General features: G+C 35.9%; 4 protein-coding genes, 3 long non-coding RNA genes and 1 other non-coding gene across 15 annotated transcripts; 6 read left to right on the top strand and 2 right to left on the bottom strand.

Annotated features, from left to right (window-relative positions):
- Positions 1–7572: 7572 nt before the first annotated feature.
- On the bottom strand, positions 7573–7731 carry LOC116282423 (small ribosomal subunit protein eS27-like). Its single transcript, XM_031682403.2, has one exon. The coding sequence runs from the start codon at positions 7729–7731 to the stop codon at positions 7573–7575; it is 159 nt and encodes a 52-aa protein (XP_031538263.1).
- A 47123-nt stretch (positions 7732–54854) lies between these two features.
- Positions 54855–76241, top strand: LOC140699335 (uncharacterized). Its single transcript, XR_012077415.1, has 3 exons — positions 54855–55000; positions 63830–63872; positions 76031–76241. It is a non-coding gene; the product is annotated as an uncharacterized lncRNA (long non-coding RNA).
- Positions 76242–124217: 47976 nt separating this feature from the next.
- Positions 124218–124324, top strand: LOC116282454 (U6 spliceosomal RNA). The gene has a single exon (XR_004191974.1). It is a non-coding gene; the product is annotated as a U6 spliceosomal RNA (small nuclear RNA).
- Positions 124325–130293: 5969 nt separating this feature from the next.
- NRBF2 (nuclear receptor binding factor 2) lies at positions 130294–159550 on the top strand. The gene is made up of 4 exons (XM_006214327.3): positions 130294–130710; positions 152518–152602; positions 157022–157062; positions 158046–159550. The coding sequence occupies exons 1-4, from the start codon at positions 130681–130683 to the stop codon at positions 158754–158756; spliced, it is 867 nt and encodes a 288-aa protein (XP_006214389.1). The 5' UTR covers positions 130294–130680; the 3' UTR covers positions 158757–159550.
- A 9402-nt stretch (positions 159551–168952) lies between these two features.
- Positions 168953–427047, bottom strand: JMJD1C (jumonji domain containing 1C). 5 transcript variants are annotated; one of them, XM_072971435.1, is made up of 26 exons: positions 426737–427047; positions 322299–322463; positions 239364–239477; positions 210002–210107; positions 207585–207709; positions 206274–206417; positions 205990–206176; positions 204191–205875; positions 201888–202060; positions 199436–201642; positions 194448–194649; positions 191878–192092; positions 190653–190805; positions 188710–188799; positions 188108–188235; positions 187702–187915; positions 186981–187195; positions 186015–186293; positions 182616–182784; positions 182012–182102; positions 181408–181538; positions 180995–181117; positions 178065–178204; positions 176730–176906; positions 170152–170283; positions 168953–169867 (listed from the first exon to the last, which is right to left on the bottom strand). In XM_072971435.1, the coding sequence occupies exons 4-26, from the start codon at positions 210006–210008 to the stop codon at positions 169778–169780; spliced, it is 7077 nt and encodes a 2358-aa protein (XP_072827536.1). In that variant the 5' UTR covers positions 210009–210107; positions 239364–239477; positions 322299–322463; positions 426737–427047; the 3' UTR covers positions 168953–169777. The 5 variants fall into 5 exon arrangements, with proteins under 5 accessions (XP_072827536.1, XP_072827535.1, XP_072827534.1 ...); XM_072971434.1 differs by lacking the exon at positions 426737–427047 and adding an exon at positions 379496–379954 and having other exon boundaries at positions 187702–187855; XM_072971433.1 differs by lacking the exon at positions 426737–427047 and adding an exon at positions 379496–379953.
- LOC140699332 (uncharacterized) lies at positions 372805–425442 on the top strand. Of its 4 annotated transcripts, XR_012077413.1 has the most exons (6): positions 372805–372966; positions 383547–383628; positions 402771–402850; positions 416710–416837; positions 418219–418332; positions 425296–425442. It is a non-coding gene; the product is annotated as an uncharacterized lncRNA (long non-coding RNA). The 4 variants fall into 4 exon arrangements; XR_012077412.1 differs by lacking the exon at positions 416710–416837 and having other exon boundaries at positions 425299–425442; XR_012077411.1 differs by lacking the exon at positions 416710–416837.
- Positions 426347–515748, top strand: REEP3 (receptor accessory protein 3). Its single transcript, XM_072971438.1, has 8 exons — positions 426347–426578; positions 469020–469092; positions 492648–492724; positions 495074–495194; positions 495368–495481; positions 502850–502997; positions 511426–511571; positions 512234–515748. The coding sequence occupies exons 1-8, from the start codon at positions 426547–426549 to the stop codon at positions 512288–512290; spliced, it is 768 nt and encodes a 255-aa protein (XP_072827539.1). The 5' UTR covers positions 426347–426546; the 3' UTR covers positions 512291–515748.
- Positions 515749–520867: 5119 nt separating this feature from the next.
- Positions 520868–542191, top strand: LOC140699801 (uncharacterized). Its single transcript, XR_012078045.1, has 4 exons — positions 520868–521039; positions 531491–531875; positions 532739–532884; positions 542130–542191. It is a non-coding gene; the product is annotated as an uncharacterized lncRNA (long non-coding RNA).
- Positions 542192–570463: the final 28272 nt, after the last annotated feature.

Below are 570463 nucleotides of genomic sequence, written 5' to 3'. Positions count from 1 at the left end.
AAGCCAGGGTAGTTCCAGTTCCTGGGGCCTCTCTGCACCCACTCTTCTCTGTTTCCTCATGACTTCTCAGCTCCCCTGTGACTTCAGAATGTGACATAGATACATGCCTCTTCCAACAGCCCCAAATGCTGCGCAGCCTTTCAGTTAAGGACCAGCAACTCTCCATCCCAGGTCCCACAGTTCAGATTTTAAGAGAGAGAATCTGATTGGCTCAGCTCAGTCCAGGGCTGGGATCCCCTTTTGTCAGGCGTCCAGTAGGGAAGAAGGAGGCATGTTGTTAAAACTGAAATTTAAGGGAAAGATTCTTATTAAATGGGGGTATGTCTGAGAGGCAAGAAATGGTCTCTTTAGTGACATTTATTATTACTTGCAACACATTAAAGTGTGTCATTGGATCCCTCTGATTTTACTACTTCTGTTTTCCAAATATGCTATTTTCTCAAAAAGTGCTCCTAATTTCAAAGTTCAGGGACAGAAGGAAATCAGCAACCTGGAACCCACCTGAGTTAAACTGAGTGTGTCTAGTCAGTCAAAACTGAAACCAATAGGGTCTCTCAAAAAGCCTCTGTATCAATCCTCTTAAAAATCCCCTAAAATTTATACAGATTCAAACTGCGTCCAAATTGAGATACTCTCCTAAACTAAGGAGCTTTTATTCTATTATTTGTATTTAAGTCTATTAAAAATGCACAGGGAACTAGGTTCAATACCACAGGGAACTATGCTTAATATCTTATAATAACCTTTAATGAAAAAAATATGAAAACGAATATAGTATGTATATGCATGACTGGGACATTTTGCTGTACACCAAAAATTGACACATCGTAACTGACAGTACTTCAATTAAAAAAATTACACGCACACACACAAAATGCAATTTCCTCTGGTTCTCTCAGAAGAATTTCACTTACGTGTTCCATGAGCTTCCCCAGTGAATATCATTATATCATGGGGTTTGACTGCTGGACAACGCAGTGTTTGGTTTAATAAAGAATACTATAAGATACGAGATTAGTGTCTGAAAAATCAGCCCTTTTTTTTCAGGTGAAAATTTCCAGAAAGCAGATTTTTAAAAAATTCTGTCAGGCTTTGAGGTTGCCAACCTTATTTCTACCTAAAAAATAATAAGCTAAAAAACTTGTTGTCATATCATAGCATTATTGGCCTATGGTACTTCATTCTGCAATTTTTAACATACAAATTTTCCCATAAGGCCAAAAATAAATGAGAATTCCCACCAGACCTCTAACAAAAACATAGTCAAGTTGTAAACTTCAGAAATAAGAAACTTAATTCTCTAGGAGAAAATTGTGGAGACAAAACTAGCATTTTATGGACTAAAGGTGTATAACACCAAAACCAAACTAAACATTTTTGAGGCTACCTTCAGTGATAACAAATTATTGAATTTTCTGCCAAAGGAAAGACTTATAGAACCTGCAAGACTCAGATTTAACAGAAAACAAATCAGTATTATTGGACATTAATGATTTTTGAGTCTTTGAGATGGATTTTATAGTCAAAGACAGTGATTCTGTCTTACTCACATTGAATCATGTAGAAAGGAGAAATTTTGAAATTGGCATTTCCCACACAATTTATTGCCTACAACTGAAGGCAAGCACTGGTCTCCCTTGGTATCTCAACTTCACCTTCACTATTTCTACATAAGAGCAGAACTCCTTTAACAAGTTTTGTGTGTGAAATCAGAACTGTGCTATAGGGAAGAAGCTCTTCAGATCCTTCCTGCTGCCACTTTCTTCCTGATCCTGTAGATATGCTTTAATATGTACAGTATTGTCTTTGTTTATATTCACCCTAATAATCTACTTGATGTAATATACACATGACTGTATTGTTATTTTTAGCAGACAGGCAGAGCTTTTTTCTGACACTGAATATAAAGATAATACATTATCCAAGAATTAATTGCTCTCTCCTCTGTGCTCCCATGGCCAAGGGTATTTCTGTTCTAACATATGTAATATAAGTTGCCTTATATAGCTAATCAAACCACAAATGGCTCCCTAGATTATATTCCTTGAGGAAAGAGAGTGTCTCTATCGTCACTGTATCTCCCAAGGTCCTTGGTGTAGTACCTGGTAGTGCCAAGGGACAGCTTGTGAATGTTTCAGTGTCCCATTCTCAGCCATCCCAAATAAACACGTAATCCAAGGGACACTGCACTGAGCAAACACAGTCTCAGGACAAGTTCTCTAGCCTATTCCTCTTCACCCTCCAATCTGACTGCATAACCTAAGGGTCCTTCCTGAATAGAAATTGAGCTGCCTATCATTTAGGAGAAGGGAATAGGGAGGAGGAGAAGAGGGTCAGGAGAGAAAGAGGAGAAAGAAAGATGGTTAACATTTTTTGAGCCCCATATGCTTGGAATCACATTAAATACATGCTTTATCCCATTTAATCCTATCAACAGCCCTGAAAGGGAAATACTATTATTGTGCTATTTTTCAGCCTAGAAAATTGAAAAGGATAAGCAACTGCCTAGAGTCAACAGTAAGAAGCAAGCACTCAGAAATTATTAGAGGATTGAATAAATGAATCACTATAAATAAATATCACTAAACATCACCTTTCCTTGAACTTCCATGGAGCAGTTGAGAGCAAGAGTGGGATAAAAGCAGTCCATCATTTGACTCCATAGCATTTCAGGCACACACACATACATCTGCCTATCAGATTGGAGTAAATGTTCAGTGTGCTTAGCCAAGGATTCAAAAGATTATTGTAAGTATGGCAGCTACACAAACAGGGGCAGATCCAGCATAGCTCAGTATAGCTTCTCATGGTTTCTTGGAACTGCTAAAGGAGGACACAGCCAGGTGTTGGAGACAGCAGAAAGTAAACTCTAACAGAACCTGGAAAACACAGTTTTTGCTACACTACAGTCTTCCCAGGATTCCAGACAAACTTCAACTAACAAGCTGTGTGCCTACGTTAAGGGAATGTTTACAAATATTGAGTTCCTCTGGTTATTGAATCAAATTACACCTTAGCAAGGCCACATGCTCCTCCAGAAAGAGAAACCAATTAAAGAAACAAGAGAGAAACACAGTGCTCGTGTGCCTCTAAACAATCTCTTGGCTCCAACTTCCCCAGCTGGGGTAGCTAGCTCCCTGCATAGTTAATAAACCTCAAAAAACAATTTTAGTCTAGTATTTCTAAAAGTGTGTGCTACCACCCCCTGTGTTGAAATTTCCTGGCACATTTGTTGGAAAAGCTTGTGCCTCACCCATCTGGGACCTATTGAATCAGAATATCAAGGATTGGAAAAGAAATCAGCATTGGTAACGAGCTCCCAGTGCTGACCCTGCTCACTAACATTTCAGCATGGCAATGTTAAGGGAAGGGTGCTCCCCGCTTTCAAGGCAAGTCTCATTTATGTGAGAATAATCTTCCATTTAAGACATTGAAAACCCGTTACTATTGCAAACTTTGCATTCCAGCGCCTGGCTTTGTAGAAGGAGCCGAGGACCTGAAGTTACAAGCTTTCTTTAAATTGTACTCATTAAACTGCATGTTAATCATGGATCAGGGATTGCACATTATACAACCCATTAAGCTTTTGTATGTTCCTGGATGACTGTGTATTGTATAAAAATACAAATGATCCAGCGGATAAAATAATTGGCTATAAGGAAAAGCAAAATTAATTAGGAATGACCACGCTGCTTACCCAGTTGACCTAAGTCATTAGCAGATGTAAAGAACTGCATAAAAATAAGATGTATTTTGGCTTCTACAAAGTGCTCCACAAGCATCACTATAGTCCCAGGATCTCTTTGCCAGCCTGGAGGATAAATAGAGGAGACAGTATATGTATGTGAGGCCAATGGTGGTCCTCTAGAGAAAGATTCACTGTGAATCCATGATAAGAACATAATCTGTTATGAGAACCTGAATTTATCATAGAGCAGGAAGAAAACTGTTTACCATTTTCAGTTAAATTAACTCCTCTGTACCAAGACCACCAAAAAGTCTTCTGATTTAGCTAAGTAGTGACTTACTAAATGAGCATTTTCACCGGTGTGTTCCACAGAACACCAGCCCTAAGAGATTTTGGCAGGGAGGTGGAAAAAGGTGTGGAAATGGAGCTTCTGGAGCAATAATTTTGGAAAATGCCACATTCTTGAGCACCTTTTAGAAAATAACAATTGAAACTAGAATTTTAAGGTTGTGAAAGTCCAGCAGTAATGAAACCCAGTTCAGTTCTGCATTAGTCAGTGACCTTGGCTTCAGGCAGCAGGACAAACTTTGCCTACCCTAAGGAGAAAAGGGAATCAGAGAGCGGATATGAAGTAGCTTCCAGAATAGATGAAAGGTTGGAAACCAAGGATGTTAAACACAGAAAAACACCGAAACAATCTGGCTTGGGCACTGCCACAGCCACCACAAGTCATCTCATTTATTCTTTTGACTTTGTGTCATCTCCCAGATGAACCATCTCAGGACAAAGCATTTGGACAGACAAGCCCAGATATGAAGACTGTTCTCTGATTAACAAGGGCAAAGAAAATTATTGTCTAACCTGTCAAATTCCTTACAGGGGATAATGAAGAGCCTCACTTCAGGACATGCACATAGATAGTTCCCTCCCCCGGACTCACATGCCCAGTGATAATTTTCTAGCTCAACTTTGCTTAACCTAGCTTTCCCCAAAATTATTCTGCCACTATTTCTTCGCCTATTAATAGTAGAACACACTTTTGGAAATAGGGTAAATAATAGTAAATGGGCATAAGTGGTTTACATATCTATGGGGTATGTGATGAATATGTATCATATACAATTAGTACATCCCATCATTAGCATGGTTAATTTTAAACGTATACTGAGCTGTCATTTATGTTTGCAATAGTATTCTGAACAGGTCACCCCGGGAAGGAATAGGTTCTGAGGCAAGTCTTCTAAATTTTCCTATTCCCCCAACTTTTTTCATCTACATGAATTTTGCTCAAAATAAATCCCAAGGGCAGTCTTGATGGGGAGAAGTTAATGAGAGGGCAACCTGCAGTCTCTGTGTGTGTTGAAGGGAATCAGTACCTCATGGTTTCAGTAACAGTGGGGAAGAGGGTAATTTAGTTGATTTTCTCTCCATAAATACAATTGCAATAATCTATAGGGCACTTTATATTTCACAGCATGCTTCCACCCACCTTACCTCTTTGAAAATGAAATCTCTGGGCTAGTAGTTCTCATATGAGCCCAGGATTCTTTCAACTCCAGCCTGCAGACCAGCCTTCCCCTGGCTCAGCAGCAGGCTGCCTCCCTGAGTCACTACCTAGAAGTGTCACCACAACAAAATCATATTTTAGGTTTTACATGATGCTAACTGAGGGAAAGAGGTTTCTCTATGACCTGGCAGCATTGAGGCTTCTGTTGTTTGTGTCTCTAGTTTTCCCACACTTTGGAGTCCAGAGGATTCACAGTCAAATTAATCCCCAGGGAGTAAATGAGCTCAGTGCAGGGGAAATGAGGACCACTAGGGATGCAGCTGGCCCACACGTGACAGAGAGGAGCAAACCTGGGTCTCACAAGCCTGAATGTTAGAGTCATCCAACTGCTTACAACCCTGAGAGGCGAGATATCCAGCATATTTGTGCTGCCTTAACAGTGCCTAAAAGAGGCCTGGGCTAGGTCAACCCCTGCCTGCTTCTCTCTGTGCTCAGCCCACGTCAGGCACTAAAGGCCTGACCCTTGCAGCCCAGCTGTGCCCGCACAGTGAGTACCTGGTCAGGCAGCATGCTAGCTGCTCCTACTCACCAATGATCAGGGCCCAGATAGTCCACATTCATTTATTGGCCTCAGCTCCAACATTGAACCTGACTAGTCAGTCAGGCAGGTGGTTGCTAGGAAGCTGCTGCTTCCACTCCAGTTTCCCAACCAGATGAGACATAAGTCCCATGCCCAAGTCTCTGGGGTTGACCCATGTTTCCTGTCCTTCTCATTAACTCTAATGAACCTCTCTGTCAGATAGAATTAGACGTGGCTGCACCTAATAGAAAACCCAGAATAAAGTGGGTTAAAACCAGAAGCTTTGTTTCTTTAGGAAGAAGTCCAAAGGTAAGTGGTCCAACACTGGTAAACTGACTTCACAAAATCATTTGAGGAACCTTGGAAAAGACAGGAGAACTCTTTATCTTTCTGCTCTTCAAAGACTCTCATGATCTAAAATAGCCCCTAGAGCTCCAGCCACCACATCCACATTTCAAGCAGCAGGAAAAGAGAAAGAGGGAAGACACAAAGGACTTTCTCTAGCTGCCAACTCTTCTCTCAATGAAAATTTCCAAAATTCCTTCATAATCTTGACTTTATTTCAACAATTAGACATATTGCCATAAACAGCTTTAAGGGAGGCTAGAAAACACAGTTTTATTGTTGAATACATTGCTACCCCCAACAACATAGGGTTTTTTTTAGTGTATCTGTGTATTAAGTTCAAATTAATGTAGGTGGTTCAAGGCTGATTTGGTGGTTCCACAATTACTGAGGTCTCAGGTTCCTTTTACCTTTTGGTTGTACCATCCTCATCATGGGACTTCTACGTTGTGTTACTCAGTTTGGGCTGCCATAACAGAATACCGTGAACTGGGTGGCTTAAACAACAGATACTTATTTCTCAAAGTTCTGGAAGCTGGAAAGTCCAAGATCAATGTACTAGCAGATTCAGTTCTTGGTAGAGCCCTCTTCCTCGCTTGCAGATGGTCACCATCTTGTTGTATACTCACATAATCTCTTTGTGTGTGCACAGAGAAAGAGAATGAGCTCTGATATGATATGTCTTCCTTTTCCTATAAGTACACCAGCCCCATGATGGGGGCTTCATCCTCATGACCTTATCTAAACCTAATAACTTCCCAAAGTCATGTCCTAATCCCATCACTGTGGGGGTAGGGCTTCAAACTATGAATTTTAGGGGACACAAACGTTTAATCCATAACACACTTCAGAGTCTATAATGGCTGCTCCTATTCCAGCATTCACATCTATAATCCAACTAGGTAGAAGTAAAGGCTGGAGACTTTAAAAGTTCTTAAACTTCTTAAAAGTTTTGTTCATCACTGCTTAGATTGCATTAACTAGAACTTATTCACATGGTCACATCTAGCTGAAAATTAGACTGAGAAATACATTCTGGGTAGCCATGTACCAGCTAATTTTGGGAATTATAAATCTTTTTTTTTGTTTTGTTTTTAGTATCCAAAATGTGTTTGGGATGGTTTCCCATTCATCTTTTTTTTTTCAAAAACTGCAGTATAGTCAGTTTGCGATGTGTCAATTCCCGGTGTGCAGCATAATGTTTCAGTCATACATATACCTACGTATATTTGTTTTCATATTCTTTTTCATTATGGGTTACTACAAGATATTGGATATAGTTCCCTGTGCTATACAGTAGAAACTTGTTTATTTTATATATAGTAGTTAATATTTGCAAATATTGAACTCCTAGTTTATCCCTTCCTTCCCTCTCTCCCCCCTGGTAACCATAAGTTTTCTATGTCTGTGAGTCTGTTTCTGTTTTCCCATTCATCTTGATTCAGGGTGCTTTTAGTGCTGCTTCCAGCTTAAGGAGCATCCTTTTTTAAGTCTTGCTTTTCCTCCTGTAAGCTGGCAGAGGACAGTGGAGCAAACAACAAACAAAACTACTGTTTGTGCATGGCTAAAGGTGGTGGTGATTTTACAGCATCCTGGGCATTTCACATCCATGAAATAGGAACAGGGGCTCTGCACCAGGTACTTTTCTTGTGTTTCCTCTTCTCCTTCTCTGGAGAGGGATGAATGAGATCCTTTGCAAGAGACGTGTTCTCACGGAGAGGTTGTCACTCCCAGAAAGTTGGAATTCTAATTCTTGAGGGTGGGAAAAATGAATATTGGAGACATGTATCCATTTTTATCACCACTTGCAAGTAAGAAAGATAAAATAGATGTTAGATAAGCAAATAACAATACCCACTATAACTTCCCTAATTCCACTGGGGAGACCTACTAGATGCTGAGAGCTGCCTTGGCTGAGAAGCTCTGTCACAGCTCTGACCCCTGGTTTGGATCGCTTGGGTCTAATTCTTATTGGGTTGGACTAGATTTTGCTTCTTCCTCTTGGGTCTGAAATTATGGTGTCACCTTAGAGTTGACCAATCATTCCATCTTAACTGTCCCAGCTCCCCATCCCCCCACCCCCACCCCAAGTATGCTTATAGTATACAGGTTTGGCCAATTTTAGCAAAACAAAACAAAAACAAAGAATTGTTGGTTACTTAAATTCTTTTTTCCTACCGATTTCTCTCATAAAGGAGGTTTAGTATCATGAGAGTGCCTCTTTTTAAATTGACTTTAACAGAACCAGATGGATTTGTCTTTGTAAACAGAAGCATGTGAATAAATGAGAGTGAATGAAGTGAGGTTTTGGCTTTAGCTCAACCACTGAGCATTTTATACGTGTCCTCTGCATGATAATACAGGAAGAAATTCACCAGTTTTGACCAATAAAAATTTCGAGTTCAGCCCACCATCTTGAAATAAAAAATTAGCCATTTTCGAATAAGGCATACCAAGAGTAACAGTTCTTTGTCAAGTTCAGGGACATTTTATAGAAGTTTAGAAGTTATAAGCCTGTCTGTTGGTCCTGCATGGAGTCAACAGATCTTAGCACATTAGACTCAGGAAAGGTTATGATACTATCATAATGGTACCTGAGTTCACACCATCCTCAATACATGTATTGAGAATATTGACTTCACAATGTACTGATGAGAATACTGTACACAGTGTGCTGATGAGAATACACACATGTACTGATGAGAGTACTGACTTCTCTAATAAAGATATCATCATTCAGTTGTTCAAAGATTAAGTGACCACTTATGATGAAGAAGCTAGCACTATGTTTGGCCCACAGAATACCATCAGTAAATATCCTCTGAATCTGAATTTATATGGAGAAAAATTTTCATTGCTATACTAATTAAATACAGTGCATGTCACTCTTTTTTAAAAATGAACTTAAATCTCATTCTGAATTTCCCATTTTAGAAAAATATTTTCAAATCTCTGTAACTAGTATTTAGCACAATGAGCTAGTCAGTTATTTTTCATTAAAAAATATAAAAGCTTGTATTGAAAATTATATCCATAAAGTCCATTTAGTTTTACAACTTAATTATATGTAGTAAAACTTTACTGCCACATTTAACAGGTATTAACCTAATTCTTTTTAAGCAAAAGCAATATGTGACTGGAAGTGAACCCTAAGGTAAGGGGAAAAAAAGAACTCCCTTAAAATATTTCCTTAATATTTATTTTTCAAGAAAGGTCAACTCAGCTAATGCATGAGTTTGCTTAATGTCTCATTTGTGTTATCTCAATATTTTTAGTAAAACAAATTTGTTACTATGGTGTTCAGTTTCAGCATTACCATGAAATAGGCCAATATCAGGAAGACAAAACCAATTGTGAGTTTTGCAATAACAAATTTTAGTCAATTGAGTTTATACTTTGGTTAAAACAATTTTTTAAAACTCAGTGAATAATTGGGAAATATGAGTCTTTGAGATATCTCTTACTGTATTCTAGAGGACTTATCTATTTCTTTTATAATAAAGCCAAGCAAGAAAATGATTCTACCTGAGTGCTGAAAATACATTACTTTTAATCTTCATATACTTCAGAGTGAAATCTCACCAGAATTTCTACCTTTATTTAATGTGTTCCTGTATAAAATAAAATATTCTTTGAAGTTCTCAATAAAAATCCATGAGACACCATTAGATCCTTAAAATATGTTTCATATAGAATATTTACAACTCATAGCTTCAGAAGGTGCCAGCATACCTGTGCATGAGCAATAATATGGACTTCTTGAGTGATCATCTGAAATTCAATTTTACTTTACAACTATTTATTGACTAGTGTATAATCAGAGATAACAAGTTTATTTAATGAATGAAATCCACACTTCATATCAGCATCACCAACTATCATTGGTAGAGTTCCTCACTAGATATTCAACCATATATTAAGTTCTAGAGATACAAAAATATGTAAAGTACAGCTCCAAGAAGTTTGTATTATTGTTCTTGATGTTGATAATGCCAGCATATCACATTTGTATAGTGCTTTTAAAATTAAAAAATATACTTATATCCATTATTTCACTTAACACCCTCAATATCCTTCTAAGGTAGTTGTAGAACAGGTAAAACCATTTCCATTCTACAGATTAAGTGAGCCTCCGCAATTAGGCAACCTGCCCAGGGTCACAAAGCTAGACTGACAGCAGAAGTAAGATTAGAACTACATTTGTATCTAAGGATTTTGACACTTAATTAACTTCTTCAAAACATTTATTTAGGAAGTTTAGACATATTTATAAAACAAGACAGCATGGTAGATGCAGAGACCAAATGGCCAATTTAAAACACACTAAGGAAGCTGTGGGAAGAGAACTTTAGATTTGGAGCCTCGCTTCACAGCCTTCAAGAAGAAGAAGGTTAATTTGAACTGGTTGTGAAGGCAGGTTAAGGTGCATAAAAGCAGGAAAGAACTAGGAAGGCATTGCAGGCAGAGTATGCTTGATCCGGAACGTGCTGCTTGAAATACTGTCCTCCCTGGAATACAATAAGCTAAGGGTATTCATACTTTTAGCAACCCTAACTCCATAATGTCTAACACAGGCCCCCTGAGCATTTTAAATTGGCCACACCTCAGCCTCTTTCCATGACAGGCTCTCAATTTATTTTGGTGAATGGAGAAATGAATGAATGTAGGAATAGACTAAATGAGTGGACAAACAAATATTCACTCAAGGATTGGAAAATCCCAAGGACTCAAGGATTTGGAAATCCATCACATCTCTGAATGACTCAGTTAATTCATGCATTCCTTTATACATCAACTGTATACATGAGTGGTTTGCAAACAGGAATGATTTTGCCCCCCAGGGCATATCTGGAGACATTTTTTATTGTTGTTGTCACAGCTACGAAAGTACTACTGGCATATTTTGAGAATAGGCCAAGGATGAAGCTAAACATCCTACAATACACAGGAATGCACAGAAGAGCCCCCGATAATAAAGAGTTATCCCTTCCAGAATTTCACTAGTGCTTAGGTTGAGAAATCTTGCTTTATAATAAGTGCTAGTGAAGATTTTAGTTTAGTGATGGAGACAGATGTTTCAAATATGTAAACAAATAGATAATTATGGATAATAAATAATAATTATAAAATGGTAAGTACTGTGGAAAAAACTGGGAAATATCATGGAAGAAATTGTTGGGAAATTCTGGATACCTTTCCTGCTCACAAGCAGGAAAGGATAACTGGTCATTTCCAGAGGACAGCATTCTGGAAAATCTCGGGCAGACCAATTAGAAACCCAAACACACCAGAAACCCAGGATAAATTAGGTACCCCTCTGGAAAAAATTCAGTGCCTAAGGCAGTTGTTCTGCTATTTTGCCTCTGAAATGTGGCATCACCTCCAACAACACTGTCAGCATAAAGAAATTAAAAATAAATAGGATAGTATTTGAGACTCAATGAGAAATTCCCATTTTCTTTAAAATGCAAAGACAAATTTTTTTAAAAATAGAAAACTATTTTGGTTTAAAAAGAGATCTAGTATCTGTCCAGGCCCCCTTTCTTGGGGGAGTCAGCACTTCTCCACTCCTGATTCCAGGAGACTGATAATTGGGGGCCCTCTCATCTCTGCCACTGGTGGGGCCCACGTGGCCCAAGCTGGACCAGTCAAACTCTCTTCTGGGCACTCAGAAGGAAGGTCAATGAAGCAAACTCATTTGACATCTTACCCTGGAGAACTTGCATTCCTACCACCGTGAGTCCCAGGGCTAGCGTGACACTTGCTTTCCATAGGCCTTGATTCTTCCATCCTTGGCTCCTGGGAGAAACTCCAGCATTCTCCTGATAATTCCTTTTCTTCAGACCTTCTGGATTAAAACCCTAGCTTCACCACTTACAAGGTGAGCAGTCTTACAAAATCACTTAACATCTCTGTGCCTTAGTTTTCTCATTTGAAAAACAGGGATAATAAAAGAATCTATCTCCCAAAGTTGTGGGGAATAAATGAAATAGTATATGTAGAACTCTGAAAAAATTTCCCTGGAACAGGGTAAATTGTCATCTTTGCTTGAACCAAAGAACCCCAGCTGATTAGTTTGGTATTTTGTTTTAGGAATGGATAGTGACTCAAAGAGGGAAGTAGAAGAACCAGAGCCTTCTTTTTCCTAATTGCTCATCTATCCTTCCAACCCCAGTTCTCATCACAAGTGCTCCTAAAGCCTTCGCTGATTGTTTCTATGTAGGGTCACCTCTTGATAGATGCTGTTGCCTGAAATTACCAACATTTATTCAGTATGCATTGTCTTTGACTGCTAGTGTCTTTTCCTAGACTGTCAGGCCCTATGAAGGCAGAACCACACGTGGTATTTCTTTCTTTCACACTGACAAGTGAATACTCAGTTAGGAATTGTCAAATGAATAACTATGGAAGCCAATCTCCAAGATGCCCACCAATTCTCACCTCTTGGTGATCATGCCATTGTATAGTCCTCTTCCACAGTGAAGAGGCTGGCTTGTATATCTAATAAGGTATTGTGTAAATGAAGGTTTATGACCTCTAAGGCCAAATCCATATAAGATGTTTGAGTTCCTGCCTTACTCTCTCGTAGAGCACTCTGTTTAGGAGAAGCCGGCCACAGTGTGGATAACACTCTAGGAGCCTTATAGAGAAGTCCGCATGGTAAAGAATTAAGTCTCTTACCTACAGTCAGCACTTTTTTGCCACTTTGAGCCATCTTAGAATGGTATCCTCCAACCCTAGTCAAAGCTTCAGATGCTGGTACTCTAGGCAACATTTGATTGTAACCTCATGAGAAACCCTGAGCCAGAACCATCCAGGTGAGTCACTTTTGACCCATAGAAACTGTAAGATAATAAATGTTTATTGCTAACGTTAACCACTGTATGTAAAAACAGATTAAAAACAAATTTCTTCTGTATAGCACAGGGAACTGTATTCAATATCTTGTAATAACCTTTAATGGAAAAGAATACAAAAATTAATATATGTATATATATGCATGACTGGGACATTATGCTGTACACCAGAAATTGACACATTGTGACTGACTATACTTCAATTAAAAAATAAAAAGAATTATCAACTGGAAAAAAATATGCTGTACACTAGAAACTAACACATTATAAAATCAACTATATGCTTCAATTTAAAAATAAAAAAATTATAGATATAAATTTTAAAATAAATAAATGTTGCTGTTTTAAGCTACTAAGTTTTAGGGTAATTTAATACACAGCACAAGATAACTAACATGATAATTGATTCCATCGTGGGAGAAACACAAACTCCATGTTTATTTGAGCTATTAAAGTGACAGGGGTGACAAATTTGTTTCCTTGAATAAACAATTCCTATAAACAAAGTCACTTTAATGTATGATGACTCAGTTCCCCTTAGAGGCTGAAGGCAGAAACAAGAACAACTTGCATATTGTACCAATGGTAATTCTTAACGTGTCAAATACTTAATAATAAATACAATACCTTTTTAGGTACTTCACTAATAAGAGATGAACAAGGTGGATTTCTCATAGAGAAAAGTCTTCTGAAATAAGTTGGAAAAAAAGATTTAAAAGTACGCTCACCATATTTTCTTTTTTTAACATTTTTTATTGATTTATAATCATTTTACAATGTTGTGTCAAATTCCAGTGTTCAGCACAATTTTTCAGTCATTCATGGACATATACACACTCATTGTCACATTTTTTTCTCTGTGATTTATCATAACATTTTGTGTATATTTCCCTGTGCTATACAGTGTAATCTTGTTTATCTATTCTACAATTTTGAAATCCCAGTCTATCCCTTCCTACCCTCTACCCCCCTGGTAACCACAAGTCTCTATTCTCTGTCCATGAGTCTTTAGATTCCACATATGAGCGATCTCATACGGTATTTTTCTTTCTCTTTCTGGCTTATTTCACTTAGAATGACATTCTCTAGGAGCATCCATGTTGCTGCAAATGGCATTATGTTGTCGGTTTTTATGGCTGAGTAGTATTCCATTGTATAAATATACCACCTCTTCTTTATCCAGTCACCTGTTGATGGACATTTAGGCTGTTTCCATGTTTTGGCTATTGTAAATAGTGCTGCTATGAACATTGGGGTGCAGGTGTCATCCTGAAGTAGATTTTCTTCTGGATACAAGCCCAGGAGTGGGATTCCTGGGTCATATGGTAAGTCTATTCCTAGTCTTTTGAGGAATCTCCACACTGTTTTCCATAGTGTCTGCACCAAACTGCATTCCCACCAGCAGTGTAGGAGGGTTCCCCTTTCTCCACAGCCTCTCCAGCATTTGTCATTTGTGGATTTTTGAATGACGGCCATTCTGACAGGTGTGAGGTGATACCTCATTGTAGTTTTGATTTGCATTTCTTTGATAATTAGTGATATTGAGCATTTTTTCATGTGCTTTTTGATCATTTGTATGTCTTCCTTGGAGAATTGCTTGTTTAGGTCTTCTGCCCATTTTTGGATTGGGTTGTTTATTTTTTCCTTATTGAGTCGTATGAGCTGCTTATATATTTTGGAGATCAAGCCTTTGTCGGTTTGACTTGCAAAAATTTTCTCCCATTCCGTAGGTTTTCTTCTTGTTTTATTTCTGGTTTCCTTTGCTCTGCAGAAGCTTGTAAGTTTCATTAGGTCCCATTTGTTTATTCTTGCTTTTATTTCTTCTAGGAGAAAATTTTTGAAATGTATGTCAGATAATGCTTTGCTTATGTTTTCCTCTAGGAGGTTTATTGTATCTTGTCTTATGTTTAAGTCTTTAATCCATTTTGAGTTGATTTTTGTATATGGTGTAAGGGTGTGTTCTAGCTTCATTGTTTTACATGCTGCTGTCCAGTTTTCCCAACACCATTTGCTGAAGAGACTGTCTTTATTCCATTGTATATTCTTGCCTCCTTTGTCGAAGATTAGTTGACCAAAGGTTTGTGGGTTCATTTCTGGGCTCTCTATTCTGTTCCATTGGTCCATATGTCTGTTTTGGTACCAATACCATGCTGTCTTGATGACTGTAGCTCTATAGTATTGTCTGAAGTCTGGGAGAGTTATTCCTCCAGCCTCTTTCTTTCTCTTCAGTAATGCTTTAGCAATTCTAGGTCTTTGATGGTTCCATATAAATTTTATTATGATTTGTTCTAGTTCTGTGAAATATGTCCTGGGTAATTGGATAGGGATTGCATTAAATCTGTAGGTTGCCTTGGGCAGTGTGACCATTTTAACAATATTGATTCTTCCAATCCAAGAGCATGGAATATCTTTCCATTTTTTAAAGTCTTCTTTAATTTCCTTCATCAATGGTTTATAGTTTTCTGTGTATAATTCTTTCACCTCCTTGGTTAGATTTATTCCCAGATATTTTATTACTTTGGGTGCTATTTTAAAGGGGATTGTTTCTTTACTTTCTTTTTCTGTTGATTTATCGTTAGTGTAAAGAAATGCAACTGATTTTTGAACATGAATTTTGTAACCTGCTACCTTGCTGAATTCTTCAATCAGCTCTAGTAGCTTTTGTGTGGACCTTTTAGGTTTTCTATATATAGTAACATGTCATCAGCATATAATGACACTTTTACCTCTTCTTTTCCAATTTGGATCCCTTTTATTTCTTTCTCTTGCCTGATTGCTGTGGCTAGGACTTCTAGGACTATGTTGAATAGGAGTGGTGATAGTGGGCATCCTTGTCTTGTCCCAGATTTTAGTGGGAAGCTTTTGAGTTTCTCACCGTTGAGAACTATGCTGGCTGTAGGTTTGTCATATATAGCTTTTATTATGTTGAGATATGTTCCCTCTATACCCACTTTGGCGAGAGTTTTTATCATAAATGGGTGTTGAATTTTATCAAATGCTTTTTCTGCATCAATTGAGATGATCATGTGGTTTTTGTCCTTTCTCTTGTTGATGTGATGTATTACATTGATTGATTTGCGTATGTTGAACCAGCCTTGTGTCCCTGGGATGAACCCCACTTGGTCATGATGTATAATCTTTTCTATGTGTTGTTGGATTCTATTTGCTAAAATTTTGGTGAAAAGTACGCTCACCATATATTCTGAGCACTAAATTAGAAAATATGGTTGACTTTTATGTAAACAGTGAACTAGAATGTCTGAAACCAGGATTGTCCTGAAAAATTCAGAAGATATGGTCTCATTATCTAAGACTGAACTAGATGCTTAGATTATGCTGAATACTGAACCTAAACTATGAAATTAAGGCTGCTAATATTAGAAGATTTATTTACAATGTTTTGATTTGTCTATGAGAAGATCAGCTTTAAAAAGACTTTGTACTGTCCTGAGAAGGCTAATTATGATTTTTTAGTAATACTAACTAGGAAAAAGCCTGCTAAGTAATGAAAAAACAAAATATGAGTCATATGCACTTAGAAAATCCAGGTACAATATTTCCTCTCAGAGTCATGATTTTAATAAACCAAGAAGACCTAAATGTTAAGTCTAAACGACTGTTTTCTTTTTCTTTTTGACAGATAATAGAACACAAATTTGATTCTATCTAGCAAATTTCCTACAAATTAACCTTTATGTAGAGATATTACAGGGTTCTAGCATATATATGCATGTATTATATTTATGTATACGTGCATATATATGTGGTGTGTGTGTGTGTTTCCATAACTGTAATATTTCCATATGCATTGCATCTAGAATAAGATTCCAAGCTCTGGGCATGCCACAGTGCCTACCGCTCACAATTGTCTTGTGCACAGCCTGCCTCTCTCATTTACCTTATCTGCCTCAATGCTGTAGGCATTTCCGTTTGAGACTCCTAGTCTAAACAGTCACTAAGATCCCTTTTTGCTCTAAATGAGGTGAATCTGTATTTCTTCAGTGCTAAAAATCCCATGAGTTAAGTTACCAAAGATAATACCAAGGAGTCAGAATAACAATTGTTTCTATTAAATTCCACTAAAAACATTGAAATAGTGAACATATATGATGTACACAGCACTTGAGAAGAGGTAGGTGGATTGAGCTTCCAAAGCAACGTGACAGCCTTTATTCTTGATCTTTGTTACTTATCACCATGAGGTCCAGGGTCAGCACACGTGTTCAGGGGATGTAAAATGAAATGACTGAGTGGCACATCATTAGACCATGATGTTCAAGGCTCATTCTGTGAGCCTCTGCATTAATGGAGTGATATTCTGTTTGGCTTTATTCTATTAATATTTATAAAGTACTCATTACCATAGCAACTAAGTGCTTTCCACAGAGAACTGATCAAATTACTAAAGAGAAGAGAACAGAAGAGGGGAGGACCATTGCAGGAGTTGAAGCTTCTGATCTCCCTCTAAATAACCCTTTCCTTGACCTACATGACAAAGCATGTTTCTCATAGAGCATTTGTTTCATGCATTCCCTCCCAGAATCCTAGAAATATCCAATCTTGGGCTCATCTTTGGCAAAAATGGCAAAATAGAATAGTTTGTCTTCAACCCTAGCTTTCCTTCAACCCTAGCTTACCTTTCTATGTCCCTTTTCCTCTTATAGGGAGGCAGTAGAGCATACTGTTCCAGAGCTAGGCTTTGAAATCAAATTGTGTAAGTTTGAATTCTAGCCCTTTCACTTACTAACTAGGTCTCCTTTGGCAAGTTACTTAGCCATTCTGCACTTCAGTTTTCTTGTGTATGAAATGGGGATACTAAGAATAACTTCATAGGGTTATGATGAGAATCAAATAAGTTGATAAATACTAAGTGCATTAAAGAATATCTGGTACATAGTAAATGCTCAATAAATGTTAGCGTCACTTCAACATTATCCTTATCTTTTATTCCCAGTCACCAGAATACCCATGTTGTCCTGCTCTTCCTGGTTTTCAGTGAATGGACAAAACTTTTTTCCAAGATGAGGTCCCTCCTAGACACTGCACAGAGGAGTAAGGGAGGAAAGTGGCCCTTCTCTGGCCAGGTCAAAAATGCTTAAACTTCTACCATTAGAAACTAATTTCTCTGGGTCAAGCAATTCTTCTACAAATACATTCTCCTACTAGAGCATGCCTCAATCATTTGGTTCTAAGGGTAGAGCCAAAGTCACCACATCCTGCTCATACTCAGGTGTAATGAGTAATGTATCCTTCTCTGAAAATATGTACGTGTGTGCACAAAGAATTGTGGCAAATCTATTAGTTCAGGCTCTGTGACAGGTGGAAGGGGCTAATAAAAAATGATTGAGGCGCGTTCCTCACCTTCACGAAAGTTAACTCCAGCAGGAGAAAATACTTATAAAGGAAACATCTTACCTAAAATAAATTAGTTTTCATGGTGGAGTTTTAGGCACAGACTCAGGAGGAACCTAGTAGGGTTTTTATGAATTCCTAAACCACACTATGGAAAAGACCACCAACTCCGGCAGAGGTGAGCCTATCCTACATGGAGTCAGATGGCATTCCTCTCCTTGGAGAGTTTCCTGCCTGGTGTGGTGTGGCAGTCTGATTAATGCTGCTGACTCATCTTTGCACAATCACAGAGACTATCTCAGACAAAGTCGGAAGCATCAACACCCAAACCCAGAAGTTAAGATTTCAGATAAGCACCCTTGAAACTTGGAAGAGAGAGTTTTAGGATGAATAAAGGGATGCATTCCTTTACCCTGTGGGTAGTAAATTCATTACCTCATCTGGAACTTGTTACTTCAAGAGCCTATATAAACCATAAAATCAGGTTCAAGAAGGTTGAGATAAATATATGAATGAAGAGTTACAAGCAGGCTCTTGAGATGAAGTTAAGGAGGTTTCAATTTATTAAGAATTTACCAAGGATCTGCTGCTGTGTACTGACCACTACTTTGGACACACTCCTAACCTTCTGAAGGTCCATTCATTCTCTTTCATCAGATGTTCCTTGGTGCCATTCTTGAGGCAGAGGACTGGGGTGGAAACAGAGCTAGCTAACCACTGAGAAATTTCCTATATCCTAATGCTCTTTATTAGCACGATTTGCTTGCCAGGTCTTAATCAATACAAATCCCCTATCTCCCTCACCCAAACCTTGGAGAATCATTCAGAAAGGGCAATGGTTCAAATTCAGGAGAATAATTAGAAAGCCTAAGGTGAGCACTGGAAAAAACAAAAGGAAACCATATCTGCTCCAGTTTCAACAGTTTACTTGTCCAAAGTTGAAATACTCTTGCTAATTAAATGCTAAAGGCTATTTTCAGTCTTGAAAATATTACCCATGCTATTTTATAGCACCCTTCAGCACCCATGAGTGGGATGACTTTTGTTACAGGTAAAGTAGGTTGTCTCCTGGGAGAAGTGATAAGAGGGGCTTGTGAGGCTCTGTTCTCCTTGTGCTCTTTTGCCTCAACTCACTGACAAATGTCCCAGATACCACTGTGTCATAGCTGGGTCACTGTAGGTCAGAGATTCTCAAAATTTATCATACATCAGAAACACCTGGAGGACTTGTTAAACTAGATTGTCGGGTCCCACCTCCCAGAGTTTCTACTTCAGTAGGTTTGTGTTAGGGCCCAAAATTTGGATTTCTAACAATTTCCAAGTGATGCTAACTCTGTTGGTCTAGGGACCACACTTGGAACCATTGTTCTAGGTCATGATGTCCACTCAAAAGCAACCCTCACCTAGGAAGGATTATGCTCAGGCTGCCACCAGCCTCTTACACTTGAGGGTGGACAATGGCTCCAAGAACAGGGGGAGATTGGGGAAGAGGGGCTAGAGGGTCGGGAGGGGACACTGAGGCTTGTGTTCAGTGCTTTGCTTTTTTGCCAAGGAGAGGACTTTGGGCTGCTCCTCAAACCCACATCTGCCTATCATACATCCTGATTACTCTACCCACCTTCTGCAAGAGCCCTTCCTGCACCACAGAACTCCCACCCACCACCTCCCAAGCTGGCAGCTCAGCTGGCTGTCACTCTTGTCCATCTCCCTGTCAGGCAACAGCTGCTTCCAGTCCACACACATACACACACACACCCCCCAGCAGGATGCTTCCAGGGGCCAGAGTTTCCTCCACTCAGACAGGGACCCTTCAGAGATCACTCCCGGGCTCCAAATGCCAAGCTCAGCCCCAGACTAAAAAAGCAAAATCCAAATGAAAATTTGAATCAACAGCAAAGTGTGGCAAAAAGGAGCGAGGGTGGGAAGGAGGAAATCATTTGCTACTCAAAGTAAGTACCAGTCACCAGGATTTGGTTCTGGAATCTTGACGTGTTCAGTCTCTTTTGATGTGTTCAGTCTCTTTTATCCACACATGTCAGTTAAGAAAAACTCCACACTAGGAAAGGATGAAAATAATGAATAAATCCACAGAGCAGAATCTGGGATCTCTGCATGATTTGCCCACCGAAATGAGACTGAAATGAGTAAGTCTCTCTGAGCCCACTCATCCATCTTCTCACATGGATCAGCTGAAAAGTGGGGAAAAAAAAGATTCATATACACTCAAACCCATACTTTTTCTTACTCTCCACAGAGGGACTTACTTTCCTTGTTCTGTAAATTCTGCCTGCTCACTGAGAGATCACATGCATGATAATTGGTGGAGACACTGACTGGTAGGGCTGGAAGCAGGCTGAATGACATTCCATGCTCCTCCCCACCCTCCCTGGTTCTCTTCCTTCCCTCCACCACCCAGAGATGCACTTACTTCCTTGCTGCACTTTGCCACCACAAACAAGGCACCCCCACTTTCTACAGAGCCTGAGCCTTTTTGGAAAATCTTGCAATATATCCCTCCTTCTCAACCCTTTTTTACAAAATGAAAGCAGTCATTTTTAAACTATATAACAAACCTTTGTTGTCAGAGATATTTTCTTTCTAAATAAATAATATAAAAGTGTAGTACCACACCAAGTTAAATACCAACATTATCCATCTTTGTGGCTGTCAAAGGTAAAAGTGTTATATATATCACTTCAGTGAAAAATGATTGTTGATAAACCATTAGATAGCTCATCTTCCATACAGTTATTTTTAGGCACTTAAGTTGGCATGAACGTGCATCTTAATGCCTTAAGTTAAAAATAATAGTAATGGTAAAGATGTAAGCAAGTTATGATTCTAAACGTGCTTTAACTGAAAACAGTGTCTCGGGAATACTTTTAAAAGACTCATTCTATTGTTCTTTGTGAGATTAAGTTTATTTCCCAGGTTTATACAATTCAGCTGCATTTCTGCAAAAGAAAAGAATTCACCATCTTCCTCCCCTTATGACAAAGCCCCAGCAGCAAGTCATTATCACTTTTGACTAATCAGAGAGAAACCACCTGCAGGAATACTCCCCTTTCTGTTGGCTCCCAGCAGAACCTTCCAAATGATGATTAATCACTGAATAAACAGCAGAATTGACAACAGCATAATGACAAAGAAAAAGCAGAGAAGGGGCCTGAAGAGTGGGTGCATGTGGTCCAGCCCCAGTGGGTGGAAGGGCCAAGGAAGATGGATGACCCTGTAAGCGCTTGACACTTGAGTATCTTGTCTTTTACAGGGGGGTCACTTCTGCCAAACTCAACAAATAAGGCAGCATGCATCAAGTGGACATGCTTCCTCTGGCTGTCAGAAGCAAGGAGGAACATCTTAAAAATTAAACTAATGAGCTTAAATTGACATCCTAAACTCAGATGATAACAGAAATAAGAGCTACTACAAATGACAGCCTAATCCATTATTGTGGAAGGCATTCAGAAGGTTTCACTGATTACAGCCTCAGATTACCCTAACCGTGTCCCTACTAATTTGAAAAATGATGAATCACTAAGTTCAAGCAGGGCTCAGAAGAGTCAATTATACTAAGCAGTGATATCAAAAGCTCATATTTTCTACACTAAGGAATAAAACATGTTATGCCTAATAACAAACAGAAATGAAGCCTATTACCCACTCTCAGTTGACCAAGTCATTAGCAATAAGAATGTTTCTCTAATTTTTCAATATTTCTTTTCAGGATATATACTCCCTGCCCCAAGGTATCCTACTTGCTGAAGTTTATTAACATGAAAAAGATTTGTAGTAAATGAAATATTGCTTTGCAGCCGGCTTAATGTCCTTCACGTGCCATCAGTTTAGAGGGCTTTCCTGCTCAAAAGAAAAGAGCATTTACTGGCCAGCTTATTATCTCCCAGCATCATCAATATTACCATTTTCTTCATCAGGATCATCTTCACCTTTATCAGTTCTTTTCTGTAAAACACAGAGAACTTCAAGTTCACAAAAGAATATCATGCACATCTTTCCATTGGTCCTAACTCCAACAGATACCTCCAGTCAGTGCCCCCTGCTACCTACCTGACATTCTTTCACACACACACACACACACACACACACACACACACACACAAACACACACACACACACACACACACACACACACACACACACTCTCTCTCTCTCTCTCTCTCTCTCTCTCTCTCTCTCTCCAGTCCCCCTTTCCTCTCCTATTCAGGCTTTCTCATCCTTCTTGCTCCCCACCACCCTTCTCTGGAGCTTTTCAGAATCTTACAGTCTTGCAGCAGATGCGTTGGAGGAAAGCACAGACTTTGACTTAGGGCAGTTTGCTTAAATGGGGGTGACAATATGTACCTTAAAGAGTTATTGAAAAAAATTAAATGAAACTGTGTGAAGAACGCCTGGCCCAGATACTATAAAGATTGTCATTCATTTCCAGATCCTCAGGATAAAGCCTTGGGCCTGACATATATTGTAAATTTTACTCAGTATCACATGGGAAGTGAGAGAGGGGTAAAATGCACGCACAGATGATTCAAAGTTTTTAATTCTGTAAAGTGTGACAGCTTTGTTTTTCTTTTTATCTCTTGTATTAAAATTATTTTATCTCTCATTTAAAAAAATCTTCTATTTCACATATCTACACAACAGACAAATCAAATATTAGACATCATTCACTAATGAGCAGCAGAAACTGAACATTTAAATTCTAATCCTAGTGTGGAGTTCCAATTCTCTGCTTCTATGTTACATCCTCCCACACCCCAAATGGAAACCTGAAGAAACCAGAGGGAGCCCCTACGTACACAGGTGTGAATTTGCTGATGACAGGGAAGCACAAGGCTCCCCACACTGGGCTCTCTCTGTTGGGGAGATAGAAGGTTTGAAATCAACCAAGAACACAGAGGTCCCCCTGAAGGCAACTAAAGGCAGCAGGTACTTATGGTCAAATAGAAAGTAATGTATTGGGGGAAAACACCATAGAAATTACTAAGTCATTAGATAAGTAATACTTAAGTAGAGGAAAGCTAAATAAATGAAATGAAGGAAAATAAAAGAATAACATGAGGTAGCTTTAATTTAATAAATCTGAGGAATTTTGAGGGGTTTTTTTTTCGTTGTTCAGATGTATGTGTGTTTTTGTGGTTTTACTTTCCTAACAATCGTATTTTTTACTCACAGCAATCTTTATTACAGTTAATTAGTAACCACAGAAAATAAATACATTCATAAATTAAGTTCTTAGAGTAAAATAGCAAAATAAATCAGAAAAAGATGCTTATTTCTAAAGACTTTCCTGGGAGAAGATCTTGGTCCCACATCTTTGTAGATTTTTCTTTAACATTTTTTATTGATTTATAATCATTTTACAATGTTGTGTCAAATTCCAGTGTAGAGCACAATTTTTCAGTTATACATGAACACATATATATTCATTGTCACATTTTTTGTAGATTTTTCACTTTTGGATTTCATGTCCAGGAATACACAAAACATGACCACTTTATAAGCAAACCAAATAGCACAAAATGTACCTTTTGTTCCTAAACCAAGTGAGTTGGAATTCATTAATGGTGCTTTTAACAAGTATAATATCAATAGCTATTTTCTATAATTCTTTAATTCTCTTCTCTCCCTGTCTTCCAAAAAGTAGATTTCTTTTCCCACCATGATTTTTTTTAATATAAAGTTCATATCTTGGGAGAAGGAGAAGGTTTGACATGTAAAGTTTTGTACCACTAATCATCTGCGCTTGTTAGATATTTGAATTTGGTCATGCATGTATAGTATTGGCTCAATAAAATTTGCTTTAGTATACTTGAGTGAAAAAGAAAAAATTTTCTTCTTGACCCCTCACTATGGCATTTGGCTGTCCAACGATCTCCAGGCAAAGCAAAGCCCTAACGCCGGGTTGTCTGCACACAAATCTAGGAGCAGACTAGTCCTTCTCCCGGAGGGCCCACGCCTCCGGAATGTTCTTCCCTTCCTGATCGGACACAGGCTGAAATCTCTGAAGCTGTCTGCTCAGTCAGGCATTTTCCTGAAGCCCGTGGGTGGACTGGGATCAGAGATTAAAGTGGTGAAAATCTTTATTATGACTACAGAGTAGTCTATCCAAGCCATCCAGGGACGAGAGATGCTCTTATAACTGCAAAGAACATCACTAGCATTCCCAACTACCTGTATATGGTTGTTGTTGTGCCCACTGTGACCCAGTCAGGGCCCAGAAACAGTTTCCTGGCCTAGGGAATGAAATATAAGGTGGCTTACCTCCCAGGCGAGGCTGGACGCACTGAGACAGCATGGTCCAGTGACTTAAGCAATGGGCTGGAAATCCCAGACCAGTTATGCCCTTTCCAGCATCAAATTGCTGTGTGATGCCAGGTGAAGCACCTACCTTCTCTGGACTTCAGCCTGGGCTCGTTTGCTACATGGTGGAAGTGGCTGCTATGAGACAGCATGCAACTGACAGCCTGCTGAGCCTTGGCTTCCTCATCTGTAAATCAGGAATGACTAGCTAGTGCCTGTGCTACCTCAAAGGGTCAGTGTAAGGCAAAAATGCATATAAAACTCCAGTAATTTGTACAGTGCTGAACAAATTGGTTCTTCCTAGTTCCATTACTTAGTAACAGGGCAAATTTGGGACTCAAATCAAGGGTTGCCATCTCCCATTCCAGAACTCAGCAAAATCTACACAGACTAAATCTTCTTTTCTTTCTGTGAACATCCAACAAACGCTAGACTCAATGGACTCTGATTTCATGACACAAACATTCCTGATCTTTGTATTGGCTAAGTTCAGAAATGTTCTGAAGCCAGCACCACATAGGGGCATTGTAGTAGTTCTTAGGCTGAAACCAAGAAAATGTGGTGCAACATTTTTATTTAAAGCAAATGTTGAAGTAAGCCTTACTTCTCTTTTAAGTTCTCCAATGTATAGAAAGTTTCTGCTTGAGGATTAGACACAGAATGGCAGGGCTGCTTCCCTCCATGCTGAATCACACTTGGCCTTCCCTCATTATATCCCTAGTTAATTCTTCAGTAATTGGGGAGTTATGGTCTTTGCAAATGTCATATTTTTACCACAGTGTATTTACTTCTGGGTGGATTAGCATGAATGTGTCAATTGTCTTGGATTGCCAATTTTGTGGGAGTGATTTGAAAGCCTGCAGAATAAACTGTTATTTAACTTGGGGAAATGGGAAGGAAAAAAATGGCAGCATTTTATGTTTGCTCCTTTTGGTTCATATTTGCATGAAATCCTCATAACTAAAGGCAGCTGGAATCCTGAGTATAATGATAACATTGGTGGTGAGAGGTTTGGACCCGGCTGGAAGGTGGGACTTGTGTAGGATGCAATTTTTCCACGCAGATGTAAAGCATAAGAAATATTTATTCATAACAATTACATATGAGGATTAGAAAATATGGGCTTGTTTTTAAGAAAACTTGTTCACAGTGTAAGCTGAAAGTATTCAGCTAGCTTTGTCTCCATGTGGACAGTTCCCATCGTATCCACCTGCAAACAGTCCCCATTCTGTAGAACATTTGCTTGTCACTCATCCAGAAGAAACTCTCGCTTGGGGTAGCAATGCAATTAAATTATTTATACAAATTTGTTAACTTCAAACTGACAAAAATAAGTCTCTCTTTTTTCTGAAATCACTAGATTTAAGGGCAGGACAGTTAATGAGGCCAATATAATGAGAGTGTTGAGTTTTCGCACACAGGCACTGCTAACTATAAACAATCATCCTGTGTGCTTACTGTCACTGGAGTAAGAAGCCAGGGGCATTACTCTTCTCCTTGGTTCCCGTGTATCCTTTCTGCCTTGCTTCTCTTCCCTCTTTAGTTTTTTGGACATACTACTAATGACCTCTATTATGATCACAAGGGTATTTTATGTTAAAAGATGTGCACTGCAGAGCAGAGACACACAGACACCAAAATGGTGGCCACCCCTACCATAGGTAACACAGGAGATGAATTTTGGCCACAGTCTTTGGTGAAGCGTGGATTCCAATAGATCACCTACGAAGAGCAGGACATCACTGCTGGCTAAGCCATGAGGTTTAACCAGACTTGATTAAGAAGAATCTAAACAACAAGAATGGCCAATTATTGTTGTTTGGCCCCCCTTGCCTTTTTTTTTCTCAAAAAGAAAACAGAAAAACACAGTGAAAGTGTGCTGTAGTAAAAGAAGTATTGGGCTAAGAGTCTAGAAATTTGGTCGATAGTTCCAAACTTCTAACAAGTTCAGAGAGTTTGAGCAAGTCGCTTATCTCTGTGGTCCTTGGTTTTCCAATATGAAAATGAATGGATGGAACTAGAATCTATAAATTTGTTCAGCTTTCAACCTCAATGATTCTATTTTCACAATGTTCACTTTTTATCAAGTATTTTTTCTCATTACATAAGCAATGTATGTTCATTATGGAGTTATAACAAGTAAACAATAAAGAGCAAAAGTAAAATTATCTACTGTCATACTTCTCTGAGATAAAAGAGTTTGCAAATATATTATGTTTATATTTATTTGCAAATATATCAAAATGAATCTATAGCAAATATTGTGAAATATATTAAATATTGAAAATATATTAAAACAAGCTGATACCATACTTTTCCCCCCAAAAAGTTGACACTAAGTTTCTTTCTTATTCCCAGAACACATTGGATCCATTTTCTTTCATTTTCCCTATTACTGCAGGCCTGGATACGAACTAATGCTGGGAAGACATTGTCCCTGGCTCTCAGAGAGAAAGCATAGAACTTCAAAAGAGCACTCAAAGGAACCATAAAAATTATTTGGAATTACTCTCATTTTACAGATGAGAAAGTTGAGGCCAAGAGAGCCTAAGTGATAGGCCAAACATCATAACATCCCTGGATGGCAGAGGCAGGGCTAGAACAATGGTCTCCTACCCTCTGTTCTAAAACTGTTTGTACTCTTTTATTATTCTTGTTCTCTGAGATTTTTTTTTTAATTTAAACAGGAAGGTTGAAACCTTTTTTGTTTTCCTGATTGAACTTCAGTTAATAACAAAACTTGATATAACCAACTTTTTCTGGTTAATGGAGATCTCACCTTACCACACTCCAACCTCACTGCTGGTCACTTAGCAGAAAAAGTATGTGAGCTCATGTCCCTACTACCCCTCCCAGTGAAATGAGACAGGCAATAGAACTTTAATTTTCCTTTAATTTATTGAGTTTTCCTTGGACCAAATGAAGGGACATCCCTACATATATATACCTTAAAAAAAAAAAAGAATGCCAGGAAACAATGGTAGATACTTAATAAATATTTGTTGACTGATTAAGCTTGCTCCAGTCAAAGGCACTGGTTTTCCTGGTGGTCTTGTTCTACGATGAGATGGGGAAATAGCACCCACCCACGCCTATCTCATGGAGAAGCAGAGAGAGAAAGGGAGGGAGAGAGAGAGAATGAGAGAAAATGAGAGAGAGAGAGAGAGAGAGAGATGGAGATCAGATCCTCGGAAGAAAAGCACTATGTTTACTCAGATCTCATTCATATTAATCATCGGGCCAAAGCACCTGGTCCCTGAGAGGCTTCTCTGTCGATGAGCCTGTAGGGCTTGGTCTATCAATGGCCTCCTTCCCAGATCACTCCCCCTAACCTTGAAAACTCTTTACAGGCAATTCTATTTGCTTTCCTAAGTTATACCTGATCCTGGTCAAAGTCACTTCAAAGGCTTCTAGTCCAGTTGTCTTTTGGTATCTTGTTTTCCTTTTTTCCCTACCCCAGCGCAGTGGAAGGATACAAGACTTTCTCAAAGACAAGATGGGGGAGACATTTTCTTGTTTTGAGTAAAGCCTTCTAGATAAGTCTGACATGCCCATCACCTCCTAATTCCTGGATGAGAATCCCTGATTTTGGTTCAGCAGAAGAAGACTGTGTTCTAGAGATTGGAGATAGTGTGGTCTGGGTTTCATCACTGGTTGGAGGAAGCGAACGGGCAATCTCTTCCTTTCGCTAGGCTCCTATGTTGTTAGTCATAGCATTGTTTCATTTTATTTCAGAGTATATCTTGGTATCTTCCTACGGTATCAAGTGAAGTGATTTATATATAGTAGATTCTTGATAAATACATGAATTAATTAATTAATCCCAAACTTATTTTTCTCTTGCTACTCTTCAGTTTTTACTACTTACCTGGACAAGATCTCTTCAGTGGGTGCCAACCTTAAGCATGCATCAGAATCACTTAGAGGGTTTGTTAGACAGATGGCTGAGCCCCACACTCAGTCTCTTTCATTTAATAGGACTGGAATGGGACCTGATAATTTTCATTTCTAACAAGTTCCCAGGTGAGGCTGATGCTACTGGCGCAAGATCTGCACTTTGAGGACCAGTCATCTATCTTATTCAAGGGCTGTGTGGGGTCTTGCTTTTCCTAAAAATGTTGATTTTCAACCACTTAAGTACTCTATGCATACTTACCTCTATGCTTGGGCATATTTTTAATCAGTGGTTTGATTTGCTTAGCAATTTTCTTAAGCAACACTATCCATGGTAATTTGCAACACTATTATTTGTGTGTGTATACACACACACACACACACACATATTAATCTTTCTGTCAAGAATTTAGATAATTTTTTCACTTATATTATTATTCTCGTCTATACATAAAAATGATGCTAATTAGCATAGGCCCATGTTTTAGTCCTCACCTAAAAGAAATTAGCACTAACACTGTATTTAGACTAATATTTTGAAGAATATTTATTGTAGAGAATCATCAAATTTATAACTGGAATAGGCCACAAATACAGCTACCAATCTACTTAATAGATGAAGAAACTGAAGCCCATAAAGTTGTGAGTTTTCCCAGATTTCACAGTTAAGTTGTAGCACAGCCAAGACTAGACTCCAGCTCTCCTTTCTCTGTTTCTTTAATTTTTTTAATACTGCCGTGATGCTTTTTGGCATTGTATGTGAAGCTATAATTGTGTACGAGACTATTGAAATGCCTAATTCTTTTTTATTTTTTTAAACCTATCTCCATTTATTGAAGTCTTCCAACAGTTAATAATAATTCCTCCAGTGATTAATTATCCAAAGATCTGTTTTTTTTTAAAAAATACATTTACAAAAAAGATACTCTGTTACCAGAAATATCTCATTGTTCTCAGGTACTTTGCTAAGTACTTTATATGAAATAGTCCATTTAATCCTAGAATGAACTCTAGGGATGTATATAATCCCAATATTCATATGTAAAACTTGAGATACAAGAGGTTACTTGGCCACACCACTGGGATTAGAATTTACTACTGCCATTTTCTTTTCTGAATCCTCACTAGGCAATGATATTCATGAGGGCAAGGACTGTATGTGTTTAATCACTATTTCCAACCCAGTGGATAGATCATAGAAGGAGCCCAAAAAATGTAATAATAGAAGCTTATGGTTTTAGGCAGCAAAATCTATAACTTACTGTTACTGCTGTAAAATTTGTGTGCTACCAAAAATTTTCCAGCTATTTTAGCAGAATTGTGGAAGCCTTTACTTGCAAAAGGCTTTTTAGTTATTCACAATTAATTGTCCCAATGGTAAATGTGACTTGTCATCTCCCCATTGCCATTCAGCAGAGGGAAACACGTAACCAAATCACATCCAAGGTCAAAGGCAAGTGAATGGAAGAGTCAGGCATGAAACCAGTGACCCTGGCCCTGAATCCAGTTAGTTATGCCTCCGGCTCCTGGTCTCTTCCAGGATTTCTTCATAGTTCCAGTCTCTCCTCACTTTGCCAGATGTTTACCACATCTTTCAAGTGGAAGCAAGTCCTGTCAATTAGGCTCATCAGGGGAAACCCACTCTACTTCTCTGAAAGAGGAATGGCAGAACCAGTTTGTCTAAAATAAGAACTGACGTGATTCTTTGTCTGAATTCTGAAGCTGTTCTGACAGCACTTTCTTGTTGGCTAAGGTCCCACCAGTAATGAACTGGAATATAGAAACAAAGGCTGTTCTCATGTCGTTTCCCAACCAGGGGGCTTAGCATTGGGTGAACACTGAAATGTTGGCATGTTTATCTAAGTCTTGATCTTCACTTTTTCCTACCTATACACTACATCAAGTTCCCACTAGGATGCACTCACACAAAAACTGTATTTCCATGTCTCTACAAAAGTCCCAGAAAAAAAAATTAACAATTTCACCCCTAATGTCTCCAGATTTTGTTTTCTCTTGAAGGAATAAGTGAGTGGCTAAAAATAAAGTTGGTAAAAATTGCACTTAGAATTTAAATGCCATGGCTTGTCTTTAGTTCCAACTTCATAATCCACTTTCATGCCTATGCTAGCAGGTTAATGGTGCCACATTTGTGTAGTTCCTTTGAAATTTTCATAATCTCATTAATTAAAGAATTGAAGAACATAAAAGGTGAGAGTAATAAGGTCAGGCAAGAACAAAAGCATAGCTCAAGACTTGGATATTTAATTAGATTTACCGTTAAGATATTCCTTCTGGAGTGAAAAATCACTCCAGATAAGCTACTATGGGTCTAATCTAAGAAGTAAGTAATAAAGTTCATTGCAACAGTCTTTCCAGATTTTCCCCATGCCCTTAGAATTTGAGACAGCAAACCTCAAACCCCAAAGTATTTCTCTGGAGAGATTTCCAGGTTGAGCTGGGAACCACAAATAATTAGAGCAAGCTGACTTGTACACAGTAGCAGCTCTGGCAAATTCACCACAAGGGCATTCCTTGGCATACTTGGTGAGTTGGCTTCCAGGCAAGAGAGGCCAGAGGAAGAATCTCCACTCTCCACCTCAGTGCCTTGCCTGCCTCCTGCCTACTTTCTCCCCCAACTCCTACCTACAAAATAGGGAAGAAAGTCAGAATTCTAGGCCTAATTGCTTCAAACTGGTTAAGGAGTCAATCAAATTGAAACTATGATGGATTGGGGTGAGGATTTGGGCTAATATTTTATACTTTGTGTTACTCTAGTTTAACTGGATTTTTTTTCTTTACCACTTAAGTCAAGGATAGAGCTTAAGTCAGAACAAGGCTTGAAAACTCAGTTATTTGCAGGAGTGAGGCATATAATGTCAACACATAAAGCAGACTGGGTATGAGAAGAACACATCCCACTCAGTCTAGCTTTATTTTCCCAGTTTAAATGAAAATACGGATGTTAAAAATAGATTGTTCTTACTTCAACTCTACTACATTAAAAGAACATTCCAAGGAAAATGGTAAATGGCAACTGACACGAGGCCTCAATGTTGACAGCAGAGAATGGTGGGAACTGTGGAAAACAGGAACACAATAAGCCCATGCAGAAGTGGTGGACGCTGCACACCTCCAGCAACTTGCTGACATGCTGGAATTCAGGACCCAGGGTTGCCAAACTGCCTGATGTTTCAAGAGGAACCAGGTATCTGGACTTTTTCCCTACTGGCAACTTAGTCTGTTTTCTGTTGTTGGCTGCTGTTGTTCTTTTAAGAAGCATTGTTCTAGGTAACACCATATGGGCCAAAACAAACAAAATAAAAATCTTGTGTGCAACCGTGCTTTTGGGTCTTCAGATCACAGTCAGTTTGGTTCCATAGTTTTTACTTCCCTTATCTCTCCATTCACCCACTCAGTCTTCATCCTTCATACACAGTCCTCACTTTTGGCTAAATCTAAATTCAGTCAACAACTTTGGGATCAGCACAGACAGAATTTGTATACCTTTGCTTCCTATATGAGGTTAATGGTTAATAGCACATGCATTTTGAGGCTTTTTTTTTCAGTTATGACAATTGGTGGGCCCTTATCTATGTGCAGTCTATTGCCATGAAGAGCACATTTGTAATTTTTTTTAATCTGTCTTCATGAAGAGTCACATGCATGGACATGAAATGGAATAATGCCAATAGGCCTGCATTAAGTGGAACCCCAAAAACATAGGAACAAGTCAACTAAACAGTGAGAGCAAAAAAATATTTCATGGCAGTAATACTGAAACTGTTAAAATCAAAAGATAATCCAACATTAGACTTGGAAAGAAGTCCTTAGACGTAAGTTCACTTCAGTCTACTCATTTTACTTCTGAAGGAACTGAGGGCCAAAGAAGAGTCAGTGTTTGAGGATGGGTAGAACCCTAGCTACTGGAAATTGGATCTAGGACCCACGACTCTGGTTTCACGTTGAGTGTGGTTTCTGCTACTAGCTGTTAGCAGTTTTAACAGTGCTATCATACTAACTAATACATATAAAATTGACAGACAGCAAGTTTATACTGCATAGCATAGGGAACTATATTCAATATCTTGTAAGTTATGGTGAAAAAGAATATGAAAACGAATATATGTCTTTTTCTGTATGACTGAAGCATTGTGCTGTATGCCAGAAATTGACACAACATTGTAAACAGACTATACTTCAATAAAAATATATAAAAAATTAATTCAAAAAACAATACTATCATGTGATTGGAAAACTTGCTCACCAAACTGAAAATGGGCAAAAAGAAGCCTTCCCTTTGTCAGTCTACTTTTGGGATCTACTTTTGATGGCATGTCACATAGCTCCATAGCTCCAGAGAAAACAAACTATCCTATTATTCTTTTAAAATTTGTATTCATTTAGCAGTAAATCAAGACTTACTATTCAACAGCTTTAGTCCTTACTCTGTGATTAGCAGGGTCCACTGTGCTACACAGAAGAGCATTACACAAATTAACTCAGCACCTCGTGTCTCAACTCTAAATATAGTTTTATCCTGAAATTACTCAATCAGAAGATGACAATACCTCACTCTCAGAAATATACACTTAGATATTTTCTGTAGGCAGTCTAAGGCTGGAGTGTTAGTAGTCACTGTTTCTAGCCCTCAGGATTCTGGGGTGTATTTGGCCCCAAGTATCTCAGCTTATAAAAAGGGTTTTTATGGCCAAATTCCAATAGCTTGACTGCATGGTGTTGTGGAAAAAGCGGTGGGCCCCCAGCAGTAAAGAATGGTGACAATGGATATGTCCAATCTGGAATTCAATTTTGTCATCTGTGAAGTGACAGGTTAGAACAAAGTGATTCCACACATCTCCTTCAAGTTTCAACATCTGGTTCTTGTACCACAGCTAGTAGAGACTGATTTGAGGTTCTGATGGAAACACACTTACATAAGCATTTGCATAATCAACATCTTTAAGGTTACCATATTGTGTAGAGTCAATTGCTTACATGGTCAAGAATACACCCCTTGTTAAATATTTGACTTTTTATTGCTGCTGCTGCTACTGCTACATGTTTAAATATTTTTTGATATTTTCTTTATATTCCAGGTAATTGTTTAAAAGCTTCGGAGTATCTGCCTTTACAGTTCGACAGTTTGTTAAACATACACACACAAATCTAAAATTTTTGTTTAAACCTTAATCTTTTAGGAGACCCAGAAGTAAGAGGGAAGGAAACACTTGCAATCTGTTGGCTTTTGTCTCAAGAGGGAAATTTTTTTTCATTTTTTTAAAGTCTCTGACTTTTTCCAACACACGCATCACAGGAAAGAGAGGAAATTGTAAAAGAGACGCTAAAAAGTCCATACACTGCATTTCCACTCATCCTTTCAACATTTCTACATCTTGTGGTACTTCTTAAACAATTAGCTGAAGATTGATGCTTTTCAGGATAATGAAGCATGGAAGTACCTTAAAGACATACAGTTCCTTTTCAGTTCCTTCTCTGCATGGGCCAGGATATTGGAGAAAATCAGCAGATTTCTGAGTGTTAATGTTCAACCAGGTACAGTACTGGGTATAAAGCACAGAGGGCAAGACAGATTCACTTGACAGGTCCACCACTCCAGCCCATTGAAGTTGGCATGTACTAGCCTTGTATGTTGCCTTGTCTAATTAGCTGCTGAGCTGTGCCCTGGCTCCTGATGGAAACTTAGCGGGAAAACTCCTGTCACCAGGCATGATGAAGTGGTGCTTGATTGTGCTACAAGATGTCCTGTGGCTGCAGTCCAGACTGTTTTGACTAATCATCAACTTTGCAGATTCCAACACCAAGGCTTGTCTACCAGTGTAGGAGCTTTGTAAAAGTCAGCCTGAATGATCTGTAGCAGCAGAAAGAATATAAGGAATTGCTTTGTTTATGTATATTTTTAAAGGACTGACTACAATAGGCAGCATCATGATTGTGCCTGAGAAACAGGCAACCACTTTCAAGTCGACTCTTCACAGCATCATAAGAAGAGAGAAGCAGAAACGTTAGTCCTCTGCATAGGGCCACATCTATCACCACCCTCAGGTTAAATTTCTAGTCGTTTTACAACTATGTAACTATTCAGTTAACTCCTCACTTTCTTTCCTAGACTAGGAGTTTGCATCTCATTTGCATCACGAAGTTGCAACTCTGTGCCTTTGTACAAATCGCTTACCCTCTCTGAGTCTCAATTTCCCCACCTGTAAACTATTTTATAGGTTGTTGAGAGTGATTTTTAAAGTACTTAGAACAATGCCTGACACATTGTAAGTGTTCATTAGTGTTAATACTTGTATCATTATTTTTATGGCATTTGAACCCATCATTCTAAAAGTAAATGTGGTAAAGGAACACCTGTTGATAAGCATCGTTTGTCCATTGTAAATCCTAAAATTAACCACAGGTGTCAAATGATAGTTGCAGGTCTAACTAGAATCATCTTTAGAACGCTATATTAACAAGTTGTACTAACAGGTCTTCCAGTGCCACTTTCCCAGCTGTTACAGGAGGAGCTGGCTGTCTGTTTCTCTCCTATTGGTGATCATTATCATACCTTGATGATGACAGAGGTCATCCCAAGTGGTGTTTTCAAGGACAGAGGCATATGCCCACTATGGATAAAAATAGACTTGAATGTTCATACTTAACATTTTGGATGCCTGTCACTAACACACAATTATAACTGAGCCTAGAAGAATTACCCCCTGTCAAAGTGCAGCTTTTAGCTCAGAAAACAGAAATAGAGGATGTAAGATTTGGACACAGACAGGTAAAATTTGGCCCAGTCCACCCCAGCTCCCATTTTCAAATAGGAAACCTGAAGTCCCGAAAAGTGACTTCCACGTTTTTGTCAGAGTCAGATTTCCCACTGTCACCTGCACTGAAGCAGGGGCCCACTTCCTCTCTAACCATGGGATGAATTCCCCTCTTTGGATATGGTCAGAAGGGGTCAACTGAAGTCAGCCATTTAACTAGCTGAGGTTCAAATTGAGGTTTCCCTTCAGTTTATCTGTGTCTGAAGGAGACTTCCTAAAATAGAGGCTAATATAAAGAGCAAACATTATTTCAGACTATGATATAGTAGGTAAAAATAGGCATGACCTACAAATGGCCAATAGGCACATGAAAAAATGCTCAATATCACTAATTATCAGAGAAATGTAAATCAAAACTACAAGGAGGTATCACCTCACACCAATCAGAATGGCCATCATTAAAAAGTCCACAAACAATAAATGTTGGAGAGGGTGTGGAGAAAAGGGAACCCTCCTACATTTTTGGTGTCAATTTTGGTGAGGCACTATGGAATACAGTATGAAGATTCCTTAAAAAAACAAAATAGACTTACCATATGATTTAGCAGTCCCATTCCTGGGCATATATCCAGAGGGAATGCTAATTCAAAAAGATACATGCACCTCAATGTTCATAACAGCACAATTTATAATAGCCAAAATATGGAAACAACCTAAATGTCCATTAACAGAAGACTGGATAAAGAAGCTGTGGTGTATATATATACATGTATATGTGTGTGTGTGTGTGTGTGTGTGTGTGTGTATCTCTGGTGTACACATTATGCTGTACACCAGAGACTGACACACTGTAAACTGACTATACTTCAATTTTTTAAAAATTCTTCAAAAAAAGGGCATGATCAGTTTATAAAAAGAAGAGCCTATATATATGCATATATGAAAAGATGCTCAAAACATATTTTAAGTGAAAAAAAAGTTGCAGAGCATTCTATAGAACTGTCCATACACAATCCACAGAGATGTATGTATGTGTACATACTTGTACATAAATGCATGGGAAAAAGCCTGGAAACATACACACTAAATTGTTAGCAGCCCTCTGAGGAGGGGAGAACTGAGGAAACCAGAATAAGTAGAAGGTAGGAGGACTCTCTTATTTTTATTGTACCTACTGCAGCATTGTTGAAATGTTATTACAGCCTTAATTTTTTTTTACAGTAAGTGTAACTTGTGTGATTATAAACTTGTTTAATGTGTTTAAATATATTAGCCATGGTTTATCATCATCTAAATCATCCCCAAAGCTTAAAGCTTTTGCAAAACCTATTAAAAGAAAGGGAAACATTTGGCATGAGGAGTTACTTAACTGGCTTCTGTTCTCAAACCAAGGCACTCTAGTGAAAGTGCATCTCTGCTTTGGTCCAGTAATAATATACAAATCTCAGTTCGGTTATTAGTGGTGCTACTAATATAAATACCACCTCAGAATATTAATTAAGCTTCTAAAGCATTTTAGAGACTACCTGAAAATAGAAATCCATTAATATATTGGGTTTTTTTTTAAGTTTGCACACAAATATACATACAATAATATCTCTCCTGTTTGAGCAGATAAATTGTGTCATTTTAAGGATTAATCATAGAACCATGCTTTTCATTTAGGAAATTCCATCAGAAATGAATTTTAATTGATGATGACTTTATTACCCAAACCTCATGGTTAGTATAATCACCAGCAGCAAAATAAAAATCAGGCTACATTAACACCTCCTTTCCCATAAAACAGTAATAAAAGATCCAAACTGTTTTGTTGCTTATGTAGGGAAATCATCAGAGAACACGACTGAACTTCTGCTTGCACTAATAATGACTAGGTAGCCATCATTTTTAAAAAACAGTGTCACAAAAGCTATTTCGATGCTGTCATGCTTAAGAATAATTAGTTTCCATCAAAGCAACAGATTATCCGTTCATGTTGTCCACTGGGTCATTACAATGAACAACCAATACAGATAAATGATATCTAATCTTTTCTGCTCTTCTGTTGGGCTGATGGATGGTTATAACATCTCCAATATTATAAGGCAGAAAAATTATGCTGACATTTAGAAGCAAAAGCACAGAAAGATAAAACTAAGTACAAAGCATGCCCAACACTATTGGGGAAAAAAAGAAATATCTAAAGATAGATAGAACTGAAAACAGAATGGCAATTAGGCCAAAGGAGAATTATGGCAGGGAATGACTATACCTTGTGGGTGGCAGGCAGTTCAATTAATTATATAACAAGAAGGGGGAACCCGGGCATTTCCGTAAGACACATTATTAAAAGGAATATTGACTTAAGCATCTTTTAAATTTTATACCCTAAAAGAAGACAAAAGGGTTTCCCTAGTATTGATCTGCTCCTGAATCAGGTTGACTTTAAGGGATCATATAATGAGAAATGGTTGAGCAGCAAATGAGACTAAGAAGGAACTGCAATTACTTACAACTCACATTTACCAGGTTCAATAGATTACAGCTTTTCCATGTCACTTTGTGTTCATGTTGTATTTGTCAAGTAGAATTGGAGAAAACCTTTCAGCTTGCCCTAAATATGAAACAGCAATTTGGGGATGTACCTTTGGTTCACTCTATTAGCATTTATCATTTATAGAAAAGCTGAAATGAGGATGGCTTTGACTGAGAGTCAAGACAAAAACCATCTTTAGGCTATTATTTCAGAGATTTAGAAAATATGTACCGTTATAACTGTTTTTGCCTTGGAAAATGTCAATCCCACTTTCTACTTTAAGCAGAAATAAGGGAACTTTTTAGCTCAATGAGTGCTAATTTGGCTAATTTGGCTACTTAGAAAATTCTGCTCACTGTCATCATTGGAGAATCAGCTGTTTTCCAGGAATGCATCATATTCTTCCCATCAAAAACAAACAAAAACCCACACTTTCTCTAAATGTAATGAGTGATCCTGGATTGGACCAGGATCCAGGATCCTGGGAGCAGAAAAAAGGAGATTTGTGGAAAAACTGAGGAAATGCAAATGAAGTCTGTAGTTTAGTTAATACTACTGCATCAATCCATGCTGAGACCTTAGTTTTGATAAACATATGGCAATTATGTAAGATGTCAACATTAGAAGTTGAGAGGAATATATACAGGAACACTCTGTACTATCTTTGTGACTCTTCTGTAAATCTAAAATTATTTCAAAAGTAAAAGAAAAAAAATATGCTTCCCAGGACTAATCCTCCTACCCCCATCTCACTTCAGAATTAATAGTAAACTGGCAAGTGAGTGGATGCTTGTTGGACTTACACACAATGACATCATTGTGGTCCACTGGCAAGACTTCATAGCAAGGTAGAAGAGTTCAAAAAAAAAAATCCTGAAGTTTCTGGATGTTCTTCCTTAACACACACACACACAGACACACACAGACACACAGGAAGAAAGAGAGAGCAATAAAAATAGCAGGTATGCTCTTTTCTCAACTGAGGGGTGCTTTGTGCTTCTCAACTGAGGGGTGATTTGTGCCCCCAGGGGACATTTGTCAATGTCTGGAGACATTTGCTGTTAGCGTAACTGGGAGGTGCGAGGGATGATGCTAAATATCCGACAATGCATAGCAAAGCCCCCTACAACAAAGAATTATGTTGCCCAAAATGTCAATAGTGCTAAGGCTGAGAAACACTGCTTTAAGCAACTGAAACTCAAAAGGAAAATGGATGAAAAGAAATCAGACTAAGGAAAAGCTGTATCCGATCCTCCTTTTAAAGGAATACAATAAAGGGTAGGGAGAGATTCCAATAAGGAATGAGTGGCCAGAGTGGCCACACAAGTTAAGTGTATCACCACTCCTCCAAGCAGGACATCATGCTGGCAGTATCTGGCTTTCTGGAATGTCTACCCCTCTTTTAGGGGCTTATCCAAATCAGTTCTCCTTATTTAGCACCTTGGCTCAGGTCATACCTTGGGAGCCCTTTATACTCCACTGTTTTAAGATTCATTGATTTCTCCAGTGGTTTTTTTTCCGTTTTCCAGATGCATAGAACTTTTCCTATGGATTACATTTAATAATGCTTATAACCCATTCCACCCTTTACCTGCTCTGTGGTAAATAATGTTTTAAATATTACATATTACTTCTATGATATTTCATTGAATCTGACACTGTCAGTTACAAGATGCACCATTATTTTACATACTGCTAAAAATGAAAAGATATTGCTGATTATTAAATAAGTCATTACCAATTATTAGATGCATTCCAATAATATACACATAAAATGTGAAAGAAATCTGTCTTAGGAGAAATGATACATAGTTTTATTATTCCTTCAGTATTTATTTACTATGTATTTTTACTATTACTGCATGAAAACATATCTTATCACCCTACGTAGCTGGAAATCCCCTTAAAATATTTATTCTCTTGTATTTATTTATTCATCCCCAGCACCAGGATCAACACCTGTAACACCAGAATCAGAACTGGAAAAATAGTAATGATAATAGGACTTTACATGCTATACACTCATGTTACATTACACATTCCTATAAGCATTTCATTGTCCAAAGAACACTATGAAGTAGAACTATGATTTTCTCCACGTAGTAGATGAGGAAAGCAGGTGATGAATGTGCCCAAGGTCACCCAGCTGGTGTGTAGCAGAGCCTCAGATTATCCAGTTCTTTCCATTGCAAAGCCCAACTCCTATGCGGCTTTGCCGTCATGAACCTTACAAGTAGCTGTGAGCTACAAAGGGCAGGTTTAGCATGGGCGGGACAGACCATAATATGCTTTTTTGGTCACATTCCACATGAACAGTAATTTTACAATAAATATCATCATCTTCAAAAACAGAGACTTAGCAACAGTAACCAAAAATTAAATCAAAATTGTCTGATTCCAACTTTAAGCCACTAGAGGGCAAGAATTAATAACCCTCAGCTACAAGCCAAGAACATCTAACAAACATGCTTTGAATGTGATAATGGCTTTATTCACCCTATGAGAAATAGTTTCTTTTCAAGTTTGCCCTAGAATGAAATTTTGTGGCACTCTTTATAATAAAGACCTGTAACGCTTTAGTTTTAATATCATTGACAAGATACCACATCAATATTAAGAAATATTTCAGTAAAAGGCTAGCACAACAAATTCCATCTCTTTAACCTCCTCCAAATTCTAATGTGATAGTTTTATTTCCATAGGCTTCTTCATTTTATATGCTTTTGTACATGGATCAATTCATATTGGTTTCTTTTTAAGATATATTATAAGCATCTTTCTATACCAACCCTCTCAATTAGCATATTTATGTCAGCATAATATTTCCACACACACATTTGGTTATTAAAGCATTTCCGTAATTTAAAATATTTAGATAGTTTCCATTTTATGTGCTTATTTTAGTAGAGTTTCCACCAACTAACCTACTGAAAATAACACCATAATGACTGAATGGGTTGGGGAGCAGAAATTTTACTTCTGCAGAATTCTTTATTTATGATTCATCCCGGAGTTTGGAATTACTGAGTCAAAGGATTTGAATCTCTTTATGACATGACTTCCTGATAGTTCAATACTGTTAAACAGAGATACCCACATTGAACTGTTTCATTGTTCTGGAAAAAAAGGGGGGAGTTAAAAAATAGAATAATGATAGCTAGCATTAACATATTACCTTATACCTTTCAAAGTGCATTCACAAATGAAATGCTCTCCAAGCTGTGAGGACTTGACTGTTTCAGGGACGCAGTTACTGATGGAGCTCACCAATAACTGAAGTGAGTTCAAGGGAGAATATTACAACATCAACCAATGTTTTTTACATTAAGAGATGAAATAAAGTCTGTCAGAGAGAAAAAGAGGTGCCTTTAGATTCTTCAACTGAAATATTGATCTGATTGATCACAGACATACTAAAGGCATAATTACATCTGTTATGTAAACCTCACAGTTCATAAAGTATTGAACAAGAGAAATAATTGTTTTCCTGTTAATGAGGCTGTAGACTAGGCTTTCAGTGACTCGTTTATTATTTAGTTTATTTCCAAATGAAGGGTGGCTCATGAGCATTCAGTTAAATTGGATAGATTACCACCACTACCACCAACCTCCAAAGTCAGGCTCCCATCCAAAATATACAGTGGAGTGCTCACCAAAAACCAAAACCACACAATTCTTTGAGTCATAAGAAGTGCAAACGCTACTCAAACCCACCAATTACTATTTCCCTTGACTTGAGTTTCATAACAAAACCATAACTTAAAGTCATCCTAATAGAAGGTTTTTTAGTAAGATTATAAAATTAACCAAATAAACTTGTGAATCATAAATAGGATAGTACTATATGTTTCCAGGCAAGATCTATGAGGTGATTATAATGATGGAAGTGCCACCAGAGTAATAGGATCCACATTGTGGTTTGGGAATAATCCTCCAAATAAAGGATGTCTTCCTGTCACCGTCCATGCAACACTCGATACGCCACTTACAGGTTGCCAAGGCCTTGCTCACATCTCTTTGTGCCGTTACAAGTTCTACTCTATCTACTTAAAATACCTGTCATCGCCAAAACTTGGAATAACCAAGATGTCCTTCAATAGGTGAATGGATAAATAAACTGTGGCACATTCAGACAACGAAATATTATTGAGCACTAAAAAGAACTGAGTTATCAGGCTGTGAAAAGACATGGAGGAACCTTAAATGCATATTACTAAGTGAAAGAAACCAATCTGAAAAAGCTACATGCTGTATGATTCCAACTATATATGACATTCTGGAAAAGGCAAAACTATGGAGACAGTAAAAGGAACATTGTTGCCAGGGGCTGAGGTGTGGGGAGAGAAGAAAGAGGTGACTAGGTGAAGAATGGGATTGTTTAGGGCAGTGAAAATACTTAGTATGAAACTATAATGTTGGTTACATGTTATTATACATTTGTCTAACCCTGCAGAATGTACAACAGCAGCAGTGAACCATAATGTAAACTGTGGACTCTGGGTGATAATGATGTGTCAATGTAGGTTTATAGATTGTAACAGATGCACCACTCTGATGGGAGATGTTGATCTTGGGGGAGGTTTATGTATCTGGGGGCAGGGGGCATGCAGGAAATCTCCATACCTTATGCTCAATTTTGCTTTGAACCTAAAACTGCGCTTAAAAAAAACAAACTATAAAAAAAAAACAAACCCAAACCCCACCCATTCTTCTTCACCTAATACTACCTGTCTTTCAAGATGCAGCGCGGGGGCCACCTGGGAACCGTATTGTATTTGACCACTTTCTCATGCCTCCCCTTGACTTCCAGCTGCTGGAAGGCAAGGACCTTATTTTATCTGTCTTTGCACAGCACACAGTAGATGCTCAGTAAATGTTGGTTGAATGAATGTGTAAGAGGAGAAGCCTTTTCCAACCAGCTCCAGTTTTGTGAGGAAAATATCTTGTTTGCCTTTTATAATTAGCCAACATACAAAGGTGCCTAGAAAAGAACAGAAAACCTGCCTGAGCTAAAAGACCACCCAGAAGTCCACCATCTTCCAGAAGTCCTGCGGGATACTTTCAGGCATAATCTTAAGTGTTAAAATGAAGCATCCTATAACAGGTTGTTTTTTTTTTTTAACTCTATGAATCCTGCTTTCACTTCAAGCCCCATAATGATTAAGAGGAAGGGGAAATCAAAGCTCTTGTTTAAACCAGGTGAAAAGTGCATTCAAGAGCTCCCTCCGCCTGGTTTTCTGCCCACACAGTGCCGAAATGTATCAAGTGCTGTATTGCTGAGAATGTCTTACCGTGGTTCCAGTCACAGAGAAAAAAGAAATTCCCTTGGTTCCAATTTACATAGTCACAAAACAAAACCCGACTTTACAGACATAAAGGGCATATACATGAAGGAGAATAAGAGCCTGAGAGCCCAGCTGGCAAAGCGGCATCTGCCTAAATTGAAGTGAGTAATTTGTAGCGAGGAGGTAGGGCTCTCATGGAAGGCACCACCTGCCTATAGCTTTCTTCGCACTCCTACAGATAATTTTTTAAATGCCTCCAACTTGGGGTAGTCTAGCATACATAGAAGCAAACAATCAGTTCCTGAAAAAGAGCTTTCTGGGTGAGTCTGAATACCACACAGGTGAGGAGGGGAGTAGTTGTATGTAGACAAGCAACGGAGGATTCATTTCTTGTTACTCTCTTCCTCTGTTGTTTATTATCCTTTCTGTCCAAAATGCCCATCACCCCACCCCTTCTAAGGACATCATTGCTGAGAGGAGTTTGAAGCAGGATTAGTGGTCATCTTTCACTCTCTAGCAACAGTACCTTTTTGGAAGGTGGTTGTAAATGATTCAAATTAATGTTGTAAAGTGTACAGCAGAGTGCCTGACACATAGAACACATAACAGATGTGTAAGAAAGATGAAAACAAACCACTGAGGGTAGAGTAGGGTGGTAGCAGGAAGACCATGGGGCCCTGGCCTCACATTCACACCAGACCTCCAGTTTAACTTCTAAAGTTATCTCCAATGAGATTATACATGTAATTACAAAAACAAATTGAGATGGAAAGACGTTTCATTAGTGATTTTCAAATTGTCTCCTGTAAGTAAACCACATCACATTTATTGCTTTCTTTTTTATATAAATCCTATAATTGGAAAATATAAAACCATTTATGTAACTCTACTTTTGGCATTTCCCATTTTTTAATTTACTAGGAAGTTCAAAAAATAAAGGAAATGGCTTAGGTTTCTTGTGATCTCGGAGATCCAGACTGGAGAATTGTAGATCTGGGGTCTTTCTTGGGAAGGATTAGCAAAATGCACACCCAGCAACTTGTCTAGTCAGTGCAGTCCCACAGAAATACAATGCAGGCCATAAATAGGAGCTACACATGGGATTTTAAATTTCCTCAGAGTCACGCTTTAAAAGGCAGAAGGAAAATTAATTTAATAATATATTTTGTTAACCCAATAGCATTAAGCTATCATTTCAATTAATATAAAAATCATTAATGAGATATTTTTACATTTTTTTTTTACTAAGTCTTCCAAATCTGGTGTGTGCTTTATCCTTAAAGCACATCTTAATTTGGACTCACTTCATTTCAAGTGCTCAGCAACCATGCATGGCTACTGACTACTACTTGAGAGAGCACAGGTCAAGAAGGTACATCTTGCAGAGCTTTCCCTTCAGGTTTGGTTGAAAAGAGTGATAACTGGCACTTACCATTTTAATTGTTAACAGTGATATATTTATAAGAGGCAGGTTAAAAAATACATGAGATTGCAAATGACACCTAGCAGACCTGAACTGAAAGTTTTTAACAAGAAAATCAAATACATAAGTAAGAATCCTTAACTTAATCAAACTTTAAGAGCTAGAAATCTTTTTAGCATTTCTGATAGTTTTGCCAGGCCATGTTTTCCTCCATGGACAATGCTTCATGAACATTTTTGCAGTAAGAAACCTACTTTGAAAAAGCACAGAGGTTCTGAACTGATTGTGACTAGGGGATACACAGAATAAATAAAATTCTGTGAGCAAATTACAGTGTCTTTTATCAGAAAGAACTTTGGACTTGGGCTTCTCACCCTGATTTCATGAGAGCAATCCATCTTTTTTTTTTTTTAATTTAAAGCAATTCATTTTTATCTGTCTCAAACATTAAGTTTCTGCATGAAAGTTTTTTTGAGGGGGAAAATGTTCCTAGTGGAGGGAGAAAGAGACTGAAAACCACTGAACAAAATGCTTGGCTAAATGAAAAAAGTCAGAATTAAAAGTTACATATTATGTATTTGTATTTATAGGACATTTTGGAAAAGGCAAAACTATAGGGACAGAAATCAAAACAGTGGTCTCCAGAGGTTGGGGTTTCAGGCTAGGGGAGAGAGAGGGACTCGAGGGAAGTTTCTGGAGTGAGGGAAATACTTCATATATTGATTATGGTGCTCTACTGCTAAAAAAGGGTGAGTTTATTGTATGTAAGTTATGCTAAATTACACCTGATCCCATAAAATACCTCTCTTAAGTCCCCTTTGTCTCTAACTGCTATAATTCAAGGGGTTGTTGGCAGAATGTGTGAAAAGTAATTTTGATATTCAAACTATCATTCCTTATTTTTTAAACTGTAGTGGGCACTTGTAGGTTTTTACTCCAAAGGACATATCCCTTCATCTCGACAATAGCATTCCATTTTTTTGGGGGGAGCTACTTCTCCATGGACTCTTATTTTGGTGAGACTGTCGGGTAAGTTTTCTCCTACTCAAGAAATGGACATGTGATTTGATCTTTGCCAAATAAGTATTCTTTTTCCCAGACTTTGAATTGTTATCATAAAAGGAAGAGTGATATCCTTAAAAGAAATGTGAATTGGTTTCTGCTTTCTAGACCTCCAAAGCAGCCCTGGCTTGTCTTTTTCACTGTTTCCTAGCCCACCCTTTAATTTTTGTATCAGAATCCACATAATGGCTCATCCAATATCATCTCTAAGCCCTCTGGCACACCTTCTTGTACTATAAAGATTAGAAATTGAAACTACATTTCCCAGATTCCTTTGTAGCTAGGGTTCGCATATGACTTGGGTCCACCAAGCAGGGGTGCCTGAAAGATTTGGAAGACAGCTGTGAGCTATGTGAGTGAGGTATTGGCTTCACCCAGGAGGTAAAATCATCTGAAGCAACTTGAGTGGAAGTTCTTTTATTTGCAACCAAAGAATCCTACTCATACATCTAACATCTTATCATTCATTTACTGGGTATCTACTATGTGCCAAATACTACATTAGACCCTGAGGATATAGAGATGACAGAACCTATTGTTGCCCGGCAAAATTTCACAGCCTGGCACAACCACTTTGGAAAATTATTTGTCAGTCTTTACTAAGGTACTAAAACTAACTATATGCTTATGCTATGACCTAACATGTCCTCTTCTATTTATGTTCCTAAGAGAAATGAGAGAATACATTTACCCAAAGACATGTTCAAAAATATTGGTGGCAGCTATTTCATAATAGCAAAAAATAGAGCTGAAATATGCATTAACAGTAGACTGCATAAATAAATAACATATATTTGAGATATCATATAATGGAATGCTATACAACAATAACAGGGACTAATTATTTCTATATTCAACCATGTGGATGAATCTCAAAGATATTATGTTAAGGGAAAAAAGTCAGACACAAAAGAGTATATGCTATGTGATTCTGTTTACATGAAGTTCAAGAACTAGTCAAATAAATCTATTGTGATAGAAGTCAGAGAAGAGTGGTTAACTCTGGGGATGGGATATTGACTAAGTAGGGGCCCAAAGGCACATGCTGGGGTGCTAGAAATGCTCTGTATCTTGATCTGGGTGGAAATGTGAAAAATTATTAGGCTGTACAGTAAATATATGTGCATTTAAGGTATGTTATATATGAATAAAAGAGGGGAAAAAAGAATTTTAAGAAGCCTGCTGGACTATCAAGGGAGCAATGAGTTCTCCTTGGAGGAGGTATGGTGATGGCATTCAAGGAAGCTCACTTGGGGACTACATTGTGAATGGCCTTGAATACTAAGATAATAAAAATATGTTTAACAAAATTGTCACCTATTCTTCTTTTGAAACAGAAAGCTGATTTAAGGAAGAAAAATTAATTTTATTGTCATGTTAGTTCTTCCCCAGGCTTTTACAGAATGCAATGCCCTTCTATAAATAACTAAAACTATCTTACATTTTTTATTGTAGTATAGTCAGTTTACAATGTTGTGTCAACTTCCAGTGTACAGTATAATGTTTCAGTCATACTGAAACATACATATATTCATTTTCATATTTTTTTCATTATAGGTTACTACAAGATATTGAATATAGTTCCCTGTGCTATACAGAAGTAACTTGTTTATCTATTTTATATATAGTAGTTCGTATTTGCAAATTTCTAACTTCCAATTTATCCCTTCCCACCTCATTCCCCCTCTGGTAACCATAAGTTTTTTTTCTATGTCTGATTCTGTTTCTGTTTTGTACACAAGTTCATTTCTGTCTTTTTCCTTTAGATTCCACATATGAGTGATATCATGTGATATTTTTCTTTCTCTTTCTGGCTTACTTCACTTAGAATGACAATCTCTAGGTCCATCCATGTTACTGCGAAACTATCTTACATTTAAATTGCCAGTGAGAAAAATTAAATTTTAATTAAAAAATACAAATCCAATTACATATGGAATCTTTGGGATCTCTCAAGTATAAACCTCTTTTACTTGGTACTTTGTAATATGACCCTTAAACTATTTTGCTTCTGGTTTTTCAAATTATGGTTTCCCTAAGGCAACCCTAAAGGCTGAGAACCAAAAGAAAATAAGGACTTTATTTACCATTATTGGAAATCTCTCAACCTTCCTACTCAACTCTTAAGTGATTTTATGTAATCTGGAAACTCAGCTGAGTGACAGGTGAATCTGGCCATTAACCATTAAAAGGTTATAGTATAATTGTAAATAAAATTAGGATGCTCCCTGATGAGTGGCAACTATCTTTTAGGCTTATTTTCATATTTGTCATGTATTTTTGAGAAATTGTTTCTAAGTTTAGGGGATCCTCTCCTTTACTTCAATAGGAGTATATGCAGTATTTTAAAACAATCAACTGTTTAAAATCTGTTTTAAGCAAGATGGGATATAAGTAAATAAGCAGATTATCAAGGTGCTGTCTTTCCATTCACAGAAAAACCTGCAGCATTTTGATTGCATGTGTTTATCCAAGGTGCCTCACATCCTGGGAGTAATGGAAGGGATGCTTACCAACCTGATTCTGCAGAAATGACAGACTTTTGCAAAACCCAGTATGATAGTTAACAATGCTGTATTTATTGTATACTTGAACTTTGCTAAGAGTACATCTTAAATGTTCTCACCACACACGTGCGCGCGCACACACACACACACACACACACACATAAAAGTAACTGTGAGATGACAGATGTGTTAACTAATCTTTTGTGATAATCATTTCATAATGTATATGTATATCAAATAATCACATTGTATACCTTAAGTTTACACAATGTTGTTTGTTAATTATATCAATAAAACTAGGAGGGTGGGAAAGCAATACAGAAGGCTTCTCTACAACATAAACAAACAAACATGTATAGCGTGTTTATAGGAAGGGTGGGGCTGGGTGGAGAACGAAAATATAATTTTGCAACCAGGTCTCTAAAATGTATCAAAATTTCCAACAGTCTATGTGTATGCAACTATAGGTTTCTGAATTGCCACCTCATTTTGGCATTTCTATCTACTATGGAATTGTGACACATAGATCAAATGCCATTTCCACAAAAAATAAATAGCAAATTTCAGTTATGCTTCACAGAGACAACTGGAAGACATCTTGCAAAAAGAAATAATTTAAACAGCCCTTTGGAGCTTATTTAGCCATTCAACTCTTCATTCAGTGAATATCCATTTATGTAATTATCATACCAAACATTGTGCTAGGAACTGACACAATGAATAGAGTACAGTACTTCCTCTTGAGGATCTTACAGACAGTGAAGGAGAGAGACATAAATGAATAATAATAGTAATGAGTAAATAGCACCTCTGAGGAACACACAGGGTTCAAAGTGCAGTGGGGACCAAGGCTACTTGTGCTGGGGCATCATCAAACGAGGTGAAGTAAACTTGAGTTTACTCTTTAAAGATGGAAAGTACGAGTTAGGAGGGGAGGCATGAGGGAAAAGTGACAAGAGATGAAGTTGGGGAACTAGGCTGGAGCCAGATCCCAAAGGGCTTCATAGGCCTTTGGAGTTAGTTCTGTAGGCAATAGGGAGCCAATGAAAACTATTCAGATAGGGAGTTAAGTCAGACTGGTATTTCCCTATTTGTGCACTAGCATGGTGGTGTGGGGTGAGACTGGAGGCCGGGAAACCAAGTAGGAAGTTGTAATGACTGTACTGACAAGAATCATGAGGATAATAACAGAAGGAATGGAGAAATGGGGACAGTTTTGAGAACTATTTGGAATTTATGGGAGTAAAGACATTGTGATAGGTTGACTATTTTGGAGAGAGGGAGGTCTCCAAAATGTCTTGTTACTTTTTAGCTTGACTGACTGAATGGATGATGGTATCATTAATGGAAATAAAACTGTAAGGGGTAGGTTGTTTTGGAGAAAAGAAGGTATACTTAGTTTTATAACTGAATGTTGAGCATAATTTGACTATGTGATACTCAGAGCTCAAATAGGCAGTTGAAAATATAGAACTGGAGTCAGATTGGCCTAATTATTTTGGTTCCCATTCCTGCAAAGAAAACAAGAGCCCCTAGAAGTACAATCCTTGGTGTCTTTTAGAATAACTTCTTGATAAACTAATGTTCCCTTCTTCTTGGGACTTTGTTATCAAACTATGTAATTTGTTTAAAAGGGTGGAGATATTCAGTGCCTCTCAGAGCTGTCAGATCAAGGCCAAGTCTTCATAATTCCATACAAAATTATTCATATCTTCTCTAAAGGAAAGGCTATGAGAAATGAGATAATATATTAAAGGAAATCAAATAAATTTACAATAAAAGATCATTAAGAAATGAAATCTTGTCAGCCTAGATAAATGGGCTCGATTATTACATTTAAGTCAAACTAAATTACTGTCCATGTATCTATTAAAGCATTTATAAGTGTCGAAAATCTAGATGTTAGGATCCTAACTGTAGGTGTAAAATCAAAGTGATTTTGATAAGTTTAAACAATCTTTTATCATGAAGGAAAAGAGATTTAAAAATCAGAAAATAATATAAAAATCACAGAAGGGTTTATAAAATTCCTTCTTTTAAACACTGCCAATGATTTGGGAGGTTAAAAATAAAAGACATTATCTGCACAATTAAGCATAACTGTCAAATGACTTCAGATTCAAATAAGTAATTACAAGATTATTTTTAAGTTGGGAAAATTTTATATTTCCTTCTTGAAGAACTAAGAGGATGCTGCTGAAATAAATTCAACTTGCATAGATGAAAGCAATTTGCTTCCTCACTGATGCTCTCTTTCTAGCAGAAAACTTAAATCATTATTGCTCTGATTTAAATGAAATCTCCCTTAACTAGATTCTGTCTAACCAGATACCTTAATTAAGCAGTTAATCTGATATTGTTTACTCCCTCCTTTGTAGGAGAAAGAGGCAAAAGATAAAAACATTGTGTGTGTGTGTCTGTGTGTATGTGTCTGTGTGTTGTTTTCGAATTGAATTGAATCCACTACGGAGGCTTTTCAAGGATGACTCTGACACCAGAGAAAGTCTTAGTTCTGGTGGCAAAAAGATACGTTCACCTGTACCTGTTTACACACCTGGAAAGTTGGGAAAGGCACCCATGTCACTTGAACCACTCAAGTTTTCAGTTTTCTCTCATGCAAAAGAAGTAACTGGACTAGATAATACCCAAAGGACTAATTGCTAAACCTTAAGAAGTGTTTTTGTTTTTTTAATTTAATTTAATTATTTTATTGAAGTATAGTCAGTTTACAATGTTGTGTCAATTTCTGGTGTATGATATAATGTTTCAGTCATACATATTAATACATATATTCATTTTCATAGTTTTCATTATAGGTTACTACAAAATATTGAATATAGTTCCCTGTGCTCTATGTGCAGTAGAAACTTGTTCATCTATTTTATACATAGTAGTTAGTATCTGCAAATCTTGAACTTCCAATTTATCCCTTCCCACCCCTCTTCCCCCTGGTAACCGTAAGTTCGTTTTCTATGTCTGTGAGTCTATTTCTCTTTTGTAAATAAGTTCATTTGTGTCTTTTTTCATATGGTATTTTTCTTTCTTTTTCTGGCTTACTTCACTTAGAATGATGATCTCCAGATGCATCCATGTTGCAGCAAATGGCATTATTTTATTCTTTTTTATGGCTGAGTAGTTTTATATATATATATATATATACTTATATATATATATACACACCAGAAGTTCTTTATCCAGTCATCTGTTGGTGGACATTTAGGATGCTTCTATGTCTTGGCTATTATAAATAGTACTGCTGTGAACATTAGGGTGCATGTACCTTTTCGAATTAGCATTCCCTATGGATATATGCCCAGGAGTGGGATTGCTGGATCATATGGTAAGTCTATTTTTAATTTCTTAAAGAATCTCCATACTGTTTTCCATAGAGGCTGCACTTAACTACCTTCCCACAAACAGTGTAGGAGGGTTCCCTTTTCTCCACAGCCTCTCCAGCATTTACTGTTTGTGGGCTTTTGAATGATGGCCATTCTGACTAGTGTGAGGTGATACCTCATGGTAGTTTTGATTTGCATTTCTCTGATAATTAGCGATGTTGATCATTTTTAAGAAGTGTTTTTGAAACAAATTCCTAGGCCCTATACCAGATCTATAAATCAGAATATTTGGAGAGGAAGGAGGTTTGCTCAGTTTTCATTTATGTTTTTGTTTTTGTTTTGTGGGGTTCACATGGATGAACAGCCATGTTTGGGAACCACAGCACTAAGCTAACAGTTTTAAAGGCCTATGAAATTATGAATTAGACATATTAGGATTCTTAAAAGCAAGAATTCAACAAAGCAATATATTTGACTATCCGTTCAGTTAAATGCAAATGTGGTGGCTATTGTAGTCAACTCCCCAGCACCTTTGCACTCATGATCATCCTGTTCCTCACACCCATGACCCAGTCCTGGCCACTGAGACATGGGGGCATTAAGAAAGGTTTCCTGACTAGAGCTATTCAAACATTCTGTCCAGATTCAAGAGAAGATTTTAGCTGGTCAGACTGGGATTCTCTGCTCTCATCCTTTGGCCAGAGTAGTGCAGGCAACAGACCCACCAAGATCACAAACAATGAAGGAAAATTGAGGTCTTATTGGAATAAAGAGAAATCAAGGCACACAAAAATACCTTTATTCCACAGATAATTACAGATTAAGAAACCAAAACTTTAAAGATTGGATTACTTGCACAAGTGTCAGTCTGGACAAGGGGCAGAGCCAGGCCTACTCAGTCTTCTGAACTCCAGTCCTGGGTTCTTTTCTTGACACCTTGACCTTCTCTGGTATAGTCATAAACACTCTACAGTTCATTACTTGGGGACTTGCTGCTCTTACATAGTAGCTTTAAGAGCACTGTGTTGGCATCATCTTGACATTGCTTTGAACACCACAGGTGTACATTAGCATGCAATAGAAATAAATACACTTATTTAATCTTATATACTTTTTAAATGATGGTGACATACGCTGATGGTTGTCTACTAATACTCATTCCTAACCTACATCTCCCTTAGGCAGAGCCCATTTCTGAGATAAATGTTAAAACACTGGATGTTTTCCCAGCCTTCCTTGCAGCTAGGGCATGAAAATGTGACTCAATCTTGGCCAGTGGGCTCTGGTAGGAAATTTGCTGAGGATGTCTATGAATGGTTGTCTTCTCTAATGAGACACAAGAGAGGGAAAATTCTTTCTCTTCCTGTTGATACTGCCATGTGAGGATGTGATGCCTAGATCTCCAAGGGCCAACTTGTAAACATGAAGGACAAGATAAGGAAAGTCAAAACACTGACTGACCACGGCACAATGGAAAGATGGAAAGTGCCTGGATTTTTGATGACATTCAGATCCATTCTGCCTCTGGACTTCTTGATATGCAAGCTAACAAATGTGCTTTTTGTTTGTTTAAACCAGTTTTAGGGTACTGAAGACATTCTAACTGACGAAATGACATACTAGGGATCAATACACCTGGAGAAAATTGAGCTAGTTTCTAAGACTACTGTGTACTCTATACAGTGCCTTAACAAATGCATATATATACTGATAAATACATCTGACAAAATAAAAACACATCTTTCCCAAATAGTTAGCAATGGGTGAGGATTAGGGGACATTGGAATTACTTCTTCAGGGAAAAGTCTTTTAGGTGTAATGGATCTCCCATTAGAAAAGTTATTGATATGTAAATGAGCTGACTCTACCACTACTCCTAGAACCTTATGATAACCTCCCAATCACCCATTTTGCAACTGTAACCCAGATGAGCTCTCCTTGTTTGTCCTTTATGCTTATGAACGTACTTTTTCCTTAAATATTAAAAAAAAAACTCAATGGTTTTTGAAACTGAATGATGAGTAACAAAGAATCTAATTGCTGTTTTTTAGTGTTTCTCAAAATTTCATAATGAAGAAAAATGTTAAGTGTCCTGACCTTCCAATCTCATTCTGTGGGAAGCTTAGTGCCTTCGCCAAGACTCGTGTCTCATGGTCAACTCTCATTATAATTTCCTGCTCCCACTTGTTCTACTTGTTTCCTGTGTTTAACGTCATCCCAAACATTGCACAAGGCCCTTTTTGCTTTAACTTCCAAAGATACCTCTAACTCAAGGTATCTATAGCCCACTTTTAATAAAGGCTTGGGGCTAAACACTTTAACAATTAATATTAGGCATCCTTGTTTTTAAATTCCCTTGACCATCCCTGTCATTAATCATCCTTTCTCCTTGGGCCATGACCTCCCAATAGGCTTCTGGGCCCTCTCTCTTAACAAACCACTTAACAGCTCCCCACTGAGTTCCTTTTCCAGGCACTTATGCCCCTCTTTTCCTGGGAAACTCAAGAATTTCTCTCACCTTTTGAGCAAAACACATCAGCACTCTTCGATTCACCTTCTTGCAGAACTGCCAGAATCACCTTTTCAAATAAAAGATGTCCCTCAGGTTATTTTCTTAAGTAATTAAAAAAATCCATCTTCAAAAAAAAAAAATCCATCTTCACTGAGGTAACTATGGCATTCCCCTTGTAAGATAAAAAGGAGTAGCAGATGCAGTTAGTTTTTATAAATAGCAGTATTTTTCTTCTCACTGTGCCAGAATACAAACACTTTGTATTCAGTGCAATAAGATGTTAACATGGCACAATTTCTTCCTTGATTTTTGGAGAAGACCTGGTGGCCAATAAGTGTCAAAGCTCATGGCATTCCAAATTAAATACTAGAGTATCAGGAAGGACTTGCCAAAGTGGTGACTGAAAACTGTGGACCTCTAGCCTATTACTCCATCTAAGGATATAAAATGTCTGAAGTTGTAAAGGAAAAAAGAGGATTTATTTAAAGAGTTATTGGTGTTCTATGCATTCTCTCTCTCCCCCAATGAGGGAAAGGTTGGAGGAGTTTGTGCCTCAGTTAAGCCAAGTGAGAAAAGGTGTTTGAAACGGACCATTCAAGAAGCCCAGTATCTCCTGGAGATTTGAGAGCAAAAGGAATGTGTGGCCGCATTGGAAGAAAACTGTACCTCTGTTACCAACCAAAGTAGTGTCATCCGAGCCAATAGAAGGAGTCAGAGTTCCACTCAGAAGCAAAGGAAAGCTTTACTCTTAAATCAGAGAATGGAGGGGTGTGAGCTCAACTTGGAGAGAACATGCTGTCCGGGCAGGCTGTGGGCGGGGCTACAAAGGGCTCTCGCGTGGGGAGGGAGGGGCAGAGTTTTGCCGGTTGGGCGCAGGCGTGGTGTTGCTCACGGCTTCTGCACGGAGCTGGCAGGCTGAGCGGAGGCAGTCACCCGCCATTTTGCACGAGAAACTGGTCTGAAGAGTCGGGGGCAAGGCCTCTGCACACGGCACCCTATGAGCAAATGGAACTAGGCTAAGCACAAAGGAAAAGGAAAAGAGAGGTTAGACTTCATTTTATTACCCAGATTCTATTTTTATTTCCTGAGAATTGATAGTGGGCTTTGAGGACAGCAAATCCCTCCTGTCTTTCGTCCTGCTCCTCGTTCTGGAGGGGCGCTGAGGGGCGCAGGTCTGGCTCCTGTAACTGCTTCTTGCTTATCTGGCGTTGTCATCAGCGCAGGTAGAGGAACAGAATGTCTCCCCAGCCGCCTTTAGACGTGTTGAGTTGTCACCAGGTCTCAGCCCTGACAGTTCTGTCGTGGAGAGACCACCATTTCTCTAACCTTTGTGTAGATAAAGGACACCAGGCAATTTAAGATTTATCCCCCAAATATTAGCAAGAGAATAACGGTCACATGTCAAATGTTTCATAAGAAATGAAGGTATCTCAGGTCTTTTGCCTGTAGGCAATAGTGTGCACTTTGAGGCTCACTATCGTGGCCAGAATCTCCCCAGTCACACTTCTGTTGTTTTTTGGAAGAGAAGCTTTGGGTCAGAGAAAGGTTCATGCCAGTAGTCAAGGGAGTCCATTGCCCCAGGTTGTGTCTCTGGAGGTTGGAGCTGGGGAACCCTCTTCACTTGAGTGTGATGTCCTCACAGAGTGATCCCTGTAACTTCAGAGCAGAATGGGTGGTCAGAATCAACAAGTGGGGTTCATTCCCCATAGGAGTCAGCTGATCTTGTGGGCTGCTGGTTTTTGAGGTTTTTGGGTTCACAGTCTCCTGGCCAGAAGGGTAGAGGGCCAGGTTGGTGGGTTACCATATGCCCTGAGAGCTTTCATGGCTTCTCCTACCTGGAGGACATGCTGAGCTGTTCCATTCAAGGGGGTGTTCCATTCAAGAAGTGTTTCTTCTCTCAGGCTTCGGGAATGGGTCTACCATACATGAATTCGAATGCACTTAACTTTAACTTACCCCTTGGGGCTAACCGCATGTGGAGCAGGGTAATCCAACTTTGTTGAATTTCCTGATTTAACTTGGCTAAGGCCTGCTTCAAGGTCTGATTGGACCTCTCTGCTTTCCTGGATGATTGAGGTCTCCAGGCTGAGTGCAAGGTCATACTATGCCTAGGGCACTTGTTATACCCCCTTGTCACCTGATACTTAAAGGCTGGACCTTTATTGCTTTGTAGGGATCCTGAGAGTTGAAACCTGGGGATTCTTTCTTTGAGTAATGCTTTAGCCACTTCAGCTGCTGTTTCAGTTGTAGCGGGGAATGCTTCTGTCTACCCAGAAAATTGTATCTGCTAGCACCAAAAGATACCTGAAATTGTCTGGCACTCGTGGCATGACAGTGAAATTAATCTGCCAGTCGACTCCAGGATATGTCCCTCTGGTCTGAATGGGCTTTGCCCAGGGGTCTCTGAGGGGTCTTATATTGAGATTATTACTTTCCGTGGCAGGAGTTACCATGACGTCAACTAACCAGTTATATAGATTCCCTCCCGCAGTGAGTGCCTTGATGAGACTCCTTGATGGTTGAAAAGCTGCGGTTTGGGGAGAGAAGGATTGCCCGTGCCATCTGCAGCCTCCTAGATCTCTGCTGAAGCCCCATTTTCGGAATTTGTCCAATTCTTCCTTCATGTAGATTGGAGAATATTTGGGTGGATCTGGCCTTCGAGGTATGAGGAGTAGTTGCCAGGTGACTGGTTCTAGACCTGCCCCTTCAGCAGTTGTCCCCCTTGTTGTTTCCCTTTATTACCTCTGCACCCCTTTTGATGACCCCTGCAGTGGATCACTGCCACCTTTTTCTGAAACTTACTACTTCCAGGAGCTTCAGTATGCTTCACCATGTTTCACCTGTTTATTCTCTGCTATAAGCAAACCTCTTTCCTTCTAAATGGGCCCCATGTGTGTAGGATGCATACACATACCAGGAACCTGTGTTAACATTTAAGATCTCCCCTGTCCTGAGCTCTAAGACTCATGTGAGGGCTGTGAGCTTGGCCTTTTGGGCAGAAGTCCCTGGGAGTAGGCTTCTTGCTTTTATGATTTGGGTCTGGGAGTTACTGTGTATTCTGCCAGCCTTTTCCCCTTTCTCATAAAAATGCTGCTATCTGTGAACTATTCCTCTTTGGCATTTGGGAGCATCTCACTTACTAGATTGAGGCAGCTGGAATAGATCATGTCTATGGTTTCTGTACAGTCATGCTCCAGGAACCCTATTTCTATAGGTAGCAAGGTGGTAGGATATAGTATGTGATAGGTTTTTATGGTAGCCACTGGGTTGTCTAAAAGCATAACCTGAACTTGAATTGACCTTCTGGGGGATAGATATTCTGTTCCCTTAGAATTTACTAAAACCTGAATCTGATGTGGATGGAGTCCATGTAGAGATTGACTAACCAAACATTAACTTTTCAGCCTCCTTTAGCAGAGTTGTAGCAGCTGCTACTGCTCATAGGCAAAGAGGGTGTCCCTTAGTGGTTTGTTCTAATTGTTTAGAGAAATAAGCAACCACCCAAGTAAGGGGTTCCACTTTTTGAGCTAATACCTCACTTGGTGATTCCCCTTCTCTCATAAATGTAAATGTCAAAGGGTTTAGTTGAATCTGGAAGGGCCAGGGCAGGAGCCTGAAGTAATTACTTTTTCAGTTCTTGAAAGGCCTCTTCACGTTCTGAATTCCATTCAAAAGGATCATCATCCTTTCCTTTCAGTATTTCATATAGAAGCCTAGCTATTAGACCATAGTTAGGGATCCCAATGCAGCAAAACCCAGCCATCCCCAGGAAAGCCCTAAGCTGTCTTCTGGTTTTAGGAGGGACAAGGCTGCAGATGGCTTCTTTGCTTTCCTGGGGTAGGCTTCTCTGACATACTGTGAGAATGAAGCCTAGGTAAGTCACGTTAGTTTGTGACCCATTGATGGGCTAACTTCCCCCCACTCCCCACCAGTATTGGGGCCTGACTGTGTTACATAGAAGATTAAATGATTCTGCAGGACACATCCTAAGGGGCTGTCCTTCAGTATGGTAGACATTTGGTTCCCCATTCCTTAGATGTTCTGTTTTGGATTTGTTTCCAACTACTGATGGGGGGCGGTTGGAATCATTTGTTGGCACACAAATGCCATAAGATCTGACCCAAATAAGATTTCAGGTTCAGGAAATTTTGAACCAGCACCAAATTGTTAATGGATTCCTCAAAAGAAATCCTATTCCTCAAAATAGGGGGCTTTCAAATGGCGTGAACTCTGAAGTTCCCCTTTAAATTTGTAACAGCCTGTGCTTGAGATAGTTATTGCCTCCTCAGTCAGAATGTACCACATGAGGTTAGACAGGATGGCCTCTGGGCCAGAGCAGGTTAGCCACATTGGTTCCTGACCAGCTTGATCCACTAGGGAGTGGCACAGCTATCTGAGGTGGGGGTCTTTTTCCTCCTTTCAGCTGAAAAGGAGTTTTCAGACTTCCCACCGGGTGAGAATTAAAAGCACAAAGGATTCCCATGGGGACCACACAGGCTCACTGGGGCAGCTGGTATCTGTGCTGGTACCAGGAGGAGAGTCCATAGAGCCTCAGTTGATAAAAAAAAAATCACCCGAGATTTGCCTCACAAGCAGAGAAGGGAAGGAACTTGAAAGATTAGAAGGATGGGCTAGGGTGATAGTATTGGAAAAGAGATTAGAAGAGAGGTAGGTTGGTGGGTATTTTCTGTTCTTGCCAGCAGCTCATAGGGCTTCTTGATAATGGAGTTCCTGGTCTTGAAAGTGGCTCACAGGCTCCCCAGCCCACTTAAGAGAAACCAGTGCTGACCGAAAGAGGTCAAGTCATGGGTTGCATACATACCTTGGGGTCCTTTCCCACCTGGGTGTCCCTGGTGCCTTTTCCTGAACTCAGATCGAGGGTCCTCATTCCGTTTTGTCAGGCAGTCCTCATTACCTAGGCCTTTTCCCAGCTTGCCTCTTGCCTCACGGGACTGGCCACTTTGTTTTATCAACCTTCATCAACCCCCACAAGTTGAAAACTATAGAGAATATTACCATTGACCCCAGGAAGCCAGCAAGGAAGGTGAAAGCCCTGGTGCAGCTGCTACTGACTCGTACAAGGGTCAGGAGGACAGCACTACTGACAAGACAGGGCAAGACTGCCACTGCGTGGCTCCTGCTCGTGTACAGGAACCTATTGGATAGGTGCAGATGAAAAGGCCATCTGTGTCCACAAAATTTTGTTCCGACCTTCCAAGTCAGGCCTGAAGAGGGTCCTCCTGCCTGGTGCTGTGTGACCAAGTATGGTTCAAAAGCAAAGGAAGGCTTTATTCTTTGATCAAAGAATGGAGAGATGTGAACATGGGCTCTGGAGTATACAATCTTCAAAACAAATAATGTATGCAGTCTTCCTGACAGGCTGTTGGTGGAGCTGCCTTACAGAGTTCTTGTCAGGGAGGCAGGGGATGGGGGTAGTTCTTGCGGGTAGGGCACAGCTGCGTTATCATGGCTCCAGATCTGAGTGCTGGATGCAGCATCTCTACATGTGGCATGCCGTCATCATCTTGAATCGCAGTGTCCCATGCACAGTGCTTCTCCACATGGTCTTCCAAGCTAAAGTGAAAAGTGCAGCCATTTGGCACTAGGAAGTTTAGTCTAAAGCGCTAGGTGCAAGGTCTCTGCACATGGCACCCTATGAGCAAATGAAACTAGAGTAAGCGAGAAAGAGGGGAAAAAAGATAGACTTTATTTTATTACCTGGATTCTATTTTTATTTTTTGAAAATTGTTATGGGCTTTGCCATAACTCCACCTGTGGCAGAGAAAAAAATGCATGAATGTTTCTTGTGGATCAGATTGAATCAGATGAGATGGATCCATCCCTGGGGCTGGGTTGTATTCTGCCCAAGTGGACTTCCTCAGGGAGTTAAGTGAGCCAGTGAAGGAGTGGGCCATGGAAAGTCCAGAGGCTGGGGAAGGAATTCTGAGTGACCAGCCGGAAAAGTGGACTTTCTCATGCCATGGAAACTGTAGACAGGGGTTCTCAGCATGGATATCTTGCAAGGAATCCATGAAAACATCAAATGAGAAGTGGGGAAAATCCCACTTTGGAAATATTACAGAGACCAGAAAGAGTAAAATGTTTTATGACAGGGGCTGTAAAACAGATCAAGGACATCCTTGCTAATTTCAAAAGCTATCAGTTCTTTATTGGTGAAAACATATATCCAGATTGCATGGTGGCTTTGCTGGACTACCGTGAGGGTGGTGTGACTCCATATAATGATTTTTATTAAGGGCAGTTTAGAAATGGAAAAATGTTAATAAATTTGGTTGTTACTTTGGATCAATCACCTGTTGTCATAACTGGCTAGTCATTGCTCTTCATCTACACAACACCAGGACTTAGATAAATGGGACTGATGTCATCTTGAGCTCTTCATTTATTTTAATGTTGATTTAGTTGGAGCAGAGGCATTGTTTTAGAGGAAAATAAAACTTGTCATATAGGTTGTCTAAAAATAAAATGCTTTTTTTTTTGCTTTTAAAAACATTTTTTTAAATTTTATTTATTTATTTGTTTTTGTTGAAGTACAATCAATTACAGGCTGTCAGTTTCTGGTTTACAGCACGATGTCCCAGTCATGCATATACATACATATATTCGTTTTCGTATTTTTTTATCATTAAAGGTTATTATAAGATACTGAATATAGTGCCCTGTGCTATAGAGAAGAAACTTTTTAAAAAATCTATTTTTACATATAGTGGCTAACATTTGTAAATCTCAAACTCCCAAATTTATCCCTTCCCACCCCCTTTCCTTGGTAACCATAAGATTGTTTACTATGTCTGCAAGTCTGTTACTGTTTTGTAGATGAGTTCATGGTGTCTTTTTTTTTTTTTTTAGATTCCACATGAGTAATATCATATGGTATTTTTCTTTCTCTTTCTGGCTTACTTCACTTAGAATGACAATCTCTAGGTCCATCCATGTTGCTGCAAATGGCATTATTTTATTCTTTTTTATGGCTGAGTAGTATTCCATTGTGTAAATATACCACAGCTTCTTCATCCAGTCATCTGTCAATGGACATTTAGGTTGCTTCCATGTCTTGGCTATTGTACATAGTACTGCTGTGAACATTGAGGTACATGTATCTTTTTGAATTAGAGTTCCCTCTGGATATATACCCAGAAGTGGGATTGTTGGATCATATGATGGGTCTGTTTTTCAGTTTTTTGAGGAATCTGCATACTGTTTTCCATAATGGCTGCACCAAACTACATTCCCACCAGCAGTGTAGGGGAGTTCTCTTTTCTCCACACCCTCTCCAGCATTTATTGGTTATGGACTTTGGAATGATGGCCACTCTGAGTGGTGTGAAGTGATACTTCATGGTGGTTTTGATTTGCATTTCTCTGATAATTAGCGATGCTGAGCATTTTTTCATGTTCCTATTGGCCATTTATATGTCTTCATTGGAGAATTGTTTGTTTAGGTCCTTTGCTCATTTGGGGATTGGGGTTTTTTTTTTATTATTAAGTTGTATGAGCTATTTATATATTCTGGAAATTAAGCCTTTGTCCGTCTCATCATTTGCAAATATTTTCTCCCATTCTGTAGGTTGTCGTTTTGTTTTGCTTATGGTTTCCAGTGTTATGCAAAAGCTTATAAGTTTAATTAGGTCCCATTTGTTTATTTTTGCTCTTATTTCTATTCCCTGGGTAGACTGCAGTAGGAGAATATTGCTAAGATTTATGTCAGAGAATGTTTTGCCTATGTTTTCTTCTAGGAGATTTGTCATGTGTTGTCTTACATTTAAATCTTTAAGCCATTTTTAGTTTATTAAAAATAAAATGCATTTGAACTCAAAAAGAAAGTATAAATAAAATAAATACAAAATTTATCCTTAAATTTAATCTTACTAAAATTTGGTGTATTTTTTGTTTTTTATATGAATATGTATTTGATTTGATTTAATTTTGCATAGGATACATACTCTTAAATATTTTATTTGGCATCTTCCTTTTTGGTTTCACTGAAGAGTATCATGAACAATCTTCCATGGCTACAAAATCTTTCATCACATGACTATAACATAACTTATTTAACCATTTATTGATAAACATTAGGTTTATCTTAACTGTTGGTTGATATATATTGTTTGAGCCTCCATAACCCTGGTGTGCTTCCTTGATTATTAAAACAGATTAAACTCCTAGAAGTGAAGTAACTAGGTCAAAGGACATGAAAAGTATAAATCTGAAAAAAAAGTTTTAATTAAAAAAATTTTAACTATACTTCAATAAAATTTTTGTAATTTAAAAACTATACTTCAATAAAAAATAAATTTAAAAAAAATTTTGAAGTATAAATCTAGTATGTTACAAAATTTCCCTCCAGAAGAATAATAGTTATTTAAACTGCTAGCTGCATTTTCTGAGAGTGCTTACTTTATTGTAGCTTTGCCAACACTGAGTGTTAAATTTGTTCCATCATTCTCAGTTAATTGCAAAATAATAATGTTCATTAATTAATTAGACAAATATTTATTAAGTATCTGTCTAGGTATACACTGGCAAGCAAAAATGGATCCAGTCTCTGGTTTCTTGAAGTGCATAATTTGGTATAAGAGATAGATATTTAACAAATAATTATGCAAATTGAAATATAAATACAAACAGATAAATGCACTGAAGGAAATGAATAGTACTATGAGAGCGGTCTGAGATAAGGGTCAAGAGATAACTGGGGAGCTTAGCATGGTGATGACATAATTGGATTTGACTTTCGAGAAGTACCTTCTTGCTAAAAACTAGAGAATGGATTATTGGACTATCAGAGTGGATCAGGGAAGATCCGGTAATCACGGCTAGAAAGAGATAATGGTAGTTCCAACTAAAGTATTACAGTAGGAAGTTGAGAAGTTGAGGAATATATCATTGATATTTTAATCTGAATGTGTTTAGTAAGATTGAATAGTTTTATGTGTGTTTCATGTGTTTATTGACATTGTGCTTGTGTGTGAGAGCAAGTGAAAGCAAGAGACAGAAAGACAAAGAAAGACAGAGAGAGAGGACAAGAGAGAAAGCTAGAGAAGAGAGTGCACAAAAGAAAGATTAATCTATTCTTGGTTTTTTTTTTTTTTGCTAATTTTCAGTTAAGGTTTTGAGCATTTCCTTGTTTGATTTGTAAATGTCCTTTATTGGAGACTGTATATCCATCGTAATGTTTTAAACAGCGAAAGATAACCTAGTGGCTGAAATTGTAAGCACCCATTTCTCCTGTGTAGGCCTGTGGATCAGCTGGGGAAGCTCTGATTCAGGCTTCCATGGTACAGGTCTGTTCCACATCTCTCATTCTGCGACCAGTGTCATCTCAGAATATGCTTATGCCCAAGACAGGTGATAGAGCACAAGAGGCCAAACCAAACTATGCAAGCATATGACAAGCCTCTGTTTTTATCATATCTGCTAACTTTCCATTGTCCAAAGCAAGTCAGGTGGCCAATCCTTGTATCAATCCAGCCAGGAGATTTACCCTCTCTATTTTACTTGGAAGATCAGCCAAGTCACATGGGAAAGTGGATAATGTGTAATACTATTACAGAGAGGATGTAACTCAGAACAGAGCACAGAGATGAAGTAGAAACATTAACCTGATTCGCCAAAAGGACATTTGTCATTTGTTCTTTATATTTGTACCAATTTTTTTTCACAGGATTTCATTTGTCATCATTTTTATGATATGCAAAAGTTTTAAATTGTTATGTAATCAAGTTATAGACGTTTCCTTTGCATTTTTCTGTATTACTTTTAGGTCTATGAAATCCTTGCTTATTCTAAGTTTAGATAAATATTTCCTTAAATATTTTTCTAATGATTTTTATCGTTTCATTTCTACACATAGCTATTTAATTCATCTGAAATTTATTTGGGGTGTATGATGAGAGGTAAGTAACTAGTTAGTTTTTCCCAAGTCAATTGCCTAAAAATATTTTAATAAAAATTTCTGTGTACAATATGAAGAAAACAAATTTGTTCAAGGCTATTAATGAAACAGTTTAAATAAATGAATAAATGTGGCATATTTCTGGATAAGAAGGTTAAATATTATGAAGTTGTCAATTCCTAAGTTAAATTTCTATGCAAATCCAACAAAAGCCCAACAAGATTTTTTTCTTACCTCACATGAAAAATAGAAAATGTCTAAAAGAATGAACAGATAAGAATAAATCACAAAAAGAGGTAAACTAAATATTGATTACATATTATGGTTTAGATGTGAAGAATAGAAAGACTAGCAGGGAAAAATTGGTCAAAGAAAATAAAAACCAAATATATGACACAAGAGACAAATTAAATCAATAGGGGGAAAGGGACATTTATTTTTAATAAAATAAAATAGGAGAAAAGTTTCTTTAGGGAAATGATATGGTTAATAAATTTTGCTAGTTATCCAACTGGAATCAACAACAGCAATGAAATTACAGCCATACATCTTTCATACACCAAAATAAATTCCAAATTAACTGAAGTTATAAACACACACTCAATGTGTTTATAACTTCAAATTAAACAATGAAAATAGAAAAATATTAGGAGAGTATTTGTATAAGTTCAGAGCTGGGAGTCATTCATAAAGAAAAGAGAAACCCACACAATAAACAACTGAGAAATGTAACATAAAATTTTAAAATATCTGTATGGCAAACACATAAACAACCTCAGGGGACAAGTAACACCTTGGTGAAAAAAATAACGATATATATGGCAAAGAGTTAATATCCTTTGTACACAAAGAGCTTGTAAAACTTGATAAGAAAACAAAACAGTGTAAAACAAAACAAAAAACCCAAATGGAATAAACGATTAAAGTCCTGAATTCAAGACATAACATTATAAAATTTCAAACATCATTAATAAAGAGAACATCTTATAAGGTTAAGGATCAGAAATCAGAATAGTATTAACAACATCTCTGAAATCCAAAAGATAATGGAGCAATTTTGAAGAAAAAAATAATTTCCAACCTAGAGTCTACATTGAGCTTAAACAATCAATAGAACCTCAGGACTCATTAAAGACATTTTATGAAGCTTCTTGAAGAAAATCAAATAAATCTTAATGATTTTCAATAGACAAATATTTTATGAAGCTTCTCGAAGAAAATCAAATAAATCTTAATGATTTTCAATAGACAAATATTTTCCTTATAGAACACAGAAAAAGCAAAAGCCACTTAAAACATGAAAATTGGATAGCATAGTCCTTTGGGGCCCCTGTAAGAAAACAACACAGACTGGGTGGCTTATAAACAGCAGAAATTTATTTCTCATGGTTCTGGAGGCTGGGAAGTCCAAGATCAAGTCACCAACAGATCCAGTAAGAGTCCATTTCCCAGTTGATATGTGGCCATCTTCTCCTTACAACCTCATACAGCAGAAGTGATGAGAGATCTTTCTGGGGCCTGTGATAAGGGCACTAATTCCATTCATGAGAGTTCCACCCTCCTGGCCTAATCACTTTCCAAAGACTCCACCTCCAAATACCCATCACACTGAGGGTTAAGTTTCAACATAAAATTTTGATGGGGCACAAACATTAAGTCTATAATTTTGGACTTCATCTAAATTTTAAATGTCTTCTCATAAATAGTTATTGTTAAAATTAACTAGCAGACCACATCTTTGGAGAAAATACTTGTAACACATGTACCTGGCAAAGAAATTGTATCCAAAATACATGAATAACCCCTACAACTCAATAAAAACAACAAGAACAACAACAACTCAGTAAAAGGTGGATGAAACACTTGAAGAAACACATGAACTATAGTGCTCAACATGATTTCTCATCAGGGAAATACAAATTAAAACCACAATAAGAAACCATTACACATTTATTAAAATGGCTAAAATGAAAGAGATTGTTAACAACAAATATTGAAGAGGATTTGGAGTGACTAGAACTCGTATATTCCTGGTTGGAATGTAGAACAGTACAGCCACTTTGAAAAGTAGTTTGGTAGTTTCTTTAAAAGTTAAATATGTATCTATTTTATGACCTAGTAATTCCATTTCCAAGAATTTATCCAAAAGGAATAAATATACATATATCCACAAGGATGTTCATAGAGCTGAAAAAGACAGTAAACAAAATAAAAAGTACAACAGCTGAATAAAAGGGACAGAAGAAATAAATAAGAAACTTGAGGAAAGAACAATAGAAATTGCCCAATCTAAACAACAGGGAGAAAATAGACTGAAAAAAAGGGGAGAGAGGGAGAGAGAGAGAACAGAGGCTCAGGGACCTGAGGGACAATCGAGAAAAATCTATTTTCAAGTCATCTGAGTCCCAGAAGGAGAGGAGAAAACAGATGACGCTGAAAAAGTACCTTAAAAATTAATGGCTGAAACTTCCCAAATTTGGCAAGAGACATAAACCTACATATTCAAGTAGCTTTGCAAACCTCAAACAGAATAAACTGAAATAAATTTAATTCAAGAAACATAATTAATTCAAGAAACATAATTAAACTTCAGACAACTAAAGAGAAAGAGAAAAAAAATCTTGAAAGCAGCCAGAGGAAGAACAATGGGGATGACAGTAGATTTCTCGTCAGAGACCATATGGACCAAAAAGAGGTGGCACAATATTTTTTAGGTACTGAAAGAAAAAAAATTGTGAACCCAGAATCCAATACCCAATTAAAATATCCTTGACTAATAAGGAAGAAATCAACACATTTCCAGATAAAGAAAAAGGAAGGAATTGTTATCAGTAGATCTACTCTAAAAAAATGGCTAAAGGAAGTTCTGTAGTCAGAAAAGCAACAATAGAAGAAGGAACCTTGGAATATCAGGAAACAAGACAGAGTACAATTAGCAATAATGTAGGTAAATACAAGAAACTTTCCTTCTCTTCAGTTTTCTAAACTATGTTTGATGGCTAAAGCAAAAATCTCAGTGGTAGAGTACATGCCTAGCATGCACAAGATCCTGGGTTCAATCCTCAGTACCTCCATTAAAAATAAATAACTAAAAACCTAATTACCCCCCAAAAAAACTAATACATAAAGCAAAAATCATAATATGAAGTGATTTTAAACACATTTGGAGAAAATACTTAGAATTTATTGTAAATGGGAGATGGAAAGGGACATAAGGGGAGAAAAGTTTTCCACATGTCATTCAAAATTATAATGTTGGAAAAAAAATTAGTGGTTTCCAGTATGGGGAGGGGCAAAAGGTAAGGGAATGTGTCTATAAAAGACAACATGAGAGATTCCTGTGGTGATATGTTTTGTATCTTGACTAGATTTATGTCAATATCCTTGTTGTGATATTACACAATAGTTTTGCCAAATGTTATCCTTGAGGGAAACTGGGTAAAGTTTACACAAGATCACTTTGTATTATTTTTATAACTGCCTGTGAATCTAAAATTATCTTAAAATAAAAAGCTTAATTTTTAAAATGTACATAATTATGATTCCACTTATATGAAGTTTTAGAGTAGGCAAAATTAACCTGTGATATAAATCAGAACAGTGATTGCTTCTGGGTGGTAGTTGGGGAGGGGGACGAGAGATGGGAATCTTTCTGATTTTCAGGAAAAACAACTGATTCTTGATAATCACAGTGAGCTTTGTGGTATGTTAACTTACCCTAAATCCACACCCCACTTCCCAGCTAAGCATTAGCTTTGAAAACAATAGCCCACATTCTCATTAACAGGAGTAAACAGTCCTCACTTATAAAGAATTGTCCTTATTTGATCTGTCTTGCAGCTCTCTGGAAGACCCACTCAAAAGGCTTGTCTTTATTTTGCCTGATTGGGAACTCAGTGCTAAATCTGCTACCCAAGGGGCATTTGTCCAAAACAAGATTACAGTGGCCACATTTGACAAAGAATACAAACTTTACAGACTTAGTTAAGTCACTAAACAAACAACTATAAGCAGCAGCAACAACAACAACAAATCTTGGGAGGGCAGTAGAAGCTGATTTCCCGAGTTGCCACATTGTATTATTCAAAGTTTTGTTTTCAACAAGAACAACAAAAAAGAGACATTCAAAGAAACAAGAAATACAGCCCATAGACAGAAAAAAAAAGCACTGAGAAGTTTTCTCTGAGGAAACCCAAATTTTGAATGTACTAGACAAAGACTTTAAATCAGTTATTTTAAATATATACAAAGGGCTAATGGAAACCGTGTCCAAAAAACTAAAGGAAAGCTAGTTCTTTGGAATGAGAATGATATCTAACATAATAGAGAATATTAATAAAGAGGTAACAATTATTAAAAAGGAACCAAATAGAAATTCTGGAGTTGAAAATTACACTAACTGAAGATTCATTAAAGGGAATTCTCAAATATTGCATTGGGAAAGTAAAATGCTTCAGCTACTGTGAAAAATAGTTTGACAGTTTCTCAAAAAGTTAAACAGAATTACCAAACAACCCAGCAATTCCACCTCTAGGTATATACCTGAGAGAATTGACATATATGTTCACAAAAAAGCATATGTTTATAGCAGAATTATTTATAAGTGCCAAAAAAGAGATGAATCCAAATCTCCAGCTGCTGCTGGGTATACCACATTTATCCATATAAGGAAACACTATTCATCTATAACTGGGAATGAAGTACTATTACCGCTACAACACGGATGAACCTTGAAAATACTATGCTACATGAAAGAAGCCAGACACAAAAGGACGAATATTGTGTGATTCCATTGATATGAAATGTTCAGAATAAGCCAATCCACAGAGACAAAAAGGAGATTAGTGTTTTCCAGGGAATAGAGGAGAACAGGACTGGGAAGAGCTGCTAACAGGCATGGGGCTTCTTTTTGAGATGATGGAAATGATCTGGAATTAGGTAATTGAGATTGCACAACCTTGTGAATATACCAAAATCTACTGAATTTAACTTTAAAATGTTGAATTTTATGTTAACTCTGTCTCAATAAAAAATTGCACATTGTAAACTGACTACAATAACATTAAAAAATAATAAATTTAAAAATTGCAAAGAAAGACTGAAACTAGAAAGACATTTATTTTTCTCACGCTGAAAAATCATGAAGTATGAAGAGCTATGGGTCTGCTCTATAATAGTCCTCAGTGACCCTCCACTCTGGCATCCCTAGGCAGGGCTCATCCTCCTAGTTCAAATTGGAATTCTTATTTTAGGTAACAGAATAGAGGAAGTTTCAGAAAAAGGGACAAAGAACACATACAAATTGTTTCTTAAGTTCCTAAAATCTGTTACATAACACATCCACTTACATCTCATTGGCCAGAATGTAGCCATATGGCCCCATTTAGAATAGGGGAGGCTGGAAAATCCAGGGTTTATTTCTATTATCAGCAGCCATGTCACCAGCTAAAAACTACTAATTTTGCTATTGTGAAAGAGGGGAAGAATGGATAATTAAAAGCAACTAGTATTCTCTATTGCACCAGGCAAAAGTATAAAGGAATCCAAGGATGGTGCAGACAGGTCATAAGATAATAGCTGTAAGTAGGCCTCGGTAGCCAGTCCAGGTTAGATCAAATGTCAGAAGGGTCCAGGGAAGATGGTTTTAAGGGAAAAAAAGTGAAAATGAGAAGTTACATTATATGTTTGACTACACCCAAAGGTATTTCATGGATCTTGTGGAGAGTTTAGAAAAGGATTAGTGATAAATTCTTAGAAAACTAAATATATATTTGAAAGGCTATCATTCATTTCAGGATTAATAAAATAAGACTATTTTAAAAAGAATTGCAGTATTAATACAGTACATGTACAATTTACATAGTTATAAAAATGCACTACCAAATATGGATTTAACAAGAAGTCTTTTATATATTAGGAGAAGGAGTGTAGAAAGGGGGATGAGAGAGAATGCAAATTCCTCATTTTGCATAATTTGAAGTCAATAGGCAACTTCTAAATTTGAAAATCAAGAAATAACAGTATAAGATTAATATTTAGAAATATGAAGGAAAATGGCAAATGAAACACCTAACAAACTGAAAATCATTATTTTGAATGTAGGGAACAGATGTTTTATGTTATAAGCCTTTGACTTTTAAGTATATTTAAATATATATTTAAATGTATAAGTGTATGTACATATACAATGTATATAAACACTCTGATAATTTTAAAAACATTTTTAAAGGATTAGTAGTGGTTTTCATTCATAAATCTTCCACCTTCCTAGTCAACACTTGTAGACTTTAATATAAATAATAATAACGATGGAACATTACTACTATTATTACTATTATTAATAACAACATTAATAATAAAGCAGTAATGCCATTTGGCTTATATACCATACTGGATTTCCTTTAAAATTTTTCCTCCTCCAACTTTTAAAATCTTTCAAAGTCTCAAGTAATGACCTTAGGTACAGAAGAAACTTGAAGGTTTGCATTTCTTTGGCTGTCTTAAAGTTACTACTCTGTTTTTTTAGAGTGTCTTTCTTAACTATTGTTTAAACTTCAAATTTTCCTTTGAATCAAACTTTATGAATAATTTATAGTAGCTAAATAAATGGGATAAGTGCTTTAGCTTTCAGAGTCTACAAATCTTATCGTCAGGGAATATGTAGTTTTCCAAAGCCGGCCCTCCAGGAATAACAGTCCAACTTGGAGCCAGCAGGTTTTCTGATCCCATGATCCAGTAGTTTTAATACATGTAGGTCATGTCATCAAACAGGATGTCATCACTGTCATCATGTCGCTGGCTTCTTTTTCCACATCCCAGTGCTTGCCCTATCATCTCCTAACCTGTAATTTTATTTTCGACAGCCACAGCTTAGAGTCTCAGATGCTTTGTAGAAACAGCTCATTATCAGTAGTGTTGTAACAGCAGTTAGAAACTGAATGACATTCAATTAAAATGATATTAGCAGCTCAGGAGTGATTTTGTTTAATTTACTCCTACTCAGATGTAAAAACATTAGCGACTTTTTTAATTGGACCTCATAATGTCTAACTCCTACTCAAATGCAATGAAATTAAAGACTTTGGTGCCTAAATACCGCTTAATTTACTCCTACCCATCTATAATGACATTAAGGATGCTTTAGGGTAGATATTGTTTCCACTCAATTTTATTCAAAAGAAATCTGAGCTCACAAGTACTATTATTAAGCATATAATAAAATCACGCAAGAAATATATCTTTACAAGTGGGGATAGGGTGCTTTCCAGTAATATTAAAAAGTAATCATGTTCATTTTAATGCAAGGATATTAAAAAGTAATATCTTAAATACAAGATTTTTATAAGTTTTCTGTTGTTTAAGCAAATATGTGATTCAAAGCCTGTTAAAGAAATGTACTTTGTTATATATAAATTTGAAGTGAATTTTATTCAATTATGGCATGTGATTGGCTTATGCCTGAAATTTTGATTTCCAATGAAAGAAATTTGATTTCTTATAAAAGAAATTTTACTTTAAACATGGCTTAGAGAAAAGCATTTTTTCAATCTAATGCTAATAATTTAAAAAATCCTTTTCCTACCATCAGTTTTAAAAATTATTATCTTAAACCTTTGTTTCCCTGAAGGCTATTTGTAAGCACAGCAGGATTTTGAGTCCAAAATCCTATGACTGGGATAGGGTAGATGTTCAATAAATAGTGTGGGGAGGTGGAATAAAGATTATTATCAGTAATAATAGCTAATATTTATAAAGTTCCTACTATGTGCCAGATATTGTTCTGAGCATTTTAAATGTATTAACTTATTAAGAATCAAGTAATAGTAAGTAATATTCTTAGTTTAGAATAAAAACAATAAAATGATGGATGTTGATGGTAAGATTCTTTGAGTTGCCTTTAGTTTGAGAAGCTCTGTAAGCACTTAAAAGTTCTTAGCCTATACTGTGAAATTCTCCCATAAAATTAAGAAAATTTAATGATATAATTAGAATTGAGCAACAAGCACACAGACACCCACACATGTATACACACATACGCAGGATATTTCAGCGCAGGAGTATAGTTTTCTTTTTATTTCTTACTTTTTTTTTTTTGGTTGGGGGAGGTTATCAGAGGTTTTTTTAAATTATTATTTTAATGGCAGTAGCGGCAGTATAGTTTTCTTTACTTAGATATTTAGGAATAATTTCTCAAGATGCTTTCTTTGGAAAAAAAATTTGATGATGTTTTGAAATATCTAACACTGCTTGATGTGTCCTGGTCACAGCTTCTAATTGTGCTCACAGGTTCTCACAGTGTTAGTGGGTAGACATTTGAGTCTCTCTTATAGTTCTGCATTAGCTGAAATGCATGGCTCCTCCTAGGCAGGTAGGCAGGGCCTAAGATCAAAAAATGTTTTAATAATAGATGTCAGGGCAGTTGTGTAGCTGCCTAGGTTTGAATCCTTGCTAGGCTGCTTGTTGGTTGCTTGACCTTAGGCATGATACTTAATTCGCTAAACCTCAGTTTTCTTATCTGTCAGTGAGAATAATAAGCTCTATTGTTTTTCCCCCAAATACTACTTTATTCATATTTTTTATTTAGATAAATATCACACCAGGTATTTATAATTATTTAATCCAGACACTTGGGAGTCATCCTGTATCAGTTGCTCTCTCTCTCTCTTCCCACATTCAGTGAACCACCAAATCTATTTTATCTCCTGAATATCACTCACTCAGAGCACTTTAATTGCAATCAGACACAATAGAATATACATGATAATAGAATATATAAGTGAACATTATTCACCCAACATTTATGTAACTCCAGCTTTTTGCTGGGAAGTGCTATGATGCTAGGGATGCAGCAGTGATAATCTTTGGATTCATTAAGCTTCCTGTCCAAGCGGAGAGATAAACAGTAAAGTCCCTGTTCCAATGTGGTATGATAAGGGCCTTAACAACACTACAGAAATATGATCATGCCCCAGTGCAGACAATCAATTAGTAATGCATCCAGCTGCGTGTAATCCAACTACAGTGATTTCACTACATATGGGTTTGTGGAAACGACAGTCACTTAAAGTTGAAGAGATAGTTTTGAGGGAATCAGTGTAATTTGGAATCTGGATAATAAACACTGATTTCCCTTTTGTTTTTAAATGTCTGAATTCCAAGATCAGCCTGTCAGTGAAAATTTCCACACTTTTGGATGATGATCATTGTCTCTCATGTGATTTTACTTCCGAACAGCGTATCTCTTCCTCAGTCTGCAGAGGCATGAGTTCTAATTACTACTCAAACCACACCTACCAAGAGAATTTCATAGTCAAATCATATCAATGATACTCTCCAAATTTTATGGAAATACAGCCAGCCATTTACACACAAACCAAAAAATAGAATGAAACAATGTTTTTACATAGATAAAAATGTATGTTATACTAAAGATACAACATAAAGATATCCACCAAAAAAAAAGGATAATTAGGGAAAATAAAGAATTAACTTTGGCTCTTTTAAGAGTAATGTTTTTATTATTTTTAAAAAGACCATGATTAAGCATGTCAACCATGAAAGTACTAATAGAGTCTGGCATATGATTTCCAGTGGTGTATCTGATACGATTCTGCAAGTCAGTTTCATACATGTTAACTTGGTTTTCATCTCTTATTTTTCACAGCTGTGGTTCAAGTTTACTGCTATTACTAGAGCTACAGGGAATGAATTTCCTTGTGCCTAAAGAGAAAAAACAATTAAAATGTTTGTAATAATATTAGCTGTAGTTCTAGTAGTAGCATAGTACTAGCAGCCATTGTAGTGGCAGTAGTATTAGTTGTAGCAGTAGTGCTGGTGGTAAGTCACCATAACAGCAGGAACAGCATTTCTCCAACTCTTAGCTCATTCCTGATTTTGGTACCACCAGCACTTCCTGGAAAGTTCACCCACAGTGATTTCTGGGAGTTCCGAAAAAGAATTTCACAAGCTCTTAGCTCTCAGGGTCACCTGTCATTTCCTTACTGTTATGAACTAAATGTTTATGTCCCCCCAAAATTTGTATGTTGAAGCTCCAATCCCCAGTGTGATGGTATTTGGAGATGGAGCCTTTGGGAAGTAATTAGGTTTTAGATGGTGTCATGAGGATCCCCCATGATGAAATTGATACAATTGATACCCTTATAAGAAAAGAAAGAACATATCTCTCCCTTTCTCTCTCCACCACGTGAAAACACAGTGAGAAGGTGGTCTGCAAGCCGGGAAGAGGGTCTATGTCAGTAACTAAATCTGCCAGCACTGTGATCTCGGACTTCCAGCACTCTGAAAGATAAATGTCTGTTGTTTAAGCCCTCCAGACTATGGTATTTGCTGTAGCAGCCCCTCTCGCTTCAGCTCCCTGTGGCCATGGGTGAGGCTCCTGAAAACCCCTAAGGCCCAGCAGAGAGCTGCTGTCTCTGCCATTGATGAGCACTAATGCCCCGAAGTCAGGGTCACACTCTGTCACATGAATCCTACAGCAAGGCTCCCGTAGGACCGTCGGGATACTTTTCAGACAATCGTAGTTACTTATGAATCATAGCCCCTTTCCCTAGGAATCAGGCACAGGCCCATACGGGCCAGGCCAAAGGACATTCTGTCTTGCCTCCAGTGTGCTCAGATAGAGTCTGGCATATCTTCTCACTATCATGTCCTCAGAAATGTCCAAGCACCTGCCATATAGAAGGCCTTCAATACAGTAGGTATTTGTGGAATGAATGAACACACAAGCATTCATTTTGGAAGGGCCCTCCTTTCTTTCCTTGGAGATCCCTTGGTCCTCATGTAAATAGTCTCATAGCAGGAAATTACCTGTGAGGTAGGAGAATGTGTATTATTATCCCCATTTCATGGATGGAGAAACTGAGGTACAGAAAGTTTTAGTGACTTGTCTAAGCTCCTGTGTTTACTGAGAGTCTCACATAGTTTTTTGGGATTTTTTTTTTCCTTTTACGAGTGAAGCATCTCACTTTAAACAGCTTTTTAGCTCAGCATTTATTCAGGGAAACAGAGGGAGGCATGTTATTTATCCATTGGAAAAGGATTAACAAATAAATTCATGGTGAATAAGCCCAATTTTTTAAAGTCTATGACCACACTTCTTCCAAAGAATACCCAAGGGCACTCAAGCTATTTACTTCTCCTTAGAATAAGGATAGAGTGTGAGCCTTGTAAAATTTCCCACACTGCCTGACCTGGCAAGCCTCTGCAAGGAGAAGGGAACTCTCTATTAGCTCCAGTCTGGTTTCTGTGCTTCTGCTCTGAATGTTCAATTGTCAGGCAAGATTCTGAAGTGTATAAATATGTAATTATACTGAATAGCCAAAAACAAATAGGTTGGGTTTTTGGTGAAAAACTATTTTATTTTGATCCTCAGTTTCTAGTTAATTGGTTTGCACTTTGGATTTCTAATGCTTTGTGGAAATACAGATTTTACATTCCCACTGTAAATGTTTTCATTTGAAGTGTTTAAAAATAGGATAATTTAGGTATTTTACTTTACAGTTTTGTTAATGTATTTTCCTGTGTCGTGTAAACAACTACATTTTAGGATTCGCCTCAACATATATTTTAATGGGTCTATTTTTCTGTGAATAATAAAAACATTGTATAACTTGTATAAATACCAACCATTCAAGAATTCCACAATAAACTGGAAACCTCCTCTCTGGTGAGGCGTTCTGCTTCCCTTCTATTACCAGACTTTCATATTTCACTGTCAAACATAGTCCTATATTGCACTGGGTTTAAGGAGAATGTTTTGGCCAGAGGGTTAACAAAACTTTGAGGTGTATTATCCTCAGGAGTCATCACTTGCACAAAAAGAAACAAGAGGGATGGACAAGGAAGTTAACATCGGCCGGGCAATGGCACATATTAAGCCCAAAGTCAGCTTTCCTGACTCCTTGAACCAGGCTGAGGGACCAAACTTAGTTACTATTCTCATGAGGAAAGATATTATGTATGGGAAGTATAATATATATCATAGGTCTTCAGTAACTGAAAGACTCTGAAAGGTCTTATTTTCATAGTTGCCCCATTTGAAGTTGTCCTAGGTCGATGATCTTTGGCCTCCTCCTGTGGGTCTTCAGAATCCTCTCACACCCTCACTTCCCTTCTTTTCATCCCCTTCCTTCCTGAAAGTCAAACTCCTCATCTTTGAAGACCAACACTGGCACTAGGCTACAGCGTACCTCCTATTTCCAAATGCAGCAGAGAGTCCAGGAGGGAGTTCCCAGATGACTGAAGACTGTGTCTTCGCCGTGTACCAACTGCTCAAGCCATCAGGAAGGCAACTGGGCAGATTATGTGTTGGGATCTTTGGTGTCCTGGAAATAAAGCAATCTGCAGAGTTCTCTCCCTCTTTCTCTTTTTTCTTTCCCAGTGGTCATCTTAGAAGGGATAAGGTACAAAGCAGAAGAAAAAAAGAGAAAAATAGCAACTGTATAGGCAGGGTTGGATTTTATTTTCTTTTTCATTTTAAAAGATATGTAAAAAATCATAAAAAATAAATGCTAAGTCAAATAAGTCAGACAAAGACAAATACTATATGATCTTATATGTGGAATCTTAAAAAACAAAAAAACAAGCAATCTGATACAGAGAACAGATTGGTGGTGGTAAGAGGCAGAAATGGGGCATGGGGAAGTTGGGAGTAGGGGTGGGAGAAATGGATGAACTTTTTTTAGTTTAAATAAATTGAATAAAAAGCTTTTTAATAAGGTGAAATAAAAATACCAACAATAAAACTTCCAATGATCTGAAAGAACAGGTAAAGCACAGTGATGGGATTAATTGGAATCCCAAAATAATCTCATTGAAATGCAGATTCTGGTTTACAAGGTCTGGGGTGGGGCCTGAGATTCTGCATTTCTCACAAACTCTTCGATGATGCTCACTCTGGCCCAGGGGCCACACTTTGAGAAGCAAAGCCTTAGGCCACTAAGTACTTACTTCAGTGACCTTGCTTGCTGATTGGTGGTGTTCAGGGACTAACTGCAGGGCCAGGCAGCTCCCAATGAGGGTCATTTCCTAGTTCAATCCGTCAGGATTAGAGGCCCACAATCCCTCCAATCCCTTTGTCATTATGAAGTTATCAATCCAGACAGACACAGTGACAGAGAGAAAAAGAATCCAGAGACAAACCAAGGTTTAGAAAGTAAAAATACTGTGAATTGGAACACACAGGCAATAGAGAAACCAGAAAGCTGAGGTTGTCTAATGACAAAGCCAGGAAAACAAATAGATGCAAGTAGGTGACACAGGGTAATTCTGAAACAAAATCCTGCCTTCTTTAGATCTCCACTGGGGGGCGTTAATTTATTTGCAGTTTGTCTTATTTCTTTTGCTAATAGACAAGTTTGTAAAAGGACTCAGCTGGGTTAGATAATAATGTAGAAGTAATATGGGCAGTGCAAAATATTTGTATAGGTTCAATGAAATCATTAGGGCCAGAATTTAAGCTTTTTCGGATTTTGTGCATGTACCATATGCTACATAACATCCCCCTCAAGTCCTGGGGGGAAAAAACACCCCCCAGTAAAACCCACTAATATTCTTCAGCAAAGCATATGAACATTCAATCACAATGAATGAGAAAAACAAGGAATCTAAACAGCCTCACATCCATTCTGGGCAGATTTTAGTGCCAAATAAATTATTTTTAAAATCTTATGGTTTAGAGACTTAAGAATTACAGTTCAAAACATGGATATGTTTTCCAACCCCTCAGCCTCCCGTTAGGGGTATTCAACCTTCAGGCAAGCAGTGCTTACATACTTCATCTTCCCTTCTTCACATAAACTTTTTAGTCTCTTCTCAATTATACTAAGGTGTAAATGACCTCTAGCCAACTCAGGTATACCTGCATTTTGACAGGGATAACCACTACATTTTAAGGTAGACTTTCAAGCATTAACCAATAATTAATTTCATGTAGGAATTTAGCATCCAGAAGGTTCTAATTAGGAGGAAATTATCAAGTTCAATTAAACAAATTTTACCTAACCAAAAGTTGTATCCTGCCTTTGGCTTAATTAACTTTAAGCTAACCTTTTTAAATTTACTGTACTGTACATTTGTGTAGAGCTCTACAGTTTTAAAATTGCTTTTATAATCATTGTCTCATTCCATATGTATTAATCTCTATTTTTTTTTAATTGCGGAAACTGAGGTTCAAAAAAGCAACTTGTCCAAGGTCACAGAGTTGAGAAGTAGCTAGGAATCAGACCCAGAACTTTGACCAAACTAGATTACTTCTATAAAACACTGGTTAGAAAATAAGGTGGCAGTGTTAGTGTCCTCCCCTTTGGTGAAATACAAATGTGAACTTAAATGATGATGATTCACTCTGGAAGCAGTGAAAGACATAAGAGGAAAAAAATATGTATTCTTTACTAGAATGATTCCATTTTGTCTGATAATAGCTAATAGGCCAACTTTGAGCAAATGTTCAGCCTGATAAATATATTATATTCCTTGAGGTGTTATTACCATCTTCATGATTTCTAATAGTCACCAGGTCCTGCACTCTTAATCCCCAGACTGAATCTGCTGGAGTCATATTTAATCATCTGACACAGGAGGTTTGAAGTGCCATGGAAGTGGCAAGAGATCAATTCCACAAACATTTATTGCACACGCTGCCTAGCTAACAATAGGCGCTCAATAAATGTGAAATGAGTGAATATGTCCCCTGTAATTACAAGATTCCCTCCTGTCATTTTGACTGAGTCAGTAAACCCCCTCCTTCTACTGCCTCAGTAGATACAACATCCCCTAAAACAAATGTCTGAATCAAAGCGTGGGAGGAAGGTTAATTTGTTTCAAAGAATGAATCTGGGAGTTGCTTTAAAAATAATGCCACTATCTCTGTGGGAAAGGCTTCAAGAGAAATACGGACTGTGTACACAGGCAAAATGGAAGCTTCAGCATACTGGCTATTAATCCTCCAGGAAATTTCTTACCCTCATATTTCACTTTTTCTGGGAGAAGTGTTCCCTTGACTCCACCAGTTGCACTCCTCTTTCATGCCTCATGTGGCATACTGCAGTGAAATTTTGCCGGGCTGCATACCGCACTCTCAACAACGATACTCCTTTTTATGTTTCACTTAACAAAAGGTGTTCATGAATCAGCTCAAAATCTCAGTTCATATTTAGATGACACATTTTCTTCAACTGAACAACAGTCCACAGTTACAAATGCCAAACAGGAAGGGCACATCTGCAAAAAACAAGCCTCTTGAGCTGGAAGAATGAATAATGATGTGTGGGTTGTGCTTTCTATGCAGCAAACTCTGGGAAGACCTTTCTGTGAACAGCTATCTGATCACAGTTGGAGAGGCTTTGTCCTACACACCTCCCACACTCTTTGTATCAGCAGCTCCACAGGGGCAAAGGAGATTGGTGGTAAAGATTCCTCGGTCCTTAGAAACTCAGGTATCGATTCAGAATCTTGAAATCTTTTTCTCATCACTTGTAGCTCTCAGTACCGAGCAAATCCTAGAGATGCGTGTTTTCTTTAGGGATATGAAAGTTGTTTCCACTTTGAGTTTTAAATCCCCAACAGAAGCATCTAGATAATGAACTAGATACTTAAATAGAATACTGGTTCAATTTAGGTTTAATTTAAATTTCTGCTTATGAAATAATTCCACTTTCACTGTAGGAATCATAATAAATATGGGGTTTCTTACTTTTATTCAGCATAAACCTCAGTCATTTTGGAAAATATCTAAGTTTGCTTCTAGTGTGAATTGTCTGTGTGTCTGTGTCTGTGCATCTGTGTCTGTTAAACTTACTTTAACTAAGTAAGCTCATTGTTCAGTAAAATAATAAAATTTGAGTTTGGTCAAGGGGTCAAGAAATTCATGTAAGCTTTGTTGCAGTTTTTGATTCACGGTAACATTTGTAACTAACTTTCTTTAATTTATAGATCCTTCTCTGTTACTGTCATAGAATTGCTATGATAATAAAACCCCTCCTTTCCATATGGAATTCCATTAACAGTTTGGCTGTTTCATCCATCATGAGAAGAGTTTGCTACTGAGGAAGATGCTAACAGTATTAACCCTGGAACCTCCCACCTCCTCCCCCCGTCCCCAAACTCAATTAAACCAGCATCACACCAAGACACACACACAAAAACTGCCGCCTATTTACATAACACAATGATCGAGTAATAAATCAACATTAATCATGAATGTTGCAACAAGTCACTGAAAATGATGTTTGACCTCCCCATGGATTAGACTCATCCATCCACGAACAGCATTGATTTCCAGCTGGGAGCAACTTCCCACTCCCAAGGACAGGGTCAGGCATCTCGGACACACAAACGACAGGCAGGTTTGATCTCTCCTTCCGGGGATCACTTTCCTTTTTTCCTAACTCTCTTACCTCCTTACTCTGAATCAGTCTTATTCTATAAATGATTCCCCTTTCAATATCCCAACAGTCCAACTGTCCATTTTCTTGAAAGCCCTTCTTAACTTCTACTTTCTTGTGTGCATTCTCTACTAAAGTAGAATTTAGCTACAATATATATCATAGTCCTAGACTCCCTGATTCCATCTGCGATTACTCTGAACATGTAAGGAAAAAATTTAATTTTTTTGGTTAGTTTCTGGGCAGTGTTTCCTGAATTACAATTCCTTAAGGCAAGGTCCTCGCATCTGTTACAGTGTACGTTGCATGTGTGTCACCTCTACCTGTTGTCCCATATCCCTCTCTTCCCCTGTAGGTCCCCAGTTATAAAACTGCTCCTGTCCAAGGTAGGTCAGAAAGCAGCAGCCTCACCCTAAGGCTTGGAATGAAGTCATAGCTCCGCATGCGGTGCCCTGAAGCCACTTTGACAGCTCTATTACACCACACTTTTTAGTATATATTAACTAATTAAAGGCAGGTTTGTGAATTTCTCTTCCTCCTGAAAATACTTTCTCATGTCTTAGAGCCTTTGCACATGCTATTCATGCTTTCTAGAACCCGCCCGTCCCCACCGCTCGCCCACATTCCCACCCTCGTTCATGTGTCTGGGAAACTTATGTACACCTCCAGTCTCCACTCGAGGCAGCTGCAGCTTGATACCCCAGGCTGACTCTAACACTCTGCTCCGTGTCCCACTGCACTTTGTTCAGACACTGCTGCTTGCATTTGGGTAAGCTTCAGCTCACCACATCTAGTTACCAGGTGAGCTACCAGGAACCAGGGACGGTATCATTTTAATTTTGTATCCCATAACGTAGCTCAGTGCCTGTCATGAGAAGTGTTCAATAAAAAATGTGATGAGTGAATGAGTGAATGGAGCACAATTCAACAGAATATTAAAGAGGGAACAACTTGGAGGCTAACTGTGGTTAAATAATCAACATTCCTCTGTTGAGTCAAGATTAAACTACCTTGCAGACAGGTGTTTATGTACCGACTGGTCCGTCCTTAGTCGATTTAAATGGCAGTATTTTTTTTAAATGGCAGTACTAAAAGCAACAAGTTACGAGTAACTCAGTGTTTAATAGGAAAAAGAGAATTCTTGCACACAAAAAACAGCCTATGTAAGACAGAAATTATGCATCATCATACTGATTACCAGGTATGGTCAGTGACGTGGAAGCTGAAAATGATAGAAATATGATTTACACAGCCAGAAGTTAAATAGGTACCATTCCCCCTGGACAAACTGATTAAATAACTTAGATAATGTTTGAACACACATCATTATATTAAAAAAATTTAGAATAAACTATGAATCATTCTGTCAGCTTGTGATTCAATGGAACAATGTGTATATTTCACAGTTATTAATATTTAGTGTCTTTAAGCAAATTAAAAAATCAAGCTTAACAAAAGTTAAAAATATCTCTGATGATACATAGATGATTGTAAAAGTAATACATATTAATGAAGCTTTGTATGACTGACACTTTTTCTTTTTTGGTGAATCACTCACAGAATTATGGTCAAACATATATCAAGACTTTGGCTCCTTTTTCATCCAACCTTCCAGCATTTCATTACGATAGTTACCTGATTAATGGATGCAATAATATATATGGCATGATATGATATGTTCACATTAAATTTTAATCAAATATTACTAAATTCAGAAAACATTAAGTAAATCATGACTGATGAGGCAATATTGCGGTACTGTCATATTGATGACTCTCAAACTTCACTACTGAGAGTAACAGATTAAACACAAGAAGTGAATTTTATGAGGAAATATAAGGATCTCAACTTCCACAGTTGTGTTTTGTTAATTGCTTTACAGCCACCAGAGGAGACGTTAGATCCATCAAGTCTACCAGTGTCACAGATCCTGTAATTCCCTTTTCAGTTTCAAAAATTGTATTTGCAGTGAAAGAGGTCCATTCGTTATGCATGGGCATTTGTCTTCTAATCATGGTGTTTAACTAAAGCTGTTGTTGTTCCACTTATATGAGGTATCTAATGCAATCAGTCAATAGAAACTGAAAGTAGACCGGTGATTTCCAGGGGCTGAGGCAATGGGGAACGAGGAATTATTGTTTAGTGGATATGGAGTGTCAGCTTTGCAAGACGAAAAAGTTCTGGAGATCTGTTGCACAATAATGTGAATATATATAACACTGTTGAGCTCTGCACTTGAAAATGATTAAGATGGTAAATTTAATATTATGTATTTTTATCACAGTTTTTTTAAAAAGTCATAATTGTTGTTGTTGCACTTTAAATAGAACTTAGAACCAAATACTGGCGCCTTCAGTCTTGCCAAGGAAGGAAGAAAATGAGAGCTATCATTCGTTGGGTGGCAGTTGTGAAACTGAAGGTGGCTCATAAGTTGGTTCCACTGAACGGTAGCTTGCTTAATAACATGACCTGCCTTCACTGATCAAGCTTGCTTTAATTATTTTTGCAAAAATTTGCATGTCCTCTAAGCATTACATAGTCCAGACACTAAGATGTTTCCCCAAGTTGTTTTTCAAGAACTGGAGTCAGCTGTGTCCAGTTTGAGCTCAAGTGGGTTGAGGCTGGTTGGGACCAGCAACCTTTCAAGTGAGCATGCACGAATGTCTGAAATTGGTGACCTTTTGACATCAGAGGGCCAAAAACTCCAGCCTAATGATGATACCCTCATCTTTTTATCTTCAATCACTGTTCCCCACAATCCCCAAGCCTCAGCTCTAGCCCATGAAATATCCTGAGCTCCTTGCCTTCTGGGAGATGGATTTGAGATTTTTTTCTCCCATCTCCTCAGTTGGCTGCCTTGTGAATAAGACATTCGCTGCTCCAGATCACAGTGCTGGGTGCAGCATCTCTGCACAAGGTCCACCAGGCTGAAGTGTCAGGCACAGCAGTTGTGCGCTGGGAACTCTAATCCAACATGCTGGGTGCAAGGCCTCTGCTCACGGCCCCCTTTAGGCAAGTGAAACTAGACCAAGCACAAAAGAAGAGGCTAGACCTTAACACCTACATTCCATCTTATTTTTCCTGAGGACCCCAGTGGCTTTGCTGGTGACAACACCCTGGGCACTTTATATGTGATATCTAATCTCACAGCAAAGCCACAAAGTGGGCCTCCTCATGCCGGTGTTATGTATGAAGTAACACATAACTGGCAAGTGGCAAGACAGTCAATTTCAAAGGTGTGTTCTTCTAACTTATGGCAGAGATTTCCAACACTCATCCCATTCTCATTTTCCTGGACTCGTGGAAGAAACACGTCCCAGTCCCTCTTGCTGCTAGACGGGGCCATGTCACCCATGCAGGTCACTCTGGGGCTCTGGCAGCAAGATGCCCCTATGAGATGCTCCAGGTGCTCTTCTTCCACTGTGGCAGCTCTGGCAACCATACACAGAGGTCGCAAAGCCACAAGATTAGACCTGAGTCACCCTTGGAAGGAAGATGCCTCAGAGAACCCACTTCACCTATAGCAGGCTTTTTGTGAGGGAGAAGTAAAGTAGTGTGTGTTTAGCTATCAGGATTTGAAGATTTGTGTTACTTCAGGGTTGTCTAGCCTGGCCTGCCAGCTACACTGCTATACACTTGAAATATGGTTGTTCAGGAGGAGTGCTACAAGCCCAAAGTGTTGGTCTCTATGATGATCAAAATTTTTTCCTTACCTTAGCCTCAACAATTGAAATCCATGTTTTACAACTACCTAGCCTCCTAATTATCAGACTTCAACTTCTCCTTTTCTTTCTTCCTTCCCCCTCTCCCTCACCTGCCTCTTCTTTTTGACTTGAAGAATGGGATCCTGAGTTTCATGTTAGAACAATCTGGAATCAACTCAGTTTCAACCTCCTCACATTGACAAAAGATAATGTTTTCTTGACCAAGTATCCTATCCTTTAAGGCCAACGTACCCTACTCCAGTTTTCCTAAAAGGTGGTACTCCAAATAATTTTAGGTGCTTCATGAATTAGCCCCTTTTATTTCATTTTTATACTTAAAATTTTTTTTTGTTTCAGCAGTTACATATATTGAAAGTATGTTAGAAAACATCAAACCTGTGATTTCATGGATATCATTGCTTAAGACAAGGCTAAAGGCTATTTATGTTTCAGAAGTAGATATATATTTTTAGAAATTAGTACAACAGGGCAGCCTGTGCACTGGTGTGCAGAAGTCATGAAGCTGTGGACATGGTGCCAGGTTGTGCCCTGAGCCATGGTGGGACCCCTCCAAGTAGGATTAGTGCCAGCCATGCTGGGATGGCCAGTTATGGCTCCTCCCTACCAGACTCTGAACAGTATGATGAGAGGAACACACCTCATTTTTGTCTCCCAACATTGCTAGGCCTGGCAGGCACACTGGCCCTGCCCAAGGTTTTCCTCCCAGTATCTGTGAAAGTGCAGAGGCCACCAGGCAGAGCAATGAATAGTATTTAAGAGCTAATCTTAGTTTCCTTTTCTTATTGGAGCTCAGGGTCTCAGTATCAGAAGCTGACCTGATTGTTCAGTTGATCCCATCGGGGGCCCAGCTGCTTTTAGCTGATTGGGGGAGGAGGTAGAGGGGCAGATCCTGGGCAGGGGTGGGGCCTCTCTTGCTCAAACATTTCTGTCATGTTTAGCCTGGGCCCCTGCCAGGTTTTTGGGAGAGGGCAAGCCGTCCAACTGGGTACAGTCTGAGCACCTGGGTTCTCTGGTAAAGGTGGCGTAAAAATGCAGAGATAGGCAGATTGATCCAGCCTCCCACATGCCTAGGTGTTCAGCATGAACTGAAATACATGAATAGCTTGTCCTGATCAGAACTCCAAATCAGCCGCTATGCTAGGCTGTATTTAGATAAAGGTGCCAACTTGCTTTTCTCCCAGCTCTTCCCACCCTTCTGCCTTTAGTTTGATCCAGGGGAATTCACAGTACCTTCTGGTTCTTATCTGCTGCAGAAAGAGTTGTAGTTTCCTCACCACCCTTGGGCATGTCACCTCCTCCCTGGGCAAGTGGATTGTCACGTAAAGCCAGGCTATCTTGGCTCTATGTCCCTTTCTCTGGTTTACTGATAACAATTCCTCAGATTATTCTTTCTGTGGACTTAAATCAGTAATCAGGCCCAAAATGGAGAAGGAGGAACAGAATTATGGAAACAGAACATTGATTGCCTCTCATCTGATATCAGCCTGGTCCAGAGCATGGACAACACATCCAACTACCTGGGCCCCCAGGGTGGGATGCTGGAAAAGAGGTGAAGGTATCCTACACAGTCTTCACGAATTACCACTTTTTATTTTATTTTTATACTTCCATGTGTTTTATTTTGGCAGTTACATATTAAAAACTATGTTGGAAAACATCAAATCTATGATTCCACAGATAGCATTGTTTAGGACAAGGCTAAAAGAGATATTCATGTTTCAAAAGCAAGTAGATGTTAAAAGATACATGCTACTATATATAAAATGGATAAACAACAAGATCCTACTGTACAGCACAGGTAACTACATTCAGTGTGTTGTAATAGCCTATAACGGAAATAATCTGAAAAAGAACAGTATATATAACTGAATCACTTTGCTGTATACCTGAAACTAACACAACATTGTGAATTCATTATACTTCAATTTTTAAAAATTGTTAATATGGTAAAAAAAATGAGGTAGATGGTTTTTAAAACTAATAAATGAACAACAAGACAGCCTGTGCACTGGCCCACTGGGTATCTGCCATCACTTGTAAAAAGCATCTATGGACAGAAGGGTCCATCCGGGGGAAAAAGAAAAAAAAAAAAAAGCAAGGGACACAGTAGGAATTAAAGAAGATATTTCAAAGGGATTTTCTAAGAATGAAAAAGAGCACACCACTAATTGGTGAGACTGCTTGGGAGGTACCTATGCAAGGAAATTTTGAATTTGCAGGTGCGCTGGGTGTCAAGGTGAAGAATATATGGCCCAAAGTGGGCAAAAACAAATAGAGAAGTAAGATAAAAGAGTTGGAGAGCTGAACCAATTTAGACAACTGATGGAAAGCCCCCTGGTATTGGTATACCTTCTCCAGAGCTCGTGTTTGGGCGTGCCGGGGCGGCTGGAACTTCTGCCCAGGCCCTCGGGGACTCTCACCAGGCACCTTGCGCTGGTGGGTGGGAGCTGCTGTGGGACCTGGGTTGGGCCTCTTATTGTTGTCTCAGTCTGCGCACCCGGGCCTCTGTCGGGAGAGGGGAGCCCGAAGGACGTGGGCAGACACGCAGCAAGAGCGACGGCTTCCGCTTGGCATCTCACCCCCGTGACAACTGATTTAGTTGGCACCTGGACTTAGAGTTACAGGCAGCATTGTACGATTGTTGTGGGACCAGAGTGGTCTCATCTAGATCACAGAGGCCCTAGAGGTCTGGTCTGATCAGGGGCTGTTCCCTTCCCGGGCAGCCGCAGGAGAATTTGTTTGTTTTGATACTGATATGGTGGTTCAGGTCCCTTCTTAGTAGGAAGACATCGGCACTGCCGTTCTCCAGAGATGCAGATGTGCTGAGGGTTACTCAGTATGTAGAAAGCAGGTGTTAGACAGCCTCACTGCTGTTTCTTGCTTTGACTATGCAGTTCTGTCATGTTTCAGAGCATAAAATTTGACCTGTGGTATATCTGAATTAACTAATAATAATCCACACACTAGCCAGAGCTATTATATTGCATGCCGGTCTATTTTATTTCTAAAATACATTTAGTCTGTTTATAAATCTGTCCAATTGCATCTTTGCAACTTGAACTTTTAAATGAGTTGAAGCCAGAGCCTAGACATTCAAAACTTTTTTTTTTTATTTGGCAACATATGTCCTAATAAGCACAAATGGATAGCCATCTATCTGTGAGTTCTGCCTGATATGGTGGGAAAGAAGGAATTGTCGGGCATACCAACACATTAGGGGAATCCCTTTTGTTTAAGAAATGCTTTTTCAAAGGAATCGGCATCCCTGCCTCCCTTTGAGGATGTCGCTGTGTGGGAGGCTCTGTCGGTCTCCCTACAATGACAAAACTGAGGAGCCTGTCTTGGGTTGGTGTTTCCCTCAAAATGCACAATCTGAGCAAAAAATACAGACACAAAGCATGTACAGAGAATAAGTCAGCACTGAGCAGAGTGTGGGCTGAAGAATCCTGCCTCCTAAGGAGGTGACAGTCAAATGACGCTGGCTCATCATGTGTGTCAAAGGCAGCATTCGGCAGGTAAATAGCAATTAAGCATTTCCCACCCACTCCCAAATTCCATGCTGGAAACAGTGGTTTTGCAGGAGCCTATTCCACTATTGGGTCCATTCATATCCAGGCTCTTTTTAAAGAAGGAAGCAAACAAACCTCTAATACATCAGGCACTATTTTGGAATGTTTTTAATAGTAACCACAGGAAATCTGTAACTTTTCCCTCTTATTGCCCTGGTGTTTAATCACTTACCCTTGCCTTGTTTTGTTTTCTGTAAAATGAGATGAAACTTCAACTGCCCAACAGTAAGTACAGTATCAATGTGCAATGACTAAATATTTATTATAAGAAAATTTAATTGAGCAGGACCAGGATATGTGCAAGATACGTGTTCCCCTAAGCTTTGCATTATTATCTAACACAATTGTGTTCAGAAACACAGAATGAAAGCATTCTCATTTGGACAAAATATGAAACTATATAAAATCCTGTAAATAAATGGATTCTAGGAGGCAATATCAAATAAATTAAGTCTATATATCAAATTTAAGACAGTTTATATCAAACAAAATATGACTACATATAATTAAAACTGTGATACATTTCAAATGCAAGAGAAGGGAAGGCATGAGGAACTGGAGTAGTCACAGACAACTTCGACAGTGAGGGAGTGGACAATTAGGAAAAGCTGACACAATACAGTTTCTATATAGGTGTTGCCCTTCCAACTTATCCTTAAAATGTAATGCAAATAATACTTTCACTGAGTAAAGAATGTACTCAGGTTTGACAAATGGGTCATCAGCCCATGCTACTTAAAGTGCCACCTTTCAAATAGTCTGCTTTAGCTAACAGTGTCTGTATCTCTGTTACCCAGGTGTTACAGTCTGTGGAAGGTGTAGCCTGTGTGGGCTCCTGTGTCAGATACTGTTACTTCTTAGTGCAGTAAGACGAGGTAGTCAACAATTCTCTCCTGCTCTCATAACTTCACAGGAAGTAGTAACTGCATTTTTGTGTAAGCCAGTTATGCTCTAGAGATCTGAACTACCTCACAGAGGGAGGAGGAAAGGAGGAACAGTGAAGACTGATGATACAATTAAATAAAACAAACTGTGGTTTGTTTGGGGTTTTGGTCTAAAACCTGCCAGGAAATGAGTGAAGGGAAAGTCATCAGCAGGTGCTGCATTTTGGAAGAAGGCTTTTTTGCAGGCTGAGTACATCGGCACAGCGCCAGCCTTATGTGTGGGAAGAAAGGCAACCACCTACGTGGCATAGTTTGAGGCATACAACAAGGCCCTGCTGGCAGTAAAATAACTCTTCCTCAAGCCTGCAACAGCCCAGTATTCTCCTCAACCAATCAGTATTAACCGATAAGCATAACACTTACAATATAGTAAATATTAACATTCATTCTGTGCCCAATGGTTGGTAAGTACAAAAGCAACTAGGAGATATTATCCCTGACTTTAACACCTAACAATAGGTCAGAGAGACAAAAATAAAGTAGATGAGATAATATGAAATACACGAGGACAATATGTAATTAAAATTATGTGATAAACTTTTAAGTGCTGTAGAACTGAGAGAAGGAAGGAAGAACTAGAGCAGTCATGAATGAGTGAACACATGGAGGAATAGGATCTAGAATGACTGCCTGGGCTGGAAGCAAGGACAAGAGACCAAGAAGTGCACAGAGACAGAGGTAAAGGGGACTTTCTTAGGAAAATGAGATACGTATGATTAGAAGAATGCATTGAATAAAGAAATGATCCTAAAGGCAGCAAGAGAAAAACAAAGAGTGAGTTACAAGGGAACCCCCATAAGGCTCTCAGCTAATTTCTCTACACAAACACTACAGGCTAGAAGGGAGTGGCAAGATATATTCAAAGTCTTGAATGAAAAAAAGATGCAGCCTAGGACACTCTATCCAGCAAGGCTAACCTTTAGAATAGAAGGAGAGATAAAGAACTTCACAGACAAGCAAAAACTAAGAGTTTAGCAACACTAAGCCCATGCTAAAAGAAATATTGCCAGGTCTACTCTAAATAGAAAAGAAACAGGATGCTACAAAACCGAGAAACTTATAACTGGAAAGGAGATAACTGCCATGAATTACAAAAAGAATAAACACAAAATTGTAAAAGAAGACATCTAAATCAGTAAGAGTGGGAGAGGGAAGCAAGGAAAGCCACTGTGGAAAACAGTATGGAGATTCCTCAAAAGACTAGGAATACACTTAACATATGACCCAGAATCCCACTCCTGGGCATATATCCAGAAGGAACCCTACTTCAAAATGACACCTGCACCCCAGTGTTCATAGCAGCACTATTTACAATAGTCAAGACATGGAAGCAGCCTAGATGTCCATCAACAGATGACTAGATAAAGAAGATGTGGTATATTTATACAATGAAATACTATTCAGCCACAAAAACCAACAACATAACGCCATTTGCAGCAACATGGATGTTCCTGGAGAATGTCATTCAAAGTGAAGTAAGCCAGAAAGAGAAGGAAAAATACCATATGAGATCGCTTATATGAGGAATCTAAAAACAAACAAACGAGACATAAATACAAAACAGAAACAGACTCATAGACATAGAATACAAACTTGTGGTTGCCAAGGGGGTGGGGCATGGGAAGGGAGAGACTGGGATTTCAAAATGTAGAATAGATAAACAAGATTATACTGTATAGCACACAGAAAAATATACAAGCTATTGTGCTAGCTCATAGCGAGAAAAAAAGTGACAATGAATATATACATGTTCATGTATGATTGAAAAATTGTGCTCTACACTAGAATTTGAGACAACATTGTAAAACAACTATTACTCAATAAAAAAATGTTATAAATAAATAAATAAATAAAACAGGCAGCAGAGGGATCCGGTAAAAAAAAAAAAGTGCATTGAAGGCAGTGCTGGAAAACAATTGAATAGACAGAGCAAGATTAGATGTTGGAGGCCCACCTTTCTGGTCTATAATTCCCACCTTTACTGCTTGTGTCCTTCTGTAAAGACTGAGAAATGAAGCCTCTATCCCAGTTATATTTTATATCTTCACCCTGCTTATTTTATTCTTAAGACTTATCACATACTTTTATTATCTTATTTTTAATTTTGCACTTACTTATTTACTACTTATTGTCCATTTCTGCCTTGCATATAATATGTGCTCAATAAATGCTGAATGAATGAATGAAACCTATTTCTACAAGACACTTGGTGAAGCTGGGTGGGTGGTCTTTAGTTCTCACTCATTATCTCAAACTCACTAAAAGCAGGAGGAGCTTAGTCCTGAAGAATCCAAAAGAAAGTATTCTTCTGGAGGAGTCTGGGATGAGGATCTTCAAGGCAAGTCCTGTGAAATTTAAGAGTGAGTGAATGCCACAGTGGGGAACACTGTTTGTCAGTCATGGTAGAAGCAAGCTGGTTCCTGGCACATGAGAGGAAGAAAAGGCATTAGAAAAACAGGAAAGAGTAGAATTCAGAAGAAAGAAGGGAAAAGGAGGTGGGTGCACAGAAAGGGAGTGAGCATCAAAAGAAGAGCATTTCTAAGACCTACTTTGTACTGAGTCTAGAACTGGTCAAATCAGAATAGCGGCAACCCCTCCCTGGTGTCTCACAGCAACACAGAAAGTAGCTAGGGAATCAGAAAGTAAATAAGAACAGAAAGGTATAAAGACTTGAGTAGTTATATACAGAAGTCTGGAGAGAATTCTCTATGAAGGGACCATCACTCCAGGGATGTCTGCACTTTAATTAGACAGTTGCAAAACTAACTCAGTAATTGGTATCGTTATCTCTTCATTCATAGAATGACAGAATCTTAAGGCCTGAAAGGACATAGGGGATAATTTTAATCAGCTATCAACCTTCAGAGAGGTTTTTCCCAAAGTATTCTAAACTAAAAAAACAATCTAGTCTCATTTTTAAAGTGCAGGGAGGTAAAACTACTGTAATTCACATTCAGTAATAAAGTAGCCTTTTCTTTTCAAGAAATTCTTTGTCCTGCTACCAAAAAATCCAGCTTAGACTGAAGTGCGTGCTTCTCTAGGTATAGTTCTAAAACTGATTTGTGGAGACCACACCCAGTGGGGTCCATTTTGGGAGCCGTCGTCTAGTACCAGTTCTTTCTCACTACAGACTTCTGGCTTTCTTCTTGGTTCATTCTCCCTTTGTCTTCTTCCTAACAGAAAACATGTTGAAGGACACCGAGTCACACAGGACAGGGTATTTAAAATCCCACCCTGTGTTGTACAGTGCAGGGCAGCTGGCTCCTCGTCTTTATATGTATCTCAAAGTGCTTGTCGCATTCAGCCCACTCCAATTTTTATGAAATCATATGAGAACTAGTGCTACAGATTTAGAAAGTCCTTTATGTTGAAAGAAAAAAAATACATAATTTTGCATTTTTTACAGTTTTGTTCAAACTGTTTTCTGTGTGTGGGGCCATATATGAAAGGTTGAAAAAAACTGCTTTGTAAATGAGTAAATGGGTTGATACTGTTGAGAATCATGGTTCTTACTGTGAAAGAAAGGACATATGTAAAAATGGGAGAAAGCCAGAAAAAAATCCCATAGAGCTGTAGTGGAATTGGAAATATTACTGTGAGCTATGATTTCTAAAATACGTATGTATATATGCAATCTGTGTGCATATGTATATTATAATATATACATGTATATATGTATATGTGTATGTATATATGTACACATACACATGTCAGTATTTCTTAGCTCTTTACACTAAAGGCCAAGAGGCAAAGATTCCCCCAGTTGCTACTGCCATCATACTTAGCATACCTAGATCTTGGTCTCTAATGCCATTCCCCACTAAGAGGAACCAGGGGTTCTCAGAGAAGTGTCTGATTCCAGGGACAGGACAGGATAGGTGCAAAAGAGCTTGGGGTATCTTGCTGTGCCAGAAAGTAAGAAGATGCTCAAAATAGTGATGAGGGCATGGACACAATGACCAGCTTGAATGGGCTGCTTTTGGCCAAATCTGGGACAATCTGAGCATCAGTGTCCCAGCATCAATCATGAATTTTAAACCGCTAAATAAATAGGCATTAAAGTGTCCATTCCAAAGACACGAAGACAGATGATGGTGGGGATTATAATAGATAGATAGATAATGAAAAGTGAGGTCTTTTGCTTACAGTAGTATGCAAGAGACCAAAAAGAAGATACAGAGGTGGTACTGGAGTTAGAAAATTATCCAGTTTGCCACTACCTTGGTTAAAATCAAACTAAAAGAATTGTCAGTGAATGTTGTCTTGGAGGAAATTTTGATGAGTTGTGGGATATTTGCATAGTCCTATCAGTTGCAAGAGAGAAAAAAACTCATCGTATAATGATATAATCAGGCAACACATTGTCCAGGGTATAAAAATTAGTATCACGAATAAGAAACAGATGGATATTGTGTACTTTCAGATGCAGTATCTCTGGAGGACACATCACCTGTGCAGTAATCTCTACATATTTTTTTTTATTGAAGTATAGTCAGTTTACAATGTTGTGTCAATTTCTGGTGTAAAGCACAATGCTTCAGCCTTACATGAACATACATATATTCATTTTCATATTCTTTTCCACCATGAGTTACTGCAAGATATCGAATATAATTCCCTGCACTATACAACATGAACTTGTTTATTCCTGTTCAGTAATCTGGTTGAGAATACACAGCTTAAATCTAATCAAAAGGAAACATCAGACAAACACAAAATGAGAAATGCTATGTTTATTTATTTTTTGTTTTTATTGAAGTATAGTCAGTTTATAATGTGTCAAATTCTGGTGTACAGCATAATGCTTCAGTCATACATGAACATACATATATTCGTTTTCATTGTAAGCTACTACAAGATATTGAATATAGTTCCCTGTGTTACACAGTATAAACTTGATGTTTATTTTTAAAAGGGGAGTGCAAATGTATATGTATTTTTAAATCAGTATCATAAAAGACAAAGAAGTGTTGTGGCATTTGTTCCAGATTAATGAAGGTTAGAGAGGCTTGACCTAACCCTAGACTAGATCTATAGAAAAGGAAAAAATACTATAAAATGACATTACTAGATTACAGATAAAATTTGAGTATGGAAATGTGAACTTAAGACATAAATGACTACATTTTAGTCATTCTTAGGAAATACACACTGAAGAATTTAGATGTGAAGGGCCATGATGTTTGTAAGTTACCTTTAAACAGTTCAAGAAAAAGTCAGGGAGAGAGCAACAGAAAGATAGAACCAGAGATAGATATTAAGGACCACCAATGACAAAGCAAATGGCATAAACATTATACAGGTGAGTCTGGATAAAAGGTCTAGGAGTGTTCCTTTTTCCTCTTTACTTTTGCAACTTTTTGTAAGTTTGAAACTGTTTCCAAATAAGCTTTAAAAAAAAAAAGGCTTTAATACAAAACAGAAGCAGACTCATAGACAGAATACAAACTTGTGGTTACCATGAGGAAGAGGGGGGTGGGAAGGGACAGACAGAGTTCGAAATTTGTAGATACTGACAGGCATATGCAGAATAGCTAAACAAGATTATACTGTATAGCACAGGGAAATATATACAAGATATTGTGGTAGCTCACAGTGAAAAAGAATGTGGCAGTGAATATATGTATGTTCATGTATAACTGAAAAATTATGCTCTATACTGGAGGTTGACACAACATTGTAAACTGACTATAACTCAATTAAGAAAAAGGCTTTAATAATCTGTAGTTCTAAGGACAAAGGCATAAGAGGAAATGATTCCATGGGACACTTTATTGTTACATTTAATTATCATTGCAGATTAACTGTCCTGCTTACTTACTTGAATGTAAAGATTTTTTTGAAAAATATTTGAAGAATACTTACTTGAAAGTGATATTTTTAGATGTTGCAAACCTCAGCTGGGCCCTCAGTATCTTAAATTAATCAGCATGGAGTTCTGGCTTGCAACAAAACCCCCCTAGCCTAACATACATTGACCCCACCCACATTTATCAGTGTCAAATCCCAGATCACAGCTCCCTCTTCAAACTCCTTCCTTAGATTTGGAGAACACAACCTTCCCACTCAATATATTTTTAGAATTCTCCCCAGGCAGAAACCTGTGATAACAAAGGGAAAAATTGCCATTTGGGGCTCACAAATGTGACATCCTAAGCCCACTGCAGAGTTCACTTGGACTCTGTCTTTAGTTCCTACTCTAATTTCATAGCACCTATTAGATTCACATTTTTTAATAATTACCCATTTTATCTCCTAGCCACCCTGTCCAAGAAATGTGCTTGCTTTAGCCACTGAGGTAGTTTTTTGCTTTGTTTTGTTTTATCTTTTTTTTAACAACTTAAACAACTTACACTAGGAGAAAATTTCCTGAGTAGTCACATTATGGAAATACGAGATAAGTGTTTTACTTAAGATGAATACAAAAACATTTTTTTAATGTTTAGAAAAGGTGAATTCAAAGGTTTTTAAGTGTGTAGAAATATCTATTGCACAAAAGACAGATGTGGAATCCAAAATACAGTACTTCATTCTGGATAATCAAATGCTCTAAAGAAGCAACTGAGAACTTGTTCTCTGCAAGCTGAGCTCATACAGCGCCAGCTGGCCCACTTGTGTGAAAATCTCGAATGCTGGTCACTGAAGACACCTAGAGGACATAAGCATAAACTACATGGGAACAGGACACCAAGCAGGACAGCAACTACTCTGTTTAGGGAGTGTTTATTCAGGATGCCTGATGGGAGGAGGGGAGCAGGGTTGGGAATTGGGACTTTGGTACTGAGCACTGGGAATTAGATCCTCAGCATGTGGCAGCGTAATTTTTCATGATGCTTAATGTGCAACATTAGCTCCATAAGAGCATGTTAAGTTATACTCCTGATAAAGTAGGTAAGAATAAGTGTCATTGGCTCAAAAAGAAAACCATCGAAAACCTCCATTGTGGCTGAAAGTAGTCAAAGAGGCCAGAAGAGTCTTGGCTGCATTTGTTCTGATGCCTTATTGTGCTTTCCTATTGCTTAACACTGCCTGTATCTATGGATTATATAAACTTTAAAAAGTTATTTTAAGGCCATTGAAAACTCCCCTTTGCTTACCAGAAGCCCCAGCTTTGTCTGCTCTGAGGTAGAAAGAAGAGATGAACCATCTTATTCTCTTTGGCCCATCGACGTCCCAGTGTTCTTTCCAATTTCCACCACCAGTGCTTTACTGCTTTAGGGAACTGGACTTGGACTGTCTGGATGGGTGACAATATGCAGCTATAGCAAATGTACTGATCTGTTAACACACAGCTGCAACTATAACAAGAACTACTATTTTTAACACAAAATTCCGTGGCCCAGATAGAAGTTTAAATATTTCAAGCAATATTTATTACAACAAGAATGCAGGCTGTGTCTAACACTCCTTTATAATGGAATGTAACCGGGGCCCTTCCATGGAGGATGACACTATTTTAAGGGAAATTTTCCTTTTGTTTTGTTACAAAGGGGTTAGACTACTTATTGATCAGGAGCATTACTTCAGGAACATCTACTTCATTGTTCCAATTATTGATTAAAAATACTTGAGGTTTCTGCCTAAATTTATTCTTCTCTTTTTTGGGGATAGGAATCAGGAGACAGGAAGAAGTTACTTACCAGTGTCTGGAAGTACTTACCAGTAACAAACTTGAGTACGAGGCTGCATTTTTATGTCCAGACAGGGTGTGGTTGGACATAGACTTGGAACTGGGGAAAATGTGCATTTGGCAATTTTCAATTTCTTTTTCAAGGAGGAAAACAATGAATAAACTTGTTAATTCCACCAAGGTCAGGAGGAACATTTGTTAATACACATGAGGATGGCATTATTACTCGATCTTTAATGAGCACCTGTATAAAATGGACAGAATTAAATGATGTGAATGATTGTGGGGTCCATACATAAAGTGTTTCAGTCTGGGGCTTGAATGATAGTGATTCATTTAAATCCATGAAAAATAAGCACAATCAAATGTTTTTGGATGGTTGATTAAGTGCAGATGCTGTTAAGAGATTTTTTAATTACAGTGGAACCAAAACCAAGTGACCATTGCTGGAATATTTAATATGAAAACAGGAATCCACAAGACTCATAAAGATAGAAGAAACAAAGCCTAATTTTAAAAGAAATAAACTAATCAAATTTTTTTCTGTCTTAGAAAGTATCCTGCACTCCTAGAGCATCTAGGATCTTGGATGCTATTTTTTCCTTTTAAGTAGTCGAAAGGATTTTCTCAATTTTAATTTTATTCTTAAATGCATAATGGGTCCACATGAGTTCAAATTTGGGGGAGAAGAATAAGATACACTATAAAAAGTTTTCCTCCCACTCCTGTCTCTTAGCAACCAGTTTTCTGACTCAAGCAACCAACGTTATCAGTTTTTTATGTATCCTTTATTTTATGCATCAATATACACACACAGACACACAGGCATATCTTCTTTCCCTTGATTTTTGCATCTGCATCAGCAGTCTAAACATTGTATTCTGCACCTTGCTTTTTCCATTTAATGTATCTTTGAAAAGATGAAATACATAGTGCTCTCTCATTCTTTTGTAGCTGTGTAGTATTCCACTGTATGGATGTACCATAATTAATTCAATGAATCTCAATTAGTGGATATTCAAATTGTTTCCAAATCTTATTTCCAACTTTTACTATTACAAAAATGGTATGGTGAACAACCTTGTATATACTTGTGTACAAAAATAGGTATAGACCTATATATGTCGAATAAATTCCTTGAAGCGAAATTCTGGGTTAAAGGACATGTGCACTTATTGTCTTGGTAGAACTGCATAGTTCCCCCAAAGAGGTTATACCATTTATATTGAACTAGCACTGTAGGGAAATCTGTTTCCTCACCCTCCTCAACATTGACTTTTAAAAAATATTTATCTCCTTCCTCTCTGAGCCTTAACATGGTAGTTTGTATAATTTCCCTATTCTGGTTCTACTCTGCAAAAATCTCACTACATTTCAACATAGACCCTCTGCTACCATCTTTCACTATCTCCACTCCTCACCACAGCCCACAGAACTTGCATTTACCCCCACTTCTCTGCCCTTGCTCATATCATTTCCTCTGCTGGAATGTCTTTTCCCATCAATACTGCCCTTTCAACCTATCACCTTTCAAAGCCAAGTTCTACCTTCACTTCCTCCATGAAACCCTTCTCTGTTATCTGGCCCTTCCTGACCTCTTCTCTTCTAAGGACTTCCCAACAGGTAAGCCATAAAAAGGTTACAGGCAGACAGAACTATTCATCCCCCTCAGCTCTCAAATCAGGCTCTGAGGCAAGAGTCCCTGGAATGGTCCTTCAGCCAGGTCTGCATTGTTAGTTTACCTGGGAGTTCGTACAACATTGTCATTTTGTATGCAAGCCTCGACATGAAAAATGAAGGGAAGGTTTGTAGGCTTTTGATACTCTTACAGGGTTTTTTTCTTCATTTGTTCTGTCCTGGAATGGGAAAGTTGTCTCTCTCTAATACAGCAGTTGGGTTTTGCTCCATGATCCAATGGGAAAAATATTTCTATTTAAATAGTATTGACCAAGACTTCCAATTATGTTAAATAGTAGTTGGTGAGATTTACAGATGGGGAAATTGAGACCCAGAGAAATTTGTAACTTGCACAAGGTCACACAGAGGAGCTAGAAGTCAAGCTCCAGCCTGGACCAAAGGTGAGAGTATCTCTTGAATCAAGGATTAGGATGAATTCTGTTCTGTGCACCCGAGTTGCAAAAGGACCAATTCCAGTCTGTCTAATTCCCAAGCCTATGTGTTTGACCATTTTGCCCCACTGCTCCAGTGAAGGCTTGCTGACAGACGGGTGGAGGTCTGCTGAGCCAAGAACGTAACCTCATGCTTCAGTGACAAAATAGAAGCCCTTGGATACCAGGCATTGTTGCAGGGCCGTCAACTTCCCATCACTGGATCTCTAAATTTTCTAGTATCTGCGTTCATCCTTGCCTTGTTCCTTCCTGTTACAATTAGGGGTGTCAGGGGACCTCTCCTCTCCTAACCCAGTACCCAGACCCCAAGCTCTCCTTTCCCATGCATTATTTGTTTTCTCTTCTGTGTCTTCATCCTTTCCCTCCCTACTGAATCATTTCCAGAAGCAAACATAGTCCAGTACCTCCCATTGTTAAAAAAAAATTATTCTTTGACCCTCCTTCTACCAGCATCCTTTTCTCTGCCTTCCGTGATTGCCATACACTCCAATTCAGCTGGATCATTCTCCACTCCCTAAACATTCCTGAGGCTTTATAAGCACCATTTCCACCACAGGCAATTCTCTGGGATGATCAGGAAGATTCACCAAACTCGCCATGGAGCATGGTAGGGCAGATTGGACGAGACTCTTAACAACATGGGCACACCATGCAGCAGCAGAGATGGAAGACCCTGCCAGCGATGGCGCCCTTGTCACCGGCCTCAGCAGTCTCAGCTGTGGCTGAGCCTTGGCTGGGCTGGTGCCAGCTGTGTTGGGAGTCAAGCCTTGGAAGGCAAGGACACTGTGCATCACAGCCTTGCTATCCAAGGTCAGCTGCTATGATAGGGATTGTGCTTGGAGGTACCCCTTTTTGTAAATATCTCAAAAGTGAGGCAGTATAAGAAAGGGAGGACCTTAAGAGCTAACCCTTCTATAGGGTTTACTATATGTCAGGCATCACACTTAACATATATTAATTCCTTTTAAGTCTCACAACTCTAATAGGGGAGTACTATTATTATCATTCCTATTTTCAGCAGGGGAAATTAAGGCAAAGAAAGATTAAATTACTTTCCCAAGGTCACACAACTAGAAGGTGGCAGAGCTGGAATTTGGACCCAGGTGGTCTGGTTCTGAGGTCAACTGGAAAAGCTCTACAACATACAAGTTCTCTTTTAGCATGTGCTGGTGGCATAGTTGCTACTTTGGCCTTGGCTGTGCCTTGAGGCATCATTGCAGAGACCCCAAAGTGGAAAGGAGGAAACCCACAGAAGAATTACAGCAAGGATTCCACCAGTTTATACACATATTTCATCAAATAAAAAATGGCCTTTTAGGTGGTCCACAGTCCCAAGGTTCATAGTATTTGTGTGTCAATTAAGAAAAAGTACTTCTCCAGCCAGAAGAAGCCCCTCATAGTGTACAAGATTGACGAGTGAAGCAAGGACTAGATTTCAACTCTCACAGGATCACTCAACTGTGTGCCCTTGACATTCACAACTATGTAAGGTGGTTCTAAATTAAGGACAAAAGAAACAGACAACACCAATATCATGTAGCTCAATACTGTCTCTTACATAACTGTATTTACAGATTAGGTCAAAGATCTACATGTTTTAAAGTGAGGTAATGTGTATATAATCTATACCTTGCTTGCCCCATCAGCCTGTAAATTCAAGAAGAGATCAAAGTTAATTTTGGTGCCCAAATGACCATGATTCTAAGTATACCCTTCCAGTCCCTACCTGCTCAAGCCAACACTACAACTTATCTGCTGACAATACAAGTAATTTCTGGAAAGTCCCAAAGGGGATCCTCACAAGTGACCACAGCCTAAGTGGTAGTTCTAGGTACCACATGGTGTTCCATCACCTCCTGCTCCAGCTCCAATTTGCCAACATCATTGGCTTCTCCTAAAACTACAGAAGTCTTGTGAAGGCTTTTTGGAAGTCCCCAAAGCCACCAGTCCTCAGAATGCCAAGGGGACACTGGGAGCGGTGCAGGGGGCAGAGTGAACGAAAATGGTCTCCCCCATTCTGCACTGCATCTTCTTCCCTGAGCCCTCAAACAGCTCTGTCAGCATCCAGAATCTGCCAAAACCTCCCATAAAAGGTTTTTAGCCCATGCTTGGAATCTCATTTAGCCTTTCTTTCAGTTTCTGGTCATCATTTCTAAAACTAGAGAGACGCAAATTCAATCTGAGGGGCAGAACAGGAAACAGACACTATCATCATCCTCTCCATTCATTGATTTGTTCATTCATCTACGCATCCATCTATCCATCCATCCATTTGATTACCACTGATTGAGGCCAACTCTCTCTCTGACCCTGTTCTAGGCACTGAGGCTAAAACATTAAATAAGACAGATAAGGTCACTACTCTCACAGGGCTTGCATTCTAGAGCAGGTAAGCAGAGAACAGTCAAACCAGTTAATTAGTTAACATAAAGCTGTTAGCTGGTGATAACTACTGTGATGAAAATTAAAACAAGGTGATGGGACAGGAAGAGGCTGGGAGCTACTTTGGATTAACTCAATATTTTTTCATTTTATCAAACTCAGTACCCTCTGTTCATAGCATATAACAGCACTTATGATTCTAAGATTAAATTAATAGATTAGGTAGTCTAACTCACACATAATTTATATAGCACTATTGAGTTTGTTTTATTGTTATTATTGATTTCTTTAAAAGTTTCTTTCACCTTCACATGTTATACTTCATAGTATCATATGCATTTTTAGGACTGGTGTCACTTTTGGAAAACCTCTGTCAAGTTTGTTTCACAAACTGTAAGATATTAAGGCATTTTAAGTTTTCTTCTCCAATAGCTACTTTAAGTTTTTTAAATTGACAACACTCATTAACCAGTTGTCATCAATGTCCTTGTCATATTGGAAGTTTTATGTTAGTCCTCTCAATATCAGTTTTTCATGTAAATTAACAAGAAGTTTAAATCTTTTCCCAATGAGCTTATATGATTAACTTCTCTTTATTAGTGGGATTCCCAAATGATCTACAAGTTTATTCATTACTTCTAGTCAAAATGTATTTCTTCTTCCTAATGTGTTGTTACTGTTTTTAGTATGATCTACAAACTTTTTGTTACACTTTGCTTCTTGGTATCAGAATAGTTAATCCATCATTTTTGTTTCCTTTGTTTCATATTCCATCATATTTTCTTCTGAATTTCATCTCCATTATTTAATATATAAATAAATTTTAAATGACGTAAGAAGTATTCTTTATATGAGTCCAAGTCAGAAGTGTATAATTTCTCACTTGTTTTTCTGAAATACTCCAAAACACTTTTCCAAATTGCAATCAAAACGACATAGTCTAATTTCACTAACTTTTTGAATAAACTCTTCGCATCTGGTTGCGTTAGTGTTTCTGAGTCTTTGAAAAATATGTTTTGGAATCGTTGAAACATTGTCGTATCCATATTGCGAGGCTTAGAACAGCTTTATAATAGGCAGATCATCTCATTACACTTAGATTTCTTTAAGAAAAATCCAAGTTGGCATGTTTGTTTCAATGCTCCATATGTGAGAGGAACCCAAAAGGGAAATATAACTGTTGCAAAATACTGAAGTAGTCAATAGCTTCAGGTACTAACAAGGCAGATTTTTCTCCCCCAAAGTTAAGAAAATTCAACATAATTAACATTTTAAAAAAATGCTTGTAGTCCTTTGCTCTCCCCTTTCCTAACAGTTACTTGATAACATAACTGACCATGAATACTGTTCAATGGAACATTGCAATTGTTAAATAAAGTCACAAATAGATGGTTTTCAGTTAGAGAAAAGTTAAAAATTGTTCATGGGTATTTCTATTGTTAATGTAGACTACAACAATCACCATCTGATCAATGTTCATCACTCTGACGTAGACTCTAACTAATGAAATGATATTGGACATCTGGGATTATTTCTTTGATGTGCTACTTAATTTTGTACACCTTTTCATTATTTTGATTAATCTTTAATATATTTTTACATAAGTCACATTTGTTCTTTTATTTTGACATTCTTCCAAGTCCATTAGCAAAAACGGAATAGAATTAACAATTAGTTCAATGATTCCCACGAAATTGCCTTTGAAGAATTTTTTCGATTTTTTCACTATGGCCTCTAAAGCCATTTTTACTTTAAAATTTAATAGCTACTACTATTACTACTATTACTTTATGGCATTTCAAGATAATTCAGAATGTTTTTCCTGTTTATTTTTAGCGAAATTGGTCCAGTGCATTTTTATTGGACTTCCATGTATTTCAAGTAAACATGGCCTTTTAGTGCTTTGTGGAATGTACTTGACTTTTGAAACTTCTTAATATATTTATCCAGTCCAAAAACCCATCTGATGTAATGTCTGTCTTGTTGAAAACAGTTTACAAACAAAATGGTAAATGCAACCTTTAGTTTTAGAGCAGACTATCCAGGTTCTCATAGCAGTTTGACCATCTTAAAATAACTGTATCTATTTGGAATCTGTATCTATATGTTTTTCCATGATCTGTTCTTTTTAATTCTGTGTAAATATTGTTAAATCAAAATTTAGAAAAAAAGAGAACTCTTCTATTATTCAGTGTTGAATGAAATTATTGCTCGTTAAACAGACCACAATGAAAAATGATGGCAATCATCAAAATCAATGAATTCATCAAAATGAGGTACCTCCTAACCTTCTTGTGTGTTCTACTGAATCTTCAAAGTTTGTTTTTCTTTACTCTTACTTTCATCTTCCTTCTTCTATTTTCTGTTTTGTTTGTTTGCTTGTTTAGAAGTGTTTTGATTTTCACTATCATTTTTGTATCTTCTGTTCACTGTCAGGAATCTTTCCCTAATCTTCATGATTTTGATCACAAGAGCCTTTAGTTTCTGTTGTGATGTAATAAGAAATAGTTTTGCTATTTTAAAGCTTCTACCTGTCTTCTTTCTTTCAGTTTACATTTTTGGCTTCCACAAGGATATCTCCTCATCATCAGAGTTAACCAGTGAAATGATCATTAGCACCCAAAAAAAAAGATCTGAAATTAGGCATCCACAAGAGCAACTCAGATGTGTTTTAAATTGCTGCTACGTTGTATAGAGCAATGTAATTGTGAAATCAAATGTCACAATTTGATTTCATTGATACATTAACTTATTGATGGAAGAGTGTAGGAGTTTTGTGTCTGGAATACCAGTTTCTTCAGACCTGCTTGACTCTCTTGGTGTCAGTTGTTGTTGCCATTTCATCTGGAACCACTGGATTTTGAAGCACAAGATGTGGCAAGTACACTAAAATGCAATCCAATATTTCAGGATGCATAAAACACTCAACTTCACACATGTGTGTACTCACTGTTCAGGTTCCTGCCCTACAAACACAAGAATTCTGATAAAGTCTATTTTTCACGATACCCTTTTTAAAAAGCATAGTGCATTTTTAAAGTATATAATGCATGATCAAGTATATTCCTGATTGAAGAGGAGACTTCTAATGTGATAAGCTGTCAGTGAGAATCTAAGTCCCTGCTTACAGATGTCTGAAGATTGGAAGGCTTTTTCAGATTCACTTCTGGCTCTATATGTTTCAGACATTGATCCTACGTACCTATAGAGCAGGGTGCCATAGGACACGTTGTTGTCATGATATGACCTCACGTCCTGCACTGTCATGTCACAGCTCTGGGTGAGATGGCATAGTGGGCTGAAGGAGTATTCCTGGAATTCCTTCCTAACTGGTACCACAGCTCTGGTATTGTTACTTGATAACAGAGTTTGCCTCTTGCCGGGTGTGAAGCCAAAAGGCACAATGAAACCAAAGAACAGGATAAGGAAGGATTTATTACTTCCAGCAAGTAAGGAGAACACCGGGGATCTTTCCCAAAGCAGTGTCTCTCTAACAGCAAAACTGGGGAGGTTTTCAGCTTAGGGTACATACATATTCATAAAGGGGGTTGGGCAGTGTATGCATATTCATGAAGGGGCGTGAACAGAAGAGAATTCAGCATAGAACTGGGGAAAAGATTGTCAGAGTCCAAGCTTTAGTTGACTGAAATCATGAGAGTCAGAAGAACGTCAACATCATCATTCCTTAGGTTCCAACCAGTCCGAGGTCTTAGTGTCTAGTTACCATCCTCCACATGGGTGGGAGCCTTAGTTCCTGCAGAACTTAGAGATGGGTATCAGCTTATTATGTACATCTCCTGAGGAGGAACTAGGACTCTGTTTTATCACTGAACTGTTGTTTCTTGACTACTTTTCATTTGTTCCTGAATTCTGTTGTTTCCTTAAGTTCATTAATTACTGAGACCTGTTTGAAAGCAAGCATGTGGCCAGGCTTAGATTACAAAATGGCTTAGGCCTAAAATGACTTCTCTCATGTCAAGAAAGTCGTGCCTGGCTCTCTTTCTCTGGGGACCCCCTACTGTAACGGCTTACAGTATGACAAAATCCAAACTAAATGTGTTTGCAACTCAAGTACCCTAAGCTGGATCCCTCAATGCAGGGAGAAATGTGATGAAGCAGAGATCAAAGTGAAAAGACACAGTGGTTTTGACCCATTGCAGTGAAAATATTTTGCAAATTTTACAAATTACATGACCCCGTAGATACATGGCTAGAACACCTTGCAGGCCCTTGGGAGCGGCAGGTACCAGTGAGGGGCCCTGTGACCTAGCTTCATTGGCAAATTCTTCATTGCAGCAAAATCTCCTCTGCAAGGCAGTAAAGTACTTTAAGAGGGAGGGAGTGTTTGCTGTGTCAAATGCTGCCAAGAAGTGTAATAAAATGAGGACTGACATGCAACCTTTGGGTTTAGCAAGTGGAGATCTTTGGTGACCTTGAAGGTAGTCATTTCATTGGAAGGAGCAGAAGCCTGTTAGAGAGGATTAAAGAAAGAATGGGAGATTATGTAAGTGAGATGAAAAACTAGCAAAAAATGTGGCTTTGATCTTTTTGTATTGATACAGAAAGATTTCTAGGATATGCTGTTTAGTGAAGGGGAGAGAATAGTGTGTACACCATGGCATTCTTGCTATGTGAGTCCATGTGTATATCTCTCCAAGTACATACAAGGTGCCTCCAGCAGGGAGTATCCCCCTTTGGGATTTTTGAAGCATGTGAACATATTATCTATTTAAAACATGAAGTTTCTTTAAAGAAATTTGCTGTGATGGGAAGCAGTAAAGTGGCTGGAAGCTGGAAGGTTTAGGGAGGGGTACTTAAGGATGGACTCTGTTAGGGTAAGTTTGTATTCTGACCCAGTAGAGAGAAAGAGAATAATGATGCAGAAGAGAAAGGCTAATTGTAGGAGCCAAGTGCCTGAGGGGAGAGGGAAGCCAAGAGCTGGCTGTCAATAAGAAAATTTTATTCTCACTGTGATAAGAGAGAGCACCACCTTCACAGTTTAAGTGCGTCAGCCTGGGGAAAGCAAAGTCAGAACACTTAGGAGGTTTTGCAGTCTGGTTTAAGGCAGGTCTTTCAACTTGGGATGGAGTAGGGGCTTGATTAGGATTAGATAAGGGTCATGACATGGTAGTTTAGGATCTCTGGACACAGAAAAGGAAGGGGGAGGAGGAAGAGCTGCAGGAAGTGAGCAGATTTGATTAAAAAGATTTAAAGGAGTGGGGAGGGTATAGCTCAGTGGTAGCGCACATGCTTAGCACATATGAGGTCATGGTCTCGACCCCCAGTACCTCTGTTAAATAATAAATAATAATAATAAAATATATGAATATTTTTAAAAAGAAATTTAAGAAATCATTTCCAAAAGACTCACCATTTTATTTTTCTGCTAGAGTTTGAAGCAAGGTCATAAATTAAGAGCAAGGGTAAGGTATGGTGTGCAGGAGGAGATCTGAAGAGGGGAGAAAGGCAGAAACTAGTACTTAGGAAAGTAAACAAGAGAAAGTACTTAGAAAGGGGTAGTAGGAATAAAGTTGGCTGACCTGGTGTCCTTCGACGGCTCAGCTAAAAGGAAGTCCCCACAAAGGTAACTAACTCACCCTTACCCCTAGAAAACAATTTAAAACCACTGTCACCCCCAAAGCAATTTTGCAGCCACAGAAGTGAAGTCCCTCAAAATGTCTCTGTGTCAATAGAGGTTATTTACTTCTCATTTTAGGACTAACAAGCTGTTGGAAGGGTTATTCCAGATCAGGAGGTATTTGGCTACAGAAGTGAATTCAGGTTTCTACAGCTTCCAGCATAGATAATCACTCAATCAAAACTTTGAAATCACAGTGTCTTCTGGCTCCTGAAGAGGTTTCAGGCTTTGAAGATCGTAAGTTTTCATCAGCGTGTGATAAGCTTCCCCTCTCCTAGAGCTTCTGCAAGGAGAGGGGAATGTCCGCTACCATCATCAAGGTTGCCCTTTCCCTTGTGACTTGTGTAGCCCTGACACATAGCAAGCACTCAGTAAATAAGAGCTGCCATTTAATCCGTATAATTCCTTGTTCACTTTCCAGCATTTTAGCTCAAAGAGAAGATAAAACGACTCAGTGCACTGGACACACATGAGCCACTTGGGAAAGAACTTGAGTTTCCTCGGAGATGAAGTTTAGAGAAATGCTGCTTTGGAAATACGATGTTGACCCTGGTTGTCACCCAAGGCAAGGCCAGTGAGATCCCAAGTATGTTCTATAAAGTGCTTAGTATGTTGTGTTCATCTAATGTGGAACAAAATGAGAAAACCAGCAGTTCTAAAGGGCTCCTTATGGATGAATGAGCGAGGCCCAAGCCTCATCATGTTAAATGATGAAGACACGCTAAAAACTGGCTTATAACTGGGGCATAGCTTAAATATTCATATCGGACAAATTGAATCATGTCCTTCAAAAGTTAATTAGGAGATGATAAAACAAATTAATTCATAGTGCACCATAAACATGGCATCCAGGTAGAAGATACACATTTCAAATTATGTGGTATATGCCTTCTGTTCTGTATCTCTTGAGATGTTTGAGTAATTTCATTTGGAGGTAAAAGTCCGCGTTCGAGCCCTGAATGCTCTGGCCCTGTCTAGCCCTGTCCTGGGGGTGCCTTGATTATTGCTTGTTGCCAGGAACAAATCTCCTTTAGCTATTATTAAATGGGAAATAACTAAACAAAATGGCACAAAACAAAAGCAAAGTTGCTAGTTCTGCTAGTGCTACAAAACCAAATCTATTCAATTGTTTCTGAATGTGTAAAGAACATTTTGAAGTGTGAAATTGAATATTAATTTTATTGTGGTTTGTGTATAAGAGGTTGGAGCAAGTCAATTAGATTTTTACAGTCTGAGGTTCAAGTAAAATAATGTTTTCAATGACTTATTCACAAGTAATACTGACAGTGCAGGACTATGAATGAAGCAGTATTCCCCTGTTCTGGGGATCTTGGCACACACCATGAGGAACCTCTGGGAGTGGATGTATTCTGATTTGAAACGTCTTAACATGAAAGTACATCTATACACCATTAAATACACATCTTAGCTTTCATTTAACTGTTTAACATCATTCAGTTATATTAAAATTTATTCATTTGTCTAAGAATTTATGACACTCCACTTCATACAGAGTATTAGGTGAGCTGAGCCACTAAAGGAGATGATAGAAGTAATTAAGATTGCATCTAGGATCAAAGATTTTGCACTTGAATCAAAATTATACTTGCCATCCACTCACCACTATGCTCAGTCTTAAAATAAACAACTAAATCTATAGTTAGTTTCTGTTTAAAGTTAAAGGCAGTCTTCCCTTTCACACATTATGAAGTTGAAAATGGAAAAAGATTTGCATTTCTCCTTCAGGACAAGGAATGACCCCGCAGGAAGTTGAGTCCTCATAGCCAATAAAGTATTTCTAACATAATGCAACATTATCACAGTTGCCACCTGGCTGTTGGTGATTGTAAGATCACCTGGTTTTAGAGATGGCAAAATGGGAAAAAATAGAACAGTGATCACCCACATACCCAGCACAATGCTTAGATACAGATCAGTGGCCCACACTGTCAGGTCTCCCTCCTTCCAACCCTAGAGAGAGCTCCTGCTAAACTTTGAGTTTATCATTCCTTTGTTTCCACTCTGGTTTTACCAAAAATTTATCCTAAATAACACATTGTTTGTTCTTGTTTATGACTTGGTCGATAAATGAACTGTATTGCACATGTTCTTGTGTGACTTGCTTTTTACTCAAGCTCAGTTGAAATTCATGCCTGATAATGTGTATGGCTGCTATTTATTTTTGTCACTATTTAGTGTCTCACTGCCTATTTATTCCAATATTTATCAATTTTTCTTGAGTCCTACTATGAGCCCAGCCATGACGAAAGCTAAGTTTGTTTCATTAAAGCTGTGGGGCTGGGGCTAATTTTAGCCAAAGCCAAATCATCAACATCATCATTTATATGATAATGAGTATCAATTAACAACAAAAATACGAGGGATTAGTTAGAATACTAAGAAAGTTTGAATTTTGAAGGTGAGGAATCCTGCATAGAAGAAAGCATCCTTGAGAAAAATTATAAAGGCAGGGTCTTTATGATTGATTCTTCTTTGGATTTTAGAAGTGAGGAAAAGGGAGGGTCAAAGATGAAAGAATGGCGGAGTCATGAACTGAAATAGGAAAGCCATGAGCTAGTACTGATCGACTGTACTGTATTTGCAGTACAAGTGGAATATCCAGATCAGGAAATAGTTTGGGGATAAAGGAGTAATTTCAAGTAGAACCTTTGAAAAGGTGATCATCAATTTTTGAAACTGTTCACTGTGTAGCGAGAGTTGAAAGCAGATGGCTCAGGACAGTCTTGGGAAATGCCCACCTAAGACATCACAGCTGCTCCTTCCCAGCAGAACAGAGCCCAGCTTTCTTTAAAGTTTCCCTCAAGTATTTCTGGGAGTTCTTGAGAACTTCCATTCCCCTCTTGCTTTGCTGGGCACCACTGTCGCTTCACCTCACTCAGGTTGTCTTGTCACATTTGTTGGGTAATGTGCTGTTTCTCTGGGTCGTGTCCCTCATGTGGTGCTAAAACTGCCAACATTTGATCAGGATGTGGAAGTGAATGCCAGCTCCCTGTTACAGACTGAACTGTAACCTCCTAAAAGTCATATATTGATGTCCAAACCCTTAGCACTTCACGACGTTACTTCATTTGAATATAGGGTTTTTAAAGAGGTAATTAAGGTAAAATGAAGTCATATGGGTAGACCCTAATCCAATATGACTGGTGTCCTCATAAAAGGACAAAATTTGGATGTAGATATATACTGAAGGAATACCATGTGAAGTCAAGGAGCAAGGTCTCAGAAAAAAACAGTCCTGCCAAAACCTTGATCTTGGACTTATAGCCTCCAAAATTTAGAGAAAATAAATTTCTCTTGTTTAAGTCTCCCTTTCTGGAACTGGCCTGTCTTAGAACGGAACCAGGTTAGTAGGCTCTCCTAGCAACAGATGCCACAGTACACTTTAGGTCACTTCTCCCCACAGACCACCAACACTTGTTACTTCAAAGTCAAATGTGTCATGTCTAGATTCTCAGGAGACTACATAGCCCCTCGTGCCCAGAAATGGTGGGTCCATCTATTGTTGTGGGACACAACGGGGGCCAGCACCAAGTGTGATATGTGGGTTGGTAAGAATTTACCAGAGAATAAAGTATGAGAATAGGAAAGGAATTTATTAGGTTAAGCTGCCGTAGACAACAGTGGGCCACACAGACCAGAGGTGCCTGTGTGAGCACCATTTTCTTGGGGCTTTTTGTAAGGTATGGTCACAAGGTGCCTGATTGCTTGTACAGGAGTCTCTGAATGGTTGTAGATAAGAGGTTTAGGGTCTGTGAAGGGTGGGGGGGTTTATGATTCTAATAAGGTGGGCTGAAACAAGCCAACCTGAGCTATTGTGAGATTAGGCATTACCTAGGGCTATTAGTTTCTTAGGGCAAAGAGTAAAGAATGTACTTTATCTGTTGCGGGATCACAGGCAGACATCTGAGAGCCCAGAAATGGGGGTCGTTGGACTTTGAAGGATGTCAGTTGGCCCCACATCTATAAGATCTTCATATGTGCCCATCTAAATTTAAATAGTAGTCTCAAACTGCAATTATATTTACCAGATGGGAAAAAGGAGTTTGTGATAGGAAGAAGCAATTAGAAACAGGAGAAATGAAAAGATACAATTCACACTTACTGAGTGTTAATATCTGTTGTTAACCACGCAAGACCATTTACATGTTATCTATTTATTCATTCAAAAATATTATATTAGGTGCCTACAATGGGCTAGCTACGGTATGAGGAGCTAGAGCTGCTGTGGTGAACAAGAAAGACAAATCACTGCTCTTGGGGTAGTTTCAGTCTAAAAGGAGACATTGGAGGATTAATAAAATAGCCACATTTAGGCTAACAGATTGCTTATTAGGCTTGCCCTTAAAAAGGTCAACTGACCTGACAGACCAGTTGTTACTCACAGTTCCAGGCCCATTGTTAAAACTAAAGCTATTGATCCGTTTTTACTTTATTCCAGTGATCAAAAGCTATAATCATGCTTGGTCTCTGAGTCTCTTGATCTTCAGGGAGGAGGTCACAGAACAATAAGTTTACAAAGTAGGCTAAATACCAAGAAGACCACGCCTCCAGTGCTAGCCTCTATAGAATTGCTCCCCTGAAGGCATCATGTCACCATTCTGTCTTCTGATGAGAAAATGATTCTGTTGCTTGTTATCAATGCTTTATTGTTTGAGCTATGGCTATATAACCATCCTACCCAATCCTCAAGGTGGGTTCACAGTTTTTTGAAGGCACTAGCCTGCTGTGAGCCTCCTTTGCCCAGCAAAGTAATAAAGCTGCCTCTTTTCTTCTAAGCTCTAAGACCCAGTCTCTGAGTTATTTGGCTCCTCAGGGATGGGGGCCAATCTTTCAGTAACAACATGGAGAATAAAACAGATCACTACAATATCACGTGATGAAGATTCTAATGAAAGGATTATAGCATGATGTGAGAGGACAGAGGAAGGATTATGTATTAGTCAGCTAGGGCTGCTATAACAAAATACCAGACCTTAACAACAGAAATTTATTAAATAACAGAAATATATTTGATCACAGTTCTGAGGCTGGAAGTCCAAGATCAAGTTTGGCAGAGTTAGTTTCTCCTAAGGCCCCTGTCTTTGTCTTGCAAATGGCTGCCTTCTCACTGTGTCCTCATGTGGTCTTTTCTCTGTGTGTGCACCACTGGTGTCTCTTCCTCTTCTTAAGGACACTAGTCCTATTGGATTAGGGGTCCTCCCTTGTGAGATCTCTCTTCTTGACTTATAGATGGCGACTTGTCCTTGTGTCTTCACATGGTCTTCCTTCTGTACGTATCTGTGTCCAAATTCCTTCTTGTAAGGACACCAGTCATACTGAGCCAGGTGTTACGGAAACGGCAGGCCAGCCAAGAAACAAGCACCACTCAGAGGGTTGGAGTACTCACATGTATTATGCCGGCGGGCTCAGAGGGGCTTCTGCTCCGAAGCTCTGAGCACCTCCAAGACGTGCACATGAGGTTTTATAGGGTAAAGTACAAGCTTGGGGTATTTGGCCAATAGGCATGGAACAGCTTTAGCAGCATCATTATCACAAAAGTGGAGGCAGGGAGGCAGCAAACCAACATTTCAAAGCCAGAAATATCTCTTTGAAAATCCAGCTGGCTAGCAAACAAACAAACAAACAAAAAAACATGAACAGCAAACCAACACTAATTAACTTAGATTTACGAGTTAGTCCAGCAGAACTCAGATCAGTATTCCGATACTTAGATTTGTGAGTTATCTTGTTAGCCCAGCCCAGCTTTTCCTTCACATTCCCCCCTCTTGATGTTTTCACAACCCTAGTTGGAGTAAGCATCATGACTTATCTGTTGCAGGGGCTCCTAATTGGAGGCTGACATCTGAAGTATTATAGCCTCTATCTGCTCACTGACAAAGTGGGTCTGGAAGTTTAGGACACAGGGCCCAAACAAGCAGAACTGTAAAAATCAGGAGCAAGGGACCTATGAACAGTGCCAGCCAAGAGGTCCAGCCCCAGGGGCCTGTCCATGGGCTCTTATCTAAAATATGTTTTCTCTTTGCCACTTGGTCTTGTAACTCTTGAACCATCCCTCTGACAATTTCTGATTGATTGGCATAAAAATAGCACTCTTCGTTTAGAAAGAGGCATAGTCCCCCCTCTTTGGCCGTGAGTAGGTCTACACCCCTCCTGTTTTGTAAGACCACCTCGGCCAGAGAGTCAATTTGATTTTGCAGAGTTCCCAGGGTTTCTGCTATTCATTGGAGATCGTGGCTGAATTCACCTGTAAGCTGAGAATAGTAATCGATCCCTGTGCCCACCCTTGCTGCCACTCCGAGCCCCACTAGCAAGGGGATCAATTGTATAGCTCGTTTTACTCTCCGTGGATGCTGGTGAGTTATGACAGGGTTAGGTAGACTTTGATTATTAGGCATAATGTCCATTTGGGGAGTGAGGTAAGCCAAGGCACATAACCCTGCCCATCCGGCGGGGAGGCACCGGTAGGCAAATTCACCACACACAAAATAAGTCCCGTTATTAGAACACCATTCTTGTGTGGGTTGGCACCCTAGACCCATACAGTGAGAGGTTTTAATACATTGATTTATAGTTAGATTGCCCTCTAAAGGATTAGTTTCATTATTGAAATCACATTTGGGTGCCTTGTAGGTGAGTTGTACCCAGTTTAGCCTGGAACTCCTAGTGGTAGAGACAGCATTGCTATTAGTCGTGGTGAAAGTCTTAGTGAGGTTTATCAGAGGTAAAGCCAGGTGCTGGGTGGGGCTGGGACACAAGCATAGCCAGCAATCTTTAGCCAGGTCTGGATTGGAATGATTGAGAATCCCATGGACTGCGGCTAACAGCCCATTTATTTGTGGATCCAGATCCCGAGGCTCAGCTAAAGATGGAAGCTTTATTGGCTTCCGGGTAGGTAATAACTTTTGGTGTTGTCTCTGGACTGCTTGCCGGCGTGCCTGGTCCTGTACCCCTCCTTCATTATTTATCCCATTATGTGTTTGGTTCGTCCAGCACACTAGCTTGCCAGGTGTGCCATAGCACTTGATGCCAGATACGTAATAAGCCTTAACTGTGCCAGTCCAGTAGGATTTGCCCTGATATGTGCACTCTGAAGTGGAGTCATAGCATTGACTCGGCTGATAAGTATAAGCTGAAAATACAGGTTGGTACATGGACCACCTGTCACCCAGTTCCTTGCAGGTGCATTGTACAGCCAAGGAGAGGGAGGGCATCAGCGTCAGTAACATCAGCCTTATGATTATCTTAGACATGATGCTGCAGTGATGGCACTAATTATGACAAGGTATAAAATAGCTATCAGAATTCTATGGCCTATGTTGCAGTCAGGTGGGGCGGCGCTAGCTAGCCCCACTGCTAATATGCAGACTAGTACAGCTAACAAGGAAAGAGGCAAGGGAGCACAAAAGAAATACATTTAACAGTTTCGTTGAGCTTTCCTCGAGCTTCGGCCGTGCGTTGACTAGCCAGCTTCTGGGTGTGGCTAGAGCAGGACTTGTCGATCCTTTTCTGGTCCCTCTTGATCTTGATCGTGAGCGGGTCTCCCGGGACACACTCTATTTTCTTGGGACCCTCTGTGTGAGGTGAAGTCGCTCTCTTAACCTTGGAGTGGTGGATGCAAGGGATGATTCCTGCAACTTTAACAGCTGTAGAGGTAGTTAATACCACTAAATATGGTCCCTTCCATGTTGGTTTGAGAGGTTCCTTTTTCCAATCCTTCACCCATACTTGGTCACCTGGTTTATGGAGATGCACTTGGACCCCTAACGAAATAGGGGTTCTATTACTGAACCCCAAACTTCTCGTAGTACTTGTCCTAGACCCAACAGTTGTTGGTGGAGCCCTAAATTTCCTATTTCTGGGGTGGGATTTCCCATCCTGACTAAAGGTGCCGGTCACCCATAGAGGATTTCAAAGGGAGAGTACCCAATATTAGATCTTGGGGTGCATCTTATTTGCAACAGAGCCAGGGGTAAAATGTCCACCCAGGGGAGCTGGGTTTCTTGGCTGATTTTAGCTATCAGTTGTTTTAGAGTTCTGTTCATTCGTTCTACCTTCCCTGAGCTTTGAGGCCAGTATGCTGTGTGCAGGTTCCAGCGGATGCTCAGTGCCTTTGCCACTTGCTGTACAATTTCTGCCACAAAGGCGAGTCCATTGTCAGACCCGATGGAGGTAGGCATTTCGAATCTAGGGATAACATCCCTGAGGAGAGCCTTTGTCACTTCCCTTGCTTTCTCTGTCCTGGTGGGGTAGGCTTTTACCCACCCTGTGAAGGTGCAGACAAAAATCAGCAGGTACTTATATCCCTTACTGGGCCCAACTTCAGTAAAATCCACTTCTAAATCTTCGAAGGGAGCCAATCTGCATCATGGTATTCCCATTGGCCCAGTGAGCCCTTGTTTTGGATTGTTTTATGCACAGAGCAAGCAGCGTTGGGAGACTGATGTGCACAGAGTAGGGAGACGAGAAATTAGGAAATATCACTTTAAGAGGGCCTCCAAAGCCGTTTTTCCCATATGTGTGGCTTCGTGTTGTTGTTGGACTAGACGATAAGCTAGTCGTTCTGGGATGAAAACTCTTTCATCCGTCATGATCCATCATCTGTCCTTTCCTTTCTTTCCTTGTTTGGACTGTGCCCACTTGTTTTCATTGTGGCTATGTTCTGGGGCAGCGGGTAGCTCTGGCGCTGCCATAACGTTAATTACTGAGTGTTCCCAGATGGCTGCCTCTCTTGCCTTTTGATCAGCCAGCCTGTTCCCCTGGCTCACAGGGTCATTTCCTCTTTGGTGTCCCTTACAGTGAATAACGGCCACTTCCTTTGGATCCCATACTGCCTCCAGTAACTGTAAAATTTCTTTGTTTTTGATTTCCTTTCCCCAGCAGTCAAAAGTCCTCTCTCCTTATAGATGGCTTCATGTACATGCAAGGTTGCAAATGCATATTTGGAATCAGTGTATATATTGACTTGTTTTCCTTTCCCTTCCCTCAGTGCCTGGACCAGTGCCCAGATCTCTGCTCACTGAGCAGACCATCCTGGGGAAAGGGACTCTGCCTTTATTACCTCTCGGGTTGTTGTTACAGCGTAACATGCTCACCGTTGTCCATCTTGCATGTAACTGCTGCCGTCTGTGAAAAGTTCCAGGTCTGGGTTTTGCAGGGGCTTGTCGGTTAGATCAGGCCTGCTCGCGTACACCTCTTCGATGATTTCTTTGCAGTCGTGGTCAGGCTACCCTTCCCCCTCAGGCAAATATGTGGCTGGGTTTAAGGTTTGCACAGATCTCTAGACGGACTCTTGGATTTTCACATAGAAGCCCCTGGTAGTGGGTCATCCTTGTGTTAGTTATCCATTTGTAACCTGGGCCGTTCATCAGGGCCACCACAGAATGGGGCACTTTTATATTTAAAATCTGTCCCAGTGTGAGTTTGTCTGCCTTGTTGACCAGGAGGGCTGTGGCAGTGAGGGCCCATAAATAGGGTGGCCATCCTGATACTACAGGGTCCAGTCTTTTAGATAAACAGGCCATAGGGTGCTGCCATGGCCCCACATTCTGAGTTAGGACTCCAAGAGTGGTTTGGTCTCTTTCATGTACAAACAGATTAAACTCTCATGTTACATCTGGTAAGCCTAGTGCTGGGGCTTGGGTTAGTAGTTCCTTTAATTGCCTAAAGGCATTTTCTTGTTCAGTTTCCCATTTGAGGGTTTCCTTTCCTGATCCAGCAGTTGCTTTGTAGAGGGGCTTGGCTATTCTTGAAAACCCGGGGATCCAGATCCGGCAAAACCCAGCTGCGCCCAGGAACTCTCGCAGTTTTCTTTTTGTTTCCGGTCTGGGTATGGCGCAAATAACTTGTTTTCGTTCTGGTCCTAGGGCTCAGTGTCCCTCTGAAATAATAAATCCCAGGTATTTGACTGTCTTTTTGCAGATCTGGGCCTTTTTCCGTGAGACCTTGTACCCAGTTGTTTGGAGTAACCCTAGGAGGGCTCGAGTTCCTCTCCAACAGTCCTCTTCACTGGGGCTGGCTAACAGCAAGTCATCCACATACTGGAGCAGAGTACAGTTCAATGTTCCCCAGGGAATTTTACAAGGTCTGCAGCTAGTGCCTCTCTGAACAAGATGGGCAAGTTTTTTAAAGACTTGGGGGAGATGTGTCCATGTCAGTTGAGTTTTTCCTCCTGTCTGGGGATCCTCCCATTCAAATGCGAATATGGGCTGGCTCACAGGTGAGAGTCGAAGACAGAAGAAAGCATCTTTAAGGTCTAGGCATGTAAACCATTTGGCATCTTCCGGAACGAGGCCCAAAAGAGTGTATGGATTTGGCACTGCTGGATGTATTGTAGTGACTACTTCATTCACTTTTTGTAAGTCCTGCACTGGCCTATAGTCTGTTCCTTCTGCTTTCTTCACTGGGAGCAACAGTGTGTTCCAAGGAGATCTGCACTCAGTTAGGATTTCCTCTTGTCGGAGGCACTGTATATGCTTCTGGATTCCTAGGTGGGCCTCTTGAGGCGTGGGATATTGCTTCTGTCTGACCGGGCTGGCTTCAGGTTTGAGGTCAGTCACCAGTGGTGCCTGATTATGTGCCAAGCCTGGTGGACCATTTTCAGCCCAGACTAACGGAAACTCTTCCAGGCGTTTGCTAGGATTTTCCTGGAGTTCTCTGCTCTCATACAGATGCCACTCTTCTTTTCGGGGAACTGAGATGGCTAGAATCATAGACTCTCCCTGTAGGGTCAGATGTGCCTGTTTCCCGGGGACGAAGGTAATTTGTGCCCCCAACTTAGATAGAAGATCTCTTCCGAACAATGGTATCGGGCATTCAGGCAAATATAAAAATTTATGTGTCACTAGATGGCCCCCTACTTGGCAGGATCATGGTTGGCAGAAATGGCAGGCAGTTGAGTCCCCAGTAGCCCCTATAATAGTCACCTTTTTCTTGGTCAGGGGGGCTACAGATTGGGTCACCACAGAATACTCTGCTCCTGTGTCTACCATAAAAGTTATTAGTTGGCCCTCTATAAACATCTTGATCTTGGGCTCCCAGGCGTCCAAGGGCAGGGAGTCCCGTCTCTCCTATTCTGAGTCGACCCCAGCCAGTCTGATGTGATTACTGGCTGGTGGCTCCAGCTGATAAGTAGGCCTTTTGGGGGTGCTCTCTTTCCATCCTTTCTGTTTGGGCACTCGTTCTTCCAGTGTCCTGTCTCCCGGCAGTATGCGCACTGTCTCAGCCCAGGGGCATCCATGGTTGGGGTCCACTCTTCCGGGGTGTTGCAGGATTCTGGCTGAATCTTATTTTCCCCAGGGCTGCTGCAAGGAGTGTGGCTTTCTGCTTCATTCACTGGTCTGCCTCTCATTGGGCTTCCTCTTCTCGGTTTACAAAACTTTGTTTGCTACTTCCAGCAGCTGTGTAGCATTCATCCCTGTGAATCCATCCAGTTTTTGGAGTTTCTGGTGTATACCTGGGTATTATTGGGCTACGAAGGCAGCGTGGACCATCCGCTGGTTTTCTTGGGCCTCAGGATCAAAAGGAGTGTAGACTGGGAATGTTCCACATAGTCTCTCATAGAAGTCAGTGGGGGTTTCGTCTGGCCTCTGGGTCACCGTGGTCATTTTAGACATGTTAGTTGGCTTCTTGGCTCCCGCTCTTAGCCCTTATAGGATGGCCTCCTGGTACATCATGCAGTGCTTCTCTTCCTTTTTGGGTGTTAAAGTCCCAATCTGGTCTGGTGTCGGGGTCATGTGTCATGGCCCACCCCTCAGCATCCATTGTGTCCCCAGGGGCTCGGCCCTGCAGCCATTTTCGTGCTTCAGTGAGAATGCGTCTCCTCTCCTCCATAGTGAAAAGAGTCAGAAGCAGCTGGCGGACATCTTCCCAGGTGGGCCTGTGAGAATGGAAGATAGACTCTATGAGGTCAGTCATAGCCTGTGGCTTTTCAGAATAGGAATGAGTATGATAGCGCCAGTTGAGAAGATCTGTGGTGCTAAAGGGTTGGTAGTAGAGTACGGGGTGCCCAGGCTGAACAGTCCCATCTTCCCCAACTTGCTGCAGCCCTTGTGTCTCCCGCAGCGATATTTGGAGGGCCAGTGGTGCTGGCTTCCCGGAGTCTCCTTCCTACTGGCTCAGGCTGGGGGCTGGGCTCTGCCTCTGGGTCCTCAGGTTGAGGAGGTGGTGACACAGAGGGTGGTGGTGTCTCCAGTGGGACTGGAGGTGTCTGTGTCCTGGGGGCATATGGAGGGGGTAGGCACATCTCATCTTCTGCGTCTCCCTGGAAAATAGGCTTTTTTCTGTCTGTCTTTTTGGCCTGGACTGGCTGAGCTGCTAATATCTTGCATTGTCCAGGTCCATTTGAGCAGAACCAAATCCATGGGGGTTGAGTCTGGGCAACATTCAGCCAGGAGTCAATGTAAGGGAATTGATCTGGGTGGCCTGGGGTTCCAATGATTATTTGCTAGACTGATCTCACTGTTGCTAGGTCCAGAGTTCCTCCACCCGACTCCAAAGGCCGGCCATTCGAGCTCACACAAATTGCGGAGCCTGCCAGGGGTCATTTGAACTCCATAGTTTCCTGAGAACCCCTCTTTGAAATTGTTAATCATGCAGTCTAGAGTGGTGGATTTTGACTTAGAGCCTCCCATTCTTTTTAGATGTTTAAGGATAATAGATCTGTTGCTTTAGATGTTTGGGAAGGTAGCCTTTATATCTTTCCCTTCTTCACTCTTCAAAACACCGGAGTTCCCAGAGAGACTACTCTTTTACTGGGTCTATGAGTTGTTTGAAGGCTAATTTGGTCAGGGAGTCTGGGTTCCAGTCACAGCTGATGTCTCTGGAGCTCAAGGCCTCAAGCAGTTCCAGGGACTTTCTTCATTAAGTCCTCTCTATATCCTGAACTAATGTATCAAGAGCATGGGACTGACGGCAGATGGTAAAACAAATGGACTAGAAAAGGGACCTCCAAGGCCGGGTGAGCCTGGTCCTGAAGGAATTTGTCTTCTAAACTTGAGTCCTGGGGGTCTGGGGCTAGGCAAAAGGGGCACTACTACAGTTCAGCAGGGGAACAAAAAGTCTCGGGTGTTCTGTGACAGACTTTCTCAAAGAAATAGCATCCTAGCCTCCGAGGGCACAGGGGCGTTGACTCATTGGCTGTCTATGTCCTTTTCCCTCCCAGTGTAGCCACCCTGTGCCCGTGTCGCAGACAAGACAAGGGAGGGTTTTCATTGTGTCCACCTGGCCACTCCCCTGGTGGGGACGAAGGTGCCTCTTAGCTTTGGCGGGTCAGTATAACCCGCTGACTCTGATTGGGACCCTGAGGGACCGATACCACCCTGAGCCGTATGAGGTCACCATGGAACCACAGGTTGGGACTCACTCGAACTCCGTAGCTGAATGCCGTGAAGGTACAAACTCAAGCCTGACCGCGTGCTTCACAGGCCGCTCGTTCACTCACACACACACACACACACACAGAGGTTAACAACAGTACTCCCACCAATACCAATATCCTGTTTCCTGTAGGAGGGGATCCACCTCCTCTTCTGTCCACTGGGACAGGACCTGATATCTGACCTGATTTCCCCGTCTGAAATACCATCAGACAGAGAGCCTGTAGGAGGGGATCAGCCTCCTCTTCTGTCCAATGGGACAGGACCTGATTCCTCCCAGGGGAATCCTACCTTATCCAGACGGCCACCTGGTGAGTCTGTCCGTCCCTCCATGGAGTCTGGCTCTGGTTGTAGCCCAGCCACCTGAGGGGCCGAGTTGCCATCACGAAGGAGAACCCGGAATACCGTCGGGCAGTGCCACCTCGTTTGCTGCCGGAGTCCCGTCCCCCGGTCGGCCGGAGCTCCAGTCCAGCGGCTCAAGGGGCCGGCGTGTTTGTATCTCGCTAGGGCCTCCAGAAATGTTACAGAAACAACAGGCCAGCCAAGAAACAAGCACCACTTAGAGGGTTGGAGTACTCACATGTATTAACGCCAGTGGGCTCAGAGGAGCTTCTGCTCCGAAGCTCTGAGCACCTCCAAGACGTGCACATGAGGTTTTATAGTGTAAAGTACAAGCTTGGGGTATTTGGCCAATAGGCATGGAACAGCTTTAGCAGCATCATTATCACAAAAGTGGAGGCAGGGAGGCAGCAAACCAACATTCCAAAGTCAGATATATCTCTTTGAAAATCCAGCTGGCAAGCAAAAAAAAAAAAAAAAAAAACCAAACAAACAAACAAATGAACAGCAAACCAACACTAACTTAGATTTACGAGTTAGTCTAGCAGAACTCAGGTCAGTATTCCGATACTTAGATTTGTGAGTTATCTTGTTAGCCCAGCCCAGCTTTTCCTTCACACAGGGTTTACCCATATGACTTCATTTTACCTTAGTATTACTTCCCAATTAATGACTTCATTTTACCTTATTACTTTATCTCCAAGTAATCACATTGAGGGTGAGGGCTCCAATATATGAATTTTGGAAGAACACAATTCTGACCAAAACAGATTAGCTTTTCAGAAAGCAGTCTCATTCAAAGTAAGATCTGAAGTTTGCATAGAAATAGCCAGTAAAGAGTTCAGTAGAAGAGTGCCTCAGAATGTAGGCAAACCATAGTCCAAAACTGAGACAGGATGAAAGTGGGTAACGCACAGCCATTCAAAGAATGCTACAGCAATTAACAGCAAAATGGTGAAAGATCTGTCAACTAAAATAAATATGCAGCCTAGAAGTTAAGAGTTATGTTTTATTTGGCAGGAGGACTCGAGCCGGGATGACAGCCTCTCAGATCACTCTGAGGGACTGCTCCAAAGAGGTAGGGGAGGAGCTAGGATATATAGGAGCTTTACAACAAAGACTAGGTAGTTGGAACAATAAAAGATTACTTGTTATCTAAAGAAAACCAGGCATCTCAAATTAAAGAATTTAGTGCTTTTCTGTGTCTGGGAGGAAGCAAACATTTGGGCTCATTGAATTCATTCCTTTGACAAACACCTAGCTATCTAGGGCCAGTATCCTGTCCTTTCTTATTCTGAGTCCCCTTAGAGTGCACCATTGTGAGTGGCTGCAGAGGCTGGGCTGCAGGCCCATCCCCACTAGGGGGTGGCGGCAGCCGCTGATGACTTGGTTTCAGCATTCTTTGTTTACTGATATGGTTGCAGTATTTTCACTCACACTGCAGTATTTTTTTTCACAGATTCAACCTCTAGTAGACCTTGAGGCTCAGGATGATGAGAGATTTAACCTCTAGTAGATCTTGAGCTTTATTATACGTTCATTGTAATATATTAACATGGTAAATAACATGCCCACAGGCACCATGGCAGTCCCAAGGCTAACCACAAAAGGTCAAAGAGTGGGAAATGACCAACTTCCTGAGAATCCCAGCCCCTTCCCCAGGCTACTTAGACTGGTCCTTCCACTTACTAGTATATGAAGCCACCAAGCTCATAAAAACTGGCAACACAGTGCCTCATGGCTGCCTCTCTCACCCTCTTCGGAGATGGCCCACATTCTGTCTATGGAATGTGTACCTGCGTTTAACCTGAGCACCCAACCCCCACACCTCATGGCCTTTCTCTTACCTTTCAATCTATCTCTCTGAATAACTCTACCTTTACTCAACTGTGGCTTGCACTTGAATTCTTTCTTGCGTGAAGCCAAGGACCCAGACTTGGCGGGGCATATCCCAGTGGCTCAACTGAAGCCTGGGACATGGCCCTTCTCACGCCCCACATCTGTTTTCTTGCATCAAACCAGGGTATAAGGGAGAATATGGCGAATTATGTAGTTTCCAGATGGGTCTAGAGGGTAAGTAGATAACCTTGGAAGGCCTTGGAATCATGATAGAATTAGGACTTTATCTTAGGGCAATAGGAAGCTGTTGACTGAAATAAATGAGCAGCCTAAAAGTTAAGAGTTATGTTTTGTTTGGCAGGAGGACTCGAGCCAGATGACAGCCTCTCAGATCTCTCTGAGGGACTGCTCCAAAGAGGGAGAGGAGGAGCTAGGATATATAAGAGCTTTACAACAAAAACTATGTAGTTGGAACAATGAAAGATTACTTGTTATCTAAAGAAATGCAGGCATCTCAAGTTGAAGAATTTAGTGCTTTTCTGTGTTTGGGAGAAAGCAAACATTTGGGCTCATTGAATTCATTCCTTTGACAAGCACCTAGCTATCTAGGGCCAGTATCTTGTCCTTTCTTATTCTGAGTCCCCTTAGAGTGCACCATTGTGAGTGGCTGCAGAGGCCGGGCTGCAGGCTTGTCTTTACTGGGGGGTGGCGGTAGCGGCCCCTGACTTGATGGTTTCAGCATTCTTTGTTTACTGATATGGTTTACAGTATTTTTTGCTCACAAAGCCAATGGAATGCTGTAAGCAAAAGAGTGACATAATCAAATTCACATTACTTTGGCCATAGTATGGAGAGTGAACTGAAAAGTGGCAACACTGGAGGCAGGAAGACAAGTTGGGGGCTGTTGCAATCAAATAGGCAAGATGGTAGTGGGAATGGAGAGTGTACAGAATTGAGAAATTCTGAGGGCACAGAATTGACTAAAGGACTGGGAAACGAGGAATAAGCTGCGGCTGCGGCTTAGGTTCCTGAGTTGAGCAAATGGATGGGAAGTTGGTGCCACACTCTGAGATAGGAAACAAAGAAGCAGATGGTGAGGGATGGGAAGATGATGAGCTCAATTTTCAATGCATTGTGTTTTAGATGTGTGAGTCATACTGATGCAGGAAAAGCAGATGTGGGGCGTGAGGAGGTCCATGTCCCAGGTCTCAGTTGAGCTCCTGGGACGTGCCCCACCAAGTGTGGATCCTTGGCTTCGTGCAGGAAAGAATTCAAGTGCAAGCCACAGTTGAGTAAAGGTAGATTTATTTAGAGAGATACTGCATAGGGTGTAAGGCAAGAGAAAGGCAAGGAAAGAGTTGTGGGAGTTGGGTGCTCAGATTAAAGTAAAGTAGGTACACACTGGCTAGGCGTGGTGTTGCCAGTTTTTATGGGCTCAGTAGCTTTACATGCCTACAGGTGGGACCATTCCAACTACCCTGGCTGGGATTCCCAGGAATCTGGCCATTACCCATTCTTTGATCTTTTGTGGTTAGCCTTGGAACTGTCATGGCGTCTGCAGGCATGTCATTTATCACGCTGTTACTATGAGCATATAATGAAGCTCAAGGTCCACTAGAAGTCAAACCTCCCACCAACTTAATCCTCAATCCTCTTCCACCATTTTGGTGTTAAATTGCTGTCATTCTTTGAATGGTTGTGCCCTGCCCTCTTTCCTCTTGTCTCAATACAAGTAAAGATATTTACAGCCTTATCATCTAGCTATTTCAATCCCTGTTTTAGAGATGAGATTGAAAAAAAAAAATCCCTGAAATTTCAAGATGTTGGGTAAATTGGGATGTACACCCAGGGTTATCTGACTCCAAGGGCTATACTTTTTCTACTATAGCCCACAAAATTTTACCCAAAACTCTAGGAGTTAGATATATTTCAGGATTTGGAATTTTCTGGATTTTAGAAAGCTAATAGGTGCTTATACTTTGTATTACCAAAAAAAAAAAAAAAAAAAAAAAAGACTGGGCCAGTATCTTACAGTAAATATACACATTAATAAATCTTCAGTGAATTTTGTGAATATAACACTAAGTGAGATAAAGGACTATGAATAGTTTCCTGATAGTTCAGGATAGGTTTTGCCACCAAATAGGTAATATAAAAACTTCCTGTTTTCAAGGTACACTGGATTTTGGAATTGTGGATAAAGATGTACCTTCTAGGATAACGCAATAGCATGAAAGTCAAAGAAACAGAGTTTCAAGAGGAAAGTGGTGGTCAGTGGTGTCAGATGTTACTGAGGGATGAAGGGCAAAGATTAAAGAAAAGCCACTAGATTTGATGATCAGGAAGTTAAGACAGTGCTCGCTTCGGCAGCACATATACTGAAACTGGAATGATACAAAGAAGATTAGCATGACCGCTGTGCAAGGATGACATGCAAATTTGTGAAGTGTTCCATATTTAAAAAAAAAAAAGGAAGTTAAGAGAGACATCTTCAGAAGCATATCCTTTACTAGTACAAAGTAATGGGAGCACAAGGCAACTTTTAAGGAGTTATAGAGTAAGACAAACTACGTATCAATAGAATAGTTAAAATTAAAAAGAAAAAAATTGAAAGACAAAAAACTCAAAGTATTGACAACAATTTATAGCAAGTGGCATTTTCATTCACTGCTGGTGGTAGTATAAATTAGCTTAAGCATTTTGGAATACTGACACTATCTACTAAAGCTGAAGATTTGCATAACACATGACCTAGCAATTCTAGTTCTAGAATATGCTCAGCAGAAATGAATGCATATGTGCTCTGAAACACACATGCAAGAATGTTTATATTAGCTTTGTTCTGCACTAGTGGTAGATTCATGGGCATTCATTATATTGTAAATAAATTAGTTACAAATACATAAGACTGCCATTCATGGACTACTGATGGTACTTGGACATGAACCAAGGACTATAATTAATTCAAATCTATGCACTGGGGTCCATAAGGAAAGGGAAGAGGTGTAAGTTGTTAATGAGAATTGTCCTTACGGATGTACTACTCCCTCCAAGTATGCTAATGATAAAAGCAAAGGAAGAGGTAGAGAGGTAACTTGATGGCAACCTTGAGTCTGCCATGCCAGGCCTGGACTGCCCTTGTTGGGCTGTACCCGCAGGTGGTGGTGCATGTAATAGGGCGGTGCTCCAGGAATCTTGTACTCAGCCTGAAGTTGCCATCCTCCACCTGAGTCAGGGCCTTAGTTCCTACAGAAGAACTAAAAGATATTGTTATGTATTTTCCTTGTGGAGGAACCAGGACCCTGCCCCAAGGCTGCACTATTGTTTCTTGACTGTTCCTCCCTGTCTCTACATCCCCTCCCTTTGCTGATCAGCTACTGTTTGAATCTGCCCTTTGGAACTCAGGGAAGGTAAAAGAGGCTGAATGAAGCCTATTTCCTACAAACAAGAGAGGATTTGTACCAGGGAGGACTCCACAGAGTTCTGCTCTGTTACACCCTTGCTTCCCACATGGTTTCCCAGGATTGTCAATCAGAGGTCTCCTGTGCTTGTTTGTGGTGCTTAGGTGGAATGGCAGCAGGGAGCATGGAATACAGAGGGACTGAGTAGATTAACAATGGACTTGAGAATCTTGGCAATGGTGGAAAATATATTTTAAAAGGAAGCTGGAAGCAAATCTCTCCTAGAAAACCTAAGGAATAACAGTCATTGAACTTCTGTCCTATGACTTCAATCATTTCTTCCCTACCATTGTTCCTAAGTTTCCTCTTATCTACATTTGTTTAAAAGTAATCAAACTCCACTTCTATCTCATGATTCCTTTGATCCTCTCCCAATATGTGACTACTCTGTTTGAAATAAAGCCCAAATGGACCAACATTTTGCATCAAAGGGTCGGAGCAAGAGGTAGAGCTGTAAGTTTACGGTCTGTGTAATTGGAGATGGTGAATATAATGGCTGAAGGGATTTGATTAGCGATGTCTGAGTGTTCTGACATGTCTGAAAAGAAAATATAGGTTCAAATTGTTTCCCTCAAGTCTGTCCAGCACAGATCAACAGTTGAATTATTATTTTTTTATATGGAATCAAGGCAGCCCTGTTGATGTAGCAGCAGATATATAGTTTTAGGACATTTGGCATTCTGGAGAGCTCACTTCTGCTCCCTCTTTTGAGAAAAAAGTTGGTTGAATCGTTGCCTTTCTGTCTTTATTTGACTGATTTTTCCCAGGTGTCAGCTTACTGGATAAGAACCCTGCCCTGAAATTCTACTTTCCTTGGCCTCCCCTCTGTTGAACTTCATTGAATAGAATGTGTGACTCCTGCCTAACTTGGCTCTCTTCATCATAGCTCATGCTGAAGCAACTGGACAGCTTGGCTCAGAGTCCAAGGAATTAGAGACTGCAACCTCGTGGCTACACACCCCTCTTCCTCACATGGCCTGTTCCTGCCCAGTATGGTTTGTGAATAGCTCTTGGCCATTACCCCAGAGGAGAATAGAGCTACCAACAATAGCAACTCCTTTTTTAGCTTGGATCTCTTGGTACTCAGGACTGTGAACTTAGGAAAACCCAAAATAACCTATGTAATTACAGTGGGTTACCCTAACAGTCTATTTCTGCTATTACCAATCTTAGATGCCACTCCAATAGATATTTAGCTGCTTGTAGTGGAAAGAGTACTGGGCTTACAGCCAGATAGACCTAGATTCAAGACCTAGCTTGGCTATTTACTAATTTTATGACATTGGGCAAGCCACTAATTTGAACCTGTTGGAATTGAATGAGTGCCTGCCTGTACATGTAAGTGCCTGGAACCCTGCAAAGTGTTATACAAAGTTAAACCATTGCTGATGGGAAATGGGGGATCAGAAAGTTCCAGGAAAGGAAGAAATTTAAATCTACAAAAAGCAATTGAATCAACTTGAGGTAGGATGCTGCTTACCTTCTGTTCCACACCATGCTCAGTCTTAAAGACAAACAACTAAAACTGTAGTTTCCATTTAAAGTTAAGGGCAGTTTTCCCCCTTTGTTCATGGTTAACTTGGAAATGGGGATGAATTTGGAGGTTCCTTTCATACCAAGGAATGATGAAGTAGGAAGATGAGTCTATTCCTGGTTAGTACTTCCCCTGACATGCTAACTATGTCAGCAAACTGGTTTTCTCTGAAGTTAAGCCATTGCTTTTGTCACTTGAATTTTTATTTTATATTTAGTTAGAGAGATTGGTTCTTCAGACTTAGACATAGTTTTGCCGTTTATCACTCTTGTGCATATGTGAAAAGGTAAACATAAGTGAAAGAAATTGGCTAAAGGTTTTCTAAGGCAATACAACTTCATCATAACTGCCACCTTGCTGACCATGATTGTAAGATCACCTGATCTCAGAGATGGTAAAATAGGGGAAGTTACAACAGTAAGCACCCACATACCTGCCACCCTGACAAGACACAGAACAATTCCCCATACCCCACACTGTTGTGATCCTTCATGCATAGCCCCCCATCATGTCTGGAAGTTACCCCCAAGGATGTGAGTGAAGCGCATACCACAACCACTTTAACACTCACTGAGGACATGCTGGTGGTTCTGCCGTGACTGTGCTGGCTCTTCATCCTCCTGGGCATTTGCTGGCCACTACTGACATTGCTGTGTTGATCTGTCTTGGGCCCACACACTTGGCTGCTGCCATGCGCCCAGCACTGATGTAGCTGCTCCTGCTGCTACTCCTGTTATTGTCCCTTTCGCAGGCCCTGTAGCTTTGGGGACTATAGAAGACTGTGCTTGGGGTGGATTCACTGGGTAGTCCATAAACACAGAAGGCATGGGACGCACACTGGACTCCCTTTCCCACAGCATAGTTAAGAGAGGGGCCCCGAACACCTCAAAGACCATGTTACGGTTCCTGGTGCAGACCTTATCCTAATCCCCTTCTCCATGGGGAGAGAAATAATAGAGGCAGAGAAGACAGAACAGGGGACTGGAAGGGTCTGCTCCCCCCTCTTCCTGTAACTGAGTACACTGAACACTTATAACCAGGCCAATTTTTGAGGTCATCAATCCAAGCTCTCACTTGATGTGGGAATCCCTTCTACAGCACCTCCAAGGATATTTCTAGTTTTGTTTGAACTGTTCTGGAACTAGGAAGAGCACTATTAGAATAACCCCAGTGAACATCCTCACATACCTTTATTTTCATTCTTGTGCTAGTATTTCTATAGGGGTTGCTGAGTCAAGGGAATTTTTACATGCAGATAGTGAGGAAGAGATTGTACATATTGTTCATACACCCCCATTATAGTGATTTATACAAATGCAGGGCATGGCAGCCATAGGAAGGCAGATTACAGTTCAAACAAAAAACTCTCTAAAGAAAAAGGATCACAGGAGATCATAGTGCTTTGATTGTGGTAGTAAGGGTACAAGAAGAAATTGGACTATTATTGTAGATCGGTATGAGATTAGAGGCGATAATACCTAAAGAATGTCTGAAATTGGGCCTTGGGGTATACTCTGGAGAAGCACATGAAACTCTCCAGTGGGGCAAGTCCCTCAGTGGGGGTTCATTTAGGATTGGATTCTGTTACATGGAATTTATTTCCCAGGTAAGCCACAGAGAATCTAAAATCTTTGCAGCTTTTGATTGTTCTCCCGCAGCCTCCTGGCCCCATCTTGCTGAGTTGCAGCAGAGACTTACTGCTTGGGTTTTCTCATCTCTGATTCAATAATGGGCATGTCCACTGTGTCCCCAGCTGGGATGGCCTAGTGATTTCTGTAACCCTCCACTGATTGTCTCAGGAGATAAATGGGCTTTTCCTAATAAGCAAAGGAGTCTTCCATGTGTCTGAAGGAATACAAACCTGCAAGTAAGAAAAAATAGTGGCAGGCTACTGCTCCACAAACTTCAAGGGAAGCACACTGGATGACTCCAAAGGCTTTGGTAGGCCTGCCACCTCTTCCTTTGATGACCTGGCCATGAACAGCATGCTCTTCATAGCCTGTGGCTGGTCAGGCCAACAGCATGACAGCAAGTGGCAGAGAATAGGGCTGGCAGGTTCAGTGTCCTTGTCACCATTTGACATGGTTGTGTATGTCTATGATGTCTCATCTTTTGTTGATGTGGATGAAGTTGCTCTCAAAAACATACTCCCCTTCCTTGTCTGCTGTTTCTGAAGTTCCCTTTAGTGGTATCAAATTTGCCCACTATACAACCAGCCACTGTGGGTATAGTGCGGTGACATGGAGTCACTGCTCATGGTTGTGAATGAATATTGCCAGCCATATCAGTAAACAAAATGCCTTGGCCATCAATTCATCAGGTACTACTGCTATTCTCATCAGTGAGCAGAGGGAACTTAACGATGTAGACAAGCATATAGCCTGGCCTCTGCTGCCACCCTCAACCACGTGCCCTGAGGGAATTCAGGATGGGAAAGAACAGGGTACTGGCCCTAGATAGCTAGGTACATATCAAAGGAATGATTTCAGTGAACGTGTGTCTTCACACCTTCCCATATATACAAGGGCTAAATTCCTTAACTTGAGATAGCTAGTTTTCTTTAATTAATAGTCATTTTTTGATGTACCAACTACCTGGTCTTTGTTCCCAAAACTCATAATATACTGGCTTCTACCTTGCCACTTTGGAACGGCCTCTTAAGAGTAATCTGAGATGTTGCCCTGGGCTGAGTCGTCAGAAAGTCCGCCGAATAACATAAGGTTCAACTTTAAGGTTGTGCATTTTATTTCAGACAACATGGTTATAGTTTATCAAAAAAGTAACGCCTCTGGATTTTACCCCGATGAAGGGGTCTTAATAGTTTTCTTTGCCACGTAATAAACCACCACAAACTTAGTGGCTTATAGCAACACACATTTTATTATCTCACAACTTCCATTCGTCAGGAATTGGGGCAAGGCTTTGAAGCATCCTCTGTTCAGCCTCTCACAAGGCTGCAATCAAGGTATAAGCCAGGGCTGGGGTCTCACCAGAAGCTTGGGGTCCTTTTCCAACTTCACAAGACTTGAAAAAATTTACTTAAGTTGCAGAACTCATGGTGCCTCTTTCGTAGCTATCTGTTCTCTTTGCAGCGTAAATCAGTTTCTTAAAAAATCCTCACACTCATTCTTAAATGAACCAAATATTAAATATGGTTAATTTCGGCCCATATTATTTTCTTCATTAGTTTGTTAGCAACTTGAGGGTAGAGTCCTGAATCATTCATGTTTGTCTCCCTCCAGCGGGTTCTAGTCCAGTCCATGGTTTGGCATAGCTCAAATCTCATTTTTGAAAAAAAAAAAAATCAGGTGCAAGAATTAAGGTGAAAACGTGAGAGAAAGAGTGTGGAAAAAGCAGAGGGAATTTGGGAAAAGTTAGGGTGGAAGGAAGTGGGAGACACCAGCGGAACTCAGCCACTTTCATTTAAATTACAAAGTTGCACCACCTAATGCGACGCCAGGGGACTCTTAAAGATAAGCCTCTCGCGAGAGGAAAGCTGGCCCACGAGGAAGTGTACGTCCGTTCGTGCCCCGCCTTCCCTGAGCCCCACCTTCCCTGAGCCCCACCTCCCTGTCCTCACTCCCGCCTTGAGCCGGCGGCGTGTGACGTCGTGACGCGTGCGTGGCGGCGGCGCGGGGGGCGGGCTCACGGCGCCGGAGGAGGAAGTGGTGTGGTTGTTTCTCTGTTTGCGCTAGCCGCTGCCTCTTGGTCGCGGAGAGAGGTAGCAGTCGCCGCTGCTCCGTCGCGCTTTTCTTCTGTTCTCCTCCATGTCCCCGGGCTCCGTCGCACCTCTTCCTCAGGCCGCCGCTTACCCCGGGGTCTATGGAAGTAATGGAAGGACCCCTCAACTTGGTGAGTGGCCCACAGAGGGTTGCGTCCACCCTGGGGCGCCTTTGCCTAAAGAGTCCCGTCTCGTCCCCGCATGCCACTAACCCTGGAGGCTGGGAGGCGGGTTTGGCGCGGGTGGTCTGAAAGGCTGGGGAGCGCAGGCAGGCGTGGCGCTACAGAGGCTCTGGCCACACTATGGCAGACGGCCCTTTGCGGGGGTCCCCGGGAAGGTCCCACCGCCTCCGGGCGCCCAAGGGCCCTGGGCGAGGGGCTCCCGCAGGACGGGGCTGCCACCTCTCCAGGCCGGAGGAAATGCCTCCAAGCGCCACGTAACCTCCTCTCTGCAGCAGAGGTACTGAAGCTGGCCAAGGCAGAAATGGTGTGCAGTGCTGGTTCCAACTTACAATACAGAGAGCTGAAGTCTTAGCCTCCCCACTGTGGAGAAATGGAGCATACCCGCTTTCATCCCTGTTTCCCTTCACCCATATCTCACCTGCCTTTAGAGGCATAAACTGAGAGTCTCCCTTCTCAAGTAAGTTGGAGACACCTGGGGAAAAAGACAGGGCCGTCCTTGTTCTTAGCTTCATCATTAGGCATCAGGAAAATATGGTAGATGTTTACCTTTCTCAGAAAAAGTGTTGCTAGCTCATTTTCTTATTACGTTTTTAGGCATCTCAGGTGTTGTCATTAAATCAAGGAGAAACACGAGTTGTTTTCTGACTGGCCACTGCATCTTTTGTAGGGAAGCTACCTATTTTGGATAAATTTTTTTTTTTACTTCAGGTTTCAGACAGACAGGAGGAAATTTTAAGAGCCACAGGTTTGCAGTTCACCTGCGATGGTGGGATTGGGAAAAGGGACGTATGGAAAATAATTAAGTTTCTCACGTTGGAACTCTGAGACTTCTAATGTGGTGGAAGAGGCACACCTGGATTTAAACCGCCTTGTAGAGAAGCAATAGAGCCTGGTTGATTTAAGAGTATAGATTCTGGACCTGTCTGGATTTGAATTCTGGCTTTGTAGCTTAATAGTTGTGTGACCTTGGGCAAATTAGTTGACCTCACTGTGGTTTGTTGTGAGGATTAAAGGAGTAAATAAGTGTAAAAGGCTTAGAACAGTATCTCGTTCATAGTAAAGTGTAAAAATTAGCTATTATGATACAGACCAAAACCTTTAATTTAAAATCTCACTTGTGAAATAAGGTTTGGATTTGGTGAGCTTAAAAAGTTTAAGATTCTAGAACTTAAAGCTGTGGTTCCCAAATGACTGGTGCCAGGTTAGCTGCTATGAGAAGCACCTCCCAGTTTTATTAAGTTGAGCCCTGCCCCCATTGGTAAGAGTTGTTTATACTTAAAAGAATTGGACTAGATTTATGATTTTTTTTTAAATCAGGGAAATATCTTGCACTTTTCTTGTTTTTAAGGTGACATGTAGTTGGCAGTGAAATATATTGAATGGCTAAATACTGAAATTTAACAGGAATATTATTAGAAATAACCAGCAGTTTACAAAGTGCTTCAAAGTTCAAGTGTCCTTGCAAAGTGACCATTGGTTTAGTTCCAGCTAACTTCACTTTATTTGGCTGCTTGCTGCAGCATAACTCCAGCCAACTGCCCCACTAGTGTGTGGTAGCTTAGGAAAGGACTAGAACTAAGTGACAGTTGTAGATGGAACAGCAGAATCACCAATTTAGGAAAAATTAAGTGTTGGCAATAGTATTATCTTTTTCTAGAGTAGAATTTTGAATAATCTTGTTAAGGAGGCTAGCATAATTCCATAATCCAGCCATAAAATTTATGTGGACAAGAATTCTTAAACCATTTGAGATTTCAAAGATCTGAGTTCTAGCTTAGGTGTTTTTTGAATGATAACAATAGAACAGAGATTAACATTTACTTGAATCATTTTTACTGTGCTCCTAAGTACCAGTGACATGCCTCTGAATATTGTCACTCAGTTTAGAAGACTGGGTTGTTTCCCCCCTGTGCTCCACAATGCATTCTTGTAGCTCATTTAATACATAGTAGTTTGTACCTCTGAGTCCCCTACCCCTGTTTTGTCCCTTGCACTTCCCTCTCCCAACTGGTAACCACTAGTTTGTTCTCTGTTTGTGAGGTTGTTTTTTTGTTATGCTCACTAGTTTATTTTTTAGATTTTACATGAAAGTGATGTCATACAGTATTTGTCTTTGTCTGACTTAGTTCACTTAGCATAAAACTCTCCAAGTCCATCCATGTTGTTGCAAATGACAAAATTTCATTCTTTTTTATGATTGAGTAGTATTGCATTGTATATATGTATATATATATGTGTGTGTGTGTATATATATATATATATATATATATATATATATACAACATATTTATCCATTCATCTGTTGATGGACACTTAGGTTGCTTTCAGATTTTGGCAGTTGTAAATATGCTGGTATGAACATTGGGGCGCTTGTATCTTTTCAAATTAGTGTTTTCGTTAGAAGATTGAATTTTTTGAAGACTGTCATATTCTTTTATGTCAGGAGATACCTGATGTAGTATCCATTTGACTCAACATGAGAAATACTTCTCAGTGCTGATTTTGAGTGCCTTTGAAAATTCCATTAGTGTATACAAGCTTTTTCTAATGACATCATAGTCCAAATTGATTGCATAAAGACTTATTACAGTACCTAGATTAATAATCACATATCCTCAGAGCATCCTTGGAATTTAGTAAGAACCAAAGTGCTTCCCAGTTTTACAGATAAATAAGCCTAGATTGAGAGAAATTAAGTAATAAGATCAAATTTATTATGGATCACACCTTATTTTGATTCATGACCTCTTTCTAGCAGTGCTTCTATATTAATGCATTTATTTTCATTTCAGTATGGTCTTTATATTGAACTGTAGACTCTCAGTATTTAGTGTTTCGGCTCTAGTATTTTTTTTTTTTGAATTAGTGGGGGGAGGTAATTAGGTTTACTTATTTATTTTTAGGGGAGGCACTGGGGATTGAACCCAGGACCTTTTGTATGCTAAGCATGTGCTCTACCACTTGAGCTATATCCTTCCCTCTTCTAGTATTTCTTTATGTTAGGTTTGCAGTAAGGGTTGTAGGTTTATTTCCCACAGTGAATTTTTAAGATACAAAAGAGATCAGTTTGAAATATTTTAATATATAGTACAAATATTGTGTTCTAGTTTTCTGGTTTTTGAAGTTGGTCAAAAGAAAAATAGGATAAATTGTGTTTCTGTGGGGTTGGGGGAATAGTTATCCTTTGGACTCTGAATCAGGGTTTTGTTTCATCAGTTTTCTTTTTGTCAAATTTTAATATGGAAAAATTTTAACTTATAAAATTACTTAGTGTATGTTTAGGCATTTCTTTCCATACATTTAATTTTGACAATGTGAGTGCTGCTAACAAATGTCAAAACTTGAGTGAGATAATTTCTAGTTCTTTGGTTTGTTTGCAGCCTATTTGGGAAGTGATGTCAGACCTTAAATTACACATGACTGTTGCTCATGCTTTGCTTACCTACTCTGCAAACTGTAAGAACAGGACCCATGTGACCACAGTTGTGTTGTATACCTTTGGCTCTTCTAAGGGTGCTGAGAGTGTTGAGAAACAGCTTCCCTTTGGAGTGGCCAGTTCTCATATAAGAAAAGGAATCAGATATGGTTCAAAGAATGGTTTTGTACATACTGGGGTCTTTGTAACTATTCCATGTTAATTATATTGACAACAAAATCTTTAAGGTTTGGGGAAAAAAACACTGAACCATACTGTCTTGTTGCCCTGAAAAATTTCAAGGAATATTCATCCTGTCACAAGCTAGACTAGGCTTAATTGAAGCACTCTGGGGGAAGGCAGTAGAGCACTCAGGCTTATCCAGTAATTACTAAGTGCTGGGGTTGGCGTCAGGCACTTTGCATCTGTTATTTCGTTTGTTTTCTTAGTAGCTATATGAGATATTCCCCCATTTTACTGATGAAAACTTTGAACTACAGTGTAAGTGGTGATAGTGGGATTTGAAAGCAGGATCCTAAATAAAACATTCATCTTTCTATTAGATCAGTCCCCCTCTCTGCCTTTTTTTAGTGCAGGTACTAGGGATTGAACCCAGGATCTTGTGCTCGCTAAAGACCCACTCTACCACTGAGCTGTACCCTTCCTCCTTGCCCATTTGTTTTGACTGTGATCCAAAATGAGAAATTTTTACACAATGACCAGTACACAGCTGCTACATTATGGATGTGCCTCCTGGAATTGTGTAAAATGTAGGGACCCTCATAAATTTCATGCAAAACAAAACAGAAGGTAAAAAACAAACTTTATAATGATGTGTGTGTGTGTAGGTGTAGTGCTATATATGATGCAATCTAATATTTACTATTAGATTTTTTAAAATGCTGGTTGTGACCCATTAGATTGATTTCAGGATTCACTACTGGGTTGCATCCTGTAATTTTTCTTCAGTGGCAGCTTTGAAAAAAAAAAAAAAACTAAACTGGAAACTTGGGGAAGGAAAAAAGATGCAGTTAAGCCTTTCTGCCTTTGGGAGAAATTGGCTTGACATCAAAAAGGCCTTTGTGGACCTCTCTAGCACTTGGGCAGTTATCCTAAATACAATTGCATTACATTACTTGTCAGTTCAGTATTTACTGTTACGAGATACTATTTTCCTACAGAAGACTCACAGTAAAATTCAGAAATGGGGAGTGAATGACGATTCTCCTTTGCTCTCCATTGAAGGCACTACCACAAGGTTTAGGAGTATGTTACATTTTCCTGCACCTTCCTAGTATTGTGTTTGATATGGTGTTCCTTTTCTTTTCGTCTTTACATACAGCTTTCCTTAGGGACACAGCAATAAGTAAATAGAAAGTAATAGAAGGTAATACTGTTTATTTTGGGAAAGGAGATTATAGTGAACCTGTAGTTTTAAGGCAGCATGTAGTTCTTGGTGAGGGCAGTCACTTGATTATCTGGTTGTAATTAGGATTTTTGTTTGTTGCAAGTGATAGAAACCCACTTCAGATTACCTTAAACCAAAAGTTACAATTTACTGGAATCAAAAGAAATGGCAGACAGGGGAGGGTATAGCTTAGTGTTAGAGTGTATGCTTGGCATGCACGAGGTCCTGGGTTCAATCCCCAGTACCTCCATTGGAAAAAAAAATATAAATTTAAAAAATACCTAATCCCCCCAAAAATTAAAAAGAAGAAAAAAGGAAAAAAAAAAAAGGGAGCAGGACTACAGTGCAGGTGGGTCTAAGAACATATGGGACTTGGGGCTCAAAGTTAATTAGACTCTCCCGTTCTGCCTCTTCAGACTCGATTGCCTTACTCCTGTCTCTCCAGATTAACATTTTCCACCTGGCTAACTCCAAAATATCACATTAGTTATAACCACTTAAAACTTTCTTGACATACTGTCTGGTCCTAAGTTTGAAAATCTGGTGGAAGAGATTCGTTAGGTGTCTTGGGGACATAGTAATATAAAAATACGGCATCTTCCACAGGGATTATATTGATTATTGAGGAAGAAGAGCAGTTCACAGAGAGGGGTGGGGTATGTGGAAAGTGTTAGCTGTTTCTGAGAACTTAGCAAGGGAGTAATTTGTACAGGACACACAGAGTAAGTTTACTAAGTCTGAAGTTGTTTTAGAACATTTTGTTGTATTATGCTTTCATTTTACTGGTTAAAATGTCCTCAAGATTGGATGGATGAAATAGTGAATGAAGTAAATGTACCAATCTGTATAGATGTATATACATATGTATAGTTACTAATTATAGGTTTTGATGCAGAGTTTTATTCTGATATTTTCTCTGAAATACAGTAATGTTCTGTTGGCATTTAACAATCTTTGGTTTTGTTACCAACACTCAGCTTAGGTTCCATCCTTCCATCCAACTAACCATTAATTGATCCATCCAACTAACCAGCAAACATTGAGTAATAACTATCAGGTACTGTTCTGGACCTTTAAGGGTTCAGCGTTGAGTAGGAGAAAGTTCCTATTCTTACATAACTTTTACCCTGTTCTCTTGTTTTCTTTTCATCTACTGTGTCCTCTTTTTCTTTAACATCTTAAGCATAGTTATTTTGAGTTCCTTGCTATTAATTCCAATATCTGGATAATCTCTGGGTCTGTTTCTGTTGTCTTTTTCTCTTTATTATCAGTGACTTTTCTCTGCTTGATATACCTAGTAAGTTTATTATATATCACACATTGTGGATAATATGTTGTAGAGATTCTAAATTTGTTATCTTACTGCAAAGAATGTTAAGTTGTTCTGGCTCGCAGTTCAAATACTAGCAGATCACCTTGATCCAGTCTACACTTGATTTAAACTTTATTAGGGTGGGTCTATTTTAGTTTTATCCATAATGCCTAGAATGTCCTTACTTCCACGCCCAGACTTTGAGGTCTCTACTCAAAGCCAAGTGTTCACCAAAGTTGTTACACACTCTGTAGGTGCAGACTGCAACCTGTTTCCCCCAAAACTTTGTGGCTTCTGAATTCACTGTGCAGAGCTTCTGCTAGGCTTCCTGGAATTGTGCCCTGTTCCTATGGAGCTTAGAAGTTAGCCAAGGACCTGAGAGGATGTTTTTGATGCGTAATTTTAGGGTGTCTTCACTACATTTCCTTCCAATCCTAGACTCTCCTCAAATTCCAGCCTTGTGGCTCCAGTCTCTATCTCCTTTACCCAGTGAGATACTTTCTTTTGCTTGGGCTTTATTTTCCTGCACTCTATTTTGGAAAATACACTCAGAAAGAAAGCCAGATGAAAGCAGGTCTCACCTTACGTGTTTTCCTTTTCTTGAAAATGTAGCTTTCTGTTACTTTTTGTTCCCTATCTGTAAACTATTGTTTTCATGTATTTTGCTCAGCTTTGTAGTGTTTATAGTTGGAGGTTAAGGCAGTCCCTGCTACTTCATCCTACCTGGATTAGAAATACAAATTCCTTGAGCATTTCCAAGGGATTCTCAAAATCAGTTTACACCCTAAATGCTAGAAAGTACCTTAATGTGAGATTGTGGTATCGCAAAATCTAATACTGCCAGTACTCACTGTTAGGTATCACAGCCCTACAGGGATTGACCAATCACTGCTTTCCCTATTTAAACATCTATTTCCAAATAGAATTTGAGGCAGCTTGCAATAAAAGACATATGCCATCCTGTTAAAATGTTCTCTATTGAGATAAATTATTCCAAAATTTAGCAGGTTAAAACACACTTTTTTTTTCTTGTGTGTCAGCAATAAGGACATTATAATATAATTGAGTTCTTTGCTTATAGATCTCTCACAAGGGTACAGTCAAGGTGGAGGTCATCTGGGGGTGTTGTCCCATTTGAAGGCTCCACTGGCTTCCAAAAGCTCACTCACAGGGTTGATGGCAGGATTCAGTTCCTAGAGGGCTTTTGGATTGAGGACTTCAGTTCCCTGATGGCTGTTGGCAGGGCAGGCCACTTTTTTCTTCCATGTGACCCTTTCCTTGGGACAGCTGACAACATGACTGTTGGCTTCATTAAAGTAAGCAAGGAAGAGAGAATGCTACCAAGATGGAAGTGACAATCTTTTGTAACCTAATCAAGGAAGTGACACCCCCATCACATTGGCTGTATTCTTTTCCTTAGATGCAAGTCACTAGGTCTAGCCCACATTTGAGGAGGGGAGGTTACATAAGGATGTGAATACCAGGACTTGCAGGGGTCATTGGAAGCCATATCAGAAGCTGCTTATAACAGTTGTTGATAGACAAGCAAAGAAAATAAGAACTGAAACAACAAAGAATATCAAGAAAATATAGTCCTATGGGGTTACATCAAACTAAAAAGCTTACTCACAGCAGAGGAGATCATTAACAAAATGAAAAAGCAGCCTGCTAAATGGGAGAAAATATTTGTAAATCATATATATACCATAAGGGATTAATATCTGAAATAACGTAAATAACTTACACAACTAAATAACAAAAAGAAAAAAATCTGATTAAACAGGGAGAGGATCTGAATAGACTTTTCCAAAGAGGACATATAGATGGCTAACAGGTATGTGAAAAGATGCTCAACATCACCAATCAGGGAAATGCAGATAAATAGATGACCTCACACCTGTTAGAATGGCTTTTGTTAAAAAGACAAGAAATAACAAGTGTTGGAATGGTTGTGGAGAAAAGGCAACCCATATGCACAGTATGGAGGTTCCTCAAAAAATTAAAAATAGAGCTACCATACAATCCAGCAATTCCATTTCTGGGTATTTTTCTGAAGGGAATAATAATTTAAAAAAACATTCAAAGATATATACACCTGCATGTTCACTGCAGCATTCTTTACAATAACCAAGACATGGAGACAACCTAAGTGTCCATCGATGGATGAATAGATAAAGAAAACATGGTATTATAATATATATGATAATGTATTATAAAATATATAATGGTATATTATTCAGACATGAAAAAGAATGCAGTCTTGCTATTTGTAACAACAGATGAACCTTGAGTGTATTATGCTAAGTGAAATAAGTCAGAAAGAAAATACTATATGATCTCACTTATATATGTAGAATATTTACAAAAAATAAGCTCATACATAATGGATCGAGGGACTCAAAGGTATAGACTTGCAGTTATAAGATACATGAGTTATGAGAACGTAGTATACAGCATGATGTCTGTGGTTAACAGTGCTTTGTTGTGTATTTGAAGATTGTTGAGAACTTCAACTCCACTGACCCGTTTTCATCTCCCTAGGTGGTATATAAGTGAGCACAATCTTTTTGTCTATTTTAACTTCTGGACTTCTTAAAAAATTGTATAAATCTGACCTTCATAAAAATCAGTGGCCTTTTTTCTGCCTTAGTTATATTTTCTTTTCTATATATGTCAGTTTACTAATCATTAGTGATTACTTTCCTAATGATTGTATTTTCCTTTTTTTTAAATTGAGGTATAATTGACATGCAACATTAGTTTCTGATTATAGCATAATTTGTTATTTTTATATATTGCAAATAACCATTATTTCTTGTCCTTTTGATAATTGCCATTGTAACAGATGTGAGATGATATCTCATTGTGGTTTTGATTTATTTGCATTTCCCTGATTAGTGATGTTGAGCATCTTTTCATGTACTTATTGGCTGTCTATGAATTATTTATGTTGTTTTGGACATTGACCCCTTATAGGATAGATGATTTGCAAATATTTTCTCCGATTTGCTAGATTGCTTTTTCATTTTGTTGATGATTTTCTCTGCTGTGTGTAAGCTTTTCAGTTTGATGTAGTCTCATTTGTTTACTTTTGCTTTCGTCACTTTTGCTTTTGGTGTCAGTTAAAAAATTATTGCCAAGACCTGTGTCAAGGAGTTTTTTACCTATGTTTTCTTTGAGGAGTTACATGGTTTCAAGTCTTATGTTCAGTTCTTTAGTCCATTTTGAGTTAATTTTTGCGTTGTATAAGATAGTGGTCCGGTTACATTCTTTTGTTGTCCTGTTTTCTCAACATCATTTACTGAAGAGACTGTTCTTGTTCTGTTGTATATTCTTGGCTCCTTTGTCATCAGTTAATTGAACATTTATGCATGGGTTTGTTTCTGGGCTCTCTTCAGTTGATCTTTGTGTTTCATTTTATGCTGATATCATACTATTTGAGTACTGTAGCTTTGTAAGATAGTTTGAAATCAAAGAGCATCATGCCTCCCTCCAGCTTTGTTCTTTCTCCTGATTGCCTTGGCTATTTGGGGTTCTTTTGTGTTTCTGTACACATTTTAGGGTTGTTCTATTTCTGTGAAAAATGCCACTGGAATTTTGATGGAGATTGCATTGAATCTCTATACTGCTTTGGGTAGTATGGACATTGTAACTATTCTTCCAGTCCATTTCATCAGTGTCTTAGTTCTTGTCTACAGGTCTTTAACTTCTTTGGTTAAATTTATTTGTAAGTATTTTATTCGTTTTGATACAATTGTAAATGGGATTTTTTTAAACAAAATTTCTCTTTCTGATAACTTATTGGTGAATAGAAATGCAATAGATTTCTTTATATTGATTTTGCAACTTTGTTGAGTGTTTTTAATCATGAGTGGAAGCTGAATTTTGTCAAATGCCTTTTCTCCTTTTCTTAAGATGCTCATGTAATTTTTATTCATTTTGTTACTGTGTCATCACATTGATTTTGGGATCAGTGTGATTTGTTGAACTGTCCCTGCATCCCTGGAATAAATCCCACTTGACCATGTTATATGATCCTTTCAATGTGTTGTTGAATTCATTTGCTAATATTTTGCATAGGATTTTTGTATCTTGTGTTTATCAGGGATATTAGCTTCCCCCCTTCCCTCTTGTGTTCTTGTCTGATTTGGTATCAGGGTGATGATGTCCTTGTAATATGAAGTGTGCTCTACTCTTGGAAGTGTGCTCTACTCTTACGTTTTTGGGAAGAGTTTGAGGAAAATTGGTATTAATTCTTTGAATTTTTGGTAGAAATTACCAGTGAAGCAGCCTGGTCCTTGGACTTTTGTTGTGAGGTTTGCAATTACTGATTCAGTCTCCTTACTAGTACAGGCATATCTCCTTTTACTGTGCTTTTGCTTTATCGAGCTTTACAGATGTTGCATTTTTAACAAATTGAAGGTTTCTGACTATCTTGTGACTTATTGACACCATTTTTCCAATAGCATTATTTTTAAATTAAGGAATGTACATTTTTTTAGACATAATGCTGTTGCACACCTAATAAACTACAGTATAGTGTAAACAACTTTTTTATGCATTGGGAAACAAAAAAAATTGTGTGACACCTTTTATTCTGATACTTGTTTTATTGTGCTGGTCTGGAACTGAACTTGCCGTATCTCTGATAAATGCCTGTGATTGGTCTGTTCACATTTTCTATTTCATGATTTGGTCTAGAAAGTTTTGTGTTTCTAGGAATTTATCCATTTCTTCTAAGTTGCCAAATTTGTTGGTGTATAATTGTTCATAATATGTTTTATGGTCCTTTATATTTCTGTGTTACCAGTTCTGACATCTGTCTTTCTTATTTTTTGGTCAAAGTTTAAATTCAAATGGTCTTTTTTTCTGTAGGTTTACATACATATCCTCTCAATCAAAGAATTAAGACTGATGGCCATTTACACCCTACAAAAATACAGCCTTTCTATTAGTGAAAAATACTATATGACCTGCTACAAATTTATCACATAACAGTGGTACACAAATACTTCAGAGAATAAAATGTTTTATTTTTCAGCTTTATTAAGTAAAATTAATACAGTTTGACTGTATATATCCAATATATTGCATGCAAATACATATATTCAATATACTGCACATTTAAAAAAATTTACATGTATGTACTGTTCACTGGTTTGTAAGAACAGTTTAGAGCTTTAGCTTTTTAAACTTACATAGTTATTAAAGAAATAAAGCCAGCCATAAAATAAGAATCAACACACTGTGGTAATCCAGTCATAAAGGACAGTCAAATATGCTTACCCATAAATTCAAGAAATCAGTCATCTAAGTTATAAATAATAAGTAGTTCTTTTGTGTCCTTTTATTTAAGATTCCACATGTAAGTGATATCATGTGGCATTTTTCTTTCTCTTTCTGGCTTACTCCACTTAGAATGACGATCTCCAGGTCTATCCATGTTGCTGCAAATGGCATCATCATCATCATCATTGTTATTATTGTTTATGGCTGGGTAGTATTCCATTGTGTGTGTGTGTGTATGTGTGTATATAAATATATACACATACATACATATATATATACATACATACATATATATATATATACACACACATACATACATATACATACATACACATACACACAACACTCCAGTCATCTGTTGATGGATATTTGGGTTGTTTTCATGTCTTGGCTATTGTAAATAGTGCTCCTGTCAATATTTGGGTGCATATGTCTTTTTGAATTATATTTTTCTCCATGTAGATGCCCAGGAGTGGGATTGCTGGATCATACGGTAAATCTATTTTTAGTTTTTTAAGGAACCTCCATACTATCCTCCCTAGTGGCTGCACCAGTTTACATTCCAACCAGCAGTATAGGAGGGTTCCCTTTTCTCCACACCCTCTCCGGCATTGATTGTAGACTTTTTAATGATGGCCATTCTGGTTGGTGTGAGGTGATACCTCATTGTAGTTTTGATTTGCATTTCTCTCACAGTCAGTGATGTTGAGCATCTTTTGTGTGCTTGTTGGCCATTTGTCTTCTTTGGAGAGATTCTGTTTAGGTCTTCTGCCCATTTTTTGATTGGGTTGGTTTTTTTTTTTTAATGTTAAGGTGTATGAGATGTTTGTACACTTTGGAAATTAGTCCCTTGTCAGTTGCATCATTTGCAAATATTTTCTCCCATTCTGTAGGTTGTCTTTTTGTTTTGTTGATGGTATCCTTAGCTGTGCAAAAGCTTTTAAGTTTAATTAGATCTCATTTGTTTATTTTTGCTTTTATTTCCATTACTCCAGGAGCTGGTTCAAAAAATATATTGCTATGATTTATGTCCAAGAATGTTCTACCTATGTTTTCCTCTAGGAGTTTGAATAGTATCTGATCTTACCTTTAAGTCTTTAATCCATTTTATTTTTGTACATGGTTAGAGGATGTTCTAATTTCCATCTTTTATGGGTAGCTGTCCAGTTTTCCCAGCACCACTTATTAAAGAGACTGTCTTTTCTCCATTATATATTCTTGCTTCCTTTGTCATAGATTGATTATAAGTGCGTGGATTTATTTCTGGACTTTCTATCCTGTTCCATTGATCTGTGTGATACTCTTATGATTACTGTAACATTGTAGTATAGTCTGGAGTCATTGAGCGTGATTCTCCCAGCTCCATTCTTTTTTAAGATTGTTTTGGCTATTCAGGGTTTTTGTGTTTCCATACAAATTTTAACATTTTTTTGTTTCAGCTCTGTGAAAAATGTCACTGGTAATTTGATAGGGACTGCATTGAATCTATATATTGCCTTGGGTAGGATGGCCCTTTTAACAGTATTGATTCTTCCAACCGAAGAACATGGTGTTATCTTTCTATTTGTTAATGTTATCTTCAGTCTCTTTTATCAGTGTCCTATAGTTTTCGGAGTACAGGTCTTTTGCCTCCTTGGGTAGGTTTACTTCTAGGTTTTGTATTCTTTTTGGTGCAATGGTAAATGGTATTGCTTCCTTCATTTCTTTTTCTGCTATTTTGTTGTTAGTATATAGAAATGCAACTGATTTCTGTATATTAATTTTGTATCCTGCAATTTTACCACATTCATTGGTGACTTATAGTAGTTTTTTGGTCGCTTCTTTAGGGTTTTCTATGTATATCATGTTGTCTGTAAACAGTGAGTTTTACTTCTTCATTTCCAATTTGAATTCCTTTTATTTTTCTTTGATTGCTATGCCTAGGACTTCCAAAACTATGTTGAATATAAGTGGCAAGAGTGGGCATCTTTGTCTTGTTCCTGATCTTAGAGGAAATGCTTTCAGCTTTCCACCATTGAGTATGATGTTAGCTGTGGGTTTGTCATATATGGTCTTCATTATGTTGAGGTATGTTCTGTCTTTGCCCACTTTCTGGACAGTTTTTATCATAAATGGATGTTGAATTTTATCAAAAGTTTTTTCTGCATGTGTTGAGATAATCAAATGGTTTTTATTCTTCAGTTTGTTAATGTGGTGTATCACATTGATTTGCCAATATTGGAAAATCCTTGCATCCCTGGGATAAATCCTGCTTGATCATGGTATATTATGCTTTTAATACATTGTTGGAGTTGATTTGCGAGTATTTTGTTGAGGATTTTTGCATCTGCATTCGTAAGTGTTACTGGCCTGTAATTTCCTTCCTTCCTTCCTTCCTTCCTTCCTTCCTTCCTTCCTTCCTTCCTTCCTTCCCTTTGTCTGGTTTTGGTATCAGGGTGATGGTGACCTCATAGAATGAGTTTGGAAATGTTCCCTCGTCTGCGGTTTTTTGGAGTAGTTTCAGAAGGATAGGTGTTAACTCTTCTCTAAATGTTTGGTAGAATTCACCTGTGAAGCCATCTGATCCTGGACTTTTGTTTTTTGGAAATTTTTAAATTACTGATTCAATTTTAGTACTGTTAATTGGTCTGTCCTGGTGTCTGTTTCTTCCTGGTTGTCTTAGCAAATTGTACCTTTCTAAGAAATTGTCTATTTCTTCTATGTTGTCCTTTTTGTTGGTGTATGGTTGTTCCTAGTAGCCGCTTATGAGCCCTTGCATTTCTGTGTTGTTGTAACTTCTCCTTTTTCATTTCTGATTGTATTCATTTGGGCCCTCTCCCTTTTTTTCTTGATGAGTCTTACTAAAGGTTTATCAGTTTTGTTTATCTCTTCCAAGAACCAGCTTTTAGTTTCATTGATCTTTGCTTTTTTTATAATAAGTCTATTTCATTTGTTTCTGCTCTAATCTTTATTTCTTTTTGTTTTCTTGTTATTTTGCTATTTTTTTAGGTTTTTTTTCCTTCTTTATGGTTTCTTTTCTTCTAACTTTGGGGTTTGTTTCTTCTTTCTCTAGCTGTTTTAGATGTAAGGTTAGGTTGTTTACTTGAGATTTTTCTTGTTTCCTGAGGTAGGCTTTGTATCACTTGTAAACTTGCCTGTGAGAACTGCTTTTGCTGTGTCCCAGAGGTTTTGGATCATTGTGTTTTCATTCTCATTTTTCTCAAAGTACTTTTTGATTTCCTCATTGATTTCTTCAGTGATCCATTGGTTGTTTAGTAGCATATTGTTTAACCTCCGCATGTTGATTTCAGTTTTCTTAAATTTGCTGAAGCTAGTTTTGTGGGCCAGCATGCGGTCGATTCTGGAGAATGTTCCATGTGCACTTGCGAAGAGTGTGTATTCTGTTGCTTTTGGATGCAATGCTCTATAGATAACAGTTAAGTCCGTCTGGTCTAATGTGTTATATAGGGCCTGTATTTCCTTACTGATTTTCTGTCTGGATGATCTATTCCTTGATGTAAGTGGGGTGTTAAACTCCCCCCCCCCATTTTTTTGTTATCGCCGATTTCTTTGATGTCTGTTAACAATTGCCTTATATATTGAGGTGCTCTTATGTTGGGTGCATATATATTTACAATTGTTATATCCTCTTCTTGGATTGATCCCTTAAGCATTGTGTAATGTCCTTCTTTGGCTCTTGTAACACTTTATTTTAAAATCTATTTTGTCTGAAAAAAGTATTGCTCCTCCAGCTTTCTTTTGGTTTCCGTTTGCATAGAATATCTCTTTCTGTCCTCTTACTTTTCAATCTGCATGTGTCTCTAGCCCTGAAGTGGATCTCTTGTAGACAGCATATATATATGGGTCTTGTTTTTGTGTCCATTCAGCCAGTCTATGTCTTTTGGTTGGTGCGTTTAATGTATTTACATTTAAGGTAATTATTGATATGTATGTTCTTATTGCCATTTAGTTAATTGTTTTGGGTTTGTTTTTGTAGTTGTTTTTGTTGTTGTTGTGGTTTGATGACTAGAGAAGTTCCATTTAACATTTGTTGTAAAGCTGGTCAGATGGTGCTGAATTTTTTTAGCTTTTATTTGTCTGTGGAGCTTTTGATTCCTCCATCAAGTATAACCAGAGCCTTGCTGGATAAAATATTCTTGGTTATAAGTTTTTCCCTTTCATCACTTTAAATATATTGTGTCACTCCCTTCTGGCCTGAAGAGTTTCTGCTGAAAAACCAGCTGATAACCTTATGGGGATTCCCTTGAATGCTATTTGTTGCTTTTCTCTTGCTCATTTTAATATTCTCCCCTTATCCTTAATTTTTGTCAATTTGATGACTGTGTGCCTTGGTGTGGCCCTCTTTGGGTTGATCCTGTGTGGAACTCTCTGCTTCCTGGACTTGGATGACAGTTTCCTTTCTCATGTTAGGGAAGTTTTTGTTTATTATCTCTTCAAAAATTTTCTCAGTTCCTTTCTCTCTTCTCTTTCTGGGACCTCTATAATGTGAATACTAGTGCACTTCATGTTGTCCCAGATTTCTCTTAAAGTATCCTCATTTCTTTTCATTTTTCTTTTTCTTCTCTGGAGTAGTGATTTCCACTAATCTGTCTTCTAGCTCACTGATCTGTTCTTCTGCCTCATTTAGTCTGTTCTTAATTCCTTCTAGTGTGTTATTCATTTCAGTGATTTCATTCTTCAACTCTGGGTATTCTTTGTTTTCCAACTCTTTGCTAAAAACTTGGCTCTGTGCATCTATATTCCTCTTGAGTTCTCTGAATATCTTTGCCATCATTACTCTAAACTCTTTCTCAGATAAATTGCCTATCTCCTTATCACTTCTTCTGTGATTTTATCTTGTGCTTTGGCCTGGGAGGTACTCCTCTGCCACTTCATATTGTTTTTCTTTCTATTTGTATTTTTAGGTAGGTTAGTTACATTTCTTGACCTTGGAGAGGTGACCTTCTTTGGAAGGCATCCTCTGGGTCCCAGCAGTACAATCTTCTCTTGTCACCCAAGGGTTAGAGTCCAGCCGGTCCCAGTATAGAGTCTGGCCTGTTTGTGGATTCCTTCCATAAGTATTGGGATTGTTGTTTCCTTATTTCTAGTATCTGCCCCCTGGTGGATGAGGCTGGATTAGAGATTTACGCAGGTTTCCTGAGAGGAGGAGTTTGTGCCTTCCCAGTGCTGGGTGAAGCTTGGTCCTGGACCTCTGGTGGCTAGGGCCATGTCTAGGGGCATCTCTGGAGGTGTTTGTGGCTCAGGAAGTCTGCTGATGGGTGGGGCTGTGTTCCCACCCAGTATATTGTTTGGCTTGAGGCTTCCCAGCCCTTAAGCCTACAGGCTGTTTGGTGGGGCTGCGTGCTAGTGATCTAGTCAAGATGTCAGCCTCCAGGAAAGATCATGTAGATGAACACTCCCAGAATGTCTGCCACCAGCTTTTATATCCCCTGGGTGAGCTGCAGCAGTCCTCTGCCTCCCCAGGAGACCCTCCAAAACCAGCAGGATTTTCTAGCCCAGGCTCCTGTGAAATCACTGCCTCTGCCCTTGGACCTGGCACATGCAAGATTCTGTGTATGCTTCCCAAGAGAATGAAGTCTCTATCTCCCCCAGTTCTGTGGGTTTCCTGAAGTTAAGCCCCACTGGTTTTCAAAACCAGATGTGCTGGGGTCTCCTCCTCACAGAGCTGGAACCCTGGGCTGGGGAGCCTGATGTGGGTCTCAGAGCTCTCACTGCTGTGGGAGGACCTCTGTGACTTAATTATTCTTCAGCTTATGGGTTGCCCACCCAGGGGATACAAGGTCGTATTATATTGTGAGCACTCCCCTCCTAACGTCCCGCTGTGTACTTCCCTTCCAGATGAAGATCTTTTTTGCTAGTTTCTAGTCTTCTTCTTATTTTTTTTTTTTTCTGATGGTGCTTTAGCAGTCAGTTGGGGTTTTGTTGTAGTCGTGAGGAGAGGCAAGCTCGTGGTCTCCACCATCTCCTAACACCTTTAATTTCTGATTTTATTTTGAGTCTTTTTTTCTTGGTGAGTGTATCTATAGGTTTGTCAATTTTGTTAGTCTTTTCAAAGAAGTAGCTCTTAGTTTAATCTTTTGTTTTGTCTCTTGTCTGTATTTTTCTTTGACCTTTGTTATTTCCTTTCTTCTATCTTTGAACTTCATTTTTCTTTTTCTAGTTCATTGAGGTGTAAAGTTAGACTGTTTGAGGTTTTTCTTGTTCTGTGAGGTAGGCATTTATCCCTATGAACTTCCCTTTCAGAAATGCTTTTGCTGCTGCTTACACATTTTGGTGTATGTTTTGTTTCCATTTTCATTTGTCTCAAAGCATTTAAAAGTTTTTCCCTTGGTTTCTTTCACCTGTTGTTCAGTAGCATGTGTTTACTCTTGACATATTTATGGCTTTTCCAGTTCTCTTATAACTGATTTCCAGTTTCATACCATTGTTTCTGGAAAAGGTGCTTTGATGTGATTTCAGTCTTCTTAAATTTGTTAAGATTTATTCTGTCGTCTGACATATGATCTGTCCTGGAGAATATTCCTTGAGCATTTGAAAAATGTGTATTCTGTTGCTTTTGGATGGAATGTTCAGTGTATATTTCCATCTTGTCTAATATGTCATTTAAGGCCTATGTTTCCTCATTTTTTTGTTTGGATGATCTATTATTGATGTAAGTGGGGTATTAAAGTCCCCTATTATTACATTGCTGTCTATTTCTTCTTTTAGTTCTGTTAATATTTGCCTTACATATGTTGGTGCTCCTGGAGTTGAAATTCTTGAAGTGTTACCTTTTCTATCTAAAGTTTCCTGATAAATATTGATATTTTATATTTAAGAGGAAAATAAATAAAATTCAAGCTCAGTTTTGGTTAGTACCCAAAATAGATACATTCTTGGCTTAAACATTATTTGAATTGTTAGTGAAATTACTCATAAAGACCTGCAGTAGCTTATCATTTTTGAATGAATACAAAGTATTGAGATAGAGCCTTCCCCATAAAATTTTAGTGCATCTTGATATTCTTGGCCAAAGAGAAACATGGTTTCAGTAATTACAGAACCTACTGCCCGGATGACTTTTAGAATCCCTAGCCAATGGTCATTCCCATTTCAGTTGCTTCTTGTTCTTGTTTTATTTTGAATCACCAAAGAAACATATTTATAGATTTAATACTTTTAATGCTGTGATTATACCAAGAACAGTATTTAAAGGGAGATCAACTTTACTATTAAGAGAGATCATTAAAGATTGTTTTTAAAATAAGAATTACTATAAAAATGAGATCCCTAGAGTATCTTTAATTGGAAAAAATAAAGCAGTTTAGTCTAGTCTCCCCAACCACATCGTTAACTTTATGATGGTAGGTACCTCCAGTGCTCTTATTATTTTTTAACTGGTTTAATTTTCACAACATTCTCATTTTGAAGATGAGAAAACTGAGGCAGGAAGTTAAGAAAGCCAAGTTCAGGTGTGTCAAATAAGTGTTCACCTAGACAGTCAAGCTGTATCCAGAGTCTGCGTTTGCTGGGTGTCTAACAAGACCTGTATTTTTCACTAGGGAATTCGATTGCTGTGGTTTGATTACCAGATAACCTAGAGTAGATGTGTGCTTTAAAATGAGATGTAACTCCTGAATTGGCAGAGGGATCAGAGATTGGATTTTACATGGGGGAGGTTTAAGGGCAGTTAGAGGAGCCATGAGGTCCTGTCCTCTCTACTTTTTGTTCATTTGGTGTTCAAGAAACAATTCTGTTACCACAGAGCTTGAAGTTTAACTAGGTAAATGTATTTAACTCATAAATATATGTAAATAAATGTAAATAACTCATAAATAAATATAGTACAAGGTAGAATGTGATTAATCAAGAGACAGGATAGAGACATAGTGTTAGAGTGAGATAACCTCAAGAGAGCATCTCATCCCTGCTTTTCAAAGTGTGCCCAGGAGTCAGAAGCTTCAGCCTCACCAGGGTAGAATCTCAGGCCCTGCTGAATCAGAGTCTGCAGTTTAACCAGATCCTCAGGTGATCTGGAATCCATAAATTAAAACTTGAGCAGCACAGTTTTGGTCTGACTCCATCATTTTACAGGTGAAGAAACAGGCCCTGAAGGATGAGATAACTTGGCTGGTTTAGTGGGAGAATGAGGACTTGAGCCTAGTGCCCCAGGTTTTGGTAGGGCTGGGTCTGCACTGTGCCACCCTAGTTAGGAAGTAGTTTGGGATTTCAGAGAACATTTGTCTCTTATCAGGCTTCTGTCAAAGCTTAGAAAGGTAAAGGTATGTGTAGATTCACTCCTTTCATTTCCCTCCTCCGTACCTAGAATCTTATTGATTGAGGACCACTTGCTTTAGCTATCCTCTCAGAACACATTTCTTAGAGAAATTATGTTGATCATAACATAGCTTTCTTCCTCAAGTACATTCTCTTCCCAAAAAGATCTGTAACATTTCTGGGTACTGTATAATACTCCTATGCTCAGGCGATATTTTTTGCTCAATCCGAGACTCCATGGTTAAAATTATTTTAAGCTCTTAATCACTTCTTGTTACTCATTATTCTTTTCAGGAATAAATTGAGACCTAGAGAAAAAGTTCAATTACTATTTGAAGAATAAAAAGCCTCTGAAACAATTGAAAGGGACAACCTTGCTTTTTAAGAGTGTTGCTTGTTTCTTCCTTACAAAGGCAGAAATGAAGGAATGCAAACAGCATGCATTGCTGGAAGTACTGTTCCCCACTGTTGCCTTTACCGCTGTTTTACACTGAGCATGATTTATAAACATGCCCAGAATATTTCTAATCTGAGTTGCAAAAGTGATTCTCTGATGTATTTTTTTGAGAAATCAGTGGCACAGGGGAGGGTATAGTTCAAGTGGTAGAGCGCATGCTTAGTGTGCAAGAGGTCCTGGGTGCAATCCCCAGGATGGCCTATAAATAAATAAATAAACCTAATTACCTCCCCCTCCAAAAAAAGAAATCGATGGCACATTTTTGGAAAAGCTTCAAGATAAGTCATTTTACACCTGATAGATTTGCTTTTTGGCGTTTTTAAAAAACTGAGGTAAAGTACACATAACATAAAATTTGTCCTCTATTATTTTTAAGTGTATAGTTCAATAGTGTTAAGAATATACACTTTGCTGTGCAACAAATGTCCAGAACTTTTTCATCTTACAAAATTACTTCCATTGAACAACAGCGCCTCACTTTTCTCTCCCCCTAGCCTCTGGCAACCCGCAGTTTACTTTCTGTTTCTATGAGTTTGAGCACTTCAGATACCTCCTGTGAGATCATAGAGTATTTGTCCTTTTGTAACTGGCTCATTTTATGTTTCATTATTAGCTTAAAACCTCAAAAATTTATCTGTTGAAAAGAAAAAATTTATCCATGTTGTAGCATGTGTCAGAATTTCCTTTTTCAGGCTGAATAATTGTACTTTGTGTATATGTATCACATTTTGTTTATTCATTCATCTATTGATGGATGCTTGGGTTGCTTGCACCTTTTGACTGGTGTGAATAATGCTGCTGTGAACATGAGTGTACAGTGCTTTTCGCTTTAAGAAGCTTTGCTAAATTACCTGTGAGTTTGTTAGTTAGGAACATTACACTAGTTCGAAACTGATCATTTTTGTCTTTCTCCTTGCCTGCTAACTATAACCTTATGTAAGGTACTTGACCACTATGAGTCTGTTGTACCTCCTTATGTAAGAGATGAAACACATTCACAAAACTGTAATATTAAATATAACACAAATAGAAGGAGGCCAGTGACTGATCATTTAATCCATTTGCTTTCAGTACTTCTGAATTTTTTGTTTTGATGAGTTGGACCTGAAAACATCTGCACCATAATATTAAATATCAGTATCATTAATTCCTCAACTGTATAATGTAAACATTTTTTTGTCTTAAAAACAAATAGTAGCTATAATGTTGAAAAGGAAGAGTGAGTTGATACAAGAGAAATTTGAACATTACTATGTGGTAAGTAATTTTCTGGTTGTAGGTTGTAAACTACTAACTGGTGGTTTCTACAAAATAACACTTGTTTGAAAGGAGCTTGTTAAAAACCAAGAAGATACACATTTTGAGTAACAATCTGATTATAACTCTTGATTAATCTCTGAAGAATGTGGGTCAGTAAAGGAGTTAGTGCCTGGTGTTAACCCTGATTGCTTATTGGTAGAGCTGAGAGACATTGTCAGTCCTCTCAGATGCTACCCTAATGCATTCCCCAGCTTTAGGTATAGCTGTCATGGTTTGATGTGTGGCAAGAAACTATTTTCTTAGAAGTGGTTTTTTTTTTTTTTTTAAGTCAGAGGAACTCAGAAATGTTTGTCTTCTAGGCTCATCAGCAGAGCAGACGAGCAGATCGTTTATTAGCTGCAGGGAAATACGAAGAGGCTATTTCCTGTCACAAAAAGGCTGCAGGTGAGTACTCTTTTTAAGATGTACTGAGTAAAACTGCAGGGCAGTTTCTTTCCTCCAGTATCTTTCAACATTTTATTTAGAATGAAAGTCACAGTAGTAGTGATGTGTTGTTGCCCTGCATATACCAGGTGGACACTGCTGACCCCTAGAACATCAGCCTGGATTATTTTTCAAGTGTGTTCGATTTCCCAGCTCCTCCTAACCCAGCCTTTCTAAGCCGTAAAGGTTTGCATATACCATATTGGTAACTGGGTCCTGAACACAGCTTGCTGAGCCTGACTGTCCCCAAAGACAGAAGTAATAATTGCAATTCAAATCTGCCAATTCATCTTAGTTATTATAGAGGAGTCTGGATTTCAAATAGCCATTTCGTGTTCTGAAAGTAATAGCTAATTTAATTCCAACCAATTTATTTTCACTGATTTTTTGTTTTCTAAGATGCTGATAATGCAGAACCCATTGAAACTCTTTCCTGTGGTCTTTCTTTAGCTTCCCTTCTGAATGTTTCATGTGAAAATTCCTGCCTATAGTATCATGCTGCTGATAGCTTTCTTTTAGGTATGAAATTTAGAATAATCTGATTCTTATCAAACGCCTCATTTTATCCCAGTCATACAGGCTAGCATATGTTGAACTCAGAAGTGGGTCTTGGTACAGACTGGGTTCTGTTGGCTGAGTACCAAACCTAAAGGCTTTGGGATGGTGTTGCTGCATCCTAAACTGATGTGGCCGCCTTTCTTAGAGTATGCCCTGTAGTCTTTCTGCTAGAGGAAGGCACTCCTTTCCCTGTAGGCCAGTATGATGATCAGAGCCTTGTTTTTAGCCCAGGCAGAGTCTGCCCCTCCTGTGTTGCCTTTCTGCTGAAATAGAGACAAAACAGTGGACACTCGTTTGGATAAGTCCTCTCATGTCATTGATTTTTGCCTACAATTCAGTAATTTGCAGAGACAATTTCAAGTCTCATTTTTGAAAAATTAGTTTTGCCACTGAAGTGGATACCCTTCAGTTGTAGGGCTGAGTGCATTGTATGTACCCCGTAAACCTGTGGATTTTTGTGGTGAGTTTTATGGGAGCTTTAGACAATGTTAAATGGCAGCTAGTGCTCTTTAAATATTTCTGAAACTGTATTTTGTTATGAGTCAAAATGTTAAATTTGTAGTCACTATAAAGAAAAGAATATATTACACTATTTAAGAAAACCATGTTGTGGATGAATAGTGAAATAATATTTAAATGACCACTTGTTACATGTATCTAACACACGTTAAAATGGAATGATCAGCATATGCTGTGCGTGGATTAGTAGGATATTCTGAATATGTAAAAGTGGGAAACTTTCATTCCTAACCTACATCCCCTAGACTTAGTTTTAAGTCTTCAAATAAAGACTTGGGCTTTAACCGCCTCTCCACCCTTCTCTGTATCTAAATTCTGTGACTTTCTCTGGAGTAGAAAAGATAAAGGCAGCCTGTTGGATCCCATTAGTCCTAATTATGGAGATAGGACTTAAGTGTGATTAGTTAGTCCCACTCAGCTGATTTGATTTGTAGTTTAGACTTCATTAAAAATAGCCTTGTGTTTCAGAGTGGAATTGTGAATTTAATGCTAGTTTGAAAATTAATGTGATTGGAATGAGTTAGATGTTTTCTAAGTTGACTTACATCCAGGGCTTGTAACAGGTGTTTTGGGGAGGTATGGATATAAATGTATTCTGAGGGGAAGGAACTTAGTATTTGCAAATCATTTTAGAGATATGGCCGGTAAGGTCATCATTTGAGAAAGACTAGTGGGAAGGAAAGCCACTGAGACTCAGTTTACCCTGAGATTACACAGCTGAGGACTCATAGCCTTTATACTTTGTAGTATCCGATAGTTTTATAAATGTGTGGAAACAGAGGTTATTTGATAAGCTGAGATACAAAACCTAGAAGGAAAAAGCCGCCTAAATCTGCAGGAGGTGGGGACGAGGAGATGTATACAATTTTACCACCCTATATTGAAAAAAAGTCCTCAAGAAGCTACAAACTACCAAGGATTCAGCATTGTCAGAAAAATCTGTTGCTTTAAACCCTTGATTAGCAGCAGTAACTAGGTTGCTCCAATTCTCCCTTATCAGTCTTATGCAGTCCAGTTCTCTAAGCGGACTTTTCTTTGACAGACAGCAAAAAGAGCAAAAGCTTAACTAGGAAGTTAATAGTAGCCGTTAAAAATGCTTAGAACTCAAAAGTGAACACTTCAGAAGATGAGCAGACCTCACTATTATGTGTTTGAAAACAAATCTTGTCCTGGACCTTCCTAAGAGACTGGTGTCATGAAAATGGTTCAGAATAGATCAGTCTTTGTCATTCAGAGGCAGCATTTTGCTGTGTGTGTGCAGGTAGGGTATACAGTTTATACATTGGTAGCAGTTCAACAGGTTCATGATAGAGTAGTAGTAGATGTTATTTTTAAGAAGAAACAGATTCTTCAGATTTTAATTCCTTTTCCTTACCATTTCCTTAATATTTACTTTAAATATTAACCTGTATCATAATTGAAGGAAGCAGTTTAACCAGATTATTCGATTTTTTTCTGAGGTAAGCATTCCTTACCTACATTTCTGTCTTGGTGGGCATTTGTTCCTGTTGTGGCTCTGGAGCAAATCCATGACCATGCAATCAGATTAAATTTTTTTTTCTTTTAAAATAATTAGAAATTTTTCTTTTCTTTTAAGGCCCAGATTTTAAGTTAAAATGTGGGAACTATTTTAAATGACAGTGTGACTCTTGCTAAATTCTCTGTGCTTTGGGAACTCTGTGTCTTTGGGTATCTTCTGTCATGTTACAGTTTCAAGGTTCTACAAAGGGAGGCAGTCCAGTTGGGTTAAGCTTGGTTTTGCAAAACTGTTCCATTTGTTAAGAAAGGGGATTTAAAGCAAACTGTAGTCCAGACAGGGGTACAAGTGTATGCAGACATAAAGGGAGGGATGTCTCGGGAATTAATCCACAGTAAGAGACAGACTGCCTCAGCAGACTTAAACATGAACAAAAGGGAAAGAAATAGTCAGTATGCAGCTATACAGACTTAATATAGGAATAAAAGACAAAATGTTGAGTGAAAAAAATGTGAGTATGGCTGGAGCAAAAGCTATGTAATCAACCCTGTGTTTTCTTTTAGGGAGGGAACATCTAATTAACCTGTCTTAAAGACTGTGGTAGGACCTGGCAGGCAACAGTTCTGAGTCATGAACTCAGAAAATCATTAAAATATTTGGATTGACTAGACAGAAAACAGTGCCTTATAGTATCTGGGAAAAGGCAATAAAGTACTTAAGTGTATGAGAGATGCCAAAAAGTTTATAGTGAGCAAGGGATAAAAAAAAAGATTAATTGTGCATGATCTATTATTAATACTTGTTATTTATACCCCATTTTGTTCCAGAGAAGATATAAAAGGGCTTACAGAGGAATACAAAAAATATAAAATGTAATCCATAGACAGATAGAATGGGGAAGGATTGGAACTAGAGTTCACAAAATGTATCATGAGTTCTTGCATATTTGATAGAAGGGGAACACAGCCTTAAGCTTTCTAGCAGTCAGCTCAGAGAGGAAAATATGGAGTTTTACAGTGACAGTTTAAATTCAAACAAATTAAGTCACCTAGGAACTGATCGTAAGATCAGAGAGGAGAGAGGTTAAGTCATTGACCATTTGTCATGTTCATAAATGTCATAATATTGCCCTCAACTACCGGCCTGTAGATGTCAATAAGTTCTTAGGGCTTTAAGTACTGAATTCATAGTAGGCTGATGGCATGCCTCAGAAACAGTTTAATAAAAGTAGTTCTAGGGGAGGGTATAGCTCACTGAGTAGAGTGAGTGCTTAGCATGTTCGAGGTCCTAGGTTCAGTCCCCAGTACTGCCATCAAACAAACAAACAAACAAACCAAATTACCATCCCCCTCAAAAAAAAAGAATTAGAAAAAAAAAGTTCTAGAGGAGGCCACAATGATAGTCCAGGTATTCACTGATAGTTACTCTCTTGGTATTTTTGTGAGCATGATGAGTAAATAGGGTTTTGATAGGTTCTTTGATAGGCTGAATTTTAACTCTCCTTGTTTTTCTGATTATGCCATTTTTAATTCCTTAATTGTGAAATCTACAGGGATTTTAAAGAATAGACCCCTCCAAGATGAAGTATAGAATATCTACATTTGATTAACATTGATACCTTTTTTGGAGAAGTTAAGAATCTTTTCTTTCTCTTTTTAATTAAATATTCACCTTGTTTCTTTTTAAGAACAGAATAACTATGTATCAGAATTCCTTCTAAGACCAGTTCACTTCGTTTGTAAGGAGTATTAAAACTCTTTGACCTATAAATTACAAAAGTGACAGCACTCATATTTTAATGTGCCTTTTTTTTTTTTTTAAACTAGGTTATCTTTCTGAAGCCATGAAGCTGACACAGTCTGAGCAGGTGAGACACTTCAACATTTTCAGCAAGAGTCTGAAGGGTTTTCTTGAGGGGACTTGAATTGTGTGTAAAATAAAGCATTGTGCCCCACCCAAAGCACTGCAGTCAGAACTACATAAAATGGGCAAGAGACGAGTGCTTCAGGAAGAAAATTGAATGAACTGCTGTTGATGTAGCAGACTTGGCACATGGAAACTGCTATCCTTTTTTCCAGGGGTTACTCATAGATCTTAGATTGCCAAATGTGTCCTTTAGAGACCCTCTTAGGGCCTTTCCTGATCGTTAGCTCAGTGTCAGTAAGCAGGCTTGACCAGGGGGAAAATCAGTTTGCCTTACCTTTGCTTTTCAAAGATACTTTAAATTTGAACTTGTGTTTTCCTGATTTTCTAAGCAGTTCTGGTTTTAAATTGTCTTCTGTGTTTGGGGAGGGCCTGCCTAGGTTTCTAAGGTGATTCCTGATTATGAAAGTGGCAGGTACATAGGAGGTACTTGGTGAATGTTTGTGTAATTGAATTAAGAAGATCCAAGGGAATATCAGTGGCAGGGGAAAAACCCCAGCTCCTTAGACTGACCGAAGAGAATCTAGGTGTTCCATTCTGTACACTTCCCCTTTGCCTGCTGTGTTAGCCCTGAAATACAGATGTGCATCACACCTGCTGAACACCCTTCTTGAAACACTTTAGTTGTAGAATTAAAGTCTAGCACTACAGAGGGGTAAGGCGCATTCACAGAAGGTCTGATTCACTGTGTTCCTTTGGAATTGGAATAGGACTTTGGACTTTGAGTGAATGTTGTTGTGTTTATGAATAAAGATGTTCGCTTACCTAAAAAGACTTAGTTGTTTTGAAAAATGTTTGAGGTTCTACTGAATTGCAAACATAGTGTATAGAACAAATTTTAAGTGTTATTCAACTGAAATAGTTATTTACTGGACATTTCTAAAGAGACTTAAAATGTTACATTGTACCTTTCCCCCTGCGTGATAGGCTCATTTATCACTGGAACTGCAAAGGGACAGCCACATGAAACAGCTCCTCCTCATCCAGGAGAGGTGGAAGAGGGCCAAGCGGGAGGAAAGATTGAAAGCCCAGCAGAGCACAGACAGGGATGCAGCTGCCCAGCTCCAGGCATCTCACAAACCCCCTGCTGACGATGCAGAGGGCCACAGTCCCCTCCTTTCTCAGAAGTACAGCCCTTCCACAGAGAAACATTTGCCTGAGGTTCAGGGGGTCTTTGACAGGGATCCAGACACACTACTATTTTTACTTCAGCAGAAGAGTGAGCCAACAGAGCTGCACATTGGAAGCAAAGCCCCAAAAGATGATAAAACAATAATAGAGGAGCAGGCAACCAAAATTGCAGATTTGAAGAGGCATGTGGAATTCCTCGTGGCTGAGAATGAAAGATTAAGGAAAGAAAATAAACAACTAAAGGCTGAAAAGGCCAGACTTCTAAAAGGCCCAATAGAAAAGGAGCTTGATGTAGATGCTGATTTTGTAGAGAAGTCAGAGTTGTGGAGCTTGCCGCCACATTCAGAAACTGCTGCAGCCTCTTCAACCTGGCAGAAGTTTGCATCAAATACTGGGAAAGCCAAGGATATTCCAATACCCAATCTTCCTCCCTTGGATTTTCCATCTTCAGAACTTCCCCTTATGGAGCTCTCTGAGGATATTCTCAAAGGACTTATGAATAACTAAAATGGAAGGTCGTGGAAGAGGCGAGAAGAGGAAATAATACAGTTAATCCAGCAAAAATAAAAAAGGGAAAACCACATGCAAGGTAATCCCGGAGATGCTTCATCATCTGGCAAACCCTGGAGAAGAGGCATCGCAGGACTTGGAAACAGTCACTGTGAAACATGTTGTGCATCTGACTCACCGACTCGAGTTAATGATTCCAGACACTAAGCTCTCGGAGGTTCACTTTCTCCTGATACAAACCAAATGGCTACCTGGAATAATTTTTTCAAGCAACAATTATTTTTCTTATCTTCAGGGTTAAAATGTATAAAAGTATGTTATGTGTAATTAATCTATAATGCCATAAATGATAATACAGAACCTAAATGATATGGTGGCCTGAGGGCCTGCCTTGTATTTGAAATATGCTTTCTATCATGCATTGACTGTATGCATCTTGTTATGCACATTTCGTTGGTTTGAGGTGTGTAAGACACATCTTTCTAGAAGAAACTGTGCCACACTTTGCACTACTCGTAACATAATGATAACCTCAAGACTATCAGGAGAAATATTTAAATTTCCATTTTATGAAGAAAGGAACCAAATTATTAGTTACGCTTTTTAAAAAGATTACCAGTTTACATAATTAATCAGGGTGCGTTTTAAGTTCTAACTTTTTTTGTTTATTGTGTAATGCATCATTTGAAAATTCCAAGGAAATGTCCTTTTGTTTTTAATGATGCATGAGTGGAAGTAATGCTGGTTGGCAGTATTTGATTGTAAGAAATCAATAAAGTAATTGTATTTTATACCTTCGTTGAATGTGGTTGGTAGATAAAAAGCACGTTTTGTATGGCTTCTGTATTGGAAATTTTCAATATGAATTTGAAAAGATTCTGTCAAATGATTGCTTTGGTATGTTGAAACTTTTTCTTCAGTATTTTGTAGTCAGCAACCCCTACAAGCAGGGTGGAAGAGAGCAAGGGAGTTCCTGAGGTTTAAATGTATTCCCAACCTTCCTGCGCCAGCACCTGCTCTCCCAGTCAGAGCACAGTGGTTGCAAAGCACTACATAGACATTATCCTCTCTGTGGAGTCCAGTGATGTTCCAGGAGTGGTAAGGGGAAGAGGAGGATGTAAGTGAAACACTTGGGTATAAACCACTGGGTATGTTTAAAGCATAAACTTAGTTTATTGTGGAGGAATTCTGGGAGGGACAGAAATACGGACTAGCACCACACTGCCTCTCCTGAGGGAACTGGGAAGAATTGGGTTGAAGGGGTAGGGTTTGGCTCCTGTGTTTAGTGTTGACTAGCAGTACAGTGAGATGAGGTGACCATGTAGAAGTCACTTTTCCTGTCTCATCTTGCTGCAGATGAAGCCAAAAATAAACTAGCTTCTTAAAATATCTTAAGAGTTCTTTTCTCTGTAATGTTCATCATGCATCTCAGTGTTGTAGTATCCTTGACTCTGAGGGTATTTTGCTTGCTTACCCTTCCTTTAAAAATGGGATTGTTATGTTTTGACATGAACATTTTGTAAATCACCCTCCCATTCTACCTCTACCATCTTCCCTCCTCCCTGACTCTTCCCTCCCATGGGGAGTTTGACATGTGTTTTACAGGGGTCTTACTAACATACATATTCAGTGGACTCATTTTACTTTTCCATTGCTTTTGAAGCTTTTATTCACACTTTTTAGTACTCTTGTTTGATCTGGTTTTAAGTCTTGTATTTGAGTCTGTTGATGGAATGTATGTGCCCTTTGACCAGGTGACTTGGTACCTGTGCTTCTCCGTGGAGTAGGTCCTTAACACAAGAATGCTTAAGCCCTGGAGGAGCTTGCTTCCACTGAATGAAAATGCATGATGTGTGTTCTGGAAGTTTAGTAAAGGAAAGCTCTTGTCCTTCCTTACTCAATGGTGGCTTCTTTGAGCCCAGATAACTATCTGGGCATCAGAAAGCCTAGCCCTAAGTCCTTATTTTCAGCTTTTCACAGAATCTCAATAAAACAAACATTTCAGAAAGTAGGTAGTAACAGTCTTAGCTATATTGCCATAGTAACTGCAGGTAAATCCGTACTTCAGAAACCATGCTTAAGAGAAGAAGGGAGTGAGAAGATATTTTCAGAATAGTTCTTCAGAGCCATTGTGTATCTCTAGTGTTTTATTACAAGGTTATTAAAAAAAAGAGAAGTTTGTAGGTAAGTCAGTTCAAATGTTTAAATACATTATCTTTCTGCTTTTAACACTTTCCAAGCACTTTGTTTTGTTGTTGTTTTTAAATTGAAGTATAGTTGATTTGCAATATTACTTTGAGGTGTACAACACAGTGCTTTGGTATTTTTATAAATTATACTCCATTAAAAGTTATAAAATATTGGCGGTATTCCCTGTGCTGTAGAATATAGATCCTTGTAGCTTATTTATTTTATTGATAGTGGTTTGTACCTCTTAACCCCTGCCCCTATTTTGCCCCTCCTCATTTCCCTCTGCCCACTGGTAACCAGTAGTTTTGTTCTGTCTGTGAGTCTCTTTCTGTTTTGTTATATTCATTTATTTTTTGAATTTTTTCTTTTTTTTCCTAATTTATTTTTTATGGAAGTGTAGTTGCTTTACAATGTTAGTTTCAGGTGTACAGTACAGCAGAGCAATTCAGTTATATATACATATATACACATTTTCAGATTTGTTTTTAAGTGATACTGTACAGTATTTGTCTTTCTCTGATGTATTTCACTAAGTATAATACCCTCTGGTCCATCCACGTTATTGCAAATGGCAGAATTTTCATTTTTTTTTCTGGCTGAATAATAGTGTATTGTGTGTGTGTGTTGTATATATGTGTGTGTTTGTGTATACACACATACGCATATCATACCTGTTGATGGGCACTTAGGTTGCTTCTGTATCTTGGCTACTATTTAAAAAAGCTGCTGTAAACATTGGGGTGCATGTATCTTTTGGAATCAGTATTTTCGTTTTCTTTGGATACATATACCCAGGAATGGAATTGCTGGATCATACTGTAGTAGTTGCTGCACCAATTTACATTCCCACCAAGTGTTCTAGGGCTCCCTTTTCTTCACATCCTCGTCAATATTTGTTGTTTGTGATCTTTTTGATGACAGCAATTCTGACAGGTGTGAGGTGATAATTCATTGTGGTTTTGATTTGCATTTCTTTGATTAGTGATGTTGAGTATCTTTTCATGTGCCTATTGGTCATCTGTCTTTGGAAAAATGTCTACTCAGGTCTTCAGTCCATTTTCTTTGTTTTGGGGGTAAGTAAGTAGATTCATTCATTTACTTATTTAAATAGAGGTACTGGGGATTGAACCCAGGACCTTGTGCATGCTAAGCACACACTCTCCCACTGAGCTATACCCTCCTCCATCATCCTTTAAAAATTTTTTTTTGAAAAAAATTGAGCTGTTTATATATTTCAGATATTAACCCCCTATTGGTCATATCATTTGCAAGTATTTTCTCCCATTTAGTAGGCTGTCTTTTTGTTGGGTCATTGTTGCTGTGCAAATGCTTTTAAGTTTAATTAGGTCTTGTTTATTTTTGCTTTTGTTCCTTTTGCCTGAGGTGACACCAAAAAAATGTTGCTGTGTCTTATGTCAAAAAGTGTTCTGCCTATGTTTTCTTCTAGAAGTTTTATAATTTCTGGTCTTATATTTAGGTCTGTACTCCCTTTTGAGTTGATTTTTGTTACAGTATGAGAAAATGTTCTAATTTCATTCTTTTACATGTAGGTGCCCACTTTTCCCAGCACCACTTAGTGAAGAAACTGTCTTTTCTCTATTGTATATTCTTGCCTTTGTCCTAGATTAATTGACCATATGTGTATGGGTTGATTTCTGGGCTCTCTATCCTGTTGCAATGACCTGTGTGTTTTTGTGCCAGTACCATACTGTTTGATAACTGTAGCTCTGTAGTGTATGGTCTGAAGTCAGGGAAGCACGATACCTCCAGCTTTGTTCTTGTTTTTGTCACGGTTGCTTTGGTACTTTACTTTGGATGTCTTAATTTTTAGGGCCTCTTAAGACCTACTCTTTATTTAAAAAAAGTTGAGGTTCAGAAGGTTAGGAGTTAGGTGACATTTTATGCCAGATTGGGAGCAGGGAAGAAAGATGTCCAACTAGCAGTTCTTTGCGGGTTTTTTTCTGGGTCACATTATAGGCCTGCACCTCAGCTACTCTGCTTCCCAAGGAGAAGTTAAAGTTCGGAAGTTAAACTGACGGAAGTTCAGTTTGTCCTTACAATCAGTTGCAGAAACCCTAATGTCCATTCTCTGTGGCATCCCTTTTCATCTGTGAGGAGTTGTGATTAATGTTGTGTTTTAAAAGATAAAGATTTGAATCCAAGCGTGAAGCAGTCTCCTATATGGTGTTTATTTATAACCTATTTGAAGAGTCAAGATATGAACTATAATAGCTATTATTCATTGAATCTTTCTAGACCAGTAGGCAATATATGTAAAGATCACAAGTGACCTTTATCATATTTTGTCGTAATCCCACTGTAGCCTAATGGGAGCCCCTCTGCCTGAGCAAGTGGCATGGCTGTTTACAAAGATTTGTCTGTTGTTCCAGCTGGAAGACTGTCCTAAGAGTCACTGCTGACCAACAGTGCCATCTACTGGACCGTGAGAAACTTTCTTGTTCTTGTTGGTTTAAAGGGGTTTGTGGTGGGCGGCAGAGGTAAACAAAAAAATTCCTTAGTTGGTCACTAGTAAATACCTCGTATTTAAACACTCTAGTATTTAGTAAATAATTCTCATTTCAAGAGTGGTAATACATACATGTATAGACAAAAAAAATTTAAATCATTTGTAATGTGAATACAGGCATCACATATTTAATGAACACCATCTTCTGCTACTAAAACTATAAAATACGTAGCCAGTGTAGTGTATTAGATCTTCATTGGCTTTACGTGTGTGTGTGTGTGTGTATAAAATTGAAGTATAGTCAGTTTACAATGTTGTGTCAATTTCTGGTGTACAGCATAATGCTTCAGTCATGAGCATACATATATTCATTTTCATATTTTTTCACCATTAAGTTACTACAAGATATTGAATACTGTTCCCTGCGCTATACGGTATGAACTTGTTTATTTTTTATTGGCTTTAGATTAGATAATTTGCCTGTTCTTAAAGGGAAATGGCTGTTTAGGGAGGGGCCCAGGTATCTGAAACAGATGTTAACTGCTGCCACAGAAATTCTTTAGTTTCAGAGTAAAACTGAAGTTCTGTGGAGGCAGGAGGGTCTTGGACCCATTTTATTTAAATACCTAACATTTGTGTATTGTGGTAAATTCTAGAAGGACTTTTGGCCTTTAAGATTGGTTGAATATAGTACTTGAGGAATTTGAATGTTTGAAACATACTCATTTATTGCAAAACTGGCAAAAGAATGGGATAGCAACTCAAGATAGGGATTTGGACTTTGGCTCAGTTTTCCAGCCTAGCTGAAAATTAGCATTGCTTTTCCATGGTTATGTGGTAGTAAATCTATTTGTGGTTTATAAAGCTGTTAGAAATACTTAAATATTAGGGTGACATAATGTTAGTTGAAAAAAACAGCATACTAATTTGTATATAATACATTATCTCTGTTCTGTGAAGAGGAAAAATACCTAAAAAAATTTGGGGAGATAACAGATGAGTAATTTTTAAAACTCCCAGGGTTTTAAAAATCAGACAGTTCAGGATGACTTAGTGATCGTCTGTCTACCTTTAAACAAACTCTTCTCCCCAAAGTTCAGGGTAGTAGTGGTTCCTAGTTCACTGAGCACCAGAGAAAATGTATTAAACACCAGGCCCAATAATGGTAGATGACCATATGAGAAGGAGTAAGTATCTGACGTGAAAAATTCAACAAACTGCTAATGATGGGAAAGATATGAATGGAATGCTTAGACCTAAGTGTGGATTCCCTAAATTAGTGTATGTGAACACAGGCTATGGCAGACCAATACGCAGTCTATGGAATCATCCACTAACCAGGGATGAATGCTGAATATAGTTTCTGGAGCTTGAAAATTTTGAAATTTCAGAACATAACAGCCATTTCTTACAAGGCTCAATCTAATTACTACTTTCATTTCTGGGAGAGTGAGAGGATAACCAAGTCACATGATAACCAGTTAAACAGATGTGCCAACTTTTTAAGATTACTCCTAGAATTTGTTTCTGAAATCCTATGGCTTCAGTGGCTTTAAGTTTTGATTTGAATAATCTTTTGTTGTACGGTCAGTTCAGCTGTTCTGAAAATGCAGATTTGTTACAGCATGATTGATGTATAGGGAACAATCTGAACAAACTGGTGTTTGCCTAAGGGGCAGTTTTGTCTCCAAGAAAAACTTGGACTGAAGAAAAGTGTGCCACCTGAATCTTCAGGGTGTTATTGAGCCACACCCACCCAACCCAGTGTTACAACTTTCCCTCTAATTTCAGATAATCCTTCCTCCACCACTTCAGAGTCTCAGTCACAAGCTGCAGCCCTTCTGATGCCCACTTCCCGTCTGTCTTCAAGGTAAAGTGCCGTACTTGTAGTGTTAATCTATCTCTTAAACATTTAACCTACCGTAAAACTGCTACTGTCTTTTAAAAATGTATTTCTGTTAAAGTTTTTGAATGTTATGCTCAAATCCCATCCCCCCCACCCCCTTTAAGTCCTGGGGTTTTAATGGACTTTTTGCACAGTGCTGTGATTTTTAGGAACTGACTGTAATGGGACTCAGTCTCCTTTCTTAAAAGGTTACAGGCTGGCTTTTTCTTTTATCTGGAAAAAGTCTAACAAAATATTTTTATTAAGTTTCATTCAACATAATTTGTTTCTGCAAAAGTATAGTTATTAGAAAATTTGCTGAAGAGTGCTTACATATGCCACATAAGAATACTCATTTCCAAAGGAACTAGAGGACATAATATTACTAGGTTGGCTAAATATTTCAGTTAAGAAAAGCACCTCAAGCCATCATCATCTCTAGGTGTTTGATGTGAAAACAACTTGTACTCTACACAATATGGGGGAGATGAGGCTACACTGCCTTGCCCATGCCGTACCCAGCAGAAGGTGTCTTGACTTGTCTTCCTGACGTTCACCTCTTACACTGGCAGTCTCAGAAGCAGCTCCTACCCCTCTGCTTCTCTAGCACAAGAGTTGAAGACTTTGTAAGTCACTTTTGAAAGTATGTTCGAAGTCTCACATAGCTAATATGTCAATGGAAAAAGGCTGGAAGGCAAATTAAATATGTCCACAACATTTGCTCTGTCCCTTGTAAGACTGTACAAGTACTGCCACCTCTGAAGCCTTCCATAACCCAGCAGTGCATATTACACCTTTTCCATGTGCTTTGTATCTTAGCTGACCCTTGAACAAGGGTTTTAACTCTCTGGGTCCACTTATATGTGTTTTTTTTCCTATAAATACTATAGTACTACGTACGTAACCCACGTTGGTTGAATCCCTGATGTAAAAACTGTTGATATAAAGGGCCGACTATAAAGTTATATGTGGATTTTCAATTGTACGGGGGGTTGGTGCCCCTAATCCCATGTTGTTCAAAGGCACACTGTTCTTGTTACCTAGTGTTTAGCGTTGATGGCACAATCCTGAGGTTCCTAAGGGAATATCTGATCATATTACCAGTGCTAAACATATAGCAGATACTGAATGAATTATAAAAATTCTATCTGACAGTATCCCCACATACTGTAAGTCTCATGATTCCGAAGGCAGGGGCAATGAGTCCTGCATGTCTTCACCACGAACTCCTTCCACTTACTAAGCCTGTGTGGCCTACCTTGATCCTGTGCTTTTTCTGTCCTGCATTCTGTAAGAGCTTGATATAGGACCTGTGAGTCAGTTACCATCCTCACTATGCTGGCAGAGGACTAAGGCTCTCCTTTGGGAAGTAGTCAGTCTCATCTCACTTTGCACTTCTTCAATTCCATTTGTTCTGACCCAGCTATCCAGATCTTTTACTTGTCAAATCTGGAGTCAAGGACTAGGGGCAGGAAAGCAGTGCTGAACTCCTAATGTGCCCTCAGAGTGTACCCTCTTTCAAAATGGGAGTCCAGCTCTGACCCACATATGTAATACATATCCTTGGTATACCCTCCATTGACCCCAGCCAGGGCTGAGGTCTTTTTCATATACAAAACACAGAAAAGACAGGCAGTCGTCCAGTCTTAGCTGCAGCTGGTTGGCTCATTTACAGACAACTGGCTGAACAGCTGAAGTCAGCTGTGAAAATCTCCCTGGTACTGAAAGGGAAGTCACTTTGTATGCAGCCCGTGACCCAGCGCTTACTAACATTTTTTTTGGTTTGTTTAAAAGTCACTTTGCTTTCAGTGAAAGAGGCAGATTAATTACTGTGAGAACCAAAGTACTTTATACACTACTCAGTTCCTGAACCTTCCATGTGGTTTCAAGGCGTAAGTATTGGGGTGATCTAATTATTGTGTAACCAGGGGTGTCATAAATTTTATAGTTGGGAAAGGTTTGAGTCTGAATCTTGGTGACAGACTTGGTGGCATATAGCTTTGTATCCTGGCCACGTGCTACACACCCCAATTCATACTGCGCAGTATACCAAATAGCTGTACGATTTTAATTCAGTCTTTTCCCTCTTCATGGCTGACTGTCCTGATCTGGTCTGGGCTTTGATAAGCTGGCATTTGGAAGTAGAACATGCTGAACCATCTGAGCCAACCAAAAGGACAGAGGAAACAGGTAAATGGTCAGAGGAATTGCTCCATCAGGTAATAACTCCTCAGCCTTCTAGAAAGATCAATGAATGTCTCTAATGATAAAAGCATTATGGTTCTGTCTCCACTCCCGACCCAACCCTCCTCACCAACAATTAGATCAATAGCATAGAATTCAGACTATGGATAGAATACTCTCGTCAGACGACTGCTTTGAAAGAAGTCATGCTGCCAGCCTTGATCTGCCTTAGCTTCAGCTATTCTGTAGGGGTTGTAGGATGGTTTAAAGGTGGCTCAAGCAATAGCAAGAAAAGCAAAGACCTTTTGGAAGAAAATCACCAAAGATTTTGGGCTCCTAGCAGACTTTAGGGGACCAGCAGGAGGTAGTGTATTCCAGAATTAGTATTATGGGCTTGAAATTAATTTCACATCAATTAAATCTGATGGAATATATGAAAGTGTTAAGCAAAAGATACTATTTAATGAACTGAGGCACATTTTGGAAAGAGGTATTAAAGAGTAAAAAACTTAGGACAGGTATAGCTCAGCAGAAGAGTGTATGCCTAGCATGCACAAGGTCCTGGGTTCAATCCCCAGTACCTCCATCAAAATAAATAAATAAAAACCTAATCCCCTCCCTCAAATAAAATTTTTTTAAAGTGAGAAACTTAAAAAGATTCACATAATCATTTGAACTCAGACTTAAAAAAAAAACCAAACTATTGGACAAGTAACCATCCATCCCATTAACCCTTATTCCAGGTGGAGCATTGATGTGATATGTAATTGCTCACATTCCTGGCTGAACCTTGCCTGGAATAGAAGGTAGTCTACATGGAACTAACAGATGGTGAACATAAGCAACAGGATAAAAACTGAGCAACTTGCAAGGTCACGATTTAGTCCACCGCTTTTTTCTTTTTAAGCTATGAGCTTTCCGATAAGAAAAGGCCATCCCTTCAGGATCCTGCAGGTGTCAGTGGAGGACTATATAATGGTTAGGATTATGAGAGCCTCAAGCAGCCAACTAATAATAATACTCAGCTATTAAAGCCAAGACTCCAAATTAAAGCAGCTTACCAAGGTCAGACGGTAACAGAACTCATACTCAACCCAGGCTGGCTGACTGCAGGCTTTTCCCTGCCACTGCTCTCCCCTATCCCCCTCCCGCCCACCCCAACAGTAGATAAGCAGCTACCTCTGCCGTGAAAAACACTTGTTTGAAGTTGTTTGCTCACACACATAATCATGGTTACCTGTATTCTTTAGTTGGGCCACAGGACAAATAAGCTGAGGCACTTACTACTTGTGGTGCCTGTAGTAAAGTGTGAAGAAAGTTAAAAGACGCTTACAAGAGTAAAAGACAAGAAGGAGATGTCCCAGGAGAGAACATGGTTATCACAACAGCATGCTGGTAGTCACCTCGACGATGAAGCCTCCAGCAGTGAGTGCAGGCCAAAAGAGGGAGAACTCTTAGACTAGCCAATTTTTGATAAAGTCCTTTTAATGGAAAATGTAAAACCCCTCTCAACTTTACAAAGCCATATGTAACACTTGCACTTTAACAAATAGAAGCAAGCCAATGTTTTAAAAAAATACATCATTAAATGTATATATGTATATATTTACATAGCATATTAAGTTTAATATTTAGCTTTAAAAGTTCACATAAATTTTACCAAAATGAGACAATTTTAAATAAATTACACCTTTTGAAAATGTTTAATTGTACAGTCAATAGCTTCAACAAAATATTGAAGTGTCTGCATTTAGTATCTACTTTATATACTTTATATTTTACAAATTTTACAATTATTTGGCAGTAATTTTCTGATTACGACATGTATGCTGTGCGATTCAGCAATTTCCCAAATGCAGGCAATAGCTGGTGTTTGTGTCCTATTCTCACAGTAACTGTCTCAATGTAGTGAAAAATATCAGTTATTTTAGTAAACTGTACAAGGTCACATTTACACTTGATCAACAATATAGCATAGAATTTTGTATTTTTTTTCCAAAAATAAATACATCATTTTAAATCTGGCATTTTCACAAACATCATATACACTATAATACAAAAACAGCTATGAACTGCTGCTTTTAAAATTTAGCTTGTTTTTAATAACTAACATTGAGTCACAGGAGCTGTGACTTATGCTATACTGCCATGGTGTCAGTAACAAGTAATTACTACAAAGAGAATTTCTTGGCACTGATGGTTTTATGAAGCTTAAGTCAGTGTGCATAAGTATCACTATTCAAGAGTAACTAATTCCAGTTCAATGGCTATAAACATCAAACTGGACCACACCTAATTTTCTTCCATATCCTCTACTTCATCTTCATGTATCTTCAAAGCTCTTACCATTTCCTTCACTGCATGATATAAGATATTTTTAACCTGAAAGAGATGTTGGTATTTCTAATCACTTCAGCAGGAGATAAGTTAACAAATGAAAACTGCCAGAGTTTTTTTTTTTTTTTTTAAAGAGGAAAAGTTGTTAAACCAAAAGTTAAAACGAAGGCTAAAAGTCATACAGTTAAAATGCATACTGGAGTCAATCTTCAGTTGTTATCCTAATGTGACAAAAACTAGAAAATGATGGCCTAATGTCATGCATATATCATAATTTAGAATATAAAAAGCCTGCAGAACAGGAGCTAATTAGAAAACTTAGCTCTTACCTGTAGTTTATCATCATAATTGATTTCTTCCTTCAAAAGTCTCAGTTCCTGTGTTAAATGAAATGACTGTACAAGATGTTCTGGAGACACAAAGTCTTCAGTCACCTGAATACAGCTGTGAAAATTCTGTACCTATCCCCAAAACAAAATCAGTAAAGTATAAATTTTAGGAGGCGGGAATAAAGAGAAGCAAAGTTGTCTGTTAACTGTAAACACAAGAGACAATTCACCAGAGAACTTACTTCTCCTAAACATCAAACACATTTCAAAGCAAACACCACACTTTATGAGAAAGCTGTATCACTTAAAATGTAAAGTGATTTCATGTAAATGGAATGTTTTTAAATAATGAACTTTTCTAGGAATCATTCAGATAGGCTGATAATTAGATCCTAATTAGGTATTTTGTCAAAGTGGATTTTTAGGTGTTACTTTTAAAAACAAACAAACAAAAAAAACCTGGAAGGTATTTGTTTTAACAAGTCAGTGCAATCAATGTGGATGTCTGCTGTTGCTCCTCTGACTTTCAGCATTTGATCATTTCACTGTTAACTTTTATACCCGAGAGTAGATTTAAGGAAATGAAACTGAGTTTGATTATTTGTGAGGAACTGGAATGAAAATGTAGTTCCAGACAGACCTATTGACCATAACAGTTTTAGAATTCTTCTAGGATTTTTGTGCCCTTTCTTTCAAATAAATTAACCAATTAATGCTACCCTTCAATTTCCTGTTGCAACTGTTTTTCTTTTGGACAGTTGTCTCTTAACTAAATGGTTTTCACAAGAAGCCAGTAAATATCCGTTAATTGTTTAGGATATACAAACCTACTCTGCACTTTACTATTTCTTAGAACTGCTTTGTGTCAATGCTCAGGAAAAGGACCAAGCTGATCCGATCTGGATTTTGTGATTTTTCTGTTGTCTTCTAGTGATATTAAAAGGTATTATTATAACATTCCTGGGAAAGGAGAAATAACTGAAAACTAAGCATGTAAATTCTAATTTTTTTAAAGTGTGAAATTGGGAGGAATGAGAAGAGGGAGACAGTAAGTGGGGAATAGAGACTGAGGAGAAAAAAATCTAACAGCAGAATGATGAAACTCTAAAGGGGCTGGAATTCCTCCTCTGGGCATAATGACCACCCGAACAGATGCAAAGTCTGCGAGTTCTTTATTCCTTAACTCAAGCACTATGCCTCTACTGATAACTCGGTAGCATACGTATAAAACATTTTCTTCCTTTAATCATTAGGTTGGCTCCTCTGGAGGATGAACATAGTGGCTGCCTCACATTCTTGGTACTGCTGTACAGTCTCACTGGATCTTCATTATATGTCTGTAGAACAGAGGCTATTTCACAGAGCAGGAAACTACAGGTAAGATGTTCAGACCCTGTTCTAAGATAAATCAGCTAATGAATGGCAAGTCAACAGGAACCCAGCTCCTGTATTTTGTCTAACAGATACTTTACAGGCCTACAATAACTCAGTCATACCAGCATAGTCTCCAGATGCCCTGTCTTGTCTTAAACTTATCTGAACATGTATGGGCATCAAGTCCTTCTAAAGTGCTAGCGTGTACCTTTTAGCATGTGTACCTTTATTTTTTTAAAAAAACTTCTCAATTGATATTCTAATTTTGTTCATATGTCGTTTGCCTGGTTTTATTTAGCTCTTTGAGCATATTTAAGATAACTGGCTTAAAGTTTATGCCTGATGTGTGAGCTTACTCAGGGATAGTCTTATTTTTTCCCTATGAATGGTCCATACTTTCCTGTTCCTGTGCCTGCCTTGTGACTTTTTTTGAAAACTGGACGTCTGAACCTTATAATGTGGTAACTGGAAATCAGATGTTCCCCCTGCCAGCAGGGTTTGCTGCTGTTGACTGATGTAAGCTGCAGCCAGCCATCTGTTTTGTGACTTTGAAAAGACTATACTCCTTGTTGGGTGTGATCACTGAAGTCTCTTGTCCCACTGTCTCAGTGGTCAGCCGGTGACTTGCCAGAGACGTCCTTAAATACAAAATATTAGATGCCCTTTCCTTCATTAAGCAGTGCCCTGGTCGATGTGAGTTTTGAATTAGACTCCAGAGCTCTGAAAAAGTTGATTGTCAGTCTTTGCCAGTTCATGGTTGTCAGTTTTAGAAGTGACTTTTATTAGTGGTTACAAGGTACTGTTATGTTTCCTAATGACCTCAGCCTGATGTATTTTGCTTAAAGACTTAATGGTTAGTGTGAAGAGGCAAGGTTCAGTTTTAAAGAGGAACATATTTGAACTTCCCATTCCACTTACCCCTTTTTGGGCCATCTTTGAGTCATTCACATCTCACTTCCTTGGCAGACGGTATTATTCATACTTGCTTTAAAAGATCAGTTGTGATAATAAATACAGCTAATGTTAAGAAAATGTAATTCTTCTGTGTTCATAGTAGGAAGGTAATTATCTTGACACCGTGACTGCCATATACACAGTGACTTGTGAGAACTTGTGAGTGCAAAGATTTTGCCTGTCTTTCTAGTCACATGAATGTAGGAGAATTTACAACGTAGAAATATAATATATAATAAACTCACTATGAGTGACCAAACACAATTAAGCTAAGTAGTTAAGGACAAAAATTATCAGTAAAGAAAGTGTTGCTGTTGAAAACTAAAAGCTACTCTAAACTCCAGAATACTAGAGCTGAGACAAAGTAAATCCTGGAGGTCAGGATCCTCCTGCTCTAAGGACAGATACAAGGATTTCATAGACTCAGTCATGTTTGCCAACAGGAGACTTTTAAATCTGCAATTCTAAACTAGTTCTTAGAATATATAAAAAGGGCTGTGGGTAGAATACCTTCCCTCCCCAGCTCAGCTTCTTAAAAGTGCCCACTGCTGACAAATCAGGTATATCAATTCTTTCCTACCGCTGCTGGCCCATCATGTCATGCAGGGTCATTTTCTTGAAACTTCATTGATAGATGCTTGGGTTTGCAAGGGTTTCCTATTTGTGTAGTTCTTAAAGCATGGTTCCTGTACAGTAATATCAGCATCACCTGGGAACTTGTCAGACACGTAAATTTTCAGGTCCCTTCTCAGACACACTGAGTCAGAAACTCAATAGTTTCTAGGCATGGGGTCTAGCAATCTGTGTTGTAGCAAGCCCTCCAAGAAATTCTGGTATATGCTAAAGTGTGAGAAGCACTGACTTAGAATTTGGGATTATTTTAAGGGCTACCTGTAGTCTATTCAAAGTGTTGAAGCCATAAATGAAAACTTTTCAGGACCTCTACAGACTAAGTAAGTTGTAAATAGTAACGCATCTTAAATCCAAGTTAACATTGTGAATAGTGTTTTTACTTCCTTTTAATTCTCTCTCAAAACCATATCACCACCACATATGAGTCATGGACAACACCTTTTCAATAGAGTACAAATAACTGTGCTGTCATTATCATACCACATACGGGAAGGAAGGTAGAAATTCTTGTTCTTATAGCTGGCAATTCTTTGCCAAAATATGTAGCAGAGAAGTTTTGTCTTGGGGTAACCCCCCTCAGCAATTTAGTGGCAGAGCTCAGAAAAGCATTTGCCAGTCTAGGCCATACCATGCTGCCTCAGTCTATTTAAGTAGAGCATCTTGAGAGAGAGAGAGTTTGTGTGTACAGGATACAGGTACATATTGTTTAGCACCTGCTGAGGCTTTCGGCAGTGATTTGTGAACTAAGCTTTTAACAGGATCACTTTGCCCACTATTTTGGGAAAACAAGGATATTCTCTTCTCTCTCTCTAAAGCAGTAGAGACACATTTACAGGCATGGATTCTGTCAGTGTCAACAGTGACTGCCTCTGGAGGAGAGAAACTGAAGGCAAAGGTAAGCAAAAGACTGAATTTTCACTATGAAACCTTGCGTACTGTTTGAACTTTCAAAAATCATGAATGTATTACATTTTCAGAAAAATATTTAAAAATAGTTTTTTCAACAAACAGTACTGAAATGTCAATATGTAAAAAAACTGACCATCCACACTTTGCACCATATACAAAAATTAACAAAAATGAATGACAGACCTAAATTTAAGACTAACAACTATAAAGCTTCTAGAAGAGAAAAAGTTTGTGATCTTGGGGCCAGGCAAAAATTCTGCAGATACAACAATAAAAGTATAATACATATAAAAACTGATCAACTGAACTCCATCAAAATTAAAAACTTCTGTTCTTTGGAAGATACCATTAAGAAAATGAAAGGACAGTCCACAAACTGGGAGAACATATGTGCAAAAACACATATCAGATAAAGACACTCAAAACTCAGTAAGAAAAGAACCCTATTTCATTAAATACGTATTTGTCCATTTTTGATCACAAATACTTCTCCCACTCTTTGGATTACGTTTTCATTCTCTTAATAGTGACTAACATATTCCAATCTATCAGTTTTGAATAAAAGGACAAATATTTGAACACACATTTACCAAAATAAATTAACAGATGGCAGATAAGCACATGAAAAGATGTTTAACATACTTAGTTATGAAGAAAATGTAAATTAAAGGTATGATGAGATAACAATGCTTACTTATTCAAATACTTAAAACTGACAGGCGAGGAAATGGAACTCACATTCACATATACTAGTCTGAGAAATGGGAAATGGTACAGCCACAAGCCTGGCAGTGTCTTATAATCATACATTTATCATGTGACCAGGTGATCCCACTTGCTGGTATCTATCTACCCGACTGAAATGAAAACCTCTGTTGAGAGAAAAACCTGTAGGTGAATGTCTGTAGTGGCTTTATTTATTTATTGCCCCAAACTGAAAACCACCCAAGTATCCTTTAACTGCTGAATGGATTTTAAAAAAGGGATACACATACACAGTGAAAAACCACACAGAAATAGAATCAACTACTAATATACACAACAACGTGGATGAAACTCAAGTGCATTATACTGAATAAGAAAAGCCAGACTCAAAGGCTACATATTGTATGAATCCAATCATATGCATTCTTATAAAGGCAGAATCAGGGGGAAGAAAACAGATGAGCGATTATATGAATGTCAGGAGAAGTTGACAAAAAAAGTGGGGGGAGGAGGGAATTTTTTGGAATGATAGAAATGTTCTGTAATTTGTCAAAACTTACAGAACTGTACACTAAAAAGAATACATTTACTGTATGCAAATTACACCTCACAAACGCACTGTCGTTTAAGAAAATGGATATTGGATAAACTATGTAAGGATTTTCAAGGGAACCTGTTTTGTATTATAAAATATTCCTATTTACAAAAAGATTTACTATTCTCAAACATGCTCTTTTGAGAGCATTTTACATTTGGATACAGATTACCTACTTTCTGATAAGAGGTTAGAAGGCCAAAAAAGGTATGTGAAGTGAATCTTAACTATGAATCATAAATGATACACCTCTGAAATGGTCATGTAAGTCCATGGGAAAATAAAGTAACATTAATAATACATTCATTAATACATATAATATATTTTTTCTCCAGAAAGTTACTGTAGAGAAGAGGTATATTTATTATAATGATGTTTGAGATGTCATTTGAGATCTAAGAATGGTAACTCTAACCCTGAACTTAACATCTTAAAAACTAAGCTCCTATTATCACTTAAGAAGTATTTGTGGCTATTATAAAAGTGTCACAAATGTTATACAGGCAGTAATTGCATATAGTTATATAAAATGTAGGAAACTTTCTTTGGTAAAAGTACACACATCAGATATATCTCTATAACCAGGTAGTGGCAAAGGTGGGGAATCTAAGGCAAAGTAGCTTTTTGGCTTGTTGAGTTTCTTTTACACTTTGTTATTACTATGAGGGCTAAGCTGGGCTGTGGTAGCTTCAGTCTACTTATAGAAATCCATTGTATGCCTTTAATCCAAAGCTGTCCTCCATACAGACCACCTAGCCTATGCCATTCTTCTAGGTGCTACACAGTCCAGCCACAAAAAAACAGATTGGGTATTTAAATTGTGGATCAAGAGCTATAAAAATTTACACAGTCTTATTTTAGACATGCGATTGCTATGCTGAGCAAACTAAAGCGAGGCAGGAAATACAATGAAAGCCTGAATTATGGAACAGTCAAGCCAATAATTCATTCTAGTCATCACTTGGTACCTTAGAAAATGTATAATCTCTTATTAGTCTTGATACTCACCCCTTCCACTGTTAAGTCTTAACTATTGAGAACTCAGTATATATAGTATCTTTTTTCCCCTCAAAGTTTTTTTTTTAAAATTGAAATATCAGTGATTTACAGTGTTGTGTTAGTTTCTGGTGTACCCCTCAAAAAGTCTTTAAAATTAGATTTCAATCCACTAAATCAGAGACAATACAAAAATGGAAATCTGGCTCATGTTAACAGAATGTAAGCTCTCAAAGCATTTGATTATGTCAGATCTCATCAAGTACTGGAAAGCTGTTTTAGTGATTTCTTAATGAAAGCATACTTGTGCAGTTCATTCCCTTATGTCTTCATTTATCTATACTCAGAATAATTTCTTTTTCAAAACTGGTTCTTTCAGTAAAAGGTGTGTTGGAAATAACTTTTTAAATACCTGATGAAGTGCTCCTGCTGGTAAGACAATGGCATCACCAAGGAACTGAATAAGAGTGCAGGTTCTGACTCCATATTCCTCAAGCAATCTTTGGCGCAGCTTTCTGTTTACATACCAACTTTGGTCACGTATTGGATCATGTTCTGGTAGAACTTCAAGGCCTTGTTCTTTTGAAATCTGAAATATGGATTAAAATTAAAATATATACCCCAATTTAAGCAAAGGAAATGGTAAATTCTGTTCAGTTAAATTTCAACTTTCTTTACAGTAAGTCTTTCTCAATTTTCTGGAATGCTGAGTGCGCTGAAGTTAAAAAAAAATTCTACAATTGTAAAAGCCAAAGGATATTAAAAAAATACCCTGATATGCTGTAAATAAGGTAATTCATACTCCCCTCTCACCTCCTCCTTCCACTATGAAGCTTTCATCCATCTGGTTCCTTATAACTACTGCATAGCACAAAGATGAAGAAAAGCTTAATTTAGCAGCTTCTCCCCAAAAGCCAAACCATTTATATGTATGGACTTCATAAACATTTCTTAATCCTGCTCTTTTTAAAAGGTAGGTACAAAGATAAAATACCCTAAATATTGCTTACCTTTTAACCCTTGACAAATCAATTTCAGGGGACCCTTTGACTAACCAGTGAAATAATCTTCTGCTTTAAAAACCATAATTTATAATATTTTAAATTAAAAGACTGATAGGTGTTCTGGGATAAGACAGTAGGTACAGGGCCACAGCTCCTTCACTTCACACTGACCAAAGACAAACCGTAAGTCCATCCAGAAAGAAGATGAAGTGTAGTATAAGAAAAGCAGCAATTATGGTCCCTTAAAAGAAATCCCTATAATTACAAAATACAGAAAATATCTGAGTCAAGGGTTTCAATCAATTTCAGATTAATGTGTCACTTTTTTTTAACAAGTAAAGGTATGAATACACTCAAAATAAGTGTCACAGAGTAATCAGAATGGACAGTAGAATTATTGCCTAGGTTGACAGCCAAAATATCAACAAAACAGGAAAAAAAAAGAATCCTACCTTTAGTTTTTATATTTTGTAATTCCAATCACTACTTTTCACCAAGGGTAACATCTGACTCATGAACAGATTAGCTCTTTAAGGGAATGGGGGAACGCTAGCAACTGAGAAGAAACTGTCATTCAATATCCTCAACATAAGCTTTAAAAAGAACAAGAGAAAGGAGCTTTTGACTTTCAACAACAAAAAATTCTATCCTCCAAGTTATTTAATCATCTTATACTGCAAAATGCCAATGAAGTTACATTAAAAATTAAGTCTTAGCTTAAAGTGAAGAGATAAAAATGTTACCTTCTGAAGAAATTCCCTTATCTTGTCCATGTCTTTCCCAGCATAAATATGCCACAGAGCACCAGGTATCTCACTTGAGTCCTTCAGTCGTTTTCTTAAAATGTCATCCAGATCTTCTTCCTCAAACTTCTTAAGTATTCCTAACACAGAGAGTATTTTCAAACTGGTCAGTAAAGACCACCAGAAAGCCCAGTCTCCTAAAACTGACCTATCAGAGCAGCACAGTGCCTGACTGGACTGGGACTCTTAAAGAGGAGATGGAACCCAGTTACACATCAAAACTGTTAGAACTACAAGAGCAGAGAACATTCACCCTGGGGTAACGAGGGACGGAATCAACAGTGACTTTCCCAGATCATCTGTTTTTTTGTAAATCAGGGAATGGGAGATTAAAACAAACAAACAAAACAAGAGCTTTTACTTAAATTTAACCAACTTTCTTCCTATCCCAAGGGGGTGGACATAACAGTGATTTGTCCTCAGATAGCATTTTATAATTTAGAAAGAACTTCCACTACCACTATTACAGTAAGCAAGGATAATAACCTCTATTTTAGAACTGAACAAAAAGTTCAGTGAGAAGGAATTTGTTCATTACCATGACTAATGAATGGCAGAGCAAAATGTCTTCCAACTAATTCCTGGGAAATCTCATTTATTATTATTGGTTAATCTGTAATCAAATGCAAATGCTTTTAGGTGCTGTGGTTTGAGGAAGCATTAGGCCATTCTTCTAAAATATTGACAGAACTAAAATGTGTATGTGCAGGAAAAAAACGTTAACTGTGGTTATCTCTGAAGTATAGGAAGATCATCTTTTTCAAATTCCTGATTTCACTACAATAAAATGTTCAGAAATCTTTATCTTTAATGAAGCTGTTTCTTTAGTCTAGGGGCAGATGACAATAGAGCTACATTTTGAGGGATGAATACAGGAATGTGCCAGGGAGACAAGTAGGAAGGAGAGCCACTGAAGGTGGAGGAAAAGGAATGTGCTTTAAGTAGGTGAGTATTTTTGATGCATTTAAAGCATTATTATAACTCTGTAACATGCCTTTTTTTGTGACCACTTATAAAAATTGGCAAAAACTTTGAAGGAAATCCAGAGTTAAGACGCTAATGACTTTTCCTCAAAAGACCAAATATGCTACGAATGAGGGGTGGGAGGTGCAGAAACAAAGGTAAGTAAGAAGGTTCTAGCACTTATAGACATGAAAGAAAAGTAGGGGAGAAAAGCAGGTGTAACCTCTATATTGTAGATTAAGTGCTACAGGAGATGATCTGAACAAAGTACACCGAGATACAAAAGAGATACTTCAGTATCTGCACAGGACTGGTCCCAGGACCCTCCACCCCCAGCAAATACCAAAATCCACAGATGTTCAAGTTCCTTACATAAAATGGTGTAGTGTTTGCATATAATCTACACCTACCTCCCCTGGCCCAACCAACCCCATACACTTTTAGATCACTTATAATAACTAATACAATTTAAATGCTATGTAAATAATTGTAAATACAATGTGAATGCTATGTAAACAGTTGCTGGCCACAGCAGATTTGTTTTGCTTTTTGAAAATCAGCACATGGCAAATTCAAATTTTTCTTTTTGAAACTTACTGGAATTTTCTTTTTCCTGAATATTTTCTAACCTTGGTTGGTTGATTCTGCAGATGCAGAAGCCACAGATAAGGAGGGTCAACTATAACTCTGTGACACCACAGGCTTTGACAGGATACGTAATTGGAACCAAAGATCACACGTTTCTGTGTTACAGTTAAGACTACAGCTCAAGTGTGTCTGAGTCTCAAATCCTTGGGAATGAGGGGGCAAGAGTTTTTTCAATCAATTATAATCAATGGAGAGTCAGTTAAGAAAGCTGAGAAATTATGAATTTCTATAGTTTTGAGGGGAACTTAGAGTATGTATTATAGAAACTGTAGAATATATATACAAAAATTACTTAAAATGAACCCCCAGGTCCTGAGCACCTAGCCACTAAGCTGCAGATACATTCTGAGCTCCAGATACAGAATTGGTGAGCTAAGTGCTGGTTGAAAATCATGCATAAGTTTCATAAGAAGGGCATGTAAACTGGGAAAGGTAGAGAAAAAGGTCTTAGCTTTAGAAAAGTCTGTAACTCCATCAAATGTGACAAATCAAGGGAGCAGTGTTACTGAAGCCAAGGCCAGTATTTGAAGTAGTGGTGATTAACTGTTGTTATAGAGGGTACAAATAATAAAAGTACAAGAAAGAAACCATTGTACTGAACTGTCACCGACAGCCATAGCAATAGCAACATTAATTTCAGTGGGGTCAGGTATAGAGGCCAACCTGCACTGACAGGTTTCAACTGAGTTGAAATATGAAACAGAGGTGACAGACACAGCAAAGAATTTGTTATGCAGGCAGAAGCAATAGGATTGTCGCAAGGAAGACAAAGTTTGAAGAAGGCTTTTGGACAAAGAAGGAATAGTAGATGGAACAAGGTTTCAGAAATAAACTGGAGAAGACAGAATCTAAAACCTATGCAGTGGATAGAAAGGCTATTTCTACTTAGGTGAAAAGGCCCCCTCTCTTCGGTACTACAGCAGAAAAAAGAATGCTTGAGAACAAACATGTCTTAATCATCTTCAGATCTCCAGGACCTAGTTTCTATTCTTCACCAAATGCTTACCAGTTCATTTTCATAAACACAATATTTAATAATAGGAAAGGAACAAAAAAAAATACTCATTTTTAAATTAAAATTTCATGTTAAGAAAAAGACCAGGTAAATTAATCATGTTTCAAGTAATAAATATTAGAATGTCCCCATTTTGATGGGAGGGGGAATCTTTGATGTTAACCCAGAGGCTGACATTCTGGATAATACTACTGCGTATGGTTATTCAACTGTTATTATGAAGACCACTATTAAGTTTCTTTACCTGCTTTTGAAAGAATGCCATTTCCTTTTGCTATGCCAACATAGACTAGAATATTTACAACATCAGAAACTTCAACATGTAGATTTGTTGTTCCTATATCATGATCTTTAGTAGCAGCTACACCTGTGTACAAAATAAAATTTTACTTAAGAGAATACTTTACATATCCTAAATATTCCCCACAAGACCAGTTTTAGGAGGATAATCTATTAAAGTTTTAGTTTCTAAAACCTGCCCACAAAAAACCACAATCCATGAAATATCCCATAAAAATCAAGTAGAAAATGTAAATCTTTTACAAGGAATTAACAGGTACTCAGCTATATATATTGGCTATTAATTCCCAATATACACTGCTTGATTTAGAATATTCCATTTATTCCAAGCTGATAGAAATGCAAATATATACCTACCATAAGCACTGCACAACCTGGGTCCTAAATCAGGGCGTACAAAAAATCCTGGCAAATGAGAGGCCAAATTGAATTTTCCTTCTGGATTACAATATTCTGGCAATGGTAGGCTTTTTAAAAGCTCTTCATACCTGAAGAGTAACAATAGTGACGTCTTTTGAATAAAGATTTACATTCTTAAGTGCTTTCAAATATATAACGTTCAACTTGTTGATAACACAAGGAAAAGTTGTCTTAAGGCCTTTGACAGGTACACTTTCCTGTTTAAAGGAATGCATACACACACGGATAACTACAGAACAGAAGTGATACTGACTGAAACTGCAATTCTGCTTCCCTAATTACAGCAAACTGAAAGCAACAAAAGGAGAGAGGTCCCAAATGGGGCCTCCTGTTCTTTGACAGAAGTATTCTCTCCTTTATTGTCCTAATAGACTTAGCCCTGCTCAGACTATGGAGATTCAGTTTTTAAATTATTATTTTTAACTGAGGAAGAAAATGCCTAAAAAGCTCACATTTGTAGTTTCTTATCCCACTTCTGGGGATAATCTCAGCTCAACCGCAAAAAACCGAGAGTCAAAGTAACAAATTTAAAACGATATACCTTGTTGGCATCATAGTTTTGAAGTCTTCTCCTGAAGGGCAGTCTTTCAATTTTAAAACAACTGTTTCTCCACTTTTTGTTTTTTGCCGTTCTGTAAGAATGCAGTTGATTATTAAAAAGGTAATCTGTCTTTTTATTTTTGTTAATGTTTGGAGAAGGAAGAGATATAAAATGAACTAATTCGATTGTTGTACAGTAGGTACTTAATGCTTGCTTATGAACTTTTATTTCTTATGTACTTATGTAGCATGAAGATGTTTATTCCTTATGTATACAGATATATTGTAATATAAAAATTCTTTAAAAATCTCTTCACAGTTGTTACTAAAACTAGTCTGTGTTTTACATAAAGTACATAATTTAAGTTTCAAATACTTATGAGATTACCAAAAATATTTCCCATGATATAAGGAAACAGTATAAATGACTTTGTTTATGGTCAAAGGAAAAGAGGGATGGAGCCAGGAATAGGACCCAGTCTCTTACTTCCAACTACTTGTGTCTTTTGTTTCAAAGATTAAAAATCTATAAGTCATACTTCCAATTTATCATTGGGGCAGGGATATGTTTAAGGAAACAGTAAAACAATCAAAAAACAACATACTTGAAACTTCTTCAAAACCATTCCAGAATTCCTTAACATTGCCATTTGAAATAATGCTGTCTTTGCAGTTCAGGAGATCAGCTTGATGGTCTCCAAAATCAAGACTAATTGAGTCTGCCTTCCACAAGCTAATGTTCATTTTCTTATGCACACCAGAAATCACTGCAGGCTTATAAAGAAATAAACAGAGAAGTAAAAATTAGAAGTATATGGACACTTCCAAAATTTCATTTTACACACATATAGTAAATGGATAACATATTGAGTTTCAGGACTAATGACAAATTGTAAGAATAAAATAGGCTTTTAAATATGTATATGCATGACTGGGACATTGTGCTGTACACCAGAAACGGACACATTGTAACTGATGGTACTTCAATTAAAAAAAAAGTCCCTGACCTGGAAAGATGTTCATAATATATTTTCAAAGACAAAAGGGTGAGAGAATGCCATTTACATGGCAGAGTACACTGCCATGTTTGAAAACAAAAAGTAAAATACTAAATATTAATATAAAGTATTTTTCAGAAAAGAACTCTGAAAGGCTATACTAAAAACTTTCATTTCTAGGCAATATAACTATGTTTTCACAGACAGAACACAACCTACTTACATATTTGTATGTATGTACTATTTATAAGATTTTAATAATCCTTGAGATTAAAACAAAATTTCTATACATTCTACTTTTATATCACTTAAAACACATATATACATATATTCTTTACCTCCACAAGGATCATGACAAATTAAAATATTAAACAACCAGAAAAATAAATTTCAGATCTAATGAATGATTTCCTGAAAGTGAATTTCTCCTCTGAAATCACATGAATTCAAATTTCAAGGCTCTCTAACCCCAAAACCAACAACTGAAGATTTATAGCTTCTGAAACTCCAATGTTGATGTGATTTAAAAAAAACACACCTCTAAGGCAACTTCATTTGTTATTTTCAGGTTTCTTTCTTTTTTAAATTTATTATAAATGAAGTAAAAGAGAACACAGAGAAATTATGACTTCAGTAGTAGAGTGCGTGCCTAGCATGCATAAGGTCCTGGGTTCAATCCCCAGTATCTCCATTAAAAAAAATTAATAAAAGTAAATAAACCTAATTATCCTCCCCTAAAACAAAACAAAACCAAAAAGAGTTCCTTGTAAACAATGTCATTTGTAAAGTAATCTTAAAACTCTCAAGATAATCAATCAAATTTGGGGAACCACAAGTGCAGAATTACCTCTAGCTAGGGTTGTTATCACAAAGTATCTCAGAAGAAAAGAAAAAAAATTAAACAACAGCAATAACCACCCTAAGAAGTTTGGTTAACTGCTCCACTACATTTTCTTTCAATGGTATCATAATATATTCAACTTTTAGATAATCAACTTTTGTTCACAATTCATGTATTAATTCCCAGCCCTTATTAGACCTATCCAATAATACTCCCATCCAGCCCTGTGCTACTCTATTATAGTAACCAGCAGCTTGGGAAAAGTAAGATTTTAAAAATGAGAGAGGCAAGTTAATTAATATATTACACTATTCTAAAGCAGAATTCTTAGACTACTATCATCATTATCATCTTTCCGAATACTGAAACACCTTTCTAATAGTAGACTCTTTGCATCTGATCTTATTCCCCTTCTAATCCAACTTCCAACCTGCTTTGTTGTCAGTTATTTTTTGTTGTTGTTGTGAGTTATTTTAAAATGTCAATCTGTACAACACAGGGAAGACAGCCAGTATTTCATAATAACTATAAATGGAGGTATAACCTTTAAAAACTGAATCACTGTATTGTACACCTGTACATTAACTATAATTCAGTTTAAAAAGTCAATCTGATTGCTTTGATTCTTCAATCGCAACTGTCATCCATAGGATGAAGTTCAGACTCTTTAGCATATTATAAAAGTCCTTCAATAATAATAACCCCAACCACCTCATTTCCCCATCATCACCCCAGAGAATTCTTATTGTCAGGTAAACAAAGCTACTTAACAGTTCTTCAAACACCTGATCCATTTTATTCCTAACCTCTTGTCCATCTAGAAGAACTTCACTTAACCCCTGAGATATCAATTCAGACTAGCGTTTTTGAAATAGTACTTGAGCTTAGTCATTCACTCTTATAGGTTTCCACAGTACCTTAAACAAAATACTTAGAATATTTAACATATTTATAAAAGTATTTATTTATATGACTGTTTAAACCCACACAAATCTAAGTTGTTCAAATGCCACCTCAGCAATGGCATCAAGGCTTCAGGGAGAGCCAACCAAAAAATATATACATGTACTAAATATACAGTATATGCAATGCATGAGTGTGTATCTTTTTCTGGGGTGAAGAATCAAGCTGTCATCTGATTTTGAAAAGGATTGGTAACCTAAAAAGATAAAGAACCACTGTATTGAAATGATTCTTACTCATTTTTACATCCTTAATGGCCAGCACAGAGACTGGATTTACTAGGTGCTCAATAACTATGTTGAATGAAAAAAGTGAAGTAAAATACCAATGATGTCCAGAATGCAAGGGAAAAAACTGAACATAATACAAAGTCATGCAAATTCATAATGTGTGTGCATTAATGTAGTAAACTGCCACCTGGAATGGCACTATATCAAAACTTGTCAAACAAAACCATTTATATCTGAACAGAATTAAATGACTCTGTTGTTCAAGATTTAATCAACTAACTTATAAATATATAAATGTTCCATGGATAAACATTATAGGCAAAAACATCTACACTTTTCATCAGTTCAACAAAAATAGTTCTGGTATTAACATTTTAATAGCAGATATGAATCTGTTAACTAGACTAAAATACAAATTTTAAAAAGGTGGTACCAAACTTTGTAAATATACAGCTTTATTAAAAGTCTGTTGACCAACAGATCAAAATTATAACATCAAATAAGCAGCTTCCCTGGCCAAAAAACAAGAATTCAGAAACAATCATTCTGGGGTGGGAAGGGACAGACTGGGATTTCAAAATTTGTAGATACTGACAGGCATATTCAGAATAGATAAACAAGATTATACTGTATAGCACAGGGAAATATATACAAGATCTTGTGGTAGCTCACAGCGGAAAAAAAAATGTGACAATGAATATATGTATGTTCACGTATAACTGAAAATTTGTACTCTACGCTGGAATTCGACACAACATTGTAAAATGACTATAACTCAATAAAAAATGTAAAAAAAAAAAAAAAGAAAGAAAGAAATAGTCATTCTGGTAACTTGTTGTTTTTGGTATCTTCCAACCCAAATGTGTCAAATATTACCTTTCCCCTCTCTCTGTATTCTTAAGAGAACTCTTTTTCCTATTCAACCAGCGTCAGCACCGCTAAGAGCATATTAAATCAGCTTAAAATACTCACTTGTCCGTGTTTCCAACACTCTTTGAAAAGCTTCCAATTATTGACATTTTTATAATCCTTAAGCCACAGAATATGCTTCTCACAGATCCAGGAATGTGGTATATCACTGTACAACTTATTGTTTTCATCCACGGCAGATTTTCTGCTTTCTTTAGGCTCTTCTTTGAGCTCTGGTTTTACATTTATCTTAGAGGCTTTATTTGGTGGAATTTTGTTTTCAACAACTGAAGCAATTATGTCATCAAGAATGTTTGGCATAGTCCTTCCACTTTTACCACTCTAATAGGGAAAAAATTATATTTACAAGGAAAAAGTTAACATTTTGAAATTTTTGCTTTGATTTACTAGTAACATAGCAAACAACCAACACAAAAAATATGCCTGGCTTCATGAATCATGTCAGTGGACGTGGGTCTCTAGTCCCCACACTGTTCCTGACAGGTGGGAAGCAGAACTTCGGTGGTCTGCAGGGTATGCAGAAACTAGTGAAGTGTGCCCTTCCTTCCTTTCATATTTTAGGAACAGGGCAGAGGGACAAATAGGCAAACTCTCCCATACACTTTTAAAAGCCACTAAACATGTGTGCCTACCTATGCAATTAGTCTGTTTTTATTTTTTCTGGTAAATAACTAAAGCAAAAATTTGATTTCTAAATATTTTAAGTAGTAAAACATTCACACCCACATGTTCTTTCCCCCATACTAGATACGTGTTTTTCAAATTATGAAGAACTATCTTAGGGCTCTTCTGGAATCAAAACGCCTCTCCCCCAACCCTTTTCACCTGGGAAAAGAACAAAGTCTCCAGCTTTTAAGTATTATAAGAGTTACAATGCAAACAGGAACATGTCTAGTAATCTGGTACATCTGATTACATCTGTATCTATTTACTGTGGAGTTTATAGCTGAGTCTCCAAATCTAAGTTTAAGGCCCATATAGAACCCAAAAATCTGGCATCTCACTCACTGGGGTTCCCATCGAATACACTGGTGCAAAGGCAATGCCAGCATCTGTAGAACCCACACGTAGCTTGCCCGCTGTTGTGGTCAGCAAATCACGTAATGTTGAGCCTTGTTCATTATTCTGGGACACAGGAGGTGATGTCCTGCTATTTGGAGAATCAGGGTTGTCTTGTTCTCTTTCTTCTTTAAGTTGCTTCTCAAGGGCAAATTCTTTGTTTTCTGAAATAAAACGTTTTGCAAAATTCAAATAAAATTAAGCATCCTGTTGAAGTACAGACAAAACTGGCAACCGTGTATTTAATAGTGAGAGGTGAAAACTGTAGCACTAGTGATTTATTCACTTCAGCACACACCGGAGGATTGGTTAGATCCCTCAGGAGTCAAATGGTTTGAATAGGAAAATGCCTTCCTCAATATCTTAGACATGAGTTTGTACCTGTCACAAATGAAAAATGGTATACTAAGACAGAAAGTATAGGTAAGTCACAAATCTACTGCCCTGGTAGCTTTATTGATATGCTCGTTGACAGATGATTCTGTGACTATTTTTGATGCAATTACAGGAAGGCCAGTTCCTAGTAAGAGAAGACATGGTTTTACTGAACCTAAGCCATAATGCAAGCAAATGACAAAACTGTTCCACGTGAATAGTACATTAATGGATAATATAGTACTTTGTTGATTACAGTTCTCCATTATATCCTTAAATAATAAAGTAGATTTACCTTTTTTTTCCTCTCTAGCCTTTTGCTCTGCAAGATCTGCTAACCAATGCAGTGGTGACTGGGATTCTGGAGGAGTTAGCTTGCTGTCTGTGCTTACATCACTCCCTGGGCTGCTGTTGCCATTACTCTCAGACTTCTGAGGGGTATTTTGCTGCTGAGACTCAGGCATGCACAGAGAAATTTTGTTACTGTGATTAAGAACATTCTGTAAAACCTATAAAGGTAGAATAGTTGAATTTTTAAAATACTCTCTCTTCAATTATTCAGTTAAAAGTAGAGGTTACATTTATTTACACAGTAACATAGGAAACAGAATTTATAAAACACAAGTCCTACACTGGATTTCAAATATCAAACTGATTAATTTAACCATGGATTTTTTATTTGAACAGAGATTTCTACTCACTTGAGACACACCATTCATAGCAGAAAAATTTCCAACTTGTATATTCTCTGTGTTAGTACAATGACAATGGGATTTAATACCATATTTTTCTCTAAGTGTGTGCATCGCATCTAGAAGATCTGTCAAAACTACAAAATATAATAATGGTTAATAAAAAGATTATTACTAGTTGTTAAGATTACTTAAAATTTCTTATTTTTCTTAGAGATTTTCTTATGCCTTTTCACTTTTCTTCCATTATTTTCTTCATCCCTTTCATCTGTTTCAGGTTTGATCACTGAACCAAATTCATGTTGTTCTCTATTCTTTTTTTATCTATAATTAAAAATCAGTATGCTTAAAAGAAAAAAAGTATAATAATTTAATAAATCTTATATGCCTTTTCATTACACTATAGTTTTCCCCTTCTGAACTGGTTCCTCTATGGCTTTCTTCATCACTGGGCCAGGACTTATCTTGCTAGCTTTATTACACAGAGGATTACAAGAACAATTCAAGATTACATAAACCTTACCTCTCCATTCTATTATATTCCTAAATAATCTGGAACAATAAAGAACTATTATACTACTACTGAGTCAATAATGTATATTTATGCTTACCAGAACCGGGTATAATTTGAGTTGGCATTAAATGTTTGTGATCATGAGGCTGTCCCTTCACACACTTCATCCAAGCATATAGTTCTTTATCTGTAAGATTGTAACATATGTACTTATTAGTCATGTTTACAATGATAAAATTGATGGCTTGTATATAAAGAGTTTAACAATTATATAAAATGTCAGTGGTAGGTTTCAGGTGTTTTCTTCTTAAAGAAATATAAGATAGTTCCACCATTCTGAGAATTCTATAAAATAGGATACAAAACTGTTAGGTTAGTCTTTTCTTAAATGACCATTCTTTATTCTCATGAATGTATTAGTCACCGCAGTCTTCCCTGGAGCTAATTTTTTTTAATCTTAGCTATTTGTGCCAAATAGAGCTTTTGCCTAATCTTAGTACATTAGACTCATATAAAAGTTTGAGGCTTTTGGCAACTCATTTTTCTTGTATGCTTCAAAGATGTGTAGAGGAACTGTCATGAGACATGTGAAAAAGCCTCAACTTGATAGAAAGTTTAACTGTTATTACTACAACAAGGCTCCATACCTGGAGGAGTAAACATATTAAGGCATAGCATGAAGTACATAATGTACTTATACATTATGTATACATTATACACAGGAAAAAATATTCAATACCTCGATCTCAAGGAGATCTTTCTCTATAAAATTAATGATATAGGTACTATTTATGATGTGGCTATGAGTTTCAATAAATATCAAAAAGCTCATTAAATTCAGCATAAAAAATCTATTAATTATTTCATGAAAAGTTTCCAAGGAAATAAATTCAAATCCAGGCTAAAACTGGTTTCCTTTATAAAGGTTTCTGACTTTCCCTCTGAAGCCTAGATAGTAATTTGTAAATGTTTTCTAACTGCTTATATTTTAGGCATTATATAAAGCTATAACCTAGTCAATGTAAGCTCACTATAGTACTGAACTGTGAAATAAGGAAATATATACATAACACAGAATACAACTCAAGGCATATAGGTTACATTAAAAAAAAATAATACAGTGACTCAGACTATACTTTCAAAACAAATGGTACCATAACTAACAGCAACACAATTATTAAATTTATTTTAAAAGATTTATGCTTATACGTGCATACAACAATGCATTAAAATTAATTTCTTTTTAATTTGGCAAAAGGGAAACAGAAGTAATTTGGAACCAGGAAAGATGATTAACTGCCTAAATACATTCCTTTTTATGGTTTTACATTATACTCATGTACCTTTTACATATCACAGAAACAATTAGCTACAGATGCTTTCCTACTTAGTTCTCTTTGGTAAGTGCTGGGTGTATAAGAAGGGTTAGAAAGGGTGAGGCTTTAGTAATCCTATCAGTAGAAAAGACACTGATGGCTAAATTATAATTCACCTACCTGACATACTACTTTGAAAAAGAGCTGCATGGAATGAAAATGATACTGTTTTTAGACAATGAATAGTCTAACTAGGGGGAGTAAATGGTGCTAGTGGTAGCATATTCTTGAATATTTTGATTGGAACTTTATGGACCAATATTTAGAAAAATCAACTCACACTAGTAAATATTCAATTTTGATTTATGTGCATGACTGTATAATTAACAGGTTCTAGAAGAGACTTCAGGCTCTGACACACCAGAATCTGAAGGCAGCAAAACCTAACCTAAATTTGGGCTGTATTAAGGAAGTATCTGCTTGAAATGAGACTGTGCATCTACTAATCAGGCTAAAAAAGATGTAGATGCAGTTTTATACTAGAAAATCTGGTTATTTTAATAAACTGTGGTTAACTCTTCCTTTTAAAAACAAACTTCACAAAAATTCCTAAATGTAATATAGTCATAATCAAGGAAGGTAGGAAAAACAACTCATCTAATGTTCCAGATGAATGACCCTAAAAAAATTATAAATTTCAATTTATATAAAGCTATAAACCAACCTCTAGAACTCTTCCTTTCTTTTCCTTTGTAACAATCTAAGCAGACCACAAATCCACATTTTTGGCAGACCCAATGAATGTTAAATAATGTTGCTTCACATGCATCACACATCTCCCGGACTCCTCTCACTGCTCTTTTCCAGGCAATTTTGACTGAAATACAGAGAAAGAAAAACTTAAGGCAAACATGCTCTTTTACCATACAATTTTCACTAAAATGCACAAAAACAAAAATCTCAAGGCAAACCAAGATCTTTGAGGGATATATTAATTAATGATCAATAGAAGATTTCTTGAAGTCATTAATAATTCTCTTCAGAAGATATACATCTAATGCAACATTTCTCAATCTTGGCAATTTTGACATTTGGACTGAGTAATTCTTTTTTCCTAGGGGACTATCCTGTGTAGGATAGAATGTTTAGTGGCATCTGTGGCTTCCACCTATTAGATGCTAGTACCCTACACACTTCAAGTATACAACCAAAAATGTCTCCAGTCATTGCCAAAGGTCCCTGGGGGGGACAAACCACTGATTTAAGAGACAAGAAGGAAACGAAACTAACATTTAGAGCACCTAGTATGTAAGTTGCTTTAAACAGAACAGTACTTTATAAACCAATCTATAAAGTAGTTATTATTTCCATTTCACAGTTATATAGGTAAACAAGGAGTAAAGTTGAGATTCAAATATAAATCTAACTCCAAAGACTGATGAACCACACTAGATTAAAAATTTAAATAACTGGATGGATTATGTCTTTATATGGGAAATGCTGAAATTTTCTGAGTATCAGATATAAAGTGCCCTTATTGTACTAAAGTATGTCATAGTGGCAGAAATACCAAAATGCTGCTGTAATTCCACAAATTGCTAATCCATTCAATTCAACCTCAACTGGAAAACAGCTGTTACTTTAATTACATATAGGTGCAAGTGTATGTAATAAAGTGGCATCAAAAGTAAAAGTAAACAAGCCTTAGGGGAAGGGTATAGCTCAGTGGTAGAGTACATGCTTAGCATGCATGAGGTCCTGGGTTCAATCTCCCATACATCCATTAAAACAAATAAACCTAATTACCCCCTACCTCACCAAAAAAAAAAAATTAAAAAAAAAAGTAAACAAGACTAGATAAGACTATACCCACAGATGAAACATTCCAAAGAGAAATTTTTTAAATGAAATGTGTATAGTTGCATGTTCTAAGTATTTAACTTCCTTACCATCCTTTTTCACCCAGGATAAAGCTGTTTTTTCAGACGTTACCAACTGACAGAACTTATCACCTATTATATCCAAGATGTATTTTGAAGTTTCTATGTCTAGTTCATCATCTTCATAATTTTCATGTGTCCATAAACTCATAGCTTCATCATCATATTGGTCAGGAGAAGAGAAGCCATCTATTCTAACCACTCCATTTTTACTAAATGATAATCTGAAACATTAAAACATAAAAGCATTAGATACCAAGACAGAAGTCCAGGTTCTATTACATTATTTTACATTTACAATTAAAAGCATGAAAATAAGGTAGTCCTTTACGTACATAAACTTCATTGATAAAATTTAACCAACTTTTGACTTCCACAGTGCTACACAAATGGCAATGATAAGCAGCACCAATTTTAAAACTTCAAGAAATATGATTTTCCCTATCACTTCCCTACTTAACTCCAATCAAATGAAAACTGCCCAAGTGTTTCATGAGGACAAGAGTTTAAATGTTGGCCAAATGCTGCCTTAAGCAATGCAGTTATTTTCTACACAATCTAAATTAGCAACCTCTAAAGTTGAAAATGCCATGTATCATCTTAAGACTTTCGGGGGAGGATACAGCTCAAGTGGTAGAGTGCATGCCTAGCGTGCACAAGGTCCTGGATGCACAAGGTCCTGGGTTCGATCCCTAGTATCTCCTCTAAAAATAAATAAACCTAATTACCTCTCTCCCCCACCTCCCTGCCAAAAGACCAAAACAAAAACAAAAAAACCCCCCAAGACTTTCACAGGGAGTATTAAGAAAAATACAAAGTACATATACATTTTCTTCCTTAATTAAAATGACACATCTATGGACTTCGGTTGATAACAATGTGCCCATGTTGGTTCATCGATTGTACCAAATATGCCACAGTGATAAGGGATGTTGAGGGTAGGGGAGTAAATATGTGTGGGTGGAGAGGGCTATGTGGGAACTCTATTATCTGCTCAATTCTGTTGTGAACCTGAAACTGCTCTAAAAGAATAAAGTTTATTAAAAAATGACACTTTACTAACGTGCTTTGGAGAAATAAGACTGAAACTCTTAATAGTGTATCAGGAACCGAATTAGTGTACTTAACTTCCTTCTCTTAGCTTCTGACACCCAATTTATGTAACTACTCAATTCAGATAAATTAAGGGTAAATGGAAAGCAAAACTCCCATTTTCTTACTGACTGGTGGTTATTCCTCAATTATCTTTGTACTTACTCAAAGAGGGGATACTCTATAAGCCATTTTGTATTTTCCAAAAGGACAACGCCAACAACATTCCTTTTGCCTCCTTTTTCTTATACCTTTACCACCTTACCCTTTTCCTTTTTTAAAAAAAAAAACTTTCTCTTTTCATTACAACCCTTCATCTTATTTTAGCTTTGTGTTACCTCTTTCTTTCCTTCAAACTTTCCCAAAGGTTTTCTTATCTCTTCAAACCTACTTTCCTTTTGATTCCTTTTCTATCTTTTCTGTACCTCCATGTATACTACCTTCTGTAACTATTCTTTGAAGTTGTCTGTCCTTTGAGGGCTATTGGCTAGAAAAACCATGAAGTAAAGAAATGTTCCTACCACTACATATTTTTGGAGTCTCTACTAGGCCAACAGCATAGTATTTGTATTTCCTGGAACAAAGTGTCTCCTAACTTCGGAAGAAAATGATGATGATTAGGAAAATAATTGCAGGTAACATCATCAGAGCATTTCGTTGTGCCTGGTACTATACTAAGGACTTTGTGTTACTTTTTTTTCACTTAATCTTCATGAAACCTCTCTGAGGTAGGGACCACTATCACTCACATTATGCAGATGAGATGGGTTTAGCTATAGTTCTACTACAGTTAATAAACTGTACAGTTAACTAGTTTCCATTGGCTGGACCCAGCTATTCTTTAGTTGAACTCTTGCAAGTCTTTAAGTTTTTAGTACTGAAGTATTATTTATTGATATTAACATTATAGTACTATATAAGTTTAATAACAACTATATGTTTTTATATTCTCTACAAAAACTGTGAAATGTGAACTGGTACTGATATATCTTTATTGTCATTTTACAACTCATATTTTTATAGCTACATATGTTGAACAAAAGTATGGGTATCTCTAATGTAACATACAGACTTTAATGCCTAGATTTTTTACCTAGACTTATAGACTCTTAGTCATTGTAGCTAATGCACAGATATAAATGTGACATTGTTCTAGCAAAAAAATATAAATTAAAAAAAATACTTAAATCAAACTGTTTCCTTCCATTTTCTAGAAAAAATATGAATATTTTCTCATTAAGGAAGAGTAATAAATCTTTCAGAAGAGAAAGGCCATATGAACACAAATATCAGTGTGAATATGAATTTCCTCCAATAATTAGCTATTATTAAATTTGGCACACACAAAGTTTAATATTCTTTTATAATGCTTCAGAAACACAGAGGCTCAAAGCCTCATTCTCACCTGTAAAAGGCTCCTGGAATGAGAGTATAATTTCCAATATCCTATAAACATGTTTTCCCTGAATTATTTATTTTCAACTTACCGTCTAAAGTAGTAAAATCTACAAAATACTGGTGAATGAGCTGGTTCTTCTCCCTTTTTACTCCGAATAAGTCTACATTCTCGGCACTTCTGCAAATTAGGCCCTATCTCACAGCAAGAGTCATCCTGTAAAAAGGATTCCCCAGTTTGCTTCAGCTTCTTGACTTTACGCCAATCTTTTAATACTGAACGAGGGATGCCAGCTGTAAAACCAGTAGGAAAATATTAGCAAGATTATACCTCTTTAGAAAGGTAAACTCCTTGAGACAAAATTCAAGTCAATTATACAATTGTGACTGCATATTAAGATTGTAAAAAAGATGAAAGATGATAGTTCTAGGTACTCATTAATAACTGGAAGTCCACAGCAGCATTTGTATTTACTATTCTACTAACTAAATGAACTCAATGTCAGTATCCTGGAAATGTGGAGCTAAGTAAATCTAGCTGGTTGAAATCTTCACATATGCAATACTCACATTCCTATAGTAGCAAACATAAGAAACATTTAATTTCTGTGCAAATCTATAGCAATAACTATATAGCCCTTTACACAGGAAAAACCTAAAGACCAAAAGTTACTACTTTTAGAAACTGCTACAGGCTAGTTTCAAACATTGTTTTGAAACACTCTGATTCTCTAAGGTAAGTGTGGATCAAGACAAGTAAGTTTTGATTTTCATCATACTGTATTTGGAAGAAGGGCTAAGTCTTGTTTTCTAATATATCTCTCCCTTATTATAATGCCCTCCATCTGATATCATCTTTCAGAAAAATAAAAGGGTTTGAAGGAAATAAAAGAAAAAGCCTAATATTAACCTGTCTTTATTGATAGCAGAAAGAAAAAAGCATCAGAGAAGTCTGAAGAAAAACAAAACTCAAATATACTACACAACTGCATGAAAAATTAGTTTATTTACTATACTCTGCATCATTGCTCCACCTTGTTCAGTAACTTGAACATAACTATTGTAATAACAGTGGCCTAAGTAATCAGTTACCTATAGAGCAGGAAGAACTCAAAACATTACATATAAAATAAATGTACCTATTAAATTTTTAAAAATATATTCATTTAAAAGCAACCTATGTTGGGATGAGCAAATATTTGTTGACTCTTAAAAGCATACTTACTCTGCCCGTATTAATATAGCTATGTATCAGGCTTGAGATTTACACAGTTTGCTATTTCTGTCATACTGAAAGAATAAATTGTATTTCCGACCCTTGTGTTTACTAATCATGCCCATTGTGTGGGTCAGAAACATTTCAAGTGTTCTGACATTATAATACTTCTTGCAGAAGCACGCAGCAGAACTCTTGTCCTTAGCGCACACTATCACTTGCCTGTTGACAGCGTACGTAGTACAATTACAGCAAGATCATACACATCTTAACATAGGAAGTGTTGTGTTCAAACTTCAGGGTGACCCATGTGAAACTGGCTCCAGTTATTAAGCACTTCTATGATTGCTGCCTGGTTCTTTACAATTACATGTTCTCCCCTCTTCCGTCTCTAACTTAGGGCAAGGAGTCATTTTGGCTTAGAGGAAAAATATGCGGGCATACAAACTGCTTATGAAATAAAAACATTTCCAGAAGACTTGTGTAAAAGGTTTGTTATTTCCTTCACTGTGTATAACACAGATTTCCCCTATGGACTGTATAAAAAATTCAGAGCTTTCAGAAGTCAGAATGAACAGAGTGGTACACTGCTGATAAATTTTTATTTGTTACACTACTTCCAATCACTGATTTACTTTATTACATTAGAATAAACTAAATGAAATCTTTCTATTTTTTCTAGAAAACAACTACTAACCCATATGCTTTTTATTCCAGACAAGGGAACAGTTCGAAGAGTATGGATAACCATACCACTGTGAACAATTTAAACATAAATCATATTATAATGAAGAACTAGACATTCTGAAGCAACTCTCAATTCTGTAACACAAAATAGACACTTAAAGCTTTTTTTTTTAATAAAATGAATGAACTACAAAGACATGAGAGCCCAGGTCATATGGTCAGTTTGTAATATTATAATTATTGCTTTTAGACTAGGCAACACATGACTATGGCTAACTCTTTTTATGAATTTTACTCTAACAGTATTTGTACAAAAAATAAAATAAACTTCATCTTTCAATTCTATATATCTAATTTACTGGTGATATCTAAATCTAAAAGTTTGAGACTAAGACACATAATCAAAAAATATCTAACTCAATGGATATTTTTACTTTCTTTATACTATAAGAATCTTTTCAACCTTAGTTCTTTACTAATCAGCAAATCCTCAAAACAGCTGCTCTAGCAACAGAAAACTAGGGAGGAAGAAAATAAGAGATAAATATATGCTAATCTTTAATCTCTGTTATGCCATCACCTTAAAAAATATTTTCAGACATAGAAATGAACTCTGATTATAGGTAGACCACTACCTGTATCATAGGTCTTATATTTAAATTTGATGGACAATTTTAGTACATAAAATTATGTAAAAAATTAGCCATGGAAAAGCAGCCAACTTTAAATTATCAGTAACAAAAAGCAGCAGACATGAAGACATTCCAAATCAGCAGATAAAGCAAATTCCATTATACCTGGCTTTAGACTACTAAAAAACCATGCTATTTATTATATGTGTATTGGTATATATAATTATACAAGTGTAATAGTGTATGCAATCATATTACCTGCTCTAAGTGCAGACTTAACTCACTCTTTTTGATAGACTGCACTGATGGCAACCTCAATGAAAATTAAAAGATAAAGGTCATCTATAACCCATGAGGTAGATAATCCACTTAGATTTAGAATTCGTACTCCCAATTTAGAGAACGTTACTAAATAGCCCAGGACAAAAGCAAGTCAACTCTACCTATAATTAACAGATGGCATTTAATGGTCACTTAGTATTATTTTGGACTTGAGAATAAGTGGGACTTAAACAGCCTGTCTCACGTTGAATGTCAGTTACTAGCTGGGGAGGGATTTGACTAAGCATTACAACCTGGGGGAAAAACTGCTGATTCCAGTCTTTGTCTTAAAACTTACTTGGGAATATGTACATTCATAGTCTCAAAACAAAAACAGAAAATGTACTTCAGTAAGAGTTAACTTTACAAACTTAACTTCACAAGAGTTTTCTAAGTGTTAAAAGCTGGAAGATTCCTCTCTCTGTTTTCTGTAACTTTAACCTCAATATTTGATTACTGAACACCAAAAGAAATGTTTGGTCAAACAGAAGAGAAAGAATTATTGACCACACTAAGCCTCTTGAGTTCATTGAGGAAGTAAGTAGAGCACACGAGAAAGGAAAAGCAACATGGTATACAACCCAATACTCAAAACAAATGGCACGCTGCCTATAGCCTGTATCCTTCATTGTCAATCTCCCTCTTTCTTTCTTCTGACTATATTTGCATTTCAGTCTGTCAGCCTGTCTCTTGTTTTCTTTCATTCTTTCACTTTCTGACTGTTCTTTCGTATGATTCCATCCTCCTGCTTTCTCTCCGTCACTTTGCCTCTGGTTTCCACACAGGCATGTGGGAAAACCTCATTCACTGAAAAGGCCCCAAAAAGAGGCTTCAAGCATCCAAATGCTTGTGAAGATACTTCTTGAATGTCCACATTGCACAGATATTTCATATATTGTATGTGAATGAATACACTGATATAGTGTAACTATTAACTGCTTTCTGCATTGTGCAACATACCTAAAAAGAAATAAGCAAACAGAAAAACTACTTCTAGAGTAAAAACATATAGAAATGCTTTATAGTGAATATTACTGGTAAGTATCACTTATTTTGCCCTGTTGTAGTCACAAACAAAATATAGTCAATTTTGGAACTTTTACTTATTTTGGAAGTTCTTCTTGAATAAAGAAAGAAACACACAAAACCATCCCCCGCCCCCTCCCTGCTTTTATTTAACTTTTACTCATTGTTAAGGGCTTGAATGAGTAGCATTATTAGTTAAATAGAAGGTAATTTTGTTAAGTTTTCAATTTCATCTTGAGATGAGAGAAGGGTGAAATATGGGCCCCATTCATACTACTTTGAAGTAGTTCTCTTCTGAAAATGTGACTTAAAGGAAGTTTTTGTGAATAGGATTTCTTTCTCAACTATATCTAGTTACAGGTAAATACCTAATATAGGCATACGTTGGAGATAGTGCAGATTCAGTTTCAGACCACCACAATAAAGCAAATATTGCAATAAAGTGAAGTCACACAAATTTTTTGGTTTCCTGATGCAAGTAAAAGTTACGTCTACACTATAGTGCAGTCTATTAAGTGTGCAACAGCATCATGTTTAAAAAAACAATGCACATAATATAAAAATACTTTACTGCTAAAAAACACTAACCATCATCTGAACCTTCAGTGAGTCACAATCTTTTTGCAATAGTAACATCAAAGATCACTGATTACAGATCACCATAACAAATAAATAATGCAGAAGTTTGAAATATTTTAAGAACTACCAAAACACAAGAGAGACATGAAGTGAGCAAGTGTTATTGGAAAAATGGTTCCAACAGACTTTCTTGACACAGGGCTGCCATAAACCTTCATTTTGTTAAAAAAAAAAAAAAGATAGTATTTGCAAAGTACAATAAAACAAGGTATGCTTGTATCAGAAACCCACTTTTGGTGTGACAGCTGTTAACTGCATTTTGACAGTCTTTAGAAACAGTCAAAAATCTGAGTAACTACTAAAGTACATGTGGGTTTTTGCCACCACAAATGCTATGCGAAAACATATTTCTACAAGTCCCTTAAAAATGGACGTCTTCTCTCATTTCCTCTTACAGGGAACTCGTGAAATGTAAAAATGAGGTCACATATATTACATCAGGGCATACAAATAAAGTCAAAGATGCCCTTAAACTCACTAATTTTTAGAGAACCACATCTTTACTGCAAGAACATACAGCCCATTTTACTTGAGATAAAAAAGTAAATAATTTACTTACCACTATTACTGCTGCTCTGCAACTTCAATTTACTTTTTTCTTTGGCACTCCTGCTGAGAACACCATTGGGCTTTAAATCTTCTTCTATTTCACCTTTTCTCTTCTGAAGATCATTCTGCTTCTTTTTGTAAGTTGGCTTAGGCTGCCTTTTAGTCCTTTGCTCTGATTTGCTTTCACTTTCATCTGAATCTCCACTTTCAGAGCCAGATTCGTAAGTTCTTTTGGCTTTTCTCCTATTGACTTTATCATCTTTTACATACTTATCAACTATGATCTTACTATCTACACTACTTTGTATATCATTAGATGTAGAGGCTATTAAATTGACAGAACATGGCTTAATAATTTCTGATACAGAATTCCCTGAATTTTCCATTTTATTAGTATTTTTATCTTCTTCTGAATGTCTTGTAAGCCAGGCCTTTTTCAGTTTAGTGTGGTAGTTTGGTTGACTTGTCTGGGATGCTTGCCCACTTCCTACAGAGTTTGCTTTGTTTATTGTACTACAGACCACAGTGCCATCCAAGAGAGGGGAGGCTGACGATGTCTGATTTTTCGCAGCATTAGGCTCGGTCTCACTGACATTACTACTTTTATACTGAGCTGCAGCCAATGCTGCCTTGTGCTTTTTCAAATGGATAAAATCAGTTGTGCCTGAGAACCCAGAGCTGGTCTGAACAACACTTCCTGTCTTACTACTGGCTGGTGTAACTGGAGCTGTGGTGCTGACCCTGCATTCTTGTGTTTGAGTCACTGAATGACTGACACTTTTTGTAGAGGTACATTCTAAGGATTTAGAGGCCAAAATGGTATTGGATAAAGGGTAAATTATTTCTGAACCACCCCAGCTGGAAACACTGGTGGTAGTGGCAGCAGATGTGAATATATCCGTTTTGGTATTACACATTGTGTTTACAGCAGACATGACTGTACTGGGAACACTGCCCTGTGAGACAGCCTGAAAGTTTTTTTCAGATTTTATGTGAGCACTGTCTGAATTCACACTTGGCAGAATCATTCTTCCAGTCTCTCCAGCTTCTGCTGGTTTTAGGCAATCTGTTTGATTTGCCCCAGTTGAAGATCTTTCACTAACTCGATCTTTGGAAGCTAACTGCATTGCTGGCATGCTATCAATTTTTGTACTAGAAGGTGGACGTACAATGACAGATGCCATAGCAGCCTGTGACTTTCCACTGCTTTTCTCCACATGCCATTCAGCTTTCTCTTTGCTGAGGTTATTATTAGATTTCCACATTTCTGTCAAACTCTGTTCAGAAGAACTCTTAAAATTTGCCTGAGTGTCTTTTGGCTCAGGAATCAGAGTTGGAGGCTTTTGTGATTCTTGAACTTTCCCACCAGCATTTACAGGCATCACAGGAGTTAAAGTTGGAGGGGAAAGGCTACTATAGCTGCTTTCTTTTCTTTCCAGGCTATGATGGATTGGTGGGTGAAATACCGGTGCTCTATGTAAAGCAGGCATACTCCGGAGTGTATTCGTAGAAGAAACTGTCAGATGAGTAGGACTCCTACAATCACTTCTGAAAGTTGTTACTGAGTGAGAAGCAATTTGATGAGAAAGATGCTCTGGTATTTTGCCTACTAAACCTTCACTTTCTGGCTGGTGTTTAATCAAAGGGGGAGGCTTTGAAAGAGATGATATAAATGAAGTCAGAGTTTGAGGATTAGCTGCTGCTCCAAGGGTATTACTCTGTTTTTCAGTGTAAATATTTGAAACCTCTTTGGATGGATATGATCTTGGTGGTTCGTTGACTACGCTATTAGACAATGTAGTGAAATAGTTACTTTGGGGTAAACTCTGAGGCACTGAGTGCTTCATTTTATAAAGATCAGATACTGAGCATTCTACATCTTTGTCTTGTTTGATGACATGGCTTTTAGGGCTAGAAGACGATGCTGCTGCTCTAGAATAATTATCTCTCTCACCCTCAAGCCCCTTGATTTTAGTTGTAAAGGGAGCAACATCAATACTTTCTTGAAGAATTCGACGGTGTTCCTCCTTATATTTGTTTAATCTCTCTCCAGTCTCCTGGGGTGGTCTCTGTAATTGATTCAATACAGGATCCACAAAATGCCTATGCAAGTGACCATCTTTTCCAGTCTGTGACCTATTTAGATCCAGGTCATTTTTTGCTGATGTGGATGCAATAGAACGTAATGGTTCAATAAAAGCTTTTCTCTCCAATTCTCTGTAAAAAAAAATACACAAAGGTTTCTGTAAACACTTTTTCTTGTATGATACAAATATAGCTTCTATACATTATTATTCTATCATGAAAGTAAAACACGAATTTGCATGTGTTATAACATTGAATTAGTAGGGATATTTAAACAGAATAGTACTCACTAAGCCTAGTTTTAAGACATTTGTTAAAATTACCTGTTTATAAACTGAATTAAAATATATCAAAGTTTTAAGCATTGGTGAACTTACTCTTTATGATGATCTACTAAACTTTTTGTCAATGGTGGACTGGAATGTGCTGTAATTTTAAGAGGCCGATGAGGCTCTGCACTAGAAGGTCTGACAGGAATGTGACTAAGTAATCCGATACCATCTGTTGAGGTCACAGGTGTAGGCTGATGTAACCAAGGACTGGGAGAATTCTATTTTTAAAAAGAATTAGACTTCAGTTACTATAAAAGGCTAAACACAGTATCACAGTAGGACTTTAACAGCAGTATATTTATGAAGTATGTGACTTTTACTAAATGCATTTTATCAGAAATATTCAAATAAGTAGCCAACATAGTCATAGGGATTTTTCCATATCATGAAGAAAATTAATGAGCATTAAAATTGTTATTTCCCGAAATTTATTGTTATTTACTTTACTGATTGCAGGTCTTGAAATCATTGCCTTTAACTCACAAATGATGTACAGAGAACCTAGCTTTTAAGATTTCCTAAGATTGTAACATCAAAAGACTATCTGTTGATAATAGAAAAAAAAAAGTTGCTAAAATACATTTCACCAGATTCCATCAAGTTCATTTGCCAATTTTTGGTGTCAAAAATAATGAATCTTTTCAATATAACAATTTACTTAGATTTGGCAGAAAGTTACATTTTCAAGGCTTATTTGTATTCCATTTCACTATAAGCTATACACTGTTGGACCATTAAACTTGGAGGTGCAGAGGTAAAACAAAATTAATTTTGTATCACCATGCTGCCCATCTAATACTAAATATGTGGTGACACTGATCCCTGCGTTGAGACTTAACAACTAACTACATGCTGAAGATTGCTTCTATACTCTGACTCACTGACATTCTTCCAGAACATGCTTTGTCGAGTTATACTTTGTTGAGTCAGATACTGGGAAAATACAATACACTTTGGTTTTAATAAAGGGAATAAATTTTATATCTCAAAATGATAATGTGAAAGTCATATGACACCACACTGAAGACAACGCTGTTATAAAATTTCTTAACCTAAATATATATATTATAAACCATAAACCTTAATAGAGATGTATGCATATGCACATAAGGATCATTCAAATGTTTAAAAGGTCTACAGTTCTACAAGATCCAGAAATCCAAAGTTGCAATCAATTATTCAAATAGCAGGGGATACCTGTATATACACACAACAGAATATAAAAAAGCTTAAAAAAAAAAAGGAAATCCTGTTACATGCTACATTAATGAACTCTGATGACATTACGCTACATGAAATAAGCCACAAAAGGACAAATACTATGAGTCCACTCAAATGAAGTATCTAAAGCAGACAATCACAGAAACTGAAAGTAGAAAGGTGGTTGCCAAAAACTGGGCGGAAAGAGGAGGAAAATTAACATTTCATGGGCAGAATTTTAGTTTGCAAGATGAAAAAGTTCTGGGGATCTGTTGCACAACAATGTAAATATACTTAAAATTACTCAACTGTACTCTTAAAAATGGTTAAGTAAATTTAATGTGGTTTTCAACCACAATATAAACAAACAAATAAATAAATAAAATGTGTTTCAAAAGATTTAGGGAACACCTGAAGAGCCTCCTGGTCTGCACCAAGGATTAAGCTGTCTCCTAGAATTTAACAGTGACACTCATTCTCCCATTTTTTATGTGGGGACTGGTCATTCCCTTAACAACAATTTATTATTATGAAAATTAACTTGGCTAGAAAAACTACATAGCCCATGAAGAAGTAAGAGCTCCATACCACCATCTTTAGCAATACTGTCAGGCAGAGAAAATCTCAGCCCCCAACTTCACTCCCCAGTATCAGGAATACCCAGCCATGGTGTCCTTAAGAGAACAAGGGGCTTAGAGAGTCACAGCTTGTAGTATACATCAATATAGTATATCTTGCTGGGGAATGTAACAATTTGTCTTTGAAGAATAACTTGATAATAGATACCTAAAACCTTGTAATTTTACATAAATTTAATATCCAGAAGTTTCACTTCTAGGAATTTATCTGAGGAAAATAATTACAGATATGTACAATAATTAGTTACGAAGATATTCATTCTTCATAAGTTACATTAGAAGCAAGTTAACAATTTTACTTCAAGTTATTTTTTTAAGTAAATCTGCTTTGCTGAGATTTTAGCTCTATAGACCTCAAATTACTAAGCATCAAGAGTTTCATTTTAATTTGAAAAATAACTGAAAAATCACAACATTTTATAATAAGAAATCTAAAAAGTTAATGGAATATTTTAAAAAGTACTTGTGTGTATGTTGATTAATAAATAAATGACATGTGGTAAAGCTTACCCTCCTTAATGAGGATTCAGCATTAACTGCATTTTCTGGGTGAACCCACTTAGAAGGTGGCAGACCAAGTCCTGAGTACGCATGTGTTCCATTTGGATATTGCCAAATAATTGGATAAAGTCCAAGCTGATTATATGAAGCAGAAGGATGGGCTTGTCCAAGAAGATGAGGTGATGGGTGCTGTAATAACTGTTGCTGTTGCTGGTGGGCTAGTGCTAAGTGGCTCAAGCTGCTGGCATGTGCAGTCTCTAGTCGTGGGTGGCCACCAAGTAAGGAGGCAGTAGGCACTCCAGGTAACACAGTAGGAAGTAAATGAGGATGATGAACAGAATGGTGTGGACCACTAGTCAGAGGGTGAGTATTAATGGTAGGTAATGGAGTTTGACTGGATGATCCAGCCAGTAAATGGGGTGCAGGAGTTAAGGCAGGGTGATGGGTACCTGGATTTAAACATGTTCTATGGGATGAAGAGTGAAGAGGAAAGGGATGCTGGCTTAAGAAAGGTGAAATGTGATTAGCTCCTGTTTCTGATCCAATAAGTGCAGGATCTCTGTAAACTGTGAAATGCTCATTTTTATCAATGATTAGAGGGCTCTTTGTAGTTTCTAATGTACTGCCTCGAGTAGGAACTGGATGAAAACTGCATCTTGATATCTCATGATCTATCTTATTTGCCAGTCTTCTTTCACCAGCAGTTTGGCTGTTCACATAAGTGGCCTTAGGCTTTACAGAATCAGGAGAATGGTTAATTTTAGGTTTAACAACTTCAGGTGAGGGATTGGATTTTGTCTTGTGAGCATCTAATGAAGTATTAAGTTTAGATTTTATAGTTTCTGGGGGTGGACTTCGCTTATGCAGCTTATCTTCTGTGACAGAAACTGTACTCAGAGAAGATACGTAAGAGACATATTGACTTTTCTCTTTTTCCATATTCAGGTTATCACTTCCTGAAGAAGCATTCCTAATATTTGATTGTGTTAAATCTACTCTAACCACATCACTGACCCAGCTCTGGTCAGAATCTTGTTTTGCTGTTTCCAAGTATTTTGCATTTGCAATTGAATGTTTTGAATCACTAACATTAGGATCCATTTTCTGAAGTGTCTGAGGGCCAAAGGTACTTGAGTTTTCCTGAGCCACCTTTTCAGTATTAGAGTCACTCGTAATATCAATAACACATTTTGGTGTGGGTGGTCTGGATACAAAGTTCTCCTTTGGTAATAATTCCACTGTATGTAGTTTTTCCTTATTGCATTCCTGAAGAAGCAAATCATTAGAATCATGATCAGAAAGTGTGGCCTGTTCTGATGAATGGATAATCATTTTTTCTTGAAGATGAGAGTCAACAGACTTCTGCTTCTCTGTTTCTTCATGTTTTTTATCTTCCTGTATTTGATCCCAGCAAGACTGGCAATCTATTAGTGTCTCTTCTCCTGCCTTCTCATTATTCTGGGATTTTCCTTCTTCTCCATTTATCTTTGAAGTATTTTTATTTTTCAACTCATTTTCTGGCTTCTGCTCTGAGGAATTATTTATCATTCTCTTATTTGAATTTTCTGAGTCACTGCTCTCAGAAAAGTCTGAAACATTGTCAGTTCGTAGTTTTTTCATATTTAGTTTCTTTTCATCCTCCTCAGGTTTCCTTCTTTTGTTCATCACCTGTTTGTTTTTACCTTTAGGATTTTCTATAAAATTAAAAAAAAGAACAGTTTCATTTTTCATTTCAATATTAAGTAAGTATATTTTAAATGTATCTTTGTGTTTTTTATTCTCATTCCCTTTAAAAAAGTGAGTCCTACCTCCTCGTGCTATATAATCATATTTTTCCTCCTTCATTTTCTCTTCATCTGGTATACTGCTATCTGAGCCCTTCCTCTTATTTGGACGAATATTTCTTTGTTGCTGGTGTGAATTCTGTTTTGGTACAGCAGCTTGGGAGTTCATTGCTGGTCTGGGACTATTTGCTTGAGCACGTGTATAATGACCCTAAAAATAACCAAATAACAATGACTGTTTACACTTTCATCCTAAGTAATTTAAGGGATAACATTTTACAATAATCCATCACTAACAGCATACATACGTGAACAGTGTTGCTATTTTGACTGGCACGAGACCTTCGCCGTGACGTAATGCCAATATTTTCACCTTTTAACAAAGAGTGAACAACATCATCTAGAAAGGTCATTTGAACCATAGAAGGATCGACATTCTGTGGTTCTAGTACCTAATCCATGATACAAAACAAGAACAAAAATTAAATCCAATCAGCTAGCCAATGTGATTTTAGGTACAGAAATGTTTAGAATTCAGTTTGGGATCTTTAATTTGCAGGACACTGCTAGGTTTACAATAAATGAACTTTAACCAGTAAGATAAAATTATCTTCTTAACTTTCTGAAGGCTACTGTTATATCTGCTAACCAAACATTAAAAAGCAAATTTATCCATTGCAAGTATACCTTGAAAAACAAGGATGAGAGTTATTCAAAAGTATAATGCCAAATCATAAAATGTATTTAAAAAATATGAATTTTCAAAAGACAGCTGTAAAATAAAATAAAAAGGCAGAACACAGGAAGGAGAAAAGGACAAAAACTATACAAATGAATAATAATAATAATTTTTAAAAGACAGGTTACAAGAATAATTTTAAAAACAAAAGGCAATTTTACTAAGAGGTAAAGGTTTGTTAACTTCTTAGGTAAAAACATAAATACAATTAAATTATACAATTTATTTAGCATTTTGACTAAAAAATTTAACCAAGCCATTTGTATTCTTTATAGAAGGGCTCTCATTTATTCAGACACCGCTGAGACAGGAAGGTGAAAAAATCTATTTTGGCGGGGGCGGTAAATAAACTACAGCTTTAAAAGATTTGAAATTAAGACTTTCAGATTCTTATTTAAAACTCTGTATGAAATTGATATTCTTAATATTCACCATACTCACCATAAAACTTAAGGAAGCATACCAGTTCTGAAATTTGATGTAAGAAGAACTCAGTGTGCACTAAAGTTTTCACTCACAAAAAGAAACCATGTGGGAAATATTTTTATTACTGGAGAGACACAAAAGCTGAGACTTTAAGAAAGTTTTAGCTGACCTAAAGACAAAAAAAAGACTAAACAATTAAGTCTGATGCCTCCATTTCAAGGACTAATTTTATTGGTTTTGAAATAAGTTTGGCATCACTAGGTCCTTGTGATGTAAAGTGACCTCTAATGTAATATCAGATACATTTGAACTTATTAGGATTAATGACTGCAAAATAAAACCTAGAAATGAAAATTTAGTGTCAATCTGTTGATCCATTTTTTGGGGGGGAGGGGTAGGGATAGATTATGTGAATTGTAACCATCTCTTCAAAAATACTAGTTGGACTACTTACCTGATCATTCATAACGACCATGGTGCGAGTGAGGAGATCATGATGAGTAATTATGCCAGTAAACCACTGGGTGGCAGAATCTTGTCTATATACCCTCACTCTGTATCCATTCAAGGAATAAGGACCTTAAAAAACAAACAAACAAAAACAACACATACACACTACTTCACAGATGAAATGGAAAGGTAATCTGGAACTTGATGTCTGAGTCTTCCAGTTGCCAAAACTTTACCATAAGCAACTACAAATTTTGATTCCTCTGTGACAGCTGGGAAAAGCTGCCCAAGTCTTAAAACATGTAAAGACTGCTAACTGAATTTATAAATATGTCACTAAAAAGCTTTTTTTCAATAAAGACATATGGTGTACTTTTAAACTCACTTTCTAAAGGATATCTGTCGACAGATATCCTTTAGAAAACAGGGAAGGATTAAGTAATAAAAGATGAATATCTGTATATGTTTAAGTATTTTAAAAGAGAAAATAGAAATAAAAATGTTTTCAACTTATAGGTACCAAAATATCAAACACCTGAAAGTTTAATAAGAACTGCATGGGGTAAAGGTAGGGGGGTTATGTACCTTAATGACAGTATTATATATTAACAATTTATAAGGTGATTTCAAAATTTGTGAATGGTTATTTAATCTTCTCAAACTGTTAGGTACTGTTTTCCTGTTTATAAACATTAAGAAAGTGAGGTTGATAGGTTAAATAAACTTTCAAGTGAAAAAGCTAGGACTGAATTTATTTTTCTGGTTCCTAGGTTGATGCCTTTTCTTCCACATTTCTAAGACATTTAACATACCAACTAATGGTTTAATCTTTATTTGCCAGTTTTAAAAATCTATGCAATATTAGCCTAAAATATAACTCAATTAACACATCTGTAGAAAGTATTTCATATCACCTGTAAATTAAACATTCATAGCTGTAATCAATTATATAAATGCTAGCCTTAGAATTTCCAACTATGGCAGAAAAACTCTAAATTATTTTTTCTGAATATAACGTAGCAAAAGCTTATAGAGTAACTCCAAATATGACCAATTTTCAATTCTCATCAGCATACCATCTTAACTGCCTTGTTCCTACCACCAAACACGATTTGGAGTCAGCCTCACGTAATTCTGCTTAGGATGGAAAGGGACGACTGCCTTAATCTTTTCACCTCTAAGAGTATGACAAGGAAACCAAACGTTACTTTAAAAGTAACAGCCTGGTTTCTTCAATAAATAAATAAATTGAAAGGGAAGGAAAGGAAAAAAGAGACAGGTAATATCAACCAATTTGTGGATACTTTTTGGATCTTGGATCAAAAATAAATAAAATAAAAATCAATATTGTGAAAAATCACTGAAGCCACTTTTGAGACAAATGGTAATCTGAACCTGACTATTCAGTGTCTGGTATTAAGAAACTTAATTTTTCAGCATAATAATGGTGAAATAATGGTATGGTGGCTTTGTCTAAAAATAAAACATAGCAATGTCTGATAATTGATGGAAGTAAATGGGAGTATCGGTGAGGCAGAATCCACCAAGTTCTACAGTTGTTGGAATTGGGAGACAGGCACATGGAAGTTAACTGATAGGTTCTATTTCTGTGTATGTTTCAAATTCTCCATTTTATAAGTTTAAAACATATTTAGCCTAAGAAGAATTTAATAAGTAGATGATTAGCTGCTGTAAAAACCCACACAAAGCAAAACAGTCACAACTTTAAGATTATCTCAATTAATGCTTGAATTAAATGGCATGGAAGTTGAGCCTGAGATAAACACGGGAATTTAACAGTAAAATTCCTTTTAAAAAACATTCAACAAAATATTGATACTTCATGTTATATTGTTCCAGTGTCAGTTCAATTTCACAAAATGCTTACATTTACAATATATGATTTTACTGACAGGAAAAGAAATCACTAAAAATCATAAAATCTCACTGGTTTGAAGACAAACTTGTAACTTACTAAAAAACGGAAACAAAACTAAGACTAGCATTATGGTCACTGCTGAGGAAGGCAAATCGAAACAGGCCACTTTTATCAGATACCAACAGCATTCTTCAAAGGAAATCAACTGTGGCTTTGGGCAACTCTCCACAGCAAACAATGCTTCCTTCTTCAGGAAGGACACACCTAAAGCATTCTGTAATATGGAAAGTTTCCTATCAACAAAACACCTGTGTGGTTATAATTTCACTCCAGGCATTTAGTTCAAATTAGCAAACTGGAGAAGTTATCAACTTCCTATCAAAATTATTCTGATTTTGCTATTATTTTCCCTGGACTGTATGCAACTCAAAATACTAGACTGGGTCTTCTATTTATAATGCGTATAACTGAACAACCAAAACCAAACATGAGAAATTGCCCAGTTTCAAAAAAAAGTTAATGCATAACTTCAAAACAGTTACCTTGCATAAAAATCTCCTGAACTTTTTGTTCCTTTACCCAGACTTTCACTTCTTCCTGAAGTTGCGCGTTGTCCCTGAGAACTGGGTTTAGGCTGTCTATGTCGTCCTAGAATTACAGATTAAAAGAAAGGTCCATGTTATGCTGTCCTAACATTAATGATACCAACTTTCCCTCCTATATGTTCTAATGACTGAAGAAAATTTCTTGATCTAAATGTATGCAAAAACGCAAAAAAAAAAGTTACAGTTCATTATCAATAACCTAACAACAGAGCCTAAGAAATTAATCCATAAAATTTGATCTTTGACAACAATGTCTTAAGACAAAAATTGCAATTTACTGTGTTTTCTAACTGTAAGACTTACATAAGTCATCTATTTAAGGATTTCACTGTTAGAAGCAATACACAAACCAAATAGCTTCAGGTCATATAACGTTGGTAGCAAACAAATGGAACTGAATATTTTACTCATAACACACATATACATAGATGAGTTACCCTCTCCCCATAATGCCTAAAACATTAGTTTTAATCTGTAAGTCATTATCCACTGTCTTGATTTAAATGCCATCAAATTCAGTTCTACTCAAACTCATCTGACCAGTAACTTCACTGCTAAAAGTTTTATTTTTTCAAGCCAGTGTCAAAGCATCCAGGCAATTAAAATTACATTATTGATGGTATTATCCTCATAACAGGGTGGATCTAGACACAGAAACAACCGGTTCTCTCTCCTTGGAGATGTGAATCACACAGTCACATGGTTTCCCACAATCTGTTGGTCCCCCGCTGGACTCTTTGACATTCTGTTCTCTTTCTCTCAAAGCACCTCTGCTGCTCCTGCATTTGAGATCAGCGGCAGGAGCCCTAGAGTAGAGCTGGGAAGAACAACAAAGCAGCACTGTCAATTTGGCGGCCCTTTTAAAAGTGGACTAGCAGATCATGGAAACCAGTGAATAGAAAGGAGCTAAATGAAGGGAATTTTATCTGGTGAATAAAAATAATCTGGCAATTTGGGAAAGCCAAAAAGTGAAGAGTACAAAGAAGATCCCCAATCAAGCAGATGAGACTTCACTCTTCTGCTCCAGAGTTTATCCATGTAAAGTGCTTTTCTTTTCATCTCATCACTGCTTTAAGTAAGAGACTATTCTGTATTTTTGAAATAATACCGTGGTAAATACTTTTGTTTATATCTAGTGAATACCAACAAACCAAAGTGAAGGCTTTTAAAGTTAGCAATCTTGTTTCTTGGAAAATTTACAGAAAATGCCACTTTACAGCATGAAGAAATAGTAGAGTGGAAAAGTGTTACACAAAAAGTAGGTAAAATTTGTCTTTTTTTGGGGGGAAAAAAAGGCTATGACATGTCTTTCTTTTTGTAAAAAAATTTCCAAGCAATCCTTTTTCTCCACTCCACTTTAGTCTGCACACTTAGTTAATCTCATTATTTTAGGAACAGACAATACCATGGGGAATTCAGACTCTAACCCTCTTGATGCACACCGGTTAACAGTCTAGTCTATGACAGACAAAACACAGGATACTTTCCATTTCCCAAGGAAAACCATTACCATTTCCAGACAATTCTGACACACATCAACTTCTTTTAAAATCTTTCTCACTTTGACTTCCATACACAGATTGAAGCTTAACTCCTTGGAGTCAAACACAAGTCTAATCACTTTCCTACCTGATAGTCCTTCAAACATTTTAATTCTGGTTTTCTGTTTCCAGAGCCCTGAATCTTCTCTAGTTTAAACACCTACCTTTATTACAATTGTTCTTTTCACTTTTTTTCTAGATATTTAACTGGCACAAAGAAGATGGGTACTTGTCTAGAAAATCACACAATCACATGGCTGTCACAGCTGAATTATATACAATGTTTACTATGGTCTCTTGCTCCCAAGCAATAATTATAAATTTTGGGAGGGGAAGGAATATAAACTGCTTTTAAAGCAGCACTGCCAACACTGTGTAGACAGTGTTGTGTAGACAGTAAGTACAGGTGTGATCCGTAAAACCAGTTCCCTGTACTGAAATTTTATAACTAAAACTATTGAGATATAAAGTTTATGTGCTTAACATTTATTACAGGTTAAAATAATGATTTACATTTCTAAGATCATTAGACAACGAGAATCTTGTCAACAATGACCCATTCATTCCTAGGGGAAAAAAGCATACCATTAAAAATGAGTAATTTCAGCCTATATACTAAAATGATTTAATATAAGTTCAAATTTCTATGTATCAATTTCCCCATCTATAAAGCAGGGTTCCTAATATCTCTTACATTCGTGAGTATGTTTTTATATTAATATTTTAAAAAATTAAGAAACTAGTTTTCTTAACACATTCAATTCTGAATTAACCCTGGTATTGGAGGACATGCATCACAAAATTAATTAAAACCCATAAAAATTATCCCAATACATTGCCTGATTATGATAGTCATATTGTTGCTGAAGCCTTTCTCTATGTATATAGTACTTTGTAAATTACAGGTGTTTCTGCTGAGTTGTAGTCATCGTTCCCATTTTAAAGAGGCTCACAAAAGGATAAATGACCAAAGCTCTTCTGAGTAGCTAGCAGGTAGCCTGTATTCATTGATCTGAACAATGCTGTGAAAGTGCTAAAAATCAGATACAAGGCTATAATGCAGATTTACAGAGAAAAGCATCTGTAATTAAAAACTGATTATGAATGTTCACTATCTTTCACAGAGTGCAGCTGACTAACAAAGAACCTCAGCTGTGCCTTGAGCTTGAGATTAAAGAACAATTCACCTGCACAATACTTCATTTTTCATTAACTATAGCAGTTACCCCACACACAATTTTCATATTGTATAACTAAAATATGTATTCTTTAATTCCCATACAGTGAAGCAATAGTACCCTCTGTGAAACTTCTCTTCTCCATAAACTATCCAATGTATTACACTGCTAGTTATAACTTTCAGCAAATGATTAACTGGGGAAAAAAAAAATCACTTCAGCAACACTTGCTTTACTAGAAATTTACACAGAAAACATGGAAAAGTTCTTAACAGTGCCTCAAGTGAGGTTGTGGACTGTATTTATTGTTCACTTCTGTACTGTGCTTTTCCTCCTTTTGCAAAGACAGAAGTCAGGTTTAACTGAACATTAGTTGGGCACCTTAATGCAAATAATAACAGAAAAATAGCTAACATGACTGTGCATATACTATGGCAGATACCACGCTGGGTGCTCTCCATACTTACCAATTTTTCTAACAATTCTGTAAAACTGAGATTACATCCCTTTCACACGTTATACCCAGAGAGGTCCATAGTTATAATTTTGAATCTAGTTCTGTGACTCTAGAGCTCAGGCTCTTTTCATCTACTCTCTCTGTCTTTTTCCTTTTCAGGCCTGAGAAAGGACTGAATTAGTACGATGAAAAGGACTGCTTACTGTCACTGCCTTTCAAAATTTAACAGATTTGTTTATATTATACAGAAGAAATGAAATGTTAGATTATCTTAAGTCAGAATGGGTCAAAAAGCAAAGAACTAAAGAACATTAGGTGGAAGTTATCTTTGTGTGAATATCTCACATTGGTTATGTGAAATTCTGCATATAGCAATAGCCTAACAAAGAGAACAGAATTAGAATGTTAAACTCATGCAATTCTATGATCAGAAAGCTTAAAAGAAAAGACAATCGTTTTGGCAATATAACTCAGGCATGACCTACAAACTCCTAAATGCTGTATTTCTAGGTAAACACCTCCCTGAATTACTATTTGAGATGATCAAAACGCAGACTTCTTTCCCTGTGTACAGAAGAATATGATAACTTTTTTTTTTAAAGCAGTCCTCAAAAGTTAAAAATTAAAGTCAGGTTAAAATCTGTACTGTGACAGTAAGGTTACTGTACTAACCTAATTTTCAAGCAATTCTCTAATTCATTCAAGTTCAAAGGAAAATAATAACGATTACAATAGTATAGAAAAATAAGATCACGGCACTAAAATATTCAGATATGCTTGACTAGATTTAATAGCAATATTATGACACTGCTCAAAATATATGTAACATTTTCTAAGATAATAAGGAATCCATTTGTTTTACCATAACAAAGTGCTTACTAGTTCAATAAATATTTTCTTTATGTTACACATATTCTGGATTTAACTACTGACCCAAGAGCCAGCAGAGGCATGAATTAAGTTATAGTATACCAGTTGTTAAGTTTCTATCTGGATGACTAAATTGACTGGCTTAATAATTTTAAGAGATTTGCTCTAAAGTCTTTAACTGATGTCTAGAATAGCACTTTCATTTTAGGATTGAAGAAATATAAAACTGGAACAATTTCTCTCCCTTTGAACAATTGCTGAGAGAAATGACCTAATGCCTGCTTTCAACCTGATACTGAGTGTGGCTTAGTAACAGAAGTTTTTTCTCCTGCAATAAAGTCCTTGACCTTTGTGATGACATCATAAATCCCATTATATTACATAAATTCTCCTATAAAACTCATACTTGATTGTATTTTATAAGAGTTATCATATAAGTAACTATTTGTATTCTGAATGTCAGGTTAGGTGATTGAACATGCTTTGCCACACCACTCTGCCACAGTCATAATTTAAATTCATGCTTCGGCAAAACTACAAATGACTGCTTGTCCTTACACCCCTGGGGTTGCTAGCCAACAGTTAAGAACATGAATGTTAAGTCCACACAGATCAAGAGTGACACCAATTGCTACCATATCAATTCTTGTGTAACTCATAGAAGAACCCACTTTGTTACTAAGGACTTACTGGACAGAGTTACTACAGAGGTCTTCAAAAAGCACAGTTGTCTAAACCATCTGCAGTTTAATTAAATGCAGCCATCATTGAGGGCGTCCATGTATTTTCATGATTTAAAACAGGACCTGGCAAACTTTTCCTCGAAAGGGAGTAAATACATTAGGGTTTGAGAATCACACTATCTCCATCATTATGACTCAGCTCTGCTACTTTAACATCAAAAGCAGCCAAACAGTATCATAAACAATATATAAATGAATGGATATGGCTGTGTTCCAATAAACTTTATCTATTGGCATTATACGAAATCTGAATTTCACAGATTGTTCAGGTGTTATGACATATTATTTTTGAGTTTTTTTCAACTGTTAAAAAATGTAAAAGGCCTTATAAAAAACAGGAGGCAGGTTTGTTTTGGCCTGTGGTCACAGTTGCCTATCCATGATTTAAAACAACAAATAAATTGGTATAAAGGAAGATCAAAAACTTCCAATCAATGCAATGCAAAGCAATTTGATGGCAAATTGACTGTGACTCCAAACTCTATTTCCATAAATTGCTGCATATTCATGAGCACAGGAAAATGAATCAATAACCAAATCCTTTTCATTATCAAAGAAAAAACATTTTAAGATAAATCATCTTTTAAGGTCTTCTCAAGTAAATGACTTTCTCTCATACACTCCTGTACCACGTTTAGTTTTCCAAATATAATGATGATTTGGTTTTAGTGGAAAAAAATTATCCACTTTGAAAGATAAGATTTACTCCTTTTGGTCAATGAAAATTATATTCATTATATACAGAGTTTGGTACCATCCACTTCTTTGAACTCCGCAGAAGGGTAAAACTAGGTACAGTAATTGGAAAAGAAGAAATTTTCCAAAGACAGTGTTCCAACATTAATCGTATGTTTCATATATCTGATTTATTAAGAACATCAGAGATTAATTTTTAAACTTCTCTGTACAATCTTTTAAAGACAAACATATTAAAATATATTACTTAATTAAAAGCAATATATTATTAAATTCTGTGTATATATAATTTCATAATTCCTGGTTAATTTGGGGTAATTCAGAAGCCTAGAATCCAGACTATGATTTAAACAAAAGCAGTAGAATTTCTATCTTTCAGAAACAAAATTATAGATTCAAAAGGCAGGAAGGGGTAGATGGTATAGCTCAGTGGTAGAGCACGTGCTTAGCATGCATGAGGTCCTGGGTTCAATCCCAGTACTTCCATTAATATTAAAAAAAAAAAAAAAAGGCAGGAAGAGGAAATAGGCTTAATGTTTTATATTATCGATAAATTATTCTTTCTTCTTTTACATAATCAAGGAAACAATAAATGTTCATTCCTTATAAATTATTCATATTTTGAAATCACATGAGAAAAATCTAATTTCTTAATAGAAATTATGTAAATAGTAGTCAGTATAATGAAATTCTATTTTCGCTTAATATTATTAATGGGAATAATTCTAGAAATGGGAGTGATGTTCTGAAAATCTGAATGACGTTTAGGAATTTTTTTTTATTGGTTAAAAATGATTCAGTTGTACAAGGAAAAAAGGAAACTCCAATATTTTAATCTTTTGTAATTCTTAAATATATGCTTTCAAATAATATTCTTAGCATTAGAGTCTTCTTTCTACTTAGAAACAAAAATAGAAAACTTAAGTGATGAACTGTAAATACAATTGGAGTTTTGAGTTGTATTTGCAATGGTGGTTTATAGGATTATAAACATGAGGTACACATTTGTAAAATCTCTGGTTAAAGATTGAAACACTGTGTTTTCTCCATGAAAAGGTAATTTAACAATCTCATTTATATTGTCTCCTAAGGAACACAGATATGCACTAAAACACACACATACACACACACACACACACACACACACACACACACACGTGAGGGGAGGATCCAAACATGGAGACAAATGCAGAGTAATTCTTTGCTTCTCTACTTCCTCCAAGGGCTGACCTTGTGACACTCTGAAAAACAAACCGATTAGGCTTGAAGAGGAGGAAAACGTACCATCACATTCTGCCACAAAATTGTCTCCAAATACTACCGGAAGAAATGAACAATATTTTTCAAATATTTTATGTTATATTCTCTACCATATAATGCTATGCTGTTTCTAAAATGTCCCTAATATAATTCTGAATCTTGTATTGTCAATTTTGGTAACTTGATCCTTCATAATACATTATGATAAAACCTAAAAATCTCCACATTTATCATCATTGCTAAAAATTTAAGTTTTAGACAGAATTTTGAATCATTATAATTATTCAGGATCTATGTGATCCCCTGTATAGAAACCAAACATCAATATTTTAGAGTCAAGAGTATTGGAGCCTTTATTTATCCACACTAAAACAAACAAACACTTGGTGGGGGGGGGGGGTTCTATCTCACCATTATTAAAGAAACACAAAATTTCAATATGTTCCAGTCCTTTTGTTGATCAGACTGGAAAAGTTAAAAAATGTATGACACTGTCTGTGGGAGAGAAAAAAACCTTTTCAGAAAGGTAGTTTTGACTACATATCCTATTCCGAAACACTGGGTGTTTCTGCAATTCGTTTTAGCTCACAAGGACATGGAGAGAATAGGTGAATAATGTCACTGTAACACAGAATACTGGTCCATATACCATTTATTTTATTTATTTTTGCGTTTCTTAGTATGAGTAGTTGAATACCAAATATAGAAATAAAGCTGAACACAGTACCAGACATAACAGCCATCCATCCCACTTTATTCTTAATGTAACTGCACACTGACTGACAAGTTCATATTGACTAGATTGCCCCAATCTTCTTTTTGCTTTTAACCCCATAATTCAAGAATCTCAACTCTTCATTACACATTCTTAATATCAAGCAACCTTTCCCTTTTTCTTAAAAATACGGTTCTATATTTACCTAACTTTATTTATTAGAAATATAACATGTCTTTTAAGTCTAGTATTTTTACAGGATTACTATTGTTTATGCTAGTACTCTTGTGAAAATCTGCATAAGCTTTGAACAATCTACTCCAAAACTATTTTTCTCAAAATTCTTGTCATTTTAGTTTGAGATCTTGCAAATAGATTTTTCATAGTTTCTGTATCTTAAAATACATATTCTTCCACCCAACATTTAACTTTTGAGGAGTCTAATAAATAACAAAACACATTAATGCATGTATAAGAACAGACTCTCTGTATGTTTTAAAATAGAAAAACGTTTTTAGTCTATCATACACCCATACAATAGTCAAGAAAAATGATTATGTAGACATAAACTTACAGACATAGAAAGAAGCTAATGACACAGACAAAAAAAAGATTACAGAATAAGAATAGAGTGATGTGTTTCATTACTATTAAAAAAACTATAAGGGTGTGTATGTATGTTATATTGTGTATATGTATATATATAAAATCAAGATATGCAAAATATATACTAAGTATTAACTTTGGCTTCTTTAGCTAACTGTATTATAATTTTATGTCTTCTGAAAGTTTTTACTTTGCAATGAGCACATTTCATTTATAAAGAGAAAAAGATATTAAACTATTTTTGAAATGCAAAAGAATGCCAACAATTTGTTCCTATTAATACCGATTTCCTTGGTTATAAATTAGAGTTCCATCTGAAGAAACTCCATTTGAATAACAAAAGACTACAGTATAACTTGATGGTTAAGTAGGGAGTATACTCCATAGAAATTTAGCTGGTTTGGGAATTTTGTTGATATCAACAAACTTGAAAATATTCTCTTAACATTCTGATTTTATAAAAACCACTAAAAATAAAAAACCTTTTGACATGTTGCTACTCAAATTTTTACTTACTAAAAATAGTTAAAAGCCTACAAAAAGAATGGGTTATTTAATATATTAATATGTCACCAATTATACCAAGAATGACTCAACTAACGTCTTTAAAAACTATGCTACTTATTTAAAAAAACTTTTAATTGTATAATACATTTTTGATAAATATTAGATCATAAAATCCAAATTTCACTTGAGCTAGAGGAAAAACATTTTTCCCCTACTAACTGAGAGATTGTTGTACAGAGACATTTTACCACACATTTGATGGTGAACTTTCAAAGAAAAAAGCAAACAAGAACACACACATGCAAGTAACTAACTATTGTAAAAAGGTAACTTAGCACCATGTAAAACAGATCATATTTTCTATTTCTTGTGGCATTTCACATACTAATGGATGATTAAATGCCTGTTTTAATAAGCATTTCACCAATATAACTTTAGAAAAATGACGAAATAAACACGGAACCAAACTTTATTGGCTTCCAACTATTCATGGTAAGATTCCTTATTTTATGTATCGTGGGCCACCTGTCCCTTTACTCTTCAAAGCTTATGTCTATATTGACATCTTTGAAAAAAAGCACCTTCAACACTCAGGTTTTGCAACTCAACTCCAATTTAACTAAAATGAAGCTAACATGATGAAGTAAGTCATAAGCCAGTAAGTCTTATTTGCTTATTCCTTAAAACATTACAAAGCCAGTATTTAAAGACTCTGGATTGGTGGCATTAATTACGACTCTTCAATTATCCTAGATTAGCAGTATCCTTTGGTTGCAACATAGCTTAAATATATCCTAAATTGACTATGTATGATTAATGGAACAAATCTATTTTCAGCCTTTAAAAAATACCTATTTAAGAGTAAGCATATTCACTTAGTGTAAACGATAAAAAATTTAAAAATTTAACTGACAGAAGAGAAGCACTTTCACAAATGTTAACCTCATCTAATCCTAACAACCCGTTTGCTAGTTTGATATTATCCTCTTCATTTTACAAACAGTGAAACATATTCAGAGATTAGGTAATTCATCCCAAATCACTCGACTGGAAGACAAATAAGCAAGGGTCTGCATGATGTCAAAGCCATTTCCACAAAACCTTTTTCCAATCCATGCACTGGCAGAATTAAAAATTTGAATCTCTTTTGCTTGGTTTCCAGTATTTTACTTATGGTATTAGTTAACACGATCACAGTAAGTGAAAGGAAACCCAATTAACCAAATTACTTTACTGTTAAATATAGAAAATAGTGTCTGTTTAAAATCAGTTCACAAGAATATGTTATTACAAAATTTGGACTGTATATCATCAACAACAAACACAATAATTTATTAGATATAATAAATTTATTAAATTCCAAATAGGGTTTTGGAATGAAATATACTATATTAATATACATGTCCTACTACAACAATTGATAAAAAATGACTACTTATCTTGCTTTATTTTTATTTGTTCAGTTATAAAGGTTTAATAAAAAGGTAAATATTCTTACCATATTAATTAAAAACAGCATCATTTGGGTTTCTCTTCTAGTGTCCTAACTGAATGAAATTGACTTTTCAAAAATATTCTCTTGAATAAACTTTATGCAGACCTGTAATATTTCTGCATTTTTAAATACAACTTGCTAATAAGCATCCTCTCAGAATTACCACAGAGCAAAAAATCAGAACAATTAAATAAAACTTTTAAAACCACTTGAAGGAAAATGTGTTTCCTTCTAAAGCCACGTGTTAATATTCTTTGCGGTACCTTTAATAATAGTTTTGAACTTTTTACGGCAGTTCAAAAGTCTGGAAGGCAATTATTCTTTCAAGCTATTTATCAGTATGGTTTTTACACAGTTGAGTCATCATGAGTTCAACTTATTGAGTCACCTGCTTACAGCATCTGCCAACCACAATTTACTAACTGCAGTTTCCTCAAACTTACAACTGAACAAACTCAGGAAGGCCTGGGAACTGTTTAATGTTTTCCAAAGTAGCAACTGAAAATATTCTTTCAGAATAGCGCAAGTTTAAGAAAATAAAACAAAAAACCCCAATTTCCTTGTCATGGATGAGCACTCCACTAATGGCAATCTCATCCTCTCTTGCGAAGAGGGAGAAAGGGAGCTCAACCTAAGAAGGAAATAAAATTATGTATGACTGTATAATATTTTTTGTAAAGTATTCTACTAAAATAATTCCTAGGTACAAACTAGTAATAATAAACTGAGGTGGAGTATACACACAATTGTGTCAAAAACTGTTCTGATCATAGAGTGAACAGTCATTTTAAAAATATAAAATGTACTGGGGGAGGGTATAGCTTAGTGGTAGACTGCATGCCTAGCACACACAAGGTCCTTGTTTCAAACCCCAGAATCTCCACTAAAAAAAATAATAAAAACCTAATTACCTCTCCCCACCCCCAAATTTTTAAAAATACATATATGTAAAATGCAAAAATCCAATCCCAAACTTAAAACCACACCAACTATATATAAAAAGATAAGAAAACAAATTTCTTCTGTATAGCACACGGAGCTATATTCAATATCTTATAATAACCTTTAATGAAAAATATGAAAATGAATATACCTGTGTGTATGCGTATGTATATATATATGTATATATATATACATGCATGACAGAGACATTAGCTGTGCACCAGAAATTGACACATTGTTAACTGACTATACTGCAATTAAAAACAAAAACAAAAACAAAATCCCACACTACACACTTTCTGGAGCTGATTTTCACAATCTCCAATACACTGCTATGGAAATGATAGACCTATAAACTTGAGAACTATTACACCATACTTCTCTTTTCTCAGGAAAAATTAATACAATCTAGTCACAACTGAAATAATCAACAAGTCCTATAACCTGTCAGATTTGCATCTGCCAAGTGACTTAGACCTTTATCATATGACCCCCAATTTAAGCCCATCTGTTCCCCTCACTGGGTCTATGTAGAGTATATGCAAATACGTGAGAAATGTGTTAGGCTATTTAGAAAAAAGGAGCTAAAACTTTAACCCCAAAGTATCATAATATAAGAACATCTTAATTATCTATTAGCATTAAGGAAGGCAGTATGCATACTGTACTTCACAATGATTTCCGATAATTGTTTTGCAATTCCTGAAAGGTTAAGTTTAATTTCCCTAAAAAATCTAATCAGAAAAAAAGAAAGAGAACATGAACTCAATGAGACATGTTAACCGCTTATTAGTTTCTGTAACTAAAAAATGGGAGTTTCTGAAGATAACTTACAGAAATAGGAAAATTTATCAAAAACCTACTGATTATGAAAATAGTTCTAGAGTTCTTTCATTAAATAACATACTAAACACAATTTAAGCTTCTCATCAACACTCATGGTTATCATCATCATTGATTATTATGAGTCGTAATTATCGACTGACAGTGTTTTGCCTCTATATTAAACTATCCCAGAAACACAAAAATTGAGCTGTAAATATGCTTTAGGTTCTTTTGTAACCTCTTGTGCTATCAACCTACCAATCTACCATCATCACACTTTTTACAACTATTGGTTTGACTTTCCATATGCTATAGCAGAAGAAAACATATTAGACAATTTGTTGGAATTATGTTTGAAACAGTCTCTGAATGTGGGACTAAGAGCTCCTCTTTTGAGTAAAACATATTACAATGTATTTCATTCAACAAAATTTTTTAATACCAGGTATAAATTACTATGCTAAGAGACTGGCATGTAATAATTTCTGCCCTTGATTACAGCCTGTAGGACAGAGACTAACAAATCATGTTAATACAGATTAAACAGTTTTACATAGGCCACAGAGGTGAGATAAAGATGGTGGGGAAAGGTAATCTAGTTTTGTGTATCAGAAAAGGTATATCAGGAAAGGAGATAGATGAGTTGGGACTTGAGAAAAGCATGGTTACCTAAATTTTTAAGCTGAAATTTCAAAAATGCAAGGGCACCTATTAGGTTATGGTTTAGCAGAAAAGAAGGGCTTTCAAGACACTGAAATGCATGTGCAGGCATAGACAGATGAAACAATATGGCCTATGTGGAGAACCCTAAGTATAATGGTATGGATTGAATGATGACAGGGGAGTAGGTGAGCAGAAAGACTTCAGGATCCTATCTGGATAGCTCTGTAATAGTCCAGCTAGGTGAAAATGGAAGTCTTACAATGGAGATGAGAAGACGGGATGGACATATGTAATGTTAAGGCAGCAAAATCAGCAATTTTTGGAGGCCAATAAATAAGGGCAAGAGAGGAACCTAAAACATTCCCAGATGTTGATTTGAGTGACAAAATGGGATAGATATGGGTATGCTGTTAGGCACGATACAGAATGATTAGGAAGAAAGACAAGGTTTGAGTGCTGAAAGTCAGCACGGGAGGCGGTAGAAAATAAGGTTTCACCTTCTCAATGACATCCATTGTGACCACCTTATTTAATGTAACACTTTAACCTGCCTCTCCCCTCTCCATTCCAAACTGCTCTTATCTTGCTTTACTTTTTCCTTTTGTCTTAGCAGTAAACTGTCTATCATACTGTGCATTTACTTACTATTATATTTATTACCTGCTGTGCCTCTTCTAGAACTTAAGCTCCAAGGGGAAAGGAATGTTTTTACTTGAACAGTGCCTGGCACATCTGCTAAATAGATATTAAATAAATGATAATGTAGCAAGGAGGTTTGGACTAGAGTTATATAGATTCAGAAGACAGGGTTTTTAAATGACAGTGAAAGCACTGGAAATATGACACTGCTTTGAGCTGAAAAGAGAAGACCCCAAAAAGGAAGACTGGGAAATCACCCATCATTAAAATTACAGAAAGAAATAACCAGAAGGAGGACTGATAAAGAGAAGGGAAACCTGAAAAAAAGATGTTACAGAATCAGTAAGAATAAAAGAACTTCCAAGATAGTGGCCCACAGTGTTAAGTGCAATTGTTCAGCAGGATAGGAATGGGGACTGGAATAATCTATTTTATATTTAAGAGATTATTAGTGATCTTAACATTAGTTTTGTAGAGGTGGAAGTAGAAGCTGGGCTGCAATAACTGGAGACTCTACTGGGAGGTTAGAAAATACAGGTATAAAAAGTCAAACTATATTTACAAGTCTGTCTATAAAGCTAAGGAGTAAGACAGAATAGGTGTGATTAGAGACCCTTTCTATTTTTTATTAGAATGCCGGTAATTTGAGTTCATTTATATAATGAAGGAAAAGAAAAACAACAAAGAGGAACAGGTTTAAGATGCAGTAAATGGAACACAATGTATCTGTGAAGATGAATTTCAGAGCACTAGGACAGAGATTTGCCTTTTATACTGCAAGGCCTAAAGAGGAACAATTTCAAGACTATAACACACAAAAAAATTGAATGAGTGTATCTCTAGCGGCATATATCCCAAAGATAAAAAGAACTGTAACAAAAAATTTACACTGTTTTCAATAATTATACTGTTGGTGGCAACGTTACTGTTGTAAGCCTGGTAGTTGCGTAATGCACAACAAAGCAAATTAGTCAACGTGATATTCTATCATTCCTGATGTTGCTGAGAACTTGTAACTTTTTACAACATAACTACTATGAATAATTAGAACTGACTACATAGACACTGAAATTTACGCATGTATATACAAACATAAAGAGAAACATTTGGTGATGAAATATTAATATGTGGGATCTATTTTTAAAAATAATACATGAGGGGCAATAAGATGAAAAATACTGGCCAAGAATTGGTAATTGTTAAACCTGGATGACAGATACATGGAAATCCATTTTACTACTCTACGCCTGTGTTTTAAATTATTTGAGGTAAAAGAAGTTTTATCACATCACTCCTCTGCTCAAAACTCTCCAAAGGTTTCCACTTCAATCTCATCCAAAACAAAAAAATAAAAGTCTTTATAAAAGCCTACAAAGTCCTACTTAAATCTACCTTCATTATCTTTCTTACTTCATTTCCTACTAATCTCTGTATAGCTGTCTCCTTGATGTTCTTTGAATGCTTTCACTTTAGTGCCTTTCCATTTTTCTGTTCTAGCTAACACTTCCTACCAGGTTTTATATTTCTCCATAATACTTACGTCTTCTAATATACTAAAATGGTTACTTTATTTGCTGCCTGTCTTTTCTCACTAGAAGGTAAGCTCCATGACAGCAGGGAATTTTTATTTTTCTATTTTGTACATGGCTGTACCTTAAGTAACAATGTAAGTAAGAATGTGCCTGGGACACAGGAGATACCCAATAAACATTTGTAAAACTGAACTAGTCATAGAAAAAAGGGACACATCTCTGAGATAAGAGAAAAGGAGATAAGGAGAGGTGCATAAATGGGGGTAAGGAGAGGAAGTTAAGGTTCTTGTAACAGCAATTTCCTCTTTACTGCAGGAGAAAGGCCATCTACTAAGGGAAAAAGGAATAAGTTGAGTAGAGTGGTGATAATTTAAAATAACTGCTTTAGGAAATGGAAGCCCAAATGGATCACAGAAAAGCACGTCAACTGATACTACAGGTTTAGCTGAGACTGGAGACAATACAATGGCATCAAAATATATGGGTATAATATTCTCCTGCCATGTTAAACATTTAGGGAAAGACTTTCTAAAAGAATTTTCTGCATGATGGAAATGTTATATACCTGCACTGTCCCACATATGCGTGTTTGAGATCTTGAAATTTGACTAGTATGACTCAGGAACTAATTTTTAGATTTATTTTTGCTTAATTTAAATTTACAAAGCCATGTGTGACTAGTGGCTACAAATAAAGGGCAGTGCATTTTTAGGGTGGAAAAGTGGAGAAAATAAATAGGACTGTTCTAAGATAAGAAATTAAAAGGTAGATGTAACATGAAGACAAAGGCATAAGGGAGTTAAGGTGGTGGTTAAAAGTGGCAAAAATAATATACAACAGGAGAGAAATCTTGACTGGGAACAAAGTGAAGGAAAAAACTAGGAGGATGCAGGAAATTCACCAATTATGTGACCACTGGTGAGGTGGTAGGGTCTGTGAATGATATCAATTTTGTGCTCAGGGTTTAAAAAACAACTACTTTGCTCTTGAAACTACACATATCACAAACTGAGATTAGCCCAGCCAGACCTACTTACTTTCTGAACTTCTACCATATTTATTCTCCTTATCAGAAAAATTTTATAGAGTACAAAGTTTTTTCCTATACATTATCTCACAGATAATAGCAACACTATCATGAAACAGGTATTACATACCTAATTTTATAGACGAAAAGTAGAAAATTAAGTGGTTATATGCCTTGCCTAGTATTTCAGACAGTAAGCAGCAGAGCTGGGATCTGAGTCCAAGCTGGCTTGTTCTACTACCAAATTCTGGTATCTTACTTAATGGATGTACACTTTGCCTTCCTCCAAAGAGCCAGAATTCCCTGAGAAGACAAATTTTACACATGTGTACTTACGTATATGATTAGGTATCTTAAAATCGAATCTCAATAAATTTGGCAACTTATTCTTTTAACTGTTGTGTGCTGATTTTTGTTCTCTCTATATTTTTATATTTGATAAATTTGTCAATTATTTTTTATTTTAATAATATTTGCACTAAATCAGACACTCTAAAGTGCTTAAGAGTTTGATGCAAAAGGCAGAGCTACCAAGTTGCGCCATCATCTAAAGTGAACTCATACAAAATTTAAGTACAAATATGTGTATTTATACCTGTTTGTAGAGTAAGACATTCTGGGAAACAGATATCTTGGAGCAATCAAGACCAATAAAAACAAATCAGTAGTTTAGCCTGCTCCTTTACCAGTGCTGGTAGGGAACATCAGTAATTAACTATACACCCTTGGCTGCAGTAGAGCCTCATAATCCTTTACAGCACTAACAACATGCCAGTCAGATGCTTTCAACTGACGTTAAGTTTGCCTGACTATTTTAGCATGTTTACAATAAACATTAGGAAAAATTCTCTGCACTGAGCTTCATTAAGCACTGGACGGAACCGTTAGTATGTGACAGAACTTAATTCCTTGAAAACAGGAGTGGATGTGGGAGAAACAAGATAAAATCTGATCCTTTTACGGTGCTTCGGATATTATACTTTGGAAGTCCACATACTGGATAATGTCTTAAAGGCTTTTAAGCTTGAAGATTATACATAACGAAGCCTTATATAATCCAGGCCTTCTCATCTATATTAATACAGAATTTTCTATTTCCAAAAATGGCTATTCCATAAATGGGAGAGGGGAGAAGGGGTATTAACGGGAAATAATAACATGTCATTTCCATACAGAGTACCTGACTTCCAGGCAAAGAACATACAGAAAAGCCTTGCATATATCTATTTTAAAATCCCTTATTATTTTACATACTTATAGATTTGAGATATATAGGTATCCTTATTTAAGTACAAATGTGATGAAAAAATATTAATCATTTATAATTAATAAGTTTATCAAATAACTAGGTCTAAAGATCTCAAAGAATGTGTGAGTGATATAAGAATTTGGTCAGGAATTAGACTGAATTGGTAGGTGATAATGGATAGCCAGGAGAAAACACCACAGTATCAAGAGTCAAGAGGAGGCAGAGCTATGGTAACAGAGAAAGGAATGATACTCTCTCACATTTAGGGAGCTAGGACTGGACCATCTGGTAGGCCACTGTCTGCTGACCACTGCTAAGTTGACTTGAGATTGCTTTGAAAGTTTCCACTTTTGTAGTTGTCTTAATCTACAGTCTAATAGTTCTAAATAAAGGAGGGGAGGGCAATGGAAATGTGTGGGGATTTTTTTCCATTAACATAACAACTGGGAAGAGGTGCTAACTTAAATACCTTTGGAAAGGCTTTTGAAAAGCCCAAGATATCTATCATCCTACAACTTATTATAAAGCAAAGAATCAAATATCAATAGTACCTGTAATTGTTAATTTTATTGTATCAATTTAGCTAGGCTATATGGCGTCCAGTTGTTTGGTCAAACACTAGTTAAGATGTTTCTGTGAAGGTATTTTTCAGATGCAGTTAACATTTCTATTAGTAGACTTTGAGTAAAGCAGATTATCCTCTATATATCCTCATTCCACCAGTTGAAGGCCTTAAGAAAAAAAGAATGAGGTCCTCCCTCCAAAGAGGAAAGAAAGACTACCTTTAGACTTAGCATCAACTGTTGCCAGAATTTCCAGACTGCTGGTATGTCCTGTGGATTTCAGAGTTCCCAGCCCCAACAAATGCATGAGTCAATTCCTTAAAATTTCCTCCCCTACCCTCTTACTCTCTACATACATGCATGTAAACATACACACCAGGGTTTTGTTCATCTGGAGAATCCTAACCTATTGTGAAACACTAGCTTTCTTTATCTCTTTCCCATCTTCTAAACTTTTGCCTTCCAAGAAAAAGTAAAATCCCCCCCAAAAGGGCACATAGCTGGTATTAATGTATCATTTGCTTCCACAATACAGAACATTATGAATATACCTCTACTTTAGAACTTCTAGTGTGTTGCCGTAATTTTATTTAAGTCTCTCCCCCTGGTCTGAAAGAGAACCAAGTATTTTATCTGTCTTTAAGTCCCTAGTATCTAGTAAAGTAACTGGCACACAGCAATAAATGAATATGTTCTCTAAAAGGCAAGCCTATGCCTAATAATTAAATGAAAAGAGTTATACTCCAAACATTAATCAGTGCTTCAGAAAATGTCAACTGTTAAGCGGAACACTATACTTCAATATGATTTATCTTTAAGGTTAAAAATCATTTGGACAAATTATGCAGTTGTAGAAAAGCAAGGGGAAAGAAAAGATATCTCAAGTAAACAAAACAGACAATATACTAAAGGAATAGAATAAAGAGCCCAGAAATAAATTCTAGAATAAATGATCAACTACTTTCTAACAGCAGTGACAAGACTCTTCAATGGGGAAAGGACAAACAGTGCTGGGAACTTGGATATCTGCATGCAAAAGAATTACACTGGATTCCTATCTTACACCATATAATAAATTAATTTTAAAAAACTATCCAAAAAGAAAAGAAAATCCAAAGAATAGGGGAAAACACTTGCAAAGCATGTATCTGATAATGGACTGATAAAACTCCTAAGTTAAACAAGAAAACCAAAGAACTAAATTAAAAAAATGGACAAAGAACCTCACACCCGTTAGGATAATTATTATCAAGAAAGTAAAAAATAACAAGTCTTCTCACAGATATGGAGAATCCAGAACCCTGTTGGTGGGAATGCAAAAATGTACAGAGGCTGTGGAAAACAGCTTGCTGTTCCTTAAAAAAACAAAACATAAATTTTCATATGCTCTAGCAATACAATTCTTAGGTATACGCCCATAAGATGTGAAAGGTGGAACTCAAGCAAATACCAATGTTCACAGCAACATTATTCACATTAGTCAAGAGGCGGAAACAACTCAAATGTCCATCAACATATGAATAGTTAAATAAAATGTGGCATATACGCACAATGGACTATTATTCACCCTTAAAAAGGAACAAAACTCTGACGCATGCTACATGGGTTAATCTTAAAGACATTATATTAAGTGAAATAAGCCAGTAACCAAAAGGACAAATATTGCTAACATTCTGTTTATATGAGGTATCTAGAACAGGCAAAGAAAGTATACACCAAGAAAACAGAATCAGGGATACCAGGAATTACGAAGAGTAGGGCACTGGGAGAAATGAGGAGTTACTGTTCAACGAATGCAGTTTGTGTGAGATGATGAAAAAGTCCTGAAAATGGATAGTTATGATGGTTGTACAATACTGTGAATGCACTCAATGCCACTGAATCATAAATGATTAAAATGACATGTTTTATTATTTGCTTCTTTTAAAACAAATGCCCATTATTCCTCTGTTCCAAGAAGGCAATGAGGTTGAAGTCAGTCAGGTGGCTGACCCAACTATAAAATGGTTAAAAATACTCCTTTTAGTCACCATTCCATCTCACAGGAAAGGTGTGGTTAGAGTTTATGGAAGTAGACCATTCAACACATTCTGCTTATTCACTGGATTTCAGGTACTTAACCAGCCTCACTGTCTCAGTGGCTCAGCTAATTTATGTTCATCCTGAGACAACTTAGGGTTCATTTATTCTAAGAATAAGGGCATCCTCTCTAGATTTCTCCCACAACCAGGGAAGACTCCTTACATCTCCCTGGTAAATATACTTACATTTATATTTTTCTTCGTTTGTTTCCACCATTAGATTATAAGCTCTATGAACGTTTATTTGTATTCCTGAATACAGCACGGCAGGCCCTCAAACATATGAATAAACAGCCTCCAATCATTATTTATTGACTAAGGGCCAGTGCTATTTTGTCTATAGTCTGAAGCCTAAGAAGACTTCGGATTTTAGAGACAATCTTAAAAGGGCTTTGTTTTAAAGTACTGCTTTTCAATTTTAACTCTGAACAAATCTTTGAGCAAAACAGAAAAAACCTAGCAGCTCAGAAAATTGGGAGAGGGCAAAATATCTTAATCTGTTTGGATTCTTAGCCTAGGGAACAAATGAGTCAGAAAATGATGCACAGATTTAGGGTACAGCTTGATGCCAGTATTTAAAAAGTCTAGGGAAATTGTACAGGCAATAAAGTTACGGAAAAATTTAATATTACATTTAGGAAAGATGCGAAATCTAAGAAAAATAACAAGACCCCAACAACTGGCCCTTGGTGCTCAAATGGGCAGCTCTCGTCTGTGTGGCCCGTTGTTGTCTATGGCAGCTCATAAAGGCAGGGTGGAACAGTAGAAATAACATCTTGGAATCTAAAGTTTTGATTCAAGTTCTATTTGGGCTACCACTAGCTGAGTGACCTAGATGCCAAGTCACAACTTCCTTAAACCTCACTTTGTTTGCTTATTAAAATTGCTATCATATATTCTCTCCCTTTGTCATGTTTCTTCCTTCTTATCCTTTCAGCCTTTCATTCTCCTACACTCTTACCTCTAATTTTACTAAGAAAGACAAATATCAGATTTTAAAGGTCCTGCAAAAGAGGGAGAATGGGTGGGCAAATCAATACTGACACATAAAAGTCACATGAAACTACTATTATGAGAAGCAAAACCTATGAGTAAGCAGAAGAAACCTATCTGCAGAAAGGAGACTGAGGAATGGGGGAAGAAGGAATATGTGACTTGAGTTCCTGACTGTCTAGTTCCTAATTCCATCCCATATAAGGTTCAGCTGTGCTTTCCTGCAGTGCAGGTCCACGACACTGTCCATTGTATCTTTATAATACCCCCATCTCGTTTTTAAAAATTAAATCTAGTTTACGTAAATTTCCATTTCTGCTACCTAGTTCATTTTAAGTTAGACTTGTCAAAGACTTGTGTGGATTAAATTGATTAATATATGTTCCCTGAAAGCATTACACAAAATTAAGATAATGATACAATCTATTTTCCTCATAGGGTTAACATAAGAATTAACTAAAATAATGCAAATGGAAATATTTTGGAACTTGATGAACCTTACAAATGTAAATTAACAACACACTAAAAATTAACACTTTATGTTTGGGATTTTAAATAAAATGGCTGTGCTTTAGTAAGAATTTGCAGTTGGGTAAAAGGAATAAATAGTATCAACCTATTTTGATTGGCAGAAACAAACTAGAAAATCTCAATGGCAACTAAGTGATGGCCTATAATCTTTGAAATCTGATGTCTAGAAGCATAATTTCACATACTTTAAATTCATAACAGCAGCCACAAAAAAATTAAAAAGAGACTGGCAGATTTTTCAGCATATGATCATAGCAGATTTGGGACCAGAAGAGAACTATTGCAGACTGTGGCTTATAAATGTTTTTAATCTGAATATTGCAGAACAGCTCATACTTGAGCCAAATTTCAGTCACAATAACATGTTCCTGGACTCCATGAACACATTTTCAACACACCAAGTTTTGCAACCAAATTTTTTACAAACGAAATTCCCATTTTAATGGCAAGAGATAATATAAAATCAGCATACCTGATTAATAAGCATGTTTCACAACTATTTTTGAAATTATGGCAATATAAAATCAGGCAGGTGGGAGATAAAAAGAGTACTTAAACCAAATGCAGAGAAAAATTATTGAATATTAAAACATGATGTACCAATTTAAAATTTTAAAAGAGCCTACTTAAATAAGGAAGTACAACAATTCTGTTTTAGCTTCTGGTTCCCCTTTCTTGTAGTCCATCCTTCTTTCTAGGCTTCAGCTTGGCCCCACTATTGCAAGCTGTCACTTTTGACTAGAAATGGAATAAAGCCAAGTACTACACAATAGTAGCTTCCTGCTCTGGCCTCATCTCCTAGACCACCCCCAGGCCAATGTGCCTGTCCACAGATGCTGATCCTACGAAGCCAATAATCCACCAGCAGTCAGTTCACAATTATGGCTATGATCCTGTATTTTTTATATTCTTGGTACAGTGTATATCCTACAATCTCACAGTTCTCTTTTACTGACATTATGGCAACAAGGCATCTTTAAATCTCAATCAAATGCTAATATGAAGGCAAACTAAAATGGAAAAAGGAAATGCATATAAAAACTCAAGGACTAATTGAGAATGTGCTCAACTTCTGTCAAAACGTAATTCAGAAACAGATACAGAAAAACAGATTAGAAAGCTCTCAGTAAGTACTATTAATTCAAACAATCCTATTATTATAATTTTGCATAATTTTGATTTGCACCTGACACTGCCTGGCTCCACAGTTCTCTCTTTTGAGATAAAACTTGATTTAGATTGAATGTCTCTTATCCCTGGAACTCAAATCATTAGTCAGGGATTAATTTGATTAGGTCAATCCTGGTCAGAAATGGTTGTTTTTCCACGTTAAGCAAGTTCACAGAATTATGGCTCTAAATGTTGGGAAAGAACTTCAAAGGTCATTTAGTCCAACTCTTATTCAATGCTTAGAGGACTTCCAAATTGTACTACTATATCCTCATGGCCTTTCTCCAGAGCCAGACAAAAACAATTCTGTAACCTGCTGAGTATCACTTATTACTTTATGAGATCAAAATAACTATCAGCAGCAACTGGAACTTACGATATTATGGGAGAAAAGGTAAGGATGTGTTGTGATGAGTAATACAATAGGCTTCTGCATCTTTTCTAATATCATTTTGCTAAAATAATAGTTTAAGAAGTCACCATGAAATCTTATTTAAAGGCACTTTTTATAAAGGGGGAGAAGGAAGAAGAAATACTACTACAAAGTCACATTGTGTTACATACTGACTATGAGTTGTATCTACACCAAAAAAGTTTATCTAGCACCAGCTGCAGAAAGAATGGTGAGAGTTCCAGAGAAGACAAATAAGACAGATTGTTAAAAGAGGCACAGATGGTGGCAGAGAAATGTCCAATGGCCGCATATGGTAAGAAGAGAAAGGAGTTTCAAGTATCTATGAGAAAGGCTTAAGATACCATCTACAAAAAGGGAAATTTAGAGCATATCCAAACAGCAACCTTCTATTTAGTGGTTTCTATATAGTAACAAGCTGAGTATCATTAATTTAATCTTTCAACAACTCCGAGGTAGATAGTATCTATCTTATAAATAAGGAAACCAATTGTTTAGAATGACTTACATTTCCCCAATGTCACATAGCTAGCAAATGGCAAAGCTAGGATTTGAAACTATATCTGAATGAACTCACTCCAAAATTCATAGCTAGACCAATTCTCTAAGACAAGACTCTAGTGACAATCCAGTCAGTTAGCTGTTTCTGATATATTACAATAACCAGATAGATGCCCTGTTACATAGAAAATTTTGTGTTTGTTACTCTCTTGCTTCAAAGCATCCAGTCATTCATATGGCCTGCAAGGTAAAAGTCATTCAGTAACTGTACTTAACAATCCTATTCCTCTTTTATCTGATCCCACAATACTTACTCCTCTAGTATGATGTCTACTATTCAAAACTAAACTCTTTTCTCTAGCTAGACTGATTCTAAATCTACTTCATCATCATACTGTCCTTTCTGCCAAATGTTGGCCTTACTCTCCTTATCTTTCACTTCCACTTCCATTCAAATGAACCCCATTCAAGTTTTAACTTCTTCATGAGACTTCTTTAAACCATTTTAATCTCTGCTGACTTTTCCTTTCTCCTTTCTCTGTATTCCTAAAGAATTACTATGTATTTTTGGCTCCTTAAATCATATCTATTTCAAGGAAATTGTTTCCTTTTAATCTAAGTTCTTATCATAGATTATAAACTCCTTGAAAAATACAGGGTATATGACTTATACTTTTATCAACTTTTAAAAACCATTAAGCACTTAAGAATGCTAAGAATAGGGAAACCGCATAATTTAAATAACTTCTAAATGAATGAAGACAGTTGGGAATGTTTCTAAGGCCGGACATTAAAAAATTTTAAGGGTAAGTTAAAGCGAAGTAGAGTCTAAGCATAAAGTTTCCATTTAATGACTCCTTTCTGGGAAAAAAATCAAGTGAGTTAACAGTAAATGGAACACGAAGAGCTTTAGGGCCCTCTCTTCTGTTCTGGGCCTCTTTCTCCCCATTTCAACTCAAGATCTAATGCTCTCATTCTTGGTGGTAGGGGTGTGGGTGTATTCTACTCCCATATCCTACTAGATGTGTTTCTTATAAATTCTTGTCTCTCAATGCCAAGGTCAGTCATCATTGCAAAAAACAAAAAACAAAAAACAAATTAATTTCCATCATAAAAATAAAACAGTTTGCTGGGTAGTTTCTGAAAGTCTATTTATTTTCCCTTAGAAAAATTAAAGATAGTTACCAGAAAGAACAAATCCGAGAGGAATTCTGTGACAGAAACATTTACATAACTACATATGGTCTATACCAGGTCAAATTACTATTTCCTCTAGGAATGGTAAAGTTTAAAAATGCTCTTAAGTGATGTATCTATACCACAAATTGAAATGAGAGTAAAGAAAAGTTTGAAAAAGTTGTCTTTTCTCTACTTACCAAAGCAATACTAACAATGAAATTCTGTTTTACCTCCTTTTTTAAATTATTAGCAATATCATCACAGTACCCTGGGGAATAAATCTACTTATAAGCCAAATTATCACCAGTAAGATTTTCAAACGTTTGTCAGTGGCTCACTTATGTTAAATACTTAATTCAACAAAGTATAACATTTGGCTGGTAATAACCAAGCAACCAGGTAACTGTTCACCTAGGCTGATTAGGGGCTAAATTTTATCTCATTCAAGTTCACCTCATACAGGCTGTGAAGCAATTCCAAACGCCAATTACAAACATGTAGAAGGAAAAAATACCTGTCTTTGCTACTTTCTGCTCCTCAAACTACTGAAAACTTACCCTGGGCAATCATTCAACCTATTTTTAGCAAACCATGCGTTTAGCAATAACTAACTTAGGTATATTCTGAAACTGCAGATAATAAATTTATCTAATCAATGATGGAAAAGTTGTGGGTCAAAACGGACTTCAACTGGAAAAACAACTTTCTCACTGAAGGACTACAGCAATGATAAACAGATCTGACACAGTTCAGACACTTTCATTAACTAAATAATGGAAGACTTTTCTCTGTTCAAGGCTTTAATTAATGTTTAGTCTAGGTACTAAGAAAATACTCAGATTTGCTCCACCCATTCCCTTCAACCAGCAATTCACAGCACAACAGTACTAGCTCCAGTATTTTGGAAAGTAGTTCATCTCTATTTTGCAATGATAGAAACTGAAGTATTAATAGTCTTGGTCTCTAAACTTCAAGCAGATTACAATGAAACCAGAAACATTCAACAGAATCATTCCTTCAGGTCTAGGATGATTCTACCTTATTCTAGGAGAAGTATCTTATTACTGTAATGAATTTTAACATACAATAAGATAAACACAGGGTATAATTTTGAACAAGCACATTCTGCTTCAAGTCTCTAATGGTTTTTATACTAGTGCCCTTTATATTATTCCTTTATTACATTTAAAAGCCAAGAGGATTGGATCCCTAGAAAATACTAGACAAACAAGCCAGACCAACCCAGATTAACTGATATGAGTCATATACAATTTTCAGGTAAGAAATAATCTCTTCTATATCCACTATGAAGCAACCAACCTGAAAACTGCAGGTGTGTGCATGGTCAGAAGCCAAAATCCAGGACAAGATGATTTCAAAATCATGGTAAAAGTTCAGTGTTCCTATTTCATTATCAAACTTTACATGAATTTGATCAAAAGTTCAAATTTTAGTGCAAAGCTTTTAAAAAGCTTCTGTAATCATCCTCTAAGGTAACCACACCACAGAAATCACAGTAATTAAAAAAACCCTAAAACTATAAAAATCACCTTTAAGAACTAATAATTTGTTTTTTCCTCTTCTTCCCAGCCAGCTGAAAGACTAGTAGAACCTGCAGGGTTTCCTCCTACTTCCTCTCTTTTTCCCTTCCCCCTTTACTTCAAAGAAAGTTAACTGTAGCTAGGCATGATCAGGAAATCTAAAAGGAGGAAGCAGAAACTCATTTGTGTGCACAAGGAAGGAAAAAACAGAATTAACAATACCATGATATGCTGCTTCAGCAATGTATAATTAATATGTATTCATCATATTGTCTATAAGACGTTGATTCTGTCTCTCCTCAAACAACCTTCTTTCCAAAATACTGAAAACTGTAATTATAATCTATGTGGTTGTACCTTGATCCACCAATACATGTCACCTAAAAATGATCAAATCAACTAATGTAATACATGCCACCTGATATTCAATACACTGAAATCATTCAGAAAGATAAGCGTAGGATTCAAACCAGTGACCTAAAAGTGAAAGGATTTGTATTAATTCTGAGTCATCTGTTTCCTAACCATTACTTTACAATATGTTATTCTGATACATTAAAAAAAATAGGGCTGTACTGCTTAACTACAAGTTAACTAAACAGAGCATAATTAGAGTCAAAGCAAAGCATCATTTGTGGGATCTTTTTAAAATTTTTTTTCATTTTTCAGTTTTATTAGGTAGAATTTTTACAAACTGCACATATACAATATATTGCATGTAAATACATATACACAATATACTGCACCTATTTTTTTTACTGTACATATACGTACTGTTCATTGTTTCTAGGAACATTTAGAGCTTTAGCTTTTTAAACATACATAGTTACCAAAGGAATAAAGCCAACCACAAAATAAGAATTAATTCAAAAAGATACATATACCCTGCTATTAACGGCAACATTATTTACAATCACCAAGATATGGAAGCATCCTAAGTGCATTTGTGGCACTTTTTAAAACAAATGTGTACTCATCACTCTACACACAATGGCAATTTCCAAAAAATATGTTTCCCATCACACTCAAGAAGTCTACAAAGGATAATTAACAACCAGATTCAGAAGAAAATGCATCATGAAATTTAAAGAAGTGAGAAAAAAATAGGGAGACCATTTAAAAACCTTGTTCAATTTTCCCCAAACTCCCTTTGACTTCCATAAGGTTACCCTAAGGTTAAGACATGTCAAGGCACTATTTACAAAATCTATGCCAGGAACAGCTGCCATGTTTAACATGCCAAGGAATTTAATGTACTGTTTGGACAACTGGTTAGGGAAAAGCACCCTGGGATAAAGACTACTCTAATTCTGTGAACTCTAAAATTACTTCCTTTTCCTAGACTACGTCCAAATTTCACAAATTCATTTAAATAAATAAGTTTGAAAATCTAGACTGAGCCGAGCCATCCTCGATCTCTGGAGTAAATTTTCATTTAAAATGTTACAGTAGGTGCCTGTCATTTACATACTGGAGAAAATATTTTTGTATTTTTTAACCTGGTTAAAAAAACACTAAACATAAAAATGAAAACACATGCTAAAATTCTATTGTATACCACTTATTACTTCTAAAATTCATAAGAAATTCTAAAATTAAGATATGCTGGATCCTAAATGAAGTGCTCATAGCGCATATCCTTCTGATTTCTTAGAAGTGAGGATTCACATTATTTGTGAAACACAAATGGTTAAAATGTCAAATGAATCATGTCACCTCTGGAAGATACAGTATCCTTCTAGGCCAGAGATCAACTTACCTATACTAGAAGGGGAAATATAAACAGGTAACAAAGATAATCACAGGGTTCACCAAATCAAATTAGACTTTAGCTCTTGTGCCTTTATTTTTTACAAAATAATAGAATTGGCAGAATCTACAAGTTTATAAATGTGTAAAAAAAAACTATAAAATGTCAGCACAATCTTTCAATCATTATAATTTTAATAAACATGTTGTAGAGTTTTAGGCCACCTGGCGAGAGTCTATTTTTAAAAGTAATTTCTACATAATGATTTCAGTTCTCTAAATCAAATCCAAGCTGTAACTTCCACAGTGCTAATCAGCAACCACAGAATTAAAATACTGAATTGGAAGGTTTCTTTAATTTTACCTAGACTCACCTAGTCTAATTTCCACTAAAAGACTGTTAGAAATGAAACAAATTATAAGGCCTACAGTAAACTAAATGGCATTCACAATTAAAGACAAAACCAAATCAAACCCATGGGAAAAGCTCTAATATCTCCAATATTAAACTGGAACTTGCTATGAATTTTTAGCTGTAAACATTGTAATCAAAGAGTAAAACCTAGCAAGACAAAAATGAAGCCATTTAAGGACCTATAAAAAATAATGTGAAAAAACAAAAGCCTATTTACGTAGACTTCAAAACAGAAAATAACATTAAACCGAGGGAACTATCATCTCATTTTGGAGATCTAATAGAAGAGGCAGACAACTAACTCCCTAAGTATAACTTCAAACAACAAACAAGTGCTTATTAACTCAAGCTTTTGTTCTATCCATGGAAACGATGCCTCTACATCTTACTTTTGAAAAACAGTAACTATTATGAAATGCAATGGGAATAGTGACTTTCAGCTCTATTAAAAAAAAAGTCAAACTAGTTCACTTGTCCTTTCTTTGTGTGCTTACTGTATTATCTTAATTATTTAAGTAAAATGAAACCTACAAAATATATTGATTTAGTTCAATCTAGAATTCAAATAAACAAAGAAAACAAACTTCTGTTGCCTTTTCAGCACTATCTTAAAAAAAATTAACTTATGGAGCTTAGAGATTTTAAAAAACATTCAACTTAATATATATATATTTTTAGTTTACTATTTTTTATATGAGTTTCTTCACATGATTTAAATTTAAAAGCCTACTAGAAAATGTTTTTTCCAATTTAAGTGTATTTGTAATTAAATGCAACTGGGAACTAAAATTTAGAAACTGAAAAATTCAATTAATGACAATCTAAAAGAAAATTTCCAATTAAAAAGAAAATAAACTACTATTATGCTAAGCTGATATGTATGTATACAGTAAACACTAATCTCATTTAATTACATTACTTGACCCAATTCTTAACCTTCAGAGCTGGAGACAAAGATAATTTATACTAATGGAAGGGAGTTTTATTTTGCTCACTTGTGCATTCCCAACAACAGGACACTGCCTGGATCATGTAAGTTCACAGTATTTATTTGTTAACTGGATAAATGAATCATTTATCCAGTAACCAAAATTTATCAAATGCACTGGGTTCCTTATACATCTTCATGTTAGCTAGACTTGAATATTCAAAAGAATATCTGAATATCAGTGAAGTTCAATGAATAATTACTTTTTAAAAGCAATCTAAAAAGTCTTACCTGGTACAGCTGAAAGGCACTATCTTCAGTTAAAAAATCCAATTGTTTATCTACAAGGAATTCTACTGCAGTGATTGAACTGGGCACACTTTTTTCAACCAAAGGTTTGAAAGTCTGGTAAAAGAAAAATGAAAAATTTTAATGGTTATTTTCTGGCTTTTATCCTCAAAATGTGAAGAAGGATATGTAAATATAATGTATTAAAGTCATTATCATGAAAGTTTTAGGATACCAATCAATATTAGTTCTCATATTGTGATCTAAGGTGATGCTTTTATTAATACAATAGAATATTTTCTATTTATTTAAAAGGAATGAAGTAGATTTTAAGGAATAATATGAAAAAATTCCAGTTATATTATTTTTAAAGTTCCAGTTATTTATTTTTAAAAAGGGATATAATCAAATATATATACATACAAAAATTTCTGCTAATAAAAGAGAAACTGTTTCTGAAAAAATAACCTAGGTAGGAGAGCATATTCCTCCAACTGTTTAAAAAATTATAAATGCAATTCTTTTATTTTTTTTACTTTATTATTCTTTATAAAAGAGTAGTTATGATTTACACGTAATTTTTTCCATAGCTTATTCACATCAAGAAGGATTTTAAATGCATCTGGTCTTTTAACTCCACCCCATGTACTGCTCACCCCCACCCCCTACCCTGCCCCTGCCCCAGGCACAAATAAAAATCCAGCTGCTTCAGTAAGAGCAGCATGGGGGAAGGGTGCAGGAAAAGAAGAGGGACGTAAGAAGTATTACACAAAACCCACATTTTGGTAAAGATCTTTCTCCAGATTTCCATTATTAAAAAGCAAAAAAAGAAGGGAGGGGTAAACATAGGGAGTGGGGTTGGGGGAAAGTCAAATCCATGGTCATTTGATTATTTTAAAGAAGACTCATCTTTTACATAAAGGAATTTACCCATATCTTGGGGTGGGAGTGAGGGAGGCAGGAGAGGAAGAGGAAGGAAGGAAATAAAGGTACTATGTATGCACTTTTTAAAAAGACTATCACAGTTTTGAAGTAGAAGCAGCTTGAATAAAAACCAAGTATGTTATATTCCTGATACTGTTTTAAAACTTAAAAATGAAAATTCCACTATCCTAAAAACATACAGTGGCTTTACAAATAAAGAATCTAAGTTTGGAAAATGAAATAAACAAGCAACTCAGTTTCTAAATCACCTATACCACATGGGAAGATCTACTTGCTACAGGCAACTTATGTGACCATTTGGATGCAAACCAAAGCTTTTGGCACAGACAGTAAAAATCCCCAGGAGATCCAAAGCCATTATATTTCCCCCTTCTCTTATTTATGTCTTAAAGAAATCTAACATCTTACTAATCACAATTAATAAACACTCTGGGGAAAAACTTTTCAAGATCTTTAGCACAGAGAGGCTCTTAAAGAGTTAATTTCTGTATTTAAGAAGTCGTCTTTAAAGCTTTCAATTCGATTCACTGAGGACTTTGTAAGTGCTGTGAAAAACCTAAAACATGAGAATAAGTAAGCATTTTAAACATGCCTTTTTTCCACACTACCCACAGCGTGAACTTATAAATCTTATCTTCTTTCGTAAATTAACATGAAAAAATTCTCATACACTTCCACTTATTTTCAATATTTATGATTAGAAAACCTAATCACAGTAAGATCCTACCTCCCATGTGCTAGGGCTAATCTTTAAAGTACTATGTATTTTATCAAAAGTATTTTTATTTGGCTGAGATATTATATTAAAAAAAAAAGACATTTCTCCATTATTTAGATATCTCCTGCTACTGTTGCCATCTAACATTTCCATTTACCAAGACTAAATTGCTAAAATTATCATTTCATAAAATCCTATTCACTTTACCTAACAATTGAATAAAGCCTGTATGAAATCCAAGAGCATTTATTTCATTTAGACTTTAAAATGTCTACTAGTATATGTGTTATGTGAAATATGTAACATTTGTCATATTGTATCTTTATTTAGTTTTTAATAAACTAGAAAACACTGGCACCTTCTCAAGAGAAATTTTAATCATGGAGTTTTATCAAATGCTCTATTTCTTTTTAAACAGTACCAAGTCAGGTCAACTAGTGAAGGTTAACAAAAAGGTCCACAAAAGGCATTATCTAAGTGGCTAGATACAATTCAATTAAGCAGGATTTGAAAAAGAAGTAACTTCTCTAGTCTGAGTGACTCTTTCTTACGCAAATAATACAGGTGGTTTGCATTTCCTATGAGACCTAGTCATTTTATAATATGAAAAACATTCTTCTGAAGAGAACCTCTCAGAACTCTGCTTTTTAAGGTAGGTCAGAGTTCTAAGGGTAAATTTCAACAGGCCAACTTATACTTTAAATTACTAAGTTAAGGAGGGAAAAAGGGTTTAGTTTCTAGGCTAAAATACAAACAAATTTCTCATTTTAAGACCAAAAAGCCACCGGTAGAACTCAGTTACCAGAAATGTGAAAAGACTAGTTTAAATGGCCTATTTCTGATAGATAAATGTACAAATGGAGGTCAAAAGTGTACCATACTTCTTAAATAGCGAACAGAGCCACGACTTGCAAATTTGAAAATTTGCGATTATATTTAAAGTACAAATATGTTCCCACAAAGTGCTGATACTTTTATAGCACTTGTTATAGAAATGTTTCAATATGTATTTAACAAGCAACCCTAAAATTGTGCAACTGTTCCTACTTTATGGAAAAATTAAACACAAACAACATATAAAACTAACAGTTAAAATACATCCTGATTTTTAAAGTGGTAAATCAATGATGTAACTATTATTAATTTTCATATCCAAGTAAAACACATCCATTTCAAAGAAATACTATTAGGTTAAAATAAAAACAAAAATATTTAAATAAAGGTGAATGGCTCCTACAGCTTTTATGATGAATCTGTAGTAAATATTTCACAGGTCTAGGTGTACTGGAATGTAAAGAAACTAGAACTCATGCATAGCTAAGCAATTCAAGACTCTAAAGATATACCATGCTATGAGGAACTTCCACAGCCTAAGGGGAAGCAATGAGCTACCATCTGATCAAAGTCACAGTAGAATATGGCCCTAATCACAAAAGGACTATTATTCCAATGTTGAAAAAAGCCTTTGAAAATCCAAATTAAATTACTAATTAAAAACTGAACATTCATAAATGAAACAAAACATTTTTTCAATTTTATTAATGGACTGAGAGTTCTTTTAAGGTCCTTTGTCTGTGTTAACTGTATTTTAAAAATAGTATAAAGCCAAAATAAATACTTAGTTGAGAGCCTGCATTTCTAGTAGGGCCTACCACGCTATAGGAAGAATGCTTAGAACAACTGTATCCTGTTTGGGGCTCCATGCTGCACCACATTCCATTCACATGAGGAAGAGGCGAACAGATGAGCCCTCCTCGAAAAAACATTTTTAAAATAAATCAGCTACAGTTCTCAAACACAACTCAGCTGCTCAAACCAACCATGTTAAAGCTCACCATTTAACATTTAACTGGAAATTCATGGAGTTTATGTCTGCAGTCTGAGTTTTTAATAATCTCCGGTTAACATTTAACAATTCCTTTTCCAAGTTAAAAAAAAATCAAGCTCATTAAAAAAATCTGATATAAATCTCACTGAAGGAAAACAGTAAAGCAGAAAACAATGTAGGATATATTTCAGAAGTCAAGGTTTAAGGTTTAGTTGAAAAAAAAAAAAAAAGACTGGAGTGACTTCAAAGAACAAAGTCCAAATTCCCACCCAAGCAGGTCTATTGAAAAACACTGTTAGAAAACAAGCTGGGGGTGGGGACAGGAATACACCACACACACACACACACACACACACACACACACACACACACCCTCAGAAAATAAATATTTCTACTTCCCTTAAAACACTATATTCTAAAATCCTAATCTAAAGCATTTCTGCTATAATACTTTAAATTAAAAATCTAGAGCTCTGTTGTTTAATCTTTACAGTGTTATGAAATTCCTACAAACACAGTAAATATTTCTAAACAAATGAAATAGTTAAAAATTCTTAAAATTAGACCACTAACACTAGATCTATAAAAGACAGTGACCTTATTTCCTAAGGCTGAGAAGCAAAACCAAATGTAAATTAAGACAAAAGAAAAAGGAAGCAGAGAAATACAAACCGTACTTTGTTCTTCAGAATTTTAAACTATCTTTAAATCTCAGATATCCACAAGACGGCTTTAAAGGTCAAGAAGTATAGCTGACATTTCCATTTTGTTCTTGAGCAGTGTTTTTTTAATCTAGCCTAAATACTTCTTAAGTCTTCAAAAATCACAGGCAAATGGCTCTCAAACCAAGCATTTCTGAGCTCACTTGCAGCGTCGTCATTGTATAGTAAGAAAAGCCAAGACCACAGAACGAAGCAGAGGCTGTAACCTAACAAGTCTCCGAAGAGCAAATGACGATTTTCTGTCTGCTCTGGCTCAGTCCTGGCAGCGATGAGGATTACAACTCGCTCTTTGTCATCAGCACTGTGGTGTTAACGACTAAGAAATCCTGCAGCTGAAGCACTACTGCATCCTCCGATCTGGGTCAGGATAATTTCTCCCGAGGTCGCTTACATAACCAGTAAGATACTCCAAATAGAGAGAACAGCCATCCATCAGCTAGAGAAAGCCTTTTCCCACTGTACTCCGCGTGGAAACACACTGCAGTAGCTTCCAACAGTGCAGACACCCAAATGAGAACGACTACTTGGCTTAGGGCACACTGAGAGAAGGGAAGAGGCGGTGCTCTGTAAACTGTAACTAATCCTCCGTCACAGGTGCTGATGGAGTCACTTCCAGCACGAGTCACATTACTGGTGATTACTCATTTGGCTGCGCCAAAGAGACTGGCTCATAATTTTAACAACAGACAAAGACAGACTAGTGGCGAGACTGAGAGCTCAAGTTTACTGTCTCCTTCATAAAGCAAATGCAAATACAAAGTTTTTGCTTTCCAGATTTACCAAGGTGAGAAAGTGCAGAAAACAAATAATATTTAAATCTCTCTCAAATTGGCAAGAATGAAGCATAACGTTAAACCATCAAAAATACTTTGTGTGTTTTCAAGTAAAGGATTTATTTTTAGTTTAACTGCTTTCTCCTTAAAGAAATATATTGATATTAAAAAAAAACAGGAAAATGAACAGCTTAAAACATTTTTGCAGTAACAATCTTAAGTGAAATCAAATGACATAACCAACAGTCTCATTGACACTTTACTCAAAGGAAAAACAAACTGGTAATATTTATTTAGGTAGATTAAAAAATATTCCTGAGACATTTTCACTCTTTTTAAAAATATTTAAACAGTTCACAATTATAAAAACCTATAATAGCCACACATGGACTACTGAGCACTGAAATGTGATTAGTCTGAATTGAGATGTGTGCTGTATGTATAGTATACACACTGAATATGGAAAAAGAATGTCAGATACCTGCCAGTGCAAGAAAACAGTCATCTATTTTGAAATTATGTTTGTGAATGGTCTTTTATTATAAATTCGTCCCAATGTAGATATCTCAATTTCAATAAATCTTAAAATTAACACTGATTTTTTTTATAGCACATACACAATCATCGAATTATTAAGAGAAAACCTTTCAGCCACCAGCCAATGCCCTGTTCCTTCGTATCTACTCCAGGTGTATCAGTTTCATTTCATAGAAAACATCAGGTTAACCACTGAAAAGAAGACATTTTAAATTTAGTCTATTATGGACTTTCACTTACAAAAATCTCAATCAATCCTTTTTTAAGGATAAATGAGAAGGGTAGTGATTATACCAAGAATGTTGGTAAAACATAGCTTTAGAACACTGATGGTACTAAAATATAACTTTAAAACAAACTATTTTTAAATGAGTCAAGTGACTATTAAAACACAGCATCCCAATAATTCATTCATAATTACTTAAGACATGAACATAAAACATATATGAAATTAAAAGAATTCAATATAGTATAAGTTAACAAACAAACAAAAAAATACCCAGGATAAATATGGCAGCCTTATTCTGAGCCTCAAACAACAAAGAAACATCAAATTCTTAATTCAGGTTATTACACTATAAACCATCAAATTTTAAATACATATCATATTGTATTTCTACAGTTTATTTGTACCTTAGAGAATGAATTGAATATTTCATAAGATTCATCTTAAAAATCTCACATAAATTCAGGTTTGACTATAAATATTATTAACTTAAAAACAGCTTTGTTCCTCAAGTACTGTCAGTCCCCTACAGAATCAAACAGCATAAAGTTACATTTATCTAACAATGTAACTACCATAACATTAATATTGTTAGTGATAGAGTGCAATAATTTTTGTAAAACCAAAATAACTAACATCAGTACTGAAAAACCACTCTTTTATTGCATACTACATTAGGGTTGAATTAAAGTTAGATGCCTCTCCATCACTATAAAGAAATACTATATAGTCAATTCTTAATGCAAATGAAGGGTTTACAGAGGTACAATTAGTTAAAAACCAAAAATATCTTTTTAATACTTAAATTGGGCTTGAGAAATATTTTTATAAATATATGAATGGGAGTCTGGTCTGAAATGCTGGTAAATTTCTAACACAAACAAAAACAGTGAAGTAACAATATAGAAAACCCACATGGTTGCAAGCATAAGTTGCTCAGTTTTCTACATCAAGTCTCCTTAATTCTCTCCTGATCTTACAACTCAATGAGGGATGGTACTACTTACTACCTTTCAGACCACAAAAAGCACCAATTTGAGGAGAGCAGCATTTTAGTCCTTTAAATTGGTTGCTCTTATGGCTGATACCTTCCTTAATGAAATAAGGAAGTTGAAGAGTTACTGCTAATTTTTTTTCTTTTTTTTTCTTTTTGGTTGAGGTCGGGGGTGGGGTAAAAAGTCTTTTCTTGGTAGCTAAACCAGGCTAGAGGAAGAGGAAACTACTTCAGTTACTGCCCAGAAATACACATCTCTGACTTCCTTCCTTTTCAGCTGGTTTCTAGGTTACAAGCTGAATAAATCAACAGAGGTGAGAAAGTAAACAGAGGTTAAAAAGAAAGCACCATACTGACTGTATGGTGGCTATCTGAAGAAAAATTGTTCCTCCCAATAATTGTAGAACCTTCATACATGCAATTAAGAGTTAAAATAAAGCAGCATTTTGATTCCATTTATCCTGGGCCATGAAAGAAATAAATTCCTCATCTTTATAAATATGTAAGCTTAAATAAACAAGTGGATTTCTCCAAGTATACAGACTTTATAAAAAAACATAAAAACCTCTAAGTTCAGTGGTTAAGTATTTTAAGTGTCTTTTTAGACTTAAGGATAGGAAAGGAAGAGGAACAACAGTAGTTAAAAAGAGGATTTGAATTTGACATGGCCTTTAATAAAGGCTGACTAGATTCAGGAAAATATTTTTTAATATGCTCTATTGACCTATAAATCTATGAAAATACACAAACATGTAACTCCTGCATCATGGTAACGCCCAAATGATTAACATCTTTACATTAATGATTTCATGTAGATCTCCCAGGCACTGTGAAGATTTAGCAATTTCATATCTTCAATAGATCATGAAGTTCCATAAGATTTTCCAGATGATATGAACCTAATCTTGATTTTTAAACTCCCTTCCCTCTCCTAAGCATGCAGGAGATTCATTCAACCAGTATGTATGGGATGTCTTGAATTACTGCACTTTTCCCTCCTTTCTTCACTATATCCTTGATAACTGCCCTAGTCATAAGGGGAAAGGAGTGCAAAAACAGAATGTGTGTCCATTTTTTAACTTTGCAGATGTCATGTCAGTTTTTATGACATATAGTTGGCTTAAGAAAAATCACTGCTGAGAACATAAAAACACTACGCCAAAAGTCTCTTTTTCAGTAAGCATATGGCTGCATTCAGTGCCCTTTAATTTTTTCCTTCTAGCCTGAGTACTAATAAAGCACATACTGTAATCTAGAATAGTTTTATCAGTTTACTGTATTTATGACTTCACTTTTAGATTCTCTCTTAACAGTCCTTCCTCCTCCCAATATTATGAGGTTTCACTTATAGTAGTTATCCCTCAATATCTGCAGGGGATTGGTTCCAGGGCCCAGGAACATAACAAACAAAATCTGTGAAGGCTCAAGTCCCTTATAAAATAGCATAGTTGTTTGCATATAACCTTTCCATATCCTCTCATATACTTTAAATCATCTCTAGATTACTTAATAATTCCTAATACAATTCAAATACTATGGAAATAATTGGTAGGTACAAGGCAAATTCAAGTTTTGCTTTGGGGAATTTTCTGGAATGTTTTTTCTGAAAATTTTCATCCATGGTTGATTGAATCCTTAGATGCCGAAGCCACAAATAGGGAGAGCTGACTGTACTTTTCTTTCTCTATAACTTCACAGGTCTTTCTATGTAACTTCAACGTGCCATTGAGACAACCAATTTTTCTTTCCATAAACAAATAAATTATTCCGAACTATATTTTTAGACCTATATTTTCATCTTATTCTAACCTGTATTTTATACTGTTACTAGGACATAGTTATATTTATATCTTGAAACCACATAAAGCCAAATATGACAGGAATTAAATGCTTAACTTTCTTTGGTAAGTTATTAAGATTTCTTTCAAAACCACTAGAAACATCACTACAACAGCAGAAGTAATTACCTTAAAATTCATTAATATAGTGACCATGCTTCATGATTTACTTTGGTTCGCTTGCTCATATATATAATATTCTGAATATTTGATTTTTTTCCTTTAAACCTCTGTGAATAATATATAATTTTTCTATATATTATTCTGTAACTTTGAAATGATTGATAAAAAATATCAGTAAGATTTTGGACCTAGACAAATCAAATTTATAGAAAAGCAAATATAATTAGAAGAGTTCTAGAAAGAGAAAAGAGAAAAAATCAAGGATAGGGAACTAGCCCTAAGAGATTCAACATAATTGAATTAATACAACAGTGTGAAACTGGAGTATAAATAAATAGTAATCAATAGATAGTTTAAAAAGTCCCCAAACAGCATAAGTATGGGAGTTTAGTGTAAAATAAACGTGGACTGCCAAATCAGATGGACGAGAATTAGAAAATTTAATGAAAGAAAAGGCTGTTAGAGATAGTAATGGAATTTTACAGATTAACAATCACATTTTTACAGATGAAGAAATGGACAGAGAAATTAACTTTTCTTGTCAAAATACTGTTTTGCAGGAGCCTTGGGACTAGAAACTGGACTTTCTAATTCATAGATGAATAAATGATTTCTATAATGTTAAGATGATATGAAAGCAACATTGTTTTCATGCTTGTTGACATGAGGTGACAGATAGCAAAGTGTTTTGCTATTGGCTGAATAAAACTTTAAACTATGAACTGAAAATGGAGGAAAATGAAACTCGTCTAGAAGAAACTGCAGAATCATATACTACCAAGGAAAAGAGGTAGAACATAACAAACATATTTTAATATGCTTCATTGACACTTATGTCACCTATCAGAAAGAAGAAACAAGCAGGATTAGGAAAACAATTCAACATAAAGGAATTTTTAAAGCTACATTCTGAAAAACACCACTTGAGAAGATGATAAAACACCAATAGTTAAAAGAAAAGGAAAATTTAGTTTCTATTTTGTTACTGTTTCTTCTGTCAAGAAAAATATTTTTAATGTGGAAAGTGTCAACTAAAGATTAAAAATAAACTAAACCATGAAGGATAGGTAGATGATCTTTTTTGTTTTGTTTCAAGAAACAATTAGTTTTCCTTATTAATAACATAATTAATTAGAGATAATTTGGAAAACAAAAAGAAGTGGGTGAAAAGGATCCCACAGTTCTAACCATGAACTCAGCTTCTTAACCATGAAACTGTATTTTTGGCTTTTTTTTTCCCCCACAAGTATGTGTATCTGTTACCAAGTTTTAAGGTACATACAATTTGTAAGTTGCTCATTTTACTCAGTACTCTTTTCATGTTATAACACTGTCATAATTTCAAATAGCTACCTAATACATACTTAATCAAGCACATGAGTATTAAGTTTTACTATGTATTTTCTCAGTGTTGCATATTTAGGCCTTCTTCACTTTTCTACTACTACAAAAATAAAAGGAAAATTTTCGTTTTTTTATTAAACAACCAAAATTCCAAGTTTAGATAGGTTCAAATAAATTACATGTTAGAATATTAAATTGACAGATATAAACTCAGAGCAATTACTGGCAATTTTTGAAAAAATCATGACATCATGATATTAGAAAGAAATATCTATTAATATTTATAAAGGAAGACAGAGGCAATTTTAGGAAGAAAACTACACGTTAGTAAACTTAAACTCCAGCAAAACTCCAAGATGGATAATTAGAATCATGAAGCAAACACACATATTGATTAGTAAGAGCTATCACTTCATCTTTGGTCTTACACACTATCACTTGAAGGCTATCGTTATTTGCAAATTAACAAATAATAGAATGACTGAAAAATACACCTTATAAAAAATACAATGAAGACCTAGACTTTATGTCCATCAACAGATAACTAGATAAAGAAGTTGTGGCATATTTATACAATGGAATGCTACTAAGTCATAAAAAAGAATAAAATAATGCCATTTGCAGGAACATGGACAGACCTAGAGATTATCATTTTAAATGACATAAGCCAGAAAAAGAAAGAAAAACACTATATGATATCATTCATATGTGGAATCTAAAAAATAGAAAAAAAGAGGACACTAATGAACTCATCTACGAAACAGAAACAGACCTGCAGACATAGTTAACAATCTTACAGTTACTAGGGGAAAGGGGGTGGGGAAGGGATAAATTTGGGAGTCTGAGATTTGCAAATGTTAGCGACTCTAAACTAAAAAAAAATCCAAACTTCTTCCGTATAGTACAAGGAACTATATTCAATATCTTGTAATAACCTTTAATGAAAAAATATGAAAATGAATATATGGATGTATACGCATGACTGCGACACTCTGCTGTACACCAGAAATGGACACACTGTAATTGATTGTACTTCAATTAAAAAAAATTTTTTTAAAGACCTAGATTTTAAAATGATCAAGAAAAGCTGAAACAATTAGCTCCCAAATTTAATAATGAAAAGGTTAAGTCCTATTTATAGGTTTAAAAAGTCAAGTACATAAATAGAATGTGAGGGAAATCTAGCTTCCAATTAATTTATGTGAAAGAATCCTGGAGGTTTTCAAGATATTAAGCCAATATAAGTTATGTAGTTTTAAAAAAGAGGGGACGGAAAGGTGGCAAATCAAATTCTGACACAAAGTACCCAGAACAAGGGAGGTAACAGTCCCTTTAGATTTTGCACTTGTTATACCATCCCTGAGTATCTTTTTCTGTTTGGGACATCACAACAGAAGAGGGACAATTACAAACTGAGATGTATCAAAGACACTTATAAATCATGGATTATTAGGATCATTTGAAGGAATGAAACATGTCTTGCCTAAAGAAGTGGAGAACAAAAAATAATTAATTATGTACAATTGTTTAAAGGGTTGTGTAATTTGAAAAGGAAAAAGCTTATAAGTAAAATTTCCAGAAAGGCCAATTCTAGCTCAGCACAAAGAATGTACAAATCAAAAAAAAATTAAACACTATCAAACCAAAGCAGACTCATTCATGGAGTAGTGAGCTTCTAATAACCAGAAGCAATCAAGAATCTAGATGAAAACTAAGTTGACAGATCTGTCACTGAAGGATCCCATTTCTAGCTCTGGCAAGGGGTTGTTTATAAAATATTAAAGATTCTTTCCAAGATTCAAATACTTTATGCCTTAAGCAACTTGATATTTAAGAGCAAAGCAAGATAAGCAAGATTAAGCCAAATTTTCATAAACACAGCTACTACTTTTGCATAAATGAAAGCAAAAAAGAGTACTGCTGAATCAGTGTTCACGTATCAATCACAAAAGATGGCAGCATCAAAAGTAAAAAGTAGTATCTCCCATTTCAGAGTGAATTAAGTTAACCAAAGCTTGTTCTGCTTGGCAGAAATAAAACCACATGGGAGACTTCCGTGGCACAGAATTTCTGTAATCCACAGATCTTTTAACTCTTATAATGATAAAGTAAATGTAATTTTGTGAGAATAAGAAATACTACAAAATTAAATCAACCTAACCATAAACACAAAGCATTCTAATACTTGGAAAAATACGTAAGAAATTCAAAGTTAAGCTAAATAAAGTATCTTAAAACATTTTTTCCAATTTTTCTTAATCATTTCATTGCTTGCACTCTTGAAAACTTGAATAAGGTATCTATTCAATTCTATTTCTTTAACTTTTTAATTTTCATTTCTGTCTGGCAAACATCTGTTTCTTGTGTAGCACAGGTCAACAAGGTTCTCCAATTATCTCCCCATTATCTCCTTGTTTGTCAAAAACTCAACAACATGGAAGCTGAATTTTTCAACTAACAAGGGGGATTCACAATTTCCATTAAGTATAATATAATAGCTATTTTGGTTATTTTAAAAATTAACATATTTTAGGTGATAATCACATAAACTAGGTAATACTCAGATTCAAAATATGGAAAGGCAATACCAAAGTTATCAAAGTTTCATTTTTTTTAATTACTGATAACTTATGCCAACATTTTGAGAACCCTGAAATATCAAAGTACTAACTACAATGCCAAGTACACTACAATGGAAGAGAGAACTCTACGCAAAGACTGTGGCACTTAAGTGTTTTCTTTGAATTACTAACAAATTATGATTCATTTAGAATGAATTTTCCTTCCTTTTTAATATATTATAGGAGAACTTGAAGTTATTCTGCAAAAAAGGACAGAGAAAACGAATACTCATAACCTAATTTCAGGTTAATAACCACTCATATAATTTTGTTACACTTCCTTTAAATAAAGTCTCTCCCCTCTAAAGCTCTGTCTTTTTTTTTTTTTTTGAATTTTGGTTGATTTACAATGTTGTGTTAGTTTCAGGTGTATGGCAAAGTGATTCAGAGATATATATATATATATAATTATATATATACATATAATTATAATTTTTCAGATTCTTTTCCATTATAGATTGCAAGATATTGAATACAGTTCCCTGTACTATACAGTAGACCCTTGTTGTTTATTTTACAAACAGTAGTGTGTATCTGTTAATCCCAAACTCCTAATTTATCGCTCTCTCTACTAAACCTGTTTTCTTAACTCAGGCGAGTTCCTGTTTCACTGAGGACTTCTCCCTCTAAACGGATGAAGCAATGAAAGTCCCAAGGCTAAGTGGGAAAGGAAAACACTAAGGCACATTAGTGATGTCCAGAAGCTTTGCTTAAGTTTATCTCTGTAGACAGTGGAACGTTTAACTAATTAGACTCTTCATGGATAATAAAGATTCCTTCCAGGACCTTAGTTTCCTTCAAAGTTTCAGACAGCCTGTAAGCTGTATGGGCAAATAAACTTCTCTGGGACTCCTGTGGATTTAGTAGTGTTTTATAGCTTTTGAAACATTCTTTTTCCTTAGAGATCTGAAAGCTTCCCTGACCACCTATTTTTAGGAGCTTTTTAAAGCAGAACAAGTTTTCCTCATTTCAGGAATCCTTAGGATCATCTTTCCTGCTTCTCATCACATTTAGGTCAAGTTATATTTTATATTTTAACTTTGAGTAGTATTCTACTTGGCTTTGGATAATATGAGCATATTTGAAAAATTACAATATTTAGCTAAAAAAAAACATTTAAATGGTCATGGAATCATGCATGTTTCTACTCTGATGGGAAGAAATGCTACATAAAGAAGCAATTGCTAGCTAAAATACAACAAATTAATGAATATAATAAAGAAGTGAACTCACAGATATAGAGAACAAACTAGTGGTTACCAGCAGGAAGAGGGAAGGAGGGAGGAGCAGTATAAGGGTGGGGAATGGGAGGCACAAACTACTGGGTGTAAGATAGGTTCAAGGAAGTACTGTACAACACGGGGAATACAGCCAACATTTTATAATAACTATAAATGGAGTATATAACCTTTAAAAATTGTGAATCACTAAATTGATACCTGTAACATATAATATATATCAACAGTACTTCAACAAAAAAAAATTTTAAAGGAAGCCAATTGCTTATGAAACAGATTTATCAATGAGTGAACTCTCCATTACCACTTGCTTTGCTAGAAAGGAGGGAATTTTCTCACCGTTCTCTTACAGTAGTGAAATAGATGGAGCTTATTAGGCTTCATTATGTTTATTACTATATTAATTGGTGAAGAATCCTGAAAGGTATACTTTACTTCCAGAGCTTGAAGTTGAAGGCATAGAATGGTGTTAGCCAAGTCTTAAAACTGTGGTTCTCAAGGGTAGTCCCTGTCCAGCTGCATCAACAATATAAAGGAACTATTTTAAAACGCAAATTCTCAGGCTCCACCCCTACTTGAATCAGAATTTCTAAGGGTGGGTGGGCAGCTAGCAAGAGTATTTTACCAAGTCCTTGGATAATTCTGAAGCACCTTGAAGTCTGAAAACCGATGGCTTATAGCAAGTGTTCTTAACCTCTTTGGGGTCAAAGTAATCTCGGGGTCTGATGCAAGCTGTAGCTCCCCAGAAACATAAAAGACAAAAATTTGCACCACAATTTCAGGGGTTTCCAAGATCATTTGGACATCCTTTTAAGAATATATTTTTCTAAGCCTTCACCCTGGTCATCTACTGAATCAAAAACTCTGAGGATGGGGCACTTTATTGTAAATATTTTTAAAACTTCATAGTTTAAAATCTTTCCCCCACTGCATCAACTTCTCCACAAACAGGCTGTAAGTAACCTGTCCAGGTGACCATGTGCACCAAGTTGATAAGACTGACCTCTGCCACAAGTTCCCTTTCCTGTCTTCCCCTGACCATGACTTAGGAACATTCAAATGCATCTATGAAATCCTTTTGGCTCCTCTTCTTATGCAATCCAACACGACCCCCCTAAGAAAGGCTCTAGGATATAGGCCCTTCTGCTCTCTTGGCTCCTCACCTGTTTGGTTGAGCGTACTCCCTTGTGGTATACAGTGACTTTATCTTTCTAGGGCCTCTGAATCTATAATAAACTTCGTTTTCATGTGCCTTTCCTGTGCCTGCATCATAAAATAAAAGAACACAGAACAGGCCCAGGAATTCCTAGTTTTAAAATGCTATCTGAGTTAAATCTGAGCTTGAGTCAGCTTTGGGAACCATTGCTTCAGGGATCCATGCATCTTGTTTGAGAACACTTGACTTAAATACATCTCAGGATAGAGTGCCACAGTCAGTCTCCTTGTCACTTTGCTAACTCAACCTCCTACTCTCTCAGAAGCACAGGGTCTTTAAACAGCTCACCAATAGCTTACACTGGAAAGTTGCTCAGTCTCAATATGGAGATATGAGAACCATGTAGATATCAATTTCACAAACCAGGTCTTCAAATTCAAGTAACTTAGGGGTAGTGGAGGATAAGCTCTTTGGTTTATGCAGAGACACACCCATTTAAAGATGCCTTCGATTCCTAAAAATATCAAGCAGTGAAAGCAGCAGGTTCATGAAGAAGCAATGCTGCTTCCCTTAATTAAATGAAAAGAGAGAACACAGTCCAGAGAGTAAGCAATATAACCACAAAGGTAGTTTCCTCTTGATGCTTAAAAAAGAAGATGATTCCAATCATTGCTGTTCCCTACTTTCTTTTAGTCAGTAGGAGGAGCAAAGAGGGAGTTCCTCAAGAGAAGATACAAACAAGCAGAAGTGTAGTTAATCATTCAAGAAAAGATTACCAAGCTGATTAAAACTGCCTATGAAGCAGCCAAAAAAAAAAATTCCCAGGTCACATGGAGTATGAACCACGAATGAGTTGGCTTAAGATCGTGTTCCAAGGAGGTGAAGGCCCAAAATTATACTATAGACTTCTATCACATATGATCAATTGTACCAATTTGGGGAGGGAGAAGATATGGGACACTAAGGTTAAGCGTCCTATCCTGGTATCTAGAAAGTACACATGAAGTTATAATTTAAGGTGCTCATCTTTAGAAAAATATATTAAAGGTACTCATTTGCAAATATAAAGCATAAAACATCCACTAATAGTGAATCAAGCTCTCAAATTACATGCTTTGATTATTACAAAATCATAATCATTAATTATTCATTTAGTTAGCAAACATTTGTGAAACACCTATAATGTGCAACCTATTCAACTGTGCATACTATATACAGAAAGGAAGAATTATCAGTATTTTATTTTCCTTGGCATTTTACCTCGATAATAAAAGAACTAACTGCTCTTGTACAATGAAATTTAACAAGAGGAAATGTTAAATCTCCAGTTTAGTTTCCAAAAAACTACTACTTAAGTATGGTGCAACACACACTCCCAACCCATCCCTCACAGGCATACATTAGTATAATATGTGGTAAAACTTGCTTGGCAGCTTGTGATGCAAAAAAGGACTAAGGAGTTTTATTCATTTTACAAATATTCCCTGGAATACCTACAATGTGTTAAGCACTGTCCCAGAAATTTTGGATGATGCAAAGATGAAGCTAAACAGAAACCCTGTATAAGGCAAGAATGTACTGTGATGTGAAAGCTAAAACTGCTGTTATAAGTGTTCCAAATACGTGAATAACAGTCCCAAAGACTGAGATGATTCAAATGAAAATTAAAGGCATCTTATTCAGAAAGATACATATATTAAAATATAAACAAAAATAGATGACTTGGATAGCAAAGATCTGTTTAAATTGGGTCATATTAGGACTGTTAAAGGAATTAGAAATGCTAAGCCTAAGGTCTTTATTATACTTTAATATATACGAAAAACATGACGTATCTTGTTCAGGAGCAGAGGATCTCGACCTGGGTTTTTTTTAAAAAAAAAAAGCCTTCAAGGGGTCTAGAAAGTCTTTGAAATTATTTGTTAAAAATTTATGAATATGAGTATTGTTTTTTCCTGGGAAAAGGGTTATTGATAGTTTCTATCAGATTTTCAAAGGAGTCCCTGACCCAAAAGATTTAAGAAACAGTGCCTAGAAGATAAACTAGGTTCAATATATGGAAGTTGTGTATAGCCAGATTTTGGCTCAATGTTAGGAAAAGCTTTACGACAACTTGAGCTATGCAGTAACGGGATGAGCTACCTTACGAAGTAGTAATATCTCAGAAAGAAAGCACTCATTCATGCAGAGGATATTCATTTATATAGGATACTATGATGTCAGAAGCTGTGGATATACTTCCAAACCTGTCAGAGCAATGATTCCAAAAGATACTTGTTTTGAAATTTTAAATCATATTTAAGAACAAGAGTTTTCAATGTTTATCAAAAGAATATTACAGGCTAAAATTACTCTTACCTAAGAAGTTTATTTATGGGTAGGAGGTATATGGCATAGTAAATTGCTGTAAATGTGTTGGTGACACCCATTATGGCCTTATGCGTTCTCTGTCAAAAATGTAAAAGATGAAAGGTGCAGATGCTCAGCAAGTCTTTGGTGGATTATACTTGGTGCCAGGCTTAGTTACTCCTGCAAAAGTAGACATGTATTGATTCCACCCAGCCCCATCCCTCCACTGAGTTCCCTAGCTCACATACTACTCTGGACCTTAAAGTTATGTTATTTGCAAGGAAGGCTGTTGGGCACCAGACAGACAAAAGAACTTAGTAAGACTCAGAAGTGAGTGCTATGGTCCCTCCTCCCAGTTGTACCCTATCCTGCTTGAGTGTGTTAGCCAACCTCATATCTTTCCCCTTCTTTATTCTTTTTTATTCATTTTTAAAATTTTTATTTTATTGGAAAGAAGCTGATTTATAATATTAGTTTCAGGTGTACAACAAAGCAATTCCTATAGTTATACATATTCTTTTCAGATTCTTTTCTATTATATGTTATTACAAGAAACTGAATATAGTTCCTCTGCTATAGAGTAGGTCCTTGTTGTTTATCTATTTTATATATCATAATGTGCATCTGTTAATCCCAAACTCCTTATTTATCCCTTCCCCCCATCTCCCCTTTGGTAACCATAGTTTATTTTCTATGTCCACGAGTCTATTTCTGATTTGTCCCTTTCTTTATTTTCAAATAGACTTTATTTCTTAAAGGAGTTGTAGGTTCACAGTGAAACTCTGAATGAAAAATTCAGAGTTCTCATACAGCCCCCTACTCCCACACATGCACAACCTCCCTTATTATGAGCATTCTGAAACAGTGATAAATTTGTTTTAATCAATGAATGTACACTGACCATTATCATCACGAAAGTCCAGGTTTACATTAAAATTCACTCTTGTTGCTGCACATTCTATGGGTTTGGACAAATTTATGACATGTAACCATCATTATAGTATAACACAGAACAGTTTCACTGCCCTAAAAATTCTTCATGCTCTGCATATTCATCCCTCCTACCCCCAACACCACTGATCTTTTCACCATCTCCATAGTTTTACCTAAACTAGAACAGTTGGAATCATACAGCATGTAGCCTTTTCAGATTGGCTTCTTTCACTTAGTAATACTCATTTCAAATTCCACCATGTCTTTTCATGGCTCATAATTCACTTCTTTATAGTGATGATATATTTATATGTTCCATTGTCTGGATATGCCACTTTATTTATCCATTCACCCACTGAAGGACATTTTGGTTGCTTCCAAGTTTTGGTTACTACAAATAAAGCTGCTATACATCCATGTACAGGTTTTTGTATGAAAATAAGTTTTCAACTCATTTGTAAAACACCAAGGAGCGTGATTTGTTGGATCATATTATAAGAGTATGTTCAGTTTTGTAAGAAACCGGTAAAATGTATTCCAAAGTGGCTGTATCATTGTGTATTCCTACCAGCAATGAATGAGTTCCTCTTGCTCCATATCCTTGTCAGCATTTGGCGCTGTCAGAATTTTGGAATTTTTTTCCCATTCTAGCAGGTGTGTAGTGGTACCTCCTTGTATAAATTTGTAATTCTCTACTGACATCTGATGTTGAACATCTTTTCACATGCATATTTGCCATCTGTAAATCTTTGGTAAGCTATCAATTGCCCAATTTCTTAACTGGTTGTTTGTTTTCTTACTGTTGAGTTTTAAGAGAGTTCTTAGTATATCCTGGACAACAGCTACAACTGAGTCCCCCTAAAACCAAGTTCCCCTGCCAAGTTTGTGATTAACCTCGTTCTCTATCCAAAACTTTATTGCCTATCCTGTCCCTTACCTGTTCACCACAGGATTGAAGAGTATCAAAGGAAAGGGCAAACTGAAATCAAACAAGATCCTGTGAAAACCTTGCCGGGCACAGGAGTTTTTCTGCTCTCTCTATTTGTTTGTAGAAAACAGGCTTTAGTCTCCTAGGCCTGCCTGAGTTTCAAAGAACTGACACAAGCAGTTAGTAATTAAGGAAGTGAGGGAATGCAGAAACAAAAAGAAAAGCAGTCAAGAAACAATAATATCATCAATAAAACAGTCCTAATTCCTCCTGAAGGGATATACATAACAATTGGATGCATATCTTTGAGTTGTTCTGCAGGAACTAATAAGATTCCCGCCCAGATAGAAGATGGTGACTACATGTTGACAGCAAGCATGTAGACCCCAATCTGGCTGGAACAAGAAGGCTGATGGTTAAGATTCCTGAAATAGCACAAAGTTACCTCACCACCAATGAATCAGAAGAAAGTCATGCACCCTGGAGCCCTCACCCCAAATGTTGCCTTTAAAAACTCTTCCCTGAAAGCCATTGGGGGGTTCGGGTGCTTTGACCATGAGCAGACTGTTCTTGCTTGGCCCTGCGATAAACCTTTCTCCCCTCCAAACTGTTTGACCTCACTGTTCTGTTTGGCACACAAACGTGGGTTCAACAACACAGTCTTTAATTAGATATGCCTTTTGTAAATACTTTTCTCCTAGTGCATGGCCGGTCTTCTCATTCTCTTAATCTCCTTACTTGTTGCTATACGTATTTAACTGACACAATAACTCTGTAATTCTGGTATTTTAATATAATCTGTGCGTCTTTCTTTTGCACAGACTCTGGGAGACTTTAGTCTTCCAATTAGTGCACATGGAAGGTACCACTATATCAAGAGTAATTTCTTACACAGTACTAGTAAACTTCAGCTCAGCTATCAAAAATTCAGAACTAGGGAAGTTTAAATCACTGTACTCCTCAGTTAATTCTTCTGTAGTCATGTGAAGAAGTTTTCTTATGGTTTATTCATATAAGAATTTCATAAGAGAAAATAAAACTTTTCTCTCTTGGAAAACTAATAATTTACTTTCTAATTATTCGTTTTGCTAGGCACATAATAAAAATCATTTATGATTTGAAGTAAAGAAAAAAACTGATGCAAATTCATGGCTGGAAATGTTAAAACAAAAAATGAGTGAGAGATAGTAAAAACCATTGAGAGTATTCCTTTTCTCTTTTTAGGAATGGCAGGAGTGATCTGTAGTCTTATAAATTAAGACAATGAGACTTCTGAAACTAGTTCAGACAAGATAATATGGTTTCTTCCTGTTCTTTCTCTGTTTCTTTGTCTCTGTCTCTTTCATTGTCTCTCTCTTTCGAAGTCATCACCGTTAGAACCCATCCTCCACGCTATGAGGAAGCTTAGAAGCCACATGGAAAGGTCACATACCTAGATCTTAGAAGACTACTTAATAAGTATCAGTTGAATAAAAGAAAAAGAATAAAAAGATTTCCAGTCAAGATGGCGGAGTGGTAGGATGACTAGCTCACCTCTTCCTGCATCTACAATGAAACCACAACTGAATGCTAAACAACCATGGAAAAAAAGACTGGGAACTTAGCAAAAAGATCTTCTGCATCGGGAAACATAAAGAGGGAACCACAATAGGATGGTAGGAGGGAAGTGATCACAATATAATTGGGCCCCATACCCTCCAGGTGGGCGACCCACAGGCTGAAGAACAGTGAAGCCGCAGAGGCCCTCCCACAGGAGTGAGAGTTCTAAGCCCCATGTCAGGCTCCCCAGCCCAGGGTTCTGGCATTGGGAGGAGACCTCAGGACATCTGGTTTTGAAGGCCAGCAGGGCTTGGCTCCAGGAGCCCCATGAGACTGGGGGAAATGGGAAGCATACAAGGAAATTCGTGTGTGCCAGGTCCAAGGGCACAGGCTGTGGTAGCACGGGAACCTGGGCCAGGCCTACCTGCTGGTTTTGGAGGGTCTCCTGGGGATGTAGGGGATGGCTGTGGCTCACCCAGGGGACATGAAAGCTGGTGGCAGACATTCTGGGAGTGTTCATCTACATGAGCTTTCCTGGACGCTGTCATTTTGATTGGATCATTAGCAACAAGACCTTGGCCCACCCAACAGCCTGTAGGGAAGCCTCAGACCAAACAACATACAGGGTGGGAACACAGCCCCACTTATCAGCAGACTTCCTGAGCCACAAAGGCCTCTAGGCACAGACTACCCACCAGAGGTCCAGGACAAGCTTCACCCAGCAATAGGCAGGCACCAGCTTCTCCTGCCAGGAAACCTGCATAAACCTCTACTCCAGCCTCATCCACCAAGGGCCAGATACTAGAAATAAGAGAACAATCCCAAAGCCTGTGGAAGGAATCGACAAACACAGGCCAGACTCTACACTGGGACTGGCTGGACCCTGATCCTTGGGTGACAAGAGAGGAGTGTACTGCTAGGATGCACAGGACATCTCCCACAGAGGGCCATCTCTCCAAGGTCAAGAAACATAACTAACTTATCTAAAAATAAAAACAGAAAGATAGACAATATGAGGTGGCAAAGGAGTATCTTCCAGGCCAAGACACAAGATAAAATCCCAGAAGAAGAAATGAATGAGGAGGAGATAGGTAATTTATCTGAGAAAGAGTTTTAAGTAATGATGGCCAAGATGTTCAGAGAACTCAAGAGGAGTATAGATGCACAGAGCGAAGTTTTCAGCAAAGAGATGGAAAATATAAAGAACACCCAAACAGATTTGAAGAATAAAATCACTGAAATGAGTAACACACTAGAAGGAACCAAGAACAGACTAAATGAGGCAGAAGAATGGATCAGAGAGCTAGAAGACAGATTAGTGGAAATCACTAATACAGAACAAAAAAGAATGCAAAGAAATGAAGATAATTTAAGAGAACTATGGGACAACAATAAGAACACTAATATTCACATTATAGGGGTCCCAGAAAGAGGACAGAGAGAGAAAGGACCTGAAAAAATTGTTGGAGAGATAATCACCAAAAACTTCCCCAACTTGGGAAAGGAAACAGTCACCCAAGTCCAGGAAGTGCAGAGAGTACCACACAGGATGAACCCAAAGAGGAACCCAAGGAGGCACATAGTCATCAAATTGACAAAAATTAAGGATAAGGAGGAAATATTAAAATTAGCAGGAGAAAAGCAACAAATATCATACAAGGGAACTCCCATAAGGTTATCAACTGATGTTTCAGCAGAAACTCTACAGGCTAGAGGGAGTGGCAAAACATATTTAAAGTGATACAAGGGGAAAACTTACAGCCAAGAATACTCTATCCAGCAAGGCTCTCATTCAGATTTGAGGGAGAAACCAAAAGCTTCACAGATACACAAAAGCTAAAAGATTTCAGCACCACCAAACCAGCTTTATAACAAATGGTAAAGGAACTTCTCTAGTCATCAAATCATAAGAAAAGAGAACAAAAAGAAGAAAGAGAAGAAGAAGAAGAAGAAAAAAAAAAAGACAAACAAAAGATTGCTTTGGCTGTTCGAGGTCTTTTGCGGCTCCTTATAAATTTTGGAATTGTTTGTTCTAGTTCTATGAGGAATGTCTTGAGTATTTTGATGGGGGTTGCATTGGATCTGTGCATTGCTTTGGGTAGTGAGGCCATTTTGATAGTGTTGAATCCAAGAGCACAAGAAATCTATTTCTTTTTTTTTTTTTAACATTTTTTATTGATTTATAATCATTTTACAATGTTGTGTCAAATTCCAGTGTTCAGCACAATTTTTCAGTCATTCATGGACATATACACACTCATTGTCACATTTTTTTTCTCTGTGATTTACCATAACATTTTGTGTATAGAAATCTTTCTATTTCTTTGTGTCATTTTGGTCTTTGGAGCATAGGTAACCTCCTTGGTTAAGTTTATTTCTAGGCATTTTGTTGTTTTTGATGCAACGCAAATGTTTATGCCAGTTATAAAATTCTGGTTTTTGAATTGAAAAAAAAAGTGACTGAAGGGCCACAAATGGAAAATATGCCATTGTCTTTTGGGTGAGTTGTATTCCAATACATATATATATGTTGCATCTTCTTTATCCATTCAACTATTGATGTGCACTTTTCTTGGCAACTGTAAATTATGTTGCTGTTAATAGCAGGGTGTATGTATCTTTTTGAATTAATTCTTATTTTGTGGTTGGCTTTATTCCTTTGATAACTATGTAAGTTTAAAAAGCTAAAGCTCTAAATGTTCTTAGAAATAATGAACAATACATATATGTAAATTAAAAAATATATGTGCAGTAAAAAAAAAAAAGAAAGAAAGAAAGAAAGAAAGGAGCTACCAAGCCATGAAAGACATGGAAGAAACTTAGAAGACATATTACTAAATGAAGGAAGCCAGTCTGAAAAGGCTACAAACTGTATGATTTCAACCAAATGACATTCTGGAAAAGGCAAAGCTACAGAAACCATAAAAAGATCGTGGTTTCCAGGGGTTTGGGGAGAGGGAGGGACGGAGGGATGAACAGATGGAGCACAAAGGATTTTTAGGGCAATGAAATTATTCTGTATGATACTGTAGTGATGGCTACATGCCATTATGCATTTGTCAAAACCCATGGAATGTACAACATACAGTGTGAACCCTAATGTAAACTATGGACATCAGTTGATAATAATGTGTCCATGATGTCTCATGGATTGTACGAAATATGCCACACTAATGAAGGATGTTCAGGGTAAGAGTATATATGTGTAGGTGGGGAGGGCTATGTACAAATTCTCTATTTTCTGCTCAATTATGCTGTGAATCTGAAATTGCTCTAAAAAAAAAGATTATTAATATAATTAATTAATTAATTAAGATAATGAGCAATGACTTGTTTTCATGAAGTGACTGGTGCTACCTGATAGATGATATTTAGATTTGTTTATAGTTTAAAAGTATTTGTAAGTTAAATCTTGTTGCGATAAAGCTCCAAAAAATGGTTAAAAAAATTTCCTTAATTCTAAAGTAAATATTACTGCAGCTGATACTAAAGTTAGTGGGTACTGGTGTAATCTCAAAACAATTTTTTTAATACAGCCTTCAATACAATAGTATTTATTATAATAAAATATTACATGAATATAAAGTCACAGATGTCACAATTATTTTCAAATTATGGCATTTTTTGACATGTCATTCATTATTCAAAACCCTGATTACAGAGTAAAAATTCTAAGATGACTGTCTCTATTGCTTACAAAATTTAACAAATTATAATAAATGCATTAAAATCACAGAATATATAAAATGAAAGATTAATGACAGATGTACAAAATTAAATATGTACCTTTTTCACATACAGAGATAGTAAACAGGATAATACTTTGAATATATGTAAATTACATGAATGTTCTAAGTAGCAGTAAAAGCAACTTTAGGCCAAGGGGAAAATACTCATAAAGAAAGGGCTACAGGCACAAATTAGACTGCCAGGGAACTCTAAAAATTTATTAAAATCTCTGAAATTTCTGGAAATTACACTGGAAAAAATGTAAAACTGGTTGAGAAAAAGCTCTTTGGGTTGTACTATAGGGCAAGCAAGACTCTATACCGGCAAGATAGAAACAAGATCTAATAGGACTTGCCCATCTCTAATGTGTATGATTCCCTTGAGATGCTTATGGGAAGAATAACATATACAATGTTACAAAATGCTTGCAATTTTGTTGCTAACATAAAATCATTTATATTCAGGGTTGGAATTCATTTTGCAATAAAAAGACCAAAATGAATAAATGACTGGCTACAAAAATTTAATTAATGAGCCCATGAAAACAGTACTAGCAAGGTAAAGAATCAATAGGAAGTTTTCTTTTTGTTAGAGATAATTAATCTTGAGGAAGAACACTAAATATGTTAGCTACTAATTTGTGGGATCATTTCCAAATACTATTAGTCATTTAAGTAAGAAAAATCTGATCAAAACGATAACTTTTGCAGTATTTTTAAACTGAGCGGAACCCTATGGGGTCCCCACAATTGCAAAGGCTCCACTATGTCCTCTGCCTCTTGTATATAGAAAAGCTGAAATCTCCTAGACATCCCCGAGTCACAAAAAGAGCAGGCTCAAGCAGTTAATAATTAGGACAATGGGGTCACAGAATCTTTCACTGTCACATTCCTAAGTTCTTTTATAAATACTGTAACTGCCGCCAGAGGGAAAAAGCTAACTGCATGGTGACCAGACTGTAGCCATGACATAAGCTGCTCTATCTTGAGCAATACTGAATCTATATTCACCACAATTCCAAGAACTAGACTCAAGAGAAAAGGATTAACACTCTTGCTCATAACAGTCTGTATCTTTGTGGGCATCAAAATAACTGCAGCTTTTTCTGCCCATATGTGTAAGCAGGCAACTAAAACTGGAGGCAAAGAGATGCTACAGATCCACATTGACATCTTCCACTCTGAAAATACGGTGCCCTACATCAGCATAAAGAAGTTAACAGAAGACAGATCTTCACATGTAATTCCACAGAAATGGAATGGTGCTCTGACACTAGGGATTTGTAAGCAGCTTTTATGGCAGAAAAGAGCTCTTTGCAGTAAAGAGCTCTCTACAGGAGGCCCCTTTAACCTTGTCACTTTAGCAAAGCCATATTGTAATTAATCTTAAACCAGGCACCCCCCCATGTTCTACTGATCTCTGGCTCAAGCACACACATCTTTCAACTCTTTTGATCATACAATACCTTGCCTAACCTCTTGGTTCTTTCCTTAGATCAAAGAAATAGAAATGAAGAATAAGTAATTAACAGATGACCAGATCTCTTCCCCAGCTTCTTCCCCCTTCAGTAATCTCTTGAACAAACTGTTTGAATGAGATAGCGTCTAAAGAAAGGTCTCAAGGATTTGACAAGTCTGCATGCAGAGATGGTGATGAATCTGACCCCCTATTTTAATGATTAACTGAGATTAATTCCCTTTTTCCGTTTAAAAAGTTTCATGGCAAAGCAGAATCGTGCGAGTTGATTCTGGTACGTAAGTCCACCTTCTCCCTAGATTGCTGGCTTTCTGATTAAAGTAACTTTCTGCTTCTACCAGCACATGCTTCTAGGTACTGACTTTCAAGCGGCAAGCAATACTCTGGTTTCTCTTCAGAGCGTATGAATCTTTCGCCTTTTTTCAAGCAGCAAGCAGTCAGACTGAGTTCAGTAACATTGTTACCCCTTTCTCTATAATAAAGCCTACTTGAAAGGCTAATCTTTTAATGTTTCTCTTTTTCTTTCCTCTTTCTATCTTTGTGGGGGAAGGGGCGAGTGGGATAGAAGGGAAATACACACAGACATAAAATATTTGTATTTCCATTCTATATGTTAATTCCCACAGGTCTGTTTTAAAGAATTGTCATCCTAGTCATTCCCACAGACTAACTGACCACTAGGATCTATTTAAGTTTATGGGATAATTAAGACAGGAGAAATATCACATCATACTAATCTTCTATAAACACTGATACAATAATATATTACGCCAAATCCACTTCATAGTCCATCATTTATTAACACGATATAAGACCACCTACCATTCTTAAACCCTTCCTCAGAGCCAAAGTCCACCTCTAATCTAGCCAAGCATTTTTTTCCAGCATAATCAAACTCTCCAATCCTCCTAATCAAGAATAATCACTTCCACTATTGTTATTTTAGAACTAATCCCCCAAAATAAATTACTTCCTTGACTTTTTACTGTAATGGTGTCCTTGTCACCAAATCTTAACTAAAATAGAACCTGGCCACACTATATTCATTTATCTAGCCATCAAATCCACCAACAAATATCTGGGGATAAGCAGAGTGTAGAACCAAACATCTCCTGTTTTCACAGAGCTTTCAATCAAGTGGGGTGGATAAACAATAATTACTACTTTCCTAGCCATATTCTGAAGTGAAGACCTCTCTTGTTTCTTTTAGTTACCACTTATGGTCATGCTACCACACTCTCTCAGGTGCTACAACATAGATGAAAACACTTAACATTTGTTTTTCCTGCTTTATGGAAAAACACTTAATATAGTCAATGCATTCCTTGTCATTAAAATAAGACCTCATGATAAAAATCTTCAAGTCATCCTAGTTTTACAATCCAGCATGACCTACCTTTTCATTTCTGCATACCCTTGAAACTATTCTCTTAAGGTAACAGCTCACTTACTGCTAAATTCTAGTCTCTTTTCAGTCCTCAACCCTACTTAACTCAAAAGCATTTCATAGTAAAGTTTTAGAAACTTACTCCTCCCTTGACTCTGAAAATGTCATATTCTGAGCCTTTTCTCCTACCTCTCTGACATCATTTCAATCTTTCCAGCTGGCTCCACTCCTTCCTACCCCTTAAACATGGATGTGGCTCAAGATTAAATCTGTCACTGAAGTCTGAGCATCTCATGGCTTTAAATATTATCTACACACAGAAAACTGCCACATGTATGTCTCTTGTTTATGACCTTTCTCACTGTACCAATTTAGTTCTTTTCAATTTCTTAATTGGCCTCTGGCATTTAATCTGTCTCTTCCACAATGATCCTAAAACAAATCTAAGTCATTCCCTTGCTCAAATCACTTTGGTACTGCATACAGAGAGGTGGCTAATCTCCACCTTGCAGATGAACTCCCTTTTCTGCCTCATTTTCCACTACTTCCTTTCCCTAGTTATGCATATCTTATATCCTTAAGTAATCTGTGTTCTTTCTCATTTATTCTCCTCTGAATTAGCTCAAGCTATTTCCCCACATTTATCCATTAAAACCCTTTTAAGACATAGTTCAAGAAGATTTTTCTATGATTATTCAGATATCAGCAGTCAAAATTAGTGTTTTCCTGCCTCATATACCCATTGATATTTATATAGACTTCTACTGTAACACAATAAAGTAGCTTTAACTGATTATTTATCTCCACAAAATCTTGAGCTCTAGGTCAAAGATGTCTTCATATTCATTTCTGTATTTCCCATAGTATCTAACAAAATATTTGCACAACAAAGACTATCATTAAATATTTGTTTAAAAAAAGTTCTAAAATTGAGGGTCTTTCGGGAAAACACATTCAAACAGCTCTCAGGAAATTTGTTTTTAAGAGGTGCTATTGTAACAAGTTTATACTGGATAGCACAGGGAACTACATTCAGTATCTTGTAGTAACTTATGGTGAAAAAGAATATGAAAATGAATATATGTATGTTCATGTATGACTGAAGCATTATGCTGTACACCAGAAACTGACACATTATAAACTGACTTCAATAAAAAAAAATACAAAAACAAAACAAAACAAACAAAAAACATGTGTTATTGAAAATGTAGAACTAAACTGTTAAAGCCAGCATGCAGTTTTATATAAGGTTACTGTTTAAGATAGTGCCACATCCATCTTGAAGTCACCAAGTTCAAAAGGGTAATAAGCTGTTAGGGATTCTTCCTGGAACAGTAGAAATCTTCAAAAATTAGTGTAGTATTTAGAAAAATTCTGAGGGCAGCCATAAGTATTATAAACTAAAAATCTGAATAATAAATTAAGTGCTTCAAGCTCATGAGCTCTTTCTTCATGGGTTTCTTTCTTGCTCAGATTCCATACAGGCTCACTAGTTAGCCTACTGATCCAAGAAAGAAGTAGCTTTGATAAAATAAAAATTTAAATTTCAGTTAAATTTCATGAGAAAGCTTCCTTATATGCAAAAACCCTACAATTTACTTCCAATGTGTCAAAGGACAATTTTTAAATGTTTAAGTCAGTAAGTAAAGTTGGTTAGTAGAGCTGATTGTTATTTGCAGTAGTTATGCTCTATACAGTCACCACATAAACCTGAAATACTACATGCTGAGCCACTGCTCCTAGTAGAAATACAGAAGTAGGTTCCTGGAGCCTTTGGTCACAACATTTCATCTACCTATCAATATACAACCTTTTCTTACGTGTGTTCTTGCTTCAATTGTTAATATACATTGCTGATTTCATTAACACTGAAATCAAAGGCAATAACACTGTAGCTCCAGCTTGATGAAGCTTACCCAGCTTTGTCATTTATGAAATGATTTGCTTCTGATATAAAAATTTAACATCTTTTTTTTTAATTCTCCTGAATTTAGTGGGAAAAATAGACTGGCTAAACTACTGCTTCAGCTATGAATACAGCACAAAGTTATCCCCTAGGAAAGTTAAAGCCATATTAGTAATTTTGAAAAAACTTGTATATACTATGAGAAAAAAGTAAACTTTCAAACATAAGAAATAATGGCAACTTTTAAGGCATCTGTTTCTTCATTCACATTTTCATTTTCAAAAGTCCAGGGGAAAAGATAAAATGAACTATGAGAACTGAGCCAGATCATTTCAGAAAATGAGAGCATGTCTAAAAGGAAGAGATCAGACAGTTAAAATTTTCTCCTATCTGTAAAATAAAAGTTGGACAAAATGACTTTTAAAAAAGTCCATTATACTGCTCTAAAACTATAGGAGACTTTTTTCCCATGGACCATTAGGGCCATGATGGCAAGCTCTGCTATATCTTTGGTGAATAATTCTGTGTTTCATCATGCCTATGTATTACAGACTTGACATCCTGAAGGATAAAGAGTTTCGTTTATAAAGCTAATACGTAAGTCTCACTGAAAGGACTTCTAATATAACCTCAGCTAGAGAAGAGAATGAGATCGTAGGGAGAAATAGGCAAAGGAATAAGGAAACAGGAAAAGGTGAGAAAACAAACAAAAAAGGTCAAAATGAGACATTAAATTGCAATATATGATGTAAATTACAAAACCATGAACTATTTTAAATTTCTATTTTATACATTTCCTACGGCTGCTATAATGAAATGGCTTTTAAGCAACAGAAATTTATTGTCTATTCTGGAAGCGAGAAGTCTAAAATGAAGGTGTTTACAAGTCATGCTACCTCTGAAACATGTATGGGAATATTTCCTTGCCTTTTTCTAGTTACTGGTAGTTTGCTGGCAATCTATGTTCCTTACAGGTGCATCATTCCAATCTCTGCCTCTATTATCTTTGTATTTGTATCCACTTTCTCTCTTACAAGAACACTAGTCCTATTGGATTAGGGTCCACCCTAATAACTTCATCTTAACTTGATCACATCTACACAGACATTATTTCCAACCAGGTCACATCCACAGGTATCATGTGTCAGGGCTTCAAAATGTCTTTTTGGGGAACACATTTTAACACAAAAACATATCAGTTCCAAATATTTATATACCTGAAGTGTTCTTGTCACATCACTAAAAGACAGAATGCCGTATCTGTTATAATAATCTTTTAAAATCATTAATCAATAATCTATATAGTAAGTAAACATACTCTGTAATGTCAAGAACCATTCTAGAAATTATGCAATATGAAAAATGTTTAGAAATCAACATGACATCTGAATTATTATATCTTTAAACACTAAAACTGGATATCCTATTATAGTGTATTGGCAAGTCCATTTTAAAATGGATACTTCAGAACAGAACAGAGCTCATCTCTGTTTCAAATGCCCTATAAGTATATATCCACTGTATTATTGCTGCCTATAGTTTTTTTTAATAAAATAAGACTAATTTACAATCTTCCCTTCAGCAAACATATAAAAATAAAAAATAAAACAATTACAGATAATCAAATAATGTCAATTTCTGAGAATTCCAAAAAGCTCTACATGAATGCCAATAACCTGCACTCGGATTTCAAAAATGTCAGCAAAATCATCTCCACAAGAAATAGAAAGAAAGCTTCTCAAGAAACCCGGTCTTCTTGAATTTTCAGTTTTCTGTCTTCAGAAATTCTGATAATTAAGTCTTCAAATTATATCACTAATAATAATGATTCTGGTCCTTTATTTAAGTTATGTCTTAACAAAGACATGTAGACTGTGGGATAAATTCCTAGAAGTGACTGTCTGAATTAATAGGTATGCATTAGAATTGCTGATAATCTGCATTTTCTACAGAAACAAAGAAGTATACAGTACATTAAACAAATGTACTACTTAAATGTCTACTCCACTGGACAGTCATTACACTTGAGTGAATAAAAAACATCCAACCAAATATCTAAGGTAATATGTTAATTCAGTCTGGTCAGAGAGCTCTGTAATTTATTCTACTCATGAGGCCAAGGTTAGGGACTCTACCTCATACGTAGCTTTGTATGTTTGGTTTTACAGCCACAAACTACCCTCTAAAATAGTCAGCATAGTCATCAAAAGCACACTAAAATTACTGATGATGTATCTGTACCAAAGGAAAAGGAAGGCTATCTCTGTACATAAAAAGAATTTTGCACATCTTTCAAATTTGCTACTTTAGAAAATGATATTAAAGTTTGGAGAACTTAAAAAAAATGTTCTGTCAAATGGAGGATACTTTTATAAAACCATCTTTTCACATAAACAAATAACTTTGCTAACTATTTTCTTCTCTGAATCTTAAATGCAGATCATCTAAATAGCATTAACATTGCTTTCAGGATGAAATTTGAGACCTAAGAGAAAAATCATTAAGAAAGAACCATCTATGAACATTGCAAATTCAATTTAAAGGCCTCAGAACATTTCCTCCATACCTATCAAAGCATATACTACAGGAAAGGCAATAAAGTAAAATGCTTGAGAATCACTGTCTCTCAGAAACACAAGGTACAAACTTAAAATATATGCAGGGAAACACCTGTTACCCTTTATTCCAGGAAGGATATCTGATTTCTTAGCCCAGAGGCAGTAAGTTGTAACAAATTCTTATGTTTTTCCCCCAAGATTCTTCATGCATATTCAAGCATGCAGGTATGTATACATAATATACAGACCACACACATAACAATTGTTTTTTTTTCTTTAATTCCATATACTCTGTTGCGCACTTTAAAATTTTTTTTACTATATTCTGGAGCCAATTCATTCCCCATCAGTATATACAGAGCTACATCTTACTTTTTAATTGCTGGATACATTCTATTCCACTAGATGGATATATCATAACCGACTTAATATTTATGCTGTTCCCATACTATTATACCTAAGAAGCCCTGTACTTAAGTGATTCTCCACTAATGCATGTAGACTGCAAGATAAATTCCTAGAAGAAAAAATGTGTGAGTTGAGTATGTAATCAGGACTGTACTCCATAATGTTTATATCTAAACACACTCATACCAGCAATGAATGTGGCCATTTCCCCACACACTTTTCAAAACAATGTTATCAAAAATTTTGCTCTTTGTCCAAAAACGATAAATGCTGGAGAGGGTGGAGAAAAAGGAACCCTCCTACACTCTTGCTGGGAATCAAACTGGTGCAGCCACTATGGAGCAAAGTGTGGAGATTTCCCAAAAAACTAAAAACAGACTTACCATATGATCCAGCAATCCCAGTCCTGGGCATATATCTGGAGGAAAATACAATTTGAAAAGACACATGTACCCCAATGTTCACAGCAGCACTACTTACAATAGCCAAGACAGGAAAACAACCCAAAGGTCCATCAACAGATGATTAGATAAAGAAAATGTATATATACAATGGAATACTACCCAGCCATAAAAAGAATAAAATAATGCCATTTGCAGCAAAATGGCTGGACCTGGATATTGTCATTTCTAAGTGAAGTAAGTCAGAAAGAGAAAGAAAAATACCATATGATAATGCTTATATGTGGAATCTTTTAAAAAAAGGACACAAGTGAACTTATTTACAAAACAGAAACAGACTCACAGACATAGAAAACATACTCATGGTTACTAGTTGGTAAGACAGTGGGAAGGGATAAATTGGGAGTTTGAGATTTGCAGATACTAACTACTATATATAAAATAGATAAGCAATAAAGTTATATTGTATAGCACAGGGAATAATTTTCACTATCTTGTAATAACCTATAATGAAAAAGAATACAAAAATGAATTTATGTATGTATATGTATGACTGAACTATTATGCTTTACTCCAGAAACTGACAACATTGTAAACTAACTATACTTCAATTAAAAAAAATATATACCTGATACACTAAAGATAGTGCTCTGCCTTTACATTTAGAATGTTTTTTGGATCTTCTGTAGTTTAGATCCTCAAACTTGTATAGGAACTAGCTGTGTGTGAGATGAAACTAGAATACTCTGAAAATGTAAACCTTGACTGACTTTAAGTATCCCAACCACGAAGCCTGCAGAAGAATTTTAACCGTCTATAACCTATTCATAATATTGGATATACTGCTGAGATAACAAAGACATTTTTCTGTTTCCCAAACATTCAAGTAAACACCACAATAAACAGATAAATTCTGTGAGTGACTTTAATAATTTAACTAAAATATATCTTCCTGATGCTTCCTCTTAGTACTTACACCTGAAAGGAAGTTATTAAGCACAACATTTCTTTATTTCAATATTTTATAATGGTTGTCATTCACAGTAAATGATTTGGCAGATTCATCTGAATGTTCCTAACATATCCTTTCTTCTAGTTCCTACTCCAGAAGAGAAGCATGAATGCTGATATTCACAAAAAGTTAATATTTTTTGCTCAATAATTTATTTTTAAAAAGAATGTATGAAAAAATATGTATATATGTATGTGTAACTGAATCATTTTACTATACACTTGAAACTAACATTGTGAATCAACTACACTTCAATAAAAAAATAAAGTAAACTGAAAAATCTAAAAAGCAGCATGTTTGGAACACCTAGATATTACCTACTTTAGGGTATTTCAATGCTTCATCATAAATACCAAACACATTAAAAATAAGTAGGACAATTAAAAAATAGGTTTAGGTTTCTGGGTTAAGATAGCAAGTTACATACATGCATTTTATTTTAGTCCCCCCCTGAAGTAATACTGAAAACTGAATCTGAGAAATTAGTTTAAAACAGGAAAACTAAGTGACTGTACACATACTAATATCTAAAGGCAGAGACTTCAGCCTTTTTCCCTGCACTTGGTAACCAGATTCCTTACTATGGAGGCTGATGTCTTCTTCCATGCAGAAAGTAACCAATCTGAGTAATGACAACTCAAAATCCTAGTACTGTTTTCATCTACTGACCGCAAGCAATCTTCCCAGATCATCATCCTCAAAATTTCAAAACAGACAAATCTCATCCATGCACTTGTAACTTCCAATCAGCACTTTAGATTTGTTCTCTATTATGAGCATCCAGTGAGTGATTATTTGGTATTTGTGGAAAACCTCTAGCTTAAAAGACAGACTCTGTGAATAAAAAGACAAAAGGAAAAAGACTAACATGTAGGAAAAAGAAACTATGAAAAGATACCAAAACATTAACCACCAAAATTCATATTCTCAAAATAAGATATTTCATCCAGGAAACATAAACAAGAAGCTATTAAAAAAAATCAGTAAAAATCTTAAAAGGAAAGTTGAGGCAATTTACTTTCTACAAAATTAGAAACTGAAAGTAGAACAAAAACACGGAGAAACAGAAAACAGGAGAGAAAATTAGAGAACCAGAAGAAAAATGAAAAATCAGTTATCTATTTTATGACAGAATAGAAAAAATGGAGGGAAAATTATCAAAGGGGGAACAACGAAACAAACAAATAAAACTAAGAAAATCTCTCAGGGCTGAGGAAGTAGTAAGCTGCCAGATTAAAGGGATCTAAACCCAATGGATGAAAATAAGACTCTTATATAGAAACATTACAGTAAAATTTCAGAACCTTTGGAAATAAACAGAACATTCCACAAGGTTCCAGAAAAAAAAAAGTGACATACTGTGGATCCAGGACACAGAATGTCCTCAAGGCTTCTCAACAGCTACCTTGGAAGCTTTTAAACATAATGGTACATCTTCAAAACAGTAAAGAAAATTTACTTCTAAGCTAGAATTAAATGCCCAGAAAAACTTTTATCAAGGAAGATCAAAAAGATGTATCTTTCAAGCATCCTATCTCAAGGAAGTATTCAGGATATGCTCTACCAAAATGACAAATTAAGTAAGAAAAAGACAGACAAGGATACAGAAAACAAATGAGCCAAAACATAACTGAGAAGCAGGCAATCTCTATGAGTACAGTAAAGGAAGAGTCCAGGATCACTGCTGTGTAACAGACCTAAAGGGTAACCAGTCCACAACAGAACATTGTGACTCAAGAAATAGGTACACTGAGGTCTATTATCAACAAACAAGCTCCTATCTGCCTCTGTAACTTCTGTAACTCAAGGACAGAACTCTTGGGTTTAAGCCTAAGTAAGTGACTTATCCTGATCATGTGGTAATGAAGCTCATGCTCTCTGCTCTATGTTGTGCTATCTATATATATATCTATATCTATCTATATATCTATATCTATCTATATATCTATATCAACCGAGGAAATGAATTTCATGCTTCAGAACTGTTCTACTTTGACTTACTCCTGAGAATTAGAGGTAAACCACACTGAGTTCAGAATTAAAAAGAAAACAGTAGCCCATTCCCTCCTATTATACTCTGGTGGGGCATTCTGTATCTATTCTGTAATAAAGGCCTGCTAGATGCCTCAATGACAGTATAGAGGATTCATCATATCTTATCACTCACTATTCACTTTGTGAGTGAATCTTTATGATCTCCTTCAAAAGAAACTGTGAAGCCACACAATGAACCAGAAACTTCTACTTATATTTTCTACTGGAAGCCTTCATCCAATGGCGGCAATAATACACTCTCCAAACAGTGTTAAGTTTGTGTTTGTTACTCAGTTTTTGAAAAGTAAATAGTAACTGTTTATGGTGACATACTTGGGTTATAACGCTATAAATAAAAACAAAGGAATGATAAAAGTCATGACACTAGTAATCTGTTTTGGAGTAGGGAAGGAGGAGTAAAGGCAACTGGGAAGGGGAACACTAAGGAATACTGATAATGTTCTACTTCTAAACTTGGGTGGCAGATAAAGAATAAGTTATTTTACCATGTAAATTTAGGTAAACTAAATCATATTAACATATTTTATACGATTTATTTTTACAGTGCACCTCATAATTCAAAAAATAGGTTTATATTTCCTGAAATAGCAAAATTATGAGTTAGGTAAGTAAAAATTTCCACTTCTCACTCCATACTACTTTTTCTCACATCAACCTTTACTATCTCATAACATTTCAGAATGACTTACAGACCTAAAAACCTAACAACTTTGTAAAAAAGAAAGCCAAAAATACTTTCTTCTAAAATGAGCATAATAAAAATGACGAATGTCTTCTAAGTGCTTTAAATCTATTTCCCTCTTTTTCTATCAGCCTAAACATGCTCTTATATTAGTTTGGTAAGCCACAATGAGTACAAATAAACTTCTGGTGCTAAAACTGAGGTGGTGTTTGAATAGCCCTGTTGCTACTTGTTGGATATATGATGAAGAGAAAAGTTATCTAAGGCCTCTGAGCACACCACACTTAAAAAGAAAAAATAAAAAAACATAACAATTTTATAGAGATTAAAGAAAAAGGAATATAAAATTCTTTAGGGCCATGGGGTTGGGGAGTGTGTGTGGGGTTGGGTTTGTTTCTGGAAATGTGCTCTTTTGACAATATGAAAACACAAAACTCAGATTTTTGGTAATGTGTCTTATCTCTGGCTCATAAAGTACTATAAATGTTAAATGTTATTTTATTTTTAATGTAACAAACAAGAGAACTCTATCACAAAAGTTAAATGAACAGTGAATTTTAGAAGATAATACCAAACTATTTTATACACTTGTTCTACCATTTCACATGCCCACCAGTAAAGTTAAAGAGATTCCAAGGATTTGCACTCTTTCAAACACCCAGTATTGCCGCATTTTAAAATTTGTGCCAAAAATATCTTGTAAAATAGCTTCTTTCTTAATATACATCTTCCTGATGACTAAAATGATAAATACCTCTTAATGTGATGATTAGCTAAACAGTATTTCCATTTTTATTCAATGTTCATTTATCTCCCCTCTTACTATATCACTAGTCTTTCTGTGCATTATTTATTAATTTATAGAAGTTATTTAATATACTCAATTATTTTAAGGTATTTTAGATAAAGAAAAATAAACCATAAAACAGTCAGGTTTATCAATCTTAATTAAACAAGAAATTCTAAGTCTTGTTTTAAAAAACATTCCCTACTTCATAGCCTAAATGTTCACCTCTGTATTTGCAGAGTTTTAAATTTCTGTTTTTGAAACTGAAATGTGTACTCATTAGGTCCTTGTGAACCCATTCAACTACTGTATGTATTTGGGAAAGATTCAATTTCACCTTTTTCCATATACATAGAAAAATTCCTTCTTTTCCAATTGATCTAATGTTTTACTTCTGTCATAAATTAAAATTCCACAGCTTGGTCAGTCCTGTTTCGGAGAAGATATAGATATTTTAGTGCACTGGTCAAACTGTCAGTTCCTGTGTTAAATGCCACATTGTTTTAATTACTCAAGCTTTACAGATGTGCTCTTAACGTAGTAGAGAAAATGACCATCTACACCTGGATCGTCTTCCAAAAAGTATCATTATTTTTAGTTTGTATGTTTCCAAATAAAATTTTGAGTTGCTTTATTAACTTTCAGTGGAAAAAAAAACCCCACTAGGTTTTTGACCAAATCTGCATTATATTTGTAAACAAATTTGGTGCAGAACTGACATTATATTAAATGTTCCTGGAAACACAGTATAAAAGTTTTGAGTTTTATAATTTCTTCTAAGGAGGTCCTGCACATTTTTTGTTAAATATGTTCCAAACTATTTAATTGTCTCTGATTATCTACAATATTATAAATGGTATCAACCTATTTAATTACACTTTCTAGCAGATTAGAATTTGAATATTTTTTGTTTTGAGAGGGGAATATATGTATGTATGAATGTATGTATATTATAACGGAGGTATTGGGGATTGAATCCAGGACCTCATGCACGCTAAGCACATACTCTACCATTTAGCTATACCCTACCCCCAAAATGAGAGTGAATTTGGATACTAATATAGTATAATATGGTCTGTGATTTCCTATTACAATGTAGTTGTTTTTTGTATCCAGGTAATGCTGGACTTAGAATTAGTTCAAAGAGTTCTCTCCTACTCTATTTTCAAAAAGTATTTGTACTGTAGTCTTGGTATTATTTCTTCCTTAAATATGTCTGATAGAATTCAGCAAGACCATACACTGAAAACATTTCATTTAGGGCTATAGTTTTCTTTGTAGGAAAGCTGCTCATTACATATTAAATTTCTTTAATACACATAGGGTTAATACAAGTAATCTCTTTCTTCCTGAGTGAGCTTTGGAGTTTGTGTTCAAGGAATCTGCCCACTTAAAGAAGATAATCAAATTTTTTATCATTAATTTCTTCATTTATTCTTTTTACCCTTCTTTTACCATTCTAATGATACAGATCTCTATGTCTGTTTTTCCCCATTCCTTATATGTAGTAATGTATACCTTCTACCTTCTTAATTAGGCTTGAGGTTTATCAATTCTATTGATCTTTTCAAAGAACCAGCTTTGATTTCATTGACAGTCTCTATTATTATTTTTTTATTTCATTGATTTCCTGTGGCTTTATTTCCTTTCCTACTATAGATTTAATTTGCTCTACTTTTTTTGGATTCTCAAGGTCTAGTAGCCTTTTAGATCATTGACTTTGGTCCTTCCTTTCTTTCTTATGTAAGCATTTCAAGCTATAAACTTCCTGCTAAGCACTTTTTTGGGTGCATTTCACAAATTTTACTGTTTCTATTTTCACTCAGTTCAAAATACTTCCTCAATTTCCTTGTGACTTTGCTTTTTGATTCATTGATTTATAAGTACGTTTAATCTCCATATGTTAGCAGATTATTCAGGCATCTGTTATTGACCCCTAATTTCCAGCTAGAAAGTTTTTTAGTCAGTAGCTTACCTATTCCTTGTTCTAAAGTGCACTTTCCCTGATATTAACATATCCACTCCATTTTTGTTTTAATTGGTGCCTGTAGAGCCCTTCTTTTTTCATACTTTTACTTCTTAACCTATGAGTGTCTTTTATATTTAATGTGGTTTGCTCCTACATGGTATAGCTGGGATTTGCTTTAGCTCCAGTTTTAATAGTTTTTGAAATTTAACTGGGGTGTTTGGACAGTTCCTATTTTTTTCAAAATGTTGATCTGTTTAGGTTTAAATCTACCATCTGACTGTTTGATTTGCATATGTTCATTTGTTCTCTTTTTTCTCCTTCTTGGGATTATTTCCTTTAGTGTTTTTATTTTCATTAATGACTTACTACATCTCCTCACTATTTCCAGTGGTTGCTCCAAGGTTTACAATAACCATCATTAACTTATTATAGCCTACCTTTAAATAATATACCACTTCATCTATTATGCAGAAGCAAGAGTATACTTCCATTCTTCCCTCCTGTCCTTTGTACTGTATAATACACCTTAATCCTACCTATTAGTAAAACCAAAAAATTTCTGCTTTAAACAATGACCTTTTAAAGAAACTAAAAAACAAAACAAAACAAAACAAAAATCAACCCACCCCCTCAAAAAAACTGCAGAGCTTTTTTAAAAAAAAAATCTATGTTTTCCAACAAATTAATCATTTATGGCAGGCTTCGTTCCTTTTGTGTAGATTCAAATTTTCACATGGTATCTTTTTTCTTAGGCCAAAAGATCCTTAACACTTCTTGTAGTTCATGTCTGCTAGTGATGAATCTGAGGATACTCAGCTTCTGTTTGTTTAGAAAAGTCTTTTTATTTCTTTTTACTTTGAAGTTTATGCTTTCTGAATAGATAATTCTAGGTTGAGTCTTTTTTCAGTACTTTAAAGATGCCTTCCTTTTGGACTGAAAACTGGCAAGAAGTCTGCAGTCAATCTTATATCTGCTCCCACGAAGGTAATGTCTTTATTTACTTGCTACTTTAAGCATTTTCACTTTAAGCATTTTCTCTTTATCACTTGTTGTCATGGATCTCATTATGACATATCTGATAGGTGAGTTTCTGTTTATTTGTTTTCTTTTTGGTGTGTTTATCTAGTTTGTGATTCTTTGAGCTTCCTGAATCTGCCAGTTTATAATATACTTACAAATATGGAACGTTTTTGGACATCATTTCATCAAATATTTTTGCTGATTGCTTCTCTGTTGGAACTCCAATTTATGCATTTGTTAGAAAGTCTGATATAATTCCAAAGGTCACTAACACTCTATTGGGTCCCTCTTCCCCAGTCTTTTCTTTGAGTCTCATTTTGCATACTTGCTATTGTTACATTATGGTCACTGATCTTCTCTTTTACTGTGTCTAATATGCTAAGCCCATTCAGTGAATTTTTCATTTCTGTTACTAAATTTTTTATCTCTAAATGTTCACACTCCTCCTATGTTCCTGTTTCCCATATACATTGAGTACATTTATAATACTGTTTTAATGTCTTTGGTCTGCCATTTCCTTCATTTCTGCCATTATTGCACAATGTTTCTATCAACAGTTTGCCTTTCTGAAGTGTCTGTTACTTGTCTACAAAGGAACTGAGAATATATGTCTAAAAATTTATACTAATTTGACATTGCTGGGACATCAATGTTTATGATTATATTTTAAATGTATAAAACTTAAGTCTGAAACATTGGAAATTTTATTTGAAAGTTCCTCTAAAATAGTTTGAAAAATATTGACCTAGATTTTAATTCTGGATTAGTATGAACAAATTTTCTCTATTATCTGGTCTTAGCTACATTTTTATAAGGAAAAAAACCCAACTTTACCAAAGTATTTGATTACCTTTACTTTTTATCTTTCGCAATTTAAAAAACTTTGCCCATTTAAGTGCTTCACCTACAGCTGTATTTCACGAGAGAATTTATATAGCAGACCTGAGACTAACTGCATACTAACATTTTTAAATATGCCTTTACATTTGAATGAGTTTAGCTAGATGAAAAATTCAAGTTCTTTTTCTTCAAACTTTTGAAAACATGAATGCACTTTCTACTTGTTGAAAAAGTGTGACATAATCTAACTCTTCTTCATTTACTGGGACTTCTTTCTGTCCCACCTCTGGAAACTTTACGATTTTTTTTTTCTCTTTGTTAGTTTCACATTTAATTTTAATATGTGTTGTGGGTTTTTCCTTATTGCTCCCTTGATTCTTTTGTGGGTCTTTTTAATCTAAAAATACTAACTGCTCCCTTCGTCCCTTCCTCCCCATCTCTAATTCTGGAAAATCTATCCTCTTTATTCCTTCAGATATTTTCTCCTCCACTTTTTTCCTTTCCTGAGATTCCCTTCATCTGAATGCTAGCATATTAGTATCCTCAATATCTTTCAACTTTTCTTTTATATATTGTTTTCTTATCCTTTCTTCCTTTTTTTCTCTGAGATAATTTTACTCTAATCTTCCTTAATTAATACTTCGTTCTTTCAATAGATTCATTCTGTCATTTCTTATTTTTGCATTCATTTCAGCTATTATATTTTTATATTGAACTGATTTTCTATTTTCTTATTCCATATTGTTAGTATCTTTCATTCCTGAAATTTTTAAGCATATGTATTAGAATAATTTAACATTCTTTGTCTATTTTCGTATTTATATTACAAACGGAATCTATAACTATTACATTATTTTTCTTTCCTCTGGAATGTCTTATTATTTTGGCCTGAGTGTTCATTTTCCTCTAGAAAAACTCACTGAAGCCATGTATATGAAAGAATGCCAGACCACAGTCTCTGTCAGCCCTAGGGAGCTCAGAATGTTGAGGCAGAAAATACCTAAGGTGAAGAGTTCCAGGCAGCAGAAAACTACATTCAACCTATGTTCTTTTCTCAAACAATAATTTCTTAGGAAGGGAGCTTCATTCTTTGTCCACAGGGTAAAATATCACAAAAGGGAGATTCTTAGACTATAATTTATCAGTACTAGGAATCTAGTGGGAATGAGATCAGGAAGCAATAGTCCTTATTTCCTATAAGGTAAAGGGCATAATTCTGATTTGAATTTCTAAGGATACCAGGATCAGAGTTCTGAAACATTGAAGCTATGGAGAAATTAGGCAACTTTGGTTCAAAGGAGGGAGAAGCAAGAGCAAAACTCCAATAGTTCTTTTCCTGTATTTTCCCTCATATAGCTAAAGCAGGATGTCTCCAGCCTCCAAATAAAGCTTCCATCCCACACACTAATTCAAAATTGTTCCTCTTTCACTATCTCAGGAGTTTCTCTCTATATGTTCTGATCCTTTAATTTTCAATTGTAACTCTACTGAAGCAGATCTTGGGTGAGGGAGCCATTATTCATGCTATCTGAACATCTTTTTTGGGAATCTGAGCCAGTACATTCTTTGAATGACGAAATATTTTCTCATCTCTGAGTATATTAGAGGATTTTTCTCCCTTAACTTTTTATAACTGTTCCTTGCAATTTCTTGGTGTAATTTTTTCCTATATGATCTTTCTCTCTCATGCTGGGAGGCTCTCCTCAAATGCTGAGCACTCCTTGGCTATTAATTTATATAAAAGAGGAATGAAAAATCTGATTCAAACATGAATGGATGTCAGCTTCACTGAAGGACGATTAGGTTAAGTGTTGATTGTTTTAGTGAAGGACTCTCAAACTTTGGAGTATTTTTTTTTCCTGGAAAATTCAAATTTCTACAAAAATGAATCTCACTCCAATCTCTTACTTACGAGGAATATGTCAACTTGCAGAATTCTGGAAGCAAGACAGGGAAAATAACATCAGGGGAGGTGACTATGACTACTTAGTATGAAGATTTTAAAGTTGCTAGATTCTAAACTACAAACCACATGAATTTAAAGTCATAATAGATTAGTATTTCCTAATCTTTTACATTTATTGAACTGTTAAAAAGGTCTAAGTTTGTCATAGCACAGCTCAGAGAAAAGACTACATTAAATGTTTCCATAACTAGTCATACGTACTGGTATGAGATTTCTATTGGAGAAGATTTCTGAAAAGCATATGTATGAAAAATTCACACATAAATGAAAATTAGATAATACTGAGCAAAGAACAGAAAGAAAAGAATAGGATAGAAATGACTACTTGGGCAAGACCCAAGCAGAGCTGGGATGAAAGAATAAGTAGAAGAGGAAAGTCAAAGAAATTTCATTCATAGTCATGAAGGGTAGGTGCCTAACCCAAAACACAGGGAATGCCTGATAGCTGTAACAAACTGACTAAGCTTAGAGACAACCCTGGTGTTTCTCAAAGAATGAGTTGGTAAACAATGATATTCAATCAGAGAATAAAAATTACACTGATAAGAGCACCATAAGAAAGGTTAGTAAGAGAAAACTAACGACCTCTCATATACGTATGGTATACTTAGATGTGGTTTAAAAAGAGATGACAGGTACAGAGATCTGGGTCTTTTCTTTTTTCCTCTTTGAAAATTATTATACATAACAGAAACAAATCAAGAGAAATTAATCAATTCTTTCATCAGCTAAATAATGACAATGGCTAACCTTTATTAAGCTTACCAAGGACCATGATATGCAATCTCTCAATTTTCATATAACCTATCTTGTACATTCTCAAATAACACCATCTAGTTTATAGTGTTTATAACAATGCCATGTTAGCATATGATAGATGGAGAAATCAAGTTTCAGAGAAGTTAACTAACTTCACAAAACTAAGTAAATGGCTGAGCCCAAACTCAACCTGATGTCCTATCTGAATCAAGAGTATACTAAGACTCTATGGTGGAGGCAGAAGTACAAAATAGGGCCTCCACTTGACGGAGCTTCCAGTGGGGATGAAGACCAGGTTTATACACATCAAACACTACCAAGTTAAATTATTTTATATTGACTACAAGATATAGAGAACCACACTGGAAAGGAAAATTCAGATTCAGACAAATTCATTCATTCAGCAAATGTTTCTGGAGAGACTGATATGTGCCAGGCACTGGTATTAGCAAAAGAGATATAGTAGTATATTAACAAAACCCCTACCTAGGGAGCTCACAGTCCTACTATGTATGGGTTTATGACTGAAGAGGAAATAGCAATACACAAACACATAAACAGAAAGGTATATCAGATAATGATTAAGTGGTAGAGAGAAAAATGAAGCACTTTAGGGAGAAAAGAGATTTTCAGGGTAGTATTTTATATTGGGTAATCAGTGCATATAAATCTAATCAGATGAAGTTTAATAAAAGGGATAGAACTTGAACTAGGCCTTGAGATAAACTTCCGAGTTCGACTGTGTATCATCAGAGTCATAAAATCCTTGGACTGCTTTAGTATGAACCAAACACTAACCTTTATCAGTTACTGCCTTTTAGTTATCTACCTAAAGTCATCATGAGTGGCCTTTGTCCTGGTAAAATGACCAAGATGCATAGTCTAATTCTCATTGTTACATTCAGAAATATGTTTCTGTAAGTACACTGAGATGACATCGTCCTCTCAGGGACAGACTTAGTAATCAAGCTCATTGATAATACTACATAATATAGAATATAAATTTATTATTTAAAAATGATCAGTATTAGCTGTCAATTAGCGTAGAATTCATGGATTACTAGTAGTACAATCTTTCCCTTTGGAAAGTCACTTGAGAAATCACATTATAATCAAAATATTAGTTAGTAAACACGAAAGATATATGATACAGAAATAATCAGTCACAAGAGTGGAACAGCACGTCCTTTACAGCAGACAGGGCTTGGATGAACAACGTCAACTTTTGGCTCTTTGTATTTCCTGTTTCCATATCTATGGCCTACAGTGAATCTGTTTTCTTCCCTTTCAATCTCTAAATAGGAACAAATACAATTGATTAGATAGATATCTACTTACTAAACCCAATTACATTTTAGTCCATCTCCCAAATTCCCAAAGTATCTATTTGACAGGTAATTTTTTCATTTGTTACAGAGACAGCTAAGCATAATCCTTGTCAGAATGAACTTTATTAGTTTACATCTCAGAAAAGTATTGTATTTCCAAGCTTTTAGGGGCCATCTATCATAGTTGTCCCCCCATATCACTCCAATTCATCTTAATGCACGTATCCTATGCAGATCAACACACGTATGTTTATCCCACGCAGCTTACACATATATACTGCTAAATTTGTCACAGCACAGTTGTATATTAAATTATGAAAAAGTATTTTAAATGATGACAGCAATATATATAAAGGCAAAGATGCGAGTAAGTGCATTATATGTTCTGGTGCAATTAACACAACATTATTTCATATAGTAAAGGATCCATATGGAAAAACAATAGGCAACATGAATAGGTGACAACCAGGAAAAGACATTTTTAAGTGACAAGGAAGGGAACTAGATAGAAATCTGAGTATTTCTGCGAAGTGTAAAGCACAATGAAAGTTATGTTTAAAGAAAATTAGACATGATAGCAATTTATTATCTAGGAATCAATACTGTTATGAGGTCATTTCTGCAAATCCTGAGATGGAGATTAAAAAGAGGGAACTAGAGAACTGGAGAGTGAGCACATTCCATTAAAAATACCAGGGAGCCTTCAACTCGAAAAGGGACACATTTTGTAATACAGTAATACCTGGAGGCAAGATACATTTTTACAGAAAGAAGTATCCTCATTCCACCATTATACTTCATTATTTAAATAAGCCTACACAACTATAGTTTCATGTGATATAACTCACTTTCTAAAAGGATGGAACAAGGAGAAGGTTATAGCTCATGGTAGAGCACACGCCTAGCATGCATGAAGTCCTGGGTTCAATCCCCAGTACCTCTATTTAAATAAATACATACATACATCTAATTATCTTCCCCTCCACCAAAAAAAAAAAAAATAGAATAAAAGGTTGGAACAAATGGAAAGCTACTTCACTGCCATAAGATAGATATAAATATATACATATGTATGTATTTTTCCCCAAGTACATAGGACTTTAGGTGTTTTGGAAGAATGAATTCTGTGCTAGATATATACAAGTCAGTTATAAATAAGGAAGAAGCTCACAAAAGGTAAATGACTTGGCCTGAATCACAAAGTAAGTTATGGGAAGAGCTAGTGGAAGAATCCAAGTTTCAGATTTTCATTCTGCCATCAATGTTCTTTACCAAGCTGGTTTTTAAAAAGGACTTTGAAGTTTTTAAGGAAATAATGAAAATGCTGAGATATCTAAGCAAACACCAATAAATAAAGATTTGAAGATACTGGGAAAAAACTAGCAGTAACATTGGTAACTCTTGATTTTATGTATATTTGAAATTTTTTATAATAAAAAGACAAAATACTTTTAGGAAAAAAAAATCTGACCCAAATTTATTGCAAACAGATACACAGACATTTTCTACATGACTTAAATATTGTATCCGTGGACATGTGTACTTTTGGCCTTATTTCCAAAGATGAGGGCTTAATATCAAAGCTGCTTAATATTAGGTATAATTTTTTTGGCTTATGAAATTAAAATTCAACAAACATATATGCATAAATATGGGGAAATTTTTCAGCTAAAACTGTTTTCAATCTTAGACTGCATATTTCTTGAGAGCATTGATGCATATTTTTGCATCTTTCTATTCAAAGTACATAGCATACTTATTAGCATATGACAATCTAATAAATGTTTAATAAAAGGATTCATATCAAAATGTCTAATACAGTTAAAGCTATACTTCAACTCTGCTAAAGGGAGGGTTATTTTAATTCAATTAATTTGAGGCACTGATTTTGGTTATATTTAAGAAATTTAAATAGACAATATGTAGAAACACGTTTTTATTACATTTTACAAGATTCAGGATTGTTACCATTTTCTATCTCGAGATGATAAAAAACTATACACCTTAAAAGGTGATATAAATTTTTTAAAATAATGAATCATTTTTTAAAGGTAAGACACAGTTATCCACATTCCCTTTCTTGCATATGAGGATGGCAAAATACTGCTACCAGAAATTTCTTCCAAAAAATCTGAATAAAAATGCTACTACCATCCTGTGGTGAGCTGACTGACTGCTCTGCAAAACTTCCCCATCTAGCTACAATCAACTGACAATTACGAGGCAGAAACCTAAAAGCACTAACCACACAATTATCCTGCTACAAAAATGATGAAATGCCTTTTAACCATCTCTTCATTTGAGCACCTGCTATTCTGTCTTGAGATTTTCAGTCCTTGCAAATGAAGCAAAAGGATCACTTCACCTTGATGTCATTTCTCAGTTAAATTTTGGATATTTAAATACTTAAAACTTTTTTCAGCAAAATTAACTTATAAGGATAGACACAGTCTTCTAAAGCAAAATGCCAAAATGAAATCACAAAGCTGTTTCTCAAGACAACTAAAGAAATAAGATGTATTAAAATCAGAGACTATTATGTGTATTGATAAAAAGCTAAGAAGGAACTTCAGTGATTTACAGCAACTTTAAATAACCTTCAGAGACTGTACTGATACACGACTACTGTCATAGAACACATTAAATGCTGACCCAATAAGACATAATAGACATATTCCAATATTCTTTGGCATGCACCACTTTTTCAGTACTACTAAATGTGATTTATTGGCATCAAAAGTTGTGATCAATAAAGAAGAAACATAATGTGGTCTCTACTATTCCTTCCAAATATAAATTTGTATTCAAAAAAGTTTTTAAAAAAGACTGAGACTTCACTCTTTTTAGATTTAGGAAAATACAGCTAACTTGGCCTTTACGTAAGTAAATCAAATTGTATCAATTTTATGTTCTTTGCACTAAAACAGTAATGAACATAGGTTAATATAATCTATAATTACATACGGTAAGAGTATATTCAGGAGGTTTTATTTTAAACTGTGATTTCTTTTGTTTTCAAATCTTATTCCCTAGCTAAGGAGTTCTAGTCCTTCACAAAAAGAATTAACCCAGAAAAATGGAGACACTACCTTACAGGGGATAAGATTAGACACAGCAGTCTGACAAACTATCTCTGAATGCTGCTATCAAAAACTGTTATTCAAGGCAGCTTCGACCTTGATAATAAAAATCTATTAAGAAAACCAACCAACGTGGATACAGAACCCAAAACTGGTCATGATCTAAGAGTGGGAACAATGCAATACAAAAAAGATCTTTGTACTATATATTAAACATTCCATTTAAGTTAAAAGGAAACTGGATTCCAAATATACTTCCTCTTAAAAGCTGGCATGTTTATTGTGATACGCAATTTGAACTATTACACTTGTTTTTAAAACCATTAGAAACACGAAAAACCATCTTAACATCTTTATTAACCACAGAAAAGTGAAATAAAATCTAGGCATCTGGGTTTATGTAACTGTATTTACCAAGTTACAGGCTGCTATGTTATGTCTTTCAATTTCATTTTTAAGATGTACTAAGACACTATGGTATTGCATATAAGCCTCTAAAATATTTAAATCTCAGTAATGTTTATTAAATTTGGGTATATCTCAAACCTTGCCTAGGAATTTAAGAGTACTGAGTCACTGTACCTCCTAGACAAGAAATCTGGAGGAAAGGAGAAAAAATCTGGAGGAAAGGATAAGTTTCCTGGGGGGAGGGAAGAATAGAAGGCATGTTAGGCTGTTTCCATGTTTTGGCTACTGTAAATAGTGCTGCTATGAACATTGGAGTGCAGGTGTCATCCTGAAGTAGATTTCCTTCTGGGTACAAGCCCAGGAGTGGGATTCCTGGGTCATATGGTAAGTCTATTCCTAGTCTTTTGAGGAATCTCCACACTGTTTTCCATAGTGGCTGCACCAAACTGCATTCCCACCAGCAGTGTAGGAGGGTTCCCCTTTCTCCACAGCCTCCCCAGCATTTGTCATTTTTGGATTTTTGAATGACGGCCATTCTGACTGGTATGAGGTGATACCTCATTGTAGTTTTGATTTGCATTTCTCTGATAATTAGTGATATTGAACATTTTTTCATGTGCTTTTTGATCATTTGTATGTCTTCCTTGGAGAATTGTAAAATGATTATAAATCAATAAAAAAATGTTAAAAAAAATCACAGAGGAAAAAATGTGACAATGAGTGTGTATATGTCCATGAATGACTGAAAAATTGTGCTGAACACTGGAATTTGACACAACATTGTAAAATGATTATAAATCAATAAAAAATGTTAAAAAAAAAAAAGAAGGCATGTTAGGAAGACATCTGAAAGAGTAAGCTTTGGAATAATGCACGTCTGAAACTAGGAAATCAGTCTGAAGAGAGCTGGAAAGAATGCCCAAGGTTTTGTAATGTGTGATAAAACAAAGTAAAGCAATGTTATTCTCAAAACTACATACCCAGGTTTTGATTCTAACCATACATTACTTAGTTTTCCATTGATTTCCACATCTCCACCCCTAGAACTACTTCCTGAGATAACTCTGATAAAATCTAAGGCACAAATAAAGAAAAAGGATGAAACAGTCAATCTGAATGATAATGTTTTATATACAAAGGACAACTATCATAAAGGTTCTCAGCACTCACTATGTGTTTCAATACCATCCTCAAGGTGTTATCATGGCCCCTTGGTTTCACACAAATTGTGTTTTAGAAGAACGTGAGAACCCCACCCAAGAAGAACACAGTAATAGAAGAATGTAAATAAAGAGGATCTCGGCCAAAGCTAATTCCTAATTAGCATCCATGGGAGTAGACCCTAACCCTCTCAATTTCCAAAGCTTTCATAGTAAGATGTTTTGTAAAGTCAGAAAATACACCATAGTTCTTTATAGTAACCCCTTTACATTGGCAATACTGTTCCCTCAGGTGTCCTCATGTGGATTTCCTCACTTCGTCACAGCCACATAAGGAACAGCAACCAGATGGGCCAAGTGCTTGTGCCTTGTTCTCCCAAAGGAATTACACTTGGTGTCATTCTGCAGGTCTTATTACTATAGTAAGGAAACACTTCACAAAGTATCTGATAAAATGAAAAAAAGAAAACAAACCCTTCATATTCATTATCTGACTTAATCATAACAACTTGGAGATGAAATGGGGACAAGTAAAACAGAAAGGTTTATAAACTCATAAGAGGTTTATAAAAGAGAGCTTGAGGCTAAAATCCATGTTAGCTGACAATGAATGTTCTTTGTATAGGGCAAAAATTGAAGACTGAAAAAAAAATTAACAGGAATAAGAATTCTAAACAGCTTACCTGTAGTTCTTCAGACTAGATATGAACATGTTCTGGATTTCAGGCTATTTTTCAAAAAGGTTATTTAAATAAAATTTAAACATGTACCACGTAGACCCAGATGTAGTGACACCATTTCAGTGAAGCTTAATGGATGACTACACAAGCTACATGGACTGCATAAACTTTAAAAATCTGAACAAATATCTTTCGACTTTTTCAGCTTTTTACTAAGCTTAATTCTTTATCTTTTGAAGTAGTTATTTTTTTACATAATGAAGATCTGAAATTGGGCAATTATTTTTCCTTCATCCCAATGGAGTCTCCTTGCTTACAGGAAAAACGTAAAAAAACAAAACAAAACAAAAAACTAGCCTCTACTTCCATTATTATTCTCTGAGCAGTATACAATTACTTTAATAACCGCCTAATAAATCTAGCCAATCCAACAGGAATAGGATGGTACTGTATATACTAAAGGAAAGGAGCAAAATGGGAGATTCACTAAAACATAATACACTCAGAATACGTTATTCTTTTGACTGGCCAGCTTATTAAACTCTTGTGTCTGGGGAAATGCCTACCTTCCAGGTAGTCTCTTCACTGCAAACTGGAAAATGCAGATATATTTCTAGACTCCTTAGCAGTTGAGTGGTATCAATCAGACAAATCTACCCCAGAATTTGAATCTGAAGCCAGTGGGAAGAAGAAAGAGACAAGTGAACCTGATGCTGACGAGGGTGCTGGAAATAGAAGCATCTTTATCTGATTTCCAGAGGCAGTGATGTTCCAACATTAGAAGGGTGCCCGTGTAATTTAATTGTTGAAATTAGGATACCTCTGAGACTAAAATGAACTACTAGTAATTACCAAGGAAAACCAGCTATACGGCTACCATAAGCATCAATGGTATTGCTATAGTGGCTTTGTCCAACAAAGAACTACTCTTGATTTTGCATGCTATACTGGTTCCTGCATATCCTCCAAGCATGGTTCTGAGGTCTTGCTGGGAATCCTCTGTGCCTAAATTCTTTATTCAACTGCTTTTTCTGCTTAAAACTGCCTTAGTTGGTCTTAGCTGGTTTCATTATTGTAACAAAGAACCCTGGTAAGAAGATCCACAATGAACAAACTATCTATTTAGTACAGAACAGAAAAGTAAATTTAGTTGCCTAAAGTTCTGATTCCTATTTAAAACCACCAAAGTAAACACATTATAAAATGCATCCACCATATTTTCCAGTTCTTTCATATTTAAAGAAAATGAACAATTTTCTCTACAATGTTTCTATTTTATTTACTTTTTTAAAAAACATTTTCTATTGAGTTATAGTCATTTTACAATGTTGTGTCTAATTCCAGTGTAGAGCACAATTTTTCAGCTATACATGAACATACATACATTCATTATCACATTCTCTTTCGCTGTGAGCCACCACAAGATCTTGTATATATTTCCCTGTGCTACACAGTACAATTACGTTTCTATTTGAGCAAAGAATACCATTAGTCTCAGTTTGCCTAAGAATATAGTTGTATTTATAGTTAAAAGATATAATGCTTAAGTTAAAAGATTTCTCTTTTTTGCAACAAGCTGGAATAAGGGGAAAGGTCAGCTAATAAGCTCTCATTCTTTGCTACCACTGATACTTCTATCCTCTACTTCTTCCTCTTGAAAGGTGAGCCAAGAATTCTACAATATGCTTTAAAGCCTATCTGAATAGTACACCAAGAAAGCAGTGCTGTTGATTCCACTGTAACTAATTTACTCTTCCTAATCAGGTTCTTTACTTTCATAGTATCACCTCTCCTGTTATTCTGATTTATCTCTCTGGGGAGAAAAAAAAAAGAAAAAACTTCTATACTTTCTGGAGGCACCTTGGTGGGAACACACTTCAGCCCCCAAACACCCAAAAAAAGAAAAAAGGAACAAAAAAGGCATATAAATCTAACATGCATATGTCCTAATTTGTATAGGAACTTTAAATGAGTAGTTCTTAAAATTAATGGGGCAAGAGAAGCTAGTAAGAGAACCTCCCACCCTAATGTTCCTAAGAGAAATATGCCTTTTGGTCGTATTTCACTAATGTGATTGTGGTACCTTCTTTGCCTCATGTGAGAAAAATAACAAAGTAGAAGAGTACACAGGAAATATAATAGGAGGAAAGTTTCCTCATGTCCCTAACAGGGCAGTTGAATTTAAACTTTTTCAGGACCATTTTAGCACAAGTATTATATAACTCTATGTTAAGTCATTTCACATTACAAGAAAGTAAATTTTATAATTTAAAAATGCTTGTAGTCTTTGCAATATGATAAAACAAAGTTCACTAATGAATATGCATAATGGTACCTTTAAAAATTCAAATATATAAAATGTAAAATTCTAATTTTATTAATAAGTTGTTTTCTATTAATACTCATAAATATACCAGTACTTGCTATACTACACAATATCAATCCACTTTATGTAAGAGCAGACTTAAAACTCACATAAATGAGTTAGAAAACCCTGGTTTTATCTCTAACTGTGCTACTCATATAAGCATTGTAACTTCAAACATATCAATTACATAACCTCTAATAGCCTGCAGAATAAGAAAAAAAATTCTGAAACTAAATGATGATCACTAGACATTCCTGTCTTGTTCCCCAAAGTCAGTGAAAAAGCACTCAATATTCCACTATTAAATATGTTAGCAGCTGAAGGGTTTGTATACACACTCTATCAGAACAAGAAAGTCCCCTTTATTCCTAAATTGCTGAATGTTTTTTTTAAAAAAATCATAAACAGGTATGGAACTTTAAGTATCAATTAGATAACTTTTCTCCATTCTTCTGTTAATAAATTACACTAGTTTTTCAAATGTTCAACCAGCTTTGAATTCCTGAAATAAACCCACCTGTTCATGTTGCACTAGATTTTTTTCTGTATCACTGGATTCTATTCATTAACGTCCTTTTCATAGTTTCTGGAACCATGTGCATGTCATATATCAGTCTGCAAGTTTCCTTTCCTATAATTCCCTACACAGGTTCTATTATCAATGTGATATTGGCTCATAAAATGAGTTGGAAAGAATTTTTCCTATTTTTCTATTCTCTGGAAAGGTTTGTGGCATTATTCTTAAATATGTAGGAAAATTCACCTATACAGCCAGCTGGGTCTAGAATTATCAAACGGAAAGTTCTGTGGGATAAATTTCTTCATAGATTAAGGAGTATTATCCAAAGTTTCTATTTTTACTTTGTATATATTTTGTTATATTAATATCTGATTTTAAAGAATTTTTATTCACTTCATCTAAATTTTCAAACACATTGGCATTAAACTGAACATGTAAGAGGACTGCTGGTGTCTTTTTAATATCTGTAATGTCTATAGGAACAACCAATTTGGGGCCTTCAGATTTTTTACTTTTGTATATTTATTTCCTATTTTATTTGCTTCTATTTTGATTATATCCTTCATTCTACATACATTGGGTTTTTTAATTTGTTGTTTTCAAGCATCTTGAAATAGAAACTGGTTTTCAGCTTTCTTTCCCAATATATTCATTAAGAGGTATAAATTTCCATCTAAGCACTGTTTTAATGGCCTACAACAAGCTGTGAAATATATTTTCATTGCATTCACTTTGAAGTATTTTCTATGGTTAATTGTGATTTATTCTCTGAAGCACAGATTACTATTAATTGTGTTGCTTAATTTCAAAATATTTGGGGCATTTTCTGATAATCTCCTTCACCAATTTCTAGTTTAACTTTACTGTGACCACAGAACTTACTCAGTATGAATTCAATTCTTTAAAATCTGTGAGGTAAGTTCTGAGATCTGCTTTATGGCCCAGCATATGAATTACTTTCTTAAATGGTAATAATGTATATTCTACATTTTCAGGGATAGGGTGGAAAATGTATATATGTTACATAGGTCAAGTTGATTAATAATGTTCTTCAATTATTACATTTTCTTCTTTTTTGTCCCCTTATACCATCAGTTTATAGAAGAAATGTTACAGTGACTATCATTTTCTATCTATACCCTTTCAAATTTTTTAATTTCTGCATTAACTGCTTTCAAGCTAACCTTAATGAATGCATACAAATTTAGCGGTTATATCTTATTAAACTGACAACTTTATCATTATAAAATATTTCTCTAAATCTCTAGTAATAATTCTCGAGTATTGTAGAATAGCCATAAAGCTAAATCAGTGACCTTTAGTGAAGTCTTTTTCCACCCTATTACTTTCAGCTTCTTTTTATTTAAATAATGCCTCTTAGAAACAGCATATAATTGGGTTTTGTTTTTTATTTAGTTTGCCTATCACTTTAATTGGATTGCTTAGTCCATTTCAACTTGAAGCAAAAATGACTGGTATATAGATAGATGGGTTTAGGTCTACCATCTGAGTGTCATATTTATCCCATCTGTTTTGTTTCTTTTTTTTTTTAATGCACTGAATTAATCAAATGTTTAATTATTCCATTTCTCTATCTCCGATCATCTTAATCCAGTGACTGAAATTATTCCAAACGGGGCTTCAATCCCTATAAAGTCTGGTCTATTCCAGTATACCATTTAGTCTTTCTTAAATGGGGTGATTTTGCTCACCAGGGGACACTTGGTAATATATGGAAACATTTTCAGTCACAGTGAGGATGTGGGTAGAAGTTGGTACAGGCATCTGTTGAATATAGGACAGAGATGCAGCTAAACATCCTTCATGCAAAGGACAGCTTCCCACAACAAAGAATTATCTAGTCCAAAGTGTCAATAGTCCTGAAATTGAGAAACAGTGATTTAGAGTATAGCCCCTAGAGGTTTCAACATAAAACCAAAGAGGTTTAGCAAAGAGCTCTCTCCTTGAAAGTCCTAAAATTAAACTTTTACCTCCCTAGTGCAGTAAGTATGACAAAACAAAGGCTTTTCAGCCTTTTGGTGGCTTTTTCTGGAATCTGTACCCCATTAAGGAGAAAGAAAGCCCAAATGTCAATCTCAATATACTGGCTTTCTTTTTTTGCCAGAGTTTTGGCCCTGTAATTCTTCACAGCTTTGGGGACTGTCTGATGTCTTAAATATTCTTTATTTATTTTAATTTTGATTCAGCTTTTCCTGTGGTTCTCAATAGTGGGGTTGGTTCAAATTATCTTCTCCACCTCGCAAGATTCTAAATATTTATGGGAGAACAAAAAGACAAGCAGCAGCATTATACGTTTGAGGAACAACAAGATGTCAGCTTGTGCCACCAGGTATCAAGTCACAGTATCAAATCATTGTAACAAAACACATGAGGGGAAAAAAAGAAACAAAGAAATTAAAAAAAAAGGAACAACAACAACAACAAAAACCCCAAAGAACAACAGCAGTAACAAAACATCTCACATAAATAAAGCCATATTAACTACACTATGTGATACCAGAATAAGAACACATAAAAAAAAAAGATAATGAGAAACCCTCCAATAAGGTAAACATATATGGAAACAAATGACAAAAGCGGACATTAAAGACTGGCAGAGAAAGGACCAATTCCTTCCTGCTGAGACAACTGATTACTCAAAGAAAATGAAATTTTAGTACTACCTTACAGCAAAGAGAATTGGTATGGAATAATGAAATATTCCACATGAATTCCATATTCCAAATGAAATACTGGGAAAAATATATGGCAGTTAAAAACAAAAAACAAACAATCCCCCCGCCACATCACCAAACACAATCCAATTGCAAAGTGGACCCAAGTCATGGTCAGACATTTTACTGAAGAGGATCTACAGACAGCAAAAAGCATGTCAAAAGTTCAACCTCATTAGCCATTAAAGAAATATAAATTAAAACCACAATAAGGTATTATTTTACACACACCAGAATGTCTACTACAAAAAAGTGGTACTATCAAGTGCTGGCAAGGACATAGAGTAACTGGATCACTCATACATTACTGGTGAAAAATGTAAACTGGTATACCTGCTCTGGAAAAGAGAATGACAGTTTCCTATAAAACAAAATATCTAAACATGTGCTTGACATACAAACCAAAAAAAAAACTTTCAGGCAGCTATCTCAGAAAAAAACATAACTAATGTTCATACAAAACCCTATTGATGAATGTTCACAGCAGCTTTATTCACAATAGCAATAACCAAAATGTCTTTCAATAGGTGAATGATTAAACAAACTGTGGTATATCCATGCCTTGGAAATATTACTCAGGAATAAACAGGAACAAATAGTTGATGCCCGAAAAACTTGAAAGAAACTTCAGGAAATTATGCTAAGTGAAAAAGCCCATCCCTTTGAAATGGATATAGTGTGATTCTATTTAGACAATATTCTTGGAATGAAAAATTACAGAGATGGAAAACAGTGGTGGCCAGGGAGATAGGTGGCCATGGCTATAAAAGGGTAGCAAGAGGGATCTTTATGATGGAATTGTTCTGTATCTTGACTGTGGTGGGAGTCACATAAATCTAAATAGTGATGAAACTGCATGTAACACACACACACACACACACACACACACAGAATACATGTAAAAATGGTGAAATATGAATAAAGTCGCCAACTATATTTCCTGGCTATGATACTGTACTATGACTAAAAAATATTTTATAGTACTAGGGGAAACTAGGTGTCTTGCATGTTTCCCTGGGCCAGTTCCTTTCTCTTTCTAGGCCTTAGGCTCCTCATCTGTAGGTGGATTCTGCTTCCTCCGATTTCTTCCAGCCCTGCACCCAGAGGTGTTCTTCTACAGAAAATCAAGAAAACTCTTCTTAGAATGCAGATGCACTGCAAGGATTCCACTGATAACAAAGGGAGAAATAGAACAATTTCTGGAGAACCAGTCTCTGTCCCCAAATCTCTGCCACACTGCTCAGGAAAAGAGGAGCAATCATGTTGCCCCAGAGGTCATTCATTTGTGAGCACAGATGAAAATTAAAATCACTGTTGGAGCAAAATTAGCAAATATTTGTAATATTTATATAAAGTTCAAAACATGCAGAACAAAACATTATTTAAGGATACATCAGAGGTGGCAAAATATTCTCATCATTGAAGGAAAGAATGGGAGCTGCAATTGGAAAGGGGTATACTTGTACTGATAATGCTGTAGTTCATAAAGTAGACAATGGAGACTGGAATGTTCTTATTTTTAAAACCAAAAATAAACTACTCTTAACTTTCATTTAGGCAGGATGTAGTTAATACAGAGAACAGGGGGACCATTAAATAGAAATGAGTTAGGCTAGTGAAATAATAACGTAACAAAAAAGGAGAAAGCCAATGTATGTAATGTTATTGAGTAGTATAAAAGGTACACACTACTGCTTCAAATCAAGGCATTTACTATTAATGGAACCAAACTCAGAATCAAAGAATAAAGCAACACATATTTATCAAGTGATTATCAACAGAGACGCCACAGAAATTCAATGGAAAGGTAAGTATTCTCAACAAATGGTGTTGGTACAATTGGACATTTATATGCCAAGAACAAAAGAATTTCTACCTTCCCCTTGTACCATATACAAGAATCACCTTGTAATGTAGACCTAAATATAAAAAAAAAAAAACTATAAAACTTTTAAAAGAAAACATGATGACTTCAGGTTTGGCAGAAGACTTCTGACAACACCAAAAGGACAAACTATGAAAGAAATTTAAAAATCAAAAAACACATAAATTGGACTCCTTCAAAATTAAAACCGTATGATCTTTGAAAGAAATTACGAAAATGAAAAGATACAGGCTATATAAATATTTCAAAATACATATTTGATAAAAGACGTGTACCTAGAATACACAAAGATCTTTTTCAACTCAATATGACAACTCAACATAAAATGTGTAAAACCAAAATACAAGACTGTCAAAGTCATGAAAAACAAGGTAATACTGTCTTAGTGTCTTAGTCTATGCAGGCTGCTATAACAAAAATACCCTAACTTGACAGCTTTTAAAAAACATAAATTTATTTCTCACAGTTCAGGAGGTCGGGGAGTCCAATTTCAAGATGTGAGCAGACTTAGTGTTTGGTGAGGGCCTGTTTTCTGGTTCACAAATGTTTTCTCACTATGTCCTCATGTGGGGAAGGGGAAAAGGAGCTATCTAGGACTGCTTTTATAAGGGCACTAATTCACTCACGATGGCAGAGCCTAACCTAACTACCCCTAAAGGCCCCACCTCCTATCATCACACTGCAGATTAGGATTTCAAAATATGAATTTTGGAGAACACAAACAGCCCACAGCACTGAGAAAAGTCACAAACCATAGGAGACTAGGGAAATTTGACAAGTAAATGCAGTGTGGTAGCCTGGACTGATCCTAAAACAGCAGGAGAATTCCATGTAAAAACTGGTGAAATCTAAATAAAGTCTCGAGTTAGCAATAATGTGTCAATGTCATTGCTTGGTTTTGACGAATATTATCATGGTCATGTTAATATGTTAACAATGAGGAAAACTGAGTGGCGGGTATAAGGTAAAACTCTATACTAACTTGCAACTTTTCTGTGATGCTAAATAATTCAAAAATAAGTTTGTTTTAAAAAAACAGGCAAAGATTTGATTAGGCATTTTACAAAAAGGATATATGAAAAGCAAATATACACATGAAAATAAAATACGCTCATCATCAACCACCAGTTTTTGGCAATATGGGCATTCTTTGTAACATTAAACATGTACTCCTTCAATCCAGTAATGCTACTGATAAGTATCTATCCAAGACAGATGAAAACATATCCATGTACCAGACTTGTACAAGAATGTTCACAGCAACTTTATAATCCAAACAAATGAAATATGTCCATTATTTCATGAATATATTAAACAAACTGTGGTGCATCTACACTGGAATGCTTTTTAACAATATAAAAGAATGGATACATACAACATGAATGAATTTCAAAATCATTGTGCTAAATGGAAGAAGTCAGACACAAAAGATTCCATATATACATATGAACATATTTATATTTAGAAAAGGCAAAAGAATTGGGATAGAAATCAGATCAGTGGTTGCTAGAATCGGGGGTAAGTAGACTGACAACAAGGTTCAAGAGGGAACTTTTTGAGGTGATGAAAACATTTTATGCCAAAATTTATTCAATTGTACAATTAAATGGAATGAATTTCACTGAATGTGAATTATATGTCTGTTAAGAATAAAAATAAAAAATACCAAAACAAGTAACAAACAGATATTTACTGAGTATCTACCAAATGCCAAACCCTATGCTAGGCTCACAGGATAATAAAGATGACGTGTATTTGCAAAGACTGATGAAATGAGAAAAAAGTTAATACCAAGAGTTCCCCAGCATCTAACCTCTACACCTCTGATCCGTTTCCTAACAATTGGGCCTCATCATCTATTTCTCAGTCTTTCTTGGACCACCTGTATAAAAGACAGCATCATTTTTAGTGAAAAGGGCAGAGTGAATACAGAGGCAAAGAAGAGAATACATGAAGGACAGGAGGCTGAAGGAGAACATGGAAGACTGTTACAGGGATTAGTTTGGGAATATTTATAAAAGATAGGAGTTTTACAAAACAGTGTCCAGGCACAGAAAGCAAACCTGCAAGTATAAGATATGGTAAAGGGGTTTTGTTTCAGAAAAAAGCTTACTGTGCATTACATATGCAATCTACTTATGGTTATTTTCTAAAGAGCCTACAGAAAAAATTAAAATTTCCACATCCTGAGACAGTACAGTAATAAAGAGATGCCAAGAGTGCCTTTGGGTACAAAGTAAGGAGACCTGACCTAACTTAATCTGGATAGAAGTTAACTCTGATCTGAGTCTTGAAGAACTGGGCTAGTCTCCAAACCATTCAACTCTCTCTTAATCTTTTGAACTCAAAGGACTGTAATCATTTACCTTCATTTTGAAGTATTGTGATTTTTTTGCATATTGATTCAAATATTTTAGGAATCAGTTTGTTTCTTCTGGCTAGTCACTTGGGGAATGGAATGCGTCTGTATAGTAGAAATGATTATAATACCATGTTTTAAAACATAAACAATACAGAGTACGTCTGATTACAAATGACAGAAAAACAGTTTGAGAATAAAAGAATTATAAGATTACACAGATTATCTCTGAATCCAAAAAGCAAATAAAGAGTAGGGTCTCACAAGGCTATACCTATACCTAGAAAGTTAACAACTGTAATGATTCTTGTCATCTCTCATTGCTGTTTTTCTTTCTATGTCTGAGGCTTCGTTCTAGAGAAAAACAAAAACTTATGTATGTATCTTCTCAGAGGGCCACTCACATTACTCCAAATTTACGTGTTATTCAAGTGTACATCCTTGATTTGATCATGAAAACTTGGGGAAAGAATGATATAGGATGCTGCAACACAAAAGTTAGCCATCAGGATTCTTCGAAACTGAAAGTGGAAGGAGGCAGTTCTCAGAAAAAAGTGTGTTATCTTCAGCAAAGAAGATAATTTTCAGCATCGTTTAAAAATAATATAAAAGCATGTGGCATTGTAGGGTCTGCCATATATTTTACAGCCAGATTATCAAATGCAATTAGTGTTCTTATATATTAAATGAAATATATATTAAAATTTTTAAAGGAAAAATATTACCTTTTCTGTTTGCTTGTATTACATGGAATACCAACTAAATAGTTCAAGGAATATAGTATTTTCTGATCTTCCCAGATATTTTCTATGACATTATATTTAAAGTCACTATCATGTCTGAAATCAATTTTTTGCTTTGGTCTGACAGAACAGGGATGGTCTGACACAATAATGCAATTGTCTACTGTTAGGTGGCTCTTATAAAAACCTGCTATAATTTCGTGTTTTCTTGAAAAAGAAGACAAGACTTAAGGCACAGAAAGAAACTTGCAAATTTGCCAATCAGACTAAAAGTAAAGACATAGAGCTTTTAAATTTATATCGAATTTCTCCCAAAGATCCATTTGGTTTATCTGTATTTGATCAAACAGAAATGATAAAATATTTCTGTCACTTTTAGGTTCTCAAGGTTTCTGTTTAACTTAATTCCGTATCATAGTTTCTTTTAAATAAGTGGTACTCAAACCTAACTGCACATTAGAATCACCTGGATAGCTTTTAATCTGATGTTCCGTTCTCATTTGAGATCACTTACTTCAAAACCTTCACAGGTTGGACACAGATACCAATGTTCAAGGATTGTTTTTATAAACAAAGTTTTATTGTAACGCAATTATTTTCATTCCTTTACACGTTGCCTATAGTTGCGACAGAGATCACGGGGCCAGCAAAGCCTAAAATACTTATTATCTGGCACTGTAATGAAAAAGTTTGCCAACCCCTGTTCTATGTTTATTATATATACACACACATATATATTACATATACATTATATATACACACAGTATATATAACTACATATATGGTGAAGCACGTCAACTGCACTAAAGTACAGGAAATCCATGCTGTAAGCAAAATTATATACCAGCTTTATCCTTATACTTTTCTCTAAATCTTTCCTCATTCTTAGACATAAGATTAATAAAAGTGAGTGATTAAAAAATATGACAATTTGATTAGAAATGACAACAGTGATGACAACAGTAATTAGAAATTAGACTTGCATATACATACGATGAGAAGGTAGTAGAAGAATGAAGAAAACACATTCTAGGCTGATTTCATGATTAGAGTAGAGACAACAAATATATATTTACAAATCACAAATTTTAACTTACACATAAAGTATAAGCATAGAGATTTTGTGAATACAGACACATACATACACATACACATTATATTTCTGCTCTACTCCAATCAGTCTCATCTTGAATGGAAAAAAAATCTAAAACTGTAAAATATTTAAAAGAAAACAAAGGAAAAAATTTTGTGACCATTGGTTAAGCAAGAGTTCTTAGGCATGACATCAAAATTTGATCAATCAAACAAACAAACAAACAAAAAACCTGATAAACTGGACTTCACAAAAATTAAAAACTGTTGCTGTATGACAGACATAGAAAACAAACTTATGGTTACCAAAGGGGAGGAAGGGGAAGGGATAAATTAGGAATATGGAACTAAGAGATACAAACCAATATAAATAAAACAGATAAGCAACAAAGATTTGCTGTATAGCACAAGAAACTATATTTAGTATCTTGCAATAATGGAAAATAATTTGAAAAAATACATATATAACTGAGTCACTTTGCTGTACACCTGAAACTAAAACAATATTGTAAATAAACTATATTTCAAATTTTAAAATGTGCTATAGACTTGGAGAAAATATTTTCAAGTTACATTATCTAAAAAAGGACTTACATTCAAAATTTTAAAAAAAGTTCTCAAACTTCAAAGATTAAAAACAGGCAAATGATTTGAAAACAGCAACTTTTCTAATGAAAATATACAGTATATAAGGTCAAGAATAAAGCTCAACATCCACTACTGTAAGGGAAAAACAAAATAAACCACAATGATGTACCATTACACACTTAATAGGATGTCTAAAATAAACCAAAGCTCAACTCTGAAAATATGAAGTGAAAATCAAGAGAAACTGGAACTCTCAAACATCTCTGGTGAGATTTCAACATGGGACAGCTACCCTAGACAACAGTTTGGCAGTTATTTATGAAATCAAACATCATCTTACCATACTGACCCAGCAATCTTCCTCTTAAGATATTTGCCAAAGTGAAATAAAAGTTTATATTCATACAAAAACATGTAGATGAATGTTTTTAGGAGCGTTATTCACAATTACCCAAAACTAGAAACAACCGAATTTATCTTTCAAAGAGTAAATGCATAAACAAACTATGATTCATCTATATAATGGAATATTCCTCATTAATAAAAGCAACAAGCTACTGATACATGAAATAGCATAGATGAATCTCAAAAGCATTATGCTAAATCAAAAAGGCCAGCCTTAAAAGGTTGTATACTGTGTGATTATACATAAGATATTCTGAAAAATGCAAAAGCTATAAACAAAGAACATTTCAATAGTTTCCAGAGGTCAGGAGTACAAGGCGACAACACAAAGAAATTTTTGAGAGTGAGGGAACCATCCTTTATTCTGACCGTGGTGGTGGCTACATGAGTCAATAAATTTGCCAAAACTCACAGAACTATATATATGTGAAAAAAAAAATGAATGTTACTGCATATAAGTTTTTTAAACACTATTTTTTTTCAGAAATTGTACTTAAGTACTTATAAAAGTTAAAGCTTTTTACTTTCACATAAAGGAGATAGAAAAAAAGTGCATATAGCCTAAAAGAAAATGGATCCAACTCTTAACAGCAGTTATTTTTGGCCAAATATTAAGGATGACTTCTGTATTTTACCCCTTACAATTTTCTCTGTCTGTCAAAAATCCTAGAATGGATATTTATTACTTTTATAATCAGGAAATACAAGCCATTTTTTGAAAGTAGGATTAGATAGCACTTATAAAATGTCTGAGTAGTTTAAAAAAAAAAACTGAAATAAGGCCATGGAAGAGGAAAAATTAAAGATAAATGAAAAGCTGGTACATAGCCTATGATAAACAACAGTCTGTATTTCCTCCTACTGTGTTACTATTTTTAATTACCTTAGAGTATCACTCAGTGTCACAGTATATTATTCTTTCTACATACTATAATTTAGCTCAATTAAAATACCATTTTAAAAACTAGTTTAAAATTCATTGGCTAATGAGAATTTCAGTTTTGAGGAAAAGAGATTGTCTCAAACTTTCTGGATTCAGGTACTCCTACATGATAACGGCGTACCAACTGTATTTTCACACCAGTAGTAAAGCTAGCCCCTAAAAGGATGACATTTTCAATAAACTTTTACTATTCCACAGTAAGGAATAAAGATAAAAATCAAAATCAAAATTTTACACAAATAAATATCTTTTTAATCTAATCTCCAATTTAAGTTGTTTTTCATATATGACCATTCAATCAGAAACAAAGGAAACAATGGGTTTCCTTAACTGTAGCTATGAAAAGACATAGAGGTCAATGAGTAAACAGATATTTGAAAAAAAAATTAATAGACCACACATTCCAACTGTTCTCAAAATACATAAAATATGCAGAGAAAATTCTATCCCCTTTCACCTCCTTTCCCGTATCTATCCTCCAAACAAATATCCCCATCTGAAACATAACACATGAAGGTAACTAGGATTACTGATTTCTTAATGCATCCTTGCAGAATTCCTTTAAGTGTATGTAAGTAGATACAAACGTATGTACTGATTTTTCTCACCTATCTCACACTAACTTAAAAAAAAAAAGTAGAAAACTGTATGTAGAATGCTACATCTTGTTTTCACTTAATATGAGATAGTATTAAATTATATTTATTATTACCTTTAAAGTACTAAGAACAAAGACTAAACGCCAAATATAAGGCTATATAAAAGTACTACATTAAAATGTTATACACATACTCACAAATTTAGGTTCCAAGGCTGTCAGCGGTGCTGATGTGAAACATATTTAGAAAATATTAATGACTTATACAACTGTAAATGAGAAGTGAGACTTACTGGGATTTAGCTAAAGTTACTTGCCTATGTCCAGTAAAACATTAACCTCAGTGAGTTCCCAAATTACCCCTTTAAAGTATGGCAACTGCAAGGCTTAAATTTAACCTGTCTATAATTAATATACAAAAGAACAAGTGACCTAATTAAAATCAAGGACCTCCATTTTCAGCATAGCAGCTATTTAGGTGGAGTGGCTAAAAACATACAACTGAATAGAGAAAATATATTCCAAAGGTGGAAAATACCATAACGATTCTCACCTCCTCATGGCATAAAGCAGCAAAAGAAAGTACTAGGAATATTTTAAAACCCAGAAGCTGTGCCATGCAATTTTTCTCCTGCTTAAAACAGAGAATGGAAAGAGAAAATATTTTATTCACTAAGCTACAATGAAGCTTGGATTCCTGTCACCTTCAACATTATGTCTTCTTGCTTAAAAAAAAAATAAAAATAAAAAACTTTCAAAAGGAAACTGTATTTGTCAATGTGTCTAAAGCAGTTATCCTAAAATCAGTATACTAAAAACAAATATTTAACAGTTTATCAAAAGGAAAATTAAGACCTAAAGCCTAATAATTATCCATTTTTAAGCAAAGCAACCCAAAGAATGCTCACCAATGACAGTGTTAAGAAAATATTCAAGTATCATCAAAGTACAAAAAAAAAAAAAAGAAAAAAGAAAAAAGAAAAAAGAAAAAGGTCTTATTTCACCAAGAGACATACGCTAAAACAGGTCACTGGGTCAGCCATAAGAATTTGTAAGGGTCATCTCCTCAGACCACAAGAGACTATGGAGATGTACTAGTAAGTTCAAGACTAACCTAGTGTTTTTAAAACATGGTCAACAAGAAGCTTTATATACTCCATAGGTAAAATTGATTTCTACAAATATTTTACTAGGTTAAACAGAAGGAACTTTGGTCAGGATAGCCTACACTTTAATCCCAGGTCTGCCACTCACAAACTGTAGATCCATAGGCAAGTTCCTTAACACATAAGCTTCATCTGTATATTACTTCATCTGCAAAATGTAGACAACAAGAATGTTGTAAAGATTCAATTAAATGATACTCAAACAACTGCCTGGTATGGAACAAAAAGTTACCAATAATGTTTTACTAGAGACACTAATGCTCTAGTATCTTGGGGACAGAGATACCCTCAATAGAATTTCATGAGGCAAGAGAAGTAAGAAATATAAATAAATCATGATAAATTCTTCTCAAAGTGTTTAAAGAAAAATAGGGAAGACAAGTATATATAGCAATAACTGTAACTCAGGGACTCCCAGAAATGTTAAATGTTTTTATAAAAAGTCTTACATGTACTTACAAAGAGGATTCTCTGAATGGCACTCTTGAAATGAAGGAGGTATATGAGTTACCCTGGATTTGTAGGGATTTAACGAGCAGCAGTGGGTGAAAAGACTTCATAGATGAGAAAAAAGTATGAACAAAAGAACAGAGATGTTATAATATATAGTATTTTTGGAAGTGCTAAGCATAAGTAGTTAGGTATAGATAGAATACAGCATTGTGGGAGGTACAAGGGAAAGGCAATAAATTTAGTAACATCCTAAATTCACTAAGAGAATAATTCACAGATTTCAGGCAGTAAGAAATTATGGTTAAGTAAAGGTTCTCTAAATAGACATACTATTTATAAGTTTAGAATTTTAAAAACCCTTAATATTTTGTTCCCCAAAAGTAGAAAAAAAAAGCAATCTGGCTTATAACAGGAAAGCCCAATTACTTTTACAACATAAGCATCCTATATATCATAAAAATTTCTACCTATAAAATTATGCAAAAGGAATAAAAGTATTTTATTTATTATTTATCTGAAAAGGTCTCTCCACTTATTTCAATGGAATTTCACAAATGAATACTTACAAATGATTTTAAAACTTACAACCAATTATAATCTACATGTAAATAATCTGAAAACATGGATTAAATCAGTACAACACTAATTTTAGGTCTGCAATTACTAAAAAACACTACTGTCACTTACTTATAAATCCTCATATTAAAACATAGGAACTGTATATAAACTCTTACTCTGAGAATATCTGCTGAATGGGAGCACACTTGAGCTGAAGTTTATAGAAAGTTTGAGGAAACAGTAATAGGACACAAAAGCCATAGTCTGCTGAAAGTGAGAAGGCTAGCAATAGACTCAACCTCAGAAACCTGGATCCTCAAAGGGCTAACTATTCACACCCTGAGATAAGAGTAAACCTACCTCACTCTTTTCATTTCCATGGGTCTGCAAAGAAAGCTGGGTTGGTACTGAGTAAATGTAACTTTAAAAAAATTCCTTTGAAGTTGTAACCACAAATCAGCCTTCAAATGGATTCATTCACATCACCTTAGTGATACAAAGAACTTTAAGCTTTGAATTCAAAGCAGTCTAAGACCATCATAATGGTGCCACCCTGGACATATGGCATTCAACAACAGCAAATCAATAGCAAATCCTCTCTGGAGAAATCTACCTTCATTTTTGGCCTTAAAATATTCTCACAAAACTCCCCCAACCATTTCAGTCTGGGAAAGGGCGGGTGGAGAGGAAAAATTAACTGAACACAAGGTAACATGACTAAGAAAAGGTACAGACAGCAAACAGAATAAACTTCAATACATGAGAAAGAACAGACACAGATTAACACAGTGTAATTATAAGTAGTATATGATAAAGAAATACAATGTTAGAAGTATGCGTAGAAAACAAAATTTTTTATTTTTTTATAAAAAGGGCAACCAGAATTGGAAAAGAATCAAGTAGAACTAGGTATAAGAAAACAGATTGAAAAAATTTGAGAAAACAATGGATGGATAAGAGCTTATTAGATACCACTAAAAATAACTAAATTAGAAGTCAGGTTAGAGGAAATACAGCACAAAGCAATAAAACAGTGAAAAAAAAATACAAATGAGGAGAAGAGTGTGATGAAGTCTGTCTTAAGCTTAACTCAGCATTTCACTAACAAAGGGGAGGACTGCACTACTAAACCACCACCACCATGCCCCTGTCTCCAAGTGATATGCAATCTAGTAGCAAAGGCTGACATTCATCAAATGTCAAATAAAATATGTAAAATTATACTTGTGATAAATGAAATTAGGAAAATTTACTAAGTACCTTCTCAATTTAGATTATGGGTTTAGAGAGCCCTTCCATGAACACATGAAGTAATATCTGAGGTATAAATCAAGTTAACTACGAAAGTGTTCTAAGCTGAGAGAACACTATGTGCAAAGGCAGGAGAAAATATGTTATTTTTCGAGAATTTAAAGAAAATTACAGGGGTGGGCTACAAAGAACTACGAAGCAGCTGGGAGTGGTGATGTGTGGATGGTTCGTAAGGCTGGAAGGGCAAGATCATGTAAAGCCTTATAAATGTGTAAGTTTGGTCTTTTTCTTAAGATGAGAAGACACTGAAGAATTCTAAGCAAAGCAGGTGAAAATGAGATTTTCATCTAGAAAACATATTTATAACAACTGACTGCCTCCAAAATAACACAGAGAATTCTTTTTAAAACTATTATCAAATTAACATTTTTATAGTAATCAGGAAGTAACTATAAATGTTAAGTATAGTTAAGTTAACCACAACTACAGCAAATGATTGAAAGAATGTCATTATGAATCTATTGCTCCAGCAGTGGAGGACCTCCCTAATATTCTAAGTGAGAGATAGCAGAAAGGCAGTCACCAGGTATCTTTTTATTTTAACACCAATGAAATTTTACATTTTCAATTTCCTTGACCTCAAATTGTTTATGTTTTTTCATTGTTTTGACATCTTTTCTCTATTTAATTTTTAAATTTCTGGTTGTGTTGTATTATTTACTGTGTCTAACTAGTTGGCTCTTACTATATTAACCAATTGTTCATTTTAACTATTTTTAAGTTTTATATCTTTTTTAGATCTTTAAAATTTATAATGTTATGTTTTTATTTATTACAAAAGAGATGAGCATGCTTAACAATGAAATGTATATAAACTTGTATATTTCATTTCCCCTGCAGTTTTAAAAATTACTGTTTCAGTTAACTTTTACATTTACTTTCTTTTACCTTTATTGTTCACAGTACTTTCTATGTGAGTTGTCAATTTCTTTAGCTTATTCTACAATTTTTATCATTTCCTAATCTTTTAGCTATTTGTTTTAATCAATGATCTTATTTACTTTTAAAATTTTAATCTACTTAAAAAAATAAATGCCTCAGAGCATTTTGAGAAAAATGTTGATTGTTTAAAAATAAAAAGTAAAAAAGCTGTTTCTCTAATTTCTCTCAGATGTGTTGTGATCTACTTTTTTTCCCTTTTTATTTTAAAATAATTATAGATTCATAGGAAGTCACAAAAAAAATCACCTAGTTTCTTCTAACAGTAACATCTTATACAACTATATATCATAGTGTCAAAATCAGGAAACTCATACTGGTACAAACTACAAATCTCATTTCACCAGTTTTACAAGCACTCACATTTGTGTGTTTCTATATGTATGTGTGTACATGCATGCAATCAATTTTATCATATGTGCAAATTCATGTAGCCAACACCACAACCATGATACAGAATTGTTCTATCACCATAAAGACCCCTAGTGCCTTCGCACCACTTAAAACCTTGAAACAGAGTCTAAATTTATTTACATAAAAAAGGACAGAGAGCTTCTTTTTGGAGGAGAAAGATTCAGTTAGTTTGTGGAAGAGGAAAGAGATCAAAGGTTGAAGAGTAAGCAAAAAGGATTTCTTGAGGAACAGCTGTATGAGAGTAGCTCTTGGTTGGGGAGAAGGAGATGCAAATTTTATAGTTTTGTTCTGTGTTCTGTGATATCCCCTCTAGTTACTTATTCAAAAAAGATAGTGTATGCTCAGGTGAGTTAATTTAGATAATACATAATAATAAGAGGGGTACAAGTTAAGAAGCAAGCAGACCTAGCTTTATTTGGACTACATAATGATGAAATTTCAAGACAGGCTGATTTAAAGCCCAATAACACCATAATTTAACTGAAATAGCAGACTACATGCGTCACTGTTTCTCTAAAATAAAATTCATCTGGTGTTCTAAAATTACTCATATATTCTTCAGATATGCTATATTTAAATGGACTCCTTGTACTCCAATGAGAGGAAAAACTAAGCTTAAATAACATTTAAACTTAAAATTATACCAGTATTAGGATGACACAATCTGTATATCAGCACACAGCAGGGCTGCATCATAGTAATAAAAGATTGCAAAAAATTTCATCTAAACCCATACATACCATTACTACATATATACAACTGATCACTACTTCATAGATTACAAAAGACAAACTTTGTCTATAAACACATATGTCAGAATACCAGAGAGTTCCTGGCATTACTCAATTTAAAAAAAGTAGGAGACAGAGAAGTTCAAAATGATAAAAATATTTATAAATCTGTAATTATTTCTTTACGAGAAAAAGGTCTAACCTTTTTATTCACTATGAAAGTGAATTACATTGATATGCCTTACCTTCAAACCCTCCTTTGAAATATAGAAAAGACCTTGGGAAATCATTCTTCTATTGTTTGAAATCCCTAGAGGAGCCCCAAAATAACACAATCATCCTTGGGTTTACCTAGTTTAGAAGATAGTACAATGGTTTGAATAGGTATCTTTCATGCTTCATATATCCACTTCAACTTTACAACCTTAAGATATCAAAATCGTATTTAATTCACAAAGCAATACATGTATAGTGGTAAGTTCTTTACATAGTTTTAAAACAAGATTTTGTGGGAATATTTACATATTTTCCAAGAAGGGAGGAAGAAAAGTTGGGCAGTAAATTCTAAAAGGACATATAAAAATCTGTTAACTAAGGATACATACGGGAAATACATGAAAGACAATAAAAAAGATTATCACTTTACCATTACCTAATTCACATTTAAACTTTTCAATACAGTTGCTTCTATCCTCAGTTAACTATATGATGTGACAGTTTAGTTTACTTGTCTGTAAAACAGGAATAATAGTATCTATGTCAAATGAATGATGCAAAACACTGACAAACATGTGTGGAACTTGGTGAGTCTCAAAAATCAGAAGATATTACCTTACTTATACTATTACATGTAAAAAAGTAATAAAAACTTAACATATCACATTTCTTCAAACAATAAGTAAAAATATGCTGTAACAGTATCAAGAGAGATCTGTATTTTCATGAACTCTTCACAATTGCATTTAAATAACTGTGTCAGAAAGAAAGGGCTATACTGCTGGATTCAAGTACTTACATAATGCTTATTAGGACACAGAAAATGTTAAGTATTTATTGAATGAATGAAATTTTCATGTAACATATATAATGCTGCTTCATTTAAAGTCATTTGTAACCATTTATAAATTAAAACAAATAAGTATACGTACAGTGAAAGAGAAGCTGCTTATGTAAAGAGGTAAGCATCTTCACCTCAACATCAAAGCAGACTTTTTCCCCACAAGAGCTGAAAATAATTTCTCAAATGAGAACACGTGGTAGACATGGCAACCACATTTCTGGACAGGAAGAAAACAGATCAACACTCTCCATTATTTTACATGGCCAGCTGCTTGTGGCTGCTTTGAATTATAAACAGTAATAAAATAAAAATCCCTACGAATCCCAAGTATAACAAAAAAGACAAACAGATATGGAAAATATGTGCAATGGAAAGGTCAAATAATCAAGAAAACAATTCCAAAATAATTATAGAACATAAAGATTTTTCATAAATCATATCCAAAGAATAATTGACTGTGACTTATGACAGGGCTTTGAGCCACACAGTATCTGTTGTAACCTTCAAAGGAAGTGATAACTAAATGTGTTAGTTTACCCTCTGGGTGGGGCCAGAGACTAAGAGTCAGCCATGTGAACAGTTTGTGATCAAGCCCCAATAAACACAATGAAAACCAAAGGCTTGACTGAGCTGCCTGATTGACAATAATCTATGCATATTGTCATACACTGTGGCCAGAAAGAGATAATGCTGCTCATGACTCCACAGAGAGATGATCATGAGCTTCACATCTGGACTCCTACCGGACTCCGTACCTTTGACTGATTTTAATTTGTATCCCTTCTCTGTGACAAACTATGGGCACAACTGTAACAGTTTTCAGTGAATTCTGTGAGTCCCTCCAGCAGAACCTAAGGGTGGTTTTCAAAATCCTTGAACTTGCAATGGTGTCAGAAGGGCAGTCTTGTGGAGACTGTTCACTCAAACTGTAACAGCTGGCTGAACTTACTGCAGTTGGTGTCAGAAGTGGGATTTGAGTGACAGATGCTAACTAGCTGAACTATGTAGTTTGGGAAGAAAAAGAATGAAAGGGTAGGGGAAGACAAACATTTCAATTCATGAGTGGCCCTTTGGAACCACAGTTGTACAATGATCAGTTAGTCAGCAGAGGTAAAAGTTAGCAATGGAGTTTAAAAATGATGCATCCAACCCCCACAGAATTGGCTCACTAGATACAAACAGAAATGCAAAATTTTAAAAATGAACTAATTATATAGTCTCTTGATTGCTGTTATCTGTAATAGCTCAAGAGAAAGTGAGGGAGATAATGGAATGGATCCTGATGCTAAGCCAAGCTTGAGTTTAGACCAGATCTAGCTATAGCCACCAGCCACAGATCTACTTCTACAGGGAAAAGTTATGCTGAAATAAAAGATGATAAAAATTGGTAAGAGAATAGGAAAAGAGGAAGGGTAGAGTCAAGAGACTCATCCCAGCTGGGTGGAAATCTTTAAATGGTTAAAATAAATGGGGAAATGAAGTGGACATTGGTAATGTCAAAACAGTCTTATCGTAGTACTCTCAGAGGCTGGGTAACTGATGAGAGGCCCTCCTGCTGGTCTCTCGCATTAAAGGGCCCTAGGCAAATATGCTTTACTCACTCTAGTTTGGGAAAACCTTAAAAACCAGAAGGAAAGATGACTGTAAAACACCTAACCTCAAACTGCCTGAGCTGATGTTTCCACAGTCTAATCAAGATAAGGTCTGATAAGAAGGCCTGGGTACCTTGGTTAAGTCACAGCTGGGGTCTGAAGATCGTATGCAGATAAATGGGTAAAATAGGATAGAAAAAGATGTCTGCGACTCTTTGCTGAGGGAGTTGAATTTGCTTCTCTTAATGAGAAGCAAAATTTAGAAGAAATAGACTTACTAAATAACTAGAATAAGCAAGTTAGAGGGAGTTCTCTTCCAGGAGGAAAGCAAGGGATGAGAATCAGTTTATGAAGATAATGAGGTTTTAGTGAAATGGGTCAGGCCGACTCAACAAATATTGCTAGGAACGAGCAAAGGGAAAGGGCTTGCACTATGACCCAAAAGGCCTCCTGACAGACTGAAGTCAAAATACCCTCAGGAAAATGACCCTCAATCTTAGCTGTTAAGGCTCAAGGAGTACACTTATGGGGAAACTTATGGACCTCTAAACCTATGGAAGTTCTTCTGAGGCATTTGTAATTTATACTGATGCACTATGACCGCCCTTGTCCCTATGTCTGATCAAAATAAGACATACCCTATAATATAATTAGCAGAAACAGGAACTATCTCAATACTCTTTGTGTGCTCCCTGTAGGAGAGAAGAGGGCTTTTCTATCTAACAGCACACAACAGAAAACAGTCTAAGTACAAGTTTGTGACCTGAGACAGGGTGACTGGCTCTGATCCAAACTGACTTAGAATCCAGAAAAACGAGCAAGGGCCAACTATAAATAAGCCTGTCCATAATAACATCTGCTATATGGACAGAAGTCAATTTTGTTAGGAGGATAGCAAATTCCTCTGCAATTTTAATTGCTGTTTAATGAAGCTGAATTGTTTCATGACCACACTGAAATACGATTTAATACTGCCTCTGTAAGACTCAATTACCTTATGTAAATAAGTCTTATAACAATCCTAATAATTAATTGTATCAGGAGACTGAGTTAAAGCTGTCTCAGGATTTAGTAGTGGTATAAAAATAATGGTATGAGGAAGAAACAGATTTAGCCAACTATCAGCTAATTTCTATACGAAACAGTTCTGTACAAGTTCATCATAAGGTACAAATAATGATAGATCATGGGAGGAAATAATTAAATTGTATAAGAATATGAAAATGTATTTAGTGGCTTTATAAATCAGATTGGCAGTTTCTTTAAATTCATCCCTAATCCACAGTGGCTCCTCCAAATGTAGGCTATTTTCATACTATCACCATTACTGTGACTGTCATATAAATGCTGTACTAAATGTAGATGTCAAGACAAATATGATTGTTTGGCTGTGAGAGCATATGCTAAAGGCCAAAAGGGGTGGCTGGTACAGTGAAGAAGCAACTCTACCTATCCAAAGAGAGGTCTGGCCTAGACTTCAGCTACTTGGAAGTGATCTCTATGCCCCTGTGACAAGACTGTATGTTTGCCTTGGAGCTTTGGCCACTGGACAGTCCAACAATGTAATTTATGATGGGGACTTTGGACATTTCAGTATCAGTTTGTTTCCATCTCCACAGGAAGTGATAACTGAAGGTATTAGTCTGATCTCCAGGAAGAAATAGAGACTAAATCTCAGATATGAAGATAGTATGTGCTTCAGCTCCAGTGAAAACGATGGACAGCAAAGGCTTCTCTGGACAGTGAGCTTCTCTGGTTGGCAATACTCTGCATACTGTCACACACTGTGGCTGCAAGGACATAATGCTATGAGTTTCATGGTCCATGTGTAGACCCTTCTTGTACGCTGTGCCTTATGCATCTCTTTCCTTGGCTGATTTTAATTTGCATTCTTTCATTTCAATAAATCACAGGCACGAGTATCACAGTTTTCTGTAAGTCCTTGTAGTGAATTATCAAACCAGAAAACGGGTTTGGTAAATCCTCAAACCTGTGATTGGTCTAAGAGAGGCAGTCTTGTGGGTATTACCTCAAAAACTGTACAGCTGGATAAACTCATTGCTGTGCTATACTGAGATTTTTACTCATGTATTTATTTTGTTACATAATCTTTACAACTCTATATGATAGGTATTACTATTATGAAGACAGTGAGACAGAGGAAGAATAAATACTTTAAATTCATCCAGATATTAAGAGTAAAGGGCAGAGTACAGATCTGAACCAGGAAATTCAACAAGGCTTATATTCTTAATATATTACATTGCCTTCCTAGATGACTACTAAGCTTTTGTTCTCTTTTTCAGCAATTACATTCTCTGAATCTCTGACTAGAATATCTCTAAGGTCATATCAAGCCATGTAAATTCATGAGCAAACAGTAATACAGGTAGAGTTAAAAATAAACCTTAAATAATCTTTATTATATTTTGCTTTGTCATTGTTTCAACTGTCATTAAAGTCTTAATTTTTTGTACTATTAAGAACAGATATTTAAAATGTTATATTAACATAAAAGTTAGATGTTCAAATACATCAGCAGAAGCCTTAAATAAATTATTAAGCTAGTTCATTTGAAGAAAACTAAAAAACCTACAAGACAAACCAATCACACTACTATTTCCAATTTCTTGGAAAATAATAGTTGTTTTTACTGGAAAGAAAATTTATAGTCAGAAAAATGATTTTTAATTACTTTATAATTTTTCTAAGTAAATAATTTTAACATCACTATAATCAAGATCTGCTTAGTTGAATTTTGTTTCTCTGAAGTATTCATAATTATCATTTTAAAAGATATATAATATCTCAGATTAATTTAACAACACTTACAAATTGTTGGACACCAAAGTTGTTTATTTTTTTCTTCTTTAGTAGGACTTAATGAACATCCTCCTGCATGTAACATTACTATACCTTTCATTTTTCCATCTGCAGTACTGTCTAGTTCGCATTAGGTGCCTGATAAACACTGGCTGAACTGAATGTAACTTTTACCTTTTAAGAACTGTTTTGTAAGGATAATTTCCTAAGAGCAGAATGAACAAATCAAAGAGTATAAGCTTCTTTATGGTATTTAAAATATAATTCCCCCCAATAATGTCATCTTATGACCCACAACAAATGAAAGATATGCTCATTCATTGCAATCTTTCCCAGTATTAGACTTCATCATTTAAAAAGTTTAATACTTTAACTATATATAATTTGATCTCATGAAGTATTTTACCTTGCTGACAAATAATAATCCTGAAGGTATATTGTCTTTACTACCATATTTCATTAATTTTCAAGGTACAAAGAACTGTAAAACTAATAATTCTAATTCTGAAAACTCAATTATCAATATGTAAAAACTCTTTAAATGAATTTATGTCAAAGCTTAATTCATAGCTAGAGTGTGGCATATCTTCCCAATTCACTAAAATCTGAAGTCATAATCTAATCAACTTTTTCCATGTAACAGCCAGACATAAATGTAATTTTCTCCCAGAGAGCAGTGAATTCTATTTCACTTTGAGAGGGTTTCTTTCAGAACAGAGAGCAACTAAAAATTACTTTCCCTAGGCAAATAATCTAAGAAATATACTGACGGAAGTCTGCATTTTTATAATCCAATCACAATTCTTGGTCAAACCAGAATAAATTATCTAGTGAAGGAAAAGTTGCACTGGGAAGGAGAAGTCAAAGCTTCCTAAAATTCACTCTAAAAATTCAGACAAATTATTGCAAATTAGCATATTTAGTTGACATAGAAAATATAAGTTCACTTCCTCCCATGACAACTTAAGGAATCGTATTTGTATATGATTAGAATGAGAGCATCTATTACAAACATTTTTTACTGTGTGTTTTTCACTACTTTCCATGTTTAAAATATGTAACTTACGTATTTTTACCACAGCTAGCTAATTATGTTTACCTGTCCTTTGATATTAGCATAAAGTTAGCCAGGAAACTTGCTATAACTTCCAGTAGGATTCTTTTTCACTAGCAGGGGTAGAGTAAATTCATCACTTTAAAATAAGCATTTACTTACTGTCTAACATAGGTAAGGCACTGTACTAGACTCCTAGGAATGATGCAAAGATGGCTAAGACATAATTCCTGTCCTCAAAGAACTTACAATCTAGTAGGGAAAGATAGACATGCAAACAAATAGTTATAATACAAAGCAGAATGTGCCAGTTGTTAAAACAAAGGTACAAAATCAAAGTTCTAGGGAGCACAGGATGGTGAGATTAATTCTGGTTGGGGTGATCTGGAAGGCTGGGCCAGCAGAAAAGGAGTAGAAAACTCAGCCCCTTAGAAAATGCAGCAGTGTTACAGCCCAACTGGGTTAGGGTCAAAGCCCCACTCCCCACAGAAGGTTTTCCTAAAGGAGATGGAGCCAGGGCCCTAACCCAGTTAGGTAGGTGATTCGTTGATTTCAATTATAAATGCAATACTCTCTTTCCCTGGTGCAGATAAATGTGATTTCATAAGTATTTTACTTTATTTAAAAAATAAATAAAATTTAACAACTTATTAAGTAACTTGCATAAAAATGTGAGTTACTTTGGCCTCCATCATCAGAATGGCCTCAGGTGGTACACTGATCATACAGGACCAAGCCAAGGTTGGGGGTGAAGGGTGGAGAAAAAGAAAAAGAACACCACTTCAGCATGTTACATATGCGGTGCTCCAATACATATTTTGCTGATGATATCTTGGGAAGAAAAATAAATAGACAATTCCAGAGAAGTAACCTGGATGTTACAACTATCCCACATTTTGTTGAAGTTTTATTTATCTTTAAATTTTTAAAGTAAACTTTAGAATAGGTTAATGAGATAAGAGGATTTTTTTTTTTCCTGTCGTGATTAAGAACCAGCAGGTATACTGCTGGTACCTACTGACTTCTTAGACTAAGAAGTAGATTAGAAAATATAACCAATATGTAGTATATAACAGGTACCACACAAGGTGTGAAACAACTGGAAGATAATAAATACAAACACATGTTTAAGTACAAAAGAGTAGGAAAGCACTACCATGTGCACAGAATTAGAAACATTAAATCTGTAAAAATTTAAAGACAGGACTATTAGTTTCCACTGTGTTTCATTTATTATCACTTCATATATATCCCTAAAATTTCTGAAATTTGAATATATAGTATTTTATTCTGCTACATGAACTTAAAAAGTCTGAATTTCATAACTGCTGCTTATAGATCTCCTTAGATAACAGAATCTTAGTCATATGTATTATACATAAATGAATGTTCACAAAGTCTTACGAAACTTAAAATGATTATTTTATAGAGCGTAACAAGCATTCTGATTTCAATTATTTGTTCTATTAATTTTTATAATCTCCTAAAACAAAGAAAACAGGAAGAAAGGAAGTCACTTTCTGACTGTCTGAATTAAGGAAGATATCACACTATACACTTTCTTTAAATATAAACATACAATTCAAAAACACTTCCTATTATAAAATTAGCTGAGTAAGCCATGAAACAAATGACAAAGAATTATAGTATCTATTATAATATAAAGAAAGTTTATAGTAACAGAAAAACATAAAACCCTAATAAGTAATGGAAAAAAACAATTTCAAAAAATAAAAGTTGCTAACAAATAAGAAAAAAATTCATATCGTTAAAGAAATGCAAATTGAAGCAATAAAACAACATTTTAAAATATCAAGTTAGCAGATATAAAAATGTTAAAATTCAATTCGTACTTCTCAAATTGTAAAAATTTCCCCTTTTAAAATCTTTGATGTTCTGAAAATAAGTATTCAGTGCTTACAGGAGAAGTGCAGGGGAGTTAGAGGGTTAGGGTCAGGGTCTGCTAAAAATACTGACACAGTGAGGACAATGGTAGTAAGTAAAACTTTTAAATAACTTGTGGACAGTATCAGGAGATTTTTAGATTTCTGATGTGTTCAAGTTCATACCCTTTTACCAGTAATTCTACTATTGTCAATCTAAATATTAAAAATAATCAGAGATTCAGACAAAGATTTTGTATTCATCACAGTTACTTATGACCACAAAAAGTTAGGAACAAGTATAACACCAAACATTAGGGAAAAGGATCATTATAAGATCAAATATTATGAAGCCATTAAAAATTGAGGAGAAATGTATAGGATAAAACATTCAGTAAAGACAGTATGATCTACAATTTTAATGCAGCCTTAGCTAAAACTATGATTAAAAGAGAGCAGTATCCTACTTGTATCCTGCTCCTTTGCTGAATTCATTTATTAGTTTTAATATTGGTGTGTGTGCATGTGTGCTCTTTAGGGTTTTCTATACACAAGGTTTTATCATCTGCAAACTAATAATTTTACTCTTTTTTAAAAACAATTAATATACTTTTCTTCCCCTTGTCTAAGTGTCATACTTGTCTTGTTCTGGAAAAGCTTTCAGTCTTTCACAATTATGATGCTAGTTAAAGATATAAAATCAGCAAATGAAAGTCAACTGTATTTTTATACTCTAATAATGAACAATCTGAAAATAAAATTAACAAAACAATTCCATTTACAAAGTATTGAGAAGAATGAGTTACTTAATCAAGGAGGTGAAAAAACTTGTACAGTGTAAACTACAAAACATTGCTAACAGAATTTTAAAAGGATAGAAAAATGGACATTCTGTGTTAACAGATTGAAGAGCTTACTATTGTTAAGATATCAGTACTATCCAAAGTCATTTACAGATTCATTGCAATCCCTATCACAATCCTCATGTTTCCTGCAGAAATAAAAAAAAAATTCCGAAACTCATATGGAATATCAAGGGAAAGGAAACAGCCAAAATAATCTTGAAAATAAAGTTAGGGGACTTACATTTCCTGGTTTCAAAACTTACTAAAAAGCTACAGATATCAAAACAGTGTGGTGCTGGCATAAAGACACATAAGGACCAATGGAACAGAACAGAGGACCTAAAAATAAAACCTTTCATATATGGTAAAAGGACTTCTGACAATTTTATCACGAACATTCAATGGAGAAAGGACAGTCTTTTTAACAAATGGTGCTGGGGAACTAGTCACATAGAGAAGAATGGAATTGATCCTTATCTAACACCATATACAAAAATTAATTCAAGATGGATCAACAGCTTATATGTAAGACCTAAAACAGTAAAACTCTTTGAAGAAAACATATGATAAAAACTTCTGGATTTAAAATAACACTGGATTTGCAATGATTTCTTGGATATAACACCAAAGGCATGGGTAAAGAAGAAAAAAAAAAGACAAATCTAACTTAACAAAAATTTAAAAATTTTGTGCATGAAAAATGAAAAGACACTACTAACAGAGTAAAAAGGTAACTACAGAATGACAGAAAATGTTTGCAGATCACATCTGATAAGGGATTAATATCCTGAATACTACAGAGAACTCCCAAAATTCAACAACAAAAAGCAACCAATCCAATTAAAAAATGGGCAAAGAATGTGAAGAATCATTTTTCCAAATAAGATATACAGATGGCCAATAAGCACATGAAAAGATGCTCAACAGTACCAATAATTAGGGAAATGTAAATCAAAACTACAAGGAGAGACCATCTCATACCCATTAGGATGACTATTATCAAAGAACTGAAAAAAAAAAAGTTGGTTAGAATGTAAAATAGTATGGAACAGTGTGACAGTTCCTCAAAAAAATTAAAAAATAGAAATACCATATAATCCTGCAATTGTACTTCTGGATATTTACCCAAGAGAATTGAAAGCACAGTCTCAGAGATGTATGTACTCCTAAGAGCACAGCAGCATTTTTCACAATAGCCAAAACGTGGAAACAAAACAACTGTCCACAAATGAATAACCATAATGTGGTACATACATACAATGGAATATTATTCAGCCTCATAATATAAAGGAAAGAAATTCTAACACAGGCTACAACATAGATGAGCCTTGCAGACATTGCGATAGGTGAAATAAGCCAGTCACAAAAAGAGAAATACTGTATGATTTTACTTACATAAGGTATTTAGAGTAGTCAAAATCATAGAGATAGAAAGTAAAATGGTGGGTGCTAGGTGTTGGGAAAAGGGGGTAAAGGGGAGTTGATGTTTAATGAATACAGAGTTTCAGTTTTGCAAGATGGAATAATTTTTGTAGGTGGATTGTTGTACAACACTATGAATGTACTTAAATGTGACTGAACTTTACATTTAAAAATAGTTAAAATGGAAAATTTCATGTTAAGCATATTATACTACAATCTAAATTTTTAAAAAATTCTTTGCTTAAAAAAAAAGAAAGCAGAGAAATATATTTTATAAGAAAACATGTCAAAGAAGTAAGCTGGATATTCCTTGGAGGTGAAAGTAGAATGAATATGATTTTCTATTCTATACCATTTAGCACTCCCCAATTTAATAATGTGTACTTGTTTTTATAAGAAAAAGTAAGTTGAATTTTAAAAAGTTTTAAGTAGTTATGTGAGGTTAAAAGATTTTCAACAAAAACAAATTTCTAATACTGTGACAAAAATTATTATCAAACAGTATTTCCTAATAGAAATTTTCTCCAGAATCAGCCATTTGTGAATATACATTAGGAATTCACCTTGATTTTAACTGTCTCTAAGAAAGGGAAAAGATTTTTCTAAAATTTTGTTTATTCTTTAACTATGACACTGAAGCATACTTTTTGGTATTATTGATGTTACTACTTTCCGTTTCTGAGATTTTTCACAGAAAATTCACATATATGTCATAATTACTCACAGATTTTAGCCAACTTTTGAGTTAAAGTTTATAAAATCAAAAAGCATGCTGGTCATGGTTTTGGAAAATTTCATATTAACAATCCAACATACTCAATGAACAAATAGATAAAATTTATCTTAGATAAAAATTATCTTTTCAATTTTGCTCAAGTATTCAGTATCAAAACTATGGCTAATACATATTATTTATCTTTCAGTATTATATTTTCTTTTTAAAATACAATTAATTCAACTCATTTCACTCCCTCTCTCTCCTTCCCTTTTTGTCTTTTCTTTTTAACCCCTTATCTCCTCAGACTTTTAAAGAGTTAACTAAGTAAAACAGAAAAATTTGTAAGCACTACAATTATCAGCAAAAAGTCTGACAGTACCTACCCTGGTAATACATATACTAAATACCTGAAATAATGTTTCAATGGCTTTAAAATATTTCTTTAATACTAATCTAAGAAAATTATTTCATTTAAACAAACTGACTACATGTTAAATGCTGAATACTATGCCACAAAACAGGGAAAACAATGATGAAAGAGATGCAGCTTTTTCCCTAGTATAATTAATGATACTGTTCAATTAGTATACTTCTTTTATAAAACTCTAAACTGAGAATTTATTGAAATCGACTATGTTTTCTTAACATCCACAGCTGACCTTTGAACAACATGAGGGTTATGACTCCCACCCTCCAGGAAGTTGAAAATACGTGTCTAACTTTATAATCAGCCCTCCATATCTGCAGTTCCCCACCTGTGGATTCAACCAACCATAAACAGTATAGTAATACTGTTTATTGAAAAAAAAAAACCCACATACAAGTGGACTTACATAGTTCAAATCCACATTGTTTAAGGGTCAACTGTAATTTAACATTAAATATCTGCTATTATCCACAATGATTCATTCAATTCTGGCTAAATTTAACAAACCAAGGAAAATTATACGCTATTGAATGATTTATAAAGTATTCTCATCATTCACCTATGAAGTCTCATTCAGCAAAGTTGTTTCACACTGCACACAGTCAACTATCACTTAGCAGCCGTCAATCCAATTTATGTTTCCCCTAATTGAACAGAGTAAAGGATGTGTGGACTAAATATCCTGGAAGAGTACTTACAGAAAGACACATAAAATTGTTCAGCAAAATAAAAGCAGTATTTTGCAATTTCCGCCAGATACTTTGGAGTCTCATCAGGAATACTACTCTATAATCACTAAGATAAATCTAAATTCATATTTAATTGTTATTCTTTTAAAACAAACAATTGAAAATGCTGAATGAAACATGAATATAGATCTTACCAATGCAGGCCACTGAATCTGTTTGCTCTTTGATCCCTGAGTCTGTCTAGGGTCGTTCCTTCTGGCCCAGATTAAGTGGTATTCCACCAAGAAGGTTGAAAAATCTTCATAAACTTTAACCCACTCTCGTTTATCCCATTCAAGATCGTCAAATTCCACGTACACCTACAGAAAAGAAAACATAAAACTCCATAAGCAACAGAGTGTGATATTTTATAACATATGCCATAAAGTTGAACTACAAAAGACATTAACATATTCATTATACAAATTAACACTTCTCTTAAAATCATTATTTATCTAACTTTTCCTCATCTAAATTATAATTATCTGACAAGAAGATAAACTGTAAGTATACTGAGAAAAACAATTTACACAATACTGGTCAGTTCAGATGGGCAAATATCTACTAAAGACACACTAAAGAACAATGTTGATAATGATGATTCCAGAAGCAGAAGTTAGGAAATATTTTCTGTAAAGGACAAAATAATAGATATTTTAGGCTTAACAATCCATATAGTTTCTGTCATAACTACTTATTTGTGACTTTGTAGGTTTAAAATAGCCACAGACAGTAGGTAAACAAATGAGCTCGGCTTTGTTCCAACGGAACTTTAATTACAAAGACAGGAGAAAGTGCAAGGATGGCTCAACAAATGAAAATCAATGTAACACACTATATTAACAGAAAGTAATAAGAAAACTACATGAGCATCTTAATCCACACAGAAAAAGCATCTGACAAACTCAAAACCATGTCATTATAAAAATACTCAAACTAGGAACAGAAGGAAACTACCTCAACATAATTAAGGTCATACTGAAAAACCTACAGCTGAATCATACTCAATGATGAAAGTCTGAAAGCTTTTCCTCCAAAACAGAAGCAAAACAAGGATGTTGTATTTGTAAAACTGAAGCTGACTCTTATAACTAAGTAATTCAATCATTCAACTTTTCTTTCCCCACTTTCATTCTTTTCCATTCATAAAGCTCTCCTCACAGAGCTGTCTTCCCTACTCTTCATAGAGGTCTCTTTTCTACTAGATTATGAGTTATGTCGGAGGCAGTTTGTTTTACGTTTTTCTTCCACCTATCATTTGCTCCCTTACACCTGAAGTGTTTCAGTTTCAACTTATTTAAATCCTCTTTGTTCTTCTGGCCATGCTCAAGTTCTTTCAGGATGTTCATAATCCTCACTTTGATTCAAACTTAACTTTAAACATCTACAAGCAGTTATTCTTCATATAGTTTACATTAGTATAAAATCAAATAATGGGCATAAACTCACTAAGGGTAGAGCTGTTTTAGTGTCCAGTACAGTGCTGCATATATACTAAGTGCTTAATAAATATTACACATCTTTTGACTCTTGCAACCATGAACTTTTAAACATGGAGGCAAACTGGTAAAAGATATGTATGATTTCGAGATCTCTGTGCTGCTGCCCTTTAGAAAGCTAGATAGAAGTGCTTACATATTAGAATTGGGAAAGAGAGTAATACACTGTGCAAGGAGTCAACCTTTGTTCATAGTTATCACTGCTCAAGGAGTTAACCTCTGTTCATAGTCATCCACACAAAGTCAGAGCAGAAGCCTTGCTTGACTCTATAAAAATGTATCCTTAGGGGCTGAGTTGAGGTCCATTTGGTATTATGCATAGTAAGACAGACAGAAGGACCTTACAGAGGTGAATGAGAAGGGAATTAACAAAGTAATGTATAATTTAGGAAAAGTATTTACAGCTCTTTTGGGTAGGTTTACAGATTGATGGAAAGAAACTATGCCTCCCAAAACCTCATCCCATAGTAACACTTTCTCCACTACTTGAAATTTTTTTAGATTCTCATATTTAGTGACTCAATAATGGTATATACAGATTTTTGGAAACTCCAAGAAACTGCAGCTGAGGCAATGCTCAGGAAAAGCTTAATACAATCTTTCCCCTCATGAACAATAATATATGGTCTTGTATACAAAATATTTTAGACAAGAAACTAAAGACCCAAGGTCTGTAAACGTTTCCTTATCCTGAAAGACATATATTTGATGTAAATTCTTCCAAATGCAAAGCCTTCAATATAAAATTAAAAGTTTTCAGCTTGAAGAGAACTTTCTAAACTGATTGCTTATCTTGCCTGGACAGTGTCACTGGCAGTTTTAGGAATCTGCTAGGACCCTGGGGAGAAAAGGAAACTAAAATTAGACATTCTGCTTCTTCTTTGCTGTGCAGCCAATTTACCTTCAGAATATCAAGAACAGTGAACGGTTTGAGATTCGACTGTAGACAGGTAGGTAGGTAAGTAGGTAAGTAGGTAGGTAAACAGGTAGAAAGAGATATAAATGCTAATAAGCCAGCCTGTTACTGTTTTATGGATTCATGACTGCTAGGACTCTACTACTTAGAATAAAAACTGCTTATTACTTAAAGCAGAGTATCAGCACACTGCTTACACTGGCTCCTCATGCCTCCCTAGTCCCATGGGAAGGACGCAAAGGGCTTAGGATGAACGCGTGTGTACACAGAGAGAGCATCAACCTTGGGGTGAATTCTCACTTTTATATTAAGTGGAAGCAAGGCTGCTCTTTGGGAAAAGTCATTATCTCACTGCTGCTCACTGCAAACACAACCCTGAGCGATGGTCCGGATGAAGACTGATCAGGGTTTTGCATTCTTGGCATATCTAGCAATAACATGTAGGAAGACTCATTGCCAATGTTGGACTGCCTACACCAACACAGATAAGATTTTGTATCTTGGCTAACTGAATTGGTAACTAACTTAGACTTACAGTATATGGGTATGTAAGTGGTATGAGGTTTGGGGAGGCGCAGTTTCTTTCCATCAGTTTGTAAAACTACCTAAAACACTGTGAAAACTTTTGTTTAATTATACACTACTTTATATTAACTCCCTTCTCATTCACCTCTGTTAGGTCCTTCTATCTGCTAAGTTCCCTGTCTTACTAATTAAAATACAAGATTCTTAAGGGCAAGGATCAGTATGCCTTCAACTTTTTTGCTTTTCTAGTGTCTTACACAGTATCTAACAAACTAAGGTTTTTCTTAAATTTGTTTCTGAATACTCAAGACCATGGGAAACTCATCACAAATACAAATAAATGACAAATTTGCAAAGAAGAAGAAGAAAGTACTAAATGCAACATGAATACAGTCGCTCTACTTATTAATTAATCACTGGCTTCATAATGTAAAAAAAAAGAAAAAGAGGAAGACTGCACTCAATAAACACTTCTGATTTCATATTAGAACCAATGAACACTGGGAATTCAGAAATAAGATATACGCAAGAGTTAACAGCCATGGATGTTGCAGTGATTATGACAGAGTGAAAATGATATGAGAAAAAGGCTAAACAAAATAATCATTAAAAATGATTACTATTTCGTAGTAATAAACATGTGGTAAGTATTTTTTAGCCCAAGATATTACAACAGTGACTCCTAAGAACTGGTCGCTGGGTAATTAAAAGACTTATGTTTTTCTTTTAATACATGTCTTGTACAACATATGTCAACAAGCACAAATTCTCAGTTTTATATATATACGTAATAGCAAGCACTGAAAGAAAAGCTGTCAAACCAGCAGAGGAACCACTGGCAAGAAGAAAAACAGTACAAGCAGCAGTCATGAAATTCAGTTTCTGCTACTCTGCCTTTGAACTCTTCAAACACAGTCATTGGTTAATAGAGAATGTCCCTTTTTCTGCAAGGTTTGATTGCTTCAAAGTCGTAAATGGATTCTGCTCACTTGGTTCTGAGACCTGTATTCAACTTACATATATAAAAATAACGAGATTTTATTATTTTAGTCTAAATTGTAACTTCATCTCTTTCACTTTATTTTACTATTTTATTTTATTGAGTTATAGTCTTTCACTTTATTTTAAAATCTCTAAGTAAGCTACAATCTTTACCTGCAATGTTATACTGTTAATTTGAGGGGGAAAATGCGGGAACAGTAAAAATGTTAACTAAATAAAAACCTAATATGCAAATTCAGAAAGAATTTAAGATTAGTATGATGGAGTACACTTTCTAGAGTTAAAATTCATCAATAATTATCACGCAATTTTTGTTAAGATTCTATGAGAATCTCTTATTTTTCTAGAACTGCAAAATAAAACAATGACCTGTAATTAAGAAAGCCCCTATTCTTTCACAACATCCTATATTCAGTGACATTTATAAGGACAATTGAGATACAAAACTGTTTCTACTGCAAAATCAAGTGATATAGGATACATTTAGTTATTTTTACCATGGTTTCAAGTAATAGTAGTAGTGTTGGTGGTAGTAGTAGTGGTAGTGGTGGTGGTGGTAGTAATAGTAGTAGTTATATCAATACCAAGTGCAATACAGACCTCATCTTTTTATTTTACTCCAAAGTAAGGGTGGAGATTTACATAATGTCATGTGACAACTATGAAGATTTCTCAGAATTATTTCTGCCAAAACCAACCAGTAACCACAGGTAAAAACTACTAAAGACTCTAAAAATCTTTTACGTTAAAAATAAAAGTATTAGACTACACTAACATTTCTCAAAATAAAGTGTATATTATAGAATCATCATTTCCCTGTATATAAATAAGTGTTAGGGAAGCCAAAAAAGTCATGAACAAAGTTCACCAACTAGTAATAAATTAAAGTAACAAATGTCTAACTTTACCAGAGGTCTTCTCAAGGCTTTTAACATATCAGTGTTCACTGTGCAACATTAATAAGTTTATACCATGAGATTTTTCCCATTTGGCCATAAAATCTTCTATTCTGGGATACGTAACAAAATACTGTTCTATAAAATATCCACATGGAGGGGAAGGACTAGTTTTTCCACAAGAGTTACCGATCTACAAATCAACATAAATAATTTGGTAGTACGAAATCAAGGTGGGGGGTGGCAAAATCTGTCATTTATGCCCAAATACTCAAGGAGGTAGACAGTAAATTAATGGGGTTTAAAGTATAATATAGTAAATTCTTTACTGAAGACAAAAATATTGCCCTATGCCTTTATAAAATTAAAAATATTTAACCATGGCTTATAGTTCATGTATGTTAAAAATCAGATCACCACATTAAATATGTAATTATGACAGATTAAGTTAGTTTACTTTTCTCCCTAAAGAATAAAACACATTTATTTCAAAAGATATTTTGTAAGATTTTTTTTTCCCTTAACAAAGGCACTGGGGATTGAACTGAGGACCTCATACATGCTAAGCATGAGCTCTACCACTGAGCTATACCCACCACTCATTTAAGCAGATACTTTATATGAAAGTAATCAAATAGATAAATATAATAAATCAAAACGGTCATGTTTTTATTAAACCAGCTAATAATGTCTTGAATAGTGTCTACTATGTGCCAGGTACATCTATTATGCCATCTGATCATCAGAAATAGTCTGTAAGTAGGCACTATTATGATCAACTTTTTCAAATGTGGAAACAGATACAGAGAAACTAGTGGCCCAAAGTCAAGCAGCTAGTAAATGTTGGAGTCAATGAAAACAACAAAATAGCTTGTAAGGTTCCTAACAGTCATATAGCAGTATAGTCTCTATAAGCTGGCAGACAGGGCATGTGGTCAATCACTGAAAAGAGTGGGGATGTCTGGGTAACTGATTCCTTTGTGGTGTAAAGGTAGAAAACAACACACTTAATACAGCCTTAAGATTTTCCATACTGAGTCGGCAAATTTGATCTCTAGGGGGCAAAACAAGAAAAACGGTCCAACAAAGTTAGCAAATAGTAAAATAAGAAGACAATTTGCTTTCAATATCTATATTGCTTACTCCTCTATGAATTGCTTACCTAATAATTTTATTTTTTTAAGACTAGTGAACAACTAGATTTATCAAGAACTGCAAACTATTCAAAGATGCTTAAGTTTCAATTACCTTTTAATGAAAAACAACTATACTCCTACCATGCCACCTAATTTCCTTATTATAAAATTCAGCATATATACTGCTTCCTTGTTGATAAATTATGTACAGCATTTAATGTAATGTCATTGATCAGGATGACTATCTTAGTCTGCTTGTGCTGCCTTAACAAAATACCACGGATTGCGTGGCTTAAACAACAAATTTTCTCATAGTTATAGAGGCTGCAAGATTGTCTAGAGTAAGGTCTGCTTATGGTGAGGACTCTCCTTGGTGGCAGATAAGCTGCCTTCTCACTGTATACTCACATGACCTCTTCTTTGTGGGAGCAAACAGAGAAAGTTCTCTGGTCTCTTCTTAACAGGGCCTTAATCCAATTATGAGGGTCCCAGACTCATGACTTCATCTAACCCTAATTATCTCCCAAAGACCCCATTTCCAAATACCATCACATTAGGGGGTAGGACATAATAGTCTCGGGGGACGCAAATATTAAGTCCATAACATTAGTAATGATAATAGCAACTAAAATTTGTGTGCAAAACTAAGGCATAGCAAAGTTAAGCATCTCACAGCTTTTAGAGATTTAAATGGTACACAACTGTAAATGACTAAGTTTAGAGTTCTCTGTTTTTTCAGTAACACCACTGAAAAAGCTAAATAAATGCTGAACAGCTAAAAGAGGAAAATCATCAGTTCAGTACTTTTGTAGCATAAGGAGGCATTAAGGAGACCACAGTAATTTCTAGACAGTATTAAAGATCAGGAGGAAAGAGACGGAGCCTGACCAAGCAAGGAGGAAAAAGCCTTCTAGGAACACAAATTCTGAAATGCGTTTAAAGCTTGTTAATGAATCAATGAAGAGAGTTTCTATAGGTTAAGAGAGAATGGATTCCTGGGAGTAGTTTACACAACTGAAGGCACGAGGATGTAACTAAAGAGTTTAAAGGAGAAGGACAGCAACAAAACGTAACAAAGAAAAACCCAAGTTAAATGTCAAGTCCTAAATATTACAACTGTTTGTTAATAAATCCTGAACATAACTTACTTAGAAAAAGCCTCAAATTCTGCTTTTGGTCTTTTGAGGCATGACTAGAAATTTTATTAAGTATATTATTTTCATAGAAAAGAGGTCAAATGCAGAAGCTCCTGTATCATTCCAATTCTAGAGGTACTTTAAAAAATAAGTTGGAACTCTTACAAGACAACATGAATAACATTCATCTTTTAAGTGTATATTAGCGCTTTTTTTGTTTTTTTTTAATTGATGTATATAGTCAGTTTACAATGTTGTATCAATTTCTGGTGTACACCATAATGTTTCAGTCATACATATAAATACATATATTCCTTTTCATATTCTTTTTCATTATAGATTACTACAAGATATTCAATGTAGTTCCCTGTGCTATACAGTAAAAACTTGTTTATTTTACGTATAGTAGTTAGTATCTGCAAATCTCAAACTCCCAATTTATCTCTTCCCACCCTCTTTCCCCTACATTAGCTTTTGGTTTTTTTCGCTTTAATACGTGATCATTAGTCTCTTGAACTCCATCCTTGAGCTCTACAGTTTTGGAAATTTATGCTGACAGTCTTCTATTTTCAATCACCCAACTGGCAAGTCATTCTCAAAGCTTTCCTGCCACCATTACTGCTACCAACTCCAAATACAGTGACTCCTTTCATATCTGTTTCCAGCTACAAGATAGTCTTTTCCTTCCTTCTTTTAAAAAAATTTAATTAAAAACTGAGTCTTTCCTTCCATTGTCTATAACAGAGACTATACTGTGTTCTTGTCTAGAGCCATGTGGTCTTTCATTAACTGAGCCCACAAGATACTGTAACAGGTAATTAATACATCAGGTAGCTAGGGTAACTCAAAATTATCACTGATATTCTTGTTTACCAATTTGGTTTTCCAGTTAAATAACTCTTCAAAGAGTTGGCCACAGGTAAAATTTATTTCTTTGATACATTACATGAAAAATCAAGTACTGTTATTCCTTATTTTCATACTACTGAAAATTACTTCTGGTTTTATTTTATTTTTTGTATTGTCAATTCACTCCATTTACCTTCTGCAATAGATTTTTAGGAAAGTTAACCACAGAAATAGACTTGCAATAACAATGTAAAGTAGTAGTGAATGCCCTTTCTTTATACTATTTATAAAGAACTCAGCGCTGGGAGATTGGTAAATTAAAACATGCTTCTGTTTCTTGATCTAACTGTTCATATGTATGTTAATGAAACATTTAATTAATTGTGATAGAGAAATATGCTACTTATTTTATCAATGAAGAAAACTAAGTACTAGAACAAAGTGTATTTTTTAAGGAAGAAAAACATATTTAAGAAAAAATGTACTCAGTTCTAAATATATTATTTTTATGTAGGGCAACAATACTGCTATCTACTGAGATACAATAGCTAAAAAAAACTGAGCCAAAAGGCTCCTAAATAGCCAAGAAAAAAATACTACAAACTCCATTCACTAAAGACAAATGAACTTTACCCAAAGGTAAATTCTCTCATCTTGGGTCAGAGCTTACTGACTCTAGTACACAGATAATAATAATAAAGTACACTATCTAGTTTCAAAGTACAAAGCAGATTATAAAAGCAAAATAGGGAAAGAGCCTCTGATGACATGCTTCCATAGCATTCAAAGAAATACAAAAGTATAAACACTTTACAAAATCTTTTACCCCAGGACTCAAAAATAGTCTAAAAATAGTTATCACTTTATTATAATTCAATATTATATGGGCATTTGTTTAACTGAAAAATACATACATTTTTAAAAATTCTCTACCATATACTTTCATGGCAACATATACCTTGTCTTTGCACCATTTGACACAAATGAAATACGTCTGTGCATATTTAATGTTTGTCCCTCCTACTACAAGTCTGTAATAACTGTTTAGTAAGTGAAATAGAAAAAGTCTAAATTTATATTCAGAATAGTCTAAGGTGATGCAGAAATGTATTTTAGAAAACTCTCACGGAAATGGATAACGTATTTAACAAATATCCTGTTAACAATTATAGACCAGCTTTATTCATAACTGCCAAAATTTGGAAGCAACCAAAATACCTCTCAGTAGGTGAATAGATAAACAAGTTGAGGTACATCTATACAATAAAACACTACTCAGTAATTAAAAAAAAAAATAAATAAACTCTCAGAATGAAACAACTGTGTTTATTCACTGTCAAAATTCACTACTAGTGTATTATTAAAAGTTAATCAGTCCTTCTTTAATTCTTCTGTACTTCTAGTCAAGTAACACAGTATACACTAACAGAATTTTTTATTTGGACAATTAAACAAGACTTCCTACCAACCTAAGGTCTGAAGACAGTGCCAGTGTAGAGTGTTATGGAGAGCACAGGGGAAAGAAATTTCAGCAGTCTCCCTTTTGAGACATCATTAGTCCTCAAGTAGTTAAGGTACCCAATGTTATAATTAACACTAACATATATTTTATTATAGTATCACAGTATTCATTATCTGAATAAGTACGCACATACTAAAACTGTGCACTCATTTTAAGGTAGATATTTATTTTCTTTTATCTACTGCAAAAAGAAAACTATGAGATTTCAAGTCTTTTTTTCCAGTTGAAAATTAGGACCTGCTATCTCTGAACATTTTAGATAAAGAATTACTCTAGGCACAGAATGACCTAATTATGTTTCATCCCTATCATATACTTGGCTGACACCAATATTAAAGGGTAGCAGGTGTGACTGCAAAGGGCTATTACTGCAAAATGATTATTAGGTGTCTCACCCATATATGCTGTATTCCAAGACACACTCATCACCACAGATCCCTGGCACTTAGCTTGGGGAGATCATCTGGACTTCCTTAGGCCTTAGTTCCTTTGATCTTAATTAAGTTAAGACTGAAACCATTTAAATTTCCTGAGCTGACAAGTTATCTTGCACATGTTTTTTGAGAATGCAGAGATCTGTGTGTGTTTTCTGTAAACATAAAGAGGATAACCTACCAAGCAGACATCAAAATTTGGAACATACTTTTGCTTATTTCCAGGGAGCTAGTTTTAGGCCATCTACCTAATAGGGCTAGATTAATCTATTAATGGATCTATATTAAAATGTAAACAGAATTTGTTGTACTTTTGGAGCCCCTCAAATTAGTTTTTTAGCTTCAAGAGCCAAGCAGTAGATGGCCCTACCCACCAGAGGTCCAGGATCAAGTTTCACCCAGCAGTGGGCAGGCACCAATTCCTCCTGCCAGGAAACCTGCATAAGCCTCTAGTCCAGCCTCAACCACCAGGGGGCTGATACTAGAAATAAGAAAACAATAATCCCAAAGCCTATGGAAGGAATCTACAAACACAGGCCCGACTCTACGCTGGGACCTGCTGGACCCTGGCCCTTCCTTGGATGACAAGAGAGGAGTGTACTGCTGGGACACACAGGATGTCTCCCACAGAGGGCCACCTCTCCAAGGTCATGAATCATAACTAACCAACCTAAAAATACAAACAGAAAGATAGGCAATATGAGGCAACAAAGGAGTATCTTTCAGGCCAAGGCACAAGATAAAATCCCAGAACAAATAAGTGATCAGGAGACAGGCAATTTATCTGATAAAGAGTTTAAGTAATAATGGCAAAGATGTTCAAAGAACCCAAGAAGAGTACAGATGCACAGAGTGAAGTTTTTAGCAAAGAGCTGGAAAACATAACGAATACTCAAACAGCTGAAGAATAAAGTGACTGAAATGAATAATACATTAGAAGGAACTAAGAATAGACTAAATGAGGCAGAAGAATGGATCAGAGAGCTAGAAGATAGATTAGTGGAAATCACTACTGCAGAATAGAAAAAAAATGAAAAGAAATGAGGATAGTTTAAGAGAATTCTGGGACAACATGAAGTGCACTAATATTCACATTACAGGGGTCCCAGAAAGAGAAAAGAGAAAGGATCTGAGAAAAGATTTTGAAGAGATAATAACCAAAAATTTACCCAACTTGGGAAAGGAAACAGTCACCCAAGTCCTGGAAGTGTAGAGAGTTCCACACAGGGTTAACCCAAAGAGGAACACACCAAGGCACACAGTCATCAAATTGACAAACATTAACGATGAGGAAAAAATACTAAAATTCGCAAGAGAAGAGCAACAAATAACATACAAGGGAACTCCCATAAGGTTATCAGACGATTTTTCAGCAGAAACTCTATAGGCCAAAAGAGAATGGCATGATATTTTAAAGGTGATGGAAAGGAAAAACTTAGAACCAAGAATACTCTTTCCAGCAAGGCTCTTGTTCAGATTTGATGGAGAAATCCAAAGCCTCACAAATAAACAAAAGCTAGAAGAATTCAGCATCACCAAACCAGTTTTACAACAAATGTTAAAGGAACTTCTCCAGTCATCAAACCATAAGAAAAGAGAACAAAAAGAAGAAAGAGGAGAAAAAAAAACCTACAAAAGATTGCTTTGGCAATTTGGGGTCCATATACATTTTGGAATTGTTTCTTCTAGTTCTATGAAAAATGATCTGAGTATTTTGACCAGGGTTGCGTTGGCTCTACAAATTGCTTTGGGTAGTACGGCCATTTTGATAATGTTGATTCTTCCAATCCAAGAGCACTAGAGATCTTTCCATTTCTTTGTATCATCTTCAATTTCCTTCATCAATGTTTTACAGTTTTCAGAGTTCACATAGGTAACCTCCTTGGTTAAATTTATTTCTAGTTATTTTATTTTTGATGCAATAGAAATGTTTATGCCAGTTATAAAATTCTGGTTTTTGAAGTGAAAAAAAAAGTGAATGAAGGGCCACAAATTGCAAAATAGCCTTCTTTTTTTTATGGGCGAACTGTATTCCATTACATACATACTACATCTTCTTTATCTATTCATGTATTGATGTGCACTTAGGATGCTTCCATATCTTGGCAATTATAAATAATGTTGCTGTTAATAGTGGGGGTGTATGTATTTTTGAATTAATATTTTTGTTTTTCTCATATATATATGCCCAGGAGTGGAATTGCTGAGCCATATGGTGGTTCTATTTCTAGGTTTCTGAGATATCTCCATAATGTTTTCCATAGCGCCTGCACCAATTTACATTCCCACCAACAGTGTATAAGGGCTCCCTTTTCTCCACATCCTTACCAACATTTGTTATTTGTGTTCTTTTTGATGATGGCCATGCTGACAGGTGTGAGATGATACCTCACTGAATTTGATTTACATTTCCCATATTAGTGATGTTGAGCAACTTTTCATGTTCCTGTTGACCATCTGCATTTCCTCTTTTGGAAAAATGTCTGGTCAGTTCTTCTGCCCATATTTTAAATGTGTTGTTTGCTTTTTAATTGATGTACAGTTGATATAAAATGTTGTATTAGTTTCTGGTGTAGAGCACAGATGGACTTGGAAGGCATTATGCTAAGTGAAATAAGTTAGACAAAGACAAATACTGTTAAGATAATCACTTACATGTGGAATCCAAAAAAATACAACAAACTAGTGACTATAACAAAAAAGAAACAGACTCACAGATGGAGAGAAGGAACTAGTGGTTACTGGGGGGGGGAGGGGAAGATGGAGGTGGGAGGATTAAGAGGTACAAACTATCACATATAAAATAAGCTACAAGGATGTACTATACAACATCGGAAACAGAGCCAATATTTTATATTAACTATAAATGGAGTATAACCTTTAAAACTTTGTGAATCACTATATTGTATACTTGTAATATTGTACATCAACTATACCTCAAATTAAAAACATAATATTGTAAAATACATACATAAATAAAAAATGTTTAAAAAAAGAAAACAGAACCAAGCAGTAAATTTAAAATTATACTTTTCTTTCCCTCTCAAGGATGCTGTGACTTTTAATAAGTTTTATTATTAATTTGTTGAGTAATGTCAGAAAAAGGACATAGTTACCATTAAGACTTGACCCTGATTCAACTATAAAGGATAGTTCCCTCTTGCAGGTAAAAGAATTTTAAAATTTATCAGAAAAATATACATGAGGAATATCCCTTCTCTCAAAAAACAAAAAATCTGCACCTTTGAGACTATATGCGCATTCTGAATATATATATCTATACCCCTAATGGAAGTCAATAATAAATAAATAAAGGACTCTATTATGGTGGGCCAGTGATGGATCACTGACTGTGACTGAAGTTGAGATTAAGTACCAGAGACCAGAAACCTAAGAGAGGTAACTTGGTTTCTGGAATCTTGAGTGGGAAAAGTCTATATAACACTGCATACTCCTGATCTGAGACAAAGCAGTTAGTAGTATTTTAACATAATAAAAAGATAATAATAAAAGAACAAATTTATCAAAATAAGTTTAGGATGTGTATGAGGAAACTAAAAAAACAGATTTAAAAACTGAAGGTCTAAATACATGGTGGGGACACTGTGTTCATGATCTGAAACACTTGATATTCTTCAGAAGTAAATTCTCCCCCAAACACACATAAAATCTAGAACTTTTTGAAGAAAACAAAGTCTTTGTGGCAAAGAACTCTTAGAAATTACTTCAACAGCACAACATAAAACATAAAAGGAAAAGAAGTAATAAATTAGATGTTATCAAAATAAAAAATTTCTTGCTCTGTGAAAGACAATGTTAAGAAAATGAAACGATAAGCCAAACAGGACAAAAACATCTATAAATTGTGTATCTGACAAAAGATTTATATCCAGAATACATGAAGAATTTCCAAAATTCAACAAAAAGAAGACAAAGCAATCAAAAACTATAGGAAAAGATTTGAACAGATACTTCACCAAAGAGGATATACTGATGGCAAATAAGCACATGAAAAGATACTCAAAATCATTAGTCAGTAGAGAAACATGCAAATAAAAACCACAATTATCTGCTTAACAATATGGCTAAAATTTCAGGCCTGTGAAACAGAACTTATATTCATACAAAAACCTGTATAAAAATATTTAGAGCAGTTTTGTTTTTAATAGACAAAAGATAGAAGCAACATAAATAGGAAATGAATAAACAAACTATGGTATATCCATATAATGAAATATTTCTCAGCAATAAGAGGAAGAAACTACTTATACATAAAACAATTTGGATGAATCTCAAATACTTTAGGATAATTGAAAAGAAGCCTGATTCAAAAGGCTACATATTGTATGTTTCTATTCATTTGACATTCATGAAAAGACAAAACAAGAACTGAGAATTGATTAATAGTTGCCTAGGGTTAAAGGGGGTGGGGGATTTTAAGGTTTGACTATTAAAGAGTGGTAACAAAAGGAAATTCTGTGGGAGAGTGCCTCTATCCTAACTCACAGAACTTTACACCAAAGAAAGTAAATTTTACTCTAATTAAAAAATAGCAGTCATAAGTAGAAAGTTTATCTGAAAAGGTCAAGAAGAACAAATAAGCATGATGAAAACTTATGCACTCCCTTCTCCCAAAGGAATGATGTAATAGTATTATACTTACTGGTATTATACTATGAAGTCTCATATGCCTTTTAGGGTAAAGAATAAAAGAATGAGATAGTAATCTCAAACATAGGCTATATAAATGTTGGTGGGCCAGAAGTTTCTGTAATTATACATATCATGGCACAGGTTGACCCCAGGATCCATTTTCCTTCAGAAAGAGAAAGGAAGAACCCTGAGTACTGACTTACCCACACCTCCACTCTTCCCTTCTCTGTTTTGAAAAAGCAAATGTGGAAGTAGAGGTGAGGATGAGGAAAGAGCTACAGAAACATTGACAACCTGAAATTAAAATCACACGCATTCCTCAAATGACATTTAACTGGTAATGTAGCAACTTCTGTAGAAAGAGAAACTATTTAACAGAAGAGAATGCCCTAAACTGAAAGAGTAATTTCGGGTCCCAGAAAGTTTAAGATACAGAAAATTATTTATAAACTTGCAGAAGCTCTCAGAAGAGAAATTAATGATACCTTTTCATGATAGACACAAGGGGGCAGTGGAGCACAGAATATTAGGTATGTTTTGTGATACATATAAGCATTTTCACTATGTTCAATATCCACCACCTCTCTCGCCACTTTCCAAAAAAGAAAACAGTTGGTACACATACAACATTTCAAGTTTCATAGAAATTTCTATTCTCAGTTGAAAGAAGACTTTAGAAGACTGGATTTAAATGTATGCATTTTTCTACATTCAAACTTGTGGAATATATTCAATTTTTACTTCTACCAAACCCTATTAACAAAAATTGTTTGATTTCTTAATTATAATTAGGTCAATATAACACTTGAATAATAACCACAGAGCCCTTCAAATCACTATTATTTAACTGATCTCATCTTTTAATCTATGGTCCTTCACCACAAGAGAGTGAAAGACACAAATACTTAAAATCATAAATAATTCTTCAACTATTTACTATGCTAGATTACTGACTCAGATTTTGGATACCAGAAAAGATATTTTGAAAAATCTAATTGTTCATTTTTATTTTTAACTTTTCATTATATACAGAAATAACAATGGATTCCCATGTACCAATCAACCAACTTCAACAATTTTCATATCATGGCTAATCTTTCCACTAAAAAAACTGTTAATTCTGCAACATTATTCATTATCAGTCAGCATTCAAGTCTCCCAAGATGTGCTTTTTTTCTTTCAGTTTGTTCAAATTAAAACCAAAGTTCCACAAAAACTGGCTGTCATGATTCTTGTGTCTCTCTTTATCTATACGGTCTTCCTTCTCTTTCCCTCCCACAACTTTCTTGTTAGAGAAACCAAGTCATTCGTTCCATATAGTCTTTAGTTATCTGTATATTTTGCTGATTATACTTCTATAGCATTTTAAAACATGTTCCTCTGTTCCTATATTTTCTATAATTGTTGAATTGAGAGTCCTAAATTCTGAATTGATAGAGCAGATGTCACACATAGTATATTGTGTTCTTCACTGAGGTATATATGCATTACCTTTTATCTTTCTGTGAAAAATAGCAGCCAATGATAAATATTGCCTAAATTCAGTACCTTCACTGAGAGTTGCAAAACAGTGACATTCAAATTTTGTCATTCCTTCATTTACTGCCTGGAATATGTCTATTAAGTGCAAATTCCCCTCATTGAATCTTTGGTATCCAAGAGGCAGTTTGTTTAGAAAATGAAAAATAAATGCTAGACTTTTATGAGTTCTTGAAATAGTTACCCCTTGGTATCTGCTATGGATTGGTTCCAGGACCACCCCTCGCCCACCACCACGACTCACACTAGTGAATACCAAAATCCAGGATGCTCAAGTCCATTGTATAAATTGGCATAGTACTGACATATAACCTATGCACACAATCTCCCTTATACTTTAAATCATTTCTTGACTACTTACAACACCTAAAAGAATGTAAATACTATGCAAATGCAATGCAAATGATATGTAAATAGTACCAGTATTGGGCAAATTCAAGTTTCACTTTTTGGAACTTTCTGGGATTTTTTTTTCCCCTTGAGTATTTTCAATCCATGGGTGGTTGAATCCACAGATACAGAACTTGTGGGTATAGAAGGCTACGGAAGACAGACTAATGAGTTAGCATTCTAACCTCCCCAAAAGGTAAAACAAGAGTTTGTTTTTTAGGGGAGGGATCATTATTAACAACTCTTGGATTTAAATAGAAATACTAATGCTTCAAATGACTGCAGCTGTTACTCCTACCACTTTCAAATGTTCCAATCTTTGCCCAGTGAGAGCCTCTACAAGTAATTTCTGAGTCTTTGAGACCTTAGTAATCTTTGATAGTTTGCTTTTGGTGTGACAAAATATCCCAGGGTCATCTTACCCAACTCCTGTCCCAGACCTGAAATCAACCATATACCCAAGGAACCCTAATACCTTTCAATAGGAAACAGCATTCAGAGACATTAATCTGGGTTCTAGAAGTGCTCATTATTCCTCAGTTGGTCACTTTATCTAGGACTTTAATACTGGTCAGAGTTAGTATGCCTTAATACTGATGCTTCCAAATAAAATTCTATGGGTTTTTTTTTTTAAACTGCATCAACCTATATTCCTACCTCATTTCTCCCAAACTGAAAATCCTGTTATACAATGACACCAACATAAATTCATTTGCTTTGCTGCACAATACATATACAACCATCTAGGAATAAAAAAAAAAATGCCACCATTATGATTAATGAAAACTTTTTAAGGTTTTTATACCACTCTTTTGTCTTCAGGGTACAATATACTAAGCATATGTGGGCACGTGCAATCAAATGACTATGTTTTTAAAGTCACTTAAAAAGTTCCTTCCTATGGTTATGTCACTTAGACTTCTTTGTTTCATTTTGTTTTCACTTTCAGGGTCTTTATTTTTTAATGATTCAAACACGTTTTAGAACTATACAAAACATTTACTTGATTCAAAGTCATACCTAGAAAACTATATTCACAGAACTTTAGCAATTCCTTCTGTCCTTGTTCCCTATGGTAGATTAGTTTCTGGTTAATTTCAAGATTAAAAAAAGTAGAAATGCACATACACACAATATATATAGTTAGATACTAAGAATTTTTCTGTATCTTATTATTTTTATTTCATAATATATACACTGGCCATCATGACATAGAAGATAACTGCTTATTTACTTGTATATCCATATACTACACCATTGGGTGGATCGATATTTTTATTCAATAACAACCCTGTTGATGGTATCTGGGTTGTTTCAGTCTTCTGCTATTATAAATTGGGGCTGCTGTGGCTGTAGCCTTGTGCAGATGTCATTTTATACTTATGCCAATCCATGTTTGAGATATATTCCTTGGAGTGAGATTCACTAGATCAAAGAATAAATTAATATGAATTTAGTTAGAAATTGCTAAATTCAGGGGTAGGGTATAGCTCAAGTGGTAGAGCGCATGCTTAGCATACATGAAGTCCTGGGTTCAATCCCCAGTACCTCTTCCTAAGAATGAATAAACAAACAAACAAACAAACAAACCTAATAACCTCCCAAAAACCTCACCAAAAAAGAAAAGAAAAAAGAAATTGCTAAATTCCCCACTATTGAAGGTTGCTCCATTTTGTATTTCAATAGAAAATATTTGAGAGTGCCTATTCTTTCACAAGCTCAACAAACGGGTATGCTATAAATATGGGAAGAGAGGGGTATGAGGGACAATCTGATAGGTAAAAATTCTCAGTGTAGATTTATTCACTTTTCCCCTTTTATTTTCTATTTCATGATCTACTTTTAGTTTTATTTCTTGCCTTGTTCTTAGTTTGGGTTTTATTTTTCTTCTTTTCCTTTCTTAATGAAGAACCTTAGGTCACAATTTTATTTTCCTTCTTTTCTAAAGTGAGCATTTAAAGTTACAAATTTCTCTCAAAACCCTGAAAATGCACCAACATTCTGAAGCGATATACTTTCATTATCACTCAGTTCAAAATGACTTCTAATTTACCTTGCGATTTCTTCTTTGACCTGCAAATTATCTAAAAGTGTACTGTTTAATACCCAAACATTTGGGATTCTTTTCCACAGATACCAGACTGTTACTGATTTTTAATTTAATTTCACTGAATATACTCTTGTATCATTTCCATCATTTTAAATTTATTAAGAATTATTTTCATGGCCAAGCATAGGTCTCTTTTGATAAACATACCATGTGCACTTGAAAAGAATGTTATGCAGCATGGAATGTAGGTCTTCCATAAGTATCAGTTAAATCAAGGTGACAGACAGTTTTTCAGATCTTCAATGGCTTCGCTAGTTTTTTATGTAGTTGTTCTACCAAATGCCAAGAGTGTTAAAATCTCCAACTATGTGAAATTTTCTCTATGTAGCTTCTGTTAATTCTGTAAATACTCTTTCTTGAAGAGTACTTTTGCCACATCAGTTCTAATATGCCTACTCTATGCATGGTTTATCTTTTTCTATTCATTAGTATCAACCTATCTGTGCCTTTTTCTAAAGTGAATTTTCTTGTGGACAACATATAAGTATACTTAGCTTCTCATGGGACTAGAATAAACACTTACTTATGCTAGTTGAGAAAACCCTAAAGACCTGACTTCTGCACTCTTCTCAGCCTGTCACTACTACTAGTCCCTTACTCTATGAATTGGTACTCTGATTTTCTTTCTGTTTCTAAAACATACCATGCTCATTCTAGTCTCACGGTAGAAGAGAAGCATAAGATAAAACTTTACTACAATGATGAAAAATAGGAATGAACTATGATGTTTGAAACCTAAAGAAATGTTAAGAGAAAGGGAGATGGCCAGACTAATCTCTGGAGCTCTGCTTTAAATCTTTAAAGAAACAAGGTCAATGTCAGTGAGCTGGAAATAGAAGTTTCACCAGGAAACGAAACAGACTACCCCAGGGTAATATAAGTTGTCTTGCTACTTTCAAACGTGCATTGCCTATCCAAACTGTATAAATATTTTAAAACTTCAGAAATATGCATGCAAAGTTTATTCCAGATGAGTATAATTTAACAAGAATTACAATGAATAGACTACTGAAAATTACTACTTATAATCTAAGAAAGACAACAAAGGTATTAAGTTCAGATGATGAAATTACATAGGTGATTCCATGGAAGATATGGAATGGTGTTCAATGTTCTGCATCATTATCTTCCAGGCCATGTATTACAGTGCAAAGACATATTCTTTGGAGTCAAGAACACTGAGACCTTAAATGATAAAGTATTTCTGAGCCTCAGTTTTCAAATTAGCAAAACAGAGGTAATAATTAATAATACAGAGGGTCATGGTAAGGATTAAACATGATAATGTAAGAAAAGAACTCAACAATGTAACTGACACATGTTGGCTTCCCCCTCCCTCTGTCTTTCTCTGGAATGTTTTTATTTTTAGTAATGTCAATGAGAGGCCCAGCAGTCTTTTATTTTTCCCCCCTGACCTTAAAGTATGATGTACTTCATAAAGACTAAAGAGAAAATGTTTGGCTACAGATCTGTCACCATGATGAAGACTGCATTGTACTGAAATGTTAGAAAGAGAAAGGACATATAAAATGAAGTTCTTCAGAAAAACAGTGAATTTAATTTTTAAAAGACTCATCAGAGAAACTGGCCAATCTCATTCAAAAACAAGAGAGTGTGAAGGGCAAGGGGGAGGAGACAGACACTAATATTTTTAACCTTGGCTTTTTATAATCCAATGGCTAAACCACATTAACTTTCAACTAATATCTTTAAAATATTAAGTATATTTAATATATTAACATAAAGAGATAAAAGCGATCCCTTCATATCAAAAAAAGGAATTTGTTATTGGAATATAGTAATATGTCTGTATAATTTATCTTTCAATAACAGATAAAGAAGAATTATTACTGAGTAGCAGAGATGCAAGACATTCAGAAATCCTTTAACCCAAGGGTGTTAACATGGCAATTTGGGAAGGAGAATAATCAGAAGCAGTAATACTTATAAATAACAGAAATTGGCCATATGGAGAATGTTTTCTTAACATTAAATTTTAAAGTGACAAGAGGCAGTACATACGAGTGAAAAGAATCAACAAATTCAGGAAATTCAGTCAAAACTATGAATCATTACTATTTATCAGCTGCAATGGATAAAGATCAATACAACATAGTTCTTGTTCCCAAGGAGATTTACAATCGTATTTCAAAAGTATTGCAATAAATATTTAGACAGCAATCCTTATAAAAATAATACCATCATGAAGTTCTTTAAATTTAAGAAGTTTATATATGTATGTATATTCTCTCAATTTTTAACATCTAAATTCTCTCAATTTAACCCTATAAAGTAGTATTAGGTACATTTTATAACTAAGGACCCTTAAGACCCAGAAAGATTCAGTGAGTTATCCAACATTATATAGCCAACATTTGATACAGCCAGAACTCAAAACCTGAGTCTACTAATATAATACCACATAGCTCCAAAAGGAAATACTATTCAACAATGTGGATGGGAGACTAATGTGCAAAAGTTAGTTTTTAATTATCTAGATGTGAATAATTCTAATGAGAAATGGGAGGAGATATTCCCTATGAAAACATAAACTCTACTAGTAGAAGGAGTATCTTACCAATATTTTATTTCCCGGGGTCTGATACACTTTTGGAACTTAAAAAATGTCAGTGGATTGAATTAATGAAGGTAATGAGTGAGTGAAACAATATGGCTACATAGAATTTTCTGATGTCAGGTTTTAAAAGGACATATATAAATAATGGAAGGAGGGAAACATAACTAAGAATGTTTACAAATTAATATTATAAACCTTGTAACTATTAAGAATATAAGTCAGACTAAACTAAATTTTATAAATAATACAAAGGAAAACCAAACAGGTCCACTGGCTGCATAAAAGAGGATGAACTAGGAAGAAACAAGAATATTGGATGGAAAAGATGATGTAATGTTAACAGATGCAGAGAGAATAAAGAACTACTCACACCTTCTCTTTTGCATCCATCTTCTCCACCAAGGAGAATTGAGTAGAAAACTGGAAAAGGTAGAAGAAACATAGTTAAAAAGTAAATGAAGTTGAAATGAGTAAAGAAGACAGTAAGAGAATACCTAGCCACTTTTTAAATTAGTTTCTGTCTACAGAGCCTGAATTAGGCATGCATCTCTAATGTGTACAATCTATAAAACATTGAACAAAAACAATTTCTAAAATGTACTGCTTTTGAAAATGAAGAAAAAATTTTAAGAAACTATGTTTAAAAATATACCCTTTGAGTTTAAAAGGCTTTTGACAATCCATTAATGTCAATCTATAACCAAAGTAGAAAAACTATTATTTGAAGACAGCTTGTAAGCACAAAAAAAAAAAAAAAAAAAGTTACCCCTGAAACACATTTTATTTCATTACAAGTGATCCTAAACTTTTCCTTTATCAGTAACTTTCTTCTTTTTAGGTAGGCTAGTGTAACACTGATTGAAATATTGTAGGAAAATATTCTGAAAATATTTTTAGGAATAAAATTTTAAAATATAAGGTCATTAATAATACAGCACAATGAGGTACTCATAGCCAGATAAACAATCATAATTTATAGTATTAACCAAGAACTAAAGCAAAACTGAATGTCTTCAGAAAGTAATCCATAAGACTTTAACTTCATACTTTAATCAAGATATTCAGATGACTCAACAGGATTCAAAGTAAAGAATAATTAACATGTTGGATGATAACATGAAGTTTCAAAAAAAATTCAACAGAAAAATGAGCAGAATCAACTAATATTAAAACAACAGCAACAGCAGTGGTAGCTGACCTGATGAAATGAAAGAGGTGTAAGCTAAAGCCAGAATTTGGGAAAGTGGATAAACACTCCAATTCATAGCAGAGCAGCTTTGTTTAAAAGGTTCAAAACCTGGTTGAAGGTAAAATAGGGCTAGTAGGAACAATTATACTAGTCTAAGCAACAACCAGACTCACAGATCTCTCCCTGGCTCTAGCCTAGCAACTGCCTCCTCTGTCATGTTCGCAGAAGAAGTTTTTTTCCCCTAGAAAAAGGTTATCAGAGGGTCTCTGGATCAGGGAGCATATTACTGAGATCATCACAGGATGATTAAGTAGAAGTTTACATAATGAAGTATGTTGAGAATCAACCCCCTTCCCCGACTCCCACTCTTTTTACCTCAAAGGGTGTAACTTTTGAGAGCCAGGAAAAAGACTGGTATATTTCTCTGGGAAACCTGACCAGTCTAAGTTAAGACATCCAAATACACAGATATAGGGTGTCCCTGAAGGACACAGCCTGATCTCCAAAAGGTAAGACTACAGTCAACAAGCCCTGCCCGCATGTTAAGAGCTCCCAAAGTGCTTTTTTGAGTGTTATGCTATTAAGTATGAATAATCAGAAAGAATCATCAGATTTTTTTTTTGGAGGGCAAAGGTAATTAGGTATACTTACTTACTTATTTATAAAGGAGGTACTGGGGATTGAACCCAGGACCTTGTGTATGTTAGGCATGTGCTCTAGCACTCAAGCTATACCCTTCTCTCTCATCAGATATTTCATGTGGGGAAAACATCAAATATAAAGCCCAGGGACTAAATTACACAAAGAAGAAAAAGTGATTAGAAGAAAACAAGACTCTGAAGGGAAGAGAAAACAGACAAACAAGCAGAAACTACACAAAAGCTAGTATTAATATTCTCAAAAAGATAGCAGAAACAACATAATCAAAACAAAGAAACAGGACACTATTAAAAAACTATCCGGAGAAAAAAAAGTTTTTAGGAAATTAAATTAAGATAGCAAAATGAAAAACACAATAAAAAGTTTAAAATATAAAGTCAAAAATTCTCCCTACTTTATTTATTTATTTAATTGAAGTATCATCAGTTACAATGTGTCAATTTCTGGTGTACAGCACAATGTCCTAGTCATACAGACATATATACATACACATATATACATATATATACACACACATATTCATTTTCATATTTTTCATTAAAGATTATTACAAGATATGAAATTTTTTCCTACTAACTAGAACAACAAGTAGTAGAGAAAACGTAAGGTAAAAAGAGGACCAGACTAGTACAGCCCCATATCCCAATACAAAAATTTCAGAAAAGAGAAAAAGAATTCAGAAAAAAGAGAAGTAAAAAAACAATGCAAGAAAACTTCCCAGAACTAAAACTCAAAGTTCCCAGATTGAAAAGAAACTCCTGAAGAGCTAAGCACACAGATGAAAAGAGATGTATATGTGAAGTGTTAATGTGAAATTTTCAAGCACAAACAAAGGAAAAGATCCCACAAGCTTCTTTCTTACAAAAGACCAAAAAAACAGAATGGTATCGTTTTTCAAAAGCGATATCAAAATCTGGAAGACATTATATCAATGCTTTTAAAACTCTAAGGAAAAACTTCCTGTCTCTAATCTAGAATTTTATATCCAGTCAAATATGAATCAACTTTGGGGATAGAATACAGATACTATCAGATGAACAAGCCATCAGAAAATGTCCAAACAGGCAGTCCTTTTTAAAGAAATTACTGGAGGATATATTCACCAATAAGGAGAATAAGCCAAAATACAAGAATCCAGGAACATAATCTGATTTAAAAAAAAAAAAAAAAGGAAAGGCAAAGAAAGCACCAGCATGATGGCAAAATAAGATCACAAAGGACCTGGAGAGTCCAGATATAAAGAAGATAAAATTGACAGGATACCAAATATATACAACTGCAGGTACTGAAAAAAATTTGACATAACTCAGGTAAGTATTTGACTAAATCAGTGAGACAACAACAACAACAACAACAACAAAGAGAGGAAATGCAAGACAATTATTAACTCCAAGGAAAATAATAAACATTTTCCAAGAAATTAAAATCAATATATACTAAGTAGGGCAACCAAAAATAGTGTTTTTATACTCATAAACATATGATAATAAAAACATCAGGAATTCATCTAACTAAAACCATTAACTACATACTGTAAGTATGGTGGGATGTAAGTTTATTTAGTTTTTACATTTTTACCCACTTTTGATATTTCTGAATCACAATTTTTTAAGCATTTATTTTTATGTTCTCTTTCTCTTTCTATGCATGTTAGTTTCAGAAATCCATAAGTTTAATAAGAAGTATTATTAACATTTCAAAAGTATGTTTATTGAGGAACGATTTGTAACTGAACCTTGCTACATACAAAAGCACCATGGACAGAAAGCTCTGAGAGAGATGGAAACAGTGTCTGGGATGCTTAGCAACATAGTACCTAGCACACAGTAGGTCATCAAAAACTACTGTTTCAATAAATGAAGAGAACATATAAGGAACTGTCTTATCCTCTGTAAATATTAAAAGATCTATCTGAGAAGCCAATGAGCCCTAGGTATTTTTAATTTAAAATATTTTAACTGTTTATAACAACCCCCAGAGGCCATGACATACAACAACATGTTATTTCACCAAGGTATAAATTTAATCACATATACTTTATGTGATAGCTTTCGTGCAGAGAAAAAGAAACAAATTTGGTTGAACTAAAAGTATTCACAACTTAACACAACTATGGATTTCTCCAAAATCAAAACATCTTTTAAAATCTAAACTTACTCTAATATAAGCTAACATTTGTAAAGTAATAAAATGTACACACACAAAAGCCATGAGGTAGATCAGTAGATTAACTTCTTTATGCTTCATTCTCCTTATCTGTACAAAGAGATTAATAATATCTACCCTATATATTTTTGTGAGGATTAAATGAATATATATAAACTACAATGCCTCACATACATTAAGCTTTAATATAAACCTAAATGTTGTTATCCCTGCCTCCACTTTTTTTCTCCAGCTTACCTACTCCCACCAGACTAATATTCTTAGAACTTTTCCCTTTGTCTTCTCAGTTTAAGAATGTAAAACATGTCATGACTATCTTCTGAATCAAGATCATGCTTCTACAGCTCACATTTATAGTTCTCCATTACCTACTTCCAGGGTCAGCAAATATGGCCCACAAATCAATCACCTGTTTTTGTATTTAAGTTTTTACTGAAACATAGCCACCCTCATTAATGCATGTATTGCTCACAGATGCTTTCTCAGTTTCATAACAGAGTTAAGTGGCTGTGGCACTTCCACAAAGCATGAAATGTTTACTATGGTCCTTGCAGGAAATGTTTGCTGATCCCTGATCCAGTTCAATCTCTTGTCTGTACCAATTCCATATTAGCATGTCTAAAATGAAACTCATCTTTTTTCCAGACACTTGCTCCTCTCAACTTCATTATTTTATTAATATTTAGAAGCATTTACTGAAGGCTCTATTACATGTACACACACTGCTCTAGTACATGGGTAAAACAGCAAGGGACAAAGAGAAAGCTCCAACTTTTATAGAGCATACTTTTTTCTGGAAAGCAATAAACCAAAAATAAAAAAGTATACATGTAAGTATATATCAGTTGGTGATAACTACTACAAAGAAAAATAGGTATCTAGGATGACAGAAAGACAGAAGAGTGGGGTGCTATTTTAGATATGATGGCAACAAAGCAACAGAGGGAATTCAAACCTAAGAGTGCCTCTTTAAATTTGTACCCTAAGTACCTCCCTTGCCTCACTCTAGTCCCAAACTCTGCTGTCAATGACTTACATACAGAATACATAAAGACCCCCTACTAATCAAAAAGAAAAAGACAAACAACCCTATTGCATAAGACTTGATCAGGCACCTCAAAAAAGAGGATATATATCCAAATAGCCAGTAAGCGTATGAAAAGGTACTCAACAAATTACCCATCAATAAAGTGCAAATTAAAATTACAAACAGGTACTATTACACATCCACGAGAATGCGCTAAATTTCCAAGTGAATACAAAGAAATTAAAAACCCAAAACCTGGGAACAACCCAAATGTTTGTCATTTGGAAAACAGCTCAATAGTGGCAATAAAAAGAATAAACTTCTGGTAGATCCAATAACATGAATGAATGTATTAGTTTCCTAGGGCTATATTTACATATCTCCAAGACACTTTCTACAGTGACAGAATTTACATTACTGGAATAAAGTAGTAGTATAGACTGGGAAGGGGTAGCAGGGTAAATGTAGCATCTTGGAGACGTCCTATTCTGTATTTTGGCCTTGGTGGTAGTTACATGAAAAAATGTATTTTTTTTTTAAAGAATGAAAAAACTAAATTCCCCCATGGAGTTTATGATTAGCCTCTCTATCCAAAACTTTATTCCCTTTCTTGTCCTGCCCCTGTTCCCCTCAGGATCAAGGAGTATCAAAGAAAAGGGGAGACTGAAACCTAACAGGACAGTGTGGGGCCCTCCCGGGTACAAAAGCCCTTCCGTGTTCCTGGTTTCATGTTTGTAGAAAAATGATTTAGCTTCCTAGGCCTTGCCAGAGTTCCAAAGAGCAGACTCAAGGAGTTACAAATTAGGGAAGTAAGGAACAAAGAAACAGTCCAAACTAAAAAAGCAGCCAAGCAAGAAAAGTAATGATAGCTTAAACAATGAAAAAAAGAGTCCTAGTTTCCTCCTCAGTAACAATTTGACCCAGACTGGTCAGAACTACAAGGCTGATAATTAAGATTCCCAAAACAAAACCATGTTACCTCCCCACCAACCTATCAAAATAAAGTCCAGAGTCTGCAACTCTCACCTCATATGTTGCCTTAAAAGCCATTGGGGATTTTGGAGTCTTCTGAGCATGAGCTGCTTGTTCCTCCTTGCTTGGTGCCGTGCACTAAACACTGAACCTTCCTTCACCACAACTTGGTGTCAGTAGACTGGCTTTGGTAAGCAGTGGGCAAGCAAACTTAAGTTGGGTTCAGTAACAAGAACAGTATGTATTCTGTCAGTATAATATAGTTTAATTGAAATAAATCATAGAAAGTCCACAACACACAGAGCACACATCAAAATAATAATCACAAAATAGCTGCTAAAAAAATTATTATTGAAAGACTGACTAGTTCAGAGAGCTATGTGAAGACTTACAGCATTTTAATTAGGCAAACTAAAAGATATATAACTTTCAAATACCTAGTCTTATCTTTCAATACAGGTATTTATGTTCTCTTAAAAAGATAATGTGGAAACAGGTCAGAGACATGCAGTCTTCAATATTTTGATGTGACAGAATTGTTTTCACTTTAACAGGTCTGGTGCTAAATACCAAAATGGGTTATTTGATTGTTGTTTTGCCATCTTGAATATACAGTATCAGTGATGAAATAAACTTGCTTCTGTTAAATAACATCTAAATAATATGACATATTCTAGCCTACTATGCGTAGATTTTTAAGAATGGGTTTCCTGAGGAGAGAGCAACAAACAGAGACACAACTTTATACTGCGGAAAAATTTTATGTAAACAGTGGAAACTATTGGGAAGGAGGAAATCTTAGATTAATTTAGTAAAATAGTTAAACTCCTTCCTGGCAGGAAAAAGGCCCTTACCAGATGCCTTATGTTGAATCTTTTTTTTTTTTTTTGCTACAAGACAATAAAAGATATCAGGAGATAATAGCTGAGGCTTTGTATTGTGAGACAAAGAAATGTTAAGAAATCTAAATAAAGCAATTCTTTTAACTTTTGCAAGCATTTAAAAACTTTTCTCCTCCAAGTCAGATAAAAAGCTGAATGAAAGATAGTCACAAATATATGTGATGAAAACTAGACAATTTCAAAATTACAAACACTGATAAATCCCAGATCAGTGAAGAAAAATAAAAGGTTGATTATTCTATCTAAATCCTAGAGAGAACTCGAGTAAAAAGTGATAAATACTGAAAGACTGAAAAGTTCACACTTCTACAAAGATACTTATACTTCTTAAAATGTGAGCTGAAAACTATATATTATTCTATAATTATTAATAACTAAGAAAACTTTATCTATTTAACATTTTTTTGAAGAGTTTTCTTTTTTATTTTAAAAGCCATACTTGACTCATTGTGTTATATTTTCTCATTTAGAAATTTCATTCTAAAAATCTCAAGTCTAACTAGATAATATAAGGTTAGGTGCTCACATCTTCCTCACAGCTTCCCCCATGGCTCCTATAATCTCTAGTGTTTAGAGAGACAAGAATAATATAAATGGAAAAAAAAAAAAAAGAACCCCACTTTATTTAATACATACAAATTCAGACACAAAGAAAAAAAGTCAGCTATGTTGAACTAAAAAAACAAGCTACTTTTCCCAAAAAGGCTTTAGGATTGAATTTGATTACATGCATTTTCCCCTACTGTTGCCTACTCTACAATCTAAGCCCCTCTTCTTAACACTTTATTTCACTCATTTTAAAAATGAGTAGATGAAGCAGTATGGGCATGAGTAAAACTATGGTTATTTACCAAATCTCACTTAAGAACGTAATTTTTCTTCATATAAAGTGACTTTATTACAACTTTAGTATCAGTATGTAATATCACAGGCATAATGAAGATACACTTCACTAGAATTTTACCTATAAATTTTAGTGTCCTATCTATATTTAGCTACAAGTGTGCTAAATTAGCAACTTTTCCCACCTAGCAAAACCTAATCTGTGACTTTTATCAGAAAGCATCAATATAAAAAGTTACTTTAATGTGACATTACTGGAGAAATAAAATTGGCTTTCAGTTGCAATGCAGTTGATATTGGCCATTAGTTTGGTTCATGTGTATTCAGCAAAACTATAGCATAGATGTTTTGATTTTTTGGTTTAGCATAGTTATCCTTAGAACTCCTGCACTCAATCTATGACTTTAAAAAAAAATCTTTTTTTTAAAGTTAAATTTAAATGTGTACCAACTCTTATTAGAAATTGCAATCCTTTATTTAAAGGAAATAATGCAGCATATAAGGCATACAGAATTGTTACAAAACCATAAAATGGAACTATATAAAATTATATTCCTTAAACTTTCCTTCAAATAGAATCTTTTTTACCACATCTGACAATAAAAGGCAACTGTAGTGTCCCATAGGACAGCAACACCTGCAAGGAAAAGATCCAGTCTGGCAACTGCTGGTACTATCAATTCAACACTTAATTCTCAAACATTAAGGCACTACTCCCTCTTCCTACAGACTGAAAGGATAAAACTGAAGAAAACAGAGCCTAGAGTGTGCATGCTGAACCCCCACAATTACACAGCTGAACCTCTTACATCCTCTAAAAAGTGCTGTCCTTCAGAGAACAGGCTTTTAGACAAATTTGTGCAGCTTCCTGATCCTAGTTAGAAGTTCCAGATAGGATAACTGCTCAGTGATACATTTAACCTGTATTTTTTTTAAAGTCTGTATTTCTGAAAGATACTTACAATTAATTAGGAATACCAAAATAAGAAAAATCTGCAATGTTTAAACTGCACAAAGAAAAACATGGCCAAAGCAAAAAATACCATGCTTCAAATCTTAATGTCAATTAATTTCATAAGGCAAAATTTTAAATAACAAAGTAGGATTCATTCAATAACCAGGATTTTCTGATTTTGCAGTTTTTTAAAAAATGAATAAACAATTAAAAATTACCTGAACTATTATCCATAATTCAGGAACAACATACCTCATTTTGTCAATAGTTTCCAATGTGTTCTTAATATTTTAGAAAGCTTGTGATATTATGAAAAAGAGTTTAAAATTTCTTTGGCATGCTATTAAACTACTAAAGGCCTGTCAAGTAACAAGGGGAAAACTGTCTAGTTGGCTGATCATGCTGTGCTGGCAATTTTTCAAACATCTGCTAAAGCTCAGATTTCTACTGCATGGAAGCAATTAATAGAACTACACAATTCTCCTAGCACTGAAAGCAGCTAAACAAAGACCATTATTTTACATAAGTAATGAGACATAACCTTAGCTTTGAAATGGTTGTAGCAAAGTCTAACCCTTTCTCATCACAGAATTCATAAATTTAAAAATTATTGCAAAATTCTATTATGTCCACAAAGTATGTATATAACTCTACATCCCACTTGGTAAAAAATACTTAATTGATTTCTTAATTTCACACCCCAAAAAAGTACTGTATGTCCAAATGAAATTTTAGGGATAATTTTAACATAACAATAAACATTTATAGGTATGATTTTTTTTTACAGGTATGAAAATTTTAATAGTAGGCCACTTAATTCAATAAGTGATTCATGTTGCAATTAATTCACATTAGCAAATGACAGTTTACAAGAAAATACCTTGTTAACATTCAAATTTGTCATAGGAACATTCAGTTTTCTATGATCATAGACTGATGTCACCTACTTTGAAAAAATTTTTCACCCAAACTATCTTGAACACTTTCTATATGCTACAACTCTGGGAACGTGATCAATTACATAAACAAGCGATGAAACACAAGAGGTTACCTAAGAATAATAAATATCACAAGCAGCATTCAATGTACATATATGGATAAGGTATTCCATTATTGGGTTTTCCATTTAAACAACAGAAATATTAAAGCTATATTTAAAAGTTACTTTTTCTTCCAAAGTACCACACTATATGTTAAAAACCCTAACAGCTGTCAAAGTTTTGATAAACACACTGACTCTAATGCCTTTTTATAAGTCTGCCCAATAATGAACAGTTTCAAATCTTAGATTAAAACACTTTGCCAAAAGGTCCTCAGAAAATTAGTTAGCAAAAGTTAAATGACCAAGTGACTATTTGAAGCTTTTTAAAAAAAAAGCTTAATGTCAACAATTTTATGTAGCATAGGGATTTTCTCTTATTTAAAATTATGCTAAAGCTACTAGGAAATAGGTGAACAATAAAACTCTGTGACTATACCGTATATTAAGGAACTTCTTCCATCATATTATAGATGTAAATTATTTCCTTCTAAACAATGAAAAATAGAGAACTTACTTAAATTGAGACCGCTGTTAAGAAGAGTTGGGTCTCAAATAATCCAAACCATCAGAAAGTCAAATTGCAATAAGCCAGGTTATTGTCAAATTAAAATCACATCATTTTCCTGCATAATACAGACAGATTTCTATTTTTCAGCAAACTCAATTATTTAGATTGTAATATGGCTCTAATAACCTTCATTAATTTATATAGGTTTACAATTTAACTCTAAAGAAAGACTAAAATTGGGACTATGTTAAAATATTTTCCAAGAGTATTAGCATAGAAATGTAACAGGTTCCTAGTAATGCTGATGGTACTGGTTTGGGGACCACACTTTGAAAATTTTCATTCTAAAGGATACCTGTAACATGCATGCAGACAAAATATTTAATCTACACTGCACACAGTTTTCAAATTAATCTCCCTTTAACAACACTTAAAAGGTATTAAACAGTTGCTTAGAATCTGTCCATGATTTTCCATTGCAAGCAGTATCACATCCAAATTTATTAAGATTAGTTTTGAAGGTTTTAAAAGAAATCAAAGTATTAGACTATGAGTCTCATTTTCCTTTGATGGCTCAAGGGAACGTACATCTCCAAATATTTATTAAAGCCATGCTAAAAACCACTCAATATTTTCCATGTACTTATGTATATCAGACACTATCAGGAACTGAGTTACAAACAATAAAAGCTACCTCTACCTTAAGGACATATATGTAAACAAATAATCAAAAAATATCATGTAGGAGTTTCTGTTTCCTAGAGAATTCATACCACCATCATCAGTATCCCTGTGCCAATTAAAAATCTAGATGAAATAAATAGATTTCAAGTCTGGACTTTTAAAAGTCAAGGGCTAACAAGATAGAAAAAAATCATTAAGCCAAGAACCTGAAGAGGTGAAAAATTCAAGAGATAAACAAACAAAGCACTGTCAGTTCCTTTTGCCCTGAGGTTGAAAAGACAAGCAACACATTTACTTACTGGCCTCCCCAAGCTAGATCTAACAAAGCTCAAATCTAGGGTCCACAAAAGGTAGTAAGGCCCATGGTTACCCCCGCTAATTGAGTTAGAACTCTGAAAAGCTATGTCCTAGAAACAAGAGTCACCCAGAATTAATCACCTCCTTCATGGTCTGAAGCCCAGCTCTGAGTAATCAAGATGGCTCAGGGAATCTCAAATCACACTTCGACAGGCAACTACTGTCATCAGAAACCTGGATGAATCAAATACAGATCCTCTAAGGAAAAAGATAACATCATCCTTGGCTTTAAGTTATAACTAAAGCTAGTTTTTCAAAAAAAGAGCCCAGCACACAGAGATAAACAAGCACAGGAGAAGACAGGGTAACATGAAGAAAAATGAGCAGAATCAAGGAACAACATAAATTATGTACAAGTATTCCTGTAAAACCAAATGCCAACAAACATGCTACATATCAAAATTTATAGAATGGAGTTACAGAATTGCTAAGAGGGAAATTCAAAGGCTTAAATGCATATACTAAAAAAGAAGAAAGGCTAGAAAATAATGAGCTAAGACTCCACCTCAAGAAATCAGAAACAGACAAATTCTACTAAAGCAGAAGGAAAATGAAGATCAGAGTGGAAATTTATACAGCACAAAACAAACATCCCATAAAGAAAGTTAACAAATTCAAAACGTGCATTTTTGAAAAGATTAATGAAAGTGACAGATATCTGGTAAGACTAATAGAGAAAAGCAGATCCTACAGACTTTGCTTAAGAGATGCAAACTTAGATGGCAAGTTTCTCTAAGTAGAAGAAAAGAGTTGTGAGGAGAGGTGGAAAAGATGGGGCCTTTGAGGTGCTGGCAATGTTCTACTCCTTGATCTGGAGAATGGTTACACACTTACTTTACACAATGGCATAAGCCATGCATCTCTACACACTTTTCTGTATGTGTCATCATTAGGAACTGAACTGTCCTCCAAAATTCATTATGTTGAAGCCCTAACCCCCATGTAACTATATTTGGAGACAGGGCCTTTGAGGAGGTAGTTACATGAGGTCATAAGGGTGAGACCCTAATCCAAAAGGGCTGGTATCATTTTAAGAGGAAGAGATAGCAGACACCCCACACCCCTCCAAGCCCAACACAAAGAAAGGGCCATGTGAGGACACAGCAAGAAAGCGTACACCTGCAATCCAGAAGAGCCCCCATACCAGAAACAAATCCTAATGAAATCTTGATATTAAACTTCTGGCCCCCAGAATTATGGGAAAATAAACTTTTATTGTTTAAGTAGCACAGTCCATGGTATTTAGTTACAACAACCTTAGCAGATCAATACAGTTATGTTTCACATTTTTTAAAAAAAAAAGTGACAAGTGTCAAAAAATACATGAAATTTTGGAGAATAAGAGGAGGAAGAAGCCACTCAATACAAAAAATGTACTTAAACTACAACAAATTCATATTTTAAAAGAAAGAACACTTCCTACTTGCCCATCCTAATACAACAACTGATGGATTTATTTTACCCTTTTCCCACCTTCCTAACAACATCCCCTCTACCTGATCTTATATTTTACACTCAATCTAAGCAATTTCCTCCAGTTGACTCAACTCAAACTATATTAAGAGCAGACAGACAATGACATCCTCCTGAATGTGATTACCACAAAGGAAAGAGTGGAACTTGGGAAGGTATTAAAATCATGGTCACTGAAAATAGTCAAATGGAAAATAGAAGATTTTGCTAATCCATATTAAACTGGAGACATTTTAATAAAAACTATTCGTGTCTTTTTTTTTAACTGCAGTAAGATATATACAACATAAAATTTGTCTTTTTAGCCATTTAAAAATATATAATTCAGTGGTATTAATTACAGGTACACTGTCATGCAATCATCATTTACTATCTATTTTTAAAATTTCTTCACCATAACAAACAGAAACTCTTTACTCATTAAGTAGTAACTCCCAAATTTCTCCTCCCCTTGGCCTCTGGTAACCTCTGATCTACTCTGTTTCCATAAATTTGCCTATTCTAAATAGTCTGTGTAAGTGGAATCATATAATATTTGTCCCTTTAGTGTCTGGCTTATTTCACTTAGCATAGTATTTCAAGGTTAGTCCACACTGCAGCATGTATCAGAATGTTATTCCTTTCAGTCTGAATGAAGGTAGGAAAAAAAAAGGGGGAAAGAAGAAAAAGGAGAAGACAAAATTTTAAACTAGCAAGATGGTACATTTAAACAGATACTTGAGCAATGTTCAATACAGCATTATTCCTAATACCCAAAAGGTGAAAACCACCCAAATACCTATTAGCAAATGAATGGGTAAACAAAATATGGTATATGCATTAAGTGGAGTTATATTCAAACATAAAAGTGAATGTAGTTATGATATCTACTACCACATGAATGAACATTAAAAAACATTATGCTAAGTGAAATAAGCCAGACAGAAAGTGACAAACAGGCAGATACATAAACACACAGATTAGACTGAAGGTCATCAGGGGGTAGGGCGGGGGGGTATGGGGGTTTATTGTTTAATAGGTACAGAGTTTTTGCTTTGACTAAAGAAACAAATTTGGAGATAGAGTAGTTATGATTGCCCAACACTGTAAATGTGAGTAATGCCACTAAATTGTACATCAGAAATGGTTAAAATGGCGTATTTTATGTTACATGTATCTTACAATTAAAACAACACCTTTTAGTGTTAGCAACTTTCCTAGTTGATTCTTATAGAACACTCCACCCAACAAAGCAAAATATACATCCTTTTCAACTGAACTTCAAATAATCACCAAAACCAAATTCCAAGCCACAAAATAAATCCCAATATAAACTGTTAAAATTCAAATCAAACAAAATGTTTACTGATCAAAATAGAATTAAATTATGAAACCAGTAATATCTCAAAAATCCCCAAACAGCACAGCTCTTAATAAGCCACGAGTCAAAGAAATATCAAAAGGAAAATAAAGTATTTTAAGTGTCACAGAAAAACAAACGTACAAACATTTTCTGTATACTCCATGCTCCTCAAATATGCACAGACCACCCCCACCATTATCAGTATCTCCAACCATTTGATACAATTCATGAACCTACAATGACATCACAGTCATCCTAAGTATATAATCTACATTATGGTTCAACTCCTAGTTTTGTAAATTCTATGGGTTTGGACAAATATATAATGATATGTATTCATCACTACGGTATCAGAGTATTTTGACGGCCTAAAATTCCTATGTTCCATCAATTCATCCCTCCCCATCCTTCCTAATTCTGGCAAACACTGACCTTACTATCTCCATAACTTTTCCTTTTCCAGTAAGTCACATACTCGGAGTAATAACAGTATGTACCCTTTTTAGTACTAAATAACATTCTATTATCAAGAAAGAACTTTAAATTGAATCAAAATGAAAAACACAACTCATCAAAATCTGTGATATGTAATTGAAACAGTATTTAAGACAAAAATTAATATCACTAAACAGATATAATAGGGAAAAAAACAGAAGTCAATGATTGCTGCTTCTAATTTAAAAATTACAAAAAGAAAACTGAATAGGAAACATAAAAATAAAGAAATATCAATGAAACCAGAGGGCAGGAAATAGGAAGATTGATAAAAGTGATAAATCTCAGACTAAAAGAGAGCACACACATTATAAATACCAGAAATGTGAATGGTGGCACCACTACAGATTCTAAAGCTATTAAGGGGAAAGCAAAGAAATGTAAACCACTCTAGGCCAATAAATTCAACAACTTAGATGAGAAGTAGAAAAATCTTCCAAAGACACAAACACTGAAAGCCCACTAAAAAGATTAACAGGGTGATATTTATTTAAGGAAGCAGAGTATACTTCAAAAATTCAATATATCAGACTTCATTAGGAGTAATGATGTCTGTTCTTCAAGTAACATGAAAAGATGAACCACTAACTGGGAGAAAGTGCCTGTAGAACACATATTCTGGACATAGACTATCAAAGTATCAAAATTCAGTAGTAAGAAAACAAACAAGTAAAAATAGATAAAAGATATGACCAGCACTTAACCAAACAACACATATGAATGGCAAATAAGCACAACAAAAGATGCTCAGTATCAATCAATGGGGGAAGTGCAAATCAAAATCCCAATAAGGAAACTGGGAAGATGGCAGAGTAGGAAGCACCAGGAATCTATCCCCTACCTACAGAACTGCAATAGCAAATTATGTCTGATATAATTATTCTGAAACTGTGGGGTCTACTGAAGGTTTACAATGTCTAGTGAAAGATTTGGACTATAAACCAGGTAACTTTCAGTCAATTTCTTCTCTTAGCACAGTAGCAGCTAACTAGCTCCCAACCCTGAGCCAGGTGAAGTAGCTGTGCACATATTCCTGGAGCATACTGCACAGAGCTTGCCAAAACTCGGGTGGGCAAAAAGGACTCTGTCTTCCAAATACCGGAAAATTGTGCTCTGATCACTGATTGATCATTCTCATCACAGAAGTGCAAAGAGCTAGACAGCCATTGGTCCACTATGGCAGGAACCTCCTCCTCTGGTTGAAGAGATATCCTGGGTATTTGAAGGGTCAGTGCCCTTCTCCTTGTCCCTTCATTTTTCTTTTTTCTTAAATCAACCTCCCAGCACCTTGATGTATTCACCAACTCAGAAGCTCTCCAAACCCAGTTAAGGAGATTTTAATAGAGGCTTCATTTTGAAAGCATGATTGTGGCCACTGGTGATTAACTTAAACTCCAGCCCCTCTCACCTCCCCAAAAATCGGGGTTTGGGGCTGAAAAGTTTCGAGCTTCTAATCAAGGCTTACTTTTTGTGGCGACCAGCCTTCAACATGAAGGTATCCAGGGACTCATGAGCGGTCACCTCATTAGAACAAAAGATGCTCCCACCACCCCTATCACTCAGGAAATTCCAAGGATTTTTAGGAGTTCTGTGCCAGGAACCAGTGACATAAACCAAATACATACTTCTTATTGTACCACAACTGTATACTGTAGTATGTGTCAATAGTTGAATGTTAGTCATCTCCCTACACTAGAGATATAAATTTCTTGAGAGTGGGCCTATTTCTTAAATTTTGAATTAGCCTACAATGCTAACCATATAATAGACACTTGGTATTTACTCATTTAATAAATTCACTGAGCACTAATGTAACAAAAATTTACTGTACAGTTTTCTGATTTCATATGTGCATATTACAAAGTTCTCTTTTACTGAGTTTATTATGTTTCTCATTATAAAGTAATAAATCTCTAAGAATTAGAGCTAAATAACATTAAATTATGGGACATTTCTTTGCATTTTAACTAAACAGATATTTACTGAATACCCACTAGCTGCTAAGCAATTTTCTAGGTGATAGAAATTCAACAGTTACCAAAATAGGCAAAAACTCATTTTATCAAGCTTAATTTTAGTGCAGAAAAGTAAGTAAAATGTTTAATCAGAATGAAATTACAGGCAAGGCAAGCAAGCAGGATAGGGAACAGAAAATGTTAAAGAAGGAGAGAAGAGGGTCAATTTTGGATAAGGTGGCCAGAGAAGAAAGACCACTACGAGCAAACATACTGACATTTGAACAGATCTACCTCGGGGAGTGAGTCATATGGATATCTTAGGGAAGAACATTCTGGGCAGAGAAACAAGTGCAAAGGCCACAAGGCGGGATAATACCTGAAATGTTCAAGGAACAGCAAGGAGGCCAATGTGGATGGAAAAGAACACATAAATCAGAAAAAAATAGATGAGATCAAAGTAGGCTGATGGGGAACAATACATAATGTAGAGCCTCTCAGGCCACTTAAGGCCTTCAGCTCTTACTCATTCAGTTTGGATGCCTTTGGAATCATTTGATCATGGGAGTGACATAATTTGACTACCTGCTGGGGGTACTTCTACGGGTAAAAAGAAATAGTTAGGCACCTACTTATTATTAGTAACTTGTTAGCAGGCTATTATAACTAGTTAGAAGCTACTGGAAAATCTAGGCAAAGGATGATGATGGCCTAGACTAGAGTGGTTGTAACGGAGGGGGTGAGATGTGCTAGAATTCTGGATTTATTTTAAAGTTGGATCAAAAAGATTTTGCTGTTAGTTTGTATATAGGATATGAGAGAAACTTGTCAAGGATGACTTCAAAGGAACTGAATTGAAAAGACAGAGCTGCCATTTACAAGATGGCCCAAACTCAGAGGAGTGCAGGTTTAAGGGGCTAATACTAGGAGCTCAGCTATGGATATGTTACATTTGAGATGACCATCAGACACTCAAATGGAGACAATGAAGGGACTGTTTCAATATCACTCTGGGATTTGGGAGAAAAGTCCAAACTAGTATATAAATGTGGGGATCATCAGCATACAGATGTTATACCTTCCAAGGACAAGACTGTAGATATAAAAGAAAAAAGGTCCAAAACCTGAGAGCTTAAACGGTCATAGAAATGAGCAAAATCAGCACAGGAGACTTTAAAAGAGAGGCAAATGAGGTAGGAGAAAAATTAGGTAACCATAATGTCCTGGAAGCAAAGTAAACCAGATACTTGAAGGAGGAAGAGGATGATAAGCCATATTAAAAGCTGCTGATAGAACAAGTAAGATGACGACTAAGAAATGGCATTTGATTTAGAAAGGAGTAGGGCATTTCTGACTTCGATCACAGCAGTTTCTCTCGAGTAATGGAGGCAAAAGCCTGCTACAGTGGGTTTAAGAGGTAACAGGAGTCAAGAAGCTGGGGATAACGTCAAACACTATATATCTCAAGGAGCCAAAGACAAGAGAGACTACTTTCTTTATGAAGTAGGGATTCCAAATTCCTTTCAATCACCAGGAAATTCCTTCATTTGCAACACATTTTTTTCTGTTATTGTTATACTTGTGTTTTGGTTATCTGCAAGGAATTGGTATAACTCTAGAGACAAAACATAAGCATCGTATAAAGAGAGAAGCGTAAGATACAAACAACTTTTAAATAAAATATTCTTTTTAAATAAAAAGAATCTTCCCAATAGACCCAACAAAAATAGAGTACTCTAAGCATTAATGGTCACATTCTTAAGAAGCAAGTTTCTCAAGCCTGACCTTTTACAGAGTCTCCCACAGAGCAAAGCACATCACAAAAGTACTCAAAGGTTTATAGCTTCCCTGACCTCAACTCAGTTCTTCCCCATGTTCCCACATTATTCTACAAAGCTTCTCAGAAACCTTATCTTTTTCACCAGAAAACAGCCTATGGTATCAGGGAGACCACAGAACAGAGGAAGAAAAACCTAAATATAATTTTTAAAGGTTATAAAATAGTAGTGAATTTAGATTACACCCCCCTTTTCTTCTGTAATCAATTCAACATATTTGTAACCTCTTTCATTTCTTTGGCACCACTAAGTGAGCAGTCAAATTTCATTGAGCCTGTACATTTTCCTTCTAACCCAAAGGGCATTCTAACTTCTACATGAACCATAATACTCCATATTACTTAAAAGGACAGGAATAATAAAGGTAATAGCTTGTACTCTGAAGAAATTAAATCTTACTTTCTATGGCTCTGTGACATTAATATTGTAACTAAAAACAATCAGCAGTATAAGTATACTGTAATTCTGATATATAAAGTATGAGGAAGGTGGAGGGGAAAATAATCTAAAAAAAGTAACTTACTGTTTTATTACAATAGAAAAAAGATCATTTGGAAGATATTAAGACCAAAGTTAAGGATTTTTAAATGTGTCCACTGATTGCTAGTTTTATATAAGTCAAAACTGCTTTAAAAAACAAAACAAAAACTTTCCCAAAACAAAGACTAAGTAAAAGTTTTGCCAAAACCTGGATTTCTTCTCTCCTGTGAAAAAAAAATTAAAAAGAAAGACTACACAATAAATTAGTATATAAATAATGCACCTATCATCCCTTCAACCCTTCTTGCATTCTTGGAATTTAGTAAAACTGAACATTTTCAACAAACATTTTAAAATTTCACAAATAATGCCTGAGTCAGAAATCCACAAAGTACAACCATCTGTTTCCTTAAATAGTTTTCATCTACTATTTTCTAAACTCTACCACGGTTCAAAATATTAAAAGCTGAAGAAAACGCATAAAAAAATTACAGAATACAAATAAGGTTAGTTTTCTATTCTCCAAGCTTTAACCTTCACTACAGTAGCATTACTAAGAAGTAAAAATAGAACAGTTCTGCAAAATGTAAACATAGGTGAGAAATCAATAAAGAATGGAGCCTACTGCAGAGGAGATTAAAAAAAAGTATCCTATGGAGGGTCTACATATACACTGTTCTTCATAGATAGTAACGTCATGTCATAAATATAAGACTTCAAAAAAGCAGTGTTTAAAAAGAATTCATACTTCAGGAAATAATTTAAGTCACACCTTAAAATTAAGAATTCTGATATGCACCTTTTTTTAATAGTATATAATCACTACTACCAAAATATCAGTATTTTTAAATACAAAATTTTTTTACAATTTTAGAGATAAGCTGCTACATATTTAAAGTAAACTTCTATAAAATACATTTTACATTTTCACTAATCACAATTATAAAATGAAAGACATGTTAAGGAAGTAACATCTTCAACAGTCTACTGAAAATTTAGGCAAAAGATTTAAGATGCTAGTAACAATATCTTTTCACTTTTTCTTTATAACACTTTTCTTACAGGTAACCTTTACTGTAACTCTGTTAAGAGCATTAATGAGAGGAACCAGTAAGCAACTGCATAAGCTAAAAATATACACAGAGTAAAAGAAGGGAATATTACTTTTAGCCCAAAAATTGTGTTAGGGTAAACAAATTAGTGACTCATACAGGTATGTATTAAAGATTCAGGGTATGTCCAAATTCACTTAAAAACCAAAATATAAAGTGTCTAAAAATAAACCTAAAAAACCACAAGAACTCCATGAAGAAAATTACTGCATGAAGAAAATTACTTTAAAAAAAGAATAGCTGGAAAATGTTCTATTATTTGAAGTGCAGACTCAATCGCAGAGAGGTGGTCATTCTTCCTGAACTGTATACAATTCCAAGCAAAATTATACCAGAATATTTGTGGGGGAAGGAGAGAAAATGAAAGGGGGAATGACAAAATTATTTTTAATTAAATACAATGGGAAGATTATACACATAACCAACTCCTGGAATGCAAGGATGGTTCAACATATTAAAAAATCAATGTAGTATACCACATAAAAGAACAAAAGGGGGAAAAAGTGATCATTACAATTGATGCAGGAAAGTATTTGACAAAATTCAATACCTTTTTACGATAAAAATGCAAAACAAACTATTCACTTCAACATAATAAAAGCCATATATATATGAAAATTCCTCAGTTAACATCATACTCAACAATAAAAAAACTACAAGCTTTTCCTTTAAGAGCAAGAATAATACAAGGATGCTTGCTTTTACCATGTCTGAACTACATTAAAATTTAAAACTTTTGTGCACCAAAAGACACTATCAAAAGTATGAAAAAACAACCCACAGAGTAAGAGAAAATAGCTGCAAATCATCTATCTGATAAAGGGTTAATATCCAGAATATATAAAGAACTCAACAAAAACAAAAAAAAATCAACTTAATTAAAAAATGGGCAAATAACTTGTATAAACATGTCTCCAAAGAAGGTATACAAATGGACAAAAGCACATGAAAAGATGCTCAACATCACTAATTACTAGGAACATGCCAAGAAAACCACAAAAATATACCACTTCATACCCATTAGGAAACCTATTTAAACACACATACACCAGAAAATACCAAGTGTTCGTTAAAATGTGGAGAAACTGGAACCTATGTGCATTGCTCGTGGAAACAGAAAATGGTACATACAGCCAATGAGGAAAACAGTATGGTGGTTCCTCACAATACTAAACATAAAATCACCATATGATACAGCAATTCCACTTCTGGATATATACCCAAGGGAACTGAAAGTACAAACTTGAATAGATATTTGTTCACCAATGTTCAGAGCAGTATTATTCACAACAGCCAACAGGTGCAACCTGAGTTGTCAACTGTCCATTAACAGATGAATGAATAAACAATGTTATGTTATTATGTACATGCAAGAGAAGGTTATTCAGTCACAAAAATGAAATTCTGATACTCCTACTACATGGATGAACTTTAAAAATGTTATACTAGTAAGGTAAATAAGTCAGATTCTACAGATGGAATACTGCATGACTCCACCTATATGAAATATGAGCAAATTCAGAGAGAGACAGTAGATTAGAGGTAATTAAGTAATAAGACTAGGAAGGAATGGAAAGTTATTACTTAATGAATATAGAGTTCCTTCTGGGGATGACAAGTTAGTTCTGACACTGGATAGTGGTAATAATTGGACAAGAATGTGCATGAACTTTATACCACTAAATGGTACATTAAAAATGGTTACGTTTCTGTTATGCATATTTTATCAGAATAAAAATGAAAAAAAGTTACATATAAAAATTCTCAATTAATTTTTGAAAATGAAAAATAACAAAGATGTTTGCCTTATCTGCTGTTACGATTCTATAAAACTGCAATTATTAAAATACATTAATCTAATCCTGTGTTTTAAGAAACAGAAAGATAAATGGAATATAGAAAAAAGTCTGTAAATATTCCTAAATATTTATCAAAATATGGCAAAAGAAAACATGAGACGTTTTATATCAGTTGGGGGGAAAAGTTAATGTCATAAAATATAATTTTGGTTTAGGGAGTATTTTTTAAGCAAGACCCAATTATATAAAGTCAAAGAAAAAAATTTTCTGATCCTATAAATGAGAAGCAAAGGCAAAACAAAACAAAAAAAATGTTTAAAAATTGCAACAGACTAGGAAAAAAATAACCACGTTAAAAAAATACATATATCTTGATTAAAAAAAAATACCTACAAATCAATAAGAAAAAGAAATCACAAAAGAAAAGGGCTAAAATAGGAACAAGTTATTTGTATTTTCTGAATAGTAAGTCCAATAAATACATGAAACTCAAAAACATAAATGAGAATTAATAAAAGTTACCATTTTTTTTCCAACTAGGCAAAAATTATGACTGACAATATCCAATACTGATGAGGGTGTAGGAAAACTGCTCCCATAAACTGCTGCAGTAAACTGGTACAATGTGTATGGAAATTAGTCTTGTTTTGGCTACCAAAATTAAATGCATAGTGTATATAAAATAGATAAACAACAAAGACCTACTGTACAGCACAGGGAACTATTTTCAATGTCTTGTAATAAGCTGTAATGGGAAAGAAACTAAAAAAATATATATGTATGTATGTATACATATAACTGAATCACTTTGCTGTACACCTGAACCCAACATTGTAAATTGACTACAATAGAAAATAAGAATAAAAATATTTTTTAATTAAGAAGAAATGTGCATGCACAAAGGCCCTTCAACCTACCTTCAGAAATATAATTATGGCCCTAAGTATCAACAAATACAATGAGCCAACAGTACTATGCCACTTTATATAAGGGACTTGAGCACCCTCAGATTCTGTTAACCAAGGAGGTCTTGAAACTAATCTCCCATGGATACCTAGGACAACTGTATTCGTAAAGGTGGGAAATGGCACAAGTACTAAGATATTCATTCCAGCCACCACTCCCTAGACCACGAATTTCCCAATCTGATATTACAATTTGGCCTTAACTTTCAAATTATTTTTCCTATTGTTTTCCCAAAATGAACGCTCTCTGAAGCCGAAAGATTTGCTTTTCTTCATGCCATTCTTTCTGCCAAAACCATTTCACCCTTCTTCTAATATTCTAATTGCCAATCTTCAGTCTCAAAATGTCCTATTTCCTCAATAAATGCATCCTTCAAATCTTATCACTCACTTCTAAGAATCCATAAAGATATTACTGCTTATTCATTCATTAAGCACTTAAAATTGATGAGACTATACATGATAGTATCTTACATTTGATTAAGGTTGTAAACCTTACAAAGCACAACACTCTTGAACAGTACCTGTCATTAGAAGGTATTCAAATTTTACTAAATAAAAGTATTTCAATATTTACTCATATTCAATATTTACTGAATGACAGGATATTTACTGAATATACTATTTCATTCACACAACCAGTTTGTGAGGTGGTCAAAGCAAGTACTTATTCTAAGTCTTCTACTCATTACTGTTTTTTTTTTTTAACACTGCTAGTACTATCAGCTATTTAATTTCCCACTACAATTATGAATTTATTTCCTCTAATAGTACTACCAATTTCAGGTTTATATACTTTAAGTTATGTCACAGGTACTGATAAATTTGAAATTATTCTGTCTTTTCGCTGCAAAAACTCTTAGCATGATAAAGCCTCTTTATCTCAAATAATGCTTCTTAAATACTGTCTTCAACATAGCCACACAAACTATCTTTAATTAACATATGTATGTAAGTTTTTTTTTCATTCTTTTTACAACCACCTATAAGTATTCTTATGTTTTAGAAACAGCAAATAGGTATACTTTGTATGTTCTCTCAAGGTCTGATAATCTGCTTTTTAATAGAAGTGTTTATACCTAAAAATATAAATAGAAAAATGAACAGCATGAGGTTGTAGAGAATATCTCCCAGGCCAAGGCACAAAATAAAACCCCAGAAAAAGAATAAAGTGATGAGGAGACATGCAATTTATCTGAGAAAGAGTTTAGAGTAATGATGACCAAGATGTTCAGAGAATTCAAAAGGAGTACAGATGCAGAGTGAAGTTCTTAGTAAAAAGTTGGAAAAAATAAAGAATACCCAAACAGAGTTGAAGCATAAAAATCACTGAAATGAATAACACGCTAGAAGAAACCAAGAACAGACTAAGTACGGCAGAAGAATGGACCAATGAGCTAGAGGACAGATTAGTGGAAATCACTACTGCAGAAAAGAAAAAAGAAAAAAGAATGAAAAGAAATGAGGACAGTTTCCTCCCTTGGGAAGAAATAAATAAAACAGAGATTTAAAAAACCATAGGAAAAAATCAACCAACCAAAAGCTGGTTTTTTGAAAGAGTAAATAAAACTGACAAACCTCTGGCCAAATTCACAAAGAAAAAAAGAGCACAAATAAGCAAAATTAGAAAGGAAAATGGAGAAATTACAACAAATAACATAGAAATACAAAATATCATATGAGAATGTTACAAAAAACTATATGGAAGCAAAATGGATAACCTACAGGAGATGGACAAGTTTCTGGAAACATACAGTCCACCAAGACTAAATCAAGAAGAAACTGGCCACTTGAACAAACCGATCACTACAAATGAAATCAAATTAGCAATAAAAAACCTCCCTACAAATAAAAGTCCAGGACCGGAAAGCTTCACTGGGGAATTCTACCAAACATACAAAGAAGAACTCATAACAGTCCTTCTCAAACTCTTCCAGACGATTGAAAAGGAGGGAATACTCCCAAACTCATTCTATGAAGCCACCATCACCCTGATACCAAAACCAGGCAAAGACATTACCAAAAAAGAGAATTACAGACCAATATCACTGATGAATATAGATGCAAAAATCCTTACCAAATATTAGCAAATAGAATCAAACAGCACATAAAAAAGATCATCATCAAGTGGGGTTCATCCCAGGGACACAAGGGTGGTTCAACATATGCAAATCAATCAGTGTAATACATCACATCAACAAGAGAAAGGACAAAAACCACACGATCATCTGAATAGGTGCAGAAAAAGCATTTGATAAAATTCAACACACACTTATGATAAAAAGTCTCACCAAAGTGGGTATAGAGGAAACACATCTCAACATAATAAAAGCTATATATGACAAAACTACAGCCAACATAGTACGAAATGGTAGAAAAACTCAAAAGCTTCCCTAAAATCTGGGACAAGGCTGCCCACTATCACCACTTTTATTCAACATAATCTTGGAAGTCCTAGCCACAGCAATCAGGCAAGAGAGAGAAATAAAAGGGATACAAATTGGAAAGATACGGTAAAATTGTCACTATATGCAGATTACATGATACTATACATAGAAAACCCTAAAAGGTCCACACAAAAACAATCAGAATAGAAGAATTCAGCAAAGTAGGAGGTTACAAGATTAACACACAAAAATCAGTTGCATTTCTTTACACTAATGATGAATCAACAGGAAAAGAAAGTAAAGAAACAATCCCCCTTAAAAATAGCACCCAAAGCAATAAAATACCTAGGAATAAATCTAACCAAGGAGGTAAAAGACATATACACAGAGAACTATGAAACACTGATTAAGGAAATTCAAGAAGACTTAAAAAAATGGAAAGATATCCCATGCTCCTGGATTAGAAGAATCAGTACTGTTAAAATTGTCATACTGCCCAAGGTAATCTACAGATTTAAAGCAATCCCTATCAAATTATCCAGGACATATTCCACAGAACTAGAACACATCATAATAAAATTTATATGGAACCACAAAAGACCTAGAATTGCCAAAGCATTACTGAAGAAAAAGAAAGAGGCTCGAGGAATAACTCTCCCAGACTTCCGACAATACTACAGAGCTACAGTAATCAAGACAGCGTGGTATTGGTACAAAAACAGACATATGGACCAATGGAACAGAATAGAGAGACCAGAGATGAACCCACAAACTTTTGGTCAACTGATCTTCGACAAAGGAGGCAATATACAATAGAATAAAGACAGTCTCTTCAGCAAATGTTACTAGGAAAACTGGACAGCAGCATGTAAATCAATGAAGCTAGAACACTCCCTTACACCATACACAAAAGTCAACTCAAAATGGATCAAAGACTTAAACATAAGATAAGATACAATAAACTTCCTAGAAGAAAACATAGGCAAAACATTATCTCACATACATCTCAAAATGTTCCCCTAGGGCAGTCTACCCAAGCAATAGAAATAAAAGCAAGAATAAACAAATGGGAGCTAATGAAACTTACAAGCTTCTGCACAGCAAATGAAACCATAAGCAAAACAAAACAACAACCTACGGAATGGGAGAAAATTTTTGCAAAAGATGAAACCAACAAAGGCTTGATCTCCAGAATATATAAGCAGCTCATACGACTTATTAAGGAAAAACAAATAACCCAATCCAAAAATGCGCAGACCTAAACAAGCAATTCTCCAAGGAAGATATACATTAATGATCAATAGGCATATGAAAAAATGCTCAGTATCACTAGTTATCAGAGAAATGCAAGTCAAAACTACAATGAGGTATCCCCTCACACCAGTCAGAATGGCCATCACTCAAAAGTCCACAAATGACAAATGCTGGGTAGACTGTGGAGAAAAGGGAACCCTCCTACACTGCTGGAGGGAATGCAGTTTGGTGCGGCCCCTGTGGAAAACAGTGTGGAGATTCCTCAAAAGACTAGGAATAGACTTATCCTATGACCCAGGAATCCCTGTCCTGGGCATATATCCAGAAGGAACCCTACTTCAAAGACACCTGCACCCCAATGTTCACAGCAGCACTATTTACAATAGCCAAGACATGGAAGCAGCATAAATGTCCATCAACAGATGACTGGATAAAGATGTGGTATATTTATACAATGGAATACTATACAGCCATAAAAATGACAACATAATGCCATTTGCAGCAACATGGATTTCCCTGGAGAATGTCATTCTAAGTGAAGTAAGCCAGAAAGAGAAAGAAAAATACCACACGAGATTGCTCGTGTGTGGAATCAAAAAAAAAAAAAAAAAAGAACGTAAATACAAAACAGAAACAGACTCATAGACATAGAATACAAACTTATGGTTGCCAGGGGAAAAGGGAAGGGGCATGGGAAGGGACAGACTGGGAGTTCCAAATTTGTAGATACTGACAGGCATATGTAGAATATATAAACAAGATTATTCTGAATAGCACAGGGAATTATATACAAGATCTTGTGGTAGCTCACAGCAAAAAAGAATGTGACAATGAATATATGTATGTTCATGTATACCTGAAAAATCGTGCTCTATGCTAGAAACTGACACATTGTAAACTGACTATAACTCAATAAAAAAAAAAGAGCATTCTGGGACAACATGATGTGCACTAATACTCGTGTTATAGTGGTCCCAGAAAGAGGAGAGAGAGAAAGAACTTCAGAAAATTTTTGAAGAGGTAATAACGAAAAACTTCCCCAACTTGGGAAAGGGATCAGTCACCCCGGTCCTGGAAGCACAGAGAGTTCCACACAGGATCAACCCAAAGAGGAACACATCAAGGCACACAATCATCAAATTGATATACATTACGGATAAGGAGAAAATATTAAAATTAGCAAAAGAAAAGCAACAAATAACATACAAGGGAAAACCCATAAGGTTATCAGCTGATTTTCCAGCAGAAATTCTACAGGCCAGAAGCAGTGACAAGATGTATTATATTTAAAGTGATGAAAAGGAAAAACCTACAACTAAGAATACTCTATCCAACAAGGTTCTTGTTTAGATTTGAAGGAGAAATCGAAAGCTTCACAGATAAACAAAAGCCAAAAGAATTCAGCACCACCAAACCAGCTTTACCACAAATGTTAAAGGAACTTCTCTAGTCATGAAACCCTAAGAAAAGAGAACAAAAAGAAGAAAGCGAAGGGGTAAAAAAAACCTACAAAAAATTGCTTTGGCAGTTTAGGGTCTTTTATGGTTCCATATAAATTTTGGAATTGTTTGTTCTTGTTCTGAAAAATGTTGTTGAGTACTTTGACAGGGGTTGCACTGGATCTGTAGATTGCTTTGGGTAGTAGGGCCATTTTGATAATGTTGAGTCTTTCAATCCAAGAGCACAAGACATCTTTCCATTTCTTTGTATCATCTTCAATTTCCTCCATCAATGTTTCACAGTTTTCAGAGTATAGGTAACCTCCTTGGTTAAATTTATTTCTAGGTATTTTGTTGTTTTTGATGCTACGGAAATGTTTATGTGAATTATAAAATTCTGGTTTTTGAAGTGGAAAAAAGAAAGTGAATGAAGGGCTGCAAATGGCAAAATATCCTTCTTTCTTATGGGTGAGTTGTATTCCACTACATCTACATGCTGCATCTTCTTTATCCATTCATCTATTGATGTGCGCTTACGATACTTCCATATCTTAGCAATTATAAATAATGTTGCTGTTAATAGTGAGGTGTATGTATCTTTTCGAATTAATTCTTATTTTGTGGTTGGCTTTATTCCTTTGATAACTATGTAAGTTTAAAAAGTTAAAGCTCTAAACGTTCTTAGAAACAATGAACAGTACATATGTGTAAATTTTAAAAATATGTGCAGTATACTCTTTATATGTATTTACATGCAATACATTGTATATGTGCAGTCAAACTGTAACAATTCTACCTAACAAAACTGAAAAATGAAAAAAAAGAAACGTTTAGTTAATTTACATTTAATGCAACTACTAGTATATCTGAGTTTAAATTATATCTCTTGTGCTGTCTCACTTTTGTTGTTTCTTTTTGTCTCTTTTTTAAGCTATAACTTTTAGTTCAAGAGGAATTAATCGTTTATATATTTCAAAACCATTATGGAAAGATAGGACACAAATAGTCTATATTCATATTCATTATTTATTCCGTTTATTCAGATGAACAAGGTAAAGTAAAATGGTTTCTCTTAAAATGAGTCATTTTGGTGTTAAAATATGGTAAGGGACTTTGAAAGTTACAAGTAACAATAAAAAACTTTAGGGAATAGGGGAAACACTCTAAAATATGACCTGTATAGTTTAATCAATGTGGTTTTGAAGAAGATAAAGCAGACAGACCAAAATAATAGTATAGTACTATTCAACACACTGGGACAGTTTACCAACTTTAAATTGTTTCACAGTTTAAATACCTTACCTGGTGCTGTGTTGCCTTGATGCTAAAATTCACCCAAAGGAATAACAATTTGGAAAGGAAATGAATCTTATATTAGCTATACATAAAGCCATTTTACATTAAATGGCTATGCATAACTTTACCCATACACTGACATACTACTTCCATTTTTGATATTCCTCGGGTCCTAAAGATGTTTTCTGAATCCTACGTAAACTCAGAAATTTCGACAGATGGATCAGATGTTTTAGCTCCTAAGTGATAGTCTTTCACAAGATGTGAATTAGTCACACAGATCTCTTGTCTTTGAAAAATTCTAAAATCTATTCTAGGAATGCTGACTTAGTTTCTACTTCATGTTCTACTGTTTCTACATTTTCTAGCATGAGACAGGAAATCTTCTACATCTAAAATACATACTTTTCATAGCAACATAGCAAGTACTAGAAGACAGCTGAAATGATGAAGAAGCTAAATTCAACTTAAAATTTAAACACCTGCCATGATACCAATGTAAGTAATTCCAACTAGGGGAATAATCAGATGAACAGACATCTTCACCACAGGTTTTCAGGGGTAACTGAACCCATTCAGGGAGTTAGTAAGGTAAAAACTTTTCATAGTAATGCCAAGACATTATTTTCCTTTTCCACTCTTATTCTCTCATCAGTGTTCAGAGCAGTTTTGCACAGGCTACATGTAGTATGATAGCACTGGTCTGGCAGGAAACTGAACATGTGCCTGTGTATTTTAACTTCACCATTTTAATTTTTAATACAGTAAATATCAATAGATATAACCCACAAAAGTCAAAATTTTATGGGCACCTCAGTAATTTTTAAGGTTTAAAAGGATGCTAAGACTGGAAAGTTCTACACTAAGGTTACACACTTTGCAGGCAGACCACTATCATTCTACTGTCACTTAATAATCTGCCTAGTAGTAAACAAGTTGCTTTTAACACGAACTGTATATAAACTATGCCTTAATTTCAAAAACATTAAAATGGAAGTGGAAAATGTATGCCGTAATATCAAAGTAGTTATTTTAGGATTAATTAATAGTATATAAAATGCTGTTAAACTGGATTTGTCTTTCATGAACAGAAATGGAGTAAATAATATTTTATACACCATTTGATTCATTAAGAATTTGTTCTCTCACTGGACTCTGTTCATGCATACCAAGTAAAACCATTTTTAACAGAAGAGAACATATCTGACAGTCTGACATCAGAAACTTTTTATTGGCAAATGAAATTTGAAAGGAAGCACGAAGTGCATTTTATGATTTCATAATAGTATATTACAGTATTTAAAAAATTTCAACAAAAGACTTTCGCTAAACATAGTTTGTGTAGGGGATTAGTAAATTTTAAATTTCAAGGATAGAGACAACATGGAGTACATCTAAACATTAGAGAATGAAGTATGGACTTTAATAAGCAAAGGAAAAACTACTCAAGTGAGCTAAAAGGAAATGCAGGCTGAGTAATTTGTCTACAATGAATACAAGAGACTGAAAAAGGAAGAAACTTGAAAGTAAAAAGACCGTTTAATACATGCCTGGGGCAATGACATGGCAGCACAAATTGGAAAAAGTGGGGGGAGGGCAGTGGGGAGTAGAGCAGACTGCAATTAGAAGAAGAAAATTTGCATAACTCAGTAAATACACACATTTTAAATGGTAGTTGAAGGATGAGGCATTTTTTAAGTCTACCCTGGATAAATCTCAAAAGGGGAGCTCTTCCACTTCAAGATAATGAATTACATTGTAGAAACACTGTATCAGACTCAAATATGGAATATTCACATACAGACATCAAAGAAAAGAGGAGAGATGGTGGATTCAAATTGAAGGCCAGTGCTTAAGTGGTAGGTTAAGGATGCAAAGAAATACAAGTAAATTCTCCAAAGGGAATAACAAGATGCAAAAAACAAAGTAAAACAGTAAAGCAAAGGACTGACTATCAAATGCTAAATTAAGAAGATGGGAGGAGCTGTACTCACTAAAGGAACAAGTTCCAAAAGAGCTTCAATCATGGGGTTGCAAAACTCAAGAAAGTAGAGGGTCAGGGAGAACATTTATTATAGCAATGAAAGGGGCTTTTTTTTTAACTTTGAAAGTGTGAATCACTAATCATTTGGAGAAGCAATCTTTGACTTCTTTTTATCAGCCTGAACTATAGGGTATTTTTTCACAAAAAGTTAAATGTAGCTGATCAAAACTTCCAAATGAATGAAGAAATATATACAAAATTAATTTAAGACCCAATATTGTAGCCTTCAGATATTTATTCTACCTCAATTTATTCAATCATAAAAATTCAAACCCTATGATCTCATTTTGATGATTCAAAAGAAAACACTAAACAGAAATCACATTATTTACATAAAATTATGGTCCTTGTAATAATATAAGACATGTCATAATGAAATGTTTCATTATCTAAGAATTAAGAGCTTTTGAGACAAGACTTGAAATTTATTTTTACTTAACAGATACTTTATTCCAAGACATTAGAAGTAAAGAAAACATTAACATCACAATTCTAGAACTACAGAACAGGGAAAGCTCTGGATTCTGGACCAATTCTACCCACTGAATGGAATAAATGAGAAAATTGTGGCCCATATTCATTTTCCTGTACATAATAAGTCTTTAGGACCATTAATAATAATAAATTCAAAAGAAGGGGAAAAAAACTGTGTATGTACTGAATCAGGCATAAAAGTCTTTCTACCTAATGAGCTAAACCAATTTTCCCTATAGTTAATTTAGGCAGATCACACTGAGCAATGAAGTAAAACTCATTCATTCATTCAACGCTGTGTGCTTAGACTAGAAATTAATATTAGCAATACTGCAACATCATGATATAAATTTCAGACTCACCTAAAGTATTATCCTAACAAAACTTATAAAGGAATCAAATGTTACCAACACAATATGAAACTTAAATGAAGAGACAGCTAAGCAGAAAAAGTACTAAAATGGAAAAGGGCTTCCTTATGAACAAATAATCATAAATCATTTCAAGCTCCTAAATAAATTTTAAAAAATTTTATATGCACATAAGATCTGTAAAGTAACTTTAATCTGAAGGTATCACAGGGTTGAGAATAGTTTAAAATCTGCATTTCAAGGTTAGCTACTCTTCACTAAGTGACCTTCCAGAAAGCTCCTCCAAATAAAAGCAAATATATGTTTGGTCTATGAAACACAATATAATTTTTTCTTCCTTTTAGTTACTGAAAAAACATGATAGTTTTTTTTAAAAAAATACTCACACTTTAGACAGGGTTCACTCTAAACGATGCAATTACATTAAACTTCAAGAGATGGTAGGTAAGTTACTGAATGGATCGATAAATAGGTAAGAAAATAAATGGCTGTTAAGTTGTGCAAATGAAGTAAAATGAGTAAAGAGTAAATCAATATTTGCTCTTTAATTAGCGTAACAATATTATTCAAGGATGAATATTACATAACAATACTCAACTGTCAGCTTTCCTTCTATAATACTATCAACCTTCTAGAAATGTTCCTCAAAAAACTAAGGCACTAATAAATGTTCAGCAAACGTAACAATGCAAGAACCTTTCTAAATAATGGAGCTAAAAAAAGAACCCTATATGCTGAGGACTCACAATAAATTTTATGTATTTCAGTTTCTTCAACAACTTGGTCCTCCTGAATAAAAAGCGTTCAAAGTCTTTCGTTGATTAATGTAATTCCAAGATAACCTAGAAGATTTTCAGGCAACTTTTTTAAAGTCAACAACAAAATACGTGAAATTATCCAAGCATAGTTGAGTAAAGTTTCTACCAGTTAAGTTCATTTACTAAAGAAATCAGATAGTGATACCACTAAAACTCACGGCATGAAAAAATACAATTTTAGCCTAAATTTATTTTAATTTGTATCAAATCATGTATGTTCGTATTGTAAAAAATATTTTTGCTACAATAGTGTGGTGGGCAGAATGCCACCCCAAAGATGCTCATGTCCTAATTCATGAAACCTGTAACTATGTTATATCCCATGGCAAAGGAAAATTAAGGTTCAAATGGAATTAAGGCTGTTAATAAGCAGATGGGGAGATTATCCTGGATTATCTGGGTGGGCCCAATATGATAAGGACACTTAAAATAAGAGGAAAGAAGCAGAAGAGTCAAGAGGATGATGTGACTACAGAAGAATACAGTTTTGTTGCTGGCTTTTAAGGAGGATGAGGATCATGAGCCACGGACTGTGGGCTGCTTCTAAAAACTAGTTAAAAAAAAAAAAAAAAGGCCTCCAGAAAAAAACATAGCTCTAATCACACCTTAATTTAACTCACTGAGACCCATGTGTTAGACTTGTCATCTCCAGAACTGTTGAAATAATCAATTTGTATTGTTTAAACCAACAAGGTTGTGATAATTAGTAAACAGTAGTGATAGGAAATTGATGCATATGACAATTAGTCATATATAAGACCGAAAATAAGAATAACTGATTAACTTTTAAGACAAAGTATTCTGTAATCTACTCTCAAGTTCTGATAATTATCCTTCCAAATCATGTGCCATGTATAAATACACAACCATGATTCCTAATAAATTTGCAGGCTATAAACCACATGTATTTATAACTTAAAAAAAGGAAAAACACTCACAAAAATAGCCTATTTACCAGCATTTTTTATGTAACTGTTCAAGCTCTTTTGGGCTTGATTTATTCTGCAGCAACAAAAGTCTACAAAGGCTTTACACTAAGGTGATGTTAAACTAGTCCAAGTTCCATTTAGTTAAGGAAATATGAATGTAAAAAAAAGAAATATGAATATTAAAAAGTTTTAAAATAATGAAATCTGTAGGCTGTAGGATAAAAACTCAGATTACAGTAATAACAATTTTTAAAAAAGACTATGGAAAACTGTTGGAAGGTTCACAGCTATGGTTCAAAACACATTTTTTGAGGTAAAATCTGCAAAGAGTGAAAAACACAGATATTAGTGCACAATTCAACAAGTCCTGATATATGTATACACCCATGCAAATCAAGATGCAAAACATTTCTATGATCTGAGAAACAACTTCCAGTTCTTTCTAGTCAATTCCCTCCATCCACATACATTTTTCATTTTTAAAATATTTATTTATTTATTTTTAGGAGAGAGGTAATTAGATTTATCTATTTCTTTCTTTTGGTGGAGGTACCTGGGATAGAACTCAGGACCTCATGCATGCTAGGCATGCACTCTACCACTGAGGTATACCCTCCCCCCTCATTTTTAAATAGCCCTTAATACCTTACCTTCTCAACCATGTGTAAACCTCATTCTTTATATCATTTAAATTTCCATACAATAAAGTATTTTTAATATACTTGATATTTGATACCAACTTTAATAACTTGACTATCACCAATCATATATGTAATTTAAAACTGTATTTCCCAATTTTAAAGTTAACTACTAAAACAAAATACTGTGGCAAACACAAAGTATCATTCCATATTTATTTTGAAAAAACTTTAAAAGGCTAACCCATAATCCAACTATCTTCCACATAAAAGCCAAGACAATTTCCTATCACTAAAAGAAGGAAAAATAGTCAGCACATGCTTTTTATAGTTATTGAACTGCCACAATTTGTAGAATCATTAAGACATTTTTTTCCTAAGGAAGATTCTTTTACATCTTTTCAATGAGAATAACCATCCAGAATCTTCAAAATTACCTCTATTCTGCACATTTCCTATTAGATAAACCTATGAGCAAAACAAACATGCTTTGCACCATCAAGTCGACATTAATACATACTACATGTAACCATATCATCGACTAGTCATGAAACCGAGGTTTGCAAAAACACACTCAAAACCGCTAACAAAAATACTAAGATAGGTATGTACACATATACTAAAGTGAATCTGGAATTGTAAATCTGCATATAAACAAAAGGAAAAAAATCCGAAGTTTGAAATATTCAGTGAAAAATTAAATTTCCCAGCATATTCCCAATAAACTTCATTATGTATTCATAAATCAACCTTTCAAAGCCTAGTCAATTAGTTGCCTCTATTCCGCTCCTTAACTTCAATCTGTGTCCCCCAGTGAATATGTTACTGTAACACTAACAGCATATCCCTTCTCGAAATATCCTGCACATTCCTACACTTCTGAAAATATTAGCAGTGTCACAAGAAAAGCATTCAAAGAAAAAGACACTTCAGGGTTCTGTAGGATCTTCAGCATTTCATTTTCAATGTTCCTTGCATCATTTAAAATCACATAAAACCCAGGAACGGATGATTTTCAAGTACTATTCACTTCTAACAAAAACAACAACGTAACACTATGGACAAAAAATGAACGGAAGGAAAGAAGGCTGGGGGAGAGAAAGAAATTAATTCTCATAAAACCTCCAAACCAAAACTTTCCATTTTCATCGTTTCCGGTTAGAAATCCAATTATCCAACTGTAGAAAGAGGTTGAATCTGGGCACTGCCAATACCATAGCCTTTGCCTCGAAAACACACGAATCTCAGGATTGGAAAACCAGGGGTCTGCCTCTTTCCTTTTCACCTTCCCCTTCAGCAACCTTACAAGATAAGTTTTAAATCCTCAACCCCGGCACTATTGAGACTTCCTCTAAGAAATGCAGGTGAAGCTGGAAGCCTACCGCCAGGAGTGGTCCGCTCCTCAGCCGGACCTGTCCGTGCGGCGCCGGGCTCGCAGCCCCGCCTCGCCGTAGTATCTCCGCGGCCACCCGGGCGCCGCAGGGGCAGCCGCGGCCAACCCCAGAGGCCAAGGAGCCCAGGCGGGCGCCGCGGAGTCCTGTTCGGTGACTGCCCCCACCGGGGAAGCTACTCTCGGGGAGGCGGCGACCCTGGCAGGGGATATGGGCAATACTGCCGTGAGCACGGAAGAGGGGCGTGACCGCCAGTTGGCCGGGCTGAGCCAGGTGCCAGAGATAACCCCAGAAGGTGCGGCTGCGAGACGGGGATGGGGGTGCAGGCGCAGGCTGGGAGACTCGGGGGCGTTTGCTCTTACCGCCAGGTCTGGATTGCGGCTGTCCCTATGTGACACAGCTCGGATGACCCCCGCTCGCCAGCTCCGCCAGCAGCGTCCGCTGTCCCCGAGCTCCGGCCGCACCTCTTCGCCGACCGCCACGCACAGGAACCGCTTCCCCACCAGCTCCGGCCGCGTCTCCACCGCCATAGCAGTCACTGCCAAAGTGGCCGCTGCCTCCTCAGCTGCTAGCGAACCAACGAAACCCCCTCCTACCGGCCGCCCATGTTGAGGACAGCGGACTTGGGGACCGTGGCCACCCAACGAGCAAGCGAGCGCGGACTCGAGGGCGTACCGGACGCTTTGCCTAGAAGGGCACAGCGACCTCGGTCTCTCTCAGTCCTCAACACTCCCCTGGACTCCCCAACTTGAAGACTCCCGCTCCAGCTCACGGGGAAAAAAAGAGAGAGAAAAAAGAAAAGAAAAAAAAAACTGACAAATCGCCGCACCACCCGTCGGAAGGCCGAAGGCAGCACCGGCCGCTGCCGCCGCAGCACCGGCCGCTGCCGCCACCGCACCGCGGCCAGTACTACTCCGCCTCCCCATCCACTAGCTTGGTTGCGAGCGCGCTGCGCGTCTCCTTCCGCCGGCGCGGGCTGGGGGAGGGAGCCGCGGCAGAGGGTCTGAGAAACCACCGCAGACGGAAAGTAGTGCCTGACGCCGCAGCTGCGGCTGCGGGACTAGCCAGGACAAAAAATAGAGTGGGGCAGGAGAGGGGGATGCAGTTCTTCAGGAACGCTACTAGAGCGTTTGAAGTCCACCTCTCTACTCGTCTCTCCCTCAGAAGAAGGGATGAGGCGAAAAAGAAGTGTGCTCGTTCCACTCTGGGTCACAAAACAAACTCCAGGTGAAAAGCCGCATCTCCAGAGTGATGTGTTTTTTCAAAACACATGGCGACGGCAGTCTGAGTTAGCTCGAATTTTGTCCGAATTAATAGACCTGTAGTCGCAACAGCAAAGCAGAGCAACACTCTCAACTGAAAACTAAGCCCACAGAACTCAGCCACTGCAGAGCAACAATTCACGACATTAAATGAAAATGAAGACAACATCGTCATCCTTTCATTCTTCTCGTTTTGGGTGACACTAACTACACGTTTGAGCTATTCAGAGATTTACGCCTCTCTACTGCTTTGTTTTAAGAAAGTCAAACACCCGCTTAAGGGCTTCTGTCAACATTCTTAAAATTCACAGTCTCTGCGCCAATTTGAGTACTTTTAGTACTAGTACCTACCCCAACTCACTGGTCGGTTAATAGAAACAGGGAAAGGCTCTGGATTCAGCTGTTGCAAACTACCGTGGAAAGAAAAGGGTTTTAGCCAATCACAGTTCAAGAAAATAAATTATGTTTACTTCCCATCCAATCACAACAGGACTTGTAACCCATACACATACAAACCTCCAACTTGGAACAATTACTCCTTCTTTGATCAAAGCCTTGAATTCTTCTAAATCGAACCTCCATATAGATGTCAGTGAGAAATTCGACTTTAGACATAGTTTATAGTGTGTTTAAAAGGTAATTTTTAAAACTCCAGTTGTGTTTTTCTTTTCAGGGCCACTAGTGATTATACCAACTCCAAAAAATTCTTCTAGCCTAATAACACTCTAATTTCAGGTTTCTTTTTTTCCCAAAAGTTTTTATATTTATTTCAGATATGTGTAAATAAAGCTATAGCCCTTGCTTTTCAAGAATCCATACTTTTGCAGAAAATGCATACAATTCTAGGCATCATACTGCTCTTTTTTTCCTTTTTCAGTTTTATTAGGTAGAATTATTACAGTTTGACTGCACATATACAATAATATTGCATGTAAATACATATAGAATATACTGCACTTTTTTTAGTTTACATATATGTACTGATCATTGTTCATGATAATATTTGGTTTCTTAAAAGATTTTTCTAAACCTCTACAAAAGTTTCCTTTCTAAAGGAGTTTATACTAGAAACATGAATATTTAAAATAAACACAAGGCTTTAATCTGCTTTCTTACAACATCCAAGCTGAGCTGTTTGAAGCAGAGAATAGATGGCCACTGCTAGCAGGTTAGAAATCAAAATTACAAGGAAGAGAGATTTTAATCATCATGTCGAATTCTGCTAATCTAAAGGCCAAATACAAAACTGTAATAGATAAACAAAGGAAAACCACGTCTAGAAATGCATAGTCGCAAGCTGAGAGAAAAATTTAATTTTACTTGTGCAATTTTATTTCCAAATCCATTCTTTTAGTACATACTATATAATACTCAGCAAATCACCTAGGGAACTACAGACTGAGATTTCTAAAGTATCAACTTGGATTCAGGAGCCAGTAAAATCACCTGGTGAAAATAATCAACATTCAGATATCAAATTCAATGATTTGCTTTGTGATCTTTGGTATGATATAATTGTTACCAAAAACTTGCATGCTTCCTAATCTCAGTGATATTCTAAGAGCAAGTAAGAAAATATAAAGTCACTTGAGAAAAGAGATGCAAGTAATACTATTATAATATAGATACCATTCACTGAATTATATTTTTAGAGTATAGGCTGTTGGGTTGCCTTAGATAAAACTACCAGCTGATTTTAATTTTGTAGGTAAATTCCTCTAAATGGACCCCTAGGAACCTTCTCTACTTACAGAATGCTGTCCTTTTAAGTGCTCTGAAAACCATGTAAATTCATCAAACAATCAAAACATTTCAAGTGCAGAAACAAGTTTTTTAAAAGGCCGTATATCCTCATAATATTTTCAATCAAACATCTTAAATTCTTAGTACTATACTCCAGATGGTAGTTTACGAATTTCTTAACTACAACTAGTGCCTAGGGTTTACCAAAAGCAAAAAATAAAACTTAAAAAATTAAAAAATAAACCCCCCCCACTAATTTGTGAATATTTTGGTTTAGGAGAAACCTAAAGGGCACATTTTTAAATGTAGAATAAAAAGGACCTAAACGATTTTTGTTTGTTTGCTGGCATTTTTTGCTTAGTTTCAGGGAATACAGTTGACCCTTGAACAACATGGGTTTGAACTGCGAGTCCACTTACATGCAGGTTTTTTTCCCCAATAAATACTACTATAGTACTATACTAACCAGTTGGTTGAATCCACAGATGCAGAATGTGTTCTAACGCCAACTGTAAAGTTATAATCGAATTTTCTACTGCACTACGCCCCTAACCCCTGAGTTGTTCAAAAGTCAACTGTATTTACATTATTTTTACAAGCAAATCTTAACTGTAAGTAAGATGGAATTAAAATAAATTTTAGTCAGATTTGAAACCTTAGAATATTTGTTCAATTAACTCCCTTACATTCTTTACTTTCATAAAGATCCTCAGAAAATGCCAGTATTAGTAAATGTGAAGAGTTACAATACTTTTCACTATACAGGCAAACAGAGTAACACAGAAGTATTTAAAATTACTAACTTTATAGAGGCTAAAAATTCAGAAATATAGACTAGATCTACTCTTTCCATCCCCACATGCAAATATGTATATTAAATACACATACACATTAATACATTAATTCATGCAAATCTCTTACATCAAATACCTTAAATCTATATAAAAGATACATTGAGGGATTATTATTTTGTTTTTTTAAAAATCCACAAAAATTTGCTCATAAAATCTACTTGGTTTATTAAAAAAAAAAAACCTGACTTACAAAGGAAGAAAATGTATTCATTGCAATAATAAGGGCCATAATTATCTGCTTCATTATCATTAATTAGTAGTTCATGAAGTTTAGTTTTATAAGCAAACAGTCGACTACTTCAATTTTTTACTTTTTGACCTGGTGTAATTATAGAAAGGACCAATTATCTGCTCTACTACATACCAGTATTTTGTGTTACTAAAGGTATCTGTTTTTAACAACACAAATAGACAAAAAGGTTAAGTGCATGTACAGACAGTCTGCAACTTAATGATGGTTTGACTTAGGATTTTTTGACTTTAGGAACAGTGTGAAAGCAATATGCATTCAGTAGGAACCATACTTGGAACTTTTAATTTTGATTTTTTCCCAGGCTAGTGAGTAGTACGATACTCTCTTGATGCTGGACAGTAGCACCAAGCTGCAGTTCCCAGTCAAGCCATGCAATCACAAAGGTAAACAGCCGATATATACTTACAACCTTTCTATACCCATATAACCATCCTGTTTTTCACTTTCAGTATAGTATTCAATAAATTACATGAGATATGTGACACTTTATTATAAAACAGGCTATGTGTAGATGATTTTGCCCAACCATAGGCTAATGTAAGTGCCCTGAGCATGTGGCAGGTAGACTAGGCTAAGCTATGATGTTCAGTAGATTAGATGTGTTCAACACATTTTCAATTTAGGATATTTTCAATTTATGATTGAGTTATCCAGAGGTAACCCCATCCTAAACCAAGGAAGAGCTGTATCTTGTAATAATATTAGTCACCATTTATGGAACACTTACTATCTGTCAGACACTATGCTAAGTACTTTACACATGTAATCTCACTTTATTTTAAAGATGAAGAAAGCGACGTTTAGAGAAATTTGCCTAGGAATACACATTAAGGAACTGGAATTCAAAACCAGAACTTATGATTCCCAAGTATCTGAATTATGCTAAGAAGCAACTTAAAAGAAACATGAGGCCAGTCACCAAGTTGTTTCCTCCTTATTAATAACAAAGATTATCCATAACTGATTTGTTATGGATGAGACACACTGATGTGTCTCACATCCTGCAAGGTTCTGGAGATAGGGCCTCTGTCCTTAAGAAATTCAGTCTATCTGGAAAGATAGACAACAGAAATACCTTGGTTTGTTTTGTATTTAGGGAAGTATTACTGGAATGGCATACAAGATAATTAGGGCATTTTAACAAATAGTTTTCAAATCTGTAACTTGGAGGCTTTTATTCATTGTCAAATGTAAAGACTGGGCTGGGTTATGGGGTCTTAAACAACCATATACATGAGTACATCTAAGAACTGTGGAAGCCAATGTTAAAATGAAGAAAATCAAGAGTTTCAACTTAATTATGCAAACGGAGACCAAGAATAGAATGGAATATAAGTTTATGTTACCATGCTTTTTATTAAATCTTAAGTAATTTTTATTTAGGTATTTCTCTAAGCACTGTTTTAACTGAATTCCTCAATCACATTTAGGACAACGATAAAGTAATCAAATATTACTTCCTCAAGGAAGCCATCTGATACTGAGATTATCAAATCCCTAATAACAGATTTTCAAGACATTTCCCATTTGTCTTAGTATATGTAAATTATTTTTATATCTGTCTCCCTGGACAGACTATAAACTCTATAAAAGCAAGGACAATGTATCTTTATCTTGTTCCTAACAATGTTCCCAGCATCATTAAATCTTCTGCAGAGTAGATACTCAATAAATGCTGTTGAATTAATGAAAGAATATAGCAAAAATGTACCTTTTTCTAAATCTAACCCAACTAAGAGGAACCGAGAATCTCTAAATCAAGGGTCATAAATAAGACTTCATTTCTTTCTACAGAGTTATTCATCTCCCTTAAAACAATGTCTTACATACATTATCTCATTTCATCATGTACAATGTAAAGCCTTCATAAAACTTGAGCTTCACCAGAAAAACAAGGTGGTTCATGGTAGTAATTTCTAAAGAAGAGATAAAGAGTTACAATTCACAAGAAAAACATTCATTTTGTTACCAAACTACCAATTTAATGCAAACCCCAAAATGATCCTATAAGTATATATGCAAAACACCCAGTCTGTTCTTAGTATTCTAAAGAGAACAGTCTCAAATAATGTCTTTGATGGAGCCAACATACAAACATCATTCTGACTATCTTCTTGATGCCATGTACAAGGAAAAAGAGGAAGAAGAAAGGAAGGTAAAAAGAAAGGAAGAAGGAATGAAGAAACCTCTACTGGGCCTCCACAGTTGTTACCTAGTTTCCAATTTAAATTCTGCATGCACAGGAATCTTTTACTTCTTTTCAACATTTTTCTATTAAAAATGAAACTTTATTTTCTTATTAATTTTTGAGGGGGGATGTAATTAGGTTTATTTATTTTTATTTTAGAGGAGGTACTGGGGCTTAAACTCAGAACCTTGTGTATGCTAAGCATGTGCTCTAGCGCTTGAGCTACATACCTCTCCAAAAATGAGACTTTAAATCTGACTTATGAACTTTTTTAATTTAGAAAGAATGAACATAATAGCACTGGAAATTTCCTAATCTGCTGAACAAGGAGCTGTAAGAAAAAAAGAACTGAAAAATTGCTATTGAGTATACCAAGAGTCTTCCAAGGGTGTTCCATAGCACTTTTTTTTTTATTCATCACCCCTCTCATAAATGGTAGTTAATACTACCATTAAAACATGCTAGATAGAAGCTTGCACTTTGCATCTTCAACTGTTATGTTAGCTCTTTCACTTATGAACAAGTTAGGTTCCTAAAGGGTTATCTTCCTATTATTCTCATAAGCCTTCATTATTGCCATATGTCAGTAGTGGCAAAGCTAAAAGTCCCAAAGAATGGCTCTGTTATATCCATGAAAATTAATGAAGGAAAAGACCTTCTATACTTTTATTTAAAGCTATAAATTAGGGAAAGTCAAAGTAAAATCTAAGCTAAAAAGTAATACTGAGTCAAAATCTCAGCATGCTAACTATATTCCATTGATGTTCTTCCCCACAGATGAAGCTAGATTCTATATAAAGAAAGAACTTCATGATCAAGTACACACAGCTCTGAGGCACATTTCTTAAATTAACAGAATCTAGCTTCAAAGAAACAAAACAAAAACAAAACAAGACCTAGCAGTGAAATACAGGGAATTCTTTCTTTCCCTTGGCATATTCTCAAAAAAGCTACATGATTACATATAATGAGATTTATACTGTATTACAAAACATAAATATGTAATAAAAATAAATTACTCTACATAAAGGAAAGCACTGTCTTGTGATTCCACGTGTGCTTCATTATTACAGATTGTTTATTTAATTAAGGAGAGTGTATAGAATAGTGTTCCAATTCCAAACTTCCAAATACCGAGTTCATGTTCACAGAAGCTCAGTATATGGAAATCTCTAGATATTTTCTTTAAAAATCACAACTGACACACATGAAAAACAGACCTCAAAAGGACTTTAGCTATAAATTTAAAATTCAAATCAACATCCCCAAAACATTCTGCTACTCCAGGGCAAAGTTTGATATTATCTAAGATTAAATGGCCAAGAGAAATATTCAGAAAGGTAACCAACTTCTTGTTTCACAAAATACGCAAACAGAAGTTAAAACTGGTCAATCCCCATTCCACAGGGCCACTTACAAATGGATATTTTAAGATGTATATCTCAAATGCAGCAAACCTGAAATTAGCAGTCACAGAATGTAGGGTAATGAAAGAGCAGGAGTCAAGGAAGTCTAAGTTACTTATACCACTAACTACTGTTTACTTTGGATAAATCACTCTCCTTCTCCAGGAATCATATATAAAATGCAGAGGCTGACATAATCAAAAAGAGTTCCTAAAACTTTGATTCTAAAGCTTCTAAATAACCTACCAAGCAGTAAGGTATATACTCTTCTGACACATGGTAGATTCAAACCTGAAAAATGTTAAAGGATTGACAAGACTAATTTTGCTTAGGAAAACAAATGTTTTTAGCCAGAAAGGTTCTATCTCGGACATCTCACAGAAGATATACATATCAATCATTAATACATACAAACTAATAATACAGACCAAAAGACTTCCCAATGAAAACAATAACTTTTAAACACCATTACAGAATTGCTTCTTTCCTTGCTTCTCCAAATTTGCTCTTAAAACTACCATATTAATCTAGCAGAACTAACTTCAAATGGAGGAATTTTTGAGATAATCTAAATACAAGTAACCTTCATACCTGAAACCTTTACCTTGCATGCTTTAATATTCTTCTTTGCCTTTAGTAGCTAAAAAAATCTTTTTCAACTATTCTAATTACAAAAATTAACTTAAAATCAATTGTTTCACTTGCTTTTACATCTAAATTTACATGGATCCTTCTTTCCCCACTTACACTCTGTTTTTTGATATTCACAAGTTTTAAATTTTTATACAGTCAAATAAGTTAAAAAATCTGTTTCAACCTTAAGCCATGCTTAGACAATATGTAAGTATTCTTTTGTATTTTCTTCTGGAAGTTTTATAATTCAAAATTTTATAATTCCTTCAAATTAGATGATAGTAATTACAACTGATAAAGGGACAGGAAATCACCCTGACCCCAAACAATAGAGGTCTACTATTATTAGGGGAAAAGCAGGATTACTGAGAAGAGTCTACCTATAATGTTGGCCTAGGACCAAAAATAAGGCCCCATGCCCACCACCACAAAGCTAAACAGCCCCCAGGTCCCCCAGCCTACCACCACAAGGCAAACGAGCTCCTAGTAATAAGTAACAGCACTCCATTAATAGAGAAAGAACAAAAGAATACAGAAGGCACCTATCTGAAGCACAAATATACAAGTAAAGCTAAAGATACAGGTAGAATAAAAACACTGAGTTAAAACTCTCCAGCAAATCAGCCCTCACCTTAAACATGAGGTGGTGACAGGAACATTTAAAGCTGACGATGCACTAAAGATAACCAGAGCAACAAAAAAATATACGTCCTGATCAACTCTAGGCAAGACTGATTCAATCCCCCATATTAACAGCTTAGCAGAACAGGAGTCATGCCCACTTCTTGGCATAAACTCCAGATACATCAATCTCTATTATCTTGTAAATGATAGCTGGCAATCGATCAAAAATTATAAGCCTAGTCATGGGATGACTTCACTAGTCACCAAAATAGTGCCTGCACGTTGGGTTACCATTTCCTTTTTTGTAAGTCATATAAAAACATCTATTTAAGTTCTTTAATTTGTACTATTCTTTCCAATAAAGTAATTTGCTACCCTCCCCCTGCAAAATTATAAACCACACAAAACTTCAAGAGTAAACAAATCGCTGTCAGAAGACAGAACCACCAACAGAAGCAGACTTAAACAGATAACTCAAAAGTTGAAACAGTCAAGGAATTAAAAATAATTATGAATAATGATGAAGGCTCAAATGGAACAGGTAAACAATATGCACAATCATGGCAAGTCAGAGACAGAAACTACAAGAGTTGAACAGAAATGCTAAAAGGGTCAAATTGAAATGCTGAAAATGAGAACTACAAAAATTTACAAAGCCTCTGATGGGCTCATCAGCAGATTTAACATAGCTGAGAAAAGAATCAATAACCTTGAAGACAGGTCAACAAAAATTACCAAAACTGAAACCACACAGGGAGGGAAAAAAGAAAAGAGTAGGGGGAAAAAATCTGTGCAACCACAACAGGATGGAAAGTTTCAAATTCATTGTATGAGATCAGCATTACCCTGGATACCAAAATCAGACAAAGAAATTACAAGAGAAGAAAACTATAAATCATTATTCTTCATAGATGCAAATATCCTCAGCAGAACATTAGCAGATCAAATTCAGTAACCTATAAAACGAATAACACACCACAACCAATACAGGTTTATCCCAGGAATATTAGTTGATTCAACAATGAAAAATCAGTATAATCCACCAGATCAACAGACTAAAGAAGGAAAATACTATGGCATCAACAAAAACAAAAAATAAGCATTTGAAAAAATCCAATCCTCATTCCTGATAAAATTCTCAGCACATCAGGAATAGAAGGGCATTTATACAATCTGATAAAATGCATCTCATAAAAAAATTACTGCTAACATCTTATTTAATACTAAAAGAGTGAATGTTTCCCCTCCAGATTCACAACATGAAAAGGACATCAGCTGTCACCACTTCTATTCAATAAAAACACACTCAAAATCCTAGAAAATGCAGTAAGAAAAAAGAAATAAAAGACATACAGATTGTAAAGAGAATAAAGCTGCTTTTATTTGTAAAGGGCATAACTGTCTATATAGAAAATCACTAAGAATCTTCAAAAAAGCTCCTAGAACTAATAAATGAGTTTAGCAAGGTTGCAGTATACAAGATCAATATGCAAACATCAATTATATCTCTATACACTAGAAACAAAAAATTAGAAATCCAAATTTAAAGCCAGTACCATTTATAATAGCAACTTAAAAAATGTAGAAATGTAATACAATACATACAAGCTCTCCATGCTGAAAACTACAAAGTACTGCTAAATGAGAGACCTAAGTAAATGAGGAAATATACCATGCACATGTATTAGATGACTCAATTCTTCCCAAATTGATCTACAAATTCAAAGTAATCTCAATCAAAATACCAGCAAATTTTTTGAAGCTAACAATCAATGAGTTGATTCTAAAATCAAGATAAAGGAATTGGAACAACCAAAACAGTTTCAAAAAGAAAAAACTGAAGACTAATATTATCTTACCTCAGGACTATACTATAAAGCTACATTAATCAACTCAGCATGACATCAGTAAACAGATGAATAGAACAAAATGGAGAGTCCAGAAATAGACCCATACATATACAGCCACTTGATTTCTGACAAAGGTAAAAATGTAATTCAACAAAGAAAGGATAATCTCTTCAGTAAATAGTGCTAGAACAATTAGATATTCATATGTCACAAATGAACCTTGGCCCATTGCTTGCACCATAAATTAAAATCAACTCAAAATGAATCATAGACTTGAATATAAAATGTTTAAAAATCTAAAAAACTTTTTAGAGGAAAACACATGACATTGGGTTAGGCAAAGATTTCTTAAAATCCATAAAATTAATGAAATTAAAAATTCCTCTCCCACAATTATAGACTGGGAGAAAACATTTGCAAAACACATATCTGATAAAAAAATTTGGTATCCAAAATATTTAGAGAACTCTCAAAACTCAATAATAATTTTTTAAAAATTTTAATCGGCAAAAAATTTGAAATGATATTTTATCAAATAAGATATACAAATGGCAAGTAAGCACAAGAAAAGACACTCAACATCACTAGGTATTAGGGAAATGGAAAGAAAAACTACAATAAGATACTATTACATGCCTATTAGGATGGGTAAAATGAAAAGAAAAAGAAAACTAGCAATAGCAAATATTAAGGAGGATGAGGAGCAATCAGAACTCTCATCCAGTGGCAGCTGGGAGGAGTACAAATTGGGACAGCCACTTTGCAGAACAGTTCAGTAGTTCCTCATAAAGTTAAACATACACTTTTCATATAACCCAGCAATTCCACTTTTAGGTATTTTCAGCCCAGTGAAATAAAAACCTATGTTCACACAAAAACCCACATTCAAATGTTTATAGTCATTTTATTTGTAATTGCCAAAAGCTGGAAACAACTAGCTCAACCAGGGAGTGAACAAACTTTGAAATGCTACTCAACAGTAAAACAGAACTGAGTATTGATACATGCAATAATATGGAGGAACCTCTGCAAGGAGAGGAGGTTTTCAATTACCAGCGGTCAGTGATTTAATTAGTCATGCCTACTTAGCAGAACCTACATAAAGACCCTTAAACAGGGTCCTCAAGGCCCCACAGGTTCAATAATTCACTAGAATTACACAGTAAAGAGCAGCTTTACTCATGGACTCAATTTATTATAGCAAAAAGATGCAGATTAAAGTCAGTAAAGGGAAGAGGAGCATAGGGCAGGGTCCAAGAGATATCATGCTTCCAGATGTCCTCTCCCAGTGGAGCTGTGTAGAAAGCACTTATTTCTACCAGCAAGAACATGTGACAACATGTATGGAGTACAGGCAACCAGGTAAGCTCACCTGAGGCTCAGTGTCCTGCGTTTTCACCTGAGGTCTAAAATATATGTAGGGTTGATCATCTGCATAGCTAACTTTAGTCTCCAGCTCCTCTATAGGTTAATCTGATACCACACAGCCCAAGGACGCCACATAGTCAGCATAGGCAACCTGGTGTGGCCAAAGGCCCTCAGGTAAACAAAGACACTCTTAACAGGCCGGACATCCCAAGGGCTTAAAGGTTACCCTTTAAGCTGGGCAAGCCCAAATCTTAGGCAGCTTTGGGTGCAGCTGAGCTATTTTTACTCAAAACACTTCTGACACCAAATGTATGAGTTTTTTCCTCACACCAACTAACTCTCCAACTCTCCAGACACCAACTGGGTGTCCTACAATTCATTTCAATTCTGACATTAACTACTAAATCACTGCTGGACTCCTCAGGGTTTTGGGCTCAGTCCCACAAGAAAGCCCCCATAACAGATGTCCGCTGCAAGTATGGGGTCCCCAGGTTACTCATACTTCTATCGGACTTGACTATAAGTTTCCCACAACCCCCACCCCCTTTCAATGACAATAATTTGCTAGATCAGCTCACAAAACTCTAGAGAAAATTATATTTACTTTTACCAGTTTATTATAAAGGAAACAAGTGAACAGTCAGATTAAAAAGGCATACAGGGCAAGGTCCAGATGGGTCTTGAGCACAGGAGCTTCTGTCTCCACAGAGCAGGAGTGTGCCACCCTTCTAGCAAGTGGATTTACCAAATCTGAAGCTCTCGGAACCCCACTGTTTAAGGGTCTTTATGTAGGTTCTGCTAAGTAGGCATGACTAACTAAATCACTGACCACTGGCAATTGAAAACCTTCTCCTCTCCTTGCAGGTCCAGGAATGGCGCTGAAGTTCCAACTCTCTAATCACATTGTTGGTTCCTCTGGCAACCAGCGCCCATCCTGAAGCTATCTAGGGGCCCACCAAGAGTCACCTCATTGCATAACCTTAGGCATGGTTGAAAAAAGCTTGTTACGAATAACAGAAAATGCTCCTTTCAAGGATTTTAGCAGCTCTGGGCCAGGAACCAGAAACAAAGACAAAACATTTATTTTTTATTATGTCACAGGGACACTATTTCTTTACTTCCCAACCTCAAATGCATTTTACTAAGTGACAACAAAACCCAAAAGGCTCCAAAGTGTATGATTCCACTTATACAACATTTTAGAAGAAACAATATAGGGAAAGAAAATAAACCAGTAATTGTCAAGGTCTGGGATGTGGGAGGAGGGTTTGTCTACCAAGAGGCACAAGATAATATTTTGCATCTTGACTGTGATGGTGGTTGTACAAATACACATGCTTATCAAAACTCACAGAACTAAACAGAGAGCAATGATTTTCACTGTTTGTGAGTTACACCTTGATTAACCTACAATAATCAATAATATAGATATAGTGACCTGAAACAATTTCATTCTTTAAAAATGGCAAATATAAATATTATATAAATAACAACAAATGCCTTTGCTAAGTGGAAAGCAATGGGAAACTGTATCTCTGTTCTATAGGTTCTTTATAAAATTTATGCACGCACATAGCCAAAGGAAAACATTTTGATTCATTGGCTGGCAGGATTATGGATGACTATTTTTTTCTCTTCTACTTCAAGCTCCATTAATACTGCCTGCATACTAACAAACAAAATAAGCTACTTACTTTTTTATTTATAGAAGGTTGAGTGTTATATTGAAGGGCAGGATTCTAAAAAGACCCCCAACAACACAAGCTCTTGTATAGTCACCTCTCCTTGAGTGTGGGTGGGACTTGCAACTTGTTTCAAACCAATGGAATATGGTAAAGGTGATGGGATATCACTTCCACAATTATGTGAAAGGTGAAAATATTTTGTAGCTGTAATTAAGGTCCCTAGCTTTAAATTATTCAAAAGGGAAATTTTCCCAGGTGGGCCTCCCTAATTAGGTGAGTCCTTCATAAGAGGGTCTAGAGGTCAGAGACTTTCTTGCCTGTCTTGAAGAAGCAAGTTGCCCTGTGTTCTACAGTTGGAAGGAAATTAATTCAGCCAACAACCATGTGAGCTTGGAAGAGGACCCAGATCCTCAATGACATCTCAGCCGTAGCCAATACTTTTGATTTGCAGCCTTGTAAGTCCCTAAGCAGAGGACTCAGCTTAAACTGTGCCCAGACTCCTGATCCATGGAAGCTGTGAGATACTAAATCTGGGTTGTTTTAACCTGCTGTGGCAATTTATTTTGCAGCAATAGAAAAGTAATCCAGTAATTAAAATTATTTTCTGGAGAATCTCAGCTTTCACCACAGCTCATCTCAAATTAGAGGAAGTGTTCTATTCTCATTAGGCATTTCAATTTTCACCAAAGAATATGAATCTTAACACAGCTTCACTGAATAATGGCTCAGATTTAATCAGTAACATGGAGGATCTGTATTTCAGAGAGTTGCCAGCAAATAAAATCTCTAATTCTATCATTCTATCTGCATTTATTATCTGGAATTCTTCTAAAAAGGCCTTTCCCTAGATAACTATTTGGTTATCCTGAAATGCAGTTTACACAGGAAAACCAGTATAAATTCTTGACTCTTTCCATTTACAGTTTCTCAGAAAAATGAACTGGTGATCTAGCACCTTCCAAAGATATGATACCTATATATTAACATCAATTTCTTTTTGTCTTTCTCACTAACTTCTGAGTTGTGCTATCTTGCTTAATTCTATGGAAATAAACACAGTGATAATATATTTGGAATTTTTTGGACAGATTCTTGAATGCTAATGTGAAGTACTGTGAACTATTAACACTAAAAAGATGTACCAAGTAATTTTAACAAAAACAGGATCACTTTCAGACACTGACAATTCTGAACAAAGACAGCAGTGAAGGTAGCACCAGGAAACCTAAAGCACAATTTTGGAGCAAGGCTGTCTTGGACTTTTTCTTACATTTCCAAACAGCACTCCTCCACACTCCCCTAAAAATTTCTTCAGAATTTTTTGGATATCTTTGGCATAAAGCATGAATGTACCGTCATCTCTTAGTATCCGTGGGGGACTGGTTCCAGAACTCCATAGATACCAAAATCTATAGATACTCAAGTCAAATCCCTCATATAAAATGTCATAATATGTGCATATAACTTACACACATCCTCCCATATATTTTAAATCATCTCTAGATTACTATAATACCTAATACAATGTAAATGCTATGTAAATAGTTGCCAGTGTGGCAAATTCAAGTTTTGCTTTTCGGAACTCTCTGAAATTTTTTTTTCTGGTTATTTTCGATCTAAGGTTGGTTGAATCCATGGATGCAGAAACTATGGATATAAAGGGCTGACTGTATATAGAGACTCAATGAGAACACTCTGGGTATACTGTAGGTAGAAGAATATCTTCCTTAACTGACTAGAAAAGCAGAAATGTACATGATATACGTAACTAAGTAAAATAAAATATGGCAAGTGTTATAAGGCAGTATAATTAGTTCCCTCTGGAATACCAGAGTAAGTAACTGTTATCTGGAACAATTTAAGAATGCTTCCCAGGGAGGATGATGTATAAGTTATGTTTTGAAAGTTACGAGGCATTTGGTAAAAACAAAAAGTATTTCAAGGCAGAAAAAAAACAGCATAAAACATGACACTGGTGTTGTGTTCAAGAGACAATCAAGTTGTGTGATAGAAGTTACATATAAAGTACCCACTGAGGGACTGCTATGGATGAGGCCACTAGGAAATGTTTCACAGGCTTCTAGCACTTCATATATGCTGTAACAGTTGTCCACACTTTCTCTTTAAAACATTCAGAGACACAGAATGTTCTTCAGCCATGCGACAGGATTAGACTTGGTCCTCAGAAAAGTAAACCTACTAATAACGTTAGGAATAAAAAACAGAAGACAATACAGACAGAAAGACCAGATAGAGAAGGCTAGTTTAACATCTAAGAAAAGCACTGTGAAAAGGAATGAGTCCGGAGTTGTGGGACTGGACAAATTCAACAGCCACAGTAGACACAGACACAGTAGGATATACTAAATATGACTAATCAAAGATGAGCCCAGATTTCTACTTTGGGGGATTAAGACAATGAGGATCCCAGTAACCAAAAGGAGGGAAGGCTTTTTTTGGGAAGACGAACTAGTATCAGTGGCTTCTTTTGGTTAGCAGAATTATCAGAGGTTTTTTGTTTGTTTCTTCTTTGTTTAAGTTCTTCCCACTTTTCTGGATTTTCCAAACACAGGGTTTTGGAAAGTTACTATGAAAGAGTGAGTATTTGTTACTTTGAAAAAAAAAAAAATCACCTCAAAAAAACAGTATTTTTTAAAGTACAGTGAGTTTTATTCCAGTGGTTGAACAATCAGATAGCACTGTTATATGCCCAGTATAAAAGGTTCTGATCCAGTTGAGAAGGATCCAAATTTAATTGAGAAGCAAAAGACATACAGAGCCTATCTTCTGAAGCAATTTCAGACCCTTGGGTTCTCCAAGATATATATTCAACAGAGGTAGTAATGAATCCTTGAGAAACAGCCTAAAATGTAGTTTTACAGCCAGGACCACTCTAAGGCCTGTCACTCTAGATCCAGGACCCTACCTACTAGTATAAAAGAAAAACGTTCTTTTTTGTGAGTCTCAACAATAGTTTTTTCCTTATCATAATTTTATATCACAAGGTATTAATTTTGGGGGGCTAGGGGAAGTGTAAGCATTTTCATCATTCATATTTGTATGCTAGAGAAATTGTTTTTAATAAAACCACACTGTAGACTCATAGTAATAAATTTTACAAATGTCATTCATATGCTGACATATTACAAAACTACTTTAAACACTGTTATACACCAAGTCTTCAAATTTTTTTTTATCAAATGTTTTATTAAATTCAATATACTCATTGAGAAATAAACTAAGTGTTTTTCTTCAGGAACTAGATAGGACTTCCTTGATTATAGGTATAGTTACAAATAATATGAAGTTTTCTTCTAGACTAATAGTTGATAAATGCTATAGATTAGTTTGTAATATTATTTTAAATAATTCATATTTTCAGACTTCAAAAAAAAAGAGATACCTTAATTTTAAAGTTGGATATGAGAAAATTTCACTTGGAAATTATATTCTTATAATATGTCCAAACACATATTTATTACAATTAACATATCTACTGGATAAGGTATTTACGTTTTAAAATAGTAGACACTTACTTCTTTTTAAAAATGAACTGAATTAATCAATTTATTAATTGCCTTTTAAAAATATGAGCAGTACTCAAAATAAATAGCCCTTCTTAATTCTGTGGCTTGGAGAGTTCATTTAGAAGCTTCATTTAACAAGACATTTCTGAAATAAACCACAGTCAATTACTGATCATCTATATATGTGATTTTATTGATTGCATATTTTTAATGTCTTCTGTCACTCAGCACATATTTGGACCTTTTCCATGACCTCACATAGTAATAGAAATATTTCTTTTATAAATAAATTAATCTCTAGTTTGTTAAGATCATTTTGGAGAAAGAAAGAAGGTAGAAATCAGGGGATAAACAAAACCCCCAAAACAAAGTAGTAAAACCTATGAGAGGAGGAGGAGACAAACAAGAGTAGAAAAGTATGTGGAGAAGAGAAATCTAAATCAGAGAGAGAACAGTAGGTTTTCTTTGGATTTAAGACTGTGCAGACCAGAAGCTGCACAGAGATGGAGAAAAAGTCAAATTTCCATTCTTTCACATCCTAATCTAGACATACAAACTTACATAGTGCATTCCAATGCCACAAGTACATTTTAAAATTATATGCCTTTCTTTTTTAAAAAAATTGAAATATAGTCAGTTTACAATGTTGTGTCAATTTCTTCCATTTCTGATGTACAGCATAATGTTTCAGTCATATAGGTACATACGTATATTCCTTTTCATACTGTTTTACTATAGGTACTTTTTCCAGTTTATTTTTACCTATATATTTATTGATCTAGTCTAGAGGGATGTAATTAATCAGAAAATATTTTAACATTCTTTGTTGACAGTCAGTATAATGTAACATAGTGGTTAAGACAGCAAACTCCAATTAAACTGAATCCTAATCCCAGCTCCAAGATATACTAGCTGTGTGATCCTAGGCATGTAACATGATCTCTCTGTGCTTTAGTTTCCTCATCTGTAAAATGGAAATAATGATAATAGTTCCTACATAAAGAAATTTCTGTGAGGATCAAATGGAGTGAATACATGTTACATGCTTAGGACAGAGTAGCACAAAGGAAGCACTCAATAAGTATTAGCTACTGCCAAAAATGTCACTAAGGGCTCATTTGTTCATCCCTTAACATCAGTGAAATGCTCCCTAATTTTTAAAAATTAAAGTGCCAAATACCATACAGAGTTGAGCTAATCCAATTTTGACCACTCTGTAAAATCTGGACATCTCTAGTCTGAATAACTACCTTCATAAAGGAACTCAAGTCAAATTGTAATAACCATAAAGTCTAATGTAAAAGAACTACAAATCAATCAAAATGGTCTTTAAAATGCATGAACTGGATTGTTCACTATTATCCATCATAAAGACAATGAAGTAATCATCTAAGAAATTAGTTTAACTCCCCCATGAAAACTATCACTTCAATAAAAATGTATATACATATAAAAATAAAATTAAAAATCTCAAAAAAAACCTTGTAGTAACGTATGGTGGAAAAGAATATGAAAACAAATGTATGTATATGTATGACTGAACTATTATGTTGTACACCAGAAACTGGCAACACTGTAAACTGATTATCCTTCAATAAAGATATATACATAAATAACAAAAATAAAAAATAAATCTCAACAAAAGAAAACTATCACAATTTAAAGAGGATATAACACTATCTTCAGTTACAGATAAAGCATGAAATATTAAAACAATCCAGTCATTTCTACAAAGTATTCATCACAAAACATATCATGATGTTAGCTCCAAAGTAAGCTGATGTCTAAGTCTAGATCTTGGCATCACCAGTATTTTGAGGCAGATAATTTTTTGTTTGGGGAAGCAAAATCACCCCCAGTTGCTCTAGATTGTGAGAAGTTCTTTTACTTCCAACAAACAAGGAGTTATAATAACAACCAGGTTTCCTTCCCTTCCCGCCACCTGCTTTTTTTGTGTGGCGGGTATTTTCCTGAAAACTTCACAAAAAAGATGGATTACCTGCCCACCCACAGTGCATTTTAGTATCCTGATGATACTTGCAAATAAGATTGCCACTGGTGTCTATTTTACACTTAGTTGATTCTCTGCAGAAATCAAAAGGATGTAATTCATTAATATACTTTTTAAAAATAATGATTCATTTAAAATTTGCCCCTTAGGGATAAGGATTGAAATGTTTAATCATATCTTCCCTTTAAACTAGACATTTTCTGTTGCCAATTATGAGCACAGCACTTTAACAAAGGAACAGCTCACATTTAGCAGCCTGTGAGATCTATTAAACCTGTGATTCAAGCATTTGACATGAATTACCTCATTTGGTCCTAAAAATATTCTTAAGAGGTAGTATAATCTCCAATTTTTAAGGGGAAGAAACTGGCTAAGAAAGATCAACATGACTAAGCCACACTGCTAGTAAGTGACAGGATCAGGATTGGATCACAAGTCTCCAAAGCCACCATTCACACTCACTATCCCTGATGTGCTTCCCTACAAAGGATTCTAAGAACCGTCATTTCAAAATATGGAAGCAATGGACCTCTTATCTTTTGAGATAATACTGTTTTCCTCGTTGAATAATTTTTGAATATAAAACTTTTACAAATGAACAATACCCTTTTCCTAGTATTTAGTCCTCCTCTCCTCAGGACAAGCACAGCACTTATTTGAAATTCAATCATGGCCTTTGTGATAGGAGAATATGTGGCTGATTGAGGATTCTGTGAAAAAATTAGGCTAAAATTGTAAGATCTTGATCAAACCAATGAAAGCAATGACAGACTTATTTTTATATTCTCTTAAACAACAACAAAAAAATCACAAGAATAGATAAGGAAAATATTCATTCCAACTTCTATACCTAAACTTGATTACAGTAAGCCCTGTACTCTTAATTTCTGTTGACCTTTAATTCAGAGATAATAAGTACATATTTCCTAGAAAAGCCAGCCTCACAGAGGAAACAGAGGAAGAAAAAGAAGGGAACGCATTTCCTTAGTTTTCCTGGTCCCACTATTGTAAGGCCCAGAGAATCCTCACAAGGGCAAGTGAGGGTTCACTCTGCTCTGCTCTCCTCTCTCACTCACTGGAGGGATGAGTTAGGATTTGACATAATCGGTTCTTTTTAAAAGAAGTTCTCAGAATTATCTCTTCTTTGCTGCATAAATTGTTAAAAAATAAAATCCAGGAATAGGAGTATACCCACTAAAGGGATAATGAAAACACTAGCCTTGTGAGAATTAAATGAAATAATTTATGTAAAACAGCTAACACAGTGCCAAGTACTGAGTAAAGCACTTAGTAAAATTTAGGTATCTATTGTTATTATTGTTGTTAAAAGGGAAATGTTAGTATAAAGATTATTAAAACACAGAGGAAAGTGTGGTTCTTGAAATACTTTCTGTGCTCTTTTTTTATTCTTGTTCTTTCAAAATTGCCTTGATTGGGGGTTGTTTTAAGAAAGCAAATTTTTCCTTAACCTTCATTTTGCCCCACAAATCTTTATTCAAACAGAACAAAATAGTAGCAGAAAAATAAAAAAGAAGAGAAAAATTAGAGAAAAGATATTCTGTCTCCCCAAGATCTTCAAGGTCAATGTCTTCTTTCTTTTTCTAAGCCTGTGACCGTTCAATGTAGAATAATGAGGAGTGGCATCTTATCCTAGAAACAGAAGTTTCACAATTGACAAGAAGGTATTACAAATATATCCAAATTTACTCAAATTTCAAATTAGGAGAAGATATACTAGGAAAAGCACCACTATCCATGTTTTATTTCCATAGCTGGACCAGAAGCACTTTGAAAGCAGAAACTGGGGATCTCTGAGCCCCCATAGCAACTGAAAAAATGCCTAGCACAGAGTAACTGTTAAGTAAAAGTGTTATGTGAATGAATTGATGTTTTTCTCAATATAACAAAAAAAAACTGTTAATTTATTTAACAAATATTTGTCAAGGCCCTACCACATGCCAGGCAGTGTTGTCTAGTATGAGGATCCAAAAGCAAACAGGAAAGTCATGGCCTCAGCTCTCCCAAAGTTTACAGCATAGTAGATATACAGATAAGTAAAAAGACCTTTGATATTAAGAAGCAAGAAATCCAAGAGAAGATACAAAATAGACGGGTGAATGGACAGATGGTAGCACCTAGAAGGGGCAACTAACTAATCCAGGCTTGGGGTGGAGCAGTGATTAGGAAGAAATGACAAGTCGGATGAAGCCTGAAGAATGTTTGAAAGTCAGCCAAAGGATGGGGGGAAGGTAAAGGGTTTCGGGCAAATATAAAAAAAAAAAAAAAAAGGGGGAAAGCTTGAGAGAACATGCCATATTCGAGGAACTGACAGAAATTCAGTATAGTATAACTGATGCTTGGAATACTTAATGGGTCAGGGAGGATTTGGGGACAGAAGAAAAGTCAAGGGAAATGGGAGTGGTTAGAGTGGAGGGTGGACATGTTAGCAGTGAATTGACTCATTAGATGGAGAAAACTGGAATCATTATTTTCCTTAACTGCTCCACTTCCATCTTTTCTTTTATTTTTCTCATCTTGTTTCACTGTTACTGCTCTTCTTTTTCACCTTCACAACTATTTTTAATTACTGACCCTTTTCTCCATTCTACTTAGTCTGATTCAAAATAATTTCACACTATACTGTAATATTTATATGTAACCTTTTAATATAAGGTAATTAGCATTCAATAAAATATTATACAAAGACATCCAACTTCATTGCTTAATAAGAAGGGATTTGCACCAATAGTCTTGACCCTTCTTTTTCTTGTGTAGTGACATATAGTACTCGGCTTGGTTCTGTACTGTTTAAAATAAATAGAAAAAAATAAGAAAAGGAGAGGCTTCCTTTTCTTTCCTCTTCTTTCTCTTGGTCTCAGGAAGGTGGATATGAATATAAATACTGCCAAAGCTTATGTGTACCATAAAAAGTCTCTTCATTACTGTTACTGAAAATTTGCTTTGGAGTACAAGATTTACATTTGTAATTTGATATTGCTCTATTTCACACTGTCATCACAGATTCTTTCATGGTTGTGCAGACATCAGCTTAGAGCCTCAAACCTCCTCAGTGGAAAAAGCAGGTTTGGGCTCCAAGCTCTTCCCAGACAAATAAGGCAACTTTCAGAGAGCTTTCTAAAGCAGCTGAATCAGAGAGCTGCCGCAACACTTCTATGAGAGTCCCAAGAGGAAGTTTTTTTGCCAACTTCAGAAACAGCTATGTGTCACCACAAAAGAGAATTCATTCTAAACTGAAAAAGAGAAAAAAAAATTCAACTTAGTAGAAACTCCTTACCCTTATTGATTTCATTTTTAAATAATATATACAGTAATCATCACTTTTTCTTCAAAAGACAAGCTGAACTTTCAAAGGAAAAGATTCCTTCTGATATGAACAAAGTTTGACAAAGTTAATCACAAGAAAGGAAGTTCTAATCTACAGAAGCGATTTAAAGATCATTTTCAAAAAGCTAATCAGTAAATAAAAATGAGAATAAAAATTAGTAATTAAAAATATGAGAAGAAGAAAACAATACACCAAGCTTAAGTGGCAGGTCCAAAATGGGAGGTATAGGGCTAGAATCTAAACAGTTGAAAATGATTCAGACAAATAATTCACCACAGTTTTGCCTGAATAATCCCAATATTAACTTCAAGTCTTCATTCTGTTTTAACTGTGAGGTTCTGACTACAATATGAGTCTAGATAACAGGTGCATCTTCAAGCAAAGTTTTAGATAAAAGTGTTAGCTTTCTATTTAAGAGGGGAAAAGGAACATGATTTAAAATTGTCTGGATTTCTTCCTTTCAATTTCTCTCCTTCTTCTTCTTTACTTAATTCCTTCCCTTATGTTCTTTTTTCAACACCATTCATAATTAAAGAAAATTCTCTGGGTATGGTAACCTGATAAAATTACACATTTATAGCAGGAAAATTAACATAGATAAAATTAAAATCTAGATTGACATCTATGTAAGAATCACAGGCTATTTTTAAGTAGACAGAAACAAAACAGTTTCTGAAAATGCAGATTATTAAAATAAACTCAACAGCACCGAAGGATAGAGCATAAATGTTCTGTTTTCACACATAAATTAACTTATGGTTTATGCATTTTCACAGACCATACAAGTGGGTATAAACCAAGGTAATAAAATCATACAAAAGTTTTAAAAGATTGATAAAATCAGAAGGCTACCGAACTACTTTAAGAATGTTTTCTTTCTAATCCAGACCTCCAGATCACATCTCAAAAAGAGGAAAAAAAAAGACAGAGAAACGAGAAATCAGGAAGTCTTTTCCTCCTGCAGCTGGTAAGAAGTAGGGTGTATGATTTCTTGGTGTTCTGATTGTGAATTACTTTCCAAAATACAGAAAATTATTAACCCACAGTAAAGAATAACAGTCCATTATAAAATAAGTTTCTAGGTTCCAAAAGTGCTAAAAATATCTTAAATTCAAAATGTCATCATATTAACTCCATATTTTAAAGAAGCAAACATATTTAAATTAACTTCCTTTGAGATTCTGGGAAGGAATCAAGACAATACGATACTAAATAAATGAAAATAACTTAGTTTTAAGACCCACTGTTGTGGGTATGAAGAAATGGGCACTAGCCTTCTGTGGTAAAAGCTGTAAACTGTTATAACGATTTTTTGATGAAAATCTGGCAGTATTTATAACAAAGTTTAAAATGTCATACTCTCGAACACAGCAATTTCCCTTCTAGGAATCTTGTCCTAACAAAATACAGGGTCAAATGCACAAGAGTATACATGCAGTGACGTTTCCTGCAGTATTATTACTGTATTACTACTGACTTGAGAAAATCTAAACAGAAGCATAGTATATGTCCATTAGTGACATACATTTATAAATGAAGAAACTGAGGCTCATACTGGTACAAAGACAAAGGCACACCATTTACATGTCCTAAACAGACAACTCACAAAAGTACCTTTGCTTCACTTTATTCCTCAAAACTGAGATCAAGTGCACCACCTTGAGGAAGCATTCCTTGATCCTCACCTTCCCTCTGTGTGAGGCGGCCTCCTATGAGCTTCTGAACCAAAAGTCCAACACTTCAGTATTCATAACACCACGCTTCAATTATTTACAAAGCAGAGACCGTGTTACATACCTGTTTCTCCAAGCGCCAAGCACAATGCCTAGGTATTAGAAATCAAAAACAAAACTTGTTTCCTGGATGTGTTCACTGAAAAACCAAATAACAGTGAGTACCCCAAGTACTCTAAACACCAAGGTTCTTTGAGGAAACAGCTGATTCCAGGTTTGGGTCAGGACGCTTACAAGATGACCTGTGATGTCTTACCCTATCAAAAAGCAAAAAAGCAATCAAGGACAACTAAGGTCATTTCACAAGAATACAGGAGCCAACTTCAAGAGCCTTTACTGGCCAATTTAATCATCAAGTAGTAAAGTAATGGACTAAAACATTAAATATTTTTAAATCCACAAATTCATTAAAATTACTAAAATTCATTTATTCATCATCTTTGAGGTATCGTTCAGAAACAATCATTAGTCTGAAAATTGATATTAAAGGGAAATATTTAAGCATTTATCCTTCCTATTTAAACTTTATTTCAAGGTAACAAGTAGTTGACAAGGGAAAATTTTTCTATTTAAAAATATTTTACTTACTAAATATAATGAAGAATTGATTAAAAAAAAAAAGAATATCACCATTTTGCAATCCCCAGTGAACTAATGGAGTTATGTAATGACCATCAATGTCTAATAACAGACATTACATGCCCCTTAATGGACATACACGATACAACTTACAAGGCAGCTGTGTCAAAAACCTCAACCCTGAAATTGCTCAAGCCTCTAAATCTAACTACCAATTTGTAGGAAGCATAGGGGCAGAAGAACATGTTAAATGACACTACAGGTATGCAATTAGCAAAATCAAGACTGAGGGAAACTTTACAGGATAAATATTCTGGTTTCTTCAACAAAAAAGGACAAAGAGATTAGGGGGGTGTGAGAAACTTATAGATTAAAAAAACTTAAGAGACAGAACATTGTACAGTCCTTATTTTGGTCTTAATTCAAGCAAAGTATTTTCTAAAGAGAGAAAAATTATATAAGATAACTGGGGAAATATAATGACTGGATAGTTGATGATATTAAGAGATTTTGTTTAGGTTCTTGTGGAAGAAAAGATAATGGATAGAAGGGAGGGAGGCAGGCAGGCTAGTCAGCCCTATCTTCTAGAGAGATTTACTAATATATTGATATATTAATTGGTATAATTTGCTTCAAAATAATCTTGGGCAGGGTGGGAATCGGTGAGGATAATGATGAACTCATCTTGGCCATGCATTCACAATTGTTGAACACAGTTGTTTAGTACATCAGGAATTCTTACTATTCTCTACTTCTGTATATATCCAAATTTTCCATAATGAACAGAACTTCTTAAAAAATGCTCTATGGCCTGGAACATGGAAAGTACACAGGTGGGGAGGGAAGGGATTGAGAGGGATAAATTGATTTTAAAATGAAACTGGGGTGGGAGGAGAGCAAGCAGCATGAAACAACAGTGGTTCTCAAGGCAGTGTGCATCAGAATCACTTGTTAAAACAGATTGTTAGGCTCTAGCGTAGTAGGTCTAGCATGGGGCCTGACAATTTCTAGCAAAGTCCCACATGATGCCAGTAAAGCTGTGGGTCCCAGGACTGCACCTTGAGAACTCCTAGAGTCGTAGATATTTGGGCTGGGAGGCAAAGTATGTATTTGTGTAGGGACTGGCCTGCCTTGAGACTGCTGTCTACTCTCACCCCAGTAAGCCACATCTCAGAATTTTTAAGACTGAGAAATCCCTATCTGAAGTACATGACATCCAGGAGACAATCAATAAAAGCTCTTTTGACACCTCCTCTAGATAGAAAGGGCTATTTAAAAAAAAAAAAAAAAAGAGGTAGCCTGATAGAATGAAAACAGGCTTGGTTCAGTTTTCTTCCTGGCTCAGTGTCCCATGTAATGGGATAACAAAGAAGTGCCTCGAGAGGAGGACCTCTATAATGGTTGTGGTGAAGGGAATGGGACTCTGGTCAAAAGACTGCACCCAGTAGTGAGTCTTCTACTATTCTCTGATAAGTCATCGCCTACATAACACACACAATGGGATCTCTGCCTCACCCTACTCTCATCCTCTCACCTGGGTCTCTGGCTCACTTCTAGATACTGTTGGTTAAAGCTGGGTATCCCTTGACGTAAGTGCTAGAAATGCCCTTTACTTGTAACGTAGTGGGATATTCCTTTGAATTCAAAAGACACAGAGTTCTTCTAGCTTCACCTCCACCTTTCTCACCTTTTCTCCATTAGTTTCATTATTTCCTTCTGAGATGTGATAACCTGAATTTCTGTTCCAAATTATTTGCGCCTCCTTCCATGTAAGAAGGTTATTTATACCCACCTAATGTCGTATGACTTGCATTGCCTCCTCAGTCAGATTATATTTTCCTGCCTAATTGTCAGGTTTACTGTATGACTTGCCTAAGCCAAACAATGGCGCAGAAATGTGATACATGCCAGTTCCAAAGCCTTTAAATGCATGTTTCCACCAGTTTTGTTTCTTATTCCTTCAGCCTGAATCCTGGAATGAGAAGATGGATGAAGAGCCCTAGCCAACTGCAACTAACATGTAACATAAGCAAGAAACAAACCTATATTGTTGTAAACTACTGAGATTTTGAAGTTATTTGTTAGTGCAGCAAAACTTGCAAAAGCTAACTAATATACAGGAATAAAAGGAGATAGACAGAATTTTTAAATACCTACAAGATTTTTCTAAAAGTAGTACACAACTTCTTTTCCTTTAGGACCTATTTTAGTTTACAAAAAAATTAGCTCTCAAGAGAAATGAAAACATAGTTCTATGCAAAAACATGTAATTTTATAGTAGCATTATTCATAATGGCCAAAAAGTAGAACAATCCAAATGCCCATCAACTGATAAATGGAGTAAATGAAATGTTGTCTACCCATAAAACAGAATTTTATTCAGCAATAAAAATGAAGTAAGTACTGATAGATGCTACAAATGAGTGAACTTTGAAAACTTTTTGCTAAGTGAAAGAAGTCAGTCAAAAAAGACCACTTTGCATGATTCCATTTACATGAATGGGAAGTGACTGCTAAAATGTACGTAGTTTCTTTGGGGGATAATTAGGATGGTTTAAAACTAATATGATGATGGCTGCACAGCCCTGTACATATGCTAAAAATCATAGAATTGCAAGATAAACCTAATTACCTCCCCCATCAAAAATAAACAAAAATCAGAATTGTACACTTTACTATAAGGGTAAATTACGTGGAATGTGAATCATATCTTAGCAAAGCTGTCATTTTTAAAATCCTATAAATGGATGGTTTTAAAAAGTTAAATCATTATAAATGAAATAAGTCAATTTTCTGCTCTAAAGCTGTACAAGTTTTCTTTGTAAACAGGAGAACATCACTAGAGTAAAAATCTGAGTTAAAAGCCCTAGGTACCTAGAAAAGAATAAGCAAGCAGCATACTTAAAAAAAAACAAACTCAAGATAAAAGCTCAGAGAAAAAAAAATTTTTTAATTGATTCTAAAGGTAACTTTGAGATGATGTGAATTCAAAAAACTGAAGCCTTCAGGAAACAAAGAAACAGTAATCCAAAAACCTTGATTAAAATGTCAAAGTCACCAACCACTACGACTTGTTCTCTACAAAGGAACAGTCAAGTTGTTCTTCACCTTGGGAGAGACAATAATCAGTCAAGATTTACTGAACACAGGGGGCCTAAGATGCATAAAGGTTATCTCCCAGACATTTGCAAATCCCCAAATTTTGAAATAAAATGATGACACTTAATTTTGTCTATATAACGCAGCAAAGTAACTACCATTATCTGAGTTATGCACTTGTTTGGGAAGAAGAGAGGAAAGTCATCACATATTCTAGGTAAATTCCTCACATCCACTAGGTGAGAGAATCACTCCTACTACAAGGCTCTCCTAGCATGTGAAATTCTAATTTTGTGCTTAAACAAAAGTATAACAATCACTAGCTCCTGGGCCTTCAAGGTCTCAAATAGCTGAAACAAACAATACAAGAATGCTATCTTTACATACAAAGTATCAGGATAGGAAAAGTGGTAGATAGACCAAAAAACCTACATCTTCTTCCTTTGCTCAGTAACTCTGCAAACCAGTTGAGGAAACTAGACCAACAAGTAATGGTACAGAGTTTGCAATAATAATAATAAAAAAAGTAACCATTCTGTGTCAAGCCTTATACTGAGCATATTATAAACTCTAACTAATTTAATTTCTGACAAGCCCATAAAAACACCTAATCACCCTTAGATTGCAGAGTATCTGAATAAAGATCACACAGAGTCAGAAAGTGATTAGGGCAGAATCCAAACTGTCACTCAGTTTAAAATCATTAAGCTATATTGCTTAATGACCTTTCAAATTATATCGTCAACACTGGGATTAGAAGGCATATCGTGAGGAGAGAGAGGTCTGAAAGAGAGACGTGGTCTTCATGATAAAAACCATACACTATAAAAGCAATAGCATTCAGAAGAGTCAGATACTAGAAGTTATTCCTTAAAGAAGTAAATAAAACAACTCTGAAAATACAGCAAGTCACTAATGTAATAAAAATAGAGAGAAATGAGACCACGTGCAGTAGTTTAAGGATAGGGCCGTGTGGTCTGTGTAAGAGATGGCTCATCAACAAGCCGTACTGTACAACAGCAACCATTCCTTTGCCTGTAATCCGTCATCCACGAGAAGCAGGAGGCTTCAGGGAGCTTCAAATATTTGAAAAAATTCCTTATCTGATTAGTATTAAAATTAATTTTATTTTAACCACCAGTGAAAGATATCTTCCACTTCGAAATCTCCCACTTCCAAAATATGTAACATTTTTTGGCCTTCCTAAAGAATATATATTTTGTTTAATTTTGCCTTCCCTAAATTAACCAAGGTCATCACCATACACATCAGGGCAATGTTCTGAAAAGTTACTGAAGTTAAAAGTGTGAGACTGTCTGACTCAACAAACTGCTATACTTTTTGAGGCCCTTTGTCTCCTCCTCATTATTTTCACATCCTTCCTGGATAATAATTCTAAATTAATATAAACAAGTAAATTTCAAATCTTTAGTTCATTAATTAATAATGTCTTAAAACAAAACAGACATTTTATATGAAAAAAAAAGTGAGACATTGACTCTAATTCAAATAAAGATTAAGTATATTAAAAAAAATCCCTAGTTAACAATGTAGAACTAGATGACTAAATCACGTTAGAGATCTCAGGAAACTAGAAATTTTATCATACATTGACATTAATTCAAAACTTACGATTGTTTCAGCTATCAGTTCAATAATCAAGCACAATATGCTTTCTTAATAGGGCTCATATTATTTTAAAGTATTAAGTGCAGATAACTATAAGCAATAAAGTGATAAATACAAACACACACACACAACCCACTCCTGGAAAAAGCAATTGCCAAGCTATTACATGATACCTGAATAAAACAAAAAGACAGTATTATTCAAGTTCTCTAAAAGTCTTAAGCTATTAATTTTGAAGCTTTAATCTATAAAAATCAGACAATAGAACTTCTAAACTTACATAAAATTTACAGACAAGACTGAAGACTGATGTACTAATGTAGATCATGGACTTCATGTCAATTGAAAAAGACTTATATTTAGAATAGTCTCTATAGCAAACATAGCATGGAAAAACAGCTCAGAAAATAATGAAGGGTATCTGTTCAGCCATGGCTGACACATCCAAATACAAAGAAAAAAAGTGAAAAACTGAATCAAAAACAAATTCAGAGTAGAATATATAAATTCATTAAGGATTTATAAATTCAAACTTCTGAACTATATTTTATGAAAGTACTTAAAAAGCAAAGCAAATTTATAAATAGATACAAGATTAAAGGTGACTTTTATTCAACATAGTATTAAAAGTCTTAGAGCTATTAAATAAGAAAAAGAAATAAAAGGCCTCCAAATTGGAAAGGAAAAAGCAAAACTGTCACTATTTGCAGATGACATGATATTATATAGAGAGAACTCTAAAGATTCCAGTAAAAATCTATTAGAACAAACGAATTCAGCACAGTTGAAGGATATAAAAATCAAACAGAAATCTTAATTTCTAAACACTAATAACAAACTATCAGAAAGAGAACTTACAAAAACAATCTCATTTACAACTGCGTGAAAAAGAATAAAATACCTAGGAATAGATGTAATCAAGGAGGTGAAAGGTCTGTACACTGAAAACTGTATGACATTAATGAAAGAAATTGAAGAAGACAAATAAATGGAAAAATATTCTGTACTCAGGCACTGGCAGAATTAATACTGTTAAAATGTCCACATTACCCAAAGCTAAGTACAGATTCAATGCAATCTGTATCAAAATTCCAACAGCATTTTTCACAGAAAAAGAAAAAATCCTAAAATTTGTATGGACCCAAAGAAGACCCCAAATAGCCAAAGCAATCTAAGAGAAGGACAAAGTTGAAAGCATCACATTCCCTGATTTCAAAGTCTATCACAAAGCTCCAGTAATCAAAATAGTACTGTATTCTTGTAAAAACAGACACAAAGATCAATGGAACAGAAAAGAGAGTCCAGAAATAAATCCAAGCATGCATGTCAGTGAATTTATGACAAAGGAGCCAAAACACATAATGGAGAAAGGAAAGTCTTCAAAAAACAGTGTTTAGAAAACTGGACTGTCACATGCAAAAGAATAAAATTGGACCACTATCTTACACCATGCACAAAAATTAACTCAAAGAGGATTAAAGACTTGAAAGTAAGACCTGAAGCTATAAAACTCCTAGAAGAAAACACAGGCAGTAAGATAAGCTCCTTGACATCAATTCTGACAATAATTTTTTGGATATGACACCCAAAGCAAAAATCAACAAGTGGGACTACATCAAATTAAAAAGCTTCTGCACAGCAAAGGAAACCATCAACAAAATGAAAATCATATATCTGATCAGGGGTTAATATCCAAAAAATATAAAGAACTCATGCAACTCAAAAGTAAAAAAGAATCACATTTAAAAATTTTAAAAAGGATCTAACTCAAAATTTTTCCAAAGAAGACATACACAAAGCCAACAGGTACTTGAAAAGATGCTTAACATCACTAACCATCAGGGAAATGGATACCACCTCACACCTATTAAAACAGCTGTTATCAAAAAGACAAGAAATATCAAGTGTTGGCAAGGATGTGGAGGAAAGGGAACACTTAAGCACTGCTGGTTGGAAGGTAAACTGGTGCAGCCACTATGGAAAACAGCATGGAGGGTCCTTACAAAATCAAAAATAGAACTACCATATGATTCAGCAATTCCACTTCTGGATATTTATCTGAAGAAAACAAAAACACTGACTAAAAATAAAATATGCCCCCTCGTGTTCACTGCAGCAAGACTTACAAGAGACAGGATATGGAGATCACCCAAATGTCCATCAATGAGTAAATAAAGAAACTATGATATACGTGTGTGTGTGTGTGTGTGTGTGTGTGTGTGTGTGTGTGTGTGTGTATAAAATAGAATATTATTCAGCTATAAAAAAGAAAAAAATCTTGCCATTTGCAACAACATGAGTGGACCTTAAGGGCATTATGATAAGTAAAATAAGTCTGACAGAGAAAGATGAATACCATATGATCTCATTTATATATGGACTCTATTTAAAAAAAAAAAAGCTCATAGATACAGAGAACAGAGGCAGGAGAGAGTGGGAGTAGGTGGGTAGGCAAAACAGGAGAAGGGAGTCAAAAGGTACAAACTGCCAATTATAAAACAAATGTCATAAGGATGTAATGTACAGCATGACAACTATAGTTAATAATATTGTATTGACTATTTGAAAGCTGCTAAGAGAAATAATCTCAAAGTTTCTCATCACAAGAAAAAAAAGTCTGTAATTATGTATGGTGATGAATGTTAACTAGACTTATTGTGGTCATCATTTGACAACATATACAAATATCAAACCATTATGTTGTACACCTAAAACTAATATAATGTATGACAATTATACCTCAATAAAAGATAAAGAAATATTAGGAGTATGTAATGCACACCATGGTGAGTATAGTTAGTAATACTGGAATTTCTGTATATTTGAAAGTTGCTAAGAGAGAAGACCTTAAAAGTTCTCATAACAAGGAAAAAAACTTTGTAACTATGTGTGATGATGGATGTTAAGTATTAACTAGACTTACTGTGGTGGCCATTTCACAAGATATACAAATATGGAAATCATGCTGTACAACTGAAACTAATGTTCTATGTCACTTTTACCTAAATTTAAAAATTCATTCTTTTTAAAAAGACTGAAGAGGACTTGTTAAAATACTTCAGAAAAATAAATTATTAAATAGATTCATTTGCTTTAAGTGAAGCCCTATACTTTCAAATGCTTCACATGATATTTATAAACTATTTTTACCTATTATAATGCTACCATACCAATGAACCCTACAACTTACTATTCAGTAATCTACTTTGTACCTAGTCTATCTAAACACATTCCTATTAAGTATCAAGCTTTAATTAGTCATGTTTTAAGGTTTAACTAGCAGTAAAAATAACTAATCCATTGAGAGGCCAGGTATACTATTCATGCGTTTAGAATTGTCCATAACAAATGTATTTAACTATCAAAGGTGGCTTGGTAGAGAACTACCAAATTTAGTTAACATAATGCATTTTTGAAATAAATAATGCTTTTCCCCTCTGAATAGCACTTTAGAATTGTAGCACATATGAACTATTACATCTCTGAGATAGATTTCCTAATTCCCATTTTATTGATAAAGACAGAAAGACTCAAAAACTGAGTAACTTGCACAAGATTCCCAGTTAATAAAAAGTAAGGTCGGAGCCTGAATCCAGGTCTCAGTTCCTGGACCTGCTGGACACTGCAGCTTAATCAGGATACACAAACGTTCACATTATCAGCTCATTTCAATGCCACCTTACTGGATGCTATGAATAGATTTTAAAATATTTTAGATATAAAAATCAGAAAGGCATGAAATTTAATTGTATAATGAACATCAGTAAGTCTTACACTAGTTACAAAGGTGTTGTAACAAAGTGATTCTTTGAAAAAGACTAAAACAAAGGTACTGAAGTTAACTGTGCTTTGATTTTAATGTTAAAAACCTTTATTACCGTGTTATATTTTTCAGCTCTTTCTCTCTACACTTACTCTCAAAAGGTGCTAAATCTAAGGTTCTTTTCACGGTTAAAATAGTAATTTTATTAAGAATAATACCACTATTTCTTCCAGGTGACTTTTTTTAAAGTTAATTCTCCAGCAAAATCATCACCCAAGAACAAGCTGGTGGTGGTATGGGGAGGAAAAGAGAGGGAGAAAGTGAAGGAGGTAGAGAGAGGGGAAAGATTTCATTTTAGTATTTCAAATCTAGCACAATTCATCATGTAATAATCTTTTCTAAAATGAGCAAATAACAGAGAAATTAAATGATACAATAAAAAAATTAGATTTGGTGGATATTTTCAGAGCATTACACCCCCCAAAAATAGAATATACATTCTTTTAGAGTGCACATGGAACATTTTCTAGGATTGATCATGTACTTGGGCACAAAAGAAGTCTCAACAATCTTAATAAGATAGAAATTATCTCCAGCATCTTTACTGACTACAATGCCATGAAACTAGAAATCAACTACAGAGAAACAAAGGAGAAAAAAAGGAAAGCATGGAGATTAAACAACATGCTATTAAAAAATCAATGGGTCTATGATGAAATCAAAGTTGAAATTAAAAAATACCTTGAGACAAATGAAAACACAACCACACAAAACTTATGGGACGCAGCAAAGGCAGTGCTAAGAGGGAAGATTATAGCAATACAGGCTTTCCTCAAAAAAAGAACAATCTCAAATAAACAATTTAACCCACCAGCTAAAAGAACTAGAAAAAGAAGAGCAAAAACACCCAAAAGTCAGCAGAAGAAAGGAAATAATAAAGATCAGGGAGGAAGTAAATAAAATAGAGGTTAAAATAAAATAAAGTGAGCAAATAAGATTGAGATATAACTTCTAAGAGAAACACTTTTACTCCTGTGTTAAAATAACATACTAATAGCTACCAAGGAAATATACTTCATGTACATTCATTTTCATATTGATTCCAATTATGAAATGTGTTACAATAAAATGGAATGCATGAAAGATCTTTAAGGTCAGAATCATTTTTAAAAATTTTGCCAATTTTCAAATTTTATCCCTTCTGTCTCCTTACTTCAACATAAGGTGACCTCTAAAACATCACCAGCAGCTCATTATGGTACCTCCATAATCCACTTACTATTGAAGTTGAAGCTTGTTTCCTCTCACCCTGTGCTCAATTAATAGACAACAGCTGTTTTTTTGAATAGGTTGGATGTTTTAAAAACCTGCCAGCTCTTCAATTCTCCCTCCACTCACAACTGCCAATATTCATAATACTTTGCTCAATTTAATCTTTTTGGGGGTTAAATGAAAGGGAATCAATTCTTGAGGATAAAAAGATCAAACTTTAAATCCAAAATCTACAATACAATCCCAAGATTATGAGCTGCATAGCTCTAAATAGTAGTAACAGTTATAAAAATAAAATAATGGCTAATAATTATTGAGGTCACACTATGTATCAGGCAATATGCCAACGCCTAAAAGCATTATCTCATACGACCCTCAAAATAACCTTCTGAAATTGATACTATTATTATACTCATTTTGCAGATGGGGAAACTAAGTCTTAAAGTTCCCTATGCAAAGTGACATAACTCTTAGGTGACAAAGAAAGATTGGAAGTCAAAGTGCCTGAGAAATAAATTTAGGGCTTCAGTGGCCAAGCTCCAGAGCTCTCAACCTAAAATCCCCAGGTCACTTTTAGTATCTGAAAAATCTAAATGAAGTAACTATTTAACTGCAAATGCCACACAAGGTAGCTACAACTGTAGGGCTTCTCTCTGTCTCTCTCTCTTTTGTTGTCTGTATTTCAATTTACGTCAGCTCAGTATGGATAAAGTATGCTGCTCTAGTTACAGTCCTTGGTTAAAAATAAGGAGGCAAATTATTAATAATTAAAGATTAGGGGGAAAACATTTTTGTAATAAGGGATTCATAACAGAAAAATAATTTAAGATATCTCTCGTGTGAAAATTTGGGGAGACAACAGACTAAATGGCCTCAATGATCTGTGACGGATCTAATATCTGATCCTCTTCCAAACACTTTTACCCTAGAAATATGTCTGCTCCACCCTCTGGGCCCTTCCTCCCTTCTAATCTCAAACTCATAATCCACCAGCTGCTTTTTATTACCACTGGCAGGCCTAGGAAACTTTGAGATTAGCTCTCAGTCACTAGGATCAGCAGAATAAAGGCAGCTAAAGCTGACTCAACATTTATTCTTTGCTATGAATCCTGGACAATTCTTACTCTCATTTACCTATTTTCTTCCTTTTTTTTTTTTCCCCTGATTCTCCTGGCTACTTGATGACTGACTTACCTCTTTCCAAATGTCTAGGTTTGCTTCTTCAACTACTGAACACCTCCTGGCAGTTGCTTAGTATATGGTCACTGAGTCTATCCCAGCCCCCATCTCTGGGACCTGGATCATTCTGATGGATTAAGAAGTGTCTAACTCCATCACAGTTCACATGCTTGTGTCTCATAAGTGCTCTCTTTTTTCTACTCTGCTCCCTTGCTGTCACAGCAGATCTAGTAACTATCATAATTTCAGTGTAATGATACGTGGTATAAGTAATACTTCAAGATATCTGCAACAATTTTAATGCGATATGAAAATATTTGCGATTTCTACTGACAGAAAGTTAAAAGTACTACAAATATTACTACAGTTTGTTCCCTACATTCATAACTGAAGGATATATTAACTTTCAGGAAAAGGTTAGTGGAAAAAAAGTAATTTTTCACCGTCTAAGTTCATGGCCCCCTCAATCTATCCAGGAACATCTAATTTATGGACCCCAACTTTAGAGCCTTTGGTTAAAATCAATTGTTTTTCTTCCAAATTAATATAATAGCCTTTGGTATATCCTCAAATCTATCCTTCATCCTGATGGATCTTACAAAGACCAATCTAATGACAATACTCTCCTGCTTAAAGTCCTTCTAAGGGTTCCCCATAGGCTAGAAGATAGTACAGCATTGACAGACACTCTCTCCAGGTTCTGCTTGTCTAATACGGTACTTCAACTCAATTTCTAGCACTGCACTGCACTTTCAAGACTTCCTGCCTGTGTCCTCTTCTTTTCTACTAGAGCAAGACTCCACCAAAGTACCATCTTTTGAAGCATCTGACTCCTCTCCCCCAAACAGAGCACTCTCTCCCTTTCCTATGAACTTCTTCAAAATCAGTAAAGGTTTCTGCCTGGCACATTATCCTGGGCTGTGGTTATCTGTACATATTCTTTTTCCCATACATGACAGTATGCTTCTCCCAAATTCAGTGTTCTCCCCACTGCAAAAGGCTGTCTTGAATATTTGTGTTGGATTTTTACTAATCTAAAAACAATATCTCATATCCCTATTACAGTGCTCAGTTTATAAAGAGATTTCATACATTTCCCTGTCTAACGCTTTTAATAACCCTGTAAAGACAAGCAGTCTTAAGTTTTACTTTTATTTTTCAGATGAGGAAACATAAGTCCAGTGAAATAAGCTGCCTTGCCCAGGCCTAATCATTTAATGAACTACAGTTAGGATCATAAACCCCAGGCTCCTTGGTGCAGTATTTATTGTGAACTAAAACCAACATGCCAGGCTCAGGACAGGTGAATAAAAAGCAGAAAAGAGCTTCCTGCAAGAAGCTTTTTGAACATAGTACCAATATGACTCTATTAGCTATAGATTTTTTTTAATTATAATACCACAAGTCCTATAATAAAATTATATCATAAAGCTAAACATTCTTTAATTTTCAAAAATATAATTTTCTTTCTCTTAGAATTTTTAGTGACATTATTTCTATTATTCTAGACCTGTAAAATGAAAGCTTCTTGTAAATACTAGTTAAATATTACACTATTATTTCCATCTCTAGAAAGAAGAACTGAAGTGATAACCTAACACTTAAAAAGACTTCAAGGATACATCAATTTAAAATTGTCAAATAAGAACTAAGACTTTCGACGTTTATTATCCTGCTGATTCATATTTATTTTGATCAAGGTGTTGAGACTTTTTAATGCAGCTTTCACATATAACATGGCTATGTATTTCACTTATCAGTAGTTCTGTCTTGTGAGATCTGAGGCTTATAAAAAACTGAGTTTTAAGAGGATGCTGGAAGAACAGCAAAGAACAAAACTTATTTCAATGAAGCAAAAATTACTTATCATTTTATGTGAAGCTGGGAATGCAGGATGGGATATGTAAGTCACAATTCCTCCTTTCAAGAAGCTTAAAACCTAGTAGGAAGGATGACAATCATCAAAATAGCTACAATTTTTAAAATATGATACTTACTATGCTTTAAAATGTGATGCTTTACATATCAAATACCTAGATAAACCTCACATATATATGCAGCTGGAGCAAGTTTTCAAAGATCCGTAATATCTTTAATTGGAATGAAAAATATATTGTATATACTACATATGGCGGATGTTACATAGCAGTGGAAATCTATGAACTACAGTCACAGTAACAACAGGATAAATCTCAAAAACAGCATGCAGTAAAGGTGTTAGGGAGGGAGAAAAGGAAGAGCACAGAGCATCCGGAAGGTGCTGTGAAAGAAGGATGCAGAGCTTCTTTGAGTGATTTGCAGCAAGGAGTACATGGTTTCTTAGAATGAGAAATAAAACAATTTTTTTAAAGGTGGTAAATTATATTAAGAAATTTCAAAGAATTAGGGGTTGACCAGTATTCTGCTAAAGTCCTTCCAGGGTTAGAGCTGGATGAGATTAGAGCTGATCAGAGCACAAGTTCACAAACTTTATAAAGCCTGAAAGAATGGCTCTGATTATTTAACCATATAGTTAAGTTTATATCTAATTATGGATAGCTTGTTTAAAAAGATTCCTGGGCCCTATCCAGAGATTCTGATTTAGTTGGTCCAGGGTAGAATCTCAGAATCTGTTCTTTTAAGAACTACTGCAGGGTTTGAACACAGGTTGTACAAACAATTTTGAGATACACAGTATGAAGTCACTTTTGAAAATGTAACAGAAAGAGGATGAAAATAAACTTTCTAAATACACACTTGCTAGACCCAAACACACACACATAATGAACTAAAAGGCCTGGGATAAAGTCTTAGGGGTGGGACGCAAAGGCCTAGCATCTACAAAAACAGGGAAATGTATATGTCTCCCCCACCAAACTGTAATAGGGACTTGGAAGTACCACACACCCTCACCAACACTAAGCAATAATCCTCTATTTAATACCTGGTAATTTGGCAATAAGAAAGAATATAATCATCTGGGTTTTTCTAGCCATCAGTGAAACTGAAAACATTTTCTTAGTATAACATGGAAAATTTTATGAATATGTCAGTGTCCACAGCCCTCCTCTCTACACTTATTACTTTCTGTTTTCTAAAAAGGAGTGACTTGCTGATACTAAGTTGACCAACACAGCAAAGGCAAAAAGTAAGAAATGTTGGAAGGAAATGACCTTGTCAGCTGGAATTTGAGGAAAATGCTTTAGAGTCTGATCGGTAAGCAGCTACACAGCAGTAAGAGAAACAGGGAGCATAAAAGACCTTGTAAGAATTAATAAGCTGGTTATGAGTTAAATTCCCTTTAATGCTCTTTGAGGAAAATTGGAATTCCTTTCCAATAACTTTTGGGGTTGAATTATGCTTCTTGAACAAGACTCAGTTCTGAACTTGGACCATGTGTCTCTGTGGATCACTTAGGATTACAGTACATCCTGACCATTTGCATTTATAAATTATGTGTTGATATTCTTTGTGCATTCTTTTTTTTCCAAGATTTATTTTTCATTAATAAGCTTCATTTTTTAGAGTAATTTAGGTTCACAGAAAATATGAGTGGAAAGGACAGAGAGTTCTCATATACCTTCTGTTCCCACACACATAAAGCCTCCCCACTACTGACATCCCCTACCAGACTGGAATATTGTTCCAACTGCTGAACCTACATTGACAGATCATTATCATCCAAAGTCCACAGATTATACTAGAATTCACTCTTAGTGTTCCACATTGTACAGACGTGGACAAAAGATTTATAGTGACAGATATAAACCACTGTAGCAACTTACAGAATAGTTTCACTGCCCTAAAAATCCTCTGTCCTCCTCTGACTATTCACCTGCAGAAGTTTTAATGAAGTTCACCTTACCAAATTTTTATTTCATAGATAATGAATGCCTTTGGTGTTGTACCTAAAAGAAGTTATTCCCATATCCAAGGCCACTTAAGTTTTCCCCTATACTATCTTCCAAGAGTTTCAGAGTTCCGCATTTTACATGTAGATCTGTAATGCATTTTTAGTTAACTTTTGTGAAGGGCATAAGATTCATCTTTGCATGCGGATGTCCAGCTGTATCAGCACTGTTTGTTGAAAAGACTACCTCTGCTCCAATGTATTGTCTTTGCTTCTTTGACTGTATTTATATGCTTCTATTTCTGGGCTCTCTGTGCTATTCCACTGATGCATTTGTCTATTCTTTGACCAATATCATACCGTCTTGATTAATGTAGTGTTATAGCAAGTTTTGAAGTCAGGTACTGTCAGTTCTCTGACTTTATTCTTTTTCTCAATACTCAAGTTGGCTATCCTGGGTCTTTTGCCTCAGCATATAAATTTTAGAATTGGTCTGTCAACATCAACAAAATTTCTGGGATTTCATTTGGATTGCATTGAATCTACAGATCTAGTTGGGAAGAACTAACATCCTGTCAGTATTGAGTCTTCCTAACCATAAGCATAGAATATCTCTTCATTTATTCAGATCTTTGATTTCATTCATCAGAGTTTTATAGTTTTCCTCATATATGTCTTATTTATACATTTCCTCATATATATCTTATCTTTTACATATACACACACACACACACACACACACACACACACATATATATAGTTGTTGTTGTTGTTTATACCTAAACATTTCATGTTGTGGGGCAGTAAAATAAATGATATTGTGCTTTCAATTTCAAATTCTACTTGTTCACTGATGGCATAGAAGAAAGCAATTAACTTTCATATATTAACCTTGTGTCCTGCAACTTTACTATAGTCACTTGTAATCCAAGAATTTTTTTGTCAGTTATTTCAGATGTTTCACACAATCAAGTAGAAATGCTGTTGCAAAGGAAAGACAGTTTTATTCCTTCCTTCCCAATCATTATAATTTTTTTTGCCTTTTCTTCTTACTGTGTTATGTTGGACTTCCAGCATAGTGTTGAAAAGCAATGGTGGGAAAGGGCATTTCTTTTTTATCCTTTCTTAGAATTTCCACTGTCCATCTCTGCTTACACTGTCCACCTCTGCTTACATGTTGTCTATTTTTTCCATTAAAACACTCAGCATATTAATCAGTTCTTTTTAAAATTTCTGGTCTGGTAATTTCAACATTCCTTCCATATCTGACTCTGGTTCTGATGATTGCTCTGATTCTTCAAACTGTATTTTTTGCCTTTTAGATGTCTTGTAATTTTTTGCTGAAAGGCAGACATGATGCACTGGGTAAAAGGAACTGCAGTAACCAGATCATTAGTAAAGTAGTGGTATGGTGGTGAAGGTATGCAGAGCATTCTATAGTCCTATAATTAGGTCTCAGTCTTTCAGTGAGCCGGTACCTCTGGACTGTAAATTTCACCAATGCTTCTCATCCCCACCTCCCCTTAAAATGGGACAAGAGAGCTGGAGAGGACTGGAGTCATGTGTTTCCCTTCCTCTACATGGATGGCTAGAAGGGCTCAAATTGGGTTTTTCCCTTCCCCCAGGTGGAAGGCTAGAGCTGACTGGTGTTGGGTAGTTCGCCTCCTCCAGGTTTGCCTCTAGTAAACTGTCTCTCCTGAGGGCCCACCTTGTTAAAGAGAAGGGAATACTCCAGTGTATTTTGAAATGGTTTCTTTCCCCCTCCCTCTGCTGCAAGCAGGGGGATTTTTCTCCATTATTAACTGTGAGGACCTGGTCAACCTTCTGGAGGTAAAACTCACAAAAGTGTGGGTCCCCTCCCTGCCATGACTGGATTCTCTCACAGTTTTTAACTCTCAGAGTTGTCCACCCTGAGCCTCCAGATTCACCAGTCACAGTGCAGGTTTTCCTACTCTAGCACTGGTTCTTGCAGAGGTTTCTGCTCTGGTAAGCCGTGATTCTCCATATCTGCCTGCCTTTCCATTTGAGGGGGCAGCAGATTATTCTGCAACCTCACTTGTTTGAAGGATCTAAGAAGAGTTGTTGATTTTTTAGTTTATTCAGCTTTTTACTTGTTAGAACAGAGTGGCAACTCCTAAGCTGCTCCTTACATGCCGGACTGGAAACCAGAGATTCTGAGTTTTGAGATGTATTTTTAATTAATGGTTTTTAGGAGTGCTTTGTATATGAAGAATATTAACCTTTGTCTGGTTTTACAAATGTTTTTTCCCGGTTTGTCATTTGTCTTGAAATTATTTATATTGTTTTTAGAGGCACAGGAGTTTTAAATTCTTATGTAATCAAGTCTACAAAATTTGCCTTTTTGGTTTCTGATTTTATGGCATGCTTTGAAAGGCCTTTCCATTATCAAAATTGTATTACCTTCACATATGTTTTCTTTTTATACATTTATGGTACTTTTAGTTTTCACATTTACATTTTTTAATCCATCAAGAATCACTTTTTCTAAAGATTTTATTAAGTCTGTAGCTTGCTATCACAAAATCATTTAATAAATAAATCCATTATGTCCCAACTGACATAAATAAAATTCTACCTTTATCTTAGACTACATACTTATATACAACTGGGTCTATTTCTGGACTTTACTCTCAGCAAAAACAAAACAAAACAAAACAACACAAAAAACTGGCAACAGACACAGGCCTTTGAAGGAATTGGATAGCTGGAGACAGATAATAAAAAGTTAAGACTAACTTTTCATTGTTCACCATTTTGAATTTTATTCTGTATGCTTTGAATTACCACTCAAAAACATCAATAAAATTTTTTTAAAGTTCGGCTTACTAGAAGTAATGGAATAATCAAATAGCTCAGCTTTCTGTAAATTATACCATAATAATTCCCGTACACACCTGAACAATACCTAAAATATCTTGATTTCAAAACTGGGAAGTATGACTTAATCTCTTCTATTTTATTTGGTTTTTTTGAGGGGGGGTAATTACGTTTGTTTTCTTTTAATGGAGGTACTGGGGATCAAACCCATAACCTCAAGCATGCTAAGCATACTGTCTACCACTAAAGTATACCCTCCCCGCAACCTCTTCTATTTTAAATGAATCGTGAAAGTGCCTCAAATATGTCTTGAACTAGAGATTTCTCTGCCATTTAATATGGTCAAACACAAAACCATTTTCTATCCTGAAGGGAGAAAAAAGCTCTTTTGTCTTAATTGTTGTAAGCAAAGCTACCACCTCAAAGGTATAAAAACCTCATGTAAGCATGTGCCCTAGATCCAGCCATCACAAACATGTTTTGTTTCCTCCATTGAATGTTAAATAGTAATTAACCTTTTCTGCTAATACCTATAGTCAAATACTTAACTCAGAGTCTAATCTTTCTATTCTAACACAACCCAATTTTCAATATTATTTCTTCATAATTTTATCTCAATGTCAGATGCCAAATCTGACCTCTGTTGTAACCATAATATCATAAAGCAAACTGGCTAAGACAGAAAAAAACATTCATCTGGTAGCAGATAGAAAAATGGGTTTCATTTTTTTAAGTTACTCTCTTTAAGAGTCTCTCCCTCACAGCATTTTCTAAACAAGTATTAAAGGTAGACTCATTTAGTCATTTTAGCCTTTCTGCAAATAAAATATTTTCAAGCTCTTGCAAATACTCTTCCAACAGAACTCGGAAGGTGACCTAGTATTTAGTTTCATTTGCATAATTAATAATTACATAGATTAGATACTATCTCTGTGCCCTGTAAGTCTGTTCTCACTACCTGCTCTCCTAGGGACTCTCCCACCCTCTTTTTTTCCCCTAATAAACAAACTTCTTTAACATGTAGAAGACACACATTCCACATATCTCCCAGGAACACTAAGTGAAAATGTAGAAGAGAAACTAATTCTTTTAATAAAGTATAATTATCCTTATGTTTTAAACCCCCTTGCATTTGATTATCATAACATTATCATCCCCATTTAACAGGAAACAGAACAATTTGCCAAACAACATACTACTAGCAGTAGAAACAGATCTCCTGATAGAATGTCCGTTGCCCTAAATATCCTTCTTCCCACCACTCCACAGCACAACAAATGAACACTAGCAATACATGTTTAAAAAAATTAAGTTCGGTGGGGAGGGTATAGCTCAAGTGGTAGAGTGCATGCTCAGCACACAAGAGGTCCTGGGTTCAATCCCCAGTACTTCCTTCAAGCAGAAATCAATGAATAAACCTAATTATCTCCCCCTTATAAAACAAACAATACAAAAAAACTAAGTTCAGTATTTAAAGAAATAATTTTCTATCTTCTAAACAAGAAATGATCTCAAGGAATGCCAAACGATAACACACTTTAAAAGATTCCAGGCAGCAGGTAATGCATTTTCTTTTCTCTTTTTGTCTCCGGAGCCAGACCTTACACCACACAGTACTTATCTAATGGCTACCTACTACCAGATCTCAACCATCCAAAGCCCAGGCCAACATACAAATATTAGAAACACCCACTACTGAAACCTGGGTACTTTCCATGTGAGGCTCCTTCTCAGACAAAATGACCCTTAGTTTACACTAACGATTCTCAACCATATCAGACTGGATGTCCCCCTTCCATAAAACACTTTCCAACTTTTATCACCCTGAAATGAAATTAAAAACAATCTTCCTACAGACAACTTTAAACAAACCCATGCACCCTAAATAAAACATAAATGAGTGAAATGAAAATTATTTGAAATAAGATAACATGCATTTCGATGTGTTAATCTTGAAACAAAACTGAACTAGAAGAAGACATACAGGAGTAATTCGTAGCTAATCATGACTGTTATGAATGCAAAGTAGTTTGTGATGCAATTTTCCCAAACTGTAAACAACTCACGGTCAAGTTGTGAACAAAACAAATCTTCCTTTCACACACAGCTGCATGCAGAAATAGACACTGGAAAATTCAGTCTCAGTGAAAACCATGGTTTAGATGTAAAATGGAGGTTCTAGGTTCAGATAATTACAAATGTTACATAACTGTCAGGCAGGATACTCCTAAACCATGGGGACATGGGGACATTCTTTGTTCAGAACAGCCCACGCATTACAAAGTGTACAGCATCCCTGGTTCCCAATCATCAAATGCTAGTGCTTAGCCCCAATTTTTCCAACAATCCCAAAAAATACCTCCCAAATTCTCCCTAGAGATCACTCCCATCTGGACCCACTGCCTGAAACATAATTTGACTATCACAGTATAATGTAAAGAACAGTAGGCAAACCTGGGTTAGAGTTCCAGTTCTACTACTTATGGGTTATGTGGTCACTGGCAGTGAACTGTAAACCTCAGTTTCCAGTGTATCAACAGGGAATAAACACTACCTAGGCTCTGTGAACTGACTCAGGTTGACTCAACAACATGTGCGTAGCACAGGGTAGGTGGTTTCCAACACATAGCATATTGAGATGTGAAGAAGGAGGCTGATGCGGATTGAGAGCAGCAAGAAGTGACATGAATGTGGAGGAGGCTGAAGATATAATAAGCACACAAAATGAAATTTAACACACAGCAGCCTATGGACATTTCAGAGAGTAGTCAGCAGTCCTGTTTATTTCAACAACCCCTGAAAGCATTAGTATATTTTGGTATAGTGAAATAATTAATATTCAGGATGACCTCCAAATTAAGAAGGCAAGAAAGACATCTTTAAGAGACTTCCACCATACACAACTGAAGTTTCATTAAGTTTTCATACTTAAGAGAATAACTATCTAAAAAACATTATCTAAACTTTTACTCAGAAATTACCCTATTCCAGATACTGGGAAAACACAGATAATTAATACACCATATCTGTCTTTAAATAGCTTACCATCCAATAGATACAGCTTGGTTCAGAGAAGAGAGGTAAGGAAAAGGCACATTAGGGGTTGGGAAGGCAGTAAAAATTAACATATCAGGATCTATTCATGGAGGGATTTGAATGCCATTCAAATAACTCTGAGTTTTACTGGGCAAGAGAATTTTCCAGAAAACTAGTGCTTCTGTGGCACACCTGATTTCCAAATAGTGCTGAAAAATGGCCAAAAATAAAAGATTTGAACAAATGCAAATTTTCATTAATGAGATCCCTGAAATTCAAGTATACATTCTTAACATGAGGAAATAAACCAGGGGTAGGGGGAGGACTAAACCAAGAGTAGAGAGCAGTTCGAGTTCATTTCTTAAATAATGAAAATATTATTAAATGTATTGAACCTGGGAGCTTAAAGAAAAATTCAGCATAATCTTATATGTATCCTTCATTTTTCTCCCAAGCAGGTCGCAGAACTCTCTAAACATGTATTAAGCAATGCTTCATGTCACCCCTGGAAGGCAAGAGTTAGGCTGCAGTATTACCAGCTCTTTTTACTATGGGGAAACTGAGGAACAAAAACAATAAATTACAGTATGGTCACAAAATAAGCTATTATATTTTTCTAGGACTTTTAATTAAAGACTTGAAGCCGACATTTCATCTTTTATTCTCACCATCTGACTACTAGAATTACCTTTTATTATCGCCTTAACAGAAAAAAAAAAAAGACAAACTAAACTTTGAGATCATTTTCTCCATTTGGTACCGCCGCCAAGAAATCAGTTTAAGTTCTGCCTCTTGAAATTATGATACCTGCAAGAACTGCAAGGTGTTAAGCAGGGATAGGTCAGGAATTCCAGGCCCAAATTTTTACTTTGACTATCTGGCAGGCTCAGATGTGTGTTTGTAAAACAGGCTTTGCAGATGCTGTGATGAAAAGGAGCCTTAAGTGGCCCAGAAGAGTGGTATCAATACACCCACTACTGCAAACCTGAAATCCAATGCTTTCTGCCCCTCCCTGCATTGCACCACGCATCAGGAGATTCCTGGTACACACTGAGGCCTGTGCAAAGATCCTCCCTTGTTTGCCTTAAAATGCGGTACTCTGAGGATGCCCAGGGCCTCAGTTAACAATGAGGACACCGGATGTGGCTGAACACATCTCAGCATCTCGCCTCTCCAGAATCTAGGGCCTGATCCGGAGGATTCTACCGGACAGAGTTCTGCTATTTCATTCTTCACACACGCACTGACAACCCCTACCCCCAAGTCCCCTTCCTCAGCCTCCCACCACCATCCCCCAGCCAAGTGGGCGTCCCAGGGACGTAAGGAGCAGGAAAAGGGAGGTCAGCGCGCAAGGATCTGGGCCGAGAGGCCCTCCGACGGGCTGGGGTCCCGGCCGGCCAGCCCCCGGAGCCCAGACGCCCAGACCTGGCCTCGGCCAACGCGCCGCCGCTGCCGCCTATCAGCGGAGCGCAGGGGCGGGGCCGGCTGGCTCGGCGGCAGCTCGGCCGGCGGGCGGGGACGGGCGGGGGACCGACTGCCGCGCAGCTCCGGCCGCCGCGCGCAGACACCGGGCCCGGCTCCCGAGGGCGCCAGCGCGGCCCCGGGGAGTGCGAGGAGCCGGCGAGCGCGCGGCCTGCCGTTGGCGGCCTGGTCCGCCACGCTCGGTGCCCACCCGCCCCCGAGGTGGGGTCCAAGCCCCCGGAAAGATGGTGTCCTGGATGATCTCCAGAGCCGTGGTGTAAGTGCCGCTCACCGCGCCCCGCAGCCCACGCGAGGCCCGAGGGAGGTGGGGGGAGGGGAGCGGCCAGGAGGAGAAGGGAAGGCCCGGGCCTGGGCGGGGGTGGGCTGGACCGGCCTTGGGCCTGGCCGGGGTCTGGGTGCTCTCGGCCTCCTCACCCTAGTCCACGTCGCTGCGGAGCTCCCTGCGTCGGACGAAGGCCCGGCGGCTGCGGCGCGGCCGGACTGCGTGTGCGGCTCGTCAGCTCTGCTCCCGCGGCGCTGGGTGAGCGCGCGCTCCCTGCTCCCGCTCCCCGCGCTGCGCGGCACCGCCCTGCGGGCCCGGGAGCGGCGCGCCTCGCGGCGGCGCCGTGCGCAGGCTCCGCAGAGGCTGAGAGCGGGAGGTTCCGCGATCCGCCTGTGGGTTCCGTGGCGGCGCCTAGCCTTTGTATCCTGCCGCTGCTGCGTTGCGGGTCTCTCTGGGCGGTCGATTGCCACTGGGTCACGTGTGGTAGGAGGAGAGATTAGTCTAAAAACCCGCGACGGCTCCCGGCTGAGATGTCTGGGAAGGGTCTCAGTTGTCCCGAGATCTACAGCTTATCGAGAAAGCAGCTCATTATTGAACGGTGACACTCGCCAGCTCGCACAGATCCCAGAATTCGGCCGTCTTGGGGGAAGTATTGCTAAGTGATTGAGAGGCTACAGGTCCCTGTGGCCTTTGTTCAAATTATCGGTTCATTTCATTGTGCTCTTACCAACAAGTGCTGCAGACCTATAAGAAAAAAATAAGTTGAATTGTGCTGTTTACTCGGTAAAGGTATTTGTTGGACTACAATTTAAACTGATTTACTCCCATCCCCCTCAACTTAACCCCCTCCTCAAAAACACAAGTCACCAAGTAAACAACAAAGACTTAGTTACAGCCAGGGGCCGGTGGATTCATTATTCATGATCTCTGTAGGAGTAATATTATCTCGGTATCCTTATTAAATGTTTTTATGAGGTGGCAGACTTTTCTAACTATATAGAATGTGGAAAAAATAACATTACCAGATTTTTAATTTTGTTTCTCAGTGGGCAGAAGGAGCTAATTTTTCTGTGTGTTTTGGTTTTATTTTGTCTGGGAGTGAATCACCCGCTTAGTAGCCCTGTTAAACCTGATTTGCAATAGCATTCAAAATTTGTCTTTTGATTGTCTTCATGCAGTTTGTCCTTCCGCGGTACAGTTTCTAGTTTTAAAGCTTCCTGTGTTCATCTGTACAAAACTAAAAATAAATAAAAGCATTCCACTGATGTCTTTTTTTTTTTTTTTTTTTGCCTTTTGGGGCCTTGTTTGAGTCTTCATTTTAATAATACAGGCATATCTTTCCTGACCTAGTAGACGTCTACCAGTTGTGTCTGCATCTAGACATGAAGGGCCCCGTTAAGAAGCTGTACCTTTTTTTTTTTTTAATTTTCAGGATTTCTTTAACCAGTTCTTTAACTGATAGATAGAAAATTGTAAAGCGCTTTGATTTAGTTTGCATTACTCACATCAGATTTTTGTTTTTAATCATTGACTTTAAGTTACGAATGTCTTTTCTGGGTGCTGTCTATAACACAAAAGTTAGTAGCACATAACTGATCTTTATGGAACTGACAGTTCGAATACTGCTACTGCTGTGCAGGTCAAGTCTTGTAAGAGTTACACCCAGTGCTACAGAGTTCAGAGGAGGAAGAGATTATAATCTGGTTGAAGAATCAGAAAAAGCAAGGGAGATTACACTTGAGATGGGCCTTAAAGGACAGACTGAATTTAGACAGCCAGCGATGAAAAAGGAGAGGATTCCAGATAAAGAGATCACTGTGAGCCAAAGCACAGAGGAGGGAAAACCCAGATTAGTTACAGAGGAATTGAGGGACTGGGGAGATAAAGCTGAAAAGGCGGACTGGGGAGTTAAAGCTGAAAAGGCAGGCTGGGCCCAGTTTTCAAGGAATGTAAGGAAGAAGTGATAGATTTTATTAGGCAGCAGTGCCTTCGCCTTGGAAGATTCTCTCCCTTGTGTAAGATCGATGTAAATGGAGAGACTCCGAAGATGGGGAGACCACTTACGGGGCTCCCTAACAGGAGAGAGGGGATTAAAGCTTGCATACTTGAACCTACAGAATTTAAAGCATGAGGCAAAGGAAGGAGCAAAATGTGAAGGACAAAGGGTCATGGAAATGTATTTATCAAGTGTCAGAAAATGTATTTCATGAGCCACTGAACCATTCATTAGTCTATTAGAAAGCACAGTTGTCAGGGGATACAAACATCACTATATTTTGCTCCTCTGCCCTCCAATTTCTCTTTCTCTAAGCACTGAATGTTTTCTACTCCCTTGATCATATGTAAGAACACAAAGGATCAACCTCAGGGTCTACACAAACTTGGAAACCTTTCTCAAACCAGGAGACAGAATTTACTTAACATTCTTTCTAATCCACTGGAACAGTCAGCTTAGTCCTGAGTCTGAAGAAAGATCAGACAGTTCTCTTAACATGAGCCTCTGGTGGCATGTGAAAGGAACACAAGGACCCTCTTTAACTGGAGCTCCCTGTGTGCATGAGCACTTTACTTTCTCCCCAGACTGGCAGATCATTTCAGGGAGGCTTGGGAATCAGACCTGATGCCAGTTAATAGCTTTGGGGTCCTGGGCAACATACTAAATCCATCTGAGTTTCACTGTCCTTGCCTTTATTTTATTTTTTGTGAGGGGAGGGGAGGGAGGTAATTAGGTTTGTTCTTTATTTATTTTACTTTCTAGAGGAGGTACTAGGGATTGAACCCAGGACCTCGTGCATGCTAAGCATGCTCTCTACCACTTTGAGCTATACTCCACCCCCCACTGTCCTTGTCTTTAAATGGTTATAATATTTACCTCCTTAAAACTGTTGTAAAGATTAAATTAGTTTAACTAAAACACATCAAATGTGGTGCCTGGTATTTGTTGGCACTAGAAACATAATAGATAAATAAATAGATTTTTTGGGTAGAGGGGAGAGGTGTAAGATGGTATAGAAAAAATATCATGGGACTTTAGTTGTCCTTATCACTGGAAACCTGGAATTTAGAACTAGTTTTTTGCTGTGTTTTTTTTTCAATTGAGTTATAGTCAGTTTACGATGTTGTGTCAATTTCTATTGTACAACACAATTTTTCAGTCATACATGAATATACATATATTCATTTTCATACAGAACTAGCTTTGATTATGTTAACCAGCTGAATGACCTTGAGTCAACTTCTTACTGATTATAGACCTCTATTTCTTTCTCTGCAAAAAGACCTCGTAACCTCAACTTTTGTACAGCTGTAGCGTTCTGTAATGCTATGAGGATTTTTCATCATTTCCAGTCTTTTTAAAATCAGTTTAACTTTACAGGCAATATTGAAAGGTTAGTTAGCAATTATTAAGGGATAGTAACCTGAGACTACCAAATGATATGTGATACCCATACCTTACCTTTTAAAACACGACTCTTAGAGGTTGAGGGAAACCCCCATTTTCCTAACTTTTCTTAATTTGTGTATACAGCATAGCATTGTGGTTAAATTAAGATCAGGACTAAAAACAGATTGCCTGGAAAAAAAATTTTTTTTGGTGCCAAAACCTGGGACCAAAAATAATTTATTATTATATGGTAAGTATCTTCTATGTTGTTCTGAAGTCTTATTTTATATCTTCTATTTGATCAAACCAGTATTCATAATCTTCATAGCCATTCTTCTATTTTTTAATTTTCCTTTTGGATCATTTCTAATATTGTATTATCATAGGTAATGCTGCAATGTACATCGTTTATATATACTTTTTAAGTGTTTCTTTAGGATAAATATCCAAAAGGAGTATTTCTGAGTCAAAGGCTATGAATATCTTTAATGACCATTGATATCAATTGCCAAGTTGCTATCCAGAAAGATATTTTACACTTTCACCAACAATGTATGAGTACTGTCTTTATCACAGTTTAGCCAGATAGGGGAGTTTTAACTTTTTTTATACTTCCCTAATGAATATAACAGATCTCATTGTTCTCGTTTGCATTTTTTCTTATTAGCAAGGTTTAATATTTGTCCTAATATTTATTTAGTATATCATATATTGTACAAATAGTCTTTATGCTCTTTATCCATTTATCTCTTGGTTACTTGATAATTTACTTGTTTATCTGAGCTCCTTCCATAATAAGAAAATTAACTTTAAAGTCCTATTTGATGCAAGTGTGTTTCTCAATCTAATTATACTTCCCTTTAGATATTTTATTTTTAGTTATATAGAGAGTTGATAGTTTTTAGTGCAGTTCAACTTGTTCATTTTTTACTTTGTAATTTCTTTTTCATTTCTAAATATAAAATACTATTTACTCCAGATTCTTTATCAGTACTACTTTCTCACATAGAGTTAGATAAATTTGGAAACTTCCTTTTTAATTCTGTACATCTGTATTTCCCTTTTTACATCATAACATTTTTATTTTTCTTTTACCATATTTTTATTATCCGGCAGTACTACTAAACCTCAATCTTCTTTCTTTAATTGATCCTCTTCAATTATATTTAATGGGTATCTTTAGAGTCTAAATTACATACCTTAAAAACCATACTCTAGCAATTGTCCCCCTTTCTTTCCAACATCATATTTTCCCTCTGCTAGACCTCTCTTGTCAGCTTGCAAACATGCTATTTATTATTTCTCCTATCTTTAAAAAAAAAAAACAAAACTCTTTCAGCCTACTATACTTTTCACCTCAATCCCCTATTTCTTTCCCTCTCTTTAAAGCAAACACTCTTCAGAAGAACAGTCTGTATACACTCTCCACTTCCTCGCCTTCAGGTCACTGTTGAAGCCATACTACTTAGGCTTTGCCACCAACCACTCCATTAAAGTTACCCTTCCATAGGTCAGTATCGACCCCCTGCATGGCCAAATTGGTCCTTGTATGACTTAGCAGCAGATTTGGGTTTTTTAAATTATTTTATTCATTTACTTTTTTTTGGTAGGGGGAAGTAACTAGGTTTATGTACTTTTAGAGGAGGTACTGGGGATTGAAACTAGGACCTCATGCATGCTAAACAAGCACTCTACCACTTGAGCCATACCCTCCCCCCATCAACAGCTTTTCATACAGTTGCTCATTCTCTCCTTGAAGTACTTTCTTCACTTGGATTCCAAGAAACTGTGCTTCTTCGTAACTCACTAACCACTCCCTACTCAGTCTCCCTCGCCACATTCCTTTACATGCCCTGAGTTATTAAAATTGGTGTGTCCAGGCACTCAGTTCTTAAACCTTTTCTCTTTTCTATCTACACCTAGGAGGACTCCCGTTAATTTACATTTTCAACCCAGACCTCTGCTGAACTCATGATCATACATATTTTTAACTGCCTCCTTAACTATTTGGAAACATTTAAAAGTCGTCTTGAATTTAAGATATCCAAAACTGAACTCTTGAATTTTCTTTTTGATCTGGCTCTGGCAGCCTGCCCCAGCCCAGTTAATGATAGCTCAGTCCTTCAGAAGTTTAGGCCAAAAACTTTGGCATCATCCTTGATTCTTCTTTTTCTCCAATTCCATACGTTGAAGACTACAGAAAAGCTTGTTGTCTCTACCTGCAAGATATACCCAGGATCCATCTAGTTCTCACCACCTTTACTTACATTACTCAATTCCAAGCCAGCATCATCTCTGAAACATATTGTTATAGTAGTAACCTGCTTCTGTCCTTTTTCTGTGTGTGTGCTGGTTAAGATTATGACAGGATTAATTAAAAACATCTTAAATCCTTGGGAACTTTGAGGGCAGTCACAATTTACAAGTGGTATTTTTCTTAGGTTGTATGTGCTTTAAATATTTTTAAATGGTTGTAAAATCTCAGTGATGGCTAAAATAATTTCTTTCAATTAGGTTAAGGTAGATTTTATCTTTATTTACCAGTTTTAATGAACTCCATCATGTAAATAGCTTAACTGTTCATGAATTGTGTCTAAGAATAGGATACTGCTGTTAGACAACAAGAAATAAGATAAATGGGAGCAGTGATGTTTTCAAGGAAACTGGAAAAGTTAAAAATCTTAAACATATAATTTGTTGTGACTGCCCAGCAAGAGGTCATCGTTTCTGTCTTCCTAAACTATTGGGTCTTGTTTTCATTGCAGAGGCCAGAACTTCCAACAAGATTCCTTTATTATAGCCTTCACTTAAGAAACAATTTGCTTTTGTCCACTTTTTGTTAGTGCTGCTGTATTAGCTATTTCTTTTTCCAGTGGATTCTTTAACCCTTTTATGATAGAGATTCTTATATTCTCTTCTTTCAGTATAGAGTTAAATGTTCAAATAAATGGTGTATTACAATAATAATGGCATAAATGGTATAAATACCCTAAAATACATATGGCATTACTGTTTTGGTCATCACATGGAAAAAGATTACTGCTGAGTTTCTGTTGGCAGAACATGAGCTTATTTCTGTGTCACTGATTATGCATTTACCCTAAACTACCCTTTTCATACATTTTTTGAGGTTAAATGGAGGGTTAAAGGTAAAAATTATTCTACATGTCTTAATGTTTACAAAACTATCTGTTAAGGGTTTAAGCATACTTATCCTATTACTGAAGTAAATTTAGCATCGTCAGTCATATGAAAATTACAAAGGCCAGCATGACTGAAAATCAAGTGAGGTGGTATACTCACTAAGATACTGTGGCCAGAGAAAACAGTAGCAGTTGGAATTTAACAATAGCTAAAGATTTTAAGTAAAGAACAGACTAGCTAATGTTAGAATATTATACAGCTATTCATAATGATATTCAAAATATTTTTAATTTTCATTTGACATTCTTTTAAATATGTCAGAGCTTCTTAACTTAGCACTATTGACATTTTGGACTGGATAATTCTTTCTTGCGAGGGCTGTCCTGTGCATTGTGGGAGGTTTAGCAGCATCCTGGTCTCTATTCACAAGGTGCCAGTAGCATCCCCCCAACCCAGATATAACAGCCAAAAATGTCTCCAGATGTTGCCATACATCACCTAGTGGGCAGAAATGCCACTGGTTGAAAACCATTTTGTTAAGTGAAAAGGGAAGAAAAATATGTAGGGGAGGGAATGAGCCTAGAAAACTACACTGTTCAGTATAAGAGCCACTTGTGACATGTGGCTATTGAAATGTATGTTAAATTAAGAATTAAGTTCCTCAGTCATACTAGTCACATTTCAAGTGCTCAGTGGCCATGCAAGCTTAATGGCTACCTTATTGGGGAGCACCGAAATAAGAGTGTTTACATCATTGCAGAAAGTTCTGTTGGAGTGATTCCCTACAGATACAGTCTGCTCGGCATCCCCATCTGAAAATGGCTTTGTTGCTTACTATTTGCTGCTTCTATGGGAGAAATTATAGGCTATAATGATATTTGGAAATTCATAAACATCTTGGGAATCTCAAGAATTTTCTGTATAAAATACTGTTGCTGATCAATCTGTCATAATTTTTTTACTGTTTTAAAATTAATTTCTATACTAGTATTTACAGAGAATTTCCCAAAATTGATGACAATTGCTGATACAGTACATTTTGAAAATAATTTTCATAATCATATATTCTACATATCAACTCTTATGGTCCTTATTTTCTAAATTTATAAATGAAATGTGGCTTACAAGTTATGCTTTTCCTGGTCCTAGAAGTTGTTAGGTTATTAGGATTTGAATACAGAGCCAAGAATTTCCAGTATGTTGCTTTCCTTTCTATTAACAATGTCATCAACTCTGCCAAAGCAGAGCTACCAAAAACATCATGAAAACCAAAGTCACAGGAAAAATCTAAACATAGTAGACTTGTACTGGGCCAGTAATTCAAAACATAATTTCAGAATGTATTCAAATATATCATTGCTGAGAGCATTAATATTTTCAAGTAATGATATATCCGTTTTAGGAAAGAATTATTCTCACCTATAAATAAAACCAAACATTCTGCTATGAAAAGTCTCCTTAACCTTTTACCATGTCACATTTCTGAGTAATATATTCATTTGCTGGGGCTTCTATTACAAAGAACCACAAACTGGATGGCTTAAACAAAAAAAAATCATTGTGTCAGTGAGGTTATTCCGTCTGCAGGCTATGAGGGAGAATCTGTTGCATTTCTCCTTCCTAGCTTCCGTTGGTTTGCTAGCCATCTTTGTGTTCCTGGGCTTGTAAATGTGTCACCCTGATCTCTGCTGTCATCTTCCAGTGGCATTCTCCCTGCATGCATGTCTCTGTGTCCAAATTTCCCATTTTTATAAGGATGCAAGTCATTTTGGATTAGGGCCTACCCTAATTACCTCATTTTAACTAGATTACCTCTGTAAAAACCCTATCTCCAAATAAGGTCACCATATCTTTCTTGGGAGGACACAATTAAATCCATAATAATCTCTTTTATATATCCTGAGGAAAACTAATATGTGGCAAGGATAGCATAAGGGATTAGATTAGAAAAGTAGGAAAAAAATCACTGGAGGCATGAAAGGGAGAGCAGAAACCTTGCTAAAAATCTTGATTACATTACTTGTATGCTTCCTGTGGAGAACCATAGATAAATTGCTATGAAACATTTTGTATTTAATAAAACTTACATATTTAAATAAACGAATACATTAACCTTGTATTACATCAATATCAGGAATAATTAATAAACAGAATTGTTTGGCATTTTAAAAAAACAGTATGACTACATATAGCACTGAATAAATTATATGCTAAAGGTTCTGCTGATGGGATACTTTTCATCATCAAACTTTAATCTTTAGGGCTCCCAAAATTAGGAATGCACTATCACCAAAACTGTAAAGTGGGTAAACTCACTTCTTTTCTTTGTTTAACATTTGAGAGACCGACAGGAACAATAAGCAGTAGGTATCCTTGAGTGTCAACTTAAAGAATATGGCAATAGAAGAGAACAAACTTATTGGTCTTTGCCTAAGAGGTATTATTATTGCCATGATCAGTTCTTCACTGCTTCACGCCTGTGGTCTTTGTTTTCTTTTGAGCACACCAGCCAACCTCACTATGGCTGAACAAACTTCTCAGTTGTTCATTTTATGTTTATTTGCATTGTATTTTTTAATCATTAATTTTTATCAACCCTAGTTTTTATTTCTGATTTTCTGAAATGTGGGGCCTCTCAATTTCACTTTGTATACCTAGGTTAATTTTGCCAATAGAAATGACAATGGTTTTAAGGTGTTTAATGGATGATAAAGTGTACAGGAAAAAATATTCTCTAAAGATACACCTCTCGGTCCATATAAAAAATCCATGCAAGTGTATAAATCATAAACAACCTAAAAATACTAAATTTTTAAATAAAACTATTTGAGAAAAGTGGTCTGAAAACTTTGTGTAAAGATATTCTGAAAGGATATCTGGTCTTTTCCTTGCCAAGTAAAAGTTTCAGATATGCAAATTGGAAATAAACTTTTTCCCCCTATACAAAGTTTATGCATTGTTACTATGATTAAATAATTTTTAGAAACTCTAAATCCTATGCCTTGTGTTATTTTATGGGTAAATATGATATAAGTAATACTTTATTTCACATGATCTCCTCTAAGTTTAAGAAATAAAATGTACTGTCTAGGAGTTGGGAATTAAGAGGTACAAAATACTATGTATAAAATACATAAGCTCCAAGTTTACATTGTGCAATACAATGTAATGTAAATATAATCAATAGTTTATAATAACTATAAATGGAGTATAATCTATTTTAAAAATTGTGAATTGCTATGTTATACACCTGAAAATTATGTAATATTGTCCATCAACTACAGCTCAATAAAAAAACTAACAGGCACAAATCATTTTTTTAAAGAAATAAAATGTACTGTCTTCCAGTAACTCTGTACCCATTACCTTAAATGTTTGCCGGTGACAGATTCTTATGGTGCTTTAACTAAAATAGATCACCTAAAACTAAGATCAGTCAAACATAGGTGGTAAACCATTTTAAGAGTAATAGTTTCAATAAAGTTATATCTTGATTACCTTGAATGACCAAGAAATATAAAGGAAATGCTGAAAATTATATAACCTGTAACCTAAAAATGACACTGCCTATTTGCAATTTAAATATGTGATGAGAGGAGAAACTGTATGAGGAAGGAAAGCATTCAGTTTCTTCCTTTGAAGAATTGTTTTACTCCCCCACTTCAAAGTCGGGCAACACTGTCTCTTGTCCTCTTTTTCATACTTTCCTCAGCTTTTTGTCTAATTTTACTCTTTTTCCCTTCATTCTCAATAAAGGTGAGGAGAAAATGATATGGTCTCTGACATGTATAGAGATACGATAATTTAACAGCTTACAAATATAATCTATATTTTCCAAACCAACTGAGAAAAAGAGGAGACTAGAGAGAGAAAGACCAAATAAAGAGGGCAGATGGTGGGGAGAACATATGGACAAAAGAAATTATGGTAGAAATGGGTTCAAATATATCTGTAAAGACAATAAATGTACATGATTACATTCTTCTGTTAAAAGATAGACTGTAACACTGGATAAAAAACCTATAAAGTTATAAAATGTGACTGAAAGATAAAAAAAGATCTAAATAAATGGATAGCTGATATTAATGGATCAAAATTAGTTGATGAATACCAATTTTCCCCAAATAGATATATAAATTCAGTGGAATTCCAACATGATTTTGCTGTTTTGGGTTTCATGGAACTGGATAGACTTAATTATCTCTGGTTCATAGGAAAGAGCAAAAGCTTAGGAATCAATAAGATAGCAGCAAAAACAGGGAAGGAAAAATTGCCCTATTACATATCAAAATTTATTATAATGTTGTAGTAATTGAGACAATGTAGTGTTGGTGCATTGCTTGACAACAGATTTAATGAAACACAGTCAGGAATCCAGAAACTAACCCAGGCATATATGGAAATCTGATACAACAGAAGTAGTATTCAAAATCATTGGGAAAAATAATAAATGCTTGAGAGGGTGTGGAGAAAAGGGAACCCTCCTACACTGTTGGTGGGAATGTAGTTTGGTGCAGCCATTATGGAAAACAGTATGATAATTCCTCAGAAAACTAAAAATGGACTTAACACATGATCCAGCAATCCCACTCCTGGGCACATATCTGGGGGGACCTCTAATTCAAAGGGATACATGCATCCCTTTGTTCATAGCACTATTTACAATAGCCAAGACATGGAGACAACCTAAATGTCTATTGACAGATGGCTGGATAAAAAAGTTGTGAATAGTGTGTGCATGTGTGTGTATATATATGTGCACACACACATATGCACACAATGGAATACTACTCAGCCATAAAAAAGAACAAAATAATGCCATCTGTAGCAATACAGTTAGACCTGGAGATCATCATTCTAAGTGAAGCCATCCAGAAAGAGAAAGACAAATACCATATGATACCACTTATATGTGGAATCTAAAAAACAAAAACAAATGAACATACTTACAAAACAGAAACAGACTCACAGACATAGAAAACAAACTAATGGTTACCAGTGGGGAGAAGGGGTGGGAAGGGATAAATCAGAAGTTCAAGATTTGCAATACTAACCACTATATATAAAATAGATAAACAATAAGTTTCTACTGTATACCACAGGGAACTATATTCAATATCCTGTAGTAACCTATAATAAAAAAGAATATAAAAATGAATATGTGTATGTATATATATATATATATATATATATATATATATGACTAAAACATGCTGTACACCAGAAATTGATACAACATTGTAAACTGACTATACTTCAATTTAAAAAAATCAATGAGAAAGGATGGATAATTAGTGTTGTGACAACTTGGTTATCTCTCAGAAAAAGAATGATGCTACAGCCTTACTTCACAGCAAACTCAAAAGTGAATAATCAGTGGATTACCTGCTCAGATGTGGAAACTAAAACAAACATAACATAACATAACATAACATAACATAACATAACATAACATAACATAACATTATACTGATGTTATCCCCATTTTGCTATTAAGAAATGCAAGACATGCTCTAACTTACCCAAGAAAGTAACATACTAACAGGCAGAGCTAAGTGGACTCTAGAACCAGACCTTAACCAATGTGCTGTACCACCTCCCTGTGTTACAATTTACATGTGTTATTTTTTACATTTTATATCAGCTTTATTGGGTTAGAATTTACATACAGTAATTTCAATGAGTTTTGTCAAATATGTGTACTTCTGTATCACCACCCCTATCAAGATTCACTTCACATTCTCAACAATAGTAGTTGAAGTTTTACTACATTGGCCATCCCTGACAATAAATTTATCTTTGCCAGTCTATGTGAAAAAAGACCTAATTATTTTAAATATCCTTTTCAGGATATGGAATTTTTAAACTTCAGTTTAGAAATCCATATTGCTATTTTCCCAATTCCTCAATAGCTCTGGGGCAGGGGAGGAGGGTGTGATGAGGAAAGCCAGCACTAGAATTGTGGCCCAATGAGGGCTAAACATGCAGATAGTTTTGTAACATATTTAACAAAGTATGATGGTCAGAAGGTGTAAGAATTCTTTAAAATCAATAAGGAAATAATCTAAAAGAAAAATGTACGAATGAACAAGGCATCTCCTAGAAGAAAGCAATGGCAACTAGATGTGGGAAAAGATACACAAAACTCATTAGTTTTCAGGAAAATGTAAATTAAGACCACATTGAAATTCCACTTCACACCTTCTAGCCTGCAAAAATTAAGAAGTCTGAAAATACCAAGTGTTGGCAAGGATAGGTAGAGCAACAGGATCCTTTCATGTGATGCCAGTAAGAGAGTAAGATGCTGCAACTGCTTTGGAAAACAATTTGGCCCTAACTTATCATGTTAATCATTCACATACCCTGCAACCCAGCAATTTCACAACTAGGTAGAATTTGACACATGCACCAGGAGATGTTTGCAAGGATATTTATTAGGAAAGTTCTCAAAGCAAAAATCTACCAAGAATACTAATCTACATGAACAAAATAATTAGTAAATAAATATTAGTATATTTACATAATGGAAGATCACACAGCAGTAAAACTGAATGAGATACCACTTAGCATCAGTATGGATGAATGTTAGGAAAATTAAAGTGTTCTTTGAAAAAAGCCAGATACGATTGCATTTAGTATGATACCATTTTAAAGTCTTCAGCATAGGTGAAACTCAACAGTATATAATTTTGAGATATACATATACAGCAAATGTATTTTTAAAGAGAGAATGATAAACAAATTTTAGGATAAGGGTTAACTCTGAGAGAGTACACTGGCAGAAGAAATGGCTTTGGGACAATGGTGTTGGTGGTGGTCTACTTTGGAGTTAGATGACTGATTCACTTCATTATGCTTCAAAACTTTGAAGTGTATGTCATATATTTTCTTCATAGCAACTATTACATTTTTTAAAAATGCTTAACACTTGCAGTGAGTCAGGACCAAGATATCTACATAACTAAAGGGATAAACTAAGACAACATGGAGCAGATACCAACAGAAAGGAGGTGCTGCCCCTGTCCCAGCCCATATGCCCTTCTTGCTAGTGTAGAGGCCAGTTTTAGTGCTAAGCCAGGCCCCAGATGGAGGGAGGGAATGGGCTGCACCTGTCATGAAGAATATGTGAACAGAAGGTCAGAACCTCTGTGAAATCTCAGGGAAGGCTGTCTCTAGTCCATTTTTTCCCCCTGTCTAAGCTGGTATGAGTCCAATGAAGATGCTGGGTTTCTTATGTATCCAAAGGATTTTCAAGATTTCAGAAATAGGTACATAGATGGCCACTTAAGAGCTTTCTTTTTTTTCCCCCCACTTATTTGCAGATGACAGTATTTTTCTTTTCTATCCATTTGATATATGGGATATTGCTATAAAAAGTAACTCAATGTCTAAAAAAATGTATAAATCAATGTGCCTTCACATAGCTACTTCCAGATTAAGACAGACCTAAGAAATAGTGCTGATGTTGAAATGTAGAATAATATTCTTAACAGCTTGTGCTTTTTATTTTTAATAATGTCCATTTTGATAATTTTACTGGTCAAAAATTACATTGCTTGAAATCCTCTAATACGTACACAAGGATAATTTAGCACTTAGGTTACATGTTTCAGAGCAATTCCCCTCCATTACAAAGGAGCTGATATTAGTCCTAGAATCTGGGTTTGAACTTACCAATGGGAGGTAATGTCTAATATTAACATTTTATACTAATGTATAGCTCTGAGTCTTTCTACACCCTGAGCATCATTTATAGGAGAGGAGGAAAATGGAAGCTATTAAATAGAGTTGTGTGTGTTCCATGTGGTCAGCATTGCTGTGGGGATGATCTGGCTGAGACATCTGTCACCCACTGATGGCCAGGATTTATTTGGCCTGTTAGGCTGTCCCCTTGTTCCCTTGTCATTCCATGTGCTGTGCTCACTCGGTCAGAGGAGGACATTCAGAGCCTTGCAGCACCTCAGGAACATGATTGGGAGACATTAGCTAGTACACATGCAGGTCTGTGGAGATTTCTAGTTTGAGAATGTAAACTAAATAAATTTACTACATTTAACTTTAAAAATTATCCATATTCTTGTACTACTCCAGCAGTCACCCAGAAATATTAATAGGATTGCCAACTAGTTAAAAAAAAAGTGAGCACTGTTAGCCTATTTGACTGAGGAATCTTGGCAGATTTCATAAGAATGGTTCAGGAAGAAAGAAATTGGAAAATAAATCACCTATCAGCTTCTATAATAAGAGAAAGAATACTGCCCAAAGCCTAAGCCTGTACTGGTGGGATAAGTGAAGTGGGTTATTATGGAACATTTCTCATTAAAAATGACTGGACATTCATGAGATAAAATAGAACTTTTAATGTTTACAAGAAAAGGTTTGGAAGCTGGGATAAACAAAAAAGCAAAAACATTTTAGCTTACAAACGGGCTCTGAAATCAGTGACCATTTATTCCTTTTACTCCTTGCTGGATTCTTGATTTATTATTGTTTTGTCAGTCAGAGTCTTATGTCTTGCTAACATTTAATCCCTCAAACTAATCTCAAAACTTCCTGATAAAGGGTCAAAATTTCCTAATCTTATTCACCCTTTAAAAAAGAGTCTTGTATAATGGGGTACTTTAAAATTACAGCTTTGAACCAGAAAAGCAATTCTGTAGCTTTCCAAATGCTGAAAATTAGTGCTACCATTTAACTTGAGAAATACAGTTGATAGTGATAACTTTCACCTCTTAAAAATCTTAATAAGATTATTTTCACTATAACTGAACACTATAACTTAATAAGATTATTTTCACTATAACTGAATAATAAGATTATTTTCACTATAACTGAACTATAACTGAACACATGATAAACTGAGTATTTTCATAGAGATGATTTGGGCTCTTCATTTAAAATAAGAGCTCACAAAGCATTGTATTGTTTTTTAAAGCTTTTAAAACATCTTCCGCAAACCCCTGGGATCCCCTGATCTGGGATGGGGCCTGGACATTCTTATTTTTTAAAGCTCCCCAAGAGGTTAGAATATGCAACAAGATTGGAAAACCATTACAGTAGAAGTTATGAGATAGATAACCTGGTAGTGATTTTTTTGAGAAATAGTAATGTGAGAAAACTATCCCAGAATTGAGCTGCCAAATATTGTTACCATTTTAAAACAAGGAAATAAAAACTGTAGAATGTCCTTAATTTGGTTTTCAGTGATTTGATGATTTTAAAACAAGGAAATCTGAATACCCAGAAAATACCTGAAATTTAGCAATAAGCAACATTAGCGGCCTATAAAGAAGTAATCTTTCCAGACAAAATTGATTGGTCTTTTTAGATTGAATTACAGAAGTATTAGAGGAAAGGAATGCAGTGGAAGGAATATCTGGATTTTATTATAACATTCTCTGTAGTGCTTCATGAAATTCAACTTGGAAATGCATTTCATATTCCCAGCTAGCATGTGAACAAAGTCTAGAAAACAGCAAAATAACACATTTGTCAGGTTGGCTGAATAGCAGATTTGCAGCAGTACACATCTATGCTGCCTTAGAAAGATCATTTGTAAAATTAGTATGGGGCTTTATTTTAGTTAAACTTATTAAAATCATTCCATGCCTTTAAAAATTCCAACAGTATTAATATTATATATTAGAATGTTTAATATATCTCGGTTAAAAAACAGGTGGTGAAAATCTGGAGGGGGTGGGAAGATAAAGAAGCATTAGGGCAAATTTCATCTTTCACAGTAGAAAGACAGATGCTATTCAGAGTTGAAATGCTAGCCTTTCATAATTCTTTTCTTAAAATTAAAGGATTAGTTTAGGCCCTGACATCTCTAATGTTTAAGTACAATTTTATTTATTCCTTTAGTTTTACTTATGGTTCAGTTAAATTTAAGCAAAAGGTAATTTAGAGTTTATTTTAAATTCCATATATTTTAAGACTCCTTTTTTATATACTTTTTCTGTCAATCTTCTTTCTCTACTAATAATACAGGAAGATGTTTAGGTTATCAAACATTACACTGATTATTTCTGGTCAGTGGATCTGGGAGTGAGTTTTAGATTTATACTTTGTTCTTTTTGGTAATGATTCTGTAATAAATATGAACCATTTCTACTATAATATTTCATTTTTTAATTGAAGTAACATTGATTTATAATATTTTGTTTCTTGTGTACAACATTGTATTTCTACTTCTGTATACATGACAGCATGCTCCCACCAAACATTTAGTTTCCATCAGACGCCATAGAGTTGGCCCCCTTTACCCATTTTGCCCCCCTCCCCCTACCTTCTGGTAACCACTACAATGTTCTCTATAGCTATGTGTTTTTATTTAATTTGTCCATTTATTTTGTTTTATTTGTTTTTTATATTTGACATAAGTGAAATCATATGGTGTTTATCTGTCTGACTTATTTCACTTAGCCTAATGCCCTCAAAGTCCACCCATGTTGTCATAAATGGCAAGATTCCATCTTTTTTATGGCTCATACACATTTACTCCTTATGTTGGCTATTATAAATAATGTGGCAATGAACAGAGGGGTGCATATATCTTTTTGAATTAATGTTTTCATATTCTTTGGGTAAATACCCAGAAGTGGAATTGCTGGATCTTATGATAGTTCTATTCTTAATCTTGTGAGCAATCTCCATACTGTTTTCCACAGTCACTGCATCAGTTCCCACCAACCGTGCACAAGGGTTCCTTTTCCCCGCATCCTCACTACACTTACTTCTTGCATTTCTGATAACAGCCATCCTAATGGGTGAGTTGATAACTCATTGTGGTTTTGCTTTGCATTTCCCTAAAACATTTATTCTTTAAACAAGTAAACAAGTTGCTTTATAAAATATCATTTAAATCAAAGACTAATTTTAATACAATTTTCCTCAGAAAAATAACTGCCTTTATTTTATAGTCTCAACTTGGAATGCCAACCATAAATAAACTATTTTAAGGGCTGGTCTTAGAATAACTACGGTGTGTACAAAACAAACTGAAATACTACTACACAGTATAACTTTATGATCTTAAGTTTTTTTTGGAGGAGAGGCGCGTGATTGTCTCTTTTCTGGTGGTTCAGATGATTCTAAATTTGTCATGGAACCCAAGCATTTGCTTACTAAGTAGAATTCATTTTTCTTAAACAATCAAGTGAAAATGAGTTATTGTACAAAGCAAAATATATTGCCCTTGTATTTTATATTAGAAGAAAAACAAAATGGTAGCTTTTAAACTCAAATAAGCTAGAAAAGCACAACCATATACCAATATATAACTTAACAGAAATTGATGGTCTTTATTCTACCATTTATTTAAGGCTAATAAGTTCTCTAGATATACTGGGGAAAGAACTGAGTGCTTAGATTTTTAGTTAAATTTCATGTAAAACGCTATCAGCTGAACTTTAAGTTTTTTAGGATCTCATAATAAAGATGCCTCAACAAAAGATAGATGACATTTATTTTTTCCAGCTACTGCCCTGTGGCAGTAACACAAAAATAGCAGTCAATTCCTTTCACAGTCAGCTTTGAAATTCTTTTTATAGAATTATAGTAGCTTTTTGGATTCACTTTTATTTCAATTTTTGTGCATAAGGTAAAAATATATTTTTGTCAGATTATTTCTAATTTACAGAATTTAGTTTCATAAAATGCAAACCTATATCATCATTATCCTTTTATTTGAGTCATTACAAGTGACATCACTACTTCTTAATAGTTGTATGACCTTACTTCATCCCTAAAAAATGGGGACAGTTCTGTTATTGATTAACTCATCAAGGTTATTAAGAGGCACAGATGGAAATGGCATTATTTTATTCTTTTTTATGGCTGAGTAGTATTGCATTTTGTAAATATACCACAACTTCTTTATCCAGTCGACTGTCGATGGTCATTCAGGTTACTTCCATGTCTTGGCTATTGTAAATAGTGCTGCTATGAACACTGGGGTTCATGTATTTTTTCAAATTAGAGTTCCTTCTGGATATGTGAGAGAGGCACATATGGGATTTGCTACGTGAATGTTCTTCTTTATACCTGTATGGCCTACTCAAAAACATATTATCACTCCATGTACTTAGAACAGTCTGTTTGCATTTCAGCATAGCACTAATGAGTATTTCAGAGTTGCAACCCTTTCATTAACATGTTATTAGAATTATAAAGCAATAAAAAATGAGGAAGACCAGGCTTCTGAAATTTATTAGTTCTGTTTCATTTTTCACTTTATATCTTCATATTCTCTCGACACCAGCTCATAGACCTTAAGTAAGGTCACTTTAACAGTTTGACCCTGAGTCTAATAGATTACTAACCCTAACCCGTCTTACTTAGGTAAGACCTCAGCTCCCCACTTCCCTGTCTCTGGGCTCACTCAAGAGTAGGGATGCCAAATACATAGTCAGAGTCCCTATCTGCAGCCCTGCTGTCTTCTTACTCTTACTGCCCTTGTGCCATTGATGCCACCTTCCTCTGTGCTTTATTATGCCAGCCAGTGCTCCCCAGTGATTCATCAGGCAGTATTGACTCGCCCCTGTCTTCTGAGTCTGCACTCACTGCCACCAAGGCCACCTGGCGTTCCTTGCTGCTTTCAGATATCTGTTGCTGCATAACACACCACCCCCTAAACTTAATGCCTTAAAAAAATGTATTATTTCTCTCAATTCTGTTCTACGTGAAAAAGAACATGGCTTTCCTTAATCTTTCTAATGTTAGGACCACATGGCAAGCTTCTTTTATTTGTAATTATTTTTAAAGCTGTTTCATACATTATAAGGTTTTTTGGTGCATTGCAATTTTCTTCCAGTACTAGTAGACCTAAAGCCTTAAATTTTGTGGTAGAATAACAAAATTTGCAGGTGTCATCTTTAAATATTTAACTGACAGTTTTTTCCTTGTATGCAAACCTAACTTTTATCTCTCTCTTTCTCATAAATTGACTCAAGTTCTGGGTTGATTTGATTAAGTTGCCTCTATTTGGTCAATAAGAAAGTAAAACTGATTCTAAGTTAAGGGGAAAATACGTAATTTGCCAGTTTTTGGGTGATCATGACTCATATTAGCAAAAGCAAATAACTTTCAGCTTACTTAAAAGGTTGCTTTGATTGTTATAAAGAATAAATCTCTCAGGAAACAATCTTACTTACCAGATTTGAAATTTGGGTGGAAAAGAATGTATTTTCTAGAAATGACTTTTCTGAGGGACAAGTATGGGCACATAATTTATTATGATACTATTTCTAGCAAACACTACTTGGAGGAGTGTTCCTTACGTGAATCTAGTTTTTCTCTCTGTAGCTGGTATGTGTGTGTATGTGTTTAAAAAATGATTGAAATTTGTTCAGCTTCTCTTTTGTGTCTCTTCCCTAAGGAAACCTGTATAGTATTTAAAGTATAGTTCAGTATGTTGCTCTGGAAACTAAAAAAACAGTGAGGGAAATAAATAAAAGGTAAATCTTTGGCAATCAACCAAAAACATTCTACAAAAAGAAAAAAAACTTTAATGAAGCAAATACATTTTAAACAAGTTGAAAGGAGATGGTGTCCACAAAATCAGGATGAATCAGAAATGAGGAAAACCACCACCAATCCAAATGAATATAATATTGGGAAATATGGTCATTTTTACACATATGTTGACACTGAGTCTAATGCTACTGAAGGAGATTAGAATTCTGTTACTCCTTCTTTGACTTTATGGTTTAACAAATTATGATTAAAAGATACTATTGTATGTCAAATTGAGAATTAAAATTGCTGATACATATATTTAAGTGATTATTACACTTAACCCACCAAGAAAAAAATGCTACCGCTGTCAGTTTTCTAATCCTACATGACCATTGCAATTTTTTAAGGCTATAAAGAAAATCATAGAGCCATCAAATTGAATATTTAACATTTTGTCAATTTCTTTTGTTACTTGTTCACTTCCCAGCCTCAGCTTAGGCTATATTTGTATATTAGATTATACATACAAAAGATTGAGTCCTGCCTTACTATGTAAAGGAAAAAGTTTATTTTTTATTTTATTCTTTCTGTAAATATTTATTTAGCACCTAATATGTTTCAGAGAGTATTCTAGGCCTCGTGGGTGCAGAGCTAAACTTGGCACTGTTTTTGTCCTAACTGAACAACCAACATCTAGACTGCAGATGGAAAGACAGTGGAACATAATATTGTTGGACTATAATACTAGCTCATATTTATGGACTGGGTACCATGTGCCTAGCATTGTTACACGACTTAACTCATTTAATGCTCATAACAAGGTAGTCTGTATTATTATTGCATCTTACAGAAAAGCAAATAGGTGCAGAAAGGTTAATGACTTGCCCAAAGTCACACTGCTAATAGTGTCACATCATGTACAAGATGCTGGCGGTGGGGGGGTCCTCTCCCAGAGGAGGCAAGGAAATCTTCTAAGAGAAAAATGGCCTTTCAGCTTTCTCTTTGAAGTTATCTTCCTTGAGAAGAGGCCCCAGTCAGAGGGAAAAAATAAGCCAACACATAGAAACAAAATAACATGACTCTGTTGGGAAAAAGCAAGTAGTTCAGTATCGTTGGAGCACAGAGATGCGAAAGGTGAGATTAGAGAGGCCAGAAGACTTAGATCAGTTAGGTTTTGCATAGCCTGATGAGGAGTTATTTCTTTACAGAGATAGCGATGAAAAATAGTTGAAAGATTTTAAGTACAGTTGACCCCTGAACAACATGGGTTTGAACTGCCTCGGTCCACTTTTATGTGGATTTTTTTCAAAAGTAAGTACTACAGTATTGTAAGATCCACAGTTGGTTGAATCTAGGGATACGAAATCGCACATACAGAGGAATCAGGTATCTGGAGGGCCGACTGCAAGTTACAGGAGGAATTTTTGATTGCACAGAGAGTTGGTGCCCCTTACCCCTGCACTGTTCAAGGATAAACTATAATGATGTTAACAGGGGTCCTGAGGAAAGTGATGAGGGCAGACAGTCCCAGTGAAAAATAAGATGGGGTCAGAAATAAAGCTGAGTTTGGGTTGTAGGAACAGACTCATCTAAGTGAGATTTAGGGAGAAGTTATGACAGAACTTGGTGACTGGATGTAAGGAGGAGAAAGGAATTTCATAATATGACATAGTAAATTTCAAAAGTAATGTTTAATCAAACTGCTATAGGAAAAGAAATACCCTAATTCCTTAAATTTTTGAGGAAACCTCCCAGTTTTCTTTGCCATGTGTATGCACTGGGGTTGAGTTAAATACAACTGAAGCAAGACTGTTTGATTTACCTAGTCCTTTCTCCACACATTAAAAATTAAAAATAAAACACAAAACAATTGTGAGATCAATGGCCAGCAGAAGAGGCTATCTTTTGGCACTCTATGGAGTTATCATGGATTGGATTAATCTCCATGGCTGTCTTGTTTTAAACAAATACAAGGAAGACAGAATTGGCCATTTGAAAAAAAATGAAACTTTGCTTTTTGAATTGATTACAGTTATTATGGGTCATACTTTATCTTATTGTGTTTCTGTTAAAAAAATAAAGCATTTTGTTTAGAATAGAGTTTTCATTTAGTCTCAGGGTGACTTCGAATTTTAAATATGGTAGTTAGGGAAGGCCTCAGTGAGAAGTAGACATTTGGACAAAGACTTGAAGGAGGTGAAGGCATTAGCCACACAGAAACTGGGAAAGTGCCTCCCAGGAAGGGAGTTAACCAAGTGCAAGCCCCAAGGTGGGGCTCTGCTCAGCACCAGGAAGTCAGTGGGGCCGGGGCAGAGCAATAGTATGGCTAGACATGTACGCCATTGTGAAGGACATTGGAGTTTACTCTGAGTGAGGTGAGTTTTAAGCAGAAGAGTGACATTATCAGATTTTATTTTAAAAGATTTCTCTACCTTGGAGAACAGACTAAATGGGCAAGGATGGAAGCTTGGAGACCAATCAGTAGGCCATTTTAATAAACCAGTGAGAGATGGGTGGTGCCTTGGACCAGGTTGGTAATAGTTGTCAGATTCCAGATTTATTTTAAAGATACAATGCAGAGGATTGTTTGACAGATTGACTGTGGATATTCAAAGTGATGAAACTGGATGAGTTCACCTAGGGAGTGAGTATCTCTAGAGAAGAGAAGAAAATTGACAAGTTTTTTCTAAAATGTATATGAAAGTGGAAAGGACCAAGAATAGCCAAGACAATCTTGAAATATAAAGAGCAAAGAATAGAAGAACTAAGTAGAATGACATATTTGATCAGATATTAATAGTAGGATGAGTTAATCAGATATCAAGATTTATTATTAAGGTACAGCAATTAAGACAATGTGATATTGAAGCAAGGATAGACAACTAGGCCAATGAAAGAGCATAGGGTCTAGAAAGAGTCCCATACATCTAAGGTACTTGTTTTATGACAAAAGTCGTACTACAGAGCAGTGAGTAAAGGTTGTTATCTATAATAGTGGTCCCATGTCAACTGGATTTCCACATCCTTATAATCATAGCCCCCAACACAGACCATCACAAAAAATCAATTCCATTCTGGTTGCAGACAAAAAGTAAAACAATCAGGTTTATAGAAGATAATAATAGCAAAATAGCTTTATGACTTTGAAATAAGGAAAACCAATCTTAAACAGGGCACAGAAAGGATTAGTCATAAAGGAGTCGTGTAATAATGATAAATTGAAATAGGCTAAAATTAAATACTTCTCTTCATCACCACTGAAAGTGAAAAAAGAAGAAAAGTGTAACATATGAAAGTAACAAATGGCTCATATTCAGAATATATAAAGAAAAATGGACAAAGGATTTTACACCAAAGAGAGGGAGGGGGGACACATGCAAATAGCCAAGAAACCTAGGGAAAGTTACTCCCACTTCTCTTTCTGGAGTGGTGGCAACATTATGTGATGCTGGACCACATTTCTATCCCTTTTATATATCTTTGGGAAAAAAAACTAGCGCTTCCTGGATCTTTATTTGTACTGCTAAATCTTTAAAATTGAGTAGGAATTAAGATTGTTCAAATTTAATCTAAAGTTTCAATGGCTATATGTTTAAGGAAAATAAAAACAAATTCTTGAACATGAGATTACCGTTTTGAGAAAATCTCTCCTACCATAAGCACCCATAAGCATAAATAATATTTGGTCCCCTCATGTATAACCTCTTAATTAAGAAATGGATATTTCAGCCTTGCTGCTAAAATTTGTGTGTATAGAGGGTGAGGTCAGAAAAATGCCAACAAGAACACTAACGTATCTTGAAAGAAATACGATTACTGGGGAAGAAGAATACACACAAAATGCAAATTTTCTTTTAATGTTTCAAATTTTATTTTGCTTTTTTAAAAAATGTAACCTAAAGGTAGAGGCTGCCCTGAGTGGTAGTTATTGCTTTTCATAGAAGAAAGGTTTTCATGAGATGGCACTGGGATCCAAGGTAACCAGCATGTGTTTAACAGGGACTGGAAGTGATAAGGATAGCAAAGCATCTGTGTTTAGAATGCTCCAATGAGCAATCAGCACTCTCCTGAGATGACCCTTTACTGTTGCTAGGCACTCATTTCTGTTTCTGGAGTGGATGGCAACATTATGTAATGCCAAGCCACATTTCCAGCCTCTTTATCTTTGGGGAAAGAATTAGAGCTTCCTGATGTCTTATTTTATACTATTAAATGTTTAGGATTGGATAGAAATTGACATTGTTCAAATTTGTCTTAAAATTTGAATGGCTAGACATTTCAAGGAAAAAAAATCTACACCTGAATTTAAGATTACAATTTTAAGAACAGCTCTTTTACCATAAGTATCAAAGAGTGTTAGGAACCCTCATGTATAAGCAGTAGTTTAAGTGATTGACTTACATAATTCACATCAGATACAGGGAACTCCCATATTTCAGCTTATGTCCTCTTGCCCCAGAGGTGCCTGATTAAGAGACTGAATTCCTTTCTTCTTATAGATTGTTCTTATTGACCTTTTTAGAACAAAGCCTCTGAAAATTTAAAGAGCAATTTAGAGTTTTCATTTTCAGCAGTCAGGTGGACAAAAATGTAACTGTGATGGACCCTCCCATTGAAAAAATGAAAAAAAGCTAGATAAAATATTTATTTAATAACATTTAAAAATATGATGAAGTGATGAAGGTGATTAGGACCATGAGTATTCCTATAAATAAAATGAAAATAAAACACTGGGTGGCAACATAATCAATCAAAAAATTTACAACTATTTAATATTAGTGAAGAAAATATTGTTATATATAATGGCTGGGAATTGGAAATGTTTGATAGTGATCTCATCTAACAATCAAAATAAATGCCTCAGTGTTTTGTTTTTTTTTTAAATGTATCACTGAGCTGACTAGCAAGTACAGTTTGCTCAGAGGCCAAAAGCCCAACAAGGTAAAGGGAGCATTAAGACTAATTTCACCTAAGGGCATTTCCTCAAACCCAATGACCTTGAGTTCTCGGTTTTTCTGTTTGGACAAGAAACAACACCAAGGGTCAATCCAACATAGGAAGTCTAATAACATAAAGCTAGAAACCAGAGCACTAAAGAATTAGGTCTCATTTATTCCATAAAAGGCAAAAAAAAAAAAAGGGAGAGATAGAGAATGAGAGATAGAGATAGAACAGGTAGGACAAATAGAAAGTATAGAGTAAGATGTTAGATTTAACCCTAAATATACCAGAATTACAATAAACATAAATGGTATATAGCTCAGTGGTAGAGTGCATGCTTAGCATGCACAAGGTCCTGAGTTTAATCCCCAGCACCTCCATTTAAAAAAAAAGAAAAAGAAAGGAAAGAAAAAATGAAATAAAAATTTTAAAAAAAAAGAAAAGAAGTGTGGAAACAGTTCTAGTTAAGATGAATTTTAGACAAAACAAAACAAATCTAGATATATACTTACAAGAAGATGTATTTAAGCAAAAACCAACTGAACTACAAGAAGAAATGGATGCATTAACAGTTACGGTAGAAAGTATTTAATATAAAATATTTTTAATATTTTTGTCTTTAGTTGTCATTGTTTCTCTTTCACTTTTTTCTCTAGGAGTGCGGTAGCTAATCCAGTTGTTAGATAATCCAGTTTTCTACATAATTACAATCTTTTATATAAAAGAAATTTAACCTTTTGAGAAGTAAATAATTTAATGAAAATATTTCTAAAATGCATTTCATTCTTTCCTACCTTCTTTGTATTTCACTGCTTTTTATTGAAGTGTTAGTGCTGCAGAAAATTTGAAAGAGTATAATGAACACCCATTTACCTTTCACCTAGAATCACCTACTGTTAATATGTCACAGTTGATTTCTCCTTATCTCTCTCTACATATATATTTCATATATATATTGTATATTCTGCAATAGCTACAGTTTTTTGTTACTCTAACATATTACCAAATGTTTTATGTGTCAGTCACTTTAACAAATGGCACTATAACAATTAGACGTCCCTGTGCAAACAAACAAAAAAGGAGCTAAAGAAAGACCTTACACCTTTCACCAAAATAACCTCAAAAAGGATCACAGAGCTAAATGTCAAATGCACAACTTCAAAAGAATATATAGATAGTAGAAAATCTAGGTGACCTTGGGCTTGGTAGTGAATCTTTAGATTTAACGCCAAAAGCATGGTCCATGAAATTAAAAAAAAAAATTGGTTAATCAGACTAAAAATCTTCTACGCTGTGAAGGATGCTGTTAAAAAAATTAAAAGACGAACCACAAAGTAAGAGAAGATATATGCAAGGAGCACTTAAAATTCAACAATAAGAAAACAACCCAAATAAAAAAAGGGGCAAAGAACTGAACAGATACCTCCCCCAAAAGAAGATACACTTTGGCAAATGCACATATGAAAAGATACACTGCATCCCATATGTGATCGTTAGGGAAATGCAAATCAAAACAACAGTGAGATACTACTACACACCTTTTAGAATAGCTAAAATCGTAAAACTTGACAGTATCAGTTGCTGGCAAGGATGCAAAACAACAAGAAATCTCATTCATTGCTGGTGGGAATGCAAATGATACAGCCACTTTGGAAGGCAATTTGGCTAGTACAAAACTGAACTTAGTCTTACTATAGGATCTAGCAGTCATGCTTCTACATATTTATCCAACATAATTGAAAACTTAATTCCACACAAAAACCTAGATGCAAATGTTCATGGGCGAAAATTCATAATAGACCAAGTGCTATAAGCAACCAAGATGTCCTTTACTAGATGAATGGATAAACATACTGGCACATCCATATAAACGCTATACAATGATTAAAAGGACTATAAGGCCACAGAAACACATGGATGAATTTTAAATGCACATTACTAAATGAAAGAGGCAAGTCTGAAAAAACTAAATACTGTATGATTCCATCTGCCTGACATTCTGGAAAAGGCAGAAGTATACAGATTTTAAACAGCAGTGGTTGTGGGGCATTAAACAAGTAAATCACGGGTTTCTATAAAGCAGTAAAACTATTCTACATGATATTATAAAGGTAGATACATGACAGTATGCATCTGTCAAAACCCCACACAACACAACAGCAAAGAGTGAACCTTAATGTATGCAAAATTATTTAGGAGGTTGAAGGATACAAGATGGGATGTGATAGAAGTATCCATATTGCAAATGTATTAAACAACTTTGCTGAAGGGAGTAAAGGGAAAAGGTGCTGATTTAAGTACCTTTGGGAATTGTTGGGGGCTATAAGGCTAAAGTTAAAAAGAACTGTATATAGCACTGTACTCTTCTTGATAAAGTTGTATCACATGAAGGTATACATTAACAATTCTGAAACCACTATACATATATACTGGAAATGAAATTAAGTAAGTTCCTCATTGTTGGAATGGGCAGTTAGAGATAAACAAGGGGAGGAAGCTAAGTGATCCATGTGGAGAAGAGGAAAGATGAGAGAAGGAGGCATTCCAAGCAAGAAGCACACACTCCAAGACTGAAGTAGGAATACAAGAGGCATTTGGGGGGCCCATGTTAGAACAGATATTTTATATAAGACCATGGTTTTCAAATTATGTTCCAGTGAGCCCCGACAGGGGCTGGTTGGCAAGAAGGTGAGGAGGCCAGCAGTGTTGAACGAAGGCAGTGCAGCAGGTATATTAGGACGACTGATCTGACAGTGGAGCTGGAGACATGTATTAGGAAACTATTCAGTAAGTCAGCTGAGATGGCATGAACCTAAATGTAGCATCAGCAACTTTATTTTGAAAAGGAAACTTTCTCCAAATTTTCACCAAGGAAAAACCAACAGGACTGGGTTACAGATTGGATGGATGTTGTGGCAAGGCAAGGAAGAGTCAGAGATTCATTCAGTGATAGTAATGGGTAAAGGGGGTCGAAAGTCACAAACTTCTAGTTATGAAATAAGTTAAGTCATAGGGGTGTATCGCACAGCATGGTGACTATAGTTATATAATACTGCATTGCATAGTTACAAATTGCTGAGAGTAGGTCTTAAAAGTTCTCACAGGAAATTTTATAACTATATGGTGAAGGATGTTAACTAGGCTTACTATGACTTTTGCAGTATATACAAATATCAAATCATGTTATACATCTGAAACTAATATTGTGCTGTATATCTGTTATGCATCAATTTAAAATATAAAAAAGGGAAAGAATTAAGCATTTTTAAAAGGAAAGACAAGAAATACTGTCTTGCTGCTATGCATGTACATACCAAGTGAACTGAACCACTCCAGACTGGCAATGTAACAGGACTTCTACATGGCAACTTAGCACAGAATGTCTTGTAAGGTCTTCATTTTTGCAAAGGTAATCATAATTATAATTTGCAAATAAAACAAGTATTCTAAAACATTAAAAAAAAGAATCTTATGTTGAATTTAAATCCAGTGGTACTAGACTGTATGGGAATATGGAAGATATTACTTTGACTGTGTCCAAATTCTGAAAGGAAATACAAAGTGGATTGAAATGATTAACTTGAATATGTAAACTGTAACTGAGATGGCTAACTGGGGGGTTATACCTTATGTCAGCAGGGAGGATGAACACACAGCAGACCCAGGAGTTGTGTTCTTGTTTATACCTTAGTTCCTAAGGTCACTTGCTTTCTTAGAAATCACTAAGCTGGAAAGCCTCTGTGCCTTGTGGGGTACCTGTGTTAAATGGAAAAGCCCTAGGCTCTGTGGCACAGCTAAAACTCTCATGTCCAGAGTCTGAGGATGGGCTTCTCGTGAAGTAGCATTCATTCACAGGGTAGTACGGTTAGGTAAGGCAGAGAGTGTTAATGATGTGGCTTCCAGTTGGAGTGGATAAAATCCCCAGCAGGAGAAGACTTGGTATCCTCTGACTTGGTGGCATCAGCCCCAAACCCAGGGTTCAGCTTTGTGAAGGACAGGAAAGTCACCAGGGATTTACAGCCCATCCCACTCTCCAATGAAATAAACTACAGATGAACAGAAAGATCGATATAAATATCCACTTGCTTTCAGCATAAGAAAGGCTTATCTAATAAAAATGCATACACTTGTTTAACATAAAGGCTTACAAATATACAACATACTCATATTAGCAAAATTCATAAACAGATCAATGTTAGTTAAGATATAAAATAGACAGAGGCCTAGAATCAACAATACTCCAGTAGCAATGAGTACACCTAGCACCCATATCTTGATTTCAAATACACTCTCCAATAAAAGAAACCAGGGCTCCTTGGAGAAATAGCTGCTCCTAGGAATGGAACAAGAAGTATCAGGATGAGCCTGGACCACCTCTTAATGCCACAAAATAAAGTGCTCGAAATAGATAAAAACAATGATGGGGGTATATCAAAGCGACATGAGCCAACTGAAAGAGATCCCAGTGACCAAATCAGACAATTTGAACAACAAAATATAGTAGTATTGTGTTAGAACCCTAAATGTATAATAAATATCCATGAGTCATACTGATATCATAGTTTGATAAATCAATGAGTGGAAGAGCATAGAAAAATCTCTCCCATGCAAAAGAATTCCAAATAATTTATGTAGATGCTCTGCCCTCATGGAAGGAGCATAATCTACCACTCCTTAAGTATAGGCTGTATATAATCATTTCCTTCTAAAAAGTATGTTGTGGGAAGCAAGGCAGTGTTGTTTTTTTTTGGGGGGGGGTTAGTAACTTAATCTTGTAACTTCTACTGCAGCCAAGTGATCAAAGTCAACATCATCAGTGGTAAGTCCTACTGATGGTATGTGCCCTTGATACGTCATGAAAATGGTGCATCATCTTGTGATGTTCCTGCCCAAAACACTTACCCTAGTCTAACACTGACAAAAACATCAGACCAACTGAGGGATATTATAAAAACTACTTGGCCAGCAATCTTCAGGACTATCAAGTCATGAGAAAAAAGAAAGGGCTGAGATACCTTCTGAGGAGCCTGGGGAGACGATGATTAAATGTAATGTCATAAATGGAGTGGGAAACCAGATGGTACTCTAGAATGGATATATATAAGCATTAAGCAAATCTGAATAAAGTATGAACTTTAATTAATATTAATGTATTGTTAATGGTTCATTAATTGTTCAAATGTACCATACTAATGTACGATTTTCATAAAAGGGGAAAATGGGTGTGTGGTATATGGGAACTGTCTATACTATTGTCGTAACTTTTTGTAAATCTAAATCTATACTAAAATTAAAATTTTTTTTAAAAAAGTAAATTGAAGACATTATGACATTTTAGTCCTAAACAAGGGCATTCTTTTTTATACCCACAAGATTAACATCACCCCAAAAATTAATAATAAGATATTAACACCTAAAGTACGGTTCGTATTCAAATTGCCCAAGTTGCTCTAATAATGCTCTATGTAGCTGCATTGTTGTTTTTACAAAAATAACAACCAGAACAAAAATAACCTAGAATTCAATCACGGATTACATATTTCACTTAACTGTCATTTTTTTCTTTGTCTCCTTAGCATATAACAGGCCCCTTGTTATGAGAAACTTTAAAACCCTTTCTTTTCAATGGATATATCAACTGTCCTTTGTTTAATCACTTTTGTATTGTTTTAGGGAGCAAAAAAGCCACAAAGTCAGAATTGGTAGATTCTGTACCATTTCTCAAGACTGGGAGTGGGCTCATCCAAAACTGCCTTTCTGAAACAGTGATACTTCCTAAGAGCCAGAGGGCTTGGTGGTGCCAAAAAGCCAGCATACTGATTTCCTGCCATAGTTACTGATGTCAGAATTCAGTTAGGTGGTGGAATAGTTCTTGTAGCCCATGTTTGCTTTCTTTTTCTGTTGCTGAGTTGCCCAAGATAATATATAGTTTCCTCGTCTTATGATTTTCTTGTGCAAAAGAAAGTACATTCTCTAATCAGCTGACCACCTCCAGAGAACTTAGAGAATATTTTTAAATGCTTTTACAGTGTTTAATTTTTATGTTTTAGTTGTTATTTTTGTAATTTAATTTCTGTTAGGGATTGTTTGCTATACAAAATAAGGAGACCAAACTGTCTTTCAACCTCATTATTCAAAGAGTAACATGTAGGGTGCCTAGGAAAAGAGGAAGGGTTTTCAACATAAAGAGGGAGCTAGTTCTAGCTCTGGAGAGTGGCATGAGAAAAAAATTACTGAGTTGGAAATAATGGAGGTATTAGAAAGATGTGAACAGATGAAGGAAGTGCTTTAAGAAATATGAAAGTTGGGGGAAGGGTATAGCTCAAGTGGTAGAGCACATGCTTGGCATGCATGAGGTCCTGAATTCAATCCCCAGTATGCCCTCTAAAAATAAATAAATAAACCTAATTACCCCCCAAAAAAGAAATACGATAGACTGTTTTGATTTCCAAGTCATCACAAATTTAGTTTTAATTAAAAAGCAATGGTGAGTTCACTGTTGTATCCTTAGTGCTAGAATACACAGTGCTTGGCATGAAGTATGCCATCTGATACCTGTTTTTGTGTAATGGAGAGGGATTAACAGATTATTTGAAAGCAAAATTCACTTTAGATTGGTTGGAGCCCAGTAAAGAGTTGCCATGACTGTTTGTGAGGTGACCAGACGACTGTAGTATGGACTGCACAGTGGATATGAATGTCTGATGCAAGGACTCAGCAACAATTTTAGATCCGAGTTCAAATCAGGGAAGTTCACTTCATGGTCAGGATAGAATCTATGTTTATGTCTTTACTTACTCATCTCCTTTTTATTTGTGTAGAGGCCTGTACTTTAAGAAGAGGAAGTTTTCTCAACATTTTCAGAAGTGGTTTGTGTGTGATTTTTCTTCACCAGAAGCTTTTTTCAAAACTTAGATTACAACTGAACTCTTACCTTTATTGTCGACGGAGCTAATGCTGAATTTGGGTTTTAACAGATCCTATGCTAAGGGGCCAAATAAAGGAAACAGTTCCTCTGAGTCCAGAGTTACATAGGAGTCAGGGGTTGGTCAGATGATATGAGTAATTCTTAACTTCACCAAGTATAGCCACCTAACCAGTTTGATAGGAACTAGAGAGCATGTGAGTGGTGATTAAACATGTAAATATTCCTCAATGTAGACTTTGTACCCAATCAAAAAAATGGGTCTCATGTGTCTTTTTACATATGGCAATGGTAGATTGGTGGGTCACAATTACCTAGCTAACTTCTGAATGTTGACTTCATTCAGGTACTAAATATTGGAGATGTTGGCTGTGAGTTATACATTGTATGAATTACCAAGTTTTTGGTATGGCGCAAAGAGCACAGGCCTTGAAATTAGAAGTTCTACCGTTATTTTGTTTGGGCTTCAACACTTATGGGTGCCAAATTCATAAGATCCGTAGTCTCTCTGAGCCTTATCTATTATCTGTAGAAATAGAACAATGATACCTACCCCCCACCATGAATTTCTTACTAGTGATAATCAGAATGGAAAAATTACACCTGGTAAACTGGGGAATGCTCTAGATTGTGGGGACCATCATCTTCTTTTAGCCACAAACGCCATTCTGCGGAATTCTGCCCACAGGATGTATGGTTCCTTGAGGGCTTCAGGAGTTTGTGGTTCTATAGTTTATTCTGTACTGAGTTCAGCATTATTTTTTTAAACATTATTCTTCGGTCTAGATCTACCACATAGTAGACCCTCGTGGTGAGGGGTGAGGTGGTAGCTAGAGGAGACAGTGAGAGGATGATGAAATGCCAGCCTGATTTACTGCAGATTGATTTCTTTCCCTTAGTTTTATCTTTAGCTTTCTTTTTAGAGAAGAAATTAGAAGCTCTGGAGTAAAATTAGAAGTTTAGCTCTGACAGCATAAAAATTCCAAGCCTCATAGCTTTTGATGACTATAATTAAAACATGTATAAAGTCTTTCAAAGGAATTTTTACTGTCATTTTCTCTCCTTGGCAGTTTTAAACTTGTATCACTGGTTATAGAATTCAGGATTTGGGTTTTTCTCATGGGTTTGCTTTTTCTTCCTGTATGTAATTTTCATATTTTTTTAAGGCCACTTGTTTTGCTAAATGGGGATTCTCTACTAGCAGAGATTCTTGGCAGCAAATTTCTTTTCCTTGAAACTTGTATGAGATAAAAGTTACTTACTATTTTGCAGTGATCATGTATGAACTTTTGCTACATGGTGGCTCCTTAAACAGTTGCATAATGATTCATTTAGAAAGAATATACACAGATACATGGATTTTCCCTGGACCTTGCACCAGTTGTAATTATTAGGCCTTAAACAGGCACAAATTCATTCTTTTCAAAAATCTATTAATTTTTGCCACTTTACTCTATATTACTTTCTTTTTCCTCATGATCTCTTACATTTTCATGTCTAAGTAACTCTAGAGTTTGGCAAAAGTCAAGATAACCTATAATCATTCTCCCATTACTTTTTAAAATACAATTAGAGTTTAGCATATGAAGAGCATATTGCTTAATCATAATCAGTTTTAATACAAAACAAAGTAAGCCTAATATTGTCATACCTTAGCTAGCTGAAGGTGCAGAATTCAAAAATTCAAATTCTTGGGTCCCACTTCCAAAGATTCTCATTCCCAATTGATTCTTATATATAGACAGATTTGGGAGCTCCTGAACCATTTATAAAGGATGCCTTTCAAATAGTTCAAGGGCTTAGAATTCCTCAGAGGATTCTACAGTCAATGAAATTAAGTTCTCTAAGGACAACTTAATTGCATTTGTCTCATTCATTTGTATTTGTCTTTTATTTATTGAGGTTCCTAAGGAAGATTTCCACTGGTGGAAAAAATACTGCTTTGAAAAAAGTCAGAAAGCTACTGTTATAAAATATACTATTTTTAGCATTTCCTAATATTTAAGATCCTAATTTCATTTTAAAAATTCATCAGAGTCTGTGTTAATATTAGAGACTTAATCTTCAAACAGAATTGAATATGATAAAAGGCAATTGCCCTCTTTTTCTTTATCTTACATGAAGCCTTTTTTAAACTTGGTTGCCATAACAGCCTGCCTTCTTGATTTCAAAAAATTCTGTGAATTCCCTCTACATACAGTATTTCATTGTCCTCCTGATAGAAACATACTAAAATTTCCCTTGACTGAAACACATACAGGCAGTAGTGTGCTGGTAGTGCTTAACAACCGGGGCAAAGGGACTCGTTCATATCATTTGCTAATTTCCATGATGTAAATCCTGCCTCCAATAATAGTCTATTTCAAGCTACCAATATGATGTCACTGAGTGTGGAGCTGGGAAGAGACACACAAAGCTCACTTAGTACTTCCACCATACAAATAGAATAGATATAAATAAACTCAGGTACATAGCAAAATGTAGTAAAATAATTAGGAAATAATGAGTTTGAGAATTTACTGTTTTTGTTATTACTGTGTTTTATATATTTAAATTAGTTTACTACAACATATCCAAGAAACCTTTTCCATGCATATCTCTGGGGAAATGGATTGTTTCAAAATGAGAGAAGACTTTTACTTTGCATTTTCTACTTTATTTCATTTTTTAGATTAATTACCTTTGTTAAACCTTATAAGCAGCAACAACAAAAACTGTATTTAAAAAGAAGCTCCCGAGGTGATTTTGATATGTGGCTAAGTTGGGGGACCACCAGTGGTTCCCAGTCACAGCTACCTAAGTTTAAAAATGCCTTTCTTGGTTTCCTGGCAATGATGAGCTGAATTCTGTGCTTCACTGCAGTGACTACTACCTTTTAACTATTTATTTTTGCTCTGTGTTCTTTCAAATTATTGAAGAAGTTATTTGCCAAGTGTATATGTTAAAATATAAAGAAGAGGATTAAGACTAGGGAAAAAAGCAAAATAGAAAATAAAAGTCTGGTTAACACAAATACCATACAGATAGGGCAATCTTAAGTCCCATCATAGTTGATACAGTTGAACAACAGATTTTGCCTATGAGTTTCCAGGCAGTCAGTGGAGGGAAAAAAGGAATAATAAAATTCTTATCAGATAGAAAGAAGAGCATTATTTTCTCAAAGAAGGCTAAGTACTGCATTGTACTGAATTCCAAAGTAAATCTTACACATGAAATTTCATGTATAGGGACAGACAGTGGCCTTAACACTATTCTTCTAGTATTTATAGCCATGAGTTTCATATGGCAGTTTCTTATAATGTACTTTAAGAGAAAACAAGAATGTAATATTAAAAAGCAACTCAGTTAAAGTGACTTTCCCCCGAAGGAGATAGGTATAATAGTTTAGGAACATAACCTGGTGGTCAAGCTTGACCCCAATTTACAATGACACCACCTAGAGGAATAAAGGTTTAGAACAAGGATGGCAAAAAATGGCCAGTAAGCTCACTCAGCTTTTATCCTTTGTTGTGAGCTTATGTTGGTGCTGTGCTGACAAAGACTCTGAGACCAAGGTCAGCAGAAAAGAGTACAGTGAATGACTAGCCATCTCTCTCTTGGTCACAGGAACTGGGAGTAGCAGAGAGACCTCTGCATGTTTGCCATTCTTAGTCCAGGCTGTTTTATGTACATTGGACTAGTCTCGGTTTTTGGTGTAAACTGGGTTGCAGACAGATGCAGTTTATTTATACTCTTGGATGAGGGCCTGGAGTGTTGTATCTGGGAACATGATTCTGAAAGCAGTGGAATAAGAAAAATTTGCCAAGTGAGCAATGCCAGGTGCCAATGAGTGTGGTCACATTACATGTTAGTATTATGTAGTTTATTATCAGCAATAAGCTACAGTATGCTTACTTTTAACAAACTACAATGTACATTCTTTTCTATTGTCAGAGGCAGAATTTGTAATCTAAAGATAATTTTAAAATAGTTCTGAAATTAAATGTCATCATTAATATTTCAGGATGTTTTTCTCTTTTACTAGTGATATATACACTCCATGATTATTCTAATCCACGTATTTATCTTAGAAACACAGTTCATCTGTTAGAAAAAATGCCTAATGACTCTCCTTTATTCATTTCACCTTGTTTGACTTTTGATCTTATTAAAGAAAATAGTCCTTAAATGGGTATTTTATGCATTCCTTGTAAGAAAATAAATTGATATTTCTTTTCTAAAGAGCGGTTTGGCAATATATATCAAAGATCTTCAAAATCTCAGCCCCTTTGACTGACTTATTCCACTTCTAGGATAATGTCATTAGGAAATAAACAGTGATTCTTAAGTGTGGATTTTCAAGTGAGAGTGCCTGGCTTTGAAATCTAGCCAATAAACTTTTAAGCTACATGACATTGAGTTAGTTTCTTAACTTCTATAAGGCTCAGTCTTTGCATCTGTAAAATAGGTATGAAAACAGCACCTACCTCTAGGTGTTATTGTGAGAACTGAAAGAAATGATATGCAGAAAGTGCTTAACATTCTGCCCAGTATAAAATGTTGAGAAATAATCACTGTTACTAGTAATCATAGAAACATTGTTCATCATAGCATTAATTAAAATAGTATACATATAGGAACATATGGTCTTCATTCCTATGAAGAAATATTATACTATGTAGTTGTTAAATGATGTTCTTAGAGATTATTTAAAGATAAAAGAAAATGTTCATAATGTAACATTTAGTGGAAGGGCAGAACAAAAATCTACATGCTCTAAGATGTCAATTAGTTGTGTTTAAAGTATTTTATACATAATTAGAACATACTTTTAAAATATTGCCTTTAAAATGTTACATTTTAAAATAAGGTTGTTAAAAGATTATAGAAAAAATTTGAAATAATACCAAAATGTTAAGAATGGATCACTGTTAATAATTCTTAAAATTAGGTGATAGGGATGGGGGATTTATTGTATTAACACTGTTTGTGTATAACTTCATTTTTCACAATGTTTTTAAAAGAATGATAAGAATAATAGATTAAAAAGAAGAAAGTTCATATTTACAAAACAGAAGTAGACTCAGACATAGAAAACAAACTTATGGGTACCAAAGGGGAAAGTGGGGTGAGGGTGGGCAGAATAAATTAGGAATTTGAGATTAACACAAATATACTTCAATATATAAAATGGATAAACAACAAGGACCTACTGTATAGCATAGGAAAGTATTTTCAATATCTTGGATAACCTTAACCGATAATGGAAAAAAAATTTGAAAAAGAATATATATGTGTGTATATAACTGAATCACTTTACTGTACACCTGCAACTGACACAATATGGTAAATTAACTACAATTTTTTAAATGGTTAAAAAGAAAAAAAGAAGTTCAAATCCTTAGAATTAGTGCTTTATAACTTGTTTAAATGCAAATTAACTCCATCAGTTTTGTTATTAAACTATTATTGATGCATTTTTAAGGTTTTCAAAGAATTGAGTGATATATCAGACTTCTGAAAAGACTGATAAAAATTATAACAAATATACACAAATTTATTTTTTGAATAATCTTTAACAACAAAAAAAAGATCACTTATTCAGTAATGGAATTACTTGTGATTTTTATTGTCCTTTTTTATACTTTTCTGTATCTTCCAAAAATTCTGTAGTAAGTTCTTTGTAGGATCTTAATCAGGAAAAAAGCTTTAATCAACTTTTTTATGAAATGGTGCTTAACTTTTATGCTTTGATGACATCTAGTATTGAGAGCACTCTTAGTAGTTGCTTCTGAGATTTGCCTTTGAACATTCTATAATTCTCTAAAACAATTTTGGTGAAGGTTGGATTGTGTCTGAACATTTGTCCAGAAAACAGCTATTTCAAATATTTTCCTTATGTGAAAAATGATACAAGAACCATCTTCACCACTGCATTCTCATAAATTTTATTTCCTTTTTAAAATAGTATAAAAAATTTTTAAACATAACCAGTGTTCAAATGGGCAACCTTACCTTAGTGGGAGGGAAGGGTATCAAGAGTATTTTGGCAAAGTTTTCCCCTCTTTAGGCAGAAATAAGACTAAAGGGAAATAAGTAATTATTTCTTCCTGCCTCTTTAACTGAAACAAAATTCAAATGTATAGGTGAATTTTATTTGTAGCAAATACTCCCTTTATAAACTGTTAGTTTATCTTGTAGGTGGCCTTCTAAAATAAACCTTATTTGATTTTTATAGACTGTACTTATGCTTTGGCTTTATGCCTGACCTCCCAGATTGCAAACATCTACAGTAGAGCTCAATATTAAAGAAAATGAACCCCCCCAAAAAACCTAGAAAACATTTCAGATGTCAGCAATAAATTACTAAGTAATATTCACATTGGAGCAGTAATAAATTACAATATTAACAGTGGTGGTCCATAAAAATTGTCCCACTAGTCACTAAGACATTTAATCTTCCCCATGTTCCAACTGAAATACATTATTATTTTCTCCTCTTACAAAAGTTAGGTGTTAGGGACATTGTGTTTATTAATTTGACTGGTTCTATTCAACATAGCGATTAAAAAAATAAAGGCAAAGCACCTGTATGCATAAAATCAACTAGCACCAAATCCTTGCTATATGTGAGAAAATTATCTATTTTCGAAGTCGGTTATTTATACATTTAAAAATTCATCAAACGATCTAATAGAATAGGCTAAAGGCAAAATGACTAATCCTGACAAATTCTAAAATTCACAATGAAAGTAATTTAGAAATCTATGGAGGAGGGTTGGATCTTCAAGGAAAAAAAATGGAAAAAAAGAAAGAAGAGGAAACAATGAGGGAAGGAGGCCTTGTAAGCAAGAAGCACATATTCCAGGATTGAAGTAGAAATATAAGAGACATATTGAGAAAACCATGTTGGGACAGATGGTTTATATAAGACAGTGGTTTTCAAATTGTGTTCCGATGAGCCCCCACAGGGGCTTGTTGGCAAGAGGATGAGGAGGCTAGCTACTGAAGTCTTGAAGCAAGTCAGAGATATTAGGAATCCTGATCTGACAGTGGAGCTGGAGACATGTGCTGGGAAACTTCAATAAGTCAGCTGAGATGGCATGAACCTAAATGTATTATCAGCCACTGGTTTGAAAATAAAAGAGGAGGATGGATGCTGGAAGAAAAACCCAAGAGGACTGGGATACATTTTGGATGGATACTGTAGCGAAGGAAGGAAAAGTCAAAGATCCATCCAGTGATAGTAATGGAGAATCTCATATTGAATTTAAATCCAGTGGTACTAGACTGTATGGGAATATGGAAGATATTATGTTGATTGCGTCCAAATTCTAAAAGGAAATACAAAATGGGTTGAAACGATTAACTTGAATATGTAAACTGTAACTGAGATGGCTAACTGGGGGGTTATACCTTATGTCAGCAGGGAGGATGAACACACAGCAGACCCAGGAGTTGTGTTCTTGTTTATACCTTAGTTCCTAAGGTCACTTGCTTTCTTAGAAATCACTAAGCTGGAAAGCCTCTGTGCCTTGTGGGGTACCTGTGTTAAATGGAAAAGCCCTAGGCTCTGTGGCACAGCTAAAACTCTCATGTCCAGAGTCTGAGGATGGGCTTCTCGTGAAGTAGCATTCATTCACAGGGTAGTACGTTTAGGTAAGGCAGAGAGTGTTAATGATGTGGCTTCCAGTTGGAGTGGATAAAATCCCCAGCAGGAGAAGACTTGGTATCCTCTGACTTGGTGGCATCAGCCCCAAACCCAGGGTTCAGCTTTGTGAAGGACAGGAAAGTCACCAGGGATTTACAGCCCAATCCCTCCCTCAAATAAAATAAACAAACTATAAATAAACTAAAAATCTCTTTATATCTGTCTATAGAGATATAAATACTTGCTCTCAGCATAAGAAAGGCTTATTTAATATAAATGGAAACACTTAATGTAAACGTTTTAAAATATACATTATATGTTACGGGCTGAATTATGTCCCCCTCCCAAAACTCTTATATCCTAACACCCAGTACCTCAATGTAACTATATTTGGAGGTATGGTCTTTAAAGAGGAAATTAAGTTAAAATGAGGTCTTGAGGGTGGGCCTTAATCCCGTATGATTAGTGTTCTTACAGGAAGAGGAGATTACGATACACACACAGACCAAGGTATGACCATGTGAGGACACAGTGAGAATGTGACCATCTGCAATCCAAGTAGAGAGGCCTCAGAAAAAAATTAAATTTGCCAACACCTTGATCTTGGACTTCCAGCCTCCAGAACTAGGAGAAAATAAATACCTGTTGTTTAAGCCATCTGGTCGATGGTATTTTGCTGACAGCTCTAGCAAACAGAATGCAGTATGTATTTCAGCAAACTTCATAAACAAAATCAAAAGATAACAATAACCTAGAAAAATATTGGTTACCATACAAAACAGACAAAGAAGGGCCTAGAATCAACAACACTCCAATAACAATGAGCACACCTAGCAGCCAGATCTGGGTCTTAAATACCGTCAGCCAGTTAAAGGAACCGAGGCTCCTTGGAGAAGTGGCTGATTCCAGCAATGCAACAGGAAGTACATAGTATGAGCCTGGTGCAGCATGTAGTGCCAGAAAGTAACAAATTGCTCTCAAAACAACCCCTCACAATTATAAAGGTATGTCAAAGGGACACAGAAAATACCTAAAATATCTCTCAATGTTCAAAGCTTTGAGCAACAAAACAGATACTACTAGATTAAAACCCAAAGTATAAAATACACACATACAAGTCCATATTGATGCAAATAAATCATTAAATAAATAAATAACTGGAGAAGAACAGACAAATCTCTGCAGAAGAATTTCAAATAACTTATATAGATACCCCATCTTGCCCCACAAGGAGATGGAGCATGACCGTTCACTCAAGTGTGGTCTGCACTTAGGAACATCCTTCTAAAGAATACAGCATGGAACCGGGGTAGGGGTGGAGAGTAATTTTACGAGGGCAATTCTAACAAATACTGCCTCAGCCTGGTGGTCAAAGTTAACATCACAGTGATAAGTCATGCTGACAGTATGTGCCCTTGATATAATATGAGATAGAATTTTGCTTCTGTGATCTTCCTCTCCAAAACTCTTATCTCAGTCTCACCATGAGAAAAGCATCTGACAAATTCTAATAGAGTGGCTTCCTATAATATAGTTAGTTGACCAGTATATCTCAAAACTGTCAAGGTCATTTCCCAAGGAAAGTCTTACCGTTACAGCCAAGAGAGGAGCTAAGGAGCTAAGGATGCAAGACAACTAAATGTAATATGCTGTCCTGGATGGGATCCTGGGACAGAAAAAGGATACTTGGTAAAACTAAAGAAATCTGAATAAAGTATGGCCAGTAAACACTTAGAAAAAACTCAGCTACTGGTGTTCAGAAATGTACATTAAAATATATGAGGTTATTATTTTTCTTTTATTTAGCTGGCAAACTTTTTTTTAAAACAGTGATACCCATGATTGGCAATGTACAGGAGTGTAAGGTGGAACTACCACTCTGGAAGGCATTTTTGGTAATAAGTAAAACATGTGAAATCTTCACCTGAAACTAACAGTATTGTAAATCAACTATACTTCAGTAAAAAGCATGTGTACGCTTTGAAGTGAATATCAATGTCCATAGAAGTGTTTTTCACAGTATCATATGTAATAGAAAAAATCTGGAAATCAACCAAAAGCCTATAAATATTGGGTTGTTTAAATAAACTGTGTGAATCTCAATGTGGAATGTTATGAAGATATTAAGAATACTGTAGACTAGTATTTGAGGATGAGTAATTCCACGATGTATTATGTGAACAATGTCAATTGTAAACCATGTATCCTGTCTTGTCATTTCTGTCTATGTCCGTATGCACACACACACACACACACACACACACACACACACACCCTCACCCTCTAGGATCTGTGATTTGGGGAAGTAATTCTAACAGATAGCATTCAGTTAAGTCCTGTTAGTGATTGCCAGTTTATTAATGCTTAAGGAGAGTTATTTTAATATATATTGTAATAAATATATCAAGTATTGTTTCATAGCATGTCATAATTAGAAGTCGGTGCTTCCCAAACCAGTGAAGAGAGGGACCACTTTTTCCATGAACACAAATTGTGTATGTGTATGTTCTGTTTGTTTTAGCTATACTACACACAGATAAAAAGTGGGATTTGCATACAGTAAAGTGTTGCCTGTGGAAATCTCTGATTTGTAGGGTTGGGACAATTTTTATTTTATTTTTGGCAATTTTCTACATTTTCCAAGTGTTCCTCAAGGAACCACAGAATATTTTTTGTGATGAGAAAAAAAGATTTTAAATGGCAGTTTTTTTCAAATAAATCTTTTTTCCTATGAAATGGTTTCTAGAATAATGAAATCATCTTTTTGTTTAAAAAAGTGTATTTTTACTTTGCTTTTCTGAGGAGATTTAGTTTACATAAATTTTCATTCACATACATTTACACTGTCATTTGTTTTCCATGCACATTCTACTTTTCTGTTGGGTGAAATTTTCATGAGCTCTTAAAAGTATTGTTATGTTTGACTAGTCTTCTCATACTTTTTACTTTTAGGTTGGTGTTTGGAATGCTTTATCCTGCCTATTATTCATACAAAGCTGTGAAAACAAAAAATGTGAAGGAATATGTAAGTACAGTTTTATGAGTGATCAATTCTAGTTGAATGTATCCATTATACACAATAGTAGGGAAACTACCATTATTTTAGAAACAGCTGGAATAATCTTTTGGGTTAAAAATGTGATATAAATATGAAGTTAGTCTTTTTTAAATCTAAACTTCACTAATTAAGAATTCCTAAGTGGAGTTTAAAAATTAGTTTGCTGTCAGTTGGCACTTAAATAAGTATGATTCCCAAATGAATCACTGGATCTCTCATTCATTTAGTCTGTAAGTTCCAGTGTAATAAGAAGTTGGGAAATTGTTTTCTAGCCTTGTAAATGGATGGGTGCATGGAAATTATGTCTCGCGAGTTCTAAAATCTGTTCCTTCTTTCATAGGTGTTTTGTCACTTTTTCATTAATATAAATATGCAGATACCCCATGACTACTGACAGTTAAAATCTCTTTTCTTCTTGAATCAGACTATTTTTGTAAAAATTTTCTGTCCAGTCCTCAATATTTCTTTTCTTTCAGTTTCGTCTTCCCCATTCCTTACCTGTTTTTTTTCTTTACTTTAAATAATTGTTTTTATTTTATTACTATTTTTTACACATTTCTGTAACTTCTTCCCAATATTACTCAAGATGTTCAATAGTAAATGGCCTTCCCCAACTATAAATGCTGGCCTAAGTTTACTGTTTGTGAAGAAGCATAGCTTATTAGTGGTTAATCAACAGGCATAAAGCAGTCAGCACTGAGAACTGCACGTCAGTAACTGTGGTTCTTTAATTGAGGTGACATTCTGATAACAAAGTTAACCATTTCATAGTGAACAATTCAATGGCATTTAGTACATTCAGAGTGTTATGCAAACACTACTTCTGTCTACTTCCAGAAGATTTTCATCACTCCAAAATAAGATAACATACCCATTATGCAGTTTACTCCCTATACTCCCCTCCCCACAGCCTCGAGCAACCACCCATCTGCTTTCTGTTTGTATGGATTTACCTATTCTGGGTATTTCCTATAAATGGAATCATATAGTATGTGACCTTTTTTGTGTCTGGTTCTTTTTACCTAGCATAATGTTTTCAGGATTCATCCACACTGTAGCATGTATCATTATTTCATCCCTTTTTGTGGCTGAATAATATTCCACTGCATACATATAGAACATTTTGTTTCTCCATTCATCCACTGACAGACATCTAGATTGTTTCCACCTTTTTAGCTATTACAAGTAGTGCTGCTGTAAACATTCGTGTACAGGGAATTGTTTGAGTACCTGATTTCAGTTCTTTGGGATATATAGCCATGGTTCTTTGTAAGGGATCTTGGATGGTTGCCTTGTTGTCCAACTCATCAAATGATCAGAGATCAGATGATGATTCTTTATTCTATTTGTTTAGGGTGGGGTTTTTTGTTTTTTTGAGTCAGGGGAAATTCTGACACCTTCATAAACAAACCCAATCTACTGAACGTTTATAGTCATCTTTTCTCTTTCATATAAAATGAATTTTTGAAGTAAAGTATATAAAAATCATTTAGAATGGTGGAATATATCTAACAGAGGTAGAGAGGTTACTCAGTTGAGCTCTAAAGTTTTTCTAACCTTTTAATATTTGTATGTATCTCTTGGATCTAAGATTGGTGAAATAGTCTTAAGAGATGGAACCACATTAAATCCTAGTAATTTAAAGTAACTTTGTAAGTGACTGGAAGGGACATATTTTAATATATAACAAATTCTTCAAATATTGTTTTATGGTCTGGCATACATTAGTATTTAGAAACCAACAATTATCTTCTATTAATAGTGTTTCTCAAGGTACTTGTGATAGAACCATTTTTTTAAATAATTTCCAGTAAGTCATAGACCAATACTTTTGTAAAGTAAAATATAAAACGTAATCACTGTAAAATGAAATGAAACCCCAAAAGCATACAAAATACAACCCAAACTTTTTTTTTAAATTATTAGATTCAATAGACATGAAGTTACTGTCAATTTTGTATTTAAAGCAAAACAACAACGCTTCACAGCCTTGCACTAGTCCACAGACAACACTTTGCCCTACAGTATAATATTCTAATTTAACTGGAATTGTCTTTTGAAAGATAAAAATAAGAGTTGCTCTTCATTTCCAAATACCACAAATATATAAGCTGGGGGCATATGACTGGTTAGTACTTAATAATTCTACTGGCCAATACAATCCTCCTTATTTGAAGTAATACTGTTATTAAATGAGATCTTTTTTCTGAATCTAGTTAATTGTGTAGTTGAAGTACAGGGTGATATTTCCCAGCTCCAGGCCCATTTTACCTATAAAGCATCATAAAGTCAGGATATACAGTAACTGGTGTACCTCTGTGTGTCTTTGTGTACATCTGTGCTTGCGATTTTCTATCTTCCCTCCCAAATCTGCATGATTTTGTTGGGGAAAAAAAGTTAAGGACAAATTAATAATGAAGTTTAGATGAGAAGTTTTAATAAGATAAGGATATTATCAGCAGGCAGGCAAATACCATCCCTAAAATAAAAGGTAAGAAAATAGCAAAAAAGAAATTTAAAGGTATAACAAATTACAATAAAAAGAAATAGGCCTGGCATGTGTAAATTAATGCTAAAAAGGCAGAAAAGACCATGTTATTTAGAGATTGTCCTAAGAACTATTATAAAAATATTAGTCCATTTCTTACTAATGCATCAATTTAACTTTGTTAATGTTAATTTTTAAGGACTTGAAAACATGAACTTGTGTGTTTCATTCTCTTAATAAAACACAAATCTTTATTACTGGATTATTCTATAAATTGGGGATTATTAAGAATGATCTAACCCTGAAATTTTAATGTTGCTTCATAAGTTAAAGATAACTTAACCTGTGGGAGAGAATCCATTAACATTCTTATTCAAACAGATGGAAAAACTGCAAGACCTGATACTTGTTGAATATATATACATATCTATGTACATGTGTATTTGGATATGTACTTCGCCTATTGCCTTATAGTTTTTAGAGAAAACTCATTAACAAAGTAGGAACTATCTGTATATAATTTTGCTATAGTATTGTGACTCTGAAAAAAGTTTTCTTAACCACCGCTTTGGGAATATCAGAATAATGAGTAATTGAAGAGAATCTAGGGAACTAGAAAGGCAGGTGGCTGGATTTGGTTTGATAATTACATCGCAATCAACTCTGCTTCACACACACACAAAAATGAGAGTTAAACACAAAAATAATCAGGCACTGAAACAGGAAAGGCAAGGAATCTGCCTTTGACAAAGAAATATGATACAACCCTGAAGACCTCGTGGTGACTCAGTTGTCTACTATCTAGTCTGCTCTTGAGACTAAACAGAGATATTATACTAGAAAAATAACATCTTACATTCATATAATTTCCCACCAATTTCCGAATATTTTTGTATATTACTGTTTCCAATTGCGACTTTAACAAATTACTGCATACTTACTGGCTTAAACCAACACAAATGTATTTTCTTCCATTCCCAGAGGTCAGAAATCTGAAATGGGTCCACAGACTACATTCTTTTGGGAGGCTCTAGGGGAAAATCTGTTTCCTTACCTTTGCTAGCTTCTAGAGGCTGTCCACATTCCTTGGCTTATGGCTGTAGTCCACCATCTTCAAAGCTAGAAACTTTGGGCTGAGACCTTCTCAAACTGCCATTTCTTTGGTTCTCCCATCTGCCGTCCTCGTCCTCTTATAAGGATCCTTGTGATCACCTGGGTCTTACCTGAGTAATCCAGCTCCTCAACCCACCTGGAGGTCAGCTGATGAGCAGTCTGAATTCCATCTTACAGGAAGGATATAGCTTAGTGGTAGAGTGCGTGCTTAGTATGCAGGAGGTCCTGGGTTCAATTCCCAGTACTTCTGTTAAAAATAAATAAATAAACCTAATTACCACCCCCCCCAAACAAAACAAAAAGATGTTAAAGAAATAAATTGCAACAGATTTTTTAAAAAATTAAGTTAAATTAACCTTCTTAAAGTCTCCCTGTTATATTTTTAATAGCCTCTCATACTATCTGTATTATATTATTTATATGTATATGTGTTTGTCTTCCCCACCAGCTCCATGAGAATTTTGTTATTTTCTTAATTGCTATATTCCTGTACCTAGAATAGTATGTTATATAATAGATACTCAGTATTTTTTAAATAAATGAATGAATAAGAAAAAGAGAAGTTGACTTTTAAGTATATAACAAATATTAAATAGTGTTTACAAGAGCATGTATATTTCTTAAGTGGATTGGTCTAGTTTCTCAGCTTTGAGTCTACCAGGTTAAGGAATACACAGTCCAGTCTGACTTACCTCTAAGCCCAGTTACTTTATGGTGTTTGGTTAGTACCTAAATTCTACTGATAATCTACTTCAAAATTATTTTCAGAAAGCAAACATTTTTTACTAATTTACTTCTTCCCACCCTAACTACTACCATTCCCCTTAAGCCTGCAAATAGTAGATCGCACCTGATAAAACAGATGCTGTGTTCAAATCAAAACAAATGGAAAGTGCTGTGTATTTTGGCAACCTTCCTTTCTTCCTTTGCCTATTTTTAAAACAGAGGTTTCCTAGGATATAATTTCCTGTATGGTGTGGCTGATATGACCTACTTAAAGTCTTTCAGTCTTGCAGTAATTGAAATGTAAACTTACTGAAGAATTAGTATGGTTTTACACATTTTTTTCAAGCTTATACCATCTCATGGCTTGAAAATAGAGTATTTACTCCCAAGTCATGTATAATTGCTGTAGCTTTTCTAGGAAACCAGTGTTCTTACCCTAAGAATATTGGAGAAAGTGGCAATAAAAAGACTGGCTAACAGCACTTACAAGTCAAAATCAGACATTTGGTCGTGAGATTTACCATGAGCAAGAACAAAGACCAGGAAAACTCAGGGAGATTAATTTTTTAAAGGCCCTCTAAAACCCTATTGACTTGATTTTTGAAAGTAACCTAATTTTTTCTGAATATTTGGATGATATGAAAATGAGCAAATATGCTAGTCCTATAGTTCTTGTCAACTGGCAAAATCTGAAATTGTCTACTAGTTTTGTCTACTAGACAGAAGTTTGTCTACTAGTTGTAAGGTTAAAAAACATAGTGAAGAACTTCATTGTCAAGAAGTGTTCCTGATGCATCTGTTCATATTTTGGACTAAAAATATTCACTTGATTGAAGGGTTTTAATAATTTGGGAAGTGTAAAGATTAACCCATTGATTAAAGGGGGATTTCCTTGAAAATTTTTTGAAATTAGTTTTGTCAGGCCACATTCCTCTCTGTTTATTTTCCATTCTGATCTACTTTAAATTTAGTTTTTATTTTTGTCAAAGCTGTACTTATTTACAATTTTAAAATTAAACCGTTGTCAGGTGGGAGGGTACAGCTCAAGATGTAGAGCACATGTTTAGTTTAGCATGCACAAGGTCCTGGGTTCAATCCCTGGTACCTCCTCTGAAAGTAAATAAATAAAATAAATAAATTACCCACCCCCAAAAGAAATGCAATTAAAATTAAACAGTTGTCCAAGGCTTATTTTGAAAAACAACAGTTCCCCACCATCCTCATCCCTATTTCTAACTTTAGGGGCAACTGCTTTCAATTTTTATGTGAATCCTTTATTATTTATTTTCATATCTAACTACATGCTTATATTTCTGTTTCTTCATTTTTCAGATGGAAATCATCCCTTGACTTCCTTCTGTTAAACATGATTTAGTAGTTACCCAATGTCACTATACACATGCATACTTCCCTGTAGCCTCCTTTTGTCATTACAGTGTAATTTGGGTTGGATTGGTGTTTACATTATTGAGGCTAAATTAGAAAGAAGGAATAGAATATAGAGATAAAGAACCATCTAGCAACAGGCTGCTTGGCTTTTCGTTTTAGCTCTATCCATTACTAGCTGCATCTTTGAACAAGTGATTTTTTTGCCTCAATTTCCTTACCTGGAAAATGAGAGCAGTATTTACTTCCTCATGTGGTCATAAGGATTATATGAGTTAATGAACACAAAGCATTTAAACCAGTGTCTTACATACAGCAGTCCCTGTTATATAATATTTTCACTATGTAAACACTATTTGCATCTGATCTCCACAGTATACTACATTACCATACTTACTCTGAGCAATAGTTTGTTCCCCCTGGTGTTTCTCATTGTCTTGTTTTTTTGTTTTGTTTTGTTCACTTATTTGGTGTTCTCTGTTCTTATCGCAAGTTTAGACCCAGACTCTGACAGTTGTGTGACTTTCTCCCCAGTGCATTCTCATCCCTTAGATATTCTGGACTGGCTCTTGTTTCAGATCCTCAGATTTCTTAATCTCCTGTTTTCCTCTTTCTTATTTCACTTCCTCATTTTGATGAAATGCATTCTTCCCCAGAAGGCTTTTTGAGAGGTAGATATTTTTGAGATGCTAGGTTGGAAATAATTTTCCTTCAGAATTTCCTTCAGAATTTTGTCTTTTAGCTTCTAGCATTGCTGTGGAGACATCTGAAGGCATTTTGATTCTTACCTGCTTGTGGAATCTTTTCTATGTGCCCACTGTTTTAAAATTTCATGATGACATGCCTTAGTGTGAGCCGATTATAATCAATTTTGCTAAACCCTCAGTAGTCCCTTTTATTCTAGGAATCCTTTGTCTTTCTGCTCTGGGAAATTTGGTTAAAATTATTTCTTTAATGATTTTCTCCACTTCATTTTCACTATTTGTTCTGTCTTGGATTCCTTTTATTCAGTTATTAAGCTACTTGGACTAATTCTCTAATTTTCTGGCCATTTTGTGTTCTCTTTCCCATCTCTTTTTCTTTCTGCTCTATTTTATGATAGTTTCTCAATTTTATCTTCTGTATTTAATTTCTAAGAACTCTTTTTATTCTCTGAATGTTCCTTTTTCTATAGCATCTTCTTATTTTGTCTAAAAAATTGCTTCCCTTTTTTTCTGAGGGATGATTATTTTTTAGACATGTTCTTTTTACATAGGCTCTCTTTCCTCTGAAGTCTGTTCTTCTGTTTGTTTGTTTCATGTATGATTTTCTCCAATGTTGGATGATCCTTGGTTCTTTGCTCATATTTGAATATTATAATGAAAAGCTAATTTGAAGTCCTATACCTATGAAGAGACTTGCTGAATGTGATCTGCACTACAGGGTGATCTGACTGGGCAATTAGGTCTGTTCCTAGGACTGCCATGTGGAAGTGCCACAAACTGAGTGGCTTAAAAGAGCAGAAATTTATGGTTTCACATTCTGGAGCCTAGATGTGGACAGGACCACAGTCCCTCCAAAACCTGTTGAGTAGAAGCCTTTCTTGCCTGCTTCTAGCTTCTGGTGGTTGCCAGTGTTCCTTGGTGTCCCTTACCTTTCAGTTGTAGCACTTCACTCTCTGCCTTTTCTGTCACATGATGTTCTTCCCTTGTGTGTCTTTGTCTCTTAGTCTCTTCTCCTTTAAAGGACACCAGTCAAATTGGATTAAGGGCCCACCATACCCTGCTATAACCTTATCCTAACTAATGATATCTTAGGAACCCTATTTCCAATGAGGTCACATTCTGAGGGTTAAAACTTTGTATTAATCTTCTCCAGTTACCATAACAAAATGCGGCACATTGAGTATCATAAAAAGATAAATCTATTTTCTTAAGTTCTGTAGGCTGGAAGTCCAAGCATAAGGTGCCATCAGGGTTGGCTTTGGGTGAGGCCTCTTCGTAGTTTATAGGCGGCCACCTTCTCCATGTGTCCTTATATGGCTTTTAATCTGTGCACGCATAGAGAGAGTTATCTCTGGTGTCTCTTCCTCTTCTTATAAGGACACTAGTTCTATTGAATTAGGGCCCCATCCTTATGACCTCATTTAATCTTAATTACCTCCTTAAAGTCCCTATCTCCAAATATAGTTACCCTAGAGGTTAGGACTTCCAACATTTGAATTTTAGGGGGACACAATTCAGTCTGTAACAGATGTCAGCGTATCTTTCAGGGGAACACAGTTCAGTCCGTAACAACAATTTCCTTTGAAAACTATCAAAGTCTGTATCTTTAGGTATTTTCTTTTGCACCAGTTGGATTCTTCAGAGAAGACTCTTCCATTCTGAAAGGTACTTGGTTGCTAGCATTCTGGTGGGAGAGTAAGGGTTGGGGACCCTCAATATTTCAACTTATAAACTTTTACTTAATCCCTATTAGCCCTGCTCTCAACTGTGCCAGAGATTTGCAAATCTAGAGACCCTCTGATTCACCTTTTACAGAGAATAAGCTTCAGGGTCCTGCTGGGGGAAGAAGGGGTGACATCAGACAGCTAACATGGGAGGGCATCTGGGCATCTACCTGCTCCTTAAAGGTATCCTTACAGCCATCTTTCCTATCTTTTGCCCTTTTTAGCCAAGAATTGTGCCACTGACTCTTGAGCCTTTTGGGAGCTCTGCAATATAAAGTTGGGTTGCTTCTCAATTTTTCCACAATGTCCACTTATTACTCAATTTTCTCTGGTCTCCTGAGTCGGTTACTACTCATCCATTTCCTTCCTGGGCCCAAAAATGTTGATGCTCTCTTCTATAGTCTTCTGGACATAAGTGTTGGTTTTTTTTTTTTTTAATTACTTTACTGTTGTTTTAATGAGATTTGTGGTGGGGATGAAATTAAATGTGTATATTCATTCTACTATTTTTATCCATATTTCCAAATCTGACTCTGTGAGTTGGGATACTTGTTGAATTATACTGTAATATCAAATAAGACTTATTTCATTATTAACATTGGTTTTTAAAATGTGTTCACAAAGGAGATAGGTTTACAGTTTGTAATACATATTATCATTTTTTTCAATCCTTGACAATTAAAAAATATAATTTAGCTAACATGCAATGAATATGTGTGTATCTTGTCCTGAGTTATAGTTGTTTGTAAATCAAGTTTTGTAAATAAAATTACAATTTCCACTTGGGACAGTTAAAAAAAAATCACTTGGGACAGTTTATTACCCTTTTTTTCTCACTTTCTTTTTTAAAAAATTTTTTTAATTGAAGTATAGTTGGTTTACAATATGCTAATTTCTGATGTACAGCATAGTGATTCAGTTATACTTATTGTCCTTTAATGAAGTAAATTTTACAGTTACTTAAAGTAGGTGGTGAGTATGCTTTGAAAACTTAATTTTTGTTATGTCCAATTTACTTATTTTATATGTAGTGCATATTAGTATATAACTTAACTGCTTGAAGTAATTGATGCTGTTTTAGTCATCAAGGGACTTATGCTCTTCCTTATATCTTCTAAAAACAATTTCTCTGTGATCATTTCAGAATCATTATTGTGGATCCACTTTAGGAAACAAGTGTTAAATTTGAATTAAGATTGGCGGGATGGGGGTTAAATGAATGCCTAACACAGTTCCTTCTAAAACTGTAAAATGTGAATTAGAGTACCCCTTGACCTTTATGAAGTAAATTGAAAGCATTCCCACAATTTTCATGCCAATATGTAGCTAGCCAACCACAGCTGTCTTGTCCTTTTCTAGAATGCAAATGCTTTGTAAAACATACACAAAGAAAAAAAATTCTCACGATAGCATTTAAACCTAAGAGGCTAAGTCAGGCTTTTGCTAATATCTACGAAGAATTTTACCAACTGTTGTGCCAATGGAAATAGATTTTAAAAAACAGGGACAGAAACCGTTGTTTCCATTAAAGGAAATGTTGTTAAGTAGTAAACTGGAGAGAGGCCTAGCCACCTCCACCCTAATCCCTAGTGATGGAACAGCTTAAAATCATAAAAGCTACAGCAACCAAAAAACTCCACTGCCACCACCCTCACTGCAGGAGATCTGTGTTCAAAGGCAGCCTGTGTTCTGCCTCCTCTGTATCGGTTCAGAAACCATTACGTCACTATTTCAAAGAAATCCCCCAACAAGTTCCAAAAGGGAGGATTAATAATTGAGTACAAGAGAAAGTCAAAAGTGAAGTACTAGACAAATTCAAAAATAAAAATGACAGAAATACATATTACGATTTATATTCTTGATTGTGATAGCTTTAAACACCTTCATTTTCAACAGGAAGACAAATGACCCATTCAGCTCACAAAGCAAGTAAATTATCAAAATTAAAGGAATCTATAAAGAAAGTAGGATGATTAAAGCAATAAAAAAGCAGAAATAAAAACAGAAGCAAAATTAAGAGAATTACAATATCTAAGAGTTGTCCCCTTGAATAAGTCTAATAAGATAAACACTTGAAATATCTAAGGTTAGGGAGAAGAGTAGAAAAAGGATTGACAAAATGAGAACCAAGAAAGGGTTTAAGCAAGCAATGCTAAACTTAAGTGACAGAAAATACTAAACGACCTAAATTTTTTAATTTAAAAATGGAGTATTTTCAAATAAAGTAAGCTATACCTAATCTTTCTTTTCCCTTTTTAGCTAAAGTTTACACTAGTTAAGGAGAGAAATTTCCCCTTTTACACAACACGAGGATCTACCTTTGGAATGTTCAGCAACATACATCTTCTTTCCATTATATAATTTTAGAAATATAGTGCTTCACCAACTACAGCTGTAATAATCAGATTGTCAACCAGATTGCCATCAAACTGTGAAAGGCCTTCCTAAAAATATAAAAGCTAGAGCTCTTCCTGAAGATTTTAGCTAAATAAGAAAAATAAAATCTTTGAACTATACTCAATTTCTTGTAATAATATAATGGAAAGGAATCTGAAGAGAAAAATATATATCTATGTATATGTACAACTGAATCATTTTTGCTGTACATCTGAAACTAATACTGTAAATCAACTACACTTCAATAAAAAATTTAAAAAAGAAAGAAAAAGAAAATCTTCCCCCTAAAAGTTTTTCCCCCAACCTAATACTTCCTTATGTAATTTTAAAAATTCATGAGAGAGATGTTACTTCAGAAATGTAATAGAACGTAAAAAGATGAAGTTCTTTTGAAAAATTATAAAAAATTTTAAATATATTGAATTGTATTATACAAATATATGAAATTTTGTCTCTTGGCTATAAGAATAAGTACAAACTGATTTCTTTTTTTAAAAACTACAGATCCAAACTCTAAATGGAAAATGGAAAAAAATTTCAAAAGGTCCTGAAAAGTCATAGAAATAGATTGAGATGAAATGTTTTATTTCTAAATACTGTATTAACTTTCAAAGATTTCCAACAGCATCTTTAAATTAAGATGTAACATTTCAGTTTTATTATATTCTTCTTAAGAAGATTGTCAGAATAAATTATTAGAGCCACTGGGGATGTTTTTGCCAATGACATGATGTTTTAATATAATTTCAGCCTACTCATCAGTGTTCTTATCTTCTCTCTGTGGGAAGCAGATTTAGATTTACCCTTAGGGAGAAGAATCTAAAGGCACTTCCACCTTGGGAAGGGAGCGAGTCTGCGTTGAGTGGTCATTGTCCAGATAACTCTGGCTCTTAGGATAGGTAGACAACAGGGACATTCCACATGGAGCTTTTCCGTAGAAGAGTCTGTAGGCTGCCTATCCTGGGTAGTTTTCTCAAAGCTTTTGTCTCTTCAACTGATAGCCATGAACAATGCCTCTAAGAAGTGAGCTAAAGACCCACTTCCTTCTATTTGAGTTTTTGATTTTTTTTTTTTTTGGTTTGTTTGTTTTAATGATGATGTACCTAACCAGTGTTATGAAACTAAGGGTACATTTTAACAGTTTACATCAAACAAATTATCACACAAAATTGAGTTCATCTATTCTCCAAGCCCAGGGCTCTTCCTACATTCTCTTGATGATCCCTGTAGGTGATACTGTCAGAACAAACACAAGGCAGCCTCCCACTACAGTGCTTCTCAAGCTTCGAACAGCATCGTAATCCCCCTGGGATCTTGTTAAACTTCAGTTTCTGACTTAGTAGGTCTGGCTTGGACTTGAGCTTCTGCAGTTCCATCAGGCACCCAGGTGATGCCAATGGTACTGGTCTGTAGACCACAGTTCAGGCAGCAAAAATTTTGTGCATGTTCTCAAGTCTGGTTACACATTAAAAACTCTTGGAGCTTGCCTTTTAAGTGCCTAGCTGCCTTCTCTCTGCCTGTGATGATGGGGCCCAGGAATCTATGTGATTTTTTTTAATCCACAAGTAATTTTTATCCACAACCAAACTGAAAAGCATTGATTGAGGTATCTTATTATATTATGAAAAGTGAATAATCACCACACTGTGCTTTTTTAGTATAAGTCTATGTAGGCAGATGGGCAATAAATAACAAATAGTTTGTTTTAGAAACATTTGTATGTAAATGAACAACTTGGAATATATTATAGAAAAACAGTATTTTAGCAAAATTAGCCATATAATACTATTGTGGGGGATTGGGGAGGATACTGAATTGGACTTTTTCCTGGTTTCCATGTTGTAGGACTGGCCACATATACAATTTCTGTATCAGTGAAGTTTCTCTTTAGAATCATCTGCCTTTCTTTCTGTACCTTTCTCCATCTCTTTGTTCCTCTCACTGTGTTTACTTAGGGTCTTCATGCTGTCCTGTACACTGGCACTCATCCATCCCCTCCTTACCCCAAGAATGCAGTGCTTTCTTACTTGCCTCTCTCTTCATTCACCCAAATGTGAATGTCAGTTTTGTATGTCAGGTTGATTGCACATGCTTTTGAAGGAAAGTAATTTGATCACACAGATTCATTTTCAGTCATGGCAGAGATTTATTCTTCCGAGTTTTTTTTCCTACCAGTCTTTGCTTCTCAAGAAGATGCTGTTTTCCCATATGGTGTAAAGGGTGGTTCTTACTGTCTGAATGATTGTTGTATGTCTAAAGTATGCTGTCGAGCCTATAATGTAAAGCTACAGCTTGTATATAGAAAGTAGCATCTTACCGAAAGAAGGAAAATTTTCATTTACTATGTAAGTTATAGTCTTGCCAGTCACCTGGAGAAAGGAGCTTGCCTTTTAGTGGCTAGGTTAGTTCGCTTATGTAAATAGCAAGTTGTAATTGACTATATGAAGCTGCATGAGGACCTGGGGGATTTAGGTGCCTAAAAAGTGGTGGCAGCCCTTGGGAATGTGTCAAGTAAGAAATGCAATGTGTCAAGAGTTTGAGAACACTACAGGAATAAAGAAGGAAGGACGACAAGTTAGCATGGAAACTTAGATGATCAATAGGGTGGCCTTTTAGCCCAGTTTACTCCTCTCTATCTTGGTAGACTCTTTCCCATGCTAAAATCCTGAGAAATTCTGTGTGCTGCTATTAAACGGGAACTGGGTCTCTAACAAATATTTATTATCCTAAATAAATCAGTAGGACTTTAAATAATATATTTAAAAAAGTGTGAATTCTCAGCCAGTATGTATGCAGTTATTTTGGACTAAGAGGTCACTCCTTCCCAAATTCTGCTCCCGGGAACAGTTCCCATAAGCAATTCCTGCTTTTTACATCTTCTTTTCAACACTCTTTTTAAATTAATTATCATCTAGTTTTTAAACATTTCTGTACTTTTTCCTTCTCTCAAGTTCCTCAAACTACTGAGGTCAGGGATGAGATACATGAGGCTTCTGTGGTTCAGGAGCATTGATGAAGACCAAGGCAATCTTGTGAAAGAGTATCCATTTCTAGTTACAGTCTTCCCCATTTTAAATACCAGATACATCTGTATAATAGGAGGCTTTCTTCCTCAAAACAACAGGATATTCTGTGAGGTCTTTGGCAGTAATGTTTGGAAACTACAGGTAAACTGTGTTGCTACAAGTTCAACATCTGAAAGTGTAACTCCCAAACATCCTAGTCCTGAAGAGCTATAGAAAATTAAGATGGTAGGGCAGTGGAGGCAGAAGCACCCCAAAGTCAAGGAAGCTCAAATCAATTGTAGCCTAACATAGTCACCCTCAGCACATGCTACATCTTTAAAAAGTAAACAAACCAAAAAAAGTTTTCAGCCATGGTCTGTATTCACTGTGGATTGAACTTCAACTAGCTTATTTTCAAGCATGCTTCTAACTTGGCACAGCTCTGGGAAAAATCCCATAATTGAGCCATCTGGGTTGGATAAAAGAGGGAGTTTTTCTATTTGATTTCTCACATTTTGTTCCTCTTTGTTTTTAATGGGGAAAATCATATTAAGTAACCAAATTATTGCATAATGTTAATGAAACAGGAGAAATCTTTTCAACTCTGTACTTTTTCTAAAGAAATCTCTATTAGAAGGTGTCTCCGTTGTCTCTGAAATATGGTGTAGAAATAAATGTTTTGGGGAATTGACTTGAGGGAATAACTAATATGGTCAGAAAATAAAGTTCTCTTTGGGTGGTCTGAAATTCAGCAGTGTTTATTTCTTTTTAGACTTAGCAAAGTTTTTTTTTTCCAGTGAAGCATATTTTAGCATTTTATGCTCTGGATTTACTTAGTATGGTTATAATTGAAATCATTAGGCATATGTAATTTTTTCATTTTTTTCTTAAGACCAGCATTAATTGCTTTATGACTCAAAGAACCTGAAATTAAGAGACATTAGAAAGTTGTTTAATCTCTGATAACTTTGAAAAACAACTTTGACAAAATAAACTATGTTGTATGCTACAAATTGCTGTTTGCAGTCCAAAGTTACTTGCTTGAATCTTGCATTAATTCGACCTTAAAATTAAGAAACTATTAAAAAGAAGCCTTCCTCTGTGTTTGCTTTACTAGACACGAGGGTTCTAGGTCCTGGGAACATGATGATGAACAAGACAACTTCAGTCCCTATTGGTTGTTACAGCCAAAAGTCAGAGGCAGATGTTATACAAACCATTACTCAGATATGCTACAGAGGGAAAGCAGAGTGCAGAGTGCACAAAGACTATATTTGGCCTTCGGAGGGAGTAGGGGTAATTAGGGAAGGCTTTCCTTTGGAAATGAAGAAATTTCATTCATACAAGGCAACTGAATAATATATAATATAAAATAATATATAACAAAATATTAATAGTTATATGTTGGACTAAACACTGTGCTGGTAATCACTTATTATTATTCCTTTATATGTCTTCTTTTACTAAAATGCCTCCCAAGAAAGCTGCTCGGGGGTAGGAATGCCTTGACATCCAGCTTTATGACTATTTCTTGTCAAAGGGCTTTGTTTGTAATAGGCTCTAAGTAATAACTGTCAAATTAATATATCACCTTTTTTTTCTTTTTATCCTATAAGTATAATTTAGTATAGTTATATCATTTAACATATATTATTGTTAATATCGTTGCTATCATAATATCACACTGCTCATAGCATAAGCAAGAATAAGTTATATAAAGACACAATTTAAGAAAAATACTTTTTAATTAAAATGTCCTGACCACTATTATCCATAACTCTTATAAATTTACAGCAACGTGCCTCCCACCAGAACATGATATTCCCAATATAAATATGCCTGTGCACTGCTCTCAGCTTCTGTGATAGAAATCATAAGAACTGCTTTACAATTGCGATTCACTTTTTGTTTGTTTTGTTTGTTCGTCCTGAGATCTAAATCAATTTCATTAAAAAAATTTGTCTAAGAATGTAAATCATAAAAGATTATTTTGTTGAAAAATGTTTTAAAACCATGAAATGAGGCCTACTTTTCTTTTGGCATCAGAGGTAGGTAAATGCATACCTATTAAATGGAGCATGGTCTTCTGATAGTAAATTTAGCCTCTGAGTACACTCATTTTGCAGTATTCACTCAGGCTTAAAATATCCTCTAATTCCTTTGAGAGAGTAAAGCAGGAACACTATCACATGACTGTCTGCGTTTCTGAAATGCTAAGTCTTTATAAAAGCCTTATGGATTTTCAGTAATAAAGCAAGTGCTGGCTTGTTAAGTAGGATAATCTGATCCATGCACTATATAAACCAGAAGGTAATTTTAAATACTGTGGTTTTATATCACAGGTGACTCCATGATTTTCAAAAGAATGTGCTTAATTATAAGAGTATATTTTCTTGGAAAATAAATTCATTTTGATATTTAAATGATTTTAACATTCCACTTTTTATTTATAAATGTCTTATTTTTAATTAAACTATTCATCGCATTTGTCTAGTCATGAAAAACATAGTGAGTTAAAGTGTCCCAAGATTGATAAATGATTACCATTTCATTGTGACCACATCAAAAGAAGTTTATTACCAAATAATTAGGGAAAGTGGAAATTACCTTCTTGCTTGTAAGTTAGCCCAGGTCACTCATTCTTTTAATGAATATTTTTGAGCATCTATTTTATGCCAGGTACTGTAGTAGGCATTAGGTATATTCTTGGGAAAGAAAACAAAGCAAAGTAAGCAAAACAGACCATTGAACAACTTTTTCATGTACTTTTCCCACTGACCTTTACGCATTTTATTCTTTGGCTATCTTGGCCTACCACTCAGACTGTACTTACTTTAAACTTTATGCATGTTTCTAAAGAGCTCATTTTCCTGATTTCTTGGCTTACTGAAAGTAGAAGGGAATTGCTATGAGTCATGTATACTGGCAATGCAGATGATAACTAACAAACTCACCCAGATCAAAGCCACACTTGCCAAGGGACCACAATAATAATTTAAGGTAGTATTTCTCTAGCTCTGTCCCAGTCTGCTGCATGAGAACATCAATCTTTCCTATCCTCTAATTTCTTCCCAAATACCTCTGAGAGTCCCCTGAGGACATCTCAACAGAGTTTATTAAAATGGTAGTCCTCTTCTCCATTTCCAGAGTGTTGTGGTAGTAGCACCCATAGTAGTACCAGCCAGGGCATTAGCTAAGCCACAGATGGCCACCAGTGGCACTGTAACCAATGTGCAGCTAATTCTGGTACCATGGCTACTATGGCCTTGCCCTGTCAGTCTCCACTGAGATTAGAGGGTAATCTTTTACATAAGGATAGGCTAAGCTGCTATAATTATAATATGCAACAAAAATTCAGTGACTGAGGCAATATAGAAATGTTTTTCTCTCTCACAAAATAGTCCAGGTAAGTGTTGATTTCAGTAAGAAATTCTTCTCTTATAGCCGTTAAGGAAGAACTGGGGCTCTCCCCATCTTCAACACATAGATTCCAAGGTTACTCTGCTCCCTGCCTTCCTAGCCAGCAGAAAAGGGGAAGAGCCTGTGGGGAAGATACATCCACATCTCGAAAGGCTCAGCTAGTATTATGTTGGTGAGAACTGGACAGGTAGCCCCATCGCCTTCAAGAGCAGGGCTGAGAAGGACTGGCCCTGGCTGGCCACTCCCCAGCCACAATTCTGTTATAATGGCTTTTTATGGGCAGCAAACTGTCACCTCTGTCCTGGTCTTGTTTCACTGTCTAGATCTTTCAGTGCAGCCCCCTAGTTCTGACACTCAGCGCGGCTGAGAGCATCCTTGGCCACATAATCTATTCCATCTCTACCCTAGGCAGGTCCTTTCTTCATCCATATAAACAACCTTCATAAACCTTTATCTGCTCTTTTCAAACTCACTCTCCTTCCCACCCATCCCCAGCCCCAAAAGGTGACCTGCCCTCCTACTGCAGAGTAAAGACAGAGGTCCTCAACCATGAATCACTTCAACTCTCCTCCCAGCACAGCCGCCCTTCTCTTCCTTTCCTTCTGTCCCAGAGGAAGATGCATCCCTGCTTCTTTCTTGATCCCACTCTTTCTAATCTTATTCTTGTCTATCTCATTCAAGATCTTGTTCCATCAAGTATTTTTGCTTTCTCATGATTTGACTCTCATTCTCCCCCTAGTAAAATGTTCAATCCTTGATGATGTAAACATGCTTTCGTTTTGCCTCATGCTATTTTTTATCCCCCCTCCTTTTTTTCTTTTTAAACCAGATCTCTTAAAAGACTCGTTTGTATTTACTTGCCACATCTTTACCCCCATCTACAATCTAGCCTTTTACAGTCCTTACAAAAAGAAGCACACTAAGCTCTGTGCAATCCCATATTCATTCTACAATTCATATATTTATCAAGCGCCTTCTGTTTAGACATAGAGAATTTAGCAGTGAACAAAATAAAAGTCTTCTTGGAGTTTACATTCTAGTAAGAAAAGGCAGGGGGAGAGGAGTAAATATTTGTTAGTTGTGGCTATGATATGTGATATGTGCTAAAGAGAAAAATAAGTCGGGATAAGGGAGCTGGAAGGACATTGTTATTTTAAAAAAGGTGGTCAGGAAAGTCTTATTGGGTAAACATGAGCAGAGACTTGACAAAGTAAGTGAGAAGGCTATCCATCCACATGGATAATAGGAGAACAGCATTTCAGGCAAGGAAACAGTATGTACTGAGGTCCTGAGGCAAGAATATCTACACACATGAGGGACAGTAAAGGGGCAGATGTGACTGGAGCAGAACAGGGAAAGGAGGAGGAGGAGCAGATGAGGCCAGAGAGGCAGCTGGTGCCAAATCCACAGGGCCTTCCAGGCCGAGGTAAGAATTCTGATGGAGGCCGTCAGGGGTTTAAGCAGAGGAATTGACCTGATTCGGCTTCTGTTTTAAGGAGACACTCTGACTGATGTATGCAAAAGACCCAAAAAAGCAGCGTGACCAGTGAGGACACCATGAGAATAAGAAAAATCCTGGCAGGAGCTGATGGTCATCTAGACTGGGGAGGTATCTGTGGAAGTGATGAGAAAGGACTTTGACTCCTGATATGTTTCAAAGAGCTGACAGGCTGAGTAGTGCTGGGACCTACCTCCTACCCCTCCAGTGGGGTTTCCCCTCCATGCCCCACCTTTCTCTGCCGTGCCTGGGGCCCAGGAGGCTGATCCACACAGGCTGTCCTCTGTCTCTGTCCTCCCTTTGGGTTTGGCTCATGAGAAATTCCTGCAGCAGAAGATCAGAAGGCAGGTAACCTGAGTTCGGAATATTGTTCCCCCTTTCCTCCTGCCACCACGAGTTAACTGTGACTGTCTTCCTGGGCTGCAGCCTCCCCTTCAGCTACCCTCTCCGGATTCCAGGAAGCCTTTCCCAGTCCTCCCTTCGTTACACCTGGGGGTAATGCCAGTTCCTGCTGTCACTAGCTCAAGGGTGCGCCACTATCCTTTACTGGTTTTCCTGAACCTCGCCCACATTTATAAGTAGTCCCTTTAATAAGCTTTCCTCAAATTCTTGTGCTCTTGACTTATACTGGGAACTGGGGCATCTAATGTAGTAAAAACAGCAGAACTTTTTTTTTTTTAATCACAGTTATTTTCTCCTTTTTCTCCCCAATAAAATGTTAAATCCCTGGGGACAGAAGCAGTAGTATTCCTGTTTCCAGTACCATGACGTGAAGTAGGTAGGATTTGCTACAGTTGTATCAATGAGTGTTATGTGTAATGATGCCACCTGGGTCCTTATAAATTGCCTACATTATGTTTGATATGAAAGATTAATCAAAAGTATGATATGTGTGTGTGCGTGTTTGTATGTGTGTGTATCCATCTTAGTGCTTAACAGGTATAAGCTCCCCCTTGTTGGATAATTCAATTCCCTGGGATCAAAGAGACTTTTAAGAAAAAGTTAAGTAGCTTTTATATTACTCACTGTTCTTGTGAAGCTATCGAAACAACAGTTTTTGATTTTACCAATTGTTTCTGAACTGCTTTCTCAAGAAAATATTTTTTTTCCAATGACTTTAAAGGTGGGTTGTGATTTATTGCAGTTACCTGTTAAGTTACTGACTTATTTGTATAACACCTTAATAGCACTTATCTCCACAATATTTGGTTATATACAGTCATAAGATTATCAATGTGACTGTTTTCCTACCAATTCCCACCGTAGCTGCACTTTATTATTGATGTTTTCTGTTGATCTAAAGAATGACTTTTCTTCACATATTTTTAATTATACTTACAACTTTGTAACTTGCTTCTTCCTTTCCTTCCTTCCTTTATTTCTTCCTTTCTTTCCTTGACTTCTTTCTGAACTTGACTTCTTTCTGTTACTTCCTTTGGGCAAGACCTTTAAACAGTAGCTGGGCAGCCTTGAGGTGTAGTTTTAATAAAACCTTTGCTGAGTAATCATTTGATGTAAAAGCCCAACCAAGTCCATTAATAGAAAAAAGAAAGCGATATCTTTTCAAGGTTAACTTTCTTTGTGCTTGCTCCCATGAATAACACACACTCATTAAATTCATTTAATTTTTGCCTGGATTTAACTATATTAATGTTCCATTTTTCTAATAAGGAGAACCCAGATCCATAAGTTTAAGAGAGCAAATTGTCAAAGGATTTATTCATTGAAGACAAATTAGAGCCATGGAGTTTTGTTTATTTAAAATTGTAGCCAATACCTTAGGAAAATGTCTAGGAATCCCCTATTGATTGTATAGTTTGTTGTTTTTTTTAACTAAAAAGATATAACCTTTCTCTTTTTCTTCTTTTCTCCTCTTAAAAATATTTTGATATTATTAAATATTCTCACAACCTAAATAAATATATGATTTTTTTAGAGATAAACATAATATACTTGAAAGCACTTACTTATTTGGTGAGTTTTAAAATGAATTTGATACTTCATTTGAAAATTGAATAAGCAGTTGACTTTACTGAAGCCGGAGTGATTTTGAAATCTATGGGATGTGTAATAGCTCTAATCGATTTGAAAACTAGTCTTTCAGGGAGTATTACCAAACATTAACTATCTGTATAGTTCCTTTCACCTCTGCCGATTCTAGTAGCAGGTAAATTATGACTCTTTGTGGAGTATTATTTATTGTTATCCGTTTGGAAGATCATTATGGTTGTGAAATAGTGAAATAATGAAAATATGAAATAATGAAACATAACAAGCATTAACTTAAATAATTTAATTTTCTGAAAGTTTCCTAAGCTTTCTATGAAAGAGACAATGTATTTTGAACCTCCACTTTCCCAGGAAAAAGGTGACCATGTTTACCCTGAAATCCCCATGCTGAGTACAGGGGAGGGAGAGAGAGCTGAAAAGATTGATCTGATGGCAACCACTTGTTTGAAAAGCTGCCTGGTTCAGGCTTTTCAGAGTAAACTGTGCCTCCTTCCCCCATTCCCCAGCCCAGTGACCTTACACAACTTACTTATTTTGGCCCTCAATAAAATGAGAGGGGTTTACCATGTTATTTATTTTTGAACTCCGCTCCATGGAGCACTAGGGTTCCTTGGAGTCTCCTCAAGAGTTCTACGGTTGGACATAGGAGGACCAGCCTGAGCAGTATCTTTTGTAATTTTTTTTTTTAAATAAAGGCTTGTGTAGTTCAAAAAAACCTTAATCACCTGTAAGGTCTCTTCTAGCTCTATAAAAGTGTACTGTTCTGTTTGCAGGGGTTTTTTCTTTGTTTCTTTTGGGGGGGATAGCCTTGTAAATACAGTTGAAAGGTAAAAGTACTAAGTTAGTGTTTGATTTGGAAAGGCTAAGTGAATGAGCTCATATGAGAGCATCACTTTCCTTTAAAAAGAAAGGGGTGGGGAGAAAAAACACAGGATTTTAGCACTGGAAGAAAATCCCCATACTGGGACAAAAGCTGGGAATTGGCAACAGTGAGAGGATTTACGATAGCTCATGAAAAGTGAAAAACTAAAGAGAATATTTGGTCCAACTTTTTAAAAAAAATTTGAGATGATAATCTTATAAACCAGTTTCTTTGTATTTTAAATACAATGTGCCCCACTGTTTGCTTTGGGCAATTTTTTCAGCTCCCTGGTGAGGTAAATCATTATTCCTATTTCACAGCACATTGCTTCAAAAGTTATTTATGGCTATTTTTAATTACTTGTCTGTAAATAGAACTGCTAAAGCTACTTGAGTTATAGTTTCATATTGTCTATGGCATACCCAAACAAGCATCTGTATTATAACTAAATAGTTAGATCAGTTTTCTAGCTAGTTGTTGAGGCCTAACTTTTTTTTTTCTTTGTCATCTTATTGGGATGAGAACAAGGGAAGTAGTGGTTACTCTTGGACCCTACATTCAGCAATTTGTCACATTTCTTTCCCTACATGGTCTCATTGGTTAATAGCACCCCAGAGACAGGCAACCTGGATACAAATTCTGGCTAAATGAACTGAAGTCATTTTATTTCTCTGTGTCACCAATTCCCTTGTAATTATATAATTGTTTCCTATCTCATAATGGTGTCATGAGGAATAGGTGAATTGATATACGTGATGCACTTAGTACAGCCCTTAGCCTACAGCTGGCATGGTTTCATGTGTTAGCTGTTATTATAATATTGAGCAGAAATTTTAGTCTTTAATGAAAATCCATCCTACTTGAGAGATAAGAGTCTGTGTACTTAGGTAGGTGGCAAGGTGTAAGTTTGTGAGAATGAGCTCACGAAAATTTAACATGGCAGCATTCTGTGAAAGGGATTGGTACAGAGACACTGGAGTCTCAGGGACCACTTAGGATGCTCTATTCCAATGTCGTGGACTACTGTGTTAGTCCATTCAGGCTGCTGTAGCAAAAATACCAAAGACTGGGTGGTTCATAAACAACAGAAACTTACTCTCAGGACTCTGGAGGCCTGGAAGTCTGAGAGCAAGATGCCAGAAGGTCCTATGTCTAGGGAGGGCCCACTTCCCAGTTTATATATGGCCGTCTTCTTGCTCTGTCCTCACATGATGGAAAGGCTGAGAGAGCTCTCTGGGGGCAGCTTTTAGAAGGGTGCCAATCCCATTCATGAGGACTCTGCCCTCATAACCTAATCACCCCTCAAAGGCTCCATCTTCTAATACACATTTGAGGATTAGGATTTTAACATTTGAATTTTGGGGGGACACGAACACTTGATTTATTGCAACCACTCTTGTAGTATTAGAGTAGAAAAAGGAAAAGGATGTGTGAAAGATTACAGGCTTATGTCCAGGGGAAGAGGAAGAAGACACTAACCTTAGACTTTCAAACTGGTTAACTAGCATTATGGATATAACAAACCCAGGATTGGTCTTTGGTTTCCAGACAGTTTCTATATATTGAGAAATAAGGAATGCAAAAATTTTAAGATTAATAAAGGTTAAATATGATCATATATTATACTATATTATTTATATAATAATTAAATAGCTATTAGTCTTCATAAGTAAGCACATAGATAAGAATTAGATCTTTTAAAGAATTTTCCTCCTTTAAAAAAATTTACATCCTAGTTTTTCAATTCTTTCATTCAGGTTCCTACATTATATTGTATCCAGCCTAGAGAGTTGTTATTTTTTGGTTCTTGTGTCCCAAAACTGTTGATGTAGTGATGCGAGGAACTCAGGCATAAAACCTGTTGAGAATTATTGCCTTCTGCATTTAATCCAACATACATATACATATATACATACACACACACACACACACACATATATATATATAAAATATACACATATATGTATATAAAATATACATATATATATATAAAATATGTATATATAAAATATACACATATATGTATATAAAATATACATATATATATAAAATATGTATATATAAAATATACACATATATGTATATAAAATATACATATATATATATATATAAAATATACACACACACACATTACTCAGAGTTGCAAATAATTTTAGTCTATTGTTTCATAAGTATTTTTTTATTTCCAGGTTCGATGGATGATGTACTGGATTGTTTTTGCTCTCTATACAGTGATTGAAACAGTAGCAGATCAAACAGTTGCTTGGTAAGTTCTAACATTGAGAAATGGCCAGACTATGGACTCTTATCAGGTGTCCTGAGTCCTTATCCTGCTGTTGCTATTAACTAAGTGAATTTGATCAAGTTACATAAGTATCCCATGTCTCATTTTCTCCTGGTATCCCCACAAGAATATTATTTTCCTTATAGTCGTTCTTAAGTAAAGGCAGCTCATCCTTCTCTGCGTGTGCCCCTCCCTGCCCGTCTCCCACACACCTCTCGGTATCTTGGAATACAGAAACTTGGTTATCATTATCCTTTTTCCACACTGATGACTTCAGACTATTTTTCTTTACTACTTCCTAAATGACTCCTCTTTTAAATCCCACAGCATCTGGTTTTAGCACTTCCCATCCTTAAAATGTTTATCCACAAACATTCAGACTGGATGATGTCAACATCCACATGGACACCCCCTCAATACCAGCTCCTTGACTGCTCTGTTACAAACAGTATGAGGCAGAATTAAAGCATGCTTATGTCCTCAAGGATTTAACATTTTACTCAGGAGCAATACTTAATGCAACAACTTGAATCTCCTTGTGCTGTATTTCAGTAGTGCATTTCCATCTAAACCTTGCCATCACTTGGAGAAATGCTCCTTTCAAACTTTGAACTTTTACTACCTTGCCACGATCTTCAGCTGCCCTTGCTGCACAAACCTTCAGCCTAAATTAGCCCCAAAATTGCTCTTCTTTACTTCTTTACCCACGCTACCAACTGAGCTGCAAAAAAATCAATCAGTTGCTCATATAGGTATCAATCTGACAGTCACCATTCCTTTTGCTTCCTTTTGGTCAGCAGCTACTTCCATTCCCTCTTGTATGAGTTTCAAACATTTACTGTTCTCCCCTTAAACTGTCTTTCTGACTTTGCTATTCTTATATTTTCATAGCACATTAGGTCACATTGGGTTACTAGGAAAAAACAGAAGTCGTCAGACTTAAATGTTCTTAACAACCTATCCTTATTTATCAACTTCTCTTTCCATCTGTCTTTCTGTTCCTCCCTCTGTCTCATATGTCATTCATTTATCTTTTATGTTTTGGTGTTTAGGTTTGGGGAGGGTTTTCTGTTTGCTTGTCTTAAGTGGAATAACACAGATTTTATACCATGCTAGGCTCTTAAGTTTCCATGTTCTCTCTTTAAAGACTTTTTTTTTCTGATTGCAAATGTAGCATATATACATTATTAAAAAGTAAACGACGTAGAAAAAGCTTACCACAAGCAAATGACAGTCCAGAAACTCCTCTGTAATTGCACTGTGCAGAGATCCTTTGTTGACTACCCAATAGTCATTCTTCACTGGCCCCTGCCCATGTGCCCATGTGCGTCATCAGAAGAGCCCAGATTTTTTTTAGTTACTGTGTATCTTAGTACATCATGGACCACAAGGTGCTGGTCCACTCATGATATATTAGTTAACTTTTGCTATGGTAACAAGCAACCCTAAAAGCACAATGGGTTAGCAAAACAAACATTGATTTCTTGCTCAGGGTACCTGAAGGCAAATGGTCAGTTGCAGCATTGCTGAGCTCCACTCAGTTTTAAATGTCTTCTTGTTCCAGGACCAAGGCTGAAGAAGTACCTGCTCTCACGGCAGAAAACAAAAGTTGAAAGCAAGAGATTGGGGTGTTGGGGTGAGGGCGTCAAAGGGCATTTAAAGCTTCTCCTTGCATGTGATATACGTCACAATCACATTCCGTTGCCTAAAGCAGGCCACATGGCTAAACCCATGGTCATTGCTTGAGGAAGTTTACTTGGCCTTCAGAGAAGGCACTGCAGAATCATGTGGGAAAGGGGTGTGGGTATTTGGCCTAATTCCCAGGCTACTACGATGGCAATTCCATTCTTGCAGTAAAGTGCTGCAATTCTGACCAAATTAAATTAGAGGGGAGGTTTTCTGGAGTTAAGAGTCAGAGGATGTGTGTATGGGGTAACATTGTACAGTTGGAGCTTATAAAGTTGGCTCTTGATGCTGGGAGGTGTGTCCAGGTACTGCTATGGCAGCTGGGCTCTGCAGACAGGGTGGGTGTACCTTACTGTCCTGGTTATGTGCTCTTAATGTCGTCTCTGAACTGCTACAGTCAGGTTGGCAGCCTGCCTAAGCAGAGAAATCTTGTATTAGGAGGTGTGAATCTTGGCGGGGGTCAGGCTCTGATTTACCTAATTAATGAAATTAATTTGTCAGTTCAAACATAGTTGTTTCTCTGATCACAGCTTTTTATATGTAAAAACTTAACACAGTGACTAAACTTTTTAAAAGGGTTTTTTGTGATTTCCTCATTGTTTGTGGTTTATTTTCACTGGCGTTTTTTTCCTTTTTTTTCGTTAGGTTCCCCCTATACTATGAGCTTAAGATTGCTTTTGTCATATGGCTGCTCTCTCCCTATACCAAAGGAGCAAGTTTAATATATAGGAAATTCCTTCATCCACTTCTTTCATCAAAGGAAAGGGTAAGATATATAAACTATTTCCACAAATCGTTTGTTAGAAATGTACATCATCACATGCTATGTGTTATAAAATGGGTTTCTATTACAATAGAGAGAAGTCCTAATTTTTCAGCTTCTTAACAAACAATCTTTTTTAATAAAATTAATACCTATGGGTTTGTTTTTTCCCCCAGGAGATTGATGATTATATTATACAAGCAAAGGAACGAGGCTATGAGACTATGGTAAACTTTGGGCGGCAAGGTTTAAATTTAGCAGCTACTGCTGCTGTCACTGCAGCAGTGAAGGTAATTTTTTACTTACATTTTTCAATCCAGTGTCACTGTGAGTCAATGGATAAAGTGAGGTAGCTTTCTATTTCAGATGATTATAAAATTCTGGCATAATTTTACCTTCTGTTTATTTTTGTAATACTAGAGAAAAAAAGTAGATAATTTTATAGACATTTTAACATGTTTCCTACAGCTGTTCAATATTTATGAAACTCTTAATTGATGACAAAATGAGAGTTAGTGAATAAATAAAACATACCAAAAATGTCATTTTGTCATAATTTTCCTACTGTGTAACCTTAAGTACTTTCAAGTAAATCTCCTTTAGTAAAGATGACCATTCTTTCTTTCTCTGTCTGGTGTTCTCTCACTTTCTCTCCATGGCAATATCTTGGTAGGATTTCTGGCTTACTTCTGCACCCATGCTTCAACCAATTTGAGGTAACTGACTATTCAAAATAAGGCATGAAAAATTTCTGTTCTTAAAACTTAAAATTTTACTTAGAAATTACTAATGTCATGTGTTGTGTTTTGCAAGCCAAATTATCAAAGGAATGCCTTCTGTGAAAATTTGCTTTATGCCTTTGGATTTCTTTGCATGTAGTAATTATTGTGGTTTATTTTAAATACTATAGCATAATTGGTTTTGGTGTGTAGTATATGGAAAGAAAATGGGCTTCTGATCCAGAAAGTGCTGAGTGTGACTTTCTAAGTAACCACTGGTGATTTCCTTAAACTTCTCAATTAGGAGGATGTGGGAGAGGAGAAACTGAAGTGGAAGAGAACTAACGTCCTCAGTTGCTGTATATGAAAGTAGAGGGTTTAACGTGGTTGCCTGCAGGGGGATGGAAAGAAGGGGACCAAAGCCATCTTGCTTTTCTTTTGTTACAAAATTTGGCGTTATTTAACTTTACAAACGAAGTACATGTATTCATTTACAGCTCAAAGAAGATGCTTTCTGACTTTTCCACATTTAAAAGCATTATTCAAATGATTCTACAGCAAAAAACGAAAAATTAAATTTCAACACCAAAAATTATTTAGAAAATACAAACATTTTAGAACACTGTTTTAGGAAACACAGAAGCTTACAAATCCCATTTGCCCTCTTTACTTTAACATTTAAATATACTTTATAAACCTACTACTCTGTAAAACACCTCCCTACGTATTATGACTATTTTGTAGGATACTTACTTCATTTTGACTTGGTTTACTACTTCCAAACTCTTACTACTCTAAATCAGAAATCCCCACTGGATGATCTTATCCTCATTCCCTCCTCTTTTGTTTTTAGTTTTATACATACTTTCCTGCCATCAGTATTTAACATCCTATATGTTTATTCAACATCTATGTATTTAATGTGTTTGACATCTATGTATGTCATTCCTCCTCTATGGTAGGTGCTTGGGATGCAGCAATGAACAAGATAGATACAGTTCCTACCCTCACTACTACTGTCTAGTTGAATGTCCGTATTCACTGAAAAATTTACTGAAAATTTTACTGAAACTGAAAAATTTACCTCATCTTTGGTTGCTTAGAGACTACCACTTGCCCTTCATTATTAATAAGCATTATCTCACAGAATACTTCTCTGTAGAAAGGCTCTAAAAACAATCTGTCTCTGTATTTCTCTGACTTCTTTGTGATTCATTGTTTGTTTTTATTTATATATTTAACAGCTTAAAACCACCTCCCTACTTCAAAGGCAGGAAACAGAGAGCATAAGAATCATCTGAGCTACCACTGCAAAACAAACACACATCCTATAATTTGAATTCATTTTGGAACTTTCTCTTTTTGTTCGTGATCTTGTGACCCTTTTGTTATCGAGTTCAGTGTATATGAGGTAGCCCTCACCATTCTCATCGTGAGCACAGGAGTGTTGGCATCAACCCTCCTAGATTTTATTCATTAGAAATAATCATTAAATAAGCTGAACACAGCATAATGTTAACACTATTTGCCTCAAGTTTTACTGTGCCTATTTAAAGTAGGGGAAATTAGTTTCATCTCTGGAGATGTCAAAGAAAGGCACTGTGATGGAAGAATCACTGAACCAGACACTTCATACTGAAGAGTAAATTGAAACTGAAATGGGAAATAGGTCAAGTTTAAGGAGAAACTGCAAGAAAGCTAACAGTGAGACTTGAGAACTATTTAAAAATTTTTTTTACAATATATAGTTTGTTAAAAATATCTTTTCAGGTGAAAAATATTGGACTCTCGGTGTGACCTTTAAAGACAGGCAATACCCCTGACTAAGTTTTCTAGGCTGAATTGCCTGAGCATGTTAAAGATGAACATAGGAATCTAATCAGAACATTTATTACACCGTAAAGCAATTTTCTGAAAATGTTACTCAGCTCTATGACCTCATTACCAGGCATCTGTTCACAAGGTCAATGTACAAGTTCATTTTGGCTGAGCAAAGCACAAACATATGAAGGAGCTTCAAGGATTTTGTTGAGGGTGTTCAGCATTCCATAGCTTTCACGAGAAATGCAGGTGGCTTTTGTACAGACGAGCAACACGGCTGCCTGATGAAGGACGTATGAAGAAAAGTACCGTTAGTCATATTAACCATCTCTTAGGGTTTTCTCTGGCAGCCTTTTCTTGGTGAATTTTTTTAGCAGATATTATTTAAAAAGTCAATTATCACAGAAATTAGAGCCTTACAGTTACAGTTTCTGAAATCTAATTTACTTTAAATGATGATTAGATCAGAAATCCTGACATCTTGCTGTCTGTTTTAATAGCTGCCTGTTTGTGAAAGGATTTGAGGAGATTCATCTGCTTAGTATCATCCATTTAAAAAGTGAGCCCCTGTTCAGACAATGGAGAAGAAAGATCATATTATTTTCCCTGCAATCTAGAGAAGCAGGATATTATAATGAAAGCTGAATTCTATAGCAGTTGAGTTATCAGCATTTTTTAGCCCTGGTTCTGCCACTCATTAGGAGATTTGGGGAAATCTTCTGCACTTATCTAAGTATCCATTTTCTTACTTGTAAAATGAAAAAACCCTTATACTCTAAGGCAGTCGTTCTCAACTGGGGGCAGTATTGCCATCCAAGGGACATTTCGCAATATCTGGAGACATTTTGGGAATATCCAACTGAGGGAAGGGGTACTGCTACTAGCATCTAAGGTGTAGAGACCAAGGATGCTGCTTAATATCCTACAGTGTGCAGGACAGCATCCCCACACACAAAAAATCTATCCCAAAACAGCATCAGTGCTGAGGTTGAGAAACCCTTCTCTAAAAGTATGATGAATCAGAAAAGGCTAAAAGGATACATAAATATGTATAGGTAGTTTGGGGTGGTGGGTTACAAATCTTTATTTTCTTTTTTATATTTTTCTCTGTTACAAACATTCTTCAATAAATATATATTGCTTTAATCTTAAAACCACTAAAATATATTATTCACTTAATGCAAATACAGTCAATTCCATTCTTGCTAGGCGTGGTCAGATTAATTCTTGAATGTCCATAGGGAAAAGGCATTGCCCTAAAAACTGGGAACTAACCTGATCTGCAATTATAATGTAGTATGTCAAGATCAACAAGAAATAGAGCTTAATGGCTATTCATTATTGAACAATATCCTAAAAATTATTCTGTAAAGGATTGTTTGTATGCTTGTAAGATTATGTTATTGCTGATTATGTTTTTGAATTCTTAATTTTAGAATTCGAAGAGAATAGGTTGAAAGTTTTATACAAAGATGCTGATAAGCACAGTAAATTCCCTTATTTAACAGAAAATATAGTAAGTTTAATGTAATATTTAACCAGAAAATGAAGTGTTTAAACAAAGGCAGAATTGTTTGGGTATAATGAAGTTAGAATTAGCCAGACATGCAAGGTCCCTTTTTACAGATGTCAGCTTGAGGTGGATATGTGAGTAGATGTTCAGATGTCCTTTTGCCCTTGGATAAAAATGAGCTCTGTGTGGGGCCAGCTCATGGAGCTGCTTCTCAGATGGAGAATCCTTTCCAGACCTCAAGCTTAATCCTTTCCGTAGCTCAAAGCTAAATGGGTTAGATTTGGACCCAGCCTTCCCACCCAGTCAGCCCTTACAGTGTCCTCAGTTTCTTAAATGGATGTTCTGGGCTCATCTAGATTCAAACCCTGAGAACTTTGAGCAACCTGAAGGCAGGAACACTTCTGCTAATGATATAAAATATTCTACAGAATACTTTTGAAAATTACTTTGACTCTTTCTTTCTCATCATAATCCTTCTGTTACTTTCTCTTTGATTTTTAGAACCAATTTTAACATACACAGTGTACATAAAATTCTGTAGAGAACAGAATCTAAAATGCTGGGATATCGAGTTACCTTGTAAGTGGTAACTCCCTTCCAAGTTATTGACTAAGAGTGCTGTTTCCACACATATTTTCCTCCTCAGACTAGAACCTTTCTTCATTTTTCTTATACTTTTGGCTTAATATTGTATAAACCAAATAGAAGAAAACAAATGAACAAAAAATTATTAATTTAAAGAAAACCTCAGTATCTTTTAGTTGTTATGGACAAGTGACTATAATGCCCTATTTGTGCCCTCAAAATGTAGAAAAAAATTTTCTTTTAATGATGTGAACAAGGGGTTTAGATACAGGAAAAATGATCAAGAAATGGGTCATAGATTTTTATACGGTAACATATTAAAATGAAAACTTCACTATACTGTCTATGACTAATTTTCTAATACTAAAGAAATTTGGGGGGGGAAGGGGGGAAAAATCACTCATCTAATCTGCCTAAACATTACACTGTTTTCATTTTTTAATATTTTCCCTAATTATAATCATACTGCATATTGTACCCAAACTGTGCATATGATTTAGAATTATGAGGTCGAGGAGAGGTATTGCCACTTAACATTTTATTGCAAACATAACTCCCTTATTGATGGACTTTTTGTGCTGAAGACATAAAAATTGGAGGGAATAGGAATTTATAATTACACCTCTCTTTTAAAGTAGTCACATTGGATATTTATATTTTTGTTTTTATATAATGTTTTTGAGTTTCACAATACTGCAGTAATTCTCTCCCCATATTAATTCTATTCTGGGCCCATAAGAAAATATACAATCGAAAAAGTGATTTTTCAAAGTCATAATGGCTGTTGAAGTGCTGTGGGTCCTCAAAGATGGTACACAACCCCTTTTTGCTTTTCCTTGTAGTACCTGGCCTTTCTCAGGGATTGATCATCAATAATACTTGGGGCTATAGGGTTGGATACTCAAGAGCTACGTTAAGATCTAGGCTGTAAATAGATCACCCAGATGCCTCAGGGTTGGTTTTTGCCCACCTTCAGTCTAAACCTGAAGCAAACTCCTGGTGGATGGTGTAATCTACCCATATCAATACCCATAACCATACCTGTAGTTTGGTGCTGAACTTCTACATATAAACGCCAGAGTTTACATTAAAATATGCTGCTATCTATGGAGAACTCTCTAGCAGTCAAGAATAACGAAAAAGAAGAGGCATAAAAAGAGTGTTTGGTTTACTTATTGAATACTGAATAGCAATCCCATACCAGGCGCACCAGGAGAACAGAAGAAGCCTAAGATGTGTCTCTCTCTTCTAGTCCCTTAAAATCTTGCTCTGGAGGCAAAATATATACAGCACAGCAACAGAACTAACAATAATGTGTGAGTTCATTTGTGAGATATGCCCTAAGTAATTAGCTGATTATACTCATTAAAGATACCAAAGTTTATGGATGATATAAAGCTAGACTGATTCAATGGCACTTTGACTCATTTGCATGCTGACATGTACTTTGAGTGGGAGGGTTTGGGAGTTACAGTAGAGGGTATCCTGCATGTGTTTGGCAATAGGAAAAAGTCAAGAATTGCTGAGAAGAGGGCACAGAAATACAAAGGTAGGAAAAGAGAAAATGACAGTTCTGAGAAAACAAGGCATCTGTTTCAGATGAACACCGGTCACTTCCTTTTAGTGTGTCTCTGAAGTCTTCTGCCCTCCTCTATTAAATAAGTGAATTATATCTGACAAAAAGAGAGTATAATGAATTAAACCATGCCAAGAATGTTTAAAGATGTGTGGAGTCCAATTTTTTTTGAGGATATAGGCCCTTTAATTTATTAATTCTTTTTCATAATTCAAAAAATGTGGTAAAAGTACAAAGTGTAAGTGGGGTATGGAAATGGTGTTCAGGTTTGACATAATAGGGTATCACTAACTCAGACTAGCTAAATCAAGACTCATGAATAAAGACCTTTTTCTTCAGTGGAAAATACATGTTAGCAATAATGTTGGAATGCTTATAGTGCTTTAGGCTTTAACATTTAGAGATGAACCATTATGGATGAGTTTCTACAGTAACATTATAACTAGAGGCAATCATAAATTCACGTGTGAGAAGAAGAAATATTAAGTATAAAAGAAAACCTTTAGAAGAATATTTTTAATCCAGCTATAAATAAGAAATGGGTCATCTATATGCTATGCAAAATTTCAGAGTGGATAAATTTAGAAATTATTTTTTTCTCTTTACAAAGCTTTACACTTTAGGGGGGAAATGTAGTTATGTCTGAAAAGTTCAGAAATGTCCCTTTAAAAGATGTGCAATGATGGAAATATTCTATATCTACACTGTTCAATACGGTAGCCACTAGCCACATGTGGCTGTTGAGCATTTGAAATGTAACTAATGCAATTAAGGAGCTGAATTTTCAATTTTATTTAATGTTAGTTACCTGAATTTTAAATACCCACTTGTGCCTAGTGTCTACCATATTATTTAAAAAAAAAAAGGCGTTATAATGACTTAAAGTCAAATGGTGTAGTCGCAGATATGCCTTGCCAGATGGTGAATTCATTAACTGAATATCGTTTCATTCTAAAGATTCTTTGGCTCTTAAAATTTTTTTAATGTGTTCTAGGTAGAGCCATTACCACTCCTGACTTAGTTTTAAAACTTTAAAAAGTTCCTCTAAATCATAAACTTAAGCCCTAAAGCGCTAGTTTTAGGAGAGAGCAAAATTATGGATGATGTTTTACTGTGAGGGTAACTCATCATACATTTTTTTTCATTTTCAAATTAAATCTAAAGAAATGCTTGGCAGTGGAGTGTACTGATATCTGTAACTTGCTTTGAAATGCATTAAGGGATGGCTTGATGGATGGATAGATGGTATATATGTGGTAAAGCAGATACAGCAAAATGTAAACAATATATGGGTATCTACTGTAGAAATCTTTCAGATTTTCTGAAAGTTTCATTATAAAGCGAATAAGCTTCATGATAAAATGTTGGCAAAAAGTTAATTGTAAATATATCACTATTTTTAAGAGTATTTTTTTCTTGGATCTATCACTTCTCTGTTGAATAGAGCCAAGGAGCAATAACGGAACGTTTACGAAGTTTCAGTATGCATGATCTAACAGCTATCCAAGGTGATGAGCCCGTGGGACAAAGACCATATCAACCTCTACCAGAAACAAAAAAGAAAAGTAAACCAGCCTCTGGTGAATCAGCAGGTGTGCTTGTTTTGTTTTAATGTATTGTTCTTTCATAATTGGGATTTTGAGTCAAGATGGGTACTAAAATAATACCTGGTAGCCATCTGAATTTGGTTAGACAAAATTTATTTTTAAGCTTACAGTTTTGAGCTTTACGCTCAACTGTATAAGTTTTCTCTAAATAGAGTGCTTGCCTTTTGTTGACTCTGGAGATAATACAGCTAAGAAAGTAGCAGTGTTCTCTTGTGCTGCCATGAATTTTTAGCAGCAGTGGGTGTGGTTCCCATCACCTCCCTACCACCAGCAATAGTTCTGACCTGTGATCAATACTCTTGCTATTCAAACCATGTAGTGACATCTAAGGAATTTTGTAATTAAACACTCTTTACCGTAAGTGCTGTAAACAAATAAGGATATTGACTCATAAGATAAAAGTTTTAAGCAGGTGACAAAAGGACCAGTTTGAAAACAGGATTACTCCAGTGGAAAAATGTGTTGAAGTTATGTATTCTAGTTTAAGAACTAACTTATAGTACATTGTAATGTATATTATGAGCATGTCATAGTTGATAACGTTCTAAAACTTATATAAATTATTGTGATTGTAGAAACATACACATAAACAAACAGACATAGTTTCTTAGTTATTTTTTCACATATAAGAAATTTGTAGTTATAAACAACAAGGACCTACTTGTTGTTTAGCACAGGGAACTATATTCAATATCATGTAATAACCTATAATGAAAAAGAATATGAAAAATAATGTATGTATGTATAACGGAATCACTGTGCTGTATACCAGAAACTAACACAAAATTGTAAATCAACTATAGTTCAATTTAAAAAAGAAGTTATAGTTAAAGGCTCAGCTAAGAACTAACATCTGTAGGAAATTTTTTATGAACATATTTTTAAGTCCATAAAAAATAAGGCTACTTGGTTTTTTTTAAGTAGAAATCTTCTTTTGAGGGAGACTGAAAATCATTCTTTATAATTAAAATGAATTTGAATAAGATAACAGTTTCTTCTAACAAAGGAAAAATTGTGAACTTTCTTCTAAGTTCTACCTAGAGTGAATAACTTTACAAAGTTGGTGGCTATTAACTAAGAGGTAATAATTAAATACTGGCCATTGCTTAAGGTACTGACATCTTTAAGAGTGAGGAACCTTTGAACTTTGAACCATCATCCTCAATACTTTAATAACGTAAAAGCAGTTCCTAATATAGGTGTTTTCTTAAGCATTTAAAATTAGGTATACTGATTTTGATTATGGAGTCTGCTGTATATATTTTGCTGATTCAGTCCCATAATCTGCATCCTTTAGCAGCAGTTTATTCATAATTATACCTTAGAATTAGTTAAGAATTATATTCCAATTATTTAAATGAGAACAGGATTATAAAAATGAAAATCTATAGCACTATTTTTATGACATTCATTTATTAAATTTAAGATGGTATGACTAAAATATTTGAAAATAAGGAGGTGCCATTTAGTTCTTCTGCTAAATTTCAAACCATGGAATTAAAATAACTTAAGATTTGTAAAAATACAAAGTAAATGGTAGCATTACAAGAAAAGTCCTTGTTCAGTTATAAAAATAAAATTTTTAATTGCTTTACTTTGCCCAAGTTCCACATTTTCTACAGAACAGTATGTATTCTGAGCTTTTCTTCCCTAAGGAAAAAATTAAGCAAAACTTTCTCTCTTGACAATATTTTTGCTAAAGTAGTATGGTTCCAGGACAGAATAGTTGAAAAGGAGGTAATAGCAGATAGTACTGTAACATAATCTGGACACAAGTCCAGGTATACCTGGTAGTTTGTCAGATGAGAAAGATGAGCCTGGCTGGGGAAAGGCAGATTAATAATTGACGTCAGGATAACTGCTAGACTTAGAAGGTAGGGTAGGGAATGAAGTTATACCTCTATCTCAAAGCTTCAATCAACAAATCTAAAAGATTAAGACTTCAGTGTAAGAAATTAAACCATATAGTAGGAAATTCCTGTGTATGTTTTTATATTCTTAGGATAGATCAGACTTCTTAAGAATGACATCAAAACCAGAAAACATAAAGGAAAAGTCTGAGAGATTTTTCTATAGAAAAAACCCCATAAAACTACCATATGGGGTGGGGAGAACCAACATCAAAAACGGCAAAATACTACAAACTGTAAGAAATATTCTCATTATATGTTGCAGGCAAAGGGTTCAAATTTTAACAATCCAAGAATCCTTACAAGACAATTGTCGTCGATTCTATCAGAGAATACAGCTGACCAAGAAATAAATGAAAAAGATACTCAACCTCACCAATAGTCAGAGTAAATTAAAATAGTAGCAATTGTAATGTTTGCTCACCTGATTATCAAAAAACTTGTTTTAGTTAACAGTGCTCTATGTTGGTAACTCTTCTAAGTTATCGCTTCATTACAAACCACCCACAAACAGTGGCCTAGAAAAATTCCAGTCCTTTATTTTGCTCCCAGATCTGGGAGTGATTGGACTGCAAGGTAGTTCTTGCTCAGGGTCTTATGCGGCTACAGTCAGACAGCCCCTGGGGCTGGAGTTGTAATCTCAAAGGCTTCCTCACTCACAGGTCTGACGACTGAGCTGGGAAGAGTCCAACAGCCAGCAGCTAAACCAGTTGGGGCTTCTCAGACATCTCTCTCTAGATCTCTCCACATGGTCTCTGAGGGTCATTGGGCTCCTTCCCTGGGGGCTGAAGGCTTCCAGAGCCAGTGTCCCAAGAGAAACAGGCAGAAGTCGTGCACTCTGCCTTGTGGCCATTTGTTGAGGCAGGTACAAAGGCCCTCAAAATTTAAGGGAAGGGGAGTAGAGTGTCAGACAATTTGTAGATGGACGTGTATTAAAACCACCACAGCAAGCCTCTGGGAAACAAACACTCTCATACACTTTGTATGAGAGTTTAAAGTGGAATAATCCTTCTGGATGACAATTTGGGAAGAATTATCAAAATGTTTTCTCTTTAACTCAGCAAGAAACTTCTAGGAATATGTCATAAGGAAATAATCAGGCAAGTGTTCAAAGATGTATGTATAAAGATGTATGAATGTTCTTCTTGTTGTTTATGGTAACAAAATATTGGAACAAGCCAAATGCCAAAGGGAAATGTTTAAGCAAAAAGGTGGCTTATTAGCCATGAAAAATAGTCAGCTTATACTTACAAGGAAACATAGCCAGGTTGTCGGGGAGAGAACAACAAAGAAATAATACGTGTGTTATGAGACATAATAGATAGATGATAAAATGGATTAATATATGTAAAGCTACTTTTCAAGTATATGTATATAAAGAAGAGTCTGGAAGGGTATCACTAAAATGTTAACAGCCTTTAGCTCTGAGTTGTGGGATTTTAGTCATTTTTTTAATCAACCAATTACTCTTAAAATCAGAAATAAAACAACTCTACCTCTCCTTTTGAAAATAATCAAGGTACTCATTTTCTTATACCATGAATTTTTTTCTATTTCATTTATTTTCAAAATTCCTTAAAAAGAAAGGCAAATTGTTAAGTTTTTCAGTGTGGAAATTACATTCACATTGCAAAGTCTGTTTCCCAGTTCACATAATCAATACATTTACCTCAGAACACAAGCAAATTCAAGTATTTGGAAAAGTGTTTCCCTTTTGAAAACTAATAATGGCCTGCTCTGAGCTGTTTGAGGTTAGCTGATCAAGAGAAGTGCTGCTTTGATGTTGTCACTTCAGGAAAAAGAGCTCCCTCCAAATGCTTTTTTTTTTTTTTTTTTGGTAAAAAAATGGACACCTTGAACACGATGTTCAGTTCCTCAGAAAGAATACCACATTCTGATAAGTGGAAATATTTTTTTCTGCAAAGAACCTGCTGCTCCCATATTAGTTAAAAGTGGTTCAACATTCAGTTTCAACATACCAGCAGATATAGAGACTTCTGCTTTTTCTTGTTTTAGATGCTTTACATATTTATTTAATTCTTAAGATGACTATATAGGTTAAATATTTTTATCCTTATTCTGTCAGTGAATAAGCTGATATTTAAGGAGATCAAATTACTTGTCAAAGACTATGTACTCAGTGACAGAAATGAGATAGCCAAGATTCCTAACCTAATTCTTATTCTCTTTTTACTTTATAAAGAGACTACACTTAGTGAGGCACTTTGACTGTAACCATGAATTCAAACCATTTAGCAGGAGGGAATCTTAGAGATGCTTTAGTCAGACGGCAAATAGGTGACATGCCTCCTACCTTATTCCGTGCCCATGGCAGACATTGCTAATGGATGGTGGCACTTTCCACGATGGGCTCAGAATCCCATCAACATAGTGCTCCCAGCAGCTCAACTGGCTCAGAGTTGGCTCTCATGTAGAAACCTATTCATCTCCCATCTGTCTCACCACCTTACCAGATAAGAAAACTGGCCCACAGAGGCAAGACTCACTCAAGGTCTCACAGCTAGTAAGTGGCAAAGCACTCATTTCTCTTCACCTGGGTGCAGGGCTCCTTCCACAATGATAGCTAAGACTCCTGCCAAGTCAAACTTTCCATGAATCTGCACTTACATAAATACATGAAAATTGCTTAGAACAGTGCCTGGTACATGCTAAATACTAGATCAGTATTGGCTATTGTCACTATTACAAGGAGGTAGAACCATACCAACTCTAAGATCTGCTTGTTTCCTAAAATGGTATCAGAGCTCTGTGCTGAAGCTGGCCAAACAGCTGCAGTCTTAGGCCCCAGGACCCCCAGCAATGCAGGCTCCTCGTTCTTAGGTCCCCAGTCACTGCTTCTCAGGAATGTGCATGGACGACACCATTCTGAGGGCTCTGTCCAGTCTAGACTGGTGGTGTAAAGTGGCCGGCCTTAGCATCACCTTTGTTTGGCACCAGCAGCACCCCCACCAGCTTCATCTTGCCTGGGGACTGGCAGACCCACAAACCACTCAGCCAGCTCACTGGGTTCCTTGCTCAGATATGGCATCCAGACATGGGCTTCTCTCATAATCTCAGGTCTCCCCCTCCTCCTCTGAAGGCTTTTAAATCCTTAGACAACTTTGACTTACACTATTTCCACCACTCACAGCAGAATTTTCATACACACTTATTTTCAGGTTTAATGTGGAATAGAAAGTGCATATCTTAGCGAAGATATTTGACTTGACTCCTCGCTTTTTGATGCAGTTTGGTTTAATAAGTTGCTAAGTTAAGCTTGTCAATTTCACCTCCTCATAGATCTCAAATTTGGCTACTCTCTCCACGATCCTGGGACTCCATCATTTCTGACCTGTTGTACTGCAGTAACCTCCCTGCTTCTAGTCTCATCCACTTCTGATTCATTCTCCAAAGTACAAGAAGAATCTTTTAAAGAACCTAGATCTAATAACATCACCCTTCAGCTTTAAACGGCCCCACTTTGTTCTCCGATGAAGTCCAAACTCAATAGCTCCCCAGCCTTGGTCTCCCATTCCTTCATGTGCGAGGTATATTCAATCATGAGCCTTTCAGGATTCAGTCTAGCTGCCACCTCCTAACAGGAAGTCTTCTTTCACAACCCACTTCCCTTCCCCTACTGTGTGCTCCCATTGCACCTTGTCCTTATCTTCTATTTGCAGCATTTATTACGGTTTTGTGATGCGCATTAGACTCTGTTTCGTCTAGTGGACTGTAGATTTCTTAGGGAAGTAAAAGGCAGTTGTATCTTTTTCATCATTGTATCCCCATAGTTCAGTACAGTGCCTCACACTTAGCAGTATTTTAAAAATACCTGTGGAATAACTGACTAATCAATCCATCACTTTTCCTGAAATAACAATTAGAAAGCTAAGATTCTTAGCTGAAGTTAGGAAACAAAGAAAGAATAAGAGGTATGTATAATCATCTTTTTGAATGAAATTCCAATTCCTAATCATATAAAGTGAGAGGCAGTTAAAGTAGCTAGGGCCATGTTTGTTGACATGCAGTCTTATGCTTCATCCGTGGCCTTAAACTTTTCAATCATAATCGCTTTCCTTTCTGATTCTTTTCCATGATTCCTTGATACCGTCGTTTTATTATATTGGGATTAGGAATTTTGTATAAGCAACAGCAACAGAAAGAAATCTAGAAATGGCAATCTAAAATTTTTTGTCTGGTTTATTTTCCCCAATTATAGAAGTAATACAATCGTTTAAATAAAAAATTTGGCAATTTTTTTATAGGCAAAGTGAAGAAATTTAAAATCAACTAAAAGCTCACTTCCAACAGATAGAATGGTTTCATTTATATGTTTTTCCTTTGTTTTTTTCTATACATACTTTTTTTCCCCCCACTTAATATTGTACCAAGAGGATCTTCCTAGGAATGCTGACCCCCATCCTCTCCCCTGGCCACATTGGCCTCCTCATAGCTCTTCCACACAATTATGCTCCCCACTGTCCTAGTCCCTTTGTACATACTAATTTCTTCTACACAGAACACACTTCCTTTGACTGCTGTGGGAAAGCAAAGGACCCTGGCCTTAATAATGACTGATTGTACTTCCAAGTCCTTCCTAATTTCTAGCCTAGAAGTCTTGCAGCACAAAAGTGTACTTGCTTAACATATATTTAAATATGTTTATCTTACTGATAAACGTAAGTGCTTAGTGAGGTTAAGATTATTCATGTTTTGTGAGAGCAGATTAATATACATTTATTCAGGATATTTTTCTTCACATGCAAGAAGCCTATCCCATCTTCCTTCTCAAGCCTGGAAAACCTGCTATTTTTTTTTTTCCTCACCTGAAGATTTAGGTATTTATGCTCCTTATCTTTATTAAAGGAGAATTTGAAACTTAATGGGGCCTTGTACCTTCACTCTTGTCTTTATAACCTACCTAGTTCTCTTTTGCCTTAGACTTGGGCCCCTCTCTTACTTCATCCAGGCCTTGGTTCTCAAAGTGTGGGCCCTGGACCAGTAGCATCAGCATCACCTAGGAACTTGTTTGAAGTACAGATTCTCAGCCCCACCCCAGGCCCAGCAATCTGTGGATGGATCAATTATCCAGATGACTCTAACATATGCTAATAAGTTTGCTAATAAACTCTAATAAAGTTTGAGAGCTACTGCTTCAGGAATGGGAGCATTCCTGTCCCTGAATCCCATCCTCAGGATGCTCTCAGACTTCCTGACAATAACCAGCCTGACTGCCTGGATGTCTGCATATTGGCCAATGTTAAGTCTTTGTAGCTACACGCAGCAGCCTGTGAGCACACCTGCACAATCTTGTTGTTTATTTGGGTTTTTTGGAGGGGAGAGGATGGTAATTAGGTTTGTTTGTTTGTTTGTTTGTTTGTTTGTTTTATTTTTAATGGAGGTACTGGGGAATTGAGTCCAGGACCTTGTGCACGCTAAGCATACATTCTACCACTGAGTTAAACTCTCCCCCCGACTCCTGCCCCCATATGATCTCTCACTGACCTTCCTGATGCTGGCTGTTTTCTTTGGCTAACATCAGTCATCATAGCCTGTGGTGTTTCTAATTACTGTAGCCTGTCTGGCTGGGTTTTATCTCAGCAGCTGCAACAGTGTTGATTTAACATCTTCACCTGCCCACAGTGAACTTATCTTGCCCAAAGTTCTAGCTCCTTTGGGTCTTATATGACTCCTTAAGTTCACCCTACCATTTCTGGTTTTGACAAGAAGTATGACACATGGGAGTGGGAAGGACCCTTAATTCCTAATTGAAGTCAAAGGTACAAATGACAGACCAAAAACACACTATTGCTTAGGTTGTTTAGAATTCATAAAAAGGAAAAAGGGTGGGAAGAGACTTTTCACTATGTATCTATTTATATTCTTTGATTTATTTTTTCATTGAAGTATAGTTGATTTACAATGTTGTGTTAGTTTCAGATGTACAGCAAAGTGATTCAGTTATGCATATATATCTATTCTTTTTCAGATTCTTTTCCATTACAAGATATTGAGTATAGTTCCCCGTGCTATACAGTAGGACCTTGTTGGTTATCTATTTTATATACAGTAGTATGTATATGTAAATACCAAACTCCTAATTTATCCCTCCTCCCACTTCCTCTTTGGTAACCATAAGTTTGTTTTCTATGTCTGTGAGTCTCTTTCTGTTTTATAAATATTTTTTTTAATTTTTGAACAAGATAAATGTGCTAACCTACTCAAAAATAAAACTTTTTAATTATTCTTAAAAATGTATAGTAAAAATAGAAATGGATGGTCAAGGAAAACTTCCTGGAAGAAATGAGTTATGAGCCTCATCTAGAATAGTGCAAGGGGCAAAGATTAAGGGTGACGGGCATGGAACACATCCCAGACAAGAAGGGGAGAGGAGTAAGCAGGCAAATGCAGGCCATGCAGAGAACTGCCAGCAGACAGAGTGAAGAGGCAGTCCCGACTGGCATCCTTTTACCAAAACATGCTGGTTTTGACAACTCGTCTAGGTTATGGAATTCCACTGAGAGACGGAGATGAGAAAACAGATGAAGAAGTGGATGGGCCATATTCAGATGATGAGATGTTAACACACAAAGGGCTGCGAAGATCACAAAGCATGAAATCTGTGAAAACCGTGAAAGGCCGAAAAGAGGTTAGTCAAGTATAGAGTTGTTTTCCTAGTGGTTAGTAGTAAGGAATTTCTCTGCTGCATTTTCATTGAGGATGTTAATGGTCCATAAATGAAGGATTAGAATGGTAGAGCAGCAGTTATATTTAAAATTCTTTACTTAGATCAGATGCATTAGGATCTCTGGAAATTTAGAAAGTGGTAAATTCCTAGTCTTCCACTCTAAGTAGAAAATGGTATTCTCACCTAGCAAAATCATATGGTTGTCATAAGTACCCAGTGCCAGCCCTACGCATAAACAAAGAAAGGAAGCTAACTATATTAACTACATAGTTTTGTTTTGAAACAAATCTCAATAAGGATTAATAGTAAAAGTCTATCTATAATAATGTCTCTGTGCCCAGAAAGCAATGGCAGATTCCAGTGAATGACCTCAGATCTATGAGCAATGTTCATTGACATGTACCAAGCAAAGCATAAATAACAAGTTAATGTCTCTATTTGTTGTTATAACTATCGTAAGCCCTAACTACATTTTTGAGTATATAGGTAGTGCTGTCTATTTTGTACTTACAGAATAATTGATTCTTTATATCAGAAAAGTTAAAAAATTATTACTATGATTATGAACTATTAAGTCTTATCTAATTTCAAAATCTGATTGGTAACAATATTTCTCTCTTTAGGTGCGGTATGGGTCATTAAAATACAAAGTGAAGAAGAGACCACAGGTGTATTTTTAGCCATGTACACTTCAAGTATCCCAAGACAAATTATACTAATACATTAATTTTTTTCTAACATCATATATTCAGGATTTATACACTAAAATAATTCTTTAAATTGTGGCGGTGATAGGATTTACTTTCATCAATTTAAATAGTCTTTATTTCTTTAACAATTACTTCCAAATCTAAGGTAGTTATGCAAATATATATGTGTGCATATATATATCAGAAATAATAGAAAACTGTGTAATTGATTTTCAAATTCCTCAAAAACATTAGGTGCCTGGGATACAAGATGAAACATAAAACCCACGGTATACTTGAAAAGAGTCTTTTTATGGTTCAAGATACATCAGCCTTTGTGATACTGTATTGTATTTACCTCCACTTACGTTATCTATCACATGAGGATAGAAATTAAATAGGCTTCTGATTCAGCAGTGATAGGACAAGGGTATAATGTAAGATAAAATGTTCTATATATTCTTAAATTTTTTACTTTGTTAATACTTTCTAGTTTTTCCACCATCAAGTGAAAGTTTTCAAAACAAATATTTGAAAACCAGGTATCTATATAGCACTTTTATTCCTAACTAGTTTTGCACACTTGAAAATTGTTTACTTATTTTACAACTGTACGTTTATTTTAAGTTTTATTAACACTAACTTTGTTATTTGCCATATTCTGACATGTCAAATTTACGCCTTGAATTACATCATCTCTTTTCCTGTAGGTTTCACTAGTTACATTCATTTGATTTTAATAATAAAAAAATAGAGCATGTTGTTCAATTTTAACTACTTTTACTTAACTTCTTTACAGATAAGAAATTATTGTAAACACTTACCGGTTTCTCATGTTTAGCTCTATGTTGTAGTTGAATTTAGCATGTTTTTGTTAACATTGGTTACATTTTCAGCTTTTAAAAGCGGTAGGTTTTGTGAAATGGAGTCAGACACCAGAATAGCATTTAGGTATCTTCTAATTCATGAAATTATCCAACAGTCAATCCTTTCAAGCTTGGCACTGTTACGAGCTGCTGATTTATAAATCTGGCATTGATTAGAACCATTTGCATTGCTTCCGTTCTGGCTGAGATAATTTCCTGAAGTTACATGCCAATGCAGAATACAAATGTTGTTAATCTTACATATTAGAAGTTATTAGAATAGATTTTAGAAAAAAAGTCTTTTTAATCCAAGAGATTTTAAGTTACTGAACTTTGAGGCTTTTTTAGGTGGCATAGATAACTACGCATTATGAACTCTAAGTCAGGGTATCTCTGGTGATGGTTTTAGTGATCAGTAATCAGATTTGTACAATTATCCTTGTTCATATAATTTACTGGATTGTTCTGCTTATTTGTCCAAAAGAAAAAACAATGAGGGAGATTTGTGAGATCTTTGACCTTTCTACCTTTTAAGAAATAAAGCCAGCTGGCAATGTATATTCAGGACCTCCTCAGAGTGCTGGTAGAGGACAGAATGTTTATTCAAGAGTACCTTAGTATAATTCATACAATTCTCTTGATACAAGTCTTAAAATGTTTTTGAGATTATCTCACGTTCTTGATCTGCAACACCAAGTAAAAATTCATTCAACTTATTTTCCCCAAAGTTTAATTCTATGAATATCTTCCTCTACTTTACCTTGACTAATTTTTAGCTTCTTGGTTTCTGAAAATACTCTTTGCGTTCAAAATTCTTATGAATTCTGATTATAAACTCTTGGCAGAGTGTTTTATTTATATTGCCTAGTACTAGACTAACAAATACAAATGCTACGTACACCATGCTTGTCTTTCCTACATAAGGGCAGTGTCATCTCAAATTGCCCAACAAGGTCACATAAGTGACTTTGTATCAAAAACATTACCTTTGGGGGCTGATTTGCACGACTGTACTTTTTTCAAGTCTAATTTCAGTATTAAACCTATTCTTTAATTACAGTAAGCTCATAAATACTGTCCTAAATTGGAGGAATTATTTATCCTTCTACACTTTTAAAATGAAAACGTTTAATCAATTAGGGCAACACCAGTCTCAAAAATGTAATGCTAGTCCTTCTGTTTAATTGCATCTCTTCATATTCACAACACTTCCTCTGATGTATTTGTTACATCCTTACACACAGTCAATGTCATTTCGCTGTTCTATCATTTCCTTTCTTTCTTTTTCTTACATTTCTTAAATTTTGCTTCTTTTCTCTTATATGTGTTTTAGCATGCCCTTTCTTTTGAATTTTGTATAATAAGCTTATAAATTTTCATTTCTTTTAAGGTAGAACAGGTTAGTTTTTGTTTCTTGGCTTTTAAATCTAATGCTTTTAGAGGTAAATGTATCCCTAGACCACAGTGCCTTGCTTCCCACCACCACCACTTGGTGAATGGGCATTAGATGCTGCACAAGCCTTTAGGGCACTGTTTTGGTAGCTGTAAAGTTTACCCAGAAATTGTCAGTGTTTTATTATGGATTCATTCAATTTGTTCATGAATATTAACTATTTCCAGAGTTTGTTTGAAAGTAAGAATCAATCTGTTCTTTAGTTTACCGTAATTTTTCTGGTATAAAAATGAGTCTGAATTAAGCCTTATTGCTAAGTAATTAATTATGTAAACCCACCTAGACCCCACATAAGATTCCCTCCTTGACTTCACTAATGTATATACATGGATTTGGCTAGAAAATGATGCTGCCAGCATTCTAATTATAAATACTTGACTGCACAGATTGATGGAACAAAATTATTGAAGTGTTTTCAGGGAACTTAATCCATATGCCACCACCAAAGATTTCTACAGTGTTATAAAGTATGTAAATATTCTAAATTTCTGTAAAACATTGATTAGATGAATATATTTGCTTTCTTTCTTTTTATTTTTTTATTTTTTGGAGTAACACAGTTTGTGCACTGGAATGCTCGAACATTTGTATTGTTAAAAATAATACAATACTATCTTATGTTAAATATTAGTAATTTGTATTGTTTAATCGGAATGGACTAAATTTTTATTTTGTCAGGAAAGTTAAGGAGTTAATATGTATTGAAAAGCAATTTCCTATGTTTTCTGCTGTGTAAGTTGATTCATTTGCAAAGCAATTAGATACATTTTGACAAGATTATTGTTATAGCTGTGTGCAGTGTATATTTCTTAGTCAACATTGTTCAAGAGTAAAGCTTTCTGAAAAGAAAGTACAGCCTTTTTTCTCTTAATGTTTTTAAGATTTAATCTTCTAATAGTATCCTGCAGATTTAACGTATATTAACTCTTTAAACTTTGACCATGAAGTAACATCTTCTCCTCTAACACCTTTTAAATCTCTGTACTTCAGTAGTTAACAAAAAAGCAGTTTTGCAATTTTTTAATCTCTTTGTAAAGGCTATCTTTAGGCCTAGTATGGGGGTAATTTTACAAATGTGTTTTTTTTTTTGAAAACTTTAATATAAAATAAACTCATTCTATAAGTGATAACTTGTGTCAGAGTATATATGTTGGGTTCCATAAATTGTTATTATTTATTATTGAGTGTGTCTTAGTTAAATAATAGACAACCTATGCACATGCTTAATTTTACAAATCACAGAGCAAATTATAAAAATCATATACATTCTGGAATGCTCATCTACAGGATTACAAAAGAAAGAATTGTTAAATTTGGATGTTAGAAAGAAGAAATAGAAAAAAATAATTAGTACAGAAACCCTAGCCATCAATTTATATTGTTAGTCGTCTCAGACATAAAATATAACACAGAATTCAATTTTATGTATCCTGGAAATGTTCTGGGGTTCCATCTGTTTTAAAGTTAGATATCTGCCTGCCTTGCATTTAAGCTTTAGAGAGAAATTCTGTGTTTAAAAAAGTTTCTTCATGCTACTTCGTTACGTTATATAAAGTATGTTAAAGTATTTCCAGTGGAGTTATATTTTCATTTCTATTAGGATGTATATCCTCGTGATGATCCAAAGAAGTTAGACATTTAAATAAAAATTCAAAAAGAACACAGTGAATTATGAACGGCAACTTTTTTTTCAGTGTTTTAGTCTTCCTGTAAGTGGCTCACTGTTCTTGAGAAAGAGATTCATGGAACAAAAATCATGTCAGAGACTGATTCATTGTTCCCTGGAAAACATTCTGCCCTTTTACCTATCCATCAGTATTCTATCCTTAAACCACTCTCCTTATGGTCTGGTTTTGGTAATGTTTTTTAAATTGCTTTTTACAAGATAAAGCTTTGAACTGAAATTTTAAAGCCCAAGATTGATAATTGTCCCTAAGTACAGGATACCAAGAGACTGTGCTCAAAAAAAGCAGGAATGTCACTCCCACTTACTTTTAGTTCACCTGCAATCTCAGATTAAAGGCAAGTTGAAAGAAGGGAAAAACAGGAAAGTGTGGTATTTTGGCATTGTATGCAAATTAAATTAGCATTTTTTTTCATTCAGAAATATTTCTTGAGTCCCTACTGTGACTGTTACATTTCTGCACAATGCCTGTATCCAAGTAGGAGAGCATCACAATTAATTTAAGGAAAATAATTCTTGCCTTAAAAATAACAAATCCACTGTTACCAAGTGTTTGGAGTGAGTATTATTAATGCTTCGATGTTTTCTTCTAGATTATTTAATAATTTATTTGGTTTCTCCCAAAGCAGATTTTGTTTTTTGGTTTTTTAAATTCTTGATTCTCTTCCTTCCCTTACTTCTTTCATTTAATACATTAGGAAGTCCCTTTGGCTCTCTCCAAAATACATTCTGAATTTGACCATTACGCTCAACCCTCCTTCATCTTTCCCAGTTTAAGCCATCATTGTCTCTCACCTGAAGTCCTCAGGGCATAACTTCTATTTAAGGCTGATGTTCCTGAAACTTTACCACTTTTTTTTTGGTAGCCTTGCAAATTTGTTGAGGTGACTTTTAACCTTGAGTCCCATCAAGGATCACAGTTTCCTATCTTTTCAACTGTTATCTCTGGGAAATATAAAAAGAGAGAAGGCTGTAAAGAGAGATGGGAAGTAAAGAACAGGAGCAGATGGTTTTGCACATCAGCCTTGGAAGAGAAGTGTTTCTCTCCTAAGCATTGTTTAATGCTAGAACTTGGAAAAGGTAAGTGGGAAGAGTCGATGAACCCAGGTTAGAGTATCTGGCTGAATTCCAATGTGTTTTGACACAACCCTGTCTCAAAATGTTGGGAAAAAGTTTGGAATATATGTGGAGATTTTTTTCCCTCTTCAGAACGTTAGGCATAAATTGTCACTCTAAATTTGAGTGTTACAATAGCTCACAGTTAGTGCCAGGAGTCAATAGTAGGTATCCGTGTTATCCGTGTTAATCAGAGTTCACCAGAGAAATGGAACCAAGAGGATGTGTGTGTGTATCTGTATCTATATCCATATCTATACCTATATCGAGAGAATTTACAGAATTGCTTCATGGAATTTGGCTGTTAAGTTCCAAATCTATAAACCAAGGAAAGAGCTAATGTGGCAGCTCCAGTTGAAGGCATTCTGCAGGTAGAATTCCCTCTTTAGGCCTTCAACTAATTGGATGAAGCCCACCCACATTATGAAGGGTAATGTGCTTTATTCGGGGACTACTAATCTAAATGTAAATCTCCTCTAAAGAATACCTTCACAGTAATATCTATACTAATATCTGACCAAATGCCTGGCTGCAGAGGCCTATGTGGTTGACACATGAAATTAACCATCATAGTATCCTTAAAATTAATTTCCAAAGAAACCATTTACTTTGAAACATAAAGTTGTTTAACTAATTCAATATGTAGAAATTACAAATCTTGGATTTTATTAGTTTCTTTTATGAAGAAAGGGAATGTTGTAGCACATGCTTTATTTGGAAGAGGAAGACTTATACCTTATAAGGCTTGTGACACCCCTTGTGTCAGGTTATGATAATTAACATTTGTGTATCAGTTTGTTTTCCCACTTTGGGGAGAGGTATCATCCCCTTACAGAGAAACTGAGACTCAGCAGTGATCAACCACAATAACTGTAGCTTCAGACTCTTGTGTTGTTAACTCCATTACACTTGGTTATCTTGGCAATCACAGAATCCTTAAACTGCTCAAACTGAAATGATTCCTACTATTTATGTATTATACAAAAATTTCAGACTATTAGAAGATAAAAATAGAGGGAAGTTTTGGAGTTATCTACAGTTAATAGTAGATTTGGTTCTTAGAGTAGCTCCATTAAGGAAAGAAAAGATGCTTTTTAAATGAATGGGAAAAATAAAGACCAAATTTACTATCAGTAAGTGGCTAAGACAAACAGGAAGAGACTTGGAAGAGAGGATGTCGCTTACCCGGGAGGAGTATCCTCTCAGGAAATGCTTTCCTTCCTTCCTTCCTCACCTTTCCACCAGCATTTGCTCCATGGCTTCCTCCTTTCAAACCACACCTTGTAAACCCTTTTATGTGTTCTGTTCACAACAAGGTGAATTTTTGTTTGTTGTTCCATACTGAGTTTTAACTAATAAAACACCAAAAAGGGCCAAATGTCATTTTACACAGGAGATGGGCTTCATTTCAGCTCTAAGTTGAAAGCAAGTACAGCTGGGATATATAGCAGGCTACAGTTTCTGTGTTCTAGGAAAGTGGAACTGTACTATTTATAGTTTACAACATGTTGTATAAAATTAAGCTTGCAGGGGACACCCAGGGAGGTAAATAGACAAAGAAGGGAAGACTTGGGGAACTCTGTTTTGCTATATTCTGAGACGATGCCCATAAGAAAGCCAAAAATAATTTTTAAAGTATTTAACATTAAGCAATGTACAGAAGAGTTTGTGGTCTTTACCTCAGAATAACAAATTCTAAAATTACAAAAGACTGTTGAAAGCTGAGGAGGGGGGAAAAAACCCCTTAATTTTGTAACCTTAATAGAAAAGGGTTTCAGAAAAGCAGGGATAAATAATTGTCACTAAAAGGATCTATCTTCCAAAGTACAAAGCAAAGTTACATGAGATCTGGTTGATATTTGACCCGACAGTCTCAAAGCACATTAGACTGCACCAAGTAATAATTGCTTCCTCATTTAGATTAGACAATGAGTTCTCTCTGCAAGCTGTTCTCCTCTAAATAGATTGTAGAGAGTAATTGAAACAAGTTATACTGGGAAGTGGAGTGACCGATTCCTCAAAGTGAGAAAGCAGAACTATGGTAACCTCTTAAGCCTGGCCTTCATCCTGTTCCTATTTAGGGTATCTGCAGGGCAGCCAGCGAGGAGTGCAGACTGCAGCTCGCCAGCTTTATTGTTTAGACTTGAAGGGAAGGTCATATGCCCTTTTTGACAGAGAGGTTTATGGTCTCTCTCTAATTAGCAGCACCCTCCACCAGACAGACTGTTGGCCACATTCCAAGAACCGGGTTTGGTAGCGGCCGCTGATGAAGGAGAAAACAAGGTTATTTACCCTGTGACTGTAATTCTTGGCACAAATTCCCTCTTTACACTCAGACACGTTTTCTTTTTGTTCCAACTTGCCTTTGGAATTCTGAGTAGGGCGTTGAGGGAGGAAAATGCAGCTATATATTTAGTAGTGTAAGCAACACATATGTTGGCCTCACATACTTTTTTCTTTTTTACTATTCTAGAGCCACACAGTTCAACATCAATTACCCAAAAAGGAAAAAAAAAAAAAAAGGCAACATATTGAGAACGTTGCTCGCAAATGTGAATGCTTGAGCACATGCCCACACACAACCTCAGAAAAGGAAGTTTAATTTGCAAAATCTATAAAATAACGACAGTTTTATATTAGGACACCTCGAAACCCCAGCGGTAAAGTGTGATTTGGTTTAGATATTACTGGAGTGTTAAAAGAGTACCAGGATTATATTTGTCTTGTCTTGTTCTATCGGTTCCGTAGGACAGTGGGTTAAGCTGATAGAAGTGCTTTTTGGTTGATTTAAACCAGATGCTCCGACTATTTTTGTCCTGTTTGCAGGCGTTGCAGCACTGCAAAAGGCAATACTGCCCCCCTCGGCTTTCCGCCAACTGCAGGCGCAGGAACTTCGTCTCCTCCACCGTCTACCTTGGCCATAAAAACCTTCCAAGTCCCCATTATTATTCCAGGCACATTCCAAGGGAGTTGAGTCACTTGGCTTTTCTCCCGCTCTGAACTGCTTGTACCAGGTGGAATACGACCTCCAACTTCAAAAATGGAATCCGTAACCGGTCAAAAAGTGCTTTGGGGCAAGACCCCAATGCAAGCCTACTGTAACTTCTTCCTCCACACCTAGGGTTTGCAGGCTGTGCACCTGGAGTTCCACGGCCAGGACCAGGGTCGAATGGGGTTTTTCTTCGGGTAATGCCGTAAAGCTGCTCCATTTTCCCCGCTGGTTTGAGAAGCTCCGAGGGCTGCTAGGCAGCGGGACAGGGGCTGAGTTGGAAACTTTTTCCTTTTGGCGGTGCGTCCAGTAGTGCTTGGAGGCCAAGGCGGAGAACCCAGGGGGCTGAGTTCCGCCGGCTTTTAAGTCAGCTCGGAGGGAAAACTCCCAGCCCCTCCCACGCGTCCGGCCAGACTCGCCGGCCGCCAGGCCCGGGGCTGGGGAGCGCGCCCATCTGGCGGCCCAGGAGCCACATCTGGAACACTAACTCCCGCACCCAGATGTTCAAGGGGCTGAGGGAGTCCAAGCCCGAAGGGCGGGGCTACCGCGCTGCAGCTCCTTCCTGCAGACGATACAACAGTGGTCCGGACTCGGGAGACGCCCCCGGGGGCTCGAGGAAGGCCGGTCGGGAGGTCAGGGTTTGGGAAGGGTGGTTAGGGCGGCGGTTTGGCGTTGTTATGCTGGAGCCACGCTGGGGGGTTGGGGGAGGGGCATTGGTGTGGTGGAGCGAGACTGGAGACGAGACGGCGGGGACCGGGAGGGAGGCCTCGCCCCGCCGCGTCACCGAGTCCACCCACTGCGTGGGAGTTTACAACCCAAGTCCCCAGGAGGTGGTGAAGGGGGAAGAGACAGGCGGGCACGTTTCCTGGGGGGGGGGGGGGGAGCGGCGCGCTCATCGCTCAGGGGACTGAGGGCGGGGTTCCTCCTTCTTGCCCTCTGCCCCGCACTAAGACGCAGGCCTTTCCTTCTGCGGAGCAACTCGCCCCTGCCTCCTATGAACCTTCCAAGGACGATGAGGGGCGTCATCCCAGATGAGGCCAACCTGTTACCCTTCCCCTCTCCCCTCACGTCGTCCCTACCCAGGAGAGGGAGAAGCTTCTAAGAAGCCTGCATAGCGTGGACAAGCGAGCCCCTCTGGCGTTTGTTTGCTCGCGGCAGTTTTTTGCCAAGGAGTCAGGGCTGTTTCGAAGAGCTTGCGTCTGTACAAATCGTTACCATTCGATTTGTTTAACCAAGGCGAGGGCAGACCATGTTCTTACTTAAAAGTTGGCCTTCATCCAAGTTGGCCTTAGATTTTACTGAAGAACGTCATAACACCCCAGGTCATTGCGCAAATGGTTTGTGAAATTTAGAAAACTAGAGGAAATGCCCTAAAGGAAAAAAACCACAACTCACAGGAAAATGATGTTAAAAGATGTTGGTCCTTTTTTTATCTGACAGCTTCAGTCATCACATAATCTCCACCAGAATAAAATAAGTCTGTTCACAGCCTTCAACTTAAGGCGAATCTCCCCTATTCCCGGCAAAGTGCATAAATGGGCCCTCTGGTCCCACTGTAGTCACCAGCTGAAAATGCGTAAGCTCAGTGTTTCCTGTCCTAGAGATTGCTGGGTTTCACTGAAAATAATCAAAAGCATACAGGATATTAAGTGTTCAGGGTACAAGGTTCAAATAATAGCTCTTCCATTGCTTCGTGGCAAGTTAGTCTACCTCTTGGTACCTGGTGCCTTAGTCTCACCATTCCTAAAATGTAACTTGTACCTATAGTATAGTGGTGGTGTAAGGATTAAGAGTTAATGAGATAGTTCAAATCAAGTGCTTAACACAAAGTCCAATGCGTAGGAAGAATCGATAATTCTTATTACTATTTATGAGAGTTGGCTATGTTTATCACTAAAATATCAGTTGAGGGCTATGGCAGTTGGAAAAGTCAGCTTTCAAAGGTCACCCCTTTAACAGTATGAGTTTTTACATCTGTTGAACAAACCTGGAACCCTCTAGTCACATCTCCAATCCTTGCTTTGACAGTTTTCAGTCTAATTAGAAGAAACTGGATGAAATGATAGTGATGCATAGGCTTTCCTCATAATGTGGCTTTAAAAAAAGACATGACTTTGACTTTTGAGTTTCCTGTTGTAACCATTTCCCAGAGAAGCTCACTCTTCTTTGAGAATATTTCACTAGGGTAATGATAATGTATCAACAGAGATGTACAAAAAACATCTCTTTCTTTACCTCCTCTTCCTTTTTCTGCACATCTTCTCCCTTTGCTAATCATAGAGGAATCTGATTAGGGCAGCCTCGGTATCAAATGAAAATGGGGGAGCTTTAAAATATTTTAGATGTACATAAAGCACAATTCTGAGAGAGTCGGCACTCTTGTATACACAAGGCAGCTGTTAGAACTTATGTGAGTCTTAAATTGGACTGGCTTTTCCTTCCTGCATTACATTGTTTGGTTTCTAAAGGTGCTATGTCAGATAGTATTTCCTGTGTACTAGGGCCCAGAGGGGGAAGGAATGGATTTTGAGAGGCTTTTGGCTTGAGAATGACCATCACTGTGTGATGAAGGAGGCTGACAAAGGATTTGAGGCCAGTACTGAACTATAAAGCAGTGTAAGGTACCTATAACTAGGTAAATGCTAACTTATTTCTATGCATGCAAGGGATATATTTATATCATATACATTGGTATATGTATTTGATATGTATAAAGTACATATATATTTATTTTTAGTACATTTACAGCATAGATACTATATACACACAGATCCCTCCTTTAGTAAGTTTTTCATTACCTGCAAAAAAGGTAGGATTTTCTTCCTCTGGCTGTGATTGGACTCACTTTTCAGCAGAGGAATGGAACAGGTGTCCATGATTCTGACTGGATGAGAGAAGTATGCCCTCTTGTGGGCTTCCTGTCGTGTTACCAAGAAAGTCCCCCAAGAGAGGAGGAGGGTGGTGTCCCTTGTGGTCAGGATCCTAATCCCATTTTACCTCAAAATGTCTCCCCTGCAGTTTTCCCTCATCATCATCTTCCCTGAGAAATATTTTTCAAATAATAATGCAGTTTCCCCCCTCTCCCATCACCCTAGATTCCTCTCTCTCACACTCCACATCCAATCTATCAGTCACCCTTGTCAGCTCTAATTTATAGATGTGAAGATGGATATGGATATAGACTTATCACAAATCCCATCCCATCTTTCTACCTCCTACACTGACAACTAGTCCAAACATCATTTCTTGGCAAACCTACTGCGATAGGTTCCTAATTATTCTCCCTGCTTCCATTCCTTCACCCTACATTTCAATCTCCACACAGCAGCCACAGCAGTCCTTTTAAAATATAAATGAAATGTGTTCACTCCTCCTGCTCAAAATCCACTAATTGTCTCCCATCACACTTGGGATAAAACCCACACTCCTAACAATGGCCCACATGATTTGGCTCTTATCTGACTCTCTCACCTCATCTTCTGTCACTTTCTACTTGCTCATTCCCTCTCCAGTCACACCAGCCTACTCACTGTTCCTCAAAAAGTGTCAAGCAGACTCCTGCTTCCAGGTCTTTGCATTTGCTATTTCTTCTGCCTTCAACCCCACGTCTCTGCATGGCTTCCCCTTACCTCATTCAGGTCTCTGCTCAAATGTCACCTAAGAGAGGACCCCTGATCATCCCACCTAGTATAGCTACAACATAGCCATAGCTATTCTCTACCCTGTTTTCCTTCATATCTCTTATCAAATGTTTGCCTGTTTCCTTGATTATTGTTTGTCTTACCTCTAGAATGTATGATCTATGTGTATAGGGACATGGTTGATCTTGGTCATAGTACAGTCGGATTATCTCCAGCCTAAAACAGTGCTGGTCCTATAAAAGGTACCCAATAAATAATTGTTGAATGGATGAATAAGAAGAGTCTCATACCTGGAACAATAATGGGGAAACAAGGTGTCCCTCAATTAGTATAAGCAGCACCCCCTTCCCAAATTTCATGCTTTTCCAACCTCATAAGCTTATCCCTCAATGGCTCCTGCTCCATGATGGAACCTGACTAGTCCAATGGAGTTAATCCTATGTGCTTATAAATATGTGAATCAAACTACACTCACCCAGTGGGGTAGGGATAGACGGAGAAAAAAAAAACCAATGTAAATAGTGTGGTGAATTCTGTTACCATTTTACTCAGCAAATGTACGGAAATAAACATGAGATGGGAGACATGAATCTGCACTCTCCTCAGATCCTCTCAGTTCCTCTATGCTCTTTACCTAATGATCAACGTACCTGCTGGGTGTTTAAAGATATACTGATTGTCTGAACAGCATGGCCCTCAAATGCAAGGCAGTTGGGAAAAAAGAGTTTGAATCCTGAATCCACCAGAGTAGTGTGTGACCTTGAGCAAATTGTTTACCCTTTGGTGCCTCAGTTTCCTCATCTGTGAAAAGGGCCAATACTAGTATCTCTTTAATTACAAGGATTAAATAAATAATATTTATAAATTTCTTAGAACAGTGCCTGGAACATAGTAAGCTATGTATGAGTATTTTTAAAGAAAACACTTGCAAATGTTTGACTGTACTTGATTTTCCCCTTTCTCAATGACTTTATAACATAGGTACTGCTCCACTCGGATAGGCACTGGAGTTTTCATTATGATTTTTAGGCCAGTAATTTCAGTTTTAGCACTAAGCACAATAATTATTTTATAGCCATTTCTACTCTAGCATTTATGCTTAGTCATAAACTCCATTTACGTCAAGATATCCCTAACTTTGCAAAAAAGAAATTGTACCTTCAAGGGGTCACCCATTCTATCATAGCTGAATAAAAGATGTTCCTTGCTTTTTAGTTTCGTAAGTTTTTCTTGGCCAGCTTTTCTATAATATAATATTGTTATTTGGTAGCTGAGTGTCAGTCAGCTCTACAGAAGAACAAACATCCATGCTTTTCCTAAACCTGTGTGCCAAATCATCCCTGAACCAGGGGAACTGGGCCAGATAATCTCTGCAAGGCTTTTGAGCTCTGTTTCTCTGTGGGTTTTCATGAAAACAGCTCAGAAATGAGATGTTCAGGACTTAGCACTCTGTTAACTGTGCCTGGTTGCTCTGTGAATCACGGACGACTGAGATGGTTTAAACTCCACTGTATTATTTGGAACTGACTAGGTTCACTTTCAGATTCAGTAAGAACAAAATCTGAAGTGCAGACAGTCTATCAACACCCTTCTAGGCTCAACATCTCACTATTCCTTCCAAGGCCTTGAGCACTCATTCATAAATATCTGAATCAGAGTCTCTTAAGAAAGGACTAGAAACACCCCCTGCTAAATGTTTGTTAAAATCTCCTTGAGATTATTCTACTTATAATACATTAATAAACATACCTCCTAAGTTTCTACCTTAGTACTTAACTATAGTACTTAATACTTAGTACCTTAGTTATAGTACCGTCATTCATACATTCTTTCATTCAATAAATATTGAGCTAGGGCTTAATATATGCTAGTGCTGGCCATTTGATTATCCAAATTAGAAACCTAGGAGTCAACTTAAATACACTCCTGTCCCTTGGTCCCGACATACTAGATCAGCCACCAAACAGGTGCCAATACTGCCATCTAAATATCTCTTGAATTTCTGTCCTCTTCTGCACTCACTCCCCCTGTCATGATGCTGGTAAAGCCAGGTTAAGCCCACCTACTGTAGAAAGCAGAGCATGAGGTATTCTCCTTAGGAAGCACCAGCCCAGAAGGGCAGAGTGAAGGGGAGGAGGGAATGAGGCAAGGGAAGCTATGACTTGGTGAGATGCACTGTGTTACCACACTGGTTACTGTTGTGTAATGATACCACAAATCGTTCAGCAGGCATGAGACTTCTCTGAAGGGGTTATGAAGTAACAGAGAGAGAGAGAGAGAGAGAGAGGAGGGCTTTGTACCTGTTGCCATCTCTCCTGGCTCCATTTGCCATTGATGAAGGGGAGCTAAATGCCCCCAAACTTCTGGGATGTATCATCTGGCCACATGGTGGCTCCCAGGAAGGCAGATCCTATGCCCAAGGTGTGGTACTTCGCCCAACTTCAAAAGTAGAGCAATAACTTGGCACAGATGAGGCTCTGATCTAGATAGAAGAAGACAGTTAAGGGATTTGAGAAAGTACACAAGGGTTGTGTCTCAGTATAAACAGACATAATTTTTCCTTCAAATTCTTATAACTATCTACTAGGTGGACTTTGTGCCTGTCACTTAACCCCTTCTAATCCATTCTTTGCATTGTACCTGAACTGATCTTTCAGATTCAAATCTTTCACTAGTTCCCCTTAAACTCTATAATAAGATCCCAGCTTTACACCATGGCATGTCAGGTTCCATCATCTCCCCTGGCCTGCTTTTCAGTCTTCTTATTAAAGATAATTTTACTAATAGAATCAGATGGCCATTCCTCTCAAGCTCTTTGTTAGCATTTTTTTTTCTGACTCAAAACTTAATATATTCATTATAGAAAAATTGGAAAATATGTAAGTATAAAAAAGGAAATAAAAATCAATTACTTTGAGGAGAAAAACATTCTAGAGTACATTCTGGCCATATTTTTCCTATTATGCATATTTAAATTCAGAGACATATATTAAATAAAAATTATACTTCAAGAATTATTGCATTGAAGTTTAAATTCAACCACAATTACATGTCAAGACCATTCAAATGGTTCAGTTTGATAACATGCACTTTACTACAATTTTTCATTTCTTCGTTTTATTTCCCTGTTACTTAAGTATGCATTGAAAATGTGTGTTTACATTTCAGAAACACAGCACATTAAAAAAGCCCTCTATAAACATAACACTTTCTCAATATATTTTCCTGCTTTGTTTTGAATACAATAGCTTAATAATAAATAAACTTAATAAATAAGTTAATCTAAAAGTCATAATGCAACTATTAACATTTGTTCTATTACATTGGGAGAGGTAATTTGAGGCAATTATAATAAACTGCTTTCCACATCATAGCCTAAGACTAGATACAAAATTTTCCCTATATTAAGGACTTGAAAAAATTATTTTATGATTCTATAGATACCAATGTAATATTTTTGTTCTCTTTATTATCAAAAAATAGACATATTAGCACCATAAATTACTGTTTTCTTCCAGCCTGTCAAGTATGGACTGTCCATAGTAGTTGATAAAATTGCTGTGTGTTAAAAAAAAAAAAACCACTCAGTCAAGACTAGATTTTGAAAGCAGTAGCAGAGAAAGTTGATCTTTAAAAACATTAAGCCCTATTAAAACTGCATCAGCATATCTACACAAAAAATAAAGCTACTAAATAGTTAATGCTTGTATTATCATATAAGTCTTAAAAGTCTAAATTCAAGAAATAATAAACTGAAATTGAATCCTTATTTGTATTATGGCTTTGCATCAGGTCTATTAGAGAAAAAGAATCAACACCACCCTAACTTTTCTAAAACTTATTTTGAAACACTGCTTCAGTTAGGTAAAGCTTTTAGGGTGCAAATAACATTATGCAAAAATGATCTTAGAAAGGCACGGTTATAAGTCTGGATATTGGGACATTTAACTAGTCTTTATTTAATCACTGGAAGTCCTTTTTCCTTGAGAATATATTAACACACTTACAAATGAAAGACATCTCTCGTCTGATGATATAGTATAGAACCACTTATGGTTCATTAGATAAGCACTCAGATTATTTCATTTCACTCAATTAAAAAAATCTGCATGCTAGCCATGTTTCATTTTATACATTACATTATTCTCTAAGCCTTCAGTTAGGGGGTACAAATTGTAAAAAGCAAAGCATAACATTTTCAACTAGTATTCCAATTATATTTAAATGATTCAAACTGCACATAAGTATTTTTAAAATCTAAGCTTCCAACAGTTTATTTTTTAAAAACAAAACATCATCTGATTCACATTAACTACCAGCTTATTTATACTTAAGAAACTAGTTATATTTTAGTTATAAAAACATTTTTCCTTGCTACAGTTTTTTCCCCTGCTCTTAGAAATGAATCTTAAGTCAGCATTCACAAAGGCTATCTGAAATTCTGTCAACTTTCAGCCCAATGTAAGGTAAAGCCATAATTATGCATAAACAATTCAAAATTAGGGCTTACAGTGGAAATGTCAACAAGTTATCAACTTTGATATCACTAATGATGGGTTCTACTAAACTTCCCATCAGATACAACAGATGACAGAATCCAACAGAGTTTCCAGAAAACAAAAGCTATCGGAGCTATAAATAAGGAATGCATTATACTGGAACATAGCAAGGCCAAAGTATTAATGCTGTTAAAATGTAAATAGGACGTGAAGTAAATACTTCTGAAATATAAAACATAAGCAGATCACAAACCAAAACATGTCACTTTACATTTGTTTATAAATCTACGTTTTTAATAATTATTTTTATCAAGAAAACATTCATTTCTGCACTGTCGCAGGCAGTGATTTTTTTTTTCCTGCCTCCCTATCTTGCAATCTTCAACCCTCTTCCAGACTGGCATTATCTCATCAAGATTTCTCCCTGAAGTCAGCTTGTCATATTTTTAGCAGGTTTTTCTGTTTTGATGGTCTTACAGAGTTCCTTCCTCCTCTACTCAACCAAGGGCTTCTCCCAGCCTGCCCCTGTTCTCAGGGTCCTGCCCTCCCCTGGATGGGGAGTAGGGGGAGTGCATGCTTGAGTTTCTGCATTGCCTGTTTTCCACCCGTCACATGCAGGGCATGAGGGATGGGGCTCTTTCTGCAGTGCTAGGCCGCTGCTTCTAAAGCCACACAAAGCTAATGGATTTCCTCCTATCTTACAGCTTCCCTCTGCCCATTCCCAGAGGAGGCAGTCACTACCCCTATGGTTCTCAACTAGCCTGAAGCTATCTGGATGTTTCTATCACCTCCCTACACAACTCCACCCCAAGAATAGTAAAGTGTGGACACCAGCATCCAACTTCCTTCTCCTAATCACTCCTTTCATCTCGCCTCTCCCCTCCCTAATCTGAAACTTTCCCTTAATTTCCCTTCTTGATTGGAAGGCACTGCTCTTACATCATACCCTACTTCAAAGGTGACATTTGTCCTCCCTCTTCCCTCGGGACATTATGGTAGAATGGCTGCAGAGGAACACAACTTATGGGAGGAATAGAGAAATACACATCAGTTCAGTATTTTCTAGACAATCCTCATTATGCTATGGTAAATGGTATCCAATATTGCTACCTTTACAGTTTTCAAAGCACTCTCTTACCTGTTATCTCACTACTGCCATGTTACAATAGAATGGTTGGGTTCCCAGAAAACAATCTCTAAGGTGGAAATTTGCATGCAAGAAGTTTCTGAAAGGAGTGCTCTCAGGAACAGCATTTGCAAGGGAGTGAAGGAAATAAGACTGGGCATACAGAAAGATTGGACTGTGATGTGTTACAACAGTGGGCTCAGCCAATCTCAAAAGGAGCTCTAGATTGGGATAGCCCTTCACATTTTCCCCAAATTAAGGCAAGAGAGCCTGTCCTTTACAGCCCTGAAATGACAGTCACTGGAAATAAGCTGCTTCCTGGGAAGGGGACGTGACCTTGGATAGGGCAGCTGATTTCAGTGGCAAGCAATTCTCTAGAGAGACTAAGATGAGAACTGTTAGCTGACAAGCCCCAGGCTGCTGGGGAATGAGTGCTGCAGCCCTGAGGGGGGTTTGGGGATGCACCACCATATCCACTGTGTTTTACCAAAAGTGAACCTGCTCCTGCCCATTCTCCATATTTTAAGTATGAGAACCTGGGACATGAGGAGAGTAACTAGATCAAGTTCCCAGAGCCAATAAGTGACTTCCATATTTTATTCCATTTGGCCTACAAAATAATGCTATCAGGTGTACCTTGTTAATCCTCTTTTATGTACAATGCCACTGAGATTCGGGAAGTTTAAATGTTTCTTCCAAGTATTCAAGGCCAATTGATTGTAGAACAAAGATCCAGGTCATCTAACTCCAAGTCTGTGCTGTCTGTATCTCTGATACTGACTTGATCATGAGAAAGTTGCTTGAAGTAAAGGAATTTTAGGACTGGAAAAGACTTCAGAAAGCAGTCCAACCCACTCATTTCTCAAAGAGGTAAAGAAATTTGGTAAATTGTTTAAGGAAATGAGGCTGCAGAATAACCTCTCTGGGCCTTGGATTTCTTATCTGTTAAATGGAATGAGCTGCCCACCTATAGAGTGGTTTTAAGATTCAAATAAGATAATGGATGCAAAATAAACTCAAAACTGATTAAAATGGTACAGGATTATCAGTGTTTAGCCATTTAGTCACTACGTTGTGGGTAAGAAGGGACTCCCAACTGTTAACAGCAGAGCCAGGCCAGGACAGCAGAGTGTACTATTTTAAGTTTGGGGGATGTTTGCACAGAAAATGAGTTTATGATTTAATAAATTCTATTAGTTTGGATTCCAGGTAAAGGTGGACAAGTTTCCATAAAACAACAACAAAATGAAAACAAAAATACTTCCCAGCAAGTTTTGATTAGAAGATATATCCTAGGAGGTATTTGCTGGGAATAATTCTGACCAATATTCAGAAGTCAAAATTGCATAATTTCCTATTTTCAGACAAATAAAACAGCACAGTTCAGTTTGCTTTGGTGTAAAAGAAACACCAAAGTTCCCTCCTCTGAACTTTGGAACTGTCTGTGATATAAAAACAAAAGATCCAAAATACTTTTGTGCTTTCTTTTGTCATGCAGGCTAAGTTCCTAAAACATCACAATTTAACAAATTTAGGCTATTTGATATTCTTATTTACAATCACAATTTCTACTGTGTTGGTTCTTAGCATGGAGCTTGGAGAGTCTGTAAGTTGATTGTTTGGCTGTTTCTCTTCCAGAAAACTTACAGGTGAATTTATTTTCCATGTTTTTAAGATCACAAAATAGAAAGTTCTAGTCATGAGATTGTTCATAACAACAATGCTATCTTTGTAAAGGATGAAATGAATGTCATCTATTGCTGCATAATAAATCACCCCAAAACTTGAAATAATAATAAGTATATATTGTCTTTCAGTTTCTCTAGGTCAGGGATTCTTGAACAGTTTGGATAAGTGGTTCTAACTTGGAGTCCCTCGAGAGGTTGTAGTGAGATGTCAGCTGAAGCCTTGCGAAGACTTGACTGAGGCTGGAGGACCCACTTCCAAGGGGCTCATTCACATGGTTGGTAAGATGGTGCTTGCTGTTGGTGGAAGACCTCAATCTCTTTCCACGTGAACTCTCCAGGGCCACTTGAGTGTTCTCAGAGTGACAACTGGCTCCCTCCAGAGTGTGCAATCCAAGAGAATGAGGTGGAAGTTGCAGTGCCATTAGGACCTAGTTTTGAAAGCCATTCATCTTCACCTATTGGCAACTTGGAGCAGTCTTCACCCTTGATTCAGTGTGGGAATGTACCCAAAGACGTAAGTACAAGGAGGTGAGGATCACTGAGGATCATCTTAGAGTAATAGTTGGCTGATGTGTGAATTCCAGTCATTTATATTGTCATGCATGAAACATGTGCAGTGAGAAAGGTCTGACAGCTGTCCTCACCTTTATCCAGAGGAAGAGAAATGTCATGATAGCTGAGAGAGATTCAGTACGGAAAATCCACGCCCTCCGAGGGCATTCACACTCAGAGCCTCAGTCAGAGAGAGCTGAGTGATCCGTCTGGTTACCTCCTACACCTTCTGTAACAGGGCTGATCCACCCTCAGATTTCCAAGCCAAGTGTTAGAGTGGCTGTGTGATTTAAAGGCAAGTAGGCACAGCCAGCAATGGGGAAAAACAAAACAAAACACTGTAGTGTCTATACTTGAAGCACTCGTGTGTGAGAAATGCTTCTTTGTTACCTGATCCCTCGCCTCTGTCAGAGCCATCACGCTGTGGCTATGTCTTATGTCATAGGATTTGAGTGGCTGCTGAGAGGGCTACATGTTTAAAATATCTGACTCCTCGGTCCCAAATTCCAACTTTAAATTCTAGTTGGGTGGCTAATAGTTACCTTAAATACATCATGTCTAAAACAGAACTCTTAATTTCCACCCCTTGAATACTCAAAGCCTGCTCCTCTTAGTCTTAATAAATGTTCCCCACCACCACCATCTACCTAGCAGCTCAGACAAAATAACCTAAAGAATGTCCTTGAATCCTCTTTTTCCTCAACCTCTAAATCTAATTCATCACTACATTTTATTAATTGTCCTCCAAAATCTGTTCTAAATTCTTCCACTTTTTCATCTCCGCCACCATTATCACCACCATTACCACCACAACTCTAAACAAAGTCATCTCTACTTGAATGAAGCAAGTGTCTTCTACGTGGGGACCTCATTTTCATTGCTGGAATTCTCTCCTTTCCGTTTCCATTCAACAAGGAGTGTGGTATCCCAGGAAGCCAGCAGACAACACTACTTCACAGAGCACCTGAGGTGTGAGTATCAGAGAAAGCCCATCTCCTTCTCAGTTTTAACCAAAGAGCCCTGAACAATGTGCACCAATATCTACATCATCTTTTTCCTTTTACTCTTATTTAGACTTGAAAATGGGCATGTAGATTTATTGTTTAGCTAGTCTCACTATAAGGAAAATCTATGATCTCAGAAAACTGAAGCAGATTTGATTATAGTTTACACATTTCAATATTCATCTTAGTTTTTTGTTATCCTACAGTTAATAGTGTATGGTGTGAAGTACTGTATGGATATATTTTGCAGGGTATCAACCTTTTAAACGAGCCAAACCTTAATCCCCTAGGGGATGAAAACACTGGTGGTGTGAGGGGTGCAGATGGGGGTGGGAGTCAATCTGTAGTATTAAAAGTAAAAAAAGAAAGACAAGTTCTGAGTGTGTATAACAAATAAGGGAACCATATGAAAATGACAGTAGATGTAGATCTTTAGTCAAATATAAACGGTGTGTTCTTTTTAAAAAGATTCAAGAGCGTATCAGTTTATAATGATTGTTTTGGTGGTGCAGGGCCAGAAGGTCATCTTGATCAAGAAGAAAGTCATACGAGTCATGAAAATCTCACTAAGTATGTCTACATGACAGAGAAAATGACATGTATAGTAACTGAGAGAGGAACCTAAAAGCTTCTGGTGAAACATAAATTTCTCAGTCCTTTCTTATCTCACTCTATTTGGAGTTCAAAAAAGATCTTGATGGTTGAATTATCTCTGCTGGGATTATACTTATATAACTAGAGATTATATTTTTCTTATAACTGAAAATATGGAGACTGTTCTTTATAAACAGAAAAAGTCTGAAGCTAGGACCAGCTCTTTTGACCATATTAATAATGAAACTTCCCTCGGGTGGAATAAATGCAAACCAGACTTACACTAAATGATTCACAGGGTTGCTTTTACATTTTTCTTCCAAATTTTGAATTCCCCACCTTGAGTGTTAGGTCATTAAAGTTGTCCCAAAGAGTGGTCCAAATCAGAGTATGAATCAGGGTTGCTGAAAATACTTTTTTTCCTATTTGTGGTCTGTATTTATCCACTGACCTATGTAAAAATGTGTAGTGTAGTTTACTTTCTAAATAGCCTTTAAAATTGAATGTATATTCTGCTATAACAAAACAAAGAGATGATTATTTACCATAAACCAGTTATGATGCCATGCTTCCCCGATGCCCATCCCCCAAAGCTTAAATCAACATCAGAGATTTTCCATCCTAGTTTCAAAACTGTGAATATTACATAGAACCACTTCCAGATATATTATAAAATTCTAAAACAAATTTTTTTTAAACTTCTTAGGTGATTTGATTTCCCTTTAATCTTGGAGCTCTTTAACACACTTTCGGAAGGAGGAAGAGAGTCTTATATCAAATAAATAATAACATCATTTGAACTTGTCAAAACATTTCAGCATCACAGAGTTGTGAGGTGTAAGGGCAGAAGCCCCATTTATTGCTCTTTGGCCTTGGTTGATACAATTGGGAGATTTAAAAAGAGGCCAGAAGACTCAAAAGACTAGGTTCCTTCCAGCCCTAGTTCTGCCACTTTCTCACTGGGTGGCCCACATATATTACAAGCCACGGGCCACCTCTGAGTTTCACTTTGTCTTTTCAAAAAGGAAACAATACCACCACCCTCCCACAGTTGGCTCTGAGACTTAAGCAAGCTGATGAATGTGAACGCACACTGTATTGTACAAATATAAGTCATCATTAAACTCTTTATGTGAGGATGAGTATTTTGGGATAGATGCTACTTGTTAAATAAAATATATCACTAGATTTTAAGAACAAATACATACTTGAAAAATCTCTGTCTTTAAATTTTAAGTAGAGCATTCAGATAGATCAACTCTTTTTGAAGGATTATAAAAGGAAAACATGATCCAGAAATTTGAGGAAAAGAGACATCTTAGGACAGACTAATTTATTAGAGAATATATAATAAGTGAAAGTCAATTTGTTGGACAGAGACAGAAACTGAGTCTCAAATTAGAAATCAAAGAGTTGTCTGAGCATCCCATGAATTGGTAAGTCTTGAACTATCTTATCAGATGAAAGGAAAACTGACAACCATGAACTTTATATTGACCTCACTTTTAGGAGCTTTGGGATTGTTTTTATATTTTTATTAGTACTTATGACATGGGTAGGACAGTCTGAAAATATCGTTGAGTGTTTTCCTCACTTAATGCAGGTGACAAATCATGTTGACTTAACATACATAAGGAGAGATCTCCACTACATGACTGTGTGGCCACTGCTTATAGGTGTTTTTTGCTCTCTGCAGCTTTTGCTCTACCCCATCCAACACAATGCCTTTGCTAGGAATGAGCCATATCACTGCAGACCCGTCCAATCCAGGGTTTTCTTTCTCCCCTTCAATGTACTTTGCTCTCATTCCAGCATTGTTTCACATAGGTTTGATGTGTTATTATAAGAGTGGTTTATGCTGACAGACAACATAAACTGATAAAGATCATCAAAGATCCATGTTCCTAGCCTTGCATCTACACAGAACATTGGTGAATGAATGTACATTCATATGTTTTAAGTTAAAATAAAATGTTTAATACATGCATTGTTTCAAAACATGACCCTTTACTTCAAATGATTTTTTTGTTAACTAAGCAACCGCCAGCCCCAAATTGTGTCAAAAAAGAAGGCTGCCGTGTGTTTCCCCAAAGGACTGACGTAGGACCAATGATTTCAATCACAGAGAGACAAGTGCTGGCTCAGTATAGATAAGAAGTCAATGGTTAAAACTTAAAAAAAAAAAAAAGCTTCATTGTTTCATAATCCTGAGATTATCTACATGCTCAATATATTTGATACAATGGAGGATCCCCTGATGAGATCCACAAGAAGATATAAGCTCTTAGAGCCGAGCTTAGCTTAGAGGACTCAGGTTTGGATGGTAGAGTGAATGGGACAAAGAAGGGCTGAACACAATAATCTGATTTTCAACTCAAAGTGTAAAGGTCCACTTGGGAGCTTGTTAGAAGGGTAAAATTTCATGCTCCACTTTAATCAAAAATCTTTTTAACAAGATCCCAGGGTAATCTTGTGTTTGAAAAACACTGTTCTAGGTTTCTTCCTAACTCTGAGATAATAGGTTTCTATGACTCTAAATTGTTCCATGCCAACAAAGAAAGATCTTGAAAGAGTGACTCTATAAGGCTTGGAGTCATGGACTGGCTTTCCAATACGGCACCAAATTTTTAAGATGTCACCTCAGTCTAGACCTACGTTTTCAGGCCAGTGCAGAAAAGACCTATGTCCTAAAATTGTTCTGTTGGCAGCCTCTATGCTCCATCTCTACATCCTTTGCTAGTGCAGCATCTGCCTGACTTTGGGATTCCACAAATAGTTAAGGATTAAATCAAGGAAGAAAGAAAATCTTATTTACATTTGAGTCATACAAATGTTGACACCTCTCCATTTCACACTTATTGTTGGAAACCTGGATTTTCTTAGTAAACGGTGAAATCCCATACACACACACATCAAATATGTATCAGAATGTGTCATCTTCTGCTTAAACACCTCCAGTGTCTGGCATTAGGAAAAAAAATTCAAACCCCTTACCATGGCCAAAGACTCTAAAAGTGATATACCTCTACCACTCTTCAAGCCTCATACCACTGCCTCCCTTGTTCCTTCATGCTAATCATCTACCCTTCTGTCAGTTACTAGAGCTTTTTTCTACATTAGGACCTTTGTGTGTGTAGTTTTCTCTGCATGCGTAACTCTTTCCCTGATTTCCCTGGTGAAGCTGGCTCCTCCTCATCACCTAGGTCTTGGCTCAGGTGTCACATTTTCAGAAAGTACCTCCCTGACTCCCTGTCTAGAGCAGGTCCTTCCATTATTCTCCCTCACAGTCTGTGTTTATTTTCTTCATTATACTTCATTAATAACCTCTGTGTTTTTATTAGGGTTTTTTTTTTAACTTATTTATTGTCCCTTTCTCCCCACTGGATTATAATGTCTTTGAGGGCAGAGACCCTTATACTACTATTCATAACACAGTACCTAGCTCATAGTAGGCTTTTCAGTTTTTAACACTGTTGTTAAAGGAATTGATGAATACAGTAAAATCACTTTTTTATTTGAAAGTTTAGTTTGCCTCAAATGAAGTTGTTGGCAATTGTAACCATTTACAGAAAGTTTCACAAACCTGAAATAGAATAGCTTCAAACCTTCATTACAAAAGTAAGGTAATGAAGGAAAAGAATGAAAATGATTTCTTTTTTTTAGGGCTGGAATATTTATTTTGTCATCTGTAACCTTGATATTACTCCAGGTACATTGAGTGTAGCTTTTTTTTTTTTTCCTGTAAGTAGATGACATCATTTTTGTATGACTTTTTTTTTTTCCTTTTTAAATCGCTAACAGTGCTGTTAATCAAAAACAAAGCCTATAAAATAAGCCTGGTGTCATCTTGTCCTTTGCTGGTTTCCTGATTGTAATGCTACCCTTGGCCCATGATCATACTCATTTGGCAGAAAATCAGTTTATTTGATGGGTAAGGGCATCAAAATGTTTCTTTTCTTGGTTGAATTAATTCCCTGTCCCCAGAGACACAGTATAAATGGAACCTATGTGTCAAATAAACCTGCAGATACTATTTCTCCTAATTCTCCAAATGCTACCTAGTTCATGTCTGAGGAACAGAGTAACATGGAGGAGACTAAAATCAAATACAAGCTCAATGAGTTGACCAGCCTGGTACTTCACTTGGTTGACAGAGCTCATCTTCTTTCCCTTTCTTTTCACTAGGAAGGTATGGGTTTTTTGAGGATAAAGATGTTGTCCTCTTCCTTGGCAATTTTGCACACACATATGCTGACTGCCTGATTGACTTGTAATATTACTAATTATGCACATGAAGTGGTTTGGACTCCATGGAAGAACGTTCCACATAATACAAACTATTTAGGTTGCAAACACAATTTACATACCCCCCAAAACAAAAACCTTCCATCTGCTTCACTGAGCAACACTAAGTGATGCATAAGAGTTGCATCTAATATGATATTGTTGAGTACATACAATATGCTAGGCATTGCTCTATTTGATTCACATATATTACCTTATTTAATATGCTATTATAGCATGCCAGCCATTGAAATGTATGTGAAAGATCAAATGCAGAGAATGAGCCGTTGTAACTGTTTGTTTTTTTCCCCCAGCTTTACTGAGACATGATTGACATAAAACACTGTGTAAGTTTAAAGTGTAAAGTGTGATGAGTTGATACACATATATAAATTGGGAAATGCTTACCATCATAAGGTTGTTTAACATATCCTTTACCTCACATAGTTAACATTTTGTTGTTTTTAATAGTGAGAACATTAAAGCTTCACCCTCAAAGCAACTTCAAATATATGATATATATTGTTAACTACAGTCATCATTCTGTATGTACATCCTTGGAAATTACTCATTTTATAGCTGAAAGTTTGTACCCTTTGACTAACATCTCCCTATTTCCCTTAGCCCCTGGCAACTACCATTCTACTCTGTTTCTGAGTTCAATGTTTTTAGAATCCATGTATATGTGAGATCATACAGTATTTATCTTTCTTGGACTTAGTTAAGTTTGCATAGTGCCCTCAAGGTCCATCCATGTTGTTGCCAATGGCAGGAGTCTCTTCTTTTTATGGCTGAATACTATTCCATTGTCATACAGATCACACTTTCTTTATCCATTCATCCATCATGTAGGTTGTTTTCATGTCTTGGCTGTTGTGAATAATGCTGCAATGAACATAGGAATGCAGGTACCTCTTTGACTAATGATTTCATCTTATTTGGATACATATGCAGAAGAGGAATTGTTAAATCATATGGTAGTTCTAGTTTTAATTTTTTGAGGAACCTCCATGCTGTTTTCCATAGTAGCTACACCAATTTACATTCCCATCAACAATGCACCAGAGTTCCCTTTTCTCCACATCCTCCTCAGCATTTGTTATCTCTTGTCTCTTTGATAACAGCCATTCTGACATATGTGAGGTGATATTTCATTATGGTTTTGATTTGCATTTCCCTGATGATTAGTAATTTGAGCAACTTTAAATGTAGCTGTTGGTCATTTGCATGTCTTACTTGGAAAAATGTCTATTCACATCTTTTGCCCATTTTTAATTGGACTATTTTTTGCCATTAAGTTGTATGAGTTCCTTCTATATTTTAGATATTAATCTCTTATCAGATATGTATATGGTTAGACTTTATTGTTTATTAACACATTGAACAGAGAAGTCTGGGTTCACCCTCCTTTCCTTAGTTCTTAGAGTTGGAAAACAGCTAATGCCATGTAAGCAGGAGAGAAATTTGCCTTTATTCGTTCTCTTCCTCATGCTGTTCTATTATAATATCTTTATGTTTCTGATGAGGAAATGGAAATTCAGAAAAGTTTAAGTCTCTCAGGTGGTAAATGTTAAAGTCAGGCTTAGACTGTGGTTTATGTGATTCCAGAGTCCCAGGTCTTGACAAGTGCTCTATAAACTGCCTCTCGTGTTTCAGTTTCTGATAACTGGTTGTGGTTTATTTCATTATTCCCCAAAAGTAACATTTACTTTCTTAAAAATAAAATCAAGGAAAAATATCTGAAAGAACATTAGGATGAGAATCTAGAGATATGTGTTCTAGCTGGCACCTATTATAAATGAGATGAACCTTGGGAAGTCATTTAACTTCAAGCCTTAATGAAGTTTTGGATAGAAAGTTCTATGGTTTCATTCAAAGACATTTACAAACAACTTCACTTTAAAAATGAAAAGGTCATCTTGAGATTCATCTATATCTCATCCATACAATATCTATATTTCTTACTTGTAAATAATACTATGTAGATGCTATGTTATGTTTGCTTGATCACTGTAATTTTCTAAACCATTAAGTTCAGAGAATAGTGATTTAAAATAAATTATCATAAAAGAAATATTTTACAAGTGTACCTGTCACTCTTTATTGCTTATATCAATTATAAATAATAGCTTAATATCATAAAAAGCAAGACAACTAGTCTAGATGAGGAGTTTTTAACCTGACTGCATGGTAGAAATACCCGGATAGGAAATGAAGGATGGGAGCAGTTTTGAAAAAATATGATCTTAGAGCGCCCACAGACCAATTATATCAGAATCTCTGGGGTGGTGCCTGGGTGTCAATATGTTTTAAATGCCTCCTCTCCATGATTGTAATGTATAGCTGGAGTTTATAACTGCTGATCTAGAATAGATCATTGTTTATTGTACTAAGTTTTCCGATTATTGCTCAACTCCTTTCTCAACAGCCCACTAATTCAGTAATACAGGGGTTTAATGCACCATCAATTTTTAATTCAAAAAATAAGAGTTCCTTATTCTAATAGGATCATTTGGGGTCATAGAACTTTTTTTTTATCAGCAATTTTAAGTCAGACGTTATAGTTTATTTTATGGCTATATCCATCTTTGACTCCTTAATAATTATAGAAGTAGAACAGCTCCCTATCTAAGTACTTCATATTTTTTAATGTGAGAGGAAGATGAGCATCTGGCTGTCTGAAAAAAAAGTTGTGGGTTGGGGATTTGAGTTTTGAAGTTCTCTTTTGAATTCTAATAGGCTGGCTTACTTTTGAAATCCCTATTTTAAAACTGAAACAATGGTATAACTTTGTATTTTTCTCCCAAATTCTTCAACAAGTCTTAAATGCCAGCAGTTACTTCCACAGTGAAATAAGTGGGAGTCAGAGGTTTTTGTTAACTTCTCTCCAGAAAATTCAGGAATGAAGCTTAAATTTTTATTCACTGATACTAAAAATCTCTTATCACCAAAAAACTCTGAAATTCATGGTGAAAGATAACTCCTAGGTCAGGACACAAAGGAACTCAACTCTTTGGATGGCTGATTAAAGGAATTATCTCAAATTCTACAGTCATAACATTGGAACAGACTTGGTTGTAATTTATTTATTTACATAGCTATCTGGTATCAAGCACTAGAAGAAAGAAGGTTATTATATAATGCACAGATGAACCTGCAGTTCTTGCACCAATATATTTTAAGACTTATTTAGGGCCCACCTTGGTACCCAAGTTGACTCACTTTCTGACCAGACTGCAGAGCCACTGACCCTGGGCCATTTGTAGAGGCCAATCTCAGAATTGTCCAGTGAAGTCTCTTTTCTCTAAGGAATAAGAACAAGGAAAAGGCTCCCCTAACCTTCCTCCAATTGTGAACCACCTGCCAGAACACATGGAGATCCTGCTCAGTGAGAGCTGCAGCACTCAAGCATGGGACAGTGTCCATTATATCCACCTTATGCAACTCAAGGCCAGGACTGAGTCTTAGGAAGGAAAGGAAAAGACAGGTGTATCCAGTGTTGCAAAAGTCATTCTACTTGTCAATCTTGACCTCTTATTTGTAGCCCAACTGTGGGTAACAGAAGTAAATGTAAATCAAAACATTCCCTCCTACATTCCATCCTACTTAGAGAAGGACGTGGTGCCATCCAGTCATGACTCCTCTTATGTTGATATGTATTTTGAGGGGCTCTGTGTTGCCCATTATTTTATCCTTATTTGCCTGTATTGAGACCTAGTTCCTGGGTTTCAATGTGCTCCCATAAGAAGCAGCAAAAGAGGGCTCCTTCAGCAGTTCAGGATGCTGTTGAGAGAGAGCACTCATGTAACTCTATGGTCTTTTTCATGGTCATTTTTATTCTCCACTTGAATCTGAAGTAAGCTCTGAATAGAAAGGTGATCAAAAGCAGAATGGTGGAAAACCACTTCTAGAACTATGAGGTTACTTTTGTTAAATGTGAAAAGTCTTCATCAAAGGTCAATGGAAGAGGAAAGAAAAGCTGAGGAGCTGGAGAGGGAGCCTTCTCATTGAAAGTTGTAATGACGACAGCCACTGCTGACTTTGTTGAACTAGTAATAGGGAATTTTCTTATTGTGATGCTTCACAGACACTGTACTGAATCCACATACATGTATTAGCCTGCCTGTGACAGGGGAGACAATGTGATTATCCTTTCTATATTCAGAGGGACTGAACTTGATCTCTCAACAAATAGATACAAGAGTCTCGTGCTGTATTCCTATTCTCTCGAAAAGAGATCTAAGTATATTGATTCACAGAATTGTTTTCGTTTCATGCATCGGATTTATTTTATATTTCTTTTTTTAACAGCATATATTTTTCTTGTTTTTTAGAACCATGTATATGGATTCTCTGCACAATTTTAAAGGACAATAAAGGCCAACGTATCTTTAAAATGCCTTATTTAGTCTGATTTCTTAAGGTTTTTGAAGAGCTTTCTTTTCAAACATGCATTTATAAATGTTCATACTTTCTCCTTACCAATTGTATCCTTTACAGCAAGGACTAGGTCATGAATATCTTTTTTATACTAGCAGTGCTTTGGCACAATGGCATACACATAATAAGCTCACAATTAATATTTACTGGTTGGTTGATTTTATGTTACATATGAGACACAATTTATAATAAGGAGTCTTCATGTCGCCAGACCCTACCATACTTGTTGAAAAGAGTAGTTTTGTTTCTGTCTCATTCACTCTGCATCCATGGAAAAGTAGCTCCTATCCTCACTAATTTCACTGAAACAGCCTTCCATGAGATACCTAGTGGCTACCTAATTGAATTGGTTATTTTTCAGTTGATATTTTCTTGCATCTCTGTGTATTCAGAAACTCTCCCCTCCTTTGATTTCCATCTTATTTCATACTTCTCTGCTCCTTCTCAGTATCCCTTATAGACTTCTTTTCCTTTGCAGACCCCTTAAATGTGATGGTAGATTCACCTTAGTGCCCCTTCTCTTCTTATTCTACCCCCTTAAGGGACCTCAAGTCCTCACTTGCAGGACTTCCGTGTAATATGCTGGCAAATCTTAAATTGAACCTGTCCAGACAGGCAACGTTTTCTGAGCTTTGGACCATATTTCCAGGTGTCTGCCAAACATTTCTACCTGGATATCCCAAAGGTGTCACAAGCTCAACTTATAAAAGCTGAATTCTTCATCCCATCCCTACAGTTTCCATTCCATCACATGACTCTTCCTTATCCTCTTAACCCTTTAGTGAATTTCATCCATTTCCTACCACTTTATCAGTTTTACCAGATTAAAAACTTAGAACTATCTGCAGAGGTGGCCTCTGCTAAGTTTCTTTTAGTCATGGGAGAACAAATTCTTGACTTTCTATGCCTGGTGACCTTCAACCCTCAGCACTCAACTCTAGCACTATCTCCTTTCTGAGGTCTTTGTCAGAACCCATTAAGCAGAGTTGGATACTCTCACTTCTGGATGCCCAAAGAAGCATTTACTTACTTTCACTATAATACAAAATCATGTGTATTGTCATTGAATATGTACATCTGTTTCCACCACTGAACTGGGAACTTCTATGAGAGCATAATGATATTAAATACAGCAACAACTAGTTAGTCATTGTAGGATACTAGTAAACCAATTCATTATCTTGAAAACTGATAATAGAAGAAAGAATTAAGCATTTATCCTGCCTTCGCTTTATGAATTGCATTTCTGGGGATCTATATAGTAAATGAGGGAAACTCTTTGTTCTGGCTAATAAAGGAAGGACTAACAGAATTATAATGTCATCATTATGCAAACTTTAATGAATTAATGAATCTACACATTGATCACCAACATCTGCTAACATGAATAGAATAGGAGGTAAGCAGATACTAATGCCTCCTGATGGAAACTCACCTCATTCATCAAATAGTCTTGCCAAAGGCAACCTCATATGAATTGTTTCAAACCTGTTAGATTCAACTACCAATTTAAAAACAGAGAATTGAAAAAAAAAAAAAAAACCCCAGAGAATTGAAGAACGTGTTAAACAATACCACTGGGTTACAATCAGCAAAATCCTTTCTGTGTCTACAGGACAAATTTCTTGTCCTGATTTCAGGACCTGATTTCTTGAACAAATAAATTATAAACAAAACAAAACAAAAGAAGAGATAGAAGAGAAACCTAAAAAAATTTTAAAGACCTAAGAAACATGTAGTGAGTCAAAATGAGTGAACTTTGTTTGCATCCTAATTCAAACAAACAGTTAAAAGTTATTATATTTATGAGACAGTTGGAATATTTACCACTAACTGTATATTTGATGGTATTAAATAATTATCATCAAGTGTTTTTTAGGTATGATAATGGTATTATGATTATGTTTTTTCTTAAGACACATCTTTTAAAGATACATACTGAAATATTTATGGATGAAACGGTATGATGTCTGGGATTTGCTTCAAAATTATATGAGAGGAAGGAATTCAGTGGGATATAGTTGAAATAAGATAGGTTATGAGTTTAATATTTTTGAAACTGAGTGATAGGTCAAAGGACTCATTGAAATGTTCCATTATATAAAGTTTGTTTTTTTTTTTAAGAGTCTTAAGTCTCTAACTCCTAGGGCAGAGCTCTTTCCACCATTCCATTAAATTGGTCATGGAAAAATCAAGCAAAATTCCAGAATTTTCTACATTTTTTTTTTTAATTAAAAAGGGGTTCCCAAAACAAGGAACAAAGGCAGTGGTTAAATATATCAGCCCTTGAGTTCATGAACTCTGTTTTCTCATCTGACTTTGCCAAGAAATTCCTATGTGGTCTTTGGAAAGATTAGATTTTTCTGTCTTGATTTGGTCATCCTCCAAAATGATCAGAGGTCAAGGTCCACATTATGACCTACTAGCAGCACTTCCAGTCTAGGAGGGCTCCATCACTACATAAAGATGGGGCTTTAAGGGGACCTATTTTAAGGGTAAAAATCTGCTTTTAAATAACTGTTAATACAGTGGGTTAGATGACAAATGAAAGATGAAAAATCTTTATAGAGGAAAAAAATTATATTTTCTATGAAAGGCTGTTATTGACCAAAGCTTTTATAAGTAACAATATTATTGACTCAAAATAGGAGGACTGTTTTTCACTTTATTATAAGAACTTACATTTGGGGGTCCCTGTAACCATTCTTTTTTCCTCTCACAGTTTTTCTTTCTTCTTATTTGAAATATGGCACTGGTTCTCATCTATGGCTTACATTAATATCTTGTATCAAGCCTGCTCTTACCTAGATTTTGAGATGTTTTCAATGCCAGTATCCATAGGAAGCTTTGCAAACAAATGAAAAATGATGACCATTTGATGCTGATATGTATATATTTTTGTCTATCTTGACTCATGTCCCAAATAAATGAGGTGGTAAAGTAAATGAAATCAACTTTTCCTTTTACCAACCTGGCATCAATTGTTTCCAACTCCAGGCATCTAGTTGAGGATAACTCGTCAGACAAAAGAGGTTGAGGGTCATCCAGAATTCTCAGTTGCTTATGGTAGACAGTACCCTTCTGTACAGCTATCCTTTCTCCATACCAGTCCTCTCCCACACATTTGGACAGACATGCTTTCTGAACCATAAACATATGCATCCTTTAATTTTTTTCCTCATATCTGTAACTTATTTTGCCCATCTGCTTCATATTTAGATAGCCTCCCTTAGTGTTATCTTTAAAATGCTGTCATGGCTATTGGAAACTTTTTTAAGTAAAGAGAAAAGTACATACTGGGTGATTATAAGACAAAGCTATTACATAGTCTATAGGAGGGAGGAGAAAGAGGGAGGGAGAGAGTTGAAAGCAAAATGGACTCACCAGAAAGTTTAGAAACTCTGACACCTCACAAAAATTAATGCTGAATCATGGGTTGAAATTTCTTGCTCTAGAATCTTTACAGGAAATGCTGACAGCTAAACAAAATGCAGACTGTGAATCTTGGGGTGAACAATAAGAATGTGAAGAAAAACAATGATGTATGTGGAGGGGACACCTCAGAAATGTTCAAAACTAGCTGTTAATGGATTTTATACTGGGTCTGCCATAAGTACGCAGAGAGATACAGTATTAGAATGGATCTGGGATTATAAATGTAGTGTTAGAAGTTCATAAATAAGATTTGAAATTTTCAGCCTAAAAGGTATATGATGGAGAACCCCAGGTCCCTTGTAGTACACCATCCCTGTTGAAAGGACAGTCATGCATTTGAACACTCTGAAGGACCATCACCTGGGTGACTTGTGGGCTCGGATGCACATCTCATCCTTGGAATATGCTGCAGGAGACATTACCCAAAAAGGGAGAAAAAAAGACAAAGCTTGAGTGAGTGAGCTACTCCAAGGCCCTGCATTTTCTGGTGACTCAGATTTGGAAGAAGATAAGGGCCCTGAAACCCAGGCTGCTCCAAATAAGCTAAAGGTGTCCAGTGTCCCAGGAAAGACTTGGACCAAAAAAAAAATAAATTGTTCTCCATCATATACCTCTTTCATAAAAGGGCTCACAAGGCATAAGAATGATGGTTTAGCTACCCTCCTCGAATTACTAAACTTAGCCAACGTGAAATTTGAATACTTATTTTTAAATTTACACATTAATAGACAGCCCTGTATTTCTTAAAGTTTTATTGAGAATCTTAGCTATTCCAATAATGACATTCAAATATTTACTACAGTTTTAAATAAAGTATTTCAGGAGCAACACTGTAAAACATGCTTAAACAACTTTAGGAAGTTATATGATTTTAATTAAGATAGAGGCAGATTATGGACTCATGGTCATTGGGTGGCAGAAATTGGCTAGATGCTCACTAATCTCGTTTCTTCTTCCTGTATATAAAAGACTCATGTCCCACCTCTGCTTGTAGTTTGGTTGGTGTCATCTGTCTAGGTTCTGGCTAATGGAACATGGAGGGAAGTAATATACAACACTTGCAGACTTATCTATAGAACAGTGACCCTCCTTGCTCTCTCTCTACTTAGTGGTTCAGTGATGGCCAAGCAGAGCAGTCCATGGAAGCACTAGGAAATAGCAGGGCCATAATACAGAAGTATCCTAGATTTCTCAGTCTTCTTTTACTGGAGGACAGCCTCCAGCAAAAGCTGCCCAATCTGTACTAGGCAGGGATGTAAGAAAAAAGAAAATTTAAAACTCGATGATGGGAATCTTTTCACAATACGTATGTATACCAAATCACCATGAGGTACATTTTAACTATCTTACAATTTTACTTGTCAATTATATCTCAATCAAACTGGAAAACAAGAAATTTTCATGGTTAAGCCATTGAGACTTGGGGGATGCATATTAATAAATGTTAATATTGATTACCTGGAAGGATAACACTGTGGGTATTTACTACATCATTCTTTCATCTTATCTACCAAGATCCACTGTGCTCAGTATCTTGTCTCTGCTTCTTACCTCCTGGTCTGAGATTCTTACTCACTCCTAGACCCTAGGCCCAATACCTTGTAGGCTGTGATGTTATACTTCCTGAACATAGCATTGAAGAGCTCACAGAGAGCTTGCCCATTCTGCAGGTAATAAATACTTCCATTCAAGCAAAACAATTCCTTCTGAGACAGTAAAACAATTTTTTATGATAAGACAAAACATTTTGGAGATACTCCTTCCATATGCATCCTACACAATAATTTTTCATTTTCATATTCTTACTTTTTATCCCAAGATCCATAGTTCCATTTTGTTGGGATATGAGAATTTTCTCTCAATATTTCAGAGGTGAGAATTTTAAACCCATGATTTACCATTAATTTTAGGTTGTAGAAGTTTCAAAAGTTTCTGGTCTGTCCATTTTGTAAAGTGTGTAAATAGCTCTATTTTATAATCACCTGGTGTGTATTTTTCTCTTTATTTTAAGAAAAGTTTCTGTGTTAGGAAAAATCCAGTTCTTCTCATGCACTTCTTTACTCTCACACTACTAATCATACTCACACCACTTCTGACACCAGATGTGTGGGGTTTTTTCCCTACACAAAGCAATTCTGCAAAACACCAAACCAGCTGAGTGTCCTACAATTTAACTCAATTCTAACATAATCTACCTAGAAATAGTATCAAATCCTACTGGTTAAGGGCTCAGTCCTTAATTGTGCCCACACAACCCCCCTGCCTCCACACTGCAAATGCCAATTTGTTTCAGTTGTCACCTGTGCTTCTGACCAATTGGCTATAAAATCCAAGATTCCCACGACCCCCTCCTTAGGTTCAACTGATTTGCTACAGTAGCTCATGGAATTCAGGAAAACAGTTTAACTGTTTACCTGTTTATTTTAAAGGAATTTGATAAAGGATACAGATGAAAACCCAGAAGAGATGCATAGGGCAAGCTATGTGGGAAGCGTCTTGGAGCATCCATGCCCTCTCCAGGCACACCACTCTCCCATCACCTCCATGTGTTCACCAAGCTATAAGCAGTTCAAACCCTGTACTTTGGGGATTTTTGTGGAGGTTTCGTCATGCAGGCAAGATGGAACATTAACTCCATTTTCATCCCCTCTCCCATTTTTTTGTGAATGAGGGTGGGGCTGAAAATTCAAAGCTTCTAATCATAGCTTAGTCTTTCTGGTAGCCAGTCCCTATCCAAGAGCCCACAGAGAGTAGCCTTCTTAGAAGGCTGCTGTCACCTAGGGAATTCCAAGGGATTTAGGAACTCTGTGTCAGGGTCACAGACCAAATATTAGAACAAAAGATGTTCCTAGTGCTCTTATCACTTAGGAAATTACAATGGTTTGGGTTCCTGTGCCAGTAACCAGAGGCAGAGATCAATATATATTTTTTCCATTATCTCAAAGCTACATGAGCTATGACAGCATTTTTCAGCATTCCCCAATCTCAGCAAAGAGGGTTCAGAATTTACTTGCTATCCCCTGCCTGCCCAACACATCCTGTTTAAGGAATAGCACTTGCAGCATGTGCTTGGGAAATCCCAAGCCCCTCATCTGCTCCACTTGACCATTCCAAAATCTCAACAACAGAATCTCTGGAGTCTTCACCATCCCCATCATTGTCAATCCACTGGCAAACCGACACAAATTTTTTTTTTTTTTTGTCCTTGAAACTGCTCTGTGTTGAACCAGTCTTTCCCAAACCAACTTCAGCAGGATCTCAGAATCAACCTACTTTGCATGCTCCTGAATTTTCTTCACCCAGTAAAGTCCTCATTTAGCCTAAATGCAGTCTTGACCTTACCAAATGCCTTCTGGTACTAGGGCAGCCTTTATCTAGTGACTAGGACAAGTGGAGACATTCCCTCAGGGCCCAAACCCAACCCATATCTCAGACCTGCCCTGGAATCTGACAGAAATCTAAGACAGAGATTCCCAAAGTTTAGAACGCAGTAGAATTACCTAGGGGATACTTGTTTAAAAGCAGTTTCCTGCCCCTAAAATTTTTAGGAATTTTAATCCATAAGGTTTTGGGTAGGTCCTAGAAATCTGTTTTTCTGTGAAGTCCATCAGATTTATCTGTTCCTGATGATGCAAGAAATATTTTGAAAAATACAGATGGAGTGATGTCAGAGATCAAACGACATAAATTTAAGATGCCCTGAGAAAAATGTTACTTTGTGTCAAAACAAAATCAGCTATAATAGATTTATGACAGGTTGGCCTTTGCCCCTTGAAGACATTCTCAGAATTTTGACGTTTGCTCCCTCTTTTGCCTTATAGCTCTGTAGCTCCTTCCTCACTGACTCTTGGCCCTGACTTAAAATCTCTGAGCCATGACTCATGCCTTTTGTTATGTGTCCTTAGCTTTGGCCTTTCAACATCTGCTTCTATCCTTACATTGCACAAAGACATCACCCAAAGTTCTAGATCATTGAGGTGTGGATCATTGAGGTGTGAGGTGGAAATTATTCCAATGTCCAGTTCTCTTTCCCTTCCAGGCACAGCATTTCTCAAATTCCTTATGGTTGGGAGGAGCCGTGGGATTAGTTCCAGTTAATGAAATATGAGCAGAAGTAACATATGTAGGGTTCTGCAGTCTCTCCCTTTCCTTCCACCTCCTCTTTTTGGGCATGGGTTCCAGATGATGTAGCTACAAGCCTGTGGAGCTGTCATCTGCCTGAGTCCTTTAGTGACTGGGAAGTAGAGTTTTTGATTCACATGGAGCAAGTAGTGTGAGCAAGAAATAAACTTGTATTGGGTTAATCCACTAAGATTTGAAGGTGGTTTGTTATCACGAAAAAAAAAAAGCCCAAAACAACAAGTCTGTTCTGACTAATATGAGGTGGCATTGTGCTGCAGCGAAGTTTGCCCAAGGCCCCCTCTAATCCTTGCTTACTTAGTTGATGGCTGCTGACTGCCCTAGAGAATTAAGTACATATTGTGGCTGGCAATGTAATAAGTTATCTTTGTTTTGTGGTAATGGTTGGATGAGCATTAATAAACATATTTAAGTAAATAAATCATTAGTTTGAGGCAGAAATGTTCAGGAGAATCTCCTCCTTGCCGATTAGACTGTGAGCTCTTCAAATCTGACTGGTACAGAGCTGATGGATTATTGAGCATTTATCTTTTAATGTATTTCAAGCATTCAGATTTGAGCTTGTTTGTACTGCCATCATTTGCACTGACTAATCTGGACAGAATTCTCTACATTTCTTCTCAGTGTTTGCTATTGTGTAGACAGTAACCTTAATGTATCTTGTAAATTCAGAAAAACATTACAATCTATCCCAATAGAATAGATTAAAATGACTTGAGTCACAGATTTGAAAAATTGACTCCTCTGGAGGTAGCATGAAATGCGAGGGTGGTCACAGTTCTGAAGAGGTGTTTAAATTTGATTGTTGTGGATTTCTATTCTGTGTGTCCTCTTTGAAAACTTTCAATGTCCACACAAGGCAAGTTAGGCTTGTCTAGACTGTTCTTGTTTTACCTTTGCAAATGCTTAAATTGTGCAGCTGGAAGAATGGCCTCTACATAGATTCTGCTGAAGTGATTTTGTCTGATTCCTGGCCCCAGAGCAAGATGCAAACAGGCCATTTTCTTTTGTTTTCTGTACCCCTTCCCTGCCCTTTCCTCCCCATTCCAAATGGTTAGTTGCTTTTGAAAGTTTTTTTTTTTCCCTAGTTGTATGCACTCCTAGTCTGGCTGACTTCTGGGCTCTGATCCAGTTTAGTTTAATATTGTTTACTGTCAGAGTCTTCTTGGGAGATTGGTATTTTAATTAACAACATATTGATTTTAGATACTAGAAAATGTCATTTGACCCAAAATGCTTCTCTATTCTAAACTTTCTCAACAGACTTCTCACTAGACCCTAGTCTCTCCCTAAATATGATGTATCTATTTTGAGCTCATTTACATTGTTGAATGTAGTTTTTCATATAGCACTCAATCAACACATTTAGTAAACCTTGGCTAAAATATTCTCCTCACCATAGTTTGCTAGTTTTTTCCCTTTTCCTACATTTTAGTTCACTTATACTGCCAAGAAAATCTTTAGCTCCATATAAAGAGAGGATAGTTAACTTTGAATATGATAACTATTAACTCGTAATACTTTAAATCTTAACATCTTTATGAAGACAATTTGGTGGTAACTGTAATTATTTATTAAGCTCCTGGTTTGCAATCTGTCAGGGTTGCCTTTTATAAATATCTCTTCCTTCCTAATATTGAAAATAGATAATTCTTACTCTAAAATCAAAATGGGGAAAAATGCATGAATGATCAGATAATTGACTACATAAGAGGAGAAAAGGCTCATATTGTCTATGTTGAGTTCCCCAGCCCAAAAGAAGGCCCTGAGATAAGGATTCAAGTTCAAGTAGTTAATACAGGAGATAATTCTAGAAAACACTGATAGGAAGTGCAGAAGTGAGACAGGGAAAGGAAGGAAGCCAACCAACAGTGAGTTATCGAGTCATTTCCTCTGCGGACAACTGAGGCTCAGTCCTACTGGGGAATGCTGGGAGAGAGTGTGGAACATTCTCCAGAGTGATCCTACCTAAGGGGTGCAATTGAGGTATTTATCCCTCAACTTAGGTGAGGCTGCCCCCCAGGTGTATTAATTCTCTGGCACATCCCACTTGCTCCACACAGCTTCCCACTGCTATGCAACCAAAGAAGCACCCTTGTTGTGGACTAAGCTGCCAAAAGCTGTAGACATGGATACTGAGAGACATGGGAGGGCCTGACAGTGTCTGCTAAGCATATGAAAAGATGATCAGTCTCACCAATAATCAAATACATGCAAATTAAAACTATGAAACATTATTTTTGACATATTTTGAGATAATTTCAACATATTAGAGTAGAAAAAGTATCTTTTTCAAAGGTGAAGATGTTGGAAAATCAGCACTCATACACCAATGATGAGGTTGTAACAGTTAGTTCAATTTTTCTATAAGGATAGGGATCATTTTGGACATGGATCAAAAATCTTAAAAATGTGCTTCTCTCTGATCCAGGAACTCTGCTCATAAGAATTTATTCTAAGATGATAATTAGATCAGTACGCAGTGTTCATTGAATCATTGGTTATAAAAGTGACATAACCAGAAAAATTTAAATGTCCAATAATAGGTGATTGGTTACTCCTTTATTCATCCATCCAATCCAACTATTCAATGGAATACAATGGAGTTATTTGAACTAATGAAGCAGAAATTAGTTCCTAAATATATTTTCACAATATATTTATAAGTGTTCAAATCAAATGCTTCTATGCGTTAAAATATGTATGAGTGTGTTGTGTGCATATAAAGAATTCTGGAAAGACGAAAACAAAAATGTTAGAAGCAGCTATTACTGATTGGTAGGAATGCAGATGTTTAAAATTTGTTCATTTTTAAAAATATTTTTGTAATGTCAGAGTTACTTATAATATATTACAAACACCTATGAAAAAACTAAAATTATTTTTAAAAAGTGAACACATATAGTTTATGAGATTATTATATAAAGGCCACTTAGGATGCAATAAATAATACATCAAAAATGCCAGTTGTAGAAAATAAATATAGAATGGTAATTTAGTAGTGAAAGCTATTTCTGTGACTTAAAAATCATAAGATACACATCAATCGAATCTTAGAGAAATTTTTTTCGTAAAATTAAATTTACTTGATTCTCTTCTAGAAAAATGCCACAGTACTGTCTCTTTGTTCCATACAAAAATATGGGCCATAGTCATTTTTTCTTGAGTAGAATAATAGCCCATGTAATTTTATAACTTGGAGAAAAAACATATCATGACAGAAACCAAAATTAGAAGTAGATCATGTTTAAAAGTTCATGTGTATCCTGTAGCTAGAAATGTGGAATAGCAACAAAGGATACATTTTCTCGAGAATAAGATCAAAAGGCTATAAAAAATAATGATGAGCAAATGTCACGACTCTTTATGGACTAAAATCATGGTTACATACCTTGTTTGATCTGTCTCTCACCAAAACCTCTTTAAGGTCAGTACATTATTATTATCCCTTATCACAGATGAAGTCCCTCAGAAGTTTTTTTTTTAACTTTTTTTTTATTGAGTTATAGTCATTTTACAATGTTGAGCCCTCAGAAGTTTTAACTAATTTTTTCTACCTCAGCTAGAGAATCAGAGATTTTCTAGTTCATAAGTTGATCTTTCTTCTTCTAACAATGCACACAGGATTCAGAGTTACAAGGCTCTCGTCCCAGGCTCTTGTTCAGAAGCTGAGTTACATATAAGCCCATGTTCTCTCACTGGTAAAATAAGGATTGTAATATGAATAGATTAGGGCAGTTTTTCCCAAACTGTAGCGTGCATCAGAATCACTTGTAGGATTCACTTTTTGGGTTTTTTTTTTTGTTTTAATTGAGATATAATTGGCACATAACAGTATGTAAGTGTAAGGTGTACAATGATAATCAGAGGGTTTGTTAGAGCACAGATTGTTGGTTTCGAGCCCCCAAGATTCTGAATCAGTAGGTCCAGGGTGGGGTCTGAGAATGTGCATTTCTAACAGATTCTCAGGTAATGCTGATTCTGCTGGTCCAGTGACCACTCTTTGAGAACCACTGGATTGGGATCTATTAACCCTTGCTACTACTGAGAGTTGGTTTCATCTGCCTATGGCATTCCAATCACAATCTACATTATAAATTATTTATATGTGTGTGTGTGTGTATATATATATATTCGTGGGTGCATATACATAATATATATGTTTGAGCTATTTTCTGCTGATGTAGGTCTATTTTTTACTAGATTCTCTATATCATAAAGAGTGAGAGATGAACTATTGTTGTTACGGAACCAGAAAACAAACACAGCAGAAGCGACTGAAGTGTTGTGCTACTTTATTTGTTCCTCTCCTTTCCTCCGCTTCCCTTGGAACTTGAAAGTAATTTCACAGTCTTCCTATGCTAGAGAAATCTTAGTATCTGGGTCACAGACTACAGACAATCCAAGAGCCAAGTGGGTTTAAGAGCTGTTTAAGAGAATTAAGATTCATTATGCACCATGTGCCTGGCACTGTGCTAAGTTACTAGGGACACAACAGTGATTAAGAGCCCAGCCCTCAAGAAACTGGTAATTTGGACAAGTAATCAGAAAATTATGTTTGTGTGATAAGCAGTATGATATCTTCTGCCTATGAATTCCATGCTTCAAACTGGAACTTACTTCCTTTTGTTTTTCCTAAGGGCACCTTGCTCTAGTTTCAAGAGGGAATCTCTTATCCCAGTAAGTTAAGGACAAAGTCATTTTTTAATCTATACCGTTCATTAACTTTTGTATTGTTTTAGCATTTACTTCTTTCAGACCAAAGTTACTGCGTCTTTTAATAATTTTAAATACAGAAATAAATAATAGCTTCTATTCATAATCCTAAAATGTGTTAAGTGGGTTTTCACCAACTAGATATGAAATCTTACGACGGATGCTGTTGCCTTTGGAGGCAGGCAGTTGTCCTTAGTGATAGAAGAGAAAACTGACTGTTGAGTTTTGGGGGTTAAGCTTCACACTAGCTATATATCTGCAGGATCAGGTCCCATGAGATTTCAGATTTAGATCAAGGGCCAGAAACTTCTGATGCTTAGCCTTTTACTTTGAAAGAGAATCAAGGGAGAACATCCTGACCGTTGGGGAGATCTATATACTCTTTCTTGACAATGGGATCCTCTTACTAGCTAATATGCTCTCTTTATTTCTAATCATGGAGATCATTTAGCTACGTGAGCTTTCTGTTACTGCATTTTTATTATGACATATATTCCTTGTTTAGCGTCATTCTCTCATAGGGCATTGGTTTGAAATAGCTCGAAAAGGGGATTTCATGTCTTGTAGCTATCTGATTTAGACTCAGCTTTTCATTTCTCACAGTAATTTTTAGCATAATATGTTAATGAAGGTTGTCTCATTGGTTTCCTTTTCTTATTTCTCTGTTTTCACATGACATCTTTTACTTTTTTGTCTATGTCTTACATACAGCCAAATAAAAGTCCCACGAGAACCGTATCTTCTGAACCATTTAAAACAATAAAAATATTAGGACAGTATGGTATCTATTTCTAGACTTTCTGTACTGAAAATAATAATACCTCAGATTTATGTTGCAACTCAAGGCACTGTTGCAGATATTTATCTTCCTATTATTCTTAGGGGGAGAAACATTTATCACCATCCCAGTTTTGTACATGGAGAATGAATGATTTGTCCAGAGTTGCAAAGAGAGTAAGTGGCAGAGGTGAGACAAAGGCTCCAGGTTTCTTGGTTCTCATCCTCACATTCTTTGTTGTAGATGTTGTGGCTGTTATTGTAAGAACATGCTTTTGTAACATGAAAATAGATATTTAAAAGGAGCATTGGTTATAACATTTGTTATAGATTATGTTTTATTCTTTGCCAAAGCTATATAAAGGTTTCCTTAACAATTTCAAATGAATTTTGGCTTTATTTTTAAGGTTTTTTCAGAAAATTACAGATGACATGAAATTCTATGCAATGTTAGTTTATGGCATGATGACTGGCTCACCCTGGCAGATATATCAAATACCTCTGGAGGTTTGTCCTTCACACTTCTTTTTAGGTTATTAAAATATTCATGTGGCATAAACCAAAGCCTGTATGTATCTTCTCTGGGGTTGATTATGGGTTTTTTTGAAGCAAGAGGTTATGTGGAACGTTTGAACATGGTATATCATGGAGCAGCCACATTACATTTGGAGTGTGGAAACAAGGTGGCTCAAGTCAGTAACCTTCCGACCCATCATCCTGTGCTATCACAGGGCCTGTGAACTTCAGTCTTTACTCCTCTGGGATAAGGAATCTGTTATTACCATTAAAAAAAATTTATCCAGTGAGGATGTTGGATAAAAATACTAGACAGTTAAGATTTCTGAATTAATCACATTAAATTTCATCTCCTGGGTGGGCTCTGTGGTTGAGGAGGTTGGATAGAAATGAGGTGTATAGTAAAGAGGCTACAAGCAGCCTGAACTCACTGAGCATCTGAGGGTTTAGAAGGTTAAGGAAAACCAGAAGGCAGGAGTAAGCCACAGACAAACACTTCCACTTTAGCCCACCTTGCATTATTCACAGGTCAACCAATTTGTGAAATGAGAAATGAGTCCAACATAAGCTGGCATGAAAAGTTAAAGCAGCATTTTTTAAAACTTAACAGAAGCTTATCCAAAGAATATGAAAACACTACATTCAAAGAGATACATGCATCCCTATGTTAATCACAGCACTATTTACAACAGCCAAAATATAAAAACAATCTAATTGTCCATTGATTGATGAATAGATAAAGAAGATGTGATATAGTTTATATATATATAGTGGAATATCACTCTGCCATATAAAAGATAAAATCTTGCCATTTGTGACAACATGAATGGACCTTGAGGGTATTATGCTAAGTGAAATAAGTCAGACGGAGAAAGACAAATACTATTTGATTTCACTCATATGTGAATTACTTAAAAAAGCAAATAAGCAAAATAAACACATAGATACAGAGAACAGATTACTAGTCACCAGAGGGAAACAGGGTTGCAGGGAGGACGAAAGGGGTAAAGGAGGTCAACAGTATGGTGACGGATGAAAACTAAACTTTTGTTGATGAGCACGCCATAGTGTATACAGAAGTCATGTTATAATGTTGTACACATGAAACTTACATAATGTTCTAAACCAGTGTTACTTCAATAAAAAACAAAAAACAAAACCTAACAGAACCTGACAGATTGTAACTGACTTTATTTTGAAGAAAATACAGTCTACTTGTCTGTGTTGTCATGATGTGTAAGGACATTAAATAGTAAATGATAAAATAGGAGACAATATAATACATAGAAAATAATGCTTTTAGTGAGGAGGGTACAGCTCAAGTGGTAGAGCTCATGCTTACCATGCAGGAGGTTCTGGGTTCAATCCCCAGTATACTTCCTCTAAAATAAATAAACAAAATACCCTCCAAAAAAATCAAAAAAGGAGAGAAATAATGCTTTTATCAGAATGCATAATTATGAATACACCTTGGTAAAACAGAATCCCTTCCTTCCCACAACCAGTGCAGCTTCTTCTAGTGCATCTAAAGAGTAAGAGTACAGCTACTTCAGTGTAATTTATTTCAATTCAAACATTTTGGGGCTGTCCACTTAGTGCTGGAGCACAAAGGCTTCAGAGACAGGAAGCAACAGCTGCTCCTCAAACCTCAGAGAGAAGCGTTGTGTCTCATAAAGCAGATTACAACTGGAAAGATCATGTGCAAACTCTTCCAGAGACAGATACAAGGGTAATAGTCCTTTGGTTTTCTGTAATTTGTAAAGAAAATATTATCAATGTTTGCTGCCTTTGCCGTATACTTTAAAAAGAAAAAAAAGAACAAGATATATGTTTGGCCAATAAACACAAGAAAAGATGCTCAATCTTCTTATTATTAGTCATCAGGAAAATGTAAATTTAAACAAGATACCATCACTCACCCAGAAGAATGGCTAAAATTAAAAAGACATTTACCAAGTGTTGGTAAGGATGTGGAACAACTAGAACACATATATTTATCATATATTTCAGGAGATTCCAGTCCAAGACTTACACATGAATGTCCTACCAGTTTTACTCATGATGGCCCAAATATAAACATTCAAATGTTTAACAGCAGGTAAATGGATGAAAAAGTTGTATATATCTTCATTCAATGGAATACTATTAAGCAATAAAAAGGAATTAACTACTGATACATGCAAAAAAAAAAGGGGGATGAATCTCAAAAACATACTATAAATTGTAAAAGAGTGCATACTTCATGATTCCATTTATCTGAAATGACAATTACAGTAAAAACTAATCTATAATGGTAAAAAGCAGATCAGTGGTTTCCTGGGGCTGACTGTTGGGGTTCTGGGGGGACTGACCACAAAAGAGTACAAGGGAATTTCTTGAGATGATGGAAATATTGTTCAGCTTGACTAGGGTGACTGTACATAGGTACATACATTTGTCAAAAATCATCCGCCTATACACAGAAAATGGTTCAGGATGTTGCATAAAAATGATACCTCAATTTTAAAGAAAAATATTCATATTTTTATTATGATTTATACACTAATGTTATGTTTCACAAGATAATTTTTTCATAGAGGATCCAAATTAGTCTCAATGTGGTGCCCTGCACTAAAATAGTGAACACTTTAGTAGTTTAATGAAAAGTAGGCCACTGATACTGGGGGAAGCTGTTCTAGCCATTGCTATGAGGTGGGGTAAGTGTGATGACCCTAGAGTTAAGTTGTCAGGAGTTGATTCTAGCTTACTATCTGCTGACTGAGTGACCTTGGGAGAGTTACTTAATTTCTTAAAGCATCAGTTTTGTTCATGGCTAAAATAGGAATGACAATGTTCTCCACGTTGTAGGGTGTATAAAGAATAAGTAAGACAGCATATGTAAAGAGCCTAGGATATAGAAAATGCTTCATGGTTATTAGCTATTATTTCTGGTTTAACCCCTTACAGAAATACAGAGATCCAGATGAATATGAACACAGGCGGGAGCCAGTCTGTCGATACACATCTCCCTGGTTTCTGTTTTTTCTTCACAATGACATAAGACTAATGGAAGGAATATTGTTCTCCATTCCCAGGAGAAAGATGGAGATTGGGGACACTGGGCTGAACCTGAGAGACTGAACTAAGAGAAAGCACAAGCTGAGTTTCGCAGCATTCTCAGCTGGTCCTAATGGTTTGAGAAGCAGATACATTTAATGGCAGGCAGCTGCTCTCCAGCATTTACCCTCCTGTCTTTACCACAGCAGATGATTCTGGACCACACTAGGCTCAGGTAAAAATAAAGCCCCACCAAATGTTATTTCATGCCTACATGTAAAATCACAAATCAGGGATCTGTGAATCATTTTACATTCTGGTTTCAGATTCTAGCATTATATTTAACCTCAAACTATCCAATATTTAAGATCTATTAGCACAATCAATAGAGAATGGTGTGTGTTTGAGGGCAGTGTTGCTGCTAAGTTTAAAAATGTGCCTGAGGAATGGAATCTTCCTCTGCTTGTCTTATTTCCTTTTTACTTAAGCTTTTACAAAGTCTGTTTAGATTCTTGAATGAAAGTGAATAAGAGGATTTTTAGAATTTTCTGTAGGAAAAAAGGATAATAAGAGAAAATATTCCAGAAGATTCATTTATTCAGAAATACTTTCCCAATTAGCTCAGGTTTTTTCATGTATATTAGGCATTTTTACAGAGTTATTTGGCATAATTTAAAAATTCTAGGATATGAAGACTATCTGATTATTTTCTTGGATTTGAAAAATCTGGATGAGTCCTCAATTCTTGAAGCATTAGTATGAATGAATAGTTATAAGTTATTGAGCACAGCAGTTTGTGAAGGAGAAAGGACAGGAAAGCAACTTTGCTTAAATGGAATAAACTTTCACAACTGACTCCCTTTTTGGGTGTGTGCTTCCTGAATCCTTAAGATGGCTGTGTTCCCAAGGCGACGTGGAAAAGCAAAAGGGGATATTGCAACACATCACCCCTGAGAATGGAAATATAAGTCTGCACGTAAAATTGAAGACATCTGTAGGAACAATGAAAACGTGACTTAACACCAATGCCCCAAACCAAATGAAACATTCAGTTCTCTCTTGGAAAACTGTATCTGATATATCTATCTCATTAGTTAAGTGATAGTGTGAAACAGAAGGCCTGAGCTAGTCTGGATTAACTAACCATGAGAAACTGATTAAAATTTCCCCATTTTGTCACTTCTTTAAGAATAGATTTTTTTTCGCACAAAAGTATCTGTTGATTGACTGTTGCAAGCAATGTGTGCAAATTTAGATCCTCTTGATTGTGATGTGATTGGTGGAATCTAAAAGAAATTCAAACGATTTGAATGCTACCAGTAGGAAAAACACTAAACAGAATAACTAAATATTTGGAGAAATAGTTTAGTCTACTATAAAAAATATTAGATTGAGGTCTCTGGATACTTAGCAAAAGAACTTTGACCTATGATCAGGAGATTTTACAGATAATTCTAGTTCTATTAGTAATATTCAGGAACAAATCACACCAACTCCCTGGACAGTTTGCTCTTCTTGAATATAAGGGGGAGAGGTTTGGATTTTATGGTTTAAAGCTCTAGAATTCTGACCTGTCTACACTTAAGATAAAATTTTAAAGATATCTATGTATAGAGAGGCAGGATGATGCCTCTCCCCTAATCCTCATGCCTTTAGTGTTTCTCAAACTTTTCATTAATTAATTATGTGATACTTGAGACATAAAAGATATGAGGATAGATAAACAAGATTGTACTGTGTAGCACAGGAAAATATATCCAGGATCTTGTGGTGGCTCACAGCAAAAGAGAATATGACAATGAATGTATGTATGTTCATGTATAACTGAAAAATTTTGCTCTACACTGGAATTTGACACAACATTGTAAAATGACTATAACTGAATAAAAAAAAGTTTATATAAAAAAAGATGAATTAAGCAGTAATTATATTATTATATAAACTATCAGGTAAAAATGGTGGCTTAAATATACACATATCATTTCATTCCCTCCTGAGCTCCCACTACACATAAGGAATTTTTAACTGAGGACATAAACCTACAATGACAAGGAAAATATGACTGTCTCCTCCAGCTGAACAGTGAGAACCTACCTACAAATCACACATAACAGATAATTCCTAGTTATCTCTTCTTTTTAGGTCCAGGCTTGGTTTGTATTTTGTTTTACATGCTAAGAGGAATCCACTGCAATGGCATTTTAGAAGCTGGAAAGCAGATACAAGAATGGGAATTGACTTAGTAACCTTGAAAAGCCAAATCCTAAACTGATATTGGAAAAAGATGAGAATCAATTGGATTTATACCACATAATTCTGAAAAGCCTCAAAACTGGTGGCATTAGGGATGCTGGAAGTGGTACGGAGGAAGGGAAGCAAGGGCTAAACTAAAGAGGACTGACTGAAAGCTGAAGAGGATTGGTAAGAAACATTCATATCCTGAGGGTTCTCATTACCATCACAGCAGAAGTGTGAACCTTGTTCTCTGGAGATGATAAAACAGAGTCTTTGAACTGGAGAAAACTAGACACAATTGATTAAAGTGTGGATACCATACCTGAAAGAAGAGGATTGACTAAGCAAATGTATGTATTGATTGCTGAACACCTCTAGCTCTCTTCTCCCACTCAGCTCCCTAAATACTGGCAGCCAAGCCTTCCTCTACAGGCAAGTGAATGAAAGAAACATCTCTGGGAAATTTGATGAATGCAGGAGGAAAACCCTAAAGACACTGTATCAGAGGTTTCCCCACAGAAGGTCCAGCCATATGTATCACCCTACATGGAAGCCCCCTCCCCACTTACAGGGGAGCTTCAACCACGTGCTCAGAACTTCCAATCAGCCTTTACCCCCTCACCTTTAAACATGAGCAGACAACTGAGGATTACCAGTCACTTAAGGAAAGAGTCTAACATAAAAACTAGAAACTAAAATAAACACATGAAAAAAAAAAAGCACCTTGGAGGAAATAGCAGCTATGCAGAGTGAAGATAATTTCAAAGAAAACTATCATTATTATCCTCTGAGATAGCAGAAGATACTGTGTCCATGAAATAAGAATAGAAATCTATCAAAAGGCAACATTAAGAGAAAAAAAAAAGTTGGTGGGAATTTAAAACGTGGTAACAGAAATGAAAACTCCACAGAAGTGTAAGATAAAATTGAGGAATTATCCCAGAAAGTAGGCCAAAAAAAAAAAAAAAAAAAAAAGAGAGAGAGACCAGGGGAGAACGAGAGTGAGTGAGCAAGTGAGCCAGAGAGATAGAGAGAGAGAGAGAGAATATATGAGAAAAATAATCAGTAGAGTTCCAAGATCTGAATAAAAGAAGTAACAGTAAGGGAGGAAATGGAGGGGAGGAAATTATCAACAAGGTGACTCAAGAACATTTTTCAGAACTGAAGGATAAGAGTTTTCCAAACTAAAAGGGCATAATGACTTCTCAGCACAATGGACTGAAAGAGATTCACACTAAAGAACAGCACTGGAAAGAAACTAGAAGGCAATGGAGAAATGCCTTCAAAATTCTGAAGGTAATGATTTCTAAACTAGGATTTTATATCCAGACAAATTATGTATTAATCAACTGTCAAGGCAAGATATTTTCAGACTCAAAACATTTATCTCCCCAAAATAATTTCATAGGAAGTTGTGGAATGATATGTTCCACCTAGACAACTGAGTGAATGAAGAAAAAGGAAGATACAGGATACAAAATACAGGATACACAACTCAGGGGAAAGATGAAGGGATTCCCCACGGTGATGGTGAAGGGAGTTCCCAGAATGACAACTGTACATCAAGCTTAAAGACCAGACTGGAGCAGTGTGAATCAGAAGCATACATGTCATTGTCTTTTTGACCTAGAAATGGCTGGGTGAGCATGGCTCTGTGCTTACTGCACTTAACTCTCTTAGGTCATGTACAGGTAACATTCTGTATCTTCTCTTCCTGCATGGTCAACTGAGGAAATACTTTCCGCTTGGACCTATTCCTAAGAGCTGGAGTTTAGCCAAAGTGAGACTAGAAGTAGCAAATACAGACCACATCCCTGCCTGAGGTGCAGACCCTGACCCTGCCAAATGTCCCAGCTGTGGTGAACCCAGGATTTCTCAGGACTCAAGGCCTGACCTGCTGTCTCCCCAAAGGGCTTTCGTAACATCTCAGTGAAGATAAGTTCAGACTATGACCCAGAATCATACTTCAAGCATCCTTCTATAAATTCCTTTTCCCTTTAACATTATTTTTATAAAATTTATTCATGTTGATACATTTAGCTCTAGTTCATTTAGGTTCATAGTCATAGAGTATTTATTCTATTGCTTGACTATCCCATGAATTTTTTATACTTTCTTTTGTTGTTTGGACTTTTCAGTTGTTTACTTTTTGTTGTTACAAACAATCCTTCTATGAGTATTTTTTGTATATCTCCCTGTGAATATATAAGACTTTCTCTTTGGTATTTATCTAGAGAGGGATTGTTGGATTATGGTATTCTTATATAACTTAATGGATATTTCCAAAATTTCCTAAGTAATTTTTACTCCCACCAGAAATGTATAAAAGTTTCTGGTGCTCTACATTCTCACTAGTATTTGGTCCTAGCAGACTTATTAAAGTTTGTTAATTAAATGTATGAAAAACGTTTCTCATCATAATCTTCATTTTCATTTGCATGTAACCAGTGAGGTTGAACATCTTTTCATGTTTACTGTCCATTCAGGACTCCTATGCTATGACTTGCCTGTTCATACCTTTTGCATTTTTCTACTTGAGTAGTCATCTTTCTCCCTAGATTTAAGGAAGTAATTTATATATTCTGAATAATAATCCTTTGTTGATTATAGGTGTTGTAAATATCTTTACCCAGAGTATGGCCTACCTCTTCACTTTTATTATAGTGTCTTATTTTTGGTAAACTTAAAAAAAATTTTAAGTATAATAGACACAGAGTACATAAATCTTAAAGCTATAGTTCAACAACTTTTTACAAATAAGTATATCTATATAAGTATATTATATATTTTGATACTTTTTATTGAAGTATAGTCGGTTTACAATGTTGTATCAGTTGACACATTTAAAAATGCAGTTGAATTAATAAACCTTCTTTATGGTCTGTAATTTTGTGATTTATGAAATTCTTCCCTATCCCAATGTCATAAACACATTCTCTTATTTTCCTTCTAAACATTTTAAAGTTTTATTTTTTTTTACATTCCATGGACCTGGAATTGTTGTGTGTGTGTGTGTAGTCTGAAGTAGCTTGTAAATCAACTATACTTCAATTAAAGAAAATTGCTCATTTCCAAATTAAGAAATAAAAAATATTTTAAAAAGAAGTAGTAATCCAGTTTTTTTCCCACGTGGACAACCATTTGTTCAAGCACTATTAATTGGCTGTTGTTAACCTCTAATCTACAAATCCACCAGTTTCATGAATCAAGATTCCATATATGTATGGGTCTAATTCCTAGGTACCTCAATGTGTTCCACAGCTCTCTGTCTAGCTTTGACCAATGCCCACTATCTTAATTATTGTTGCTTTATAAAATTTAATACTGAGTAGTGCAAAAACTGCTCCATGCTTTGTACCACAAACTCCTAGTAGGGCACTAAAGTATGAAAGCACTCAAGTGATTCTGCAGTCTCAGGTTGGTGAAGGAGAAACTACGCAAGACTTGTGGTCACAGGGTCTGGCCTTGGTTTTGCCTTATCTGGGTGTGTGGTTTTGGGCAGATCACACTTTGTCTGGGCCTCAGCTTTTTCATCTTAAAACATGTAAACCTGACTGACTCCATCAGGCCCCTTCCAAATCAGAAAATCCTGACTTCATCATACTTGTTTTGCCATTTTTCCAACAACCTACCCCTTGTGCTCAATAAGCACCAGTGTGTTGTGAAATTCACCACTGGAAAAGAATATCTCCAACTCCTTATTTGTTTGTGTACTTGTGTTTGAGGACTAGGCTAGATTATCATCTTTTTTTTAACTTTAAAATCTTTCAGATCTTGCCAACTACCTAAGCCTGGAAGAGAAATAACTATCATTGATTTCTCATAAATGTCTCATCTATTTTGTTCATACTTTCTAAAACAACTTAGTTTACATGGAGATTTTAGTTGGTCTCACTGGGACTATAAAAATATCTCTTCCTCTTTCAGAATGGGTTATTTCGAGTTGTGATATAAATGAAAATCAGCATGTAGTTTTATCTTGGTCAGTTTGAACTAGAGCCAGCAGAAGAAATGTTCTTGCCCTTATAAAGCAAATTAGTTCTATAGTGACATGCTGTAACTAGTGTGCTTTATTTTAAGAACTATATTCATTCATTTACATTTGTAAAATAAATACTTAGTAGGAGGGTGGATGTAATTATTCACAGTACTGAAGACTTACAATTTTAAAGACGAGGATTGACTATAGACTTCCTTTAAAATATTATTTATTGGAAAATATTATTGAAAGCATAGTAAGACAGGTATGAAGTCAGGATTTTCTGGGTTGGAAGGGATCTTTGGAGCCAGTTAAATCTGCATGTTTAAAAATCAATCAATCAATCAATCTGCATGTTTAAGACAAGAAAGCCAAGTCCAGACGAAAAAAAGAGTAACTTGGCCAAAAATTCAACTCTGGGGATCCCTTCTGCTCCCAAAAACTCTTTCAGGTGAATTGAGATTTATCTACCTGCTTTTCTCATATTCTTAAATTACAAAGTCATACATACATTCAACGGCAAATTCAGATTTTGTGGAGTCAAAAGTAATTCAATTGGGAGGGAGGACTTAAAAAAAAAAAGACACAAAATTACAAACATAAAATTAAATTTAAAAGAGAATATCTATTTAGTGTAGAAAAAAAATACCACAACAAATTAATGAATATTTAGAGATTCCAGTCCCTTTCTTCTGTGATCTCATTAGGCAATTTACCAGAAACACATACAGTAATGTTTCTAAGCACTGTCTGCCTTCCCTTTCCCACCTGAACACTCCACAGCTTCCAGCATTCGTGTCTTCATCAACTTCACAGTGAATGTGCTTCTGGACACATCATGTACATTACTTCACTAATTTTAAGAGTGATCAACAAAGTAAGAAGCAGAATACAGAAAATAAAGGCTTCTATATTTCATTTTTATGTCATAACAAAAGAATGAAAGCACATTTGTTTTATCACATGTAATGAACGCAGGGAATTTAGCTAAAAATAGGGATAAAGAAAAATGATACCTTTTATTCATTGTTTGTTACATGCCAGATTATCCCTTGTTTTTAGATGAGGAAACAGAGGTTTATAGGGAGATGTAGCTACTTGCATTCTATCAGTCACCCCAGCCTCCCACCAATGATTCCAAAAATGACTCTCTTCAAATGCTCTGTAGAGGGCCCAGTGCTTAAGATGCAAAACGACAAACGAGGCCATTCCCTGGTGGTGGCGGAGCTCAGAAGCACAGAACATTTCCACAAAGATACCAGATTCATCCTTTTGGAAGTTTTCTTAAAAATAACAAACCTCACAGCTGGTCTGAGGTAGACTTATTTCTCAACATTTTATTCTGAAATACATTACATAACATAACTGTAGCCTGCTATGTACCAGTGTGCACTGATGCCAATATATTTCCTCTTAGCTTGTGATTTTATCCTTTTTATCAGTTAGTAGAACAAAGTAACATATTCAGAATTTAATGATTTTTAGATATAGCATTATGTGTTTAACAACAAACTATTTCAATATCCACTTTTAATACCTATGTGATGAAAAATAATTTATTTTATGTTTATTATTTAATTGAGGTATAGTTGATTTACAGTGTTGTGTTAGTCTCTGTAAAAATACTAAGACTGTTTCTTACAAACTTGGTAAATACAGTAGTCCCTCCTTATCCACAGCTTTGCTTTCTTAAGTTTCAGTTATCCCTATCAACTGCGGTCAGAAAATATTAAACGGAAAATTCCAAAAAATAAACAATGCATAATTTTTAAGTTGTGCACTGTTCTGAGTAGTGTGATGAAATGTCCCATTGTCCTGCTGGGTCCAGCCTGGGATCCTCATCGTTTGTTTCTGCCATCCAACCATCGAGATTGTTGTGGCTCAGTGATCCAATCACAAGAAGCAGATGATTCTCCTTTTGAAGTAGTGTCAGAAGGTCAGTAGTTGCCTAACTCTATGTCACAATGCCTATGTCATTTACCTCACTTCATCTCATCACAGAAGCATTTTATCATCTCACATAATCACAAGAAGGGTGTGTACAGTGCAATATTTTAAGAGAGAGACCACATTCACATAACTTTTATTATAGTATGTTGTTATAATTGTTCTATTTTATTATTTGTTATTGTTGTTAATCTCTTACTGTGCCTAATTTATAAATTAAACTTTATTATAGGTATGTATGTATAGCAAAAAAAAAAGTATATTAGGGTTCAGTACTATCTGCATTTTCAGGCATCCAGTGGGGGTCTTGGAATGCATCTGCCTCTAATAGGAGGGCGCTACTGTATGTTAAGTTCACCAGAACATGCTGTCTGAGAGTTGAGAGAACTAGTCTTGCTCTTACCCTCGCTACCAACTACTTTTCTGTAACTTGAATTCTCTCCTTTGGTTGTAGGTTACAAAATTCTTAAGCTTCTTTCAATGCAGTGTCCTTGGCAATGAAATGAAAATGTTAGAATTCTGAAAGTCTCTGACTTTATTTTTTTTTTAAACAGAGGACTGATATGTGACAATGTTTATTCATAGCAATGGCAAGGTGGAAATGGAAGTAACCTAGAGAGCCATAAGGGGAGGATGAATAAGTAATTCATGTTGCATGATTGTCATGGGATGTTACTATTACAAGCACCAAACTAGATGTGTATACTGCAATGCAGATAGATCTTAAAAATACAGTATACAGTGAAAAAATATGGGAACAATCAGTTCTATAGAATACTACTACTTATGTAACTTAAAAACATGTATTTTTAACACATGCTAACAGTAAGCTTTTTACAAAGACAGGTGGATATTTAAATACATATATTAAATATAGCAGGTGCCACAGCTGGGGCTGGTACTGAGCATGCAGATCAAGGAAGAAAGACTGTGGTGGTGGAAAGAGGGCCTTGCGTGGACCAATGATTCTAGAGTGCCATGAAATATAAGATATGATTAACTCAATCTTGTGCACTTGAGGTTTAAATATTAAAATTCTACAATAGTCACTTGCTCAAGAAAGAATATGGGCTTATTATAAAAGTTGACACCAAACATAATGACTAAGAACAGTATGAAATATAAATTACCTAACAAATATAGGAAGGTATAAACCTTCTCACATAAATTAAAAATTATTGATAAAGCAAGGAGAGGTGAATTTCAAGAAACAATCAGAACTTTAATATTATAATCAGGCCCTCAATTCATCTGTGTGGATGTAGGTTGAATCTAGGTCTTGAAGTTACAGGAAATCTATATTTGATAATAATGGAAGGTTAAATATTCTCAATGTTGGACATTCACTAGCTTCACTGTTTCTGTCGTCTTTTCTTCTTTCAGCCAGATTATTTCTGGCTCCACTTTCTCTGGCTGGCTTCTATAGCCAGCACTAGGCTTCCTCTTCTTTTGGCTGCTGTCTTGGCATGCACATTACTGATATTTCTCATAAAGAAGTAAATAGTTCTTGCTTTGGCCACACACAATGTAAGCTCACCCTCTCTCGTGCTCACTCACTCTCTCTCTCTCATACACACACACACACACACACACGCGTGCGCACGCACCCACACACACACAGAGCTACTCCTAAAACACTGAATAAAGCCAACCCTACAATTAGTGGCTTAGGAGTAAAATTTAATACAAGGGTAAAAGAGGTGGTAAATTTGACGATGTGAACAAAAATGTTCCAGAGAATTCCAAGAAGTAATTTTTCCATGAAGAAAGAGATGACTAGGACCAAAACTTATTTTCTTATTCTTTATCATATCTCTATTCCCATAGCATCAATCTAAGTACTTGAATTAATGACTAGACATGATGGGCTTAATATTTCATCTAGGAAAAAAAACTTATGATCAAAAATCCCATTACTAGGTAGGGACTGAATTTTAGGCTCCCAGCAACATTTTCTGTGACCTCAACTTAATGATTTCTCTCTCTTGGCTGTGGGTTTTTGCCTTAGCGTTTAGAGGCTTTGTAGGATAAGCAAATTTCATTACAGAAGTTCAAGATAACGTTTGTTGCTTAGAATGGAAAGAATCTGAAATATAACATTGCTATTCGACTTATCTGTCATTAACAGGGGATGAGGAGGTTCAGGTTAATGGGCTTCCCAGATACCTCAAGCTGTTATTCTTAAAGGCCAAATATTATTTCAGTGTTATGATTAGCAGTACTAGTATCACCGCTTTGGAAGAAAATATCTTGTACTGAATTTTTCACGTTTTGGTTTTCCTTCACAGACTATTTTGGTTGTCCCTTCTGCATTTGTTGATGGTGGCTGTCATGGACAGAGAATCGTAGTTGTGATGCTTGCTGGACTGCAGTGGCAGGTGTGGCAGTGCAGTATGGTGGTTGAGTCAATGGGCCCCACAGCTAGATGACTTTGGTTGAATCTGGTTCTGCCAACAATGAATTGTGTGGCCTTGAGCAAGTTATTTAACTTCTTTGCACTTTATAGGTTTATTATAAGGGTTACATGAGGTAATACTTGCAGAACACTTAGAAGAGTGCTTGTCACATAGCATTACTTCTGTGTCTGTTAAATAAAAATAAATATACTCTAGCAAGTGTTATTGAGGTGTATGTAAATCACCTTGGACTGCTGTAGTTCTCATTTTTAGCTATGTTAGTGTTTTATGGTTTTCCTGCCTCTTCTCTTTCTGTTGGCTGTTAGCTGAGTCCATTTCTACTACCTCGCTCCTTCATTAAGTGAATGTTTCTAATTTGCAGTAGCCTGGGAAATTAGAATATCAACTTATTAGAATTACAGCTAATATTAAGTTGAATGGTTTGAAGATCTTTGTTATGAATCATGCATGTGATCCTTAGTTTCTGGATGAAGAGATATCTATCTAACTTGCTCAGAAATGGTCCTTTTCCCTCCTCTTCCAAACAATTATGTTCTAAATAATTGAGTTCTGTTGCTAAGTGTTCTCTAGTTAACAGAATTTATCATAGTGTCTTCCATTCTGTAAATATATTCTACACTGAGTATCACAGTTCTTTACTCTTTCCTCCCCATTTATACAAATGCTTATATGAAGTAGCAGTCATTCAGGGACAGCAAAGAATATGCTGGACAGAGTGGAAGAGGAATGGATATCGTGGTAGCCAAGGGCTAGACAATCTCCTCTATGCTCCCTTACCTATTAGTAACTGCAGAGAATTTCTGTAACTTTCTGCCAGCTTCTGAACTAACCACGATTCTTAACAGTTTTTTTTTAACCTAACCTATGTCTTTCATCCATCAAAATAAGTGCATAATTCCAATTATGATGTATGAAACGAGGCAAAGCTGCTGAAAACTCATGTAAGTCATCACTAGATTGACTCTCCTCCACTCCCTTCCACTCTCTGCCTTAAAAATGCCCAACAACCAAAAAACAAACAAACCATCCT

Source organism: Vicugna pacos, chromosome 11, assembly GCF_048564905.1.
Source record: "Vicugna pacos chromosome 11, VicPac4, whole genome shotgun sequence".
NCBI lineage: Eukaryota > Metazoa > Chordata > Mammalia > Artiodactyla > Camelidae > Vicugna > Vicugna pacos.
The sequence above is the reverse complement of the archived record's forward strand: the minus strand, read 5'-3'. Positions and strand labels throughout refer to the sequence as shown.

What these genes read in the sequence shown, in the direction of transcription:
- LOC116282423 (XM_031682403.2), bottom strand. Translation starts at nt 7,731, where the DNA reads ATGGATGTGAAATGCCCAGGATGCTGTAAAATCACCACCACCTTTAGC.
- NRBF2 (XM_006214327.3), top strand. Translation starts at nt 130,681, where the DNA reads ATGGAAGTAATGGAAGGACCCCTCAACTTG. An exon ending in TGGAAGGACCCCTCAACTTG is followed by an intron (nt 130,711 to 152,517) that starts GTGAGTGGCCCA and finishes TTTGTCTTCTAG; the next exon opens with GCTCATCAGCAGAGCAGACG. An exon ending in AGCTGACACAGTCTGAGCAG is followed by an intron (nt 157,063 to 158,045) that starts GTGAGACACTTC and finishes CCTGCGTGATAG; the next exon opens with GCTCATTTATCACTGGAACT.
- JMJD1C (XM_072971433.1), bottom strand. Translation starts at nt 379,663, where the DNA reads ATGGCGGTGGAGACGCGGCCGGAGCTGGTGGGGAAGCGGTTCCTGTGC. An exon ending in CTATGAATGGTGTGTCTCAA is followed by an intron (nt 187,916 to 188,107) that starts GTGAGTAGAAAT and finishes CTACCTTTATAG; the next exon opens with GTTTTACAGAATGTTCTTAA. An exon ending in AAAACTATGATGCCAACAAG is followed by an intron (nt 181,539 to 182,011) that starts GTATATCGTTTT and finishes GTTACTCTTCAG; the next exon opens with GTATGAAGAGCTTTTAAAAA.
- REEP3 (XM_072971438.1), top strand. Translation starts at nt 426,547, where the DNA reads ATGGTGTCCTGGATGATCTCCAGAGCCGTGGT. An exon ending in GCAGATCAAACAGTTGCTTG is followed by an intron (nt 492,725 to 495,073) that starts GTAAGTTCTAAC and finishes TTTTTTCGTTAG; the next exon opens with GTTCCCCCTATACTATGAGC. An exon ending in TTCTTTCATCAAAGGAAAGG is followed by an intron (nt 495,195 to 495,367) that starts GTAAGATATATA and finishes TTTTTCCCCCAG; the next exon opens with GAGATTGATGATTATATTAT.